At 40.2% G+C, this 576,716-nt stretch overlaps 21 protein-coding genes and 3 long non-coding RNA genes across 59 annotated transcripts; 15 read left to right on the top strand and 9 right to left on the bottom strand.

Moving 5' to 3' along the window:
• The first annotated feature begins 8,643 nt into the window (after window positions 1-8,643).
• LOC112430380 (serine/threonine-protein kinase Nek1-like) lies at window positions 8,644-16,502 on the top strand. Of its 3 annotated transcripts, XM_076880230.1 has the most exons (12): window positions 8,644-8,863; window positions 8,959-9,031; window positions 9,078-9,196; window positions 9,421-9,486; window positions 9,809-9,868; window positions 9,948-9,995; window positions 10,486-10,566; window positions 10,661-10,842; window positions 10,930-11,049; window positions 11,133-11,235; window positions 16,143-16,291; window positions 16,384-16,502. In XM_076880230.1, exons 1-11 carry the CDS (start codon window positions 8,654-8,656, stop codon window positions 16,194-16,196), a joined length of 1,116 nt encoding a protein of 371 aa, XP_076736345.1. In that variant the 5' UTR covers window positions 8,644-8,653; the 3' UTR covers window positions 16,197-16,291; window positions 16,384-16,502. The 3 variants fall into 3 exon arrangements, with proteins under 3 accessions (XP_076736345.1, XP_076736343.1, XP_076736346.1); XM_076880228.1 differs by lacking the exons at window positions 16,143-16,291; window positions 16,384-16,502 and having other exon boundaries at window positions 11,133-11,410; XM_076880231.1 differs by lacking the exons at window positions 9,421-9,486; window positions 16,143-16,291; window positions 16,384-16,502 and having other exon boundaries at window positions 11,133-11,410.
• A 96-nt stretch (window positions 16,503-16,598) lies between these two features.
• On the top strand, window positions 16,599-18,664 carry LOC112430443 (serine/threonine-protein kinase Nek1). Of its 2 annotated transcripts, XM_076880235.1 has the most exons (7): window positions 16,599-16,739; window positions 16,861-17,182; window positions 17,300-17,397; window positions 17,501-17,584; window positions 17,681-17,748; window positions 18,169-18,446; window positions 18,529-18,664. In XM_076880235.1, the coding sequence occupies exons 2-6, from the start codon at window positions 17,140-17,142 to the stop codon at window positions 18,398-18,400; spliced, it is 525 nt and encodes a 174-aa protein (XP_076736350.1). In that variant the 5' UTR covers window positions 16,599-16,739; window positions 16,861-17,139; the 3' UTR covers window positions 18,401-18,446; window positions 18,529-18,664. The 2 variants fall into 2 exon arrangements, with proteins under 2 accessions (XP_076736350.1, XP_076736349.1); XM_076880234.1 differs by having other exon boundaries at window positions 16,599-17,182.
• Window positions 18,665-24,222: 5,558 nt separating this feature from the next.
• nek1 (NIMA-related kinase 1) lies at window positions 24,223-40,642 on the top strand. Of its 4 annotated transcripts, none has more exons than XM_076880102.1 (36): window positions 24,223-24,366; window positions 24,732-24,880; window positions 24,973-25,069; window positions 25,188-25,285; window positions 25,389-25,472; window positions 25,569-25,636; window positions 26,057-26,143; window positions 26,945-26,999; window positions 27,286-27,486; window positions 27,578-27,650; window positions 27,797-27,915; window positions 28,149-28,214; window positions 28,541-28,600; window positions 28,680-28,727; window positions 29,220-29,300; window positions 29,395-29,576; window positions 29,664-29,783; window positions 29,867-29,969; window positions 30,306-30,392; window positions 30,855-30,938; window positions 31,045-31,122; window positions 31,851-31,946; window positions 32,142-32,249; window positions 32,354-32,407; window positions 32,509-32,749; window positions 34,041-34,166; window positions 34,324-34,500; window positions 35,016-35,189; window positions 35,290-35,395; window positions 35,545-35,621; window positions 35,716-35,927; window positions 36,458-36,615; window positions 36,884-37,239; window positions 37,471-37,604; window positions 38,647-38,779; window positions 39,846-40,642. In XM_076880102.1, exons 2-36 carry the CDS (start codon window positions 24,764-24,766, stop codon window positions 39,857-39,859), a joined length of 4,074 nt encoding a protein of 1,357 aa, XP_076736217.1. In that variant the 5' UTR covers window positions 24,223-24,366; window positions 24,732-24,763; the 3' UTR covers window positions 39,860-40,642. The 4 variants fall into 4 exon arrangements, with proteins under 4 accessions (XP_076736217.1, XP_024654575.2, XP_024654577.2 ...); XM_024798807.2 differs by having other exon boundaries at window positions 32,049-32,249; XM_024798809.2 differs by lacking the exon at window positions 30,306-30,392 and having other exon boundaries at window positions 32,049-32,249.
• Window positions 40,643-54,124: 13,482 nt separating this feature from the next.
• Window positions 54,125-103,899, top strand: sh3rf1 (SH3 domain containing ring finger 1). Its single transcript, XM_004557094.4, has 12 exons — window positions 54,125-54,454; window positions 56,461-56,966; window positions 83,588-83,863; window positions 84,359-84,454; window positions 88,091-88,396; window positions 92,655-92,765; window positions 95,769-95,896; window positions 96,608-96,778; window positions 98,126-98,409; window positions 98,494-98,813; window positions 99,275-99,621; window positions 99,894-103,899. Exons 2-12 carry the CDS (start codon window positions 56,586-56,588, stop codon window positions 100,060-100,062), a joined length of 2,589 nt encoding a protein of 862 aa, XP_004557151.3. The 5' UTR covers window positions 54,125-54,454; window positions 56,461-56,585; the 3' UTR covers window positions 100,063-103,899.
• A 4,163-nt stretch (window positions 103,900-108,062) lies between these two features.
• Window positions 108,063-114,792, top strand: cbr4 (carbonyl reductase 4). Its single transcript, XM_004557095.2, has 6 exons — window positions 108,063-108,218; window positions 109,504-109,654; window positions 111,454-111,574; window positions 111,687-111,823; window positions 113,627-113,761; window positions 114,326-114,792. Exons 2-6 carry the CDS (start codon window positions 109,510-109,512, stop codon window positions 114,502-114,504), a joined length of 717 nt encoding a protein of 238 aa, XP_004557152.1. The 5' UTR covers window positions 108,063-108,218; window positions 109,504-109,509; the 3' UTR covers window positions 114,505-114,792.
• A 1,844-nt stretch (window positions 114,793-116,636) lies between these two features.
• On the bottom strand, window positions 116,637-183,762 carry palld (palladin, cytoskeletal associated protein). Of its 7 annotated transcripts, none has more exons than XM_023155629.3 (23): window positions 183,549-183,761; window positions 180,535-181,527; window positions 158,289-158,464; window positions 156,278-156,341; window positions 155,511-155,628; window positions 155,369-155,431; window positions 151,964-152,105; window positions 151,811-151,834; window positions 151,003-151,122; window positions 148,596-149,064; window positions 146,858-146,893; window positions 127,921-128,604; window positions 126,914-127,058; window positions 126,498-126,599; window positions 125,069-125,107; window positions 123,902-124,123; window positions 122,791-122,940; window positions 122,437-122,525; window positions 121,179-121,311; window positions 119,114-119,321; window positions 118,729-118,894; window positions 118,281-118,414; window positions 116,637-118,195 (listed from the first exon to the last, which is right to left on the bottom strand). In XM_023155629.3, the coding sequence occupies exons 2-23, from the start codon at window positions 181,524-181,526 to the stop codon at window positions 118,035-118,037; spliced, it is 4,437 nt and encodes a 1,478-aa protein (XP_023011397.2). In that variant the 5' UTR covers window position 181,527; window positions 183,549-183,761; the 3' UTR covers window positions 116,637-118,034. The 7 variants fall into 7 exon arrangements, with proteins under 7 accessions (XP_023011397.2, XP_004557154.3, XP_004557156.3 ...); XM_004557097.5 differs by having other exon boundaries at window positions 148,596-149,061; XM_004557099.5 differs by lacking the exon at window positions 125,069-125,107.
• On the top strand, window positions 137,597-139,817 carry LOC143415113 (uncharacterized). Its single transcript, XR_013095729.1, has 3 exons — window positions 137,597-137,954; window positions 139,326-139,459; window positions 139,687-139,817. It is a non-coding gene; the product is annotated as an uncharacterized LOC143415113 (long non-coding RNA).
• A 3,828-nt stretch (window positions 183,763-187,590) lies between the features above and the next one.
• anapc4 (anaphase promoting complex subunit 4) lies at window positions 187,591-198,749 on the top strand. Its single transcript, XM_012920718.5, has 27 exons — window positions 187,591-187,855; window positions 189,250-189,365; window positions 189,522-189,627; window positions 189,709-189,841; window positions 189,928-190,002; window positions 190,091-190,117; window positions 190,212-190,256; window positions 190,346-190,430; window positions 191,452-191,559; window positions 191,653-191,888; window positions 192,046-192,088; window positions 194,568-194,644; window positions 194,733-194,833; window positions 194,915-194,966; window positions 195,056-195,111; window positions 195,242-195,288; window positions 195,502-195,558; window positions 195,638-195,694; window positions 195,814-195,907; window positions 196,036-196,133; window positions 196,238-196,299; window positions 196,382-196,420; window positions 196,520-196,621; window positions 196,701-196,778; window positions 196,908-197,075; window positions 198,052-198,175; window positions 198,377-198,749. Exons 2-27 carry the CDS (start codon window positions 189,258-189,260, stop codon window positions 198,620-198,622), a joined length of 2,424 nt encoding a protein of 807 aa, XP_012776172.1. The 5' UTR covers window positions 187,591-187,855; window positions 189,250-189,257; the 3' UTR covers window positions 198,623-198,749.
• Window positions 198,750-199,549: 800 nt separating this feature from the next.
• slain2 (SLAIN motif family, member 2) lies at window positions 199,550-234,384 on the top strand. Of its 4 annotated transcripts, none has more exons than XM_004557105.3 (9): window positions 199,550-200,277; window positions 209,578-209,720; window positions 218,483-218,650; window positions 218,737-218,910; window positions 218,993-219,346; window positions 221,086-221,235; window positions 224,445-224,483; window positions 224,886-225,111; window positions 231,161-234,384. In XM_004557105.3, exons 1-9 carry the CDS (start codon window positions 199,793-199,795, stop codon window positions 231,222-231,224), a joined length of 1,803 nt encoding a protein of 600 aa, XP_004557162.1. In that variant the 5' UTR covers window positions 199,550-199,792; the 3' UTR covers window positions 231,225-234,384. The 4 variants fall into 4 exon arrangements, with proteins under 4 accessions (XP_004557162.1, XP_004557161.1, XP_004557160.1 ...); XM_004557104.3 differs by lacking the exon at window positions 224,445-224,483 and adding an exon at window positions 222,305-222,388; XM_004557103.3 differs by lacking the exon at window positions 224,445-224,483 and adding an exon at window positions 222,302-222,388.
• Window positions 234,385-236,461: 2,077 nt separating this feature from the next.
• slc10a4 (solute carrier family 10 member 4) lies at window positions 236,462-240,545 on the top strand. The gene is made up of 3 exons (XM_004557108.3): window positions 236,462-237,328; window positions 237,550-237,760; window positions 238,298-240,545. Exons 1-3 carry the CDS (start codon window positions 236,814-236,816, stop codon window positions 238,820-238,822), a joined length of 1,251 nt encoding a protein of 416 aa, XP_004557165.2. The 5' UTR covers window positions 236,462-236,813; the 3' UTR covers window positions 238,823-240,545.
• Window positions 240,546-240,938: 393 nt separating this feature from the next.
• On the top strand, window positions 240,939-243,045 carry zar1 (zygote arrest 1). Its single transcript, XM_004557109.3, has 4 exons — window positions 240,939-241,676; window positions 242,315-242,407; window positions 242,549-242,623; window positions 242,696-243,045. Exons 1-4 carry the CDS (start codon window positions 240,984-240,986, stop codon window positions 242,837-242,839), a joined length of 1,005 nt encoding a protein of 334 aa, XP_004557166.1. The 5' UTR covers window positions 240,939-240,983; the 3' UTR covers window positions 242,840-243,045.
• A 923-nt stretch (window positions 243,046-243,968) lies between these two features.
• fryl (furry homolog, like) lies at window positions 243,969-317,681 on the bottom strand. 12 transcript variants are annotated; one of them, XM_076880810.1, is made up of 63 exons: window positions 317,522-317,681; window positions 309,372-309,441; window positions 287,055-287,263; window positions 286,628-286,681; window positions 285,429-285,568; window positions 285,213-285,309; window positions 283,157-283,236; window positions 282,759-282,839; window positions 282,289-282,457; window positions 281,612-281,704; window positions 281,416-281,514; window positions 280,706-280,807; window positions 278,811-278,855; window positions 276,267-276,370; window positions 276,036-276,144; window positions 275,840-275,926; window positions 275,581-275,752; window positions 275,351-275,483; window positions 275,086-275,193; window positions 274,753-274,990; window positions 274,483-274,659; window positions 274,261-274,347; window positions 273,905-274,173; window positions 273,448-273,655; window positions 273,075-273,199; window positions 272,935-272,992; window positions 272,745-272,836; window positions 272,487-272,659; window positions 272,209-272,369; window positions 272,007-272,117; window positions 270,811-270,965; window positions 270,627-270,726; window positions 270,356-270,524; window positions 269,618-269,886; window positions 269,291-269,431; window positions 269,034-269,202; window positions 268,847-268,931; window positions 268,277-268,389; window positions 268,035-268,185; window positions 267,846-267,949; window positions 267,507-267,689; window positions 266,799-267,000; window positions 266,333-266,454; window positions 266,065-266,252; window positions 265,273-265,367; window positions 264,551-265,155; window positions 264,088-264,356; window positions 263,867-264,007; window positions 262,833-263,033; window positions 262,579-262,740; window positions 262,053-262,163; window positions 261,732-261,908; window positions 260,849-261,049; window positions 258,179-258,379; window positions 255,954-256,360; window positions 252,971-253,178; window positions 252,669-252,818; window positions 252,125-252,223; window positions 251,370-251,438; window positions 249,028-249,045; window positions 247,916-248,026; window positions 246,890-247,083; window positions 243,969-245,899 (listed from the first exon to the last, which is right to left on the bottom strand). In XM_076880810.1, the coding sequence occupies exons 3-63, from the start codon at window positions 287,172-287,174 to the stop codon at window positions 245,659-245,661; spliced, it is 9,303 nt and encodes a 3,100-aa protein (XP_076736925.1). In that variant the 5' UTR covers window positions 287,175-287,263; window positions 309,372-309,441; window positions 317,522-317,681; the 3' UTR covers window positions 243,969-245,658. The 12 variants fall into 12 exon arrangements, with proteins under 12 accessions (XP_076736925.1, XP_076736917.1, XP_076736920.1 ...); XM_076880802.1 differs by lacking the exons at window positions 309,372-309,441; window positions 317,522-317,681 and adding exons at window positions 301,039-301,104; window positions 303,742-304,304; XM_076880805.1 differs by lacking the exons at window positions 309,372-309,441; window positions 317,522-317,681 and adding exons at window positions 301,039-301,104; window positions 303,742-304,304 and having other exon boundaries at window positions 260,888-261,049.
• Window positions 317,682-319,907: 2,226 nt separating this feature from the next.
• Window positions 319,908-324,123, bottom strand: ociad2 (OCIA domain containing 2). Of its 2 annotated transcripts, none has more exons than XM_004557112.4 (8): window positions 324,067-324,123; window positions 322,452-322,607; window positions 322,273-322,357; window positions 321,060-321,113; window positions 320,913-320,960; window positions 320,689-320,836; window positions 320,169-320,257; window positions 319,908-319,977 (listed from the first exon to the last, which is right to left on the bottom strand). In XM_004557112.4, the coding sequence occupies exons 2-7, from the start codon at window positions 322,539-322,541 to the stop codon at window positions 320,191-320,193; spliced, it is 492 nt and encodes a 163-aa protein (XP_004557169.1). In that variant the 5' UTR covers window positions 322,542-322,607; window positions 324,067-324,123; the 3' UTR covers window positions 319,908-319,977; window positions 320,169-320,190. The 2 variants fall into 2 exon arrangements, with proteins under 2 accessions (XP_004557169.1, XP_004557168.1); XM_004557111.4 differs by having other exon boundaries at window positions 320,174-320,257; window positions 324,067-324,122.
• On the top strand, window positions 320,819-321,749 carry LOC143415216 (uncharacterized). Its single transcript, XR_013095855.1, has 2 exons — window positions 320,819-321,264; window positions 321,354-321,749. It is a non-coding gene; the product is annotated as an uncharacterized LOC143415216 (long non-coding RNA).
• Window positions 324,124-324,418: 295 nt separating the features above from the next.
• On the top strand, window positions 324,419-330,047 carry dcun1d4 (DCN1, defective in cullin neddylation 1, domain containing 4 (S. cerevisiae)). Of its 2 annotated transcripts, none has more exons than XM_004557126.5 (11): window positions 324,419-324,484; window positions 325,776-325,846; window positions 325,944-325,983; window positions 326,189-326,276; window positions 326,412-326,500; window positions 326,602-326,672; window positions 326,921-327,012; window positions 327,176-327,284; window positions 327,456-327,560; window positions 327,730-327,832; window positions 327,940-330,047. In XM_004557126.5, exons 1-11 carry the CDS (start codon window positions 324,466-324,468, stop codon window positions 327,993-327,995), a joined length of 843 nt encoding a protein of 280 aa, XP_004557183.1. In that variant the 5' UTR covers window positions 324,419-324,465; the 3' UTR covers window positions 327,996-330,047. The 2 variants fall into 2 exon arrangements, with proteins under 2 accessions (XP_004557183.1, XP_004557182.1); XM_004557125.6 differs by lacking the exon at window positions 324,419-324,484 and adding an exon at window positions 325,083-325,468.
• A 158-nt stretch (window positions 330,048-330,205) lies between these two features.
• On the bottom strand, window positions 330,206-342,121 carry lrrc66 (leucine rich repeat containing 66). The gene is made up of 5 exons (XM_076880476.1): window positions 341,994-342,121; window positions 341,200-341,637; window positions 338,678-338,847; window positions 338,138-338,471; window positions 330,206-338,050 (listed from the first exon to the last, which is right to left on the bottom strand). Exons 2-5 carry the CDS (start codon window positions 341,624-341,626, stop codon window positions 330,780-330,782), a joined length of 8,202 nt encoding a protein of 2,733 aa, XP_076736591.1. The 5' UTR covers window positions 341,627-341,637; window positions 341,994-342,121; the 3' UTR covers window positions 330,206-330,779.
• Window positions 342,122-342,342: 221 nt separating this feature from the next.
• sgcb (sarcoglycan, beta (dystrophin-associated glycoprotein)) lies at window positions 342,343-349,217 on the bottom strand. The gene is made up of 6 exons (XM_004557127.5): window positions 349,182-349,217; window positions 347,968-348,177; window positions 347,692-347,877; window positions 347,377-347,568; window positions 346,022-346,150; window positions 342,343-345,938 (listed from the first exon to the last, which is right to left on the bottom strand). The coding sequence occupies exons 1-6, from the start codon at window positions 349,194-349,196 to the stop codon at window positions 345,738-345,740; spliced, it is 933 nt and encodes a 310-aa protein (XP_004557184.1). The 5' UTR covers window positions 349,197-349,217; the 3' UTR covers window positions 342,343-345,737.
• A 703-nt stretch (window positions 349,218-349,920) lies between these two features.
• Window positions 349,921-354,312, top strand: spata18 (spermatogenesis associated 18). Its single transcript, XM_004557128.5, has 12 exons — window positions 349,921-350,370; window positions 351,586-351,691; window positions 351,762-351,877; window positions 351,960-352,078; window positions 352,193-352,288; window positions 352,369-352,503; window positions 352,590-352,821; window positions 352,929-353,087; window positions 353,180-353,355; window positions 353,561-353,684; window positions 353,806-353,880; window positions 354,162-354,312. The coding sequence occupies exons 1-12, from the start codon at window positions 350,284-350,286 to the stop codon at window positions 354,216-354,218; spliced, it is 1,482 nt and encodes a 493-aa protein (XP_004557185.1). The 5' UTR covers window positions 349,921-350,283; the 3' UTR covers window positions 354,219-354,312.
• Window positions 354,313-376,767: 22,455 nt separating this feature from the next.
• Window positions 376,768-392,251, bottom strand: usp46 (ubiquitin specific peptidase 46). 2 transcript variants are annotated; one of them, XR_191347.3, is made up of 10 exons: window positions 391,841-392,251; window positions 388,076-388,156; window positions 387,480-387,693; window positions 385,065-385,303; window positions 384,510-384,586; window positions 384,325-384,408; window positions 384,046-384,243; window positions 379,245-379,323; window positions 378,947-379,154; window positions 376,768-378,849 (listed from the first exon to the last, which is right to left on the bottom strand). XR_191347.3 is itself a non-coding variant. In XM_004557129.3 (9 exons), the coding sequence occupies exons 1-9, from the start codon at window positions 391,874-391,876 to the stop codon at window positions 379,053-379,055; spliced, it is 1,110 nt and encodes a 369-aa protein (XP_004557186.1). In that variant the 5' UTR covers window positions 391,877-392,250; the 3' UTR covers window positions 376,768-379,052. The 2 variants fall into 2 exon arrangements, 1 of the variants encoding a protein (XP_004557186.1); XM_004557129.3 differs by having other exon boundaries at window positions 376,768-379,154; window positions 391,841-392,250.
• A 17,919-nt stretch (window positions 392,252-410,170) lies between these two features.
• On the top strand, window positions 410,171-412,507 carry rasl11b (RAS-like, family 11, member B). Its single transcript, XM_004557130.2, has 4 exons — window positions 410,171-410,499; window positions 410,593-410,649; window positions 410,748-410,824; window positions 411,283-412,507. The coding sequence occupies exons 1-4, from the start codon at window positions 410,385-410,387 to the stop codon at window positions 411,778-411,780; spliced, it is 747 nt and encodes a 248-aa protein (XP_004557187.1). The 5' UTR covers window positions 410,171-410,384; the 3' UTR covers window positions 411,781-412,507.
• A 926-nt stretch (window positions 412,508-413,433) lies between these two features.
• On the bottom strand, window positions 413,434-513,829 carry scfd2 (sec1 family domain containing 2). Its single transcript, XM_004557131.6, has 9 exons — window positions 512,883-513,829; window positions 511,290-511,458; window positions 501,511-501,635; window positions 494,192-494,367; window positions 464,807-465,104; window positions 430,650-430,795; window positions 422,220-422,354; window positions 417,491-417,610; window positions 413,434-413,742 (listed from the first exon to the last, which is right to left on the bottom strand). Exons 1-9 carry the CDS (start codon window positions 513,694-513,696, stop codon window positions 413,650-413,652), a joined length of 2,076 nt encoding a protein of 691 aa, XP_004557188.2. The 5' UTR covers window positions 513,697-513,829; the 3' UTR covers window positions 413,434-413,649.
• Window positions 513,830-513,840: 11 nt separating this feature from the next.
• Window positions 513,841-541,699, top strand: fip1l1a (FIP1 like 1a (S. cerevisiae)). Of its 3 annotated transcripts, none has more exons than XM_076880633.1 (13): window positions 513,841-513,990; window positions 514,304-514,380; window positions 515,734-515,771; window positions 516,260-516,355; window positions 516,456-516,553; window positions 516,700-516,785; window positions 519,091-519,187; window positions 519,501-519,609; window positions 522,777-522,813; window positions 525,780-525,820; window positions 526,266-526,437; window positions 541,302-541,418; window positions 541,513-541,699. In XM_076880633.1, the coding sequence occupies exons 2-13, from the start codon at window positions 514,328-514,330 to the stop codon at window positions 541,628-541,630; spliced, it is 1,062 nt and encodes a 353-aa protein (XP_076736748.1). In that variant the 5' UTR covers window positions 513,841-513,990; window positions 514,304-514,327; the 3' UTR covers window positions 541,631-541,699. The 3 variants fall into 3 exon arrangements, with proteins under 3 accessions (XP_076736748.1, XP_004557189.1, XP_004557190.1); XM_004557132.3 differs by having other exon boundaries at window positions 541,510-541,699; XM_004557133.3 differs by having other exon boundaries at window positions 513,855-513,990; window positions 514,317-514,380; window positions 541,510-541,699.
• LOC143415108 (uncharacterized) lies at window positions 531,870-540,796 on the bottom strand. The gene is made up of 3 exons (XR_013095718.1): window positions 540,521-540,796; window positions 532,256-532,445; window positions 531,870-532,166 (listed from the first exon to the last, which is right to left on the bottom strand). It is a non-coding gene; the product is annotated as an uncharacterized LOC143415108 (long non-coding RNA).
• A 262-nt stretch (window positions 541,700-541,961) lies between the features above and the next one.
• Window positions 541,962-576,227, bottom strand: lnx1 (ligand of numb-protein X 1). 5 transcript variants are annotated; one of them, XM_004557134.3, is made up of 11 exons: window positions 575,933-576,227; window positions 570,611-571,124; window positions 553,239-553,492; window positions 551,031-551,186; window positions 549,108-549,316; window positions 548,618-549,031; window positions 547,715-547,849; window positions 545,128-545,305; window positions 543,797-544,043; window positions 543,066-543,224; window positions 541,962-542,960 (listed from the first exon to the last, which is right to left on the bottom strand). In XM_004557134.3, the coding sequence occupies exons 2-11, from the start codon at window positions 571,063-571,065 to the stop codon at window positions 542,825-542,827; spliced, it is 2,343 nt and encodes a 780-aa protein (XP_004557191.1). In that variant the 5' UTR covers window positions 571,066-571,124; window positions 575,933-576,227; the 3' UTR covers window positions 541,962-542,824. The 5 variants fall into 5 exon arrangements, with proteins under 5 accessions (XP_004557191.1, XP_004557193.1, XP_004557192.1 ...); XM_004557136.3 differs by having other exon boundaries at window positions 543,797-544,004; XM_004557135.3 differs by having other exon boundaries at window positions 553,245-553,492.
• Between the last annotated feature and the right edge of the window lie 489 nt (window positions 576,228-576,716).

Raw genomic sequence — 576,716 nt, 5'->3', positions numbered from 1 at the left:
CATAGTTCTGTTAGATGTTTTAGTGTGAATTATTGTTTCTCTGTCGAGTACAGCACTTTATTGTAACATGCTAGTTAGCATGTCTCAGATGAGAGCATAGGAGCATGCACGTGGCTTCTCATGTGGTCCGCTATCCTTCTCTCTCCCTTGAAGGTGTTCATGCAGAAGTCCAGTAAAGTGAAGTTGCTGTACTGTTTTGTTTTTATTTTAAACAGGTATGTGAGCTCCCTCTTTTATTTTTGTGTCATGTGAACTGGTTATATCTTCTGTTTGTTTGTGATTCATGTTCACTGTTTCAACTTACTGTAAATATGTAAAATTGCCACTGGTAAATGAAGTCTCCCTAAAGTATAATTTTGTTGATGAGGTAATTGTCACTATATGTTCACGATGCAGTGCATTTTTGTTTGTTATATATGAATATAAATACATTTTAGCAGTATTATTTGGTAATTGGATTTGTTGTAATGTTGCACCTCAGTCGCCTAGAGGCCCCGCTGAGGAGAGGTGTTCATGCAGAAGTCCAGTAAAGTGAAGTTGCTGTACTGTTTTGTTTTTATTTTAAACAGTTCTGGGAGAATAAATCCACCCAGCTGGCAAAGTGAGAGCTGACTCCTCTGGTCATTCGCACAACACAACGCAGAGAACTAACGGCAATAAGAGTTTAAGGCCAGACCGGCTACAGTGGTGCCGTGAGCCGGATCCACACCACTTCAGAATTGCTCATCGTGGTTCGTGGAGACGCGATCAACATCAGTTTGGTCACCAGAGGTTGCTGTAATGGACAATTTAATGTAAGCTCTGAACACAAATCCCAAGCGTTCGAGGAAACACTTGCACCTTTTTTTTTGGACTGTTGTTTACAAGGTAAATTTAATTCTGCTGTTTGCATTGTACATATGTTATAACAATGGATGATGAAAAAGTTTCAAGTGACGGGTTCAGCTTTGCCATGGGAAGAGGGAGGGTAATTGAGGGGTTGCCTAGTACACCTGTTTGTAGTGCAGGCTCCCCAGCTTTCTGTTCCACTCGCATACTTGGTTGCACATCTTCCAGTAGTGGTAAAGGTAACTCATTCTCAGACCCTTCAGCTACAGCAGACCCAGCATTAAATGACCTGATAACACATATAGCTCAACAGGTGGGGCAGACCATTAGGGATCAGTTGAAAAAGGAATGTGGGGAAAGGGATGACGGGGCCGCACAAGCTCAGAGCAGTGTAAGCCAGCCACCCAGCGAGCCCACTTACCTTAACCTGACTGGGGCAAAGCTAGTCCTGCAGTCAGATGTGAGAGAGCCTCCAGTCTTCAGAGGAGATGGGTCGGATAAACATACAATCTGTGAGTGGGAGGAGCTGATGAGAATGTATGTCAAGAAGCGAGCAATACCCCTTCAGGAACAGTACCAAGAAATAATGTTCAAGTTGATGGGCAAAGCTAAGGACATTGTAAGAATAACTCTGAGAAGCACCCCATCGTTAAAACCTTGTGAGAATCCAAATGTTATATATGACATACTGAGGCAACATTTCAGTGACATGACATATTCGTGTATGCCTATGGCCGATTTCTACAGCACAGTTCCAGTGCCAGGAGAAACTCCTGTAGAATATTGGGTCAGACTGAATAAGGCAGTTGATGCAGCAGAGGAAAGCCTGAAGAGACTCGGACGGCACATGGAGGATCCCTGCCAGGAGGCAGCCATGATGTTTGTGAAGTACTGCCCTGATCCCACCCTTGCTGCTGTTTTCAAGTTCAAGGCACCAGATAAGTGGACAGCCAGTGAGATTCAGGAGCAGGTGAATCGGTACCAGCTTGAGATGAAAGAGCGTATGCTCCCCAGGTCTAAGTGTCTCACACCAGTTAAAGCTAACATCCAGACCCCTGCAGCTGATGGTCTAGCGACATCAATGCACCCGGGAGAAACACAGGTGCAGGCGGGATCAAATGAGACAGTAAAGTCCCCTTGTAATGACAGTTGCCTGAAATTACTAATCAGCCTTTTTGACCATGCTTTATCGCAGAATAACCAGGTTGCAGACAAGCAGCTTCCTCCAGGTCAGGCCCGACCCAGATGTTGTAGAGTATGCCAGTCCCCTGAACATTCTACCCTTGTGCATTGTAGGCAGAAACACCTATGCCTTGCATGCTTTGAGCCAAACCATATTAAGAGAAACTGCCCTCGTCGCTCACCGATTCAAAGGCGCCCTGCCTCCCAACCTAATGACACCCAGCCTTTAAACTAGCTGGCCCGCATTTGGTGAGGGGATGTGTGGGCACAGATGTTGAAACCCTCGGCAGTGATGATGTTGAAAAGCATTACATTAAAGCATGTGCAGCCGCACCAGATGGTGTTAAGGTGGTAGTACAAAACACACAGAGAGTTGGCCCGTTTGACAAACTGTTTTACACTCCCGTCAGCATTAATAACAGACACCACATGCAGGGTATGCTTGACTCTGGTTCCATGGCGTGCACACTCAGTGAGCAAGCAGAACAGAGTATGCTGAGTGAGAATACACTGCCAGAACCCACTCCCCTGCCTCAAGAAATAGTGCTAGTAGGCTGTGGTGGCACACTTACCAAGCCCAAGTGCATGTATGAAGTTGAAATGAAACTGTATGGAGAGACCTGTATTGTTCCCATCCTTGTAGTGCCAGGTCAACGTGATGATATAATCATTGGCACAAATGTCATCCGGTTTCTCATGCACCAGTTGAAAATAACCAATGACTATTGGCGCCTCGTGTCAGGTGGCGGTTGTCCCCCAGAGTGTGAGCAGTTTCTTGACCTCATGGCTAATTCATCCCGATGGAGAGGTGAAGAACTCCCAGACAAGATCGGCACAGTCAAGCTTCAGCAGTCAGTCACCTTGTTAGCAAGACAAGAGCATCTAGTCTGGGGCAAGCTGCCGAGTAATGTTTCTATGTCACCAGGGAGCACAGTGATTGTTGAAGCCACTTCATCAAAGTCCATGCCACGTAACATCATGGTTGGCCGCATCATAACGCCATTGTGGGGTGATAGGTGGGTTCCCATGAAGGTCACTAACCTGTTGGATAAACCAGTCACCCTGAAAAGAAACAGTAAGTTGGCTGACGTGTCCCCTTGTGTTGCTGTTGAGGATTTTGAAGTTTTCCAGGGCACCTGTCGACCCCAGAAATCTGTGCAGGAGGAAGAGAAGGATGATGCCCACCTCACTGATCTTAAACAGAGACTAAAACAGGTTGGGCTCAGCGAAATTGATATTGACCTGTGCCATGTTGGTCAAGGGGGGAAGGAGAAACTGGTTAAAATGCTTGAGAAGTACAATGACATTTTCTCCAAGCATGCACATGACTGTGGCAAGGCCGAAGGCTTTGTACACCGCATCAGGCTCACTGATGAGAGGCCATTCCGCCTTCCTTACCGCCGAGTCCCTCCAGCACATTATCAAAAGCTGCGACAAGTTTTGTCTGAAATGGAAGAACAGGAAATCATCAGAAGGTCCGTGAGCGAGTATGCCTCTCCACTGGTGTTAGTGTGGAAAAAGGATGGTAGTTTGAGAATCTGCACTGATTTCAGATGGCTGAATGCAAGGACCCTCAAAGATGCACACCCACTGCCACACCAGTCTGACTGCCTTGCTGCATTGGGTGGAAATACCTACTTCAGCACCATGGATCTGACCTCGGGATTTTATAACATCCCTATGGCAGAGGAAGACAAGAAATACACAGCATTTACAACCCCAATGGGATTGTTCGAGTACAACAGAATGCCCCAAGGACTCTGTAACAGCCCCGCCTCATTCATGCGAATGATGCTCAGTATTTTTGGGGATCTGAACTTCAGTAGTCTGCTGTGCTATCTCGACGATCTGCTTGTATTTGCTCGGACAGAAGAGGAGGCCTTGGAGCGGCTAGAGACTGTGTTTCAGCGCTTGCGCATCCATAACTTCAAACTAAGTCCTAAGAAATGCCACTTAATGAGGTCATCAGTCAAGTTTTTAGGCCACATTATAGATGGCAATGGAGTGGCTGTGGACCCAGCAAAGGTTGAGGTCATAGCAAAGATGACAAAGGCTGAATTGATGGAGGATGATGGCTGCACCCCGTCAGTTAAGAGGATTAAGTCATTCCTGGGGATGATATTCTGCTATCAGCATTTCATCCCTAGCTGCTCCACTATGGCCAAGCCTTTGTTTGCCCTCACTGCTGGACAGAAGAGGAGAGGGAGAGTTAAAACAGGCACCAATGCTGGTGTATACAGAAAACTGAAGCCCTCTGACTGGACAGATGAATGTGACGCAGCTCTGTCTAATCTGAAAGAGAAGCTGTTGAATTGTGTAGTCCTTACACATCCAGACTTTTCTTTGCCTTTGATATTGTCCATTGATGCTTCATTAGATGGGCTCGGTGCTGTATTGTCACAAATACCAGCTGGACAGCAGAAAGCTCGTCCAATTGCTTTTGCAAGTAAGACCCTGAGCAATTCACAGAAAAAGTACCCAGCCCACAGGCTAGAGTTTTTGGCATTGAAATGGAGTGTGTGTGAGAAGTTCAGTCACTGGCTAAGAGGTCATCCGTTTACAGTGTGGACAGATAACAACCCTCTCACCTACATCATGACAAAACCAAGGCTTGATGCTTGTGAGCAGCGTTGGGTGTCCAAGCTTGCTCCTTACACATTTGATCTGAAGCACATACCTGGTACCAAGAATGTCGTAGCTGATGCTCTCAGCAGAGACCCCTTTGCAACAACAGTCAGCCATAGGCTGATCACAGAGCAGTACAGTCACCTCCTTGCTGAATCTGAGAGTGTCAGTTCTGAGGGAATACAAAATGCATTCCGGCTGAAGGTCCAAGGTCAACACGTGGACACACCACCTTTCCACACCACAGGACTGCAGACGCCCTCGTCTCAGCCTGGGTGTGATGCTATGGATGTTAAGGCAATCCTGGATTTTCACAGTGAGTGGGATCTGGCTGCTGAAACAAGGGCTGTGGAACTGTTCCAGTCTGTTCAGGACCTAGTGTGGCCAGGACAGGAGTCATTTCCTGTGTCCACACTAGAGGAACTCCAGCATAGCCAGGAACTTGATCCCAGTATTTCAAAGATCTTACCATTTGTCACAAGGAGAAGGCGACCTTCCAGGCGTGAAAGGGCAGGATTTGATGTGAAAGCCATGGTGTTATTTAAACAGTGGGAAAGGCTTAGGATCCAAAATGGAGTCCTCTATCGGATCACAAAGGACCCCCTGAGTAAACAAAGGAGACATCAGTTTGTTTTGCCTGACAGTCTCAGAGCAAAGGCACTGAATGGTGTCCATGATATTGCAGGACATCAGGGGCAAGCGAAGACTTTATATCTGGCAAGACAACGGTTCTTTTGGCCGAAGATGGAGTCTGATATAAAAGAGTATGTCAAATGCTGTCAAAGATGCATCCTGGCCAAAACACCAGAACCCTCTGCTCGAGCCCCACTTGAGAGCATCAGAACCTCCGCCCCTATGGAGCTGGTGTGTTTGGATTTTTGGAGTGCGGAGGATAGTAAGCAACGCTCAGTAGATGTTCTTGTCCTTACAGATCATTTCACTAAGCTAGCCCATGCCTTCCCTTGCACAAACCAGACTGCAAAGCAGGTGGCTAAGAAACTATGGGACCATGTTTTCTGTGTGTATGGGTTTCCTGAGCGGATTCACTCCGATCAGGGGGCAAATTTTGAAAGTGAGCTCTTGGCAGAACTGCTCAAGTTTTCAGGGGTCTCCAAATCCCATACTACGGCATACCATCCCATGGGCAATGGAGGGACTGAGAGGTTCAATAGGACACTTGGCAACATGCTTAGGTCCTTGCCCCTCAGAGAAAAGAACAAGTGGCCTCAACAAATACAGAGTCTGACATTTGCATATAATGCAACTGTACATGAGACCACAGGCTTTGCCCCATTTCAGCTCATGTTTGGCCGCATCCCGAGGCTCCCCGTTGATGTGATGTTTAAACAGGTGCTCTGTGATCCTGTAGTTGTGGATCAAAAAAATTATGTGAAAACACTCATGTCACATCTTCATGAGGCAGCTAAGATTGCCCAGACTCATGCCATCAAGGAACAAGACAAACAGGCAAAAGGATATAACAGAAAAGTAAAGGGCACGTATCTGAACATAGGAGACAGAGTACTCATTGCCAATAAGGGTGAAAGAGGAAAGAAGAAACTTGCTGACAAGTGGGATGCAACAGTGTACACAGTCAGAGACAGAAATCTGCAGACTCACACATACAAGTTGGAAGATGACAGAGGCAACATAAAGGTGGTACATCGCAACCTGGTTTTAAATATCAGCTTCCTGCCAGTAGTGACCGCTGAACTGTGTGACGCTGGATCAGAGGGAGGGTCATGTGCGTCAGACCAGTTAGATTCCTTGGATGAGGAGACTGCAGAGGACAGGACCAGTGCTTGGATCAACTCAGATGATGATGAGAGTCAGGAGATCCTGAGTGAGGGACTCTCGGGATTGGGCAAGACAAGTCAACAAGCTCCAGAGGTGGTTGCAGGGGATTCAACCCAGTGTTCCCTGGTAGGAGAGGACTACCCAGACAGAGACACAGACTTGGACAGTTTGGTAGCAGAACCTGACTTGGACCTCCCGTCTGTGTTAGACACACTTTCAGAAACTGCACTCACTCACTCACATCCATCAGACACAGATCGTGATGCACACACCAAGCCCCTATCAGTAGTCCCTGTGCATGTCGCCGACACGCAGATGCCTCCAACGGATGTATGTCATGATGTGGGTCCACAAGGACAGCCACGGGCAGGCCCGGACAATGTTGTCATGACGCGAGCCGGCCGAGTTAGTAAAAGAGTTAATCGACTCATTGAGTCCATGGTTCAAAAGCCTTTTGGCTTTAAGCGTTTGGCAAATTCAGTTAGCAGAAGGTCTCAGTCTCTTCTTACGCTGTTTTAAGTAAACCCAGGTGTCTAGAGATCTTTCTGTATTTTGATTCTAGGGGACAGTATCATTATGGCACAATTAGATACATAGTGTGTTTTTAAGGTATTGATGTGTGTGGATGGCTGGGAATGTGTGTGGTGTAAATGGCATCACACTGATCTAAGAAAGGCTGAGGCCTGATCACCCTCATGCTCTTTCTGAACCTATCTGGTAGGTGGCTTATACAGCTGATACTAGAGCTTATAGCTCGGAGGTTTAAACCCGTGCCCAGGAGCCATAAATTCTGTAGATTTGTCCCTGTGTTCCAATTAGATTGTTCACCTGACTGTTCTGGATTTTGGTGAAATCTAGGAGGGGAGGATGTAACGGGTGTATTAAAAAATAATTTATATTTCACCAAAGATCCATCCTGCAGTGTTATCTCGCTTTGTCAGTATTGGTTATGTATATGTGTTTATTTATATATGTTTATTTTCTGTATTTATATTTTGGGAGCTTTTATTTTATTTGTGTGACCTTTGACTTCCCATGAAGTCACTTCCTGTAGCTGCGCGCTATTTTCCTCAGTCGCCTAGAGGCCCCGCTGAGGAGAGGTGAGCGTACGCTAGTGTTCTCAGTTACAGAGCAAATAAACACAGTTAAAGTAACTAAAAGTAATTCAAACACTGCTCGTTCCCTTTGTGCATTTTGTCTCATAGTTCTGTTAGATGTTTTAGTGTGAATTATTGTTTCTCTGTCGAGTACAGCACTTTATTGTAACATGCTAGTTAGCATGTCTCAGATGAGAGCATAGGAGCATGCACGTGGCTTCTCATGTGGTCCGCTATCCTTCTCTCTCCCTTGAAGGTGTTCATGCAGAAGTCCAGTAAAGTGAAGTTGCTGTACTGTTTTGTTTTTATTTTAAACAGGTATGTGAGCTCCCTCTTTTATTTTTGTGTCATGTGAACTGGTTATATCTTCTGTTTGTTTGTGATTCATGTTCACTGTTTCAACTTACTGTAAATATGTAAAATTGCCACTGGTAAATGAAGTCTCCCTAAAGTATAATTTTGTTGATGAGGTAATTGTCACTATATGTTCACGATGCAGTGCATTTTTGTTTGTTATATATGAATATAAATACATTTTAGCAGTATTATTTGGTAATTGGATTTGTTGTAATGTTGCACCTCAGTCGCCTAGAGGCCCCGCTGAGGAGAGGTGTTCATGCAGAAGTCCAGTAAAGTGAAGTTGCTGTACTGTTTTGTTTTTATTTTAAACAGTTCTGGGAGAATAAATCCACCCAGCTGGCAAAGTGAGAGCTGACTCCTCTGGTCATTCGCACAACACAACGCAGAGAACTAACGGCAATAAGAGTTTAAGGCCAGACCGGCTACACTCGCCTCTCATTTTCCTTGCCTTTCCTTCCTGCTGCAGTGATATTTGGGCCCTAGGGTGTGTTCTGTATGAAATGTGCACTCTTAAGCATGCAGTAAGTATTCTGTGTGAGCTGTTTAATTATTATTATACAGTATTTTAAGGTGTTTTATGCAGCATTTACTGTTCTCTCACATACTAATTTTGATCTCTTCCCTGTATATTCTATATGTATAACTGTAGTTAGATAATACACTGAAATTAATTTCCAGTATATTAATTCCTAATTAAATCTGTAATACAGTACAGTCCCCACATTAAGAATCCCTATGTAGTTCAATTGTCTTCAGTAATTTCTATGCAGTGGTTTGAGGCTGGCAACATGAAGAACTTGGTTCTTAAGATAATTCGCGGGTCGTACCCTCCTGTGTCTTGTCACTACTCCCAAGAACTGCGATCCCTCCTTGCACAGCTGTTTAAACGCGACCCTCGAGAGCGACCCTCAGTCAACAGCATACTGGACAAACCTTTCCTCTCCTGCAGGATTGAGAAGTTTCTCACACCACAGGTAGACTCTGCAGCTGATTGTTAATTCTTTGGGGTTTTTTTTTTTTTTTTTTTTGCAAAAAGTAGCTTGCTCATTAAATTTCTTACTCATTTCAGATCATTGCTCAGGAATTTCGCCATACTTTTCTTCACAAGCAGCCTAAATCAGGTGTGGCACAGGTGCCATCAGGTGAGCAAACTCGTCATGAAGAAGACTACATATCTCATAATATCAGCCTCAGCCCAGAAGATTACAAAACCAGCCGCCAAATACGGGGTGCCTTTAACTGTGAGGAAGGTCCCAGATGGAGCCAGAAAGCCTGCAGACAAGAAACCAGCTGGAAAACACAAACCGGTTAGTAGGCTGTTATTGTTGATGACAAGCTGGTATGACCGATCTTTAGTCATGATGTTTGTTTTGTTTTGGGTTTTTTTTTTTTTTGGGGGGGGGGGTTGCCTTCTTATATGCTGTATTTGTTGTCAATGCTTCTTCCATTTGTGTGTATGTGTGAGTAAGTGTGTATTGGTACATCATGTTATGTTGGCTACCTCTGAAGCCCAGTGTCATATGTTGCTCAGGCCCTTCTCCCAGCAACCCCCCAGAGAAGAGTGAGTCAAGTGGAAGAAAAGAGGAAAAAACACGAGGTACACTGAGAGCGCCATATTATATTCTCTAATAGGCTCCCTTTTTTTTTTTTTTTCTCGCCATTCACTGACACGTGAAGGTCCCTTCTTATTAGCATTTTCAATTTTGCTCCCTCTCATTGCGCTTGCTCCCCATCTTCACCTGTTGTCCGCTCCCGGCCCATTTGGAGTGCTCTGCCTGATATAGCTTTCTCTTTTAACCAAACTTTTCCTCCTCGCCCACCTGACCTCTGACAGAGCAGTCCTGCTGGCTCTTTCCCTTGAGGCGGGTTTCTTTAAGATGTCTATTTTGGGGTTTGAATGGTTTTGTCTCATTCTATAGGATGGCATCAGAAAGAAGAGGATGGAGATGATCGAGAAAGAAAGGAAACAGAGAGAGCAGGTGAGCATACTGTTTAGTTTCTACATCTCCATGCAAAAAGTTTTTATACCTTTCGAACTAAAGTCTTTCTTTCTTTCAGATGTTCATGTTGAAAGCGGAGCAGATGAAGAGGTATGAAAAGGAAAAGGTGGGTGATTAACTGAGCTTGGTTGTGTGGTTTTTATTTATTTTTTATTTCATTAGTGAAGGAAAGGGGATCCTTTTTAGGACAAAGTTTAAAAAAAAGTATTAAATATAAATTTTAATCAAGTAAAATTCTTACAAAAAGTATTAATTTATTTCAGTTTCACTCTATATTCGTCCCATGGCCTAGAACACAGTTTGAGAACACTGAATGTATAGAAATTTATGGCTATGGCCACCATGACCCTAACTTTTTGTGTACTATAGTTTTAAGCTTCCTAAATGTTGGCAACATTTTTATATGAAGGAAATGATAAACTAACACATGAGTTGTCAAAGCACAGCCTGCAGGTCAGTGGCAGCAGTAGAGGGGGGATTTAGTCTGGATATTTTCTTTATCTTCTGCTAGGTGATTGATCTGAGCTCCACAGTGCATTTGTAGTTCACACACTCTGTACAGCTAAACCTAAATCTGAACCTTTGATCTCTTACAGATCAATCGAATAAACCAAGCGAGAGAACAAGGCTGGAAGCATGTCTTGAGTTCTAGTGGAGGTAGCAGCCCAGAGAGAAAGGTAATGTATATATTTTTTTGTTTTTGTCATATAAAGAGTTATGTCAGGATGCCCTCAGCGAGGGTTGCGACATTGTTTTGTTCTCCATACTCAGTGTTTTGTAGGAGGTGGAAAGAGAGGTGCACATGTTGCTGCTGTTCAGGGTTCTACTCTAGCTCCTCTCCCTGGTAAAAGCTCTTATGAACACTACCATGCAATCCTCGACCAAATGGCTAGACCGACGCCTAAAGATGTCAGCAGGGAGAGCTCCTCAGCTGGACCTTGCAGTCCCATTCGGTAAGGTTATTTTATTTATTTATTTTTGGCTGTTTATGTGTGTTAAGTAGTATTTGTAATGACATTGCCTGTTTATGTACTGACTAGTGTACCAGCTGCTGCAGGCACAGTGCTTCCTAACGGCCCTGCTCGACGACTAGACCCTGACGTAATCAAGAGAGAACTCCACAGGCTGCAGCATGTTTCCAAACAAGCCCATATTAGCAGGTCAGCCAGTCACATAGCTGTGTTGTTGTTCTCAACGGTGTAAAAGTTGAGTACGAATATTTATTACTGTGTTCTTTTCACAGGCAGCGCGGTCAAATGGCAGTTGGGCGAGCCTTTCAAGTTGAGGAGTTTTTGCAGCGGAGGAGGGAAGCTATGCTCAACAAAGCCCGTGCTGAAGGACAGCTGGTACATATTATAACTACTAATAAGTATATAGCCCCCATCATGAAAATACTGCATGATAACCTGTTACTATACTGGTGAAATTTATATGAACAGAAATAAAAACTGATATTGATATTTAGTAAGAAACGTTTTCAATCTAACAGCTTAATTAAGATCTATTTCTGGTCTCAAGATTGAATCAATTATAGACCTGTGTAAAATACATTTGAAAGTTATATTTTATTGTACTTTTAATTAGGCCTTTGGATGGTCTAAAAATTACCACTGACCTTCATTTTGATCGGCCGTCAGTTTTTCTGCAGGAGCTCGTGTAAAATAAATACCCCTTATGAGGTCCTAGAGCCAAAAATCGACCACGCCATAAAAAGTGCTATAAAAAGATTATACATTAATATTTTTTTCCACTTTAAATTAGCCAATCTTTTAGACCTACTTCTCCTTGAAATATTCATATAAAGTTTTAATTATATTTCGCGGATTTTAACCCTTTATATCCCGGTTTTGTCACATGAGCGCACGGCTTTTTTTGGCGAAAAAAACGAAAAAATGAAATATTTTCCATAAAATACATTTGAAATAGAGCTGGGCGATATAAGATTTTTTCATATCACGATATGTTTTTTTCATTTCAGGCGATAACGATATCTATCACGATATAAGCCAAATAACTATATTTGTAAGATTTAAATGTGCCGTTGCTCACAAGTAAAATGTGAAATAATCAGCAGCTTGTTTTTATTTAAATATTTATTTCCCATAATAAGTTCAACAGGGTAGATGTACTTAAGGAACATGAGACTTTTTCAGATAAATAAAGGCAAATATTGCAAACTACACAAAAGGCAGCCGCTAAAGCGTTTAAGTTTCAAAATAGAACAAACGAAACAGACTAAACTGTCAATTCCACTCAGAAACAAAATATTAATTCTAAAAATAAATCTTAGTTTGTTTTACAGAAGAACAGACAAAACTGACTAACTTTTGTCAATATCAAATAAACTGAGAACTAAAAGGAAATTCTCAATCTCTCCTTGTTGTATAGCTTAGCTTTTCAAACAGTTTTAACAGTTACTTTAGTCTGACAAAAGCCGAATGACGGAATTAGTGCTTCCAGTCAGAGACTGAGGCTACGTCCACACGTACACGGGTATTTTTGAAAACGGAGATTTTCCGTTTTCGTTTTAAAAAATAATCCCGTCCACACATAAAGGGAGAAATGAAGGAAAATGCTGCTATGAACATGCCAAAGCAGCAGGTGGCGCTAAATTCCTAACCGTGCAGAAATGTTGGCCAATCAGAAGTCTAGAAGCCTCGGTGGGAAAAAGTAAACAAAGCTGGGGCATAGAAGCAGAACCGAGTCGTATGTGTGGAGGGACAGTAACTGTGTGTATATGTAAGCATTAAAACACTGCAGAGAGTAGAATTAACAGTATTGTAGAAATTCATTTCACCGAAACAATAACGCACAGTGTGACGTCAAAAAATGCGCACATCTTTGACGATGCGTTTTCTCCGTTTTTTCTAGTCCACACGTAAATGCAAAAACGGAGTTTTTAAAAATCTTCGTTTTCAGTGACCAAAAACGCCGTTTACGTGTGGACGAAAGGTGCAAACGCATAGAAAAATCTACGTTTTCAAAAATACCCGGGTACGTGTGCACGTAGCGCATGCACCAGTTTATTGTATTTCCAGACTTGCTTTCGGCACAATTTACAGTGCACGCTACTCTGTTTTTTGTCAGACTTGAAATAGCCGAAATACCTTCACACTACGGAACTTCTATGGCTCTTCCGTTCGACAATCTCTCCGGCATTGGAACCATCATCTGTTTTCTCTTCGGTCACGCTCGGTTGATTTTTCTGGTCTGCACACTCATTTCCTCCATTACCCAGGCAGTACGGTGGCTGGCTGCTTCCCAAACAAATACACATGTGCGGCTTGGCACTTGTGCTGTACGTAACAAGTCACGTGACGTGACGCTGCGGCTGTGATTGGTTCGGCTCTGCGCTACTTAATTTGGATTGGCTGTTCTTTTTTTTTAAATTTTTTTTTTTAAAGAGGACAAGAGCGGTGAGGTCTATCGCGATAGTTGAATTTTTCTATCGGGAAAAAGTTATATCGCGATACATATCGTTATCGTTCTATCGCCCAGCTCTAATTTGAAAGTTATATTTTATTGTACTTTTAATTAGGCCTTTGGATGTTCTAAGAATTACTACTGCACTTCATTTTGATCGGCCGTTAGTTTTTCTGCAGGAGCTCGTGTAAAATAAATACCCCTTATGAGGTCCTAGAGCCAAAAATCGACCACGCCATAAAAAGTGCTATAAAAAGATTATACATTAATATTTTTTTCCACTTTAAATTAGCCAATCTTTTAGACCTACTTCTCCTTGAAATATTCATATAAAGTTTTAATTATATTTCGCGGATTTTAACCCTTTATATCCCGGTTTTGTCACATGAGCGCACGGCCTTTTTTGGCGGAAAAAATGAAATATTTTCCATAAAATACATTTGAAAGTTATATTTTATTGTACTTTTAATTAGGCCTTTGGATGGTCTAAAAATTACCACTGACCTTCATTTTGATCGGCCGTCAGTTTTTCTGCAGGAGCTCGTGTAAAATAAATACCCCTTATGAGGTCCTAGAGCCAAAAATCGACCACGCCATAAAAAGTGCTATAAAAAGATTATACATTAATATTTTTTTCCACTTTAAATTAGCCAATCTTTTAGACCTACTTCTCCTTGAAATATTCATATAAAGTTTTAATTATATTTCGCGGATTTTAACCCTTTATATCCCGGTTTTGTCACATGAGCGCACGGCCTTTTTTGGCGGAAAAAATGAAATATTTTCCATAAAATACATTTGAAAGTTATATTTTATTGTACTTTTAATTAGGCCTTTGGATGGTCTAAAAATTACCACTGACCTTCATTTTGATCGGCCGTCAGTTTTTCTGCAGGAGCTCGTGTAAAATAAATACCCCTTATGAGGTCCTAGAGCCAAAAATCGACCACGCCATAAAAAGTGCTATAAAAAGATTATACATTAATATTTTTTTCCACTTTAAATTAGCCAATCTTTTAGACCTACTTCTCCTTGAAATATTCATATAAAGTTTTAATTATATTTCGCAGATTTTAACCCTTTATATCCCGGTTTTGTCACATGAGCGCACAGCTTTTTTAGTGGAAAAAAACAAAAAAATGAAATATTTTCCATAAAATACATTTGAAAGTTATATTTTATTGTAATTATAATTAGGCCTTTGGATGGTCCAAAGATACTATTTTTTGGCAGAAGCACACTAAATGTCATATAGTGCCATATCAGGTTTTTCATGTTTTCCTTACACTAAATGCTTATTACCTCGTTTTTTTATAAAATAAAATAAAAAAAGATGTCTAAATAACAATACAAAGATCACTTTGAACCAGAAAAACATTTATTTTACAAGGATGAACATGAACATTTAAGTTGCTGGTAATCGGGAAAGTTGTGCGTCTGCCGGCGGCTCTCCGTGGCTCCACCGCCCGCTGCGAGTAGCTCAGCGGTGGGATAGTGGTTGGGTCCCGGTGTCCCCCAGCACGACACGAAACAAATATATAATTTTCCTGTTGTAGCCTTCACACCAAGTGTACCGACACTAATTTTTCACTCTGTTTGTTATTCGTGACACAAAGATACTACTTTGCTTGCGCATAATCAAAATTTAGTGGATCTAATTTGGCATGGCAGGTCACACAGCACGATAAAAATAATAATAATGGATTGGATTTATATAGCGCTTTTCAAGGCACCCAAAGCGCTTTACAATGCCACTATTCATTCACTCTCGCATTCACACACTGGTGGAGGCAAGCTACGGTTGTAGCCACAGCTGCCGCAAGCTCTGCGTTACCCTCAGTCAACGTGGTATTGCCAGGTTTGTAGTTGGTTAAGTGCTGAACTCCCTGCCATACCTGTCGTGACTTTTTGGTGCTGAAGTGGTCTTCGATCCTTCTCTTGTACGCTGCCTTGGCCTCTCTGATGCCTCTTTTCAACTCAGATCTGGCTGCACTGTACTGCATACCATCAATGTGCACTGCGTTTGGATGGGAGTTCTGCTGGTTGCTTATTGTCTTGTGCAGCTCCTCCATGGCAGAGTTAGGTATTAGGAGGATAGTGTGTTACTAAATTTAGCGAAGCTCTGTGGTTTAGATACATAATACAAAAATACTAGATGAAGTAACTAAAAAATAAATACATTTTAACTAAATTAATCGCCAAACGTTACACGTTCTCCATGCTTCTCAGTTGGTTTGCGGTTGCTATGGAAAATGTCCACAGCAACGGTGTCATTGGGGGCGGAGACTGGTAAGCGTCATCCACAATAAAAGATGATGGACAGTCGTGTCCACCAATTAATGTTCGGTCTTGGTACATCTGACCAATGAAAACGTACAAAAAATGTAGCCGTAGTTAGATAGAGAGTGCGAGGACAGTATCAAGTACCCAAACCTGTATGAGAAAGGCAGTGAGAAAAGACTAATGGTAAGGCACACAGAAACGTATACGGCTACACAGTGAGCCGGTGATATTATATCAGTTAGAGTTTTGTACATTCACATGGTAAATATTTTATGAAGCTCCCATCTTCTTCTAGCTTCTAAGTAACGGGAACGCTAGCTGTTTTGCTACCAGCTGTGTTGTGTCTTGCATCTCAGCATCACAGTCCGTCTCTTTCTCTCTGCCAGCGGTCCACAATGGAGCTAACATTACATTTCCAGGACGATGCACAATTGTCATTATTAAGACTACCAAATGTTGCCTTTTATAAAGCTTCTGTCACGGAACCCTCGATTAAAGCCTAGTTACACCGAGCAATAGCATTAGCATGTTCTTGATGTCTTTGTAGATCCAGCATGTGGAGCCAGTCATTCCAATAACATGGACAAGTACGAAAAGGTGAAGAAAATTGGGGAAGGTTCATTTGGAAAGGCTATCCTGGTCAAATCCAAAGATCATGGACACCAATATGTCATCAAGGAGATTGGCATATCTGGAGTAAGCTTCTGTGCATATTTTTTACACAAGCTTGGCATGTTCTTTTCAGCGTGCGTTTCATCTCGTTACCCTCCTCTTCATTACTTTGACAGATGTCCAGCAAAGAGAGGCAGGAATCTCGGAAGGAAGTTGCTGTTCTTGCCAACATGAGTCATCCAAACATCGTCCAGTATAAGGAGTTTCATGTTTTTGTTATTCCATGTTTGAGGTTATTATGTTTTGGTTTTGATTTGCATCAGGGATTGTTTTCTTGTTCTCTTGTTGTGTTTATGATGATGGTTATGATGTTTATTATTTGAGGTTCATGTTTAAGGATTTGTTCTCGGTTGTATCTCACGTTTAGTTTAGTTCAGGTTCCATGTGTCATTCTGTCTGTCTCTCAGTGTCAGGTCTGCGTCTTGGTGTGGTGTTCTCATTTCCTGTTCTATTGTGAAGGTCTGGGTCTCATGTAAGTGTGTTCGGTTTTACCTTTGTCTCATCTTGTTGATTATTTCCAGCTGTGTCCACCACCTGTGTGTAATTCCCCTGTGATTCTCTGTGTATTTAAGTCATGTCTTCCGTCATTGTAGTTGCTGGTCTGTCTGTGTATTCCACCCTGCCTCATCTGTGTATCTACCATGTCTCACCCGTGTGTTCTCCCTGCTGTCCATCATCATTCTCCTCTGCTCATTCTCATTCAGGTTTGTGCTTTGTAGTGTTAGTTGTTTCCCAGTATAGTTTAGTTCTCCGTGTTGCCGTTTGCCTCTCCTTTTGTGTTCAATAAATCACCTTTTACACCTTCACGACTGCCTGCGTGTGGATCATCCTTTTCCTCCTCCACACGGCTCCTCTCACTCGCCGTGACAAACATGAGTCATCCAAACATCGTCCAGTATAAGGAATCTTTTGAAGGTATTAATGCCATTCAAATAGCTCATCTGTTTATGTGAAGAAAATATGATCAAATGTGCACTGTGTGATAACTACATACTATAAGTTTTTTTTATTTTATTTGTATGTTTTTCCCAGAGGGTGGCTGCCTGTATATTGTGATGGACTACTGCGAGGGTGGAGACCTATTCAAAAAGATCAACTCTCAGAAAGGGGTACTGTTCTCAGAAGCGCAAGTAAGCCAGCAACTACTCGAGGCAGTCACTGTGCAAACAGTATACAGATATTTGGTTAAACTGATCACAATACATATGGTTTACTGTAGTCTCCCTTTTTGAGATCCTAGATTGGTTTGTGCAGATCTGCCTAGCGCTCAAGCATGTACACGATCGAAAAATTCTCCACAGAGACATAAAATCACAGGTATTGTTTCATAAATCACAAGACTCCCTTTAAGTGATAAGTTGTTTGTTTGCATGTATTGGATTATTTACATGTATTCTCATAATGCTTGTGTAGAACATCTTTTTGACAAAAGATGGAACAGTTCAGCTTGGAGACTTTGGAATTGCAAGGGTGCTGAACAGGTATGCACACTGTTGTCTAATTAGCCCTGCAGTTTTTCATTAAGAATAGATTCCAGGCTAAAAGTTGAAGAACACTTTGAATTTCTGGTAATAAGACATTCTGTTTTACTATATTTAAAAAATATTATAGTTTATTTTGTTGAAGTTTGTTATTTGTACACTTTTTAACTGTTCTTACACAGAAATATCTTTTGGTTAAATCAAATATGTCTGATCTTATAATGTATTACGTGTTTTATGTATTTATACATTATATTCTGAGGTTCTTAGGTGCATTTATTATTGATGTTGATTTTTTCCCTTTTTTACAGCTGTTTTTGCTTTGATTTATGTCATTGTTTGTATTTTTGCACATTAGACAGTGCTTATTTGAAATATTGAAGCTTTAATATTAAAATGTGCTATTTTTCTGTTTTTCAGCACTGTAGAACTGGCAAGAACATGCATAGGAACACCATTGTCACGGTCCCCGTGTCTCTCTGGTTGGCCCACGCTGGCTACAGGTTTTGTTGTTGTTAGTTTTGGTTTTTTGTCTCTCCTCCTCCTCTCTGCCTGGGTGGAACTCATTACGGGCTCTCACTCTTGGCCCACGCACCCGTGTGATGGTGTCCACCTGCGGCTGATCTGGCTGATGTCCCCAGCTGCTATTTAAGGCAGTGGCACAGAGCAGCTCACCGCTGGAACGTTGAACCACCTGAGTTCGTGCTCGCGGCATATTCAAAGAAGAATCGCTTACATGTGTTTTATGTTGTGGAACTAACCTTGACCTTCTGTCTGTAGATTCTGGACCGAATCACCGGACCTGTCCAAGTGGGGCAGTGTGTGGAGTGTTGGAGCGAGTGCGGCTGAAGAGGAGTGCGTGTGTGCGGAGGAGTGGTGGCGGTAACTGAGTGGAAGAGGAAGCGTGTGTGTGGATTCCCCCCCCCCCCCTCCCAACTCACTGTACATATATTTTGCACTAAGGTGATCCCTATTGTAAATAAATCCCCTTTTTGTTTCCTTGAAAGAACTGTCTGCGCGTGAGTCCGTTCAGTAGCCATGACAACCATATTACCTGTCACCAGAGATCTGTGAAAATAAACCATACAATAACAAAAGGTACTTGGACTTCTGGAATATCGTACATTGGTGTCTAGTTGTCAAGCAAATTCAATAGTAATCAATGGGACAAGGTGTCTCCCCACTGAATCTTAAATCTGCAGGATTAGGCGGTGGCTACAGTGTAATGTAAGGATATCACCTCGCCTTTTTATTGAGTAAACTTGCTCGCTTACATCTACAGCAGGAAGCTGGTATTGATTTTTCTCCTTAACTATTTTAAGTGTACATGCAATTTAACCCACTTTAGTTACAATGAGTGAAGTCAATTTAGCCCAGTCTAAATGATCTAGAGTTTTCTTGTCAATAAAGTCTTGTTTTCATCTCAGTTTATAAAAGGAAAGTAAAGGGCATACACTTGACTGTTGATACCTTATTGCAGCGGTCCCCAACCCCCGGGCCTCGGACCGGTACCGGTCCATGAGTCGTTTGGTACCGGGCCTCGAGAGTTGAGGCTCAGGCGTGAAATGTATAGTTTTCAAGGTTTTTATCGGTTTTCAGCGTTATTTTTGTTATCATTTTTATCGTTTACTCGGTTTTCCTGGGTCTTTTCACGTGTGTTATGAATTACTGATGGGATTTCCGGCTCTTTTTAGAGAACCGGCTCTTTCGGTTCGGCTCACTAAAAAGAGCTGGCTCTTTCGGCTCCGAACCGACTCTTCAGGTTGTTTTGTTGCTTTAATTAATTTATTATTAATAATATAAAATTATGCACAAAAGGAATTACTAATGTAAAAAAAAGTGGTTTTATTCATATATGTTTATATATAAATATATGCGGTGGCCCCTAGAGACAAAACACGTACAAACTCCAAAAAGCACATACAAACTCCAAAACTCATTTCTAGCATTTCTAGCATAGGTGATCTAGGTAGCTCTGAACTTCCAAAACAGAGCTACCTAGATCACTTAAATTACACCATTGAAAGCATGGAAGCATATGTGTATTGTTTGTGTATTTATACACAGGCACTCATATAGAGTCAAATAAAATTTTAAAAAAGTTCATTTACCTGTTACTACCACACACCAAATCCGGTCGTTGGTACTTGCTGGCTTGTGTAGCCACTAGGTAACAAAAGCTCAACACTGCACCCAGCATCCTGGAGCACTTCTGTTGTCTTTTGTACGTGTTTTGAGTTTTTATGTGCTTCTGAGTTTTTACGTGTTTTGGAGTTTGTACATGTTTTTACGTGTTTTGGAGTTTTTACGTGTTTTGGAGTTTTTACGTGTTTTGGAGTTTTTACGTGTTTTGGAGTTTTTACGTGTTTTTACGTGTTTTGGAGTTTTTACGTGTTTTGGAGTTTTTACGTGTTTTGGAGTTTTTACGTGTTTTGGAGTTTTTACGTGTTTTGGAGTTTTTACGTGTTTTGGAGTTTGTACGTGCTTCAGGGTTTGTACATGCTTCAGGGTTCGTACGTGATTTGAAGTTTGTACATGCTTTGTCTCTAGGGGCCACCGTAAATATACTTTTATTTATTCACGCCACATAAAATGTAATAAATAAATCATATAATACAAAAACCTACTAGTCACAGTTCAACTTTTAACTATTTAAATTTTCAGCTTTTTCCTTTTAAACCAATTTAAAGTGAAACAACACAAAACACTGCAAACCACAACACAATTAAATATAAATTAAAATATGAAAACAAAAATAAGATGCACATTCTCTGTCATATGGGCCTGTATGTATAAACTTTCTGTATCCTTTATCATCTGCAACTGAAAATAGTTGTGGATGATTACTATACCTTTCTAATGTGATGTTGTTGTCCCTGGCTCTCTTTCTCTCTCTCTCCCTCCTGCTCTGTTCCTGTGCTACTGAGTGCAACTACCGCCCCTCTTCCAAGCATAAAGCACAAGGCTCGCATGCTGAGTGAAGCCGAAAAAAGTGCGAGAGAGAGAGTGAGAGAAAGACAATAAAAACCCCCACGGCTCGCGTCGTTCACGTCAAAGACCCGGCTCTAAGAGCCATTTCGTTCGCGACCGACCCATCACTAATGTTCTCGCCTCTCATTTTCCTTGCTTTTCCTTCCTGCTGCAGTGATATTTGGGCCCTAGGGTGTGTTCTGTATGAAATGTGCACTCTTAAGCATGCAGTAAGTATTCTGTGTGAGCTGTTTAATTATTATTATACAGTATTTTAAGGTGTTTTATGCAGCATTTACTGTTCTCTCACATACTAATTTTGATCTCTTCCCTGTATATTCTATATGTATAACTGTAGTTAGATAATACACTGAAATTAATTTCCAGTATATCCATCCATTCGCTTCCGCTTGTCCTTTTCAGGGTCGCGGGGGGCGCTGGAGCCTATCCCAGCTGTCATAGGGCGAGAGGCGGGGTACAGCTGTGTGAGCCTTTGCATTTGTTTATTCTCAGTTTAAGGCTGGCAACATGAAGAACTTGGTTCTTAAGATAATTCGCGGGTCGTACCCTTTATAGCCATAAAAAGTGCTATAAAAAGATTATACATTAATATTTTTTTCCACTTTAAATTAGCCAATCTTTTAGACCTACTTCTCCTTGAAATATTCATATAAAGTTTTAATTATATTTCGCGGATTTTAACCCTTTATATCCCGGTTTTGTCACATGAGCGCACAGCTTTTTTAGCGGAAAAAAACAAAAAAATGAAATATTTTCCATAAAATACATTTGAAAGTTATATTTTATTGTAATTATAATTAGGCCTTTGGATGGTCCAAAGATACTATTTTTTGGCAGAAGCACACTAAATGTCATATAGTGCCATATCAGGTTTTTCATGTTTTCCTTACACTAAATGCTTATTACCTCGTTTTTTTATAAAATAAAAAAAAAAAAAGATGTCTAAATAACAATACAAAGATCACTTTGAACCAGAAAAACATTTATTTTACAAGGATGAACATGAACATTTAAGTTGCTGGTAATCGGGAAAGTTGTGCGTCTGCCGGCGGCTCTCCGTGGCTCCACCGCTATGGGCTCAAAATGTGGTCATAAATATTTTGTACTTGTAAAAAAGATTTGTATGTGTAAAAAAGATTTGTGTGTGCGTAAAAAAGATTTGTACGTGTAAAAAGAATTTGTGTGTGCGTAAAAAAGATTTGTACGTGTAAAAAAGATTTGTGTGTGCGCAAAAAAGATTTGTATGTGTAAAAGGAATTTGTGTGTGCATAAAAAAGATTTGTATGTGTAAAAAAGATTTGTGTGTGCGTAAAAAAGATTTGTGTGTGCGTAAAAAAGATTTGTATGTGTAAAAAAGATTTGTGTGTGGACTTAGAAAAAAAACCCTGCAAGTTACAAGTACGGATTTTTGACCCTATTTTTCTTCCCTTCATCTGATTGGTCAATGTCATGTCAATCACAAATGTAACAATCCAATCAGAGAACAGATGGGTTTGGCTGTCGGAGGGGCGCTGTTTTGAACTGCAGGTCCTTGAAGGGTGATACCGTTTGAAGCTGGAGGATCGCTATATAAATATCCGATAGCAGCTAGGTCCCCTAACTTTCAGTAGCTGTTGAAAGGATAAAGTTGTGGTATATCAGTGGTTAGAAATAACATTATTACTTTAGGATTAGTTTAACACAAAGTCAGGGCTGACCCAGGACCATTGCTGTGAGTCACAGTGCGCAGCATAAAAGTCCTTTCACATCGGATGCAGGATACGCTGCTAATGCTAACTGCTAACTAAAAGCAAAGGATCCAGAATATGTTACGCTGGCTGCTGGACTCTGTGGGTTTTTGCAGCAGCTCTACCTGTACTAGATGCACCTGCTCCTTGTCTTTTCTATCTCTGACTTTATGTCCTCTACAAGAGTTTGTTTTTTTTGCTAGTTCTTCAAATGTTCAATAAAAACATGTATGCTAATTCATAACAAAGAAAGCTTTGTAATGAAGACTGTCATTTCCAAAACACTGCCCGCCCCCACCCCGCGGTCCGCAGCGCTGTTGAAAAGGCTGTGGAAGTCCCTGTATTAAACACGTAGACCTGTGACACAAAAATCACCAAACTCGGACGACCACAGACTGTTTTCCTTCGTGGTGATGAAGGAAAACGCTGGGTTGGCATGTAAAAGGGCATTTACTCCCTTCAAAGACCTGCAGTTCAAAAAAAGCGCCCCTCGACAGCCAAACCCATCTGTTCTCTGATTGGATTGTTACATTTGTGATTGACATGACATTGACCAATCAGATGAAGGGAAGAAAAATAGGGTCAAAAATCCGTACTTGTAACTTGCAGGGTTTTTTTTTTCTAAGTCCACACACAAATCTTTTTTACGCACACGCAAATCTTTTTTACACATACAAATCTTTTTTGCGCACACACAAATCTTTTTTACACGTACAAATCTTTTTTACGCACACACAAATTCTTTTTACACATACAAATCTTTTTTACACACACAAATCTTTTTTACTCACACACAAAATCTTTTTACACATACAAATCTTTTTTACACATACAAATCTTTTTTACAAGTACAAAATATTTATGACCACATTTTGAGCCCATACACCGCCCGCTGCAAGTAGCTCAGCGGTGGGATAGTGGTTGGGTCCCGGTGTCCCCCAGCACGACACGAAACAAATATATAATTTTCCTGTTGTAGCCTTCACACCGAGTGTACCGACACTAATTTTTCACTCTGTTTGTTATTCGTGACACACAGATACTACTTTGCTTGCGCATAATCAAAATTTAGTGGATCTAATTTGGCATGGCAGGTCACACAGCACGATAAAATAATAATAATAATAATAATAATGGATTGGATTTATATAGCGCTTTTCAAGGCACCCAAAGCGCTTTACAATGCCACTATTCATTCACTCTTGCATTCACACACTGGTGGAGGCAAGCTACGGTTGTAGCCACAGCTGCCGCAAGCTCTGCGTTACCCTCAGTCAACGTGGTATTGCCAGGTTTGTAGTTGGTTAAGTGCTGAACTCCCTGCCATACCTGTCGTGACTTTTTGGTGCTGAAGTGGTCTTCGATCCTTCTCTTGTACGCTGCCTTGGCCTCTCTGATGCCTCTTTTCAACTCAGATCTGGCTGCACTGTACTGCATACCATCAATGTGCACTGCGTTTGGATGGGAGTTCTGCTGGTTGCTTATTGTCTTGTGCAGCTCCTCCATGGCAGAGTTAGGTATTAGGAGGATAGTGTGTTACTAAATTTAGCGAAGCTCTGTGGTTTAGATACATAATACAAAAATACTAGATGAAGTAACTAAAAAATAAATACATTTTAACTAAATTAATCGCCAAACATTACACGTTCTCCATGCTTCTCAGTTGGTTTGCGGTTGCTATGGAAAATGTCCACAGCAACGGTGTCATTGGGGGCGGAGACTGGTAAGCGTCATCCACAATAAAAGATGATGGACAGTCGTGTCCACCAATTAATGTTCGGTCTTGGTACATCTGACCAATGAAAACGTACAAAAAATGTAGCCGTAGTTAGATAGAGAGTGCGAGGACAGTATCAAGTACCCAAACCTGTATGAGAAAGGCAGCGAGAAAAGACTAATGGTAAGGCACACAAAAACGTATACGGCTACACAGTGAGCCGGTGATATTATATCAGTTAGAGTTTTGTACATTCACAAGGTAAATATTTTATGAAGCTCCCATCTTCTTCTAGCTTCTAAGTAACGGGAACGCTAGCTGTTTTGCTACCAGCTGTGTTGTGTCTTGCATCTCAGCATCACAGTCCGTCTCTTTCTGTGTGCCAGCGATCCACAATGGAGCTAACATTACATTTCCAGGACGACGCACAATTGTCATTATTAAGACTACCAAATGTTTGCCGTTTATAAAGCTTCTGTCACGGAACCCTCGATTAAAGCCTAGTTACACCGAGCAATAGCATTAGCATGTTCTTGATGTCTTTGTAGATCCAGCATGTGGAGCCAGTCATTCCAATAACATGGACAAGTACGAAAAGGTGAAGAAAATTGGGGAAGGTTCATTTGGAAAGGCTATCCTGGTCAAATCCAAAGATCATGGACACCAATATGTCATCAAGGAGATTGGCATATCTGGAGTAAGCTTCTGTGCATATTTTTTACACAAGCTTGGCATGTTCTTTTCAGCGTGCGCTTCATCTCGTTACCCTCCTCTTCATTACTTTGACAGATGTCCAGCAAAGAGAGGCAGGAATCTCGGAAGGAAGTTGCTGTTCTTGCCAACATGAGTCATCCAAACATCGTCCAGTATAAGGAATCTTTTGAAGGTATTAATGCCATTCAAATAGCTCATCTTGTTTATGTGAAGAAAATATGATCAAATGTGCACTGTGTGATAACTACATACTATAAGTTTTTTTTATTTTATTTGTATGTTTTTCCCAGAGGGTGGCTGCCTGTATATTGTGATGGACTACTGCGAGGGTGGAGACCTATTCAAAAAGATCAACTCTCAGAAAGGGGTACTGTTCTCAGAAGCGCAAGTAAGCCAGCAACTACTCGAGGCAGTCACTGTGCAAACAGTATACAGATATTTGGTTAAACTGATCACAATACATATGGTTTACTGTAGTCTCCCTTTTTGAGATCCTAGATTGGTTTGTGCAGATCTGCCTAGCGCTCAAGCATGTACACGATCGAAAAATTCTCCACAGAGACATAAAATCACAGGTATTGTTTCATAAATCACAAGATTCCCTTTAAGTGATAAGTTGTTTGTTTGCATGTATTGGATTATTTACATGTATTCTCATAATGCTTGTGTAGAACATCTTTTTGACAAAAGATGGAACAGTTCAGCTTGGAGACTTTGGAATTGCAAGGGTGCTGAACAGGTATGCACACTGTTGTCTAATTAGCCCTGCAGTTTTTCATTAAGAATAGATTCCAGACTAAAAGTTGAAGAACACTTTGAATTTCTGGTAATAAGACATTCTGTTTTACTATATTTAAAAAATATTATAGTTTATTTTGTTGAAGTTTGTTATTTGTACACTTTTTAACTGTTCTTACACAGAAATATCTTTTGGTTAAATCAAATATGTCTGATCTTATAATGTATTACGTGTTTTATGTATTTATACATTATATTCTGAGGTTCTTAGGTGCATTTATTATTGATGTTGATTTTTTCCCTTTTTTACAGCTGTTTTTGCTTTGATTTATGTCATTGTTTGTATTTTTGCACATTAGACAGTGCTTATTTGAAATATTGAAGCTTTAATATTAAAATGTGCTATTTTTCTGTTTTTCAGCACTGTAGAACTGGCAAGAACATGCATAGGAACACCATATTACCTGTCACCAGAGATCTGTGAAAATAAACCATACAATAACAAAAGGTACTTGGACTTCTGGAATATCGTACATTGGTGTCTAGTTGTCAAGCAAATTCAATAGTAATCAATGGGACAAGGTGTCTCCCCACTGAATCTTAAATCTGCAGGATTAGGCGGTGGCTACAGTGTAATGTAAGGATATCACCTCGCCTTTTTATTGAGTAAACTTGCTCGCTTACATCTACAGCAGGAAGCTGGTATTGATTTTTCTCCTTAACTATTTTAAGTGTACATGCAATTTAACCCACTTTAGTTACAATGAGTGAAGTCAATTTAGCCCAGTCTAAATGATCTAGAGTTTTCTTGTCAATAAAGTCTTGTTTTCATCTCAGTTTATAAAAGGAAAGTAAAGGGCATACACTTGACTGTTGATACCTTATTGCAGCGGTCCCCAACCCCCGGGCCTCGGACCGGTACCGGTCCATGAGTCGTTTGGTACCGGGCCTCGAGAGTTGAGGCTCAGGCGTGAAATGTATAGTTTTCAAGGTTTTTATCGGTTTTCAGCGTTATTTTTGTTATCATTTTTATCGTTTACTCGGTTTTCCTGGGTCTTTTCACGTGTGTTATGAATAAATTTTCTTTTTTTCGCTACCGGTACTAGTTTTATTTTGTTGTATTTATCCGCGACACCTTAAAGGCCGGTCCATGAAAATTATTGTCCGGCATAAACTGGTCCGTGGCGCAAAAAAGGTTGGGGACCGCTGCCTTATTGAATGAATAATAAACTTAACCCAGAACTTATCCCTGCCCACCCATTTGTATGTTCTCGCCTCTCATTTTCCTTGCCTTTCCTTCCTGCTGCAGTGATATTTGGGCCCTAGGGTGTGTTCTGTATGAAATGTGCACTCTTAAGCATGCAGTAAGTATTCTGTGTGAGCTGTTTAATTATTATTATACAGTATTTTAAGGTGTTTTATGCAGCATTTACTGTTCTCTCACATATTTTGATCTCTTCCCTGTATATTCTATATGTATAACTGTAGTTAGATAATACACTGAAATTAATTTCCAGTATATTAATTCCTAATTAAATCTGTAATACAGTACAGTCCCCACATTAAGAATCCCTATGTAGTTCAATTGTCTTCAGTAATTTCTATGCAGTGGTTACAGCTGTGTGAGCCTTTGCATTTGTTTATTCTCAGTTTGAGGCTGGCAACATGAAGAACTTGGTTCTTAAGATAATTCGCGGGTCGTACCCTCCTGTGTCTTGTCACTACTCCCAAGAACTGCGATCCCTCCTTGCACAGCTGTTTAAACGCGACCCTCGAGAGCGACCCTCAGTCAACAGCATACTGGACAAACCTTTCCTCTCCTGCAGGATTGAGAAGTTTCTCACACCACAGGTAGACTCTGCAGCTGATTGTTAATTCTTTGGGGGGTTTTTTTGTTTTTTGCAAAAAGTAGCTTGCTCATTAAATTTCTTACTCATTTCAGATCATTGCTCAGGAATTTCGCCATACTTTTCTTCACAAGCAGCCTAAATCAGGTGTGGCACAGGTGCCATCAGGTGAGCAAACTCGTCATGAAGAAGACTACAAGGGGTCTGTCTTCTACAGCTTGTTTGTAGGTTCTAGAACTAATCAGCTAAAATACAAATTTTGTTAGTTTTTGAGTTTTTCTTCTAAATTACTTCTGGATATCTCATAATATCAGCCTCAGCCCAGAAGATTACAAAACCAGCCGCCAAATACGGGGTGCCTTTAACTGTGAGGAAGGTCCCAGATGGAGCCAGAAAGCCTGCAGACAAGAAACCAGCTGGAAAACACAAACCGGTTAGTAGGCTGTTATTGTTGATGACAAGCTGGTATGACCGATCTTTAGTCATGACGTTTGTTTTGTTTTGGGTTTTTTGGGGTTTTTTTGGGGGGGGGGGTTTGCCTTCGTATGCCAGATGCTGTATTTGTTGTCAATGCTTCTTCCATTTGTGTGTATGTGTGAGTAAGTGTGTATTGGTACATCATGTTATGTTGGCTACCTCTGAAGCCCAGTGTCATATGTTGCTCAGGCCCTTCTCCCAGCAACCCCCCAGAGAAGAGTGAGTCAAGTGGAAGAAGAGAGGAAAAAACACGAGGTACACTGAGAGCGCCATATTGTATTCTCTAATAGGCTCCCTTTTTTTTTTTTTTTTTTTCTCGCCATTCACTGACACGTGAAGTTCCTTTCTTATTAGCATTTTCAATTTTGCTCCCTCTCATTGCGCTTGCTCCCCATCTTCACCTGTTGTCCGCTCCCGGCCCATTTGGAGTGCTCTGCCTGATATAGCTTTCTCTTTTAACCAAACTTTTCCTCCTCGCCCACCTGACCTCTGACAGAGCAGTCCTGCTGGCTCTTTCCCTTGAGGCGGGTTTCTTTAAGATGTCTATTTTGGGGTTTGAATGGTTTTGTCTCATTCTATAGGATGGCATCAGAAAGAAGAGGATGGAGATGATCGAGAAAGAAAGGAAACAGAGAGAGCAGGTGAGCATACTGTTTAGTTTCTACATCTCCATGCAAAAAGTTTTTATACCTTTCGAACTAAAGTCTTTCTTTCTTTCAGATGTTCATGTTGAAAGCGGAGCAGATGAAGAGGTATGAAAAGGAAAAGGTGGGTGATTAACTGAGCTTGGGTGTGTGGTTTTTATTTATTTTTTATTTCATTAGTGAAGGAAAGGGGATCCTTTTTAGGACAAAGTTTAAAAAAAAAAGTATTAAATATAAATTTTAATCAAGTAAAATTCTTACAAAAAGTATTAATTCATTTCAGTTTCACTCTATATTCGTCCCATGGCCTAGAACACAGTTTGAGAACACTGAATGTATAGAAATTTATGGCTATGGCCACCATGACCCTAACTTTTTGTGTACTATAGTTTTAAGCTTCCTAAATGTTGGCAACATTTTTATATGAAGGAAATGATAAACTAACACATGAGTTGTCAAAGCACAGCCTGCAGGTCAGTGGCAGCAGTAGAGGGGGGATTTAGTCTGGATATTTTCTTTATCTTCTGCTAGGTGATTGATCTGAGCTCCACAGTGCATTTGTAGTTCACACACTCTGTACAGCTAAACCTAAATCTGAACCTTTGATCTCTTACAGATCAATCGAATAAACCAAGCGAGAGAACAAGGCTGGAAGCATGTCTTGAGTTCTAGTGGAGGTAGCAGCCCAGAGAGAAAGGTAATGTATATATTTTTTTGTTTTTGTCATATAAAGAGTTATGTCAGGATGCCCTCAGCGAGGGTTGCGACATTGTTTTGTTCTCCATACTCAGTGTTTTGTAGGAGGTGGAAAGAGAGGTGCACATGTTGCTGCTGTTCAGGGTTCTACTCTAGCTCCTCTCCCTGGTAAAAGCTCTTATGAACACTACCATGCAATCCTCGACCAAATGGCTAGACCGACGCCTAAAGATGTCAGCAGGGAGAGCTCCTCAGCTGGACCTTGCAGTCCCATTCGGTAAGGTTATTTTATTTATTTATTTTTGGCTGTTTATGTGTGTTAAGTAGTATTTGTAATGACATTGCCTATTTATGTACTGACTAGTGTACCAGCTGCTGCAGGCACAGTGCTTCCTAACGGCCCTGCTCGACGACTAGACCCTGACGTAATCAAGAGAGAACTCCACAGGCTGCAGCATGTTTCCAAACAAGCCCATATTAGCAGGTCAGCCAGTCACATAGCTGTGTTGTTGTTCTCAACGGTGTAAAAGTTGAGTACGAATATTTATTACTGTGTTCTTTTCACAGGCAGCGCGGTCAAATGGCAGTTGGGCGAGCCTTTCAAGTTGAGGAGTTTTTGCAGCGGAGGAGGGAAGCTATGCTCAACAAAGCCCGTGCTGAAGGACAGCTGGTACATATTATAACTACTAATAAGTATATAGCCCTCATCATGAAAATACTGCATGATAACCTGTTACTATACTGGTGAAATTTATATGAACAGAAATAAAAACTGATATTGATATTTAGTAAGAAACGTTTTCAATCTAACAGCTTAATTAAGATCTATTTCTGGTCTCAAGATTGAATCAATTATAGACCTGTGACTGCAAATCACACTGAGAATCAAACGACTGCCTGCGAATGTTTTTATCCTTTTCTATTATTTTTGTCTTACACATAATCTTGTGGCAGCTAGCTGTTAGGGCCCGTGTCCTAAAGTGTGGTTAAATTAAATGGTAAACAGGGTACTCGGCAAAACCTGGCAGCAATCTATGGAGGCCGGGCTGGTGGTGTTCGGTGCAGGAGGTCTAAACCCAACAAAGAGGAGGAGGTAGGAGGCAAAGGCCTGAACGCCCAGCCTCACACTTCACCTTACTCACAGCACGTCTGGCTTGGCACGTTTCACACGTCTGCACAAAGCTCCCTTTGACCCGCCCACAGTTCAACCCAGCAGCTCAAACTCATTGCCACTCCTTGTGCAATGTGTGGTGTTCCATTATCCCAGTTATGGCTGCTGTCTCATTTCAAATAACCACCCGAGTTTTGAGTTTGGTCATAAATGTTTTGCTCTGAATTGAATACATCTTCATTGCTGATTGTAAATTTGTGTTGTCTTTTGTTTTGTTTTTTGTTATTTTATCTAAATAGCTGATGCCTTTGTGTATAACATTTTTTTTATGTACAAGTCCCAACAAAGCATGTTTTGTTTTTTGTATGTCTGCTAATATCAGTACTGTACTCTCTGCTTTGTGTGTGTTCATTCAGTATGTAACATTTCTGTATTTGTTGTCAGGAGTACTTGGCAAGGCTCAGACAGATCCGCTTGCAGAACTTCAATGAGCGCCAGCAGATCAAAGCTCGACTCAGAGGAGAGAAGGTACATTATTCCACCTCTTCACAGGGTGCCAATAATGAAGGTGGTTTTCAATTTTTGCTGACATTTTTGTCTCCTGGGTGTTGATGTTGCTTCCTGTGTATTTCAGTATGATAGCGATGGTTCTGATAGCCAGGAGTCCAGTGAGGAGGCCGAGCTCAGGAGAAAGAAGATAGAGGCTTTAAAAGTGAGTCTAGAAGAAGCAAAAAACAATTGCATTTTCCAATATCCGATGTTTATTTGATAACTTTATTTGCAGAGACGTCAACAATGATTAAAATGACAGCAAGAGGAAGATGATGTAATCCTCTTCCTTTTCTGCTTTGCCTGTAACTTGTTGCTGTAAAGAGGCTTAAAAAGTCATGGCTGTCATTTTGTCCTGAAACGGCACCAGAAAATATAAAAAAAACACTGTCATCAGAGAAGACATTGGATTTTGTACAGCCCTATTTTTAGTAATCATATTTTGATCATTGCTACAGCCCCTAAAATCCACGGCTCAGAGTAACCAAACACGTGAGATTTCACAAAACTTCCACAGATCAAAACATGCTTTATTAAGCAAAAATGGTGACTAAGCCTAAACCTCGAAACAACCACCCAGTGGGTCACCGGTATCAATGTTTTCTCCTGGACTAATGTTTAGAAACAAAACTACTTCAAGCAAAATATGAAAACGGGACCATCTGTAATTCCCAAGTCAACTTATAATAAACAAAACTGCAAAAGACAAAGGTCTGTACTGGTGGAGGAGAGATGACCCTCTCGATTAGTGTGCATGCAGTTTAGCCTTCCCAGCCAATTGAAACTGGAGAAAAAAGGGAGAAGAGAGGTTAATATAATAAAAAATAATAATAGACAGAAATAATGTGTAACATTTATCAAAGCGTGTCATTGTTTTGTTCTGTTTTGCAGGCACAAGCTAATGCCCGTGCAGCTCTTCTGAAAGAGCAGCTAGAGAAGAAGAGGAGAGAAGCATATGAGAGAGAAAAAAGGGCATGGGAGGACCATGTAAGCATTTGTTTTTGGTTCATCCCGGTCTTGTCTTAGTGTGACCTTACTGGTGCATTAGTTAAAGTATAAGCTAACTTTGCATATTGACTGTTATGGAAGCTTGCAGCACGAGGGGTCAAAGGTGGCATGGCGGGAGCAAATATAGTGGCCTCAGAAGCAGTATCGTCTACCTCTGATAGTCCTCTTCCACAGCCAGGCCCCTCTCAGCCAGAAACAGCTGCCAAAACTCCAGCCCTGCCTACACCCAAACCCTCCACCCCAGCTATATCCATGACTGCTGCCCTAAAGAACGTTGGAGCAGTCAGTATATAATTGATGTATAACACTATCTCTCACAGTACTTTGGGATATTTATTTATTTATTTATTTATTTATTAGCTACATGAATTTGGCTTTTTTTACAGATGACGCCACTAAAGGAGAGCTTGCCTGAACCAGAGTCTGCAACCATGATCCAGGTGAGGTGATTAGCTGTTAAAATTTATGAAATCAAATAACAACGCCATTCATTCTAATGAAAAAAAAAAAATACTGTTATGCAATCACTTCTGTGTAACAGAGTGAGAAGAAGCAGATTCTGCGCAGACTTAACCAGAACCTTAAAGCTCAAAGCCCAGTGGAGGAGGTGGAGGAGTCTCCTTCGGCCCCAGCAGAATCAAGTCCTGCTCCAACCCAAAACCAGTCTGATACAGACAAGCGCCCCTCTTCCAATGAAGACCGGAAGAAGTGGGAAGCAGCAGAGCTACCTGTACTTCCCGTGGCTCAGCAAACTTTAGAGGAAACGTGTGCCACAGCAAACAGTGAGTTGAGTCTAACTAGAGATGGATTAAGAGGATTACAGTATGTTATGTTTTGTTTTGTTTTGTTTTGTTTTTTTTTGTGGTGTGCCATGCCCTGACAAACAGAGAGAAGTCTCACAACTTGCAGCGAACTTCATAAAACGACTGGGCAGTTTTTTGAAAGCCCCGATTTGGACATAGGGTAACTGAGCCAAAGCTTAAAAACTGCATGTATAGAATCACCAGTCAAATGTGATTGACAGCCAAAAAAGGTTTGTTTTCCTCCCAAAAAGAAAGTTTATAAAACTCTTTACCCACAAACGTTTAATACACATATACAAACTCTAAAGCTTCATTAAAGGCTCAGTCTTCTTAAAAAAAAAAAGCAGTAAATGCACATAGTTGAAAATATGGTGGACATCTGACCACCATCTGTCGTCTTTGCTATTTAGTGAGTGTGTTTATCATTTCATCTTTTAAATTTTAACCAAATAAAACAAATGAAATTGGCCTTTTTAGCCTGTATGAATAAAAGTTAACACCTGTCTGAAACCATGATGTCAAGCTAGAAATCGTGGCATAAACAGACTCTGACCTAAATTTTGACAGAAGCATTACGCAAGTTACAGTTGGCCTACAACCACATTTAAAATCAAAGTAAAGGATTTCTGTCTAAAGCAGGTTAGATTACTATAACAATGACTTCATAAGTCAAAAATTCAATGAGACAGCTGCAGCTCATGCAACATGCTAACACTAAAAAAATTGGATTACTTTAAAATCCTTGTACTGCTTTACAAAGCACCAAATGGACCTACTTAGATTTCACATTTATTCATACTTCATGAAACATCCAGACTTTTAAGGCAATTAGGACCAGGTTTACTCTCTATTACTGGAATCACAACAAAATAACAAATGCAGCTTTCAGTGTTTCAGCTCCTCAGTTCTAGAGCAAATGTCTTGAACACTTGATGTCAGCTAAAACTGCTGCTCCGTTTAAGTCATTGCTAAACTTTACTGTTTGAGGGGCCTACCAATAAAATCACACCTGTAACCTCCTAACCTTTGATTTGCTTTAATCTCATCTTTTGTTTGTTTGAGATTATGCTCCTTGCTACATTTCCCATTATCATCATGTTGTGTTTTTCATATAGTTTATTTCTGCAAAGAAGTGCCTTGTATCGAAACAGATCAATTGAAATATATTTGTTTTGACATTATAATTCTTCAGTTGATTTCTATTCAGGATCTGTTGGTTTCTCTACTAAAGGGCAGGTTTGCCAAATTTCCCCTTCTGTTATCTCATTAGCCACTTCAGCATCTCCAGATGGTAGGCCGTCCTCTGGTGGTGACAGGAAGAAGTGGGAGGCAGGAGTTCCACTTGTCCTCTCTGCAGCTCAGCAAACTCTAGAGGATACATCCCTCATGACCATTGGTAAGTCCTTTCCCGCTGAGTCAGAACAAGCGCACAGCTTTGCATATAACTGCTCTCTGAGTATTACCTCTCTCTCTGTCTCTTTCTATTTCTGTTTTTGGTTTGTTTGTTTGTTTGTTTGTTTGTTTGTTGTTTTGTTTTTGTTTTTTTGTCTCAGAGCAAACAGCGGGCGAAGTTATACAGATGGCTGTGCTACAGGAAGATGCTCCCAGGAAGATGTGGGGAGCAAGTCCAGACTCTCAGGTGCTGAAGGTACTTAAGGAGGCAGAACTTCAGCCACTCACTCAGCCACTGGAGACTCTCACCATATGTGAGGACGAGTCTTCTAGTCCTGGTTAGTCTTACTTACAGTTTCTCACCTCATGATGATTTTTTTTTTTTATGTGTGTCAACATGAAACAAATTCAGTTAGCTTCTGGGCTCATGTCTTGTCTTTGGGATTTTTTTTCTTTCCTGACTCTGAGTTAATGTGGTCACAGGAACAGCAACAGGTCATGTTTCACTATTAAAAGGCATTTTTTGTTTTTTTAATATTTCTAACAATTTGACTAAATTAGGCCAAAAACTTTGCTTGGTACTGCAGGAATAGTTTTGATGTGAAATTTAGAGAATATTTCCCTGTATTTGTCCCAAAGTTGCAGATTTATTTATTTATTTATTTATTTATTTATGAGAAACTACATAAATAGTGAGTTAAGGTAGAAAAGTACTGCAAGAGCATGTCTGGATTTACTTCAACACATGGAGAGATGAAGAATCCTTTAATGTTTACATTTTTCTTATTTGGTCCTGCTTTAAATAATATGCGCTTGTCATGTACTATTATTATTGTCTCTTGGTTTCTTTCAGTTAAATTAAACCAGATGACAGCAGAAGCTGGCATTGTGAAGATGCCTAAAGAAGTGTTACCCCCTGTAGTGGCTGAGAGTCCTACAGCTACAGATGTGGCCTCACATCAAGAAATCTCCATGGCTGCTGCAATAGAGAGCCCAACACTGCCAACCAGCATTACTGAGACTCAGGGTTAGTACCTGATATTGATCCAGTCTTTTGCTGTTTATTTTAAAAAAAAAATTTTGTTGTTTTTCCCCAGCTAAGTCCAGTGATGCTTAAATTCCTTTAGATCCAGCAGACTTGGAGTCGGTGTTTTTAGAGGAAACCCCTAAACAGGCCTCACATCCTCCAAACAGTGTGCAGCAGGCTTGGGAGCAGGAAGGCCAACAGCAAATGTGAGTGTTAAATGAAATCCAAAATTTGCATTTTTCATACCAAAATGAAAATTGAGCTTTTTGTTATTATGATTTAAAACTTCTTTAAATAAATAAATGCACAAAGGCAACATGCATGTCTGTGACGCTAAGCTGGATTTCTTCTACAGGCCAGCAGAGGGCGATATAAGACCAACAGGCAACAAAGAGGCTGAGCAGAGTGCAGACAAAGCTCCTGAGCCATCAGGTGAGATCAATGTGTAGTGAGCCAAGATTACTTTTTTCAGGGTAAGTATTATCTTAATTAAACCTGCCCCCATTTTTCCTCTCTACTGGTTTAGCTCAGCATGAGGAGCCCCTATTTATGAAACTGTGTTCCCCGGCCCACCGACGCACTGCCGCCCTCGCTATCCTCTCAGCCCAGTCCTCCATGGATGAATCATCCTCCTCTCTGGCCTCTCGCTCACGCTCTGTCTCACCTCTACGCTCCAAACACCAGAATGCACTCCTCATTGGTCTTTCTACAGGCATGTTTGATGCCAACAACCCCAAGGTGATTACTAGCAGAATATAACACTTTTTTGTGTGTGTGCACGGACATTGTGTTACATAATAAAGGGAAGCTCCAAAGTTAATTATCTTAAGTATTAAACCCAGGACATTGTTAGCTGTAAGAGTGATCAGGTGTTTCAGGACATTTATCTCTTCTCCCTGGTGTGATGTAGAGGCTTGTGCAGTATTTTGGGTAGGATTTCAGTCTTCTTTATTAATGAGAAGGCTGAAATGAATCCATTAATCTCCCAGTCTGAACCTCCGCTGAGTCTTATATTACAGGACGAGCATCCATCAACCATTATCTTTCACGACCTTCATCAGGGACAATGAGATCTGCAGAGCTCAACATTTTTAATATGCATATAAAAATGGCTACGTAGAATAGGATCTTGTCACAGAGTCATGTCCTATTCTGGCCCCTTCTTTGCATATTAAGCCGTTGTTTATTGTGTCATATGAATTCCACTTGCAGTTGTGTTAGTCAAACACTCAGAATATTCTGTCACTGTGTTTGGTTTGTGCCCGCAGATGCTGCGGACATGCTCTCTACCAGACCTGAGTCGACTCTTCAGCTCTCAGCAGGACGTTACAGTGACTGGCGAGGCTAACGTTGCTCCAGACAACAACCTGGAAATTGAGGACCTGGATGAGGCAGGAAAAGATGATGACCAGTCTGAGACAGAGGAGTAAGAAAAGCACGAAATCTAAAAACATCCTAAGACATTTTCTGGCCCAGCTGTTCATGATTATGAGTAGTATTTTTAAGACAAAGTTAGGTTCTAATTTTTCCATAGGCGTAATCAGAAATAACAACAACCTGCATCTGTAAACTATATAAAGACAGGTAGTTGTTACAATGACAACTATTGCAAGCAGCTTTATATTTAAGGTAATGACCCTACAATATTAGAGAGAAAACTATTGTTTTCTAAGAAACCTTGTTCTGTTTCTTAGTGCTTATGAAGATGAAGATCTGCGTGACATCAGGGCATCCATGGAGAGACTGCTGCAAGAGGAGGTTGGAGCTGGCGACTTTAATGGAAACCCCCCTGAGAGCAGAGACCAGGAGCTTTTCAACAGGATCGCAGCTGAAATCGATCAGGACAACAATCAGATGGCGGTAGACGATGATGAAGAGGAGGATGAAGAAGAGGAAGATGATGAAGGCGATGAGGAGGAAGAAGAGGAAGAGGAGGAGGAATGCTCAAATGGAAGTCCTGCTGATGAGGAGGCAGGGGAATTGCTTACCAATGGTGTGGGAGAGGAGAACCACAGTAATAACAGGCAGCTCAATGAAGAATGGCATTCGGGTAAGGACAGAACATCACAGAGACTCAGACGTTTCGGTCTATTTTACTCAGGTTGCTTTAAAACATTACCTAACTCTAGTTTTTACATTTAGCTTGTTTTATGTTTGAAACTGCTTAAGACCTTAGAATATTAATTAAAGATTATATTTATATTCCTTCAGCACCTTCATAGTTTTCGAGACCAAAAGTTTGAGATTTTTATGTGAAGTGATTGGTTCTGCTCCACAACAGATGGCAGCGGAGAAGAGCAGGGCGGAGAGATGGAGCATCATGACAGCATCTTCAGCCGTCTGGAAGAGCTTCGGTTCAACCTGGAGCAGCAGATGGGTTTTGAGAAGTTCATTGAGGCCTACAATAAGATTAAGGTATGAAATATTCATTATTTCTCTTTGAAATCTGGAGTTTGTTCGTATAACTTCACAGTTAAAGTGACAATACAAGTCAAAATCAAATTTACATTTTTTTTTTTTTTTTCCCTCTGGACCGCTGTGCTATATCTGGAGTGTTTTTAGCATGAGGTGCCCAGTTTTGGACATTTCAGCTGTAGAGATGTCTGCTTTAATACTGCAGCTCAGCTTATAGGGGATGTCATTAAGGTTTGTATCTTTTGCATAGTGATGCTGCTGGCATGTGTAGTTCTTTAGAAGGAAAATAGCTTGTGAGTGAAACCGCTTAGAGCAAGATTTGAAGATTATGTTCATGACAAAGTGCATCTTCTCCAGTGTGGACAGCCGACTAAGCAGCTACTTTTGTGGGGAGTTGGGGGAGGTGCGTATATTACATATTCTCTAGCATGTCCTGGTCTGCCCAAGGTCTCCCGGTGTGAAAAACACCTCACCTAAGAGGAGCGAGATGCTCAAACCTTTGCAGCAGACTCATTTCGGCTCTACTTTTCCTGCATCCAAGTGAAAGACCAGACATAGTCTCCCTCCATGAATTGTCACATTCACATTTTGCGTGCCTGAGTGATCCAAGGAGCTTTGTTGTTGGGAGAAATTTGCCCCAATAATATGACTATAGAACATAGCTGGTAGTGTCTCCAAAGGAAAAATTGGAAAAATGTATGGCCACAATAAGTAATATTCAAAAACGACTCTATTCAAGAAACCTCATCTAAATCAGGGGCTTTGAGGCCCCACCCTGGAGCCAGCCAAGGGGAATCTCAGACTCTATGGGATAAGGTTCAGCCCAAGTGATCTGCATGGGCCCAGCATCCACTGGAGGAACCATTGGTGTCTTATTGGTGGATTGGACTGCAGTCAAGGGTGGTGGTTCAGTCTCTCTCTGCATTAACTGATTCTCCAAAATAATGCAGTCATATGTAAAACATATACATCTGTGCTGTCCTTTTAAGCGTTACATCAAACGACTGATAGAAGAGACTTGTTGTTGTTTTTGATGCTCAAGGCCATACATGAAGATGAGGACGAGAATATTGACCTGGGCTCCAGTTTGGTCCTAAGCATTCTAGGAACTGAGCACCAGCATCTGTATCCCAACATCCTTCATCTAGTGATGGCAGATGGCGCTTATCAAGAAGGTGAGTGACAGTTTTATCATATTATCATTTTCAGTGTCTCTGATTTAAATAAATAACATTTAAAATGATATTCTTTAATGTTATTACATGACACACAATAAAAGAGTTCAAATTAGTTTTTCACTTGGACCTGGTTCATTTTATTTATTTATTTTTTCTTTTATATAATTTTTAATTTTCACACCATTTTCCTTCTGAGCCACAAACATCCGAGCAGGTTTCTTTTCATTGTTCTCGTCAGCGACAGCATCAGCACCGTGTCAAAATTCTGTCCTCTTTTCTCACGTTGTTGCTCAGTCTCTTCACCAAGTCGTGAAGAGACTGAGCAGATGTGAAAGACACCCTTAACTCTGTTTTCTTTGTCGTGCTCTGTGCTCAGCGTGTCGTCGGACTTGGGGGGCCACAGCAGAAATAGAAAGCAGTTAATCCCTCAGGATGGGAGCAGGCTTCAGATATATTTTCTAATTGAACATCTTTGTTTGATAGTTTGTTCGTTTTCTATTTTTACTGTCTTCTGAAGTAGAGATGGATGATGCAAATGTCAGATATCTCCCCTGAGGGCTCGTCTCAAGATCTGTTATCTTATGGCTTACATCCACGCAGTGGTGGATATAATTATATATTTTTGAAGCAGCAATAAGAGAGCAAACTGTTGTAAGGCAGCATAGTCTATTAATTGTGCCAAAATCTCAAGTTCTTCTTTTTTTCCCCCCTCCCTTTGGCTCTTCTTCTTGCCAAAAAGGGCAAATATTCTTACTATTGTCATCTCATACTGCGTTTAAAACTTTGGGAGGGGCAGCATATTAAAAACAGTTTAAAAAGAGAGAAGCTTGATAAGCTTGTTTTAGACAGTAGATAAACTGATGAGCTGCAACAGATCCAAATATGAGACCAGTACAGATTGGCAGATGGCTGCCAGTGACCTGGTGAGGTTAAATGTTTGGTTCTGTTGTTCATTATAACAATGCTGTCATTGTCTCTCGCCTCCTCTGTTGTTTACTTTTAGGAGTAATGGTCCAACTGCTTTGTTGAATTGTCGTGATTTTCTTTGTTGTCTTTCTTTTAGATAACGATGAGTAATGTTTCGTGCAATGGAGCTGCTGGCAGCTTTGACAATCTGCTAGCAATCTGATGTCTTCCTGTGACACACACGATCGGCAGAAGGATCTATGCATGAAGTGTCCCAGCCTCACATCTAACAGTGTTTCAGGCACACTTGCATGATGTATAACTAATACACTCAAGACTGTACTTCATACTTTGACTATCAGCACCTGACACTCTTTTCTAACCAGTGTTCTTTCAAAAGTGCATTATGGAAAAAGACATGTGTTGTTGTTAACCAAAGTTTACTGCAAAATCAAGTAAATGTTTCGTCCACATCTGTGAGTGAAAGACGCACATGGGTTGTCACGATTAAAAGCATAGACTTTGTTGTGTTTAACATTGTTGTTGGTTCAGTTGGACTCTTTGGTGGGTGAAGATCTGGTCCTCTCAGGTGCTCTCTTTCTGTCCCATCCTCAACCACAGCTTCAGAACTGGTGAGGATTTTATTCAAAACCAGTTCAGCCTCTTTTTCTTGTGATTGTTGTCACCAAATAAGAAGTTAAATAATATCTAAGGCATTTTCCATGTTTCGTACTGCTTGGATTAAATTAAGCAAAGTTAAACATTTTTGTGAGTGAGACTGTTGTATATGTTGCCAAGGAACTGTAGCAAGACTGTGGTTGGTGTGACGAGTGGAGCAGGTCAGAGTTGTACTGATGATATAACTTGTCATATCGACGCTAACAGTAAATCATTTTTGTTTCTAAATTTAAATACTGCAGAACTTTATATGAAATAAAAACCTTTTTTAAAGAAGTTGAAGAGTTATTCTATTTCTTCCCACAAAGAAGGGTTTAGACAGCAGACATCAAGGCTTGTGATTTAACTGCCTTACAATTTATTTTTTTATTTTAAAGGTTGAGTTAGGTTGTTTTAAACAAACAAATTAACACATAATTTTTTGAAATCTGGTAAAAACGACTTCTTCGAAATTTGGTGACATCTTTGACCACAAGGTGGCAGCATTTTAGCAAAAGGTTCCACCCAACCAACATAGATTAGATTCTTTGTTAGAAATTATCTATTGCTACCCCAAAAGACAACTTTTAATTCATGCTTTCCACAAACTAAGTTGGCTAATTATGGTTATAAAATGTTACATGACCTCATTTTAACTTCAGTTGTTATCTCTGCTACAAAATACTCATCTTGGATGTAACATCATAGCTTTTGTTTCTTTATATTTTGTTAGTAGTTTTAATTAATTCAAACTGCTGTAAAAAGCTTTCAAAATATTCCTGAAGGCAGTTTTTGTAATTATGTTGTGCAGGTAGGCCTTTGCCTTTTGCCAGGTTACAGTTGTTAATAAGAATGACTGACTCACTGCACCATCTCCTGGTACAGATTGGTATTATATGAAAGTACAGCCTGGCCCTGGCTTCATTTAAGTTAGTTTCTCTTCAGTGCAGTACATGGATGTTTTGTGAGACGTAGTACATTTAGGTTTTAAACAAATCGGTGTACAACAAGTAACTCACAGCCCCCAACATTTTACATTATTTTTTTAAATTTAATGTGTCTTTATTTTTTCCTAAAACCATCTTTAGATTAGAAATGTGGTTGTGGAAAGAGAATCATTCTATTTTTCACAGGTTATTGGATGACTGTGCCACTGGTGAGGACACGAGGCTATTTTCAGCTACAACCTGTTTCAACGGACAACTAACACTTCCCGTCAGCTAGCAAGATTTATTTGAAGTCGTGATCCCTGTGGAATAATATAACACGAGGCAGTGTTCTAAGACCACATCTCATTTACCATGACAGGAGACTTCGGTATGTGTCCTACAGTATGGGTTGGAGTATACTTGAGTAGCTGACCTACAGTGCCATCCTTTCATTAAGAAAAAAATGGTCTCATACGATTTCCCCAGTAGTTCTAGGTCCCTCTGATTTTATTTGTCTGTAGTTAACATATCTTAGGTTTGAACTCGTCAGGACAAAGCAATGAATTATATTTTGATTAGTGCCACTAGTATTGAAGTAAAAGTCAGCCTGGTGATTAGGCCAGAAACTGAGAATGATAGAATGATGAGAATGAGCTGAGAATCTTCACATCTCTACAAGATGTTGCTTTTATAAATTAAATCTTTCCTAGCCGGTGATGAAGGACTGAACACTGATTTCTGACACCAGCCCTAACATAAATATGACACTACTTAAACTGCAATATGTCATTGCCCTGCATATGTTTCAAAGCTGAGGCGTGCAAAGAGGGTTACACATTGGATTTCATGTCAAATAATACACAGATATCCAGTGGATTAAATTCTCTTTACATGCATTTATTCCTTTTTTATTTTGCTTTTTTTTTTTAACTGAAATTAATCTGAAGTTTGAGTCTTTGCACATAAATGCATGCACTTATGTGGGTTTAAGCCTCTAAATATATTTAGACCTTTAGTCAAGGGCCCGACAGGAGCAGCTCTTAACGCCCTTAAATGACGTCATTCATTATTTATACTGCTCGGTGTCATTGTGCTTGTTTGTTGTTCCATGTCTGATTTAGTTATTCTGTTTTAACTCCCACCATGTGGCTTGTATTATGCATGGGTGGTTGTTTTATCTCTGTAGTGATTAGCATTTTTACTTGTTAAGAGGGACATATATAGTACATGAAGGCAAGCAACTGTCAGTATAATCAGAGCATGAGGGACTTTGAAACAGCACTTATGGCTTTCTTTTAGATATAAGCGCATTATAGGCTCAGTGTGGAGTCTTGGTACAGCAAATCTAATTTTAGGTCTTGCAAACATAGAATTGTCAGAAAGTCACTTTAAAGTTTTGCCTTTATCTCTTCAGGTTTGTGGTTATGAGGTCTGTTAAGTATCACAGCTGCAGTAAAATGTTTGGTGGCCCAGTGATGCCAAAATGCAACATCCAATTTCTTTAATGCAAAATTGAATTTGGGGTTGCAGGGACGGCGGGTGTGGGAGCCATCTAAGCTGTTAAAGTGCAAAAGGCTGGTACACCCTGGACAGGTCATAGCTCGCCATAGGGCGAATCCAAAGACAGACAATCATTCACGTTCAGATTCACACCTACAGACAATTTAGAACCAGTTAACCTAAAATGAACCATCCATCGATTCTCTTCCACTTATCCTTAACAGGGTCGCAGAGGTGCTAGACCTTATCCCAGCCACCGTGGAGCGAAAGGCGGGGTACAAGCTAGACAAGTCACCAAGCTGATGTAGGGCTAACACAGAGAGACAGACAACCTTTCGCACTTATGGACAATTTAGAGTTACCAGTTAACCTAACCCTACTAAGTGCATGTCTTTGCACAGTGGGAGAGAGCCAGAGAACCTAGAGAGAATCCAAGGAAAACTCCACTCAGAAGGGCCCCAGCCAGCTGGTGGGTTCAAACCCACAACTTTCTTGCTATGAGGCGACAGTACTGACCACACCACTGGGCCACCCACAGAAGAAAAAAAAAACACATTTCAGGAAATACAACATAACAGAAAACACCACAAAACTACCCAAAACACAGAAAACAACTGAAACATAACAGAAAAACACAATGTTACAAAAACCTCATCAAAACAGAGAAAGTGGAACAACAGCAAGGAAACATAATAAAATTGTGTTTTCTGAAACCTTATTGCATTTTTATTGTGTTTTCAGAGGGTTTTGTTTGTCTAAATGAGGTTCTGTTTGAGGCCTTTTGTATTTGTAATTTCACGATAATATCAACTCCAAGGCACTCTCTTACAAATATCAATACCTTCAGTGTCACCGTAAGGTCACATTTAGTCATGTTTAACCTGAATTGGTGGGTGGCACAGTGGTAACAGCTAACACTGTCATCACAGCATGAAGCCACTGGCTTGCTGGGGTTTTCTCTGTGGAATTTGCATGTTCTCCCTGTGTCTACGTGGGTTCTCTTCAGCTTCCTCTCATACTCCAAAATATGTCCATGTTAAGGTAACTGGTGATTCTTAATTGTCCGTAGGTGACGGTCTGTCTTTCTGAGTTAGCCCTGTGATAGACTCGTGACCTATCCAAGGTGTTCCCTGCCTCTACCGTCTCCCCACCACCCCAAACTGGATAAAAACATGAACAGAGTTAAATAAATGAGCTAAATAGTTTCAGTCCCTCCCACGCAAAGCCCCTGACATTATAGTGAGGATGTAATGAATTTAATTCTTCTCGGAATTTTCCATAGGGCCTCCTTGATCCAAGCATGAAAAGAGGAAAAATCACCCCACAGAGAAACGTATGCGCTCAAGCATTACCATGCAGTGTTCGTTGACATTGAGTTTACGATGCCTAATCTAATTTGAAAGCAGGTTGCCTCAGGCTGAGTTAGTAAGTTTGAAAGCCTCATCAAAGTAATACAAATGAAGATCACTGGATGTGAGAGTCCTGATTTTAGGAGCACATTAGGCTTAAAGTGTTTGGGCTGCTTTCAATTAAGACAGTGAAATGTCAACTGGTGAGCAACACTACATATAATAGCTCTATAATCTGTGCTTGCTAATAAAAAAAAAGGCTTTCCTCTCTGGTATTGGCTGTATTTCAATACTTTGTGTCTCGCACATCTATTTACAGTAATGGACTGTACAAGAGAGAGCAATATTTCTGTCAAGGCCCATCCTTTCGTGGAAATTGGGACATATGTCTTGTCATGTCCTCTGCTGCTTTCCTCGTTTCCATTTATAAGCAGTAAGCAGTAAGTATAAGCACAGCTGTCCCCTTCATCGTGTGCAGCTCTGCATGTGTGTGTGCAGTGATGGGGTTTTTTTTCTGCCCTCAGGTGCAGTCATTATGAAGGATTATTGCCTTTCCGCGTGTACAAGACATTCCCGTTGTCTTTCCGAATAACATAATTTAATGTCTCTGAATGCGAGTGTGTGGTAATGCACAGGGGTCAAGCTGAAAAGGAGGGGCAGGGGCTATTGTCTGGGAGGAGGTGGAGGGGCGGAGTGCAGCCTCCTTACGGCGAGGAAATATGACCTGCGGGCTTCTACCAGCTCCCGTGGGATTGCATGTGACAGAGGAGCGCCACCTCTGAATAAATCTCTTTTCTTTATTGCCTTTTTTCTCCCTCGCCTTCATCTCTCCCTCTTGCTCGATATACAGTGTCCTCCAAAAGATAAAAATAAATCACATGTTTATTGTCTGGCTGTGTCTCGCTTGCTCTTCTCTCCCTCAAGTAGTTCTATGTTTGCAGAGAAGGTTATCACGAGTCAGAGGTCCATTTCAAATGTACATCTTATAATAAATGGTTAAAGCAGCACCTCTGGAGATATGTCCTCCATCTCCCTTTTTTCTTTTATATGACTCAGTGATGGCTCCATCAGTTTGCCTTTGCCTCAAGAAAAGATAGGATAATATCATCCCAGTGTCATAAAACTACAGAAGCATCAGAACTTCAGCTCAGGACTAAAAAGTATTTTACATAAAAGTTAAAACAGAGGCGTCAAACATGCAGCCCGGGGGACAGAACCAGCCCACCGGGGGCTCCAGTTCGGCCCATTAGATGGCTTTGTAAAGTGTGAAAAATGCAATAAAGAAATTAATTATTCAATGTTTTTGAGTTAAATTGCTCTACCCCATGTCGGGATGAAGTGCCAACATTACAATAAAAACTATTTTTACATTTAGACAATTTGTTTGAATTATAAAGATATAAATTACTGTTGTTGTTTAAGAAACTCTGCATGTGAAGCCTGGCAGAGATAGGAGACAAAAGATTTCTAAGACTGTAGAAATGAAAGTAGTGAGACATGTGTCTAAAGATCCCACAACGACTGCCAAGACACTCACAAGTTAATTAGTTAAGTCAGGAATTGTAGCCTCAAATAAGACAATGACCCTGCACAGGAAGAACTGTGAGGACTGGAGAAATCCACTTCAAGCCACTCTGAAGTGTGCTAAGGACAATCTAGAGAAAGATTATGAATACTGCAAGCACATCCTTTGGTCATACAAGACAAAACTCAAGCTCTTTGGCCACAGAAACGCTGCTTATTAGTGATGGGATTTCCGGCTCTTTTTAGTGAGCCGAACCGAAAGAGCCGGTTCTCTAAAAAGAGCCGGCTCTTTCGGCTCCGAACCGGCTCTTCAGGTTGTTTTGTTGCTTTAATTAATTTATTATTAATAATATAAAATTATGCACAAAAGGAATTACTAATGTAAAAAAAAGTGGTTTTATTCATATATGTTTATATATAAATATATGCGGTGGCCCCTAGAGACAAAACACGTACAAACTCCAAAAAGCACATACAAACTCCAAAACTCATTTCTAGCATTTCTAGCATAGGTGATCTATGTAGCTCTGAACTTCCAAAACAGAGCTACCTAGATCACTTAAATTACACCATTGAAAGCATGAAAGCATATGTGTATTGTTTGTGTATTTATACACAAGCATTCATATAGAGTCAAATAAAATTTTAAAAAAGTTCATTTACCTGTTACTACCACACACCAAATCCGGTCGTTGGTACTTGCTGGCTTGTGTAGCCACTAGGTAACAAAAGCTCAACACTGCACCCAGCATCCTGGAGCACTTCTGTTGTCTTTTGTACGTGTTTTGAGTTTTTATGTGCTTCTGAGTTTTTACGTGTTTTGGAGTTTGTACATGTTTTTACGTGTTTTGGAGTTTTTACGTGTTTTTACGTGTTTTTGAGTTTGTACGTGCTTCAGGGTTTGTACATGCTTCAGGGTTCGTACGTGATTTGAAGTTTGTACATGCTTGGTCTCTAGGGGCCACCGTAGCCTAGCAACCATGATACTAACAGCTGGAAACGTGTCATACAACTTTTTTGACAGAAATGAAGGAGAACATATTTTTTTCATTTGTTTGTTTGTTTCTACAAGAGCTTTGTGTGATTTGATAAGTATCTGAGGCTGAGACCACAGGACAGTAAAACATGATTTTTGGGCTTCATTTCTGTACTGAACAGTCATTTAAGATTAGCTAGTAAATAACAATTAGCTAATGTTGTTCATAACACTAAAGTCATATCACTTTGGTAATGTAAATATAATATGGCCAATATTATGGTTATTATATTAGTCATTATTAGCTATTACAGCAGTGAACATGAACTCTGTGTCAAATACTGAGCTTCAGTACAGATTCAAGTTGCAGTTATTTACATGTCTTACCACCTTAAATCTTCACTCAAAGACAAGTATATAGGAATGACTGCCAAATTTATTTGCCACTGAAGCCGAAGGATGGCATCTGAATAAAACCTCTCTTGACATACCTAGATGACATTAAAGCTTGGTTGGCTCTAAACTTTTTAAATTTGAATGAAAAGAAAACAGATTTGTTGGTGTTTGGACCCAGTGGCCCCTGTGAGTCCTCTTCTTTTCATTTGGAACCCCTGGAGGTTTATTTTAAACCTGTTGTTACTGCCCTTGGTTTTAAGTTGGACCAGTCCATTTTTATCATTTAAGGCGACTGGCAAGAGTGAAATCTTTTCCTTCTAGGCAGCACTTTGAAACCGGGATCCATGCTTTTATTTCTTCCCCTGTAGACTACTGTAACGCACTTTATGTGGGGGTCAGTCAGTTGTTACTCTGACATCTGCAGCTGGTTCAAAATGTATATTGACAGTGCATATATAGGTGTATCATATATAAGAGACAAATGTTGTTCCTTCAGTATGTTGGCATTACTAAATTTGGCTCAATGCTTACATACATGTGTAAAAAGAAAATGTACAAGCTGTGATAACCGTTTCTGATAAAATGAAGAGTAGACTGATGTATTAAATATTCCTTTATTGGGTGAGAAAATCAGACCATGTCATAACTGCTTTAAGTCATACAGAATATATATCAGAGCCTTAAACAGGCTGACTTCTGCTAAATGGGTCAAACTGGGCAGAAAGTATACAAACACATAACATCCTTATAGAATATGATGTAACACTATAGATCAACTTACCTCAGAATATATAAAGCATATAAACAATTACAGCAATATGATGCAACAAACACACAGTGCTACTAATCCAAAATACTCAAAGCTTCATAGAACTGAAACAAACATTTATTTTTAGCTCCATTCTGCTGCAGATACATACTTTAGGTTTCTGAACATTAAACTTGTTGCTGCCTTTCATAGTGTGTAACCTGAATGCCCTGAGTACTTTCTCCCACACTGAAAACACGGGAATGATAAAAAATTATTTGAACATTACCTAATAAGACTGATTCAGGACAGACAATTAGTTATTTTAAACTTTTCTAGCAGTCCTTCACAAACAGGGAACAGTCTGTCTATTCTCTCCATCTGTCAGCTGCTGCTGGCTCTTCCTCCTCCTCTTCCTCACATACTGCTGAGATTGTCCTGGTGGATCATCAGGGGTGCAAAGCCTCACAGATGATGTGCAGCAGTGGGTCCCTCAGTCTGTCCTCACTCTGGACACTTGCACGTGTCACACATAGAAATCAAATGTGTGATAAGCTGCAGGATTCAAACACAAGTGTGACTTATAAATACATGTTCATACTTTTATTCCACAATCAGAGAGAAAGAAACAGAGAGAGAGTGCAGGACAGACAGACAGGTGACAGTCTCAGGTGTACACACTGCTACAAAACAGCACCAGAGAAGGAGGATTTAGTGTTTGTGTCATTACGAGTGCTAAACAAGAAGAGTTCCCAGATGGTACAGTGGACACATGTGTGACTCCTGTGATTAAAGCATCTTTCTTTCAGCTTAACGAGTGAACCGTCAGCTGACTGACATGACTGACTTTAATTACGCATAAAATCATCACATTCTCTGTAAGATTAAAGTCAGCTATTGAACGGCGAATATTTTGAAGTAAAGGCTTTAAAACCAAGTTAGTACAAACGTCGCTAATGTCACATAACTTTCCCGACATGTTGCCAACAGTAATGTTTTAATGTTCTTCATTATAAAAACATTTGCGCATAAATAAGTGACATAATATTCAGTACTTACTTCTGAAAGTTTACTCTTCGTCCGCTCCGCTTCCGCCATTTTTTTTCGGCAAAATTATCCACACCACCGCCGCGCTATGAAGTCTGGGATATGTTGGGCCATGAAGGCTACACCGACCCATCCTTAAAATTCAGGGAAATTAAGGACGCATTTGAGGGCCGCATTTCGAGCAGCCTTTGAATTGGGACAGTCTTCGTCGTGTCGCTGTGACATAATCGGCCTTAAAATGCGGCCTTTAAGGCTGCAGACCCCAAATCCGGTCATTGGTACTTCCTGGCTTGTGTAGTTACTAGGTAACAAAAGCTCAACACTGCCCCTAGCGTCCTGGAGCACTTCCGTTGTGTTTTGGAATTTGCATGTGTTTTGGGGTTTGCACGTGTTTTGTATTTTGTACGTGTTTTGTATTTTGCACGTGTTTTGTATTTTGTACGTGTTTTGGATTTTGCATGTGTTTTGGAGTTTGTACGTGTTTTGGATTTTGCATGTGTTTTGGATTTTGTATGTGTTTTGGATTTTGCACGTGTTTTGTATTTTGCACGCGTTTTGGTTTTTGCACGTTTTGGATTTTGCACGTGTTTTGTATTTTGCACGTGTTTTGTATTTTGCACGTGTTTTGTATTTTGTACGTGTTTTGTATTTTGCACGTGTTTTGTATTTTGTACGTGTTTTGGAGTTTGCACGTGTTTTGTATTTTGTACGTGTTTTATATTTTGCACGTGTTTTGGATTTTGTACGTGTTTTGGATTTTGCATGTGTTTTGGATTTTGTACGTGTTTTGTATTTTGCATGTGTTTTGGATTTTGTACGTGTTTTGTATTTTGTAAGTGCTTTGGAGTTTGCACGTGTTTTGGAGTTTGCACGTGTTTTGTATTTTGTACGTGTTTTGGATTTTGCATGTGTTTTGTATTTTGTACGTGTTTTGGATTTTGCACGTGTTTTGGATTTTGTACGTGTTTTGGATTTTGCATGTGTTTTGGATTTTGTACGTGTTTTGGATTTTGCAAGTGTTTTGGATTTTGCAAGTGTTTTGGAGTTTGTACGTGTTTTGTCTCTAGGGGCCACCGTATGTACCTGTTTTGTAGGGATGTAAGAAAATATCGATACAACGAAATATCGCGATATTTCGCGCAATGATACTGAATCGATATTTAAAATCACTGTTATCGATTTTTTTAATTGAAAAATGACATGCATTTACTGTTTATTTCTTTTGTATGTTGGAATTCAAACTCCGGCCACTGGTTTGCAGTTTTCACCGCCTTTACTATGACGTAAAAACGAGGTCTCGCGATAACTGTAGAAGCGTCTAGTTTGCCAAAAGAACGAAGTAGAACAGTCAGTGGACGTGTGTGATGCTAGCTAACTGATGACTGAAGAGGAGAGGATACAGCCGGCCCCCGCAGCTTTCAAAGCTGATGTGTGGACTTATTTTGGATTTAGGACAAAAGAAGGCAGTAAAGACTATGACAAGAGCTATGCAGTCTGTAAAATCTGCACCGCCAGAGTCAAATATTCCGGTAACACAACAAATTTACGAACACACGTGTCTAGACACCATAGCGACGTAGCGTCAAATGCTAATTTTAAAACAAAACGAGGTGATTCCTCTCAACGGACAATTGAAGAAGTTAACTTTTCGAAACTACCAGCAACTTCAACTCGTGCAACAAAAATAACGCAGTCAGTACTTGTTTTTATTTGCAAAGACATGCGCCCCCTGAGTGTTGTGGAGAATAAAGGATTTCGTAATATGATTAAAACGCTGGAGCCCCGTTACACCGTTCCTTCTCGACAACACATCACGGACATCGCTCTGCCAAAGTTGTACCAAGAAGTCAAAGCGACAGTGCTGGACTCTCTCAACTCGGCTGAGACAGTTGCTCTGACATGCGACGCTTGGACTTCGAGAGCCACTGAATCGTACGTAACTGTTACAGCACATCACATAACAGACCAGTGGAACCTTCAGTCTCATGTACTACAAACCCGAGCCATGCATGACAGTCACACAGGTGAGCACATTGCAGCGTTACTAACTGACGCTGTGGCTGAATGGGGATTGAACGCAAAGGACCTTGTTGTTGTTACCGATAATGCACCAAACATGGTTCTCGCGGCTAGACTTGCAGGCATGACGCACATACAATGTTTTGCACACAGTCTGAATCTCGCCTCACAGAAAGCACTGAAAATACAATCCGTGGTGCGACTTCTCGGGAGGATCCGACGTGTAACAGCCTTTTTCAGGCGCAGCACCACAGCCAGCAACCAGTTGAAGCAGAAACAGTGCCTCCTTCAGCTACCAGCTCACAGATTGATCACGGACATAATTACAAGATGGAACAGCTCCTATGATATGATAGAACGATTTTTAGAACAGCAACCAGCCATCTGTGCAGCTCTGCTTTCTGCAGAAGTTAGGAAGAGTGAAAAAGAAATTTTCACATTAAGTGAGTCTGACATCACATGTGCAGAAGAAGTTGTCAGGGCACTCAAGCCTATGAAGGACGCCACCCTGGTGATGTCAGAGGAGAGTATGCCAACCCTGTCCATCATTGCTCCTCTTCATGCCAAGCTTGTGATGGGTGCACAAGAAAGTGTTGATGATACACCGACAGTAAGGGACATTAAGACTGCCATAGCAGAAGATCTGGGAAAGAGATATGTAAATGAGAGGGAGACACTATGGATGGCATCAACTGTTGATCCTCGGTTTAAGGACCTGCCCTTCCTGTCTGAAGCAGAGACCAGTGAGACCTATTCCAGAATGTTGGACACTGTGGTGACTGTGATAAAGAAGGAAGAAAATGTAAGTAAATAAATTAGTTTATTTGGAAAAATTCAACTGAAGTTATAAGCAAGTGAATAAAGTAAAAAGCAAAAAAAAAAAAAAAAGCATATTGATGACATTTGTCATCAAATATTAGTGAAAAACAGGGTGAATCTTGGATTTGAATTTTGACTTTCTGACATTAATACTATTTGAATTTAATGTTTTTCAGCAGCAAAAGAATGAGGAGACTGACAAACAGGTGGAGGAAGAGAATGCCACAGAGGAGGCTCATCACCCACATATCAAAGACAACTTTGACTCCATAGAAGACCTAAAAAGACAGAGGACCTCATGTGCATTGGTGGACTTGCTCGGAGCTACGTTTGCCTCTACTAGTGACAATACTGCACCAAAATCAGAACATGATGTTGCTGCAGCTGAGCTCAAGAGGTATAGAGATGAGACCCCTTTGCCTCTCACAGGAAATCCTCTCAGTTGGTGGAAGGACCATGAACAGGAATACCCTCAGCTATCCAAAGTAGCAAGGAGTTTCCTATGCATTCCTGGAACAAGTGTCTCTGCAGAGAGAGTTTTCTCCTCTGCAGGAGACATAGTAAATGCACAGAGAAGTGTCCTGAGAGCTGACCATGTCGATCAGCTTGTATTCCTGCACAAAAATCTGGAAATTGAAAAATAAACACTGAGAAAACACTACACATGTAAAATCTCTGATATGAGAATGTTTGACATTTTGGTTGAGTCTCATAAGCACTTATTTAGATGAGTAAATTCCTTTTTTCAGGTTGTACTAAAAGTGTTCCATTGATGGACACTGCAGAGCTGTACTTTATTTTATTAACACTTAATTGTAATAGCACTTTACATTTTTTGTTAATGTTTACTTGGATGGATTCTTCAAGCAATTTCATTTTTGATTTATATTTGTTTATGTTAAGGTCACATAAAAAGTGCTTTGTTTTGATGCTCCATAGAGCAGTTTTTGGATAAGTATTTTACAATCATAGTACTTAGAAAGACTTCAGTGTTACATGTTTACTTTTTTCATGTTAAAAAATACTTGATATTTCAGTAAAGTAGTTTTTGTTTGTTTATTTGACATGACTTCTAATAAGGCAGATGTTAATTTCTCCATTCATTTTGAACTTAGAGTGTTTTTGTTTCAGATGTTTCATGTCAAGCATTAAACAGTTTGGACTGTTTACTTGAGTTTTCCTAATTAAATTTAGTCCTACTAAACACAAATATCGTCTGGCTTTTAGTATTGCAATATATCGTATCGTCTACCCTGTATTATGATACATATTGTATCGCCAGATTCTTGCCAATACACACCCCTACTGTTTTGTATTTTGCACGTGTTTTGGATTTTGCATGTGTTTTGTATTTTGTACCTGTCTTGGTGTTTGCACGTGTTTTGTATTTTGCGTGTGTTTTGGATTTTGTACCTGTTTTGGATTTTGTACCTGTCTCGGTGTTTGCACGTGTCTTGGATTTTGTACGTGTTTTGGATTTTGTACGTGTTTTGGATTTTGTATGTGTTTTGGAGTTTGTACGTGTTTTGGAGTTTGCATGTGTTTTGGATTTTGTACGTGTTGAGGAGTTTGTGCATGCTATTTGGAATTTGTAAGTGTTTTGGAGTTTATACATGCTTTGTCTCTAGGGGCCACCGTACTTTTCTACTCTAACTCAAGGTATTTTTGGTAAGAGTCAAATTTCCTCTCTCACACAGTGGTGTACTCTGTTCCATAAAAACATTAAATAAAACATTAAATTAATGTAGTAAATTTTGTAAGTTTAAGTTTCATGAAGGAGGATAACTCAGGATGTGCTAAAAGGCAACCAAGCAATGCAAGGCTTGCTTGTTGTTTTGGGCACCAGGCCAGTAGTGAAAGGTTGCAGTGATAGTCTGAGATTCCTAACCTCCCTGAGGGGGCACACCTGAGTTCCCTTACTCCCACTGTAAGTGGCAATAACAATTCTGTTTAAACAAACCTTATGAAAGCAATGACAGTCACTAAGTGAAAATGAAAAGAAGTTATTGTTTTGAAAGTGAAAAACAAAGAAGAAAAAGAGAGAGTGGAGAAATCTAGCACCTAAATGCTGCCTAAATCTTATCTAACCAGCTGTGCCGTAACAGAGAGTTACATTCACAAACTGGTTTTTTTTGTTTTGTTTTTTTCTTTTTTTTTTTAGAATATTTATAAAGTAATGGCAGTAAAGGCTGGATGAAGGGGCCCCCTGGGAATTTTTGCCCTGGCAGTTTTTAGAATTATCACCGCCCCTGCCATGTTATTGGTCCCTTCAGTGGAAAAAGAAATCCTGCAAAAGCCCCTGGCTTTAAATTTTGTTGGAATCTGGTCACCTTAATGTGAATACTTTTTCCCAGTTATATATCAGCTATATCACCTTTAAGATGTGTATTTTCCTACTTCCATCTACTTTTATTGTGCATTGAGCCTCCATAATGTTCCCATTTCCGACAGCACCGGAAGGCCACTTCACTCCCTCCCCCTCTCGGCTTGTTCTAGCAGCAGTCCCGCAGAGCAGAAGTATCAGCATGGCGCTCGGTGAGGCTGGAGTTCCGTTGTCTCTCTTGTATTGTGTTTCTCATGTCAGGTTTTACTCCACTATCTGATAGAGGTCTGCGATTCCTGCGCGGTGTGCGCCTCTAAACAAAACCTGTCTGGGTAAAAACGGCAGCATTTTCCTGCTGGATACTCACAGAGAAGTGGTTTGTAGATATCTGAGAAGGCTTGCTAACTAGCAAGGAGGCAAAAAAAAAAAAATTACGGGAGATACAGAGCAACAAGAGGAGGAGTCCTGTTCTGGAAGAGGTAAGCTGAATTACATAATAATAGTAGTTGAAGTACTTAGGAGTGTATAAATATATTTGTTTGTGCCTTAAAGTTGTTAAAACTCTTTATTTTCCAAGTGCGCAAACTTAACTGTTTGTTGGGTATTTTTTAAAGGGGGACGACGTTAAAGCAGCCTCCTTGTTGTGAAGCGATACTTGCTAACAAACTTAGTTTAATTTGCTTTCTTGTAGTTCAGTTCGAGAATAATCCACCTCAAAAGAAAGTAGCATAAGAATAATCAGTTACTGTTTAGCGTCGTTATGTAATGTTTTCGTTTTTTGTTACAATGTTGCGGTATAAGCGTAAGATTTTGTCATTTAAAAAAAAGAAAAAAAAAGAGGATTAATAATTAGTTTGTTGTGTTATTAGGATTTGTTTTTGTTTTTTAACCAGGTTTACTTAGTCTTGTGAATCCTCCTGCATGACTCCGTTCTTTAAACACAAATCACTGCACTTCAGTGCTTCACCGCTGCTGCAGGTTTCTTTTTTGTGTCTGGCTCGGCGGTGTTAACCGTACAGTCAGTTTAAAGGGTCCGATGATCCAAGATCACAGTTGCCAGGTGTAATTATCCGCTGTCGAGTAAATGAGATTAACTTGGCCTCCTGTCCCCCGCTAGGTAATCTAATGATAGACCTTAAAACTGTTCTTTTTTCCTTTTAATGTTTTTGCGAGATTTAGCAACAATTCTCTTATGCATGTTAGGTTTTAGTGCGGCAATTCATTCTGCATTACAGTGCGGATATAAAACAAAACGAAGAAACCCCATTTTAAAAACAGTAGGGTGTAGATCTCTTATAGAAAGACACATGCAGCAGTGTCTCCATGCCTTGGATTGGTACTAAATCTTAGACTTTATAAGCCCACCATGATTTCATTTTCAGAGGCACTAAGCTCGCCGATAAATTTATGCATGAGGTTTCTTAAAACTGCTTTAAAAGTATTGACTCCTGGAGCCACAAACATTTCTGTTGCTCTGAAAAAATCGAGGTCTCCTCCGTAATAATCTCATTATAAACCATTTGAAGTCTCCGTAGGCTTGTTTTTCGATACTTTGCCTTCAAGTGTGCAGTAAACAGAAGTGTTTAGTATGCTCTAAATGGAGACATCTTCATCCTTACATGCAGTAACCTTGGTAAACTTGCATTGCGTATAAATAGCCTTTAAAATAGGTCGTTTGATTTGCAGTTGCTATTAGAGACACTAAGGTTCTTATCAGAAGAAACGGGAATTTGATACAGTTGTCCTCTTTGGCTTTACTAAGAACGCTGTTATGGACGTGATATAATTCTCAATATAAGAGACATGAGCTGCTGGAGACCAGTCCTGTAAGATGGATGGCATTTTATTGGAATCAGTGCTGTTATCCATTCTTCCTATTGATCCTTATTGATCCATGATCAGTTTTCTGTGTGCAGAAACAAAGTAAACTTACACAAATTTCCAGCTGCTTTATCTTTTCCAAATCTGAACACATTGTTTATAGAAAGTAGAAAAAGGACTTGAAATTCTCAGGTGTGCAGAAGCTCTGCTGCCCTGAGTTTGACTTCACTGCTCTGCAGTGTGCAGCTGTCAGAAGTGATTAGCTTGGATGAATGCAATACCAGTGGACTGGACTTTTTTGGAACTGGTTTTGGTTCGTCATGGCTTGATGCTCAAATTATGAAGCAACACAATACAGCTTCAGCCATATGTAAGCATGTAAGGAGTTTCCAAAACCACAGTTCAGTTCATAGTAGGAGTTTGCATTCCCAGTAAAAAGTACTTTGAATCAATATTCACTGAGAACTACGTGACAAACTTTGTGGATGTTTGTGTTAAAATTTAAGTCATTATCTCGTAATTGTTAGAGTTGTTACAGCCATCTGCGATGTCTGTTAAATATGTATGCCATGACCTATTTCTTGTGTATACAGTTGATAAATATGAATGTCTTGACCTTTTTCTTTTTTCTTTTTTTATTATTATTGTTTTGTTTTTTTTACAGCTGATGCAGGTGCCATGGCAATAGCCGAGGCATGGGAGTGACGTGACAGTACTTGATGTGCTTCCAAACAAAAACCTTATCAGCATCATGTTTTTCTGCTGAATTAGAGGCAGAACACACAGAGAATGGACGAGTCCGTGTTGTTGGATTTGCTCGAGTGCCCCGTTTGTCTCGAGCGGCTAGATGCCTCGGCAAAGGTTCTTCCTTGTCAGCACACCTTCTGCCGGCGTTGCCTCCAAGGTATCCTTGGCTCACGCGGGGAGTTGCGCTGCCCAGAGTGCCGGACGTTGGTGGATTGTGCCGTGGATGAACTTCCCAGCAACATCCTACTTGTGCGGCTCTTGGATGGAATCAAGCAGAGGCCACGGAGGGTTGGTCCTGGGGCGGCAGTCTGCACAAATGGTACATCTGGAGCCATGGCCAGGGCACATGGAAGTGGATCTCGGGACCAGGGCACCCCGGGAGCACAACCCCAGCGAGCTCAGGCTAAGAGCACCCTCGTCCGGGTTAGTATATTAACTACCTGAGCATGGCTCAGTGAGTACACATCTGTGTTTCTCATTGTTATGGTCAAGCTGAAACAAAACAGAGAAAATCTGTGTGGATTAAAAACAGCATGTTGCATTACTAGCTCTCTAATCCTTGCTGCGGATTAACGGTTATCATGGTGACCCCAAAGCCAGCCAGTTGACTAGCAGCCCAACATTACTGAAGGCAGTGATTGAGAGCAGTTAATAGTTAAGCCACCAAATGATCCTGCACTCTATGCCAGCAGTAGATGGACTTACTCCCGTAAGAAGAGCTCGCAGGCCTTTCTTAGTTGCTGACATTGTCATATGCCACAGACAGCCTTCCTCTTGCGATCCCTGCTGCAGTGTTGCTTGTGAAATTCAGGGTGGATCTACAGGGTGGTTGTTTTATCTGCAACACTGAGGGGACTTGTAAAGTGTATTTAGAGCAGAAAGAAAATTGTGAAAGACTTGGAGTCTGTGTTTCAGTAGTTTTATTTAGATACCACTGATGAGACACAGATGACGGTGAAAGAGTGAAAACAACACACAACATTTGTTTCTCAATCTCTAAGCCTAAGAAAACACGAGTTTGATGATGGTTTAATCTTTAAGGGCAAAATAAGCTGTTCAACCTAAGATGGCATGTGCTGTTGTGTCATGCCAGACATGGATTATACCTAATCCTAGACTAAATTCTTTACTCTATGGGGATCTTCATTGAATTTTTCCTTTTAGTCTAGGACTAGGATTATCTATGACGAGGAAACTTGCTCATCGACTTTATTTGGGTGGGCTGCCCAGGTCTATGGATGGCTATCCAAGTATATTTTAAAATAAATTTTATTTATTTGACTGCCCCAGACAGCAGTGCAATCAGTTTACTCTCAGACAATCCCCTCACCCTCATTTTGGCGGTGCAGTCTGGTTGCTGTTGTGAAGTCCTCGATGTCATTCACCAGTCAGCAAAACGTTCTGCCTACAGTTGAGCAGACTTTGACCACCACCTTCTTAAACTACATTTGATGACTACAGACTGTTTATTTTAAAGCAAGTGCACATTTAACTCATTTCAGTTCCGATACAATGCTGAGGTATCTGCATCAGGTAATGATCAGATACCTGTGTTAATTTAATCAGCTAATCAGCTCCCTGTAGGGGAGCATTAGCTTGACTTACACGTTACTTTGTAATAACCTTGTAAAAGTATTGGTGTTGATTAGTAAAATGATAAATGAGAACAGGACCAAGATAAATAATTTTTTTATAAATATGGTCACGTTATTGATTTAATTTATTTTCACTGGTCACATTTAAGGTTGGTGTTAAGAGTCATTAAGCTGCTTCATACTGCTGTCATTCATAGTTGTGCTAGTTTCTGCTTTACTCCCTCTCAGTCTAAGTGGTCATCCTTGCTGCTCCTCACACACAAACACACATCATCTGTGGAGCAGAGCTGTCAAAAGACAGGTGAAATTAAATGACAGCGTTGACAACAGTGTATTATGTCATTGTAAGTTCAGCAAAAGCTTCCCAGCAAGAGTTACACTAAACCTATAGAGAGCGAGAAAGAGCTGACAGAAAGTCTGTCGGTGTAAGAATATATACTGGAATATACTTCCAACCTTTTTATCCTTTGTTGTAAACTTCCTGCACGCTGTAATGCCTCTGCTTCTGCTGACTCAAAGTGTCATAAAAAACAGATCTGGTGTGTTGTCACTGATATGCAATATCAGATCAGCACATCCCTATTCACTGTCACAGTGGGCACATGGTATTTATTTATCAATTAACGTAAAACAGCATAACTGTACCTCCTTAACATGGTTGTGCAGCCCTTTCCTTCACACTAGCACTCGTAGAATCCAGCGGGAAATTAAAAAAATGCAATTTTTCTTCATAATGTGTTGTGATTTATGCTATTTATGCTTTTCTCCAAGCTGCCCAGGCCTATTTACTATAAAATGACATGTGATGTGTGTTTTAAAATATGTTTTAATTAACAAATTCTCTTTAGATTCTACATACACCCTTCTAAATACACCCATGACAGACCCGTGGGCCTTTCTTTGAACAGCTCTGGTCTCCACGAAGGGAGGATTGGGTAGATGAAAAGATGTCAGGGTCTTGTGTAGAATCACTGGAATGTCAAAGCTCTGATAATGTAGCTGCCGAGCCATGCAGGTATGAAGATCAGAGGCCTTGCTGTAAATTGCTGCTGGGGGACCCGCCTCATTTGCCAAAGTATCACTTCAGAGCTTTTGTGCTCATTTCAAAGCTGTTTGTGCTTTTTGGAATTTCCCCTCAGTGCTGAAAAGCCTGTTTGTTACAAAAAAAAGGGGGAGAGCGAGAGATGGTCATTCGAAACTAATACACTGATTCCCCTTTGAGGGTATGCTGCCCATGTCATCTATGAATACGGTTTTCTATTTTCTGAGCACTTCTATAGATTTTTCACAGTGTCATACTATTGACTAATGACCTCTCTCAAGTCTGCTCTCCTAAGGCTCTGTGCTGATAACCGAGAACAAGAAAAGACATGGCAGTGCAGGTGTAACATTTTCACAACATAAAAGCCAGAGATCAAAGCTCTCACTGATCTCTGGCCGGTGCTCCTTGGGGACTGAGCTGCCTCACTGCCCCCGGGTGACACTCTCAGTCCCACTTCTTTTTTCTTCTTTTTTTTTTTTGTTCCCCTGGATTTTTTTTGGGGGGGGGGGGGGATCTTTCAAGGCTTGATGCGGCTCTTGTGCCATTCCTCTGTTGAGGGAGAGCTCCACCTCCAATTCTTATATGGCCAGAGAATGGCTCTGATTGGGGACTGCCTGACAGATGCACAACAGGGTTTTGTTTCGGGTCGCGTCTGATCCTAGTGACTGACCGACACATGTAGAGAGTGTGTGTGTGTGTGTGTGTACACGCGCGCATGAACGGAAAGGCCACCAGTAACAGAAACTGATGAGTGTTAAGTGAAGGCGTTAGGACCAAATGGGACAAATGTTTCGGCTTTCTGCCCCTCCTCTTATCATCTCCGGGGTTGCAGCAGTTGTTTGACACAGCAGCCTGGCATTTCTTTGATGAGAGGATTGAAAAGGCTCATCTTGAATGTAGCTCTGTGGTTGTCTGGGCCCTCGCAGTCAGGTTGATGATTCACCTCCGTGGTGCTCCGTTACATGAGTGTTTTGTCTGCCTTTCTCGCTCGTTGACTCGTATAACATAGTATTTTGTTCATGCGGATTGAGAACAAATAACTCCTATGTTTTTGTTTTGTTTTGTTTTATGCATGAGAGCGAGTAAAGCTATTGGATCTGTCTGGAAGTCAAAGGTCAGGGTTCAGGTGTCATAGCAGTTGGGTCAGAGCAAAGGAAGGAGAGAGGGGAAGAATCGGAGAGAGTTTTTAGTGAATATCTTCAGCTATCATTGTCTCTCTCTGGAGAGTTGAGCCTGCACTGAGAGTATAAAAATAGACTGTCTTTCATGATAATTTCTGCCTTTGTCATAAAACTGTCAGAGTTAATTTTTAATTCAATTCTCCACTCTGCATTAACTACAGTTTGGAGGCTACATTTAGGAGGAAAATACATACAAATGATGCTTGTATCTTTTGTATGCTATGAAGGATTTGAGTGTTTTTCTTTATGAGTGTGTGCGTGTCATTATGTGATTAGCTGATGTGAAGTGAAACAATATACTTTCCTGACCTTTTTGGGATGTAATTAGGTCGTTGTCTCTTCTTTGGTAATGAGGGCTGCCTTTTTCTTTTTATAGGCCTGGTGTGTTTGATAGCCTTTTCTTCCTGGCATTATCTCACATTGTCCTCAAGGATTAATTCTAAACACACAGGAAGCAAAGCGCAGCCTTCTAATTTAGTATTATTTTCAGCTGATTGAAGGAAGTTGTCTAATATCTAGGTACCCACAGGACATTGGAAAGCGTTTTTGTTCCTCAGTTATTTTTGTAATAAAGTTGTGGCGTGTTCTGTCTCTTTTGTAGTGGATTTATTTCTTCAGAGAAAAAGAATGCTGTTTATGGGTTCCTTATGTAGAGAGATGTCATTAAAATTCCTGTGCACCTCCCTCGTCTGAGGTCGATGAGTCACGCTGGCGGTCTTTGATGACATCATATAGTTGTTGAGGCCTTTCCTCTTGGCCGGCTGGCTGACCTCTGCCTGCGCGGCTGAACCCCTTCATTACACCCTCACGCTGCCCACATACTGCAAACACATACTTACTGCTTTCCACTGGGAATTTTTCAAGAGGGCTTTGGTCTGTTCATTCCAGCTCTCTCAACACGCTCACACTTTTCTCTCGCCTCCTCTATATTTCCCACGCAGGTCTGCAAGTAGTTGCAACCTTCTGGACAGTGCATGCCGGGATTTTAGAGCCACCTGTAATTTTCTCTTATGAGCCACTGACACCAGCTGAGTTTTATTTTCTTTTTTGCTATATTTCTTCCATGTACCTCCTCCTCCCTCCTCACTGTCTAAATCTGTGCTGAAGCCTGTTAAAGGACTAATGAGATTAGAGTTTATTAGACACTGAGTCGGCTCTGCTCCCCATTCTTTTACTCCCTGTCTCAAAGTGCTTTCTCAAAGGGAATTTTTGGGTCTGTTTATGATGTTTTAAGGTCTTGACCTTCCTATGTAAAGTGCTCTGTTAGGACTTTGGGATTTGGCGTTATATAAATTGAATTGAATTACTTTTGACTGCTGACTTTCATTCCTAGGAAACAAACAGTTGCTATCTAGTGAAGTAATCAGCGTGTCTTCATCTCTGGTTCCCACTGTGTATCTTTTAATACTCATCTAATGCACTTCATATTTTTTATAGTTTTTATACTTGTCCTTTTTTTGACTTTTGCACTGCTACAAAGATGGATGCTCATATTAAACATGAGATTCGTGTTTGTTCAGGATTCAGCTTGCTCTCAGTGTTCAGTTTATTATAGTTTTTATGACGTATTGAAAGACCCAAGAAGGCTATGGACATTGTTTAACATACAAAAGCTACAACCCTTCAGCTAATGTATTTCGTTAACCTTTATAAACCTACTGTTCCTGTTAACTTTACCATATAGAAAAACGGCTCCAGATAACTATGGTAAAAGGACCAGTTCTTGTATTATATATTTTCTCAAAACTTTCAGTTCAAGAAGCCTCATGAGAAACAAAATTACAAGTTTAACAGATGCTCGAATTTCAAAAGTCAAGTTTTTTGCGTTTGAAAATTGTGGTTTCAATACTGAGTAGTCATAACCAGTAAAGTTTTAGGAACTAACACTGTTGCTCTTGCTCAGCTGAGGGTTGTCCACTGGGATTCCCTACATGTTACTGTGTCTTGTTGCTGGAAGGGGAAAATATACTCCCTGCTGTCTCTGTCTGTCCTCCTCACCTCCTTTTTACATAATTGCACATATGAGGCTCCAATTTCATGTCTGTACCACCACATATTCAGCAGTTAGTGTTATAGCATGTAGCGCTACATGAATCCACTGTGGCATTAAATTGTACCACTAAGCTAAACCTTCTAACCAGCTCTAGACATCCTTGTTCGTTAACACTTAATATTGCTGTCAAACAGACGGATCGCTGTCATGGAGGTCTGCTTTGCTGCGACATGTAGTTCCATTTCTATGTTCTTAGATTTAACACTGGTCTCAGAGGGTTAGTTTCATTGTGTAGGTTTTGTAAGAAGTGTGTTAATGTGTTTCTTTTATGTTGTTTTAACACTAGGTTTTGGGTGGTCCGTCAAACATAAAATGCCACAGTTGCTGGGGGGAGGGTTCTTTGGCGAAAAATATTTCACAGATACCTTGTAAGAAATGTCAAAAAATATCTGTTTTTCTTGTGTTTAGACTGCAAAGCTAGTCTAGTAAAGTCCACAAATATAAAGATGGAACTGTAAATGAGCAGAATGCATCCTCCTCAAAGTAAAAATTTTAGTGCCAGTTTGTAATTTTAAATCCTAGTAGTAGATGGATAGTAAATACACTAATCCACAGTCTCACAGAGGAATGAAGGCTATCCTATCATGCCTTCTACATAAAGACGGGAACCTGGGCAGCTTGCCAGTTTATCACATTACTGATGTCATAGGCAAACATGCTCATAATAATAACCGTAATCATCATTTTTGGCAATTTTCAGATTCCTACCTATGTTTTGGAACAAATGCAGTGAATAAGAATGCGTGGGGTTGCGTAATACGCAGGGAGAAGCAAAAAAGACGGAATCAAGTGAGATTAAGGTGCATCTGAAGCATCTTCATTGTAGGGTTTTACCGCTTCCGAGACAACAATGAGACGAAGGTGTACGTCTGCCTTTTGTGGTTTTTAGTCCATCAAGATTTTTAGTCGAGACGCTTAGAGGAAGAGACTTTTGTTCCGAGTATTTTCTCAGACAGGCGGGGATGTTTTGTGTCGGTGTGTCTCTGAGGAATGTCATGAGCACTTGTAGGTCACTGTTTCTCCTCTAAACATTGGGCTTGTTGGGTCTCGTCCTACTTGCCAGCTCACATTTACCCTTTTCAGTACATCTTAAAGCATCAACATGCATTTTATGTGCATCGTCTGCGTGTTTGCGTTGTGAGACATCACCTCTTTAAGGTTTATGTGGTGATTGTGGTTACAAGTCTGTGTCTTTCACAGTAACTAAGGTGTGTAGTTCTGTTGATAATCAGGCATGCAGTGATGTGCTTCTGCACCTGAAAGCCTCCAGGCAGACCTTATTTAAGTGGTAATATTTTGTTCCAAGGCACTGTCAGGTTTATACCACATGCAGGAGATGTGTCCATCATTTTCTTTGGGCTACCTTTATAAATTCCTTATTACATTTCATCTTATGAGATCTGATTGCCTGAACTACCCAAACCCTGAATTTTGAAGAAAAACAAAATACATATGTTGAAAAAGATTTAAATAGTTTTTGATTTATGGTGTGTGGAGGATATCGCCTGTGCTGGCTTCCATTTGCAAAGGCAGGGTTTTTCTTGAATCACAGTGCATCTTTAAGGGATCTTACAGTAAAGATAATGAGACTCTGGCCTTATTTAACAATTTTGATAATTTGATAGGTGGAAACGTCTTTTATGCTTTGTTAAATATTTTCCTTTGGCCAACTTTATTTACTGGGTCTTCATTTACTTGAGTGCTGCTGATTTCCCACCTCTGGCTCTGGATCACCTTTTTAAATAGTGGGGTGATCAGAATCTTTTCTATGCAGAAAAAAAAACCTTGATAGAGATTTGGTTCAGAGCGACTGTGGCAATCTCAGCTAAGCAAAAAACCTTCAAAAAGACTTTTATGTCACTGACTGTGTATTGATTGCTTGAATGCTTGCTTTATAATAACCTTGATAATGAAAATGAGGTGACAGTGAGTTCACTTCAAAGAGGGAAAAAAACCAAATGAAGAAAAAAGTGCAGATTTAACAAATTTAATAGCAAATTTATTTTTCTATTACATGGAAAAAAACAATTGATCAAAGCCTTACGTAGCACTTACAGACTAGACCGCACAGCCATGTTGTGGTAAATCTTATGTTAAAACACACATCACCCCCAAGATTATCAAGAATTACAAAAACAATTTTCAAAATACAGAAGAAGTTTTTTTTCCTTATAGCATGAGATCAGGGTACCAATGCCTTAAGCCTTAATGCGTTGAATCCCTGCTGTGTGTGCGCCCGTGTAAGTAAAACTAAGCTGTTCATGTTGCACTTGAAGCAAACACATTTTGAAGAAGTCACGTTTATTAAATCACAGGAAGGACCCAGAGTCTATATAGTGTCACAACCAAAAATGAGGAAAAACAGCATGTCCATCAGTGTCCTTCGACAAGTCAATAATGTGTTTACACTTAAAATTGCTCAAAAACAGACCAATCAGAGTCAGAGGTCTGCTTTGCTGTGACATGTAGTTACATTTTTAGTTCTTAGATTAGTGCGATAAAAGAAGCATCAGACCTCACAGGGTTAATTTCATTGTGTAGGTTTTGTAAATAGTGTGTGTTGATGTTTTTCTTTTATGTTGTTTTAACACTAGATTCTGGGTGGTCCTCCAAACATAAAATGCCACAGTTGCCAGTGGTCGTCTTTTTTTTCTGGTTTTTTTTGTCTGTCACATCTCCTGGCATGTCTGTCAGCATGACGATACTAAGACAAGCATCCACGACCTTCTTTACCTCAGTCCCAGTCACACCTGTGGAAGCTAACAAAAGCCTTTCTTTAGATCCTGTGTTGTGTGTGAGTATGTGTGTGGTCGAGTGGCCGCCTGGGTAAAGGCTCTTAGAAAAATGTTTTGGGGACCAACCACTTGTCAGCTTTTTGTTTTACAATCCTCTCAGTTGTGCTTGTCACACAATAATTCAGGTTATGTCAGCAAAATAAAAATGTCATCTAGTCTGTCTTGTGCGTGATGAAGTAACACTAAATTGTTTTACAGTTGTTTTCAGCATAATTTATCCTTTTGATGTTTTGTCAGCTGTTTGAGGGCAGGAGTCCCCCCTAACCACAAAGTATTCCCGAGGCACCTCTAATACCTGGCTGACCTTAACATAACAGTTTCACCTCTCACCCTGTGTTGTGTTTGGTGGGCCAGGATTGGTCATCCATGGACCGTTTGACTGCTGGCATGTTAAGTGTTCAGTTCCCATCCCTCAGGCAGAATCATGATTCGCTCAGTTTCATTTTCAGTTGTTTGACCTCTGACCCTGGGGCTATTGCTTGCTCTTAACCCACCTTTTAAGCAGCTGCAGAAGCCTCTGACTCACCTTGCTTATTTCCCAAGTGGGGGGAAAAAGTACATCAAATATTTGAAATGTCTGCTTAGGATTTCTGGTCTTGATTTTCCATGTTGGTGTTCTTGTATGTGCTGAAATGTTTCCTGTTTATTCTTCAAGGCCCAGCGGTGCAGTTAATCTGCATTTGTCCCTGAGAGACGTCTCAGCAGTGAGAAGGGACTGGGTATCCAGATGATGAAGTGTTAATGATAAATGTAACTGTCCAGCCACATCTTTTTCACCACTGGATGCCATAACACATTTACTTGCAGTGTGAACAGTAATCGCAATCGGAAGAGGCTTGGAAAGTACAGTCTACTCCCCGAAGCACAAGATTATAGTTGAGTTTGTCACAAGTTATTTGGATCACAAAGTAAAACTAAAATGTTGAGGGAAAGTGAACTGCAGGATTGTGTACGTCTTGAAAAATCAAATTGCATGCTAATCACTTTAAGAGCTCTGGGCATAAAATCTTGATTTATGAAAATGCCTTTTCAATTTAACAAACGATCTGCATCTAACACATTTTCAGTGACAGCTAATTGAATAGTCATAAAATCTATGAAAATGTGATAAGTGGCTCAGGTGGTGTTTTCAGATTTGTTGGATTTGACAAACAGCCCGAACCACATATCATAAAAGACAACGTTTCAAGAATATCAATCTGTTTTGTGGAACAATAGTGTTTGCCTACCTTTCCACAAAGAGCCAGTCTATAGCCAAACTGAGAAAGATCCAAGCCAGTCATGGTGTGGTTGAACTTCAGTAGAAGCTGAACTTCAGTAGAAGTTCACCGGGCATATTTTATCATAGTAAAATTGTAGGGAAAAACAGGGTTTCGACTAGGAACACCTGGCCGTCTATCAGTGTTGCCAACTGCTCATCCAACTCACGGGGGAGGGAACTGGAGCCTATCCCAGCTCTCATAGGTGGTCAGTCTATCAGCATTTTGCACTAATGTTCACAGCTACAACCAATTCAGAATCAGCAATGAACCTAACCTAACCACTTAAGGAGGAAGCTAGGCTACCCAGAGAGATCCTTGACAAGCACAGGCACAAACTCCACACATCCCCATCCGGCAGCTGCATTTGAAGGAACCCAAGCAACAGTGCTAACCACCGCATCATTGTTCCACCTCCTTTTAGGATGGATTTGGGCAATTTCATTGTTCCACTAAAGCTCTTTGCTTATTATGTCTCTTGCTACACATAATTCATGTAGCACTTGCCACTTTCCATAACTCTGGCTTTGGGCACAAACGAAAGATAACTGTTTGTGTGCACCTCTGCAAACGGGAAGAGAAGATGAAGACTGAGAAAATGAGGGAGGTTATTTTTACATTTCCAGCATGAAGAGAAAGTAGTGAGTGTGTAAATGCATCAGCCAGGGTGAATTCAATCTTCTTTAAGCTTGTTTACATACAGGAATGAATAATTTAGCTTACCGTAAGTGATGCACAAAAGTGGACAGATGTCAGTTTAATACAAATTAAGGAAAATGTTGTCTTTTGTTTTTTGTGAAAAAAATGCATTTAATATAATGGTTATTAGGAGCAGCAGGCTAATAAGATATATTAGGTAATGTAATAGTTGATGCTCTTTTCTTAAATCAGAAAAAGTGAAATCCAGCTTACTGTTGTGCAACAGTGCCCATGTTTAGTAGTAGTAAAAGCTGTGGAGGGGGTTTACTTACAATCCTCATTTCCTTATTTTTACTTATTTGACTATAAATGTAACTTTTATGTGTCATATAATTAAAAATATTTAAGTTATGGCTTTATATTTATTTGTTAGAAGTTTGGTCGTGTTAGATGAAATAACCATGTCGTGGAATTACTAACCACCTGACAAGACTAGCTTCTATAGATCTTTGCTGTAATGTAAAAAGAAAAAGCTTTCAGTGACTTAAACCAGGAAAGATGATGGTTAAAAAAACTCATTGTGGTTAATCATTTGTTTATTGAATACATTCTTTGAGCTCTTGCGTCTCTTTTCTGGTTCAGATGATTAAAAAGGAGTCTTATATGACTTATTTTGCAAGAAAGTTCGTCATAATATTCAAAACTAGGCTACTGGATGGCTGTGTTTTCAGTAACTCCACGTGTGTGAGGTCTCACTTGCTGACAACACATGATTAATTATTGAAGGGGACTTGAATAGAAGAGAGATCTGACCAAGACTCATCCATTATATGCTTTCTGCACTCACATCCCACCACAAGCACTGACTTGAGAATTGCTTTCAACTTGTACCCCATCATAACTCTTCTGATTGGAGACAAATGTACATTGAGCCCAACCCCACACACACACACACACACACACACACACACACACACACACACACACACACACACACACACACAGTACTCTATGACTGGTCTGACACAACCTGAGCAATGTTTGTTTTAATGAGTCACAGACTGAATTTAGATCCATGAGGGCCCATTATACGGTACACACCCACAAAAACACAGGTGTGCAGGCAGTACACAAACAGACATGTGACGGTTATGTTGAAATGTTGGTGCGAGTTTGAGCCGGGCAGTCTGCTTTTCTGTTCTCCTTTCTGAGAGGCTCTGAAATTCACGCTGATGATGTCGAGAGGCCAATTAGCTATGAATCTGGACATCCTGATTAGTTTCAGAAGAGCCAGCATCTGTCTTGCTGTGAGATGATTCACCAAAGCAACCTGGGATTTTTGAAATGTGAATCTCGTCAAATGTCTAATGAGCTCTGCCCATGTGTCTGCCCTTAATGGCAAATGTGGGCAGGAAATGTCAGCAACATGCTTATAAAAGAGATTTCTTGTTAATGCTTATTTTATTATATATTTAAAATGAAGATAAGTATTTATCGCCACTTGCCTGCAATTATGCAGCTCTGCTTTGTGCTGTCAAAACTGCTTCGATACACTATGCAATACATGTTCGGGGTCTGGTGGTGCCTGGCAGTGAATCTGGGGCTGGAAAACTGAGTCCATTGTGACTATTTTTGTCCTGCTGCTTTAAGGGAGTGCCATTGCTTGAAGGGGGTCTGCTTCATCTGCAGTGCCTTTTAAAATGTTGGGACTCAGAGTTTCCAGAAGCAAACTTTCATTGTAATGAGGTAATCGGTGTTACAGTCTTTACCTGTCTGTGGTTTTAATGTTGTGGCTGATCACTAAAACTAAGTTTGTACTTTATTAAAGCAGAGGTCTACAGCTTCAGGACTGACACAAGCGTATTAAATAAAGAGTGCAATGACCTTGTCAAGCAATACTGTTTCCCACACACTTGAACTGATTTGTTGCAGTAGGGGATGAAATGGGTGCGCCAAAATCTGCTGCCTCTATAGTTAGTTCTTTATTCCATGGATGAACCCCAACTCTATCATCTTGAAGTGCATAAAGCAACTGTAGTCACTGTTAGTTGAGTTGGAGTCCAGGAGAGACTCCCTGGAGAGCAGAGATATAAAATTCTGTATGAAATACCTTGAGGATCACCACAGCAGCTCCCGGTCAACTTCCTGGCAGGGAAACACAGGAAGGGCTAACCAGTTAGCAGAGACTGAACTTTAATAAGAGCTAAGGGATGGTCCACAGATAAGAAGAAGAGGAGAAATCTAAAATTCAGAAATGGGTTTCTCATGCAGGTAAACTGGGTTGTAGAGTACACAGGACTACACTTTCAGCTTATGCTAGTGAGGACGCTGAACTATTTACAGTTTTTCCCAGATTTGCTCTTTGGTTAGTTTGGGATGCCAGACACATGAAGGAAGGCTAGCAGTTACACGTTACATCTGCACTGAATTAGGGTGGACTGGCCAAATACACTCACACACTTTGCTAAGAAAGCAAAAAATGGTCACTGCTGTGCTGCTCCTTGACTCAGAGAACAGATGCAGTGTTTGTGCCTTGGCCTTTTTCCAGTACTGTGTCAATATCCTGGCTTTGTTTGTCCACTGTAGAGGCGTACAAATATCAGCCAGTGCAAGCAAATGTTCTTCAGTTGACCACTGCTCTGACATACAACAGAGCAATTGAAAGATAAGCAGTTATATGAGAAACATGCACACATTAAACAAAGATTACTGGAACACAAGATAGTAGTGGTTATAGTAGAAAAGGTAGTCGCCCAGCTTCTTGTCAAATTTCCCTTTGCCTTGCAACACCCTGAGTAAATTAAAGTCAGCTGAAGCAGAGCAGAGCAGGTGGCTCACCCTGAATGACTGAGAGAACAAAAGGCTACAGACACTGCATGCTTTCACCAACACAGTGGAGAGTAATGTGAGGAAATGCTTAGTATTCAGCTCATATTGACTAGTACTCAATACACAGATACTGTGACATTTGCGAACTAATCCCGTTGTATCTTGGATACAAGTTGACTTCCTCTGTGCTAATCCAGGTTATTAATTATTATTATACGTGACAAAAGAAGCCTGTGAGCTCAAAATCTCACTAATGATTGAGTTGATTCATTTTAATCTAGTTAATGTGCTGATTAATGAGTTGCTTTCTCAGAAAATGTTATCATTGCGTCTACAGGAGATGACTTGTAATCCGTTTCAGTACAAAAATGTTTAAATAGTTTTACAGTGTAATCAGAGGTTGTGTAATACTGTAATTAACTTACGTGGACTTTCCTAACGTGCATAAATTTAGTTACTGTTTGACAGACAGCTTGATCTGGTCTACAAGACTGTAAAGAGCTATACACGACTTCCAGTAAACCATTGTAATTAAAAACACCTGCGGCCGTGAAACAAACTGCAGTTGGTTTGTTTATGCTAACAAAACACTACAGTGACTGGGAGACCATCATACATACTGTTGTTATTATACTGGCTCTCAGGTATACAAAGTAGACTTACATGAGACCATAGTTGGTATAGAAGATTGACTTATCTTTATAGTTTAAGTAGTGAAATGTCTTAAAGCTGCATTTTTCTTAATGGCCAACAGGGGGTGAAATATGTGGTTACAAAAATCTTTCCTGTGTATAGAAGTAAAGAAGTCCCTCCTTTTTGACCTCAGTAAACACGTTCCTTACAACTTTATGGGCCCGATTATTAGTTTAGTTTCATATTGAATAGAACCTTTTTCTCTATTTTATAAATTTTTTGCATTTGGTAGAGTCAGAACGGGCATGCTGGGGTGCCAGTTTAGCTCAGTAGGCGAGCAGGTGACCATATTCCACATGGCCAGAGTGCAGCGAAGCAGGTTTGAGTCCAACCTGCAGCTCCTTGCGGCATCCTGTCCTCCTCTCTTTCTCCCCACTTTCCTGTCTATCTTGACTGCTCAAATATCCAGTAAAGGCATAAAAATACCCTTTACATTTATAAAAATTACTTGAGGTAATGTTAGTGGGCGAGGAAGTGACGCTCTGCCTGCAAGCTTTAATCTGTATTTTAGCTACACTGGATCATCTGATGATGTCTAGTTCATAAACTTGGCTGGGGAAGTAATTTTAAAAAGACATTTTTAGAAAACATTCCCCAGAAGAATGACATTTAAGGGTTTTAGTTGATCCCACAAGCCAGATGAAGACCTACAGGAGTACCTATGACTCTGTTCATATTGGTATTGTAATGTCTGCAGGCTTTGCGTTGTGTACAAACATGCTTGTCTTTACTTAGAAAGACGGTTATTTTTTGATGTTTATGATTAGTGGACTCAATTTTAGAGTTAATGTTAGTTAGTATTGCTCACTGTTCAGGCTGGGATCTGAAAATAGCAGCAGCAGAGGACACAGGAGTGCATAGAAAGTCCAGCCCAAGTTCTTCAAACAGAGGCAAGACTGTTATAGGCAGCAGAGGTTCAGAAAGTCTTTAGTTTTTAAGTTGGAGTCTGCTGGCAATTAAAAGGTGTTTAAAACATGAAAAATGCTGCATTGAGCAGTTCTAATCATTATCAGATTATTGTTTTTGGCACGTCAGTTGTGTGCCCCAGTGATTTCTTGCCCCAGTTGTTTTTGCGTTGCTAAATTAGCCTGCTGACCAAATGGCAGTGTGTCTGTGCCACAAAGCTATATTATAGGTTCAGGAGGGCAAGCGTTTCTTCCTCTCTTTGCCTCATTTTCTTTTCAGTCTTTGATCTCGCTCTGTTTCTTTTTAGCTTACATTTTGCTTCCTCACTCTGTCTGCTCTGAAATTTGAGTGGGTTCCTGTGAGAGCCAGTGTTAAGCACAGTGTATGAACTGGCACAGACTTAAAGAGTTCTGATCTTTCAGTTTCAAATCAGACAAGCAGACTGGGTGATCCCAGGGCCACCCAGAACCAGGCTCTACCCCTCATATGAGGCCAGCCAGGTAAAGAAATCAGCCCATATGCAAAAGGCTGCACAGAGAGACATGCCAGTTCATGTGCAAGTTGTTTTGTTTAAAGCCAGCACTTTTACCCACATGCGTAAGAGCTTCATGAAAACCGTATGTGTGGCAGATGTGCATTGTGTGTGTATATACCGTACTATAAATCCGTACCCCTTTACTTCAGAAATGCTTTCTCTCTGATGACTAATCTGTAGCTTACAAAGTGTACTTGGGCCAGAAACATCTTTTTGAATGTTTTTACAACCTCACTGTGATTACACCACCTTTATACAGAGATATAGTTCCTAGAGCTGCACATGGTATCCTTATGGAGTTTGTACCTCAACTCTAAAAAATATTATATTCTAGTGTCCAGATTCCCACCAACCCTAAATGTACACAGGAGGGCCAGGAACTGGCAGTAAACGGTATTTTGTTTGGGGTCAGCGAGTGGTTACTCCATAGATGTGTTTAGTAATTTGCATGTAGTGGAATGAAAGACATTGTGTCTGTAAATAAATTTCAGAAAAACCCACAGACGCTTTTGCTGACCTAGGAACAGAGAAGAACATGAGGAGGAACAGGAGGAGAGTTTCAAGGGCTTCTGAAAACTTCCTGTTCTTCTCACATGTGATCCAGGCCTCCATCTGGCCTCCAGACTGCCGAGTGTTTTCTTGCCTGTAGACAAATGTGTGGGAAGCAATTTGGTATGTAGCGAGGGAAACAAACAAGCTCAGTGAGTTGTTGTAGTTGTTGGAAAGCTTGAATGGATTATTGTTCGTTTCCTTCTATACAAAATTCAGCCATTTAGATATAGGATTTCTGCCACACCAGTGCTAAACACCACTTGAACTTTATGAATTCTGATTTCGGCATGTTGATTCTGGCACAGTTTTTAGCCAGATATGAACAATTGTTTCTGGCTAATCCAGTGTAATTAGTACATACAGTTTATCTCATTTAGTCACAAATGTTACAATTTTTCAAAATTACAGAGCAGCTACCTAAACTTTACTCCCACAAAGGGTGATAATCTTGTTGAGTGTCGCACTTTCTGCAATGCTGAGTACTGTAGTTACTCTGAAAAAGAAGGTGAAAAATTGACTCTTTGGTGCAGTTCAAAAACATGAGCTTTAAAGGGGGTGGGAAGGAAACAGACTATTTTTCTAGGCTAGTTGAAGTTTCCAGCCTAAGCTTTTTTTTTCTTTTTTCTTTTTTAAACACCCACTATAAAGCTAGGACTTATTACTTAGATGAGCATTTTTCCTGTGTTCTGTCTCTATGCAAGGCAATGAGAACCGGCCAATGGCTGTAGTCTTGTACGATGAGCCAAGACATGAGGGTGACATTGATCTTTTCATCTAAACCATGGCAAGAAAACAAACTGCATTTTCCCAAAACTCTCAAAGTATTTCTTTAAGGTGGTTACTTCCATTACTTTGCCACTATGCTGGGCCCCCATCTTCGCTCTCTCCCAGAGTAGGATACTGTCTGGAGTTTGAATGACTCTCTTTCATAAGATTCACTGCACTGTCAAGAGACCCATAAATAGCTTTAAAAAAAAGTCCTCCTGTGTGGCGTTTCCATAGAAACTCGAGAATGGAAGTTTTCCTTTTGTCTCAGAGTGAGAGTGAGACAACAACTCCAGATGAGTAAGCTCTGTCATGAGGCTCTGGTGTGACAAGAACTCATCTCAAGGTCCCTGTGTGACGCCATTATTCTAATGTCAGAAAGTAAAACTTTGGCATGTCCTGCTTGTTACTTCCCAGTCTTCATTTTATTTTAGAGGTTGACCTGCCAAGTGAATTTTCTACATTTCAATATTATGTAATTGAGTATTATATAAAAAAAAAAAAAGAAACTGATTTGTGCCACTGGTAATTAGCATTACCAGTGGCACAGATTGGGACTATTCCCATAAGTAAAGCTAAAGACCTAGCACTGCTGGAGGGTAATGGCATGCTATTCATAAGCCTGTGTTTCTGTTTTAAATTTAAGAAACGATTTACGAGGAGACACACAGAAATTTAGACTATCATAATTAGTGGATGTATCTCGACGGGTAGCTTCGGTGTAGTCATCTAACCTCTCAGGTTCCAATTTTTTTTTTTTATATTGTACAGTAGATCGTACAATAATAGATACAGAGAAAAACCCAACAATCATTTGACCCCTATGAGCAAGCACTTTGGCGACAGTGGGAAGGAAAAACTCCCTTTTAACAGGAAGACACCTCTGGCAGACCCAGGCTCAGGGAGGGGCGTGGCCAATTACTGCGATCGGTTGGGGTGAGAGAAGGAAGACAGGATAAAGACATGGTGTGGAAGAAAGACAGAGATCAATAGCAGGTACGATTCAATGCAGAGAGGTCTATTAACACATTGTGAGTGAGAAAGGTGACTGGAAAGGAAAAACTCAATGCAGGCTACGTCTATTGCAGCATAACTATGGGAGGATTCAGGGCCACCTGGTCCAGCCCTAACTATACGCTTTAGCAAAAAGGGAAGTTTTAAGCCTAATCTTAAAAGTAGAGATAGTGTCTGTCTCCCGAATCCAAACTGGAAGCTGGTTCCACAGAAGAGGGGCCTGAAAACTGAAGGGTCTCCCTCCCATTCTACTTTTAAATACTCTAGGAACAACAAGTAGGCCTGCAGTGTGAGAGCGAAGTGCTCTAATAGGGTGATATGGTACTACAAGGTCATTAAGATAAGATGGGGCCTGTGGCAAACTTGATACACTCTTTGTGATTAGACATGTAAAAAAAAAATGTCAGAAGATGGAATAAACTTAAATTGTCAGTGTTGTATTATCTGAAAAATCATTTGCATCATGTCGGGTATAGCAGTTATAGTTGTTAGAGAAAAATGTGAATCGGTCAGGCTCATATATACACCAGATGTGGCAATCGGTGTCGCAATGGTTCTGATAGGTGTGTCATTGTGCATCAGTGCAGATTTAGGTTTGTAGACATGTCCCTCTCTATAAATAAAGACATACAAATTGAAGTTACGGACAAATAACTTCAATAAAGCTTGAAAGCAAGTGCTTGGTGTGAACCATGCCTAAATGACAACCTTCAACGGAGCTTAAATGAAGTGTTTTAGAGACGCAGAAAGCTGAGCATGGATACGCATCAATTCATCCATACACAAGGAGACAAATTGACTACAGATGGAAGAATTTCAAGACTCATTTATAGTGGGCGTTCTAAAAAGATCTCACATAGAACAAAATGTGCCATCCTGCAAGAATTGAAAAAGAACTCATGAATAACAGCAAGACACCTGCAGGAGTCTCTGCAACTTGTGTCTAGTATAAGAAAGATTTGAATGGAAGTAGTATTAATGTAAGGATACCATGAAGAAAGTATTGAACATTGAGTATAAAACATTGGAGTACATTTCGTGTTTGCAAAAGATTACCAGGTTATTTAACAACTCCTCTGTGACAATGTTCCCTTCTCACACCAGGTAGAGGGAGCATCAAGATTTCGAGTGACTTTCTTACATCGGTGCATGATTGTCTTTTTGTTACCAAGAGAACAATTAAATTGAATTTATGTAACACATTTGACAGGATAATGTCAGGACAGCTGTCTGTGATCGGAAGATTAGGAGTGGTTGAAAGAGCACATAACAAGACATGGACTCAAAGCACCTGAGTAAATCAGCGACTAGTTGTTGAAAAAGAAGAAATTAATATTTTTGAATGGCCAGGTCAGAGTCCTGACCTGGATTAAAATAATTATGCCACATGACGTAAAGAGAGCTGTTCATCAGGATATCAGAAATATTAAACTGAAACAACTGCATCTGAGGAATGATCGCTGTTAACCATTAGAAGCTACAGGACACATCTAATGGAGCTCTTTGCTCAGGGAGGCTCTACAGGTTACTAAAGTCAGGTACTTTTTCTAGCTTGGAGTGTGAAAAGCAATGTGTGTGCCATTAACTTAATCTGTAGTGTAAGTGTAAGTTACTTTGATAGCAGTCAGCTGATCTTGGCAATTTCAGAAGAGCTGTAAATGCAAGATTTTTTTTTAGGATGAAAACAGACCCACTGGTGCCACCAATAAGCATTTAATATTTGGAAGAAACCTTTAAAACGCACAGTCCATGGAAACACTGAAAGGAAATGTGCAGTAAAATAAATCTTAGGACAAAAAGTTTATAACACTAACAGCTTCAGATTTTCTGGATCAGATTGCTCACTCGTGTGGTTGGCACATTTTGTTTAACATCTTGGCTCTTTAACATCTCTCGTTCCTGGCTTTCATAAGCTTGACATCACTGCCCTTTGTATGCCCCTCTTTTTTTGTTTCTGCATTTCATGCCAAGAAACTCTTAGCCTTTTAGACATTATGCGGAAGCGGTGATAAAAGCCCACTCTGCAATGGTCATTAAAAAGACCTTTAGGAATCAATTTAAACTAATGGAAACAAGATGGCCTGAGAATTTTTCACTCCCATCATGTGTCAGTGCTTGTGCTGCAGCGTTGGTGGCAAGATCTTCACTTAACAGCAACTTGGTGATGAACAACAAATGTCCTATGACCACCTGGTCAGTTTGGCAGATGGAGCCTGTGCTGCTCTTGTAGAACGCTTGACATGTCTTGGCCTTGAAATATTTGTTGGGCAAACCAGACGGACAGACACCCCCACACTCCTCCCCACACCCCTCCCCTCATACACACACAGTTTTGGCAGTAGTACCCCTCTGCTCATTCTTCCACCTCCTGCTGAGAATCTGGAGGTGCCCATATGGGAGTGGAGTAATGTCTGGCACTTGCACATAGGGGGTAAAGGTTTCTGTCTGCTGTGGTTACACATAACCCTTGGACTGCTGACAGAGCAAAAGTTAGCTGTATCCCTGATGTTGCAGCTGTACACACAGATTGTGTACAACAGAAGCAGTTGTTACGCAGTGTAGAATTTTTCCTGCAAAAAGAAATTCCCGGAAACCCCAAAATGTAGTTACGAGAAGAAAACCAAAGGGGAAATCCTTCGTTCTACTTCAGTGATGTAATAAAATTATTTTTGTAATTAGGCCTTCACTTATTATGCTGGATTTGATTATATAATCAAATGTTACAAAGTTAGTTCTGATCTCATAATCGATTAATCTTCTAACAACAGTAGTTCCCTGGCTCCCAAGCACACAATTCAAAGATTGATTTATAGTTGGGGAATTATTGACCGCTATGTGAAATATCACATACTGTGTGAGTCTAAGTCAGAACATCTGTGTATCGGTGAAGTTCCCACTCGCTTGAACTTCAGTCACGTCACTCTCGGTATGATTACAGAGTGATAAAGTGGTGAATGATGTAGACTTCTGTAATAAGCAAACCTAGATGGAAGATATTAACTGAACAACTATAGTGCCGTAACAAGTTGTATTTGTCTGATTCATGTTTTGTCCTTATTTTTACAGTTTTTTTAATTGTACAAACTATTTTTGTCTGTTTCTGTTTATACGTACATGCGCGATAAACGAGTGTAGCTTGTGTTGAAAAAAAAACCAAAACAAAACTCTTTTACAAAATAATCAGTATTAACAAAAAATAAAGGATTTTTTTGGTTAATATTAATCATTTATCAATAAGTTTTGTTACATTTTGCATTTACTAAAGCATGAGAGACATTATTGTTTATGAAATGTTCAAAAGTAACTGTTTTGTTTATTTTTGTCAAGTACATGTTTCCCACATATAGACCTTACTTGGGTAGGCAAACCCCTTGCTCTTATTTTGAAAGTCTTGGCACTGCTAACAATCTAGCTTCCCATCTCTTGTTTTAAATCCTGCTACCTGGCTGGCTAGGTCCTTGTTGAGGTGTTTCTCGTCATCTGTCTGTCTGCGGTTGGATGATCTTCAGCTCTAATGAAGTGCAGCTGGCATTCATAGTCCCTCCTCTCTCTACTGTAAGCTGGTGGACCAATCTAACCAGAACCTGCAGCAGGTGGAGAACTGGTTCATTCATATGCCACTCATCAAGGCTAAAGAGTAGAACAAAGAGTGCCGTCACCGTCTACGGCTCAAGATGGTGGAGTCTGAGTCTTTCCATGGAAAGAGAAAACTCAGTGAAGAGGCAGTTATTTGGTTCTCTATTATTTATTGTCACAAAGTGTATTCTTTATTAACTGCTTTAGAAAAGCACAGATGTAAAACCTTTCTCAAGTGCTCACACGTGCTAATGCATGAGTGCCCTGTGCCCCCCGTTACCTCCTCGAATACAGTCCTAATTCTGTGGGAAATGCTGAACTCACTGCCTGTAGTGTATGTGGACAATTATTCTCGCAGCTGTGGGTAGACACCCTCCAAACAGCGATTCTGAGCCAGGAAAAACCCTGCAGTACGTTTGATCATGTTCAGAGTTTATTTTTATTTTGGAGAGGTGGTTGATTGCATGAACCTTTTCGTCATAACAGTTTAACAGTGTGCTGGAACCATGTGCAACAGTCTCACAGAAAGGTCTGCTATATTTTCTTTAAAACGTCTCTTGCAAACATGACATGTGTAAAGGCAAGCTGTTAGTACAATTATCCCCATATGACCTAGTCTTTCCTCCATGACATTGCATACATTTTATGCCTGCCTACTCGCTGGTTGTTGACGTGTTGCTGTGCTGTAGAGTAAAACTCGAGTAATTCAGTTATAATCCAGTGTTGTGGAAGGGAACACTATAACAGCTAAATCCCTTTAGTGCACAGGTCTAATTGCATTATCTGCAATACAAGAGTTATTGCTCACACCAGCTGATGCTCTGCACATTTGGGCTTGGCTCTCTCGCGTTCTCTGATCTGTCTGTACCGCTTTCCAGTGTATAAACACAGGTTAGTGTTCACAGCTTCTAGTGCAATTTTCCCCCACTTGTTACTGCTTATACATCACACTATAACATTCATGTTTGAAAACTGGGGAGGAACCACAAGTCCTACTTTTGTGTCTGATTATTCTTTTGGCAATTACTTTTAACTATGACAATTTCTTATCCGTTTCCCTGCTTAACGTTAATCTCATTGAGCTGCATTAGCATCTTACCCCCGTATCTCCATTGCTGCTCTCCATATATCTGTCACCTCGGCACCATATATTTTACAAATCGAGCAGCGAATTTTACCTTCCAGTTCAGTTGAGTCTTGTTTCATGTTAGTAATGTTGCTGTTACCTGGATCCTGAGGATTCAAGTTGAGTTTCTTTTCACTGGGACACCCTTTTTCCTTTGCTCTTTTCCTTTGACTTTTTTTTTTTCTTGGAGCAGTTCCCACATCAGTTGATTTAGCTAGTTGCCTGTGCCTGTTTGCATGCCTTCCAGTTCAGATTTAAAAAAAAAGTGTAATGGAAGAAAATATGAATTCATAAAACCACAGTGGACTGGTGCAAACTGTGACTCTAGTTAGTCAGTCATTGTAAAAATACCCATAAAATGCCTAAAATTCAGTAGCACAAGAGGACAGATTCTGGGTTTGAAAAGTGAAACCTCAAGCCTTTATTTCTTATACTGACCAGCAGGTGGCGAGCACTCTGGTTGTTTAAAAAAAATATAGTTACAAAAATGTATGGTTTCATTTGGTAATTTCAAGTCATATTGAATTTAACATAATGTTATTTTGTAAATTATGATCCCACTAGACTCAAAAACGATAATAGAGTGGGCTTTACTGTGGGATTGACATTGAAAGCTAGCCTGTGAGCTTGTAGCCTCAGTTCAAGAGATGTCCTCTGTAATGCAGGCCTTTACATTTTCTTTTTAATTATTTATAATCTGCAGTGGTGCTTTGTTCACCAGAAATTATTATTTAAGTTTTGTTTTGGGGTAGCAATAACAACTACTACAAGTATTAACAACCTAATGCGGTCTAATGGGGTTATGAAACAGCTGCCTGGTGTAACTTGTGCTTTCTCAGTGCTCATACTGTAATTATTTATACGGTGTCTGCAAACCTAAATATTTCTTTCACCACACCACTTATCTACTATTTTAGCTGAAATTTAGCAGCTGGGTGGTATTAAATTGTCTCTAAGTAACACTCTTAGTGATTTTGGTGTTGAAAAATTAATGTCCCTCAAATGTCTTGTGGCCTGCAAACTATCTCTTTTGCTTTTTGGGGGCTGAAGTGGGATTTTGCTGCTGTTGGTAATCATGGATTATAAATGTTTAAAGAGGCTAAAAGTCATTAGCCATCTGCGTATTCTTAGAGTAGCGACCTTGTGTTACAGCAACACGACAGTGGCTGCTGTTGCTGTATAATCACTTCTATAAACTTTCACTGCAGATGTTGAACAATTGAAGGCTTGTAATGAAAAAAAGACGACTTGATTTGACCGTGTGTTGTAGATGGCTGTTCTCTTGGCTGTCTGGCAGTTGAGCTTGAAATCAGGACAGCGCTTTTTCCACAGCAACATTCATCCAGAGATGTACACTTCCCATCCTGCCCCCAGGGAGGGGTTAAAAGCAATAAAGATGAGAACGATTTGTGTGCACTTGTGTGTTTATGTAGTGTGTGTGTGTGTGTGTGTGTGTGTGTGTGTGTGTGTGTGTGTGTGTGTGAGAGAGACTTTTTTTTTTTTTTTATAGCATTCATGTGGTTGACGCTCTTTAGCTCGCCATATGTTCCTGTTAGAAGCTTCTTGTGCTCTCCAGGGTGATGTTTGGTCAGGGTTGATGGTGCTTCTTTATGAAAGTCTCCTGCAGAAACAACAGCACTGTCTCCATGGATTCACACCGGATATTAGCCCCCACCCCCAGTTTAAGACAGTCTTATGCACACTCTTGCATCTAGCTTCCAACAGCTTGTTTCTGGGAGATGATGAACTAAGTGGGTGCATTATAAAATAAATGAACATTTTTCTATACTTGAAATCATTTAACGCTACTCTAGTAGAATAAAAAAAAAATACAAATATGGAAGTAGAAATTGGAATAAGAGTGCCTCCTTTCACCAGGCATGAGGGGGAGATTGAAATCACAAATTGGTGGTAAAGGAAGTACCCCTGATGTGTGTCGCGGGTTTGTTTTCTGCTTTAAAATCATGCCAGGATTGCTTCAGAAGTACTGCGTTTCGTCTGCATCAGGTCCTTTATTTTGAAAGTTGACTGCACGCCTCTCCTGCGTTTGTCTTCCTCTCGGCCTTGTCTTCTTTAAATCTTCTTTAAGTTGTTTTTAAAACTCTCTTCAGAACTGAGAGCTACTTCTGTGTTTGCTCAAATCACGAATGTTATCCTGAGTGGGCACGATCAGCTCTAGTGGACAAATGAATGAAGTTTATTGTTATATTCAGTGAAAAGCTCCATCAAAAAAAAAGAAAGCTGACAAAGCATCCATTGCTAAGGTCCGTTGACCATATTATTAATTTATCTATGCATTTTTTTAAAAAATGGTCCAGATTGATGGAATTATTTGGAAAATCTGAAATTTACATGGCTTTCAATGAGCCTCTTTCCAGTAGAGTTTTTGTACTTTATTAGCATGTTGAATGACTTTTACTGTGTACAGAAGCGATTGCATAAGAGTGCTGATTTTGGACACTGCGCTACTGCTGAAGGGTTTTTATTGAGTCCTGGCCTCAGTGTACAAACAAGTGGTTACAATTGTCCCAGTTTGAGGGGGACAAGCATTTTATATTTACAATGTAATTATATCCACTTGTTTTTGTATGGCTTGAACCTGTTCTGTCATTTAAAACAAAAATGTCAGAGTTTGCACTTTCATTTGCATTTTCATCACGAAACTCCCTGCCAGGCCTGGGTGGGCTCAAAAGCCCCGTTTCCCCCTGAAAGGAGGCCCAGTTCCAGTGCAGTGTGCAGGGGGCTGCAGCACCGCTCCTCCCCTTTCTCTGTCTCCCACAGGCTAGACCAGCAGAGTCGGAGAGCGATTGGCTCTGTGCTTCAGGCTGGGTGATTCTCTGCAGCAGGGCAATGTCACCCTGGCTCACCATCATGGTTCACTCTGTACTTTTACTCTCCACTGAGGCTTTAAACAGTTCATTAGTTTTTAACAATACTGCAGAGCTCCAAACTCTGCTTTTTTTTAACCCCTCACTCTCTTGTATCTACTTGAGTCTTCATTGCAGGCTCTACTCTGTGTATTTTACACTATCAGTTTTTTCCAGTCTGTTTCATAGCATTTGTGATTCTGATCACTCCAAAGGGAGCAGCATGATAAATGGTGGGGGTTGTCTGGACTGAAGCCTTCCTCATGGACACCCATCCTGAATAGAGAACATTGATGCTTCTCTATCCTCTATGCTGCTTCTCCCCCTTACTTGCTGTCCCTCTTTACTTGGATTGTCATTGCCTGAATGAGCCTTTCAGGACTCTGGTCTAGCAGGCTGAGATTAAAAAAAAAAAGTTCCTCTGCAAGATAAAGCGAGCAGGGCCCTGAGCCTTCTGAAGACGCTCTCTCCTCACAACCAGCCGCGGCCACACTATAAGTGTGAAAAGCACTTGTTGCTTTTCCTAATCTCGATAAACGGGTGAATATATGCGTAGTCCACAAGTTCTGTTTGATCAGGCTTTGATTGCATGCAGATTAATGGTCCTTTAGGAGAGTAGGTTTGTCAAAATTCAATCTTCAACCTTATTTTGAACTTGTTACAGCCCTGAATACATTCATGTAGGGGCTGAATGCATGCTTGTGAGCTACATGTCCGCCACTGCTACGGTCCTGGTGTGGATTCTGTCCAATTTCCATTTAAAATGTCAGACTTTATTAATTTTTCTTTACCGTTTTTTGTTGTTCCAACTAAAGAAATGTTAAAACTACACAACAGGAAATGTTTTGGAGCATATATGGAATTTCACTATATTGTACAATAACATCCATCCATCTATCCATTTCCTGCTTAAACAGCTGAAAAAGATAAGTAGTCGTAAAGATAAGTAGTAGTCCCACTGGCTCCAGCACTGGGCAGAAGAGACTAAACAACCCGTCTGATTTCAAGTCAGACTTGACAGGATTGGACAGGCATTTTATTTACATGACTTCTCTCAGTTTTCACACCAGGACAATTAAAAAAGCTGTTTCGAATTATAATCATTTAAAATGTTATGTTTTATAACTATTGTGGTTGCTGTCGTGCACATTTTTGGTAAGAAAACAAGATTTAAAGTATTCTGTCTCATAAATGCAAGATGCTTCTAGCATCTACTTAAGAGTCAGTTAAAAATTCACACAAGCCATTATAAATTTAAACTGTGGATAGTCCTTCTGCCACGTTATTCATCATATATACATGTCATTTAGCTTTTTTTATCATGTTTTTTATTATTTATTTTTTGCATTAATAAGTAATGACTTCTCTAGATATCTGCTGGCTGCTGTGGAAGTCCTGAGAAATTGGCCATTGTCATCAGTACACTGACTTGTGTTTGTTGGCTGTTTGCTTTCATATTGATATTGACTCATGAAAACCCTGTCACTCTGCATCTTTGCATCATATAAGTGTGTTGTAGTTTCTCCTACACATGCTTCAGGCACAAAATGATTGAGCTTTATATGCAGCTGTCCACAACTAAGTTTTTCAATCTTTTCTCTCCCCCTCGGTTTTCAGGGCGTACCCCAGCTCCCGTGTGCCAAGGCGCTCTACAACTACGATGGCAAGGAACAAGGAGACCTCAAATTCAGCAAGGGTGACATTATCATCCTGCGTCGACAAGTGGATGAGAACTGGTACCACGGTGAGATGGGTGGAGTCCACGGCTTTTTCCCCACCAACTTTGTCCAAGTTATTAAGCCGCTGCCACAGCCGCCACCTCAGTGCAAAGCTCTCTATGACTTTGAGCTCAAAGATAAAGAGGCCGACAAGGACTGTCTGCCCTTCTCAAAGGTGAGGCGCAGCAGCACTGCAAACCCACACTTCTGCCACATGGTCAGTGTAGTAAAACAAAAATACCTCTCATTACAGTGACACTCTTTCTTCTAAGCTTTCATTTACTCAGGTTTTGTGTGTATGTTGGAATGTCAGGGTTGTTGACGCCCAGAGAAATGGTTTAGATTTTCAGCCAGACTTCTTGATGAACAGCTGTAATTAGGAACGTCTTAACTACAATAATTAAGCAGTTATGTCTGTCCAGCTGTTGGGTCATGGTCTGCTGTTTATTCTTTCATCAGTTTGTGCCACATGAGCAAAAACCTAAACAAGCTTACTAAGTATTTTTCCAAACACAATGACCCCTGTGTTTTTACTCGTGGGCATGTACCGTTTAATAAAACTTTGCACCCACCTCATTATTTCTGTTCAGTGTTTGTTCCTCAAGGATGAGCAACTCTCTTAGTTAGCAGTATCCTTAATGAGTGTTTTCCTGTCTGTCTGGAATTTCAGGACGATATCCTGACTGTGATCCGCAGAGTAGATGAAAACTGGGCCGAGGGAATGCTGGGAGATAAAATTGGAATTTTCCCCATCTCGTATGTTGAGGTAAGACGACTAACGGGACTCTACAGTGTCACCAATCACTCCAGGAGCAGGTGTCTCACTAAGATCAGTTCCTTTGAACACCTTCCTTATATATCTCACAAAATATGTATGATACTCCGCATCCTTTTGAAATGCTTATGTTTCATTGAACCATTAAAAACGTCTTTGAAGATTTAGACAGTCGCGGTCTCACTGACAGTCTCGTGTAAAAGCTTTAGGAATAATTTAGACTGAATTAAGCAAATCTTTGCCCTTGAAAGATCATTTCATTTTCACTTGAAGAAACTGTTCACGTGAAGATCAAATAGGTGCGACTCGCTCTGCAAATGTCTGCCTCCTCTTAAATATGCACTCATTGACCACTTTATTATGTGCAGCTGGGATTTCCACACACTGGGTTCTGTAGAGTTTGCAGAGAATGATCAGTTTCCCAAATATATAATACGAAATGGAAATCGTGGATCCATCCTGCTTTGTGTCAGATGTTCAGGCTGGTGGTTGTGTTAAGTGTTCAAGATGTTTCATTGGTACATTTTGGATTAGTTATACCTACTGGGCTGAGCTGGTATGTTAGCCCTCTTCAACCTTCTTTTGATAGCAGATGTAAACCATAGGAAGCAAAAAACAAAAGTTTCCTAAATGAAACTGTTCACATTTTTGGATAATTGGATGATGATGTCTACAGCTGCTGACATTTTTTGTTTTTTGAAATTTGACCGCCTCAAGTCACGTTTTGTGGTTTAATTAGAAATCATGCACCTCTGTAGTCAGTATATCTCCAAAACTGGGCAACTCACCAAAATAATCTATATAAATTATTATAGAAACATTATAGATTTAAATGCATTTGGTGGAGACATGGTGTCCATCAATTAGATTGCGGAAGAATCTTGAGGTTAGTCTGTGCAAGTTTTTCAAAGCTGTGACAGTTGTTTTTTTGTTTTTGTTTTGGCATTTTTTTTTTATTGCTGTTGTATGTTTTCTGTCCTTTTATACTCATATTTTTCTACACTGAGTGGGGGTTTTGCAGAAGCAGAATGCAGTGTTTCCAAGGCTATAAATCATTTTGTATCTTAACAACTGAAACTGCAGAATAGAACATTTTGTTGTCTTCTCCCCTCGATGCTAGGCAGTCGTTTTTCTGGTTTCATAAACAGTGGCAGAATCATAGCAAATGTACAGCGACCTAAAATGTTCTTTGTCTCTGCATAACCAGTGAATATCTAGGTCATAGTTTTTTTTTTCATCGCCTCAGGGGCTTTTTTTGCGTCTTCAGTTGTGCATATGAATTAATCTATAAAGTTGGCCTTATAATTTAATGAGATGAAGGGCTCTCACCTGGTGCTTTGCTCTTAATCCCGCATGTATATTTGTTAATGTGCTGACATGTCAGTGATGAACCTGCACAGGATCTGAGTGTAATGCATAGCTTTTATGTCCTAAGTAGACAGAGCTGCTTGGGGCAACCTGTGACAGCAAGTAAGCACACCCTGTGATTAACTGAACCCTTTTTAGTGTTGCTTCTTTGATTTATACCTCACTGTCAGTCATACATTATGGTGCCTGAAAGGGTTAAAAAGCCTGTGGTTTCATAGCTGGCTTTGAACCATCAACTCTTTCAGACTAAAGCCCCCTGCACAGAAGATGTATCATGAACAGCAGAATTATTATAATTTAGTATTTGTTTGTTCAGTTCAGTTTATTTTAATGTATTAAAAGTCATCCTTAGTCATATTAGTCAAAAAAAAATGTGTGCACAAACCTAATGCTAATTGTGTTGACAAATTTGACTAAAGGTAAAGAGGCTGTCTTCATATTGTAGTGTACTTTAGTGTGTTTTGTAAGGGAAAAATTGTCAAAATTATTGCTTTTTATTATTTTTAGTTTGGTTAAACCACACACACATGCCAGGAAGACATTCAGTGACCCCTGCCCTGTAACCCCCAGCCACTGGGGGAAAAATGCTTATTGTTTGCCTACTGGTTGGCGAGAGGTTTGTGGGGGGTGATTTCTGTCACTAAGTAAAATTGGTCACAAAGAAGGTACTGCGCCAAAGTCCTTGTGATTTCTTTGATTGCTGATCACTTTGATTGCTGTGGTCGGTCATAGTTTGTATGGAATATACCGATTTGTCTGCAAATACTGGCTAACTACTCCCTGACTGATAGTAAAACTAAAAGTGCAATTTAAACCAGAACCAGAGAACTGTCTTCTTCAAAGTAAAAATTGCACCCTTTAAAATGTGTTGGCACAAGCTTTCATCCCATGACAGGAAGCAGCCCCAAACAGCTACTCACTAACTGGTCAGGGGATCCGCTTTTTTTTTTTTTTAAACTAGCGATCAAAGGTTGCCATGGAGTTGCCAACTGGTCTCTAGGCCTTTGTGACCGAGGCTTTAACTAAGACCTTGTTTTGGTTTTATATAGAAAAAATAATAGTTATCTTAATTTTATTTATATGGCATCTTCACAAAGTCCTTTTACAAAAAAGCAAAACCAGAATACTAAATTCAGATGGGCAGACATCAGGATCAAAAACATACAGAAGTTAAAACTGAGGAAAACATGACAGAGAAAAAAGTCAACACAGATTATCATCATCATCATCATCATCGTTTATTTATATAGCACTTTAAAAACACACAAGGCTGACTAAAGTGCTGAACAATAGAAACATAATAGATACCATGAGAATAATAAATACGATAAAATAATAAACATAGCAAAAACAATAAAATACAAGTCAGTCAACCACTGAGTCAAAAGCCAGTGAATAAAAATGCGTTTTCAATCCGGATTTAAAAACCAGCACTGATGTCGATTGCCTAATGTGAAGAGGAAGATTATTCCAAAGCTTAGGAGCCACGATCGAGAACGCTCGGTCTCCTCTCAGTTTCAGCCGTGATTTGGGGACTGAGAGCAACAGCTGCTCAGCTGACCGGAGTGAACGAGTGGGGACATAGGGCTTCAGCAAATCAGACAGATACGCAGGTGCCAGACCATTTAAAGATTTAAAAACCAATAAAAGAATCCTAAATTCATTATAATACTAATAACAATGTAAAAGCATTTTTAACACAAAGCTGAACAGCTATTCATAAATGATGCAGGTGAGACGATAGGACTACAAAATATTGCATGAAAGCAAATATGTAAAAATGTGTTTTTAGGAAGTTTGTAAAGAATTTCAAGTGCATAAAAGCTTTTTTGTCTTAGTTAATTATAAGCTTGACAAGCAGCAACCTCTTTTGTGTCTGTAAAGGTGACAGTGCTGACATTGGAGCTTATTCATGTTTTCAAAGCTCTTGGACGCTGATACAGAATCTCTATATTGGTATAAAATTCACTTCTTGTGTTTATGGGTGAATAATTTGAGTTAAATTGAATTGTGTAGACATATGTAAGTTAGACAAATGTGAGACAGAGGACTGAAAATGTGATGTCCAACTTGGGCACGTTCTTTTCCTCACCCTCTCCAGTCAATACATTAAGAGAGACTTCCCATGACAATAAGATTAATTATAGAGAGTGACAGTTTTCGTGATCATTTTAATGCTTCTTCCCCCATCAGTCCTTCATTTTACTTACTTCCAACTCCTCTCTTCATAACCCTGCTGGCTCTCTTCCTCTCTTGTAGTTCAATTCGGCAGCTCGGCAGCTTATAGAGTTGGACAAGCCGTCCGACTCCAGTGGAGACTCCGGGGAAGGGGCCTCCTCAGGGCCTCAGACAAATGGTGCCCACCGGGTAGGGGAGAAGAAGAACAGCAAGAAACGACATTCTTTCACCTCTCTCACCATGTCGCACAAACCCATGCTAGCACCTCCCCCCCAGCGCCACTCCATGGAGATTAGCGGTCCGGTCCTCATCAGCTCCAGCAACCCCACGGCAGCAGCTCGAATCGGAGAGATCAGCGGGGGCCTCTCCTGCAGCGCACCTTCACAGGTATGATGCCATTGGGGAGTGCTGTTGCCTCTGAATGATGGTATACAAAATTTTTTAGATGGGTTGTACGTGCCCAAACATATGTTACACCAGGATTTTTCAGATAGTCAGAGCTGGAGCAAAACCCAGCATTATATAAACAAGGATTATTTTGAGCCATAAGTCATGCAAAGCTTCTCTAACAGAGTTCAAGAATAAGAATTTGCAGTTAGGAATGAGAATGAGAATAATGGGTCTGCTTTAAACACACAGAGTTGAAAAATGTACATTCCTCTTCACTCCATGATTCTGGTTGAGATGAGTCATTTAACCAGCTGACTTGTAAATATCCTGTTCCCTGGTCTGTAATTGCATAACTTGAAAAAAAGAAAAAGAAGGAAAAACAGAAACCAGCTTCAGCTCTTTTTTCCACAAGATATTTATTGCTTTTCAGAGGCTTCACTCTCCTTCTGTCAGCAATTAGGCCGACTTCCCTTTCCCCCCGTCATACCAAACAGGCCATTGCTCCATCTGAGCGTTTGAAATCATGGATGCGTGACTCCACTCATCCACAAAAATGACTCCAGCTTAGCCCTAAAGGTTTCCACACCAACCCTGACATGACGGCAGCTCACAGCTGCCTTGTGGTTGCCAGCCGGCTGTGATTGAGCTCTGACTTGGTGCTGGGCAAGACAAATGTTTTGTGGGTTTAACTTGGCCTGGAGCTGTCCGTTTCTTAAAGTTTGTGCATCTAATAATAAGTAAATGGTATTTGAAAAGAATTCAAATAGTTGTTGCTTATCAAAGGGAAGTAAAGGCTGTTAAATTGTAATGAATTCATTTCAAGTAATTTTATAAATGGTGCTGAACTAATCTAGTTAGTTTTATTAGGGGAAGGTGGATTCCCTGATACTTACTGGTAGTTTAAATTCCTCGGCATAATAGGAAGGGACCTGTTATGCCTTTTCTTATTTTAGTCATTAGCATCCACTATTGCTTATTTAACTGCTACTGAGTCTTAAGCAGCAGGTTTTCCCATCTCATTCTTAGTTTTTGGAAATCGTATCAAAGCAGATGTATCTGTGAAACCTTGGGACGGTGCATGCTTATTGGCTAGGGACTTGTCAGTCACACAGTGACTACCATGCTTTGTCCCGCTTGTTGATAGCAACGAGAACCATAATTTTAAAATTTGTGGCCATGTTGCATTTAGTATCACATAAAACTAATGATAGAAGACATAAACATATCAGGAAAGTGTTTACAAAAGTCACAGATAAGGGAGCCAGTTTGCCTGTAGACTTTATATAACTAGTTCGCTTTTGCGGCAGAGGAGTCGCCTCCTGCTGGCCAGAGATAATTCATGTAGGTTTAAGGCTTTGCTTTTCAGGCCTGTAAGAAATATTCATTTTTAAAGACACTGCATAGCTATAGTGGCTTCTTTCTGACAGAACATGAACTGAGGGGCTTCATCAAGACCCAGCACAAGACAAGTGGAAGGATTATTTTGAACTACAAATTATGCAGTAGTTGAATCCATTAATCAAAATATGGTAGAGTTGGAGGTTAATATAAGGCTTGTAGTTTATTATTATTTTGAGAGAGATTTTGTTGTTCTGGGAGTTGTCTGGGGAGCTTGCAGCTAAAACATTTTTTCTGTTACTTTCTGATTTTTATGTATTTGTTTTCTTCTCCTCTTTTTTTAACGTACTTACTTCATTGTCTGGTTGCTGCAGACTTTCAGAAATGCTACGTTCCAAAACCCCCTATTAAGCTCAATCATTAATCTTTCATCTGCAGTGAGTGTTTATGTGCTGCTTTGTGAGAGGGAGACAAGGCGAGCGCTTGTCTGCAGTAAAGCGGATATTGAGGATCATCCTGTCTTTTTTCTTCTTTTTTTTAAAACTAAAAGCTTTTCATGTAAATATGATTTACGTATCATCAAAGCCGTCTGTCTGTGCAGAAGGCATAATCAGGTTTATAACGACCTTATCCCAGTAATCATTATCATGATATTTCAGGAATAAAAGAACCTGTATATGTCTGCGTAAAGTGATCCCCCCCCCTACTGACAACAGTGCTAATGATATGTGTGATTTATAGATCTTTGTTTAATAAAAACACGACAGAAAGAGTCCCCAGGCTTTATACGCACAGATTTTGTCTCCTGTCTCCCGTTTACCTTTTCTCATCTCCTCTTCTTCCAATTCCCAAACAATAGACAAAGGTAAGCCAAAGAAAACAGGCCGTGTTTGAAAGCCTTGACTACAAACCCCAAGGGACACGTATTTATTTAATTTAACATAGTGCACCCTCCTTGTATTTTGGCATTTATTCTTTTCAGACAGCCGTTTCACTAACAGTGCCACTTTTGAGTACAGAGTTAGATTTTTCTTGCCCTCCTTACTGAAAAATACACCTTAGGAGGCGGCTCTGTCTTAGGCAGTCATCCATGGAGAGAGACCACAGGCTACAGGGAGATATTGTGTGTCCAACAGTATGGCCTTGTTGCCAGCACACCATCATGACTCATGTGGATGACTGACTGGGAAAGCCGCCTCTCTTTACACGTCCAATGAAATGTCCTGCTGTGCAGTCACCTGATTTTTTTGTTGGCCTGTAAGGTCATGAGGCCAACTTTGTGGTTATAACTGGAATAAAAAGCCACACATGTGCGTCACTGTTTCAGTGAGAGTCATTTACACACAATGTGACAGGCGAGTCACAGGGTAATTTTTCACGTCAGTTTTCTCCCACACATAGACCGTAGACGTGTTTTTATAGAATTTTGTAGTTTTTAATCCGCCTGTTAGAACTACGGCATCTGCATTAGATTTACTAGCGCTCGTTATTGCCTGAATAAAAACTGGCCTTGTGGGGGTGATTATGCTAATAGGCACAATTGAGCTGTGTGTAGTTACTACAGTGAGTCTCTCTTACCCTAATTAACACAAATGTTTGCCCATTCCTCTTATTTTTGGCCTTTTGATAAGAAGAAAATGTGTCATATGATTTAGTAAATGAGATTCAACTGAAAGAAAAATGCTTAAAAGTATATTTTTATCATTTTCCTGGTGATTTTTATTAGTAAGACCAAAATCTTTTTGGAGAGCACCAAAATTATTGCGTGCAAGAGAAATCTTGATTGTTGACAATACATCCGTCCACTTCAAGGTCACGGGAGAGTGGAGGGTTGTAGGGTCCTGTCACAAGGCTTATTATCGACAGTCCCCTCACTTCTTTTAAAGTTCAGGCGCTATAAACTCTTTTCACTTTTTCCAGTGAGTCTCTTCTCTTTCCTGTGTTGGACTACAGCTGAAACAGATCTGGATATCTGCTGCTAACTAGATGGAATTTCTAACATGAATCTGGAGGCGGTGAAAACCTGCTTCATGTTGCTCTACGCAGACCTCACAGAGGCTGCACAACAAAAGAAAAACCACCAGCTGCAGTCCAAAGTCATGAATGCAGCTACTCGGAGACCATTCCAGTGGTCAGCGAACCGTTTATTGATATACACTCAGGTGTTTAAACTTATCATTAAGGGTACAGGGGAGGTTTTCCAATGTTGTGTTCATGGCAGAAAGACTGTGAACAAATGGTGCAATGCAACAAAGGACTAATGCAAACTGGTTTCAGGGAGATGGGAAACATCGGGCTACAAGACACAGCCGAAACAAATCCAAGATGATGAGACAGGGGAAGCGAAACTAGAAAAGGTCCCAGTGACAGAAACTACCAGTATAAAATGGGAAGTCATAAAACAATTAAATACCTAACACGGAAAGGGAGACGGTGAACACAGGATGAAAAACTGAAGCTCAGCTAATTATCTTATTTAGCTTATTATATTAACTTCTTACATTTTTTTTAAATTTAATATAATATAATTATTATATTTAAACTATATATATTTATGAATCACAAAAGGAAACAGAACTGAGACAGGAAAGAATAAAATCCTGGAAAAGATAACAGGAGTTAGAAGCTCGAATACAAAACAAAATGACCAAAACAAAGGGCAAACTAAGAAGTAAATATACAGCAATAAACCTAACTAAAATCTAGGGTCAAAAACCCCAGTTGTTGCACAGTTATTTAGCTGTACTGACATCCAAATCTGTGCCATAAACACTCTGTGCTGGGATCAGCGGTGATGCACATATGTCCTCATCCTGTAGGTGTAATTAATCAGAATAGCTGGAGCTCATTTCTATTCTTTGTGTGTGAGGAGTCGTTGCAGTGTTTTTAATGGTCTACATTTGTCTTTTGTTGACAGGTACATATTTGCACAACTGGCCTAATTGTGACCCCGCCTCCTAGCAGTCCTGTTACTACAGCAACCGTCTTCACATTTCCCTCAGAGACGAGCTACACATCCATCCCTGTGGTAAGACTTTAAAAAAAAATTGCTCAAGACAGCATTTGTATGAATTTTAAAGTAAATGTTGATTGTTACTGGGGACTTAAGTGGTCTAATGATCATTGGTTCTCTTGTTGTTGGTTAATTTAGTAGAAAGACATCCACCCACCATAACCTCTTTTTACCCCTCAGCCTGTAAAAGGCTGATAGGGCATTGTTGTCAACCTGCCAGGCGGGCAACGTGGACACCCAAGTTTGTCAATATGACAACTAGAAAACGAAGCAACGTAGGAATTTGAAATTGATGCTATAAGTGCATCTACTAAAAATCTTGGACGACTTTGAATCTCAGTGACCCTGACCTCAAGGTGATAACTGGAGAAGGAAGTCACTCAGGATTTTCACATTCACAACTTAAAAAAAATTACTAAAAATTTCAGTGGCCGGTAGCCTTGATCTCAAGGTCAAAGTGTGAATGCACTGTCAGGCCTACCGGAGCTTAGATGGACTGTATTGCAGGGCTTGTAAAGAGTGGTAGAAGCCCAACATTTAGTACACTTCTTATGTCACTCCAGACTTTCAAAAACAGCATAACATCATCTGGCAATGGCATACATTATACCGGTTATTCTATTGAGATTGGATTAACTGATCCAGTAATCCCCTGAGGTCTAAGTTATCGTCTCTATCACCTGTAGGATTAAAATGTAGGTTTGCGGTTACCATCAATGAAGACTTAAACCTCAAAGCGTTAAAACGTGTTGCCGATGATTGGCCAGACATCCGTTTATGTCAGGGTCTTTTAGACAAAGTTTTGTTCATCTGTATTCTGTGCCGATAATGGTTTTACAATTCTACACTTTGCAAACAACTTTTTAACAACACCTATGTGTAGAGGGAAAAAGAATGAGTGCAGCTAAAAATGTCAAGAAGTCCCTGCAGCCCACGCAAAGCAGCACGTACACTTCCTGTCTGTCTGTGTGTATGCTCTGGCATGTGGAGTTTCTGAATGAGCAGGAATGTGTACACAAAAGGTTGCGCTCTCCGCTTCACTTGGGAACCCAACATGATGTTTTTGTACAGATGATTTCTCCAGCCTGCAGGCAACCTAATTATCTCAGCTCAAGCGTCGGCAGCGAACCGAAACGCACATCGACACTCACACATACACACAGCCCGTGCGCACACCGCAGGGCTGTCTGAGTGCCACTCTCCTCCCCCAGTGTGTCATGGAAGCTATTACTCTGCTGTGCAGAACTGCCAGCATTCGGTTTGGGAAGACTCATCTCGCTCCTGGATAGGAGAGTCCTCTTCAGCATCATTCCAACACACTGGGACTTCATCTGGGTTTTTTTTTTTTTTTTTTTTTAACAGTTTACAATTTTATAATGATGTGTTGTTTTCTCTTTTTTTTTGATTATTTACTGTGTTTCATTTCCAAAGTTAATTATAAACCCGGATTAACTGACTCCAAAACTACGACTCATGGCAAAGAGAAAACAAAAGGATTCATAACCAAAGTTTGAACACAAATTATAACCGGTTAATGCCAATATATGTTGGTCCTGCCAGGTTAAATTGTTGTTAAAAAATATGCCAGCCATAAGTACTAAATATACGCAAGTTAAAAGGACATTTTGTCACCATTTTGGAATGTAGAAAGAATAAAAGGGTTTGGGAAGAGCTCAAAGCGATGTGAAGAGGAAAAAAATAAGATGAAGTTTCACTAGACCCAAAATTTAATCTGTTTGATCTTTATTCAGAAGAACAAATTTCCACTAAAAAGAATATTATGTATTGAAAGATAACAAGAACATCTGTTTGAAAAGCTTCAGGGGCCATTTTTGCTGTTGTAAAAGAATGTCATTTTCCATTTATTTTTTTAAAAGAGAAAAACAAAGCTGTTAAAGACAGATCCTTCTATTCAATTTTGCTTATGTGAAGTTGGGTTTTGTTGGTAGCAGGCTAAGCAGGGTAACACTTTTTGCTTCCTCCTGCTCTTGAGGGGTTCCCAAGCCACATAAAACATTCTAGATCTATCCTAGACCTCCTTCAAATTGAGCATGCCCAATAATCTCCACAGGAAAGCAGCCAGAAAGCATCTTGTTTAGATGCTCCAATGATACCACCAAAGAGATGGAGAACTTGGGCGAGCACTAAAAAGTTTCCTCCTGGACCTGGAAGGGAAGCCTGTTGTCAAGCATCTGGTAGCTGTGATCCATATGGCTCAACTGAGCATATCCTGAATAAATATGTGTTTGCTGTCCTTTGGTTTGCCCATCCATCGTAACAGATTTTAAGGTAGAGTGCAATGGAGGCTGGACAGCAGACAAAGGCAGACATCAGATAACAAGTTTATAATTTTCAAACATGAAAAATTAATCTTGTGAATTTTTGACTTCTTTCTAAAATTGTACTTCTGCTTTGTGTGGTGACAGAGGAAGTTGGTGACTTATATTTTAATCCTGTAATCCTAGAAGCACAAAAGACATACAAAGAAAATCCCCTAAAGGCCTCCAGTCAAAAGCTTGAGCCTCTTTTGACCTTAAAGACGTTCACCAAGGGAAAACAAGTGAGTCAAGATGAATCTACTCATGACTGGTTTGAGGGTTGCTCTCAAGTGTGCCAACAGACATGCTTTTCACTTCATATGTTCCCAATTAAATACTGCAATGGATTTAACATCAAGCTATGCGGTGTCCTAGCAACAAACAAACAAGCAGAAAAGGAGATCCTCCGTTGCAATGGGACGTCGGGGACGAGACGACGGAGGCTGCCAAACCACTCTCCCTGGTGTTGACAGCTGGAGGGAATAACCCAAATGACAGATGATCTCTCATTCTTCTTCTTCCTTTGTTTCTCATAAACAAACTGGTTTCTGTGCTTATGCAACGTGCAGTCTGTTTGGTTTTTTTCTTCTTCCTGTGGTCCATTCTGCTTTTTTTCCTGATCTTTCTGATTCAAACTGAGAGGAAATAAGTGACATAGTGAAAAATAATGTGATTTTTTTTTTTTTCCTTTCCTCTATAGGATGCTCTCCCACCACCCCCACCGCCTCCCCCCCAGTCCTCCGTCGGTGGAGCTGCATATTCGCTGGCTGCCGGACAGAGACCCTCCCCCAGCATAAGCGACCAAAGTGGGAGACAAAGACCCACAGTGTGAGTAATAAAAACAGTCCCACATGAAAATATGCAGTCTTCTGAAATGTGCAGTGAAATGTCACAAGCGGTTTGTGCACTGATGGCCCAAAGCCTTAATGCACATGCTCGGATCAGAGGGAGGAAATCCTCATCTGTCTCTCACACAGCCCCCTCTTTCTCCCTCCCTCCCCCTCATCTGTCAGTTGAGAGTCTGCAGAGTGTGAGCTTCTGCTCAGGTGAAGGGGTCAAAGTCTGGGAGTGACAGTCTCCTGGGTCCCATTGGTCCATCCACTCGGTGACCCCTCACTTTTGACCCTTTCACCTTTTACCCTCATTACTCCCTGAAGACAAACCACCACCTGATAAGAATTAGATCCACTCATGCCTGTTTTCCTGCCATTGCATGCATGTCAGACTCATCCATTTATGTTCCCTCGCAGACAACACTGAAATCAGACTGAAAACATCCCAGCTGAGGCCTGTTTTTTTTTTTTTTGGCAGCGGCAGAGACATGACCCACAAATTGTTTTGTCCTCCAGTGCAGATTTTCTCTGGGTCAGAGGGCACTGTCTTTGCTGGAGGCTCCCAGAGGAGCTGATGACAGATGTACTGGATGATGGGATGAACGCAAAGCAAATGGCATGCTTTTATTCCAGAGGGGAGAAAGTCCGCCATGAAAGCCATCTATGTGTCTGGTAAATGTCTCATCTTTGTTTGTTTTTCATGCAGCTATGTGGCAATGTTTCCCTACACTCCTCGAAAGGAGGATGAACTGGAGCTGAGGAAAGGAGAGATGTTTCTGGTGCTGGAACGCTGTCAGGATGGCTGGTTCAAGGGCACGTCCATGCACACGGGCAAGATTGGAGTGTTTCCTGGGAACTACATGAGCCCCGTCAGCAGGTCAGGTTATTCTTATCAGCGTACTGTATACACACACAAACAGGTGCACTCGCTTTCACATCCTTTTGTTTATGATGCAAAGCTATAGCATAAAAATTCCTCCAGTTTGCTGATAGTGTAAAGTATGCTGTGTTTTATTGATAAAGCCACACCTGATGTTTATTCTGCACAAATGCTTTTTGCTGAGTTATTGAACCAGCTTAGCAAAGAATAACTCCCATAAAAAATACATTTTGCTGCATAAATTCCTCATGAGAGTTTTTTGTTTTCCTGCATTCAGCTTTCAGTCTGACAAAATTGTAGACCTCATTTAAGGTTTTAGCAAGTTTTTGGTTTATGGTCAATTTAAACCATAACCGTGACTCTTATTAGTCACAGTTTAAGACCAGAAATCTTTACCTTCTTATGGCTAATGTAATTTACTAAATGCTACTTCAGTTCCAAACAACCACAGAGAGGCACACAGACTTAAAACTTTCCAGATTCTTTCAGGGTCAATAAAATGATTGGTACAGCTGCTCCTCCAGGTGCTAAAATCAAAAGTGTTGTCCAGGCATCATCGACAGAAAAGTGTTTATGAGGTGGATCGGGTAGTGGTAAGCTACTTAAATCTGGAAATGATCCTTCTAAAAACAGAGCTATGGTGCTGTGCATTTTTATTTGTCCATTTATAATCTTCCGCTTATCTGAAGTCAGGTCACAGTGACTGCTGGCGAAGCCGGGTATTCCAGACCTCGCTTTTCCCAGCAATGTTTTCCAATTCCTCCTAGGGGATCTCGAGGTGTTCTCAAGCCAGCCAGGAGAGCTGTGTAATCCCCAGTGAGTTCTGGGTCTATCGGTTGGGTACAGCTCGTAAACCTCCTAAGGGAAACATCCAGGTGGCATCCTTGTAAGGATGAGCGGTCTCCTTTTTGACACAAAGGAGCAGCATCTCCACTCTGAGCTCTTCACCTTGTGTCTAAGGCTTAGCCCAGCCACCCAGTGGGTTAGCTAATTATGTTAGCTTGTACCCGCAGTCTTGTTATTTTCAGACACTGCCCTCACCATCACTTTTAAAGATCCTGAAATATTTATACTTTCTTATTTGGGGCAACAACTGTCCTCCAAACCAGAGAGAACAATCTGCTCTACTGGAATATTTGGTTATCATAAAGTCAGGATCTTATATTTGATGTACTGAAATCTTAGTTGTCCAGGCTGTGATTAATCTTTTCTGAAACTCTAATATATTGGTGTTCTGGATGCTAGTGCACACACTAGAGCTGCCGGGCACACTTCACACTAAAGATGCATCTCATCAAGCTGCACTGTGTCTTACACCTTTTTACTTCCTCTCTCCCTCTGCAGGACAGCGTCTGGGAGCTCTCAGCCCAAAGTGCCCTTGAGTCTGTGCACTCAGGCAGGCAGAGGTGTCACCATCGTCAGCCCTTCTTCTGCTCCCCTTGGAGCCATTGTTTCAGGGCCTGATTTTAACAAACCGCTGACTGTATGCCCCGCCGTTGCACCTGCCAACTCCCAGCTTGCAGCGGTGGTCACCACAGCTCAAACAGCCACAGGCCAACAGCCAAAAGTCTCACTGCACGTCACCTCCCAGATGACCGTGAATCAGGCTCGCAACGCGGTCAGGACAGGTAAACTCACTGGCTTAAAATGGATTTTGTCCTTTTGTATGAAGACAAATTTAAACCTTTAATTTTCATATATTGAATTTACAGCTGCATGTCACAGTCAGGACAGGCCCACAGCAGCAGTGACACCAATACAGTCTGCAACACCCGTGACGTATCTCCCACACCTCGCAGTGTGCTCGCAGCCCGGGTCAAGCCCTGCACAAGGCTGCACTCGAGTAGGGGTGGCAATGGGCTGCGCAGCTGCCTCCTTGACCCCACCCAATGTCAGCGCTGCATCTTTGGATAGTGACGCTTTGAGACCTGTACCTGTCCTCGCTGTGCCTGTCAACCCTGGGAGCAACTCCGCTCTCAATCCCACATCTAACAATGCAGCTCCTGCCTGCAGACTGGATAAAGACATCAAGGTTGGATTTGTTTTTAGACACTCTGGAAGAATTTAAATGGTCTCCAATTGTCTGTTGCTGTTTGTGTTTTTAATAGATACCTGTTTTGTTTTTTTCCATCATAGTAATGAATGTCTTCATTTGTAGCAGATGATTGAAATGCCCTGGGAGACTTAATTTTTATTTAAATGTTAATCATGCAGGGACGATTCACCAGTAGGAACAACAAGGAGGGCTGTTATATATATATATATATATATATTTTAATGTCTGCTTAACAAATAGATGCCATGTTTTTACACATCTACCTTGCCTGCAAAAATAAAAAATAAAAAATTGGAATTTGTCCCACCACAGTTTTTCGTTTGCGTAGGGAGAAACGAACAGGTCCAGACATTAGATTATGTCCGTCTGCGCGTCTGAAAATTACTTCTCATCGCCTCAGGGGTAAAAAAAAAAAAATGCTTGTCTTCATTTTGCAGAGAGAAAAGAAAAGTCTTCTGAAGCTGTTGTCCTCCAATAAGAAGAAGTCTCGCCCTTCGCCCCCCTCCTCTCCTACCCTTGAGGCTGAGCAGGCCGCTGCTGCTGGAGAGCTGCTACATGGCGCTGTGGGCCTTGACACCTCCCCTCCCTCTGGCCCAGCGAGCTGCCTGGACTCTGAACCTGCTGCTGCTTCTGCCTCGTCATCCTCCTCCTCCTCAGTCCCAGAGTCCTCCCATCGGAAGAGCAGTCCCCTTGATGGATGTGTTCCTATCGCTCCTCCTCCCCGCCAGCCCTGCTCCTCTCTTTTATCTCAACAGCATGACGCACGTCCCATCATATGTGAGAGGTAAATGCGCTGTTTCTTTGGACTGTTTCAGATTATTGTTTATCTGTACAACTAGATCAATCAATAGCCAGATTCATGAAGGCCTGTTTAGACTAGAACTTTGTGTCCATGTTATGGTGTTCCTAATTCAGTTCAGTTTGAGTGGGATATATACACTCAAATTTTTCCATGTGTGCATGTTGTTTGTTGTTTTTAAATCTGTTTCCAGGACACACTCATTGCCATTGTTGCAGTGTGTATCATTCACCATCTGCCTGGCTATTCTCTTTCAGGTACAGGGTGGTTGTATCATATCCTCCCCAGAGCGAAGCAGAGCTGGAACTTAAGGAGGGCGACATTGTGTTTGTTCACAGGAAGAGGGAAGATGGCTGGTTCAAAGGCACGCTGCAGAGGAATGGCAGGACGGGACTGTTCCCTGGCAGCTTTGTAGACATCATTTAATACACGCACGTATACACACAAACACACAGTGATCCATCTGACTGCTGCTAGCCTCGTTAAGGTGTCACTGCTCCCAAGGTTGCTTGGACAGGTCAACCACGATGACACTTCAAGTCTTGAAATAGACCACTCGAGAGCGCTGCAGAGAAAAATCAATGAAAGCACATTGGACAGAGTTAGAGGAGAGCACACACTATTCATGAACTTTTCTTTACTTTTTTTTTGTTGGTTATTTATATCTTTGTAACAATTCAACTGTTAAATGTGTGCCTTGTACTGTTCCTCACTTTATTGTACATAAGGACACAAATATGATTAGTCCTAAAACATCCAATATGAACTGTTTATCCGTATGTTACACATTTTAACTTATTTCATAGATCAACCTTTTTGTAGTGCCACATGTTAAGGGGTTAAGTAAAGCACACGCCTTATTTTAATACATCAGATTTGCTTTTCTCTATATGACTGCTGTTCAGACTGTCAGAAGGCAGTTGTACTAGGTGGAACAGATCAGAACAAATTGTGCTGCAGAGTAGAAAATAAGATACTTCTCCTCCTCCGAAGGCATTATTGAATCCGGGGGATCCTAACAGAGATCTGCTGTATTGCACATTTGAGTACTCCGCTTTGACAAATTATTTCTGTGTGCCATTCACAGGCATCTAGTTTTTTCTCGCAGTGTGGTTGCAGTGTAAAGGGCTGATACTGCATTGATCAAACATTTGCATGTGATTAGCAAAGCCATCCGCAGGAGACAAAGTGCTGCGGGACTGTTTGGCTCTGCCGTTTTTAATATGCGAAAAACACACTCCAAAATGGACTCAAATGATGCTTACTTTGTACCTTCTTTATATTTACTGACCAGAGTAGCTGCTCTCCTAACCTCCCTCGGCAGTAGCCAAACCTGGACAGAGCGCTCCATCACGGGAGCGACATAACATTTCAGTAACAGTGCACGGCCGATTCCTTTCAGTGTGTATTTATTTTATGTTAGCTACACATTTCAGAGACGCTGACACCTGCTGCTCGTAGAGAGAGTGTCATATAACTAATCGGACACAGTCGCCCCTCAACGGGCTCCGTTTGTGAACACGAACTCATTCCTAATGTGACTTGTGGCAATAAGAAACACTGCTAGCTAAAGCACAGAATGTTTGCCTAAAGTAGCATGTTGTATCACTCCACAGGAAGAGGTGCATTCAATCTGTTGAATCCAATCACAAGTTTTTATTGAAATCAATCACATTGAGCCCTTGATTTTTTCCCCCCCCTGTTTTTCATGGTTAAGCGATTCAAAGTTTGTTTCTTGTTTTTCTGTTAATTGTTGTACTGACTTGAATTACTATAAGATTTCTTAGTGATTGGAGGGGATTTGGCTGTAGGTTCGGTGCTTGTTGAACTGAAAATGAATTAGCAATTTTAGAATACTTTTAAAAAAAATGAAAGTGTAATCTTCATAAAAGATCATTCTTCTTTGCCTTGAAGTTGACCAGTTATGCTCATTTTTAATTTTGGACTCGAGTATTAGCTTTGCACAACTCACAGTTGGAAATAATCCTTCTTTATCTTATACTGGGCATTGGTGCAGCCTCTAAGTTCTTCCTCTGAAACAAGCAGTTTAGTTCCTCTACTTTTAAACCAGCTTTTATCTGATTGGCTGCACCTAACAAACAAAAGGCTTTTGATGATAGAGGAGCCAAAATTGTTCAGGAGGCATGCGGTTTTTCACTCTAAGAAGGTCCTGGGTTCAAATCCAGCAGTGAGTTGGGGCATTTCTGTGCAGTTTGTATGTTCTATGTGGTTTCTCTCCAGGTGTTCCAGCTTCATCCACAGTCCTTAGACTTCCATTTTTAGCTGAACTAGTGTGAATGTGAGCATGAATGGATGTCTGTCAATCTGTGTTAAACCTGTAATAGACTGTACCCCACATCTTGCCTATTGACAGCAGGAATTGGATAGGTAGAAGGAAGTGGACAGATGGTTTCTCTATTATTATGTTAACAGTTTTAATCTGGTTATCTTTTAGTTATTAACTTAAAGAAATTTAAACAAAATGTGTTTTTATTGGGGATTTTCCTGAATTTTATATATTGTTCACATAATTTGGGAAGCATGGTGTTACAGTAGGAACTTCCGGTCCATCCGGCCGGTGTCCTCTGTGAGACGGCATCATTAGACGACAATGGAATCAAGAAGAGGAGAGGCGAGTGCAATGGAAAGCCAAAGAGCCGATCCAGCTGGCACCTCTGTCATACATCACTTTTGACAGAAACCTTTAGATTGATCGTGTCAACTTAAAAAAAAAACAAAAAAACAAAACCCCAAACTCACTTCCAGTTTAGAGGACTAAACGTACAACAGTGTAAAAAAGATAACTGTGTTTGCTTGATTTAAAACACAATACATGAAGTAAACCTGCTAGTGAAATATGTGCACCTTTAGTTGTTTGATCCTGATCAATCAGATTTAAATTTAAATCCAATTCACTGCCCACCCTGCGGTGGGTCGCTCTGCTTATAGAGCTACATTGAGTCTACAGCTTAGCAGTTTGTGCTTAGATTGGATCACTTTTAAAGTCTTCTACCTGGTTTCAAGTCAGTATGATTAGTGTAGACACACTGGGCTCAGGTATAAATGCAAACAATGACAGGACCAATAAATAAAGCTTGAAGGATAGCTTTATTCAGAAGGACAGGACGCTGACATTTTACAGAGCCAGAAGTAGAAAAATCTGTCTGAAACCAGGAGTTTACTGCACTCTGATGCTCGAGCTTAATTGGTGACCTCATTATGTCAAACTTTGGCCATTTATAATAAAGCATCCACCTTTGTAGCAAAAGCTGTATCACAGAAAAGAAGGAAAAGCATGGTAGGTTCACTTTAAAAAGCCCTCTGAAGAATCAATGAAACCCTTTAGAGTAAACGCATTACTGTGAACCCACCCCCCACCTCCTCGCCTAAGGGAACCTCACATCAGTTAATGTAATGTGACTTATTCATCAGATTTTTTCAGGAAGTCGTTTGAGGTCCGTGGGGTGTTTAAACATGTTGAGGCAATCACTGAATCGTGCCAAATTTGGCTTTGAGAAGGAGTTTAACGACTGATTTAGACCCAGAGTTTCAAGCGTCTGTGATAATTATTTTTTAAGTCTTTTGTTGTTAATTGAGGGGACCACTGTGTAACTGACTGCTGGAAATATGTTGTCATTTGCTTGAAATTTGGAGCGAGGGCGGAAAGCGATGGTACAAATCACTGTTAGGGCTTCTTTTTATATAGAATTAATCTGATGTTTTCTTGTCGTCTTGGCCGTCACCACACCAACCTCAGGCGCTCTGCTCAAACTCTCCCTCATCGAGTGTCTTTTCATTTCACTGGGAAGCCTTTAATATACAGACATACTCCTACACAGAGGCACACAGTTATACTGGCGTACACACTACCGCATCGTTTCAAATCATACTGACGTCTCGTACATGTTTTTCATGCATAGGCTGCACAGTTTACAACTCAGAATATGAAGCATATTGAATGAAGACTAGTAATTATTTCTTAAAATAATTACTAGTCTTCATTCATCCAAACACACGGCAACATAAGTTTGCTCAATCCAGCTTAACAGATTTCTTATATGCCAAGGTGACTTACTTGATTTTTTTTGTTTTTTTAAGTCTGTCGATCATCTGTTATGTCTGAAAATGATGAAACTGAAATTGACGTGTTTGGCACAAATCTGTTATGTGAAAAACATTCTGAAGTATTTGAGGGAATCGCACTTTTTTTTTTTTTTTTTTTTGTAAAAATCTCTAAAACAATAAAAGCTAATGGTTTCCATATTTTTCTGAGGCTTGGTCATCATTTTGTGAGGGCACTCTGGTGTTTTCTCCAGTGACTGTGTGTCACGTCACAGCAGATGTATCTGACCTGGTTAGTAATCAGAAATATGAAAAAGTAAAGTGCTGTTATTTATTATTATTTATTACCTTAAAATGTACGGGCTCTCCATTTATCTGAAAGTACAGCAGTGTGCAAAAGTCTTGAGCCACCCCTCACTTCTTTATATTTTGCTAGGAAAATGTGAAATGTATCCAGTGATTTATTGAAATGTAAAAAAAAACACTTGGAAATATATAAGGCAAAAACAGAGTTTTTAGTAATGAGCTTGAAGGTCAATATTTGGTGTGACCACCTTCATTCTTCACAGCCTGAACAATTTTAAGCTTTCCTATAGTTTCTTTAAGTAGTCGTCGGGTAGGATTCTTGTAGGACATTCAAAGCTCTTCTTTGGATGTTGGCTGCCTTTTGTTCTGTTCTATATCTACATGATCCCACACTGTTTCACTAATGTCGAGGACTGGGCTCTGGGGAGGCCAGTCTGACTGACGTGTGTGGTATTTTACTGCATTAGCATCGTTGGGATCGTTGTCATCCTGAAAAATGAAGCTTTTACCAATCAGACACTTTCCAGATTGCATTATAAAGTGGTTCAAAATCAAGTGGTATTTTTCTGATTTTGCAATTCCTTTAATTTCGACCCACAGCACCAAGATCACTGGCTGATATAGTTACATACAGTTCCAAACCAGCGCAGAACCTCCACAGTTTTCACTTTTCAAAATTTGAATTCTTCACTTCATGAGACCTGTTGGCACTGATTTTCAGGCTGGTTCTTGTGTAATTTGACTTCCTCTGCATTTTCCTTAAGAATGACATCTTGGCCTTTCCATTGAGACCATTCCTGGTGAGGCTGAAGGACCAGATCCATCTCTCCAGCTTTTGCTGGATTTGGTTTTACTATTTCTTAAGGACATCACTTTAAGATATTAATCATCTGATGTAGATATTTTCTTTAGGCCTGCTATTACTACTTTTTGTCCTAAATATTTATTTTTTATGGCTGAATGAGTCATAGGTCAGTGTTAAGTGGCTTAACAAACGAAAACTCTTCTGAATACTGTCCGGTAGAAGGACTCGACTAAAAAGAAGCAGAAAAAGGAGCCAATGTCCAAAAACTTTGCCAGATCTTCAGAAAGCCTGCAGAACTTAAGTGTGACTTCTTGGAAGCAAAACATAAAGAAATAAGTGGTGACAGAAGACGTCTCCACAGTACTGTAAACACACACTGATTATTGCCAGGAAGAGAGATCTTTGTCCATCAACTGTATAAAAAAGATGGCCACCTTGACATAAACTGGCATTTCAAAGCCACAGTGTTAGCATTCTGGCTGCCATAGTGTTACCTTTAGGAGCCACATGTGTCTATATTTGGACAAGTAGTGAGAGTACAGACCTAGGTGCCTCCTAATTAAAGACTAGAATTTGACTCACCTCAAGGTGGAGAACTTCTCAGGCAAGCTGCATCACACAGCAAACCACAGTGGAGAGGCCCAATTCAGTGACTGAAGTTAGCAGAGGTGAAGTCTAACAGATAGCTATTGAGTACAGCAGCTTCAAATAAAACTGAAAAGTGTAACTTATTGAAAATAAAAACTGAGCCTCTTTTAGCCCAGGCCTGTCACATTGTCATGAGAACTTCTACACTTCCCTTTCTGTCACTCTTCACCATAGACGGTATAAAACATGAATATAGTCACAGTGAAGCCACCTGCTGGTTTGTGAAGTCCTATTTTGAAGCCTAGAGATGAAACCAGGTGTGATGAGTGAGGGTCCGTCTGACTGTCAAACATAGGGTACATGTTCTTTAGCTAACGTCTGGTGAAAGCTGTTAGCCGATGACCTTTCTGACTTTTAAAATAACTAACATTTACAAAATTAACATATTTTATTCATTATAAGCCAAAATGCCTGACTAAGTCCATAAACCTCTCATTAAGATAATTACTGATGTCAGCACCTTAACTTTTTACAACTACAGATAATGCCCCCTGGTGGCCTTTATAGAGAATGGCAGTTTTAAGGCCAAAAACTGCTTTTTATCCAGTAGCTTTGTATTTCAGTTCAGAAGCTGACACTCTAGAGTAATCATATTCAGAAATATTTACCAGGATTATTTATTGAGTATTAAAGCATCTTTCATTTGTTCCACTTTATATTAGAAGTGGCTTATCTGATTAATTGAAACCAAAGTGTTTCAGAAACAGTGGCGTATTTCTTGGTGATCAAAGGCTCTTTTTTTCAGCCGTGTCTCAGACTGAACTAACGCTCTGAAAGCCTGGTGGTGTGGTGGTGGAGGAGGAGGGCAAGGAGGAGTCATGAAATAAAGAAAAGAACAGTAACAAGTGCAATACAAACTAAGCTGCATAACAACGACAGCAAAGAGCTGGGTGCTTCAAATTAAATCTATTTGGGTGCTCATTATAGTATCTGCTAATAAACGGTTGTTACTGCCAAGCAGTGTCTCCCATGACTTACAGCAGAGTAAAGAGAGGTGAGCCTTCCCAGAGTGTTCAGCTGGGAAATGTTGACAGGAACTGACAAGCACCCAGAGAGGTCATTGTGTTGCACACAGCTCCCTGCAGAGGATGGGTTTCCATGGAAATAAGTTACTCCAATATATAAGTATGAGACTATAGTGAGGAGGAATAAGGGGGAAAAAGTGTTTTGTAAGGAACATTTACACTTTAATCATTGTTTGTAATTCTAGGTTGTGTTATATCATCTGTCCACTTGGGTTGTTGTGCTTTAGTAGATTATGCACATGTGCTAAATCTGTTGCAGGAATATTTCAGGTTGACAGGACTGTGAGTTACAGGTTGGGTAGGGACTGTGTGTAAATATAGGCAAAGCTATGTATGCACAGCCCAGGTAAAATATTCAGAGTTAGGAGTGCTGTGTAGAGTTAAAGAATTAAGGCCCCAAGGTCAACAATTCTTGATAACGTTTAAGCACAAGGCGTGTGAGCTGATTCAATTGACTGCAGCAAAAGGAATCAAGTCCTCCTTGAACTTTTTAACAGTGCCCGAGGAAACGGGCAGGAGTTATGTGCTTGGCTTCTTGGAATAGATTTTCTGTGCAATTATACCAGAAAAGTAAACGTGTGTTTTTGTAGGGCATGAAGAAAATGTGACAGCATTTAAAAATAACCCAATGATCAGGCAAAATAGTTCCAGGAACTAAATAAATAAAGTGTTTTCTTTCTCTGAAAAGAAATTCAGTCCAGTGTCTCTCTGATGCACAAGCACACCTAATGAACTCTCGGTTGACAGGCTTAGAGTCACCACATTTAGAGAAATCAAACTGTTTGTAGTGTTTGCATTTTGTTCCTTTTATACTGTGTATGATTCACAGCGCTCAGGGCTACATATCCACTCTGGCACAGGTGATGAATGTGATTTTGCTTCAGCAAATCAATCTGGCAGAATAAGTCTCAGACTGATGAACTGTCCAGGTGTGGGCCAAGGCCACCCAACCGGTCTCAACATGATTCATTTTTTTTCCATTTTTCTTTTTTTTGTGTGCACTGATGACAGATTTGCTTTTCTTCATGAGATATATTTCCACAAGGGAACAATGTGGAAAAATGAATGGCTGCAAATAGAAATCACAGTGTTATTTCACTGGCAGTAAGATAAAGATGAGCTGTATTTATTTGAAAAACGAAGTTCCTGTGCTACATCAGTTAAAACAATAAATATAATTTCTAACAAAAAAGCCCATTTTAAAAAAAGTAGCTAGGATGTAACAAAATAAAACAGCTTACTGAGATAACAAGCACTCTAACAGCTAAATCAAGGGAAGTAAATAAGCTAGATAAATAAAAATATTTTAAAAAATATATAATAAAACTATGTCAGAAGCTTTTGAATATATTACAATAAAGTAAAATAGATCAACAAAAACGAATAAAACGGTCAGACTAAATATAGCAAAACAAGCACAGCAAATGTCAGATGGCAAAGTGGGTCAGTGTACACACGGTGTAACGTACAGTGGACAGTGTAGGGTGGAACTACAGTGGCTGGGTAAAGGTAAAAAAAATCACCAATCAATCAAAGCAGTGCTGGTTCAGTTCAGCCAATCCAGCGTTACCACAGCGCCCTCTACCGACCAACAACGACCAGCACAATAACAACAAAAAACATGGCGGCGCCCATGACTACCCGCTCCTCTGGTATTCTTTATTTGTTCAGTAAATAACATTTGTTACATTTGTAACAGTGTTTCTCAAACGGGGTGTTAGACTCAGAAAAACGAGGTAAGTATCATATCGCTGCATAAACGTAACTGTACGATGACATTTAAAGCTAAATACGGCTACTATTTACCGGACAGCGACTGTGACTCTTAGCCTCACTGAAGTGACCCGGTGTCCTACTTTGTGTTGTGCTGCAGAGCATTTTGTCCCACATGTTAAGGCAGGGTGTCATGTTTTATAATCTTGGCTGTGTTTACTTGCCTAGACCCATACAGACAAACAACCAACCTTACCGTCACGTATTCATCCCAGCACGCGCGCTTCCGTGCACTTAAATAGATATAAACTCTGTGCCAAAATAATGGGGGAAAGATTAAAGGAAAATATATACTATACTATAAAATGAGTTTTTAAAACAAATCGCACATTCAAACAACCCGATGATGGCCGAAGAAGACTGCTCCAAATTTTAGGAGCTAAAAAAATTGGTTTTAAAGTATAATCGCGTAGCCTCAGTGACAAGGTCTCTAAAGGTAGCCCTTTATAAATTAGCCGGTACCTGTTTATCTACAACTTAAGAAGAACAAGTGTGATATGTGAGCACCGGCCATCCCTCCTCTGCACATGTCCAAACCCTACCACCTTTGCCTCTCTCCCTTATTAACAGTGATGGTTAATCAATCTGTCCGTAGTATAGATAGAGCTGTTAAAGCCTGTTTTTCTGTTTGCTATCGCAGTGTTTCTTCAGCATCTAAAATACATTCAGACTGATGTGTGTTGACTCAAAAGACAAAAATCCCAGTAATCCCAGTGTTTCAGTCCTAAACCAAAAGAAAACTTTGTTAAAGCAAACAGGGTGTTATTATTACACATATAAGTTGTCATATAAATACATTATGCTTATATACTAGGGTGACCAGATCTCAACAAAAGATTGTTTATATGTAACACACATGGGACACATCATATTTGTATTTGTGTAACACTGAATAATAACTGACAAAAAATAACAATTTTTCTAATTTACTGTCACTTCATTTGTGGTAGTGTCCATCTGACACTGACTTTCCCCATACAGAGTTTAACCTGCACTTGACTATAATAAAAGCGTTCCCTACTTTCTTCAGCCAGACTTTAGAAAAAAGTGCCTGCAGAGCCGATTGAAATATGGAACAAGGGATAAAAATGCTGTGTGTTTATGCTGTGTAGCTTCCATTCAATAATCAGACTACACCATCGACTTATGAAGATCATAAAGGGAAGCAGGCATGTCTCTCCTGTGTTTCATCTGAGATAGTCCGGATGCTGTTCTGTAGCTGTAATTGAGCTGTTGCCTCTCCTGCAGGTCATCATGTCCAGACTGGCAGTAGTGTGTGGGGGTTCCAGAGGCATTGGGAAAGCAGTGTCCTGCCTGCTGGCAGAAAGAGGCTGCAGGGTAGCCGTCGTCTCCAGGAACAAAGACGTCGCCCAGGCAACTGTGGCATCTCTGCATGGAGGTATAATGCTGTGCTGTGTGTAATACAGTGCTTAACAAAATTATTAGATCACCGGATATAAAAAGAAAGCACAAGTATTTTAGAAGTCTGCGAAAAACAAATTAAATTACTGAACTCACTGAACTGAATTGTTGTTTTAATACCCAAATTATAACCAGCACACTGGACTTCTCTCAGAACTAAATTAATCAAGCAGAACATTCAACCACTGCTAGTAAAATAGCAATTTTTTTTAGGATTAAAAATATTATTTTTATTAACAAGCTTGCACAAACTGGTGCATTAACCATTACAGAAACATAAAAAATTATTTTGGTAATTACCAATAGTGTTGATTTAAGGTAGCTGTGGCGTAAACCTTACCCTGGATTTTGGACTAATAAATGAGTTAATGAGTAAAGTGTACAGACATGTGCCAGAGCTATTAGAGCTTTTCATTAGCGTGCTTTTTTCTGCACAACGGCCCTCCTCTAAAGGAAAATTACCAATTTTTATTTTCAAAAGTATGGCTTAATTTACTCAAGCTTAAAATGCAGATTTGTTATGAAATTGGCAAAAACAACAGAGAACAACAGCATATGTTGTCTTCATTCTTACTTACAACACCGAAAAGCCAAATTTTGAGAAGGAAAAAAAAGAATGAATTTCACAGTTAGTTTAAGTTTTTGTAATTTTTGTAATGTGGGGAGTATTTATAATTGAGATGTTTTAAGAAGTTTCATTTACCCACTAGATAAGCAGAAGAAAATGGAGTCACAGATACAGTTCAGATCAAACAGAGTAAATAAAAATATGCATCAAAACCTCCTTGTGTAGATTTATTCAAAATTACAAATAATAAAATTAAAGACTTCTCTGTATCATTTTGATTTAGTCTTTGCAAGTACACATTATAAATAAACAAGCATGTAGCTCCTTCTTTCTTTATAAATATGGGTGGGATATTTATTTTAAATAGTCTAGCTCTACACTGCCATCAACTGTAAGTAAAAGATGTACGTGACATTGGTATGATATCTCACACTGAGGGTTTTTTGGCTTTGAAACTAGATGTGACTAAACAGAGAGACTCTGTGCACTCTAGTAACTTGTCAGTCAGTCACATGTTAAATATCATAAACCAGGGGTGTCAAACTCAAATACACAGTGGGCCAAAATTCAAAACTAGAACAAAGTCGCGGGCTAACGTTAATATTTATTGAAATATATTTATTCCTCCAGATATATATAAGAATGAATCTTTTCTTATGGACTCAAACACGTTTTGCTGAAAAACTGAATATGGAACAAGCAAAGCTTAATACTAAACAATATATATTAGCTGTATAATACCAGTAGGCCAGCTCTAATAGTAATTTGGTATGGCTTCGCGGGCCAAATGTAATTAGGCTGCGGGCCAAATTTGGCCCGCGGGCCAGAGTTTGACACCTATGTCATAAACCATTAACCTTTGTATAATCCTTTGTGACTATAACGTCGAACATATTTTACAAAGACAACACTGTTTTGTATTTGGCAAGGCTTGAAATGAGAGCTTGAGAACATAAACTCATCAGTAAATAGTTTACTGAGGTCATAAACCAAGTTAGAAGATATGGTAGTTTTCTCACGGCAACTATACAGTCAGACTTTCAACCAGAGGAGTCGCCCCCTGCTGGCCATTAGAAAGACTGCAGGTTTAAAGCACTCAGAAGCTACGCCCATTTTTAATTAAATACAAGGTTCAGTGTAGACTTAGAGGACCTTTATAAACATACTGCAGTGATGCCGACAGTAGATCTGATGTGTGTCTTCTCTAGATGAGCACATTGCTTTTAGCTGTGACATCTCTAAAGAACAGGAGGTGCAGAAAACATTTGAAATGATCCAGAAGACCTGTGGAAACATCTCCTATCTCGTGAACGCAGCTGGTATCAACAGGTGAGCAAGCACTGAAGTTGACACCTCTACTGATTCTCAGCTGCATTTGCAGACATATTTAGACGCATGTAAATGCTGAACCCCTGCAAGTTGCTGTTGTCTGTTTGCACAGAGATGGTCTGCTACTGAGGACCAAACCAGAGGACATGGTGGCTCTGCTTCACACCAACCTGCTGGGCTCCATGTTGACCTGCAGGGCAGCGCTGCGCAGCATGCTGCACAGCCAAGGAGCAGCTATTGTTAATATAGGTACATGATGATTCACATTAGTGGTGTGTCTTCAATTTAACCACTAGATGGCTGTGTTACTACTTTTATAGATTCAAGTCAGTGTACCCTTTAAGGAGGATATTATTTTGTACGGTGGCCCTGAGAGGCCAAACGGATTGCAACTTAAGAAAACACCAGCAATAAGAAAAACGCTGCAAAAGCACACAAAACACAATGGAAATAGGAAAAAGCAAAACAGAAATAGGAAAAAGACAACAGAAATAGGAAAAAACTGATTTCCAAAAGCACAAGGGAATTGTTTCTGGGGAGACAATAACCCAATGTTGCAGGGACCAAAATATGCTAAGAATTGCGCTGGGAGACACTTAAAAGAAGTGGAGGATCTATCGGTTTTGTGAGGAAAGAAAAGATGAGAGGTAAGTGTGTTAGCCTAACTATTCGCCTAAAAATCCATCATCAGTATTATATGAATCATGATAAAACACACCAAGCATGTTTTGGGTTCGTGCAACTTGTCCGTTGGGTTATTGTCTCCCCAGAAACACTTCCCTTGTGCTTTTGGAAATCAGTTTTTTCCTATTTCTGTTGTCGTTTCTCCTATTGCCATTGTGTTTTGTGTGCTTTTGCAGCGTTTTTCTTATTGCTGGTGTTTTCTTAAGTTGCAGTCCGTTTGGCCTCTCAGGGCCACCGTAATTTTGTGGTCATTTTAGTCCAAATAAAATCAGATACTGACAATTTCTTTGAATTCACGCAACAAGCTTGTGGATGTATGGTTTTACGTTTCTTTTTCCTCATGAACTGTAATCAGATACATTATGAGTGAGAGAGAGAGGTTACTAAAAGAATCCTGAATAGAAACCTCCCAGAGAAAAGATGGTGGCACAAGTAGGTGGTAAAGTTTGAGTTTCTAGTGTTCCAGCTGTTTTCTTTTTTTCTTTCTTTTGTTGGTACATTAAATACAGAAAATAATATGTATTTGTTGAAAAAAGCGGTTTGAGAGGCTAAAAACAACCTACATAATTTACAGGATAACGAATAAGTGAGTATAGAATATAATAAAATACTAAATGTAACAGAAAACAACAAGTTTAGTTAATGGTAGATGATATTAGTCTCAGTATTGGGGAAAGTGTAGTAAACGGTGCAGGCTTGGGGAAAAAAAAGCTGTGAGGTGAAAGAACAGATGATTCTCTGCTAAACAGATGTGTGGAGTTATAAACATTACTGCATGAGGAAGAGATTACCTAAATCAGTCTGTTAGTGGAAGTTCTCTGCTGCCTGTTCAGTAAGTGGTGCAGAGGGTGGTCGGGATTATCCACAATGGATAAAAGTTTGTTGAGGGACTTCCTCTCAGAGTCAGCCTTCCTGGTCAGTTTATTGGTCTCTGATGTTGCAGACTAAAGGAAAGTATACACTGCACTCGTCACAGGGACAACTGAAATTAAAAGTAACTTGAATATACCTAAGTAACGGCTCAAGCTGTTTCAAGATGGTAAGACTTGCTCCTAGAAGGGCTTTGTTGAAATCTCGAATGCCACCGACACCTGGGACTGCAGCTCTTAAGAAGCACCGGATTGACTGCATCCTGTAAGAAAATCCAACCAGAATCTGAAACCACAAGCACGGCTATAATAATATTAATGTGATTTCTACCTCAAGGTTTACAGTGTTTATATTTCTTTGTAAAGAAAATCTATGAAATTATACAGACAGAGTAACAAATTCTTCATCCAGCACGCTGGGAGTCAGGTAATTTGATTGTGATTTATATTAAATGTGGAATCAAGTCATCTTAATGGATTTCTATGGTCATGTCTGCAGGCTCTGTTGTGGGCCTGAAAGGGAACTCTGGCCAGTGTGTCTACAGTGCCAGTAAAGCTGGTCTAGAGGGTTTCACTCGCTCCTTGGCTAAAGAAGTTGCTTCACGTAATATCAGGGTTAACCTCCTGGCTCCAGGTACAGAATATGCTTCTGATTCTTTCACTTTTCTCTCTGTCTTCTCAATATCTGCTACAATCCACTGCTATCAGAGAACCACACTGAGCCCTTTAACCGGTCAGCGTTCAATTTACGCGTAGTGTCATTCATATCGAGCTACGTGTTGTTGGTTCCTTGGAGGACTGCGCGCAAGTGGTTGTGTATCTCTTTGAGTAGACTGTGTGGACAAATACCTAATACCAAACCAATGAGTTTATATACAGTCACTCATGCAAACAAACACAAACGCAGTACCGTAAAACAAACACAAATCTCTTGTTTACTTCTCCCACTCATGAGCAAGACTATGAGATACTTGAGCTTCTCCACGTAAGGCAGCAACTCATCCCTAACTTTCCTCCAGCTGCCTTATATTCCTAAGAACCGTGGCCTCACTTTCATCCCTGCCACTTGACACTCTCTGCTCCAATGCAACTTGCAGCAAAGATTAGATCCTTAGATTAGTGATTGGTAATTAGTACAAAGCACTGCTTGTGTCAGTCTCTGTCATCTCATTGCTGTTTTTTCCCCATCTTTTGGTAGGTTTTATACACACTGACATGACTGCAGGGATGAGAGAGGAGGCTTTAGAGCGCTCCATCCCTCTGGGGAGATTTGGAGAGCCGGAGGAGGTAGCCCGGGCCGTCCTCTTCCTCCTGGAGTCCCGCTACATTACAGGAGAAACGCTGGTGGTGGACGGAGGGCTGCAGCTGGCCATGTAGGGAGTAACAGCTTCCTCCGGAGCTACTGTTTTGAATATTCAGTGTCTTATTTTAGGCATTAAGTGTCACTGTCGATTGAGAAATTTATGACTGATAACAAAAAGAAAAACTTTTGAACTTAAAGCCTTACATCTTAAGTTAAATCTAGAGCTCTGCCCAAACTAAGTTAAAAGTGATACCTGGTAAGCTGCTGGATTGTGAGATGTGTGTTTATTACTCGTATCAGATGTATTGCTACTGCAAAAGCCTTCAGATTAAAGCAAACATAATGTATGTTGTTAAAACTCATTTACTTTCTTCTGCTGAGTCACTCTGTTCAGCCACAGTGGGCGTGGCCTTTGAGAGTCAGTCATGACTAACGCTGCTGACTCCAGAGTGTCTGGCCTAGTCCAGACCTCCGTGCCCTGGGGTCCTAAATTTGATCAGTGAATTTAACGCTGTTGGTCTTTTTCCATGACTGTAAAGCACCCGCCCGCTTGCATGCCACTGATCCTTACGCTCATGTTTTGTTCCCCACGTCCCCCTGGGAGACCCCCTCACAGCCGCCACATGTTGCCCTCCACAGCCTCCTGCCTGCGCCCCCCAAGCCCACCTCTGGCGCGGCCTATAGAGCGAGGAGGCATTTGGGGCTGCAGCTGGAGGGAATTAAAGGTAGCGGTGGAGGTAGGGGGGTATTTTTAGTGCTGGGAATGTTTTGAGTGTCTAGTTACAGCTCTGGACCTGTACTGTGGATGTGTGGGGCTAGAGGTGACTGTCATGCTCACTGATGAGATTTGCAAAGCTGTTATCAAAACCTGGACTTTAAATGAGCTACAGTGTGTGAGGGGCTGTTGTGTGCATTTCTCCTCTAAGTGTTGTATGTCTTTCTAAACGGAGCAGCCAGCCAGGTAGATGGACTCAACAGCCATTTTTCAAGTCTATTTAAACTCATTTTAAACTGAATCTGGTCTACTTTTAGGTTACTATTTATTTTTTAGGTTACTATATATTTACTTTTTTTGCATCATCTGATGTTTGCTGTGATGTTCACTCCAGAAACCTTGGTTTTGTGTTAAAACCTGAATGCTCCAGACCAGCAACACACAAAACTCCTGCTTTTATAAAAGTGCTCACATTTCCTGACGATCAGTTAAGAGAGGAGCTTAGAGACCCAAGGTTTTGGGTGATGACACCATCTGGAACAGCTGCTCTAGACAGGACAAGGCAGCCTTTTCTGACAGGAAATGATTAATACAGACAGAACGGGTAAGTCTGCAAGGTAAGATTTAAACCAGCCTAACACTGATCCAGACACACCCACTACTTGATGTAACCTGTTTAATGTGACTGTGTAACAGTGACGCAGTATCAAAAGCAGAACAGTGTAATTCCCAGCATCTGGACCCATCAAAATGTCATTTGTAACCCTAAGAAGGGCACTTTCAGTCAAATGTAATTTATAAAATTATAACTAAAATTTATAAAAAGTGTTATGCATTTCCTAAAAGGCTTCTCAGCTACAATCTTTTCTGAAATCTTTGGCAATTAAGGTCACCTGGGCTTATCCCTAGCTATAACTTTCCAGGTAAGGATAAATCCAGGTTAGATTTGAGGTTTTACAGCAAGGGTTGGGTTGAACAATAGCATGCTTATACCAGGTGTGAACAGAACCGATTAACATGAATAATAATATCAGGCCACACGAGAGTCGCAGTGACACAAAGTATATAAAATAGTTTAATTTTGCTGCTGAAATCAGTGAAACTTTCCAGATAAGGACAAAAATCACTAATAGAGTGAGTAGATTAAGGCACGACGCTTGAATGAACATGTTGTACTTTATCTACAACACAAACTTGAGCAGTAGTTCCCCAGAAACCCTGGCGAGCTATTGCTCAAGACCACTTTAAAAAAATTGCAGGAAGGTCTGGCTCCAAAGAAGCAAAGTAAAAAGAACTGAGGGGTGGCTTGAGACTTTTGCACAGTACATGTACCCCTTATTGGGAATCACTGTGCCAAATCACTGCTTGACTTTATAGCTTTTTAACGTATTTAGCACAAGTGGCATTTCCTGTGACCGATAATATGCCTTTTGGCATTCTTTTATTGTTTTAGAGAAGCCTACCAGTCCACAAAAACATTCACACTGTGCCTGAAGAGTTTGATTTTTTTATTAACATTTTATAACCTAAAATAGTATCAGGAGAACAATCCATATACAGGCATTGATTGGCATAGAAATGTGCAAACACAAAGTGTCAGCTGACCGAAGCTCAGAAAAAAGATGCCCACAAGGAGACAAATCGTAGATATAAATATGCTTTGCTGTTGATTTCTTAATGTTGAGAGTTTTTATTACCCATGAATACTGAAGGAAAGAAGCAGTTTTGTTTTTGTTTTTTTTAAATGCATCCTAGTAAAAGTTACTTGGCACTGTACAAGTGTCCAAAAAAAACATGCAAAGAAACTGTGTTTGCATTAAGTGATTTAAGGCAGTAAATATATTTATAAAGCTTCATGATAGACAGGATTGTTTTATCGGTGAACTGAAGGTTGCAAATATAATTTATGTTAAGATTGCTTTGGAAAGTAAATAGCATTTTTTTTTTCCATACAAAAATAAAATGGACAATCTGTGATGTGTGTGACGAAAAACACTGAAACCCTTCACAGCACCCTCTCTTAAGTGAGAACGTTTCAATTCACACTTCAAAAAAAAGAAAGAAAAGAAAATCAAAGAAGAAGAAAAAGTAATCACCTAAATAACCCACCATCATTTTAGTTTTTCAGTATTACACTTCACATCCCTCCACTGACTTGCTTTTACTCCCATTTTCTCTTGTTAAAACCAACTTTCCTTAAGGTCTGCTGCACATACACATCCTTTTAACCAAACGTTAAATGTCTTCTGCCCCCCCAAAACAAAACAACAACAAAAAACACCGTTTTTAAGGTCCGGCCTTGTCCAGTATCTGATCTACAACCTAAAAGCGCAGATTGTATGATGCTTTAACTATCTGCACTGTGCTACATAAGCCCTCACAATAAAAGTGGGTGATCTCCTTCGTCCAAGCTACGATGCTTTGAATCATTCAGTCTCGTTTCCTCAGCTGGTGCGATTGCTACTTATAAATACAGTATTAGTTGGTGAATTGCAAATGGCACCACTTGAACATGCATAGTGATTTGGTTTCATTTTTTTGTATCTTTACAGAAAGAAAAAGGCACTTTAAAGGGTAAAACAGAGTCAGGCATACACTGAACAGTCTTTTCTTGTGGTAAACACCTCAATCACTTCCAGATCCAGTTAATAAAATGAAACTTGGGGAAACAACTTGATGAATTCTGTAATACATTAGTGTTGTGTCATCCTATTTAGAACAAAGAAACATGGCAACACCTTTCTCACTTTGCCCACCCAAGCTTAAATTCAGTATCTGCAGTTCATTGGTGGTGGACAAGAATATACTCTGCCTCTCTTCGTTAGGAGTGCCCGGATCACAGGCAGCTTTCTGGCTTTTCTGGGTAATCCTCACACCTCTGACTCGTCTCTACAGGTCGTCGCTTTCCACCAGGCCTCCGGGCTGCACTGGGCTGGAGTCGGGGAAGAAGGCCGCCTTCACATCCAGACCTCTCTCCGTCAGTGCTGCGTAGCGGCTGGTGGAGGGACGCACCTTTTTTGGCTTTGGGAGGTTAGGCTGCTGCCATTGAGCTAAAGAAGGAATAGAAGTATTTAAATAGTTTGTATAAAGGAAAATGCTGGATTCAGGGAGAAGTGTGTGATAGCTTAGACTTACTGTGGACATCAAGCCGAGCGGTGCTGGATACGATGCCGGCGTCATTCTTGGCTGACACGGTGTACCAGCCGGCATCTTCTTTCAAGGCTGGCTGGATGATCATACATAGGTAGCCACAGTTGTCCTGGTGCATGCTGGGAAAGAAGAGAAAGAGCATTGACATACATCAGATAACTGATATACATCAGATGTCAGAGACATGACACTTACATCAAATAAGGTAATATTTAAATATTGTTTTTCTTGGCGTACTGTATCTATAATATGAATTGTCATTGCATGTGTTGGTGCTGTGATGGCGTGATCCTAGTCCTCTGGATTGAAATGTTATTGAAACCATAACTGTGCACATGTTTAGGGCTTGTATAACTTACTGGGGAAAATGCTTTCTAAATCTCATTTTAGGGCAAAGTCACCAAACCAGTTTGGTTTACTTATTCCTGTTTACCTGATTCTGTCTGTGTTGTGAGTGAAAGACTCATTCTCCCTCTTCCAGAAGATCTGCGGATAGGGAACCCCCGTCACACGGCACTCCAGTCGCACAGGATGACCCTCTGCAACGCTCGTGTTCTGCAGTTTCTCGATGAATGAAGGGGCCTTGTGCATCTCTTTGGCTAAGGAGAGAGAAGGTGTTACTTAGATGCACTAATGGACCAGGACAGCAACATCTCCTGCTGGATGTTTATGGAAGCCATTCACAGTTAAAGTTAGTTTCCAGGTAGTTTCTAATTTAGACGTTATTAACCCTAGAACGGTCTGCTTTCCCATGAGTCCCTCAAATGCCACCCCATTAAAAAAAAAAAGTCTCTGTTCGTGCTGATCGTTCTGTTTACCTGCAACGATGAGTTCCAGGTTGAAAGAGTTCTGGCCGGCTCTGTTGCTGGCGATGCAGGTGTAGATGCCTGCGTCGCGGCTGGTCACAGGTTCGATGACCAGCGAGTGCACGCCGTTTTCTCTCACCAGCATCTTATGGGCAGAATCAGGGCGGATGGTCTGTCCGTTCAACTGCCAGATGAGGTCAGGAGTGGGCAGGCCGCTCACCTACAGGAGGGGAAAAACACAGAAGACATTACATTTGAGTGAATGCATGAATGCTCACGTCGTGCCTGTTTTTGTTGGAGGAATTTGATTGTTATCCGCATGTTCGTGTTTATTGGGAGTATGAAAACAGTTTAGTTAATCTTTGTTTGTCTGGGGGAGACTGGTCACCTGCATGCTTTGTCACGGGAATAAACTGGACTCGGAGAAGACATGTTTCTCTTTGCAGAGAAACCCAACACCTGCTCTGCTGCCTCTGGCCCACATGGAAAATGTGCCACTATTACAATGTTCACATTCTCACAAAACAGCAGACTAAGCAGTGATAAGTACTTCTGGAAGGAAACCAGTGCGCATTTAGAAGTTGAGACATTTTAAGAACGGAAAATCTAGAAAGCCTCAAATGACCTGCAAATAGATATTTGCTATAAATATCTTCGACATTAAGAGCTCTGAAGGAATGGAGACTCTGGGTTTATTTCTGAGAGGCCCAAAAAGACAGGCTTTTTATAGAGAGTTAATTGTGGGTCTGCTTTATTTTATTACATGCACCAGCTTTTCAAAGAGGTTCCTCGGTGCCTCAGGCCGCAGGGAGACGAGGTGAAGATGGAGGGGATGAAGAAAGAAAACGAGCACGGGTGGTGGGAGTGGTGTAAGGGGAAATAATTTTAGAAAAACCTGATCCCACTTAATCCCTGAAAAATGACACCTGTGTGCCCTGTCTGTCTGTTGTGAGCCATTCATAAAGTGATGAAAAATCTTGTCTGCGCTAGTTCACTAGAGGAACTGGAATGCACGGAAAGGGAAATGCTTCCTTGGCAGCACTGACATGGAGCCTCCCTGAAAGCAATACAGACGCTGAATTAAAGGGTGGATTTGAAATGGTTTTTTCTCTATTACTATGATTAACATATTCTCTTTGGTGCGGGCATCTTTCTTTCTAGTCACGTCTCACTTATTTTAGACTCTTTGGTTTATCAAAGAATAGCAGCGATAGTGTGTTCACCTGCAGTCTATTCAATAAGCACAGCAGGTTAAATCAAAGCAATGGCTTGGTGAGTAGGGTTAAAGTTAAAATGACAGATTGTAACACACTGTAACACAGGGCTGAAACCACAGGCACATTAAAGTTCATAGCTTGACACGCCATACTCAACCAAAGAAAAAACACAAACCCAAAAAACAAAAAGTTTGTTTTTTCTTCTTTTTTACATCAAAAACGCAGCATCTCAAAACCAACTTTATAAAAAAGTTGGTTTTGAGTTATCGAAATTACTTTTTCAACCACGTGCAGCTTTTGATATTAGAAACTTCTTTTGTAAGAGTGTGCCAGGCCATCAACTTTATATGTTGTTTTTGAGTTCCTGAAGAAAACCTGGGTAAAAGCAGGGAGGGTTTGCAATCTCCACATAGAAAGTTCTGAAATCAGGACCGTTTCTGTCTGGCAGCAGTGCTAGCCATATATTAACAGTTTTAACAGGGAAGACCTTTCTCAAAACAGACTGAAAAGAGAATCAGGCTGCCACTAATAAAACCTGCCATGTGCTATTACATCACATCAGTCCAAACACTGTGGAAAAACTCGATGCTTCCAGATTTGGACCATTTCATCGACTTGACCTCCTACAATAATAAAAGCTGTATGCACAGCACATTGGTATATGTATGCTCGTTTATGTAATGCAAGAAGTTCTAATCGTGAAACATTTTGTAACATTGTTAAAAAGTGCTGTATAGGTGTTTTTAATATTGTTATTAATTGACTGAGCAACCACAGTACAACCATAGTTCCTTCCTTCCTCTGTTTTATCACAGTGTACACCCATGCTGGCACATGTTACACTAGAGGTGTGTATTTACCTTGCAGTCCATTCGACACAGGCGGCCTTCCTGAACAATGAGGTCACCAGGCGCCTGCAGGAAGTGGGGGCGGAAGTGACGCTCTTGGATGTTATCGTTCTCATCACCGCTGTCTCTAGACCTGGACCTGGGCCTGATTGAGAGAGAGAGAGAGACAGACAGACAAAGGGTTTCTGGGATTAAAATTTAAGCTCGGAATTAATGAGATGTTTTGGAAAAGAACAAACTTTTAGTTTTTATTTGCTGACTGTTAAACTCTCAACTAAGGCTACACGGGGAAGCACATAAAATCGTAGGTGAAATCCCCCCTGTCAGAAAGAGTAGAATACTTTAACCCTTTAAACCCTGACCTAATTTACCCTTTAAACCAGGGGAAGGCAACTCCAGGCCTCGAGGGCTGGTGTCCTGCAGGTTTTAGATGCGTCCTTGATCCAACACAGCTGATTTAAACGGCTAAATTACCTCCTCAACATGTCTTTAAGTTCTCCAGAAGCCTGGTAATGAGCTAATCATTTGATTCAGGTGTGTTGACCCAGGGTGAGATCTAAAACCTGCAGGACACCGGCCCTCGAGGCCTGGAGTTGCTAAAAATGCTAACCGTCATCGGTGACAGGTTAGGGTTTAAAGGGTTAAAAAAAAACAACCTCCAGTTCTCTTTCCCCTACTTCCACTTCCTGTTTTGTGACATGTAAAAGTCTCTTTAAGACTTGTACAGCAGGACAGGACCTGGAGATGTTCTTATAACTATACTCAAACACAGTGACATCACCACACTGCCTGAATATCAGCCAAGGAGAGAAATAAAGAGAGCAGGAGACACTGATTGTTATCTGGATCTCTCTCCTTACTCAAAACATCCTTAAGCTCTAATTTAATCAGGGTGTGTTCATCTTGATAACAGATTACAGGTGTTTTTTATGTTCTGTAAGCGACCATAAGAATGTCTGCGATCGTCAGTGCATTTTTCAATATCTGGCCTTGCACGACTGCATACTGCATATACAAGACCATTAGAGCAATGAAAAACAGAGCCATGCTAACAGGTGTTCCCTCTCATTAACACTGAGCTTTTCTCCCCCGAACAGTGGGATTCAGCTCACGGCAAACATTTGCTTAAATAGAAGCTTCTTGGACTGTTTTGAATCCGTGCGGAAATGTGTGAGCGAGCACAGAAGCACGTGCAGATGGTGAACAGCCTGCACCACACACGCCAGACGGAGATTTTGTTTGTCTTCTCTCCCTCTGCTGCCAGCCTCACCTGCGCATGTGTCCAGGTGCTGAGCGCTGGCTGCGACCTCGCTGGTTCACCGCCTGGACCATCATCCTGCCAGTGCAGCTCACCCTGCCCTGAGAGAGGAAGAGAGGGAACTTATGAGGTGATAAAACGCCAGGAACGGCAAGTCTGACTGAGAGGAGGAAATGAAATGTGAGTGTTAGAGCTGGAAAAGACAGTTCGAGGGCCTGTTCGACATAAACTTTGGAACCTCTTCAGGGTTTTCCTGTCTCATTCAACCCCCTCTTCCCGTTCAAGCCAGAGAACATTATTTTTACGAGTGGTGACATATCAGACAGGCAGTCGAACATAGGTGTTTGCATCGTTTTTTCAACTCACCTCAGGGTTGCCTGCCAAGATGGTGTAGTTGCCGTCATCGTCCAGTGAGGCTGCAGCAGTGTGCAGGGAGCAGGTTCCATCAGGATCTCGGCTGATCCTGTAGTGCTCGCTCCTCTTAGAGATCTGCTTACCATCTTTAAACCAGTAGACCTGCAGCACAAGATCATACAATTATCAGACAAGTTATGTTTTTCATGGACTGACTTTGGCACTAACATCGCAAAGAAATCACTTTTTTCCCCTAGCAATATTTGGTTTATATTGATGGGAATAAGGCAGACTGACTCCAGGTCGGCATTGGACTCTGCTACAAGTTCTGTTCATAACTTGTTATTTAAAGATGATATGATCCTGTTGGGCAAGCACAGTGGCTAGGACTAAAAGCAAAACTTCTAAGGACATTGTTCTTAGACAGAAAAGGATGGAGTGCCTGCTACAGGGGAGGAGAGCTGGAGATTGACAGACAGATTAAAGACATTGCTTTTGATTTACTGGGGAAGCTTTGCCCCAGTCCTCACCTGTAATCATAAATGGGTAATGACTTAAAGAATAAGATCGTAGCTACAAGTGGCAGAAAGGCTATTCCTGGAAAGGGTGAATGGGCTCATTAAAGACTGTAGGAAGACAGGAATAGTAGAGATGCTGCTCTACCATATCAAAAGGAGGCAGTTGGGGTTTTTTAGGATTCTACCAGAAACAAGCTGAGGAGAGATGGGTTTAGACATCTCTTCTTGGGCTGCTGCTCCCTGCCACCTGGTCTTAACTAAGCAGAACAGGATGGATGGATGAATGAAAGGTAATACTCCATGAATATTTGGCCCCTATGTCATTTCTTATTTTTTTCCCATTAAACCTGTCAACACAGTCTGATTAATACACACAGAGCCAACCAGCCAGTTAGTCCCAGAGTGTATTCCCGCAAAGAGCCTCTCCTTATCCCAGTGTACAATAAATGTACAGTATATACACTTTCCATCAGCACCATCACATATCAGGAACCCCCTCAAGCCAGGAATTTGAACCTTAATAAATGCTTCAGAATAACATATGAATCATCCCAGCTGTGTTTAAGTGCGTTGATGTTCTCTAAATTCGATGTAGACCCTCTCACCTTTGGTTTGGGGTCTCCTTTGATCTTGCAGGAGAAGGTGACTGGCATGCCCTCAAAGACTTTGTAGTGTTTGAGTTTCTGGTCGAAAGATGGTGTCGCCCCTCGGCCACCAGAGTTCTCATCGTGCTCCACGTCATCGTCCGATTCCTCCACCGGAGAACGCTCCAAACGGTACTCGATCTCACTGATCAGACGCTGCTCAAAGCTCGACACTTTGTATTCCTAAATAAGTAAAAGAGACAAAAAAAATAGATTTAGACAAACACTGCAGCAGAAACACTGCATTAGTGAGAGAGAGTGAGTGGTTTGTGTGAACCCATAGCAAGTGCAAGTGCATTTAAAAGCGTGAGGACAGCTATCGATACAACCCATTTTGCCCAATTTTAACTTTTTACAAACTCATAAAACTGTCTTCAAGGTTACTGAAACTACCAACTTTCTCCCAATTTCCTAACTGTCTTTACCCACATGAGGCACTCCTCTATCTCATCATCTTCATCAATCTTTCAGTGCTGGAACTCTGAGGAGGCAGTGGAGAACATCTGCAGAGCAGCTTGCTCTGATGACACATCACACAGATAATGACAGGCCTCCGGGCACAGCTGCAGAGCCAACATATATCTTCCTGAACTTGCTGTGCTGCTTAGGATCACAGCAATTATAGAAGTCCTGAACTGGCGAGCTATTATCCGGTAATAATACAGAGGCGGCTGGTTCCATGTTAAAATCTTTCAAAGTAAAGATGTGGCCTAAAACTACAGCATGCACTTTGTGATGGCAGCAAAGTGAGGACAAACATATGTGGTAGAACCAAATGTGCTGATTGATGGTTATGTTGCAATTAAGCTCTCAACATGCTTTAGTATCTAAAATTTATATTGCACATTAAATGAAAATAGGCAGTAAAAGGTGCAGATAAGGACAAACACTAAACACTCTTTTGTGAATATTTGCAAACCAACCGCAAAAAGCGACCAGTGGATATAAAAGCTGAGTGATCAGTAACAAATTCTGTATCCCTGTATCCTTTCTATAACACTTGTTTCCAAATAAGATAACACCTGATCCCGCTTCAGTTAAACTGTACACGTTTATGATTTTTGTGTGCATAGCTTGACACAGTGATATTTTAGAGTGAAAGAAAAACCAGGAGAAGGTGTCAATAACCTTTTGAGGGTAAGAGTCTCTATCAGATGATTTGTCTTCCTGTTGGGAGAAAAAGAGGCTTTGTTTGTGTGTCTGTCATGATGGATTAAACAGGGCAAGAAACAGTTGTGTTTTAAAGTTTGCTGTTGCTAAATTCTTTATATAAAAGATGGAAGTAGCCACGGTGATGTGAACCACTGGTTTGTGGATTCCAGTTTGGGAGCCATCATCCTTACTTATTTTAATAAGCGAATCTATCTAAATAAAAAACTGCGGACACTAGCGAACTGTCAGTTACTACTAAGTATATTTTACTGCTTATTCGAATAAAAATCAGGATAACATATAGAAAATAAACATCATGCTGTATTAAAAGAGGCTTTAAACTAGTTATTGAGACCATAAATCCATCAGAAAAGTGTCTACTGGGGACAGAGATGATTGGAAAAGAAGGGTCATTTTCTCATAGACTTCTAAAGATCTAACCTTTTATTTCCAACCAGATAAAGCGCCCCCTGCTGGATGTTAAATAATCTCAGTTTGAGGTACTTCCATATAGGCTACGTCCACCTCTTATAGTCTGGTTTGTGTGCATGTTCAAACTTACCTGCTCTCAAAAGAAAAAAAGAATACAAATACATGCAAGACACTTTATCAAATACAAAGTGGCATAATGCACTAGTGCTGATGCCTTTGCAAGCTTCGCCATGCAAACTAGCTGTATTGCTCTAATCAGCTGAGTTGCTCCGCATACAAAGAGGCAGTAGCACATAGGGGTGGCAGAGTGCTAACTCTGACATTGTGGACACAAGATGTGATATGGGGATGTTTACTGGCAACTTTCATGTAGTCTATGTGTGCATGTTGCTGAAGGATGATAATGCATCACTGTGATGTCCTCCATATAGTCTGATTTGAATCATTATTGGCTATCCCAGTCTAAAATGCTATTGAAATACACTGAAAGATCTAAAAAACAAATTAAGGCTTTGATTTCTCTTTCTTTGTCTTTGAAATTCATAACCAACTCTGTGGGGATGTTGTGCTTCTTTTCTGTTTCTCCAAAGTGACTATTTGGTGTCTAAGAGAGCCTTTGAACAACATGTTTGCAGCAACACTTGGTTCTAGAAGTTTGCATAAACAGAGCTTTTTATGGAGGGCTCTGGAGGACTTTGCAGTGTTTACACCCTGCTTTCATAACGTGCACTCAGCAGTGTTTACAGTGGCTTGGGGTGGAGGAAAGCCAGTGATCATGAGATAGGAATGACACCAGCGAAGTATCAGTGGACACACAGAGAGGTGCATGTGTGGTATGCATGCAGCAGGGGGATTTGTGCCGGTGTAGATATGCTGGTAAAACGGTTTCATGCCTGTGTGATTTCAGGTTTGTGCGTGTGCTGTTTTGTTCCTCCCTCCAGTGTGTGTGGATCCTGATAAAGAGCTGCCGTACCTGTGTGACTGGCTCCTCCTCTGTGTCCTGTGTGTTTAAGACCGTGGCTGCGTTGTCAGCACCCAAGAGCCTGCGAGCCATCTTCTCCTCATAGGTTAACCTCTGGAAGCAGTGATTAATGGGGTCAGTGCGGGTTAGTGTGCGAGTTAGAAAAACACACACTTTTACACTGCATTATTTGTATCTAAGCCTTGTGTCAATAGGGGATCGATTATATGTGGAGGAAGCATAATGAATTTCCTTGAGGGTGCATGAATCAAACGCTCTTTGAATTTTTCGTTGGTTGGATATGTTGGGACACTTGTTATTCCGTGTTAATGGTTACTGAACAAGCTCATTCAGTAACTGTCTGCAAACACACTGTTCAGTATTTTACTAAGAATTTAACACACCCACATACACCTACAAACACATACCTGTTGACCATTGCTGATGCGCTCCTCTTTGAAGCGCAGTTTTCTCTCCAAATCCTGGATGACCGCATCCTTGGATCCCTGAATGTCTGAGTCTGAGGCGATGCGTGGTGTCTTTGTGACAGAGGACTTCCTTGGAAATGCTTTGCTAAAAGAATGACAAAAAGTTGAAAATAACCTTTATTTATTATATAGGAGGACTTGGTATTATTTCCACTGTCTGAAACAAACCGTTATATCCCCCTTACCCTTCCCTTTAAGCCCCTCGTAAACAGAAGTTTTGAACAGCAGGAAAGTGGCTGAGATCAATATAGGGTCTGGCCCCCCGTCACTGTGTGACTCACATAATCTCAGCACCTCTTTCCTCCATGGCTGCCCCACTTGCTTTCTAACATGAACCCTTATCTGGACATGTTCAGCTATAGCATTTCGCAGTGTGTCTTCTTATCTCTCACAAGTGCAGCAGGAATTCCAGGAATAGCAGGGGGAGTTCGGGAGTGATGAAAATTTACTGGCAAAGAGCTAAAAGGCGGAACGTCCTTGATGGAAGGAAAAAAAAATTACTCTCTTCAGGGACGCCATCAGACGAGGATTATCTACACACAAACAGATTTTTATCAGCTAACTCAATAAGCAGAGTGCAAAATCAGCTAGATACTCTGCAGAGTGATAGACTTTTAAAAAAAAATATAAGCTAACGTTATTGTTTATATTAATTTCAACAAATCTTTCCGTCTCGAGGACTTTGTGTATATTTTTTTCCCCAATTGGGGTGAGGGCCTTGCACCTTTTGAGCAACTTTTGTTTATGTGTGTGGGGTCTCTAGTTGGCATTTTCCTGTAAACATGCTGCAAAAAAATGTAAACATGTCATCTTCCATCCAGCAGCAGACATTCTGCACTCAGCTGGCAGCAGTTAGTGCCTGACACACAGACTGTGCTGGCCTGATGCTGCTGACAGACTCTGTAAAAAAATATATGTGGTTAAAAGTGTATTTGAATGTCACTTACACAGTCCCGTTGCCTTTAGGAAGACCCATGGCATTGACTGTAGGGCTGCCAGGTGTGGAAGGTGTGGAGGGCAACACTGAGGAAAGGAAGCTGGAGGCAGGAGATGGAGGGACGGAAGAGAAAGGCGAGGACATATCTGAGTATGCTGGAGATGTGGCTACGGGTGGAGGGGGAGGAGGAGGTGGAGGAGGAAAGTCTTGGGCGGGACCTGATGGAGAGGACAGGCTGCCGGAGCTGAGGAAGGGCGGAGGTGGAGGAGGGAAGGAAGGAGAGCTTGGGGACTCGAGGCCGCCCGCCTTGGTGAAGGTGGGCATGGTGACCCTGCTGAAGGACTTGTGTGAGGTGGGTGGAGACAGAGGGGATGACAGGCTGGATCCAGAGGAGCCAGAGGACTGGGTGACGTAGCCCGCCCCACCGGGGCTCTGCGCTGCAATGAACTGCTTGGGCCGGGCATAGTTGAATGTGCTGGCTTGCATGGCTGTGCTGTTCTCCAACTCCTGGAAGGAGGGAGGAGGTGGGAGAGGTGGGGATGGAGGAGCAGGTGGAGATACTTCCTGAAGTGGCTGCAGAGGTGGAGGTGGGATTTCCTGATTCTGCTGCTCCAGCTGCTGCTGCTGCCAGTTGGCTGCTTCCTGCTGCTCCAACAGAATCTGGTCCTGCAGCTGCTTCAGCTGTGCCGCGTTCCTGTGAAGAACAACCAGTCATCAGAAAATAAAGTTTCATAAAAATGTTTTTTAAAAAAACCCTGAGGGGCAGATGATAACAAGGTAACAGTAAAAATGTTACAAAATCATCTGTTTTTAGTTTATGCATGACACAATAGCCTGGTCTCAATCCAACTGTAGTCAGAACAAAACTGGCAGGAAGGTTGGAGGCCAGATGTGAACATCATCAATGGAGAGTCAAAGTGTTTGGAAAGTCAAGTGAAGTTAGCAAAGATGTAAATTATTAAAGACGCAAAGCATTTTCAGGATGACATCAGCACTCGGCCGTCAGCCTGACAGTTGTCAGCAGGAGTCGAACTGTGTGAAATGTTTTTCCTCTGCTCTGAAGGTGATAGCTTGTCAGGCCAGAGGCTTGGGCAAAGTGTTGGTATGTGTGGAACTTCTGGGAGGAAACCACTGCACGAGCGGCACCGACTGATAGTTTATCAGCCTCTAGCCTCTAACAAAGACTTGTTAAAAACCCCGACTGTTGACAATACATCAAGCGTGGCGCTGGAACCAGATGATAAGTGCAACAGTGAAGAAAACAGCTCTGTTCCTGTTGTTCAGCAGCGTTGAAGTGGATGGACAGAAAACTGGGGTATAAGCAGAGCTGTGGAAAAGTAAAACCCCAGGTGTGGCTCCTCGAATTTGCAGAATGAAGGGGAAAAAAATGCAATATTTCTGTGTCATTTTGCCAGGATCGTGATTTATTTTTGCACAGGCGTGGTCAATCAGTTCCTGTGTCATTGTGGAGGAGACGGAGGCTAACTCATAATGTAAAGTTTCAGTTGTCGAACCAGGAGGGTTTTAAAATGTTTTGAAAATCACAGGACATGAGTGAACTCTGAGGTGCTCTCCCTGAGGATCAGGAGGCCGTAGGTCTTTGGGAAAAAAGGATGAAAAGTTATAAACCTTGAGTCTACAGCTCACATGAGCATGTGAGACTGATGAGTTCTTCACAGGCTGCCTGCTCAGAATATACTGTACATCCCAGTGGTGCGTGTTGTCAAGAGTCCACCAAGTTCATGTGCCCAAATCTTTTCCAGATGTTGAATAATCAGCGGAGCGTTTCCACTATTTTTCATCTGTGACAATGCAAAGAAAACCCCCTCCCTCTCGGCTCGGGGTACAGATTTACAAATGTCACCAGTGCTAATTTGACAAAACTGATAGTCGTAGCATAATTTGACACGAGTCCTGCCAGATGGACTAAAAGAACAATTGTATCAACAATACCTCGGTTCAGATGTTTCAAACTACTTTTAGCTTTTGCCATCTACTCTCGGTGATTTCATTCAGCCTACCATTTATCAGTTGTAGGTACTGCATACATACTTTTACCCTTAATTGGAGATCATCACATAGACTGTGTCCTAGGCAAGTATTTTGGTAATACACTCCCAGAAGGGAATTCATTGGCTCAAATAAAAGTCAATAATTCAAAAACATCCCCTGCAGTCATTCCACCTGGTGCTCCCCTTACAGGACTCACTGAGCACACAATCAATTCAGTGTCCCCCCCCCCTCTTTGTATACATTTTCCTTTACATTCCCCAAAGGTCTCCTGTTTGGGAGTCCACCAAAAGAGCTCTTTTACAGGAATAGTTTGGCAGCTCGTGAGGCTCACAGCTCTCCGCAGCGGTTTGATTCCTTTTTTGGCGGTGTTCTCGGAGGCATAAGCACCCTGCCCGTCTGCTCCAGCAGAGAGGAAACACTCTTAATTTCCTCAAAGCCTCATCCCACTCTCCTCGACACAATGCTTTACTGCCTCAGCAGGGGAAGACCTCAAAGACCTTTTTAGCATTTACCTACACTTTTGACACTCTCTTAGAGCTGAGTATAGTATTTCTGTTGGAGAAGTTAGTGTTTCCCCCCTCTTTTATGCTGTGTAAGTAGGATGAAGGGCAGATATTATCCTGTAACTGAGTTCATCCCTTTGTCTTAAAAAGAGCTCTTCACTTTCCAAGGGGTCTTCATTCATTATAAGTCAAACTATACATTATTACTATACAACAATATACTCCTAGTGTCAGTCAGCACTGAAATGCATTTCACTTCCAGCTAAATGCCATTTAGCATAGTCGGACTCTAATTTTACTAGATAAGACTGGACTCCGACTCCCATTTGGACATTTGCTTCACATTTGAAAGTGCATGAAAATGTTATGTTAGCTTGTGTTTGAAGCTGCACGAATAGTTTTATAGTCCACTCTAAAGTTTACATGAAGCAAGTGACCAGGAGTCTTCCAGACTTCTATGACCCTGCAGCTGTGCAGCCTCCAGCTCTCATCATCCGCACCGCTGTGACCACAAAGTGCATGACAAGCCACTACACAATGTCCGACTTCTTCATCCCATCTGCACTCCAGAAGAGCAGAATCCTTACTAAAACGTGACCTATACCTTGAGTAGATGATTACAAGTTGTTTAAAATGCGCCGAGAAGCAGAACAGGCTCCCATCACTCGCTCTTATTCTTTGTTCTTGCGGCGAGCGGGTCTGAATTAGGAGGGAAGTGTTCCTCTGTCGTCAAGCCAACGGCACTGTGTTTTGCTGTTCTGGTCTGAGCCAGCTGGCCCACAAAGCGCTCTGCTTCGCTGAGAGAAAATGCTCCAGCTCCTCTGTCTGTCATTCCAACTGTAAAGCAGCATTACTCTTATGTCTGTCTTTTTTTACCCTCTCTCTTTTTTGGTGGTATAAATAGGCAATAAGCCTTTGAGTCTCCTCTTATTTTCATCCTGAAAAATACTTTCCTTGGGCTGGATCCTGTCTTTAAATCCCTTTTTTATAAAAGGAAAAGGAGGGAAGGGTAAAAAAAGGGCTAAGAGGAATCCATCTCTGCAGTTTCTAAAAGCTCAATAAACAGACTCCAGAACAGCTTGACAGTAACTTAATTGAAGGACTCTTTTACAGCCCCGTGATGTATCAGCCTGCTAAACACTGAGATGTGCCAGATGCAGTGGGTCATTACCAGCAGCATGCTGCTTTAATAAATGAAGACCTCAACCTTCTAAATATCTGTGCTTGCACTGTACTGTTTGTTATTGTTCAGGAAGCGCAAACAAAGTGCGTGAGAAACTCATCCACTGTTCCACCGACTATCGAAGCAAGCTGGGAGCCATCCACAGGTTTATTTGCCGCCCATCTCGTTAGCTCTGCAGCTGGCTGTAAAAGACGGAGCCGCTTTATTAGACCCGTCCAGCTGATGACAGGAAGCGTACGAGGGAGAAGGGGGAGAACAGGAAGTTGTTGAGTGTACATCATCAGTAATGAGGGGTTTCCTTCTGTAAACAACAACACGAGGAGAACTGAGGCTGCAGTTCTCAGCAGCCTCAGCAGGAAGACTGAGGAATGGCTTTAGTGGGTATTATGCTTTCAGGCTACAGCAGACCCTATTGTGTGTTTGTTTCTACAAACACCTGTGGCTGGGTAACAGCACGGCTTCGCAGTCTGTAAATGATTCATAGAGAAATAGCGAAACTAAGCTCCGGTATCACACCTACAACTCAAACACTGCCTGGAAATAGTGTCGCACAAATGGTGACTTAAATCAGAGACCGAGTTCAAGAGAACTGTGAGATTAAAATCACACAGTTGCAGCACAAAAATGGGTATAGATATTGAAACACACATCTGGTTCACAGCTACTGTTGCTTATATTCACCGGTGAGCATTGCATCATTACTATTACGTGTGTCAGCACGAAGCTGTCCGATGCCCTCGAGCAAAAACACACCATCAGTCTGACAAAGTGACAGATTGACACACTGTTAGTAAGACTGTCTTGTTTAACTGTGCCGGAGGAGTCCCTTCTGACTCAAGTTTCCATTTGCTTACTTTTTGTGTTATCCTTCCCTAGAAAATGTGTCATGTTGAGAATTTCTAAACTTTGTGAGTACAGAGAAACTTGCAGTAAGTCTTACATGTACAAATCTGTTGTGTAATGTTGTGAAATTTTAATTTACACATGGCAACAGCTGGGAAAATAATTCTGACACAACACAAAGAAGCCTGCGCTCTTTTCATTCTCTCTCTGGACTCCCTTGTTCATATCTGCCCACCTCTACTTACTTTCACAAGAGAAAACGAGCTAACAAAGAAACCGCTCCAATTTTCCACGAGCATTTCAGAATAATCTCACAGGGTTGTCTGACGCTCAGAATCCAGTCTGCTGCTGCTTCATCTGCAGCCGCTCTCCATCATTCAGTTCTTCATCTCAGTGCATACGTTCTCTTTAGCTTATTTTCAGCCCCACTCTTCCCTGGTATACCTCCACCTCCTCATTCTCTTTGGCTCTAATTGCACACACACCACATAAAACAGAACCAGACTGTTTTCCTTTCTCCCCCTCTCTTTAAAGCGTAACACGGAGCATTTTTCTTATTCCAGCCACACCAAAAAAACAACAAAAAAAAAAAAAAACCAGCTTACGGCTGCCCGATCACACACTTCCACTTTCTCTCTGCCCTACTTTCTCTTTTTCTCTTATTCCCCCCCCCCTCGCGCTCTATCTGGGCTCATATTTCATACGCAAGGTGAAGAGGCTCTCAACAATCAGCGAGCCCTGCTTTTCTCTATACACCTCCATCCATCTCTCCCTCTTCTCCCCACTCCTCTGGCTCAGCCCTGATTGTTTTTTTCCCCCTTTCTCTATAGAAGGAATGCTGAAGACATTCTTCGGTGGATTGAAGTGGGAAAGACATCGCCATCAAATGGGATTAACAGCAGGAGTGGAGGGAAAGAAGGGTAGAAGGAGGAGGCGGATGAAGGAAAAGGAAGAGCCAGAGAGAGAAAGAACTCAGTCAGTGAAGAGTTACAGCGGAGTAAGTCAGAAGTTTTTTCCACCTAACAGACTATTGTGTTAACTAATCCATCTGACTCCACAGAGGCGCTCTGCAAACAAATGAACCTCGCCACATAAACACAGTCGAACTGCTGGAAAGAAAACTAACAAACTAACTTCAGCTAAAGTCGCTCATAGTGATGCTACTCTTCTTCCCCCCCCCTTCTCTCCTTTTTCTTCTTTTTCTCTTTGCAGTCCAAACTCGCTGCCTTTCTAGAGCCTCCAAAATGAATGGTTATCACACTCAGCCTCCGTCTGCTCCTAAACCACACACCAGCTCTGACAACATATGATTTAAACATTAACATGTTGAGCTGGTAAACCCGGAGACTGTGAAGGAAAAAAAAGCTGCTGTTTATTCTACCTCAGTCGTTTGCCTCCCTTTTCTTCTTCTGCTCTCTATTTTTATTTTACTGACAAAGTGTTTCAGTCAGAAAATGCAAATAAATTCAAGAAATTCTGAGTTTTTGAAAGTTAATGAAAAGTCCCCAAGCTTAATTCAATTGAGATCTGAGTTTAGACAAGTAAAAGAAAAAGCTTTACCTTGAGTGGTAATGTCTGTGGTGGAGATATTTCCCTGCAGGAGAGTGGACTGCAACTGACTGCTCCACTTTCAGGTAGGAGACGCATATATAGCGGTGAGCGGCCAGACAGTGACAGACACAGTCTCTCTCTCTCTCTCTCCCTCTGAGTCAGTCTGTCTGTGAGCTCCTCCTCCTACACAATAAAAGCATGCAGTCTGCCAGCTGAAAGCCGGCCCTTTCAGAATAAACGTTCAGCACTGACCGCAGAGCTGATTTACTGTCATGGATAAGAATGAGAGAGACACCCATATCCAGTGTCTTTTGTTTGTCATTTTGTGTTTTAGATTTATAATGTTTCTTGAATGACTGAAGACTTGAGAGAGACAGGATGACTGAGAAGAGCTATAGATCTATGGAATTAATCATCTAAAGAAATCTCTCAAATTCAGGTGACACGAATGAGATTCATCCATCGTAAGGTACATTTTAAACTAGGCCACGTCTGGAAATAAAATCCACATTCTCTTTATGGCAGCAGAAACATTATCTATCTATGTCAAATGAGCAGGAGAGATATAATAGTTTCATGTAACGCACGCACACTGTTGTGGACCTTTGGAATCATTTAAACAGTGGACGCACTCCAAGTGTCACTGTGTATGTAAACACACCCATCACAACCACATAGATCTGGTTTCATTCACTGAAAGTATTCAGTGTAAAAAACAAAAACCTCTAATTTTTGTGGAATGAGTAATTCAAAAAAAAAAGAAAAAGGAATTGATCATTTCTATTTTTGTGAGTAGTCTATTTTTAGAGGCCGGTTGAGTCATGGTGTGTTGGTGGGAGGAAAGTAGGAGGCCGGTGATCCGGTCCAGTGTAGTGTTTTTGTGTCTGTTTCAAGTGTGCGTGCAATGATTGGGGAAAGGTCAGGCAGTTTTGTAAACCGTGTTATCTACAGCAGTCATTCAGTGTATATGTAAGATACTTTTATTGTGAAAGGAAGGGGAAGAAAAGACGTCATTTTTACAAATTCAGTTTTTTGGTAAGATTCACACTTCAATAGGGTGAAACTTTCCCAGTAACCCTCATCACACCCACAAACATGAAGACTGTGAATGTATGGTATTCTTAAATAAACCGCAAAATAGTTCAAACTAATCGAAAATAATCTGCTTAAAAAGAGTTTACAAGGAAATGTTAAAATATTTTTGTTAGCAGAGCTTTAGTTTTTAAATTAATTGAATCTATTTAATTTCAGTATTCCAGTTTACAGTGTGTTCTACTGTAGGTACAGATAGAAATGAGCACGGCCACAGTTCGTCTAACAAAAGGGATTTTTTTCTATAATTTTTAAGAGTTTTGCATATATTTTGTTCAGCAAGGCAGTTTTCACACAATAAAGCTGCTTTGAAAATCTTCTGAAACCCTTCACATCAGAGAGCTTTTAGATACAATGTATCAGTGTCACCTCAGCACTACGAAACCTGTTATTTCTAATGGCTTTTAGCAAAGTATCACCCAATCACTGTGTGAGGCTCTCGTGCACTGTGACCAGTAGCAACAAAGCAGTCCTAGCTGGGTGAGTAGGTACAAAATTCCAGTGCAGTGGCCAGCACAACATAAATTTTGGACCTTTTGCTCAACCTAGCAGTGCATAGTGTGTTTGCTTGTCTTCAGCATTCCTTCTGCTTGTCTATAAGTGAACAACACAGTGATGTAAACACCGTTGTATTTTTCCCAAAGCCATTTTCGTGGTTTTGGGTAAAATAAAATGAGATAATGAATCCCACATCTTTGGTTGGCATGGTTACCACTTTGTCTGTACAACATGTGTGGTATATACTTGCTACTTAAATACATCACTTACTTCTGCATTCTTACCTTAAATTTACACATTTCCTTATTTTTTGTTAGTGAACAGAGCATGAGAATGTCTAAAGCCTGTGTTAAACTAGCGGTCCCCAACCCCTGGGCCTCGGACCGGTACTGGTCCTTCAGTTGTTTGGTACTGGGCCGCGAGATTTGAGGCTAGGTGTGAAATTTATGGTTTTCAGGGTTTTTAATCGTTATTTTTTTATTGTTTATATCGTTAACTCGATTTCCCTGGGTCTTTTCCCATGTGTTATGAATAAATTGTTTTTGGTACAGGTACTGGTTTTAATTTGTTGTATTTATCCGCAACACCTTACAGGTCGGTCCGTGAAAATATCGGACATAAACTGGTCCGTGGTGCAAAAAAGGTTGGGGACCGCTGTGTTAAACACAGACCTTAGCTTATTCAAAAACACCCGCTGACTTTGAGGTAAAGAAACTGAAAAAACAAACTCTCTTATTCATACAGCACCTTACTTGGAGAGGGTCTCCTTGTCCCTTCGAGGTACGAGTCATTCCCTGCGACTCAACTCATTGACACTTAGAAGCGAGTCAGAGTGGGCCTCGTCTGCTCTCAGTGTCGTTTTCTTGGTGACAGCAGTGTACACATTATCACACCCTCTAATTAACATCCACAAGTGGAAGTTGTGTGGTAGTCTAATTGAGAGTGTGTTTAAAGAGAGATACCGTGTATGCCACACATGAAGCCGCACTCACCACTTGCACCACCACCCGTAGTCAGGATCTAATCACAGGTTGATTGACCTCATCCGGAAACAATTCTTCTCTCCGAGTGTATGTATGTTGGGTAATGTGTATTTATCTGTTTGTTTCTCAGTGTTTAACGTACCAGGCTGCTCTTTCCTGGGAAACACACTCTGCTTTCTATGAGGGGGATCACTGAAGCCGCTTAGTTTCCATGCTGTCAACTCCCAAGCATACAGCCTGGGCTCTCCTCATCCCTCCATGTGTCCTTTCATCACTCCCTCCCCGTCTGCTCACCCCTCTCTCTCTGTCTTCCAGCTCCCTCTCTGTGTTATGAAGGTCAGCTCCCACAAGTCTCTTCCTTATTTGGAAAGTTTCTCCATTCCATGCAGGTCACTTTAGCGCAGCCGACCAATCCAGTGGTTTGTTAGTCTAGTGTCTCAGCCAATCCTGTGTTTCCCATGTCCTTTTAAGGGCTGCCCATCTCTCACTCTGGAGGCCCAATGTGAAATTATCTGCTTTCCTGCTCCCTTGTGTCTCTGGTGACTTCATTTCAGCTTTTATTCTGTTGCTCAAACCTCGTCCTGTCCCCGATGAGAACTAACTTTCTGTGTCTGTCTTTTTCCAGTTGCATGTAATCAAAAACCTCTGTGGCCAGCAGTCTCTAAAATAAAGGTATACATTAGAGCAGTGGTTCCCAGTTTTTTTCTGACATACAGAAGTCCTCAAAAGCCTCTTGATCACCATCACCTCTCAAGCTCAAATGTGGTTGTTTCAACTCATTTTAAACTCAACTCTGGAGCAATTGTAGCTTACTCTTACCTATTAGATTTGGCTTACTGTTAATCAGTTACAACAATTCACATCCTATTTAGACTATTAATCCACTACTTTTTGTTACTACTTTATTTAATAGCTACTAATTACGTTTATGTTTATCTACCTGTGACACTGGCTGGATGCTTTGTTAGGTATATCTGTTCAGTTGCTCAATAATGCTACTATCTACTTGGGTTATCACATGGCAGCAACTCAACAACAGTGCATTCACTGTAGGATTGTTGACACGGTCGTGATGACCTGTGGAAGATTCGGGATTTGAAAAAAAGAATATATCGTGTCAGTAGCAGTTATCTGGGCAAAAATACCTTGTGTATGTAAGAGATCAGAGGAGATCTGTTTCAAGCTGATAAGAAGGCAACAGCAGCTTAAATAACCACTCATTAAAAGGTCTGCAGGCAGCTAACAACAGGTAACTGAGGCTAACTTTCACACAAACTCAGCAAAATTGGATGACAGAACAGAAAAACGTGTACAATATTTTCTTGGAATATTTTCTCGGTACACTATGGATTGCAAAGCTCTAATCACCTCAGATGAGGTAGAAAACAGATTCACTTTTGGCAAATCATTTTTTAACAACTCTTTATCTAGGATGTTTAGCTAACATTTTGTTGTGTTTATTTAAACTTTTAGCTAACAGTTTTAGCAGTTAGCCATACTTTTAGCCACTTTCCAGTTTTTAATATGAATTTTATCTTTTTAAAATCTAGTATGTTTAGTTAACAGGTATTTGTTCTACTGTGCTTTTAGATATGTTAACATTTCTAGCCACGCTAGAATTTTAGCTCATTATTTCAACTTGTTTATTCAATTCAGTTTTATTTATATAGCTCCAAATCACAACAACAGTCACCTCAAGGCACTTTATGTTGTAAGGTAGACCCTACAATAATATATACAGAGAAAAAACCCAACAATCATATGAACCCTCATGAGCAAGCACTTTGGTGACAGTGGGAAGGAAAAACTCCCTTTTAACAGTAAGAAACCTCGGCAGAACCAGACTCAGGGAGGGGCGTGGCCAATTACTGCGATCGGTTGGGGTGAGAGAAGGAAGACAGTTTATTCATGTTTAGATGTTGTACGCCATTACTGCACATTACTTATTCAAGATGTTAAGTTAGCAATTTAATTGGTTTATCACAAATTTTGGCTAATGATTTCTGACTTTAGTTTATAATTTAGCTAGTTTTTTCTAGCTAAAGTTACAAAATGATTTCATTAGCTAAGAGTGTCTAAATTTACATAATTATAAAATGTAAATTAGTTGATGCACTCGGTAAACTATTTTATTAATTTTATTTACTTTTGCCCATTATATTTATGTATTAATTATTAATTTTCCTTTCTATTTTCTACTGTGTGCCTGTTAATTTTGCAGGTCCACACAATCTTACAGTAAATTAAATTGTAACTTTTGATTTTCTTCAGTTTAGCTGAACTAATTTTGACACATACCCACTGACCACTGCAGAAGTACCCCAGCTTGTGAGTTACTGCTTTTTATCTGGTCAGTGCTTTAGATGTTTGATGACGAAGAACCACAAGAACCACAAGCAAAGATGTGCAGCTAGTACCATATGTGGTTCTTTAACATAAATGTTTCCACCACTTTCCATAAACCACAAGCAACACCTTGACAAGAAAGTGATTGTTAATACTTCATTAGAGAGTTCATGACTTGCACCTCGTAAACACAAACACACTGCTGAGAGGAAGCTCTGAGTCACAGCACAGATATGCGACATATCCTGGCAGCCCTAGCTCCTTGCTCAGCAATGCAGCACGGACAGAATGTGAATCCTGGTTTAAAGTGAGAAGAGTGAGGTTTTTAAAATGAACAAATGCATAAAGAGTCAATGACGACCTGTTGTGACACAAGTTTATTCTGTGTGTGTTTCTGAGTCAGTTTAGTGAGAGACTAATGAGGACTACTGAAGAGACGTTTGTTTGTGTCTTTGGTTTATACCCTGTTTCCCTGGCAACAACCTCACTGGGGTTATAGCGGTTTGGCGCAACTACGGAAGTCATTTAATCTCAGAGGTATGATAATTATTTCAGTGGACATTGACCTTCGTATACTTTTTAGTCTATCGGCAAGAAATACGGGCTGCATTAAAGTATATTAGTCCATTCTAATTTTATAACTATAGAATTCTATAGTAAAATTCTATTACTGCAGTATGTAAGCATGTCCTGTAAGCACTCTGTTGATAACATGTATGTAATGTCTGCATTTTGAGGTGCCTTTTTTTGTTTGTTTGTTTCAGAAGGATAATGAACGAAACTGAGTACCTAAAGTTGTTCTATAGACGGTATAGAACAGATGGATGTAGCCACCATGACTGCTGTCTTGTACAAAGTAACCACCTACCAAAATAAATAAAAAAAATACTCAAACCAAAGTCCAAACTACTGTCTGTACCAAGCAGCAAGCCAAATAAATCCATTAAAAATGCTTGAAAAGTCATCAACACCACAAACATCTTTAAGTTGTATTATGAGACTGCAACTGGCTAAAGCCATACACAGTATAAAACACTGATGTAGCCTCCAGGTTTAAAAAATGAAGCTAACACACAAGTGCCTTAAACCTGCTTTTTTTAATGGCCACCGGGGGGCGAGACTTGTAATTGCAAAAAGAGTTTTGGTCCTATTGAGATGTGCACATTGTTTGAGAGTTGTCCGCCATTTTGAATGTGTTACAACCCAGTGTTGGTCAAGTTACTTGAAAAAAGTAATCAGTAACTAATTACTGATTACTTCCTCAAAAAGGTAATCCTGTTACTTTACTGATTACTTATTTTCAAAAGTAATTAATTACTTAGTTACTTAGTTACTTTTTAAAAACACGATTTACAACCTGAATAGGTGATAAAGTGATAGATCTTTCAGCCCTATTCCACTTTTTCTGCATAATCCATCATACAAAATGTAATTAAATGAAAAAGTCTCTTTTTAAAACTTGTTTTATTAGTTTTAATCTTTTAACTTTATGCATTAAGCAAAAATTTAATTATATGCAACATTCTCTGACTGGAAGAAAATAAAATATTTTTTGTGTTTACACTCACTCTTTCAAATAGATGCAAGTAAAACACAGCAGAAAATAAATAAAGTCAAAGACTCAGCGGTCCTGTTGCTCTATTTTCACCTGTAAAGCAGGAGTTGGGTAGGTGGGGGTTTGCCCTGGTGCAGGTGTGCTGCAGCGGTCAGTTCCGCGAGTTTCTCTGTGAATTTCCCATTACGTCGTTGCGCACTCGGTGCTTGCTCGGAAGTTTAGGGTTTTTTTTTTCCACTGTAAAAAGACGTTTTCTTCCCACGCACAACGGACGCTAATGTTTTTGTCACTTTTTATGGAATCAAACTCAAAATAAGGTCAGTACTTCCACGCTTTAAACGCTGCACGCTCATACTCTCTCCAGAACTCGATATATTATCCACTGTTAATCTGCACACAGCTGCTGCCACAAACGTCGCACTCGCTTACATCACTGTCACGAGACATTCTCGCAAAAAAAAAAAAAAAAGAAAAAAAAAAAGAAAAAAAAGAAAATCACAGTTTTAGTAACGCAGCGTGCTTACGGGAAAGTAACGGTAATCTAATTACCGTTTTTGCAATAGTAATCCCTTACTTTACTTGTTACTTGAAAAAAGTAATCGGATTACAGTAAACGCGTTACTGCTCATCTCTGTTACGACCACCGGTTACTTGAAAAAAAATGTGTATTCCCTGATTGGCTGTCAGTGGTTCATGGCTCTTGCTGGGTGAAATTGATTCACAAAGAAGTTGCTGTACCAAAAACCTCCTAGTGATTGCTTTGGTTGCTAGCAGACTGCCACAGTTGCGTGTAGTTTTTCATGACTGCTTGTAAACACTCGCTAACTACCAGCTGGGCAATGGACTTGGGCTTTAGCAATCATTTTCCTAGTGAAGGCAATCAAACCTCCACTAACCACTTACAACCTGTTGGAGAATGGTAATTTTTCCTTCACAACCAGTGCCTGTAAGATGGCCATGGACGGATCTCTATGCCTGTGTGATTGGGGACTTATTGACTTGATCACATGTCCAAAATGTCCAAAACAAATCAGGGTCAGATGATCAGTGATCATGCGTTTGCAAAACCTCAATAGTAGTCTATGAGAAACTGGTTTCATTATGAGAAAGAAGGATTATCTAGGGTCTGCTTTGATAATCACATGGTTTCCTTGTTTGTTACATCCAACTATGACACACCAAGATGGCTTCAAAACAGGACTTCAGAAACCAACTGGTGATGTCATATCTTTCATACTGTCTATGCCTGAGGAAATGCTGCCACACTCCTAACTTTAAGCTTTACAAGTATTTATATATAACTAAAAAGTTCACCTCCTTTAGAATTTAAATGCATAGCGAAATATCCACAGAGGCTAAAACCTTTTACTGTATCAGCCTTGAAAACATGCTTCATAGTTAAGCATTTTGAACGTGCGAGTCTGTGAGGATTGCTTCAACTGGCCATTAGAGGAGTTGCAGTTTTTGGCACTCCTTTTCTTGCTACATTTTTAAACCCTGGAGGCTGGTGCTTAGTAAAACTAGTCACTAGAATTCCTGTTGAAGTATACTCAAGTGAACTGTACAGAACATTCTTGTTAGTCTTAAGGAGGTTTAATTAATGTTGCCTTCATTTTTCAGCTGTTTTTTCTTGTGATATTCATGGTGTTTGGGACCACCCACCCTTTGTCTGTGTGTGTGTGTCTGTGTTAGGGTTGAAAAGTATTTGACTGTAATTGGAATTTTAGAATAATGACATGATCTGATTAGAATTTTTCAGACTTCTGTTATCCAAAAATAAATCTTATTAATATAACCATGATAAGCAATGATCGTGTGTGTGTGTGTGTGTGTGTGTGCGTGCATGCGTTAGGTCATGCCTTTTTACAGCCTGTATTGATCTACTTTCTTCATAAGGGAAACTTTTTACATACTGTCATCTGTGTAATTCCATTCAAATTTTCCACTTCCTCCCCTTTCCAGATTGATTGACCCCTGCTTTCATTATCCAGGCCACTTCTGCTTGCACTTAAAATATCAGTTCAAGACTCTTTATAATCAGGTGCTGTCACTGCTTACTCCATGTACAGTAAGTCTTTGGTCTGTTTAAAATCAAATACACAACTCGTGTTCCTCTTTCTTTCGCCCTCAGGCTTTGCACTAGCCACACACGCACTGCACATTATACAGTCAACCATTCATTATTACAGCATTTCTTTAACAAACCCACAAAAAAAAAAAAAAAAAAAAAAAAAAAAGCCCGAAGCCCGAACCATTCTGAAACCTCTGCACAAACATCACGATCACTGTTGTGAGAAAAGTCTAAATTGAGGTCCTGCTAAGTGCCAAAGCTTGCCTGTTTTTCATCATACTGAGTAAAAATGAACATAATGTAGAGCTGTATATAAAAAAACAAATCCACAGCAGTACAGAGAGTTCAGCTCGCACGTACATAAGAAGCAGTTTGTGGAATAAAATCCATGCAAGAGAACAATTTTGACTGTCAAAGCCAATGCCTGGTCTTATGAACAAGAGATTAAGCTGTGGAATGGGTTTGGGGATAATTGTTACCTCTGCTACTCATGCTTGTTGTAACGCCCACCTAAACATTATGCGGTACCAACCTATAATATAATGCTTTGCCCTTAGTATCGCGGTCAACATCGTGGTGGTCACACCTTTTTAATGTTGCACTCTAGTGTCTCTTTCTGTGTCTTGGAGTCTTTCTTGGAGTATTTCAGAGTATGTAAGTCGTCGTGTCATATGTAGATTGTTAAATAACTTGTACATCAAAAGTAGATATCGAAACTGCAGCTTCCCTTTGTTACTTACCAGATCCCTTAAGACAGCAAAGTGAGGAGAGAGGATGACAACTCAGCCCCTCAGCAATTTACCGCTGTTTGGCTAGCATCAGTCTTTGAGAATCATACTATTGATTTTTGCCAAAGGTGTCTCCAGACCATACTACCATCAACGCCAAACACACATTTGCTTGTAACTACACTTGCATGGTCATAAGGTCACAAGCAAAAAAGATAATGTAAAGCTCTCAAGCATGTCTTTGATATAAAGAGATGTTTAGGACGTAAAGAAGTCTGAAAGTAAAGTCTTCCCTCTATCCACTGGGTCACAGAAAAACTAGCAAGCAAACAAAATCAGAAGGTTTAAGGGAAACATAACGATCAGCATGATTTGGTAGGGATAAGTAACATAAGTGTGCTTATTTTCAAGCATGTTTAATACTAACTTTGTATTTGGTTGCTCTTCTAGTTTTTGACTATTGATTAGATGTGAATAATATTTTATGGAAGAATAAGTATTCATAAATAAGTTAATGGGGAATATTCGGTCCATCCAGGACTGATTATAGTCAAACGAATGTGGGTATTTTCTTCAGTGGTAAAATATACAGTAGTATGGCTCTGTTTTGGGACCTCCCTGCCCTTTCATACCGAGTACTGACAAGGAACATTGAAGTTGGATTGCAAAATAGCTTGCAGATGAAGAGCAAGTTAAAGTAAAATAATCTGCACAATGTGATGTTTTTCGGGAGTAAGTCCAGAAGGTGTAAGTATAAATATAGAAGGCAAACAGCTGAGCCATCACCTGATGTGAGATAGCTGAAACCTGCTGGGACTGTGAGTGCAGCTTGACTACATAGCCTTCATAAACTAATACAACCTCTGCGAAGATTTCATGTATCACGGTGTGACGATAACTTTTTCTTTTATGAGGTGTCTCAATAGACAAGCATGAACCTTTACCTGTAGGCGTATAAAGAAAACCAACCCTGGATACCAGCAACACTGACACGTCATCTGCTAATACATGTGCACGCATCTGGATTAGAGCACACAGATTTACAAGCTTAAGGTGTTACTCCGCCAGTCTGTCATGAAAGCACTTTACAGGTTGTCACGCGTTCACAGTTAAACCCTGCAGAACAGGTGAGACAATAACTCTTCCCATGATGTCCATATGTTTAGATGCAACAGATGTCTCACTGGCACGCAGTATTCCTCAACTGTTTAAGCTCTATATTTAAGGGCCTGCTATGGGAACTATGGTTTATTTCCCAGACAAGCACACACAATCAAATGAGCTCCAATGCCAAGAGAACTTTGGGTTGCCTTAAATAACAAATGTGCTTGAAGCAAAAGGTCACATTAACTAAACATTTTTACATTGTATGCTTAATCCTTAAAACAGTTTATAAAAAGACAAACAAAAAACTATCCGTACATGTTTGTTGCTTGTTCTTTTATCCTGCTTGCAGTAGTCTGAAAATATCACATCCATCAAATTCACTAAGTACTAAAGCACATAAATCAGCCATAATTCATGTCATTGTGTAGTAACGTTAGATGTAAAAAAGCTGAATTCCAGATGCAGTGAGATAGTGTTTCTAGCTTGCTATCCATCACTTCACTGCCTTGTGGTAAAGAACTTTGCTTTCCATTCAAACACGAACCTTGGTTCAGATCTACCCAGACAATCTGGGCCTCTCCCCTGAGAATTTCCTATAATTCTTAATGCTGATGTCTGGCATCAACACCGGACATCAAACCCAAATGCCTACCAACCCAGCTCGCTGTTCCTTCAGCAGAGAGAAACAGCAGGTCTGTTTTCACAGCTCGGGTCTCCTGCAATCCCGCCTGCCTGCCAAGTCACACAGCGACTTCCTACATCTCATCAGCCCAGTATTATTAAAGCAAAAGTCATCCCTTACACAGGCTTCCAGTATGTTGTTCCTGTGATTTAGAACGTTTTATTTTAGATTTATGAATATGCTCTTTTCATTTGAAATAAACACTAGCGATTTGCGATTATCTAGCAGCTGTTCTCTGCTCGATAATAGCCAGTGCTGTGAAAACACTGCATTTTTGGGAGCTATTTGCATGCACGACTTTCAGTAGTAAAAGCTTAAATGCACATAACTCCAGAAAGCTAATGACGTAGCATGAAAGCAAGTAAGTCTAGACACTTATCCTTTAAGCTAACTAAACTGCTCACTCTGATAATTAAACTCAATCCACACTGATCCTCACTGCCTTTGTGTACATACAATAAAACAAAAGCTATTTCACGATAAAAACCTTATTTTAAATATACAAGACGTTAGTGTAAGAGTTTCCACACTGTGTCTGTCTGCTAACAAAGTGGTTTGTTGGAAAGTCTTATGTAAAAAAAACCTTCTGTAAAAAACAAACCCAAAAGTAATTAAAGCAGCAAAGTGGGATTACTTTTTAAAGTTGCTGCATTGCAGAATATTGCAGAGTATCTCAGACTACATGGACACTGAACAAACAGGACCGGATGAACTGAATGAAAAGCCCTGGGTGCTTTAAGCTGAGAGTGGTCAACCTCTGTTTATAGAGGCCATTTGAGGAAACGGTCTGGCAGAAAGATGACCTTTGGCTAATGGCATGGCTGCTGGTTTTACTGTGTAATTACAGATTTTAAAGGGGAGAGGGCAGGAGAGGGGTGGCTTACACTGCCTCACAGTTGGGAATTGATTGTTTCTAGTGGCGTACTTGTGATGTTATTGTGGAAAAACTCACAGAGAACCAACTTTGCTGATATGCTGCTAGTTGAATAAATCCCACACATTTGTTAGAAATGTAACCCTCGTACACGAAGTTGCTGTACATTATGTTATACAAATTAGATTTGGAAGCTAAAGTCAGTATCATTGTCATTGGTATCTATAATATTAATCTCATATTCGTTTAGGAAAGAAATTTAAATGGAATGTAATGCCCGTTATAATCAAAACCTAAAATTCAATATGAATCATTTAACAGGATCTTCTGTTCCCATCAAGGTTTGAACCATTTTGGACAACAACCAGTTAGCTTACAACTAACTTGCTCTTGTCCCTGTAGCAGTGGTTGATGTTAGAATGATTTAGCCCTATGATTTTTGGCTTCTTTCTGGGTCTTTATGAGTCCAGTGGTGCTATTTTGGGGGCTTTTTTTTTTTTTTTACCCTGGGATTAGTTTTGATGTGTGTTTAGGTTGGAGGGATAACACCAGATCTTATAACCCTTAGTGGGATGGTCTGTGAGGCTTCCATCAAAGGGTTGTAAGGCCCTTTAGCCTTTTGCAATTCAGTGGTAATATTTTGCTGATTGTTCGGACTTCTGTTTTTTCTTTGTTGATAATAAATGGTAAAGTTTTTTGAAACTACTCAACTCGTTTTGGTTTTATTGGATGTCTTTCTGTAGGTTTGTAACATCATTTCGTGGCTTTTCTGGGACTGTCTGACTTGCTGATGTGAAGTTTTAATGAGTTTGATTTCTTGTGTGTCTACTATCGCTTTGCCTCTTTCATAGTTAAATTTACAAGGTCTACAGAACATGTGGCACAGCTCTACAGCATCGTCCTCATAGTCATATTTACCTGTAATTTTCTGCCTCCTCCACTATACTCTCAGCTCTGGAAGCACAGAATTAACAAGTCATAACATTTACATGAACACCAGATAGGAGCAGGTATCAAATCCAGCACACATGCAGTGAAACTGGACTGTGCAATGCAGGAATCAAGCTTTACTGCACTGTAATCAAACTGTAGACCACATGCAGACAGACATAAGCCACATCAATGCCACACTTAACCATCTGCTGTGGTTTTCATATACCAAATTAACTGTTTTATTTATATTTATATATATATATTTGTTTGTTGCAAATCACCTTGTGGCTAACAGTTGGCATATAGTGGACATCCAGTCCGAGACCCAACAATGTATTTACCGAACTGCATATGTATGTCAACCAATGGTTTTCATTGGTAGTATCTTCAATGTCTCATCTCAAAATTGAGAACTGCTTTTGGCCGTTTATCTTACAAGAGGCTGAATTTCATTCACATCTGTTGGTGTTGTTCACCACATTTCCCCTTAACTTTTACCAGAACTAAAAAGATGAAATATTGCAGGTCAAATAAAACTAAAGACCATTGTGAGGGCACTTTTCGGTAAAACCAAAGTTCTGGCTGTACAGCATCTATCCATTAAACAGAAGAAGGTCAAGCAATTTAAGTTTGTTTTTTTTTGGTTTTTTGCATATACTATTTCACTTTGTTATTTGTTATGTCATGTGTACAGCACTTTGTTTTCAGCTGAGAGTTGTTTTGAAAGTTCTATATAAATAAATTGCTTGCTTGCTTGGTGTAGTACCTTCCTTGACAACCATACATAATTTCAGTTAAACCTTTCAGTTTTAAAGTTCCAGTACATGATAATTCAAGGATCATTTAGGTCATTAACTGGATTTCACTAGTGTCTTTCTGAAATTTGGAACCAATTCAATGCATCTGCAGGCTAGCCTGGGAGATCCGGGGCAGAAGGATCACTATGGTGATATAGGAAACCCAGTGGATTACCAGTATATGTTTCATTCAGCCTTTAAGAATCATCGGTGTCTGTGTAAAGTCTAATTAAAGTCCAATATTTGTTAAGTTCAGTGGACCAAACTGCCATCTTTAAAATAATTTCATTAGGATAACTCTAATGTGAATATGAAACAATACCAGTGTGGCACCCTGGAAGCATGAAGGGAGTGCTAACCACAGCTTCCCTGCTTTTAGGACAAAGGTGGAGTTTTGTTACATGTCCAAAAAAGAAATGCATCTGCTAGGTGGGTAAAACCCATGCACAAAAGGCTTGTTAACTGCAGACAAAACACAGGACTTTTGAAAATAAAGCCATACCCTGTCCAGCCCTTATCTAATAACCATGACATCCTACCTGATCCCTACAGAGCTGTCAGAAAGGTGCTCAGGAAAAAACACTATACTCTGTCCTGGGCTGGGCGTGCAGTGCGAGGTCAGACAGAAACAATAAGAGCCATCCAGCAAATGCCACTCTGATCTGTTTACAGGCACAGACAGACAGCAGCTCCCAGACTCACCCTGGCACACACGATGCCACACATAAAGGCAGAGGAATGCTTTTGTTCTGAAAAGGCCCGGGAGTCCCCCTTTAACCCTCCTGACAAAACCGAGACTCAACACTATCATTCCCACCACACCTCAGACGATCATCCAAGTCTGTCTCCCTCCCTCCAGCAAGCCCCTTGCTGCTGAGTAGCATACACCGTAGGCACAAACACATGTGGACAGGACCGATACTTACAGCTTTGGTTTAGGTTTGGTAGGCAGCGGAGGCCCGTCTTTCCCAGGGGATGGAGACAGCTTGCCTGGTGCTGGGCATGAATCTGGTATCACAGGGGCTGGACTTTGAACTGGCATAGAGATATCTGTTGTGGGATCAGACTGTGGCAGAGGTGGCGGTGGGGGCGGTAGTGTGGTCTCTTTAGGAAGGCTTGGAGGTGATGGTGGATGCAGGGCTTGGCCATTTTGCACAGATTCTTTCCCTTTGTCCTCCATCTCTGTGCTCATCTGTACTGGAGGCATAGCTGACACACTGGGCCAGATCTCCAGCTCCTTGATCTGGAGAGTCTCAGCGCTGGGCTGAGGCAGCGTCTTGGGTGGCAGCTCCAGGAGGCTGATCTCGGTGGGTGGGGGAGGAGGAGGGAAGGCTGATGCATCCTCAAACCCTGAGCTATCACCAGACATGCCATTACTGGATGAGTCCTCAGCTGCTGAGGGAAACAAACAAGAAGAAGGTGGATTTTTGTTTTTTAACTTTAATGTTTAGTTTTTCTTCTAGCCATCACAGACCTTATAAAGATCACACACACACACACACACACACACACACACACACACACACACACACACACACACACACACACACACACATACACTGCATCACTGCATATCTGATCTGAAGCAGCAGCTGGGTCCAGTCAGTTCAGTCTGATGCAATTCCTGTTTATTCAGCCTTTGCTTTAAACTGTGCGGTGAGTCCCATTCTGTACATACACAGTTCTGTCTGTGAGCATGCACACAGAAATATTTGTGTCCCGCTCCACTCACAAATTTCACCTTTCCCTCACATGCGACATAACAACAATACACACAAAAGAAGACAGTGATCTTCTAAAGACCTACCATGGCAGCTTTTATTAATGAATGTAAACTGTAAGACCTCAGGGGAACTACTGGACTATCAGTGCTAGTGCAAAGAGCCAGAACTGACTCCTTTGCCAGATTTCCTCTGTTTTGGAAAACTTCATCTTTATTTAATTTTATCTTTTGAAAAACAAGGATATTGGCGTAACTGTTTAAAGCCTAAAGCCTCTGAGGTCTAACTCATCAAGGTATTGAAACATTTTATTTTTACTGTTCTCCAAAGAACAATTAAAAACAGGATAGGGTTACAGTCATCTAGGTATGATTCAGACCTCACAGTGTTAAAGCCCAATAAGGAGAATATAGGCCATCACCAATGGATTTCTCAGAAATCAACCATGATTAAGATGCTTGCCAGCAAGTTCTGTTACTAAAGCCTGAAAAACAAAGTCTGGCAGCACGACAGCACCCAGAACCTGAAACTAGAATCATTGAAAGCAAACAAGTTAGAGACCAAAAAGTCTGGCCTTCAAAATTGCCAGGACACATGTAGGAAATTAGTTATTAACTCTGAAATTCCTCCGGATTTGGGGGATTTTCATGTGACTTCAACAATGGATAATACTGAAACCACAACTTAAGACAAGGATGTCAAACTGTCTTTAGTTTATGAGCCACATACTCCCCAATTTAATTCCAAATGGGCTGGATCAGTAAAACCAGTGAATTATAACATTTTTTAAATCATTTTTTTCTTTCTTTCTGTGTAGAGAAGCTTGAGTAAATTCTGAAAACATTAACAATCAGTGAAGCATCCGTTTACGAAACATGAGACGTCTTAAGAAAAATAAGTCCATTTTCAACTGTAAGTTTCAGTTTTTCCACGTTCAGTCATTCTACTGTCATCGCAAAGAAACGCTATTGTTGTGAATAAAAGAAATGCATCTGCACGGCTCCTTGGCTTAACCAATCTGTGGTATGGCGGGTGATCAGTAATGTCTTAGTTATAAACAGAGCCGTAAAAGTGACAATGATTCAGACCTTTGGCTCGAACAAAATTAAGAGTTCTGAAAACCAGTCTCATGATATCATCCATTCCAACATCTCGCAACACAAAGCTTCCTGCAGATACAGTAGAAAAATCCAAACTGATTCAGTTCTACAATAATATTGCACAATGCAAGGTTGCGCAGTGGACCAGATGTAGATTGTTGGTTCTTGCTGAGAGGCCGTATGTTGTGACAGCTTTTTGCCTAACCCATATGTTTTGGAGATGGGGAACAATGTAGTCTTTTGAATTTTCCCCCTGGTCATCGAACATACTGGGATGGATTTGGCACCTTATGGTTTACATTGCATGACCAGTTACTGAACCTGAAAAATATAAGTCCGGTAAGCAACCAAGCCAGAGATAAAATGGTCTAGTTTTTAATGTAGCTGGTTATTGAGTCTTTGACTTTATGTGGGGAATTAATATGTGACTCCAACATCTCAAGGCACTTCTATATTTGCCTCATTGGCTTGTTAATATGCTGATAATGTTGTTCAGTCTGTTTCAGACGTACCTGGGGTAACGGTGAGTTGGGCTGTGCTGCTAACAGAGCCATAAAGATTGGAGGCAGTGCAGCAAAACAGACCTCCGTCCTCTGGAAAGGCCTCGGCAATAACGAGGGTGCAGATCTCCTCTAAAAAAACAAATAAACCACACCTCTGAAAAAAGTACATTTTTGATGATTAAGAGAGTTGAAGCTGAGAGACAGAATAAACACAGGCGTGAGACACTGAGACTTGACTTGTTGTGACTTGATTTGTTTGTGATGAGCAGAGTGACACGTTGACACTTGAATTGTTTGTAATGAAACATAAAAGAGATATCACATCAATATGGGGATGAATTACATACACAGAAGCGTGATGATTGACATGTCACGTAGACTGATGAATCACTATTCAGACACAGGGAGAAGATGAATAAGCACAGACGTAACTATTAATGAAGAACAGCCAGACACGAGTGCAGATGTTCAGGGATGTCTGAGTGATTCAAAGCCAGAAAGACGCACCTGAAATGACCCCTGAGTCACACAGGTGGAAAATATCTGACATAAATTAGTGTGTGTCATTGTTTATGTGTTGGAGTTAGCAGATGATGGGGCTTCAGGGACTCCCTGTGACTGCAGCAGATGCAATAATGAGTGTTGTGTCAGATTTATTGACTTGTGATCTTCTGTAGTTATGACCTAGGCTGCAGTTCAGCTTGAGTCTCCAGCCAAAGTTTATAATCCATTGCTAAATTTAACCACTGACTGCGGCTGGGAACATGAAAGCAGAGTAATTGATAGAGTAGTTCTTGGAGGAACTGAGGTGACATACCTGGCTCAGCTGCAGATCGAGGCTCTAATTTACAGCAAATAACAGACAGAGAGGAAGAGAACAAAGACATTATGATTATTAATGGATGTGAAATCAGTTTAATTCTAAAATCTAAAAATGCCTTAGCTACAACAGTTTGCTCAATTGTCTCACTTTTCTGGAGAATACGAAAATCAGGAGAGTCCTGGATCTCGTTTCCCTGGCGGTACCATCGGACCTGCAGAGGAGGACTTCCACGAACCCTGCACTCCAGAACCACTACCTGGCCCTCAGATGCCTGGGCATCCTGCAGGAGCTGCACACAGGAAGGAATGATAAGCCAAAACATAATGGAAAAAATAAGAGAGAGATCATGAGAAAAAGGAGCGAGTAATAGGTGACAAGTACAGAAGAAGGAGAAAGATGGCATGGCAGTAGCTTATATGCAAACAGCAAAGTGGATGAACTTAAGCTACAAGGCTATCAAAAAAATAAAAGCTTATTTTCACAGGACTTCCACTTTAGCAAACCAGGAGTCCCCTTTAATTGGCTCCATCTGGTCCCTTCGTTTTGTGCCTCAGGCAATCAGATAATGTACCTTAATCTGGCTGTTTACTCCATATATTTCATCTTTAGTCTAAAATGAGCATCCGTTTCCTTCCAAATAGCTGTCACCAAGTGCCGAGACTTAAAACGAGCTTAGATCACTTTGTCAAAATTGATGAAATTATTTCTTAAATATTTGGACACTGACAAACCGAATGTCCTTAAACAAAAGTCATTGTTTCCAACATCTGTTAATCATCATTGATATGGATGTGCACTGGAAGTTTTTGAAGCAGGATTTTTATCACATCACCCAACAATTACGTGATGGTTTTTGCTTCATAAATAATCTCAGTTCAAAATAATCCAAATGCATTTTATACTGGCCTTGGTGCAGCCATTTATTCTATCCGCTGCCTGTTACAACTTGTTTTAGCTCCCTTCACCCTCACTTTAAGCCAACTCGTCTCTGATTGGCTGCTCCTAATAGACATAAAATTTGAACAGTGGGTGGGCGGGGCTTCAGGGCAGCCAGAGTCCATGACGATATCTGCTCTCACTGATCATACAGAACAAAGAGGAGTAGGAAAAAAACATCCTGCTGTCTCACAGGGATTACTTGTGCAAACTCTGACCTCAATACTTGGAATTTTGGCCATTATAACACTCCTCATTTATAGAAAAGAAAGGCCTAACAGCTCCCTTTTAAGTTGGCTAACATAAGCTAGTACTTTATTAGTATAGCTTTTCTTATAACAGAATAAATTACACTCTTTGTTTGTTAATTATTAACCCGTCTAATATTTTCAGTTGTTTTAAGTTTGGTATAAATCGGGGATTTCAAGCTAATTTTAGTTCCTGAGTCAAAGCCCATTAAATCAAGTGACCCTAACCAGTAAAAACATTGCAATAAAATGTAGCTTTATTTTAGTGTGAGTAAGAAGAAATAAACAGTGCCTGTTAATGAACCATCCATTCACGATAAGTAATTGTAATATCAACAGTACGTCAGGTTAGGTGTGCACTGGAGTTCACAGTGAATCTACAAAATAGTTTTTTCAAACTAAAAAAAATTAAATAATTTGACAAGATCCAGAAAATATTTTTAACTTTTTATGCATTAAGTGCATATGCACATGTATGTGTGCTTTAAGGGGGATTAAACCCCCCACATGGGTGCTCTTTATTTCCCAGTTGGAGACCCTCCACTTTACAAATGACCACCTCTGTCCAATTAATCACACCACAGCTTATCAAGTTGCAGAAGTTAAGAAAAAACACATCCTTATGAGAGCTGAGGTAAAATCCACGGTGACATGGACTGCTACATCCCTCAACAGGAGGCACTCAGTGTCAGTGTGGATAAATGTGCCTCTCACTGTGTTTCTGGGCATACTTTGAGAAGAGCATGGGTTGAATGTACATCATGGGTGTGTGGGTGTATGGGTGCGCTGTAAGGGTGACATCACAGTGCTGACTTCACTACAGGCAAACATCCTCTCATCGAGATGATTAAAGCTTGCTATAGTTTTGAAAGGAGGCTGGGTGCGGGGGTGAAGAAAAACAAGTGACTTTTTGTAATGAAGTGCAAAATGATTTAGAGACTGACTGGCTCAATGAGAGTGAAAGAGACCTGACCCTTGTGGGTTTGGCGGGCATGTTTGAAGCCTCAACTCGTCTCATTCCTGCCATCACATGACCCACAGCCTGAGGAAAAGAGGGAGATGAGGGCTGTTGGAGGAGTGCTGAAGAGTCTGAGTTGGAAAAGGATGTCCTGGAGCCTGAAGAGGAGGAGCTCCCATCAAAGTCTATGTTTTATCTGACCCGCACTGCTGAAAGCCACAGCACTGCATGCTGTTATTATGGGAAGACAAAGAGTCTGAGGACAATGTTTAACAGGTTCTGTGTTTGTATGTGTACATGCATTGCATGCATGATGAATTGCATGTATCCTTTTTATGGTTTGGGTAACAATTCCCTTGTTCTTTTTAAAGGAAATCTTCATGGTATTGCATTCAAATATGTCAGACAATGGCAGGCTTCTAATTTTGCCACAGCAGCAATGAGTTAAAAACAGTGCTTTATGTATAGACTGTACATAAAAGATAGACATAGAAACCATGATGTCACCCATTGTTTTGTAAAGTAAAGTTCTGGGGCCTCTACTTTAGCCTTGTGGTTGTCGTCTTGATGTTTTTTTGGAGCCAGACATGACGTATATGGACGAGATTTCAGAGTTATTAGCTAAACTTGGCATGCTTGGTTAGTGAGCTGCATCCCCAAACTATACAGGTACACCTGCAAATTAATGATGAATATCATATAAATAAAATCATTTCACTCACCAAGACCTGAGCACAGACTTCTTGGATGTGCTGTTAGTATAATTAACCACACACGAAGCCACAATGGTTGTCAGATAATTGTATTAAAAGTGCTTCAGGGTAACCAACACCACAAATGTTACCTAAACTTCCAGTTCAGTGACTCACATCAGTAACTAGCAACAGTATCGACAGCAACATAAAGCTCCCAAGCCTTTAGTAATGGTTAACTTTAAGTCTCAAAGCAATTCAGTAAGGGTAAAAAATTAATTAAAAAAGCTACTTTGGCTGGTTCCTTGCCTCAAGAGTTCACCACAGTGGGTACCTCTATATATTTAATTTTGACTTTATTTAATTTTACATCAGATGCCCTTCCTGTTTAAACTCCAAAAGAAATTTGTGTTTCAGTCTAGCATTGAAGAAGCAACCTTTCACTTGTCAAGCAAATATGTGTGTACTACACTGAAAAAAACATAACCTTTTGAGAGAAATTAGCTATAGCTCGCTAAACTGCCTCAAGTGGCCATTCAAGAAATTGCAGTTTTTAGCACTTCTTCCCTGGCTTCATTTTTCAGTCCCAGAGGTTATTGGTTATTGTTGTGGTTGATTATTGATGGGTTTTTTTAGCAGTCACACATGTTCATGATGTTTGCCATGTCTACTTACGTTTTGTGTAAAGTATGTTACACAAAAGTGTATGCACACTTACCTTGGTGAACAGAGGAGGGCCTGAGACTTCACCAGCATAGAGTGATGAAACTGGGCTCTGCATCTAGAAGACAACACACATTTACTTTTCCAAACAGATGAAGTTATTTAAAGAAACGGAAAGAGAAAGAAAGATGTTTTACCCGCTGTGGAGGCTGAGACAAGGACTGCACCAGGGTGGTGCGATGAGGTAGCACCTCAGGGGTTTTGGGTGAAGATGAGCGTATTGTTAGGGACATCGAAGTAGTCTTCTTCTGGACTCTAAAACAAGGAAAAACACAAACAAAAACTTATTTCTAGAAAGAAAAAAAAGAGCAACTTCAAAACTCTGTACGCTTTTATTTAAAATATAATGCTTGAAGGAAAATTGCCTCCACAGCAATTAAGATGATATCAGTGATCTTGGCTTCAGTGGGTAAACATTAATGGAAACAGAAACGAATATCAGGAAACAGTCCAGATGCAGGGAGATTTATACATAAGATAATGATGAAAAACATTTAGAAAAAGTGAAAGGACTCAGGGACTGCAAAAAATGCCCTATTGTAAAAATGGAATTGGAATTTCATGCCCAAAATGTCATTAAATTAATACATATTTTTCACGATTGGAGAGGAAATTGAATAAAACTAAAAGTTAAAGTCTCATGAATTAAAAAGTTTAACATTTGGAAATAAGTAAGAGACCAAACATCTCAGGTGATTTCCCCACTGTATTAACCCTCCCCAGGTCATTACTGTGATTGCTGACTATGTTCTGGGTCAGACTGTTGGCTAGCCTTTTTAGGACCCAGTTAACTAGGAGCAGGCAGCAGACTTGATTAGTCGCTCAAGGGCTCGGTTAGCCTGTTGGATAGTTCAAGGTTCACTGGGTCATAGTGTCAAAGGTAGTTGTGCAGGAATATACATACTGAGGCATGGCTCCTGATCTAGACTTCGATGCACCTTCTCCTTCTGAGTCTGATGACGACGCCCCTGCAGTGGAACACAATCAGAAGCTGCTGTGGTTTATGTGCTACAGAACATTATATAGGCCATTTATTTCCAATTAGCTTAACAGATTTACTGTTTTTAAATATGCAACTCTATACAATAAAATTATGACTAAGTGTTTCTCAAATCCGGTTTTGTGGAAGAAGGAAGTATTGGCTTTGTAATCTAAATTTTTGCTAGAGTTTAGTCACAAGTGTAAATGACTGCAAGGCTTACATTTATGGTGTTAAGATGAACACTGTCCCAGCTTCAAACCCTTTTTCAGAAAATATAATTTATCTTCATGCAGTTTCTTCATCTCTTCTACCTTCATCTCTCCCTATCCGTATCCTTCTCTGCCACACCAACCCTCTGCATGGCCATCTTCACTACATCCACAATTCTTCTCTGTTGGTTCCTCTTTTCCTTCCACTTGGCAGCTCCCTCTTCACCATTCTTTGTCTTCTATATCCACTATCCTTTCTCTGCACACGTCCAAATGATCTCAACCTTGCCTCTGCACCTTTGTCTCCAAACCATTCAACCTGAGGCATTCTTGTGATGTACTCACTTGTGATCCGGTCCATCCGGGTCATGCTCAGTAAAATCTTAGCACCTTCAGATCCACTTCCAGGTCCACTTTCTGACATTTTGTTAGTGCCACTGTTTTCAAACCATACATAATAGCAGGTCTCATTACCAACTTGTAAAGCATTCCTTTCTCTCTTTTTGTTATCCTTATGTCACAAACCACCTCTGACACTAATCTCCACCCACTCCGCCCTACCAGGATTCTCTGTGTATTGCTTTGGATGGTTGACCCCACGTATTTAAACTCATCTACCTTCACTGTCTCTCTTCCTTGCAGCTTGACTGTTACACCTGTCTCCCTCTCATTCACACACACGTGTATTCTGTCTTACTTCTAATGACTGTCATTCCTCTTCTCTATAGTACACACCTACCCTCCCAAAGTTGTCTGAGAAAGAAAAAAAAAAAAAAAAAAAAAAAAAAAAAAATCACAGTCCAGTCCGGATCTCAGTCATCCGTTAACCTGCCCACCACCGCTGCAAACAAGCTGCACCTTCTGGCCTTATCTATACGTCTTCATCAACACTCTCAAAGCAAACATTGCATCTGTAGTGCTCTTTCTTGGCATAGCTTATCAAACCACAGCAATAAGATGAATTAAACAATTGGCTGTATTCTCCTGTAAGACTTAATATCAGTCAATACATTTGCAAAAGCATCTCTGTAGTCTCAGCTGGTCAGTTATTTGGTGTGTACTTTCATCTAACCAAATTTTCATTGGTTGGACAATTACTGTTATTACATCCATGGGGCAAAAAGCGCTATATAAATAGCCTTTCAATCTTTTGTAGCCTCCCATAATTTTTTGCATCAGAAGGAACAGATTACCTGTTAAACACCACCATGTTTTTCCCGTGGACTTCAGAGATGGCTACAAGCTAGATTACAACACGTCAAAGAATTTGCTAGTACGGCTGCATTTGCTTAAAACAGATTATTAAAAAGTCAAGTGTAAGTGCATTTTAGTTATATGACAACACACAGTCACAACTGCACCAGGCTTCAGCATCTGACCCAAGGAGCAACCCAAACAAAGCTGGATGTCTGTCTCAAATAAGTATAAAAGTTCCTTATTGTCTGTTGTTTTGTTTTCAGTTTGAAATAAGGTTTACAGTGTTTCAATGTGCTGCATATACTGCCTTTTCATGTGTGTATAATTAATTTAGGCTAGAAAGCATAACAGGCAGAGCGCATGATATACTTTGTGGAACATTTTGTTAATCTGCAGATAAAATTAACCCTCTCTAACCCTCCATTGCCTGGGAACAATTGACTACGCACAGGTATCATTTCAGGCAACCAAGACTTTGGTTGGTTGACAACAACCCCAAGAAGAAGTAATGAAACGATCTGTCTGACCTTCAATGTAAACCTCAGCTGAAGTATTATCTGCTCCGAGACTGTTGGAAGCCACACAGGTGTAACGTCCTGTGTCGTCCTCAAAGGCTTCAGCAATCACCAGTGTGTGCAGGTCACCATCCCTCCAGATTTGGATGTCAGGAGAGTTGTGCAGCTCACGGCCTTCACAGAACCACCTAAAGGAAGAAGTACAAGACAAGTTTGATTACCTCAACATGTTATAGTAATAATTCATAAGAGACCTAAATTAAAATCATTTTTAAGATCTTGTTTGCCTTTGGGTCAGTCTGTTTAGGGGTCTCCACAGCAGATCATCTGTGTCTAACTCACCGTTTCTTTAGCATCCTTCTCTGTCTCACCAGCTCTCTACATTCCCTCCTTCACTAAATCTATGAATCTTCTCTCCGGGTTTCCTCTTTTTATTCTGCCTTTTTAAAGACATTACTATTCCTTTTCTAAAAGGAGGTCCTGCTCAAAACAAATTCACCAATAGTATGCCATTTACTTACACAATCAGGTTCCTTATTAGACTTTGCAACACACAACAGCTCCATATTTTAAATGTTGGACTCTACAAAAGTATGATTGCGTCAATCACAGCTCAAAAAATCCTTATTCATCTTATACTGGAGTTTGGCGCTGCTCCTATCTATAACAATCCATTTAGGCTCCCTTCCCTTCCCATTAGGCTAACTTAGAGCAGTCTGAAGCCAGAGTATTTGGTTTACAGGGTTTACTCTTACATAAACTGAACTAATTTTTTTGAGACTTTGGTTCTATTTAAAATGATACTTCACCGCTGTAACAGTATATATGACAGAAAATAAAGAAAAGCATAACAGAGCACCCCCGCGACCTTTATGGAAACTTAAAAAGAAGCCTATATTATAGACTCGTTTGACTCATAACAAAAATTTATGTCTTGTCTATCTGACAAGGAAAAGCCACAACTCATCCTGTCAAATACAAAAACTTAAATACACCTCTTCCAAATATGATGGAGGCCTGCCAAATAAATTAACATTAACATCTACTCATTCACACACACGCACACACATACCAGGAATGTCTAAGTTTCCATATCTGCCAATTGAGGCATGAACAAGACGCCGTGTTACGGGAAGCAGAAACACCCTTTCCCCCTTCCAATCAGAAGCCTGTGTGTCTGGATGGGCGCCTGGGCTCTGCACCACCTCCTTGGGGTTTTGCTAACACAGACTTTGTTCCCTGATCTGGGACCAAGGAGAGATGAGAGAGTCCACCACACAACCAGCTTCATACGTCTCATCACTCGTCACAGGGTTATGATTAAAGCAGACCCCCCTCTTCTTCCAGCCCTATGTTACCACATCAAATAGAGGATCAAACAGCAGGAATCAAATCAACCATCTCCTACAAAATACACACATTCAAGTCCTGGCTTCAAATGCCTCGATTTGTGGGGAAACTTACTTTTATCTGCACTTGTATCTCACATGAGCACACTTCATCAGAACCATACTAAATGGAAGTTGTGTATGTTCTATTCAGATATTGACCTCTGAATTGACAGGGAGAGGGTTGGAATTCCCAAAATGCCAGGAGAACGAACAGCTGTTATGTTCCTCCAGAGCCCAGACCTGAGAACATTCCTACTATCTGGGAGAGCTGCGTAAAAATTCCTGACATCCTGCCGTGTGGCCGTTACATGATTTTATACACCCTGGTGTGTCAGTCAAACATCAGGCCAACTCCTCTTTCAGAAAGCAATCAATCAGCCAAAATATCCAGACAACACTTCATAATCGGGGATTTACACCTGGGAGACTGGGTGTGGGTGGCAAGCGGAGAAAGTGTATGAATGGCAAGTACAGTAAGAGAAGGTGAATGAGCATGAGTCAGGTGGGGTCGGATAAGAAAAATTATACGCCCTGTCATGACTGAGACAGCTCACACTCAGCGGTTCATCAGGATCAGAGACAGACTGAACACTGCAGAGCTTTGTCTGCCTCTCTCAGCTTTCTCAGCCTTTAACACCAGCCACCTTCATAGATTCATAAAAGGATTTGGGGAATATTTGCCTTATTTTTCCTGTTACAGCTCATTTTAAAACATGACCAAAGTTTAAAATTTTTTTAGTTTGCATAAGCGCAAATAATCTGTAAAACCTAAAAGCTCTGGCTATAGACAGTTTTTTCTATCCTTGGCTCTGCGTGATGTCAAGAGATGGATGTAGCTGGGGCTGCCTTAAACTTGCATTCTTTCTGATAGACAGCAGGAGGCGACTCTTCTGGCTGCCAAACAACTTCAGCTGCATTAAGTCTATAGAAAAATGGTCCTAGTCTCCCTTGGTCTGTGACCTTTATAAACACTTTCTTGATAAGCTTACAGGCTCAGTTAATATTGTAAATTTTGATGTTCATTAGAGTCAGAAATCAGGATCATTCAGTGTATGCTCATTGAATGAGAATACTGAGACCTCAATGAACTTGAGGGCTACACCAATGGCGAGTCTATAATAGATAAGGATTGTTGACTTAAAGCTTATCTATAATAACTTATGTGGGATTTTTCCTCTCTCTGCAACAAAGGAAGCAGGTTAGCCAGGCACCAGTGTGTTAAATGATACAAAACAGACAATGTGGAATGACAGTAATGAAGAGCTACTCAAGGAAGGATACATTATCCACCGTCGTGTCAACCCTTGAAGCAACAAAGACAAGGAGTCATCTACCACATTTCAGACAACTAAAACCCAGACAGAAATGGCTGGGATGACACTAGATCCAGTTTAGTCCAACTTTGTTCTGAATTCTCATAATCTAATTCAAAATTGACAGCAGCCTGTGACTGAGAGTAAAAAGTTGACATTTTTGAGCAAACCAATATGTCTGTGTGGTTCTGGATTATAACCAGGCAGAGAAAAGGGAAAACAACTCATCTGTGTGACTGCAGTGTCTGCTGGGGATTTGCTTGGCTGCTCACCTCACTACTTTCTTTTAAGTCACTCGCCGTATTAATAAAAAAATGGTTCACAATGGACTTTGCAGCCATATGCACTACATCTGCAGATTGCACAATACAAATCCCCTTCAGTATAGGAAAATCACTTGGGCATTTCTCAAGTGCCGTTAAATTAAACACACACAGGAAAGGGCTTGATGTAACACATGACATCATTAAAGTAATGACTATGGTTTTTGTGATGGAGGATATTAAAGCTGTCAGAGGCAGTGTAAGTGAGCATTTTGTGCATGAGTGTAACTATAGTGAACAGAGGCCAGCAAACAACGGGGGGATAGGTTTCCCACAGGGTGGCCTGACTCCATCCAGACATTTCCACGCAGCAACATGTGTCAAGCGAAATGAAAAAACAGAACTGCAATTAAAGCATTTATGATATTAGTGGTCTTAAGGGGTTTTTTTTGCCTTCGGTAGTTTTACTTTGCAAGGGTCTCTCCTTAAATTTAAATCACAGGCCATGTACACAATAAACAAATGGAAATGGAAATTTGTTCAGACACACAGTTCTGTCAAATCACAGAGCAAGGCAGGACTCATCAGCTCCTCTGAGGGTTGACAGAGCATAAACTGGGAAGCCAAGATCATCCCCAACAAGCACAACAATAAAAACCCTTATTAATCAACCTTAATGATCTACCATTATGCATAATTACTAAGTAAACTCATTTAGAGACAGACGGTAATGTTTATTTAATCTCCTCGCTATTTCTGTGGAATGCGCTGAGCATCATGATAGGCCTAAACAGAAAGGGGATGGGGGGGGGGGAGACTTTGCTGAGTCCCATGCAGCAGTGCAGCACACACAGAACAAACTGAGCTACCAGCAGGCTGATTTGGAGGGGAAGAAGGGTGTGTTAAAGAAAGCTGAGTGAAGGTAGAAATTTCTTGGCAGAGTGCAGAATTGCCACCCATTTCCTCTTAACACAATACTATTACAAAACACAAATATTCAGAACATGCATATAAAATAGCTGAGAATGAATGGGCTTCACGAGCAACGCCTCACCTCTTCATTCAACCCCCCCTCCGCCCAAGGGCGCCAAGCCAAGAGGCTGATTAAACAACCCACCATCACCATCAAACAGCCTGTCACCAACTCTCTGAACAATGATAGCATGTGAGAAAGCAATTAGACAGATTTCAGTGAAGACAATTGAGGCCAGATGATGGCTTGAATAGCGCCGGGTGCTTTCTGTGCTAACTTAGCTCCATACAGAAGAAGAGAGCATTCCATATGACAGGCCAAACCAGAGGCTGTTGCCCTGGCCTCGATAATGCGTGCTGAGGGCCACACTCTCCTCGTTTGACCCTGTTGTTATTTGCCTCTGTTGATGGAAAATTTTATGAAGCAAAGCTCAGTTTCACCACAAACCCAGACAGATGAAGGCCAGAACACAGAGGGAAGAGAAAAAGAGAGAGAGGGGGGGTTCAATCACTAAGATGACCTTGGCAAAGATGAAGGAATGGCCAGCATGCAAAATGCACACAAATCATTCATCCATCGATATAGGGTATAAGGCATGGGCAGACTACTTCCTGACTACTTTTTCTATTCCTTCAAACTCTCAGTGTTAAGTTTCAAGCCTATAGACCACAAAATTCAGCCAAAGTTCAACTGGACAAGAGCAGCGGCATCTGGGCTGTCTTTATCCTTAATTACAAACTACAATAGAGGTCAACTGAAACTACCCACACTATAGCAAGCAGTGCTGATTTTATTATCCTCGACAGACAAATCTCTCAGTTTATGCAAACACTACATAGAAAGCATATTGAGTTTCCTTTCTTCACGGATGCCGACTGAAACCAGCAATCAATCCAGCTTTAAAGCTCCCAGCCAAAAGGCCAAAAGCACAACCTCCATAAATCAAGAACATTTCCACCACAGTACTCCTTAATACTTTAAATTATAAGATTCTCACATAACGCATCATTTAGCCACACCTCCAGGTAGCAGTTTGTACTTCCGGCAGTTTATTTTACCTAATGAATGAAATATTCAACCAACTTGATTTCTGGACCTTTCAAAAGTTTTGACATCTTTCATTGATGATTAAAAAAAGTGAATAGTTATGTGTCAGTTAGAATAATTATTTTAGCTGCTCCCTTATTACATTATAAAGACTTTTCGAGAACAATTAAATGAAAACGAAAATTACTTAATTCTGATTGTGTAGGGTTAGCGTTGGAGTTAAGTTCATCACAAATGATGGCTTAGAATTGAGAGGGTTAAAGCCTGACTCACAGCTATAATTGTTCAGAAATTTTAATCATACTAACAAGATTGTATTCATCTTAAAATTTATTTAATGCAATGGTAGATCTTACCAGTCTTATTGCTAGTTTTCCCACCACTTTGGTGCAGGGTGAAACACTAACAATTACATTGACATCAAATGTCATTGTCTACAGAGAATAAATCCTATCAATTTTATTTAACCTCTGATTTGTCCTCTTGCATCAGCTGTAAGTTGACAGCTTTGGTTTTTAGGTTTTTGGTTTTCACAGCTACTATTTGATGGATTAATTCTTGATGCATGCTCAATCATCCAGGTAAGTAAATCCCAAAAGGTTGATTCTGTTCATCTGGACGTAGCGTTTTCAGTGGGAGAAACATTTCGTCACCCATCCAAGTGACTGACGAAACGTTTCTCTCACTGAAAATGCTACGTCCAGATGAACAGACTCAACCTTTTGGGATGGATGGATGATATTTTTTCCCCAACAAAAAAACTTTTTCTTTTTTTAATATTCTAAATTAGGATCTACAGAGCAACAAAAATTGGACTGTTGATGTGTAAAGTAATTGTGATGACATTAGAATCCGTAAACTGAGATTTGTTGATTCTGGAAGCTCAAATTGGTGAAACTCTTGCCATCTTTACCAAAGTCTGTGTCACACCCATTCGACGGGTTACACGTATCACTCAATTCTCTTTTATTTATTTATGTCTTCAAGTCTATCTGTATTGTATTTTGGCAGTAAGGGCAGCTTGAGAGGTGAAGCAACAGCTAAAACCGCAATCAGCTAACTGATCTGCTTCCACACACCTTGAATCTGGTTATTTGCTGCCCGACAGGTGTGTTGAAATTGCATGTAGACTGTGTTTCATAGACAATCTGGCAACTTGAGTAACACTAGACAAATATAAAACGTGGATATGCATGCGCATGTATTCCAGTTATTCATTATAAAGTTTGAGGTTTGTGCAAATTACAGGACTTTCCCAGGAAAACAGCAAAAAGGGGAGGGTGCCAGGAGACTGTCTTAAAATGTGGGAGAAACCTAGAAAAACTGGGATTGTGGGCAAGCATGAACTTATCATCATAGTATTGTTGCTGTGAGAGTGTTCACATACAGTACTCAAGTTAGCATTTAGCTAGCGAGGTATAACCCAACAGTGCAGCTGGCATAGTTATATACTGTTAATCCTGTTAAATCCAGAATTAAATTCAAAATCCTGCTCCTCACATACAAGGTCTTAAATAATCAGGGCCCATCTTATCTTAATGACCTTGTAGTACCATTTCACCTTATTAGAGCACTGCACGCCTACTTGTTGTTCCTAGAGTATTTAAAAGTAGAATGGGAGAGAGAGCCTTCAGTTTTCAGGCCCCTCTTCTGTGGAACCAGCTTCCAGTTTGGATTCGGGAGACAGACACTATCTCTACTTTTAAGATTAGGCTTAAAACTTTCCTTTTTGCTAAAGCATATAGTTAGGGCTGGACCAGGTGACCCTGAATCCTCCCTTAGTTATGCTGCAATAGGTGTAGGCTGCCGGGGGATTCCCATGATGCATTGAGTTTTTCCTTTCCAGTCACCTTTCTCACTCACAATGTGTTAATAGACCTCTCTGCATTGAATCATATCTGTTATTAACCTCTGTCTCTCTTCCACAGCATGTCTTTATCCTGTCTTCTTTCTCTCACCCCAACCGGTCGCAGCAGGTGGCCCCGCCCCTCCCTGAGCCTGGTTCTGCCGGAGGTTTCTTCCTGTTAAAAGGGAGTTTTTCCTTCCCACTGTCGCCAAAGTGCTTGCTCATAGGGGGTCATATGGTTGTTGGGTTTTTCTCTGTATGTGTTATTGTACAATCTACTGTACAATATAAAGCGCCTTGAGGTGACTGCTGTTGTGATTTGGCGCTATATAAATAAAATTGAATTGAATTGAATTAAAAAATCAAAACCTCAAAGAAATTCTTTATCTTTCCTCATCTAAAATAGGATTTAGCATCTTTCAGGTCATTGTGTTGGGCAAGGTTTCAGTTTTAAGCTAAAGTGCTGTTGCCAACTTGGCAGCAGTGGGGAGAAAGAACTCCCTTGAGAGGACTGTTGTTCTGAATTGGTGCTATATAGATAAATATTACTAAACTGAACTAAATTAAATTGACATTAACGGTAACATTCCCCTTATTGCAGTGACAAATGTGTGAGAATGAGGCATGTTGTATAAAGTAAATAAAAGTAAATCAAATGTACTGATCATGTAAATACTTATGTGAGGCCATAACTTGTGAAATATTTATTCGGTTTATTGTTGGAGGGCTATTTTCAAGTAGTCAAAAAAAGTCTTTGTATATAATTGAAGCTGCGAAGGCAATAATTTTAAATGACATTCAGATTTGTTAAAGGATTTCTCAGAAACTCAGTGTTTATGCTTTAGTCAAAGCCAAAGTAAATGATCATCTTCTATCTTGCAGCCTTTTTGTTTGAGTATTGTCATCTGGACTACAAAATAAGCACAACAGCTCAGTTTAAACGTTTTCCTGCGTGACTGAAGAACATGCATGTCTTGGTTAAAGATGATACATGGAGAAACCGAGCTTTACAAAGAAGCAAAAGGCCTCCATTGATGGAGCCTGGTTAATGATGGCACAGCATCAGGGGTCAAAGTTCACCGGAATATTCCAGCTAGAAGACAGCTGCAGTTGACAGTCAAAGCTCTGACCGGATGAAACGAATGATATTTTTCTCCAAGGAATTTTAACCAAGTCCATTAACTGGCATTGTCCACTGCAAGAGAGCAGAACTCAGTTTGGCTGTGCCAAGCAGGCAAATGGTTCAGTCTGAATCATCATTGTGAAATTCATACTGTGGGTAGCAGAAATAATAGATACTGAATGCTAACTGCATTTGTCAGTGCAGTAATTAATTGTTATAGTGACTGACGCGTGTGTCTGTTTGTGCGTGTTTACACATTCAGCTGAAATAGTGACGGACATTTGCAGCAGCTGAGCTACAAATGCACACACCTCAGCACTCAGGGGGATACCCCCCACCCCACACACACCCACACACATACTAACACATATTCCATCTAATTCTTTAAAGTGAGTAGCATCCCTAGAAAAAAATATGGATTGATATACATATGACACAAACAAAATCCGCAGTTTATCATGTGTTGTTTCAGAAAGCTACATTACTATTTTATTCAGTAAAAAGTTAGAAGTGTTCGTCTAGAAAACCCAAATTCTGATGAGTCTGTTACCCTTATTACAGTGATGTTCAATGAGGCTGAAGATCAAATCAAAGAAATTCATCACACAAGCTTGACTTCCATTTAATTGTAGCGACAGATGGCATCAAGGTTGTTTTTCAGACTTACCTGAGCTGCTGTGCTGTTCCCAGTTAGATAAATCAAACTTACACAGATTCCCTTGATCTTGAAGTTTTCACACAGTGCTTCTCCTCCTGACAGCGTGACACACACTGACACTCTCACACCAGGATAGCCACTCTGAGTCACGCAGTCATACAGACACACACACACACACACACACACACACACACACACACACACAACACTCGGGCTGAGCGGAGGGCTGAGAGGGAGGGAGCAGCCCAGGCTGCCAAATTCCACACAAGACAGAAGAGCAGAAAAAATACATTTAAGACTCATTTAAAACACAAAAACTGCTTCACAGTTGGCCACATTGAATTCATTCATATAATTCCAGTGGTTGGTTGAAATGTCTCCATGTTTTTGTGTTCTCTACACCAAGGATAAATCCTACCCAAACCAATCAAACTCTCTGCCACTCTAAAGCCTTCAAAGCTGGATGCAGGTAAACTTCCTCTGATGAGAAACATTTTGTGGCCTAAAAGGATTTTAACAAGTAAACCCAGTCTTTTTTTGTTATGCATTTCTGGACTCTGTCACCCAAACAAAGAGCAAAACTTCTGCTCCTATACAGATCCCGGCCACAGTCTGCTGACCATCAAAAACACCACAGAGAGCACTGGGTTTAAGCCAAATGACCCTGCCACCATGGAAACCTCTGGGCCTCTGATCTGTGACTGCAGGAAGAGGGATATCATCAAAATAAAAGATGACAGTGCTGCAATACACAATACAGTGTGCCCCAAAAAGAGAGGACACTAACTATACTGACCATTACTTAATAAATCCCACATGCCAGAACTAAGCAGGCCACTTAAAAAGCCTTGTTAGGCCTGCACAAAAATAACTTGGATAAGTGAGGATCCAAATAGACCACTTTGAGTTGGCATCACCTGGCAAGTACAAGACAGATGGCTGTGGCTACTGCAAGCAGTGTGGGTACGTCATGATTTGTACACACCCATGCCGACACATACACACAATGAGACCATAATAATCTCAAATGCTCCTAGCTTCAAATTCACCTAGTTTGGCAAACATAAATGTGGTACTGGTGGTTTGTTTAGAGTCAGCAGATTTATGTCTGATGCACTATCCACGGCAGAATGAAAGGGTGCGCTTCGCTCTCTGCGGGGGCTCCACTCAGGCTTCAAGGCAGGCTGAACTTGTGATATTTTGGTCGCTGCCAGAAAGAGCCTACCAGTAGGACGTGGCAGGTGGGCTTGTTTGTGGTGCTTGTTACGAAGATGGTCTGCTCCTTACATGTTTACATATGAAATTTTACCAGATTACATGCAAATATACAATGAAAAGAACCTTGCCGGGAGACTGCATATATATAAATATATCTTATCAACATTATAGTATCAGTATTTTCATATTGGAAATGTTTTCTTGTGGTTTATAGCGTTAGAAAAGCAAGACAGAGGACTAGAGCCTTTAGCTGTCAGGCTCCTCGGTTTGGGTTTACAACAGTCACCCTCTCTGTACTTAAGGGAACATACTAGCAACCACAGTAAAGATTCACACTTATATAACTGGACAAGAGGGGAAAAAAGCTTTTTAAATTACATTTTGTGACAAAATTGCCTAAGTTTTAAAACTGTTTTTATTAGACTTGAGAGATACTAATCTGAACATTTTATGGCCCAGTAACTACTGCAACTAAAGATATGAATTTCTCACCATTCATTTAGACAGGGGTTCCAAAATAACTGCCCAAACTCAATCCAAAATAGCTGCCAGTTTACAAAAGTTGCTTCTGGAAAGACTGTGCTAATGGCTAGGGCTGGATTTGGTGACTCAAAACCATCTCCTAGTTGGCTGCTATAGACACAGGTAGCTTTATCTAACCCTTAACTTAAAGCAAATGGTGTTTTTCCAAGGTTTTTGGATTAATGTAGAGAATAAACCTTTAAGGGACAAAAAAGGTTATGACGTAGATTTTTTTATAAATTAATATAACTTTCACAAACACATTTAGCTACTTGTTAACAAATGACTTCGCAGGTAATGGCTTCAAAATTCAGAGTGGGATATCACTGGGTTATAAAGTGTAAAAAAACCTCTAACCAAAAACCCATTAAGAAGAAACGCTGACTGCTTAACTAACGGTTTAACTTTTATCACTTTCAACAGCAAAGATGAGACATTAAGCTTAAAAAAGTATCTAGCACTCATTCCTGATCTACTCTCGTCTGGTAGAAGACCTCCCATGATGCACTGAGCATCTCCATCCTGCTTTCCTCTCTTTTACTCACCATGGATTTATATGCAGGAATTCCACATCATTAGTTTTTTGTCATTTCTCTCTCCTAGTCTGTCCGACCCTTCGTGCTCCAAGTCGTTTTTTTCCTCGCTCACTGGTATCACTGAGCTTCGCTCTATGACGTTGTAGCATCTTTACAGTACCTTGAGGTAACACTTACTGTGATTTGGCATTATATAAGTAAAACTGAAAGAACTGAATGTCCTGTCCCTCTTGCACAACCTGCCATTATGTGGTTTGTGAAGGAACTTGTTCTAATTTGTAGTGATAAAATCTGAAAAGCACTGTTCTTCCCCCTAAGTGACTATACAACCTGGGTTAATGAGAAGACCGGGTTTTACAGTCTCTGGATGTTCCCATTAATTACTAGGTATCTGACAATAGCCCTCGCAGACCCACTGCTATTGTCTTACTGTATAGATGGCAAGAAATTTGCAAAATTAAGTCAACAACATAGCAGGCTGTATTCATAAACATCATATTATAAATCTCACATTATAAACATACAAACACAGGTTAACAAAGACACAAGGAAAAGCTTCCACACAAATCAGGAAATGTTAAATAATTTCCCATTCCTACCACAAACAACCAAACATGCGTATGCATTAAATCAGAGACTCACTTACACATTACGTCCTGTTTAAAAAGGTCTTGAAAGGGTCAGCTGACATCACAAAAATGTAGGCCATGCTGCCATGGCAACTCCTGTTTTTGCTCCAAGGAGACCAAATGACACTAACAAAAACAGAGGCTATGTCCTCTCATGATGTCATACTGTGATTGCAATAAATCGTCCAAACTTTCAAATAAATCCAGTATGAAAACCAACAAAAGTTACTTTCACAAGAGCCTAAAAATTAAACATATCAGCCATAAAAAATAAATGAGTACACATAATGTTGCCTGTACTTACAGGAAGTGGATCAGATGTCTAATTGGCCAGTTGTTATTGAGGTTACATATGTTTATGGCTTTTTCACATTTTTTTCTAAAACTAGTTATGGGTTAAAGTTACATTAATTGCAACTGGTGCGGTTCTGGAATTAAGGAAGTTAAGCAAAGTCTTTTCTCATGCGTTGACACCTATGGGAGTGCTTCTGTTAGTGCCTGTGCCATACTAAATTTCATTGATTTACAGAAGTTCTTTCATAACCGCAACTACTTATCTCCAACATCTGAGTAATTTCCGTTGAAGGCAAACCACGTAGTAGCTTGTGTCAGCACTAATTTTGGTATGTAGCACATATTTCTGGGAACAACCATTAGATATAGTTAATACCATATTCAAAGTACACTGAGCAGATGTGTTGTCATAAGTGTGGTTAAACAATGAGTCACCTACTGCAGTAGTTAAGTCTTTTTTATCTAATGCCCCCACAGCAGCACTGTGAGATGGGCTGTAGAAAGTATAAGATGGATGTAGCTCCTCAGTCTGAAAAGTGGAGCTAGTGTGGAAGTGCATTAAACCCGTATTGTTTTTAATAGCCAGCGGGAGGCATTTTAAAATTGTATAGAAGCCCTCAGCTCACTTTCTCTATGACCTCAGTAAACACTTTCTGTTTATGAGTTTATGGGCTTAGTTGTTAAAATCAGATCATATTGAATAAAACGTAAAGTTTATTTTGCAAATTATGGCTCTACTTAGTTTCCAGAAAGACAAAAAGGCAATGGTGCTGGTTTCCAAATCAAATCCAACCCTCACTTGTCACTTCTTTTTTAAAACACCAAGGTGGCAATGGACTCTGATAACCAGCGAGTGACATGATTCTGGTTACTGCCAGCTTTTAAATTCAGTCTATAATATGGGCCTAGGAACCCCTTTGGGAACACAACCTTTCAAGTTAAAATATACATGTTTGAATTAATGTTAAGTTAGATTAAGACTGTTGCCATTAATCAGTCAATTATGGTTAGGCCCCAGTCACACAGGGCTAAAGACTGACTAGTAACCCCCTGGCAACCTTCAGTTGCTAGGGGAAAATATATAATTTTTATTGTTATTTCTATGGTTGCTAACAAATTGCCAAAAACCACCAAAAAACTGCCAACTACTCACTAACAGCCCTTTTCCTTGGACTTGGCTTTCAAAGAAGCGCACCCACAGCTGATGGGCCTTTTCTTGACCCAGTCTGCGGCAGTAGATCGTGTGGAGCGGAGAGTGAGGACCCAAAAGCTGACATTTGGGGGCAAAACTGGGTTTTAACAAAAAGCAGGCTGTTTATTAAGGCTGCATGAAAGCAAAGGGAGACTAAGGTAGTGGTAACTAAACTGGGCAAAACTAACACTAAGAACATGGAGGGAGAACTGACAAAGGAAGGAGGAAGACCGGGACGATGTGTACACTGAAGGATGACAAGGGAAGTGGAAACACATGGGAACACAACAAGAATGAATTAGACATAACGAGACGGGTAGCAAAACTGAACACGCTGAACACAGGATGGGAGACTGTCAAAATAAGACAGGAAGTACAAACACTGAGACCACGGCGAAGACCTGTGAACTTGACACAAGGAGGAACAAGGGAACAGGTAAGGGAGATGAAATACAGACAGAGGAAGCGTGAGGGAAAGAGGAACACACACAGAGAGGGAGAGGGAGCAAGAGACAAGATGGGCTGGGGAGACTACGGAGCCCCTAAAGACAGAACACAGAGATAAAGACTAAGACAGATGGGATAAACTTAAGCATGCATAGTTCAAACCTATTTTGTATGGCTATGTATCAAAATGGCTATGCTCATCTTTTATACTTTCTATAACTTTAACCCAGAGTTTGCAAATCTTTTTTGGAATTTTAATTACTTGTTTCAACTTTTTATTCTGACAAAAACATGTATTAGACTTACAAGTATCAAACATTTTAATATAGCTTTTTAAGCTCCTTAAACATACTTGTTTCAAGTAATTTCAAGATTTTTTTCTTTATTTTTAATTATTGTCTTCTTACATATTTATTTATTTTGGGTGTCTGTTTTTTTCCTCTAACTATTAATTTTATTTATTTTTTTACTTGTTTATGTCAACTGAATTGATTTTTTTTTTTTTTTTAATTAATTGATGGAATTTGTCCACGTACCCCACTGGCTTTTTTGAAAATATGCCCTACGATACTGGTTGGGGGTCACTGACTGACTGTACAGTTTCATCTTTCACAAGAGTAACTCATAAAGTAAACCTCTGACCATCTGTAGACCAACTCAAGTAAATATACAAGAAATAATAAACAAATGATTCCTTTTTTACCACTCAGCCATGACCATGCAACAAAATTACAAACATACAAAAACATCTGCTTCCGTGACAAATCACCTTAGTATCACCATGAATATTTACAGCTCGAAAGCAAATTCTTAGCCACCCTGAGACACTCTGTGAGGGTGGGAGTATGAGGAAAGCTGATAAGATATTTCACAAACTGGATGCACATGAGTCAGAAGTGAAACACCCTGCAATTCTGCTGTGTTGAAAACTGAAAAAGAGTAGAAGACATTTGCCGGCGGAGCCAGTGGCTGAAGTTTTTGTCGACATGGTCTGAATGAACTCTGTAACCTTCTCTCCTCCCGACAAATTTATAGACTTAAATTTGAGCTCACATCAGTTGCACCGAGAGCCCGACATTAAACATCTTCCTCTTTTCCACCTCCCCTTTCCCTTGATATGAAACCAAATCCTGCAGACCCCCCGCTACAAGTGTCGCCCCCTATGATATCAATCTCAGGCTTAAACTGAAAAGGGTGGAGAGGCAGGGATATTTTATTCAAGTCACAGGAAAAAAACAAACACGGAGAGACGAAGGAACGAAGATGCATATCTTGAGTTTCTGTGTAAGACAGTTTAACCTTCGCACAGCTGTTATCCTGTCACATGTACATGGGAAGGAAGACTTGAGCTTGTTTTTATGAGTCCCATTTGACCTCGTCTGCTCGTAAAACAGCCATCCCTGTGCAGACTGTTTTTCGCACAATACACTGCCAAGTGGACAGTACATGTACGCAAGTTTTACAGTTTAAAGTACCGGCAGAGTCTGCTGCTATATCTGTACACATAATAACACTTTAGATGCACAAACTCTTATAAAAGCACGCACTAAATTCCACCACTTCAATATTGTCGGCGATCCATAATTGAATCGGGCTCAACTTCAAACGCAGCTCTTTGGCAGCCACACAGGAATCCAACATCCAGGAAAAATAACAGCCTAAAATATCTCATCAAAAGGCAGATTACTATAAGCTGAATCTAATGGCCATGCCTTATCAAGCATGATGAATAGTTGCGAGTCATTTAACAGGTGAACAGAGGAATGCAACCCGCTGCTTACTGTTCCACAGTCCAGCTGTGGAACAGACCCCGAGGCCCGGATGACTCAGAACTACAAATCTTACCTGAGAGCATAGACGCAGACAGCACCTAAGTGTCTAAGCAGAAAATGAAGTCCTTGTTACCGTCAGCAGACCTTTAGACCTGTCCCAAACGTGTGCTGTCAGTTTTGTTATATTATAGTGCAGAAGGAATTTTAAAGAATCAGAGGCTTAGTCTGAGTCTTCGTGTGTCACTGTCTATCGTAGACTTGATGGACTTGGTTAACGCTCATGGTAAGTGGATGCATGTTTAAAATGAGGTCAAGAGGCCTGCTAACATTAAAGGAGGAATAGAAGCTTCGGTACAGAGTTTAGATTTATGGAGTGTCCTCTGCCCATCCTCCTGCTGAACTTGTCTTGGATTACCATCCTCCTGCCGTGCATGACTGCTGCCTTTGTCCACAACAGACATGCTTCATATTAAATCTGGTATTCCACTTCTTCAACTGTCACTGATCCACTTATATAACTCCCTACAAATCTCACTCCACTCTCTTCGCATGTCTTATTTAACCCTTTCTGCAGTCATAGTTATTTTGGTGGTGATTTATTGACACTATTTAGGTTGCCCACATAATTGAAGCAGAATAAAAATATTCCTTCGTTATTTTTTACAGTAAATCATTCTATCAAATGATTTTTCATGGTATTTACCGGTAAAGATTCACCTACAAAGCATAAAATGTGATTTCAACATGATACTGAAAGTGAGCCCAGAATCCTCCTAGCCTTGTTTATGCTTTATGCACCAAACTAAGATTATTAGATGTTTAACTTTTTGGGTTAAAAGTTAGATGTTTACCACCCCTATTCCACTGACTCAGGTTCAGATTTGTGGTCAGTCTAGAACCGGTTGAACATGGCTGTGTTCTCTAAATGGACAGAACTTAACTAACCCAACCACCAGCAGAAAGCTGAAGTGAATGTATGCATAATGTTACCATTGATAAAACCAAGAGATAATTGCCTCTATAAGTATTTGGACCACTGCGCTAATGTACTCAATGCAATACTTTTGTGAATTAAAGCTGAAACTCTGCACTTCAGTCACATTCTGATTCAGTCACTAATTCTAAAATCCACTGTGATGGAGTACAGATGCTTAAAAACAACTGCTTAGATGCTGAGAAACTTAAAAACAACTACCATTGTGCAAATTCTTATGGAATTAACTGTGTATTAAAAACACATGTTACAAGCAAGACAGACCTGGTACGTGTCCATGACTCAAGCAAGCATCTATAACTGGATTAAAAAGATATCTGTGAATTTCACGACTATTTGTCACAAGCAGTGACAGTGACTCAGAAAAAGTCTCACCTTGTTGTGTGAAATCTCACACTCTGTCTCTAAGCCAGTTGAGGGCCAGAGGTACCGTCTAAGCGTGAATACTGCTGACGTCCATCAGAATTGTTTTACTTCTGTTATTTCAACAAGTTCATGTACATAATCTGTATTAGCCCAGATTTGAAAATGGAAGAATTAGTGGAAAAAGGTGTGTATATAGTCTTCTATGTCTGTGATATAGATTACACGAAAGCTGCTTTGTCTATTTATGGTTGCAACACAAAACTCTCTGGCAGTCTGCACTGGAAAAACTCAAATGTTCTTGGGTCTTGAATACATCTTTGCACACATATAACGCATAGTCATGAACACAGTTCAGTTGTCAGTATGGTGAGAACAGAATAATACGTCAAACTGACGATCTCACATCAACTTGCAAGATCTCCATTCAGAAAAGGTAAAGTCCCACCTTCCTAAATGTTTTCATGTTCCAGGAATGTTGCCGTAAAATAGTTCCCGTATCGTATTAAGTTAGAGCCTTACACCCACTCCAGGTTCTCTCATTATTTGGAGTTTAAATATGAATGACATCATGCTCTCCAAATGTTTTCTTAAAAAAGCGCAGGTATAAAAATACCAGTGCTTTTCCCTTTCCACTCCTCCTGCAGAGATCAAATGAGTCCATGAGGGAGAATTTAAAGTTATGGCTTTCCAGAAACAGGCCAAACAGTCAGCATTACAGTGGGACTACGTCATGAGTCAGCAGTGGGTCACCTGCTATGACCTCATTGCCAAGTCTGTTCCACAAAACATGGGAGGAAGGGCTACTGTTGCTGTTTGCTGGTATGATAACTACTTCTACAACAAGTAGCTGGTATCCCAGCTTGAATCTTTCATGTATGTCTGCCAGAAAGTGTAAGAAATTCAGTGTCAAATGGAAAAAACAACAGCCAAATCCAGAAGTTTAGCTAAAAACAAACCAGACTCACTTTAATAATGACAAATGATGATGACCACCTTTTTCTTAACATGTAATAGTGCAGTCATTGTCCCGTTTTGTCACAAATGCTAAATTTAAATACCTGGGGGTGAGGGGGACAAAAGACAAACTGTGGAAGAGAGATTAATAATGCCAGAGTTAAATAATAAAGTAATTTTTTGTACTTCTACTTCTACGGTTACAGAGTTTGCAAATTTAAGTAACCAAAATATATTGAGGATATATTTTAACACAGCTCACATATAACCTGACAGTGCAAACAAACCACCATTAATAAAAAGAAAAATAACTACAATGAAAAATACTTTGCAGAATATTTTTTAATGTGAAAAGGTAACAGGAAGTAGAAAGCAGGCAACACCTTGTGTTTGTCAATTTTGGCTGTGGGAGAATATACATTTTTTTTTATCAAGCGGTTTGGTTCCTGAACTTCACTGAAACATGACTATTTAAAAAGCGACTATCACAAAGATTGACTGAATCACAATTATATATGACTGAAAATAAAGCGACACATAGTAGGTCAACTTTCATAGATGCTTTTGTGAGTATTTGGCCTTTTATGCCTTGACAACAAATTCCACCATCATTCAATAAAGTTTTGCCTCTTCTTGACGTTGGAGTGTCTTCTTGATGCTGCCTAGTGTAGATGTCTTAGCCAAATTCTTCCACAGCCTCTCAGCTTCCAAAAGTTTCCCCTGCGGTTTTGTGTATTTGGCTGAAACCAAGACGCCAAGGCTGGTCTCTACCCTCACATCTCTCCTCATTCAGCTCCAAGTGAAGTTTTGAAGTGCCTTGTTTGCACAGCATGCAGTTAGAGTAATGACATGAAAGAACAACAAGGCACGACACAATGGGAGATGGATTTTCTCTGTCACTTTTATAGTACACTGAAATAGCGAGACATCAGTTAGCAGCCACCTGCGGCGTGTTGGATGTTTCACACAATGAGACCTCACACTATCAATTTAGTGTTGAAATGCTCTCTTTAATAACACACAGGGGGCTTGGACAGACTGAATACATTGCCTAATTCTTCATGCCAAGAGCCAATCTAAACCCCCCCAAAACAGAGACTTGAAGAAGCCAAAATGACCTCACACTGAAAAAATGTGCAGGTTCGCATGGATGTAACTAACATGCACACAAATACTAGAAATGCATCATTAAAAGCTGGGCATTACATAAAACACTGTGAGTGAGGAGACTGAGGGCATGCTGAAGAATACCAGGCACTCAGCACCGTAAGATTCTCTGACCGAGACGAATTGTGGTTGACCACAAAAGACCGCGCCCAGAAACCAGGAATGCCTTCCAAAATGCTGGCATCAGCACATCCAGCACCAACTCATTAGCCTGAGAGAACGCGGAGGTGAAGAGGTGCATCACCTGCTCGAATTGGCAATTGCATCAAAGGCGCTGCCTGTGGGAAATGAACACTAAGTAGAAACGAGGCATTTGAATTCAACCTTTCAGGAATCTTTTTTTTTTTTAAACCTGTGCAACTATGCAACAGTAACCAAACATCAAAGAAATGCCTTGCAATACATTAAAAAAAATCATAGGTTTCATGAAAAAACTTTTCCTTTTTACTCTTTAACTCAGACGAGCAACAGTCTTTAGAGGCCATATAGTTCCATATGTTCATCACATATAACTAGACTTGCAGCACAAAAATCTTTGTCTTTGCAGTTTCACCTTTTAAGCAGCTGCTTAAATATCTTTCACACTTACAGATGAAGATGCATGTCTGTTTTGAATGGTAAACAACTTGCTGCCATCTAGTGTTCACATTCAGTATCCAACACAGGAAGTGATAGCCCTTGTGCATCGATTATACTGACTGCTTCTCACTTCAAGAGCAAAAAATCAGTAAGAAAACCTGCTGCTAGGATCTGCACTCACCTGCAGAATTTTCCAACTTATTACGTCACAACAACAACTCAGTTTGTTTTCTATGGCACAAATATCATAATCTTTCTGTAATGTTACAGTGGAAAGGTAAGAGTGAAATAAGTCTGTTGTTTTCCACTCTTCTCTGTTTGTTGTATTTGTTATATAATGGAGCTACCGCCGGTGTGTCTGGACTCTCCTGTTTCCCTACACACTACCTTCATATTTCCCAAAAAGGTGTTAGGAGATGTAGAGTCTGGTGACTGAAAATGCCTAGTCATTGCATTGCCTGCATTCCAGTGCCTGGCTCATGACTATTTATACAGCCGCAGAGGAGGCCCCCCATATCCTACTGGGGAGATTCATATCTTGAGCATGGGGCTTTATAGCTTCTTGTTACACAAACACCTCAAATGAAATTCCATACTCAAAAATCCCTTTAAGTTGACCTGTTATGTGTTCACTTATTTGGTATAATAAATATGCTGTTATAATACAGGATGCTCATATCAAACATGGAAAAGAGTTTGAAATAATAAGGTCAGTGTATATTTATTACAGTTTTTTTCTACTCTCTGATTTGTATGATGTCAGAGGGGATATCCATAATTTGGTCAACTCAGGCACATATTCAACCATCTGTTTATGAGATGCAGTCAATTAGAAGAAATATGACTTAAAGGATGACAGGATAAAACAGCTTGTTTCAAACTGTTAATAAATTTTTTAAGATACAGATAAGGAAAGATAAGGCTGGAAATAACTTAAGCGGAACCACAATTGGCTCTTTAGGATCAGGGATGTCAAGCGTGTAGCCCAGGGGCCACAACTGGCCTACTGGATGGCTTTACAAAAAAACTAAAGCCATCATATTTACAAAATATGATTGGCGAATGACTCATGCTGTATCAAATATGATGGTATTCCTGTTGCAGACGGATGGTATTTCTAGACGCCAAGTTGTTTGGATAATAAAGAAGTAGAATATTATTGATATTTCATTCCACTTTAGATCATAACACCTTTTCATCCTTTTGTAGATCCAGTCTGATCCATACATTTTAATGCTACATATAATGAGAACATCTGAATGTGGGAAAACAGGCACTGTTGAAATACTTATTTTTCTTAACTATTTGTTTCGTAAATGGATGATTCATTAAATACGGACAATGTTTTTGCCCATTTGACCCAATAATGATCAAATATAAGTCTGACAACCCTGCTTAAATTTTTTGTCATTAAGTGAAGCTGAAGTTGACGTACAGTAATGCACAAGACATCCAGATTTTCAAGCTTCATGTAACCTTTGATAGCTTAATATAAGCAATAGAATGATTAAAAGAAGCACTTTGTGAAGTAAAAAATGTTTCTATCCAGTAGGTTAAAATAATCTTGAAGAAACTGTTCTAAAAATGTAAGTTTATTAGTTCAAATGTGAGAAAAGAAAAAGCTAAAGAATTAGAAGGATGTTGATGTTTCAAACAGACTGAAACTTTAATTACTTCAGGTATGTCTCTGTAGTAAACAGCAAATGTGTGGACTGAGATGTGAGAATGACTTATCCAGAAACAAGAGAGGAGTGTATTTTTAGTTTTCTGATGAACTGGTAACCAGGGGCCAGTGGTGCCGTCTCAAGAGCAATAACAGTTCATCCAGGCGTAAATTAGCAGCGTCTCTGCTTCATCTGGCACAGGTACCAAAGGACAAATGTGCTTACACAGAGTGGAAGTCCCCCCTGCTTGTCAACACATCGGCAACTCGCACCCCTCGCTCACCTTATCAGTAACAGCCAGGCCAGTGAGGCTGGATCCTGACAGTTGGTCTGTTGAGCATCACTGACACTGTGATTTAGACGACAGTTATATAGAGGTCAGTGCATTCTTGAGACATACTGATTTAACATCTTAGGGTCAAACTATCCTTAAAGGGTTATTTTAACCAAATTACAAAGGGCATGTTTGTTATACTTGGTGCTACTGATTCAGTGGTTTGTTTCATTTTGAGTTCTTGTTCTCTGAGATTTCTACATTTAAGATAATGAAATAGAGATAATAGGAATCTGTTTCTTTACACTCTGCAGCAACTGCAGCAGAGTAGCAACACAGCTAAGCTAAAGCGCAGGTTGGGGGAAGGGAGGGGGGATTAGTTTTGAGAATATTAGAAGATATACTGAGATAAGAATTTTTTAATCCCGTTAATTGTTTTGGCATCAGCCCCAAAAATCCAGGATCAGTCAGTTTGCTATATAATTATATGGTACAGCAAATTAAACCAAGAAAACATCATGTTTGTGTAAGTGACCACATAAGTACCAAGGCAGTACACAGACTTCATACAACAGTTTTTACAAGGTAACAACTTGAGGTTATAAAATATCCAGAAAAACAAACCAGCTTTAATTCTGCTGGGTTTTCTACAGCTAAGGACAACTTCTAGTTTCCTTAGTCTCACCAGCCAACTTTAAAGGAATAGACTTAAAATACAAATTATTGTCAACCGCAAGCAACTAAAAAAGAAGACAGTTCTTTTGAATCCTTGTCCTTATTCAGAAGTGCCTCAGTCCTTATTCAGTTAATGGGTAGTCAATACAACTAAAATCTACTTTTAAAAAGAGAGCTGGCTTAATAAATCTTAGTCTAATAGACACAAGTGGATCTTTTTTTTCATGGCACTAAACTTGAAAATCTATGAATTAAAAATCTCCATAAAATTAGGGAACCAAATACAATAATTATATACAAAATAGCAGGTACCCTTCATATGCAACCTGCACAATAAAATCCGGCTGACATCCAAACCTACCTGACCAATGGCAGGGGATTTCCTCTGACTCTGCACTCCAGACGAATGGGCCTCCCTTCTGCCACCTCCTGACTCTTCAGCTTCTGAAGAAAGCGAGGAGGTGACAGGGGTCCGTATACTGTTGGAGCTTCAGAATTTTGGTACCTTGAAGAAGCTGCCACTCCTGCTGGGACACCAGGCTGAGTGCCCGTGTCTGATTGGCTGTACTGTGCTTCCTCTTGTTGCCCAGGAGATAAAGAAGGACCAGAGGCTGATCCCTGAGGGACCGGCCGCTGGCTTCTTGGAGTCAGATAACCACTATCAGGAGAGGAGGAATCCTCCTCCATCCTTGCCTCTGAATGAGCAGGACCTTTAAAGATTGATGAGAGCTCCTCGATAAATGTGGCAGCTCTGCTGCAGAACTCCGTGGCTGAAGCCACTCGATCATTCAGCTCCAGGCTTTCATGAACCAGCCTGGGTTTATCCTGCTTATATACTGGTTGGATCGGTTTGTGACGTACAGCCTTCTCAACACAGGATGGAGCCTCACTGGACACATGTACAGGCTTACTGAGGGGGGCATTCTGGCTGGAGGAAACATTAACTGCTGCATTATCATTTGAGTTGGGGAATTTGGTCTGATGCTGCAGGTTTGGGCTTGAAGTGAGGTTTTCACTAGTTTGTGAGGGCACAGAAAGGGAGGGGACAGATTGGAGAGCCTGCTCCACTTCTGTTGGATTAGAGGGACCTGGATCTTCAGATTCGCATGTATCATTAAAGGCCTCCCGGGCCAGGTCCAGGCTACGATTAATCTCTTCAGCACTTAAGAAGGCGGTAAGATCCGGAAAGTCTCCATCTCCAGAATCCAGTTCTGTCACTGAGTCCAAGTAGAGTTCCCCATCAGAGGATGCCTCAGAAAATATGCCCCCATCACCCTCCAAAGTCGCGCCTGGTGGCGGGTCCTTTAGCAGCAGTGAGATGGGGAGTGGCTGATTCCAACTCCCGTCCTGCATCCTGAAATACACAGCAAATGTCATAACCAGCCATTTATACATGTTTACACAGCAGACAGTGCAGTTTGTAATCATCTGTAAAAAAAAGAAAAAAGAAAAAGGAAATGATAAGCTCACAGAAGAGAAGACAGCTTAGAAAATAGACTTTACTATGCTGTATCATTTGCTCACGCAGACATAGCAGGCAGCATGAGTCAAGCTGGTGTTGTTTGGACACAGTTGGTGGGTATTAGCAAAGGCCTTTACTGAAGTCATAGTGAGCATGACTGACATTTTTCACTCACCCCGCTCCTGTCAGGACATTTTATCCTGGGCCCCTGTTCTGTGTTATACTTTCCTCACACATGTTCCTTTGCCCCTCCACAGAGACTGCGATTGTCTTACATCTGTTAGGGCTGAAATACCTTTTATATTTGTTTTAAAACTTGTTCATATAATAGATATAAATACTAATATGAATACTCTTTTTATGAACACCAAGAGCTCATAAACCAGAAAAATGTCTGCCCTTCTAAACGAAAAGGTGAATTTAAAAATAATTTTTGTGGATACACTGATTCTTTCGACATTGATGTAAACATTGTTTGGGAGTTTAAGTAACAGTAGCATCAGTCCAATGATGGTATGCCAAAGAGCGATCAATAACATAAATGCATTTCCTGCTTATCCAAGGGTTGTGGGAATATTGGAGCCTATCCCAGCTGTCATGAGGTGAGAGTTGACAAATTCGTAAAATCGAGAGCTCATTCATATCCACGTCTATGACCAATTTAGAACCACCAATTACCCTCCACCTAAAAAATATGGTGCAGGTATGATATGCAAACTCCACAATGAAAGGTCGCAAAGTTCCATTAAGTTCAAACCATCATCCTTCTTACTGTGAGGTGACATTTCTACAGTGGCATGCACTACCATATTGCCATCATATGCTAAAACTATGAATGGATTAATGAAGGTATTGATGTTAAAAATCTAATTTGCTAGAATGTCAGTTAAACAGAATTGTAGAGCATTTTTATCCACTGACCCTCACCCCATCCCATATTATGATGATTTTTGGAATAGAAAAAGAAAAACAAAGGCTATCACATGAGACCATGTGATAGCCTTTGTAACTTTAACTTCCTATTATGCTTGTAAGAAGGTAAAATGCATACAAATTACTGTAAATACAGTCTATTTGTCGCCAGTCTACTCCAACTTCTCCATATTGTGCCAGAATACGTGATTTTTTTCATATGATGCTTCTTTATATGTGAGTTTGCTCTAGTCAAAACTGGAGCTTACTGGCGTCTATTCATGTGAATGGACAATGGATCACTTTCACATGTAGTTTAAAAGAGGAGTGTTGCTTCAGCTCTGATCTCTATGGCGACATCAAACCTAGATGTATGTATGCATATTGTAAAACTGTTGATGTAGTTACATATAAGACGCTGTGTAACACTCAGGGCCTCATGGCGTCCTGAAGACCAGCTGTTGTTATTTTTAATCCCCTGGGCTATGTTTCACAGCAACACTGCAACCCCACACACCCCAAGCACGGGGGAGAGGTTGCTACCTTTAAACACACACAGGTATAGCTGCACTTGCACAAAATACACTTATGGCAAAGGACTAAACCTGGACAGTGTCCCAAAGGCAACAGCAGCAGCAGCGCAGTGATAATTAAATATGAATAAACACTGGGTTTGGCTGACAAATGTTAATAACTGCCATTGCTGCCCAAGTTACTGCTACCTCCTTATCTTTTCTACAGTTCATGTTTTACATTATTTTACAATCTCACAATGGTATAAATAACAGCACAAATTCTTCAGAGTGAGAGGGAATCAAAATGCTCTTAAAAACATGTCAGAGGGGATACTGTATACATGATGCTTGAATCTGACTGAGAGACTATATTTAAAAACAGCTGTACTGTTACTGTCACTGTCAGATTAAATAATTTCAGTCACACACTTGATAAATAATAAAGAAACATAAACATAAAGCACCGATAAACAGAAGAAAGCATACCTTCGGGTGTTCTGTTCGTCCTCTGTTTGCTCTCTCCTGGTTTTGTGGGTCCAGGTTTGTCTTGTTTAAGTAAGAATGAGTCGAAAAAGAAGCTTCTCTTTCCAGAAGAGCAGCCTTATTAGTCAGGCAGGCAGCAGGATCTCTCGGGTTCAGGGTCCAATAGCGTACTGCCTCTGCAGTGGCCTGCTGTCCCATCTGTCCCGGTCCCTAACTGCTCACTGTGTGGGGCTATATTTGGCCCCTGGCTCAGGTTTCACAGCCAGAATACTGGCACGAAGAGATAGTGTTGAGGTAGTCCAGGGGAACAGGAGGCGGCGGTGACATTTTTATACTGAACCAGTATTTGTTAATTAAAAACTGTAAAGCCATGCTGTTATAATACTTCAGATTGCACACCTGCAGTGTACTCCTATAAGCCCTTACCAGTAGGTTTACAACACCAACTAATCTGTGTAGTCAAGATAAATAATATGCATCCTGCAGAGTATGTCATTCTCTATCTAGTAGAGCCATCTGACACTAAAGTGACTTGTTAGTGTTGCCTCTATGCCCAACTGAGCTGACCCACTGACCCCAGACCCTCCGCTAGCTGGTTTGCCTAGAGGCATGGCATCCTACAATGGTCCTGGGACCAACACTTGGGTCAAGCTCAGGGTTCAGCTTCAGTTTAGTCAAGGTCAGTACTGTAGACATAGCAGTAAAGGTCTAAATGCAAGTGATTGCTCCAAAATTCATAATTTAATTCCTTACATTTTAAGGGCATCAGAGAAAGATGGCAACTGCTTGTCACAGGGCTGATAGCCTCTACGGTAATGCCACCGTACATTTGACACAAGATACTGTGTCAAATGCTACAGGGTGGAGGTAAACAACATATAAGCAGATGTTGTTGCTTTTGATATATATACATATTGTTCAAAAGCAGGATGCACAGAAATATAAAACAGGAAACAATTGCGACCAACTACCTGCGTCAGAAAAATAAACAATATGAAATAAAGAGCAGCAACATTCTTACTCCTTATTTGATTAAACAAAAGAAAAACACTGTGTGGTGTTTGTGGGGTGCATCTAATTGCGTGTTTGCACCTAGCCAAACCACTGGCACTAATAATTACTTCAAAAACACAATTAACTTCACCTAGTATCTGCTTGCAACCTTGCAAGGTCCTGTAGCACACTGTTAACCTGCGCCCATGCATATGTTTCAGTTTTCAGTTTTATTTGTCATATGCAAGTTAGCACAGGGTCAACATTACAATGAAATGTGTTTGATGAGCAGCAGTCACTCAGCAGCATGGTACAGTAGAAGAAAATATAATAAAATAAAATAAAAAAATAAAAAAATAAATAGAAAAATAGTAAAGAGCAAAATATTAGAGAGACGTGGTAAAAGAGAAAAGATGACTAAATATATATGTATCTATAAATATAAATATATGTACATATGTACATATGGGTAGTAATAGTAAAATTGCAGTTATAGCGACTAGTGATCATTTTGTGCTTTACTGTAATGGTACACAAAGGCACCTTTTAAAAATGTATTCAATTATGTATAGGAAATACACTATTTATATCCTGGTTCATTCACCACCTGCTTTGGATGTTATCAGTACATTCAAAGGACTTTATTAACAGTAATCAGCTCCACAGATATTAGCCAGTACACTTGGGAATGAACACGGGCATTTGTATAGTGCTTTTCTCAAAAACTCAAGGCTCTATTTATCTCATACACAAACCCACTCTTACTGTGTATGTGAGTGTAGAGTATAGATATATGGAGATCCATAATTAGCCCTAAAAGGTATATATGTGTCAACTGTGCCTTTAGAGAGACAAAAACGGAAAGGCCAGTACAGTGGGGTAGAAAGACGCAGACAGTGAAGGACCATGCAGCCTCACTTGATCTATTTATGGGCCACTATCACATTTTGTGCTCTCAGAGCTATTCTGGTTCTTCATCAATCCACTGATTACAGTCAAGAGTAGGCGATAAGTCTGGAAGGAATTTCCTCTGTAATAACTATCTAGTCTGCACGCACAGACACACCAGCTAATGAGTAATCTTACATTCAACTTGCTTGTCATCCTACCCCACTTAGCAATAACTTTGTAAGGTATCATTTAAAAATAACCACATTATTTAGCAATGACTTCTATGCATTACAGTTTGTGGTCTACTGTATGTAAGAATAGCCATGGAACATTTCCAGGAATCCTTTATAGGCTACCATGTGTGCAAAAGGTCTTCCATCATAAATTATATTTACAGTGTTTTGGTTATAGGTAAATGGTCAGACATAGACATCATTTGCTAATGCTTAGAAATATCAACACATCTATGTATAATTATGTAATGTCTAATTTTGTATAACATTAAGCCACTGGGGTAAGATTAATTCTTAAAGGGCTTCTAACAGCTAAAAACAACTTACAAAAGTACTTGTCTAATACAAAACAGCAATCCAGGAACACACAAGGAGTTTGAAAGCACACAGGGCCAAACAGGGACAGACAAACTGACAAGACAATACAGGACTCACTCAACACATGTAAAACGAATGAGGTCAAGGCAGACAATCAAAGAAAACAGAAAATGTCAGAAAAAAGGTAGGGAAGAAAACTAAGACTACGACAAAACAGATGGAAACAAAGACAAGGAAGTACATGAGACACTAGGAATAAAAGAAAGGATATTAAAAAAATCAGGAGCCAAAACTCAAACATGTGAAAGGAAACCAGAACTACTACACACATGAATCCAAAAGATTAATGCAACAGAGAATTAAAAGGTTGTTCTTTTGACACAAAATAATGAAAATGTTTCCCATAAGTAAACCAGGTATACACCCAGGAGGTCAAAAGCACCTGAGTTATTTATTACAGCTGAAGTGTTTCTACTGGTTCTACTGCTGCACAAAAACAGACATGTTAAAACGTGCATAAGTGAATGTGCACAACACAAAACAGTTTCTTTGCAATGGATTCCTGAAGATTAAGAATGGCTAAAACTCTTCAGTGTCAATTTAAAATGGCTTTGCACATCTGTCTGCTTTTTTAAGTGCTAAAACTGTTTGCTTCAGTCTTCAGTTGTTTTTAGACTCATTAAATTCAATCATTAAACAATACAGACATAAAATTTACAAGTCTCTGCTTTTTTTTAGTTGTTTTATAACAATACAGAAAGAACCATGTGTTGCATATAACAATGACAATGACAATTATATATAGCACATTTCATTACATGAAAAGTCGACATGCTTAAAATAGAAAATGAAAAAATATTAATAACTATGTAGGTTTAAAGTGCCCTAAGGCAGTGAAAACAGCAAAGCAGAACAAAACAAAATGTAAAAGAAAAATGTAAAAAAACAAACAAACTTATAAATTGTAGGACTGTGTGAATAGAAAGGTTTTTACTGTGTTTTTGAATATGCATACAAATTGGTCTCAAATCAGCGGGTAGCTTGTTCCAAAGAATAGGGCCACAATAACTGGACCTACCTTTAGCATACTTAGATCTGATTCTAAGAACAGTTAAAAAGTCTAAATCTAATGACCTGAGAGGTAAAAAAAAAAATTGCATTGCAATAATCTAACCTACCTGATGTGAACACATGGACCAATTTCTCAGACTCAGCTTGTGATGGGAATTTTCTAACCTTAGATATATATTTTAGTTAAGGTAACCTTATTGATGTGATTGTCAAAACTGAGATCATTGTCCAAAATTATGCCAAGGTTCCTGACTTGCTCACTGTGTTTCAGAAAAACTGATGACAAATAAGAAAAAAGTTTTTGTTTTTGACTTTTTGGACAAACAACACGTATTTGTGTTTGTTCTAAAAACATTTGATAAATCCAGCATTCAATGTAATCGATGCAGCTCATTAGTTTGTACAAACATTTTAAATCATCAGAGGAGATAAATGAGAAGTACAACTTTGTGCCATCTGCACTTTTCCAGTTGTCATTTCAAGTTTCATTAAATTGCGTTTCTCTCTTAGTAAATTTGTCCCTTGCTTTCCGCCGTCGCTCCGCAATGATTGGTTAAAAGAAAAAAAATGGCGGCGTCCGCGTAGTTGTAAAAACATCGCGAAGCCGTATTAAAATTAAAATTTCGGCGGCGCAAGACAATTTGGAACTCACTGTGGCGTATTATGGTTATCATATTTCTCCGCTTGTAATGTCCTAAATCATAAAAAATATTATCCATGGCCTTCTTTCTGCATTAGCTTGCTAGCAAAACCGCTAGCATAATATCAGTGGAACAGAAAGATCTCATCTGTCAGCTTTAAACGGTAAGTGAAGCTTCAGTTTAGTTTAGATTTAGGTTGTGGATTAGGTTTAGATATTTTATTTATTTTTATTTTTTAATGCCTGGCTGTTTTTAACAGAGATCATAAGAAGTAACCTCATGAGGTTCAGGAACCTGTCAGAAAACTATAAAGAATCAGTCCGTATCAGTCAGTGAATCTGTTTATCTTAATCACTGCACTATAACAGTGGTGTTTAATACGATCTCCATAATCATATTAGAGGTCCACAGATACAGATTTGTGACAACTTAAAGAAAAGTTCTGAATCTTTTGACACTGTGTTTAAGGGGATCTTTTTTGGCGTATGAGATCATTTTACGGGCATGGTTTGGCTCCACTTGCCCTCTTTGGCCTGGGTGTTAAGCATAACTCCCAAGGAACAGTAGTGACCCACTGGATGCCGTTGCAGTGGGTAAAAAATTGCAGTTATGTCAGAAATTACTGCAGTTTTTCAAAATACTCTGCTTTACTTTTTTTTTTCCTTTAAAAAGTTCAAAGTATTTTTAGATTTAGTTTCAGTTTTTTTGAATCATAAAGACATTCAATTTTAAATTCAATTCAGTTTTAATCATATAGTGCCAAATCACAACAGCAGTTGCCTCAAGGTACTTTGATATGACACCCCAGTACAAGGGCCAGTTCAGTATTCAACTGAAAGTGGCGTGAGTGTTATGTAGTGGTTACCACATTTACCTTATTTTAAAGCTCCCTGGTAAGTGAGAGCGTTACATCTGGTGCAAAATCTGCCAAATCAAACTTGTGGATTCATCTTGTTTTCAAGGGAGAAAAGGGGGCCACCAAAAGTTAAATGCTAGTGGTGTGAAGAGGCTAATCTCCCCTGCTACCTTTTCTCAAAGACCCCTAACTGTCTTCTCCCCGAAATACCTGTACAAAAACTTTGGTTCACTGCAGAAACTTTTTCTTTGGACAGTTACAATGAGTATGTTATCTGCAGGCTATATGTTTTATTTAATTTTTTAAATAAACTAAGATACCTGACTTTAGTTTTTCCTTCAACAACACTAATAATACAATTAAGTAGCTAAAAAAATTGAAGCTGTTAATTAATTAGGTTAATATACTTTTTGCAAATAACTGATTGATAGTAGTGTCTGATTTGTGAATTGTAATAATATTGTTGATCAGTATCACAGTGAAAAATTTATATTTTTTTCAAGGGAGGTAATGAACATACTATTTGTTTCTGCTGTCCAATAAAGAGTTTGACTTAAGCACAGTAGTGTCATTCTTCAACAAAAGCTCAGCTGATTTTTTTGGCTTTGACACAAATAAAAGCAAAACTGTACAGAGAAAACGTTCACGAAACGCTTAACAAAAAGTGTGTTTTTCAAGTATTTTTATTAACATTTTTTCAGCCAACAAAATGCCTGCCTTCCGGCAAGTAGGAGAGAAGCAACTTCCTAACCCTGTACTGTGTATGGCATGGTCTCCAAAGAGGGATCTGATTGCTCTGGCCAACACAACTGGAGAGGTAATATTAAAACAATTATTCTGAAACACAGCTCAGTATTCTGTGTGTGTGTGTGTGTGTGTGTGTGTGTGTGTGTGTGTGTGTGTGTGTGTGTGTGTGTGTGTGTGTGTGTGTGCTTTTTAATACTTTAAATACTTGGCTTATGTTTTTCCATAGTTGCTGCTTCACCGCTTAGCTGGTTTCCAGCGTGTATGGACCCTACCACCCAGTGAGTATACTGGCAAGGAGATCACAGCGATTGCCTGGAGACCAGATGGCAAAAGTAAGGAGTGACTGTGCGCATCTTTTGCTTTTTTTAGTCATGTGTTTGATGGAATCATGATGTAATATATCCTCTCTTCAGTTTTGGCATTCAGTCTTGGAGACACTAAGCAGGTAGTCCTGTGTGATGTTGAGAAAGCAGAGATCCTCCATGTGTTTCCTATGCAAAGTCCTGTAACTTGCATGCACTGGATGGAGGTGATTGAGGAGAGCAGGTATGCATCGATTGAGGCTCAGGAACCAAGCCAATGGTGTGGAGGGTGTGTAGAATAATGAGAGTGATTGTTTTGATGTGTTTCAGTGCCCTCAGCTCTTTTTACAACTCTGAGGATGAATCCAAACTCTTTCTTCCCAAACTACCAACTCTCCCCAAGAGGTAACTGCAATATTAATGGCACATGCAATTATAAGAAAACAGCTCCTTGGATGAATTATTAATATTTGTCCAAACTTTTTTTTTCCAGCTATAGTACAACTTCAAAGATCTTCAGGTGGGAAAACATTTTAATAAAATGAAGCTGTTATCCAATGTGTGATTTGATCATTTGTGTAGCAGCTGAGTCTATTTTTCTATCTCTTTCACAGTGAGGAAAAATCTGATGAGATACTTAAACTCCTGGGGGAAGTCCGGTAAATAATCAGTACATGAACAAACAGTTGTATCTCAAATGCACTGTGCTTTGTAAATGATTTCACCACCTTATGTTGTTTCCATGCAGGCTGAACATACTTGTTCTGGGAGGAAATGCAAGCTTTGTGGAGCTTTATGCCTATGGCATGTACAGGATTGCCACGCTGGAAGGGGTAAGGCTTTTTTTGCTTGTTTGCTTGTAAATCTACTTTACACTGATGACATTTTCATTAAGTGGCTTCCAAGTGAAGGAAGACCAAAGGACGCTTTTCAAAATGTCTTTTTATTTTGAGTTTAATAAGAATGTTATGATATCAGCAATAATCAGATATTGTGACAGCCCTAAATGATATAGATGTAGAGCTGTGCTAAGCATGCTAATCTGGTAAAAGCTATGAGTACATCAGATGGAGTTTATTTTTTTGTTCATGATCCAGTTCTGATAAAGTGAGCAGGCCTGTGAGTTGCTTTTGATATTCTGCCTTGCCAAAGAAAATCCAGAAGAGAAACTGTAGATCTGAAGGACTGTTACACCCCCTAAATGTAAGCGTATGTTATTGCAGCACCAGCAGCTCATATAATGTAAACATCAGCTGTGTGAGAAATGTAACGAAACAGAAAGAAATGTACTATTAAGCCTATATGCAATGCAGAAAATTGGTTTTGCCACATTATTAGCACAAGAGCTCCAAAGTGGTATGGATAGAGGTAAACCCTGTCTTCCTCACTGGGCAGGTATTAGCCACCAGAATTAACAATTTAACGTCAGACTTCATGTCAAAAGCAAACTATTTTAGGACCGCTTCCCTTTAAGCCAACTTTCTACTGATTAGTGGACACTCATAAACAGACAGTGTGAACTATGCTCACAGCTCAGAACCAGGGCTTTGTGTCTGGGGTGACCATATTTCAGACATTGCCTCTCTTTGACATCATAAAGAGCCACAAATAAAAAGAAGACTGTCTGAAATGGACTATTAAAACCATGCTGACCTTATTATTTAAAACTTTGGCCTTATTTAGTATGGGCATCTACCATTACCAGTAGCTATGTGACAGAAAATGAGGGAAAGAATCCCCTATGGTCCACTTTAAATGGTGAAACAATAAATCCCACAAATTACTATCTAAATTGCACAAAAATAATATTGATTAAACTTTTGCTGCTTTTGTTGCCGTAAAAACACCCTGCAGGTTTTGGGAACGTGCCGGAGCCTGAGTCTGTCCAGTGATCTTAAGTCTCTGTCTGTCATCACAGAAGTCAGATCTGCTGACGACAACCCAGAGATCTGCTATGTTCAGGTGAGACGGATTGTTTGACTTCGCTTTTCCATTTTCTGACATCCTCTCTGCTTTTACCTAAATTTCTCTTAAACCGATGTCTTCTTCTTCCAGCTGGACACAGGGTTGTTGTCAGATTGCCTGCCTGAGGTCACCAGGATGGCACGCAAGTTCACCCACATCTCCACCCTACTGCAATACCTGCACCTCTCACTTACCTGTATGTGTGAGGCGTGGGAAGACATCCTCATGCAGATGGATCTTCGACTCACTAAGTTTGTGCAGGAAAAGAACACAAGCACTCAAGTTCAAGATGAGTTTCTGGAGCTTCTACTGTGGGGGCAGTCCAGGTGGGACAGAATTACGTTTTTTTTCTGCTGTTTGGATTTGCAATGTCTAGAGTGTCCTGTAGATGGTAGCAACACATCTTGAGCTGCTAACTCAGCGTGTTGTTCTGCAGCAGTTTGAGGTAAATCATGCCAGACTGCTCTCTTTTTTTACTTGCAGCCCTGAACTGCAGGCTCTTCTCATGAACCAGCTGACAGTCAAGGTGAGGCTACAGTCCCTTTTCTTCATGGACTCTTCTGCTAATGTGGCAGCACATAAATGTGTCTTTTCCTATATTAGTTTCTATTCCTATTAGTTAGTAACTTTTTTAGCATTTTAGTAACAAAACTGTGAATGTGTCTCATTATATATACATTAAATGGTCTGAACAACACAAATTTCTGCATTTCAGTTCATATACTGGCATACATAAGTGATACTGGGTAAACTTTCAGTTTACCTCTGTACCTTGCTCCGTCTCAGCTCCAACACTCCTTCAAACAGTTGCTTTTTGCCATAATTTTCCCTCTGTGGACTTTGGACATGGAAAACTTTGAAGGAGCCAAACTTAAATACACTTTCAGTTGTGGTCAGAAGTATACATGGGGATGAATGTCATGGTAATTTTTGACTTTTAATGATTTCTTTGCACTGTTCTTTTTCCAGTGAGGAATGATTGGAAAGCATACGTCTTTAATGACTTAAAAAAAAAACAAAAATCGGGTGTAAAATTTATTTTAGGTTTTCACACAGGGTCAAAATACATACAGACTCACATAGGCATATTCACTTAACTCTTAATAAGTGATGCTGAATATTCTATAATGTATTTTAACTTGAGGTTTATTAACCTCTTCTCAGCTATAACAGATGAAACTGTTATAGCTGCAAAGGATGGGCCGATATCATGTTATGCCCTGTAGGTATGGCCATATGCATGTCAAGGCAGATGAATTAATACTTTTGGCAGTACAGTATAAATAAAATAAAATTTTATTTATATAGTGCTAAATCACAGCAGCAGTCTTTTTAAGGCGCTTAATATTTCTCTGTATACAATACAGGGAAAACCCCCCTATGAGTAAGCACTTGGCGACAGTGGTAAGGAAAAACTCCCATTTAACAGGAACACTACCTTCCAATTCTTCAGCTTCACCTAAAATCAACAGCTAGATGGTTGAAACTTGGGCAAAGTTGGGTGGTCCAGTAGGACAATGACCCCAAATACACATCAGAACTGGTTTTGAAATGGATAAAGCAGGCTTCTTCTGAAATGGCCTTCCACAAGCTCTGACCTGTGGAAAATCTGTGGACCTGCCAGGAACCCAACCAATTTAAAACGAACTGAACCAATTCTGACAAGAAGAGTTAAATCTCTAAAGTTGAATCTTTCCATTTCAGAAATATCCTTTTACAATGGCCAGCCACTCCCCAACGACTGGTATTATCCAGCCTTGTCCTTATTGTTTGTGTTACTGGGTTACCAGATTTTCTCATCTGGTCTTGCACAAATTTTCTTTTTGGAGTGAAAAATAAATTTCATCCTCCATTAAAAAAAAATTGTCTCCACTGAGCAGATCTGTAGGTGCTGGCACTTGTTTTATACATATTTAACCAATCTGTTTCCATCATTGTAATATTTGCTTCCATCAGATCTTAATGTATCATAGCATGTGTCTTAAGGGATTGCAAGCTGATTCTTGTTTTTTAAAGTTGTTAAAGATGTATGCCGTGTAATTACTCCACCCTGGAAAAAGAACAGTTCAGAGAAATCATTAAAGTCCTAAATTACCATGACATTCATGCCCATGACAAGCGTGTGAGTGCAAGCATCCCGGGGAACATATTGTTTTTCTTGAGAAGCCTGGGTTATTTGTGTATTGTATGCTATCTTGTTTATCTGTTGCACTTTAAATATGTCAATTGTGCATGGCCCCTGCAATGAGCAGTGCCATGTTACTTCCTGGTTAAATAAAGATAAATAAACAAATAAACCTAACACACAGACCTACCTAAACTCAGCTTTGCCATACATTTATGGTAAAGACAGTTTAGATTAAACTCTAGTGTTATTTTAGTTTTTTGCATCCAGCTGTTTCTAGAAGTCTTTCTCCTGAGCTTATAACAAAGCTGAAGTGTCACACAGCAGCAGTGTCTATTCAGAAGTGAAAGAATCATGCATTCTTTTACTTATCTGACACAACTCCCATGGCTTAAATAAATAACAAATCATTCCTAACATGGAGAAGGGATGTAACAGCAAATAACATTGTGTATATCACTGTCTGAGTCACACTCTAAGCACTATAATAAGCTGCCATGCTGTAGCTCATGTCTAATAAGCAAATTAAGTGTGTATCTGTATAGGCTGTGACATCTGTAATTTTTATAATAACCTACTACTGAAACTCTGACATGGTTAGATGTCACTTTCAGTACTCTCACAACTCATAGGATAGGTGTGAGTACTGTGTGCCATTCTCTCAGTGCTGTGAAATTATCCAAATCAAGGCTTCAGGTAAATTATGTAAAAAGGGGCTTTTTGTCCAGTTGGCAGAATACCGTCACCTTAACATATTGATGAAGCCAGCAATGTTTTGTCTCCAATGTCTAAAAACGGCTTAAGAAGCATTAAGGTATACGAGTTTGTGAGAAGTTGAAAATGATGGGGTTTTTTTATTTAAAATTAATTTCTATTACAGGGATTGAAGAAGCTTGGACAGTCCATTGAGTCTTCCTATTCCAGCATCCAGAAGCTAGTAATAAGCCACCTGCAGAGGTATTTTGTCTTTTACTTTTCATCATGGCTGCCCTACCCTTTGACTGGTTGTCATTTTAAATCTGTCGCTCTCTTTTGCTGGCTGCAGTGGCTCAGAGGCTCTGTTATATCACCTCAGTGAGGTGAAAGGAATGGCCCTGTGGAAACAAAAGTTTGAGCCCCTCGGCTTGGATGCAGCAGCTATAGAAGGTGCATTTCAGGACATGCACAATGATTTAAAACAGGTTTTTTATGTCAGTAGTCACATGTGTGTATTTTATTTTATTTTAGGCGCTATCACAGCAGTTGGATCCTTTTCCCTGAAAGCAAATGAACTTCTGCAGTAAGTTCAGGACCGTAATTGAGTAATGCACATGTTTTTTAGAATTAGTGCTTCTGTTTTCAAGTATAATAACTTTTTTTGCCATTTAGGGTGATTGACAAGAGTATGAAAAACTTTAAGGCCTTTTTCCGTTGGCTGTATGTAGGTAAGAAATAAAAAAAAAAAAAAGAATTGTTGATCTTGAAACATTTAAAATAATTATTGTGCATGTATGGTCTTATTTATAGATTTGAAATTACTGTTTATATGCTCACACACTTTTTGCTTTCCCACAGCAATGCTCAGAATGTGTGAGGAGCATGTGCCACCAGAACTCAATAAGGTGAGCTTTATTTTTTTATTTATTAAATGTTTACTAGAAGCAGTTAACAAACCGTTCCTCCTGTTCAATGTATGGTAATCTACATCCCAGCAAATGAATTGCACAAATTGACATAAGGAAAATAATGTTAGAAATAATGTTATTTTGATTTAAGTGTTCATGGGATTATTTTAACATCCATTATTTATCTAAACATGTTGTTTAACTCCTTAGATGACTCAGAAGGACATTGCCTTTGTTGCTGACTTCTTGTCTGAGCATTTTAGTGAGGTGAGCTCAGCATAATATCAGAAACATGCTAATAAGTTTAAAGACTTTTTTAACTTTTTAATTTAATGTGGTTTAACAGAATGAGGAACTCTTCGGTCGTAAAGGGAAGTACTTCAACGTAGAACGAGTTGGACAGGTAAATGGTTTTGTACTGTTTATCTTTAGCTGGTCTTTTTTTGTTTGTTTATTTGTTTGTTTTTAATGGAACTCCTGCTTGACCGCATAGTGGTTTGTCTTTGCTAATAACATTTACAGTACCTGAAGGACGAAGATGAGGACCTTGTGTCTCCACCCAACACAAAGGGGAACCAGTGGTTGAAGTTTTTACAGGACAGCACACACCTGAAAGGTGAATTATCACCTTTGTGCGTTTCGGAGTTGGGTTAAATTCTTTGTTTTGCGTGAAACTACTTAAATGTTGATTGTACTCAAAATACCTGTTAGTTACCTGATTAAATGTTTCATTGGTTTATTTAGGGAGCCCTTTGCTGTTTCCTTCATATCCCCAAAAGTCTTTGCACTTTGTCAAGAGGATGATGGAGAATGTGATTGAGGATTGTCTACAGAAACCCGCAGTAAGTTTTGTGCACTGTAGATTTCTGCAGTCATTCAAAATATAAGGCTGGCTGGCAATGTTGTGTCCTCTCTCCTCTTAATTGTTTTGTTTCTTTGTGTGTAGGAAGTAATTGGAAAGTCGGTAAAACAAGCCATCTTTTTGCCCTTGTACAACGTGCCAGAGAGGTATAATCTTATGTGTAAAATCTGTTGTATTTTAAATATAAGCCATACACTGAGACTAAATTTGTATTTACCTGTTTTTTAGCTCCGAAAACACTCCTCGGCTTTTTGAACTTCCATCTTTGTATGTAAAACACAAACATCATGCAGTTTTTTTTGTTTTTTTTTATCTGTAAAAGCAAGATGGGGTTTTAATTAATGTTATTCATTTGTCAACCTATAGGTGGAATGACAAAAAGGCCAAAATGCATTATGTTGTGTTTTGCATGCCAGAGATTTCACCCCACAAACTCTACCTGTTACGCAGAGGAACTGACCCAAACAGGTACATTTCTGTAATTCAGTAAGTACTTTTTAGATATTTGCTTTTCATTTCTAACCTCATTTGTTTTATATTTTTGCAGACCTATCCCAAACAGCGTCATGTCGATTAATCTCACCCATCACCTTGACAGTGGGGATGATGGAAATGCTGCAGACCAGTGAGTCACGTTTATGTTGTTCCTTTACTGTATTAACAGATATAAATGCAAAGAAATGTGTTTATGTGAAAGGTGTTTATGCAAGGCCAAAAGATTTTAAGGTGTGTTTTTTTTTTTTTTTTTTGTCAGGTCTCATTATTTTTACAGCTACCTGGATGCTCGTTTTTATGACGATGAAATGCTAACTGTGGTCTTACAAGGATCTGAAGAACTCAACGCCATGCGTGTCCTTGCTCAAATTCCAATTTCTTCCAGCTTAAGCTGCGAGACAGAATTCAACTGGGAGCCAAACCTGAGGTTTGTGTTTACGAATTTTTTTGATTTATCTTCATTTAATAATTATAAATCTTTTTCTGACATTTAAAAAAAAAATGCAGATACACAGGTACATGACACATACATCATCAACGCAAACACTCTAGGAACACCAGCGAGTCCCATCCAGGTGCAGTCTGTAGGTTGATTACCTTTTTCTTGCATCCCAAATTAGAACTTGAACGGCCCACCTCAAATATAAAACACCCTACTTTTATTTGAAGTAAGGAATAAGTGGATTTGTAATTTTGTTACTGTTTGCTCTACAAAAGTAGTACCAACATTCCTTTTTGAACATTGCCTGGACAGCCTTCCATTGTTTTACTTTTATTAAATCAATTTTTAGATTACATATTTTCGCACACCAAAACTGAAGCACTGAACAAACTTCTTGGTCTATAGCACATAACAAGCCACGATATTATTAAGATAACCCATGAAAATGCTCTAAAAATTACCAACAAGTACACACATAGTGAAGCGGTCCAGTTTCTTGACCAACAAAGCAGAGCTGAGGCATGTGAGACACTGATCAGCTCCTGCTGTTTTTTTGTCAGGACACTTGTCGAAGTTGCCGTACCTGTAACGCCACGAATCTATGAATGACTCATAAACAAAAATTCTCCCCACGCCCCGAAAATTGTCCAGTGCTCATAGTTTGATAACCTTGATAATCACATTGCTCTCAAACCATAACCAATGACATAGCATTGCTGGTAGTCACAACCATGTTTGTTGTGTTTATCTAATTAAACCACCAATTTTAAGGTGCTGAACCTCAAAAGTGTATACATATATTATATCACTTATAAACTACTCGCATATTCACAGATTATTAAGTACTATTTTATTAAATCTTTTGGAAGTACTTAAATGTAAATGTAGTTGGTTTATGACATGTTGTAAAGCTAAAACTTTAACTTTAAAGTGCACATCTAACCTTGGCATATATTTACAGGCTGGACCAACAGAGCAGTTCCATCCCGTCCCAAGGCCTGGTGTTGGGTAATCAGTGGCGTGAACTGGAAAACATGAAAGCCCAGTTTGTAGCTGTTAATGGAATCCGCAAAGTGGCCTGTGTGGTAAGAATTCACATTATATTTAGTTTATGTGGATTTTGTTTCACGATATCATGAGTCATCTGCACTGCTGTGTTTTTCAGTGATCAGTCTAATGTCGTTTAAGCCATTTTCAGTCTTCTCATGTTTCTCCGGCAGTGGGGGAATTCCAGTGAATGAATATTGTGGACTGTGGCCAAACATTTACTTTTTCTTTCCCGACAGCTAAGTACCAATCTGAGGCACATACGTGTTTTTGAGATGGATGTGGAAGATGAGGATGAGGAGGGAGCTGACTCACAAAATGCCAGTGCTGATCAGGAAGGACTGGAAGCTACCATGAGCAGCCAGGGACAAGGAGAGGAGGAGAATTTGGAGGCTGAAGGTGGGGCTGGAGAGCAGGAAGAGGGAGAAGGTGTTTTTCAAAAATCTAAGGAGCACCTGGAATCAGAAGAGGCCCTGGATAGCTGAGAAGCTATCTCCAATAAATTAATCTACAGCTTTCTTTTTTGTTACTTACATTTTGCTGTTATTGTTGTAGTTTTTCACAGCATTTGTAAAAAATAAATAAATAAATAAATGAAGATGTAAAAATAAAGCTATATTCTCATGTTTGCTTTATCTTGACTAGTATTTTTTAATGGGGTCCCACAGGAAGGGACCCACAGCGAGCATTATTTAAAAATATTTGGATCCTTTTTTTACATAAAGTTCTCAATTATACCTTAATAATAATACTTTAAAAGTTTTGTCATCAGATTATCAGAAGATGAAGGCTAGTATTTAATTTTACACTGCTATGTAAAAGTCTTTAACAATCCCTTGTAAGACCTTGTAATTTTTTGATTTTTAGTAATTTACAAATTGAGCAAAAGTTCTGAAGGCCTTTTTCTTTGAATGAAAAAGCAGCCAATGTCCAAGCATTTAATCTGTTCCCATTTATTAACTGATACTGTGAAAAAGGCAAAAAAAAAAAAAAAAAGACTGTTTAACGAGCATAAAATGTAAATTTATCTTGGCATAGTGTGCAGCATGTCCTTAAAAAAATCTGAGGATACTCCATAATTGGAGGGTAACAGAAGCAGCAGGCCTACAAAGCGATCTACATCTGATCAGCAAGTTAATTTTTTTTTTCAGAATTATTAGATATTTGAACTTTGTATCCCAGTAGTTATAAATGTATAAGACTGTACCCAGGCGGTTAGTTGTAAATATGTAGTAAATCACAAATAAACATTCAAAATCCTGCGTTTAGGAGTTCATTCATATGTTACAATGTGGTTTCTGTAGCCAAATTTTCGATCCATATCTATAACGGTGTAGTTATATGTGCACGCGCAAATAGGTGTTGGTTACGTGGTCGCTCCCGATATGGAACGTGGTGACGTGTGTTCTCCGCCGCCTGTTGGTCTTTCACAGTTGGTGACGAGTATTATGAAAATGGCCTCAACCCTACCCGTGAGCACGAATAACCGGAGAAGATGACGACGCTGAGCTTTTCAAGTCGGTTGAACACCAAAGTGTCTTCTTTGAACACCCATATAGCAGTGAAGTAAACAAAAACAAAGGGACTCTCGGCAAAGAAACGCCTAAAAATACCCCTGACCACCGCATATTTTCGTAGGGCTGAGAGGAGCCACTATGGAGGATATCAACTCTAATATCAACGCGGACTTGGAGGTGCGGAAGCTCCAGGACTTGGTGAAGAAACTCGAACAACAAAACGAGCAGCTCCGGAGCAGGTCTACGATGTTGTCTTCGTCCGGACCGATGTCAGGGAACCACAGACCCCTGAGCGCCGGATACGACTCGTCGTCCCTGTCAGCAGGGATGGCAGCCGGTCTGGCCGGCTTCCCTGGGGTGGGGTTCGCTGGAACGGGCGGCTACGGTGGGCTGTTGGAGAACAACCGCTGTTTAAACCCCAGACTTTCTTATGACGGCATCAGTTTCAGGAGGGCGTATGAGGGTGAGGGGGCATCTGCTGCCACCTCTTTATCGAGTATGAACTCATTTTATTCAGACACTAGCAGGGGCTTCACGGATGAAGGGGAAACCTCAATTCTAGATGAAGTGGAAATCTTAGATCTGGAAGACATGGACTGTCTAAACGAAGACGAGGACAGCTGGTGAGTCAAAGCCTTGTCTTGGGAGGTAACTTGCCTGCTCCGCCGTGTTTTTGTCTTCGGGGCTGGGTGACAGCTTTAAATGCCTGGTCACAGCTGCTATACACATTAGCTGCCACCACAAACGCCTGGCATGAACAATCATTTCAGTAGCTTGTCTGAAATCTGAAGTCATCCCCACTGAAGGAGCCTCATTGTGGATTACTGACTGCAGGATGTTGTTTGGCAAGTCATATGGGCGATCCCAAGGCACTTCTGTGACTGTCTGAATATAAAAGACAGGCTTTGTCTTACAGTCGTTGTCAGACCGCTCTCCATTCTTTCCGTGCCTAGAGTTTGTTCATTAGTTTCAGAGATAGATCAGCAGGCCTGTGGCAATTAAAATCATCAGTTTCTTGGTGTTGTGATGTGACAGATTGCTTGGCTTGTCGTGTCAGTGTTGTACAGTAAAAAAATCAAAGTTGTTTTCCTGCCCAGCAGCCATGTGGGAGAGGTAGCCATGGTTATATTCCTCTTCTGAAATCCCTTTAGCGCAGCAGTTGGCACACAGCTACAAGTGCTCTGCAGCACCAAGTGAGAGATGTGAAATAGGACAGTTATCTCATCAACATGGAGAAATAAACGCTATGGCAGGGTCCTAAAGATGATTACAAGAATTGCATTAACAGGGGTTATAAACATAAACTGTTAATCTTATACACAAGAGAGTGTCTTGTGTATAAGATTAGCATTAGGCAAGAGTTGTAGCAGTTCCCTCAAACCAAGGTGTTGTGCATGTCCTGATGTTTTGTCATTAAAGTGACAAACAAAAAAGGGACAATGTTTTTACCACAGCCCAGATCATTAGATTGTGATTGCATCATGAACAAAAAGCAAGATAAATTAGTCTGATGTATTTCCTGTTACCTCTAAGATCTTTAAATGTACTTTTTGTAATTTCCCCCCAAAAATAGAGACATCAGGGGGTTCGTATTTTAAATTTAGTTGAAATTTGCTTTTTAAATTTTTATATTTCCTGTTTAGATGCACCTATTGCTAATCCACCAGTTGTAATTAGGTCTTTCTAATAGCATTACTCATTTTAAAGCCAGACTTGGAATGCATAAAACTGATATTCACACAAGTAAAAAAAAAAATTTCTATGTTAGGCCATTACAGTTTGACAAGGAATTCATGTTTCTTTGAAAGTAGTTGCCCTTGAAGAGATACCAAATCATACAAGAGGTGGTATTACACTGCAAAAATGTAATCAACGTGAAACATTTTGGATTGTAACATTACAGGCTAAAAATCTTTAAAAAAAAATATGACTTTCACTGTACTCACCAGACACTGACAGCAACACTTTAACATTCACAGTAGAGGAAGATAGAACCAATACAGTATTGTTGTTCTGCTTGTTAACTCCTATGTATTTCAATATCCTTTCCCGCTAGATTGTGCCCATATAATTTAACCAAGCACTGCGCATTTCTGCCCTTAGATGGCTTTAGAAAAGAAGTGCAGCCCGTCAAACTCCAGACTAAATTGGATTTGACTGTTTTTGACTTCCAAGAACATCATTGTTGACTGGATGAAAATATAATGATGGCCCTTTTCTTCAGGAAATGGTTATCTATCTTATTAGGACGGGCTTATATGCATTGCTTCTGCTATGGTAATGATATTGTAGTAGGCAACACGAGGGCGTAACTCTTAATGCATCTTAATGGCAGTTTTTAAAAGCTGCTGCAATCAGGGCATATCATCTGTTTTGAAGTTGAACATGCGCCAAGTGCTTTTACATTTTTAGAACACTCCTAACACAAACACTGTTTCTTCAAGGGAGGATAAACACGAATCCTGTTAATCAGTTTGCATTTTTTGTAATTATTATTTCAGCTAACTCAGCTTTTCCTGTCTTGCTTGCAGCTGCATGCCCATGCCAGCTACTGAGCCCTCGGCATCAGACTACTTTCAGACATTGCTCGCTCATGCCCAGCCAAGCTAGTCTCATTATGCCCTGGCTGTTTGTCCATCCTCTGGATTAGATTGATATCTGGGATTAGCCTATAGTGCCTAGCTTTTGCCAGCTCCTGTCACAGACTCCTGTAATCCCATGAATTAGCATCAGAGTGGATTTAAAAAGGCTGCCTGCTCCTGCAGCACTCGGCCTATCAATAGATGCCCGTTGCGCTCCTGTTTCTGCATGCGCATGACACATATCATTGTTTCAGATGTAGTTTTACATTGCACTGTACCACATGTGAATGGCTGTCATTGTGTTGATAAACAATGACAATGTGCAGTATAAGTATAAGGCCGGTATTTCTCTGCCCTTGCTTTGCCTGTAATGTTTCTGCTTTCATCTTGAAAGGCTTCCTCAATGGCTGCAACATTGCTGACAGCTGCTGACTCAGATTCCTCCTCTGAGTGGAAACTCAACTCTACTCTACTCTACTCTACTCTACTCTTCTCTTCTCTTCTCTTCTCTTCTCTTCTCTTCTCTTCTCTTCTCTTCTCTTCTCTTCTCTTCTCTTCATAAACATTTCTATTGCTTTTATAAATGGGGAACACAATTAAATTCAATTTTGATGAGTGAAAACATGTTTAGACTGTTAGAAGTTGAAAGCATATAAATTTTACAGCCACTGAAAGTGCCACAGTCACAATTCATTTGCTCCAATGCACTTTTTGACCTCATCTTAATATGGAAATGAGGCGAGACTGATAGCGCGTCAGCTATCTCAGGTAATGCTGTATGTACTTTAGTGTTATTTCTTTTCCAATGATCTTGTTAGGTTAGCTTATTTATGCATGTTCTATACCTTTGCAATCAAAAGTAACATAAATTTTGTCATTTTTCAGTTCAGCAACTTTATGAAGCCTTAGTTCTCTGTCTATGACTGTATTTCTTGCTGTCAAAATGACATCACAAATGTTATTTGTAAGCAGAAATTATGTCGTGGTAAACAAATGTCATTCTTTACACTCAGTAAAGCTGTAGTTAATTCAGTGTGTCACATGTGTAGAAATGGTAGATGTAGCCACCATGACATCATCCAGCGGTCCTGGACTCTGCATTTTGAAGATTCATTGTTAGTGTTTTGGCTGCTCCTATTTTGGTTTTTGCAGCCAGAAGTTACCATATGTGGAGAGAGGATGCAGCGCTAAGTTATGAGCTAATGCCGTATAGATTTGTTAGCAAGCTGCAAAAACTTGTATGGGTGCAGTGAACAGAAACAGATACCTGGTAACTGGTGCCAGGTGATGGTCTGAAAAAATACCAGAATTTTATTCATCAAAACTGGAGCCTAAACTTCTAAGCACCTAGCAGTCACTGACCAGCTCCAGTTGCCTGTCAACACCTCTCACCCAAAGCAGTCACACACCGCAAAAACCCCCAAACATTTTTGTACCAGGCTATAAATATGGTTTTTAATGCTGCTGAACATTTTAACACTGGAACCTGTGGGAATTGACCAATTAAAGAGCTAAATTTTTAGGCACTTTAACTTAATCTTCTAGCTCTGGAGGTTGCTCGGGTAAAATTATCTGCCTGCAGCATCAACTTTAAAAAATAAAAATAAATCCCACATTTTGTTTTTCGCTGGCTTGTCAGTTTGCATATGAGGTGTCATTGTGTCTCTCTGTTTAGTTTGGTGTGTGCACTTGGTTCTGCAGAGCAACTAGATGTGTGAGTGTGAAGTGATTTTCAGGCCGTATTTTCCCTGCAAGCCTTGAGTTTAACTTGAAGCCATATTAAAAGTGTTTGGCTATTTAAATGAGTACATATGATTAAGTATTGAGATTTATGGTCTTTTCAAAAAATATTTTTTTAAGACTGTTTATTCTTAAAATTTCTTAAAACTCAACACATGCAACATAAATAAAAGGGTATTAACAGGGTATTTACTATATTTTTAGAGTCCCCTTAAATAATTAGCAAGGCTCAAGATTTTAAATATTTATGTCTGAAATAAATTAGGATTAAAAAAATTTTTTTTTTCTTTTTACTAAGAAAACATGAATTCCTTCCTGCCTCTCCACATCATCCACTATAAGGCAGCACTTTGTAATAAAACCAGGTCCAGATTAGCAGCTTGTTATCCTCTCAATCACATTTCCTCTTCAAGCTGTTGACTAACACCATATATGCGGTGTGATAGGAGTGATCTGTCGGTCATTATTAGTAGGGCTGCCACGATTTGTCGACTAGTCACGATTACGTCGACTATCAAAATCGTCGACGACTGATTTAATAGTCGACACGTCGTTTGAAGCTTTGTAAGATCGCAAAAGACGCAGGAATAATAGCAGGATTTAAGAGTGTAATAACGGACTGAAACAGAAGATGGCAGCACTGCATGTACAAGGATGCCAGCTGCCGTTAAACCCCGAAGAAGAAGAAGCAGCTGTGTCCCAGAATTCATAGCGCGGCCCAGCTTAGTTTCCAACAATGGCGGTAGCTAGTTAGTTTTAATATTACTCTTATTATTCTTTCTGGGTCACAAAATAAACGTTTAACATATTTTCAGGCGAGAATGTAGCTGTGTAAACCTCAAATATCGGCTCAGTTTATCAAGACACCGCATATTTTCAAAAGCGCTCCGACGTTTTCGGAGACGTTAGACAAACTCTAATGTTAGATCTATATGACACAGCCTTGTACCCTAATTGTGCCCTGTCACTATCAAGGCCATCTTATTTTGGATTTCAAAGTAAAAGCCCTGTGAATCTTCATTTTTGAACTACTCTTTCAATGACTTAATAATGCTCTTAAAAGCAAAAGTCGTATTTCCAAATACTATTTGAACTTTATATCAACACTTTCCAACCACAGTCTTTTTACAGTGATACCATATCAATATCAAGTCAGTCTGATTTTGCCTTTCATAGTAATGGCCCTTTGAAATTGTCCATAATTGACTTAATCTTCTAACGATTCAAAATGCTCTAAAATGAAAAATTCTTGTTTCCACAGGGTAATTCCACCTTAGATCAACAGTATACAGCCCCACAGTGATACCATATCAATATCAAGTCATTCTGATTATGCCTTCCAAAATAAAAGCCTTTTTAAATTGTCCATAATTGACCTAACTTTCAGTGATTTCAAAATGCTCTAAAATGGAAATTTCCTGTTTCCACAGGGTAATTCCACTTTAGATCAACAGTATACAGCCCCACAGTGATACCATATCAATGTCAAGTCATTCTGATTTTGCCTTCCAAAGTAAAAGCCTTTTCAAATTGTCCACAATTGACCTAACTTTCAGTGATTTCAAAATGCTCTAAAATGGAAATTTCCTGTTTCCACAGGGTAATTCCACCTTAGATCAACAGTATACAGCCCCACAGTGATACCATATCAATATCAAGTCATTCTGATTATGCCTTCCAAAATAAATGCCCTTTCAAATTGAGCATATACGGCCTACTTTTTTGACGATTTCAAAATGTTCTTAAACAGAATTTTGCTGTTTCCACAGGATAATTTCACTTTAGTTCAACAGTATACAACCTCACGATGTTACCATATCAATATCAAGTCATTCTGATTTTGCTTTCAAAAATAAAAGCATTTTCAAACTGCCCATATCTGACTTGATCCTGGAACAATTTCAAAATGCTCTAAAATGGAAAATTCCTGTTTCCACAGGGTAATTCCACCTTAGATCAACAGTATACAGCCCCACAGTGATACCATATCAATATCAAGTCATTCTGATTATGCCTTCCAAAATAAATGCCCTTTCAAATTGAGCATATATACGACCTAATTTTTTAACGATTTCAAAATGTTCTTAAACAGAATTTTGCTGTTTCCACAGGATAATTTCACTTTAGGTCAACAGTATACAACCTCACGATGTTACCATATCAATATCAAGTCATTCTGATTATGCCTTCCAAAATAAAAGACTTTTCAAATTGCCAAGATACGACCTACTCTTTTAAAGATTTCAAAATGCTCTAAAAGTGAAAATTGCTGTTTCCACAGGATAATTTCACTTTAGGTCAACAGTATACAACCTCACGATGTTACCATATCAATTTCAAGTAATTCTGATTATGCCTTCCAAAATAATGGCCTGTTGAAAATGCCCATAATTTACCTAACTTTCAGTGATTTCAGAATGCTCTAAAAAGGAAGATTTCAGTTTCCACAGGGTAATTCCACTTTAGATGTCATTCTAAATAAAGAAATTACAAAACAGCTTGCAAACCAACCATGACATCTTTCCACAGACTTAAAATATAAACGTACTATCAATTACAACCTAGTGGCAATTTCAGCTTCCTTTTACATCATCTTTATGATTCAATTCTGTCATAATCAATTGAGTCTGATTTTGCTTTTCAAAATGAAAACCCAATATGTGTTGAAACAGCAATTTTCATTTTTAAAACATTCTGAAATAATTGAAAGAGTATATCACATATGGACAAATTCGACGGGCCATTAATTTGAAAGGCGAAATCAGACCAACATGAAATTTACATGGTTTTACTGTCGGGTTGGATACTGTTGATCTAAAGTGGAATTATCCTGTGGAAACAGCATCTTTCAATTTAAGAGCATTTTGAAATCGTTAAACGAGTAGGTCGTCTACGGACAATTTGAAAATACTTTTATTTTGGAAGGCAAAATCAGAGTGACTTGATCTTAACATCGTATCTCTGTGGGGTTGTATACTGTTGATTTAAAGTGAAATTATTCTGTGGAAACAGAAAATTTCCTTTTTAGAGCATTCCGAAATCACTGAAAGTTAGGTAAGTTATTGGCATTTTCAACAGGCCATTATTTTGGAAGGCAAAATCAGAATGACTTGAAATTGAAGTAGTACCATGGTGTGGATGTACACTTTTGATCTAACATGGATTCATTCTGTGGAAAGAGCAAGTTTCATTTTTAGAGCGTTCTGAATTCTTTAAAAGAGTAGGTCGTATATCGGCAATTTGAAAAGTCTTTTATTTTGGAAGGCATAATCAGAATGACTTGATATTGATATGGTAACATCGTGAGGTTGTATACTGTTGACCTAAAGTGAAATTATCCTGTGGAAACAGCAAAATTCTTTTTAAGAACATTTTGAAATCGTTAAAAAATTAGGTCGTATATATGCTCAATTTGAAAGGGCATTTATTTTGGAAGGCATAATCAGAATGACTTGATATTGATATGGTATCACTGTGGGGCTGTATACTGTTGATCTAAGGTGGAATTACCCTGTGGAAACAGGAATTTTCCATTTTAGAGCATTTTGAAATTGTTCCAGGATCAAGTCAGATATGGGCAGTTTGAAAATGCTTTTATTTTTGAAAGCAAAATCAGAATGACTTGATATTGATATGGTAACATCGTGAGGTTGTATACTGTTGAACTAAAGTGAAATTATCCTGTGGAAACAGCAAAATTCTGTTTAAGAACATTTTGAAATCGTCAAAAAAGTAGGCCGTATATGCTCAATTTGAAAGGGCATTTATTTTGGAAGGCATAATCAGAATGACTTGATATTGATATGGTATCACTGTGGGGCTGTATACTGTTGATCTAAGGTGGAATTACCCTGTGGAAACAGGAAATTTCCATTTTAGAGCATTTTGAAATCACTGAAAGTTAGGTCAATTGTGGACAATTTGAAAAGGCTTTTACTTTGGAAGGCAAAATCAGAATGACTTGACATTGATATGGTATCACTGTGGGGCTGTATACTGTTGATCTAAAGTGGAATTACCCTGTGGAAACAGGAAATTTCCATTTTAGAGCATTTTGAAATCACTGAAAGTTAGGTCAATTATGGACAATTTAAAAAGGCTTTTATTTTGGAAGGCATAATCAGAATGACTTGATATTGATATGGTATCACTGTGGGGCTGTATACTGTTGATCTAAGGTGGAATTACCCTGTGGAAACAAGAATTTTCCTTTTTAGAGCATTTTGAAATCACTGAAAGTTAGGTCAATTATGGACAATTTGAAAAGGCTTTTATTTTTGAGAGCAAAATCAGAATGACTTGATATTGATATGGTATCACTGTGGGGCTGTATACTGTTGAGCTAAAGTGGAATTACCCTGTGGAAACAGGAATGTGCCACTTTAGAGCATTTTGAAATTGTTCCAGGAGCAACTCAGATATGGGCAGTTTGAAAATGCTTTTATTTTTTAAAGCAATATCAGAATGTCTTGATATTGATATGGTAACATCGTGAGGTTGTATACTGTTGATCTGGAGTGGAATTACCCTGTGGAAACAGGAAATTTCCATTTTAAAACATTTTGAAATCACTGAAAGTTAGGTCAATTATGGACAATTTAAAAAGGCTTTTATTTTGGAAGGCATAATCAGAATGACTTGATATTGATATGGTATCACTGTGGGGCTGTATACTGTTGATCTAAGGTGGAATTACCCTGTGGAAACAAGAATTTTTCATTTTAGAGCATTTTGAATCGTTAGAAGATTAAGTCAATTATGGACAATTTCAAAGGGCCATTACTATGAAAGGCAAAATCAGACTGACTTGATATTGATATGGTATCACTGTAAAAAGACTGTGGTTGGAAAGTGTTGATATAAAGTTCAAATAGTATTTGGAAATACGACTTTTGCTTTTAAGAGCATTATTAAGTCATTGAAAGAGTAGTTCAAAAATGAAGATTCACAGGGCTTTTACTTTGAAATCCAAAATAAGATGGCCTTGATAGTGACAGGGCACAATTAGGGTACAAGGCTGTGTCATATAGATCTAACATTAGAGTTTGTAAAAAAAAAAAGCCTAAATTATATGTTATTATGTTCTTAACATATCTGTTAATTCACTCGAAGTTGGCTTTTATTTTGAAATCCGGTTTCCACATCCATTCCCGTAATACTTTGAATACACAGGGAACGTAAAACAAACTGGAGGCTGGCTTGACTGCAAGTCTCGAATTGGAGGCTGGCTTGACACAAGTTGATTATCAGAAGTGTGAGATGCTGGAGAATATACTCTGGTGTCCTGTTATATTTTAGATAGCAAGGAGTTTATTAAACTTTACCAAAACAATCTGCAAATTTCATTAAAATTTAATAAACTATCATCTTGTCTTTATTTTTAGTTAGCACCTTAAAAGCTTAAAGCTGTAAGCTAATGATCGTTATATAAGAGCAGATGCTGCTGGTGCAATAAGCTGTAGTTTTACGTCCAGTGGATGATGATCTGATTAGTCGACTAATCGCATAAATAATCGGTGACTAGTCGACTATCAAAATAATCGTTTGTGGCAGCCCTAATTATTAGAGGAGAAAAATAACTTGCTGTTGATATTTTTTTAGGTTATATGAGGCAAAGCTGAACAGTCCCCTGCAAAAAGCCTTGAGTCCTATCGTGTGGTGCCGCCAAGCTCTGGACAATCCGAGTCCCGAGATGGAATCAGCCAAGCGCTCCCTCATACACAGACTGGACCTCACCATGTCAGGTAAACAGGAGCATAGTTGTAATTGTTTCAACTGTAATTACAATACCGATGCACTTAATTTATCTTTCTTTTGGTATGTTAGAGGTCAGAAACAAATAACATGTGTACCAAACTATGTTATCTGGATCATTGGGCTTCTCTATTAGTGTCTGTATTGAGATATGTTCATTTGTGTTCACAATTGTCTGGCTGGCCTTCGAACAAACATGATGCATTTGAGCTGAAGAGAACCAAAATCACTGAACCAGCTCTCCTGCTAGTGCTTGCATCTGTTTTTTGGGTTGCTGATTTATGTTAAAATAGGGATGGGAATCAAGAACCGGTTCTTGTAGAGAACCAGTTCCCGGTAGTTCAGTTCCTTGGAATTGTTACTATGCCTGTTTATTGATGCCGCTTATTGGTTTCACTTACACTTGTGCTACAATTAGCTGATTTCAGTTCATGTGTTGGAAGAGGAAGGTAGTAACTCAGTCTGTGCTCCACAAGGTTCGTATGGATATTTAAGAAAAGTGTTCTGTGTAACATTTGTAATATATTACTTTTGTTTGTATAATGACCCCAACACTGGTCACATCAAAAAGGGGAAATGCATCCAACATTCAGAAACATTTGACCACACAGCATGCAATTAATTTGCATGAATGTAATGTCTTTGATGTACTGCTTAGCGATGGTGGTGACTCTCAAAGCCGTTAATGAAAACTCAAAGAGAAACAATAAGGAGTAAAATCGATGTGATATCGATAACGAAATCAGAATAATTAAATTCTTATCAATTCCCATCCCTAGTTAAGAGGCTGTTATACTTTCAGCCTGTTTGGATCCATATGTTTTGCTATTAAAGGGTGAACGCGAGGCTCTGATAGTAGGGTAGTTGATATCCACATGCCCTCTGGTTTTGGCACTTGAGGATGTGCATGCAGACAGCTGTGGACACTGCAGCTGTGTAGTCCTTTTTATATTTTCTTTTCAAGACTGCTCAGAGTCTGCAAGAAGGGCGTATATGTAGTTGGCGCATTGTAGTATAGTGCCTCGATTGGAATAAAGGCACACTGTGGTCCACACGGAGCCTTGCATTCACAGTCTCTTGACAAAATTTACACCAGTAGGAGTCTGCCTTTCATGTGGATATCTGCTCGGCTGTTGAAGTCTTCAGCTGCCCTGGTCCACTAGTGAGCATAATGACCTGGCTGTGCCTTATGTGTATGTCATTTCTTATATGTACTCCTAAACTATGGGTATTACAACTTAAGGAAAAGAAAATTGCTATATTGTCATTTGTATAGGAATCAAAGAAGTTGAAATGGATTTGATTTCTGCAGAATATCTCATTTCCAACTATCAAAGGATCTTCCTTTCAGTCAGAAAATAGTAATAATAAATCACTGCAATGCTGGTAAAGACCAACTTGCTCGCACACTTGTGTCTCCAACGAGGTTACAAAAATAAAGAAGTGCATGATTAACCAAAACAACACCAAAGTGTACTGCACAGTAGCAGTTGTGTCCTCACTTTTGGATTTGGTTGCAAGGGTGACAGTGCCGAGCATACACTGCTAAATGATCTAGATTTATATCATTTGGTCGGAGTGAAAATTCTTCTTCTTTTTCTGTTTAAAAACAACGGGGTTATTATTTTCTGCTTATTTTTCTGGCAGATTGTATGAGGAGCTGTTGTGCCCTGGGACCTGCAAAATATTTATTATTTTGTGTCACGTGATAGTGCCTAATTGCTTACTTATTTATATTTACATCTGTGATTTTTTTTTTTGTATTCTTATTTTGCTGCTTTTGCAGCACTTTCTTCTCAAACAGCAGCACCGACAAACCTAAACTGATCCATACTGAATGGCCTGAGCTAACCAGCGGACCTATCAGTCTCTGGTCCCTGAGTGTATGGATTCAATGAATGAACTGCAGACACACTCAGTTTACATACATAAAGTCAGATTTTTTTCATGTTGGGGTTTAAATCATTTAGTTGTGTATGAGAGTACGTAAAATAAGGAAAGATAGACTTATTGTCATAACTATACATGGAGCAATCGTGCTGACGTTTGCAGTCACTCTCGAAAGGCCCCTTCTTATAGTGAGAAGAACCTGAAAAAAGCAACTTTATATCACCCAGAGTTACCTAATTTCTTATGCCTGTAGAGTTTTTGATTTCACTAATTATATTTAACCTTTCAGTGAGGAGAACAGGGCTCCGTTCCTGAAAGTTAAACTAAGAGGCAAGTCATTTCCATTTTGACTGTGGTATGCTCATGTGATAGTTGGATCACGTTGAGCAACAGTCCAGTGAAGGTTGTCACTGGGGTCAGTGGGATTCTTTCAGCTGTTGTGAAAGAAACACCTGGTCACACATTTCTTCCCTCATCTGGGGATAGGGAAACTTGTTTATATGAATATTGTTGCATGGAGTAGTTATGTGTTGGACTGTCTTCTTAAGTAATGATAAATCAGATCAGAGTGAGGCTTGTATAATATAGCTTATTGCTCTTTATTGGCTGTTTATACCAGCTACTATGGGCTGGACTATGTGACCTTTTGTTGAACATTGCTCTTAGCCTTACCTCACCTTCCCTTGAGAAACCTCTTGCCTTACCAAACTAGTTGCTAATTATGGCCAATTCTGCTAACATTTCTCTTAATAATACTCACTGAATGGCTCAATTGTGGAATCTTCTTATACTCCTAAAAACTCATCTTTGGGAGCACAGTGATTTACTGCAGTACGTTAGGAGAGAATTGACCTCACTTTTGTATTTAAGTCATTAAATTCACACAATCTGTTAAATCCATGAAACCTTAATATGGAAGTTTGTTATCTTACTGTCCATTTGTCCGCCCCCATTGTTCCACTACTGGAGTCTGACCCACAGTTTGAGAAACACTGATTTAGGGAGTGGTGCTTACTTGTGGTGATATCATCGATGTAGGTGTGGCACGATAACGTCATCCTAAAAATACCCCCCTTGTCGCTAATAGCATCTGCCCCACCTCATTCATTCCTCAGATGGCACTGGTGGAAAGTGAAAGTGCACTATGGGGAGGCTTATGATTCACTGAGTAAAGTGGTTAAGACATTCAGATCTAATGAATTAAACACCAACATTGTGATTTTTAATAAAATATTTAGAAATTTTTCAAAGAAGACTTATAAGGTTACATAGTATCTCAGTGTCTGACCCAGACTCTCTATTAAAGCGAGGATCAGCATCAAGCAGTCAGTGTACATGCATTTACTTTCTACATCTCATCTTTTTACTTCTGCGAAAACTTAAATAACTTGATGAATTAGGAAGTCAGGTTGTATATCATCTGAGGGGAAACTGCTTATCCGCTCAGTGAACACTTTCCTGATTAGTTTATTGGCTCAGTCTCTAGTTGCTGGTTTTATTGAATGCAATGTAATGGTCATTTTCTAAACTGCGATCTTAGTTTTCAAAGAACGAAGTTTATGATGGCAAATTTGCTCAGCTTTACAACATGGATATGTTCAAATTTGATTTAGATTGTTGTAATCGAAAAATTCTTCACAGCGAAGTCAAAGTGAGAGTTAAATAATACCATTAAAACGTCTAATGCAGCTGTTGGTTGCAGTCAGCATCTGTCTTTTTGGGAAGACTGCACTGGAGTCTTTGGTTAAACTCCCATAATCCTTCTCTCTGCATAGCCAGAGAGCTACGCAAACACAGGACCATGAATTTGGCTTTAAGCGCTACATTCTGAAAGCATTTGTGTCTGTGAGAGTCACCAGACAGGGCTTTATAGCTCCGGGCTGAATTATTTTTCATACCCAACCTCTAGCAGGAGCATGGAAATGCTGTTGCTATGGAATCGCCAAATAAACTCTTCACTTGCGGCAGATTGTTACCAAAAGTGTGTGAAGATTTCACATCTGTCTAAGCATTGTGCCATCTTCTGGAATAAGTGCATATTCAGATATTTTAAACATGACCTTCTGTGTGAGGAGTGACCCAAGCCTTTTGTATGCGCACACCCTGTTAAAATCTTCTCCACAGATGACGTGTCTCAGTTATATAACTAACAACAGGGAGGAAACTCCTGGGAGACATCTCCTTGAGTTGACTATACTAGTCAGACAGCACAACTTTATTCATACCAGACAGTTCAGATATGCAGTGGAACCACTTTGTTATTAGTGCTGTACAATTATACAAAGCTCATTTCCTTTGCACTGCTTTGACAGCTGTTCCACAGAGTACGTAAAAGACCCAAGAGGTCCCAACCACAGTCACATGGCTGACCTGCCCTGTTTTCAGCTCTGACTTTTGCACAGTTGTTGCACCTCCTTCTTGCATGTCTCTGCCAGTTTTATCCCCTTTCTTCTCTGGTGTATTTATCTCTAGCATACAATAGTTTTTCTATTTGCTTGTCTCTTGGATGTGCTTACAGCTCCGTGCTGCTGCTTTAACCCATTCATTCTTTTATTTTATTTTTGTATCAAATGGCCTCAATGAAAGGTTGGTCTTCTCTTTCCCTCCCCCTTTAAGGCCTTAAGCAGTCTGTTGTGTGCCGCCTCATTTAGTTTTATTTTTGCCTGTGGAAACTGGCCTGAAGTTTCCACAGACTGGCGCAGCACAATTTCATATCACAGTAAATGGAAATGACATCAGTCACAGTGGGCAGAAAGAACATTTCCTTTTCTTTCTACTGACTTGTTTCAGTACACGAGGGTGTCAAGGACACTCTATTTTTATTGGTCCCTGTGCTACTGATCCCATCAGATTGGTCTCATTCTACTGAAAGTGTGTTGCTAGGGTTGCTGTGATAGGCCAGGTCACCTAACCACATCTAAATCCTCTGAAACCTGAATTGGCCCTTTGAGCTGTAGCACCATTGTGATTTTAGCTTAGACCCAATACAGACTAAAGTATGCCAAGCTCTTCTGCTGTGTTGTACACAAACAGGCAGAATTATTTTTAAAAGTTGATGATCAACTTAAATGAAAAGTTTACCAGGTGTGGGGCTTAGCCTGACTTAGAAGTGATATTGAAAGAATGACTTCTTTCCCATTATGAGATAGAAATTGGACATTTCAAGCATATTGTAAAATAACAGACTGTGGATCCTGATATCCTTCTAAAATCAAGTTATGATACTTACAGAAACTAAAAGTCGATATGAAAAAACATTAATAAAAATAAAAATTACACAGAAAGTAATTAGAACTATATGGTGTACTTAGTTTTAATTCTTAAATTTAATCAAATTTGCCAGCAGAAACAGTTTGAGGAGGATTTGATGTTTACTGAAATTGGGATGTCTGTGTAACCGTTACCTTGAAAATACACCAGCTCCAACATAGCCATCAGAACTATTTGCACCCACTCAGGACAGTGTTTGCAGTTCTGCCAAATGACCCACAGTGCATTTCAAAAGCTCGAAATGTAGCCTGGTCTATTTTTAACGGAAGCCACATCAAGTTGCACAGCGCAGAAGAGGAGCACAGGAAGTCGGATACAGGATTGGTACAGAAAATTTAGTCTTTTATTTTCAAAATAAAAGACAGTTTATAGGCTAAACATTCAGCTTCTAAAACAGTGAGATCTGAAGCTCTGTGAAGGACAGAACGAGACCTCATCTGAGATACGATGTCACACTCGTGGTCAAATAAATTTCCCCTTGTGGGACTAATAAAGGTATATCAATATCAAGTGTGGTATAGTGAACCTCTTGAATTTTGTCTTTTTCAAATATGTATCCATATTTAAAGTCTAAAAAAATACTAAAAGTAACACTAAAAGTATTTTCAAAAATACTGGGGCGATTGTGGCTCAAGAGTTGGGAGTTCGCCTTGTAATTGGAAGGTTGCCGGTTCGAGCCCCGGCTTGGACAATCTCGGTCATTGTGTCCTTGGGCAAGACACTTCACCCGTTGCCTACTGGTGGTGGTCAGAGGGCCCGGTGGCGCCAGTGTTCGGCAGCCTCGCCTCTGTCAGTGCGCCCCAGGGTGGCTGTGGCTACAATGTAGCTTGCCATCACCAGTGTGTGAATGGGTGGATGACTGGATATGTAAAGCGCTTTGGGGTCCTTAGGGACTAAGTAAAGCGCTATATAAATCCAGGCCAAAACAAAATCAAAGTTAGATATAGGAGCAGAACCATTCTGGAAACTGAATTTGAGCTCAAAACAATGTTATATATATTTTAAAAATATATATTTTAAAAAATCCAAAACAAACACTTGCAGCACTGTTCTGGATCCAGTGACCACTGTTTATGATTTTACTGTATGCAGTCACAGAAATATGCTGTTATATCAACTTTCTTGTGATGTAAACACAGTGGAGCTTTACAGAACATGCAGATTAGTATTTACTCTTTCATTTACCACTTCACCAGGTGAACTCTTTAAATCTGTTGACCTCATTGTTCTTTTCTGGAAAACAAAGAGTCTTTTGGTTAAGTGAGTGCAGCATTTCTGACTAAACACGTTCCAACGTTGTTGGCATTCCACAGGATCTGATCCATGTGGATTGCAGCAGAGGAGACATGATGGCGTTTTCTAAATAATGCAGGAGGACAGAGTGCAGAGCACGAGGTGGAACAGGAGAAAGTGAAAGGAGCGATGTGGAAAGAGCAGAGAGTTGATCTTAAAAGGCTGCCTCACCACCGAGCAATGTAAACACATCCAGTAAGAGAGATTAAAACAGAGTGATGATGGGTAAATTAACAAACTCGAGAGATGTTAACCATCTAAACCAATCAGAGTATCACTGTGACAGAGTGTCCAGAGTCTGATATCATAATTCAGACCAGCGACTTTGGACTGTAGCCTGTGACCGCTGCTTTGCTGAGTTTAACAGAGAATTGTATTGTGCTCTGTGCGTATATGGACTGAATGGTTTGCATTGTTAAGCGTTTGTCCCAGCTAATGATGTAGGAAGTCTCCATCAGGCCCACACTCAGCATACATTATAAGAGACTCAATCAGATTGAAAAGCTCTGCAATGTGCAGGCATAGATGTGCTGGCTCCGAGCAGACACTCCTGATGTTCATAGTCAAATGCTCAGAAGGCCAACAAGCTTCGTCAGGGCTTTTAAGGGGTTACAGCGTATAGATGGTGAATGAGCAGATTAAACAATGAACGACAAGTTTTGATCCCAAATTTCTATGAGTTGGATTTTAGACTTTCTCTAAACTTTCATTTCTCTAAAAGTTGTGATTCTTGGTAGAAACTATAAGATTGATAGCTGCAAGTTTGTTTTTATACGCAGGTAATTTATGAAGTTGAGGAAACAAAAATCCCCCTTCAGCAGGTATGCGGGGATGTTTATGTGATCGATGGTGATGAATATTTTTTGTTTTGTTGTTTTTTATTCTCTCTTTAGCATAAAAAAACAAATATTTTTTATTATAGTCTTTCAGCAATTCTTCATCTTTGAACATTCAGCCAACACAAACTTTATATTGCACAACAGAAAGGAATTTGCCACTGACCTGGTGGTCGCCTCCTCATTTGTTGAAAGGTTCAAAAGCAGTCAACAAGGCTGATGTTGGCCATGACCGTGTTTGGTTGACAGGTATTGTAGGATGAAGTGCAGATTTTATGATATCCTTTGAATGACAGAACCATTACTGAAGAACAGGCTGACTCAACTACCTCAAAACATTGAGACTGGACTGACTAATCAACACAAACACTGGACTTTTTGCACTAACTTCTTTACTTCCTAATTTTTGCTGCTACACTAAGGAATGTTTACTGTTCCTCCACTACCTCAACTCATCATCACAAAACCTTATTATTATTTTACGTTGTGTTTTTTTTGTCACACTGTCACTTTGTTGCTCTTGTTTGCACATTTGCACATGCACTTTGTTGTAAGAAGTCTTCCTTAGATAGTTAGTTTTTGTTAATTTATGTTGTAATTTATGTTAGGTCAGTCTGTCTTGTCTCTGCTAGCCAGCTAACTAGGCCTCTTAGTTAGCTAGTTTAGTGTTTTCTGTTAATTTATGTTGTAAATTTATGTTGCATGTAGCACCTTGGTCCTGGAGGAACGTTGTTTCGCTTCACTGTGTACTAACTGTATATGGTTGAAGTGACAATAAAGCCAACTTGACTTGACTAACTGGTCCCAGTTAAGAGAATATTATGGATTATTCATTGAGAACAGTCTTTCTTTTTCACCTATTAATGTAGTATACTTACCAGAAGAAATAGTGGTAAAATATGTTAAAAATAAGAAATCATATCACCTCAATAGAGTGATGAAATTGCTCAGGACACACATATTAATACTATTAGTTGTCCAGGACAAATATACAAGTACCTAATATAGTGAAAGTCTATTAGTTTGGTGCGTTTGCTGTATTTCTCTGTCACATTTTCTTAGTGGTCAACTTTTAAAACAATAAAAACAACAAAACTAAATAGTTTAGTGGGTAATATTTGCCAGGTTCTAAATCTGCTTGTGCAAGGTATCTAAAACATTTATTTGCTGACTTGTATAGATAATATAATAAAATGTCAAAATGAAAATAAAGGAACTGATGACAAAATAATTAATTGCAAGTAAATGTAATATATGATATAATTCTGTATTTTGATTTAACACCTCTACTTTCCCGCTTGAAAGTTTCATAGATTAGTGAATGAGAGGACGTGAAACTGCTTAACAACTCCACCACATGTAGACAGCATGGATTTTGCAACATGAAAACTTTATTGACAAGTCTTTCTGAGTCTCTCATGTGATGCTGTCTGACATTGTAGTTCTGCTTTTTGCCTCTACAGCCAACAAGCGCCGGAGCTTGTATGGAAGTCCGTACAACCAGCAGAGTTATGGAAGTCCTTATAGCACAAATGCAGCCAACAGCCCTTACAGCAGTGGCTTCAACTCCCCCTCCTCAACCCCAAGCAGAGTGCCCATCGTGCGACAGCAACTAATGCCCAGTAACGCAAGTATGGGTCTCTCTATAGTTCACTGTCTGTTTCAGGATATCTGTTTAGTTTATCTCTAAAACATTCACATATGATTTCTGCACCAGTTCATCAGAGAAACTCTGCAGCAGAGAGGAATCCTCCTGCAGTTAGTCCGCAGTCATCGGTGGACAGCGAGCTGAGCACGTCAGAAATGGATGAGGATTCAGTGGGATCCTCAACGACCTATAAACTCAATGATGTCACTGATGTCCAGATATTGGCACGCATGCAGGAAGAGAGTATGTATCCGTCATCCACAGCTTTATTCTTCAATTTTTTGCAATTACATTTTTTTTTGCACCACACCTTTTTTGCCAACAGGCTTGAGACAGGAATATGCTGCAACAGCATCCAGACGGAGCTCGGGTTCATCCTGCCACTCCCTGCGGCGCAGCACCTTCAGTGACCAGGAGCTAGATGCTCATAGTCTGGAGGACGACGAGGAGGCGGTGCACCCGGCCTTTCACCTGCCCTCCAACCGTTTCAGCCCCTCCCCTCGCCACTCTCCCCGTGCATCCCCGAGAAACTCTCCCCGCTCGCGCTCACCTGCTCGTTCCATCGACTATAGCCACAGCCGGGGTTCTCCTCAGCCCATCATCAGCCGCCTGCAGCAGCCTCGTCACTCGCTGCAGAGCCACGGGCATGACCTTCAGACTAATGTGGTGAAAAATGAAGGTAAGCAGTGGACATGAACAAGTTGCATGTTTCAGTTACTCCAGTGTTTCACACATTAGGTCTTATTTTCATCACAAGTAATGTGTTTATTATCAGATGTATAATCAGATGGATTTTAAAGTCAGAGAGCAGCAAGGAAGCTGGGGATGGTTGTCCTTACTTTGTGATCTCAGTGAGATGGAGGTTTAGAACGACTGCTGTCACCAGAGGCACCAGTCAGTGGACACTGGACAAAAAATTCAAACAGCTGTTTATCAAAGACCGCCACTGCAGCGACTTGGCCAACAAGCCAGCCAAATAAAGACTGACTTTTCAGACCTAAATGTAGCTAAAAAAAAATGAGGCGAACTCAGAAGTGCCCAAAACATGGGTTCCTTTTAGCTGACCCGCAGCCTACTTGCTCTGTAAAAATTAAATACTATTGTCTCAGTAGCTAGTTTCAAGGGTTTTCACTAGCTACTTGTCTGTAACAGTCGTTAGCCAGTGAGCATATCAATGAGTTTGGCATTTGGGATCCATGTTTTACTCGTTACCCCTGGTTTCAACACACCAAAATACCAGCATCCATTATTTTATATGCAGTCTATGGGAAAAAATAACAAGAGACAGAAAGGGTAAGGGTGATTGTCCATAACTTACCGTATTTCCCGGACTACAAAGCGCACCTGAATATTAGCCGCACAAGCTAAAATCAGGGTAAAATCCTGTTTTGTACATACATTAGCCGCACCTGACTAAAAGCCGCAGGTGTTTCAATGTTGACTTATCATATGTAAGAGAATATGCACAAAGGGAATTGTCAGGAAAGAGATGGCTGTTTGGAGACACACCCCTTTTATTAATATTTTGAAAAACAAGTTATGGGTACATATTTGCACATGTAGTACATAACAGTAACCTACAGCACACCAGAAAAATAGATTCGGACTACCTTTTAGGCTCAGGTGCAGTGACACGGCTTTAACAAGAAGAAAAGTCAGTCATTCACCATCTTTCTCTTCTTCCTGCGCTCTAAAACCACCAAAGTCCTCTTCTCCAATGTCGGAAACGAACAGGCTCAGGATGGCTTCGTCATCCACTCTCCGCTTCTCTCCTTCGTTGTCACTTTCAAAACCAAAGAAATCCTCGTTGTCAGTGTCAGAGTCGAACACCCTCAGAAGGGCCGTGGCGGTGTCCTCCTCTCCATCATGCAGCAGTCCAGCCCTTCAAAATCCGTTGGTGATCGTGGATGTTTTCGCACTTTTCCACGCTGTCAGAATCCACCGGTGGAGTTGGGCATAACTTGCTTTTCGCAAGTTTATCGCCGCTCGTCATCCACGCCTCCCGCTGAATGCGTAGGGCTACCTTGAAGTTTGTTTTTCGCGCTACTTCGTACGGCACTACGTTGCCTGGCGGACGGACATGTGACTAACATACCACTCTTGAACCCTGATCCTTCCGCCAGGCAACGTAGTGCCGTACAACAGTGGAACAAACAAAACAAATCGTCTTACGATATGACAAAAATCATGGACAATCCATAGAAAAGCCGCACCTGACTAAAAGCCGCAGGGTTCAAAGCTTGTGCAAAAAGTAGCGGCTTATAGCCCGACAATTACGGTAATCACATGGATAAGTATGTTACCAAATATGCTTAAACTAATACATGTAGGAGTACACCGGCGAGTAAAAGTTTATCTGTGGGAAACAGTGATTTGAGTTGACGCTGACTTTGATTCTGGCCTGTGCTACTGTTGTAGAAAAACTGCGCCGAAGTCTTCCTAATCTTACACGCACCTCGGTGGCGGCGGCAGTTCAGGCCCCAGAGCCCGTGAAGAACAGTCGCAGCTGTGAGTCCAACCTGCAAGTGCCAAACGGCGGCTCCCCCCGACACCAGAGCCAATCTGCCAGTGAGTACTGTAACAGCCACGGAGAGCATCACTTTTTAAGCCTTTTAGTTTGAATGCGAAATATTTATTAACTTGAAGCTTTAGACTGTCAGATTCATTACTGAAGTAACTTTTTGTTAGATCGATATTTGTTTTGCTCTCCAAGCGCAGCGACTGCACTGCTTTGTAGTGACATGGCTTTGGTGTTTGGGGATCCTCTTTTGTCTTTGATCTTTTTTCCTTGTAATATGTTTAACACACACAAACACACAAACACACACACACACATCCTTCCTCTTATTGTCTTGGCATAACTTTCACTTCAAAGAAAAGCACTCATCCTGCAGAATAAAAGCATGATGCCAGAAACACTGACAATCCAGAGCGACTCGGGGGATCTGTGACACAAACATTGTTTTACATTTCATGTCCAATGGTTTTATGGTCTCTTTTAAGAGCTTAGAAATCCTCCTCTGCGAGTTAAGACTATCCATTTGATATAATCCTGTAATGGGAGATAAAGGTAATGATTTAGTCCTTAATCCAGAAGCTGTAATCTCTCCTCTGTTACTAGAGGCAGATGGAGGGGTCAAAGAGGAAGTTTCAGCGGGTTAATCATGTGGTAGCTGCCTCTTTCTTGCCTTAACCAGCTCCTAGTGTGGAAGGATGGTGTATTTGTGTGCTCCCTATGCATACATACAGAGCAGCAATTCAGTTTTTACCTCAGTCTTTATACATTTATCTGTGGTGACTGGTTTGTGTTTTTCTGAGCTTTGGCTGTACTGGACATGGGCACCTCTGCTGCCTCTATCACTGGCTTCTCTTCCCTGTAAAGCATGTGTAAACCATACACTCCTTTTCTCTGTCTGTGCTGGGATTGGTTGTTAAACCTGTCAGAGGCAGAGGGCACTTTGCTCTGATAGTCGTGCTCCTCCTTCACTATCTCAGCGTGTGTGCTTGGAGAGCCCTCTAGTGTCCTCAACCTGCACCTCAGGCTCAAATGGCCTCCAGTGCCAAAATAGCCCCTCTTTCTCCATGAATTCTGTGACAGATTGAAGTCTAGTGCTGACATGTTTCTGTTTTCCAGCAGCACCTCAGCTCCCGAAATACTTGACCCCTTCTCGCACCTCACTGAAACCCAAACAGCAGCTCCAAAGCCCCACTGCCCTACGAGGTAACAGCTAAAGGCTGTGAGACTGCTCTCTCACACAGACAAATGCACAATTTGTGACAACATAAAAGTCAGCTGAAGGTACAGATGACTGATGAGTTGTAATGATGGGTTGTTATGTTTATGGAGCGGAAATGAAAGTGAGGGAAGTTGCCAGCTCGTCATTTGAAGGGCTGAGAATGTAAAGCAACGCTGAGCACACGCTGAATTTAAGCCTTTTATTTTTGTTGCTTTCTTTGCAAGATGTTTAATACGAGGTAACCATGGAGTACGTTTGTTGTCAGAGATGAGGATGATCTTGCAACCTTGTAAGAAATGTGTGAATGTGTATTTTCTTTTGGTTGTGGTAATACTTTCTTTCTGTAAAGAATCATGCATGACAGGGTCAGTGTTGTCTCAGGTAGGTAACACCTTAGAATAGCCATTGCTAATAAATAGTAAACTGATAGTTAATTAGACTTCAGTTATGTTTTTTTATGATTCGACAGTTAGATCATAATAAAAATAGTTGTAAATAAACGTTGTGCATTTATAATATTTGTCATCTTGATAGCTGTTAGAAAGTTGCCCCTGATGTTCAAAATACTTGTTTTGTATAAATGGACGCACAGGTGACACTGGCAAAAATCCAAAGGCTGGAGAGCGTGTACTGTTTCATTCACTGTTTAGTTTTCTTCTCTCTTGCTCTTTACCTGTTTGATGCCACACATACAAGACACCTGATGGCTTTCCTACGATGCAAGTCCAACATAGCCAGGCTTTCTTTGCGATAGCTGGCTCGACACAACGTAAAATCTCAGTCAGAGGTGGCGGGTATCACGATGGAGGTTTTTATAATCCAGGCGTTCTGCTTCAGGCTCAGCATAAAAAGGGATCGAAGCATCTTTTCACTCTTGGATGCAGATCTATAAAATCTAAAAACCCCAAAATATAATAAGAAAAAGAAACAACGTTCCTGAAAATCCTGTGAAATCTTGTGAATACATAAGTCAATACATATCTATTTTACTGCTAAATGTTGCCATGAGTGCTGCACGTTAGAGCCCTGAAACTTTAAACATGATACACATTATTACTCTGCATGTCTGGGCATAGCGCTGTCCTGTAGCCTCATAAAATCCCCGTAGATTGTGGGCAGGTCAAAGTGAAATAAATGTTATTGATTGACTATTCTCAGTGATAAATTGCCAACAAACAGGCCGATGAGTTTTCTAATGTGTTCTCCGTTAGCTACAACCTCAGCAGTGTACAAAATGATTTGGCAGCAGATTGGGACCAAGCATAAATACAATATTACATTTTCTCCATGACCAACTGAATGCATGCAGTACACAGTTTGTCGAGCTGTAACTTTACTGCACAGCTTCCTTTTGTGATATTAGTAAGCCTATCAACTTGCCTGTATGAAATATAAGTCTAGAGAATCTGTATTGTACTTGCTTTAAGTGAAAAAAATCAATGAAAATCCATCCTGATGATTTTTAAAGAGAAGATCTGAACACAAACCTACTCCAGACCAGGTTATGTGCCTAGCCTAAGATATGGTGACCTAGCCAGGTACACAGAGAGTCAACTTCATGACAGAGCTCACTAACCCATTAATCTCGCTTTGTTGTGCACTTCCTCCCAGAGATGCCAGCAGCTTTCACTAAATAGCAGGAATAAGAAGGGCAATTACTAAGGAAGCAATTAAAACAAAACATTTGGTTGTCATTAACAAATACATAACATCGTTAAAGGTGGCCCCGAAGAGGTTTTAGTTATCCCAGCAGAAAATCCTCTCCTACGTCAGGTGTTGAAATTTAAATAATTTTTCTTACTGTATATTTAGGTGGGTTTTATTTAGTCAAAGGATTTTTCTTTATAGATAATTAAAAATTAGAGGAAACTGAATAGATTTCTGTCAAATAAGATGACAGACTCATTGCCTTTATCATGTGTGGCGTCAGCCCTAAAGGCCCATTTTGAGCAAAACGCCACATTACACTGCATGGTCAGCACGTTCCTCCCTCCCTGCTCTGAAATAAGGCCTGTCTCTGTTGTCTTCGTCTTTGTCTAGTCCCACTCTCCTGTTGCTTTGGAGAAGAAGGTGATTTCAGTGAGTATTCACTGAGAGCCTCCACCTTTTTAAATATCGTGATTGTGGTTTCCACGCCGTGGCCGCATCGATGTTGTGTTGTTGGTTTTTACTAGTAGAGTTTGCTCTGTGTGTTTGTATCATCTCATTCTGTCAATGCATCAAAAATCATAGCCGGCAGCTGTGCTAGTTAACCTTTCTGTTCATTTATTTATGTTTTTGAACTTATGTAGAAGTTTGTGAATTTGGAATGGATGTTGTTAGTAAAAGCTTGCATACTGTCTCAGATTTTTTTATACCGGCATCATATTTAAATTAACCTCACACCATCGTGGTTTTGATCATTACTTCATTATATAGATACTGTGTATGAAAGCAGTCCATCATAATCCACTTACACCTGACTTTTCTGCCCGTCTCCAGTTCCATCTCCCAGTAAACTACGGACTCCTGCCACCCCATCACCACTAGCCTTGCGGCAACCGGTAAAGGCCACATCTACCCCCAATTCTGCCACCTCCACCCCCACCCGCTCCCTAGCTCCTCCGCGCAGTGGCCTGCCCCGACCTAGTGCTTCTACAGGAGGAGGAGGAGGAGGAGGCGGTGGGATCCCTCTGCCTCGCAGCAAACTGGCCCAACCCGTGCGCAGGTATGTACAGACACGTCCTTATTGTGCACCTCTCTGTCTGATTAAAGAGGACGGTAACACTTTATAATAAGGGCGTAATTCCCCTGTAATTAAATGAAATTTCAATGGAATTCATTTTAAATTACAATGTAACTATATTTACCTACAAATACTTGAAATAAGCTGCAGCAGAATAAAGAGGTAGCAAGCAAGAAATAATTATACTTTAATTTAACCTCCTTTATTCCAGTGTGCCTACCTTTAAGTATCGCTAGGTAAATATGATTACACTGTAATTTCAGATAAAATACATTGAAGTTCCATCTAATTAAAGGGGAATTACACTCTTAGTCATGCAGCAGGTTATAAAGTGTTACCAGGCAGGCGTATTGTGCTTATATATATATATATTTTCGCTCTTATGTGTACACCAGTGATGTTTCTGGCTGGTAATTTACTAAAAATTGACCAGTCTAATATCAAGACAACAGTCAAAGCTGAGCACAACAGACTAACAGACAATGATTGATTGATTGATTGATTGATTGATTGAATCTTTATTTTGAACAAGTTGAAAAAGTATAAAAAAAATAGAATTAAAAGAGACAAATGAACAAAGCAAACAAAAGGAAAACGAGCAACCACAACTCCAAATAACGTCCATGTTCAAAAAGGAGCAGGAAGAAGCATAAGCTTATTTAATCCCACCCCTTTTCCACTATCTAGTATCAATAGACTACAGAAATACCTCCTTGCAATTACATTATATGTTATGTGTAATTTTTTTTTTTTTTTTAAATATATACACATATATGTTTCTATCTATCCATACATACGTATATACACACATACGCACATATACACATTTTCAATAACCCCATTAACACCTCAAGGATACACAGCCTACAATTATATATATATATCCATACCAACAAACCCGTGCATGCGCACACACATGAAAATATTAGACAAGAACACCCTATCAAATCTCTACCTTTTCCCTGTACCCTGTAAAAACCATATCCTTAAACCGCTTTTTAAACTGCGCCATGCTTGGACATTGCTTCATATCTTTACTTAGTCTGTTCCACAGCTTCACTCCACACACAGAGATGCAAAAACTTTTTAATGTTGTACGGATACGAGGATGTTTTAAATTTAATTCCCCCCTCAAATTGTATCCCCGTTCCCTTTTAGAAAACATTTTTAGAATATTGTCAGGAAGCAGGTTATTTATTGCTTTATATATAATTTGTGCTGTGAGAAAATGAACCAGATCTGTGAATTTTAGAATTTTTGATTTTAAGAATAGTGGATTTGTATGATCTCTGTAACCAGTTTTATGGATTATCCTTATGGCCCTTTTTTGTAATATAAAGATTGATGAAAGCGAACATTTGTAAGTATTGCCCCAAACCTCTGCACAGTAATTCAAATACGGTGCAATCAGGGAACAATAGAGAATGTGGAGTGATTTGTGGTCCAGAATGTGTTTTACTTTACTCAAGATTGAGACACTTCTTGAAATTTTGTTATGTATATGATTTATATGAGACTTCCAGTTTAATTTATCATCTATAATCACACCAAGAAACTTATGTTCAAGTACTCTTTCAATTTCCACACCATCTACATGAATCTGCACTTGTGCATTTCTAAGGGAATTCCCAAATAAGATAATTTTAGTTTTACTTAGATTTAGCGATAGTTTGTTCCTGTTAAACCATTTTTTAATTTTGCACATTTCTGAAGTAATTGTATCCAGCAGCTCCTTTAGATTCCCCCCAGAACAAAAAATATTTGTGTCATCTGCAAATAATACTAATTTTAATATATCAGATGCCTTACAAATATCATTTATATAAATAATAAATAATTTTGGACCCAGTACAGAGCCTTGTGGAACACCACAAGCAATGTCCAAGCATGATGAGGAATGGACACCCAGCTTCACAAATTGTTTCCGGTCACTTAAATAATTTTTCACCCATTGCAGTACAACCCCCCTAATCCCATACCGTTCCAGTTTATTAATTAATATGTCATGATTGATTGTGTCGAATGCTTTCTTGAGATCCAGAAATACTCCAGCTGCATACTGTTTCTGATCTATAGCATTCGTAATCTCCTCAATTGATTCGATTAATGCCAGAGATGTTGATCTTTTTGATCTGAATCCATATTGACTGTCAGAGAGTAATTTATATTTATCTAAGAATTTGTCTAATCGTTTATTAAACAGGTTTTCTAGGATTTTGGAGAATTGTGGTAGTAAAGAAACAGGCCTGTAATTTGTGAAGTGGCGTCTATCCCCGGTTTTATACAGCGGCACAACTTTAGCTATTTTCATTTTGTTTGGCACTTTTCCCGTCTGAAATGATAAGTTGCAAATATATGTTAGAGGTCCTACAATTCCTTCAATGACCTTCTTGACGATTTTCATGTCAATATCATTACAATCAGTAGATGTTTTATATTTACACATGTGTACAATGTCAATTATTTCTTTTTCCTCCACTGATGTGAGGAACATTGAGTTAGGGTTCCTATCAATCAGGTTTTCACTACAGTCTACTGATGGCAGTGACTCAGGAATTTGTTCTGCCAGTTTTGGTCCAATATTTACAAAATAATGATTAAAGCTGTTGACCTTATCAGCAGTGTTTTGCATAATATTGCCATTATCGATAAAGTATTGTGGATAACTTTGTTGTCCAGAATTATTTTTAATGATACCGTTTAAAACATCCCATATTCCTTTCATATTATGTTTATTGTTGTTCAATATTTTACTATAATACTCCTTTCTACATACACGTATAATATTGGTCAACTTATTTTTGTATTTTTTATATTTATTTTCAGCATCTTTTGTTCTTTGTTTTAGGTATTCCCTATAGAGTGTATTTTTCTTTTTACATGCATTTTGTAAACCCTTAGTGAGCCATGGTCTATCTGAATATTTGTGCTTTCTGTTGTATTTTATTGTTGGACAGTTTTTATCGTACAACTCCATGAATATTCTTAAAAATATGCCATATGCAATATCAATATCAGCTTCTTTGTACACATTGTCCCAGTCCTGATTTAATAGATCGTTCTTAAATGCAGTCATAGTTTCTTCTGTCCTTACACGTCTGTATCTCAGTTGTTCTTCATGCTGATTTTTCTTATAATTAGTGTCATAAACTGCAAAAACTGGTAGGTGATCACTGATGTCATTAATTAATAATCCACTCACAATGTTGTTTTCCATATTGTTAGTGAAAATATTGTTAAGTAAGGTGGCACAATGTGGTGTAATTCTGCTAGGCCTGGTTAGTTTAGGATGTAAACTCAAACTGTACATAGTGTTTAGGAATTCGTCGCTCATTTTATGCTTTTTTGGATTCAACAGGTCAATATTAAAATCACCACAGATAAACATAACTTTTTGATTTGTTTTAGAGAATATTTCCTCTATGAAGTCATTAAATACTTGAATACTAGAGCCAGGTGTTCTATATATACAGCTAATTATTAAATTTTTTTCTTTTTCCTTATAAATTTCAATTGTTATACATTCTAGTAAATTATCAATTACAGTTGTCATACTTTCTACCACCTTGTAGTTTAGGTTTTTATCCACATACACAGCTACTCCCCCTCCACTCTTGTTCCTTCTATTTACAAAATTCACTTCATATCCCTCCAGTCCAAAGTCCATTCCTTTCTCCGCATTGATCCATGTTTCAGAAATGGCAATAATTCCAAATGGATTTGTCAACTCATTTAGATATTCCTTTATATTGTTGAAGTTGGCATACAGACTTCTGCTATTAAAATGGATTATTGATAATTTATTTTCTGTGTTGATGGTGTGCTTAAACTGTTCATCAGTGAAGTAGCAGCAGTTACAGCTGATGTTGTAGTAGAAATTATTTTCCGGGTCTATATCCTTTTCTAAGTCTAGAACATTATGGTCTGTGTATCGAAATGTTCTCAGTTCCAGATTATCATAAAGAGAATTCCAATGAGTTATGTTGATATTGTTGCCGGATGCAGATGAAGTTCTTTTGGACTGTGCCATGTGTTGTGTTGTGTGTCACGTCACATGTGTATTCATACCTCCAGAGTAAGTTGACCTCAGTATTTGTCCAGCTCTTCCATATTTCTGATGACCAACACTTTGGCTTGTTCCGGTGTTCCATTGAGTTTAATGAATACTTTGCAGTTGGTGGTCCATGTATTTTGAATTTTTCCCTGTTTCTTCAAGTAACGTGCTTTCCTGGCAATGTCCGCATTTCTTTTTATCAGATGTTCGTTCATGAAGACATCGGATCCTTTCAGTTTCCTTCCTTGTTTTAACAGTGCTGTTTTCTGTTTTCTGTTTGCAAATCTCACAATGATGGCTGGTTTGTCACTGTCATTTTTTCGGGGTAGAGGGTGGCAAGCCTCAATGTTGTTATAATCCACTTCCACACCTTTGGACCGTAGAAAGGTAACCACTTGATGCTCCGTGGAGTTGACATCTTCCTCTCCTGGCCCTCCTACATTGTCAGTGGCGACCGCCCGGGCGTATGACCGGGGTTTGATGCGAAGCCCCGTGATGATAACATCGTTCATCCGGGTGTACTGCTCCAAATCCGCCACTCTGTTCTCCAGGTACGCCAGCCGCCGATCCTTCTCGGCGTTCTGGATGCGGAGAGCCTTAACTTCCTCGACCAGGTCCAGGATGGCTTTCTGCTGCAGTTTGACAGTAGAAATCTCCTCTGTCATAAACTCCAGCGACTTCTTAATATCGTCTCCTTCCTCGGCTGACAGAACTTTTTTCGGGCCCATGCTGAGAGACGCTCTTGTAGCTTTGCCGTGACGACCGGCTAGCTAGTTGATGCTAGCGTCCTTCCTCTCACTCACCGCTGAATGCCAATCTACCCTGATCTTCTTGTTAACACTGAGATCGCAGATACACGCAGAGGAAATTAATATTTAAATTGACAGCAGTGCACCTTTTCAGGCTTTGACTTTTCCACCTCCTCGTTGGTCTGTCCCAGTGCAGCAGCCAGAGCTGGATCAAGCAGCCAGCAGCCAGACCCTGTTTGAATCGGAGTCTGTAATTACATTCCTCAACAATCAAATCGTAAATTAAACGTTGCTGAAATTTTTAGTTGCTGTCACATAATGTTGCACAGACAGTCTTATTGTATTTCCTGAGTGTAGCAGCAGCAGCAGCAGCATTCTTCCCTTCCAGGTTTAAATAGCTGGCTGGTTATTTTACTTTGACCGAGAAAGAGAGAGAGAAATGCTGGTGTAGCCGCAGCTCCAGCTAGTGGTGAGTGGTTGTAGAATCTCCATCCACCACTAGCTCTTTTAATGTCTTTTGATTCCACTGTTCTTACAAATTTGTGCAGTTTTACTGTTATCGCCTGTCTTTTAATTTCTATAATTCACTTTCTGCATTCTGTGTGTTGCTTTGTGGTGGTTCCATTCCCAGATTGATTCCACTCTTATAAAGGTTGGCCAGTCTTGCTTCCTCCAAATAAGAACCTTCTAACTTTGAAACTAACACCCAGGAAAGGTTAATCCATCCATTTTCTTAACTGCTTATCCAGTTCAGGTTTGAGGGTACACTGTCATAGGACAGGAGGGGGGTACACTCACACACACTAGAGTCACACTTGTGGCCAAAGCTGCATCTCTTTGCCTGTGGGAGGAAGCACAAGTACCTCCAGGCAAACGCTGGCGGATTCGAACCCAGGACCTTCCTGCTGGAGAGCGACAGCGCTAACAATCACACTTTCTGTTCATTGTTATTGGTTTAATATGCAGACATTCACTTTGGAACAGCCTGGCTGGGAGTGCAAGGCTCGCAGAATTAATGACCAACTTTATATCAGTCCTTAAAACATATTTTTATGCGATTCCATCAGAGTCTGGCTGATGTCTTTCAGTTGTTTTGTTTATTATCTATTTTAAGTGCTTTAATGTGTCTGTGATATTTATTTTGAATTGTTTTCTGTCTTGTATCTCTTTATTTTTATTATTATTGTTGGCTGTTACAGAAATGCATTTTCCTTGCTTGCCTTTTCAGGTCCCTTCCTGGTCCGCGGACTTACAGCGGCGGCGGTGAGAACTGGAGAGAAGGTTGTTACTAAGGCGGGCCACCAGGGGGCTCTCCAGTCAAAACTATCAATAAAAGGAGGAAATATTTTAACATGGCACTTTATCTACCTAGATAACTCTTATAGTTCAGAAAGACCAAGCCCCCAAAAATACATTTGATTAAGAGTTTAAAAAAGAAAAAGGGAGAGGACAGAGTCCACATTGTGTCAAAGAGGACCTCTCATTGTGTCTCTCTGTGGGGACTGGCTCTGGAGGGGTCAGGCATGTAGTGCAGACAGCCCAGAAGATGCCAAAGAAACCAGCCCGACTCCAGCGCCCCCATCAGAGGACACGTCACCTGCCTTTGGTTCAACTGCAGTCATCCGTGAGACTGTCCATATCTCCACATGCCCAGCTTTCCTCCCCTCCCCCTCCTCCTCGTCCTCCTCCCCCCTGTTCTTCTTTCACTTCCCTCAGGTTGAAATGTTTCCACGCATTTCTCTCTTTATGCTCTGTGTTTAACAGATGTCGGTGAGCGATCTCTATGATGATGCTGTGCAGGTGAACTGTCCCGTAACGTTAGAGAATTGTTGATGTCTTGAAACAGTGAAAGCACCTCTTGTGTGGGTTTGACATTTAAGAATCTTTCCTCTTTGTAAAATCAGCCAGAATGTATGCACAAGTTTGTTTTGGAAAATTATTTATTCAAAATTATTTAAGAAGTGTACATCCAAACATCCATATCAGTATTTTGTTTTAAAATTTCAGTTGTTTAAAATGTACGTTTTGAACCTCAACTGCAAAGCTAACTTTCCAAAGCCTTTTTTTGTTTGTTTGTTTTTGTTTTTAAAGTGTCAAACCGGGTGATTAAAGACATCCCAGCCAAAGCCTCAGTTCTGACTCGTACCACAGTTTTGCCAAGATTATACTTTTCCATTTAAGTGCTTAAAGTGGTCTGTTCAAGAACAGGGGCCAGTCTCACAAAGACGACTCAGTTCTAAAACCGTGTGTAAAAGATGGATTTTTGGTAAGCTGACAGCTAACGCTAGCATTCGTACAGCTCACAGATATACCTGCTGCTTCAGAGAGGAGGAACAGAGTAATTCAACACTAGAATTTTAAAATGCACTAAAGCTACAAACAGCAGGTAGGTTCAGTTCAATGACTCTGATTAGCAAATGTGCAGTCTGCTCCACGTGCATGTGTCAGGATTCAACACCCATATTTTAATTTAGTTTAAATTAGCGAGTTAAATTGGGGGGTGGGGGGGGGGAAGACCCCAGGAGACTAAAACTAAGCTGTAGCTGTTTGTGCAACTTTATGCGTAAACAAACCAAAACAAAAAAAACCAACCAAAACACATGGTTCACCAAAGTGCTTTCCAAGACGGCAAAAAAAAAAATACATAAATAAAATTTCAAAAAATACCAAAACACGTTAAATAAAATTAAAGATAACAATAAAACTGACTAATAAAAAAAAGAACTTGCTGGTTATTTTAAAACAGGAGTCTCTAGTGAGTTGCAACTCAGTGAACTGCAATTTTTTTCCCCAGCCCAGCAGCTTTCTGCTTGGCGACATAAACCAGTTTGTCCTGGACTATTTTTAAATAATTGAACATCATTTTATCAGCAGTGTCGCTGAGTGAATACATAATTTGAAGTTAGCCCTGGAGAATGGTGACGCTTTTGACCTAAAGGTACTTTTTTGTAAATCTTTGTTTTTATTAGTGGTTCAAAACAATAAAAATGAACCAAAGCTGTCACAAGAAGAAGAAACAATCGTTCTAACTTTATGTCCACATTGCCTTTGAATTATGTTTAAGAGCTCAATCTGGGCCATTCTGTACTTTTGTGCAGTACAATTTTGCACCACAAGATGGTGCAGTGACTCATCGTAACGTTTCCTAAACCTGACTAATCATTAGGAGGAACACGTGCTTATTTGCTCTGGTGTTTTGGGGAAAAGGGAAGCCTCTTGTATAAATAGGGAAGGGTAAAGAGAACTATCAAATTTAAAAAATGGAACAGAAACATGAATGTGCTGCCCCCTGCTGGTGAAAGTTATAATTAGATTATGCAGATAACTACAAAAAGTACCTTTAGATAAAAGTCAGTGGTTCTTTTTGTGAAATTCAGACTAGATTACACATTGGTGACCCGGGCTTTTATTTATCTTACCTGCAGACAATAGCAGGCATTTCATTTATAATTGTTCATAATAGTCCTCTTTCCGCTGCAAGACCAAGCTTCAATTTGGGATCCACTCTGAGCTACTGAATTGTGCTTTTAATAGAAACACAGCACTTCAAGTAAGCACTTAAAGTTAAAAGCCCTTTCAATTGGGACTTTTATCACTGGACCTGAGCTGCTAATTGACTCTGTTGCAGAAATATGGCAGCCAAAGAGCACATTTTAGACCCTCGCACACTGGAGTCTCAGATCTCTTTGTGAAACTGGCCCCAGGTTAACATTAGCTCTGAGTTTTTACTGATGTCTGATTTAAAAAAAATGTTGAGAAAAATAGCCTGAAAGAGCTGTTTTGTCCCTGTTCACCCATTCAGCCAATGAAAACAAGGAAACTTTGATATTGTTTATCAAATCCCCATAAGAGATGTATCAGTGTGTATCATTCATACCATGAAAAAAAGGAATATGATGAAAATCTGTCTTGAATACATTTTAGGTTTTGATTGGCTTTTACCTCTTATGCTATGAGAATGAATCAAAAGGCATGCCAGTGTTCGGGAAGCTGTACCGGTGATTGATGTGGTGGGTGTTCTTAAACTAGTGCCTATAATTTAAAGTTTGAACATAATTTTGTTTGTATGTTTTCTTTTTTCTTGGTGCCAGTTTTTGGTTTTGCCAACATTGTTTGCAATTTTGCATCTGATTGCTTGATTGATTTGCTTGTTGCCTGTTTGTTTTTTTTTTAAATAGAATCAACACATTTATAATTGCTTTAAAAAAATGTTTTAAACGCGCCTTTGTATTTATATCTAATTACTCGCTCTGTAAATGAAACTATTTATTAAAGAGAGAGGTGCCTCTGTTAAAGCTCAGATTCAGTGGGAAGCTGTAGGACGAATGTTGCAAAAAGACATACCACACCTTTTGTGTGACAGGTTTTGTTATTGAAATTTTTTTTATATCCACAAACATGACATTCGGTTTCCCTGTGTAAAGTCACATTTCAAATAAAAGCTCAAAAGTATTCTTACATGTAGCTTTTCCTTTTTCTTGTTTGCAATTTTGCTAATTTGGAACTATAAAACTGTTTGTAAACACAAAGTGTACAAGCTGCACACCGTGGAGTTTGTACACATTTAAGGACAGTTTTTAAACCACATGTACACTGAGCAGACACTTTAATGTATCTAAAAAATAAATAAAGTGACTGCGGAGGCAGTGAACTCATCATCATGTTCAAGAAACCACTTCTGCAATATGGCATGTTATACAGCGGGGAGCAGCCATCTGAAGATGGTTCACTGTGGTCAGTACTAAGGGGCCCGAAATTGAGATCAGGTAATGTTTTTCAGAGGATGAACTGAGGGTGTGCACAAAGGCCCAGAAGAAGGTACATAAGGGAATATTTTTATGTTATTTATTTAGATTTTTACTTAAAACTGCCATAAAAAACACATCTTATATAGCACTGTAATATCTGAGCACTCAAAGCATTTTATACAACTTGTCACACTCATACAGGCTCTTTTTTTTCCTCCATGGTTTTAATAGGTTTAATAGAGTACACTCATATATTGTGTCAAAATTATTTCTGGGTATGTAAATCTGTCTCTGTGTGCTCTCACTTTACTATAACATTTATATTTTCTAAAAGAAAAAAGCAAACAACAACAACAAAACAATTTGCTTGCACTGTTCTTTGCTCTTGTCAGCTGTAATCAATTACAGTATTTATTCATTTTGTACTGTACTTTTGTTTTAGTCTCATACACTATGTCCAGCTGCTGATGGGGACACATTATGTATTCTGCACAGAGACAGCGTTACGTACCTGGAGTCACCCGCTGCTGCTGAGGAGGGGACATGGTGTGTTTCTCTGGGAAGGGGAGGAGATTGAAAGCCTGAGTCACCGACTGTTCTGTCCCCTCTTCAGCTCCGAAGAGTGAATTTATTTTTTCCAGACTCTCATCTTCGTGTGCTAGATTCACTCAGGATCATTTCCTGTGTGCTGCAGACACACAGAACAAAGACAGTTCATATGAGTGATGCTGAATAAGATAAACCATTATTGTGGAGAACACACTGTCACAGCAGCAGACCACAATATTTCATCGGTGCTGCCTATGCCGTCTACACAACAAAGGTTTAAAATAAGCAACGATCAAACCATTTACCATGTACAAGTTTTACCTCACTCATATTTAGGATTTCTGTTAAAAGATTTTCTTTGTCATATTGATGGATAAAAGATTTCAACATAAAAAATATTATGTATTACAGGAATTGAAATGTAATAATAAATATAGGCTTCAGGTTTATAAAAAGCAGATTCAGCAACAATATTCATCCTATTAGCTGTAATATTGTGTAACTGCTCTGCCCATTAAAGACCAAGGACCTCTGGGTGTGTCCTGTGCTTTCTGGCACCCAGGGAATCTTTTCAGTCCTGTAGGTTGAGGTGTGGGAACTGTGTGGTTTGCTCCGTGGCATCATGCATTTTAGGCTCAATGCGCCACAGCAAAATGTTTTTTAATGTTTATGAATCACACATGTCTACCTTATTTGAATTCAAGAATGAAAATATATGTGGGAGTGAGCTTGAGCCCGCTTTAATCACGTAAGAAATATATCAGACTCCACCAGGAGTACTTTTGGGAGCAACTGAATTATTTCAATTCCAGCTGATCTGACCAATATATATACACAAATTCACTGTGATATATATGCTTTCAGGTTGGTATTTATAAAACACTAATCAGAGTTCCCAAGTTCTTGTTTGAGGTCAAACGCTGAAGTCTGATTTTAATAATAATAATCTACTGAACCAAAAGACTTATGCGCAACGTAACGTTTGAGGTGAGGACTCGTGCGTAATGCGACCAGCATGACCAAAAAAACGGGGGGGAAAGAAAAGGGCGGGCGGATTTTCACAGTTTGCTGCAATAATTTAAAGATCAACACAGTCTCTGCTTACTCAACCTCAACAAGTAACTGACTTAGCGCAACTTACATTTCCCATAAATGTCAAGGATCTTTTCCATCCTTCTGCAGAACACGCGAGAGACGAAACAGCAACCACTCAACAGAGTCTCATTTTTCAGGATGGCAAACTGTCAGAGTGTAATAATAAGATTGAAGTTTGCGGGGTCTTTCTTCCTATACAGCGCAGAGCTCAGTGTAAATGGCAATTGTGGTAGTTATTAATTGGTCCAGCCACTCTTGCTTAAACTTACGACCCTGTGCTGTCTTTCCTCCAGCAGTTTAGCCCAGAAACAATCCGTGGCACCACTCAGACTCATTAGATTATCAGTACCATGGCACCATCACATACCCCGACTACTGGACCTTCCGCAGTTTCTTATTAGTGACAGTGCGTCACTAGAGGAATCGTTTACGCACGAGCCAATACAGGCACAAGGCGACGGTTGAGATTTTCTGATCTCCTTTTGCGCCATGGAGAACTCCAGTCTGCCGGGTGGAAGTGCGCAAAGTGCTGGTTCGGTGGACTTTATTACTTTAAAGCAAGTGGATTCTCCGGAGGAGGGTGTCATGAAGGGATTAGGAGCGGTCGGTCGTGCCGTGTTTCTCCAAGGCAGCGGTTACAGGACTGTAGCCGAGTTTATGGCCGTTCTCCCGACGGAAACCTCTCACCTGATGCCTGCCTTCTGGGACTCCCCGCTCAGTCACGGCATCAATGTGTTCGTCGGACTGGTACTTTGCTTCACTATGTTGGGGCTGGGCTGCACGGTGGAGGTCAGCCAGCTCGGAGAACATATCCGCCGACCCATCGGGGTGCTCCTGGCTCTGGTGTGTCAGTTTGTTATCATGCCACTAGTGGCTTTTCTTTTGGCGCTAGCCTTTTCTTTGGATGATGTGGCGGCGATGGCCGTGCTCCTCTGTGGCTGCTGTCCTGGAGGAAACTTGTCAAATATTATGTCTCTGCTTGTGCACGGAGAGATGAATCTAAGGTAGATCCCCTTACTCACCTAAGCATGACTTGAAGTGGGTTTTGGTGTTAACAGTGTTTTGTGCGCAAATTCTGACATTAACGCACTGAAATAACAACACTTAAGAATAACTTTTAAGTTCTGCATGCTTTTTTTAAGCCATTGCTACATTTTCCTCAAACGATCCAACACCGTACGTGCTGCACGTCCACCATACTCCTTCTTTTCTCTACTCCTCCCAGCATCATCATGACCATATCCTCCACTCTGCTGGCGCTCGTTTTGATGCCGCTCTGCCTCTGGATCTACAGTCGAGCCTGGATCAACACCCCTGTGGTTAACCTCCTGCCCTTTGGGGCCATCATACTGACACTTTGCAGCACCCTCATCCCCATTGGGTTTGGAGTTATGCTTAGGTACCGCTACACGCGAGTGGCGGATATTGTTTTAAAGGTAATCTGACAACAATTAACTTTTATACATCCGTTCGATCATTTCGTTCCAGCCGAAGTGCTTTTGGTTAGGGGCCTTAGCCCAAAAGCGCATTGCGTATTTCTTGGTCTCAGTTATTACTAGTGGGGTGGCTGACCGCTGGAAGAGTGACATCAGAGGCACTATATCAGGAAGAGCTCCTCCCTGTGCTTTCTGATAAAAGCGACACATGAGGGCCTCATCAGTTAGAGTACACAGTTATGTTGGGCACCACAAGCACAACGAAATTATATGCTGTCCCCTTAGTGCAAAGAAAGCAGTCTATCTTAAACTTTTATTATATGTACACAATTTTTAAAAAGGAGTTTACAATAAATAAATAAAGCAACATAAAAATGTGATGTTATTAGTTATTATTGGTTGCGCAGATTGGATATTGCCTTTATGGTTCAAATGAAGAAAAAAACCGAAATTTTTTGGTTTTAAAAATCATGTCTTGTAGAAAGTTGCCGCCATATTTTTAAAAAAAATTCTCACGCTGAATTCTTGTGTTTGCAGGCTTCTCTGTGGTCCTTGTTGTTCACCCTGGTGTTACTCTTCATCCTTACTGGAGCAATGCTGGGGCCAGAGCTGCTCTCCACCATCCCGCCTTCTGTCTACGTGGTGGCTGTGCTGATGCCTCTGTGCGGTTACGCTGCAGGTTACGGGCTGGCAGTGCTTTTTGACTTGCCCCCCAACAGTCGCAGGGCTGTGTCTCTGGAGACGGGCTGCCAGAATGTGCAGCTGTGTACGGCTATCCTGAAGCTGGCCTTCCCTCCTCAGCTGATGGGGGGGATGTACATGTTTCCCCTGCTCTACGCCCTGTTCCAAGCAACCGAGGCTGGGATTTTCATCCTGGCCTACAGGATGTACAGGAGGGAGGTCCTGCATAAACCAGATCCCATGGTGGACGGTGAGGACACGGACATAAATTATCAAAGGTTTGAAGACGAGGACTTTGAACCGTCATATGGTGCGGTGACAGTGAGCGACCCAAACACTATCATGCTGGATCCTTGTCCTCCTGATCCAACTCCAGTTTAATCTGCATAAAAATAATAAAATAAAAAAAACAAAAATCGCTGCTCCCCTATGGAGGACCAAAACTGCCAAATTGAAAAAAGAAAAAAAAACGAAAAAACATATATATATGACTCAGTAACACAATTAATAGACATTAAATTATTACTTAAACACAGAAATGAATAAAGCTATAATATAAACACTTGTTTTTATTGTTTTCAACATGTCACTTGGTATTATAGTTATCCCACTTTATTACTTTCATTCATTTTGACTTTTATTTTACATTTATTTAATGATTCTTTTTATTATTTATCTATTATTTGACTGTATTTTTAGCCAAGTGGGAACTCCTAGGACTGAAAAATGAAGCAAATGCAAAGGTAATAAAACCTTCATCTAATACTGGTCCTTTAAAGACCACGTGAGGTTGGCTCCAAGCAGACATTATAAAAGATGGATCTAGCTACCGTGACATCACTTGTTGGTTTCTGAAGTCCAATTTTGAAGCCTGGGGATGTGGTTTCTGCAATCGCCAGCTTAGTTGCAAAAATCCACATATGAAGAGATAACGGTCTGACTGTGAAAATGGATGCTCATTGGCTAACGCTCACTGACTTGTAGCTACATACCACAGATATCCTTCCATTCTGCTTTGCTTATAAAACAGACCTTGGTTTTTATTTTTAGCATGACCCGAAATGAGTGATTGAGACCATAAACTCAGCAGGAAAATCAGAAAATAATTTTCCCACAGAACTCTATAGAATTAAATGACTTTTCGAAACCACAGCTATTGCCATCTGGTGGTCTTCAAGTAGGATACAGATATTTTGGCACTTCTGCATTGGCTTTATTGTTAGACCCGAAGGTTACGTCCATCTTTGATACATGTGTATGATTTAAATTGGTTGATTGAAATTCGGGTGTTTTATTCGTTTCTTGCTTAAGATTAGCAGGGATGTGCACCTTTAGCTCCTCGCAGACTCTGTGCCGTGTTATTGTTTATGAGCTTTTGATTGGCCAACATTTTTTGAAGGTTGGGGTTATATCACCACCTGTTGCTTTAGCATGCTCTTGACTGCGCTCGAGATTGGTTTTGCATTTTCATGTGTAAGGAGACATTTTTTAAAGACAAACTCGGAAAAATCTTGTTTTAAAAAGTACCTGCGTAGCTAGCCTTCACACATAAGCTTTCCCTTTTCTAAATGGGTCACCCTCCCTCAACCCTCCCATTTATCCAGGCTTTGGAATAGCACCGGGAATCCAATAGCGTGTGACCTCGCCTTGGAAAAATGTGGGGGTAGGGCTGCGTTCTCCTAGTCTCAAAATGGTGATCATGCACATGTAAGGTGAATGTGTTAACCACTACACTATGTTGTTATATAAATCTGGAAACTTCAACCGCTGATAAAGCATATAATCTAATTACTGAGTCATTTATTGACTAATTTCTTTATTTTTTAATTTTGGCAGTTATGACCTTCCATACATACTATGACGCAGTGAAGCAGATTAAGGCGTTCAGATGGATTTATCATTTCATCGCTGTTATTCATAAAAGAAATGCCTGTAAAATGTTAACATGATTGCTAAAAAGGTGCTTTATGTCCTGAGCTTAACTCGTTCATCCTAACCACTGATGTCTCATTTCGTGATATAAAAAAAGCAAAAGAAACATGACTTCAAAGTTGCATTAGTGAAGCAGGACAGTGTTTCGTTCCAATGCTTTAAGTGTGTGTGTGTGTGTTTCGTTCCAATGCTTTAAGTGTGTGTGTGTGTGTTTCGTTCCAATGCTTTAAGTGTGTGTGTGTGTGTTTCGTTCCAATGCTTTAAGTGTGTGTGTGTGTGTGTGTGTGTGTGTGTGTGTGTGTGTGTGTGTGTGTGTAAGAGAGACTAAAAGCCGTTTTAAAAACATATCAGACTGATTCATGTGCAGTTTTCCCAACAAGCCTGTGCCAAAACTTTAGCTTACCTGTGCTCTACAGTCTGATCTTAATTGTACTGTAAAAATTGTGCCAATTAAAGACGTATAAACACAAAACAGGCACACCTCTGTCACGTGTCTACTTTCCCCTCCTTTCTTGTAATGAGACGTCCTACACCTGATCTTAATTAGGTCTAATGGAGAGCTCCACTCTATTTAACTAGTTACAGCAAAACCTCGGCCGGTTGAACAAACATGGCAACATATGGTGACGAGCCAGTGGACGCCTACTTCTATTCTTCTTACAATCCTTACATGGGCAGATACCCCCGGCCTAAAGACGCGGGGTGGAAATACAAAAGTTACTTCTCCCACTATGGAGACTCTTCTGACGCCTTCAACAACCACCAGCGCGCACAGCTGAAGTCCATCTTGTCCCAAATCAACCCCAAACTCACCCCGAGGCTCAGGAAGGCGAACACCAAGGATGTGGCAGTGCAGGTCAACCCGAAGAAGGACGCTTCGGTGCAGTGCTCCATTGGCCCGCGCACCCTTCTGGCCATGAAGCGGGACTTCCAGCGCAAAAGGAAGCAGGAGCCAGCGACGCCCGGCAGCCCCAAAGCGACGGGCGGTGTGCGTTACCCCCGCACCCTCGCCGTCTACTCCCCGATAGCATACAGGAGCGTCACCTCCTTCCTGGTCGATGAAAATAACAACAATAAGGAAACCTCCAGTGAGACGGTGCAGACCGGTGAGCCCCCGGGTGAGCCGCCCGAGCCCTCCGAGGACACCGAGGGGAAGGACGAAGACAGCCAGGCTGGTGGGGATGAAAAGACCGCAAAGCGAGCAGAGCAGAGCAAAAAGCTCAAGTCCAAACAGCTGGCCAGGAGTGAGGATGCGCAGCCAACTGCGGAGGACTCGAAGGGCAAAGCGCGTGTGCGGTTCCAGGTGAGTTAATCACGCACCGGGAGGTTCATACTTGGCAGTTTTTCGAAGAAGAACGTTTGCGCCACAACTGCTTGGAAATTGCCTTGTATATTAAATGGCTCATTCAAGGACATGGGTTGGCGCATTTCTTTTTCTTTCAGAACTGAACGTCCAGTTTGGAAGCTGTAGTATTGTCCCAAATAAGTGCGAAAATGGCACTAAAATACTCACTGTCCTTATAAACTAGTCTTTAATTTGTTCCACTTCCTGGATACTGTTTAGGTATTGCCCAAGCCTTAACGACCTTAAAGTTGTTCCCAAGTTGAGCAGCTCTTTAGCCTTGGTTTAACCAGACTTGAGGGCAGCATCTATCAGAGACCCGTCTTCAAACAAAACTATTGGCAAATTTCTGTTTAGAACATCATCCAGAAAATATGCTTCTAATTTTGTCAGTGTGCTACCTATAAAGTTTAATCTGTTTCTGTTAATTAGCAAATTAACAATCAACTCAAAGTATATTTGTTTAGCCCCCCTTTGCAAGTGTCATGATCATGGCTACTCGGATTGTTCTCCTCTCAAACAACATATGTGGATGGTTTATTTTTGGATGGATTCCTTCTAATGATTTCATTGAACTAATTTTGGTTTTTGTCCTTCAGTTTCTGGAACAGAAATATGGATATTATCACTGCAGAGACTGCAATCTGCGATGGGAGAGTGCCTATGTGTGGTGTGTTCAGGGCACCAACAAGGTGAGCAGCTCTGTTTAAGGTCCTCCAAAGATGAAATGTGCTTTATCAAGAGTCCACCATAGGAAGTCCTCAGTGCAACAATGACTGACTTCCAGAGACCTGCTGCCTAGAAAGTATCTGAGTCCTCTGCTTATCTTCCAGGTTTACTTCAAACAGTTTTGTAGAAAATGCCAAAAGGAATACAACCCATACCGTGTCGAGGACATCACGTGTCATGTAAGTCCTAATCTGTCTGTGTGGATTTTGAATGGCTTGTTAGTCTCCACTTAACACTTCCTCTCTCCTCAGACTTGCAACAAAGCACGCTGTTCCTGTGCAGTAACACAACGACACGTCGATCCCAAACGACCCCACAGACAGGATTTGTGCGGCAGATGCAAAGGCAAGCGGCTCTCTTGCGACAGCACATTCAGCTTCAAGTACATCATCTAAGGAGCGTCTCGACTGAACTGTCCTCAGTATGCTGGCACAACTTGTACGTGGGGGGCATCTTGAACCCACTGCTGGTGAAACGATGGCATCTTGGATGCAAAATGTATTTTTGATGTTTCTGTACTTTATTTCACACCAGTTCTCTTTGTGTTGATGAAACTGAAGCACCGCATGTGCTTTACGATGTAATAAATGGCTAGCTTGCATTCGGTCTGTAAGCATGCTCACTTAAACTGTCACTGATCTAACTCAAATGCAGCACCTTGGAGAATCCTGTTGTCTAAAATCAGGCTGACATAAACCTGAACATGTGCAATAAACTAAGACTGACATCAAATTATTGGAAACTAGGTTGCCGTGGCACCAAAGACACTGAAACTGGTGGGTCGAAGACTAAACACTTGGCTTAAAAAAAAAAAATAAAATCTGCTGTTCTGAATATCAGTGTATCCTACCCATTCCTTCGTAATTGTTTGCAGATCTGTTAGCCAAACGGTCACTGGTAGCTATGAATACTCACTCTGGCTATTGCTATGACTTTTGAGTGATGAGACCATACAGAGCCAAAGAGCATGGATTGGATTTAAATGGTTCATATGTACAGGGATTTTTACTAAAACCCTTCACCACTTTACCCAGTGTCTTAAGTGCTTTCTAATACACACTTGCACCACAGGGAATCTGGGTTTCAGTGTCTGGCCCAAAGATACTGGGACAGGAGAACCATCTACCTCCGGAGCCACAGACGCCCCTGTGGATTTGGGAATGTAGTTTTTTTTTTTTTAAAACCTCCACACTGGTAAGCAGATGGGGGTGTGCCCATGCAGCACATCTTGTTTGCAGAATTTCAATTCAATATTATTTATATAGCACCAAATCACAACAGTTGCCTCAAGGTACTTTATATTGTATCTATTATTGTAGGATCAACTGTACAAATAAAAACCCAACAATTATATGACCTCTATGAGCAAGCACTTTAGCAACAGTGGGAAGGAAAAAACTCCCGGCTATCTGGTATTTTAAGAGAATTAGTATATTTTTTTTTTAAACTTCCAGTGAGTCTGGCAGAGTCCAAGAAAAAACACATGGAGATGGTGCTTTCAATTTTAATAACTGAAGATCAAGATCATTCTGTAAGGTTTTTATTGATCCAGAAAAGGCTGGTATGAGTGAACAAGGAAAAAATGTATAATGCAGCTCTACATTAAAATATCTTCCAGGTAAATAATCATTAAATAAGAACAGCATTCATATGTACCAGACAAGCAGGAGGAGAAAAAGAGAAGCTCTGAGGAATGAGTACAGTGACTGTTACAATGTGCCATGACAAGCTGTCCAAGAAGCATTCAGATAACGGTTCATGTCCTGCAGTCACAGCAGCAAGTAGGGGCATTGTGAGAGTACAGACACCCGCTTCCCCTCAGAAAATAAATAAACAGGATCAAAACGCAGCAGTGGATGAGCGCCGCTTTGCAACATGATCGACCTACATGGACAGATTCAAACCTCATCTCCTCCCTCGTAAGGCTTTAAGCAGAGCCTACGCTGCTAACAAAAAGATCACAGTGGAGACAAGGAATGCATATGTATGTGGGGCTTGGCTGGGTTGGTGGGATCCAGCAGAGGAGATGGAGGCTTGTTTTGATCTCCCATTCCATCGCCGCCAAAGGCGGACGGGTGGCTTGTCCCAAACGAGCATCGCTTCCCTCTTTTGAAACCACAACCACCAACCAAGGCAGCCTTTGGGAAATTTGTATGATTGGATGACTAAAGGTGGAGCGGACCATTAATGACTCAAACCTGTTTCTGGCTTTCTCATCACATTAGCTTTATACAGACATCCTAATCGGATGAACAGTGCATTACACAAAAGTACAAGGGGAAAAAAAAATACTGGTTTTACACTATACATTTTCTAAAATATATACAGAGTAAAATAAGTTATGTTTCCATAATGAGCTGTAGCCAGTCCGCACTTGTGTGCAATTATATGCATTTTTGTGTGTGAGCGTATACCAGAATATCCAATATATAATCACACAGTCAAGAGTCTCTAAAGGCATCTACTTATTTGGTTAAAGAGTGAGTTTTGCGTGAAGACCTGTTGAAGGGGACTCTCCTCTCAGAGCAGATCAATAAACAGATATATTTCTCTTTGTACACTCCCTGAAGGTAAACGTCTCCCACAGGGTTAACATGTTAAATATCCTAACATTTACAACCTAGGATGTTAGCTCTAATAAAAAATACATTTCTCAAAAAAATATTCTTGCAGTGCTTTTTCTCTTTCAGCATGCGTTTGAAAACTATTCGGTTTCTCAAAGACTTTCTGAGTTTGCTTATGAATCTTGATGGTGCGTCCTCACACATACGACACCTCCTCTGGACTGCCTCCCAGGCTTCGACGCCGACTCCCAGTCCAGACCCCGAGGAGCGCATCCGTTCGGTACGACGGGGCCCCTCGGATCAGATCCAGCGAAAAGAGAAAAACAAATAACAACAACAACAACAACAACAACAAAAAAAGTTATCATCCCACAGCGCCCTCTCTTATTCTTTCCCAGGCACGCCACCACATGACTTATTGCAACTGAATTTTGCGAGTTGGCTTAGTCTGGGAAAAGATATTAGCTTTAAGCATTCATACATGTAATAATATATATTAAGAGTCACAGTTATTCCCACGCATCCTTTAGCCCTTTATAGGTGGAGTCTCTCTTGTCCTCCGCCCCTCACCGTCTACACTCCAGCTGAGGGGAGGTGTAGAGGAGAGGGGTGTTTTTGTCCAGTCTAGTCCAGCCTGCAGTGCCTCAGGCTTACAGTCCGGTGCTGACTATGTCGGTGTGGGTCTGGCAGGTCTGCGCCTGACTCAGAGCCTCACGGATCTGCAGGTTGAGCTCCATGAGGCGGCTGCTAGCCTGAGACAGGTCTCTGCTGGGGCCTACGACCGCCAAGCAGCCTGTCTGACCCAGCGTCTGGTGACGGAAGTAAATGTGTAGAAGAGTCTGGACCGCGTCGTCCGTCTCGTTGCCGAAGATGTCGTTGGGCCACAGAGATCTGGAGATGAAGAAGAGATGTGAAGAAAAGGGGATTGTACCGAACACATTCTTAGCTGCTGGATAAACAGTTTTCCTGAGGTGCTTTGGGTTTGTTAGTCGACTCCTCTGAAAACATGTTCAGGTCTGTGAACAAATGCACTTTGGGCGATGTTGGGCAGTAGTTCACTGAGCTTTAGAAAGAACACAGTATTAAATTCTAGGCACTCATTGTTTAGGTAATGCTACAGGTGTGTACCATTGCACAGTTTTTGTTAGCAACTTTATTTCAAGGGGGTGTAGCAATTATTTTTATGCACAGTCCCTCATCTTCACAGACTCATGCCTCATCACCAGGCAGCGAGCCAAAGGTTTCACGACTGTTTACTGTGTGACTGGTGAGTCTACACGTACTGCTTTCATATCCCAGTGAACATCCAATCTCATCATTTAGATGGGATCTTCAAAATAACTGCCAAGAAGCATCACAAGCAGGCCTGCCAAGTCAAAGGAGCTTCTGCCTCTGAACATTTCAGTAATGATATGCGATAGAAACAGGAGTGCATTTTAACCTCCTTTTATCTTATATCTGGGCTTCTTACTTGAAATGATCATGCTGGATGTCCTAGTCCGAACTTAATCTGCAGCATCCAAAAATCGCAATATTAAAATATGTGACAGTGCCAAAGAACATCCTTATTATGTTAACAAAAAATGTTTTTCTGGAGCAAACTTGCAGCTGTCTTCCATGTTGTAGTAACCAAACTGAACGGATGCTGTGTCTGAGTGAACCCGTGAGGATCAGTTAGTAACTCGAGCCCTTAAGCGCAATGACATGAAGCACGAGACTGGAATGAAACAGCCAGGAATCAGAGTGCATTAAAAATAACAACTTTTTACTTGTTAAATAATGTTTGACTGGGCCTTTTACACAGGAGGCTTAATCACTGTATTGCCTTGTTATGTCACCGATTAAAGCCACTGTTTTGTTTGACTGTAGTGTTTATCTTACCTGAAGATTTTGACTTGTGTGAGAGCAGAGCTGAAGTCTCTGGCTCTCAGGGTTTCAATCAGCGACTGTATGGCTGTCTCGGTGTTCGTCTGGGCATTGTCTGACATGCACACATCCTCCTGACCATCATTTCCTGTTTCCGCCTCCTTCAGGCAGCTCTCTAAGATAGTGAGCTCGTCGGACATGTTGGTAACCTTAGGAACGGAGACAAAGGAGGATTATTGTCACAGCACCAAATAACACAAGCAGATCTTCCTCGGGAGGTGAACGAAATGAACCCAGACTAAATATTACCTGGACTAGCTGACCTCAGCGCTCAGTACGGGAAATAATTTAATTTTATTAAATGTCTAAATTAAATTAAAGCACAATTAAGATGCAGCTCAGAGAAGGATGGACTGCAATACAGATTTAGTAAAGCCTGTTTATCGATCCCGTGGGTAAAGGAAAATAATTATCCAATCAAATTGTGTTCCTTTGTTTTGCACATTTTTCATTGCATTTTCTGACTCCAGCTCTCTTTATATATATTTTAAGTTTTAAATGTATTTTTTCTCTAGTGTTACTGAAACAAGGAAAACTATCATACATTTTAAGGTATACTGTTTTGCAGTGGTTCCCTGTGGATTTGACAAGAAACTAGCACTGTCAGCGTTAATCTCATTAAATTGACGTTAACGCCATAACCGCATTAACGCGGCAATTCTCCGTTAATTCAGTTATGGCGTTAACGTAATTTTAATGAGATTGACGCTGACAGCACTACAAGAATCTAAATGAAAAACAAACAAACCCTAAAATTGAACAAGCAAGTCTTTACGTTCTCCATCTATAAAAGTGTACCCACACAACAAAGCTGAAAAGCTTTAAATTGAACGTCACTTTTCAACAGAGCCTCTTAATTTTGCTGAACCTCAGTAGCAGCAGCTAGTTCCTCCAACTATGGAATAACCCCCCAAAATGGATTATATAACAACGCACGGACAAACTTTTAACTCAGCAGACGCTAAACCTTGTGTCTCTCACCTCGGCCTCTCTCTTGATGGTGTCCACCCTGCTGATGAGCTTGCAGTAGGCCTGGAACAGCAGCAGCAGCTGAAAGTGCAATTTGTAGAGCCTCCGACATAACTCGAGCTCCTACAGAGACAGAAGACAGAAAAACACACTGTCACATCTCAGCAAAGCGATGATCTAACGTGCACTGAATCACTCTGATCACATGATTAGACAGATGGGTATCCTGGGTTAGAGGAAGAGATGAAAAAGTTAACACGGAGGGCCATTTGGTTTGGACCATGGTGAGTCTACTATAGGGTCGTCCCAAATAAAATAACCCAAATTGGAAAAATTGGTCCCACCTGACCTGAGTCAGCAGAATCAGATGATTTTATTTATTATATTAACTTTAGCTTATTTAGTGAAGGGATGCAAAATTTTACCTGCACACTATGAAGTACATGGAGATGGGTTGAAAAATGTCATAGCGTGCAGGTACATACTGCACAGCTTCAGATACCAAACAAAAAAAAGAAATCAGCTGCTTCTGATGGGGTCAGATGTGAAATACTGGCTGATATTTCATGGAATGACCCTACTGCTAGAATTAGTGGTGAAATCTTAAATTAGAAAACCTAGGGCATCATCTCATTGATCCCTCAGCATATAGAATTGATGAGTGAGGTGTGGGAAAACTAAAAGTTAAGCCCCTAATCTCGGAGGAAATGGGAGAAAATGATTTGAACAAATGGGAATGGAACAATGGAATCATGCAAAATGAAAGTGAATTCAAACCTAACAACACTGGACTCTCTAGCCATCATATCCTACTGATAACGGAGCAGCCCCTCTGAAATCAGGTGGCAACTCTACACTGAATACACGTAGATAGATGAATTTATCTGCAGACACAATCAGTGCAACAAGCAAACAGAAAAAAATGCAAACAGGATAACACGGTACGTTATGATTGGGTGGGTGGATGAAGAGGTTGAGCTGGGTTACATGACCAATCAAGCAGAAACATAGACAGAGAAATGGGTGGGGGTAGAACACAGTCTGTTTCTGCACAGAAAGATGAGATGTCAGTGTTTTGTCCGGTTGGCAGCATTATTTAAGTCTATAATATGAGAACCACTTACTGCTAGATTTTCCATTTGCTAAGCAAGAAGGTGAGCAGGTCACACACACAAACAAACAAACAAAACAGAAGGAGAGAAAGACCAAGAATTAGTGAGCTTTAACATGACAGCTGAGACACAGTGACCTGACGAGCAGGAGCAGTGCTTTATCATCTTCCCTTCACACGGGTCAGATAATGTGAGCTCACGTCAGCAGTAACAGAAACCCTTATTCTGAAAAGGTGAACAACAGCATGTGCGATGATGGGCAGAAAAGACACGGTGGCTACACAGAGAGGAAGGAGGAGGCAGTGAAAGACCTCTGGATACTTCTGATTGAAAACAGAGCGTCAGTTTAACCCAAGGTAACATCTGTGTGAATGTCAAACACAGAGGGAGCTCCGCAGATCTGTCCAAGGAGCTCGGTGTAAGAGAAACCTACAGACTAAGACGTGCAGTGAGAGATCATGCAAATACATCAAGGGTACAAACTTTGTCTTAAATCTTACATTTTTGAATTGAGGAAAAAAGTCTAAAAAAGTCCATCTGAAGTCATAGTTGCAATTATGTTGTTGAAGACAAAAGTTATTTACACATCTTCTTTAAATCTACTGTTAACATGTTTATCACCCAAAGCTATAAAAAATGGTTGCTGGCAAATTGTTAGAAACACTTCTTGCCCTCAGGGTTTATGTTTAACTGGCAGCTGACAGCGCCACTGCCACAGCAGTACAGAAATGTTACTTAAAGAATTTTTTTCCTCTGCTTGCCTTTCACAATAAAAGAAAAGCTGTTCCCCTATATCTCAAGTGGTCCCCACAGAAGATGAACCTGCATGTTTGATTTGGCACAGACATTATCCCGGATGTCGTTCAGGATGCAAACCTTAGATTTACCTGCATGAGGAGTACGCTAAATTGAACCGTCGATCTTTCATGTGTGTAATGTAAACCTTATGTAAGATATAGCTTTGTTTTTCCTTCCCACTGTTGTCAAGGGCTGCTCATAGGGCACCGTCTGATTGTTAGGGTTTTGTCTCTATAATTGTAGAGTGTGTTTACCTTGCAATATATAAAGCCCCTTAAAACAACTGCTATTTTGATTTGGCGCCACATATATAAAACTACGGCACTAGTTAAATGAAAGATCAAACATAATCTCAGTTTACCACCAAATAAACAGAATGACTGGAAAATGTTTGAATAAACTGCATAGAGAGGTTGTTACAGAAGTTCTTAATTATTCATTAAGCTAATTATTATCAGTAAGTACAATTTAAGGTAATCATTAACAACTCATGATTACATCAAACTTCCTTCAAAAGTGTCCTTAAAAGCACAGACAGGCCTAAATGAGTGCACTGTAATAGAAGAAATAAAACTCAAAAATAAAATTAATTTGCAGATGTCATGCAACTGTGTTTTAATGCAACACTAGCACTGTTAGTAACACTGTTACTAGAAATGTAACAAGAATTTTGCACATTTTCACAGGCATGTAACACAAATGGGATTTCCAGCGCATATCAGGCAGCAACTGGGAGGCTGAGCACTGGTAGCTGACTGAGACACAGGGCCATTTAATGGGAATGGAAAGTGCTGTTTGTGGTATTGAGGAATTAAAGCTCATTGAAACCTAAATGACTGTACTGATACATTCACATGCCTTTAATATGCTGCAGCTGAAGACCTAATTAGTGTAACGGCACATTAACGTCTCGGGTTTGATATGAACCTAAGTTTTGTAATCATGGTTTGACTCAAAATGATTAGCTGGTATGCTTTCTTCGCGCTGTGAGAACAACGACTGGTATAATTAGCGGATATGCGGGCCAAAAATTGAATTTCCTTAACGGAGATAAAATAAGTGAATAAAAAACTAAATCTTCAATCATCTTTACATGTTCATGGTTATCAAAGGCATTTAAGGAAATGTGATGCCGCCTTTTCTCTTTACATTGTTTACTCACATGCAACCAAAGCATGCTTGTACATAAATCCCTTAGTGCACTGCTGACAGTAACTGTTTAGCTCATAGCTAAATGTTCTACTTTGTGTACATGTTTCATTGATAAATAAATTTATCATTGCATTTTTACTAATAAGTAACTTGTAACATTATCCTGTATCCGCAGGAAAGCTGGTGCAGGTTCTCGCTTCTTTTAAACCAACATGGTTTTCTTAAAGAGATGCGCTTTGACTGGCTTGACGACACTTCGTTAATGTCTCTAATGTCTGTAATGCTGTGTAATTTCAGTTGGACGTTACCGATTCAGCTGCAGTGCAACACTTTCAAAAGTCAAACCGGTCAATAAGTATGACAAACAAATTCATGCATTGTAAAGTAAAAGTGTTCATCCCTACCTGTGCATGAGTATTGGGTCGCTGGCTGCTGTCTTTGTCCCCGAATGTTTTCCTGCAGTTCTCGAGCCACTGCGTAAACAGGCAGGAGACAAAACAGGAGAGAAAAACATAAAAGGCTTAGAGGAAGGAGAGAAACTTGGAAACAGAGGCATTTACAAGGCTTTTTTTTTACCCCATGGACATATGCATCTACATTTGTGTGTGTACATAATAAAAGGAGGAGATTTAATATGTGCGTTGTATTTAGCGAATTAAAGAAGGCCTGTTCCAGAGCATCCAGAGTATCTAGCCCTCCAGGGAACATTGCAGTCTCATTCAATTAGCGCCCCTGCATCCCAGAGCTCTCTGCAATCTCATCTCTTTTTTCCCCTCCCTTTTCCTCCCAGCTCCAACCCCTCACAGCCTCTCCCGCCTGGCCTTCTGTAACTGATTTAGGAGAGCTGAGGGTTATTTTTATCCCTTCAGCATGGTTTCTCACTGGTGATGCAGACACTAACGGCAGCTGAATGTACTCATACTGAACACTGATTCAGTGTCTGCAGCTGCTGATGAGACAGACTGGGCTTATCGTGTGCAACATCAGCTATTCGTCTTTATGTTCTCCTGGCTTTTTGCAGTGAAACTGCATAGAGATGAAAACCACTTTACGTGTTTTAAAAATAAAGAGGATGTGAAACAACATGTCTGGTGGGAAAAGGTTCCACAAGGATAAAGAGGCAGAGATGTGGATGTGGAGAAAGATAAAGATGGCTTACACGCTCTGCTGCTTCTCTCTTGGCGTTGTAGGTGTCCAAGTGTTCCTGCAACTCCAGCACACTAAACTTCAGAGTCTCCAACAGTCCACAAGAGACCAGCTACAACAACACAGGACACCACACATATTAAGCCACAAAAACATCCACTACATACACATAATGGCCCCAAGGCCTCGTGTTAGTGTTAGCTGGTCTCTCCTGAATGACAAATTGGTTTTCATTTGCTTTGACTGTGTTGCCGTTACCACAAATTTAAGCCACAGCCAGTTTTAATATGGTACCTATTCTTCTTTCACTTGTTGTACATAAAAATTAGATTAGATATTTTTTTGCTGTGTTGACTTCCCTTCTCATTTTTATCATAAATAAACTGGGCATAACACAAACTACACAAAAATATCTACACCAGGACACACACACACTCAGCACGACATAAACCATTTATATAAAATAATCCAGCCGTGTAACTGCTACAGCATTACTGGAGTCTCGCTTTATCAGATGCATCAGAATGATTACAGACAAGCATGCGGGCCAGCCTCACCGTCTCTGCATCCAGCAACACAGTGGGACACTGCGAGCGAGACGTCATGACTTCCAAGGAGCTAAGGAACTGATTACCCATTCGTTGGAGCCTTTCCCCGAGAAAGCGAACAGATGCATGTGTAATGGAGCCAAACTTTCTCTGAATACTCTGGAAAAACACACACACAAAAAAGAAAACAAAGTAAGATCATTCGGAAATAAGCTTACTTGTACACAAGATGAAACAGATAAGGAGCAGTCCTATCAGTCAAAACTGCAAGAACATAAAAAAAAACCCCAAAAAATGTGGTACACATTTACCTGAAAGAGTCGGGAAAACACGTGGAAAGTATAAACAGCCGAGGACCCATCTGTGTCTGACAACATCTGGTTGACATGGCAACGCCAAGCATCCTCGTCATTGTCATAGGCAACTGGCTGGAATGCAGCCAGGATGGCAGAGAGGAAGGGCGAAGGGGGCGGAGAGGCCTGAATCTCTGGGAAGCCATCTGCGTCACCTTCATCTTGGCTAAAACACACACGGGGGCCAATAAGCAGTCAGACATGTTATACCACCCCCCCCCCCCTTTCACTGAAGGACAAAAGTAAACATACACACGCGCATGTCGTCACTCGCAGCAAGTAAACAACCTCACATTGCTGCATCTCTGCCTCCCTCACTGAAAATTCTGCTGCAGTGCAACGAGAGCTAAAATCTGCTGCAGTGCTCTCACAATAACAGCGATTAGCATTTTAGCATTACACAGACGTGTCTGTTTCTCTCTCGCTCTCTCACACACACAGACGCACACAGATACTCACAGGCCTGTGGGACCAAACAGCCTGAAGAAGCAGACAGAATATAAGTATCTAAAGCCTGCGCTGCCGAGCGCTGCAACGGACACGGTCTCTGTCCTCATCCTAACTACCGCTTCTCTTTCCCGTACTCTCTCCCCTCGTCTGCAGCTCCACTGTTAGCAGCACTAGCGCACTGCACTCATCCCACACAGGACTGCAGAGAGGTCTATACAAGCTAGGCATTTACACATACTGACTCACACACACACACGCACGCACACACACAGTACTGCAAGCAGAGCCAGCTCCCAACCCACTGAGGTAAAACGTTGCCGAGTTGTTTCATTTTACTCTCTCCCACTCACATAAATCCTCATGCACAGACACCTACACTAACTGGTTAGTGTCCTGCTGTTTTCAGTCACTCTAAGCTACTCACACAATTGCTTTCCATGCATGCGTGTCTCTGTTAATTGAAAGAACTTCAGTACAGTTACACATGGAGGCGAGTGAGTCTCTATTTTCTAGTTTGTTCAGCAGTGCTTCTTAATATTGCTTTAGAGCAGTTTAAAGCCCTGACTTTACAACTGTCCTCCAATCAGATTTGGCCCACCTTGAAGTGTTAGGAATGAACTGAAGCCTGCCAACACACGCATAGTTCTGATAGGCCACGCCAAGAAAGAAATTAGCTATCACACCATCTAAATCATGTCAAAGAAGTTAGATTAGTCATGCACTGTAGATTAGTCCATATCTTCTTCAGCCACACCTAAACTAGTCTACAATTAAAATGAAAGGTCAGCTGTTTTACTTTAATACATTTTTAAATGGGAGCTGTCTGACACAGTCTTCTTAAATGGACAGTTCCATTACTTATTAGTAAAAGGTCATTTGTAAAAACCATCTAAAAATTAAAGATTTTTAGACTGTGTGAAATTAAAATAAAACCAACTGTACAATGACTTGATGAGCTATCAGTCAGTTGCTCAGCAAATTGGTATAAATTCCACCATTTATTCAAACACAAAAGGAAATTAAAACTGCATGTCTTTGCATGTCTAAATGTCTCTTATCGATCAATATTTGCTTTTTGGGTTTCAGGTAAAAGGTGATTTACATGATACTGGCAAAACTGGAACAAAAGCCATCCAGCATTTTCTCAGATCTTCTCAAATTCTTTAATACAGTGGTATGAATTAGAGATGGCACGATACCACTTTTTAATGTCCGATACAATATCATTAATTTGGATATCTGCCGATACCGATATGAATCCGATATAGCTTATTTTGTAATCAATAAAACTGGTTTTTATGAATATCTTGCTGCATTTTGTATAAGTTCATACTCAAGTTTTAAAAAACAAGAGACTGAAGCTATGCTGTTATACCTGTATGCAAAAAATACACTCCACCCAAAACATTTTATAGTTTAGCAACACTGATCAATCTAATAAATTTAAACCTATACCATCCTCCCTATTCTGGTATTTTAAAGAGTACTTACCTACCTAACTAAGAGGGTTGCCAACTCCCAGCAAAAATATTAAGGGAACAACCCCCCGCCCTTAATCGATGTAATCAACTTTAATTTAATTCAAGTGTAAAACAAATGCACAGAAATCAATTATTTTTCTATAATAATTAAATAGATTCAACTTCTTTCTTCAACAGAACTGCAGACTGAAAAATATTTCTTTGTGCCCCCCTTTCCCAGTTAATGCCCTACCTGGCCCGCGATAAAACTTTGCTAGACCCGCCCCTGCACAGTTACCAGCCGTAAGCTACATAGAAAAGGAACCTGGTGTTATTTGTCTCTCAGAAACAATTCATAACTTCCCTTCAACTCATTCATGTCACCTAAAAGTTAAACCCGTTTCTCCATCACCTTTTCAGCTCTGATGATTCAGTAAGGACGTCTCCTGGTTTCATATACATGTGTCCCTCTCACTACATATCCAAATGGATATCATGACCAGCAGCTTTTACAGCTGTGGCTCGGAGAGGGAGGGGGAGTGAGAACGTGTTGGAATGAGAGAAGTAGATGCAACTGCGCAGCAAAGACAGAATAACTCCAGCTTTGTGCCTATTTTTTTTTAATTCTAGCTGAAGTAAGGGACAAATCGCTTCCTTTTCACCTTAATATGGAACTCCGATGGCCAGTCCAGCTGTGGCTCAATATATCAGTTGTTAAGCTTAACGTGGAAATACTATGCAAACATTCAGAGATGAACTTAAGACTCTTGCTTTACTTCTCTCGGAGGTCTGTCTCGCAGACAACAGCCGCTCTATCACGTGACACACACTGCTCCGATGCGCCGAGCTGGGTTACGCCAAGTAGCGCGTTTTGTGAGGTGATTTTGTGATACTTTGGATCAGATTACATTTTTTATTTCTCTCCGATATCCGATCCGGTAATTTACGTCAGTATCGGACCGATACCAATACGTAATATCGGCTCGGTCCATCTCTAGTATGAATACAAAGAAAGACTCCGAAACACCTACCTGGACATCCCAGAGAAGTCCGCCTCTTCCTCCTCACAGCGCTCATCCAGCTCTTTCAGCGCCTGTGTCACATCTTCTTCCCACACAGACCCACAGGTGCTGTCTGGATCTGGATCTGCATCCTGCTTCGTCTCTGATGCCAGACAAAGAGGCAGCACCGTTTGGGACTCGTCCTCACAAAGGAGCCCTGGTGGTGTGTCTATGGCCGGCGGGGGAGGGGGGGCTGGATCCAAGTCCTCCTGAGGGTCTTGAGTCTCCTGGTGATCCTGAGCATCCTGAGGGTCCCGTGAGTCTGGGAGGTCACACATCTCTTGGGGGTCAGAGGGCAAAGGAGGGGCGCTGCAAAACCCTGTGTCCTCGCTCACGCTGCTGCTCAGCTCGTCAGCCGCCGTCATGCTTATAGCATCCTGTAACATCAAAGCAGAAGGGGGGCTCAGCATGGCAGGTCCTTTCACATTACAAAACATCCATTAAAATAATATTTTTATTTCAACAGTGGCCGCCAACACTGATACATAAAACACAGATTCACAGTTGAGCCTCTCGTAAAACTTGAATTAAGACCACTGTAGCCTATTCTCAAAGCTCACAGCTTTAATTACACAAGTGGGACTTTTAACTTTGTACCTTTTGCACTATCCAGTTTCTCTGAAATTGCTCTAGATGTCATGTCATAAGCTAATGTCTATTTAAAAAAAAAAAAAAAAAAAGATCACCCAGTATTTATCACAAAAATGCCACTGAAAATTTGACGTCACTGCTAACAGAACAGCAACGTCGCCTGTCAGGGAGTGACAGGCCCACAAATGAATTAAATTAATCGGTGGTGACTCATAACATCTACATGACAACTGATTTATAGACAACTGCATAACTACAGAAACAACTAATGGACTGAATTAGCAACCTAACAAATGAACCAAGTCATTGTAATAAATTGTAGGCAGACATCAAGCCAGGCCATAATTTATAGAAAACATTAGTATTACAAGCATCTAACTGACTCATATGTAAAAGGAGGACATGCCGATACATAGTTGGTAGACGCGCTAATAGGAGAGAGCGATATGTTCCTATGTGCTGATATGCTGAAGATGGCACAGGGGTATTCTAATTAAGAGGTCTTTGCTTTTTTTCCTTTTTGTTTTTCCTTTCTTTATTATTCAAAGTCCAGTGCATTAGGGATACTGTGCATGGCAGACAGCCAGTACATCACAGAGACAGCAGCTATATTACAGAAAGCTTTTAGAAGTGGTCATGGCCATCCCGGAGGGAATGAGCAAGACTATTGATGGTTTTATCTAGAGCTCATTACACTAAGAGCTGGGGCTGTGACGGGGGAGATGTCCTTGGGATGATATTGAGACCACTTGCTTGGTTGTGTTCCTAAAAGTTACAGAGGTCACTGAGGGATAGATAGGGGAACCTGATAGAGAACTGTTTTGCACTATACACACCAATGAATTTAGTGGTTATTCATATTATATGGATATAAAGCTGAAATATGTTAAACTTCAAAATGCCATGTACATGCAAATGCAAATCAGAACAAAATGATATACTTACCATTGTTAGTGGAAGTGATAAATGTCAGTAGCAGTAAATACAGAAGGCAAGCTATGGCATGTTAATATCATAGCAAATTTCATTGGCTAGCTTTTGAGTTAACTGCACTTGTAAAACTAAGACACCACTTATAAAGGACTCATACTCACACATGCATCTGCCGAGGATTAAGGAGCTGGTGTCTCTTTCACAAGTTTTTAAATGGAGGATTTAGTTGGAAGGGTCAGTTGCTGTGTTATTGTAGGTGAGGTGAGCAGTAACAGCTGACCTGAGGTGAGCTTTAATTTTTTAACCATTCCCAAAATCATACAATCAAGCCCCACTACTATTAAGGCTGCAAGAGCTACACAGTTAAGACTTCAGCAACCATGCAGAGCAAAGTAACAAAGAAAGAGCAAGAAGCAGCAGAAGCAGCAAACACAAACATGCACACACACGCGCATATATAGATCTTAACCCGACAGCAGCCAGACAGTCCCTCAGAACCAGCACTTTTACTCCATCCTGTCCAAAACCCCCTAAAGGTAGCTGATCGTTTGTCTAAATGACAGATAGGCCAACAAATACAGCAAAAGCAGATACGAAATGAACGAAAAGAAAAAGGCAGGCTAAAAAGCACCCGAGCACCACAGTTTATTGTTGCTCCTGATTCATCGCACCTCAGGCAGCTGACTGCTGGTGCTGTCTGAGTGGGTCATCTCCAACATGGGACTATCCAGTCGAGGGAGGGAGGGTGCAGAGGGCAGAGTGGGCAGGACAGTTGCCTCCTCAGTCATGGCACTGCTGGAGGACTCTTGGGACTGCTGCAAAGAATCCACATGGTTGGATGCAGTGTCATCCGTAGCAGAATCACTGTTGAGCTGGAAAAGAGAAACATGAACTGTTTGGCTTTTTTGCTGAGGGATGTATGAACACAATAGAGTATGATGTAAACCTTTATTACAAGTGTACTAATGCCTAAAGCCCTACTATTTCAAAACCTGAAGTGGACAACGGTTACTTAGGAAGGTCATTCAAAGAGGTACCTCAATAATAACATAATGGTCTTGAGAAGTTGCCTAAAGAGTTTGGAAAGAAGACGACTGGACTTGTTTAATCATGAGGTATTGTGGAGATACAGAAATTCTTTTATTGCTGCCATATAATCTGCATCATTATAATTGCATTAATAACATTCTTTACAGCATTATTTCATCTAATAATATTTCTCACAGTATTGATATTGCATTAAAGTTGTTTATTGAAGATGTTCATTTGAGGATCCTTCCATTATGTTCACTTTTATTACAGGTACGGCCAGAAGTATTTCATACACATTGCATAGTATTTGTGCTCATTAAGAGTTGTTGCTTAGTCTACAGACGGTCTTAAGCTTTGTGAAGCGCGACGTCTTCACAATCTATTGTGTTAAAGACTAGAGCATAGAAGGATAACTGCAATACATGCTTACAATACACATATAATCTAGAAATGTGCCAGGCCTGAGGCCTTAATTCATTTAGCTTCTAACTGCATTTTAGTCTACTTGGTAACAGATGACCGGAGTCAATAACCAGCCCTCGGAGAACCTGAAGGCTTGAAGTTATTACCTTGTTTGGAAGCTGTTATAGAAATGAGAAGTTCTATGTCTGTTTATAGCCATCTAAGATGTACCATTTACTGTAACTAACGGCTTTAACCTATTTTTGCCTAGGAGGGGCGGGTACCTCACTGCTTTAAAAGTGTTCACAATATGTATTTTTGTCAGAAGACATATGCGGATTTTTTCTCTCCTGTGTGTTAATAAACTCATCGTTTGACTGCACTCTTCTGGGCCTCCGTGGTTTGTGTCACTGCTCTACATTGATTGATTCCGCAACAGTATAAATACATGGAAAGAGGCCGTTTTAGGCTATAAGATTCTGTGTGTACTCAGTGAAAAATATTATTGTTACAAAACAAAAAATAATGGTCTTCAGCTTTGGAATAAAACAGTTTGAAAAACCTGTCTCACAAAAAAATAATAAAAGACAATAATAACAGGCAATTTTCTATAGGATTTTTCCCCATATGATTTCCACCAATTGATTATTGATTTCCCCCCCAAAAACCAATCACTTTGCAGTGGGATAACCATATTTACAAAATATAAAGTGACTTTAACATTTATTTTTCAAATACTGATCCTACCAATTACTCATACATTAGTCTACCCATTTAATCACTGAATTATTTAATCAGAGGTCCAGAATTAGTGCTGATTACAAGTTCTCGCTTTGGCACAACTGGTTTCTGTATGTATGTTAATTTACGTACGTAGTGTAAGCAGTAAAGTAATACTGCAAACTTAAATTAAGTCACTGCATGTGCTGAGATATCCCCAAATATCTTTATGAAATGCAGTAAAACAATCTCATTTGAGTATTTTCATAATAAACGAAATTAGATCATCAACATAAAGCAATAACATTTTAATCTTAGTAAAGCAGACACGCCTACAGATTAACTTTTGACAACTTACAACAACATCACCCCCGTTTCTTTATCAAGCAGAGCATGTTTAGTCATTTTAGTCATTACTGCATCTTCAAAAAAAAATTGGCTTCAGGCATCAGATCATGCTAGTATCAATAACATCAATTAATTTTATGAGCAGGTTAGCTCATTCAAAATTCTAGGGAAATAACACAGAAATACTGCATGCTCATTTTTCTAGTGTGTAATATTGTATGACTACAAAGTCTCGGGGCAAATGTCCACTAAAGCCAAAAGCTCATTCTCTCACCGTGCACTACCAAGACCAAGAAGAGCAGAAGAAGAGAGAAAGAAAACATCTGTATTAGACTGAGGACCTACATCCGATAATTATTAGCGTAATTAGCAGATGTAGATAAAGGCCTTGCTGGGAAAGCCAAAGAAAACAAAGAAGAGTTAAAGAAAGGCAGCCAAACTGTTAAACAATGCAAAAGAAACATGCTGGGTTTAAATATTTGATTCATTTTATATGTAAAGATTTTTATTCAGAAAAATTTCTAATAAGTTTACAAAAAGTGTCCTACACTGCACTTACCAATCGTAGATTTAAAGGTCTAGGAAACAATGAAAGCATTGGTCTTAAAGCTAGAGGGAGTGGGCTGAGATTTAAAAAGGGATTCTACCACCAGCGAAGAAGCAAGCGTGTAGCTCCTGTCCGCACTGGAAGGAGGTCCAGCATAGTATGCGCGCACACACACACACACACACACACACACACACACGCACACACGCACACACGCACACCATGCCAGCGGGCTGTGTGGGGAGCATGGTGGCTGGGTTGGGTGGGGGACCCTGATTAGAGTGAGACTTACAAGGCCAGAGCGGGTGAGAATCTGGCTAGCGCTCAATACCTCCTCCTCAGACGATTCGTCTGTGTCCTCGTGGTTGGTGAGGTTGAGGCTTGGCGTGCTGCCCGTGTATTGGCACTCCTGCAGAGACGGCGTGTCCCCTTTGTCCATGCTCTCCAGGGAGCGACGCCGCACACCCCAGTTGAAGTTGTCCATGCTCTCCCCCTGCAGGACAACCAAGTAAACGGCAATGAGAAATGTGGGAAAAATGATATTATCTGGGTTAGATATTACAAAACAAGCAAACAAAGAACAACACAAATGCAAAATACACAACTTAAAAAAATAAGACACTCATGTGATTGAGCGGACGACGTAATTTTGTCCATGGGATGGTAAATGATGCAATGATCTACAACTATAAAGGGTTCACAACAACAGGAGCGATGATTTGAAATCAAAAGGTGGTACTGCACTTTACTGGATGACAAAGGGAGACACCAGGGCACTGAAAAGAACAACATATCTCAGTAGCTTTCTTGGCTTCAGACTTACCTGCAGCTCCTTGTGGCAAGAGAAGAGAAGGAATATGTATGTTAGTAGACTTAAGAAGGACATAAAAGTTTTCTACTACAGTAGTAGGACAAGTAAGGCAATTTTAACAAACAAGACATTAATGTTAATCTGTCAAACATCTACTACAGTATGGTCAACAGAAATGATGAAGAGTGACTGAACAGAGCACAGAAGTTCAAGTTCCCTACACTACATACAACTAGAAAACCTTTAACCTTTCTGAGCAGTCCCTTTCCACCTATAAGTTCCTTTAAATTACCACCTTTTTATTATGAGAAACGTATCATTTTCCCCCTCAAACAGGTGGGGCCATTTGAATGTGCTTTCTCACCTCAGCATCCTCCAGCTCCACATCTAAGAAGTCAAAGTCCTTAAAGACTCCAAACTGCTGCTCACTGCCTGTATCCTCTCCCTGCAACTCCTCCTCTCTGACGGCCTCCTCCACTGTGGGGATAAGACTGGTCTGCTGGTCTGCAGAGTCCAGGTCCTCATTGGATGAGAATACCACCTGCACGGAATGTCAGAAAATTAAATACAATTTTTATCAATCCATCATCATCATCTCAGAAGTCCAAATTAATCCAATTCTAACACCACCACAAAGACAGCCTCGAAGCAGAAGCATTGCTCATGTCAGTGATTTTACAGAGACCTTATCTGAAGCTTTAGAGTAGGAGAGGAGTCTTACAGATGGATTTTTTGGGATGCCCGATTCTGGACCACATAGAGATAGGACATTCATCAGCCTCTCTCTGGTTCTTCTCTGTAATAAGAAGACATGCAAGATGAGAAAATGACAAGCTGACCAGGTCAAAATTCTTTTAGATGGTCTTTTAACAAAAACAGAACTCACATCTACAGGCAACGCAATGAGAGTGAAATATGTTAATGATAGCAACAGACTGATCAGACTCACATGTGTTTGGCTTTTGTTTGCTTACAAAATACTATTACAACTGCTTAAAATTAGCCAGTATGCATGTAGTAAAAGTAATTATTTTTATGGCTGTGTGTGTAAAATAAATTGTCATGATTTAATTATTTTGTTGAGCTTCTTTTCTAGACACGTTAAGCTCGTTAAAGACAGATCATAGCTCAGGTCCGGTGTTGCGTCACTTTGAGTAGAGGCTGCTTCAAAACTCAAGGTTTGGATGATTTGTGTCAGTCTGAGAAGGTACCTGAGAGAGTTGTGGCCTCTTCCAGCTTACTTGGACCAGCCCATTGGAATTAGATCCAGATGATGTAGAGGAGGTACTTCTTGTGACAGCAATCACCTGTGGCTTTCCATTCCTGCCTGCTGCAGTACGCTGATCCCCATATTTATGCCCGATTATTGGTGTCTATAGAGTCAAATAATGCAGATTAGAGATAAAAATCAAAAGGTAAATCAATATGGTGAACATAGTAAACTTAAGGAAAGTAGGACACCAACCTCTGAGATGTCAAAGTGGAAGTCCAGAGTCTTCCCAGGCAGCTCTTTGGAAGAGTTGTTGAATATGCGCGTGAAGGCAATTTCTGGTGAGCTGCAGGACTCAGAACTGTAGGAGCGTTGCACATCTTCTGGAACAACAAGGCTGGCTGAACGGGATACAACCAACTTCAAAATGTTTTGGGCCTCTTTCCAATGTGGGCTCTGTAAAAAAAAACAAAAAACAATGCAGAAATATAACGAAGCCACTGTGAGGAAGCAAGCTGTGTAGGTGTTTCTGAGGAATTTATGAATGTGAAAGGGCATTTCGGGTCCCAACCAGCTACTATTCATATGGCTTATAGTCATATTGGTAGAATGAGAAAGGAGGCTTAACACAAAAAGCTTGCAGTTCACATCAGTGCACATATGCTAAAAATCTCAATATGCACAAATACAATGTTTCTTTTTGTGGAATGCACAAAAGAAAACACTGACAGTAGGCTAGGATGGCCAAAAGTAGCTTAAGGCAGCCCTGGGTCAAATCTGGAAAAAAACAGGCTTCATAAATAGGTGTAATATAGCATCAAAATACCTCTTTACAGTGACCCTGAAACACACGTTATTCTTTCTTAGTCTCAACTGTGCTGCTATTTATAAAGCAGGACACCCCAGTATTTATTCACGTCAGACTAAATGTGAAAATATGCTGTTCTGAGTATGAAACACACACACTCACTCACACACACACCCTCTTACTAAACATAAGGCACACTGCATATGGATGGCTGGTGCTTTGGTGATTTTCTTGCCAACCACACGGGAGACCCTGGCTGATCCAGCAATAAAACTCTCATTCAGGCATATGTTGTCTGATAAAAAGCAAATCCCACAAAATAAATGCTTCTTGTTGCAAGACCTCAAACTAGCAGTAGACATAATCGCACACTTTACAATTAGCAGCAAGAGAAATTCAATGAGACCTCCATAATGCATTCCTCTTTTGACCCAAACCCTAAAGTCGGTCTGTCAGGCTGTCGAGTGACGTCAAGGCTCACCTGAACATATTTGCCAATGATCTTCATGATCTCAAGGTTGAACTGTTTGACAGGAGCTGCTGACAGGTCAATATGACTCAGCAAGCTATAGATGATCTGTAACAAGGACTGCTGCATGCTGGGAAGACCCTTCTCTAGCAGCTGATGGAGACAGAAATGGATACATTTGTTATTTGTCCATCTGTGACCAACATAAGAAGTGTGACCTTTTTCTCATATACCTCAGCCAAGTAAGTGACCAGATTCAAAGTTTTCTCTGCAAAGGCATCATGGAGGTAACGACAGACCACGTTGATCCAGTTGGTGTAGTCGCGGGAGTAGCTGTGTGTGCTGTAAAGGCTCATCATATGGGCCAGGTTAGACAGTGTGGCCGACTTCTCATCCGCACACACTTTGGCGATCTTATCGGCTGTCTCCTTACAGAAAGGAGTGGGGTTGTCAAAGTGCTGGATGAGATGCGGCAGGAGGCACAGGATGTTCAGAGGAAAACCTGCAGGCATGAAGTAAAAGTCTAACCTTAAAAATGTAAATCAATACGAATAAATAGAACTGGGCTAGGATGAGTTTTCTTAGGTCAATATGGGTTTATGAACAAGTCACAGTTCTAACTAAAGACAGTCTCTTTTATTCATTTCAGATTTTAAAAACTAAATGATTTAAAACTGTAAAAAAGTCATTAGTTACCTGCTACTTGTGAAGGGTCTACCAGTGTTTGTCTGGAGACACTGATGAGCTTACTGAGCAGGTGGATGGTTAGCTCCTGAGTAGCAGCAGAAGTGAAGCCCTTCAGGAAGAGTTGCAGCAGACCAGGGAAGTTGTACCACTTCAGCTTGTTTTGGACAGTCTCCAGACGTTCTCGGCTGTCCGCACGATCCAGGGGCAGCTGGCTCAGCAGCTTGTTGAGCAGTCGCAGAGCCAGCAAGTACTCAAACTCGTAGTCTGACTCGAGCAATGACACGGCGATCCAGAATACCGTGGCCATCAGATTTGAAGGGTCCACAGGTGGCATAGAGTCCCCTCCTGGACTTCCTGGACCTCCTCTGCTTAGTGATGATAAGCTCCGTGTGCGAGCCAGGTTTGCATAGCTGCCACCAAGTCGGTCAGCAATGTCCAGGGTGTTACTCCGACGCCTGTCAGCTTTTCGTTCACCCATCATCAGGCTGGCTCGAAGAGAGTTGCTGCGAGTGTGGACATAATGTAACAGACCACTACTGTTCATATTCAGCTGGCCTGTGCTTTTCCTGTTGGCAGCAAACTTGGCCCCCAACAAGTGGTCGTGGGTGGAGGTTCTGTGGAAAGAAATGGCAGAATTTTGTACACAGCTATTGCGAAATGTGTCAGGATGTTAGTTAAAGTAAGAAGAATTCAAACATTAAAATAATAAAGCTACCAATGAGAGGACTTACTGTGCTAAGGCAGTGAGGAGATCATAGTTTTTCACTGTGTCTGCTAGTGTGTCAATGCCAGACTCCAGCGTCAGGAGAAGCTCAATGACAAAGCCCTGAGGAGAAAAAGTAGGAGAGGTCAGCTCGTCAGAAAGAATTCACAGATAACAGCGAGTTAACACATAGCATCTATGTTTTTCTACAGAAACAACTCACAGGCCTGTTTTCCAGTTTGATGCAACACGTTTACTATATATTTTTGGCACATGATGTGCTTGACGATACAAAGAGTGGCCCTGGGAAAGTAAACTAAACCTAAACCATTGGGAAAATAATTTGATCACATTATGTTACTGCAGTCACCCCTCATCAAATGTAAAAGCATAACAAGATAAGAAGGTCGCTTCTTCATCAATAGTATTCATGCTTTCTTTAAACCTTTGTCTGTCCTCAAACATTAACTAAAAATGATATACTGATTAAAGGACACTGGTCTATGCATAGCCGCTGTATCACTGTTATACATTAAGTGTCAAAATCATGATGCTAAATGTGTGAATTTTACTGGCAAAGTGGCTTTAAAACCAAACAAAATGAAACCACACGCAATTTAAACAATGAACATTTGACGTTTTGCCATGTCCTATTAAAAACCTCATTCTATGCAATATTTTGCTGTAACACAAGCAGGAATGTTTTTAATAACTGAATGATCATGTGGTCAAATTAAATATAACCTTTAAAATGTTGTTTCATGTTATGCATTTTGACATTGCAGGTAAAAGACCAGACTTTTGCTAAAAATGTTCTGACCTGAGCTTCCTCTCCAGGGTCTCCTACAGTCTCAACCAACCGAGACAAAATGTCAGACAGTGTGGCAGGAGTCAGAGGTTGTTTGAGTGCCCTGAAAATCTGGAAAGAGCGACCGGCATAGTGGCGAGAAGAACAAGATAGAGCTGACCTTAAAGCTACTTCACTCAGCAATGAGTCCAATTGGAAACCTGAAAGGATACACAAGCACAAACAGGTAAATATGACAAAAGCACCTAATAAATATCAAGTGGCTGTGAACCCTACAGACCTGTCTGGGAATGCTTGAAGACTGTCACCACATGTCTGACAAAAGCACTCAGCTGTTCAGCGCTCTTAATGTTGGAGTTCTTAGGTGACACATCCTCGTGATTCCAGAGCGGACCGCGTTTTCTACAATATACAAATAAACACGCATGAACAAATGACCTGAAACACTATCAAAACCTTTAGTGTTATCACACCAAGCAAAGAAACTAACTCCAAAAAACAAACCCATGCAAATCAAAGTACCCCAGTCCTTTTAGACACTGCTGGAAGCATGAAAGCAAATCATTGTACACAATGAGTAACATCTAACAATGTGTTCATAGAAATGCCTACTAAACATGTGAGGTTATATATATTTTTCTAAATGCTAAAAAAGACAGTTTTTGCCAGCAGCAGGTAGTGACACGCATAAATGTCATACATTTCTGGGAAAGTGTTCTTTTTTTTTTTTTTAAGTCTCTTCTCACCTTGAAGTTATGAACTCAATCAGAGCTTTGGCCTTCTCGTCATGTTCAACAGTGACATCTACTTCACTTAGAAGCGTGGGGGAGAGGTGGGACACAGCACTGGCCCCTGCACCAAGGCTTATACTGGACGACGTCGAGCTCGAGCTGAGGCCAGAGTCTGTCATCGGTGATGGCTGACAATCTGGCAAAAGCTCCTGTATTCCTATAGGAACAAATTGCAAACACATTGTCAGTTTTTCTGCTAGCATTTTACCAGCCAGGTGGCTAGCTTGGGCTAAACACAATTAAAGGTACAGTTGCTAATAATATAAGCAGACCATAAGTTGGTGTCCAAAAGTGAAGGTAGGCTAAATGATTTCTGTATAAAAATATGATTCACTGCTCTCCTTTTTGTATAGACACACATTAATTTATCTTAATTTCTGAATTAGAAAATAATAGGGTCTTTTTCAGGGAACCTTTTTCTATGGAACAATGATATTGTGTAAATCTGTCTATATGTGGGCAGGAGGTTGCTGCCACCCAGTGGTCAAGTTTGGCACTACACGTATATGTGTCCTGTTCCCTGTCCTGTTGTTTTCCCCTCATTTCAAAATAACTAAAAAGCAATTCCACAGCTGATAGCGAATCCGGACATGTTCCACTATAAAACAGCGATTCTCATTATTATTGCTCTCTTCCAGTTCTTGTTTCTGTAGCAGAACTAACCTGTGAGGTTGAACTCTTGAGCTACAGGCTTTACAGTCAGGACCCTTGGATCATTGTAGTCTCTGTTGCGTAAAAGCACCATAGCAACAGACTGAACACTGCTATTTGCACCCTGAACTATGAGCAAGTGAAGCAGCAGGCGTTTGCAGTGCTCATAGACCTCTGGGTGCTGGTGATCTAAACCTGAGAAAGACACAAAAGATAAAGACATTTGACATCATTCAACTGGAATTTATAGACCTAGTAAAGGGTTTTTTATGCAAAAATCCAAATATGCCTAAAACATTTTGCCTTAATGTATACAAACATATAAAACAGCACAAAAAGAAAGCAATTTACCTAAGAAAACTGCGTGTAGCAGGAGTTGTAGGTAGGCACTCCATTCTACTTTGACCCCATGGTCAACAATGAGGTCTGTGAGTAGGATGACTGCAATGTTACATCTGAAAAACAGAAAAAGTGTACTGGATTATAAAAAGAACTCAACACTGCAATGCTTTGTGAGACAAAAAGTGGACTTTGGTATACCTGTGGAGAGGTACAGCAGGTGTGTTTGTCTCTGGCAAATAGTCCACAAGAGGGGACCAGCAGCCTCCTGTTGGTGGGAAGGGAAGAGGCTCTGGCTGATTGTGATCCATCACTTTTAATCGCCAGTTAGCATAAAGCGGCATGGAGTCACCTGGAAAATAGAGAAGATTAGCAGGCATGGTAGTGGGTGGTATAAAAAAAATGTAGTGGTGAGTATGGAGAAGAAAAGATTTCCTGCTCACTCTTCTCATCTTCATAGGAGCCTCCAGAGCTGCTGCTGTAACGAGATTCCAGACGGTGGTGGTGGCGGTTCAGGTTGCTATTCAGACCACTGTAGATATCCAGGTGTGTGCAACTGTATAACAAACATGCATGTTTAGAAGGACAATGCCACTTTTCCTTCACTAAAACGTTTAATTCATCAAGCCACAGATTGAATACAAAAGAAGGATGCAGCCTGAGGGCCTATATAATAAAACCATTGAAAGTCCTTTAAACCTGTATTTATTTAGGGCGTATAATCAAGTGGCAAAAAGACTCTACAGGAGTCTGAGAAAACGATCTAACTGCTCAGTTCATGATCCCAGTAAAACATTTACTATGGTTGTATGTTTTAGTTTTAGTTAATACAGCATTTTAGTTATTTAGTGGAGTATCTTTGTCCACCATTATAAAAATTGGTTAATTTTTGTTTAAACTCCTGAATGGATGTCTTCAGCATAAAATATGACTGAACTGACATAGACATTTGTGTTTTTCCTATACTTATACCATCTAATAATAACAGAGCATTGCAGTTCTCTATTTTGTACCTGTCATCCATGTTTGAGTCTTTCATCTTGCTGTCATGATGAGCATCATTTCCTGGCACCATGGTATTGCTGCTGGAGGTTGTTCCTGAGAAAGCAGACATTAAACATTTGTCTCCTGGCACCAGAAACATAGCATATGACCTCTTGGCCTAAGCTGTGAACTTGGGCATTTATAATGCTCATTAACCTGAGGTGACTGAAGGAATCTTGTAACTGGAGCTGATGCGATAATAAGGGGGGTTGTCCATGTGAGTGACAGCTGAGCTGACAGGATCAGTCAACTCAAGCTCACACATCAACTCCTCCAGCAGCTGCATAGTCTTATCTCTGCCCAAGAAAACCACCACTCGTTTCACCTGAGGACACGCATAACATGAGGCGAAAAGTCATGAAGATTAAGTATCAGACACAAGGACATGGCACATTGAGTGTGCTGCAACTTACATAGGGCAAGAGGCTGGGGTCACTGCTGACTCCAGACATACTGATGAGGAAGTGAAGAATGATTTTGAGGTTCTTTGGCCAACTATCTGCTAGTGTAGTCCAGACATTCTCGATCTCTGACAACGCAAACTCATCACCATACTGTTAAAAAAAATATAATAGTTTAATGATAAATGAACTTGCCCAACCAGCTTTTTAAGATGTAGATGTGTAGATCAGAATCAGAATCAGAAAGGGTTTTTATTGCCAAATGTTGAGCAGGTTTACAACATTATGAAATTGCTGCGGTACTTAGTGCAAACATAGATGGTATGTTAGCTGTGTCACCTTAGCGGTCATGAACATGAGGTTGTTTAGCACCATGGTTGTAGCACGAGGGGATCCCCAGCCCTCTCCACGGAGCCAGCGACGGCTATTGACCATCATAATTTCTCGGTCTTTCACATCCTCATCATCCTCGCCACTGCAGCAGTCCTCTGGTCGTCGTGGAGTTGGTTTGAAGTCAACAAGCTCCACATTATTCATCCAAGGTAGGAGGTAGTGCAACATTACTTGACGACCACCAGGATGTGCTGTCTGGATACGCTGACTCACCTCTGCAGTGTGGATAGTACAAACAAAGACATTAACACAGGGGTGTCAAACTCCTTACAGTCACGAGCCACATATGGCTCAATTAAAAGCTGAAGTGGGGGTAAAAGTATAATTTTCAGTGGGAAAAAGATAACTTTTTAAGTGTCATAGGCAGTTACCAGAGTGGCTAGGATGCCATTTGAATGAACTTAGCTATAATACTAAATATAATACAAATGAAAAAAGGACCTTGAATGGAAATATACAGCCGAATTTGAATGGGAAAATCGTGCTTATCTCCCCAAAAAGTCAATCAACAGCAAAAACAGAAACCATATTAGCCGACTATCAAGTTTTATGAGCAAAAATCTTTTGTCATAAAAATAAAAAAAGACCTAAAATAACTGGTTTCACAGTCAAAGTGAGATATTTCAGTTAACGGAATACTTATCATATTACATTGATGTGTATTCATTCAGCAATGTAGCAAACCTGAGAAGATGGGCAAAGTGAGCTCTGGGTAAGTCCTTGCAAGCTCCTCAGACAGCTGGTAGTAAGACACAGAGTAGAGGTGTGGCAGCGGTGAGGGAGGGGTCAGGATGCCATCAGTCCGCTGAATCTCCAATTTGTGGGCATAACGGAAAAGCTTGGGCTCTAGGATCTGCATCACACAAAGAACCACAGATTATTAAATTAATGATTAAAGACCCAATTTTTTCTTTTTTGGGCATCTACAGTATGTGTAGGACAAAGAAATTCTGACCTGTAACAGCTGCATGGACAGTTCATAGATTTCCCTGGAAGAGTCAGCCGCCTTGAACAGAATCAGGTTGAGCAGCACCACAGTGTCAAACTGGTAATCCCTAAAAGAAATATAACACATACGGTATTTAATCACAAGTAGGTGGAACCTTAAAAAATGACATAAAGATGGCACCATGTGGTACCTGTTGTGAAAGACATTGGCAATGGCCCTAAAGCAGCCGGCAGCTACACGACGGGAGCCAGTGTAGCAGCGGTCCACAGCCCAGAACATGAGGTTGCTCTGGTCTGGATTCAGTTCTAGTAGCAACATCACAGCCTCACAACCCAGCTGGTGAACCTAAAGGAAACCACACAGCAACCGTTAAGAATCTCTCCTTCAGTCTACAAAACTCTGATGAGTTTTACACATAACTTCTTAATATCAAATGAAAAATACCCAGTATTAGAGTTATGAGACTGAGGTTTGCTGTTAACTGCAGAAAACTAATATATACTTTACAACAGCATAACTATAATTAAAACTTTTAAGAATTTGAGAATTAATCAGATCACTTTAACCTACCATTTCATTTTAACTAAGTGCAAGTCATTTATTGAATGTAGACCTATAAACATTTAGCAGGGCTTTGTTGCAGTACTTCTGAACACCACTGTGTGGTGCTAGTGTCAAATGAAGTAAATGTGTGCTACATAACTTTGACCTCATGAAGTCTTGCGTCACAGACTAAACTCCTGCTATCTGTGAGAAAACATCACCACTCATGCTTGGTGACTGGTCATAATACTGGGATTTTGTGGTGTGACATTTATTTAATGACCAGAGACATAATTATTATACTTTAAAAGTAATTAGCTAACATTTAACCTTATAAATATGTAGTGCATATATAAACTTGATTTAAATAGCTAATATAAAGTTTAACTGGATTATAAAAGGCATGATTAAGCTTAGGTTTCACCCACTGTTTAGGTTCAGGAGGAAACGATTGTGGTTTGAACAATGAGGAGATGGCATTCAGACTTGTTTCACTATTGCCACCATGCTTGAGTCACAGGTCTGACACTGAAGGAAACTTTTTGCATAGATCTGAGACACCAGTGGTTTTGACATAACAGCAGTAGTAATGAAACCTTCCTTACAAAATGTCTTTTATGAGCTACCCTGCAAAACACATTAGTTTAAATAATGCAAATTATTTTTATTACACAAACTCATTACATAAACATGGATTTTATAACATTACCCATTATAAAAAAATATTATTATTGAGAGTTTTATTGCTAAAGTTTAATTACTTGTGGATTTACCACTTGTTAATGATAGTTAAGTGATACAGTTTTAGTTAGAATAGATTCAAAATGGCAGAATTTCTCTGACCTTCTTGTCCTGAGAATCCAGGATATTGTCCAGCCACTTGTAGAGGTAGCCATCAGAGGAGAGCCCTACATTGTCAGCTACAGGTCCACAACATAACACTGCAGACATGGCCTGGAACAAACAAAAAAATTTGCTGGTTATCAGTAAATGCATGACACAGTATGTAAAAAGCAGATTTTCTTGAAATTTTTAGATGTTGAACCTTTAGTGCACAGTACTGATGGCGGTTGATCTGGATATTTCTGTCACTGTAACGATCCAAGGGTGTGAACATAATGCTGAAGGGCCCAGCCCAGTGACTGAACAGCATGAACAGACTGTGTCTCAGTGATTGCTGGGGGAAGATGGTCCTCCTCTGGTTCACTGAAGATAATAAGTAAAGAAATTGATACACAAGGTTAAACTGAGAAAAATTGCTTAAAACAAATGCTTACTTTGTATGCTTACTTTATAAGCATTTGTCTTAATTAAGAGATATACCTGGGACATTCTGAATGATGTTGGCCACAAGCGCGCTGAAGTGACAGCGAATGTCCTTCAGAGTGTCCGAGTCTTTGTCATTCTCAGCCTCGAGCAATTGCCTGGTCAGATCAACATACTCGAGCAGCGTACTATTCAGAGAATGGCTCTCTGAATCCAACCCTCCACTTGCCCTGTAAAAAGAAAAGTTTATAAACTGCATATATAAAAATAAATTCCTAATCATGTGGTGACTCTAGATGTTTGAGGATTACATACACTTGACTGATGACACCAGCATCAGCAAGTAGCTCAAATATCCGGACCAGCTGGACCCTGAGGATGTCACGACGCCTGCGTCGCTTCATGTTCTGCAGAGTAAAGAATATTTGAACTCAGTAAAGTGTGTTTCTATGCACACAGAAGAAATACAGAAAACATTTTCAAACCATCAATGAAGGGCACTTACTTCAGGTCTTCTCTCTAGAGCTTCCTTTATGATGGAATTTAGCTCCTCCATCAATTCTCTGCACAAGAAAACAATATATGTAAGCCATTAAAAAGTCTTTATAATTCTAAAAATGTATAGCAGAGTATAGTGCTCATTACCTGAAGACCATGGGGTTGGTCCTGCCAAGCCCCAGCACAAGAGACTCGGTGATGTCCATGCTCTCAGAGCGCATCATTGGAACAATGTGTTTGAAAAGTGAGGAGGGGGACGGAGTGCCAACAATCTGTTAACACACAGAGCAGAAATGTAAGGCTTAAGTGTTGCAATAAATTATTCAAAATCCTCTAATTTTTTACGGCTGTCAGATTTTTATGTGGCTAGTGTGCTGTTATCATTTGAGACTGTCATACTTGCATTGTGAGTGAATTTCATTATTTCATCCTTTGTGCAAAAGCTCCTAACCTTTCATTTTAAAATATTTATGAATGTGTGTGAAAACCTGGCATAGAGTGTTGCTTATGAAATTGCCACCTTTGAATCATAACTGTAGCCGCTGTCCGGCGTGGACGCCAGCGTCTCAGGCGGGGAGCAGCGGACGGAGCCAGAGGTGGAGGATGAAGAAGACATGGAAGGGGAGGGAGAGGCAGAGCTGCAGCAGAGAATCAGGTAGTTCCTCCAAAGACCAATGTAGGAGTCACTGCTGTTCAGACTGTTGACCTTCTTTGCATTGATGGGGCTACTGCAGGTGGATATTCAGTAAAAACAAGAGATAAATTTTATGTTGAGGGTCAACATAAAATGCAGCTTTAATCAGAATTCTTTTGTCATAGAATTAACCCAGTTAATAAGCATAAGAGTTATGTTTTGTAAAAAAGTACTAATTGCCTAAGTAAGCACATAATGTCATCATGTAGACATCCTCACCCAGTATTCAGAGTCAGACCATAATGAATACACCCACAATGACAAAGAAGTTAAGGAAACCTACTTAATGTCAACTTGTGGGGACAGTAGTTGCAGGCGAGTGTAGGCAAACATCCAGGCATAGTTGATGGTGGTGGGGCAATGTTTAGGTAGATTCTCCTGTCTCAGGTAGCTGGATAAGCTGATGACCCAGGGGTCCTGGCCCTGAGTAACATGGGCAAACACCCAAATGTGCGAGGGGCTCACTACATCAAACTGGTGGCTGATGGGAGAGGAGCTCCACTCTGCTAGCGTCTGCAGATCAATCCCACTGGGACAATACAGCAAGTTGGTCTACAGAGAAGAACAGAAGATGATGAGCAGTATGTACTTTTAAAGGTTTTAGGATTTTAAAAAAAAGAAAAGAAAATCCATTCATACCTGGTCAGCGCCTGTGAGGTGAATGAAGCTCTCCAACACTGATGCACTTAATCTATCCATTACATCAATAGCCAGTTCTTCATCTCCCTGAAAGATTAAGTAAGAAAAAATTGAATGCAATTGTCCTTGCACAAAATTATCATCATTTTCTTTCCATGCAGGTTTAAACATATTTTGCTTCTTTCAACATAACGATATCCCCTGTAAGCCCAAGAAAATTACCTTGCTAATGCTCAGTGCAGTATGAAGAGCTCTGACCTCCTTGAGGACATTGACTGCTAGCCTGCGCGTGGCAGGGCGGCAGCTACAAAGCACCACCAGTGCCAAACCTTCCACCACATGCACCACACCTAAAGGAAGGTTACGCTCCAAGGACAGAGAACGGCCACTGCTTGAGCTCTGTTAAAAATAACATTTAATTTATTTTAAACATGTTTGTCAGGCAACATAAAACCAATGAATACAAACTACACTGGTGATCCAAAAACCAACCTGTGAATCGTGGCTTTTATTGCTGCTCTGCACTGCCTGCTTCCACTGGATGATGAGCTGTAGAAGCATCTTTACTGCATTGTCCAGCAGTGTGGGATGAACGTCAGTCACCTCTCTGACTATGAAGTAGACAAAACCTGAGAGTACATCTTCTCGCCATTCTGGGAAATCCACCATCAGGGCCTGAAGAGTAGTAAAGGCAAGGCCACGCAGTTCTTCATCCATGTGGATGGTTAGTCTAGAGGAGGAGAGAGACCCAACAGGAAGATGGATATTAAAAGACATGATGTGTGCAGCAATGTGTCTGCAGAAAGGTTGGCGGGGATCAATTACTTGGCTAGAAGCTCTATTAGGTCTTGTCTGCTCATGCCATCTGGTATCAGTCTTGGGATGGCGGCCACACACGTTCGGAATAGATCGATCTTTGGCTTCCTCTCTCCCCTGCAGGACAGACAATTTATGAGAACCTGTTAATAGGTCATACAGCACCACTCAAAGTTTATAACTGGGTCAGGGTTTCCAAGCCTTTGACTGGAACTCTAAGTCCTACATAGCTGCATGGATGGCAATAGGAGAGCATAAAGCTGTTGTTACATACGTGATCATGTCCTCAGGCTCCTTGTTGGACATCTGTACATTAGTCATGCTCATGGAGCGTCCCACTTCCTTGTCCAGGTGTCGCAGGATGTTATCCAAGGCTTTTCGTACTTGCGGGTAGTATAGCGACATGCCTAGAAAAAAAAGATGGTGGACAGGTTAAAAGCTGCCTCACCTTCATCAAATGTTAACTCTTATTGTAAATGTCAGCTGTTCAAGACTCAAACCCACCTATCACTTTTGCTTCTTCATCAGTGAGGGTGGTGTTGAGGAAGATCTTTTTGACACGCAGGGTGTTGCCAGAGGGCATGATGATCCCTGTAGTAGGCATTGGAGGTTCCCCGTCTTTCTGCTGTAGGCTGTCAGCAATCACCAAGAAGGCTCGCAAACCGATATTCATCCTCTGGTTGGGCAGAGAGACAAAGCGGATAAGAGATAACATACAAACATTCCCTCATTACCAGAAGCTAAAGTCTTATGTATACATTACCTCTGGATTGATGGTAAAGGTTTTGTGAGACTTGCCCACGCACAGGAGGTCATAGATAATCTCCTTCATAGCAAAGTCCAGTCTTTCCTGTAATAATCAGCAAACCCGCAATCACTAAACCACACCTCATACTCGCCTAATTTTATTTATTTTGCTGTGACTTTAAAGTATGTCATAGTTTGTGCTCCAGGCTTACCTGAGCTATGAACTGGATGATCTTGACAAAGATGTTGAGGGGGGTGTCTCTGGGTACCACACTGCGCGAGCCTTTGGGGAAAAGTGCTGAAACGATGCTGAGGAGTCGACTAGCAAGAGGAAATGGGGAAACTGTTTTTTAGCTACAAGTATTCTCATACAAAGCCTCTTAGGAAGAGGACAACAGTAGTGGGTGGCAAAAAGACTGTTTGTTGGGTACTCTGCAACTGACCTCTGCGTGACAGTGTTACTCTCACACTTGATCCTGATGATATAGACCCACAGCAGTCTGTAGAGTGACTCTAGTGCAACACGGGACATCTTTGGGTCTTTATTCTGTAGATGTCAAAAAAGAGAGAGAGAGAGAAGGAAAGAAAGATAAGCCATCCATTCCATTTTGACACTTTCATTACTTACCTGAGAGAGACCAGTTTGTTGCTGTTGTCTGGAGAAACTTTGATTAAACACATTGCAATGGCATGCAAGAAACTGATGACAAAATTGTTTTGTGAGACTGCTGGTCACAAATTGATATGTGAGCACTGAACATCCACATGGTCTGATGAGCTTCATGCTTGGAGAAATTTTTAAGGTATAGTCGGCAGCAAAAGGAGGAAAATGCAGTATTACGCTGAGTACAAAGACAGTTACTGTAAGCCATGTAGAGTCATCACCGGAAAATTAACTGGGCTTTTGTAAGCAAGCTTTGTAAAATGCAAACATTCAATATTAAATGTAATTGTACATTAGTTAAGTCCTGGAGTACTCATTGTCCAGTAGATATTTCACACTTTTCTTTCTTCCAACTTGCATCCTACATCAGGTATCTATATTAACGGTATACATTTAAAGGGTCTTTGGTTCTTTAGAGCTACCAGGCTGAGAGAATGTGATGTGATCGTAGTGTGAGGGATTTTCCAGTTAATGCCTTTATATTTTTTCACATGATTAACATGAAGTTTTATTCGATATTTGATAAGTGGTTTTAGATGATTATGGCCCACACTTTTCTATAACCATTACGAAATGTCTCATCTCCCATTAGCTTTTCTTAATACACTGAACAAACTAACAAATCTGTGTATTTTTATTTAAAAACATTTAATTTAATATGGATTTCATTTTTAGTTAAATTAAGGATTCTTTATGCTATTTGTCAAAAGTAGCAAATGTCATACTAAATGTGACAAATGCTTTTGTGATTAAGGTGAAGTGAAACTTCCTGTTGTGCAAACACAAAATCTGTCACGCTTTTCGTGCCTCAATGATTGATCTAATCTTTGTATCATCTAGTCACTGAAAGACTGGTACAGTGAACGGCAGGTGACTCACAAGTGCAGCTAAAAAGAGCTGCTCAGTGTCGGCATTTTATTTTTTTAACAACATAAACTCTTGTGATAAGATGCTTTTAAAGCATGTGAATAAACTTTAATAGCTCTGTACTAAATAACACCAATAAAATAATTCAAAAAAAACTCTTATACATGCACAACATCATCATCATTTTTTTTTCCCAGTCTAACATTTGGCACTGAACACCAAAGCCATAAACGACACAACAGCTGACCTACTATGGCATTTTTAAAATGTCTTTTACTTTTGTAACATAATCAAGATGCCACAAATCGAGTACAGCCAGTGGGGCAAGTACTCGATTTGTGTGAAGGATTGAAAAAGCACCAGTGAGACTACAGTGTAGCTGTCGCTACATAAACTAAAACCCAACCCAGCAGGCAAACTAAAGGTATCACTGCGATAATGAATACATCATTAAATGCTGAAATATATTTTCCTGTCTATGCCAGACCCTCTGGTAATATATACCAGAAACACATCACTTCTGACATAATGAAATCTTACATTAATATTTAACGTAATTAACAACAGGAGTTTGCATTTTATTGCAGCACTACCGTGTGTCTACTCTTCCTGCATATGCTGTAACAGCTTGCTTGGTATACATGTGAAAGAAAAAGAAGCCACACTTTAAACACTACAACACTGTGGGGCTCATATAGTCATGAACCAGTAATTACACCTGAATCATCCACATATTAAATACGCCTGATGTCTTTGATATCGTCACCAGTCTGATGACTACTATAATGTGCATTCAACGTGCTAAAAAGTACACAAATGTTAATAATTAACCAATTTTTTTTAAAACGACATATTATAGGTTAGATTCTTCTAAACCCTCTCATCACGCAGAAAGACAGAATAATCTCCACCTTTATCAACTTACACATTTATCCATCAACAACTTAAATGCAGTAACAGGTCACGCTAATTTATTAATAATATAAATAGCATACGATAACTTCCTTTACTTTGGCAATAAGTAAGTGTAGTGTGGTAGATGTCATTTCTAATGTTTTCCTTATCATATAAAAGAAACTTTTTCCGCAGGGGTTTTAGTTGTAACAGTGTTTCTATGCTGTGGCAACTAGCTTAAAGATTTAAGTACTTTTCCCACTACTGTGCATCTCACCATGCAAAAATGTATCAACAGTCAAAATGAAATTATTTAACTACAAAGACACGAAAGCAAAACACCACTGCTCATAAACACAAACCAGCTCACCCACAAAGCCTAAAGCAACAACAATAGCTTCAAGTGTGCCCTTCATTTACTGTTTTCACTGAGCAACGCTTCAATGTCACACCAGAGAACGATTAGCCTCTTCACAACTGCACTAGCCTACATCGTGATCAGGACCCTGGACCGTTAAAAGGAAGGGAGCATCAAGCTAGCCACCGTCACCAGATAACTCACCTGCAGCGTCTCAATCTGCTTTCGGATGCTGTTGTTAGACGGCATCTGGAGCGAGCCAACGTGAAAAAAAAGGGTCAAAAAACAGGAGACAAAGAATGTAGGGTTTGGGGAGGGACACATGCAAGTTATAAGCAAAAACAAAGACACAAAGCCTAAACAGATATGACAAGAGCAGATTAAAATCTCTTTACTCTTGTCAGTGTGACAGTATATAAATCAACTAAACCGAAAAGAAAAATAATGAACTCTTCAACATACCACTTGCATGTTGAGTAAAGTAACAGTTCATTTGTATTTGATATATTTTGATGTTATTTATTGGGAAAAAAGCAAAGTAAAATAAGGTGTGCTGTGGTTTAGAAATCAAACACACAGAGAGGGAAATTACAGAGAAAGGAATATATGCAAGGCGAACACAAGGACGGAAAAACAAAGGACAAAAAAGAAAAATGCCACAATATTTGTCCATTTCACCTATTAAGCCAATGAGCAGCAACGGCCAATTCAGTTATTCCGCACAAAATCCATGCTTAACAAGTTGTATTTTAACCATGTGGGGTTCAGATTATAAAACAGGGCTGCAAAACTACAGCATAATCTCTGGAAACGTTGTGTGTATTTTTTGTCACTCCATCGTGCATTTACTACATGCAGACATATAAATAAAGGTAAATAACTTGTATAATTATTCAACCAAGTAACATGAATTCTTGACTTTTCGCTTCAGCGTAGAGACAAAAAACTACCTCGCTCACCTGGTTGAATTTGACTTTTACCAAGTATTCAAATGATGCAATTTGTTAAGTGAAGCAGAGCCCTTACATTTACAGCTCTCAAGAGCAGCCACAAGGTTAAAAGCATGACCCGGCAAATCACTAAAATCATCACTACAGTCAAACCATAGCACGAACCCACAAGATCACAGATCTCAATCACAGAATCACTATCAACGCTTGGGAAAATTACTGATTATAATTTTTCAAACAGAGGAAATGCAAAACAGTCACTCTAGTGAAAGAAAATGCTGGAATGAGATCACTGAAAAGACAGACGGGCATTCAAAACCACTGGATAGCAGTAGAAAGTCACAAAGACGCAAAGTGTAATTTATCCACCGGAAGATCAAACAGTCTCCTCAAAGGACAATCAATGCAGAATGGGAAAGACAGTCATTAAGTCAGGCAGTCAGTCAGTGATTTGGTCAATCTGCCTCTGGGTTGAATGGTCAGAAACAGGTTTGACCCCTTTGTAATTGGTTTACGAGGAGTGATTAACAGACCTGAGTGAAAACAGCACTTGAATTAACATAGTATGCATTGTGCATTACAGTTTACATTTCATTACAGGTTTACTTTAAATGTATAGCATATAAAAGTGCTAGAGTCGCATCTTTGAAATTAGCTGTAGATGCACAACCAAATACAATAATTTTTGCTTACACATTTCCATTTTGTCCACTTTTGAGTATATATGGTCCATGCATATTATATACATTAAACAAAAGCTTTACTTTGCTTTACTTTGACATGATCAAATCAAGTGCTATTCCTGTCCAGATCTGGTTTATTGATAATGGAGGGGAAAGCACATTTTGATACTGAGACAGAACCACAGAGCACACCCTTGACAACAAAGACAACATCTTCGATCAACATATCAGTATCAGGATACCAAGATTTTGTTTACTTTGATAGAAATAACCTTTATATTAATTATTTTAAGAAAAAAAAATTGTATGGTTCCTTTGCACTACCATAAAAACATCAGAATATCATTTTCAGACTTGAACTGAATTAGAAAAAGTGTAGTGACTTTAAAATACCTTAATATAAATCTACTGTTGAATTCAACCTTTGTGAAATGAACTGGATTGTAAAGGATGATGCTAACATTACCTTGAGGTGCGAGAGGCAATTTTGCAGGAAGATGTGCCAGTTGTTGAGAAAGAACTGCTTCTGACTGACACACAGCAAGCATGTCACCAGGGGATACAGAGCCTGGGGAGAAAGACGGTGTCAGAATGAAAATAAACTGGTTTTCTCACGAGGTCTGAATTTTTTTGTATGTGCTTCTGATCTGAAAACAAAAGGTCTCCTACACTAAACACAGACCAAAAGCAAAGACAGTATCACAAGCTGAGACCAAAAGATCTATTTATCGCAATCTGCACAATACTAAAACTGCTGGAAGCATCATCAACATAACATGTTACATTAGACAGGGATGAAAAAACAGAAAATCAAGGCCTGCCTTTAGAAAAGAAAATATAATGGACAAAGATGAGAGACTGTATTTATTTATTTTAAACATAGCATTATCTGGATGATAACGTCAGACTTGGTGGTCTGGGGGAAAAATAATGGTGTTGACAAAATAAAAGAAGAGTGATAAGATAAGATTCGGTTTCCAATAGCACAGCACCGACAGAAGTTAATATTATATATATACACACATATAAATAGAGAGACCTATATAAATAAAATATACGAAAGGGATAAATAGAATAGAGTGTGAGACAAAAAGAAAAGGAAGTGTTAAAAATTTGAAGTAAACAGGGTCAGGGCTGAAGAGGAAGAGAGGAAAGAATAGATGTCAGTGTTATTACCAAAGAGTGCTTCTTTCTAGAACTAAGGTCAAATGTTGTCTGGTAGAGCATCTCCACAAAGGTTTTTAAGCATGGCACGTTGACTTCATTTTTCACCGCCTGGAGGATGAACCGAACATTAGTTTGGCAAAATGAGATTCAGACTTAATGTTTACGCAACAGTCCAAAATTACACAATGCTTTGCTGGTTACTCACAGCAGCGACGGGGATGAGAATCTCGACAAAAAGGCCAGCAAGAGCGTGCTTTATGTCTTTATCCTTCACCTCCAGGAAATACTGGGCACATTCCTAGGAAGGATACCAAGGGCATGCATGTAAACAAGAATGCAGCGGATACAAACTAGCCAAACATCATGAAGACGTGTCATTACACTCCATTTACATGAGTTAAATAGAAAATTGAAAAATAAATAAATAAATAAATCACAGGCCTGGACCCAAGCAAAATATATAGACAGACCTAACCAGTGTGATAAGAAATGCAGTGATCAGACAATATAATTGGGTACAAGATCCTATGGGAGTAAAGGACATAAACCATAGCATGTTCCATTAAGACAGTAGGAAATTCTGATAATGGTACGACAGAACAGCGAGTGTTTTTTCCCCCCAACCACTGTATAAATTTTAATGAAAAAGCTAGTGCTCCATTCACAGCTCCTAGCAAAGCCTGAAATACATTTACACTCAATTCTTGGCAGACCTCACCTCTGATCGTTACTCATTTAGCTATATGAGCCATTGCTACAGAGAGCTGCTGAGTTTGAACAAAGGGGCAGCAGTTTAAAAAGAAAAAAAAACATCTGGTACAATTCTGCAAACGCATCTAAGTTACACTTGCAGGTATACTCTGCATAAATAGTATTACTTACCTGCATAAACTGAAACGAAGCCTCAAAATCCTCCACAGGATACATTTTAACCCGAAAGAACTTCATGCCCATGATGAGACTGATAATGCTTTGGACTACGTGAGGACTCTGCTCTTTTTGCCTGAGCTCCTTCAGTTCTGTGATGAACTTCTTCCTCACTGCCTGGAACCTGAGCACAGAGGCAGAGATATATTAGCACTTACAAAAACCCTCCTAACAAGAGTTTGTACACAGTAATGTATATAGGCAACATTCTGCCTGGCAATGCACATTTAAATGCAATTACTAAAGAATGTAATTAAATGGTTTTAATTGTTCTAAAATTCAGTTGCAATATTTGTACAAACAAATGTCTAATCCCATCTATTACACTGTGCTCAATTCAGACCGTTTTCTTTTAATGAGAAATGTGAAAAACTGTAAACTATTTGTCCAGTCTTACGCTTAAAGGCACATTTCAGCTTACTCACTTTGACTGTGTAAGAACCCCTATAACCTCAGCGTACAGGTCTGCAATGATGTGCACGTTGCCAGTGTTGGGTCCACAGTACCTGGAAATTAATAAAGGATATGGCATCAAGTCAAACAACTGCTGAATTATTTAACATACATCAAAAAACTATTCACACAACAACAGAAGCACTTAAAGTAACTGTGTTTACTTGCGGTTGACTCATGATGCTGAACAAGAGCTACTTGTGCCTTGTTTAAATGCAAATAATGAGCATTGAGCCAGTCTGCTCAAACACACATAAATAAATGACTGACTCCCTACTGCAAAGCCAAAGAGGGTATATTCATCAGCACTTTTTAGTCTGGTCTTATTCATCTGTGTCACTTCTCTGTCTGGAGTTTGATGCTTACTTACCCCTCTTTGTGTTTAAAGTGCTTGAATGCCAGGTTTAGGACTTCGTGTACCAAAACATCTGGCACTGGATGAAGAGGAATCTGTGACGTAAACACGAAATCATTAGTCTTATTAGAAGCATTGATAGTTCTCATTTGCTACCATTCATTACTCTCCCTTCAGGAGCAAAGCCAAGGACAACTCTGCCCTGGTCCCTAGGGACTGGCTCTTAGTTCAGAATGCTGCTCAGTTCTCAACAGTCCACTTTAGAAACACACTCAGCTGGGAGTTGGTATGTTGCCACTGAATTTATTAACTTTGTGCTCCCTAGTGGGAAAGCTCTGAATAGCTACACTGTAGTTCACTTCTCCACCACAACATAAACAATACAAATATATAATAAAACTGACATGTTAGTCAGCAAATCACTGATGAGTTGAATCAGGAAAAAAAGTACAGTAATTCAAACTGTCTCACAAACGATGACACCAGAAGTTAATAGTATTATTTCCCATTTGTTCCATATTCTTATTCTTGGACTTCACTAGAGCAGCTTTGCATGCTTCACAGGTTTATTTGCATTACCAAGGGGCCTTAGTGCAGCCCCTCAGTGCATCCTTAGTATGAAACAAGCTGAAATAATCCTAAAAATAGGATTGCAACCTCTTCGCGACTAGGAAAAAAAACTGGTGGTTTTGTTGCCATCAGTAACCAACTGCAATTAGCTAAAGCAACCAACTGATTGCCCAGGCTGAGGATTCAACCCCTTGGGCGAATACTTTCGATTGCAAGGTGGTTGTACAGGTCCCTTGATACAAGGCCACCTGTTTCCAAACACGGGCAGTCTGACTCAGACTGATTGCAATTGCTCAATAGTTTTGCAAAGAACTGTGGCCTAATTTATAAACTCAGACAGACAACAAGCTGCAATCAATCTGAGTCAATCTGAGCTGATCTTGTCTGGAATCTGTCTCTTTTACTAGTTGGCTGCCAACTGGTTGCAAACTGGTTGCATTGTGGTTATATTCTTGTACGAAAGCCAGGGTTGCCGAGCGTTTACCTCATTTTGCAGTTAAACTGCCATCCCGCAGAAAGAATGCCACCACATGTACAGGAATTTCTGAATTGCTACTTCAAACATAAATTATAGGGTTTCCACGGAATACTGACTGTGAGTAGTTAACGTGAATTTCTGTGCATGTCATATGCAACAAACTGACGATTTTCACCGATTCATTCCAATTAATCGTAATATTATCACAAAAAGATGGTGTGTAATTGCCAACATTCAAATTGCAAGCTGATAGCAGACTGACTCCATCTTATTGCCATTTTATCAAAACACAGTCAAACAATAAAGTTGTTGCTCATACTAAAGTGTTGCTGTGGCTTTAACCTCCTTAGAAATTTACTCTTCCACCTTTTGTGGAAGTTTGTGAAGTTTAGCCAAAAATCTCTCTTCTGTTTCTCATTGTGTTGTTGTGTCAAAGATTGCAACAAGTGGTTGCAGACTTGGTCTGTGAAGCAACCCATTGTCACAATAATTTTGGTCATGCAATGATTTCCAACCACTGTTTTTTCTAGTGTGACTTTACGATAAGCCAACTATTTTCTGATTTGCTGCTAATCTCAAATAAAGGGTTTGAACAGCAGAGCCAGAGCCAAGAGTATGAATAACTGTCTAAAACCAAGTGTTTTAACCAAGCTGCTTATAAGAGCAGAGAATAGTTGTTTCAACCAAACAACTGGGTGCAACAAAAAGGTGGATGAGTATACTGGCTATTTATGTAATAAAACTGTACTTCATAAATCAATTACAGTGAGAAGTCTTCAATTGCACAGGAAATGCATATCTGATATACAGGACATATATCCAAAGTAACAAGGCAGTTCTACATGCAGTAAAAATATACTGCATTCTCAACCACTCACTCACTAGTTACCAGGAAACGATCGTGTCAACAACAGGTCAAATAGGTGACTGCACTTCTTCTTCCATATACATTCGTCAACCCGACTGGTAAATTGTTTTTATAGGCAGTGTAAATCATTAAACACAGAGTGTCAGGTAACTCACCTGTTTTAGAACTTCCACTGAAACTAAACAAAAAATGAAATCTATGGCTAAGTCCCGACGCTCCAGAAGGTAATCTTTGTCCCGATGCTGTTCATCTCTGCAAAACAGGAAATATAATAAGTCAAAAGATAATCCTAAAGTAATCATTTTTGCCCATAATCTTTTTGTTCGAGAGAAGAAGGTTAAGAATGAATGAAACAATGATAAGTATCTCACCCTTTAGACTTAGTACTCGAGCGAGGCCTGTACTCATAAGACTCGTCTTCAGTGCCACTCTGCCGCCGGTACCAGTCAAACAGTGTGCGCAATAGGGAGGGCAAACAGTGTTCTGCTATTGAGCTCATAGAGCTTATTAACTGGAAAACAACAACATGCTTGTTATAACAGCTGGCTATTCCAACGAAAACTACACAAAATCAGCATTTGCACGATTCAAAAACTTAATCCTATACAGATTACAGTACGTGTGTAGAGAAGGCTGCTCCACAAGCAGTACTTATAACTAATGAGGAGCATTTAGGGTGAGTACAGAACACTAGTCTTAACTAAATTTCAGGGCCTTATTTAGATGTGTGACATAAACTTTTAGTTATTTCCTGGCATAATGCACCTTTGAGCATTTAAAGTGCAAAGACAGAGTGTAAGTGTCTAAGTCATAGTGCAGTGAGAGAAGACATGCAAAACACTATAAACATGGCTTTATTTAATGCAATATCAAATTACATCACTAAAAAAACAAAGCAGGACTGTATTTAAAAGCAAATCGAAAGGATTCCAAGAAGGCACACATGCTTCTGAGGCGTTTATGTCTAAGACCACAATAACTTGCAGATCTCAGCACTGTGATTGCGTCAGTGATCACGTGAGCTGGTGCCTTCTGCCTCTGCATTAACAGGTCAGCACGCATTAACAATTTAAGAGTATATGCACATTTGTGTGTTTAAGGTTCAGCACAGCATGATGAGGAGGGTGGTTGGATGACAAATGCCATGCAGGAGAGTTATACAATTCCTCTCTCTGCCCTTATGGTGCCAGGCAGATACACTCCAGCACCCGATGCTGATTTACTGCTGAGGATGACACAGCGTTTCTACACTCTCACTTTGGCGCTCTCTATACTCATTTTCTCTCCCTCACTCACAATGGGGACAGCTGGATCTATACCACCATATCCTCATTGGCTTTGTGTTGTGCTGAACAAAGCATTCTGTAGCAGGCGCGCCTATTGTATAGAGTCCTGCACCAGCTACAGATGAGGGACAGACGAACCATTGAATGAAGCATTGATTGGGTAGAGCTGGTGTTTTAAACACAGTGCGCACACAGAGGTGTGACTGTTGTTTGTCCACGTAGGAAATGAAACCGTCAAACTCATAATAAATGCATGACATAATCTTTACTACGGCTGAACTGACCTGGTCAAACTGTGAGTCTTCTCCTCTCTGGAGGGAACGGGACAGGGGTTTCTCCTGTTAAAGTATTGGAGAGAAAGAGACAGAACGAGAATTATTGTGTGACGAGCCCAGCAGGGATACTTTTGTTAACAGCATGATAGCAGATTGCTTAGCCCACTATTCAGCTAGTGAACCACGCTAAAATTCTTGACAGCAAAGTTAAGACTTGAGGCTGCAAATATTAACCTGACAGCAACCTAATGTAAAAGACATTAAATGTACAACAATGCCGTTGCTCATTTACAATAACATTTGCCTGACAGTTAAAGACTTGGCAGTTGGTTGCAAAACAGAAGAGGCTGTCTCAGCAGTATATTGCGTCACATGTTGTGCATTAAATTACATTTCCTGTGTTTCTTTACATCTACTTTACCCCCTGTGGACTCACCAGCGGTTCAGCCATCACCATCTCGATCTTCTTCTCAGCCAGCACAGCAAACTCAGCAAATAGACTCTTGATGACAAACTCCCCGGGCTTGAGCTCAGGGTCAATGGTGATGCTCGACATGGCGGCGATGTTGTGTTTCTCCCACGAGAGGGGGGTCACCGAGGAGGGTGCACGGCGTCTACTCACGCTGCTGCTGACTGGTGCAGAAGCTGCAGAGGTGCCAGAGGGTAGAGGTTAGGAAATAATACAGTGAGAGTCAAAGCAGCATGGTCATGTTAAGAACAAGACTCTTGGAAAAAATGCAAGGTCATGCGCTCGTTCTAATCCAAACACAAGCTCAGACGTTTCCTAAAGAGGTAAAATGACTGAAGTGATGAGAGAGCAATTGCAGCGCCGACTAGAACAAACATACAATTTCCATTTGAATCGTGTCTGTTTTTAGAAAGCTCATTTTCTAAACTCATACTGCACATAATGGGTTCAAATCACCTGAAAAAGCAAACACAGGGATAATCATAATTCCTATTAGAGCCATGTCATTAGTTATTGTAATCTATCCTTAAAAAAAAAAAAAACAACTAAATATTTTGTTTTCTAAATCTAGAATATTACACACCAGCTCTTTCTGCTAAATTAGTCTGAAATGACTAGGGATGGGTACCGGTATCCGGTGCCATGACGGCATCGGTTCTGACATAAACAGTAGTAACCAGACTGAAAAGCAGTGCACATTTCGGTGCTTCATTTCGGTGCTTTTTTTCCCCTGAGATGTGATACACTTTAGATTCTAGCCAATCATTTTACGTTTCCAAGGATAGTAGGCGAGCCCAGGTACGTACGTTCTTTTAGAGCAGAGCTACAGGTTTAAAATGCCCAAGGCGAAGCGTCAAAGTCTGGCTGTACTTCACAGCAAAAGATGCAAACTCAGCAGCCTGCAACAAGTGCTTAGAGCCGATACTGTGATACTGTGCAAAGGAGGTAACACCTCGAATCTGATGAAACACCTGGCGACGTGTAGCGTTTTTTCCAAAACCGAGAAATGCGCCGTATTTGATAGCTTGCTGCGAGCCCTCACACCGTGCACATTTATTGCGGGTGTGGTGCCTGTTATCGGACCGGAGTTAGCAACATCCCCCAAAAACCCGAAGAGGAGAGTCCTGGCACCTAGCCGTTCTTCTCTGCGTGAGTAGCCTAATGATGTTTGTGTGTAATTCACGTTGAGTACGCTAAACACTTTATTACATTAATGCATGTAAGGTGAACTAGCAAACTAGTTACATGCGACTGTCTTCTTGTTTGATGGCAGATACTCCCTTCACCCTGGCCAAAAAGGCTAAAATGACCAAAGAAAAAGTGGAAAACAGTTAAACATGAGAGGTTTTTGGACAAAGTTTGTGTTTTTTCCATTGTTTAAGCACTGCTTCCAGCCAAGAGTGATACCTCATATGCCCTATAACTGCAGAAAAGGCTAACATTGCTATCTTTTTACAAAAAAAAAAACCAAAAAAAAACCCAGCTAAACGAGAGGTTTTTGGACCAATTTTGTGTTCTCCATTCTTTAAGCACTGGTACCATTTCAAAAGTACCAGTTTGGTACTGGTATCAGATAAAACCTAAACGATACCTATCCCTAGAAATGACTATACCTTTTTTATACTTTACACATTTATTTATGAATCTACTTCTCTATTGTGATCAAAGGGAGCACACTGGCTACACACGACAACTTTAAGGCATAGTCTGATTGGGAAATACCCTGTGTTGCTTCCTTGCCAAGACATTAGATAAGGCTGTTGATAGCAGGCTCATATTTGTATGATAAACATGAAGCTGTATCAGCAGAAGATTAGCTAATGTTTTTACAAATACTAGAAAAGAGCTAAGTAGCCATCTCTTGCTTTTTTTCCGCAGAGGTAGCAAAATTCATAAACCACGACAAAAAATGCTTTCTAGCTCATTTTATTTATACATGCTGAAATGATAAAATCATTGTATGGGTAGTTATTTGTCAGACTAGCTCTACCTTGACTTGTTCAACAGAGGGATGAAAGCTACTTTTTTGTGATGGTCGTATAAATTCTTCTCTTGTAGCACAACATGTCCATAAGCAAATTCTGCCAATGTTTCATTAACACTACACCCATCTGCTTTTTAACTTTTATTAGCACACCAAACCTGTTTAAATACAGATTTGTAGCTCTATATGAAAGAGAAAAAAAAAATCAGTATATTCCAAATATTTGCCACCACTGAGATTAAGATAGTTACAGTTAATACTGAAAATACAAAGCCAGTAATGGTAAAGTTGGAAAAAAAAAAAAAAAAAAGACCAACTATGAAGTATCATAGAGGGGTGACTTAGATAGACAGATGGCCTGCTATACATTTACCACAATATTGACCTTTAAGGCAAAACTAAATAAATTGTAGTGGTATCTGATAGTGCAGTGGTGTTCTCCACATTTTTACGGGATTCCTTCAGTAGACCATCTTTCCTGAAACATATTTGACTTGGAAAAGCCAGGGCACTCTGCAGGTTTGCATGTGGCACAGAACATTTGGTTCTCTTATTCAAATGTTATAAGCAAATCTTTAGAAGAGTCTTAAGCTATGGCTGAAAAGCTAGAGCATGGATACACTTCTATTTTTGTCTGTCTGGCAAAAATAGAAGTGTATCCATGCTTAATGCAAATCCTATATACAATAAGATGAAATAAACACAAATCTCAAACTCAAAAGCAATAAATATCACAGCACAAAGGTTTTTACTCCACTACTCAAGGTTCAAATTATGTTCCATCTGACATAAATAAATAAATAAAAAAATCAAATGAACCAAAAGGTTTTAACAATCTCTATAAAAGGAACATATAGTGGTGTTTGAATTTATGCAACTGCTGGGACACAACTTCCAGTCTAGTCTTCAATGATCTCTGCTAAGTGTATAGTTGACAGTGAATGGCCCCTTAGCCTCTTTCCCTCCCAAGAAAGCCCTTGTTCTTTCTCGTCCTGGTTATGGCCACTGATCTTGATGCTAAATCACTAACAGGCTGATTCACGTCATAGAATAATGACAGCAGTTTTCAAATTACTCTTATACTGCAGCATAGGTAACCAAAATGTTAAATTATGCAGCCACCAAACACTACTACACTCCTGAATAAAACATACTACTTTTAGTCACATTTGCAATCATTGAGAATTTATTTATTCACTTGCTTTTGCAAGAATGCAGTACAATTTTGATGGTGAGAAAAAGCAAAACTTCCAGAGAAAATCTATAAGGAGAACAGGGAGACATCACTGAGCTGTCTCGCCAACGAGTTCCTCATTACTTGTACCGAAACCAACTCCTCCACCTTGAAGTGCAAGTAGTGATAGCAGTCCCTGTTCTGCTATGGGTTTGGTATAAAACCACATGAGCCAAGTTCCCACCGATTGCAGATGTTTGTTAGAGAAGCCATCAAAACAAAATCCTCATTGGCTGGTGGGATGTAAATTTTGAGAGAATGTGGCACTATAATCACTTTATCTCACTTATCCTGTCTTAATTATCCGAAAATTAAACTTGATTGACTCTGTAAAGGATTTTAATTATATCAAAAACTCCCACAACAGAGAAAAGGTCTGCACAGAAGTGCTGGAGCTACCTGGTAAATAAGAGGGAGAGAATTCACTGACGGGGAAAAAATGAAGCGGAAATGTAAAAATATATTATCCACGCCAAGAGAGCCACTGACGTTAGATACGATGTAAGTTCAAACAACATCAATCTCAAACCTTCTGTGCCTCTAAGAGACTACCTGTACAAAGTTACACTGTTACATGTATCATTTACTTGATAAAAATATAAGGCAAATGTAGTTCACGTCAGTATGCAGTAGAAGGACCACTCTCCATCACATAGTGCAAAGAGATGTGTTGTAAACCAAAATCTGCAACCACCATTCAATGAACTGAGATTCCCAGTGTTTGTGTGTATGCATGTGTCTGACACACATTCCTTTAAGGTTGATCAAAAGAGGATTAAAAGGTGGGAGTAACTTGAGGTATGGAACAATGTGCAGGCAGGAAAATAGCAGGACACCGACCGTGAGCACTCATGGATGTAAACAAGGCTGGATTTTAAACACTTACTGGATTTGGCATTTCTTAGTCCTCAACTTTTGTTTTCTTACAAAAAAAAGGGAGAAAAAAAAAAGAACAACAACTCTATAAAACTTAATAATCGTCTTTTTTAAGTGCAAATGAAAGTAGGGAGGTAGAAGAGGCAGCGTAGTAGCATGTATTGTGGTCATGCTGTCCAGCAGCACAGAGAGTCTTTCAAACATTTCCCTCTTTGTTTACTGTGCTCCACCAACACCCCCAGTGATGTAACACAGCTAGCTCCTAATAGCCAATCAGTGATGCGTCCTTTACCCCCTCCATCCTTTTCGCTCCCACCCCAGTCCAACTGGATTGTGTATACTCCAACAGTGTACTTTTCCAGTCAATGAGAAAAACAAAGCAAGGCATCCTTTTTTGGGCCAAGTGTCTGCATTGCTCCTCCCCCCTCTCATTCTTTCTCCCTAGGACATGCCAGTCATTAGTAGGATGCCAGGCTATGACTCTCTGCTAAAACCAACAAACGCACAAACAACTTTGATAGTGAGTAAACTGAATGAACTAATTGTTGATTTGATTACCGCAGCTCTCTGAGCTCTCCAGCTTTTACCTCCTTTGGCTTTATTGCTCTTCACTGCAAGCTGGCTGATTTCACATTAACTTACACTGCTTTTACAAGAAGCAATTAAAGTATTTTAACAAAACATGGATATTTAGTGATCACATATTGCAAGAGGAAGCAATACAATAAATTACTTTATTAGTATTTTGTCACACCCTTTGCCCCGAAGTCCTGTTTCACTTCTCATTCAAAGCCAAATTTCACTTCTGGCAAGTCTAACTGTCAAAGCATGTTTAAATGTTAATCACTGGAGAGAAGGGGGGGGGGGGGGGGGGGGGGAAGCAATACAATATTGTAGTATTAGTAGCGTTGAACCACATGTATATTCCATATCTCATCTGAATGCAAATGAGTTATTTTAAATGAATGTTCAACACTTGATGGCTCTGCAATTCCATATTTAATAACTAATGGAGAATCTCACTTTAAGTTTAGTTTACTGCTTTAGTTTACTACCAGAGTTACGTAACTGAACTCTGGTATCTTAGTTTCTAAGAACATCATGATCTCAGGGTTAGACAGTATTGCAGTTACACTTCTAATACGGAGAAATGTTGTGCTTCTGCTAAAACGCTGCATCAGAAAATGCTCAGCGTGTTTTGTTGTGTGAGGCCTATAAAAAGTGCTTAAGAAATTGAGCGCCCTGCAGGATTACACAACTATTACAGCAGTGGCTCCACCTTGTCACAGTTAAAATAAAGCCCTCCCAAACGCCTGCTCATGAACACTGGCAACAACAGCACAAACACACACATACGGTTGGAATGCAGAGCTGAGGGTGCGTCCTTTTTTCTTTCTTTTTTTTGAAACAGAGACAAAAGACTTACTGCTAGGGTTTATGTGGTGCGGCAGTGCCAGTTCTGCCATTATGTCTCGACATGCCGAGTTTTTAACAAGTTATTACTGGTGTACTCTTCACCATTATACCTTCCAAATAAAAGGGAATTTGAAAGATACACTGGAAAAATAAATGTATCACCAGAAGCTGAGGACACTTCAGTTCAAAAGAGATTAATTGAGAAACCAATAATGACATGTTCCATCATGGATGAGCAATATTCAGCAATTAAAGGCCAAACTTTGATTTCATTGAGTGTTTTAATTAAATTATTACTGGATGTTGTAATGGAGAAAGCATCATACATGCATTTAACTTAGGAGCCCTTTTTGCTATGAATATGTTGTTGATGACATCAAGCTGCGCCTGTTTTGGTCGAAAGCATCGCAGCGGCTACAACCATTATCGTCTGCAAATTATGCCGGGCGAGAGTGATAGCAAAGAGATGAAGCACTTTTGAAATATGGGGAAAGCCAAAAACTGCGCTTCCTCCACTTCTGTAACATTGATTCATTAATGTTGAATTCTCTTGCAGCTGCTCTATTCCCATGTTGTTGCCGTATATTAATAACTAACCTGAATGAATAATCTCAGTTGTTCTCCTGACTGAAGTTTGCCCCGTGTATAGCATCCTGCTATGCGATTACATTTGTCCCTGACCACCAGAATCCCTCACGTTAACTTTTATCGAGTGGAAAAAAAGTTGCCGTTCATCCCCCAGCTTCACTGTGCTAATGTTATGCTAACATAGCTGTGTCGCTAGCAATCACGTAGCATAACATTATATACCAGGTAGTCCAACTTCAGTAACCCTGCAAACACCACTGCTGTTTAGTTTCCTGTCTTCGTTTATGTTGGAAGTGACAGCAGAGCTGTACGTTTTAATTAGTTTCAAAAATCTCTCAGTCAGAGAGATTTAGGTGGAAACTAGCGAGCTAACTTCCTGTTAACTTCTAACTCCGTTAAATTTAATAAATTCTGTTTTCATGGATGCTTGGATGTTAAACTTAATTGTTACACCTGCTGAAGCAGCAACGCTGATGATTTTATTAAAGATTAAAGAATTTAGACCGTTTTTAACTCTCAGTGTTCGTTTGACTTTGGGACCTGAAACGGACGGAGTTTTGGACCCAGATTACTCCGCTAAGCTCCTCACTACGGCAGCCGTAATGCTGACAATCCATCAAAACATTTTTTAACAGATTTCTGCTCGCCAAAATCGGTTCGACATCAGTAAGCACAACCAGAATTCATACATAAGGCACACTCGATTTTTGAGAAAATTAAAGGATTTTAAGTGTGCCTTATAGTGTGGAAAATATGTTATACAGAAAAAAAGAATATATCGCAATATATATCATTACCGTACATGCTTCAAATTATATCACGATATGGATTTTAGGCCATATCGCCCAGCCCTATCTTCAAGTATTTGCTACCTTCAGGGAGAGGATTGAGACTTCCTGCAAATGTGTCTGGCTGGATGTTTACCATTCTTACATATTTCAAGGTGAGGGGGGGGGGACAGTTACCAAGGTCAAACAATAACTGCTATGTGTTTCATGAAAAATTTGTCTTGTGATCACTGCAACCACACTCTCCTCGATTTTATAACTCACATATCCGTTTCAGGGTTAGGGGGTTCACGCCTCTCCCATCACATACTGGGTGAGGAACAGGGTAAACACTGAGCAGGTCACCAGTATAAAGACATTCAGGTCCATGGAACATTTATTTGGTTAACCTGCAAATCTTCAGACTGTCTGACAGAATAAGAGCACCTGTAGCACTTCTGATGCAGACTCAGAGAGAACATGCAAGGTTGACAAAAGAAAGGCTCTTGAAAGGGGACATGTTTCTTTTCAAAGCCAATGAAAACAGTTAGACTTTGTGCATTCTACTTTTTACAGATGTAATGCTTTTTTCCTGCAGTGCATTTGTGACAATTTCAAAAGATAGAAGTTCAACAAGCTCTCGTCCGCCTAAAAAGCTAGAAATAACTTTATACATAATTTTAAAGGGAGTTAATTTCAACACATTTTGGATGTTGCTGATACAAGTTTGCTATTTAAATTTCTAGAATGGAAACTTTTACCTAGTAGACTAAAATGACTGTGGTTATTAAATACCTAGAAACTTGTGTTGTGGTTATGGCAAACAGAAATGAAGTGTAGGTCCAACCTCTACATTCACTTAGCTAGCTCAAATTGTGCAAAATAAAACATCAATTATGTTAAAAGCACTAGATTGTATATCTTCTGGCACATAGTGATCTAAATGGCTGGCTAAATCCTCAAATATACAGTCATTGAAGTGGGGTGTAGCACATCTGTTCATGTTCACTGAAGCTTAATACACAAATTTCTCTTTGTTGGCACTCTTTGTTTTTTGGCCAGCATGCCTTTGCCATAATACACGGAATCCTGACTTGCAGAAATGGCTCCCAATAACAAGAAAACAATTTAAAAAAATAAATAAATCAAAAACTGTGATATTCTAATGCATCGAAAATTGTTAGAACTAATTAAAATGAATTTAACTGGCATGCTGATCAAAATACATAATTAATAAGTCAGTATTTTGTAACCACATTGCACGTATCTAGAAACAATATCAAAATGCACAGCATACACGGCATGAAAATTGACAAATGTTATAGCCATCAAAACTGACAAATTCCACTATGGGTGTGAGTGGCAGAGAGAAACACAGGTAATATATTAGCATATACAATTTTTAAAAAAAAGTGTACGGCCCTATAATCAGTCTCAGTCTTTTCCTCATTTGATAATATAAACAGAGGCAATGCCATTTAGCATCTGCTACTGAAAAATTGATAAATAATGTGCAAATCAATCATTTAAGTCCAAACCTGAATGATACAAATCTAAATTTAAATTTTAACCAAAACAGAATAAGTCAGGTGATTAGAGCCCAGCAGATAAGCCTTTAAAGAGGGTCTAACTATTCCTCTTTCAGACAAAAGGAACAGTGGCTCAGAGGTTGTATCGCTGAGCTAAAGCAGTCTCATCAAACACTTTTGCGTTGACGAATAATTCTGTTGCAGCCTATGTGTTGTCTTTTGTGCATTCAAGGTGAACTGTTAAACTGCATAAACAGAATTAAACTACACCACAGTTATACGTGTTACTAATGTAACTAAAAGAGGTTCGTGAAGAGTGCAGTTTACTACTTGACCTCTTTGTCCATCCCTACCATTTCAATGAGACTGGAGAGACAATATCTTTTTGATTCCTGATATATTATGGGCTGCATGGGAAGCTAATAATAGGAGGCAACCAGAAGACAGATCAATAGTAGAGAAACATTAGCTGGCCCAGAGGAAAGGAAGAAGAGGATAGCGAAACTAGGAGGACAGGGAACAGAGTAGATAGGGGAGCACTCCTAAGGAAGCGCTTAACATAGTAATTTGGATATTAAAATCAGGGGTGCGTCAGCCGCATTTTAGTATTGGCGAATTTGCTTTGATGACTCCAGTGGCATGCACTGATGTCAGCTGCTGATAATTCGCTGTTGTGGCTCATAAATTTAGAAGTCCTTGAATCCTTGTGTTTTGAGTTCAATTTCATAAACTTGCAAAACAAGGTTTCTTTGTTCCCTTCGCACAGACGTGGGGAAAAATGAAAAAACATCTATATCTATATTGACTGTTACGCAAACTGTTAACAACAGCCAGCCGAAATAACAATATTAACATTGATAATATATCTGTCCAAAATGTATAATCAGTAAATGCAGATAGCAAGTTGATAAATACAGAAAAAGTAAAAGAAAGTTAGACAAGATCTTCAAAAGAACAGAGGGAATACTTCATGTCCATCTGTGTTATGTATCAGTAGATGCTCATCAATAGAAACATTATCTTTGGGACATCCAGGAGCCAGCAGAATGATGATGAGTGCAGGAAGAAGGGCACTCTGCTGAATGAAGACTTTAATTGCACCCACTTGCATACACATCAAACAAGGCCGACTAAACCTGCACTAAACATAATCTGTCATCTTGACAACTCCACTAATGGCCACTTTTCTTATACGGGAAGGAGATATAAGAAATCCACACATGGAACGCACAAAGACATGTACAATGCTGCACAGGCTCTGCTGGCTGCGTGTGGCAGATAAGTCTGGTGGCAGTAAGTGTGGTATGTAAACATTTGTGCAAGCTTGGAAAGATACTCACAGCTGCTACTCCAAGACTTGAGGAGAGATTTGATGCTGATCTCAAAGAAGACAGAATCCTGCAGGCTCAGCATGGTAGCTCCCAAAAGTTAAGCTTCCCCAGAAGGCACAAATTTTACAGGTTTCCTTTCACCTTTATTTCCCAAAAGCCAAACATTCCACTCTTCTCAAAAATAAACACCTTGCACTTATCAAACTTGCAGACTCCACCAGTAGGAGCTGAGTACTAGCCTCCACAGGTGCTAGTTAAAGGCAGCATCCTGAAGAACAGTGCGAGCAGATGCTGACGGAAAACCCAAGAAGCCCTACCACTTTTTCGCTTTTGCCACCCAGTTAGCTGAAGTAAAAGTGATCAGAAAGAAGAGAGAGAGCGCGCAGCCTGGCTAGTTAGAGAAGTATTCCACCCAAGAGCCTGCTGCCCACTTGCCAGTCCACAGAGTCCCTCATCCCCATTTCAGCAGAGAAAAATCCAGAAACCGAAGGACACAACTGCATGAGAACTTTTGTTCCTGAAATGAGGGAAAACAGCAGCAGAACAGTACGCGATAGAAGTCTTAACAATGTGCGGTAATATTCCTTCTCCCCTTCTCTTCCTGTGTTTATGTGTGTGTGTGCGTGCATGTGTGTGTGCCAGTCCTAGCCCGCTAGCACCGTCAGCCACCCTCCTCCTCCTGCCCCAAAAGCTCTCTCCCTCCGTGTTCGCTCATGGCCAGCCCCTCCTCTTCTGAGTGAGCTCTTGTTCTTTTACCGATGCCTGCTCTTTTCTCTCAGAGTGAGAGAGATGGAGAGAGCTTGTTTCAACAGCAAACAGGGAGGGAGGGAGCAGTGCGTGGGGGTGGGTGATGTCATCAAAATGCTGCGAGTGTTCCCTGGCCGTGGTTCAGTAATGCATACGCATGTCAGAGCTGCTACTGTGCTGCCTCTCTGCTAGCCTATCAAAGCAATACTTCCTGTAAGCTCCGCAGCAATACTGATGCGTCATTCCAAACTGCAGTAGGAGGGAAAGGAAAGAATGGGAGGTGGATGAGGGAAAGGAAAGAGGAAGGATAGATTGAACACACCTTAACTAGTCAACCAAAATAATAAAAATATGTTCCTAAATTAAATGTATATTTCACTTTTTAAAACAGGAATATATATGACGTAATAGGAGTATGTTAAAGCAACTCACTACAGTCAAGTGAGATGGATAGATGACTTGCTACCTGTTTTCTTTGGCATTATAGTGATCGAAACTAATCTTCTTGCTAAGCTAACTGCTCACACCCACAGGAATCATGGGCATTACATCACTGCCCTGTCTGAAAGCTACCAGGCATAGTAACACACAGAATGATACACAAACACACAACACACCCCATTAGTAAGAAAACAGCCCATTGTTTTTGTGTGAATGTGAAAGACACACGCACACGATTCAGCTGATATTTTAATCTTGCACTGACGCTAGTTATTCCTGCCCTGGCAGAGACTTTAATGCTGATCCACATGACATCAAGCAATTTGTAGTCAAGCACAGGATTAAGTTTGTTACCAAAATATTGCGAAGGGAAAAGCAGTGGGAAAGCTGCAAAAGACAAATGTTCTTTGTCTTCTTTTAGTTTAGTCTTCATTTCTCGCTCGCCCTCAGTCTCTCCCTCCGTCACATGTCCTCCACTACACAAGTTATGCAAAGTGAGGCAGAGCTCATTGCAAACAAACAACACAAGCAGATGCTTTGTCAAGCCCTGGCTGGTGCTACCCCGACGCAGGCTTCCACTGTGAAACTCTGCCTTGTAATACACAAACAGATTGTTTACAGTACCACTGCAAATTTGCAGCAATCACACTGTTTTATTTTAAGCCTTAAATCGGAACTTCTATGAGTCATGTTTAATCTTTCCTAGAGCTACATTAAAAGCAAGATACTGCCCCGTCTGTCTGTTCAAATCTGACCAACTGCATTTCCCCAAATGTCAAAGTATTACGTATGTGTCTAATTTACTAACCTAAAAATCCCCAGGATTACACTCATGCAGCAGCTTTACTGTGACTAATGGCCACAACTGGAGATGTAAAGCCATATATAGAAGTCTGTGAAGCAGAGTCTGATCCTGAATGAGAAGGGGAACAGCTTGCTGTTGCACAATTCAAAGACAATTTAGGAACATAGCAGGATGTTTCAAAATATCAGACAGTTTCTAAGTAATGAAGTAAAATATGTTTTGGGGTTATTTTGTTAAGATGTCACTAGATTACTTGTAGCCTTAAATTAGTTAATTTAATGAGGAAATGAAACTCTTGAGATTAAGAATTTCTTTTGTGAGAGTTCTGGGTCATGTCAGGAAACATGAGCCGACCGCATTTTCAATGGGAAAAAAACAAAACAAAAAAACCCCCAAACCCAAGCATGCACAGGGGCAACATGCAACACAGAAGGACTCCACCTGTGGGGTTTTTTTTGTTTTTGTTTTTTAATCTTTGGTCCACCCTTTTTCTATCTGACACAAATGCAGTAAGTAACAGCACAGAGGGTGGATAGCTGAATAGTTTTAGGGATCAGTCAAGTTTGACTGTTTTCAAATATAACTTACTAAATGTGCTCCCTTTACATGCCTTGGCTCTAAGTTCATGTAGTGGGAGGACAACAGAAGAACTCATGGTCAAATCCTGTTTAAAAACAACATCTGGGTTAATATTATTGTAATCGACAAACGAGTCAACATAAAACAATCAGAGCTCTCTGCAAACATTGTTTTCTGTAAACCAGCTTTATTGTTTAAGGAATGCAGGACTGACCACACCGTCTCTCTGGGAACACTAGAGCTAAAAGCTACTGTCCGATGGAGCTGACGTAAACCGAGAACTTCAAATAAACACCATTATAACTCACTTCCTGGAATAAAGTCCTCACTGATCAAATAATCTCAACTAAATGCACAATCAAGGCAGGTTACTTAAGCTTCATTCACAAAGTAGGAGCAGTGACTGACAGTTAGCCATCCTGGCTGCAGACAGTATAGAGCAGCTGCTCCTCCCCGGAGCCCATGGGGTGGAGGATGCATTTCCTGTGCTGGCCTCTCTGAAGGGCAGTGGTGGGAACAATAATCGATAGGAGCTGTAATTCAATCCCTGACCTCCCCAGCGATGCCTGGGCTGCAGAGGACACATCATTTAGATCCATCACAGCATTCTGAGTATGCAGCACAATTCTGCAACCTGCACATCTACTTACTTCCGCATGCTCCGTTGACTCAGACCCAGCTATTTCATTGCACTTCTGTATTAAACACCACACATTTAGACAAAGGTTTTACACAAAACTACATAGGCTGGATTTTTTTCCCTTTAGTAGTATATTGCAGTTTAGCTGAATGACAGTGGATCTAACCTTCATATATAATGTGTTGCATAAACCATAAACGGTCAAATTCTATGAGACAATCTATTGATTCTGCTCAAGCTGAAAATGAGCAAACTCATTCTTTTGATTCACCTAGCAAATTAAGACAGTCTAATTGGAGAAAAAAAAAAAAAAAAAAGAGTATTTCTTAGGTCAGAAGCAAAAGCCCCCGTGGAATGATGAGCAGAACATGAGGAAAATCTGAATAAAAACACCTCTTAACTCAGGTTTTAAAAGGTCAGTTTATTACTCATAGAACCAAATGTCTTCAAGTTTATTCACTATGGAACAGCTGGCTGGAGAATGAGTATGAACAATGATTCACAGCATTCGTCGATATGACACCATATTCCCACTAAATGCAGGCTGCACTGCGCACCATTATGGAGTTTGTTTCACTATTGTTGGCTGACGACTACTTAAGAAATTCCATGAATAAGTTCATCCATCCTGTCTGGATACACACCCTGTGGAGTGTTTAGACAGAAATTTCACAAGGATCTTTTATTACAGAAGCACAACCCATCACTGCACCATTTTGTCACATGCTCCAAACACTCCCTAATCACAAACCCGCTGCACCCATTAACCAAATACAGTCCTAATCAAACGTATCCTGAAAACTGAACTGTGCATCAAGCAGTTGAATATTGTCTAAGCCTGCAAAAGATGACAAACGACAAAATGAAAAGAACAGCACCGCCTTAAAAGCCACAGACTATGCAGGTTCTTCAACAAGGGAAGTGTCACTCCACACGGAGTTAAAACTCAATTAAAGCTCCTCTGACCTCATCTTAATGTAGCAATCACGCTACGTCTTGTAATGCATAACTCACCATTGTGACCCCTGCCATCACCAGCATGGTTCAAAAAGGAGACTTTTTTAATATGATGGATCTTTCCTAATAGGGAAGAAAGAAGGAAATGTTTGAAAACAATTTGCCCAGTCAACAGAAACTGTCTTTCAAAATGAACATCAGCCTATAGCCTGCAGTCTGAGCCAAGCACATGAACACAGACGCAACAAGAGTTTCATGAGCCAAGCTAGCAAAACTTTAGATTATCTTCACACTTCACCAAACCAAAATGAAGAATATCACTTTGTTATTGTGGGTTAGTTTAACCGGTTGACTAATGTTATTCATAAAAGACTAAGAGGCCAAGTGAGTGCAGCAGAAGGGAAGGCTGAGTCATATTTTAGCCATGAGCAAATAGGGAGCAAGCATGCTCTGACAGGTAGCAGTGGAGGGGAAAAAAGAAAATACCCTGAGAAGTTTACCAGTGTAAACTGGCTGACCTACATGAAAAATTATATGTACGTAAACCTTTAACTACTGTCACAGGCACAGTATATCCCCTACTACAGAGGCATGACACTGGCTTTGGATGTGTCCAGGCGGTGAACGATTATTGAGTTGATGTGGCAAAAGATTTGTATTTGCTTCAGAGCAGACATGGTAGCAGCTGGTATACACCACCTTTTGTATCCTTTGAACTTAATGCTCCATAGAGCTCCACGCTGTCTCACGCTGTCTGGAATGACTTCAAGGTGCACAATGCGATGGATGTTTTACAATGTCAAACTTCCTGACTGGAAGCGACTGGAGATGTTGACCTTGAATAAGAGCTGGCCAAAAATTTAATCAAAGACCTTTGACTTTTATGGATCTGTCCTCAGAGATTTTTGATCACACCTTGCCTACAGCTTACCTGCCAAGTAAAATAACTCTGCACTGTTAAACAGACATAACCTGCATCGCAGCTTTCCTTTTATGTTGTCTGAAAATGCTTAAGATCACCAAAGCTCCAGCCAGAAACAACAAGTATGCTTTTTATCATCCAGTAAGATGTCAGATTGCTAGATCAAATGGTGACAAGACACCCAGAAAAGTCATGATAGTGGGCTTTCTATGGAAAGGCATGTTCACAGATAAAAGAGACTAAATAAATAAAACACTCTTTTTCAACAATCCACCATTGTGTATATAAGTAGCAGTATCTTAAAAAAGGAAAGAAAAATCAAGGAAGAAAGTAAGAAGTATTTGACACATATTTCGCGATGCTGAACTAAACCACCTGGGTAGGACAGAAATCCACAATCCACAAACACTAAAAGGGGTTACAAAAAAGGTTCTATTGACAGTAAACACATCAAGCGGACAGAGTAACCTTTAACACTTTTCTTTGCAAACGCTGTTATCATTTTGACTGGCTCGGTCACAAAAGACAAATAATTTTGTTGCTGTGTTTTAAACTTTTGACAACTAGGTTAATGGCAGCAGTGAATGTGAATAATGCATTAAGAATGCTGACCATGAAAACATGAAAACCAAAATAATGTTTTAAATTGGGCTTGGAAATTTACACTGTATGCAGTTCTTAAATATAGTCTGTGTGGGCACATCACAGCAAGCATTGCCTTTGTAAGCTAAAAGTGGTTTGGTAATATTCGTGAATTGTTTAAATAGCAGTCTGACAGACCACAGTCCAGCCTAAACTTGGCTTTCTTATGCTACTGCCATGTGCTGTCGCATTACACAGTTAAGAGGGCTCCACCTACACTACCTCAGTTCTGTGTAGCTGCTTCTGTTTAATACTGATGTGAGATCACATTTTGACAATGGATTTGGCCAACTAGGCGAAAAACCCGTAATACACGCAATGACATCACTGCACCAATTCCAAATTCAGTATGAATTTTCTGACTTCACTTCCAGTGGTTTTCTGGCTCACAGTGAGTGGGGTAACTAGCCATCAGGAAGACAGTCTTGCACATAGTAAATTAAAACTACTACTACTAATACTTTACTGGTATTCCAAACAAATTTTAAAGAAAAATAATTTTATGAAAATGATTTTCCTTTGACTAAAAGATTGAATGGGTGCCAAAAATTTTCCACTCTGTTAACAGTAAGTGAACTGACTGCTACGAATCATAAAATATTAGAAATCCTGCGTAGATAAACTTACTCAATATATACTATACGGTATAACACATCCAGGACAGGCATCTAAAGCAATTAAATCTCTGTTTTCCACACAATTAATTGGATTTGGATTTATTTATTTATTGCACAATTTGAGAAAAATGTATCTTACCACTGTTTGCACTTTAAACATTTAATAGCCTATGCCCAATAAACAAAGAAGAATATGAATAAGGAATAAAGCTTTTATCGCAATGTCAAATTTTTGCATATCTACAGTGTTATTTTGTGTATTGTATATGTTCAGATTGAAATCACAATGGAAATACAATTCATTTGTCAGCACACATGCCCCTATGCCACACTCTCAATTGAGCATGGATTGAGAGTGGTGACCACAGCATTTTACTGCCCTCCACAGTGAACAGAAAACACAGATAACCCAGTCGTATTTTTTCATACATGGTGTATGTAAGCATGTGTGCATAAAGCAGGAGGGTATTAAGCCAGTTTTTGGAAATATGTTAACAGAGATTAACCAAAATTGTAATCTATAGGAAGCACATAAAAAAAGCTATATATATATGAATTGTGTATTTGGGACATTTGTACCTTTAAGGCGGGTATGGTTACTGCGAGCATGTCTGGAGGAGCTTATCCCAGCATCTTGCTTTGTAACCGGATCTACCAGATCTTCTTCAATGGTCTGTCCCATGGTTAGCAGGCCCAGTCTTTTCACCCGGAGAAGCCGTGGGCCTGGCTCCCTGGGTTCAGTTCCCCCATGTTCAGCAGATCCCTCACCTGAGATCACAGCTGGAACCAGGCTCTTTAGAAAATCCATGGTCGATGAGACTTTAGGTCTTTTACTCTGGTGCATAGTCCAGTAGCCTGTGCCACGCCATTCTGACACAAATTACCTGCCTGTTTCACGTGCCCCATTTACAGAGGAGTAGGTAGTCTTTATAGCGAGCTGCAACCTACATGTAGCCGTCAGACGTGCACTCACTGTAAAGTTCTTAAGCTGTGGGCCCTTACAGAGCAACACAGAAACTCTCTGTCAGGCTCTCTAAAGCTATATAGAGAGCTCCAACTGTAGCTAGTTAACCTGACAGAGTGAGAAACTTTCTACACTGCACATTACCTGTCTGTTGACAGTGTAAAGAGAAAGCAAAAAGACATGGATCTTTTCATAGGCTGTGATGTAATTGCAAGTAGGCAGGGCTATATTTGAGTGCCAGGCACTATCTGGGGTGGGACTAGAACATGTTCCACAGGAGATAACACAAGCTTGGGCCTCTAGCCAATCACAACAGCGACGACACCAGCCACACCCTGCTGGCCTGTGTTACTCACAGGAGAAACACCACAAGAGAAGGAAGAAGATTGACAGGGACTAAAACAAGTAAGGAAGCGCCATAGAGCAAGCTTCACTCGCCCGCCTGCCTGCATTTACTGATAGCGCTTATCGAAGTCGAAATAGTGTCACTTTTTAGTATTCATGCACAAGCACAAATGCTCATTTGCTTTCTTGCTAACTTGCTTAAACAACAAGAGCACCCCTCCCCTTGCTTTCACTTCTGTTCAACTGTGCTGGTGTCTGAAACAGGGTGATGACAGACTGCTGTGCTCTGCTTGGCTGCACAGTTTGTACCTGCAGTGAACTCAAACCCTTCCCAATATCCCTTGCTGCAGAGTAAGGCTGTCTTATGCTGTGCTGACTCTCAAAAGCTCACTGCCTAAAGAAATCATCAATTTACAAATGCAGTGAGTGCTCTACAGCAACAGAGAGCTGGAAGCATTCACAAATTTCAGTGATGGCCACAGCACTAATGTGCAAAAAAAGATTAAAATGCTTAAGATGAACATTATATGCTGTTTCATCAATCAGTAAGCAGCATGATAAAGGGACTGTTCTAATGAAGACTCCAATAAGCACTTTAATATTAATAATGAAATAAGCAACTCTAATATAAAGAGGTTTATGGCACTAAAGTACTCAACAGGATTTAAAACCTTGCTTTACATCTTTAAAAGCTTATTCATCCATATTCCTAACAACTTATCCAATTCAGGGTCGTTGGGGGCTGGAGCCTATCAACTGCTGTCAGGACGAGAAGCAGGGTACACCTGCAGCATTGCTGGTGCATCACAGGGTTAACACAGAGAGACGGACAACCATCCACACTCACTTTCACACCTAACATACAGGTAGGCACAGGGAGAACATGCAAAGTCTCCCCGTTTTCTGGGCCTGACACTCACACTTGGATGAGTTTCGGGGTTCTCATCTTCCTCCTGATGTAAAACTTAAGTCCATTATTTTCCAGCGAGTCAAACGAGGTTTGCTAGAGCCCTGTACAATACAGAAGAGGGAGCTACTCCAAGCTGACATCAAAACCAAGTTTTTGCTATATTAGCTCACATTGATAGCATTATGCTGTTATGAAACACGAATGGCGAACGTACTCAAAAATTAACCGTGGCCTTTAAAGATTTTTTCTTTGTTCGACTAATGATTATAAGGAAACATGCACTCTGTGAGACCAGTAAGTGTGGTTAGGGAGTGTTTACACCCTCTACTGCAGTGTGCGAAAACGTCAACAGCAAGATGATGTAATTGTTGTAGTGTATAAACTATGTCAAAAGGCAGAGACAGGAAGTAAAAGCTAAAGACATCATCCTCTTCCTGTTTCTCTCCTCTGTGCTTTCTGTAAATATAACTGAAAAAGCAATACATGTAGGTATGCATGTACGTAAATATGCTTGAATGTGTTCTTGCATTGGCTGCATATGGTATAAAAAAAAAACAAACCCTGATATACAAATAAGGTAGCTGGCTCTATATAGTAGAAATGTAAATATTGTAGTGGCAGGAAACGCCAGACACACTAAAGGGTCTAAGACGGCCCATCAATATGGCCCTATGTATTTATATTAAATAAAAGGGGAATTTTTACATCTTATTATGCAACAGTTTCTCTGGTTTGGCCAACTTGAGATCACACTCTGGTGTTTTTAGCACTTGATCTAAAATTAGTAGATACCCCAAGCTTTAGAAGTTTACAACATGACTACTTGACAAGCAAGCAGAACACTTGTTAAAGTGGGACTGTAGCTAATTAACACTTATGCCCGAAACTACACTACCAAAACATCAATTAATTAATTTTTTTTTAATCACACAATTTTTCCACTGGCATCAACATTTTCATATATAAAAAGTCATAAAATTGAATTAATTTACTGTTAAATCTATCAAAGTGTAAACCTTCACAATCCAGAAAAAACAACTGACACAAAAATGTTTTGTCCTCACTTAAAAGAACACCAGGAATTGAAATGTTAGTTCAGAAACTTCAAACCATTTTGCTTCCATTGCATATAAAGTGCAGCAGGCCTTTTAAGTTGCCATTTCCACTAGAGACCACAGATGTCTGCTAAGGCACAGGAACTAATTTGTAGTTCTAGTTTACATAGTCCTTTGAGTCTTTAGGAATTATATAAGAGTGAGGTAGCTAAATATGTCAAAGTGTGCCCATCTGACCTCTCATCTTACTTGCCAAACTGATTGCCTTAGTTATGGCATGCTGCAATTCATTAGGCTGGTAAAAGTTTCCAAAAGGAATAATTTGAAATCTAGATACAAAACTTGACAAATTATTAAAAAATATAATCCCAAATGTAAGCACAAGAGAAAAAGACTGTTTTAAGTTGCAAAGATTGATGTTGTTTCAGGACTACTGCCAGGCAAAGATGCAGAAAGGAGTTAGTCAGAGAAAGGGAGAAATGGATATGGCAAAGATAGCCATCATTAGGCCAGGGCACCACAATGGTCAGTGGAGGCAGCTGTGGTTAGCTGGGGCCAGGTCTGTGGTGCTGGTGAGTTAGAACAATACCCCTGCACAGGAGGCCCAGATCCCAATCAGCCCAGGAATGTGGAAGAGGAAACTCCGAGAACAATGTACAGCGTTCCTAGGCCATTCTGGGTCCCACCCATTTGTGCCTTGGTCTGCTTTCAAGCAGAAGAAAACAGGAAAACTACTGGGCCAGGGACCAGAAACCAGGGTCTGTTCTGCAGTCAGCTGAGGGGGCTGTCAGCATTAAACCTACCAGAGTCACTGTGATTGCTTTGTGCATGCATGAGTCTACTGCCCCACCTCTGGATGTGAGTAAACAGCTAGCATTCCATGTCAAGTAAGGTGAATATGAAAACAATGTTACACTGCCCCCTAATGGTACAAACAGCCACATCATCAAGCTATAACTCTGCCTTCTTATGCAAGACTCTCAAGTGTAACCTGAAATGATTCAGCCATAAAAATTGTGTTTTTGGACAAGTGTCTAACATATTGCTTGGGTGCAACTTCATCTTAATTTTTGCTTACTAACGGCTTGCTCTCCCAAGTTAGTCCCTATAAACTCTGGCTATTCAGATGATAACTCTAAATCTCTCAATTAGGAAACCAATACAGTTAATACGTTTGAAAATAAATATCAGTATTTCTTTTTGTATGCAATTTCTTATGGCCCTATTTGTTTTTATATTTACATAACTGAATCAAATTTAATGTATGCCATGGATCTATTTTTAATTTCCTGTACACAAGTTAAATTTTAAGGCTGTGTTTTCCATTGGTAAACACAAACGAAGTGCTGAACATTCGAACATTCGTACAGCGAGAGATCAAGCTGGTTCAGCCCAGTGCTGAATGGCTGTTGAAAGGCAACCCACAGAGAGCCTGGTTGTCACTGCTGAAGAATGTGAGAATGTGACCTAACCAGACCCAGTGTCAAAATTAACCTCCTTTCTTTCTTTTTTTGTGTCCAGACCAAGTGTGAGATGACACATCTCTCCCGGAGACCAAAACAATATGCACAACCACATATTTAAGCAGTCATGTGACACATGCCGGCATAACCCAACTTCACGACATTTACAGCTCACTGCTGAAAGAATAATTTCAACACTTGATTAAAACTTTTTTCGCCCCTTAAATATTAACACCATAGCTGCTACTGAGAGTCATTTTGAGACCTAAGTGGCAGAATTTGCCAACTCTGCCTCACACAAACTGTGGAACAGTGTTACGGAATCAGCCGTAACACTGACACTCAACATATTTTGAACCATTCAAACAAAAAACAGAACAGTAGGTGGGCTTCAGTGTAACTGGAGATTTTTTTAAGCCTTTTTTTAGTTGAATCCATTTTTTTATTATGTTTGGCACTGTCAAACATAACAATTACTTTATCAAATACTTTATCAATTACTGTCTTATGATGTTTGCTTTCACATTTAGGCTTGATACACAACAGCTATGTCTGATTTAAAAATGCCCTGAAAAATACCTGATACAGCTTCCACTAGAATAAAATCAACTTTAGACAGCTAAGGGGGTCATTGATTCGATGTTAATACTCAGTTGTGACATGCAAGTGTGTGAACTCAAAGTTACATTCTGTGGGTCAGCTCATTGTTGATTTACGCAGTAGTGTTTCTAGTTTGGTCATTTATTTCTTCATTTTTTCTTTAAAGCTTAAAAGAGGAAACTCTTGCAGCGCTGTGATGGTAATATGAGTCAAAGCAGTCTTACACCTTTGCAATTGTAAAATGACACATCTATATGACAGAATTACTTGAAACTGTTAGTCTAACTGTAAAGCCTGTGTGAGAGCAGATTAAAATAAAGTTTCACATTAGGACAGAGGTTCCCAAAGTGTGGGCCCACCCCCGGGGGGGGGGGGGGGGGGGGGGGGCGTGGTATGGGAGAAAAAATAAAAAATAAAAGAATGCTTGGACACTGGGGCTTCCACGCAAACGCAAAGCAGGTGATGAAGCATCGCCAAGTATGTTTTCAAACCAACTTCATTCTAAGCCAATGACTAGAAAATATGGTGAAGCATATCTTCCCTTTGGCTTCACCTGCACAGGAGCCAAGGTAGGAGATTACAAGATTTTTGTTGTAAAACAAAGAGGAGCCTAGCAAAAAAAGTTTGGGAAACACTGCCTTAGGACTACAGTACAGACAAACACAGATGAAGTTAACCAAGTCAAACAAGAAAAGAAAATGCCAGCCAGAAAATACTAAATACTCTATTGTACTACTTTTAGAACTTTGCAAAACAAACACAGCAATTAATCCAACACCCTCCTCATTCCCACAGTATTTAGCTTGCATTTGCTCTAAAACCTAAACCACAGTACACAGTGGAACACAACCCCCTTAACCCTTGCATACTACCTTAAGGCCATAGAGCATGGGCTGGAACAGGAAAGTGACAGGAGGGCCCACAAATTTGCTGCACAGGAATCTGAAATGGAGTGCACAGAAATCATCCCTTTAACAACTACAAAGCAGAAAATTGATATGAAAACAGCATAAACAACCAGAGGAATAGAGAAAATACACTCTTTAATCTTAAAGTCAATCTACTGTGCTCATTTCATGCGTCATATTTTAATTCCTAGCCTAATCACTTTGAATGATTCCCAGTTACAAATAGTCCTTATTTATGTCATGCTGGGGCTTTGTACAGTCCCATATCTTAAAAAAATAATAATAATAATAATTTCAGCTCCTCCCGCTTCAAGTCCCTCTTCCTTTAAGTAAGCTTTCTTCTGGTTGGCTGCCTCTCACAAACCAAAGGTTTGAACAACACATGATTGAGCTACTTTGTCTGGGATGACAGTATTAGACATGTTAGCTCACAAGGGTATTAGAATGCCAAGAATAAAAGGTTATAGGTCTGTGTTACCTTGCTTGACAGAAATCATTGTAAACTCTTGGCATTTCTGATCATCTGCTGAAAAGACGACTACCGCAACTGAGTAAGTGAAACCTTTGTCAACAAAACTGTCTAATTTTTTTTTTTTTTTTTACAGTGCTGCTGATTTTTCTTTAGCTTCGGCTAAAAACCTCTTCAGACAGATTCCAAAGATTCCTCAATGCAGGAAAAAGCCTGGCTGCTAGCTCGCAGAAAAACCTTGTGCACATGCTGACCTCCCTGTTTAAAACTCTAGCCATGTTTAATATGCGCACTAACATATCAACAGTATATTAAGGAAAGAACATTCATTATGGCTTTACATTAACATTGGTATAGATGCACTTACTTTTGAGAGTTGGGAAAACATTCACACATGTGTAACTTCACTAGTACAATCTTAAAGCTTTCAATAATAGTGTCAGTATTTTTAAAGATATGGTATAAAAATGTCTAAAACAGGCATTTTCTCACACCCCTCCACCCCCGATTCTGAGGCGCCAATCAGCAGGAAGGATATGAGCCATAATCATATTGTTGCGGTGATGCACAGAAGAACTTCATGGCCATTTTAGATATGTGCTGACAGACATCTACTCATTTTAGGCCATGAAAATAGGTAGGTACGTTTTGTTTTGTTTTTTTAAATAGTACATCTCTGTACACTGAAATTAGAATTATGAATCTCTTCACATTCACTCAGAGAAAAGCCTTAGAATATCCACCCAGAATCATTCAAGGTAGTCTACCGAGTCGTGAGATTTACTTCTAGCAGGACTTTGGCTGCACGTCTCCATCAATTCAGAAAATTCTCTCCACTCCACATGAACCGATTCCCTGGATACTTGGATAATGATATGTTTTGCTTTTTCTTGAAAACATCAAGATTATGCCTCCAAATTCTTTTTACTTCAATTTGATATGCACTTGTGAAGTGATGACATGAAATATTCAGTTTGGCCAAATTCTGAAACGTAAATAATCCTTCCAAAAATTCCTGGCCCCAGTTAATCCCTTTCAAACTTGGCCAGACCTCACTTCTCACTAAACGTTCACATAAGTGACAAACCGAATCAATCACACAGAAGTAATTACATGTCTGAAATTCGATTATACAATTTTTTAAATCACTTTCTCCAACACATCCTGTATAATCATAATGCGTTAAAGACAGAGTGCTGCTGAACTGTCCAGTCACAGTTTCAAAGTGATGGGTCAGCCTACTGTTGGCTTCAGCCTGATTTGCTCTGTGTTGGGACAGGATTAAAACCTCCTCCTGAGCAGAGAAATAATCTGAAGATTACCCACTACATCCAAGAGGCAGTTACATAAGCATTCAAAGCCTCCAAAACTGTACTTTCCTTCTATCACTGTAGCAGCTGAAAGAGGCTCCTTTTATAGTCAAGTAATCTCATATCCAGTCACACATTCATTGTTACTGTCTGGCTCAGAGGAGACAGCAGCAGTCATTTTAAAGTAAAAATAAAACGAAGGCTTGGTAAATATAATCCAATCTAATAGAAACGAATACTGAAAGTAAGTACTGAGACTAGGAACTTCAAACTATTATCAAACCGTAGTTCAACAAAGGAAGGAAGAACAAACCACTTAGTCACACAGCACCCAGACAGAGAAGCCGAGTTGTGAGAACTTCCACTCTTAACATTGCGGACGAATGGTGAGAACAAGTCAGCGGACATAGCAAGTCAAAGCAAAACAAAACCAATGACAGCCATAAAGTCACGTCACAGCGACATACCGTTACCAACCTTTTCCCACCCACCACAAACACAGCTTGAAAATTTCAACAAAAAAAAAAAAAAAAAAGTCAGGCAACATCACTCACTTCTCACACTGAAAGACCTGTGAATAATATATCTGACTTCCTGTTCCATCTCAGCGACTCCAAAACACACACACAAAAAAAAAAAAACATGTGACCGCAGAAGTAGAGTAAGCCAAACGCAGAGCACCTCAAAAACGCTGCAGCAGAAATCCACCCGAGTAACAAAATCTCCTGCTCTGTGTTTAAGCACTTGAATCTAAGTATTTTCTCTGGCCGTGCTTAAACATATCTCAGTAATTCTTCTAACAAGCAGGTGCTTTACCAAGTCCGAGTATATTTAAGCGTTTAAACATTGCACGTTTTGACGTTGCTGCAACTTGTGCAAAGAGCTAAAGGTCAGCAGTAGCCAACTGATCTGATCAATGGTTAACCTGGCTTCATATATTAAAACCATCCTGCTCTTTCTGGTATGGGAAGGATGCTGCAAATAGGAGGCTGATACAGGAAATAGGAGATAACCCTGACAAAGACAAGACTGTCCTGTCACATGTCCACTACCCACAGGCTGCAAAACTAAAGCAGAGTTTTCTTACACAATCAGCATTATAATTTAGAAAACTAAGAAAGTATAATTCAATGCTTTTTTTAAGATAAGTATTAAAAAGGTTTGTAGTTTAAAACTGTTTACAGTCAGAAAGAGGCAGTGTCTACAGCAAAATAGACAAAAGAGGAAAGCCTATATCAAGCCCTGTCCAACAGTAAATGACAGGCCTGGCCTGTTGTAATCACTACCTCTTAAACAAAAATTTACTGGTTTCTTCCAAATGAAGAGAGAAGTGTGCAAACACACACCTTTTTTGAAAGATTCAGCAGATATTCCTCTTATCTTAATCTCGCTCTGGATTACATTCATAGGCAGAAAATATGAGGCATTAAAGTAGAGTCAACTGATCTAAACACAGAGGAAATGCTAAGAACTTAGCTGAGGCCGACTTGAGGGCAAAGACAGGGTGGTTTCTTTGGCGAAGGCAGACCCAAACATCAATTATGCTCCAAACCCTCTTTCCCAAAGCCAAGGATAATCTTGCTCAGCAGGGCTCAATTATAGGTTATTTCTAGCTAGACTCAGTCCACATTGTGCACTACATTATGCCAAGTCTTCCAACACAATCAATAAAATGTATCCCTAACTCAGAGTATGTAATACTATGCATTTATCAGAAAGCACAATGAAAAAGAAGAGGCTTTTGGAAGTTAACTTTATGAAAGTGCGACAAATGGTGACAGACTGCTAGTTTCAAAACAGCTACACAACTACTAGTAGCTATAAATGAAAACAAACAAACAACTTACTGTAACTAATCCTCCCAGTGTCTTCTAATGTTCCTTACCCATTATCACCAACATTAAAACTACCTATCTGTCAACTTTTTTTTTCGTTACAGACTCATGAATATTCTTATCTTCACAGTTTCACAGGAAGCCTTCGTTGTGGTGTGTGACTTTCCCACCAACAGAATGAAAGAAAACAGCGGTGCTGTTCAATGTTAAGCACTCTGGAAATATAATTTGCATTGGAGTTAATGCTCAATGCATTAGAATGTGACCAAAGACAGGTCCTAGTAGTAGGGTTGTGCAATTCCAATTGTCATTGTACCTTTCAGCACATCTCTTTCCTTTACTTCACACTGCTTTCTTTAGTTTTTCAGTTGATTTATGATTAGAGTTTAAGGATAATTAATTACAAAGTGAACTTTTGTCGTTTTTCAGTTTAATACATCAATTTTTAACTCCATTTTTAAATAATTGTAAATAATTTCAATGTTCATAAGAGTGACCCAAACAACTGATAATATTTGTTTTTGCCATAACAGAACAGGCCTAGATCTCAGCAAACACACACACTAGGGGAAATGGTTAACTGAACAGCAAGGAGTTAAACCAAATTTGTGTCTGTTCCTTAGAATCTTCTTTCCTCACTTGTCCAGTTAATGATTTAGCTTTGTGCAAATACAAACACAGAGACACCTGGATCAAACCTATGTTTAGATAAGATGTCTACCCGTCATTACTGCACCAAATAAATGACACGTGGTATATTATATGCTATGCACACATCACATGAACTTTGGAGTCGTGTCCGAAATTGATATTGAAGGTGATAATATAAAACCAACCGACTACTAGGTCAAAGGATATCAAAGCTTGTGCTTAAGAAAATAACCTAGCTAAGCAAGATGTTTGTGCAATTCAAAGCCCATATCCAGGTGCCAACATGACAGCCATGAGAGATGGGTATAGATAATAAACCAAGAAAAAAAAAAAGCTTCAAGTATTAAAATAAGCAGAAACAGAACACCCAAATATGGTAGCACCTGACCACTACTGCACAGCAAATACACAGCAAACAAACCCAAAAACTATGAATGACTTCGGTCAATAAGACACATCAAATGTTTTATGCTGCATAAGATTTTTATACACTCCACTAAAATGTTTATTTAACAGTTAATCCTTGCAGGGGGCAGCTTACTGAGAGCCCACTGTTGGGGCATTTCACAGAGCTTGGTTTTTCATCCACATACTCTTTAATGCCATTAACGTCTTTCCAGATTAAAGCAAACACACTAATTCACTGGAATTATGTCCCAGATAATCACAGAGAGATGGTGATCTGCAATCTAGGGGGATTCCCCCTAGTTGGTACACATCTGTACTGCCATCAGAGGCTTATCCTGGTAGATTTTGGGGCAGGGGCAGAAGAGCTGTAAGTCAGTTGCAAAGACCCACAGTCTAGCAGGCCAGTGTCAGTACATCACTACAAAGGGTTGTGTTTACAACATTTAAAGTAAGTGATGTGTGACTTTATAACAAGTTCACCTTAGCTGCAGTGCAGTACTTAACAGCCATTATACTGCAGTAGAAGCAAAGACATTAGATAACACTATTTTTGGTATCATTTCTTAACTTGAACTCACAAAACTCTTAATAAAGATTAAACAAATTCAGGAGAATTTAGACAGGGGTATTTTATGCCTTTTCTGACACACAGCAGAAGGTAGTCTATTTTAGATGCGTTCAGTGGAAATACTGTATGTGGGTTAGGTGAAGGTGCCTGAACAGAGTACGTAGGAGTGAATATGATGACCACTCACTGGAGGTAAATGCATCAGACAATCCGCTTGTTAAGTGTGATGTCTTTATGCTCCTTGAGTTCCCATTGAGAGTTAAAAATAATCTAGTGCAGCTGTCAGGGCATCTATGAAAAATGGCATTTAGTGGAATCAGAAGTTAGTAGCAAATTGTCTAAGTAGTCGACATCGATTGCTGAAAGACCATAATCTGACTTATGTAAAAAAAAATTTTGGATGGTCCCTTATTCACAAGGGGTCATCAAAGCAGGTTGGTTTGCTAAATGTGATTTGACAGATTTTTACAGCTGATGCTCTTCTTGATGCTACACCCCCCCCCCCCCCCTCCCCCCCAAAGGGATTTGTGCTTTCCCCTTAGCTGTGAATCAGGGATCATTCACTTGTGAGGCAAATCACTACACTATGGAGCCAACATATTCTAATTTAGTGCTTAGAAAAACTTGCATAGGTAGAGAATGAAATGTTTTGGTGGTGCTTCTCTCAAGCAAAGACCTCACTTGAAATGACATCACTTAACAAGCAGACTAGCGCAACCGGACATCTCACACACTTTGCAACAGGAAGATGGCAATTTAAAGCCAAGATAAAGTCCAATCTAGCTAGGCTGGACATTTATTTTTTTAATCAGGTGATGTCTAGAAAAGATTACTTGGCTAGCAGTGCATGTGTAAAACCAGCAATGCATTGCGTCTGGAAAGTTTTTACAGTCAAAATCTGATCTTTTTTTAAATGTTTCACAGGCAACTAAATGTTTAAATAAGAGTAAATAGACATTATTCACTCTTACTCAACTGCTTTTAGTGTAAACAAGACAAAAGACCATCCAGTAGTGGTCAGTTTCTACTACTACTGCCACTCCAGTACTTTCATATACTTCACCCAAAGCTATTCCTGTACTTTCTTGGTAATACACTTTGTTGGTATATAAACCTTTAATTCAGCCGCTCAGCACTCTGGAAAAAGGTTTTTACTCGGGATCTCTTAATTTTTCTGTATTCATCTTTCCTTCAGTCCTGATGGTGTACCATTGCTGTCACAGAATTCACCACAACATGATGTGGCCACCACCGTGTTCAACTGTGTAGAAAGTAATGTGGTGTTTGTGTCCAAATAGTTCAATCTATGTTTTGCTTTTTTCTGTCTGAGAGACCTTAAGGTGTCTTTTGGCAAACTCTCAGTGTACTGATGGTTGTCCTTGATAGTTACCATAGGGCTGTATTTTCAACCATGTTTCTCAAATGAGTCACAAAGTATACTGACAGCTGCCCAAGTATTTTTTATAGACAAATTTAACCCCCCCCCCCCCCGAATGGCACCATGAACAATTCCCAATGTCTTTCCCAATGTGAAAGTTCAGTCACTACTAATGAGACCCAACAAACTTCCGTTTCCCTCCCATATCTGACCAAGTCTTTTAATGCTGCAGAAACACCTTAGTATCCAAAAATTAAAACAAATCTTATTGTAGGAAGATCAAGGATCAGTGATAGAAGTATGATGCACCGGGATTCAACTATCACAACAAACAATGTGTCATCAACTCGACGTTTCAGTTGTTTATATGTTTGCTCTTGTTATTGTGCAGCATATGTGCAGACTATGTGTAAAACATAACCGAATGCAGAATTTTGAACATGGATTTGGCATGGATTTTTAGCATACATTCTATATATGCTGCATGTTTTGCAATCTGTGCAAATATGCATAACAATGTTCCTGTTCTTCAGATCACTGTCCTAATTTGTTTGAGCAAAGGAGCGAACACAAACTGACTTTTCTTCTTCTTATATAGTTTGGCTATCTCCACCTCCAGCCAGACAGCAGACTGACCAGATTCCTTTCTGCCTGTATCCAAGTGTCACTGCTTGGGTCTCAACAGAAAAGGAACAAATGCTTCATTGTGGGTCTTGATGCACTCTGAACAGGGGAATGAAGTCCTCGCAGGGATGATAGATGCAAATCTCGAAGTTCTCTCATTGTTATGCCCATGCACATGAAGCACCATGCTTGAATATGATTATTTCCTTTAAGCCACTCATAGTCATAACGTAATAAAATAATGCATCTTTATTTTCCTGAATAATGCCCCAGATTTAAAAAGAAAATAGCGCATTAAACACTGTTGGTTAACTCTGTGCTCGTGTTTACTTTGATCACAGCGGGTAAGTATACCAAACAAGTTTCACAGCAATTTATTTCCCACGACATGAACGTGAAAAGCTATGCTAAAGATGATGCTAAAGATGTACATAAAAAAAAGACTGATGTGGCTAACATACAGGAGAATAAGCTTCAATGTAGCCTTTAGTTAGCAACTAGCCTGCTGTTAATACTCCACTAAGGGTACTGCTAAGCAAAGGGCTAGCTAGCAGCAGCAGCAGCCAGTTGTCAACTACAAGTTAACGTTCAACATGTAAGCTAACGAGCTGGCAGCGATAAAAGTAATGACAACAGGAATCTGATCGATGCTAAACTTGCAAGGTAGACAGGCGATTAACTCGCCCCAGCACAGCAGCCAAACTCCCTCTTTTAGCATGCTACGGCAGCCGATTTTGGTACCACAGTTGGAGAGCTAACCTCAACGGCAAAGTTAATCGCGGAACTTGGCATAAGCCAACGTTAACTACATTCGATAGCAACCTCCCGTGCCCTCATTCACCTCACTATATGTTAAGCCGACGTTACTCACAACTTTTGTTTCTTCTCCTCTTAGTTGAGCTAGGTGGCTAGCTTGCAGACGATCTTTTCATTCGCCGAACAAGCTTCAACATCCTGGCCCTTCTCCATTGGAAGGATTTGCGTAGTGGTGTGATTTTTTTTTTCTCAGTCGGTTTCTGTGGTGGAAGAGCCCCACAGCCAGAACAGACGGCAGCTTGTTTGCCCCGCCTTCTTTGTTCTGATTGGCTCTGATGGTGTACGCCTACACAGAACTCTACGTTCTACCGGACAAGGAAAGTGCCAATCTTGATAGAACGACCTGTTGATTGGATGACGTCTTCTGCGGGAGTTTCACACGAATCTACCTTTTTTTCCCCCTTTCTTTTTCAATCTTACGAGAGTACACCGGCCTTGCGCGGATAGGCGGGTAGTCGGAAGAGACGCAGTATGTCAGGTATTTTATGATTTATTTATATTTGAGCATTGCTGACGGCAGTATCGAGTAATCACAAAAATATCAGTTAGAAAGCTTCCAAACGGATACAGAGATTAAGTATTATTTCATTCTGCGGACTAAACAAACATTATATATTATTATGTTAAAATGTGGAATCAGCTGTATTGTCTCTTTTTTTAAACGATCATTTGGATATATTTGTTGAGGCGTGTGGGCATGCCTGCAGTGTGTGTCGTGCCTCTTATGGAGCACTTTGGTCAAATTTGACTGGATTGTCAGTTACCGATAAAGCTGTTCTGGTATCACTTATTACTCATAAAAATATATAAATATAACGCGGAGGGGACTACTCTATCTCTGTAAATAAACCAATTAAACCAATATAAAGTACTTAATATAAGACTAACTGTGGTACTGCAAAAATTGGGAATGATTTTGTTTGCATCACTATATGAAGAAAGTGGAGAAACCAAAGGCCAGCAGTTATGAGCTCCTTTCATAAACACTAACTGATATAAAATCATAAAACTGATTAAACTTCATATTTCAAAAATGACCAGCTGTCTTCATCAAAAGAGTCATGAAGTCCTTGTATTATTTGACACTTATAAAAATATAATTTTGGCAAAATTAAATATAAAACACGTTTCGTCATAAAAGGAGTATTTACTTCCTAAAACAAAAAATAATTTCATCCCAAATATGATGATTTATTGCCTTAATTGTAGGTTAGCTGAGCAGTGCTGCTAACTTTCCAAAACAGATTCAGGTTCAGACTCTGGCTAGGACCCTCCAAGACTTTTTCAAATACACTCTGGTGTTATCTTGGCAGTATGATTTGTTGAAATATGAACATTCACAACTGCCTTTAAGCACTCTGAAAAGGGTTTTCACTCAGGATTGCTTAATTTTTGCTTCTCCCATTCCTGTTGCAGTAAAGCATTGCTGATGCTACCATCACATGTTTGACTGTACTAACTGTAAGGGGGTGATGCAGACTGCCTCATATTTCTTCATTTGTTTGTCTGCACACCACGTGATATTGCTTCTCAAGCTCAAGGTCTGAGAGTCCTTAAGGTACCTTTTGGCAAACTCCCAGCTCACTGTCACATGCTCATTACTGAGGAATGTCTTCCATCTGACCATTTTACCATCAAGACCTGATTAGTGGAGGCCTGCACTGATGTGAGCAGTCTGGGTAACTTTTTAAATCAGACGTTATATTTGTAAATGCCTCTACACATATCTGAAGTAAAATCACACTTAGCTTAGCATTACTACAAGTAGTGACCAATTCTCATTCACAATAGGGTAAGAAAGCCACATCGTGTTTTTTTTTCAGTTATACAACTTTGTTAGTGCTTTCACTTATAGACACACGAAAGCACAGGTTTTAAAATGTTATGGCTGTCTGTTCAGCTCCAAAGTGCACCTTCTGTGCTATAAACTGTCAAAATTAAGACCAGATTTCTTAATGCTCAAAATGTGGAAAAGAAAACAAAGAGAAGCCATTATTATTATTAGACTGGTAAGTACCAAATATTAAAAACTCAAAGATATGTTCCCCATTCCACCTTTCATTAAATTCTGTAATTTGTCATGTACAGATTAACCCCTTACACCTTAGTTGTTTTTGAAGGTAGCCAAGCATTGCATATTCACTGAGCAACCTAAGGTAGGACTACTGCTGCTGTTATGGATGTGGTCGTTACTGTACTCATGCCTGATGATTCAAGTTTGGCAAAACCTTTTTTTTTTCTCCATTGTCATAGGGCTGTTATTTATTTATTTTCAGATCTCATTCTTAACATTCAATAACTGTTTAGTTGTTGATAATTATGTCCAAAGACCTGGCTTTACCCATATATTCACCTCCCTGTATAAACTAGAAATTCTATAAGCGCTTGCTCTTTGATAGAAAGGATAGCAGCGCCCCCTAGTGGTTATTTGATAAAATGAGACGTGTTTACAAGTTTTATTTAAGACATTGATAAGAAGGTGATGAATTCATGCAGAAAATCTCTCCAACACTGGTGAGGATGAAAAAGGAAAGGAAATACTTAAATAGGTGTGCATCAATGTACAGTGACACAAATTATGTAACATATCAAAGTTGTCCTTTTAAAAAAATATATATATATTGTTTTTCATATTTTCTGATAGTTTATATTTGCACTAATCTGAATACATTATTTTTACAGTTATGCACACTGAATGTTACCGTACATCCGTCCTCACAGTCTTTAAGCCTGTCCAGCTGGTGCTGCTGGAGCATTTTTCTTACATTCTTCACACACATGGTGGCAGGGTCTATGAGGATAATGTTTGGGTAAGTGTCATGCTGAGGCGTAAGGGTATTGATCATCCAAAGAGAGGAGAAAAAATAACAATGGCTGATAAAAATAAGTATCTGTAACATTTTTAAATAATTGTTTTTATGTCATTTATTAAAGGTGGACCAGCACAATGACACAATTTCCTCTGGGATTAATAAAGTAATTTGATTCCGAATGATTTTTGAATGCTTGCACTGTAACTCTGGTGGTCAATAAACAAGACAGAAGAGCAATTACTCAGAGAATATTAAAAAAATAAAGTAAAATGAAATAAAAACAAATGGACAATCAAATATACAACGAAAAACCACAAAGTAAGTCTTTTTCCGATTATCAACACTCCTCTTCCCAGAATCTGCGAATATTACCACACAACATGATATTACACAAACAGAAATTCAGCACCTGCCCTCCCTGTGTCTGTGACCAGGGTGATCTCTCTTTGACCAGGGTCCAATCCCCGGTCCACCCTGAATGCCAAGCTCCTGGAATTTGCTCCGACAAGTGCCCACATAGGATGCTTTCCCCACTGCAAATCCAAGGATCCCTGCAACTGAAGAAGAACAATTATTTCATTAATCACAGCTGCCACTTACAAACTGAGATCCAAGATACTGAAAGACACAAACCTGCTAGTTTTGGAAAAGGACCAAATCGCTTTGATGATTTCCAAATACCTATGTGGAGGGAAAAAAGTGATAACTATAGAAACACCTGCTTTACTTTGATCAATATCATGTAATTTAAAGTACGGTATTTGAATGTTAATGCTTTACCTTGGTAGATGAGACCACCGGTGACAGCCATGCTGCCCACAGACAATGGAAGTGCTAAAAACAGAAATCAAGTCAAACAGAAGTTACTCTGAAGCTGATCAAAGCCACAAACTGCTGGACAGCGTTTGGGGAAATATTATAATAGAATCAGAGTAAAGTTATTTTAAAAAGCCAGCATTCAAAACAAATACATAATGCATAAAAGGTAAGTTTTTCTGTCTGTGATTAAATGGCGATATTTCCCATATGAATGAATCCACTAGAAGACGTTAATTTTGCTTTGTTTGCCTATAGTTCAACGTAAATGAACTTTGGAGTAATGAGACATATACCAAAACTCAACCTCATGTCCATCTAATGGGATGGAAAGGACGGATACAGGAAGAAGTGATTGCTGCCACTGCATGTTTACATAACTGCTTGATGAGAGAAGATGAGCAGCAGCTGTGTGGTTAGTGGTGAGAGGCCGGGCCAAGATGGAGACTAAAGACAACGATGTGTTGCCACATGAAACACCAATAATCTTCAGTTTGGGAATTCTTTATCTAAAAAAGCCTGACCACAATATTTTCTTTAGTGCAAGCTGCTCACAGTAGCTTATACAATCTTAAGCTTTTGCTGTGATAATTATTTTCTGACAGTTGTATAAAAGATGTGTGGGTGTGCATAAATGACTGATATATCTTTAAACCTCTTGTGTTTTTTTTTCTTCTACTACTTTTTCCAGATCGGGTGTTTTTTCCCCCCTTAGTTTTATCTAGAACCTCTTTTTTACCTCTGGACACTCCCAGCCAAGCTTCACCCAACCTTAACCCTAAGTAAAAGCTCTGATCAGGCAGGGCAGAGTGGTTATAGTATTTAAATGATTTCTTTAAAAGCAATGCATATATAAATAATCATGATCAAATAAACACATTGTAATCACAACTGAGAGAATGACGAAAGTATAAAATCTTACTATGAGTTACTTACCCTCTTACTGATCTGCCCCCCTTTTTTAAGACCACACACTGAATTCCGCAGTGAAGAATGTAAACCCTCAACGGTAAGCTTGATTGATGACCCCTATCCCCTACTTCTACTACAAAAACCCTGCTTACACATCAAAGAACATTTCCAAGTCTTGTCTCTCACTGGGAGACATTTCAACAAATTGTTAATGAAAATTTGTGACACACGTGAGAGCATTTACTGAATGTCTGAAAGAGACTACCTCTGTACCAGAAGCTCTCCTCTTGGCACTCTTTCCAAACTTTTCTCACATCTTCTCTGTGAACATGGGCATCACTCAATGGGCACTGTAAGAAACAGAATAGAGGTTAGTTATCATATGTGACATATAGCATTGCATCTGGGCTCAAAATGTCTAGTACAAATTTGTTTGCCACTCACTTTCCACCCTCCTTTAATGGGAGCTGAACCTGAACCAGCAGCTGCCGGTTCCTCGGTCGGCACTGTTTGCCCACTTATTTCAGCACTCATGATCTTAGACCCTTCAGTAGTTTGTTGCTGGAGCTCTATTATGCTGCTTTTGAAGCTTCCCCTTGCCTGTGTCAAATGCAACAAGCTGTAATAGAACTTCCTGGACTAGACTTTTAACTCCGCCTTCCTAACAGAGCTCTGCCCAGTCAGATTTGTTTGAGCATGAGGATGACAAGCCAAAACAGGTCAGGTTCACCTCTGTATACCAGTTTACACGTCAGTGTTTGACACACCTTTTTTGCCTACAGCTTCGTGTTTGCTCTTTCATATCACTATTTAGTAGACCCACAAGTGTGGGTAAAGGTAACATATTATCTACATGTGTTTAGGCTAAAGATTCAATATACGCAGTCAAACTTCATAACAAGATCACCTATTATTGGTTATTTCATTGGACACACATCCCTATAAGCCAAAGGTCAAGGTTTTCTTTACTACCACTAATAAAAATGCAGATATCAGTGCTACAGTTTCTCTAATAATGGTATATATAATCTGTACTTAAATACCTTTCAACAGGTCACAGCTTAAGGAGCAAAGGCTCACTTATCCATGAAGCAAACACATTTGTTTTACTACTTATTTATTAACATCACTGCTGAGCATTAATTAAATAGTTTAAATTTTCTATATCCTAACAACTGCAACTGCACAAATTCTACAAAAATGCTCTGATTTAGAAAAAAAAAATAGTAGCTGTTCACTAGTACAGAACTAATACATAACATTATTCTAAATAACGTATGACTAAAAAAAATTAATTTAAAACTGATCCAGGCCAATGCATAAGGCATCGTATTTAATATGTGAGGTATTTCCTACAAATTTCTAAGTGTACCTGCCAAATAAATTTAATTAGGTTTAAAAAAAAAAGGGGGGGGGGGGGGGGGGGGGCCTACATTCTCCTCCAAAATGTAGTTTAATAGTATAAAAATGAAAACACACATCAAATGCAAAGTAACCCACCTTGAATCCACTATTAAATGCCCATATGCTGTAAACTAGTGCCGACTAGGACTGTCAATGCATAAAGAGTGTAACTGGAAGGCAAAGGAACTACATACACGACTGTGCAGTGGACAACTCAGTAGGCCGTTTTACCCATTTCTACCAGTACAAAGTAATACAAATTTAATCATGGCTGTATTGAGTAAGGTGCTGTGGTTTAAATAACCTGGTGAGCTTCTCTATACTCACACGGGGTATAATTGCTTAGCTAATCATTTAAACAGAGTCATGTGAGTAACACCATAATGTTACTGATATATAAAAAAACAACTTTGGGCCCAACAATGTTGCTACGTTTGCATTCGTTCGTCTTGTACAAAAACTGAGATTTATAGTCACATGACAAACAGGGCATACTAAATTTGACAGGGTAACGTAAATGAAGGTAAGTGTTCAGAAAGACTTTATTTATCCCCAAGGGGCAATTAAGAGTGGTATTTAGGGCAGCATCACTGCAAACATTCCGGGAATTTAAGTGCTGTCGTCCTATCCTTGGTAAAATCAAAACATAACTCACATTACCAAATACACCGTCTCCTACTTCCAACAAACGGCGTTGACTTTAAGCGAACCCAAACCGCGATTACACTGGGAAGTCAATTTAGAAGTAGAACTACCAATCAGATTTCATCGTGGGTTGGTTTCAATTTTGCACGAGGAAATTCTAGTGATTGACGTGCGAATAGCACGGCCTGTTTTGAGAACTATGACCAATCACATTTCGTTGAGGGAGGAGCTGGTGTCTTTTCCCTCCCTGTCATGACATGACACCTCGACTAGCCAATTGACAGCGAGCAAAGGCGGAGGCGAATGAGGCTGACCTTCAATCCACAGCTGCGGGCGTGGCTTACATTGACAAGGCCCGCCTATTGGCCGGTCTGCGGACTTCCCACAGACAGTTGTATGTTTCATAAAAATGCACTCTGATGCGGCAAGTAAGTAGTAACGTTAGAGAGGTTTTTCTGGATCAATTTGGGACCCCATAGCGCGTGTGGCACAGACGTTAATAGTCTTGCTCTGTTTTGAACAACAGTTTTGTCTCATGGTCGTGTGGCGTTTGATGAGGACGCGTGAATTCTGTGCTATTTGCTGCTCTCTTTGTATTTGCTAGTGCTGTCTTGTGCGACAACAAAGGGAGGATAGCTGGTGTAATTTTAGCTGTTTGGACATGTGGAAGGTTATATTTGACACTGAAGGTTTTGCGAAGTTAATTTTTCGAGTCGCGTTAGCGGTGCTCGGCTGAATGCGGCTGACGTTAGTTAAATTCAGATGGTTTTCGATGGTTAAACGGCGTGTTGAGCTGTTTATATTCATCTTCATGGGTCACGTACAGCAGGTATCAGCTCACATTTGGCATCCACGCAGGACCATTGCAAATCGGTCAATATTCTGGTCAACTGCGGACTCTTACAGGGAATGAAAATTGTGACGCAGTTGTGTAAAACAGCTTTCATTGCCTGCTGCAGCACTGCCGCCGGGTTTTGCGCCATCTACACCAGCTGCTGCAAACGCCTGTGCGTTGGTTTTGTGCCAGAACACATATAATGTTGTATATTTTTCAAACAACGTAAAATGCATTCAATCAGTTGGTGTAAATGTTGGGGGTAGAAGGGTCTGAGAGAAGTAGTTGTTTTGCAAATGCATGGGAATTGTAGTTTAGTATCCCAAACAGAGCTTAGCTTCCAATGGCCTGTTTAGAGGAAATGGACTACAACGCCCATACGTCCAAACTCTCCAGATACTTTGTAAACTCTGTGCAAGTTGCGCGTCTGCACTGCTATTTTAGGTATGCAGCTAGTGCTATCTGCTCGGCAGTGTACTGGTTTGAGTGTGGTTTTGGCCTCTGAAAAAACGTTAAAATCATCGGTGTTTGGTGACAGCTTTTAATCGACAGTGCACAGAAGGCTTGAAGCGAGAAGGTAGCATGCATGATCGTTCTCACGTCTTTAGAGGAATGCAGTCCCTCCCTCATTCGTGTGAGATATTTTCAGCAACGTAGATCTTTGAAAACTGGAAATCAAGCGATAGTAGTGCGTGCTCTGTGAATGTTGTGTGATTCCTAATCAAAGATCACCTGAGATTTGAGTCCAGTGTTCTTACTGGGGCTGTGATGATGTCACCTTCTTGTACCCTTGTGCTCATGCCAAGCATGATCAGGAGCATAAAGCTGAGTGTCACGGTTTAGTTTAGTTCTTTTCTGACGTTATATTTATTTTTTGGAAATAGATTTTCAGCTGAATTCCCACTTGACTACACTGGCCAGCATCCATAAGATCCACCACACCTTGCACAGGCTGGTAAATGCATATTAGCAATATGTTTATGTGTGCTTTATTTTAGCATGCATGTGCCCTGTACATCTGTGTCCTACTCACACATATTTGTTTTGAATAGAACTTGGCAGAAGACGTTGGACAGGACAGCCACCCCTCAGGTAACTATACAGCTGCTCCTTTTTTTATGTTTTTTTAAATCAGTTTAGTGTTTTTATCAGGCCAGATGTACATTAACATATCACTTTCTGAAGTGGACTCTCAGTGCTTGGCTAGTACTCAAATGTTTTGCTATAGAAAGTTGGCATATTGCATGTCGTTCTTAAAGATTTATTCTTTCATTTTCTCCTCTGTTTACTTCCCTAGCTTGTTGCTCTAAAGCCATGCCTCCTAGGAAAAAGAGGAGACCCTCTGCTGGAGATGACATGTCAGCCAAGAAAAGTCGCCAGGACAGGTGCGAGATCCCTTTAATTAAATATTCAGTGAACTTGAATATGTGCAGTACACAGTTTATTTTGCCATTCGTAAACATATAATAAACGGTGTACTGCACGTGTAGTATGGTTGAAATTTTCTTTTTCCTTCACAGCGTTTTCAGAAAACATGAAACATCCCAAATCCGAGAGGAGGAGATGTTTTCTAGTAAAAGATGCTTGGAGTGGTTCTATGAATATGCAGGTGAGCACTTACTGGACACACTCTTAGTTTCATTGCATTTGACCTCTTCTCAGTGCATACATGGGAAATTGCTGCTATTGACATTTGTTTATCATGAATAGGCTGCGATGATGTGGTGGGTCCAGAGGGCATGGAAAAATTCTGTGAGGACATCGGGGTGGAGCCGGAGAATGTAAGCGCATATTTAAAATCTTTCATATTTCGACATCTGTTTATCTCTCTGGCATTTTCTTTAATGACATCCTTTTGGAAGTGGTGACAATTTGCATTTCTGATCATTTCTGAGACTTTATAAAAGTCTATCTTTTAATCTGCATTCTCAATCAGCAGACCTAGACCTTTAAGGTCATGTGATATGTAATGGATTGAGTATCTTGTATTTAAGAATATCTGCAACTGTCATTTGTTGCTTGTGCTCAGGTGGTGATGCTGGTTCTTGCTTGGAAGCTGGATGCCCAGAGTATGGGATATTTCACCCTTCAGGAGTGGCTGAGAGGCATGGGCTCATTGCAGTATGTCATTTACTTACTTTAGTGCTTTTTTTCTTCTTCTTCATTTTTTTAAAATATAATACAGTTTTCAAGATTTCCTATCTAGATTGATGTGTTTTCTTAGTGTAACTTGCATTAAATTGGATCCTGTAACATACCTAAGCTAGTTTTCTGCTGCCGTCAGGTGTGATTCGACTGAGAGGCTGAGGAATTCACTTGACTACCTGAGATCTGTCCTAAATGACAGCACCAGCTTTAAGCTCATTTATAGATATGCCTTTGATTTTGCTCGGGTGAGTGGAGCAGTCAACACACAGCATTCAACAACCAGGTTAAATTCATTTGAACAAATACAAAAATCTCAGTAAGAAACAGTAAATATTGTAATCTGGCTGTCTGACTTGACTGTCTGTTTGGACTTGTTGCATTGATTTGAGAAAGTCTTGGGTGTTCTGATTGTACAGGAAAAGGATCAGAGGAGTTTGGACTTGAACACAGCCAAATGTATGTTGGGGCTTCTTCTGGGAAAGACGTGGCCTTTGTTTCCTGTGTTTAATCAGTTTCTAGAGGTAAGCAGTTTGGTTGGTTGGGGTGTTTGTTTTGTTTTTTAAGAAAATCAGTCACAGAAGTCTCGTGGAGTAGTTGTATATACCATCATTTGTTGCCCATTTTAACCTTGGAAAGAGCTGTTGTAGCTAAAAAGCTATCACTCTAAAGGATTTATTTGTTATTCCTCAGCAATCAAAGTACAAAGTCATCAACAAAGACCAATGGTGCAATGTTTTAGAGTTCAGCAGGACAATCAACCTGGACCTCAGCAACTATGATGAAGATGGTGCCTGTAAGTGAGCACACATTTACGTGTAGCTGAGTGTTACCCAAATACTAATTTTGTAATATACTGAAATTTGTGCCTCATCTTTGTTTTTGTTTGGTTTTTTTCATTAGGGCCTGTTTTGTTGGACGAGTTTGTGGAATGGTACAAAGAAAGACAGATGTCATAACTGCAGCGCAAAAATGGGAAAGTAATACAACTGTGACAACAACGACTCTGAGAATCAATAACCAATAAGTAACCAATACAAAAAAAAGTAAAGGAGTGACTGTGGGTGCTTCCTGGGGAAAGGAGGGGTTTGGGCTGTGGGTGGGCTAGGGTGGGGTTGCTGGGTTTGCAGCCTGCATGCACGCTGCTCAGAGCGTGGAGGCAGGAGGGCTGCTGTGCTCCCTACCGAAGTTGCGTAGTGGGCAAGCTTGCAGCAATCTCCAGTGGCATTGCTCTCTCACTGTGACATGTCATATTGCTGTCTGTGTTAGGATAACGTGGTGTCATACATGGATGATGGAAGCAAAATGGTATTGTGTGGGAGAACCACTCCTCACCCCTTGTCTTCAGCACAGAGAAACTGAGAGAAGTGACCATTCATGCATTGTGTCTGAGTCTTAAATAGGGTCACTTTGACCTGGGCACATTAAAGTATTATACATCTGTGCAATGAACTTGAACTTGAGCTTTTCTGGACAGATAGCACTTAATTTTATTTTTTTTTTTGTCATATTTTGAGTTTCATAGGAGTACTTCAAGAAGCACACTGTGTCAAATGGTTGATTGCAAGTTTCTATTCTATTGATTTGTGCCAGTTTGTAGTTGTTTTTTGTTTGTTTTCTTCTTTCCCCTCCAGTTTTGATTGCTTCAGCTTTTTTTGTTGTTGTTGTTTTTTTTTTTGTTTTTGCTTCTAGCTATTCATTTGCTAGCCCCCTGCAAAGGCTTCAGACCTCATAACACCAAACAGTTTAGCATTGCTGCTTACTAACTCTTATTACAGTACAGCGGTGAGCCACTAGTGCTCTGATCAGCATTTATTGGTCTGATGACTGATTTATGTATCTACGTTCTGTAGATGAGAGTATTACTGTGCCTCAAAACATGGAAGTCACTTTGTGTGTCCCACACACATACCAATAAACCCAAATGTACATACACGTGTGATAAGAGTACATGCACACAGACACACTGAGTGGTCAGGGATTATTTCAGGATGAACTCAGACTGTTTTGGCTGTGTTATAAGTTGACATAGAGCTAGTTGGTGTCCATTTTGTCTTGATATGTGGCATCTGTTTGTCTTCCTTAGTCCACTGATAGTTTCAGGTCTCCTCTTACCAGTAGCATCTCTCCCAACACTGACGGTGTTAATGTAACTGCAGTGGAAGACCGGTGACCCTCTCAGGATGAGGTCCTTTAGGCTTGAGTAGTAAGGTACGTTTGGTGAAAGTGTTGCTTTATACCACCCATAGGATGTACTCAAAACAGTGGACACTGACAGTTTGGAACTTTGTGATGATGCTATGCTGTTCTTTTCGCCTAGTATAATGTTCTTGTAACACATGTATAAATTTTTGTCTTTGGCTGTGATGTGATGCTGAATTGTCAGAAGATTTAATATTTGCATGCATGCTCCGACAGAGCCTTTTGTGAATGGATGAGATTTTTTGAAAACATTTTTCAAACTTTTTGTTTTTGTTTTGTACAGGTTTTTGTGCAAGTGTTTTGTGCTTAATTTCATAAACACAATCATGTTCTTTGAATTCTGATGATAAACATGATTGTGTCTATTAAGACCTGGAACACACCTGTAACCTCATGGTGGAACAGGAGTTCCCTCCTGCATTTACCCTTTGTTACACATCCTTACATATGCTGCAAAACTTTGGCAAACTGCAGGCAATGCAGACAGTAGCCTGTTTTGCTACTGTTGCACTACATTGTCATGACATACATAAACGCTTCCATAAATCCATTTCAGTTGAAAACTACACAGAAACCTTTGTCGTCACTACAATGCATCTACCATCAGCATAAACCTTAAGACTAAAGTAGTTGTAGGATTGCTTACCAAATACTGTGTAGAGATCAGTGGTTTAGTCTTCTCCCTTGATAATGCAGGAGGATGAACAGCCTTGTCCCAACTGTATATATGTATGTAAACTATGTGTCTATATGTCTGTTTTCACTATAACCTGTGTCTATACAAGTAAATAAAATGGTTTATTAACTTATTTATGGCTTATGTTCTGGTTATTTAGTTGATAGTTCACCCTTGTTTAACCTTATAATGTCAAGTGTATCACATTTAATACATAGGATTTTGAGACCTCTACATCATCAGTTTTTGTACCTGTAATAGCTAAATAAATTGCACAAAAATCTGGGATGTAGCAAATATACAAATAAAAATGTATATGTGCAAATTGATATTTTTATTATTATTATTATTTGCTAAAATGTTCAATTAGAGATACAAAAAAAAATCTGTAAATTATTTCATGATTTAGTCTTTAACATCACTGAATTTAGGTTTTTATACACAAATCTGAGCCATCACTTCTGTTCATGAATGCAAGTAAATAACTCATTTGGCATCTTATTTTGCAGAAATAAGTCAAACATGAAAGATAAGCATGGTGCATTGATAAAGACTGCATTTAAGTGCTCTGTGGCAGCCCTAGCCAATGAATGATTATAGCTTACATTTCATTCCAAAGTCACACATAATATACAATTCACAATATTTTTGACATTCACAGGATAACTTAAGCTCAGAGAATCATGCCTATCATCTGGGTGGCTTTTCAAGTGTTTAGCATGAATTGACTTGTCATTAAACATGACTGATGTTTGAAGTGTTTAAATAGATTGGTGGGTATTCTGGTGTAAGCGAAGAAGCAACAGGTTCCTCTGTGTTTTGTCTCTGTTGCTGATAGGTTCTATTTCCTTCCGAGCCGTGTTTCTTATTGTCCTGTAAGCCCAACGGCCTCCTCTGGCGGTAGTGTTACAGGAATAGGAGGTGGGGCAACTTGTGGTGGTTTGATGTCATGGCTCCTGTAGCGGGGAAGATCATACAACAAATCTGTAGCTCTTCTCTCATCTGGTGAAGCAGAGGGATTTGATCGTGGCAGGGGTTTGATGTCCGGCTTAGACTTGCGATAATAAACACCGGTGTCAACTTGTGGACTGTGGTCATCAGCTGTAGGAGATACATCCCCACTGAAATCCACCGTGTCCCACATTTTTCTCTCTGATGACATGACTTTTAGGGCACTGAGGCCTTTTCTTTCCTTCCTATCAGAGAGCAAAATAGGGCTTGGATTCTCATATGTGGTGTTGGGTGAGTTGTAAAGCCTGTGAAGAGCACCTCCGGATGCAGAAGAAGTACTATTGGCACTAATGGATGAGAATTTATGTGTTGGCTTTACATCTGATTTCCAACTGTCTTGCTTTATTTTAACGTCACTTTTGATGCTGGAGGAGTACAGCTGGGGAAGTTCTGGTTTTGCAGGTGAAGCCTGCTGTGGAGGTGTTGTATTCAGACCCGTCTTTAGTGCTGGTGTAGAGATTTTAGACAGATGATGACCAACACCAGTCCATTTTATCTCTGGTGGTATATCTGCATTTGCATTGTGTCTTTGTTCAGTCCTTCTCCTTACTTCATCCTCAAAGCTCAGACTGGATACTCTCTTTGGAGCAAGTGATGAATTTCTGTCCTTTTCACTTTCCTGTGCAACATTTACCATTTGGGTCTTGCCACTGGGGGAGAAAGAACTATCAGATAGCGATGAAGTTTTCATAATTGAACGCTTATAGATTGGAAAGTCAACATATGTCATGCCTGGAGGAGCTCTATTTTCTGTTATCTCATCTTCACTGCTGCTGCTGCTGGAAGAGGAATCAGAGGGTTTCACATGTTTGTTTTCAGGATTCAGAGAAGAGGAGTCTGGCAGAGGTGATGAGGGATATTTGGATGGTTGAGAACTTGGTGATGTGATTTCAAGGCGCTTTCTAAATTGGGAAAAACCAAGATTCATTGTGGCCCATCGTGACTGGAGCTCAGAGTTTATCTCTGGTGTTGTGCTGAAGTTGTCTTTTCGATTTTCCGTCAACTCATCTGTTATAACAACATACTTTTCTAATGTAATATTGGAATCTTTCTTTGAAATGTGAGGAAGCTTAAACAGTGTAGAAGTTGGAGAGCCTAAGTTGCTAGCCATTTTAACAGGCTGGTCTGTAGTCCGACCTTCACTCTCATCACTGCTGGAGGAGGACTTAGGTGAACGTGTCTTGATATCCAGATGCTTTTTGACATAGGGGATAGTGCTGAGGCCTATTTCAGGCAATCTTGAATCTGGTTTAATTGCAACTGGGCGGTTTCTTAAATCTTCCATCCCCTCCTCATCTGAGCTGCTTGATGTGTAAATAGGATCATGACGTTTGGTTTGAGATTGTTGAAACCCCGTTGAGCCCAAACTCTGCTTCTTTGTCTGGCCCCTTTTTTCATCTTCACTGTCACTACTTGAAGATGACTCAGAAGTTGATAATACTGATTTGATGTCTGCAGTATGATGAACATATTGGGTTTTTGTGTAAAGCAAATCAGTTTCTTGCCTTGGACTATATATATCTTCTTGCTCCTGTTTCTTTATGTGTTTCGTTGTTTCCTCCTCACTGTCACTGCTAGAAGATGTGTCAGAATCTACTGATGGTGCTTTGATATCTAGGCGCCGCTTAACTCGAGGAATGTGTAGAAGATCAATGTTAGGCCACTTTGCATTTGGATCGGGACTCTTTGTTTGAGATTCTCTGAATGGGCGGGGTGGAATGCCCAACTTTCCTGGAACCTGCTGCACTTTGTGGCCTGCTTCATCATCACTTTCACTACTAGAAGATGAACTAGAGGCTGATGAAGGTTCTTTGATATCTGAATCTTTCTTGATACTCCTGGGACGCTCAGGAGGAATGGCAGGCCTTCGAATATTATCCTCTTGATTTATTTTTTGAGATGACCTGTTTGGAACAATTGGCATATATATACCTCCTTGCTCCTGTTTCTTTATGTGTTTCGTTGTTTCCTCCTCACTGTCACTGCTAGAAGATGTGTCAGATTCTTTTGATGGTGCTTTGATATCTAAGCGGCGTTTAATGTGAGGAATGTGTAGAAGATCAATGGTAGGCCACTTTGCATTTGGATCAGGACTCTTTGTTTGAGATTCTTTGAATGGGCGGGGTGGAATGCCCAACTTTCCTGGACTCTGCTGCCCTTTGTGGCCTGCTTCATCATCACTTTCACTACTAGAAGATGAACTAGAGGCTGATGAAGGTTCTTTGATATCTAAATCTTTCTTGATACTCCTGGGACACTCAGGAGGAATGGCAGACCTTCGAATATTATCCTCTTGATTTATTTTTTGAGATGACCTGTCTGGAACAATTGGCATATATATACCTCCTTGCTCCTGTTTCTTTATGTGTTTCGTTGTTTCCTCCTCACTTTCACTGCTAGAAGTTGTGTCAGAACCTACTGCTACTGATGATGCTTTGATATCTAGGCGGCGTTTAATGTGAGGAATGTGTAGAAGATCAATGGTAGGCCACTTTGCATTTGGATCAGGACTCTTTGTTTGAGATTCTCTGAATGGGCGGGGTGGAATGCCCAACTTTCCTGGAACCTGCTGCACTTTGTGGCCTGCTTCATCATCACTTTCACTACTAGAAGATGAACTAGAGGCTGATGAAGGTTCTTTGATATCGGAATCTTTCTTGATACTCCTGGGACGCTCAGGAGGAATGGCAGGCCTTCGAATATTATCCTCTTGATTTATTTTTTGAGATGACCTGTTTGGAACAATTGGCATATATATACCTCCTTGCTCCTGTTTCTTTATGTGTTTCGTTGTTTCCTCCTCACTGTCACTGCTAGAAGATGTGTCAGATTCTTTTGATGGTGCTTTGATATCTAGGCGGCGTTTAATGTGAGGAATGTGTAGAAGATCAATGGTAGGCCACTTTGCATTTGGATCAGGACTCTTTGTTTGAGATTCTCTGAATGGGCGGGGTGGAATGCCCAACTTTCCTGGAACCTGCTGCACTTTGTGGCCTGCTTCATCATCACTTTCACTACTAGAAGATGAACTAGAGGCTGATGAAGGTTCTTTGATATCTGAATCTTTCTTGATACTCCTGGGACGCTCAGGAGGAATGGCAGGCCTTCTTATGTCATGCTCACGACTGGCTTTTTGAGATGACCGATTTGGAAGAATTGGAATATGTACAGCTCCATGGTCTTGTTTCTTTACTGTTTCCTCCTCACTGTCACTGCTAGAAGATGTGTCCGAATCTACAGATGGTGCTTTGATATCTAGGCACCGCTTAATGTGAGGAATGTGTAGAAGATCAATGGTAGGCCACTTTGCATTTGGATCAGGACTCCTTGTTTGAGATTCTTTGAATGGGCGGGGTGGAATGCCCAACTTTCCTGGACTCTGCTGCCCTTTGTGGCCTGCTTCATCATCACTTTCACTACTAGAAGATGAACTAGAGGCTGATGAAGGTTCTTTGGCATCTGAATCTTTCTTGATACTCCTGGGACGCTCAGGAGGAATGGCAGGCCTTTGAATATTATCCTCTTGGTTTATTTTTTGAGATGACCTGTTTGGAACAATTGGCATATATATACCTCCTTGCTCCTGTTTCTTTATGTGTTTCGTTGTTTCCTCCTCACTGTCACTGCTAGAAGATGTGTCAGATTCTTTTGATGGTGCTTTGATATCTAAGCGGCGTTTAATGTGAGGAATGTGTAGAAGATCAATGGTAGGCCACTTTGCATTTGGATCAGGACTCCTTGTTTGAGATTCTTTGAATGGGCGGGGTGGAATGCCCAACTTTCCTGGACTCTGCTGCCCTTTGTGGCCTGCTTCATCATCACTTTCACTACTAGAAGATGAACTAGAGGCTGATGAAGGTTCTTTGATATCTAAATCTTTCTTGATACTCCTGGGACACTCAGGAGGAATGGCAGGCCTTCGAATATTATCCTCTTGATTTATTTTTTGAGATGACCTGTCTGGAACAATTGGCATATATATACCTCCTTGCACCTGTTTCTTTATGTGTTTCGTTGTTTCCTCCTCACTTTCACTGCTAGAAGTTGTGTCAGAACCTACTGCTACTGATGATGCTTTGATATCTAGGCGCCGCTTAATGTGAGGAATGTGTAGAAGATCAATGGTAGGCCACTTTGCATTTGGATCAGGACTCTTTGTTTGAGATTCTTTGAATGGGAGGGGTGGAATGCCCAACTTTCCTGGACTCTGCTGCCCTTTGTGGCCTGCTTCATCATCACTTTCACTACTAGAAGATGAACTAGAGGCTGATGAAGGTTCTTTGAGATCTAAATCTTTCTTGATACTCCTGGGACGCTCAGGAGGAATGGCAGGCCTTCGAATATTATCCTCTTGATTTATTTTTTGAGATGACCTGTTTGGAACAATTGGCATATATATACCTCCTTGCTCCTGTTTCTTTATGTGTTTCGTTGTTTCCTCCTCACTGTCACTGCTAGAAGATGTGTCAGATTCTTTTGATGGTGCTTTGATATCTAGGCGGCGTTTAATGTGAGGAATGTGTAGAAGATCAATGGTAGGCCACTTTGCATTTGGATCAGGACTCTTTGTTTGAGATTCTTTGAATGGGCGGGGTGGAATGTCCAACTTTCCTGGACTCTGCTGCACTTTGTGGCCTGCTTCATCATCACTTTCACTACTAGAAGATGAACTAGAGGCTGATGAAGGTTCTTTGAGATCTAAATCTTTCTTGATACTCCTGGGACGCTCAGGAGGAATGGCAGGCCTTCGAATATTATCCTCTTGATTTATTTTTTGAGATGACCTGTCTGGAACAATTGGCATATATATACCTCCTTGCTCCTGTTTCTTTATGTGTTTCGTTGTTTCCTCCTCACTTTCACTGCTAGAAGTTGTGTCAGAACCTACTGCTACTGATGGTGCTTTGATATCTAGGCGCCGCTTAATGTGAGGAATGTGTAGAAGATCAATGGTAGGCCACTTTGCATTTGGATCAGGACTCTTTGTTTGAGATTCTTTGAATGGGCGGGGTGGAATGCCCAACTTTCCTGGAACCTGCTGCACTTTGTGGCCTGCTTCATCATCACTTTCACTACTAGAAGATGAACTAGAGGCTGATGAAGGTTCTTTGAGATCTAAATCTTTCTTGATACTCCTGGGACGCTCAGGAGGAATGGCAGGCCTTCGAATATTATCCTCTTGATTTATTTTTTGAGATGACCTATTTGGAACAATTGGCATATATATACCTCCTTGCTCCTGTTTCTTTATGTGTTTCGTTGTTTCCTCCTCACTTTCACTGCTAGAAGTTGTGTCAGAACCTACTGCTACTGATGATGCTTTGATATCTAGGCGCCGCTTAATGTGAGGAATGTGTAGAAGATCAATGGTAGGCCACTTTGCATTTGGATCAGGACTCTTTGTTTGAGATTCTTTGAATGGGCAGGGTGGAATGCCCAACTTTCCTGGAACCTGCTGCACTTTGTGGCCTGCTTCATCATCACTTTCACTACTAGAAGATGAACTAGAGGCTGATGAAGGTTCTTTGATATCTGAATCTTTCCTCATGCTTCTGGAAGATGAATTTGACTCCGGTAATGGAGCAGTGATGTGTGAATGCTCTTTGATTTGGCTTTTTCTGTCTATACTTGAGTGTACTTTGGAATCTGCTTCACTGTCACTGCTGGAAGAGGATGAATCTCTTATAGATAGTGAAGGTGCTTTGGCATCCAGATTCTTACTCTGACTGGTATCCGAATAGACATCATGCCACTTTGTCCGCGGCTTTGGTTTAACTTTCACTGTGCTATCTTTATCAATTTCTAGCTTAACTGTGTGCTGGTCTGGCTCCTTATCACTGTCACTGGAATCGGAGGAAAACGAGTGCTCTGGTTTCACTGCAGGCTTGATTTGCTGGTCAGAGTTGGCTTTGTAAAGTGTAGACTCATCCTCACTGCTGTTTGAGCTGGAACTGGACACAGAATCCCGCTTGTGTTTTTTGGAAGGGGTTGCCACAGTAAGTTTTGACTTATTAGAAGAACCAATTATACTGCCTGACCTGGGAGATGGACTTTGAACAGAATCACTAAATTCAAATAGTTCTTCATTCTCCTCTAAATAACCAGGGTCTGTTGTGTGTGGTGACCATGGCTCAGAGGTAAATCCAGGCATTTTACTTTTGCCTTCTAGTGATCTTTGTGGCACCTCTTCTTTTGTAAGTATTGAGAAATCAGTTTTCTGTTGAAAAGGGTCCTTTGTCACCTTAGGAGCCTTAGGCATTGTGTGGTGCTCTTTGAATTCTTTTTCAGATAGTGAAGAATCAGAGCTTGAAGAAGATAGGCTTCTCTTTTCCTCTAGTTCAACAGGATCTGGGATGGGTTCAAACTCCATGTTGTGCCTATGTCCAGCAGTAGTGTGATCTCTGCCATCATTTAGTCTACCCTCTGAATTGCTCTGATGTGAGCTACTTTCATTTCCTGAATCTTCAGGAGTATGTTTAATATTCTGAGCCTCACTAACTTCACAATCAATCACTACATCATTATTGATGCTTTCCGGATTGCCACTGACTACAGTATCATAGTACTGTACGTTGCCATGTTCTCTGTAGTCTACAGTGGTAAATGTGACTCTCCTTTCCCTGTGATGTCCTGTCCTTTCTAGTTCCTCTCCAGTGGAAAAGGCCTCATTGTCATATTGTGTTTGTTCTACAGAGACTGCAGAGTTAGTTTCACGGGACCGTGTATTGATGTTCTTTTCGGTGACTCTTTTCCAAAGAGCATCAATACACGGTCTTGCAAGGACTCCAAGGATAAAGGCAATTAGAAATGTGATGAAAATAGATAGACACACAGCCAGTGCCAAGTCAGACTGAGTAACTGCTCCAGCTCCTGGACTTGTCCCATTACGTACACTCTTTGTGGGGCCTGCTTGGATTATGTATTGGCTGGTTTCAGACAAACTTCTAGGTTTTCTTCTTGCACCACCTATTTTACTGATTTGGAGGTTAAAAACAGACACAACCTGTTTTTCTTTAGACACACACACATACAGTCCCGTGTCACTCTCTGTGATGTCACTGATGAGCAGACCACCATCAGACTGGTTCACAGACATTTGACCATTGGGCGTCCACCACACTGAGTCTGGAAAAGATCACATTGATATGCAGTATTATCAGTTTAAATTGCTAAATATGCATTAAACATTTTTGCATCATTTTGATGTATTACCTTCTGCTGAACAGGACAGCAGTATCTCAGAGCCCCTGTGGACTGTCACATCCTGATGGAGCTCTGGGATGTTACCAGTACTGAGGCAGTTCAGTTCATCATCCTGCAGCTGAAGCAGATCTCTGCCTGAGAGGGTGGATGGAGAAGCACACATGATGCTCCAGACCTGCAGGCCTCTGTTGCTGTCAAAGGCTATCCGCCGTCTTAGACTGTGCATCCTGCAGTCACACTGCCACCTGTTTCCAAGCAGCCTAACTTCTGTTCCAATGTTTTGCAGGGTGAGGTACATTAAAGGATGGATGCTGGTCAACATGTTGAAGCTCAGATCTAGGACCTTTGAGGGCAATATAATATTTATGATGAGTTTGACTGGCAAAACAAATTGCAATTTAGATATTGACATTATCAGTTAGTTAGAGTAGGCATCAAGGTTTTAAGTCTAGCTTTTGAACAGATATCTGAAAAACAATCACCTGTATTTACACAAAAAGGCCCCAAAATACAAAAACAAACAACAACAACAACAACAAATGGTCTTACTTTGAGCTGTGGTAAATCCTGAAACATCTGTGGATGGAGACTTGTGATGAGGTTATGTTGTAAGTGTAACTCTTTCAGTTGCTGAAGATGGCTAAGTTCTCCCAGTCGTAGAGTTGAGATCCTGTTGAAAGAGAGTTGCAGAACCTCCAAGGATTCAATACCCTCCAGCCCTGAATGACAGAAAATCAGAGTTGCATTTAGAGATTACTGGGTAGCTCCCATAGACAGCAAGACATGTATTCTGTATTCCAGATTTTCAGTAATAACAACAAGTTTGTCTGGCTCTTGTCCTCTCTGTCAATTTGCTTGCAGGTCTGCCATATTAACACGGCTGACATTATATAATGTGAAACATAAGCCTCAATCAGTGTGGAGCTCATCAATGAAAAACAAAATCAAATTGTTTTGTTTTCACAATGAATAGTGTTACAATATGTCTATTTTTGGCCATTTTCTGCTGGCTCCTCCTTTTCAGTAGAGACAATCTCCCTGAGACTGCTGTGCTGAGGAAAAGCACTGTGGATCTGTGCTTCATTAGAGAGGCACTGGTTTTGTGATCTGAATACCAAATAGAACAGGGTCTATGATTGTCAACAGAGCTCTTGCTAAGTAAATAGGCGGTCTATACATTCCATTAGAAGACTTATAGTGAATGGTTTCCTTTGAAACACTCACATGTTCAACCAAGGAGAAAGAGGAGAAACATGACAATGCCCAGGAAAAGTGGCATTGTGTGATTCACAACATTCCATAATTTCATTGTACATGTATAATGACACTAAAGGGCTGTTCTGTTGTATTCTATTTCCACCTTTTTAGGGAAATGTCGATTAACAACTGTGACTGGTTGGAGGCTGTACAGGGGAACTACGTGAGGTGGTTTATTTCTGCCTGGAGCAAAGTACTAAAGATAAAGCATATCAGTGGGGTGGTTTGTTTATATGAAAAGAACAGTAACTGACATGCATAAATCTCACAGATTTATTACACTATGGACTTTGAGGTAAACCCTCCTGAACATGGTGGCAAGGTGGACCAATCTTTCCAGTGTGACTCGTGGACATTTGTCAATGACATTCCATGAGGAAATTAAAGGTGTGCCTTTAAGGAGTGTGCAACTTTACCATTATATATTATTACCTAATATTAAAGATAACAATAAGTTATGGCCCAATTAACTAGTGTGAACAAATTGTCTCATATCTGGAAGTCTGGAATCTGGAAGTCAAAACACTTTTAGATGTTTACAAGAGACTTGCATGACTAGTTCCATACTGAAGGTTAAATTTAATATGTCAGTTTTTCTACCACCTGTTTATGTTCCACCCAAGATAACAGTCAGCCATAGTCATGTAACCAACCTCAAAATGTACTGGGTGTGGTTTATGAATACTATGTAATATTGTTATATCGCTGCAATTTGCAAGACCAGTATGTTAGGATGGGTTGCTACTCATATTGGCTGAGAATTGTGCTGATATTAACGTCTAAGATTTTGTGATTGTAGTTTGTAGGATTATTAAATTCTGCAGTATGTGCAAGTTCAACAGAATTGTAAAGTACAGTAAGTATATTTACTAAAGCACTGTAATGAAGAACAGTTTTCAGGTAGTTTTACTTTTGCTTGAGTCAACCTTCTTCTCTTTATACTTAGATTTCATTACATTTTTGTGGGAAATGTTACACTTGTAGTGGATTGTTATAAACAAATGGTTGACACATTAAAGGAAAATCTTTAACCTTTGATCCTACTGTAAAACGAAAAGTGGCTTCTTACTCTGGGAGACGTATTTTGCTTACATGGTTTGATTCCCCTTACTAAGAGAGTGATCTCTTTCAGGATGATAATATCAACAAAAAATGTGCATTATGGACGCAAAATGACACATGAATATTAAATGGATGTTAACTAAACTAAACACCAAACAATTCTGGAGCAACAGTGTTAGAAAGCATGCGCTGCTATCATCATTTGGACACCAAATGATATGATGGATTTAAAAGTAATGATTTTTCATCCTTCCAATAGATACCTGTCGAATCAATGCTAAACACGTATATTTTTTTCCCTTACTAAGAAGCTGCCTTGAGTTTTACAGCAAAAATAAGCTACAAACTTAAACTGCTGCTAATGTTATGCACGATCTATTCGTGCTAAATTGTACTTTTTATCATTTTTTTCCAGTTCTTTCTTATTACAGCAGTTTAAATATTTTCCCTTTCATGAGATGAAAGTTTGATGAAAATTCACCAGAAAACACAATTCTTCTATAGAAGATGAGTGTTGTTGAAGCACCGGGAAATACTGCACTGCATATATAATGCTAAGTGATATTGAAATCTTTTAAAACACCTGCAGATTCACCTGACAGTGAAATTACTTTTAAATGAAATTAATTACATTTTTCAGGTTTTCAGTTAGTGCTGACTGGTAGCAGTTTTTATCCGTGTGAAAATGTGTATGTTTATGTGCTTTGACAGTGTTTTATTTATTAGTTTACAACCATATAACACTGACTCACCCTCTGGGAGTTGGCGTAGCTGATTCATCTCAACAGAGAGCAGCTGCAGGGTGGGGGCCCAAGATACACATTTCCGTCTGGTCCAAGGTCTTGAGCGATATTTATCTCTACGATGTTGACCACCGAGGTTTCTTCCAGTGCACAGGGACAAACGTGTGATACTGTTGTTTCCCAGCCACACACTCCTGAGGTTATAATGTGGCTGGTGAAATGTTACAGATTTGAGGAGGTTATGAGAAAAGTCCAGCTCCGTGACAGAGTCCTGGATGTGCTGGGGCACCGAGGAAAGGCCAGCTGAGGAACAGTTCAACAGGAAAGCACTCTGACAGGTGCAGGACTGCAGACATGCAGGTGAGGAAGAGGAGCAGAGAAGCGAAGACACAAGGACTAACACAGCGGCCAAAAAAGGCCCCTGCGGTGCTGCCATCACAAGCTGCCCTGAGAGTACAGATTGTCACATTGCACTTAGAAATAAATTAAAAAGGAAGAACTATTTTTGCTTCACAGATAGGTTTAAATTAGCATTCACGGCAATAAAAATGAAGCTATTACATGAACATGAGGTCTACGTTATAATAGGTGATGAGCCCAACCTAAACACTATGCAATCTGAATATGTAAGTTTATTTTTTTTGAAAGACAACCTAATGGACACACATCTAAAAGTATTTATATATTTACCCATAAAAGGTTTTTCTCTTTTTCAAAAACCTCGGGTTACGCTCATCACCAGTGATGGGTTAAAAAAGGTTAAATATAAAAGTAAACACACAGTAAATGAACTGAAGACTCACCTGTGCATCCACTCTTTGCCAAACTGACATGAAACCTTGTGACTCTTCACACCCGGAGAGCTTTACTTCAGCTGTCTCAAGCAAGTTCTGATCGAAGTCTGAGGTGTATTTTGCTGCGTCTAGCTTAACACGTCCCTGCCCAAAGAAGCTGCTCTGCGATTCATACAATCATTTACACATCTGGTTAATGTCTTACTGTCACAGTCTTACTGTGATGGTGTAAGTTTATGGCGAAGACCAAACCTTCATACTTTGCATTCTATTAGACAATAAAGCGCTATAATGAGGCGCAGTACGCTTTTATGGTTTTAAATGACCGTGGGCGCATTTACTGAAACAATGATAACACTTTTCACATAGCAACACATTTCTTTATTGAAACAAACATGCCAATGAAATGTTGGACAAATTTCCAAATAAGGCTGGTCGCAATATATTTATTTCTTCGGTTTTTCTTCGATCAAATAAGCTGTTCTTTCATGACAGGCATGAAGTCTGTGCTCTGAGAACAACTATTGACGTTAACATCAGTAATCGTTAACATCAGTTGACAACAGACAAGACAATCCAAAGCAAAGTCAAATATTATATATTATATTGCACAAAATTCAAACAACCCCATATAGGTTGCACCCACAGTAGCTGATGAACTAAAATTCTCAACATTTGCATTAATCTGTAGCAGAATGTAGTGCACACTGTTTTTTCAATATTGTATTCTTCTGTTGTTAAAAAAGCTTTTGCAACAAAATTAAAATATTACACATATATCTAATGATATATAGTCCCTTGTATATCCATTGGCACGTGCATGATAAACAGCCCGAGATATGCAGAAAGAAACCTACTCTGCATCACTGGATGGCTTAAAATGTATCATGTATAACAATTTATCATTAACTCTGTGCATTGCATTACCTGCAAATTTTACATACATCATTACAGTCATGTAGTGTCTTCCACATGTCAGCTAATATGACAGAAAATATCACACAGCTGCCCGGAATAATGAAATGGCAAATGGGATCTTAGACAAACCCCATATAGGGTTTTTATATTATTAATACTGGATGGCAAGCCAAAAAAATAAATATTGTATCTGCTCATTACTGCTAAAAGGGAGTGAAAACAATAATAATACCAATAAAGCATACATGAGACACTACATGTATAAAGGCTAATTTACACTATCTCAAAAACTGACATAGATTTAACTCTGTCTTTGCAGAGGATTGAAGGAAGAACTATTTAAAGTTTACATTTTTTGATCTTGTTTAGCGCCATCTTGTGCCAGTACAGAACACGACATCACCGGGTTGGTTGGTTGCTAGGGGTGCAACAATACTCGTATCGATATTGAACCATTCGGTACGCATATGTATCGAACAATACAAAATTTTTAATTTATTTTATCAACTTTCCTTCTGACGATGCTGTCTGTGTTGAGCGCTCAGTGGATCTGCGCTCGACAGTGCAGCCTAGGCGGAGTAGTCGAATGCAGATTCACTGAGCGCAGGGCAAGCTAGAGAGACTGAAGTTAAGCTCTCGTTGCAACATGGCAAATTGAACCTCCCCCACCCTCATTCAGATCTGGCGTTTGGAACTATTTTGGTTCTCATGTGACGTATGACCCTGAAGGTAAGCGCGTCATGGACAAAAGTAAAACAGTATGTCGGATGTGCCACGCAATGCTCAATTACATTGGTGGGAACTAGTGCGTTAGCGCAGTTTGCTCGTTAACGTGTTGGCCGTCCAGCCCCACGCACGGGGCGATCCGCGGTAGCTCGTTAACGGAGATTTGCCGTGTTGTGGCGTTAACGTCATTTCAACGAGATTAACGCTGACAGCACTAGTGGGAACACAACGAATATGACTGCACATTTACGCCGACATCATCCTAGTGCAAAGACAAGTGGAAGCAGACAAAAACAACAAGCACGCATGCTACAAACTTTACTCGAGTCATTTAGACAGCCGTTAGCACATGATTCTCCTTATGGGGACCTGATATGTTTAATATGCTGCTGAGAGTATAGCCCAGAAGAAGCGTATAGTATAGCTTTTATTTTGGAAAGAGCCATTTCCCTGTAATAAACTCTCTTTTCCAAAGATGAGTGATTCCTCAATCAGATAGATGTATTTTTTTTACTTTGTTGTTTCAGCAACATTAAATTTAAAAACTGTACTTTTGAGTTAAAATATATATTTATAATTTTAATAAATGACAAATTAAAAAGGCATGAACATTTTTTTTGTATCGCAAAAATATCGAACCGTGATACCAAAGTATCGAACCGAACCGAACCGTGAATTTTGTGTATCGTTGCACCCCTATTGGTTGCAGCTTATAGACTTACATTAGCTTATGTTAGCTAACTAGTAACCAGTAACTCAGGTGAGAATAAGGACACTAAAATTAAAAAGCAGTCCAAGGGTATCACTTTTGTGCTGTCCCTGGCTGCAACAATAAATTTTATCAAAAAAAACAAAAACAAAGCTATATTCAGTTTCACTTTCTGTCTCTTAAGCAGTAAGTGGTTCCCTTGTTGTTTGGCTAGCTGCATTGAAACAGTAAAATCCTCCTGTTAGGCACAGTAGGTGACCAACACTCGTTTACAAAGGTTTATAAAGCACTTTATGAATGAGGACTGTGTGGAGGAGACCCTGTTTGAGTCAGGTGACAGGTGGTTCACCAGACCGACACACTGCTGTCCGATACCACACCGTTTCTTCAGTAGGTGAGTGTACCTAGAAGCACAATCAGCTGGCAAAACAGATGTTTGCAAGATGCAATCAGCACTATTTATGCAATAAAATAGTCTCTTTTCTTATGCACATCCAAACAGTTTACAACACAACATACATAAAAACATACATAAATTTTATTGCATAAATTTGATCGCAGGTTGTGGCCTTTAACTGATTGCGCTGCTAGGTACATCTGGCCAGACGAGGAAAAACACCAGCTTGTTGGTCTGGTAAAACAACCTGTTACTTGACTCAAACAAGCTCTCCTCCACTCAGTGCTCATTTAGAAAGTGCTTTACGAACCCAAACATTACAGATAACAGGTGGATTTTCCTGTTTCAATGCAGCTAGCCAATTAACGAAGAACCAATTACTGCTTTAGAGACAAAAAGTGAAATTGATCAGCATTTCCTTGGTTTTTTTAACATAAAATGCATCATTGCAGCCAGGGGCAATAAAAAAGTGATCCCCTTTGATCCCTGCTTTTTTTGGTTTTAGTGTCCTTATTATTACCTGAGTTACTGGTTCTGTGATTAGTTAGCTAACATAAACTAATGAAATGCCCTGGTGATGTCATGTTCTATACTGGCACCAGATGGCGTTAAACATTTTCAAAAAATGTAAACTTGAAACATTTATTTCTTAAATCCAGCTTCCCAGAGAGAGTTAAATCTAGTTTTTGAGAGTAGGGCTCCATAGTGTACATTAGCCTTTGTACGTGTAGTGTTTCATGTCCTACTATATAGAAGTAACATAGACTGATATCATCTCAAGTTGGCAAATCTGCAGAAAAACAAAATACTACAGTTTTTATCTTTGGCCAAGTGGCAAAAATAATAAGAAACACAGAATTTGACACATGACCCACAGAGATATTATGCCCAAGCCATTATGAATGTCCTATATATTAGAGCTCCACACTATCAAAAATAAATTTGAAAGTGGTTTATCTGAATTCAGTGTGGACTGATTGAGATGCAATAGCAGATTCCAGTCCTAGTGAGCCTTCTTACATGGGTTATCTAAAGTCTGGCAGCCCATGTTGGTAAATTTCACCCGCACACGGAACAGAGTTCCATCTTCACACATGCAGAGCTTGTACCTCTCCTGACCTTCATTGAAATACAGATCTCCTGCAGAGTTAGGAAAACGCGTGGCATTGAACATGACCGATCCATTGAGCACGATGCTGTTCTCCTGCGAAGACAAATCATCATTACTCATCGATCTTCTGGCCCTTTACTCGATCGGCTTTATTGTAGGAAAAATTCCATACTCACAGCCCTGAGCTCAATGTTTCCACCCATTTTGAACTCGATTGTCCGACCCATGATGTTGACCCCTTCGTTACCACGAATGATGGCAGAGTCTCCTTTAATGTTCAGGTCAGATGCTGCATTACTGGTGATCTAAAAGTCACAGAGAGAATATGAAGTTTAGAATATAATGTTATGAACAGCAACACAAGACTGTTAACAAAAAAGTTAAAAAATAAAATCAAATAAAAACGATACTGTGAAAGACATTTTTAACGAATATTTTTTCCTCCACTTATTAAATGTGATGCAGCATGGCTGCAAATATCTCTTAAGGCTACTGTATTTCCACTAAGCAGTTTATTAGGCAGTATAATGTGAAAATAAATAGCACACTATGTGCACACTCTGTGCTGGGCCTTTTCCAGCTAGCCTGGATGAGGAGGGAACCCCCCGCTCAGCGCAGCCACATGTGCCTGAGGTGTGACCTGGGCAGTTAGCCAGTGAAATTTGCTTCCTCTGTGATGCTGGCAACTTTTCCATTTTTGGCTTGTGGCAATACAATTGTGTTCATTCTGGTCAACTGACAGTTTCTTGTAGATCTAGTGGCATTTTTATCAAAAGTTTAATCATTTACAAAAGTGTACACAAAAGTTTATTGTTACTAAATTTAACAAATATGCATCTTTTGACATCTTCAAGTTAAAAATTCATAGAAAATAAAGAAATATAAATTAAATCTTTTTTGCATGTTATTCTAGAAGTTTAGAAAGTTTAGGAAAAAAGTAAAAAAATAAATTTTTCTAGCTTTAGCTGTGTTTTTGGAACCTGCGTCACAAATATGTCGCAAAAACATATTTGTTTGTGATTATTTATTCTGAATCTTTTGAAAGGCACCACTGCTTGGAATTCAGCTCTGTTACGAATTTTCTTGAAACTTTGTTTAGCAGCTTTGCACACCTGTTTTTTCTGTCAGGTTCTCTCAGCCTCTGATAAACTGGAGTCATGGTGAACTGTAAACTTTATATCCCTCCATAGACTTTCTAGATTTTCAGATTTAAATATATTTCTTTAGAATAGTCCAGTTTTGTTTAAACTTTCACATGATGTGGCATCTATGAATGTTTAGATCTGAAGTAGATTTGTGAAAACAACTTTCACAAGGTTAAAAGATGAATTCATAACTGAGCCTTTCTTCTGTTTACACTGATGAAGTTCAGCATCTTCATGGGGACTTTTCCATGTTCTGTAAATATGCTGTTTTGCTTTACCTTTATGGATTATTAGCTAATGTTTGGTACAGGTTATAAAACACTGACAGGACTAATGAAATACTTTGTTATTGCACCCATCAGTGAGTTACTGGAAACCGTACACACCCTTTCTGTGGAAGCTTTTTTAACGCTGAGGACTTTGACTCCTTTGGGCAAATGAAACTCGTGGTTTTCAAAGTCAGTGCTGAAGAATGTGGTCTGGGTCCGAGGGTCTGTGAAGGATATGCCGACATCACTGACGATTGAGGTCTTGTCCTTTTCTACGCTCAGCTTTGTAGTGCCTTGCTGGAAGACTACCTGTAGCAACACATGTTAAATAAAAGAGGAGAGTTTTTAATGTGTGCGCATTATGGGCTTTTCTTGTCTTTTTATCGATACTCAGCTTTTACTAAACTCTGTAACACACTCTGTATTGCTCACCGGGTTGTTGTTACCAACAATGACCAGATCCTGGTCTTTACGGCCTCCTACTGTGCTCTTGTGCAGCGGGTGGACAATACCCATGTCTGCTTTCTGTTTGAAGCGCAGCAGGCCACTCTCATGGAACTCCATACTGTCGCAGCCATTCGGACCGATGCGGATCACTGTCCATATAACCAATGTGATCTGTGAGGCGACAGCATGCACAAAATATACAGATCACACACTAAAAAAAAGCAACACACAGACAAATACACTGATGTTTTAGGTACTCACAATTAAATTAATTAAGGCGAGGAGGAAGAGGATGATAATGATGCACACAGCCATGTTTCCTTTGCGTCCTCTTAGCCCTGTCTTATGAAGACGCTCTTCCTCTATGGGTACATAGCCTGCTTTGAAATTACTGTTGTGCTCCTTGTTGATAGTACGGCGTTCTATGGCTTTTTCTCGCATGGACTTCTTCACTGGCCCATTGGAGCTTTCCTAGAAGCCAGAAAACAAACTCTGAGGTCTAATGCTTACAGTCTTAATAACAAGTAATAACAGATAATAAAACCTGTAATCTATGGTGTAACTGTCCCACATTTACCACGTAACTCTACTGAATTACTTGAAGTACCTACTGTTTCTAAACGTAGACACTTAAAATGTAGTTATAGCAAGAAATGGTAGTAACAATTAGAGAAACTAATTATACTGTAAGAACTTATAAATAAGAAGACCTATGAGTATTTTAACGGAGAAAGAAATGAAAGCTACATGCATGCATTTTTAAATTAATTAACACCTTCATGTTGTTTTAATGGAAAGTAAAAACAACCTTTCCTCTTTTTACAATGTAATTACACAGTTGTTAGGGTGTATTTGAGAGTATCCACTCATAAGCCTAATTTTATAGCTTTAGAGCACATATTGATTATTGAGATTGGTTTACCCAGAATCTCACGTTTACGCACCAACTGTTGTATTTTCTCGACTTTCTTTTCTTTTTGAATCGCCTCTACTTTCTTTTTAGTTTTAAATTAAAGTTTTTAGTTCCTCCCTGTTTTCAATGTCCTCTCTGCATCTGTTAAATACCCGCGACAGCCTGTCGCTGGCCATAACTAAAAATAAACTGTACTCATTTTGGCAGCAAAATGGAAATAACCTGCTCTCCGCTGTATCAATATTACACAGCTATAGTTTTATTCTCTTCATAGTGTTGTAATAAATTCGCTGTCAAACAGCAGGTCTAGTAAAAGAATAAGATTTTTATTTATTTCCATATGACGCTTTCGCTACCCATAGCAGAGGCCACTAATGTTTTCTGTTACACTGATATTCCGATAGAGCCCAGACAAAAGCCCAGTATGCTTTTTAAAAAAAAAAAATTAATCCAGTTTATATTGTGTATTATTTAGAAACATATATATAAGTGTTCCGTTAACTAAATGCAAAAAAGGCGGAGAAAAACGCAAGAATAACAACAAATACGGAACATAACGGACCTGTTCAGACGCCATGTTGACCCTCCCTCTTCTGCTTGCTGAGAGTTCGGAGCAAACCACTTTTCACAGATAAAGGGGACAGTACTCCATAATGATTATGTTTTTAGTTGTGGACTGAATGGTAGTTGAATATGACTTGACTATAGAAAACAAATACATACACAATAAATATAAAAAACAGATAAATAAAAAAAAATCTATCAAAATTTTTTTGATGACATTGAAAAATGGCATATTCCAAACTCAGCCAGCCAATGACAGAAAAATCCTAAAATAGAAGAAACGGTCCATTCATATTTTCCACAGGTGAACTGTCAGCAGCGGACACGATTCTTAAATAATAATAATAATAATAATAATAATAATAATAATAATAATAATAATAATAATAATGATGATGATGATGATAGATAGATAGATAGATAGATAGATAGATAGATAGATAGATAGATAGATAGATAGTAATAACATTACTATTAATGATATATATTTCATAGCTGTACATAGCATAGTGATCATTTTTTATCACAAAAAATTGTGATACAATTGTGATCATACACTCAAAAAGTCATATTTAGGATAACGTATTTAAAGGCATTAATTGAAATGATTGCTAAATTTGATCTGGATTACAATACATAAGTACAACACACATAACTATTCCAGTTATTATTTTAGATACAACAATGAACTGCACATTTAATTTAGTATGTCATATTATCGTATAATCGGATTTGACCCAACACCGCCACTCGAGCAGCACCTGACCCCAAGGGGGGTTAGTTAACTCCCTCGGTATTGGTTTCGTTTAACAGGATGTCATTACGATCGTATTTACATCTGGGGGGAGACCACAGTCTGCAGAGGCCTGACTGAGACGGGAGTAATTTATTTAAACCCTGCGTTCGTTGCTCCCGTCGTCTCCTCACTCGGTTGCCACAACTGAAGGCGGCGCTTGGCATTCGTGTCGCAGGTGCAGAAAGCTGCCGGTCCAGGAATTTTTACTACACTCCTCGTTAAGACGTACCCCCCTCCGCCTGCTGCTACTGCTGCAGGCCTCCTCCTGGGGATTTTTAAAACCTCCCGAGGATTGTGGATCGACATGGCTGACACTTTAAGGAGATTGACCAACACATCTTCATTCAGCGTCTTACAGGACAAGCTTGAGAGTTGGCACAAGGACTACCATGTAAGTTCATCAATAAGTCATGATTGACCTAAATCTGACCACACAACTTCATCCGTGTTAGCCAGTCCTATTTCCATGATCACTATCCACTGAATTGGTATATTTGCATACAGTTGAACCTTTTAGCCAAAGGGTTTCAGATATATTATGAGCATCCTCGTCTTCAGAACATGACAAATAGGTTTGTCTGCTCTCGTCCATTACTGATTTTTATTCGTTAAACCTGTGATTTTCATTTGTTTTGTTCCACTTTATTATTATAATCATAAATGAAACTGTTACAGGCAGTTTGGAAACGCTTTAAATCATTTTAAAAAATACAGCAAAGGAATGCATTTGTTTAGATTTGATTTCCCAGTGGAGTTTGGTTGGTATGGACGCCGGTTGCCATGGGTACTTTTAGACAGCTCCAAAGATATTTGCCTCAGGTTGAGATGGTTCACTTCCTCTTTCTTCCTGTAGAGGCAATAACTTCAAACGTAGGCATCAAATGCCTTCGAGTGTTTACAGCTAATACGAAATAAAGCTAATAAGAAACTAATAAGTAAAAATGAGTAATAAGTAAGTAATAAAGAAATAACCATCATAATATATATAATATAACAATATAGTACTATATCGATTAATTGATTATATATATTGATTTTTTTTAAAGAAACTCTAGGAGACGTACCCTAACAGACCTAACAAACCTCCTAAACTAAATATTGTTTAAATAAATTTAATATAATAAATAGGTACACGGCATAAAACAATGGAGTTTTTTTGCTGAGCTACTTTTTGCTTGGCTAAATTGTGAATAAATCTTTCCTGTAACCTTCTGTCAGGAAAAGTGAAGCTTAAGAAATGAAATTATGGGAGAACAGGGCAATACCTTCGACTATATAAACGTGGACAATAACATTCATAACATTCACAGGGAAATGCTATTTTTCAATTGTTTTAAAACCCTAGTTTTGTGTCAGAGTCTGCAAACTTTTTAAGCAGTTTTTATCAAATGCAATTTTCCCACCTACAGTTCTAAAACATATATGTTAGTTTAATCTGTGATTCTAAATAAGCTTTAAGTGAATCGTTGTCTGTTTCTTTGTACTAGACAGCGTGTACTCTACCTCTGGCACTGTGACAGCTGGGGAAGGCTCCATGTGACTATGATGGATAAGTGGTTAAGATAATGGAAAAATAAATTTGTTTCCTTTTTTTTAACCCTCCAAGGTGATTTCTTGTGACCAGAATCTGAACAGATGTTGTGAGCTGATTGAAATCACCGCCAAAATCCAGGGCCAACTGTTTGCCATCCTCAACCTTACAGCTGCAGAAGGTACAAGCTTCATCAGTTTATTTATGTTTATTTTATTGAGCACAGGTTCTAACATTTTGTCACTAATCAGGTGGACACTATGCCGGAGTGGACACTCTGAAAACACGACTACTACCATGGCTCGGATCCTGTTTCTCAATGGCGAGGCCTTCAGTCAGTGATGACACCAGTCTACAGCTCATCCAGGTGACTCCATCTATCAGTAAACCAGAAAATCTGTCAGAGTGTTCATATATATGACATATATATCATCATTTTTAAATGTTAGGATTCAGCAGAGAAGGACAGAAAGATCAGGGAGCTCTCTGCCTCCCATGAGAATGACTTGCAGAAGCTGGAGACTCAGCTGTGCTCCGCTCGGCTACAGCTGGAGTCAGTCAGAGCAGAGTGAGTCTAAATTATAGATTAAAAAAAACTGTCAGACCTTCTTACCTCAGCTTCAATGGCTCATATTTAACTACACTTTGGTCAGTAAATACAGGTACCGATCTGTTTAAACAGGCTGCTTGATGCTCAGAAGGAACTGGATGAGACAAAGAGCAAGTCTACAACCACCTTTCTGGCCACTGAAGATGAAATATTACAACTGAAAGCTGAGTAGGTGATGTAGATGATTTACTTGTTTTAATATGCACGTATGAGTTTTTCTGTTAATGTGAAGTGTGTCTGTGCTTCAGTTTGAGATCCGCACATGAGCAGGTGGACATTTATAAGAGAAAGCTGGAAGCTCTCGATGACTATGAGCGGCAGATTCGCCTGTTGAGAGACGAAGTGTCTTACCTGAGCACAGAGAAAGCCATGCTGCAAGCGAGGTACACACACAAACATTACACGCTCACACACTGACACCGTTCAGCGTCTTAAATAATTAATATGTTAGATTTTTTCTGTCTCTCAGGTTGGTGAGGAGTCGTTCTCCGAGCCCTTTGTCCAGGCACAACCGCTCTTCCAGCCCCGGAAGGAGTGAGTCACCCACCCGAGCCCAGCTCACTAACTCCTCCCGCCACGCCCGCCTTGTGTCGCGCTTCAATGACCTATATGCTGTGGAGCGTCTGGATGCCCAGGCCCTGCTTCGCCGCTACATTTCTGACTTGGAGATGGTCCAGAGAATAATCTTTATTGCAGTTGTGGTATGGCTGCAGCTATTTTAGAGCTGTGTGTACACAGAGCTGATCATTTGATCTGCTGTCTGCTGCGATTCATGGAAATGTATGTATTGCCTGCTTTCCTGTTATAGGAATCCTTCAAGACAGCAAAACTGGCTTACCGTCAGTTCAGGCTACGAGTCAGAAAGACACTGTCCACATCTCACTTTGGGCCGGAAAGTTTAGAAGATGCAGCTGTGGACTACATCGTCAGAAACCTGGACCTTTATGATGTTCAGACCAGCGTCAATGTAGGATGATGCGTCTCATGTGTGCTGTGCAACACTCATGAACAAAATGCTGTAGTTCTGAGGGAAACCATGATCGTCTTTCATCTCTGCAGGATGTCATCAATGCTATGAATGTGAACCCTCGGATCTCCTTCCCGCCAGAGGTGGACTTTGTCCTCATCAGTTCGTTGATCAGAGAGGCATGCAGAGTGGCCTTCGCCATGCAGACACTGGACCCTCCACTGGACTTGGGCTTTGCCACTGATGGAGAACTATACAATGACATCAAGTCAGTCCTGTTTTTGTACACCCAGCAGTCATTTGTTCATTTTTTAAAGGGAAAGTTTTAAGTAACATGTTTTCCATGATGCAAACAGTCACTACAGAATATCACTCCTTGAACTTCAGCCTGTCACTGAAAGCCTCTACCAGTAGATGTCACCCACAACACTTAGATGCACACTTCCAACTCTCCCCTGTCTCTTTCCTTTAAGGTATCGGCGCAGCTACGACTCTGAGTTCACTGCTCCTCTGGTGATGTACCATGTGTGGCCAGCCTTAATGGAAGGAAACACTGTAATAGTGAAGGGCGAGGCTGTGACTAGAAGTGGTGCTCTGGTATTGGTTTTTTAATGTTTAAATATATCACAATTACTGGATGTTATTTAACAGGGTACGTGAGGACACGAAGATGCATACAAAGCTCGTGTGCATACTGGTGGTTTTTCTGTTTTTGCAGTGGAGCCGAAGCCGCAGCAGAAGCAGTAGTACCAGCCCTGTGCGCTCTCGCTCTCTCAGCCCAACTCGCAGCCTTGTAAGTCACTATAATATTAAATAGTCCAACCACACAGAAAGAAAAGCACAACTTGGGAGTTTTGGTCACACAGGGGATAATTTTCTTTTCCTGGGTATAACATCACTCAGCTACTCATGAAATTATGATTCCTTTCACTTTTTGTACCTAACAACGTGCATGCATACCCATGGCTCTAAGGGTATGTATTTCAGAATCACTTTTTAAAATGTAATTTGGTTTGTTTAAGCTTTAACTTACTCAAAAACTGGAAGTATAATCATCATCATTGTCTTTTTTAGGCATTTAACAGCAGAAGAAGCCTGTCTCCTGGACGTCTCAGAGCTAGCCACCTGTGACATTTGGCCACATGTGCTGAAAGTCAAATGCATGGTCACACTTATGCTTCTACCAAATAAAGCAATGAAACCGTTCATAACCTTACCAACCAAAGGCTGTGTGCATTGTTGGAAGGACGCTTTACAGGACATAAGATGATATAGATTAAGCAAAATTAGCCCAGTAGATAACTGAACAGTTGTTCTACTATATTTACTCTATTAATTTTTGACTAACAGTATTGTAGTGATGCTTGGGAACTTAAAGGAAAGGCATATTTCAGGAACAAAAAAGACCTGCACACTAGCACTTTATTGGTGCTAAAATTAGGACCCATACTCAACACTATCAGTCAACATTTCAGTGGCAGATTGTATTACTGTGCTAGTGATTGGTGCTAATTTAACATCCTCCAGTACTTGAGTTACAGATTTTTGGTCAGTGTTTTTAGTGTTTGTTGGATGCTGTGTTGTTATTCTTATTTTATTTTTTTATCCTTTTAATATTTTTCGTTATTTTTGGTGCTGTTGTTCTATGTAGATACAGTATGTAATACCAGATCAGACTTTCAAATAAGATGGTGATGAGATTTTTCCACTAAAAACGTAAAGAGTTGTTCACGTCATCATTGTAAAAAACAGAAGGGTCAGTGGTAGTTTTTTGGGGGAAAAATATCCGGGTGCATTCAGTGTGACAGTGCGTGTCTTCTTATTTCAAATGGATTAAAGAAGAATTAAAACATATTGATTTTACAGTGATTTGGTTTGCAATGCGAGTATCCTTTAATGGTGCCTTATATCAGCGGTCCCCAACCCCCGGGCCTTGGACCGGTACCGGTCCGTGAGTCGTTTGGTACCGGGCCGCGAGAGTTGAGGCTCAGGTGTGAAATGTATAGTTTTCAGGGTTTTTATCGGTTTTCAGCGTTATTTTGTTATCGTTTTTAACGTTAACTCGGTTTTCCTGGGTCATTTCAGGTGTATTATGAACAAAACTTCTTTTTTTCGGTACCGGTACTAGTTTTATTTTGTTGTATTTATCCGCGACACCTTAAAGGCCGGTCCATGAAAATATTGTCGGGCATAAACCAGTCCGTGGCGCAAAAAAGGTTGGGGACCGCTGCCTTATATGATTGTTTTTTGTATTAAATGGCTGATGCAACTCCAAACTATTTTCTGATTTGTAATGTATCATTTTATATTGATTAAAGACTTTTTTCTGTAGCCTTAGTTCAGTGTAGCAATTAATTTCCTACAGACATTAAAAAAAACATTTATAAATTTCATCAATATAGCATCAGAATCAGAATCAGCATACTTTATTAATCCCTAAAGAAATTAATTGGGTTACATTTGTTCCATTACAGTAACAGTAACAGAAAAAGACTAGACTATTTAACAATACAATATGTTACAGATTTAAGAAATAGCACAATATATACAAATCACTCAATAATAAATATCAAGAATATTGACAGCAACATTACTGAGTAGAAAACAGCATGTACAAGAAGGATGTAACTGTTGCAGTGTTTACAGTGCATTAGATGGAGGGGTTGCGCAGGGAGATGGCCACGGGCAGGAATGATTTCCTGTGTTGTTCAGTGGTGCTTTTTGGTAATCTCAGTCTCTCACTGAACATGCACCTGTGGCCAGCCAGCATGGAGTGGGTGGGAGGTATTATCCAACATTGTCTTTATCTTGGACAACATCCGCCTCTCCGACACTACCTTAAGGGAGTCCAGCTCCATCCCCACAACATTACAGACCTTGCCAATCAGTTTGAGTCGGTTGGCATCTGCGACCCCTAACCTGCTCCCCCAGCATGCAACAGTATAGAGGATAGCACTGGCCATAACAGACTCATAGAAAATCCCGAGCATAGTCCGATAGATGTGGAAGGACCTTAGCCGCCTCAGAAAATAGAGATGACTCTGGCATTTCCTGTAAAGTGCAGTGGCGTTTTTAACCCAGTCCAGCATGGTAATGCAGTTAAATCAGAAGGGACAGTTTTCACCAAAACCATTTTTAAACAGCTGATGTGGTGTGGACAGCCAAGTTTGTGAATGTGATAACTCGAGAACAAAGTGACGAATTAGTTTAAAATTCATACCATAGGTATTTCTACGAGGTAGCTGAGGGGGCCCACTGGCCGTCGCCAATATTTTTTTTTGCTGCTGCGTCTTATACTTTTCAAATGGCATTACATTCCTACAGCCCGATCCGGCGGGGAGGTGTGGGAAGCTAGATCGGGCGCCCCCCCCCCCCTTCCAGCTCTCCTCTCTGCTCTCTCCTATCTTGTCCCTTTTGTCTTACTTCTCTCCATCACCTTTTCTATCCCTTTGAAGAAATGAGGCTCCATAAATGCTAAAGAGGTAAGTATTATTTCTCAGTTGCAGTGAATAGATAGGAGAAAATAAACAGTAGAAAACTAAACAGAAGAAAGAAGAAGAGAAATAACAACTTAACATGAACCAGTGACATACTCCGGGGCCTGATCAACCCTGGCAGGGCCTCCTTGGATGAGGGTGTCTAGTAATAATGGCGGAAGCACCCGATGAATCCAAGGTCCACTACTGACGACGTTTCCCAAATCTTAATATTATAATCTAGATCAGATCTCTAATTCCTCCCCCCCCCCAAAAAAAATGGCAGATTAGCCTGGGTAAAAGACTGAAAGCTGAGGCACACAACGATGTGTGCTGCTGGTAAAGTTTCTGGGCTGCCTTTCCTCATAACAGCCATCTGTCAAGATTCTCGCCATTTAAAGCAATGCATTATCAAGGACTACAACATCTAGTCCTTTTAATGAATTTCCTACTACTCTGTTTGAACAATAGGGGATGCTGCTACTCCATCAAAGCTCAAGAAGTAAAAACACTGCAATGTGTGGAGCTCAATTTAAGTGTGGATTTAGTCCATCATTCAACACAGAATAAAAAAAACATGGGTTATCACATTAATTGTGCAATTTCAAAAAGCCTGAAATCATTTTACGACGTTTTATGAAAGTTGGAGGAGGAGATAAGGAGCCTTTACTGGCAAAAGCAAAGCCCAAAGTAACACAGAACTGAAGTCCAGCCAAAAAACAGCACAGGAAGCACGAGAAAAATCAGGGAGCACAACAGATGTCTTGACACAAAGGGGCAAAGACGTTATTGCATGTGCACAGTGTGCAAATACACTGCACAGGTGAAATCATCAACAGAAGGTGAAACTAGGCCAAAATATACGAGAAAACCAACCTACAAAGTAAAACAGGAAATAATTAAAAGACAATTAAAACTTTGTGCCTTTGCACATGAGGGCAAAGGCACAAACTGAGAAGAATAAAAACTAAATCCAAACAGTCTCAAATACTAAAACTCAGCATTATAACAGATAAACCCCTGGATTGTGGCAATTTAAATGAAATGTTTCTAATAAACTGCGCACTGAGTAGAAATACAAAACAAAACGTTATCCTGTTAAAGCAGTGTTTTTTGTAAAGAAGTGAAAAGTATAAAGGAATTATAGCGCTCAGACTGACACATTAATAGAGCATGGGACAAGGCGAGACAAACAGATACTTCCACTGATTGGTCTGTTTTCAAACAGCTTAGAAATAAATGTACTTCTCTTATTAAAAAGGCCAAATCTGAATACTTTTTGTCTGTCACCACTGAGAACCTCAATGATCCACAGAAATTTTGGAAAGTAATCAAGTCTTTTTCCGCCAATAAAATGACTCAAACCTTTCCTAAATCTGTTGTAAAAGATTCAGTCTCAATTAATGATAAAACTGAAATTTTGAATTGTTTTAATGAACACTTTCTATCAGTGGGTTCCTTGTTTGCTTCTGCAGAAACTTTTTTAACAAATACTTGCCCAGAACTCTCTATGTTTTCTGGAGACTGTTTTAACTTTGTACCTTTTAGTGTTTATGAAGTGCATAAAGCTTTAAAGGCTTTGGATCACAGAAAACCTCCTGGTCCAGACTTGATGGAACCTTATTTTTTGAAGTTGGCAGCTGATTTTATTGCAGAACCACTCTCAATTCTATTTAATTTTTCAATTAAAACCAAAGAAATTCCATCGGTTTGGAAATCAGCTTTCGTTTTGCCTTTATTGAAAGGAGGTGATCCATCGGTGTTGACTAATTATAGGCCAATATCAAATTTGTGTGTTTTATCCAAAATCCTGGAATCTCTAGTTTGTGACCAGTTGAAAGAGTTTTTGTACTCTAATGATATTGTCTCCAAATTTCAGTCAGGCTTCAGGAAAAAACACAGTACTAACACTGCCACTATTAAAGTGATAAATGATATTATTGTGGCACTTGATAAGAAATTGTACTGTGCGTCACTCTTTATTGACCTCTCAAAAGCTTTTGACACTGTTGATCATGCAGTCCTAAAAAACAGACTGCTCAGCCTTGGATTGTCAGAACATGCATTAGCGTGGTTCTCAAATTATCTGAAAAATAGAACCCAGTGCATTAAACTTGAAGGTCTTTGTTCTAAATTTGTTGCTGTCCACAAGGGGGTGCCACAGGGCTCAGTTTTGGGTCCCCTTCTGTTCCTTTTATATATCAATGACTTGGGTCAAAATGTCTCAGACACAAATTTGCATTTTTATGCTGACGACACAGTTATTTACTGTTATGGATCATCTCTTGCTCAGGCCATTGAAACTTTACAGAAAGCCTTTGTTGCTTTCCAGCATTCACTTATTCAGCTAAAATTAGTTCTCAATGCTGACAAGACTAAGCTAATGTTGTTTTCCAAGTCAAAGAAGGTCCCGGAGCCTATTCCAGTGGTGTCCACCCTTGAAGGAAATGTCATAGAGATAGTTCATGAATATAAATACCTTGGTGTCTGGATTGATGACTCCTTCACCTTTAAACCACATATAGAGAGACTAGTAAAGAAACTGAGACTTAAACTTCGTTTTTTCTTCCGTAATAAACAGTGCTTTTCTTTTGCAGTAAAAAAACGTCTTGTCACTGCAACCTTTTTATCTGTGTTAGATTATGGTGACATTCTGTATATGAACGCTTCTTCTTCATGTCTTCTAATGTTGGACACGATGTATCATGCTTCCTTGAGGTTTATTACCAATTGTAAATACCTGACCCATCACTGTGATTTGTACTTAAGAGTAAAATGGCCTTCTTTGGCCATTAGAAGACAGGGGCATTGGTACACTTTTATTTACAAAGCTATGCTTGGATTGCTGCCTCCTTATATTTGTACTTTGGTCACAAGGACAAATAGTGGTTCTTACTCCTTGCGCTCAAATGATCAGCTGCTGTTGTCTGTTCCCCTTGTCCGCACAGAGCTGGGTAAGAAAGCCTTTGTCCACTCTGCGCCTTTTTCATGGAACATGTTACAGAAAGACTGGAAACTAACTGAATTGTTGTCTTTAAATGTTTTTAAAACTAAACTCAAAGGCCTACAGGCTGCCTCAATAATGTGTAATTGTTTTGTGTAATTTTAACTTTGTTTGTTCGTATGTATTTGTCTTGAAATGTGCTGCCTCTTGGCCAGGACTCTCTTGAAAAAGAGGTCTTTGATCTCAACGGGACATTCCTGGTTAAATAAAGGTTAAATAAAAAAAATAAAAAAAATAATCTTTACACTTGGACTAATTTCTTTGCAGAATCCCAGCAGCAACACCCCAGTTCAGGCAATTTTTTATTCCTGAAATCTAATTAGCTCTCCCTGTCTGCTGGCCTTCTTCCCACCAGTCAAACCAATTATACTGTCAGCTCTTCAAAACCATATCTAATATCGGAAATCAAGTGTTAGTTCTGCTAAGCAGAAATTACACACTCACAAATAATTGCAGCACTGTGTGATGCAGTGTTGGCTGGCTATTTGCTGTATTATGTAACTTGCACTATTATCAAGAGTTTTTGATGAGAAAGCTGCTTTTGCTGTTTTGATTAGATGCAATCGTGGTGATTATACTCAGCTGCTGTGACCAGAGATTTGGTCTGTGTGGTCGCTGATTAAAGATTACATTGTTGTTTTTAGCATTAGCTTTCGTTTGTATGAAGCGTGTAACATTATCCAGTGGTTTTAAGGACAGAAGAGTTTTACATGTAGCTTTACATTACATTACATTTAGGGGCGATCGTGGCTCAAGAGTTGGGAGTTCGCCTTGTAATCAGAAGGTTGCCGGTTTGAGCCCCAGCTTGGACAGTCTCGGTCGTTGTGTCCTTGGGCAAGACACTTCACCCGTTGCCTACTGGTGGTGGTCAGAGGGCCCGGTGGTGCCAGTGTCCGGCAGCCTCGCCTCTGTCAGTGCGCCCCAGGGCGGCTATAATGTAGCTTGCCATCACCAGTGTGTGAATGGGTGGATGACAGGTTGTGTAAAGCGCTTTGGGGTCCTTAGGGACTAGAAAAGCGCTATACAGGCCATTTACCATTTTACCTTGCATGCCATTTCTATAGAGACAGGCAAATTTAAGTTTGCTCTCGCAAAAAATACAACAAATCCTTTGTTATGCCTCGTATTAGGAATACCAAGAGACTTTGAATGTGTACTGGAAAAAAACTGAAACCAGTGGGAACTTCTACTCTGCTTCCACAACAAATTTCCTAAACAAAAGCTGTATTGTCAGATCTATGATGCGTCTGAGAGGTCCTGGCTCCTGGAACGCATGCGATGGCCTGCTATGGAGCTATGCAGTGGACTGTTTCAGCTTAGTTGTCCTGTGAGTCTGGGGGGAATTGTTTACTCAGGTGTGCTGTGGTCAAATGTGGTCATGGACACAGGAACACCAGACTATGGATAGACGAAGAAGAGAGAAGAGAGAGATGTTCTGAGAGATGGCAAATACTCAAATACTGCCTTGTACATTTTAACTGATAGAGAGTAAGACAGTAAGCCTCTATATCTAGATTCAGTTTACTGTTTCCCTTGTGACTACAGGTAAAATCTCCATATATGCACCATTTTGGAAAGACAGTAGAACTTGGAGCTGACCCTAAACAGACAATAGAGAGGTGGAAATCCAGCCAAAGTTTCCACTTTTGTGGCAAAGGCCTGACTCAGAGCTGCTGGAGCATGCGATGTTTCCTCTGGTTCTTCATAGCCTGCTACGTCCTGGCAGTGGTCTAGTTTCTAGAGCGAGCTTGAGGAGTGCCCACCCTTATCCCACAGCCAGAAGGGAAATATTAATGAGGCTGTATGTCTGAGCACATGATGACATGGTTATGGGTGACCAGACTCCAGTTTGTAAATCAAAAGCAAAACTAAAACAGAGCATAGAAGGAATGACAGAAAATAAAGCAACAGTGACTAAATATGAAGCAATGATGGAGTCACTCTTCAACACAGGAGTCAATGAGCCACTGCAAGTCAAGGAGGCTTCTGAGTCTCCAAGAGAGGCAGTGATGTCTTAGGCCCGGAGAGCCCGTTGAACACATCTGGAATGGAGCAGGATGCAGGTTTTGCTCAGGAGGACTTCACAATTTATGACAGGAAGGACAAAAGAGAGGTAGCGAGCAAAACAGCGTTTACGACTGTGGCTTCATACATCAGTGTGTATGTGAATAACTGCAAGTGGACCTCATGGATAAGCAAACCCCACCCTGTTTTATCCCATTTCCAGCAGCACTGTAACACCCAAGGGCGACTTCCCTGGCACTAAGCAGCGGGTGAGGTCATAGCAACGGGCTCTCTGCAGGCATCTGCCTCACGGACGCTACGGAGCGAATAGGCTGATCTTCTTCCCAGTTCCAGTGATATCAGATGTTTAGTAGCAAAATCCACTGCCAGAGATACCACGGATAAACGCTTCCTTCCTGTCTCTATGACGGCTATCATATCAAATAAAGAAAAACAACTGAGTCTGGACTCTCTTTTTCCCCGTGCAGACATTTGTCCAAACTGTTTCCCATTTATGCTCTGTTATCCTTTAGACATCTGGCCTATCACAAGCAAAGAAGAATATTTGGAAGGCGAATGATTTTCATTACGTTGTTTACAATAGTTTCTGGGTTTATGCCCGTGTCGATGAACTTGTAATCAGCAGTCACTCAGGGAGACTGAGATGTCCCGGTGACTAGGTTAAATGCAAAAAACATTCACATCAAATGATCTGCAGCCAAAGCACATCAGAGAGCAAGCTAACATTTTAAGGCCACTTCTATTCATATCTGCACAAAACGGCCTGTCAGCGAAGGCACTTTTGGCAAACCGTGTATGGCATCTGGATCGACGCTGTGATTTTCTTACTTCCATCACCTTGCCGCTCTTACAAAGCTCGGTAAACTGTCTTGGTGCCTTGTGCTCAGATTGATCCAAATATGTTTCTCTGAGAAGTAACTTTCTGTTTTCTAACAACAATTTCAAATCAAATTTTTTTCCCCATTTTTTTAGGTGGCAGGTCATCTGCACTGGTGGTTAGTTGTCATTTAAGCAAATCTTCCTCCATACTAATCTCCTTGCTGTCAAACCTTTTATGTGTCCGCGCATACCTCCCACCTGTGGAAGTGGCTGAACTTTCCTTTGACAAGCTTTAGAGGATTTTTTTTAAAGGGGAAATGAGCGTGGATAAATCTAATAATATATGATTTTTACCCAATCTCACAGCATATGTGCCATTTGGGAACTATTGTCCACCTCTATTCAAACAATAACCATGTAACTGCTTTCTGTGATCTGCCTTTGATGATTTTAAGAGAGCGGTGACACAAAAGCAGGACCCAGAGTGAGGCGGTCTGGTTCATAATTTTCCACAGAACAGTTTTTAACACATCATTAAAGCCTTGGAAGCTGCCCTGACCTTTTCCCTGTTCTTGAGGATGGAAGAGATCAACTTGATGTCAGTGGCTTGGCAAAGAAAAATCAATTTACAATTCAAATGGAAAATTTCACAGCTGCAAAGTAAAGCTGTGACTATGTGCTGTAATTACAAGATCTGCTTTGTGCACGGTGGTGAACGTGACCCGCACCTTGTCCTCAAGCATTAACCCTCTCCTGAATGGTGGAATTCTCCATATAAAAAAATAGTAGAAAAACACATCTGGATGCTGTGATTAATGTGAATAACAGAATGTGAATCACATACATTTACATTACAGAGCAGCACTGGTAGAACTGAGTGCTCTGGCTGCAGGTGTGAGTTTTGAAGGTTATTGCTCCTCTGGGGCTTGTTACGCTAAGATTTGATACTCGCATGGAAACATGCGGCGCCATTCTTCAGTCCGACTGGCCTCTAACCTGAACACCCCCACCCTCAACAGGAATGGAAGAACTGAATGATGGAGAAAGAAAGAAAGAAAGAAAGAAAGAAAGAAAGAAAGCTAACTGACTATCTAACTGTCTACCCTGATTTTGTCTTTCATCTCTTTATTTTACAGATGTGAGGAGCTGAATCTGTCACAGGGACAAAACAGATAGAAAAGCAGATAGAAAATCACACAGGGCGAAAAGAGGCTATGTAAATGCAGATGGAACACATCAAATAGAAAACCAAAACAAGTAAATTTCATTCTTTGTTTGTGCTCAATCATACACGATCAAAGATGAAAAGCTGTTTGGTTTGAATGTGACTTTTCCACCTCATCTCGGATGTCCAGATCCTTGGGACAAATGTGGAACATGTTAATGATGCTGAAAGGTAGTCTGAAATTACGATTTTCTTTTCCTCTATCGCAGTAACTTAAACGCTCAAACGTTTTACCGTTATTTCCACTGCTGCCCTGTCTGCAAGGCATTTTTGGATTTTGGCATCGCCCGTAGATCAGCACGTCCCTTTGTGATTCACATGTTTTTGGTGCTCACTTTTGTAAAATAAAGCCAATCAAAATGTGGGCTGTCATCTCAATATGTGGCACAGCAGGGACACGGGAGAAAACGTACTGGTCACTGGTCTGTAACAGGCTTTCTTGGTCTTGTTCTGAGCTGATATGAAATGTAAATAATTGTTGCTTCTCAGAGTTCAAGGCCACGTAAAATGCTGCCGTTAGACCTTGAGCCACATTTTTTTTTTAAATGTCGGGAAAAATGACTCACAGAAAAATGTCTAGTGATGAAATGTGTACCTGCTATATTTGATGGCACCACTAGATGGCAGTTAGACACTATAAAATACTGACGGTTAAACTGTGGCGGACAAGAAATATTGGGGTCCTCTAGTAAGGTGAAAATAATAATTCTGTAGTGTTAAAAGTTTTACACTGAGCCATATATACTTAAAGAATATATCAACACACTGACACATTTTACAGCCTTGGGTAATACATACATTGCAGTGTAAACATTGCAGTATTGTAGATGGTTGAGTTGCAGCTATAGATGCTTTGCATTTAATCTTTCAACGTGTTAATGTGTCAGCTTGCAATTAGAAGCAGTGAACAACAGTCGAGTGTTTGCCTCTGAGTTCTTATGGATATAGAGTGAAGTCATTAAACAGTCATTGAATTATTACTGTACTTGAACAGGGGGCTTACACTGCATTCACTGCAGTGCTGAATGCACAATGATAAATAATCTTCTCACTTACGGGGATCTCCTCAGTTAACATGAGCTTCCTAATTGCACCAGTGGGATAAACATGTTCCAGCTCATCTCCTCTGATATAGACATTCTTGTCTGCTTGGGGCCTCTGAAGTAACACAAGTCTGTGTGGTGTCCAGGACCTCCTCACCCCCCATATTCCCAACTGTTCTCCATAGTCGGTCACAGAGAAAGAGCAGCAAGATGGGAAAAATAGAAGAGAAACAAATACTAATATTTGCTTGGCTACAAACACAATCCGCTCTTTGTTACCGGTCTGCCACCGACATTTGCTTGTCCTAGATTAAACCTGCAAAACATACTCTCAGACAATGTGAAGTGAAACGCTTCTATTTGTGTCCTTGTGCGTCTGAACCCGAGACTTCTGCCTTGTTTATTTTTGTGTTGTGCGCTTTATATTTGTGGCCTCATTTCTACTAAATTATCTTAATGACCTTGAATGGACTGTAGCCATATTTGAGCTCTTCTGGCGGCATTTCAATGGCTGAGAAAAAAAAAAAAAAGTAAAATAAATGATAAAAATTCATAACTGAAAGGCTTGAAACCCCTCTGCTTTGAAAATGTTGGAATGAAAATTATTCACATTTTAACAGTCTCAATGCCACTCTGCACGTGCTTGAGAAGCTTTTCCCTTGAACAAGCTGTCGCTCATCATTTGTCTGCATAAACAAAAATGCGCTGCAAATCAGGACAAAAATGCCACGTGACAAAAAATAGCAACAGGACAATAACAGAGATGCAATTTTAGGTTTGAGGGTTTTTTTCTCCTACTTTACATTTCAAAAAGCCCTTTCATGGACAGTAAACTTGTTTTGTTTGACTGCACTGTTTTCAAAACCCCATTTGCACATCATTCTTTGCAGTATTTCTCTGTGGCACATGCTACTGAAGCCTTCAGTGCTCTCATTTACAAGCAGGGAGACATGAAGTGCAAAATATAACTGTTGGGTATTTGGGTCAAAGAATGATTCATGCACTGTTCTGTATTAAGTAGTGTGTCAACACACCTACAATGCTGATAAAAATAACAAAACCGCTTTCCCAGAGATCACTTAAAACTAAACCCACACAAACTATTTACAGTTTGTGTTCAGCATTATACGTAGAATCTCTTCTGTTGTTTGTGTTTCCAGAAATGACTCAAAGACTATTTTTCATCATTTTCCATGAAATAGGGAACGTTTTTCTTCTCTTGATTTCTTCAGTAAAAGTGGTCCATCAGAGTTCCTGCTAATATGACTAGTGGCATCATTCATCAGTGACAACTGACCAAAATTCTGGGTGAGATCCTATCTGTTTACTCTAACTACTTCAAGTTCCTTAAAATGGCATGAAGGAAATTGTTTATGGATGTTTGTCATGCTCTTAAATCATGCGTGCTTTGCCATCAGATAAGGGTTTGCTACAAGTAAAAGACTGTTACTCCACCCAGATGCTTGGAGTTTAACTAGGCAGCTCTAATTTTCTTACATACTGCACAATGAGCATTTTGAATTCAAGAAAATTAACAAATTTCAAACAAAACAACCAAACAAATAACCCCCCCCCCTCTAAAAAGAACATATCAGATGTTGGTATACACTATGGGGACAAAAGCACTGGGAAACCTTGGCCGTTAACATCCATGAAGCTCCATGCATGCAGTTATGTGTTTATCAGGCTCTGATGAATACGTGTGACTCTGATTTCTATAGTTAAAACTTGCAACACTTATGCAACTGTGTCAACTTAGTTTTTAAGGTTGCGCAGATAAGGAGGCAGCTTGGATCTGATCAGACTGCCGGTAATGCTCTTACATCACCACATCATTTAGTGATGTGGTGGTTAGAAATGATCTGATCTCAAACCGTTCCATAACTGCTCCCACTGCCTGCAGGCCTTCGGTGATGCGCTGAAGATTTCTCCTCTGTTCACCTCTTCTTCTCTCCCCCTTGTTTATTCTCTCTGTTAGTTTCAGCCATGTCCTGTTTATCGTCTCTTTAAGCAGTTTTCTGGGGGGTTTTTTGTTATTCGCAGCACAGCAGATGGATGACCTCACTAAAAGTGGATTCATGTTTCTGATCTACACTGTAGGTACACTGCAATCTGACTTGCACCTTCCTGGAAACGCAACAGCATATCATGTAGATGCCCACAACCACTGTGATTTCAAGTTTGGTAGTGTCATTTTCTCCTGTGAATTCTTCCTCTCCATCCCCACATTGTGCTTGGTAATACTGTGGTTCTCTTTATAAGATTATAAGTCCTTAAACTTACAGTTTAAAGCACTTGGAGGTGGCTCTTGCGGTGAACTGGTCCTGTATAAATAAAACAGAATTGAAAGTAAGTTGAAAACTAGGTCACGGGACAACAGAGGCAAGAGTTTATGGATGAATGATAAAGTGAGTGTGTGCTGATGAGGGCAGCTCTGGCTCCCATTAAAAGTTTGTGTACAAATGAATCAAGACTCTAAGAAATCCCAAAGTTACGCATAAACTGTTGTGAAGAGCGGAAAGCTCTTTTTTTCATTATTGTTGCACATCAGTTCAGTTAGTGCTGGGCGACTCCTTCAGCTATACTGATCAATTTAAATGTAGATTTTTAGTCTTTAATGTCTTCTGTGAGGTATATAAGGGAACGTGGACAGAAAACTGGAAGTTGCTGAGGCCTGTTTTGGGAATTTTCATCAATCTACTATTATTAGAGTACTCCACCAATGAGGTTATTTTAGTCATTTTTTTGATATAGTTGCTACCTAAAACAGCCGTGACTAAGGACTTAAGATTGCGCTGCATGGTTGCTTTCCAGTTAAGTGTAAATCAGGGTGTGCACTGTTATTTTCTGGTATTTAAGGGAAGTTGTGATATTCATTACAAAAAAAGGTGTATACACAGGAAGAAGGTTTGGATGAATGAAGATTAAGATACAATAAAAACATGTAAGTGTAAAACTAAAAGTTTGAAAGTTAAATTTAGTGTGAACAGGAGGGCTGAACACATGATGTGATGTAAAATGCTGAACAAAAGACCACGAATCTCAAAAAAGAAACCTGTCGAAAAGCAACTTTCAAAGCAATGTTTTATCGCGTCTTCTGGGAAACACAGTAATAAAAAGCTTGTGTAATAACTGCTGATCCTTTATAAAATTGCAAATTGTATCCTTTTTGTTTACAGACAGTGAAAAGAAAGCTGTTACCGCTTGCTTCCGTTACACTGACAAGCTCATTTCTTCCATTTCTGGGAAGACGTTGAAGGTCTCTCAAAATGTGCTGATAATCAAGACACTGTCATTTGTGTGTGTCCATGTGGGTGTGTGCATCCTTTTGTTCAGCTCTCTGTAGGAGGTGAAGTGTTTCCCAGAAGTGGCCGGGATCTTTTCGTAGAATCTGTGAGAGGTATCACGTCGGAGACCTCATGCGGGGTTTCGCCGCATCTTCTCCTCTAAATCCTACATCAAATTACAGGAAAAGACAAACACCCTCAGTCACCCCTTGTTTTTGTTTTGCCTCATATAAAAGCCAGTGGTTTCATAACAGGAAAGTCCACAGGCAGGCTGTACGATAACACTGATGGTCACTGATGCCACAAGTTCTACAGGTTTGTTAGGAACAGGGTCACTTTGGGTGCTTATACTATCCCATTAGATCATCTATGAGTTTTCCTATTGACAGCCTTTGTGTAGTCCTAAACTGGATGTCACATAACATCCTTGCTGATGCATCCCATCTAATGGCTAAACTGATTCTGCCATCAGGTGGTTCCCTACTGAACAATATTCTTTCTTTTATTTCAAAATTCAAAGAAAGAACTGTTACTTCTATTGGACCTTAAAGATCTCAGAGACTTGTAGTCCAATGAAATACTCGGGGTGGGATTACCTTGGCCTCTAGCAACACTGTGAGGAACCTTGGGGTCATTTTTGACCAGCATATGCCCTTCAGTGTGCACATTAAACAGATATCAAGGGCTGTCTTCTTTGATCTGATCAATTCTGCTATAATTAAAAACTTCCTGCCTTTCCAGAGTGATGCTGAAAACTAGTTACATCTAGACTGTTCTGAAATCTCCCTGAAATCCTTCAGCTGATTCAAAACACTGCTCTCCAAGAAGGAGAAATCTTATCGCTCTCATATTAGCTTTTTCAAGCCTGACTTGAATTTGAAATTCTTCTTCTCAGATAAAAGAAAACGCTGAATAACCAGGCCCCATCATATCTTAAAGACCTCATGGTATCACATTGTCCCAATAGAGCAATTAGCTCTCAGACTGCAGGTTTACCTGTGGTTAAAACCTTTTCTAAAAGTTACAGGGAAGACAGAATCTTTAGCTGTCAGGCTGGAACAGCTCCCAGTGAGACAGACACTTACTGTACTTTCAAAATTCAAACTTTATTTTATAGGCCAGATCACTGACTCTGAACTATCCCTTACTTATCCTGTTATAGGCTCAGACTGCAAGAGAACTTTATAACTTTATATATGCATACACATACATACTTGTTTTTAGTTGTTGTTCAATTGAGAACTGTACAGAATTCAGCTTCAGGTTCTAGGTAGAGGACTAATACATCAAACTTCACGTATTTATATACATCTTTATGTTTTTAAAATGAAATATAGCTAATTTCAAAACTTACATTTAACTACTGATTTTATCTACTGTTCTGATTTTATCTGTTTTGATTTTATATACTGTTTTGTTTGTTTGTTTGTTTGTTTGTTAATTAGTTAGTTAGTTTATTTGCTTGTTTTAATCAATTTTAAATCATGCTTTTTATTTGTTCTTGTTTCTAATGTCTCTGTAAAGCACTTTGAATCACCTTGTTGTTGAATTGTGCTACACAAATAAACTTGCCTTGCCTTGCCTTGCCTTACAAAATGTGTATGCGTGATTATTTTTTGCTTATCAGAGGGAACATAATCTTTTTTGGAACAGGAAGGGATTATTTCCCTCTACAAATTACATATATATCTTTGTACTATCTACATGTGACTCCTATTATATAATGAGGATTATGGACACAGGCTGCCCACAAACAAAATTATTCTAAATCATTTATCATTTCTCTTGCATGAGTAGTTCATGTAATTTATCTGTTAGTCTGATATGCAGTGGGCTCTTCCTATGCGCATATTATATAATTATGCATAATTAAATAATTTGTGATTCACCTGTGTCCTTTGAAGCTCCGCAAAGGAGAAATGATGACGCACATACAACACAGAACAAAGGCTGCAAGAAACAATGATCAGCTTGAGTGGGTTTCAGCGTGAAAAAATAAATACTGTATCTATTTATTTAGTTTTGTTAAAGTGGATGCTTTTTAAAAGTTTTCTCTCCCTCTGTTCTGGATATTTTTGCTCTGTTTCAAACAAAAATTCCTTGGATGAGAGCAGGTTAATAAGAAGAGAACAACATCAATCTTCAGTCTGTTTAAGGAGTATTTTTTTAAATAGCCTCACTACATGTAGGTAGATCTGCTCAGTTGTTCCCTAACAAAGTATGTAATCAGCCAGTCACAACAATTCAGCACATTTAGGCAGGGTCAAGACAACCTGCTGAAGTGCTGAAACCTGCTGAAACTGAGCATCAGAATGGAAAAGAAAGGGCATTTAAGTGAGTTTAAGTGAATGTGGCATGATTGTTGGTGTTCTGAGCATTTCACAAACTGTTGATCTGTTGATTTTTCCACAAAAACATTTCTACGATTTACAGAGAATGTCCTGAAAAAGAGAAATTGACCAGTAAGTGGTAGTGAGTGGGTGAAAATGTTTTGTCTCGTTGATGGCCAGAGGAGATATTGCCAGACGGCTTCGAGCCTATAGGAAGGTAAGAGTAACTAAAATAACTGTTTGTTACAAGCAGGAGAGCTTTAAAGAACACGTTAAACCTTGATGCAGGGCTACAGTAGCATATCACTTGGAGTGTCATAGGAAGGTGAGGCTAAAGTTCACACCAAAACTGGAGAACAGAAGATTGGAAAGATTCTGCATTATTTGGATAGAATGGTCAAAATCTGTTATGAATGGATAAACCATTGTTTAAATGGCACAGCCTGGCTGAATATGGTTGCTGATCACGTCCGTACCTTTATGACCACAGTGTTCAATGCCTGACTGCAGTGGGATAACGAGTCGTGTGTCACAAACCTCAAATCATCTCAAACTGGTTTTCTACAATCAGTTCACTGTACTCACGTGTCCTCAGCAGTCTCCAGATCTCAATCCAGAAGATCAGCTTCGGGATGTGGTGAAACAGGAATGTTTTCAGGACCTTGTTCAGTCTTTGCCACGAAGTATTAAAGCAGTTCTGAAGGTAAAAGCTCTGTACATAAAAGTGGACTGAGTATTACTCTCTGAGACGGCTTTTAAGCCCTGAAAATAACAATTTCTTACCATGTCTCTATTTTTAAAAATAATCTACGCTTTTTACCATCGAAATTGCTTCTTTTCAAAAGATTTCATGGTTTTAAAGGTTTTATGCTTCCGCAGACAAAACCGAGAAGAAATGAAACCAGGATTGAACAGGACATATCTATGTGATTTTCTTTAAAATGGAGAAATCAATTCCTTAACATTAATCCTATGATTAATTTAAAGAATATAGATGGATAGATGTGATGCTGGCTCAAAGACACTCACTTTAAGTGCTAATTGTGCTGTTTATCACAGAGCATGCAGTGACTTTCTGTGTAAAGAGTGAGAAGGCTGAAAATGTGATTTTCTGCAGTTCTCCTCCTGTTGCTGATTTCTGTCACCTGTCAGATTTGTTTAACACATTTGCTGAGAGCTGTGACAACAAAGTAAACAGTACTGAAGCAGAGGAGGATTTTGATCACCACCTGTGAGAAGACCCTGGAGGTAATAATAGCAGGACTGCAATCTCTCCAAAAGCATTGCAGTTTAACTTTCACTATTTACTTAGCTTCTAGCTTTTAGCTGCTGGAGCAGAGCTGTTGAGCAACACATCAGCCTCCAGACAGGAAGAGAGGGTCAACACGGTAGTCCCAGAAAGTCTGGAAAGGCTGGTTTGTTGAAGGCACGGTGGGTGGCAGGAACTACCATTAATTTCTTAATGCCTTTTTTGGCCAGTAGATAGTTTCTCAGCAAATAACGACTATTAGACAGTCTTAAAAACAGAAGGCATCACTACCAAGGCAGCAGCGTGTTCTTTTATGGCTTTTGCCACCACTTTAGTGCAATGTGGACTGTTTCAGCATTACAGGAGGAATGGTGTGGATGTGTTTGCTGTGGTGCGAGCAGGAATTCTCATTTGTCTTGCACAGATTGAGCAGCACTTTTCACTGCTTTGTCTCAGGAAAGAAGCTGCAGAGAGGTGTTTGCATGGCTCCTCAGTTTCATACCCCCATTAGTTTCTCGCGGAAAAGTCATGCAGTTACTTTGACACAAATATGAAAAGTTTCCACTTTCTGAGTCAGTGTGCTAATTTGCTTTACACCTCATTTTAAAGTCATTTACTCTCTTTCTCACTAATGCTTTCTGCGTCCAGGCTGCGTTTGTTATAAAAACACAACTGATGCCATTTTTGAAGGTTGCCAGCACATTCTGAAAAGGCCACCTACCACGCATATGACTAAAACTGATGTACGATTTGTTGAACTTCATTTCTACTGAACAAAATTTTGTAGTTTTAGAAAAGGTTCAGTGTCACCGGCTCATTGTTTCCTGGCTGTTATCAACTTTCATATTTAGACTTTCAAATAGTAGGTTACTGAAATTATCAGTATTTTATGGAGATTTTCATAGCAACCTCTGGACTGGTGTAATGTATAGTGCTTCAAAATTCTCTCAAGTTTCTGTCGTTCAGATTGTTCATTTGCTATATTAACAGTTTTTAGCTGTTACTGATTAAATCTGATTTTTGTTTGATGAGAAAAATGAAATAACCAAACTCTTAAAGGGCTTAATATGAGACTCTATGAGAGTTGTTGTGAGTGACCATCTAGCACAGAAGAATGTGAACAACCAGCACAAAAGAAAGCATCAATTTTAGTTTTTAATTAAAACATTTTTAAAATTTTTTAGCTCAAATTATGCACTAAATCAAAAATAAATGTCAAACAGCCTTGAGACCAGTTTAAAAAAGAAAGAGCTTTTTGTCCTCAAGGATTCATAAACACCATCTAATATATTATGTAACAAATAGGCTGCATTTGTAGAAAAGCCCTTTATTATGCCTTTATTATTTTTGTATGTGTTGTAGTATTACGCTGCTAATGAATTTGCTGCTCTGCATCAAGTCACCACAAAATAATCAGTAAGCGCCTACATGTCATACCGTGGCAAGATAATCTCTGGAAAATAAGAAAGTTTATTAATCCCATTGGGGGAAATGTGCACGGCTGGATAAATTCTTGTACAGGCAGAAGTTATTTCAGGTGATCCTAAATGTAAAACAAACACTTGGAATTTAATGGGTATGTGCCAGTGGGAAATGACAAGCAGAGGTATGAGGTAAGCCAATTAAACTAATTAACAATAGCAATAGAATGTGGCAAGTGGACACAGATTAAGACAATTAGTATCATGTAGTCAGGATTGTGAGACGACTACATCTGGAACTGTACACCAACGGTTATGAAATACACAATTTCAAAAAGCCGTTAAGGAGACTTATCCCGCTAATTTTCTGCTCCCTGCTATTGTTCTTAGACTCTACTATAGCAGCTTTGCATGATTCATGGTGAAAATAATCCGTATTTATCTTATACTTTGATGCAAAACTGACACTATATTGCCAAAAGTATTTTCTCGTCTCGTCTGCCTTCACACATGTATGAACTTTGGTAGCAACCTATTCTTAATCCATAGGTTTTAATATGATGTCAGGCCACCAAAACCAAAAGGAAAGAGACATCCCAAAAACTGTTCCCACAAAGTTGGGAGGATGAAATTGTCCAAAATGTCTTGGTATGCTAAATCATAAGAATTCCTTTCACAGGAACCGAGGGGCTGAGTTAAACTCCTGAAAAACAACCCCACACCTTAATCTTCCGTCCACAAAACTTTATACTTAGCACAATGCAGTCAGACAAGTACCGTTCTCCTGGCAACCACCAAACCCAGACTCGCCACACGGAGAAGCGTGATTTAATGACTGGACTTGGTGCATCCTGAAAACAACCCATTCTTTGAAAAATGTTTGTAGAAGCCGTCTGCATGCCTAGGTGCTTTATTTTATATACCTGTGGCCATAAAAGTGATTCGTTTGGATGAGTGAGTGAATACTTTTGACAATATAGCGTAGTTTGTCTTTTAGTTCCATTCAGCTTAAGCAAACTTGTATCGATTGGTCAACCTTAACAAACTGAAGACTTGAACAGCAGGTGGGTGGAGGTGTCATGCTTACAACCAGAGCTGTATGCATAAGATTATTGAAAAATTGAGCAAAACTGAGCATTTAAACCAGTCTGAACCCTGAGCTTTGAAGGAATACCCGTCTCTGTTTATCTGTCGCATTAAATGTCTGAGAACCTCAAGTCCACACCAATTCAACAGAGGTGAATACACAGTTAGCTTATTAATATCAGTGTGTCATATCTAATAAAATACAAATGTCAAACATTTTATATAAAAGTTAGGCAACTGTGACACATTAGGCTGAACAAGTTAAACACAGGTAAATGCTGCAGCTGTCTCCTGTGTTTCCTCGTTGGATGCAGACTCACTGAAAGCAGGTAGGGAGGCAGAAGGAAACAAGTGAAAATATAAACAGAGAGAAGACTGTGCCAGACTGCTGACAGCAGCTGTACTTTGCCTTCCGAGGGATTAGCTGAGATTTCAGGGTGACTGAGAGGACACTGAGCTGATAGCTGGTTAGACAAGCGCACTGTCTAATTTTCAAAGAAAACCAAAACAAACAGGAAGTTTCGTTCAGACTAAGATATGATGTGGACAGAGCCGGCTACTGTAGAGGTGATGAGTGATCTACCCAATTAGTTTTTTCTTCTGATAAATATGTGGTATACAGGCCCATTGATCTCCGGGCTTATCTCATCGTTCATACAAACTGTTATCAGTTCTGTGGTCTCATATTAAATTATCACGTAGTAACAAATTTAAAGATGATCCTAATATTTTGCTAGATGGTAATTGCCATACCGCGCCATCGGCCCCTCTGGCCATCAGCAGTAGGCGGTAGGTGAAGTGTCTTGCCCAAGGACACAACGACCAAGACTGTCTGAGCCGGGGCTCGAACCAGCAACCTTCCAATTACAAAACAAACTGCCAACTCTTAAGCCACGATAATAGGTATGTCTAAGTAGCCTAAAGGGAATAAGTGCTTGAAAAAAGTGCTTGTATGAATGGGTGAATGGGGCAAGTAAAAAGCTCTTTGAGTGCATTTAGTATTATGACACCAGAGGAGATTTATTTTCCGCTCCTTCTGTAGAAATAACCGTATTTGTTTTGCATGTTTGTCCACCACTCTCGAACATTTGCTTGCTGAAATATTGAACCATGTCTTCCATGCAATAGCCATTCAGGTTCAAGATGTTTGGAGCTGTTATGCATATGCTGCCAGTCTGAAGCCTCTCCAGAACATTTTAGTCAGATTCAGCTGAGCCGAATCCATGACACTATACCTTTGTTCTGAGGTAGTCATAGATTTACAAGTGTGTACAGAAGTATGATCTTGCTGACTGTTTTTATTTGCCCATCTTTGCAACAATACTATTGCTCTGGTGTTATATTTATCCAGTTCAAATGACCTGAACTCTTGTGATATCTTGTGACACTTGTAATACAATACTGTAATATTTTATTTATGTTAATTCCAGACATCTTTTTTTCCTGAAACAACCTACCTGAAGTGGGATTGGTGCATGGGAAATGAGTGGGATGTTTACTGAGATGTGACTCAGAGTGTTTATTTTGTTATCGCGGCAAACGGGGTTAAGGTTTTTGATATCGTTAGCGTGCGTAAGTGTCATTCTGTGTGTAAACACGATAGCCCGAAATGTTTTGAATCAATTCTGATAAAACTTTGTAGAAGCGTAGAGTGGGGTCATGTTAACAGTCCGTTAAAAATGGCCTTACATCCAACAAGGTCTTCAAGTTCAATGTGATGATTTATTGGTCAAAGATTGTAGATTTTTGTCATAGCTTGACAAAGATTTTATCAAACTATGATCCTTACAAGTGTGGTGTGTGTTGTCAACATATAGAAATTACCATGTAAAGATTTGATTTTACATTTGACCTCTCCTTAAGGGTTGATTAATTGAGCTGAATGTGAAAATGCTAATGATATTTAGAAAAAAATTAAAACTTGTTTACTTACTTACTGCTTGTATTTATGTTAAGAACATATAGGCCTACAGGGAGTGATATATGGGGATTCTAAATACAGTATTACGCAGGACCTCTGACCTCTTCTTCAAGGTCAGATAAGGTCAAACTTTTTTTTAGTTCAAAATTTTATAAAATATCTGATCTTTAAAACTCTGCTTGAAATTCTAGTGCCGTTGTCTTGTCAACATGGAAGAAATATATCTGTATGTGGGAATCCTAAATATCATGTCACACTGGACCGCTAATCTCAGTTTTACATTTCATATGCCTCTCTTTCAAGTTGATGAGTTGCCTATTTAGAAATATATTGTAGTGTGTTATATAATAGGCTCAAGTTATGTATGTCAAGTTATGTAAGAATTGATATTAATCATCCATTACCCAACCCTACATACTGTTATAGTGTAATGAAAGTAAAGATTTTACTGCACTACAAACTTATTAAAGTACATTTTAAAAAGAACTAAGAGGACATAAATAAATACAAAATTAAATACTATTACCTTTAAAGTAAATACTGACCAAAGAGCGAGCCATCTTACAGGAAGTGTGTGCTCTCTGGGTGCTTCTTGTTATAGCCTTTATGAATGCCTTATTTCTACCTCTGACAAATCATACAATTTAAGCATTTTCTAAAATAAAAACAAAACCTAAATAAGCAAACATACTCAGGAAATCCAAGTAAACTTAAAAATGGAATAAAAACTGATAAGGACTGGTCAGCTGACACGTATAGTGATGCAACAGAAGAATAAAACCAAACAATTCATAAACATTGTTGATAGCAATTTTTATTGAACAGAAGAAACTAACTCAAAGTGAGTGTGTTAGACTGTGGTTCATCATGTTAAAGCATTGAAGCTCATCATCGTCTAATAAAGTGCACTTTCAGTTAACTGCCAAACGGAGAGTCATCTCCTTCCCTCACACAAGTTCAGTCAGGTCCCACACGGTGCAGGACTCTCTGCACCTCAGCTCTTCTTGGTAGAACACCATCACAGTAAGATACATGAGACCAAGTGCAATGACTGAAAATCTCAGTAAGGGCGAGTGCATAAGTGTTAATGGAAGATCAGCACGTGAAAGAGTCTCTCTCATCACACCCGGGTCTGAAAAGTCTGCTATTCCAGCCACCGTTTTCTGCCCTGGCTCAGTTTAACCCAGTCGTTATCATAAAGCAGCAGATGGTGGCTTCTGCTCAGTACTCTGATTATGTAATCATGATTGTAAAACAGCACAGTATTTCTTTATTAACGGTTAACGCTAAGCTAAAATCTTTGCCATGAGCGTCTCTACATTATCAGATCTCAACTTTAAAAAAATATTTAGCTATTCCCAGAAGTGTTTCTCTACATAATATATATGTACAGCTGCATCTTTACAAAGAAAATAATGTTCTGTTAAAGACTGTTGCAAGGTCAGACTCCAGTTTTGGCACGTGTTCGTCATGACTTCACCCAGAAAACAGACTACGTGGATGAGACAGCAGAAACGAGCGCATTCAACACGCCTCTCATGTACAAACACAGACACTAACCTAACATAAATCCTATTCCTACGTCTTATTTATAACGAGATGTATTTGCAATGGTGATTCCCTCGGATGTGGAGCAAACAGGAATGTTGTTCACATGAAAACAAAGTGTTTGATGTTGCGCTCGAGAAAAAAGCGCCAGAGAGATCATTTACAGTACTGGGGATATCGTATCAATCACCATTAAATTTGAAGAGATTTTCAGGATTGCAGTGTGCTACATCAGACACGCACACATCATCAAAGTCAGAGACAGATTAAAAGGAAAATGCCTAAGCCATAATTCACCATAGAAATGGAAAAGAAAGGACAATGCAGTCCAAGGTTGCAAAGGGACACATAACAGAGGGGGAAAAACCAAACCAAACAGCACATCTACTACTCACAATTAAATGTACTGTATTTTAATCTCACCAGGAAACGTCACACTGGATACTTTCACCTCATATTGCACCGTTTTAGCTTTTTCAGTCGAAAGATTAGGCAGTAATGGGTCGTGTCTCTCTTGCGTCAAGTTAATCTCTTATTCCACATGTAAAATACAAAATTAAACCTAGCTTCTTTTTTTTTTTTTAACCTGTCCTATCAACTTGTGCGTTTCATGCACTTTATCCTTAACAGCCAGAGCTTAAACATACAGTATAAGCTCTCAAAAGAGCCTTTCACTTAATTACATTACTACTTTGTTACCAGCATTTCATATAAAAGTAATAAATATACAGAGTTCAATAAATTGGGGCGTTCCATGTGAATAACGTATAAAGATTCAGTGGATTTAAGTGAAAACAGCAGGAATTTTTTTTCCCCAATGTGTAGTGTTATGCGTGTAGTGTTTAAGTACTGATTGCTTCTGGTCAGACTAACAGGACAAAATAAAATCTACTACCGTCAACAGCTGACAGCTTTATATTTAGGTAGTTTAAAGCTTGCGAGTTCTCTCCAATTAGTGTTCAGATATTGCTTGAGAAATTAGAAATGCGTGAAATCTCTCAATGCGTATTATACAGTGTTTGTCTCCATCTTCATACATTTCTCATGCACCCACTAAAGACATAAATACACCGAAGCTCAGTTAAGGAAGGGGAATAGCCCTAATGGAAGGAAGTATGATTGGGTGGCACATCATGGAAGTAGATCTTATACATAATGTAGATCTTATAAAAATGATAAAGTACAATTTCTGAAACTGTCTATATGTGCACCAAATCCTTCCTGGTTGAGAACACCAAGTGGCTGCTTGATGCAATACCTTTTCCTCCCCGATCATGCTGTTGAGCATTTTTGCTTTTCATATTAAAGTGCAGTCCAAATGCAGGTGGCTAAAAGACAAGAATCAAAATAAAGAGAGTGACAGAGAAAAGAAATAGACGAGGTAAAACCCAGAGGGTGAGACTGGGGCAGAGGATTGGCACATACTTCAGAGAGGTCTGACTTGAGGAGGAGCAGGATGGGATGGAGATGAAGAGTCTGTTAGGCTGAAGTTTAAAAAACAAAACAAAGTCCTTCCTATCCTTCTCCAGCGTCACTCCCTGGATTGGTAGAAGAGGATGTATCCCGACTCAGAGTTCTTCGAGATATCTGAGGTAAGACCGTAAAACTCCTCAATGGCCTGGGCATCAATTTTCTGCACAACAGAGGTAAGATGAGATTAAATGGCAATGCAAACAAACAGAGGAGTCAAGGAACAAATAGGCCAACACTAACAGTCACGCACCTCCACAATGTCATCATCAAACAGCAGCCAGAAGCCATGACTCTTCACTATAGTGATGTAATGACCTCGATTTGGGCCGCTGAGGAGACAAAAGACAAACATTGAAATCGTTAACTCTGCCCACGCGTACTTCCTCCTGTCGTTTGCACAAAATTAACCACAACTGGCCACACGTGCACTCACTGCCATTTAATAGTGATTTGGGACTTGGGAAATTCTGAGCAGCAACTTTATGTGGTTTGAGAGCTAATACCTTAAATCTGTGAAGATCTTGTAATAATATGAAGGAAGTGACTGCTCTTGGCCAGGTGCAACCACCACTTTTCAATTCATTTCTATTTATATAGTGCAAAAATCACAACAACAGTCGCCTCAAGGCGCTCTATATTGTAAGGTAGACCCTACAATAACACACGCAGAGAAAAACCCAACAATCGTATGGCCCCCTATGAGCAAGCACTTTGGCGACAGTGGGAAGGAAAAACTCCCTTTTAACAGGAAGAAACCTCCAGCAGTACCAGGCTCAGGGAGGGGCGGGGCCATCTGCTGCCACTGGTTGGGGTGAGAGAAGGAAGACAGAATAAAAGGCATGCTAATCTTTTAGGACACATTCACGCCAAGTTTTAAAGTGTTACACTGTCCAGTTTGATCGGAGTAACAGGAACAAATTCAGTCTTTACAGACGCAACAAATTTTAAATGCACTCGACAAAGTGTGCACTTCTACAAAGAGGAAGGAGAGAGCTGGCGACGCAAAGATTATAAAAGATGGACATAGGCACTGTGATGTAAGGAAGTCAGATTTTATTGCCTCAGTGTTAACATTTTGACCATCACTTAGTTTTCTGGAAAAAGAAGTGGTTCAGTTACCAGACAATCTGAACTTTGTGCGCCACAATCTGGTGGTGAAGCCCAGCAGAGAGTTCCCATTTACAGCTGCCTTTGTGGACAACCACCTGCCAGTTAAAGCAGCTACACCCACAATATTGCAAACAAGAAGACTTGACAGATTTTAAATTATTAAATTATGCAAGGTCCTTAACAGCTGCTGAAGAGGAAATTCGTTGCAGGGTGCAAAACTGTTTCTGTACAAGGCTGTAAACATGTTTACATCTGCTGTTCACTCCGATCAGCTGAGCAGCTGTTGCTCTTGGTCCCTAAACTAGCCGAGCTTTCTCTATTGTGGTCCTGAAGCTTTGGAATGATCCTCCTCTTCACATTAGGCAATCTACTTCAGTGGTGGTCTTTAAATCCAGGTTAAAAACTCGTTTTTATTTGCTGGCTTTGGACTCAGTGGATAACTGACACTGCTAATGCTTTGTTATTTTATTTATTATTCTTATTTTGCTTTTTTTAAAAAAAATTTTATTTCTCGTGTACAGCACTTTGGTTGGCCATATGTTGTTTTTAAAGTGCTATATAAATTTTAAATACACGTAGACATTGAGGGCTAGCAGGAGGGACCATGCGCTTACCTGCTGCTCTCTGGCAGGTAGCTCCATGCCCTCCTGGGTTTTAAATGCACCTTAGAACACACATGCATCAACATTACAATGAGCGGGTGGAGGGAGGTTTGGAGTCTTCTCTCACCCCCGTTCTCTGCGACCTGCTGGAGCAGGGGGGCTAGGAGGAGGAGTTGGCCGTCCGACTGCGGTCTGGAGTGTGGAGCCTTCCTGCTGCTGCGGAGTCGGGGCGGTCTGCCTCCCCCCACCGCAGGGAAAAGGGAAACACCACCTGGGTCTGGGTGCAGTTCCCCCCTCCAGGGGCAAGGGTACCTAGACCCGGTTCGTAGAGTACGCTTGGGGAGTGTGATCGTGTGTACAACGTCTCTTTATGTCTGTCTCCACGTTGGTTGAGTGTGGAGTAAGTGCATATGAGAGCATGAGGGTGGGAATGGATGTTTGTATATGTGTGTGCCTGTATGTCTGTGTCTATATGTCAGGTTGGGTGTCAGGCGCCACCTCTCTGGGGACATCTCAGGCCCTCCAAGGTTTGGAGGCCTATCTCCCCCTACCACCACTTCCCCTGCCAGTGGCGGACCCCCTCAGACATCGGTGCGTTGGTGGTTCTTTGTGTCCGGGGATGGGCGTCCAGGTACACACCGGCTCACTCCTTGGCGGCCGCTTATCGGGGCCTGGAGCCTGGGGCTCGCTCGGGCCACTTCGGAGGTGGGGTGCCCCCGGCCTCTCGGCCTGGGGCTCGGTCACTCAGGCGCAGCTGGCTGCCGGCGGAGCTCACGGGCGCGTCACTGCAACTCCCCCTGGCTTCTGCTCCGCGGCTGCTGAGTGAGCCCTCATCTGGGACTCTCCTCAGCTCTTTCTGGGACAGTGGCGCAGCTGCCCCTCTGTTGGTCTTCCTTGGTCTCTTGTGTTCTGGGGGCCTCTGGATGTCTGGAGTTTTGATCTCCTCCACACCTGCTTCACGCCCTGGAGGACGGGGCTGTGGCCCCCCCACACCCTCTAGCAGATTATTACATGAAGGAACCTTTTAAAAAAACAAAAAACAAGCGCGTCCATGCTCACAGGTGTACACACGGGTGATCACACCCACAAACTACACCCTTTTTGGCTCCTACCTCAAAGCACACTGTGTTCTGTTGATCTTATGTGCTGCACAATAATGTTTAACATTTAGTATTTACTGTCATATTCCCATATATCATTGTGATGTTGTTTATTCTATTACTCTTGTTCTCTTCTGCTTGCTTTCTTTTTTCTTTCTCAGCAGGTGATCCAGGTGATTGATATATGCATTTTTTTTCTCTGCCCGTTCTGTTGGTTTTTGTCTTTTGCCCTTCTCCCCCGTCCCTCTTCTCAGCTGTTTCTCTTTCCCTCTTTCTTTCTCCCCTTCTTTCCCCCAGTCAAGTCTGTCCCGTATTCAGTAAGTGAAAATAAAATAGTGAATCAAATGGACCATTACGGCAAGGCTGGGATGGTCAGTTTGGTAAAGTAAATCCGTTGGGCATCTTTCTTTGCCTTTAGACAACAATTCTGATGGCAAAAGAGCCAAACGGGACAGGCCAAAAAAAAAAAAAAAAAAAAAAAAAAAAAAAAAAAAGTGCTATATAAATAAAATTATGGTATGTTGTGAAACTGAGGATTTGGAATGGGAGCCTATGGGACTGACTCAGTTTTAGTTTTTACTTCATATTTCACTTTTCAACTTGTGCTGGTTGAAAATTATGGCTGGGCCATATCATACCGTTCACGGTAATACCGATATAATGTTGGGCAACAATAAGAAAATGAAATATCGCGATAGAATATGGGTAAAACACGCATGCGCAGTGCCTTTGTTTTCATACGCATATGGCAGAAAAAGCATGGTGGAGAATGAGAAGGGTGAAAGCGGGTCGTTGAATGAAACGGATGAACCAGAACTGGTTTGTAAAAATGCTGCAACTTCAGTGGTGTGGAACTGGTTTAGCTTTCGTCACAACAAAGCACTATTTTTGGTAGAGCATGCTAGCGGGCCGTCGTTATTACCGCGTTTTTTGGAAAATACCACACACCTTAAATCAATCCTTTGATTTTTCTGAAAATCGGCAATGCCCCTTATAATCCCGTGTGCCTTATGTTTGAATTCTGGTTGTGTTTACTGACCTCGAAACGATTTTATGTACACGGCGCTCGAAAATCTGTCAAATGTTTTAGTGTGACTTTGCTAAGCTACGAACCCGCACAGCTTGATGGATTGTCGGAGCATTACGGCTATCGTAGGCAGGAGCCTCACGGAGTGATACGTACTGTGCTTCAACATAATATTACCGTATTGTGTGTGTATAACCTCTTTTTAAGATTTATGGATATTACACATGGTTATCCTGAGGATCTGTCGGCCAATTTCCACTGGAAATGCCTTTTGGTTAAACTGTCAGCAAGGAATTTGCATTTTCACTGTTAAATTGTATATAACTTTAATGCACATAAAAAACAGCTGCTTGTTTAAGTTAAAATACATTGATGGTTTTTTTGCACTAATAAATTTGTGGAGTTGTAAAGTATTTTGTCTAGTGTCAATTATATCGTCAGCAGACTTCTTTTTTTTTTTTATAAATAAATACTTTATCTTAGAAGTATTTTATTTTAAAATGCAAAGTATGCTTTTTAAAATAAAAACCTATTAGTGTGGATTTACCCAGAGACCTGAAGCCTGAACTATAACACAGGATGTGGGACTTAGCGAGGTAACTGCAGGTTTAACCCCTGATTTTCAGGAAGATGGTTCACTTTTTACTGAGGTACATCTCTGTGGTCATTTGTGTTGCAGATGTACCCAGCTCTGTAGCAGGTTACGCTGGCAATAAGCGATCAACAGGCATGAAATCACCTCCTACTGACCAATTGATTCACCAGAAAATAACATCATGATTCCTGGAAGATCCCTCAAACGTCTGAGCGAGGATGTCAGCAGGGTCTAAAGTTTTTCAGCAGTTTCTAAAGTCTCTGTCTTTCTCTGATGACGCAGATTGGGAAAGCCTAGGTTGACTTACGAAGCTCTTTGAGTAACTGCTTAGCCTGATTGCTAACGTTGGGGCAGGTGAAGCCAGATAAGGAAAAATATCCTGGCAATGTTGAATTTGTTTCATAGTGCGGGGTTCTCGTTCCACTGCCTTTATGGGTCAGCTGAAAAAATGTAAAGTCTGATCAGTGAGTTGGTAGAGGCTTAAAAAAATGAACAGTGTTATTTTTTTAAATTCCAAAACATGACACAATAACAGCCTTACATATCTACTTTTACCAGGTGTGACAAGATCCATCACACGTACTTTTGCTATATGTATAATAATCAGTATACTATACCTTCCACAGTGCACCACCACAGCTACTAGATCATACATGCGATCCAGGTTGACTGCATCCCCAGACGTGTTAAAGAGACGGAGTTCTAATGGGAAAACCACCCGATAGGACAGCTTGGTGTAGCGGTGCAGCTGCTCCATGTACTTAAACCTCTTGAGGTGTAGCGCCAGGATCATAGGAAGTTTCTTCACACGCATCCTGCAGTGAAGAATACATGCTTAGGAAGGAGCCTTTCTGCAGGAACATAACACTGGTGGTCAAACGGAGTGCTTTACTGACCGTTTCTGTGCTTCCTGCTTGCTGCAGCATGTCTCACAGTAGTATTTGTATTCACTGCACAAAGTCTCTGTGTTACTAAAGTCCCTGGAGGAACAAGCAGACCACAGGAGGCTCAATTACTGAGTCTCACTCACACCAAAGGGAATATGTCAGCTCCGTCTGAATGTATAATAAATCAATACTACCTGAGACAGTGTGTTATTGATGTGTTCTGCTCTACATCCACAGAAAGATCCAGAAAATCCTCATCTTTGCTGCTCACCTGTCAGACAGCGAGAGACACCGATGTAACTCATCTGTTGTTACACTGACAGAGTCAGTGAGACTAAGCCTGCTGTTCTGTGACAGAACAGCCACCCACTCACACCTACACACACTCAGCCAGTCTTTGAAATGCTTATTTGACTGAATGGCTTTTGTCTCTGCACCCTGCATCGCCTTGGTGTTTTGCAGGGGTTGTTCTGGGGAACCTGTTTCACTCCTTGCCCTCAAAAAAGGTGAGGACAAAACCTCAGACGGCCCTGACGTAAACCGGGTGGTCAGAGCTCCTCAGAAGCTCTCACTGATTCTCTTTTTTTTTTTTCTTCCCATGTCTCTCAGCACCTTTGCAAAGAGCTAATCCCCTTTTCAGACTTATTCAGGTGAGATCTCTTGTTCGTGCACCAGCAAATCCATTACCAGATAGCACAAACTACCTCTCTAATAAACTCACGGTGTAGAAAATCCAGGAGCATACATACTGTTTCACAGTTGAGGCAGCGCGTCTCATTGGTCAGTGTGCCTTGAAAGATATCGTGAACCCACGTGGGCTCCGTCTTGTTCTCCGTCTCAGCCTCGGTGGTGACGGCGGTGCCATTGTTCTTGAGGCGCCCGTTCTGCTTTTCCTGCTTTTTCTCCTCTTGCAGAATATCAGCCACGGTGTTCAGCAGGTAGTTGAGGAATTCGTGTGCATCTTGTTGCATGTAGTTGTCAAACAGATCTGGAAGGAGACAGAGATAAATGCATACAACTTCAACTTCCTGCAGAAATAAATAGAAATACATAATATTTCTACCACAATGGGCCTACAGGAGGCTGTTATTTAAACCTATGCATCAATTTAAACATCTGAAAGCTTAATAGATCAGTGCTACAGATAAAGGACTGGACCACAGCTATTCAATGAGCCCCCCAAAAAAGGACCAATAAGGTTGTAACTGTTACCATAAAGCAGGCGCTTGGGAGAAGCAGCTAGCCTAGATCTGTATATATTAACAAAATTTGCCCTAAGCCATCTCTAAAGCTAGCTTTTTAGCAAATTAAACCTTATTTTAAAAAATACGTTTCTGGAGCACGTTGCTCCTAACCCCTCAAAATATACTTTTTTTCTATAGAATACAGTAAAAACTGTGCACCAGTATAGATAAAGAAGTGGTAGACCAGTATCGACTGGTTCTTTCTATGTTACATCAGGGGAAGTAACAGCTGTTGTAGTTCTGAAAACTACAGGTGTGTTTAATAACAGTAATAACTGCTGGTTCATTGGCACAAGCAGAAAACAGCTGTCATTACAGTGATTTGTTACACCTGCATTACTCTCACTGCGATGCTGCACTTTGAAAATGTCTGCCTTGACATGTTGTAAGTAAAATCAGCAGGGTTTATTTATAATAAAAACATCCATACACATTCTTTGTTTTAACAGATCTGTATATAAAGGGGGAAATGAGAAGGGAATGGTGGCGGCTGCCGAGGGGGAAGGAAGGAAAAAAAAAAAAAAAAAAAAAAAAAAAAAAGCGTCCAGAGATGAGCCAGCTGACCAAAGCTGGGTCTCAACAGAGATTGCATTGTTCATGCACATAAAGAGCTTCCTCAATATGGACAGCAGTGAACAGTCAGCCTTTCTGTCAGCTCTACTCTGAATGACCTTACCACCAACACGCACCTGCCTTTCACTTCAAATATTCAGACTGTAATGTAGCTCAAAAGCACACTAAACTAAACCACAGCACTCAGCTCTCCATTTATGGAAACGTGTGTGTGAAAGGATCCACATGACGGACACTTAAGTCATTCTTCAACACACTGTCTTAATGTTTTGAGCATATAAATTTTGACAAGAAAAATTACTCTTCTGAGAAATTATTAATGCGAGACTCTTCTTCCAGTAATCCAGCACATAACACCAGAACACTAAAACTGGGACACCTCAATGGGATTAACCCCTTTTTATTTATTTATTTATTTTTAAACAGCACCAGTGGCAGGCCCATTTTACAAGCACTCTATAAATGACAGTAACTCAGTTACCATTTGTGCTAGAGACACAATTCAAACGGTTTCGGGAAGAAGAAAAAGTGACCTTTAAGGGGATATTTGGCGTTTCATGGCAGCACAAAGCATTCACAAGGCACTGCTGTCTGAACACAGGAAGAAAAATCAGCTCGGCACAGAGATTACCATGTGCTTTTCATATTACTGTAACTCCTCAACTATTTCGAGCTAAAGAGAAAATTTGAACGGTTCCTGAAAGATCAGAAGTACTTTGTAACTTTTACAACCAAAATTGCAAAATAAGTCTAAGCAGCCTGTATGACACAAGGTTCATAAACGATTAACTGAGATGAGATCCAAGTGCCCTTAAACCCTGTATTATCAGAATATGGGGGTACTTGTTGCTTTGGGGAAGTGACAAATTAATTAGCAAATATTTATAAGGTGCTTCTCTGCAAATTAGCCAAGTACTTTGTGAACAATAACTAAAAAATATGCTGAGCTGCCTCTCCAGTGAGGTTTTCATCCCAGGAACAAACTCCAACTGGGCTGACGGTAGTCCTTGTTCAGACAGGAAGGGTTGGCGGACTTTGAAAAGTAGATCTTGAGGACTGTCCACTACTTAATCAAGAGTACATCTGGACATACATATAGAAGAATAAAGTGTTTATGCAATTCTTGGCAATCGGGAAAAAACCAAAAACAAACACACAAAAAAACCAAACATATGTTTATATTTTTTACCACAAGGTCCATTATCCAAAATATAAGGTTCGTGTAACTTCCTGCCACTGTAGATGGCGTAGACCTCACAGTTCTTATTCTTTTTCTGTGTTCATACAATTCCAGCACATGATATAACAAAGGCCGACTGTGAAACTTTCATTATGATGTATGCTCACCGTTCTCCTTCCGTAGGCGGGAGATGAATTTCTTGGGCGGTATGACGCCAACTTTTTTCTTCTGCGTGGCAATGGAGTGGAAGAGGTCAGCCAGGCACGTGAGCAGGTTCTCCTTCTTTTTCTGCTGGGCTTTGTACGCCAGCACATTCTCCCGGAAAGGCCGGCAGAAGTACAGAGCCTGGAGCACTGAGTTACAGTAACACGTGTTTCCAAACTGAGGGAGAAAACCACAGGGAGACATCGACACAAAACCGTGATGAGGAAGCGATTTAAAACAAGGACTCGAATATTTCTTTTAGATTATCTGTTAATAGCTCGTGGAAAAACGCCAGTGTGTTCTATTGTTGTTATCCATTTGGCAGACACAGTGTCTAGAGCGTTGAGAAACTTGTGTGTTTACATAAATGTCTCATTAAGGAAACAGAACATCCCCGTTTGGCCAAGAGTCTCACAAACAACATTGTTACCTCGAATACCCGCTGACCAGCCGAGGACATGACTCACTGCGGTCCCGTGGCATTTTGTTTTGAAAAATGACACCACTGTTGTTTGGCAATGGCTTTTGTTAATGCAAGCGAGGATTTAGTGATACTCACATTGACCAATCCGAAGTAGTGTTCGTTGATTGGGAATTGCTCCGGGCCGATGTCTTTCTCCAGAGCAGAGGCATTGGTGCCCTGAGAGGACAAAACACGAGACGCTCTGTCATCGTAATCATCTCATATTCCATTTGAATCATTTCAGTAGATTTCAGTGACAGACTTATTTGCTTAGTCCGGTGTGTGAATATACAGGCAAATGAATATGGAAATGATGCATAGTCAAGGGCCAGGAGCAGCTATACATCTGCAGCTATGAGGCAAAACAAAACTGACTTTTTCTGTAATTAATAAAATTATTATTTCTGGAATATGTAAAGATCTCAATTTTCTGCAGAAAGCACACACTTCTGCACATCTTGCTTCCTTTCGTCAGAACAACAAGTCATGTCAATGTAGAAAACGGATATAGTCTAAACAGGTAGACCCGTATCAAAAGTCGGGACTCTTGCTGCACCCAATTGCTGAGACAGAGCACTTATCTCTTGTCAGAGCTCAAAGCTTTTTCAAATGAATCACAGCTTTGTTGAGTGAACACAGCAGACAATTTAGGTTGGGGAAGGCTTTGACTTCTAATGACTGTCATTTCTCATCTGTCAAAGCAAACAATGGATACCCGTCTGTCCGGCTTACCACTTCCAGTCTCCAATGTTTTGGGAGACATGCAGGTCCCAGGAGAGACGAATTACCAAGGAGAATCCACACATGAAATATCACATCCAACCTTTACTGACATCTGAAACCACACTTTGAAATTTGAGCTCCTCCTGATAACAGGAAGCGGGCAGTGGTATTGTTAATTTAGAAAGGAATAAATTCTTAAAGGAGACATATTATGCTCCTTTCTACATATTTTTTTGATTAAGGCAGAAGCTTGAAATAACAATTATTCATCTAACACTGAAGGTGCACTGTTGCTTCACAGCAAGAAGGTTCCTAATTTGAACCTGTTGCCCTGCATGTGTGCAGTCTACATGTTCTCCTTACTCCTGCACGAGTTTTCTCCAGGTACTTCGGCTTCCTTCCACAGTCCAAAAACGTGCAATTTAGGTTAGTCGGTGTTAAGAAAAATCCATGGATACTAATAATAATAATAATAATGATAATATAATGACTGGTGCAATACACTGCAGCATTTTATCGGCCCATATCCATCAGTGCGTCCTTAACTTGTAACATCTCGATTAGATTACTTAGTTAAGATTATTTAATAAATAGGGTTAGGGACCTACTGACTGGGGGATGCGCCAATCTGATATTTCGATCAGGATAAAAAAAAATTATTATTATTTTTTTTAAATTCACATGATGATGGCTTCCCTGTGAACTGCTTGTTCCTGCTTTATGTTTGGTGAAACATTTGTTGGGAGGCTTTCACTAGTGTAGTTATATATTAGGGATGCAACAATACTCGTATCGGTATTGAACCGTTCGGTACGCATATGTATCGAACAATACAACATTTTTTATTTATTTTATCAACTTTTCTTCTGACGATGCTGTCTGTGTTGAGCGCTCAGTGAATCTGTGTTCGACTACTCCGCCTAGGCTGCACTGTTGAGTGCAGATCCACTGAGCGCAGCGTAAGCTAGCAAGACAGAAGCTAAGCTCGAAATTGAACCTCCCCCACCTTCATTCAGATCTGGCGTTTGGAACTATCTTGGTTTTCATGTGAAGCATGACCCTGATGGTAAGCGCGTCATGGACAAAATTAAAACAGTATGTCGGATGTGCCACGCAATGCTCAATTGGTGGGAACTAGTGCGTTAGCGCAGTTAGCTTGTTAACGTGTTGACGCCGTCCAGCCCCACGCACGGGGCGATCCGCGGTAACTCGTTAACGGAGATTTGCTGCGTTATGGCGTTAATGTCATTTTAACGAGATTAACGCTGACAGCACTAGTGGGAACACAACGAATATCACTGCACATTTACGCCGACATCATCCTAGTGCAAAGACAAGTGGAAGCAGACAAAAACAACAAGCACGCATGCTACAAACTTTACCCGAGTCATTTAGACAGCCGTTAGCATATGATTCTCCGTATGGGGACCTGGTATGTTTAATATGCTGCTGAGAATATAGCCCAGAAGAAGCGTATAGTATAGCTTTTATTTTGGAAAGAGACATTTCTCTGTAAACTCTCTTTTCCAAAGATGAGTGATTTCTCGATCGGATAGATTTATTTTTTTTATTTTAGCAACATTACATTTAAAAACCGCATTTGGTTTCACTGAAATATACAGAGGCTGCTGGAGGCTTCCCATGAGTGTTTCTTCTTCACTCACCTCTTTTCACTCAGTGTATTTATACAGCACTGTTCATTTACCCATGTCTTATTATTAATCTCAGCTCTCTCTTTCACAATGTGTCTTTTGTCTTGTCTTCCTCCCCACACCCCTCAACAAGTTGTGGCAGATGGCTGCCCTTCCATGAGCCTGCTCCTGCTAGAGGGTTTTTTTTCCTGTTAAAGGGGAGTTTTTCCTTCCCATTGTCACCAAGTGCTCATACTGTCTTTGCCTTACAATATAAAGTGCCTTGAGGTGTCTGTTATTGTAATTTGGTGCTCTATAAATAATACTGAACTATATATATATATATATGGATATGGATATGGATAGATAGATAGATAGATAGATAGATAGATAGATAGATAGATAGATAGATAGATAGAAAATATATATATAGAAACAAAAGAAAAACACCACACATCCTGATGAGATATGGATTAATATATCAGTCTGTGCAATCTAAGAACTCTAGCAGCTCTCTGACTGACACTGCAGGCTTTTCACATTAGCATCTAGTCTAAATAAAGCAAAGGCCACTGGCATTAGGCAGAGCCGTTTAAGTCTGTTCTTACCCACTCTTCACTGCCCCTGAACACACCAGGAGCACAGATTAGTGCAGATTCCTGCTCTATGCTACCAGGATGTAACCGGTCCTTTGCTGCAGCACCACATTATGCAATCACACCAAGCTGTCAAAGGCAGCACGCTCCCCCATCCCTCTTGTCAATCACCGGTGACAACTATACAAACTGTACATTGTGTTGTCTCGCCAGGATGCAACACACAATGCAAACGCTCCACGTGTTCTGGGAATCCATCCTACCTGACAAACCATCCTACCCATTGTTTCTGCGTATGGGCACAACACAAATTTAAGTGGCGAACCGTCCTACCTTTGTGAATGTGACCTACAAGCATATTTTAACAGCTAAAATTAAGTGGCAAATCGTCCTACCTTTGTTAATAAGATCTAGAAACATACTCTGATGGGTAAAATGAAGTGCCAAACCATGCTACCTTTGTGAATGTGACCTACAAACATACTTTAACGGGTAAAATGAAGTGGCAAACCGTCCTGGCTATATGAATATAAGCTACAGCATACTGTGATGGGCAAAGTTAAGTGGCAAACCATCATACCTAGTTAAATTTGTGGTGGAATTACTCTGTGACAGCAGAAATGTGCATAAACTACTTATGGTAGGACGTTTTGCCAAAGGAGGATGGTTTGTCAGAACACTGGCAAGCTTCAGCGTGCAAAGGTGCACAAAAGGGGCCCTGTCTGAGCGACAACTAACTAAAGTATGGGGCCACGATTTAAACTACTGTGTATACTCGTTTTAAAAAAAAAACCCTGCAGTGTGCACATTCTCTGGGTGCAGGTGGGAGGCGACTCATCACACACACACAGGTTCAGCACAGTGCCTGCAAGCGGATCGATATCAACACGGAAAAGCAGCGAGTTACTCACCATATTACAAATGGAGGCGATGTTTCTGACAGTCATTTAGTTTACAGTGTCCCCTTCACCGCCATCTTTATAAAATAAACATAGCAAGGCGACGCTGAGCAATGAAGTTAATTCGCAGTCGCGGCTGGAGGCCAGACTGCAACCTCAAGCGTCAGAAAGCAGGCAGAGAGACACGGAGCACCATGCAGCCGGCACGGAGCTGAGGGGGACTCTCAGTGTGGACACGGCTGCATCCTCGCGCACATATCGAACACCCCTCAGCTGGAAAACGACAGTGCACGAGGAGACAGGCGAAAGTTGCAGGCAGCAGGTTGTTAGCAACGTCTAGGAAACGAGCCTGCTGTGTGAGGAAGCACTACAGTCCCGCCCACCAAGGGAAACCCCCGGACCTGATTGGTCCGGATTTAACCGAATTGATTGACGTGATTGAAGAGCCATATGCAGACATGCACAGTGGCGTTTAAGTGAGCCGCAACCAATCATCTGCGATGATTTTGAGCAGGGATTTGTAGTTCGTTTTGTGATTTATGAAATTTAAAAGGACTGAAGGGTTTATGCAAAAAGCCTTCTGGTGACATAAAAACATATATTAGGCTTTATAACACATACAAGTAATTCCCCCATAGAGAAGTGGTGTGAGGCAAAAAAATATGTTTTCAGGTCTAAAACCAGCAGCTTTTTTTTGCTATATGACACCTTTTGCTGCTGTCAATACTAGGGGTGCAACGATACACAAAATTCACGGTTCGGTTCGATACTTTGGTGTCACGGTTCGATATTTTTTCGATACAAAAAATGTTCATGCCTTTTTTAATTTGCCATTTATTAAAATTATAAATATATATTTTAACTCAGAAGTACAGTTTTTAAATGTAATGTTGCTGAAACAACATAATAATAATAAAAATAAATCTATCCGATCGAGAAATCACTCATCTTTGGAAAAGAGAGTTTATTACAGAGAAATGGCTCTTTCCAAAATAAAAGCTATACTATACGCTTCTTCTGGGCTATATTCTCAGCAGAATATTAAACATACCAGGTCCCCATATGGAGAATCATGTGCTAACGGCTGTCTAAATGACTCGGGTAAAGTTTGTAGCATGCGTGCTTGTTGTTTTTGTCTGCTTCCATTTGTCTTTGCACTAGGATGATGTCGGCGTAAATGTGCAGTGATATTCGTTGTGTTCCCACTAGTGCTGTCAGCGTTAATCTCGTTAAAATGACATTAACGCCATAACGCAGCAAATCTCCGTTAACGAGTTACCGTGGATCGCCCCGTGCGTGGGGCTGGACGGCATCAACACGTTAACAAGCTAACTGCACTAACGCACTAGCTCCCACCAATTGAGCATTGCGTGGCACATCCAACATACTGTTTTAATTTTGTCCATGACGCGCTTACCATCAGGGTCATGCTTCACATGAAAACCAAGATAGTTCCAAACGCCAGATCTGAATGAGGGTGGGGGAGGTTCAATTTCGGCTAGCGTTGAGGCAGTTGCCATGTTGCACCGAGCTTAGCTTCTGTCTTGCTAGCTTGCGCTGCGCTCAGTGGATCTGCACTCGACAGTGCAGCCTAGGCGGAGTAGTCGAACGCAGATCCACTGAGCGCTCAACACAGACAGCATTGTCAGAAGAAAAGTTGATAAAATAAATAAAAAATGTTGTATTGTTCGATACATATGCGTACCGAACCGAAAGCACTGTATCGAACAGTTCAATATCGATACGAGTATTGTTGCACCCCTAGTCAATACATATGTTTTAAGAGTAGTCGCTGTAGCTCAGAAGCTAGAGTGGTTTGCAAAAGGTCAGTGGTTTGATTCCTGCCTCATCTGGTCTGCATGTCCAAGTATCCTTGAGCAAGTTACTGAACCCCGAGTTGTCCCAGATGCATCCACCAGTGTGTGAGTTAGTTAAAAGTACTTAAGCATAGAAAGAAAATTATGAATGGGTAAAGACACTGAATTTGATTCCATTTCAATGCAATTTGACATTATAATATTAGAGAGAAAACCCAAACAATCAGATATGTATCTATGATCAAGCAACGGTGAGAAGGAAAAGGTCAATTTTAACAGGAAGAAACCTGCAGCAGGACCAGTGTCAGGGTGGAGCAGCCATCTGCTGTGTCCTGTGGAAAGGAGCCAGAGTTCATGAATTACTAATGATTACATACAGTACTGGTGTATAAACACACGGGGAGTAAAGAAGACATCCCCATTGCATCAAGAAAAGTACCTTAGCAGCCTAAACCTATTGCAGCGTAACTTAGTGATGGTTCTGGGTCACCTGATCTAGCCTTTACTATATACTTTATCAAAAAGGAAAGTTTTAAGTTTAATCTTAAAAGTAGACAGCATGTTTGTCATTTCCAAAGAAGAGGGACCTGATAGCTGAAGTTAGTGCAGCCTAGAAGCAATAAATGCATGGACCAGCTTTTCAGCATCAATTTGAGACAGACTGTTTCTAAATATTAGAGATATTGTGCAAATGAATAAAGGGAGTTCTTTATATTTGTGCAATATAGAAGCCGTAAGAGATCATTATGTACAACATTCACTAGTACTGTTTCTGTGCTATGATGAATTTTAAATCCTGATTAAAATGCTTCAAATAAACTGTTCCTTTGGAAATGATCAGTTAAAAGTCACAGTGATGGTTTAGAGGAAGACATTAAGTTAACTCAGAAAGATTAATTGGACAGAAAGCGTCTAAATAAAGAGTCAGAAAATATTGCGAAGTTGCACGATCATTTAAATTTTGAGAAAAGTAAATTAAGTCTAATTAAAAAAAATAACATTTATGTCGAGACTTTCATTTTCACCATCTATATCTGTGTTAAAATCATGTATAATAATGATTTTATCAAAACGGAGCACTAACTCAGATAAAAAAAAAAAAGTCTGAGAAATCAGATAGAAACTATGAGGTGAATGATAGATAACAAATAAAGCTGTTTTTTGAGTTTTCTGGGTCTTTGGTTGATCAATAACAGGGAGTGAAAGATTGCAGCCACTCCTCCTCCTCGGCCTTAGCTTTGAGGATTCTGACAGTCAGTATGACTCATTTAAGCTAACGTATTCATCCTACATCCTCTGCTTCCTGGTTCCATTTGACTATGAAGCCCACATCATGTTTTGGACACCCAGCATTTTAAGGAGAACATGTAGCTAACCATGTCACTCCTGGCATGAGGCTCAATATTAATTTTAGTGACCTCCGATTGATGCAAATGGGTGTCATTACTTTCACTGTGATTTGCAATCTCACTGAATATATGCTTACTTTTAGACAGCAGTATCAAATTGTCTCCAGTGTTGTCTGTTCTGGCCCTGGAATACAATTAACTATGGTTACTGGAGTCTCTAGCTTCACATTTCTAAAAGTGCTTTGACTGCTCAAATGGAGCAGAAAAGTCAATATAAGTATGAGTTCAGTTACTAGAATTGCTGTTTCGCAATTTTTCCAGTATTGTAATTTACACCCTTGTCTGTCCTGTCTCTTATATAGAGATCTGCCAGCAGAGATTACTGTCACCAGTTCAGTATCCAAAATAAAATATGATCACAGTCTCCCTTATTTCAAGGCTGTGAAAAGTGTTTTTACGTAATATTACAATGCAACAATTTTGACCTCTTGGTCAAAATTGCAAATTTCTTCATCATTTTATCCTGTTTTACATTTCTGGAAAATGTTGCCATTGTCATTAATTTAGGAATTCTTGAGTTATGGTCAAAAAGACAAGGTCACAGGCCCTTACACGCAAAGTTGTTTTCACATATGCACTGCACATTCCCGGGCAGAGTTAGGAATCCAAATGTCTGACTCACTTAGTTCAGCCAGTAAATGGATTTTAACCTGCCAACTCTCTAGCATAAAGACTGAGATATCAAATTAAGTCCATGTGTGAACAAAGCAGGTCATTGTCTTGTAAACTTACAGTAAGCGTATGGGTGTCATGTATTCTACCTCCTGCATGTGCTGCTCAACTATTCAGCTTAAATTAGATGAAATACTTCCAGTAGTAAAAATGCATCTGAAGCAACATTCTTTTTCTGCGCAAAATGTCATAACATTAACAACTTGAAAACAAGTAAAAACAGCCTGGGTGAATGTGATCATATTTAAAGAATTTCTACCCAACAGATATTGTGTTCAACTTGAAAACATACGAAAAAAACCATCGAACAAGGTGTACAAGAAAATTAATATTCAAATTTCATAAATATATGGCATTCACATTGAGTTTGTTTTATTTGTCCAGGAAGTGAAACTCTTGAGATTAATAACCTTATTGTAGGATCCTTCTGGGGCCAAGATAGTAGCGGTGCAACAATACTCGTATCGATATTGAACTGTTCGAACCAGTACGCATATGTATCGAACAATACAAACTTTTCTTCTGACGATGCTGTCTGTGTTGAGCGCTAAGTGGATCCGCGTTCGACTACTCCGCCTAGGCTGCACTGTCGAGTGCAGATCCACTGAGCGCAGCGCAAGCTAGCAAGACAGAAGCTAAGCTCGGTGCAACATGGCAACTGCCTCAACGCTAGCCGAAATTGAACCTCCCCACCCTCATTCAGATCTGGCGTTTGGAACTATCTTGGTTTTCATGTGAAGCATGACCCTGATGGACAAAAGTAAAACAGTATGTCGGATGTGCCACGCAATGCTCAATTACATTGGTGGGAACTAGTGTGTTAGCGCAGTTAGCTCGTTAACGTGTTGACGCCGTCCAGCCCCACGCACGGGGCGATCTGCGGTAACTCGTTAACGGAGATTTGCCGCTTTATGGCGTTAATCTCATTTTAATGAGATTAACGCTGACAGCACTAGTGGGAACACAACGAATATGACTGCACATTTACGCCGACATCATCCTAGTGCAAAGACAAGTGGAAGCAGACAAAAACAACAAGCACGCATGCTACAAACTTTACCCGAGTCATTTAGCACATGATTCCTGGTATGTTTAATATGCTGCTGAGAATATAGCCCAGAAGAAGCGTATAGTATAGCTTTTATTTTGGAAAGAGCCATTTCTCTGTAATAAACTCTCTTTTCCAAAGATGAGTGATTTCTTGATCAGATTGATTTATTTTTTTTATTATTATGTTGTTTCAGCAACATTACATTAAAAAAACTGTACTTCTAAGTTAAAATATATATTTATAATTTTAATAAATGGCAAATTAAAAAAGCATGAACATTTTTTTGTATCGAAAAAATATCGAACCGTGACACCAAAGTATCGAACGGAACCAAACCGTGAATTTTGTGTATCGTTGCACCCCTACAAGATAGATATATTCCAAGTTGGCAATACTTATTTGTTCATTTTTTTATTTAAAAAAAAGAAGAAAGCACTCCTGAATAAAGTCCAGACAAGCACATATGGAACATGTAAACTCCGCATAGATGACCCTGCCTGAGTTTGAACAAGAATCCATGTACTGTGAGACACCAGTGCTAACCAAATTCACCAATCCAAAATCAGTTTGGAAATGGTAACATAATATATCCTCTTTTCATGATGCATCCCCTTGGGATCTTTCCTGGAATGCTGCTTGCCTTTTAAACCTCTGCTTCTTTTAAATTTCAAATGGCCTGTTTGCAATCCAGGCCTTTTCTTTAAAAAGTAGTCCCCAACTCTTGATAATATCATAAAGAGATTTCTTTAGACTTCAGAGGAATCCTTTCTGAAACTGAGAGGCCTCAGAGATAATCCTTTACACTTTGAAAACGTATGTTGTGCATTCTTTTGCAAGGTGACATTCTGTAAATTATCATTTAATTTCCAGTTATTTGGTTCTCTATCTGCCAATTAGTTGACAATGAGGAAAAGAGAGAGGGCATTATGAGGTAAGGGCACCTCAGGAGTCCTGGGCCCTCGGGACTCTCTCATTTATCAGCAGCTTTGTTTGTGCTTTCAAAACATTCCCTCAGCAATTATCCCCTTAGCATTTCAATATGAACAAAAAGAAAGGAAAACAACAAATAATTATGACAGACATACTTCAAAAGGGATGGGAAAAGGAGAAAGGAATAAAAGTGTTAACAGAACAACAAATAACAGAATAACAGGGGGGCAGTTTGAGCTGAGGAGGATGGGAGAGCCACATTGTTGATCAGATGTTTTGTATGCACCATGTACTTACTCAGAATCTTGCTGACTGATGTTCTCATGGTTTATCTGTGAAAAATGTTTGATGGGTGGGGAAACAGTTACATGTGGTTGAAGCTCCTGGCTCTTGACACAAAACATTCCCAGACTTGCTTTCTATTTTGGTCCAGTCAGTATTAATAGGACAGAGACCACAGCGGATGCAGATGCCATGACTCATACTGCTTTTATTGTAATTTTTCCTGCTCTTTATGTTCTCAGTAAGTAACCATAAGAGCAAGAAAAATATGGTCATTGTAAAAGCATTTACAATGAAACCCAGCTCCTGTTCTGCATCTCTGATGATCTATTCCCGGCCTTGCTGATGAAATCAAATCAGTTTTATCTCCTATCTCTGTAAGCTTTGCAGGACAGCTCATGTATCGTCAGAAGGCCTCAGGTGAACCGAAAAGGGGGGGGGGGATCAATCGATCTGCGTTTATCTGGAGTTTTAATCTCTCTCATCTAGTGTTTTCCTCTTCATGTTTAGGTGAAGCTGACAGGACGTCTGTGAAAATGAACCTCAAAGAACCTTCCCTGCTTGCCTCATTTGAGACCAGAAGTGGGGCTAAATGTTTGGGCAAGCGAACACACCAAAAAAAAATTTTAATGTTGGGTTTCAAAAAAAAAAGTTTCCAGTAAAAGAGGCTGGCTCCGCTGCTAAAAGCACTGATGACCTTCCTGTTGTTTAGCCGCTACAAAGAGAGGCAAAATGAATTATGCATCACGAGGAAATAATCCTTCAGTTTAGGCACATTGGCATTGGCACAGGCTTCTGAAACATCAAGGTTAGGAACAGTTTATTAAGATTGTTGTAGAAAAGTTTAATCCCCTCCTCCAACCACTGTATGTGAGACACAGTGTCTATCTGTTCCTGGGGACTGACTATGTTATGATGACTGCTAATACCAGATGAGTCATAAGTCAAGTTTTTACAAACAAATTTTGCATGTTCAGAATGATTCAGTTGGTGTGACATTTCTTTATACACTCGTAGTATTTGAAGTGAAAATAAAAGCGTTTTGTGACAGACTTTTGCTCTGATCTCAACTTGTCTCATGTTTTAAGCCACAATTTGCACTTGCATCCCCAAAAACTAGTAATTAACAAAACTATCCGTGTGCATTCAAACAGTTTAGATATACATGTCAAGTAAATGTTGCTCCATCAAATAAGGAGCTAGACGTTCAGCTTGTGTGACAGTGATAGTGCCACGTCATATCGATGACTACTATTTCTTTTATTTTGTGATGGTTTCATGTTCAGAATTGAAAGCAGAAACAAAGCAGGTTTTAGTATCTTTCTGCAGCTGCAGGGCATCTGAAATGGAGAGGCAGGTTATAGTGTTTGCTCTATTGTATGTCAGAGCTCTGGATCTTATGTCCTGTCTCAAAAGCATGAGGAAGCCTTTTTCTTATTTATTATCTTGTTAGGCTTCTCAGTACAAAGATTTCAAAGTTGGCAAATAGGAAGAAGATGTATTAGGTGGCACCGCCTTTTTATAGTAATACAAAACATGGTGGGAAAGATTATGATGTATTCAAAACATGTGCAGCAGTATTAACACTTTGACTTTAAGGTAACTGATGTTCTTCATATTGTATCCAGCAAGAAAATCCTCTGCGTGACTGAATTCTATTATGATTAATTTTTGTCCAATCAGACACGAGCTCCCGTTAGAGTTTGTATCCCGGTCAAGTTACGTTCCCCGTTCCACGTTCGGAACACTTGAACCTAACAAAATAAACCCTGCGTGTGTTATATTAAGGGAGATAGGGAGAAAAAAACATTAAGAACTTGGCCACAACAGAGAGAACAGCAAAAACAAAGGGGGGTGAATTGGTAGTTGTGCACGAAAGCTTTGGCACGTTCATTGGCTTTTCGTACACACTGTTCCTAAAAATCTCTCGTTTACATGTACTACCCCCTCCACTATAAACAGAAGAGAAGGGCATGCTCATGCGCTCTCTGAACCACAACAGGCTCGCCACTGTATTATCACACAGGCGTGTAATATTTTTTCTGTGTAATGAGCAACTGAATGTGTAGAAATACTATGAAAAAGCTGTGTAGTGGTGTAAAAGTACACTAGAGCTAATATCCTCATTATTGATTGATCTATAGTCTCTATAAAGGCTAGATCAAAAGTAGTTTTACACACCTCAAACTGCATATACTCCAAAAAATATCATTTTAATTGGTTTATTATTGCCTTAAAATTTGAATCATGCAGCATGGAGTCACCCTGTTGACACTTTAATATTAGAGGTGAAAAGACCTCAAATGTAAAACAAACATGTGAGCCTAATTTGATATCTGCACAATGTTCATCTCATTTAACCATCAATGAAAACCTAAATGTTTACTTGAGTTTTAACCAGTTAATTAACTTCTTGTAAAAGAAGATAATTAGATAACATTCTAGCTCATCTGTTTCATCTTATAACTGCTCTGCTTGTACTGCTGCTCTTCGTCCTGCGTTCCTTCTACATGTTTGTGGGGATAATCACTCTATAATCAAATTCCTTGTGTTTCCAGGCATCGCTAGCTAATAAAAAATGTTGTGCATTAAGCAGAACAGAAACTAAAACAACACATTTCATTTACCAGAATCCTGAAAATGCAAATAACAAAAATGTTCTTTTAGATTATCACAAAAACATCCACAGCCTTTTACTGCTGTCACCATCAGCGAACCTAAAAATTCACCTGTTCTACTCTGCAACTTTCTCCCAGATACAGCAAAGCAATAGCTGCACTGTTTTCATTACAAAAGGCAGGAAGCAGTAATTGTTAACTGTAACCATGTAATTCAGGCAGCCCTAGATATGGTCTGCTTCTATACTTGTGTTTGCGCACGAGCACATTAATGTACGGGTGAGTCATAATACAATCCAATTGATGTAGAGTTTAGAGTGGGCAAATGGAAAGGATCGCAAATATTGTTTAGGTAATATTCACTTGGCAGTTCATTTAAACACTCAGGTTTATGGCAGAAGATCATAGTGCTAGTGGATGATTGTGGTAGTCTGACTATATAAAGGGCTGACCTAATTCTTATGGACTTTTCATCTTCTCCCACAAGCACAGTGGCATTTACAAACTTGTGTGATATCAGGTGACGGGTAATCCTGGATAATCATAAAATATGTGTGACTGTCGTTTATTTGGACATTAAAAGGAAAGTGAACTAAAAGAAGGAAACACAGGGAAGACAGATCATGCCCATATAGAGCCCTAAAATGGGTAATATATCAGAAGTATCATTTGGAAGATAGCACATGCGTTCATATACCATATCGCCTGCATTTTTTTCCCCTTACATCTCTCTGAGTGGCTCCAGATTCCTGGGCTGCCTTCCTTCTCACATGAAAGGTTAGGAGCACATTGTCCTGATCATGGTCAATAACAATAGATCTGTTTGTATAACTGGATGTCTACAGTGAGCTGAGCATGCTGCAGAAAGCACTCGAGCTTGACCCACTTTCCAGTCCTGTGAACCGCATTAAATCATTCTGCCAGGTGCTCTGAAAGCTGCAGGTCCACTTAGTGAAAGTACTATAGCCTTCTTCTGCTTTTTCCTCATCTTTTTTTCCCCTTAAACATAAGTTTTGGATTTTGATGTAACAAGGCATAATAATACAATGACTTTACGCATGTACAGATGTTTGGGACTTTCAGATCCCCTCCCAGGACGTTCGAAAATGTAAAAACAAAAACGAAACACACAAAAAATACAGTCAGTTAAAAGTACAGCATGTGCTATTTTTTTCATGTATTTACAAGCAATGTTTGAAGGGACAGTAATACAACTTAAGAAATCAGACTTTCCTAGTCTCTCGGTTGTCTTGTGACCGATTTCTATATGAAATTCTTGAAATCTAAGCATCATTGCCTCTCTTCCATTTCCCTACAGTGCAAATGTCAACAATGAGCGAGTCCCAGTGCAACATAGACTAAATATCACAAGGAAAACTAAACAAAAACTGATCTGGCTTCAGATAACATTTTGATAGCTACTCCATTAGTGAGAGAGTAATGGTTAGCCAGATAGCTGTACAGTATGTTTTTTTTCCCAGTGGCCCATTATGGACCTATAAAGTCTATAGGTCTATCAGAGTCTTCAGAGGATGCTGCATGTGCTGTGTTCAGGTCACTGTTCGAGAGAGACACGATGCAAAACTTCCCGTGGGACATCAGTCTTTTTTGATAATACCTCAAAAGCTTTAATAGATGTTTAAAAACACTTTTCCTACCCTGACATTGATACAAACTCACACACGTATTCTGTAATTCAGCTAATTTAGACATCAAATATCGACCTTTACTCTATTTTGCCTCCTCTGCTTAGAGTACTGCAACCTGAATGCTTCTTTTCAGTTCACTGAGTCAGCAGGTGTAATTGCTTGGAGCATGAAGATGCCTGCAAGAGCTCTTTAGCTGTGCTTGTGTTTTTCCATTCATGTGGTGTTAAAAAATAAAAAACGATGTGTTTCAGTGTACAATTTGTGCCATGTCCTGTGTGAAAGCACCTTTGGGAGGTTGAAGGGGCAGTGATAAGCATAGATTGTAGCTTTGTCAGACAGGAAACTGTGTTTTGCACTTGTTTAGCTTTTCATTTCCATTTTCCTTTAGTTTCTTCGCTTGATTTATACTTTTACTGATTGGAATAGGCAAAAAAAAAATCTACATAATTGGGTTTAAGGACTATGAAATGCTCGGTTTGGGAAAAGATTGGGGTTTTTTTGTTTTTGGAAAAAACACAGAAACAGTAAGCAAACAATGGCCAACCAGATATTGATGCCAAGGGACTCAACCTGCAATCGAATTCATGTTAAGTCAAACACTGCCGCAGTAACTGAGTACCACAAGGATTATCTGTTTTATTCTACTTGCAGCATGTTTTAAGACAGCCCTGACTACAAAAATTCAAATCAAACCTTAGCAACTTTTGATGCTCCAACAGCTGTGATGAAAGGGAAAGGAGGGATTTGACATTTTTGTGGCCTCTTTGAAAAATTGGAGAGACCCTTTAACACACGTGCATATTTTTTGCAAACACATTCCTTCTCTGAGGTTTGCAGGACGTAAACACCACTCAGTTCCAGTGAATTGATTTAAGTGCGCAGGAATCTCCTTTTCTGCAGCACGCTGAGCTCCTCTCTGACGCAGCTGCAGAAAAACATCTTTTTTTTCATGCGTTGGAATGAAAACTTTCCTTAGAAAGAAATAACTGCACTCACCTTAATTTTCTTCTATGCCTCAAACCAGAAGAAAATCTGCCACAGAAATGAGCTGCACTGCATCCACTACCCATCAGTCTGTAACACATCAGGCAAGTTATTTTTTTCAAGCATGTTTATAGGAAGGCACAGCTTTTTGTGTATGAAGGCCTATTCAGTAGTTTAATAATGGGACATGATGTTGTAGTACTCCTTCCTTCAGGAAGTATCTGACGCACATCTTTTTCTTTTTTCGTTAAGCTTAGTGCCAATTTTCACGCTGAGTACAGTGTGTACCCTTCAAGAACACTGACACGTATCCTGCATTATTGCCCAGGGCTGTTTGGTCTAACTGTTTTTCCTCTTCCCATTCTGTGGCATCCTAATGGCCCAGCTACACCACTCCTTGTATCTGAAGGAGTCACAGTGTGTTTCTAGAAGTCAGGCTAGGGTTGGAGACAGTGTGTACTAACCAGCATCCATGCAGTGTTTGTGGTGAGAGAAGCAGAAGACTCGTGGAGCCTTCATGATTAGCTGCTTGTTAGAGAGACAATTGGTTCATCGCATGGAGGAAAACAGAATGCGATGCTAAAAATCAAAGCACGCTTGAAAAAGTGTGCAGGATTTTACTGAAAGTGAAACGCAGTGGTACTTTAAAAGAATCATCTTTACTCTGTATGATGACAAGAAGAAAGGATGTCTGAATACAGTCATCGCTAGCTGTGAGCACAACGCTTCACCCACCATACCTTCTGTTTATGGTGGGCAAGAGCTCAGAGGAAAATGTTTTCAAAAGGAAGGTGGTCTTAAAAGGAGAGAGTATATAAAATGACCTTTTTCAGAAAGAGGTTGAACTAAGGGGTTGCACCAAGGCCCGATATAAGACGAATAAGGATTATTGTGAACTGTGAGTCACGCAAAACAACCCAAGAACAAAATATAGAGGTGGAAAACAGCACGCTGGATCACCTTTGAAATATAAATACCAACAAACACTTGTGAAAAGTGTCCTGCCTTCATATATTTTTCATCCCATCAGTTTACACGTGAGATGACAAAACGTGGAGAGATTCTCACGTTTTCAGCGTCAGAACATCAATACGCTTCCGCTAACGCACACACTAAAAACACCAGCAGCTGTTGTTTTACATGCTCTCCTACCGGTACATGCCCACACAAAGGAGAGCTGCTTCACACAGAGGGACCTTGAGAATCCGGGAGACCCATCTCCGCCAGCCTCTGAGTCACACACGCATATTCAATTGGAAGCGTTTTAATTTTTTTGTCTACGACATCTGCGAGCGGGCTGCATAATTTCCGAGGATGCGCCGAAGCATTGGTTTCTCAGTGGGTGTGTTTGTGCTTATGAATGAGAGCTGGGCGTTGAGTCATGAGCGTATATTGTGTGAATGAACGTGCCGGAAGGTCTGTCTGCATGTGCGCGGCCTGAGGGAGTTTTCCGGCAGACAGTGAAGGTAAGAAGATCAACTCATCCTGTAAACTTCACCATGAAGAATACGAATGTCAAGCTTAAAATGATGCAAAAGCAGCAGGTAAACCACAAACATTAGCAATTAAACGCAAATCCTAACAACAACACGAAGACACTTGTTCCCATAAGTGAGGTCAAATGCATAACTACCTCACTGACTCTGTAAAGGTCTTCTGAGTCAGAGCACACACACTTAAGGAACAGAGACTAGATTTATTTCACTGGGGAATAATTAAGCGTGCTAAGGAAGCACCTTAGAGTTTACCTAATGAAAAAAAAAGAAACCTTTACCATGTTTATTTTGTCAACTTTCAAACTGGATAAATGACTAATAGCTTCCAGTTTAGCATGCCATCATAAAAGGCCTGCCTGCTTTAGTTTCTGTGATCATATTTAACCTAAATGAAAACAGGACAAGACTGAATTTAAAGCAAGCTGATTACCATCCAGTATTTTCCTTTGCTTTTAAGAAAGCACTGATGCTATCAGATTTGTGTTCACAGGTGTCTAATCTACCTGCATTCAAATCCATTCTTCCCCCAAGAGTTAGGTTAAGCACATAATGTTATCAGTATTGAATACTGATGCTGACAGAAGTCGGACACAGGTCTGCGTGACCGAGAACATAATCAAAGCAAATATTTGGGCGCTTATTTTCAACATGCAAATGGTGCATCTCTCGTTCGTGTTTACATTCATATAATCTACACCCGATTCAGGCTGCACGTGCAGAGTGACATCTTCTTTTCCCTATTCATCACTGAGCTCTTGTTACCTGCGAGCTGATGAGCTGAACAGGTCACAGTGTCCCACTGTGAGGAAGAGAGACGAACTGTGATAAGAGTCACATCAGAGAAGGCAGAGTTTCGAGCCAGAATCACACCTGAAACACATATTTCAGTCCTTTTTGTAGCACGCGCACACACGCACACTCACAAATCAAGTCCACCCCTGATACATTATGAGACGGAACACACAGTACTATGCATGGACTTCTCATTGCGTTTGTGTAATTGCCAGTATGTGAAGCAGGACTTGAGGCCTGGCCCTGACTCAGCCCCCAGAGAAGCTGCTCGTCTTTATTAAGTCACCGCAGAGACCGATCCTCACTGCCTGGGCAGTAAACCAGGCTAGACTAGAAACAAGGCCCAGGGGGGAAGTCTGAATTACTAACGGAGGCTCCAAACCATAAATCTCAACTAGTGAACGCTGTGTCCCAACATGATCTGTCCACTGCTGTGTCCCCATCCCTTTGTGTGTCATACTCCTGAATAGAAAGACGAGTTTCATTTCATTGCCATTTCCCAGTTTCTGCAGAAACTTACATTGTAAATAAATGAATATTTGTTCCCACGAACACTCATGATTCATGAAAAAGAGGCAAATAAATAAACCCACCTTCTCTCCTACTCTCCTCTCTGTTTATCTACTATGTGGTCTAATTACACCATTATTTACTGTACACTTTAAATAATGGTGGAGAGGATGATGCATTAAATCTAATTACTGTGGTAAATGGTGACTTTTTGGATTTATTGGTTTCCTTAAAATCCTTATTTTGACACTGACAGCACTTTTTATTGTACAGTTGGTGTTTAAGGCCATTTGTATGTGATTAAGCCATGCACAGGTAAATCTACATCAAAACAAGCAAACACTAAACCAAACCTGCCTTTCTCAGATCAAAACTTTCCTGATGTCTTTACCTAAAATAGCAAAGAGAAACAAGACCACGTAATTTTTCTTATTTGTATTTCCTTTACAGGTTATGCAAGAATAAAAAGACTTTAAACAGCTTCTAAATCAGGAGAAGCAGGATAATTCCTGAGCTTAAAGTCTTTTACCTTATATACCAATATCTAACAGTCACATGCATGTCAGACTAAAACACCCCTATGCTCTGTTATTGCTGCAGCACTTACTGTTTTTTCCTCTCTCTTCTCTTCAAAACATGTTGGCACACACACCCCATTTGGTGACTGACATATGCATGTGAATCCAACCGGTGAAAGCCAGAGATGAGGCGCGGCATGAATGAGAGATGGCCACTCGAGATTTAAATATTTTACATTGTGCTTTCCAAAAGGTTGGCAATGGGCAAACTGCTAACTTCTTTTTCACAGCTAAGCGCTGTCGTTCCCCGAGTGGGAGGAGGTGCCATGTGCGTGTGCGGCGGTAGTGATGGTGCTGTTAGGGAGCTATTGTCATTGAAAGCCAGTGCCATTGCAAACACAACTGCAAAAAACCACTGCTGCCGTCGCCCTACGACTGCTACCATTCAGAGGAATGCAAATGCTGAAACACGTTGGAAGGTTTACATTTCAATGAGAGAAAAACAACCTTTTTGCCACTGAGCAGCTCAGAGCTGCTTGTGCTGGCAGGCCATTTCAATTTCCATACATCAGTGGAAATGGAAATGTGTTGCTGATAAACTGAAGAGTGAAAAGATGTGTGCTTTTCAGAGATAACTCTGTTTCTGAGTTTAAATTTGAAGTAGTGAGTATTGTTTTGTATTACACAGCTTTGAACGTATTTCTGAAACTTGTGGCACTAAATTAAATAAAGTTAATAATTACTAACCAAGCAAACAGCAGGCCAATGGACGATTTAAGTGATGAAAGTCAAATATTTTTGCAACACTTTTGGTGCTGCAAACCCAAACGCAATTCTTTTTGTTGTTTGAGAACCGCCTTAGCAGAAGCATCTTGAGGTATTTTTAACAGATGAATAACAGAAGGATTGTCTATGTGATGCATTAATTTAAGCTTTGCACATTAGTACACTGCAGCTAACAGCGCCTTTAGTTAAAGGTACGGTCAGAGTTCACTCAGTTTTGATGATGTTTTTAACGGTTTTTAGCGTGCAAAGTGTGTTTTTTTTGGGTGGTTGTCTTTTTCTAGTCTTGGAGTTACTGTCCTTCTGCATTTTCTTATGTTTTTAGTTATTAATGAATAGCCTGTTATAGCAGACAGCCCAACTTTGACCCATTTTTATGGGGCACCTAAACACGCAAAAGACTTTTTGTTCTAATTATATGTTTTGTACATCCACAGTTCGGGTTATGACATGACATCATAACACAGAACAAGATTAAAAGGAAAATTTTCCCTTTAGTTTACAGTCTTCTAACCGTCATAGAGAAGACTAAACCTTCACGATACAGATCGATACAGCTAGTGTCAAGAAATGTGCCATCAACCTCACTGTTTCAAAGACTATAACTTGACACACAATTGATAGCTGACAGAATAAACCACCATCCTCTAAACAGACATTCATTATTGTTTTTACGAAATGCATTCCCCCCCCCCTGTCTAGCCTTCAGGTATAAGCTGGCTCCCTAAACTGTCATTCATTTAATAAAATTTGAAGAATCCCAGTTTTAAACCCTGTGTTTCAATTCACTGACATTACAAAATGACTGTCTTATAAGATTTGGCTCTGGAAAGCCTCTTAACCTGGCCTGTGCTTCTCTAACATCCCAAATGACCCTCTTTTGTGGGCTCGTGCCCCGGGCAAAGTGAAGGCTGCCTCTTGTCAGCTTTACTGCAAAAGGCGAGGCCACCTTGGGAAATCAGTCCACGCTTCTGTGTCAACAAGGACATCCTTCTGCGAACACCACCCTCCTCCCCTCCAGATTTTGACTGCCCTCCCCTCCCAATTAACTCCACATTCCTCCGTTTGCAATAAATACCCCAAATCCTCTCTGACAATTGCCCACACCACAACTAAAGGATTAGCCCCATTCTACCCTTTATAACCATCTATTGTCACCTCTATGTGAGTGACACCCTGATCCCTATAACAGGCCCTCCACTGCTTTGCTGTAGTTATAAATATCTTTCACTTAAAGGCATTAATTTGCCTCTAAGAAGCAGAAAGGAACAACAACACAGAGAGTGCACTTTACTGCAGTCACTGTGCTTTCGTGTCGGGATAAATGCTTTTCATACAGACTGAGTTATGGTGCAATGTATCATTCACAAAACAGTTTAAAGTCGTGTTAACAACCTGCTTTGCCTACCGATGTGAGTCACTCACCATTTTTGATTGTGTCAAAAGAGTGAACCCTGGCTATCCATTAGGCTAACAAATAAAAACACCCCCACAAGCATCCTCGTTTTATTATCTGTCATCATTAGCCTTCTCCCCTGATGTCGAGGAGAGAGCACCAGTGATGCTTTTAATTGTTCTGCGCTACAAATGTGCTGGTGTGTGGGCTAAAATTATGAAATTGCACCTCACTCAAAACATTCACTTAAAAAGGTCAAACCTTGGGCTTTATGTTTAACTAAAGCCCTGCACTGAGCCGTGGGGGTGAACTCCAGAAAATCCTGCATACACGCCATCAAATGTAAATACAGTATTTATGCACTATTAGCAAGAAAACAGGCACTAGCATCACAGCCAGGGTGGAGTTCACCACATCGGCTGTGATGTGGTTAAAATGAACAGCTGTGTGTGTGTGTACACCTTGCAACGATGCCTGCTTGTGAATCATGGGCACTAATTTCATATTTCAGTGCAGCTGCCTGTCATCAGCACTCTTATCAAAAATACATACCAGACCGTAATCACGGCGCAGGAGAACTGGGTGCCAAAATACCTCAGAGCACATGAGCATAAATGAAAGATGGGAGAAGGAGGAAGGGAGGGGTGTATGACAGGAGGCAAAAGAAAAATGGGACAAAAAAAAGCTAAAATGGATTAAATCACAATGGAGAGCAGCTTCAAATTGAACTTGTCATGTAACTTGTGCACAAATGTGTACCTTTAGTGGCACAGCTGGCACTAAAATGACAGAGATGAAGCGCATACGCTTGCATGAGTTTCTGTAAGGTATGCGTGAATGTGTATGATGTGTGGGAGGGGGTGTATTGATGCAACATCAACAGCCATTAACCCCCTGTGTGGACAAGTTTAGGGGCATGTCTTAACAGGTCACCAGCTGCAACGCAACACAACACAGGCTGGGAGGTTGAACAGCAACGTGTGCATTCAACAGAATAGGAAATAAAATATGATATAAAAATCGTATTTAAGACATAAATAAAAGTAGTGGGTTGAATTTCAAGGATTTCTGGTAACGATGGCTCTTATACATGCGGGGTATTTGTTGTTTATTTAGGGGAGACATTTCACCACACAGCTAAAGCTTTGTTTATGTCGTTTTCTTTCCCAAATCTGTGTAATTCATAGTGACATACCTGCAGAGGACAGACAACCTTTCCCCGTTCAAAAACAAAGGGTATTTTATCAGAACACCCAGACAGAGGTCTCACCTGTTGCAAAAGCTTTCCTGCTTGAGGATAGCTTGAACATCCACGTGTAGGCGGGGACGCACGAGGAGAGGAGAGGAGGAGGGGGGGGGAATCACCGACACCCAATCAGATGTGGCCGCTTCTGGAGCGCTATAAAAACTCCGTGGTCTCCTCTGCGCCAGCATTTACTCGCAGCTTCTCCTTCTAAAGACTGTTTTGACTTTTCCCTCCGGGTTTTTACAAGAAGAAAATAATTGACCACCGAACCACTTTGCGAGGAAAACGGAATTTACTAAACTCACTTTATTTAAAAGCTCGCTTTATACTTGGACTCGAAAATAGTTTCGTCTCTGCTTTGGATTGTTTTTTCGTTTTTTGACTGAGCTGACGGGCAAAAACAATGCGCCTCATCCAGAACATGACAACCATAGCGGAGTATCCAGCTTCTGAATACTCGGCCCCCAACCGGGCCATTAAAATAGCCGTTATAGGAGGCAGCGGTGTGGGGAAGACAGGTAAGAGGAAACTGGAAAAAAAAATACGCAAGCATTGTAGGTAACGTATACCCTGGCGTATATGTTTAATGTTGTTTTCTCGCTTCTCCTCAGCACTCGTGGTGAGATTCCTAACAAAACGCTTCATCGGAGACTACGAGAGAAATGCTGGTAAGTTGAATATCTGTATTTTTATGAATGGAAAACGCTAAAATTGAGCTAATTGTTATTTTGTGGGGTACTAAAGGTTTTGTTCCTCCTATGTGCAGGTAATCTCTACTCCAGAGAAGTCCAGGTGGATGGAGAGCAAGTGACCATCCAAGTACAGGACACTCCTGGTGCCGAGGTGAGCAGAAAGGGACATATTATAATCTGTCTGGGCTGACTGGAGGGTAACAGAGTGGACAAAATAACCGTCTGGTTAAAAAATATCTAAGCGTCTTCAGGCACTGCTCCAAAACCGAGCATGTCTGTTTTCCTCCTGAAGTAGAGCCCTTTGTTTTGCCTGTCTAATCTTCCATTTAAGCTAATGGATGTCTGGGGCCAGAGTAAATGATACCCTGATCCACATCCAGACTTCTCAATCACCCACACCTCTCTCTTCTGGAGGAGTAATCCTATAGCTTTTGTCTGCCTCAGCTGGCATTCCAGACATTACAAAAGCTCAGTTTCATAACATGAGGAACATTTAATCTTTCCTGAAATTTGATTGATTTTGTGCATCAGAACAAGAATGCTGGAAATGTTTTTCAGAGGAAGTTGTGTTTTAATCATTGTCTTTTTTTTTTCTTTTTTTCCCCCCAGATGACAGATAATGGCATCAGTCTACCTGACCATGTGACCTGCTCCATTCAGTGGGCGGATGCTGTGGTGCTGGTGTACTCTGTGACTGACCGCAGCAGCTTTGATTTGATCGATCAGTTGCACCAGCTGGTTGTTCGCAGCAGCGGTGCCAGTATGCCCCCAGTAATCCTGCTGGCCAATAAGGCAGACCTGTTGCACCTGAGGCGAGTCGACTCCCAGCAGGGTCCCATTCTGGCTGGAAACCTGGGCTGCTCCTTCTATGAAGTATCTGCCAGTGAGGATTACAACCAGGTACACGGGGCTTTCCACAGGCTGTGCTGCCAGCTAGCCAAGCAGCCACCCCCTGCCTCTAGCTCCCCACCCACCTCTGCTAGTGGTGTCACAGAGAAGAGGCGCTCTCTCCTCATCCCCAGACCAAAGTCTCCCAATATGCAGGATCTGAAGAGGCGCTTCAAGCAGGCGCTGTCTGCCAAAGTCCGGACTGTCACCTCAGTGTGAGGAGCGCTACAAGCTGAAAGTGGTTGAGAGTGGCCACAGAAAGTACTAAACGTTGGAAAAGAGGACGGAAGATTCACGCTTCTCCAGTGAAGTCCTGCTCCAGTTCAGCTGGTGTGATATGAACAGTATAGCAGGAGGCAGATGAATCTTTGCAGAGATAAATGGCGTCTTGGTGAGATGGAGTCTGTCCTGTCAGATGACGCAAAGAGCAGCGGTGAAGCAGTTCAGGGGGAGAAAATTTCCCTTTGAGGACAGAAACAGCCGATTGAAGCTGAGAGAACTAAAAACTGAATATAAAAATTGTACATAAAGCCCTCCTGGCAACAACAGCTCTGAAGGACTGCTTATTTTTAGCTGTACTGTGCCTGTTGTGGCTGTTCTTTATTCAGACTGCCACTTCATCAAGGCTAAACGCCGGCATTATTATACCAGCCACTTAAGCTGGGTCTCAGTGCAGCTCTCGGTGTGTTCACTCTCATATTTGAATATCTGCAGTTTATTTTTTGCAACTTACAAAAGCATCATTGTGCATGATTGATGAGTGAGGGAAGGGTGGGGGTTGAAGTATCCTTGTGGGGTAGCAGCCACTATGTAGCATGTGTTGGTGATTATCACTGATGCACTTTATTAAAAAGAGTCCAAAGGGCCTATTGTTATTTATTTGTTACAAGTTCTTTTTCATAATAAAAATATTAAGAACTTCCAATAAAATGTCTCTGGAGCATTATTCATTTTGCATGTGTGGAATAAAGTTTACAAACAATAGATTATAGAACTTCTGAGTCACTGATGTCCTTGGGACTGTAACACTAATAAACTGCATTCATACTGGGAGCAGATGACTCACACAGAACAAGGTAGTCTGACCCATGAATACAGCAATTCTTAAAAAGGCTTAGATATCAGACTAGTGATGAAAAGCATGGACACAATGGAAGCATGACTGTACAGCCGCTTCACAGATCTTGTGAGCTGTTTAAAATTAAAAGCTCTGTGCAGTCCTTGACCTCCCAAAAAGTATTTTGACTAAAGAATGAAGCTGCTGATGCGACTGCAGCCAAATCCTTATGGGTTTTTTTTCCCCCCTCTTTCAGAGCTGACCTTGTTTTCATTAGAGACCTCGAACAACTGCACCGGTCCCAAAGATGAGGTGAAAATTATATTAAAACAGTTTGCCATTAAAACATCCAATTGCATCAGTTTACTGGCAATTCAGAACCTAATCAGGGAATTCTGTTCAAGCCTGCCAGACGAGGATTTGCTGAATTACACCTGTGTTTGACAAAATGAGGGAGATTCGAGAACGGCCCCAGTTGTGGGTGAATTTCTGAGCTTTAGCTGTGATGATTCATGTTGGAGAGAACAAAGAGAGACGGGAGGGATGGAAGGTGGAGGTGAGGTCTAAGTGTGAGCAATTTATCGGCCTTGGCAGGCAGTGTGAAAGGCTTTGTTAATTATCCTGGTCTTATTTGTCACCATATGATGTTTGCGAGGGGATGATGTTAACAGAGAGTGTGTATTCTTCCGGCCACAACAGCATGCTGTCCATTGTTAACACTTCTAATGGGTTCACACACAGAGACCTGCTTTAAACAGCTAACTTGACCTCTTGTGTCCTGTGTATATATGCAAATAAAAGACATCACACATGGGTGTCTGAAAAGTGACTTTATTGCTTTATATTAACATTTGATGGAATTTTACGCCTCACGCTTAGAGAGGTGGCTTTTTACAGAACAGGAATGTTGCTTCATTTGCATGTCGTCTGTTGACACGCCATTTTAATTTCTCATGCCCTCTTCACACCTCAGTGTTTAGATGTTCGAGGTGCATGTGTTCATCCGCGTGTTAACACCTGCGTTTCCGTTTTTACACACCGATATCAGGTACCAGTCTCTGGGTGCCGAAGAGCAGCTCGGGGATGTCTGTCAGTCTTAGTAACCTGGTGGAGAGAACGAGCACCTGGAGTGGGGAACAACACACTCGTCAGAGTTAAAGGATGTCAACATGTGCAAGCCGACACTTATAAATGAAGCACATGTTGAGAAATTCGCAAGGTGGAAATCCAAGAGCTGCGTGAATCAGTTTCTGTTGTAGGTGGGTTATTTTGTTAAGTAGTAGTACTCAGAAGGTTTTGGCTTCTTTTGGGGTTTTTTTTGAGCTGTCAAACAAATGATGTTTTGGTTGGTGACTCGCAAACCAAAGTTGATCTTTTCATTTTAAAGTCTTTGTAAGGGTGATGTTAAATCAAAGACAGCAGTTATCCATACATTTAGTTTGGAGAATAAATATGACTGGAATAATTCAGTAAGTTCATTCAGACATAGGGAACGAATACAATCCTGCCATAACTTTTACTTTATAAGTACGTTACTGACAAAAAGCTTTATAAAATCATTTTGCAGGTTTTTGTATGTAAAGAATAGAAGCACTGAAAGTTAGGCAACAGCTGAATGAGCACAGGATAGAGTTACAGCGTCGATCCAGAAACGTTATTTATTTATTTTCACGTAAACTTTGGCACAGGTTTGGATGCGAAAGATGGAAATAGAAAATGCAGGAATTATGTCAAGTGCATCCAGTTGCTGTGCAGCACGTGTGAGGCTTTACTTGTGGGTGAATTTGGATGGCTGGCTGCTTGGCTGCCCGTCACATTTTTCAGTTAATAAGAAGCTCAATAAGATTGTAAAATATGCTCAGTAAAATTCAACATCAACACAGTATCACACTGCTTTGTGAGCCTGTGTGTTTTGTGATCTTTAATACTTTGCAGCATATCTGTTAAAAATGCAGTTGATATGAGGTGTGTGTGCGATGACTAAGATGACTGTTGTTGTTGTTGTTGTTGTTGTGGAGAAGCTGTTTTACAGCAGTTGGACCATGAAACACAATCTCCTCCCAGAGGCTGATAAGGTGCAAATACCACTCACATGCTGGAAAGCATTGATGCGTCATTGATACGTAATCTTGGGTGTCATTGTCGATCTTTAAAGATGATAAGAAATAAACTCGGCCTCCTGGTCTTCTTTTCTTGGGCGTTTCTCATGATAACTGCTTTAACTGAGTTTTCTATGACTGACAGCAGAACAGCTGAATACAGTTAGAGTGTGGCGTCTATGCTCAGACACACATAGAAGTTAGGAATTGATGAAGCAACCCCCATCTGGGAGGATACAGGTGGATGCTAGGATGGTGGAGCAACAGGTTCTCATCCCAACACGTTAAGGGGCATGAGAGCGGGTTTGCATGAATCTATAAATGTGTTAAGGTTAGGTTCAGGGCTGTAATAGAAAGCCGCAAGCGTTTCATAAGGACGTAGAAGGGTACATTTAGCGTTACTATGAGACGCCTAGGGGCACGACAAATCGTTGATATGTTACGCACTGGGAATGATAATGCTCTGGCTGGACAGGTTTAAACAGGAGGTAGTGATGTAGGGCACTAAACCGTCAGAGGGAGAGGTGGGACATTTTGCAGCTTACATAGATTGCCAAATTGGGAGAGCTTATTGTGTATGACCTAAGTTCTGATAAGGCTCATTGTTAAATGAAATCCATTACGGGTGACAACCCCATGAAGCGATTGCCAGTAGTGTGCAATATAAGGCATTTTAAGGTCTGTCTTTTTGCTTACTGCATTAACCCATATCTGCTTTTTGATAATTTTTACCTTGCGCCTGTCCAAATTCTTGTTTGGTAGTGTAATGGATGTTGGATCAGTGGTTGTTTTCTCTTACGCAGCTCTGGATTCAGATGCAGCTTTCAAAAACGTAACTTTAAAATGACAGAAGTACACAGCTGAACGGCTTTAGCTGAAGTATGCACTCCTATAGTTCTGCAGACCTCTTCTGATGTTGTATAACAGAGAAGCCCTGTTTCTTTGCAGCAGCGTTGACTTAACTCTGCGCCCTTAACTGCCTAGAACAGCAGTGGCTGTTTGTGGTGGCAGAGTGACTGTATTTCAGAAGAATTACATCCAAGTGCAAAAGCAAAACATCGCTGTTTGTTTTCAGTGTAAATACTCATGAATGTCTGGTCCAAACACATCACATAAAGTGTGAGCACATCTCTGTGTAAGGGTTAGAGTGCGTGTGGCCCTGCAGGTTATTATATAAGCTGGTCTTTATTCAGTTCTTCTGATTACAGATGGGGGGGCTTTGATCTTTGCCAAGCCTTTCATTGCCTCTGGCCTCTTTCTCGAAGCCTTTTATTAAGACGAGCCTCATGTCCCTCGCGTATTTCTTGCACTCCTCTCATCCAGAGGAAATGCATCATCTGCATGTTTTGTGTGTTAGTGTTGATTGCATATGCAATAAGCACTCAAACCACCCAAACACACAGACAGGCAGACAGACTCAACATCTTGTGTATGCAATTAGTGTATTAAAAGGTGTAAAGATCAGATGACATGCTCACCTTTATGCCTGATCAGAGCCACCTGTTTATGTAGGTCAGTACTTAGGTTTGCTCATGCAGTCAGTCTTTGCTTGAAATTCAGCAGATACTACTGAGTATGGAACTTAAGGATTGCTTGATACTGTTAATGTTAAATTTCTAATAATCTTTTATATCACCAGTGGCTTTTGTCACAGGAGAGGGTAACAAAGCTTGGATAGCTATAATATAATATAATATAATATATACTCACTAGCTCCTTTAACAGGCCCACCTGTTCAACTCTATGTTAACACAAATATCTAAACAGTCAATTGCATGGCAGCAACTCAAAGCATTTAAGCAAATAGAGATGGCCAAGATAACCTACTGAAGTTCAAACTAAGCATCACAATGGGGAAGAAAGGTGATTATATGGTTGCTGGTGCCAGACAGGCTGGCCTGAGTATTTCAGAAACTGCTTATCTGCTGCGATTTTCCCATACAACCATCTCTAGGGTTTACAGAGAATTATCTGGCAGGAAGAAAATATCCAGTGAACAAAAGTTCTCTTCATAAAAAAGGCTGGTTGATGCCTAAAGTCAGAGGAAAATAGCCAGAGTGCAGAAGAGGATCTCTAAACGTATGACATGTCGAATGCTGAAGCAGATACGCCACAGCAGCGGAAGAACACGCCAGGTGGCACTTCTGTCAGTTAAAAACATGAAACTAGGATTGTACAGTCAGAATTTTGAATAAACAACATGAAAGCATGGATCCAATGGTGTAGTGGTGTAGGGGATGTTTTCTTGGTATACTCTGTGCCCCTTAGTGCCAACTGAGAATTATTTAAATCCCGCAGACTATCTTGTTGCTGACCATGTCTATCCCTTTATAGCCACAGTGTATCCATATTCTGATATATTTTGTTAGCTTTTCAAGTTAAAACATCTCAAACCCGTCCACTAATAAAGTGTCCATTCAGTGTATATTACTATAAACAGTTCAACATAAAGCAAAATATGGAGCTCAGGCATTAGGTTTCTGAATTAAATGAAACTATATTTTTAGTTGTAAGTTTAATCACTTTGTATGGCATCACTTTAAGTGATATGACGGTAAAAGTTATTTCAGTGCTCATTCTTGAGGTTAAAGCATGCAGGTAAAGCTTGCTAGCATGGATCTCAATTCTGCTTTAAAACATGATGTGTTTCATTTAATTTTACCAGTGAAGCCATTTGTAGTTTGAACAAAACATTTCCCCAATTATTGAACTGGACTGGAAGCAGAACTGGGAAAGAGCAACGTCACCTGACAGCGACAGGCCACAGACTCACCTGGGTCCCCGGTCTGTGTGTGGCAACAGTCTCTTTGATGAGACGAAGTTCTGATGGTGTGACTCCACCAACCATGAAGAGGAGGAGCAGAGGGTTGTCGCCAGGATGTGGACGGCTCACCTGGAGTTAAGACGAGACATTTTGACAGGTATTTTTAGGCCACTGGAGTTGTTTATGCTGCTTCTTTCCTTCCTTTAATAAACATATATTTTTGTCCACTGAACACTTTATATCATCTCTTTTCTATATAACACCTCTGCCATCTCTTATGTATTATTGCTGAGTCACCTCTCAGCTGGATTCCTGTGATATTGTGGTGCCACTGATCACAGTGCACCTGCTAACAACACTCGGAGTGAGACGTCTCCTCACACTGGTGTCATGATGGCTAACACGTGGACATGTAAGCTCTACACACACACTTACACAACACACAGACACCTAAATATCCCACATCACCTGTGTCAGGGCGCATCTCACAGACTGATATAAAAAAATTGTGCTAGCACATTATTAACTGTCATTTAAAATGCTGTTTTAACACCAGGTAATGTCTGGTGCTTATGGTGGTGAGCAATGGCTTTGTACTATTGGTCAGCGGGCAGCGGTCAGGACGAGCCTGTGAATGCTAACCAAGCAATCAGAGCTGCAGGGGGTGGACCTAAGGAGAGAGTGGCTATCCACGTGAAGCAGCAGCAGGCTGGGATAAAGCATGTCAGGGATGATTCAACATGTGTTCATGGGAAATTTTGGGAACTTGCTCAGCTCAAGCTGTATGTTGTACATCTAGGCAGATCTGGTGGGACTTCTAAACAATGCAGACATGGCATCCCCATGTGTAAGTAAATCCCCACTAGTGTGTTCCCTGGATCTGAACCTCACATGGTGAGGGAGGGGCTGTGAGCTGAAATGTGCTGCAGAGTGTGTCTGAGGTAAAGAAAACATACTTTTAGACATCATCTGTGGACTTCTTCTACAATGCCACTCACCAAACTGTTTAATGTGAATTCTCAAAAAAAAAAAAAAATTCTCAACATTATCTGCCTCTGTCTTTTGCTAGACACCAGCTATTAATTTCTTTAATAAAAAAATAAATGAAGTTGAGTTTAGTTCAATTTAAAGCAGTCCATAAAAACACAAAGATGAGCACAAAACACAGAATCATGGCAAATATCAACTGAATAATTAGAAAAAAAATCTATAAATATATATAAAATTATTAAGCAAAAATAAAACTTTTTTGGGATTATGGATATAAACTAGTGCTTTCAGCGTTAATCTCGTTAAAATGACGTTAGCGCCATAACTGCATTAACGCACCAAATCTCCGTTAATGAGTTAGCGCATGTGTGCCCAGGAGTGTGGGGCTGCACGGTGTTAACGCGTTAGCATGGTTAGCTTGCTAACGTGGCGCTAATATCATTTTGACGAGATTAACGCTGACAGCACTAATATAAACCCATTTTAGGTTTACATTTCTCAAGTTTCACTACTGCTTGGTTAGTAATATGTTGGCATCAAGATGGTATCATCCATCCAAACTACATGTGACTGCAGCAGTCTGCTAGCAAACAGAGAAATCACAAAGAGGTTTTTGGTGAAGCATCCTGTTTGCACCCAGTTTCATTCAGCTGCAGCGGGCAAACTCCATCAACCACCTGGTTAATGCACATTTTTGTCTAGCAACCAGATGTTAATAAGTGGTTGCTGAGTGGTCTCCAAGCCTTTGTGACTGATGCCTTAGCTTGACTTGTCCTGCTAACTAACTAATCAACACTATGCTTAATTAGTGTAGATGGACCCTCTGGGCTAAGATTTCCCCTTTGACATCTGGTAACCATTAATAGGTAAACCAAAACAAAATAGGATCAGTTAGTTTATCTATTCTGCTTGTCAGAGAATTCAAGTAAAGAAGCAATCTGATGTGCAGAAATAATGGAAACCCTTCACAAACCAGCCCCGAACTTAACTGCAGAAAATCAAACGTTTACTGTTTTGGATTTTCTGTTCTGATGAGTTTATTTAAATGCTTCTAATAAAGGAAAAAAAAATAGTTCCCATGCAGAGATCAATAAAGATGTCCTTATCTTTATCACAAAAACCGTTCAGATTTCTGATAAAATGTAGCTGCAGGGTGCTCACAAACAGCAGATTTCAATCTACACAAAGTGAAGAAGTAAAGTCTTCACTACACTTGTAGCACACAGAACAACTTTATGGCTTGACCAACACGATAAGGTCATCAGGGTTATCAGATGACGACCATGATGAGGCTACAAGCTGAAACGCGCCAGTCAAGCAACAACGTTGTTCTATAAAATACAAGTGTTGTTGTTTTGACCACTCCAGACTTTCTCCTCTCCTCCATGCACTATTTGCATTTGTAAATTGTGCAAGATAAATCACTCTGTGATTCTCTGGTGTCAGTCATAGGCAAGAACTATGGTTGCATTAACATTACAAGATCGCTTGTACAACTGGGATTCTGTTTAAACAAAGACTAAATATGGTACACCAGACACACAAATAATTTGGTTACAGACAGTTTAAGATGACAGTTTGAAACAACACTGCACAGGCTTTCAACAGGTCACGGTCCAGACAGCAGGGTCCACTGTGTTTTAATAATGTAAACTGTGTTCACAGTAAACTCTTTGGCTGAAAATAGAAGTTTTATAGGAGGTGTTTTATGGCATAAAGGGTGTGCACTGGGCTCCTATAGACTACAAGGTCAGTTTTATAGGTTTAGGTTGTCTGACTTGGTGGTTCTTGAGCCAAGTTTCTTAATTTGAGTGAAACCGGGCCACAGTTACACAACTTGTCTAATTCCTTCCCTTCTGGGTAATCATCAGTTTAAGCGGGCCCAGATGTGAGACAATCAGACTGTGGAGAGTGATCCACTCTGCAGGAAATGTACATTATGCATAGTGTTAGAAAAAAAAAACTCAGACTAGTGCTAAAATAATGAAAGAATAATGAAAGAATAAGCCAATTATCAACGACTTTTAACAATTAAACTTTGCAAATCCAACTGCATTACTTCTTTCTTTTCTGTTTCGGTTCCCATTAAGGTCTTGCTCTTTAAGAGCCTCAATATCATACTGTGCTGCTGTCATCTGAGGATTATTTTCTGCCTTAAAATAAATGTGATTCTTTGAAGTAGTGACCTGGCATAGCTTCTACTGTGAGCTGGATATCCAATTTGAAGGCTTTATGACCAGATCCAGGCAAAAATGTTGGGGTACGGCGGCAGACAACAGTTTCAGTTCTCATATGTGTTTTTTCTGCAAATCTTTCTGCAAAAGTTGCAAATTCATTGCTATCCTAGATATCCTAGAAATATCACAGATATTTTTAAAAAAAATCGTATAATACATATTATGGTCACCTACTGATCGGAAGGTTGCTGGTTTGATCCCTGACTCCTCCAGTCTGCATGTCAAGTATCCTTGGGCAAGATACTAACTACAAGCCAGGCTTGTAATATTGTAGCATCAATTTCTACCAGTACAACTTTCTACAACAAAATCACTGAAGCGTTCTTTGGGTTGGTTTATGCCAGTGTGTTGCACTGTAGCATAACATTTATATTGTTAAGTAGTTATTACATAACAGTACATCTTGTAGAGTTAAAGAGTAATAGAAAAGCAGTAAGGAATTAAAGAAACTAATTAAGTACCCCAACACTGTCGACAAATGTAATGCCATTAGGCTGGAAACATTGTGGAGATGAGGCTAATACACATATAGATCCCAGAGATCAAAAATCACCCATAGGTGACAGGCACTGGAATATCATGAAGATATTCATCTCCACAGACTATAAGGCTTCATGCTTTTTCATCAGTAATCTCTGATTTTCTTCAAATGAGCTCCCAAAAGTGACTCATTTTTACCAGTTATACAATAAAGATGTCTCATTCTTGGGAATCAAGAAAAATAGTCAGCAAACCCTTTCTAGTTATATCACTGGTTGATATGTATAACAGACTTGAGGTACAGCACAAACACTTTTGAAAATGTGTATAAAAAGTATTAGTTTGGCGGTTTATCCTCTGAAGGGTTGATTTTTGTCCAAAAAGTATAGTCATTTCATTCAGCTTTGTGTGGGATTTCTGAAATCTGCCATATCCAAAAAATTGCGATGCAATATAAGATTTAAATGAAAATTTGTTTAAAACTATATTTGACTATAAACAAAGTACAAAGACATCGTAATAAAAAGCGGAAGCTGAAAAACTGATAGTTTATTTGGAACATGATGCTAGCAACATGTTGGTAAAAACTGGCACAGGAATATGGTACGACATGTTTATCACTGTGAAGACTGACTTTTCTTTTTTATAACTGCAGTCATTTAGCAACCAAAGAAATCAGTTGCTTTCGTGTGAAAGTGAATGGTAAAGGGTTGACATCGGCTTTCAGTGGCTTGACAGTTTGGGATCTACATTGGGATTTTCTGTTTCACAGTATACCAAATGTCTGGAATGCAGATTCCGCATGCACATTTCAGTATAAATGATGCCTTCAGAGAGTGCATGTTACCAGAGCCATGTGTACTAATGTAACCCAGTTGTAAAGTTTCCATATTTAATCTTTTATGTATTCGTCCATTCATACATTTTCTTAACAGTTTATCCAATTTAAGTATAAATAACTCAAATCAGGTAATTTCTTCTGCGACAGAGCTGACTCTGTTGCATATAAGTGTTTGTGAGGAATGTCTAACCTTCATGAACATGCTGAAGCCGGTCTTCAACAGGTCTGTAAGACCTCCAGACATGTGCTCGATGTCAGGACATTCACATCGATCAGGGTGAAAGACTTCCTCTAGAATCTGCCGCAGGAAAGGTCGATAGGTCGCCTGTAAAGCATAAATATCAAACCACACAAATAAGCATGCTTAACATCTCCAATGACAGTGGAGGTTTTTCTTTATAACAGCCTCTATGCAAATATACAGATTGCTACAGGTTGGGGGTTGAGGAACTGTTGGTGTCTTTGTGGAGTCCATATTGTTCTGGGCTTTTAGCCCCTGCGTGATTATGTGAATGGCTCTGGGTGTTAGACAGTGAAGTTATAAACAGCCCTGTTCAAGCTCTGCACAGGCTGCTGACTTATGAGTCAATTCAGGAAGAGCTTTTAAAACAGCGCAGTAAAGAACCCCACATGGTTATATGTGGCTAAAAAAAGCACTCTGGCCAACCATGTGGGTGATAAAGGGATGAATCAAATGAAGAATGTGATATTCCATTAACATGATTCCCAGAAACTAAGATTATTCAGACAGGGATATTTAAGTTCATGCTGACTAGTTTAACTATTCTATGTCCAGTCTGAATTATTATTAGCAGCAAATGGTTGTGGATGGTTTACTGTGAACTTTGGTGAACACATCAATCCCCCCTTTCGCCTTAGACAGCTTAGTGTGTGATGTAACTTGCTTCTTCAAAGTAGACACCTGGCCCACTTTTCCAAAGTTTCAGCAGCCTTGCTTTTATAATAACCGCAGCTTATGTTTTGTCCCACTTCACAGAAAAAAGAAGGTGTGTGTCCTTGGAGGAGCTGAATTGCACAACCTCAACTAAAGCTTCATAAATGTCTTTATTTACAGTGATCCATGGAGGGGAAAAAAAAAAAAAAAACTCTAACAGAGGACTTTTTCTGCCCAGTGACCCAGGACAAAATGAACCATTTATAGCCCTCAAAGCTAGCGGATCAAGAATTCAAGGCGGATTTTTTTTTCCTCCAAGGGACCAAAGCTTGCTCTCTCAGAGAACAATAAAGACCCAGATAAGACTTGGCAAAGCCTTATTTGAGTACTGTGAATAGCATAAGTGTCTAAATAAACATTGTGAACATGTTCCAGAACTGAAAGTCTCTTTTTTACATGAGGTTATATTTGGTGGGAAGGAGCGGATTATCCTTTAGATCATTGGTAGATAATTTAATTTCCCTAGAGAAAAAAAAAAAATTGAGCAGAACAGTTCCAGTTTCTCATGTGGACCCTTGAAAAAACTACTTGCCCACCCCCGATTTAGATCTTGCAAAGAAACAAGCACTAAAAACACACACCTACACATACAATACTGTCTAAATGTTAATGCGTCCAGGTGTTTCTGCCCACAGACATCCTCTCAATATGCATCATTCTTAACAGACACCTCAGAGCCTCCCACTCCTCAACAACCTGCAGGAGAATCCAGATTAGGCTTGGGGAAATCCTGCTGTCCAAATGATATAAACTAACATACACCTCCACCAAAATGACTGTGCAGCTTGGGTCACTCTGCACAAACAGACCTTGGAGTAAACACAATAATGATTCACCTCTGGCTCAAGCATGATCGTGCATGTGCATACGCAACATCAAGGCATAAACAACAAATCCAACCCGCAGTCACGCACTCTCCATTATCATCTGAATTTGAAAAACCTAAAACCAATACCATTAAACCAACACCCACATGTTAAAAACAATATTAGAATTAGTCATATGATAATGTCAGCGCTTAAATATTCCCTTGCAAACACAAACATGTGAGGGCACATACACACCCCCGTCAAATGTGAGTATCAGGTTTCCCCATGGGTTTTATTGGCTTTGAGGTAGATGAACGAATTAATGTTCCAAAACAACAGGTGATAAAATGAAAAACACAAATGGAGCATGGAAAACTACAGTCTGGCATGTCCCTGGAAACAACCCAGTCCAAAAATATGATAAAGTTGTACTATGCATATCATTTAAATGCCTAAAAATGGTGTTGTTTAATTCATCAGCCTGTGGACTCTTTTCTTTTTGAACATTCCTGTCAAAATATGAAACCTTTTAGCGAGTCATGCTAAATGTTAAGTATGTAAAGGAATACACTCTCTATAGCAGGATGTAGGTAGTAGGAAAACTGATGCTGCTATAGAATATATGCTGTAATTTCTTTTTAATTTACCGCCAATTGATGGCAAAACATTCTCAGACGTGGCTCTCCCCAAAACTGGGCAACACACAACCATGAGGCCATCTCCTCCCATTAATATATCAATATACTGACTAAAAATATCCATCCATCCATTCGCTTCCGCTTATCCTTTTCAGGGTCGCGGGGGTGCTGGAGCCTATCCCAGCTGTCATAGGGCGAGAGGCGGGGTACACCCTGGACAGGTCGCCAGTCTGTCGCAGGGCCAACACACAGGGACAGACAAACATTCACGCTCACATTCACTCCCACATTCACACCTAGTGGCAATTTGGATTAGCCAATTAACCTATCCCCACAAGCTGCATGTCTTTGGACGGTGGGAGGAAGCCGGAGTACCCGGAGGGAACCCACGCAAACACGGGGAGAACATGCAAACTCCACACAGAAAGACCCCGGCCTGGTGTTGGAATTGAACTCAGGACCTTCTTGCTGTGCGGCAACAGTGCTAACCACCGTGCCACCGTGCTGCCTTGACTAAAAATAATTAGAAAACAATTGAATAGTAATAATTTTGAAGCAACAAGGAGTTTGCTTGACCTGTTTCCTGGCAGGAAACAGTAGCTTCCTGAACTAGAAGGCAAGAGCTGATCAAGAAACAGAAACTGTATGTTAGCAACTTTACTTATCACAAAGTAGGGCAGCCTTAAATAATACCCTCCTTTATTATTTTTTTCTATGTAACATCTAAAAATTAATATAACTGTATATTAAATAACAATTGAAATTAATGTTTAATGTTCAATAAGAGTCATTTTCAGTCACTGCCCTCGCTGGACATTAATTTTCGTTTTCTGAATTTCATTTTTATTTTGGATGCACTTATGCTTTAGACTGCTTCACATCTCATGTAGGTGGTAATAGATTATATCTTATTACCATGTCAATGCAATGACTGGTCATAATAGAAAGAGAAAAGATATTATATAAGACATAAAAACCTGAGTAAATACCTCCGAAAGCCTGTGCTCAAAAACCCACGCAAGAGGGAGGACAGTCTATCTAGTCATAGGTGTGTATGCTCACCCATGTGTCACAATCTGTTCAATGTAGATGCAAATGATTCATTTTCTCGTTACTATGGTTTTTGGTTGGTTATACAACTCTCCCACCTTGTTGCTAGTCTCTGAAAGTCTTAAAACTTTTCATCATGATGCAGATGCTTGCTACTAAGAACATTTTCCACCCAATTTCAAGTGTTTCCCACAAAAGCAATAAAATCAAGCCCTTTGTTGAACTCGAATTCAGTTTTTTTTAAGCGTCTCGCTGTTACAGCTTGATCACTTATAGCCCACTGTTTTCTTTTCTCGGAATTTCAATAGTGCTCAGTTACTCACACCATGACATGCGCGAGTTTTGTGCGCCTCTACAACGAGAATACACGTGACCATTCAAGGCTGTGAGTGTAGCTGTCTGCTGGTCAGAATAATTATGGTTGTAACAAAGAAAGCCTAACTGAAGCAAACAAAGGAGCTGCGGTATTTGATTTTAATTTGAAATATTTTTATGTTTAGTGTTATAATCACACAAATGTAGTTACAACACAACACAAATGACAACATGCAACGACAGAGCTCAACCCCAAAACAACCCTACTTAAGCCACAACTTAATTCATTTGCTCTTGTTCACCGCTTTGATGAACCCCAAAACACTTGATTACTGAAGCTGATGGCACACAACACTCATTCCCTCACACTAGGATAAAAACATATGATTCCCATGAGTCCCATCACAGAGTCAGAGCAAGAGATTCTGACCCATGTCAAGCCAAAGCCACAATCATGTCTTTCCACATATTCTTTTGTAAAGGATGGGTTATATAACATCATTACACTGGATTTACAGGTACCACACGCACACAACAGGAGTAGATAACACAGAACGACTTGACTCCTCTTCAGTGGCCTTAAACATTGGAGTGAGGACCTCTGCATATTAGGCTACGGCCTAATAAGAAAACGTCAGGTGTCGGCTTCACTGGAGGCAGGGGTGCATCCTCAGAGAGGCTGGATGATTTCTGACGTTTCTCAAGAACAAGCAGTAGCTGGCAGATATCATACTGTCCTACTTTCATATGAAATCATTTTATAATAGTCCTGGAACAAGAACAGCCAGGTCTGGCCTAACACAATGCTTCTCACATGCATCCAAAATGCTTGCTCAGTCAAGAGGCTACTGGCACATTTTCACAGACACTGCATGATTATTATTATTTTTACAGTGTTATTCAGATGCAGAAATGAGAGACTGAGTCATGAAATGTATTCAAACTTCTGTGTTAATCAAGAACATAAGCCTGAACTGGAACAGTTACTAGATATTTAAGTTGTCTGAGAAAGAATTAGACTCCAGTCTTGGGGCACACCTACAAATCTGAATTGCACATCAGCACAAAATTTGAGCACTGGGAGCTTCAATGCACAGGCCACCTACAGTAACATGTAGATGGCCCAGTCCATGCAGACAATTTATATAAGGTAATTCTTGTCTAGTTGGGAGGACAGAAGAGAAGAGAAGAGAGCTGCAGAAGCACAGCTGTCTATTTTCTACTTATGGTGGAGCTTTTTATTATTTTCTCTATTTCTATGCACTGAAGAGTGAATACAAGAAACATTGTGTAAAAATGACACATTACATTTTTTGTAGTTGTTATGTCTAGATTGTAAATTGGTTGAAGATGTTTAGACTGCAAACAGGCAAGACTTCACGTCACTGATCCCAGTCTTTGAAGTTAGCTAGCTGTGGTTTGATTTTCTGTGAATGCATGCAAGCCAGAGAGAAAGAGAGCTCTCATTCTTGTCAAGAAACTAAAGTAAGTTATTTCACAAAGTAATTACATTTTCCTATGACTATAGTAACTACTTTATATTAAATGTCATTTACTTTATACTGTGGCTAAAATGTTTGAAAAAGCATGTACAATGGATAAAAGATTGCAACATTCAAATGCATTTCAACCATATTATCTCACTATTCTGACGAACTTCATCTCCAAGGTTTTCTACATCATGGCTGTGTGATTGGTTAAATTATTGATGTAAGATTTGAGAGAATCACTCAAGAAATAAACCTCAGAGGGTAGAAGGAGGAGAAGTAGACAAGAAAAAGACTAAATGACAAGGACACAGAAGTATTGTTAAATGAAACTTCAGCAAAAGCTTAAGTTCCAAGAATATTTCTTTTACTTTCAATCGACTGACCTTAAAGCTCCTGGCCTATAATTCTCTGACAAACTGCCCAATGAGAATGAAGGACAACAGCAGTGAAGCCGCCACTCTAGAATGTCACTGTCTATACCAAAAGGACAAAGCTTTCAGATGCACTGAGAGGGCCTTTGGAGTTACATAAGCTCCAAGACGAGTGTGACGAGGCTCTCGCAGTGAAGTCCCATGTGCCTGCATGCTTGCATGACGCAAAAGGGAAAGCAACAAAAGCAGGAGAGGTCAGAGGTCCTCTGGTAAATCTGTGCTTGTGCTACAAATAAGGCTGGGTATCGTCACTGATTTCTAGAATCGATTCGATTCCGATTCACAAGGTCCTGAATCGATTCGATCCACGATTCGATTCGATTCAATTCGATTCGATTCTATTTGAATCTGGGAAATTTTGCCTCAGACAGTCAGAAATATTATAATTCAGATCAGTACATTTACATATTTTTGTATCTATAAAAAGGAAGCTGACAATTTCCAGACTTTATCAAAGGTGTGAGCGTCACAGCAGATGCCTTTGTGTCAAAGTAGCTGAAGATAAAACACATAAAAACATGAAGGTGGTTTTCCTGGCCTGGGATTTTATAAAAATATTCTGCAGTACATCAAAAACAAAAGAAAACCATTAATCAACATATGAACATTACCTCTGAAGTTACAGTGGTTTTATTAGAGACACGGCTAAGCGTTTTGCATTTTGTATAATTTTAAAAAGTTTATAAATTTGTTCAGTATTGAACGGCAGAAATGAGGTTTTCTTTTCGGAAGTAAGTAAAAGGAAAAAAAAACATCGGCCGACAGCGCTGTAAACAACGGTAGACTTGTGTGTAACAAGCAAGAGAATAATGCAGAAAACAGATTTTGGGGATAAACGGGAAACTGTTCTTGAAGTATACAGAGAAAGCGAGAGAGAGAGAGATGTGCATGAAGTGTGATTTTATCGTGTTCGAAGCAAAACAGCAAAAGTAAGAGGGAATTCATGACGATGTTTATGTGAAGCGTAGTTTGGATCTTCTTTTGCTGCTGGTTTGGTCAATATTGTTTGGAGAGAGATAAAACTAACAGCTTTATGATCAGCGCAAAAAGGACATAAACACAAAGCGCAGACCCGCCGAAACATCAGAGTCAGCGAGCTGTCGGCTTTCAGCCCCGACCGTGTCCGTGCCGTCGGGCGAGAAAGGCGACATCTCACTGATTCTGATCCGCGGGTCCACGCTTTGTGTTTACGTCTTTGTGCAGAAGCCGTGTACCTGCTCTCATTTACGGTTTTAAATGTTTGGTGGTTGTTGAAATTTTGTGACGTTTCACCTGAGATTCTGGAATTTTGGGCAAAATATATTTATATAAAAAAATCGATTCAGGATTTTAATGAATCGATATCACGTTATCCAAGCCAGAATCGATTTTAATCGATGAATCGATTATTAAAACCCACCCCTAGCTACAACCACTGCAAGAGTGAACATTACATGGAGTAGTTAAATAAAACACAAAGTAAAAAGTTACATGTACAGTGCAGTGAAAAAGTGTTTACACCATCCTGATTTCTAAAAGATATTTGTAATATTTACGTTCATGATCATCAAGCAAATTTTAATATTAGACAAAGTTAACGAGAGGAAACATGAAACCCAGTTTTTAATTAATTATTTCATTTCTTAAGGTGGAAAAAAAGCTTTCCAAACCTATCTTGGCTTATGTGAAAAAGTAAAATGTCCCCCTTGTTAAATCATGAATTAAGTGTGATTCACCACAGTTTTCAGAAAGCTGAGTTCAATTACACAGGCCAAAGCCGGGCCTCATTAATTCCTGGCCTGTTGAGAAAGAAATCTCTTAAATGGAAAGTATCTGACAAACTGAAGTAGGCTAAAAGATCTCAAAAAGCAATACATCACACCTTGATCTACAGAAACAGTTCAGAAACAATGTCACTGATATCTATCAGGCTGGAAACGATTTGAAAGTAAACTAGTGAGCTACGGTGAGAGCCATTATCCACAAATGGAGAAAACTTGGAACAGTGGTGAATCTTCCCAGGAGTGGCCAGCCTACCAGAATTACTTCAAGAGCGCATTAATGGATCATCCAGGAGGTCAAAAAACAATCCAGAATATCATCTATAGAACTGCAGGTGTCAGTCAGAGTAACAACAATATGAAATAGACTGGGCAAAAAACATCTATCCATGGGAGAGTTCCAAGGAGAAAATCACTGCTGACCAAAGGCTCATCCCACATGTGTCTAAAAACATCTTGATGATCCCAGAGACTGACAAGACACAAGTGGAACTTGTTACAACTGGTGAAAAACTAACACAACATTTTATAAAAAAGAACATCATACCAACAGTCAAACATGGTGGTGCTGGTGTGATAGTCCAGGGCTGCTTTGCTGCTTCAGGACTTGGAAAACTTGCCATAATTGATGGAACCATGAATTCTGATCTCTACCAGAAAATCCTAAAGGACAATGTCTGGCCATCAGTATATACCCTGATGCTCAAGAGCACTTGGATTAAACACAAAATGATGATTCTGGAGAGGCTTAATCAAAGTCCAGACTTAAATCTGATCAAAATGCTTTGACATGACCTTAAACACGCTGTTCATGTTGGAAAACGCTCCTAATTAAAACAATTCTGCAAAAAAGAATGGGCCAAAAATCCTCCACAGCAAAGTGAAAGACTCATTACCACTAACACAAATACTTGACACAAATACAGTTCTTCCTGCCAAGGATGGCACAACCAATTATTAGGTTTAGAGCACAATTATATTTTCACATCAGGCCAGGTAGGTTTGGATATCTTTTATCCCTTAATAAATGAAATCATCATTTAAAAACTGTATTCTGTATTAACTTGGGATATGTTGAAGCTGTGGTAGTGTTCATACTTGATACGGGTAAAGCAAACCACCCCTGTAACATGTGTTTTGAGGCTGGCAGTCAGAGTTTGTGTGCCTCCAACCTGGTGAACTCCATCGCTGGCAGTGTAGATGGAGCGTAGCTGCTTGAGGTGGTTTCTGGTGCTGCTCAAACCTCGGAGGGTCTTGAACATCTTCTCCACTGCAGAATGAACTCGCTCTGCGGTCAGCTCCTCAGGATTTGTACAACCTAATAAAAAACAAGCACACAGTCTCATTAACAGAACATTAAAAACCACAGATTCATCTAAAAGTAGACACATTACATTTTGCTTCAAAACTGGCCAGAGAGGAAAGCTAAATAGGCAAAAACAACCCATTTGATTCTGCAAAAACAATTGGCCATAAGATGTGGCATGTTCATTTTTGTGGGTAATTTTCTCAGCTGGGTGTGTACTGAAACCAATTATCAAGGTAAACGCAAGGGAGTGAGAGGACAAGAGCTCCTTTATTCCAGCGGAAAGCACTGCAGCCTAATCAAAATCTAATGTTCCCTTCTTTCTAAAGAAGTGCCTAGGGAAGCAAAGGCTTGCTGTGAAATAAACCCGAAATGACAGCGTTTAAGAAGAAAGAGAAATGGCAGTGAGAAAAGGAGAGTGGGGCTTAAAAATATCAAAGACAAGTAAACCGAGTGAGAAGATAGTGAAGAAGGCTAAACGATGGCGCCCAAGACGTCCGTTTAGAGCGCTTCTGGCAAAGTGGGTTGAGGGGCACCTGCAGTTCCACAGCACACAGCTTGGGGATTTGCCTGCCTTTAATTAACAAGGAGGTCAGCTGTGTTACAGAACACAGACCTGAAAACTGAATCAGCACTACAGACTCTGAGAGGCTCGTAACAAAAAGAACAATGATGACTCCACCATTTGTACAAGTAGTTTACACATAAAAGTGCTTTTCACGCAGCGGCGTGACTCCAACATTAAGCTACAGTTTCCTTACAGTCAGGAACTGGCTCATGTTCTGCTTGGACATGTTGGTCCACTCAGTGATAAAAATGCACAACCTATATCATATAAACCTGACGTACATTTTAACCGGAATTACAACAAGATCTTATTGCACGTATTGAAGCACGTATTAATGCCGTGAACGTCACTTCACTCTTGTTTTATCTGCTTCATTACTGAAGTAATGAGCAGTTGCACACACAGTGAAAGCCAGAGAAAGGACAAACTAGTGCTACCACAAATTACACCAAAGTGCAGTAAAGACTAATTGAACTCAACTGAAATGAGTGCAAATAAGATAAACACATTTTTGTATTTTTCATTTTGTTCATCTCAGTTCTGTTCTGTTTTGTTATTATCTACTATATAACCAATAAATGCCAAATCATTACGTTTATATACTCATAATATGTATTTATAAGTTACACTTTGTTTCACAGTGTTAGGAAAGCAAAGTTTAAACTGAGTTTAGTAGGAAAAATGTGTATTCCCCAATCCCAGCTGCTTAGCCTTTAAAAATTGTGATTTCAATTATTAAACTGTTGCTGGAAGTCACAAGAAGGTTGCCAGCCAGGTTACAGGCTTGTGTCACTGGGGACATAGTCCATGCCTCTCACCCTATTCACAGCTAGGATAGACTCTAGCATTCCTCTAGCACTCCTGAATAGGATAAGTAGTTCAGAAACTGGAATGATGAATGGGTGAATCCTAAAAACAACAATAACGCAACAAGACTAGTCTACAGTTATTCTGTTGGCTCGGTAACACTTAGCCACAATAAGGGCCAAGTCATAGTTTCTGCATGCAAATGTGCATTTCATAAATGTTTTATCTGCTTAAGTATGTTCGGGTTCATGTAGCGCCCCAGATTTAATACTGCATGGACTGTCAAATAACAAACAGGCAGCTTCCATTCCTGCAGGTACGAGGTTTTCATCACGGTTTCTAGCCCATACTCGTGGTCTATGGCAGCATATGCATACTTCTGGCTACATATATTTACCACACTTACATCCTGAAGTATGACAAATGTTTACATGATTTCATAATATCAATGGAAACATTCTGATGTTTAGCAGGTATGACCCACAACAGCACTGCTGCTGCACAGTAAAAAAAATCCCATCCATCGATCCATTCATCAGTAAAACCTGCTTGTTTTTTTAATCCCTCAGTGATAGGATGATTCTTCTGGTGTATATTGTAGTCACCTGGCAAAACGTCAACATTTAGACCCTTTTAACTCCATTTTTGGTATCTCCCAACTCCTGCGGGACATAAGTGTGTGTCTGCCGTTTTGGTTCTAGACATGAAGTCTACAATGAAATGAAACAAATGAAAACAGATGTCTGCTACAGACAAAAATATTGTTCCGAGCCATGTGAGTGAATCAAAACAGTTAAGTTGCACAGTGAATACAAAACACTGAGCTGAAATTAGAAGGGTTTATAAAGCTGAGAGATGAGGGAGTTTCAGGCAATTCTTTGTGGACCCTTCACTACAGAGCCTGTCACGTTGTTCTGACACAGGCATTGCCAAATGATGCACAGTTATTACAAAGATATTAATTGTGGCTGCTTTAACAGAACGGTTTACACCCAACTCTTGTTTAAATTATTTTTCTCTGGCCTTAAGTAGTATTTATTCATCGAGAGTGTGAGTTGTGCAGTTTTAAAGACATGAGCAATAGAAACAGGCGTTTTCACTTGAACTAACGTAGCATCTGTTTGTTCTTTCACTCGTGTTTCCCGGCACACTTTACAGATATCCACTAATCGCGTTACACGCAGGCAAAAGCGGACAGCTTTAAGGATACACTCACTGAAGGAGTGTGTGCATGTGACTGTGCACAGTGGACAGATTGTGGGATACAGCTTTATCAAGAACCACTCATCCAAAAAGATGAGTAAGTGATTTTAGCCATCTTTCACAGGAAATGCAAAAACAATAAAAACAAATAAATAAATAAAAAACTAAAAAAAAATCATGACCAGCTATCTTTTGAGCTAGATTGAGTTCTGGGCCATCAAAAAGATTAAATCTTTGCAAATGTTAGAAGTTTTTTGGCCTGTTTTCATTTTTTTTATCCACATCCTGTTTTGGGGTTGAATTAGGTTTAAATTGCACATTAATTTGTTAAGGATAAACCTTACGGGTAAGAGGTTCAGGAATGTCAATGAATGCCCTCACAAAGATAACCAAACACTCACAGGGAGGCCCAAACAGCAATCACTGTAGGAAACCAAAGACCACAAGAATCCTGGGAATTGAGAGCAATTTTAGCCACAATACACGAACCACGCATCCCAACTCGGGTCTGTAACAATAAACCCACCAAGTGTGAATTGTTCAGATGAGCAGCTGTCAATATAAAAAATAAAAACAGCTGCATAATATATACATTTGATTTTGTGGACATCACTTTAAAGCAAAAATTATATTGTTGAATGCAGAAGACACTAAAAAACAAGATATCTCTATTTCTCTGAAACACTCACTACTGCTCTCAGCTAAACCCAACATCGGTCTAATTAAGCAGACTCAAAGGGCCATGCATGACTTCTACCACCACAGGGTTACCATTGAATCCTGGAAACTCTCTTAAAGCTCTTACCTAAATATTACATAACAAACCATGAGCTCATGTCTTACACAGACCTACTTCTGGAATGAAAGCAAAGCCAGATGTATACATTGTGTGTTAGGAACATGTGAGTTTTGAAGATAAAATCGAACATTCGCAGAACATGTGGTAAAAATCGCCCTTTATGCACAGCAAGCTAAATTGATGGAGTGCAAGAGCACCTACGCCACCTCAAACTCTTATATCTTCAGGAGGATTTTCACAACACTAAAAACACACCTGCAGAAATAGTTTGCTTTATGGTATTTGGCATGCTATATATGTAGAGCTATACATCACTTTCAGCAGTTAGAGTGAACAGCTTTACTTTTTCAGCATGCTAGCTTGGGTTTTTTTGATCTCTGTTAGTTCCTTTCCCCATCCCATATAGATGATATCAAATTAAGCAAAGCGTGTCTTTGTTTTGATTTGCTGTCTTCAGGAATGTAAAAGTGTCTGGTCCGCTGAATTTGCTCTCCCGCGTTGCCCAGGCTGAGCGGTAAACTCCTACAAAAAAACAGCGGGTCTATTCAATTGAGCTGAGCGTGAAGCCTCAGACAGATGTGGGTCTTATCTTTCCAGACACCCGCAGAGGGGGAAAGCGTCCTAAAAAACACCCTACTACAAATGTTAGTCACTGAGCATTTCTACAGTGAGAAGCAAAAGAAAAGGGGGATCAGGCAAACACGCAGTAAATTTTACTGATTTACTGAAAGCAATCAACTAAAATACTGTCTGTGCATAGTGGGTGTGTTAGTGGTGGCAGTCCACTCCAATATGAGGGTGAGGTAGAGGGAGATGTGTAAATCTCTTTGAGCGCTTGCGTGTCTGCCATGAGGGAGCTGCTCGACTTGTTGCCAAAGAATACAGTACACGCCCAGAGCTAGGAGTTGGATGCAGGTCCCACCCCGAGCAACCTGTGCTTTGGATGTTGATCTGCAGACACCGAGCAGGAGCAGGACCAGGTGCTGACCCGGGAACATCCAGTTTGGCGGCGAGGCTGAACACCTGTGTCTGAATTCATCTCATGCGGCACAGTCAGGCCACCCACCATATCGGCAGCACACGTGTCTCACATGCAAAAATGCAAGCTGAATTATCTTTATCCCCCCGTTTCTTTCTCTCTCTTTTTTTTTTTTTTAAATTAAGTGAACAACATTGGATGTTGATGGAAAATAAATGAGAGCTGTCATATGAACAGCTCTGCCATTTCCATGTATGCATTTATATCCAGAAACAACCCATCTTAACAGACACCAACTTGTTTAGTAGATAAGAAAATATTATTCAAGTCTGACTCATCGCTACACTACACTGCTTAGAGACAAAGAGATTAGGTAAAGAGTCCAGTAAGAGTCCAGGCAGGAAACAGCTGACTGAGTGTTTCCTTAATTTGATCTAACAGAGCCGGAGGTGAGCAATAAATTACTAAGAGAGGTGCGAACATAACCTGTGACACTCACAAGGTGAAAAGAACCAACCAGAGGAGGATGTTAGGTAATAAGCAGAGCTGGAAGATGATGCTGAAGACTTAAGAAATATTAAAATATTCATTGTTGAAGTAAAACTACTATCAGGTTGAAAAGATGGGATTTGATGAGTTCTCATAAAAGTAGGTGTTGCTATTTTTTTGAATGTGTAACGCATTGATTCACATAAAAGCTTGGATGATTCAGATGACAAGCTTTTATACCACAGCTGTGTGGGATTGTACATAAAGAAAAGACAGGCCTTCTTTTTACCACTTTATACGACAACCTCAGAGGCTGAAAACCAAAAAAACAGGCTAAGTGCCAACGACTGAAGTTTCCTCAGTGGGTAGTTGAGTCCCTTTAGATTCCTGTGTGTCAAAGCCCAACTTTAGTGCGCAAAGAAACATGTTTGCAAACTGTTATGAAAAAAACACTGTTTTGTCTCAATAGCTAATCTCTTTGTCATTATAACTGTACAGGAAATTGATTTTATAGGATATCTCAGTCGTTTAAATGTTATTAAAGTTGTCTATTGTTGCATGATGACACAAAGGGCTGTAGCTTGTTTGATGTGTGAATTGGTATTTTCTTTACATGTTTCTTAGCACTAATTAACAGATGAGTAGATTTGTTTTTACAGATTCATCTTGGGCTAACAACGTTAGCAAGAGTTAGCTCATAGTTAAACACTCGCCTATCCAAAATAAAGAGGGGGAGTGGTGACATATGCGTATTATACAGTTAAGATCACACATTTACATGAACTCATCATTGCTGTACTGTACATTGTACATCTTTAATGACTTTAAACAAACAAGAATTGGGTGTACAAGTTTGAAATGATTATATCATTTCAAATTTGTACACCCAATTACAGATTAAAGATGTAAGCTAGTACAGTCCTGGAAAAAGAACATAAAAAAGAAATCATTAAAAGTACCACGATAATTCATGTCCACGATAAGTATATAAACCTCTGACCACAACTGTATTTAGTAGAGACTGTGATTACATAATGTCATAAAAAGAAAAATAAACTTTAAGTTTTTGCCCTATAAGCACAAACTAAGCCACTTTTCACATTCATACATCACGTATTCTGTACAAACACGCCTTTTTATAGCTAAGTAATTGTCTATATATACATATTTTAGATCACCCATTACTGAAACAGGAGGTGTATTTGCTGGGGACTATTTTCAGCCATGATTTACCCTCTACTGAGTTATTATGGCAACAAGACAGTGTATGCAGGATTGAGTCAAAATACAGGAGAGTGCCAATTCTCATGCTAGCAAAGAAAGATGTCGCCTAGTGCAGGCATATCGGACAGATCAGGCTTTGCTTATACAGGAAATAATTGTTACAAGGATCAGCGCATTAATTACCGGAGCCTTTTTGTGTGTTTTCTCCACATTATGAAAAATTCCAAATGTACAGTTACAACTGAGGTTCAAGAAAAATATTCTCTCGAGCATATAACAGAGCAGCTGCACCAACAAAGACTGAATGCACTGTGCACGTAAACAATCAAGTAAAAAAAAAAAAAAAAAATCATCAAAGAAGAGGAAGTAAAAAATGTGGAAGCATTTGTGTTCATTACCAATGCCACACTATTCATCTCACAAGAAATCCACTCTCTGCTAAAGAACACAGGGAACATTAAATTAGAAAAACACAGTCTGTTTCCTCAACAACCCTCAAAACACTGAAACTGCACTGCAACAGCTCACTGTCTATGGCTGACCCCACAATCAAACTAATCACTCTGTACTTATCAGTGGAATGTAGACAACCCGACTACTTATAAATATCACAGCTTATTTTGAAACGTGATCAAAAATTCTATTCTGGTCTGAGAAAAGAATGAGAGTACGTGATTTTTAAGCGAGGGGGAGAAGGATTCATGCTGCCGAGCACAACTTTCTAAAAAGAGTTTATATCAGACGTGGTAATCCCGTGTGGAATGCTGAGGAAGAAAATCTTTCCTGCAGAACGCCGGGATGAAAAAGGAGAGACGGAAGTAGTGGGCTTTTTGAGCTACATGCTTGTCGTGCCTCTTTTACCTTACATGATGATGCTTCCTGACAACTGAAAAACAAACACTGTATCCAGCTCGGTCAAGGTTAACCTCAGACAGATTTGCAGGTTAAAATTAACCATAAAATCTTTGATCACTGAGGTGGATCTTTTGATATACAGGGATTTGTGTACTTTCATTTGCTAACACAATAATAAATATAGGAAAATCATAATGGACTTTTATGCAAATGAACAGCAAATCAAAGTTATGAGGAAGTTGAAGATGATGCAAGCATGTGCATGTTCATAAAATCTGATAAAAACAGCAAATTACATACACCGTTAAGAAGAATTTCTAACATTTATGAATTCATTTTCCAAAAGCTATTTCTCTATTTCCCTGGAGGCCAACCAAAGTTTGGCCACAGCACCACTGACTAAAGACCAACACCAGTGGAAGGACATTAAGGGAGGGTAACTGCAGCGTTTCTCAATGGGAGTTGTTCCCACACAGACAAACTTTTTAAACAATTTCATGTGAATATTTGCAATTTATTGAGTTTAAATTAATTAAAATTTAATAGGTTGATAAACTTTTGTTTGTTTTTTTTAACACAAAAAAAATGTAAATGTACCAGCGGCTGCCAGCTCTACCCTTCACTCTACTAGTAGATGCACCAATTTGAAATCCCTAGGCGATCTTCTGAAAAGTTCACCTTTGGCCTTGACCTTGAGATCAGACTGAGAGTCGAACCAGACTACAACTTTGAAAATCCAAAAGTTGCATCTTTCCCGAGTTACACCGTTCACAAGATTTTCAGAAAACTTGATTTCTGGTCAAGGTCACTGGGCTTCGGAGTCGCCCACAAATCAATAGGGGGTGTTATGGAGGCTTTATCCACCAATTTTTCTTAACAGTTTAGCTTTTTCTTCACTTTACACTTTTAAATACCTGAATGATGTGTGTCGAACTAGTCAAAAGGACCACTATTTATTATCACTTAATGCAAAAATGGCAGATCTAAAAGGACAAAAAACAAAATAGGACGTCCACCTTTAATCAGTGATAAACTAATTAAAGCTGAGAGCTGGATTGCTGTGTCAGCATCCAAGTTGGAAAAAGTTGGGCATATACTTGTGTGAATTCCACTGTGAGAACTTAATCCTTCTCAGAGTGGCCCACTTGACAAAAAACACAAGACCTGTTAATCTGAGCTGCTTCACTGACTCTTTAAGAAGTACAGAACAATGCCACACACACACACACACACACACACACACACACACACACACACACACACACACACACACCCACCCCTTAGGCCATCAAGCACTCACTTTTAACTCCCACCTCCCTCACTGTTATAAGACCTTGCAAAGCACAACTCTTAGTGTGGATCTGAGTTTCTATATTTATTTCCTCTTCTTGTCATTTCCAAAAAGGACACACACCTCTGCTACAAGAGATAGTGCGAGGCAGCTAATGTGATTAATTACATGCTGGGGAAGGTGTGGTCTCCACTCTGCCACTTATGGAGAAAACTATCATGGTTAAGCAGCCCGCAGACAGCATAACTGTGGAGAGCAAAAGGATCTGCCTTAATAACACAGAGCACTTTCATGTCAGCTTGGTGGCTATGTTAGATGACAGGAATGTGGGATGCAGTGGCGTGGCAACCCTCAGATGTTATGCTGTTTGCTAACAGGTGTGATCAAACAGTGAGCACGCAGGACTCACCCTCTGATGGAGAAAACACCCTGTCACCACTAAAGGGAGTTTCTGCCAGTATGCATGAGTTTAATAAATGACTAACAAGGATAAGGGTACATGTGTCTAATGCTATCTCTGAGCTGAATGTGAGGACACCAGTTTAAATCATAGGGTAACATACCAATCTGCTAATTCAGAGAATGGCAGGCCCTAATTTTCTCATCTAACTTGAGGTCTTTAAAAGCAGATCAGATGGGTAGGCGCACAAACACTCACACACTTTCACTGTGTGAACAAAGCTGCACAAACACTACAGCTTTACCATACTTTGTGAATGGCACATTACCTCTTTTCATATTAAAGTCAGTACTCAAATTCTTTTCCTTTTTTATTTAAAACTCTTCGATTGTGCCAGACATCAGCTGACTCATGACTGCAGTGTTAAATAAGACATAAAAACTTCACTGTAAAAAAACAGTGTTGAAAATTCTCTTTGATATTGCTCCTTATGAGTTGCGCTTTAGCGTGCCGTCATGTGCTATTAGTTGAGATGTCAGGCATGCTAAATCTGTCTTTGATCCTTTGTAATTACAGTGCTGTGTGTTTGCAAGTGTGTTTGAATGGCGGAGTGTGTTATAATCACAGCGGTTGCAGTGTTTCACGGTTTTGGGGTAGAAATCTTAGAAATCTGGAGGAGAGGTACACAGAAATTACACCAATTCCAGACAAAGTCAAAATTACAACTCTGCACGCAATGCAACCCGAGTCCTCTCTTTAATATAGAGGGACGAGGGGGAGCAGGGGAAAGCAGTGTGTGTTGTATAAAGTGTTATGTTGAAGATGTTGAACAAACTCCCCATATCCACATCAGCTTAACTGTGGCTGCCTGACTGAATGCATATGCAGCATGTTAGCTCTCCTGTCTCATGAATTTCTCAGTAGTTACATAACTGCATCTGAGCGAGACTTAAGCACATGCAAAATATTCTTCTCGGAAAGAATTATTATATGCACACAAGTCTGCTGAGTAGTTGTTGAATATTTCATGCGTTTTGTAATCGGATCGAATATGTATTATGCAGTCATTTGTGTCAAAACTACATTTATCATTGTTCACCGTAATCCAGTCCAAACAGGGCAAGTCAAATCTGCTAGATGTTACAGCAGGAAAATGTAAAAGCCCTGAGCTCCACATCTTTATTTTATAAAGTGCAGCAAAATGTAAAGAACAAGTTGTGTAATTAAATCCAAATCAATAAATCAATCGCAATCAGACTGGAGTGATCATACCAGTTTAATTCAATTCAATTTTATTTGTATAGCGCCAAATCACAACAACAGTCGCCTTCAGGCGCTTTATATTGTAAGGTAGACCCTACAATAATACACACTGAGAAAAAACCCAACAATCATATGACCCCCTATGAGCAAGCACTTTGGTGACAGTGGGAAGAAAAAAACTCCCTTTTAACAGGAAGAAAGCTACGACAGAACCAGGCTCAGGCTAAAGACATGCTGTGGAAGAGAGCCAGAGATAAGTCTCGTCTAATTACCTGGTACAGTGGAACCCAGACTTACGAATACCCCGTTTCACAAAAAATTCAAGATACGAAGGCACTGAACGGCAATATTTTTGCCCGTGTTACGGCAAAATGCCCGAGTAACGAAATCCGCTGGCTCTGACTGGCTGAGCCTACAATGCCCACAATGCCTTCCGAAACATGTGACAACCCCTTGGCTTCTGTACTTGCGCTTCGCTGTTCCACTTGAACCACGTATTGTTGTTCTAGTTAGCAATTAGCCTATAGCCTATCGTTCAGCATCGCCTCAGTCAAAACGCGCGATGGGTCGTCGTGGTTCCACTGTATACGTTTTAATTTAATCTAATTTTCAATGTGCCATTAGCTTTGCCTTCATGGAATCAGCTTCCTGTGTGTGACAATGATGCTAGGAGAGCACTGGCGTTAAAAAAAAAAAAAAAAGGATAAAACATGTCCGAAAGCTGAATTATGAGAGTTTATTTTTAGTTATGCAAGATGGAATAGAATACCTTTAAAAACTCATATCATATTCTTTCTGAATTTATCCTATTAATATTAAGTTTCTTAAACTTTACCTCCATATTTTTGCATAATTTTAGAAAATTTCAGGAATGTAAACTTTTTGCTACTATATCTCCACTGGTTTTAACTAAAATTTTTACAACTATACATGGAACATGCACCATACTTGTAAAATGCAACCAGTAATGTACATCAAATCGTAACGGATACAATGCTGTGTAGTTAAGTAGCAGGCACTTGCAAACACACTGGGAGCAAAGTTACTTACGGAATGCTATGAAAACTGTATTCACTCTCAATTTGGGTGTCTGAGTTCATAAAGTGTGTCAATAGGTGCTTGCTTATCTGGACAGTTTGCAGGATCTGAGTGTCTGCGGGTAAGTGGGAAGTTGACATAAGAAGCCCTTTAGAAATGCTTAAAAGGCTCCTTGCAATGAATAGGCACAGTATATCTCATAAAGGCTCAGGGTCTCTTTCATTTGTGCATGTGTGTGCACTAAAGCGTGTAAGTATGTGGGGTACCTGTGCATATGCAAGCATGCATGTGTGCATGAGAATGGCTTCTCTTGCCATTTGAAACAACTGAACTTTAATTAACAGTGAGCACGAGGGATTTGATTACAGGAGCCAAAGATACATCATCATGCAGCTGGCTGGCCATTAAAGCGTTATGTAATACAGAAAAAAACAAAACACTCAACACCTCATTAAAAAAAAAAAAAAAAAAATCCTAATTATAAATTATTTATTTGACAATCCTAAATCTAGTTTTGACTGTAAAATGTGCACATTTGGAATCTGTAACAGTCACAAAGTCACAGTGCAATCCCCTCTTGTAGGTCACATACTGAACCCAACTGAACCTGCTGTGCAATCATAGCTGCATGTGTGTGAAAGAATGTCATTAGCACTGTGATGACTGAGTGTGTGCATGTGCCAAACCCGGACAGAGAGGTTTTTAAAAAAAAAAAAAAAAAAAAAAATTGTATTAAAATATGTTGTGGTTGTGTGCACGTACTTGGATAAGCACCGTGCACACGTCAGCAGATGGTAAGGTGCAGTTTTCATCACTCCTCAATTCCAGATCATTCTAGAGGCCGATCATCAGCGGCTGCAGACATAAGGCCATTCCACAGTAAAAGTGCTCACAGTGTTTCCTTTTCTAATCCTCCAAATTGCTGACAAAGACTTTGACTGTAGGATGGGCAGTGAGATTGCATATCTTGTTTAAGAAAACAAGAAACACAGACACGCCATGACACAACAGCTCCTTCTTCCACAGGCAGCAGTGAGGGCAGTGAGGCCCAACCTAAACTAAGGCGTGCTGTGAGCAAAAGTTGGTTTAGTCTGTCCCCTAGAGGACGACAGCAGCAATGCAGAGAATAAATTACATGCATCTTGTTTTGGAGCTAAAAGAAAAAAAAGCTGAATGCATTGTGTCTATAAGGCTGCAGTTCCTTCAGCAGTCTAAACAGTATAAAACTTTATGACACTTAATTTGCAATAGGCAAAACATTTATAAAGTCAAAGGGTATTCCTATGAGGGTTGTAAACATCTTTTTCCATGAACAGAAAGCCTGTTTTTAGTCAAAACAAACATAACCGCTGTCTGATGTGCAGCTCTTAAATGAGTGTAAGTCATGAAACTGTAGTTTAGATGTCATGGCCATTAATCATACGGGTACACTCCAAAATAAGGGTAAAGATGTTTTGGAAAACAAGTTCTGCTTAATTAACATTGTGGAAAATCTTCTAATGAAGCGCAACTAAGTTTTCATAAACCTCAATTCTTTTTTTTTTACTCAGCAAACATTTGCTCATTTACACATCCTGCAGTTAGGGGGCAATATTAACATTAATTTGGCATAAAATCTTTGACCAACTGGCCTGACTTGAATGTTTGTCTGATATTCACTATTTTGTTAATAATGTTTTTGGTCTCCTAAAAACATGTTAGAGAAAATATTTGGTAGAATATCTCCTCCCTGTTAATGTTTTTTGCAGTCAAGAACAATTCTAGCCTTGACCTTATTGCCAAATTCACTGCAACGCTCCATTAAAATAGGAGGAGGTACAGAGTCGGGTAATAAGAAAACATCTACTACCAAATACTGCCATGTTATTTTCACATTTTATACATTATCATTAGACAAAGATTAATTAGAAAAACTTGTCTGGGAGGCAGGTAGTGCTGTTTTCTTTTTACTACAAATTTTATTTCAACTGTCACAAGTTTGAGATGAAGTTCTGTTAATAATAACAAAGTTTACTGGTGTTGTCAGGTTATACTTAAAGGAATAAAGCAAATAAAGTCAGTTCTATAAAAGCGGCATGATTTTAACTTTGAACAGTCATGAACATTTTATTGTAGCCAGTACATGATGATATTTAGAGATAAAAGTGCACAACAGTGTAGAACACTGTATCTACACAAGCGGGATTTAAATCTGTGTTAACCTCGGATTTATAGAGATGTTATGCAATCTTTAAAAAAAAAGTGCTGCTGAGACACCTGCACTGATGTCATCACTTTGTGTTTCAGTGTTCGCCTGTGACTGGAATGTAGCTGTGGTTTTGGTTTGTAACAAGTACAATTTTGTTTTAACATATCTGAGTATATAATATCAAAGTCCACCGGTTGAGTATCATTAACATGTTGCGGAGCAGTTTGGCTACCATAGCAGAACGTCCGTGGGGTCAGAATGCCTTAAAAACAAGGGGGTGGGTGGGTCAGAAACAAGGTTAAATATGAGTAAACAAGGACTTCCTCCCCAAGGGTAAAATCTGCACCTGGACTTCTCATTACTGCTGTGCTCTGAGTCTGCTCAGCACCGCAGAGCACATGTGGCTCAGAGGAAACAAGCTCATAGCACTGCGAGTCTCCAGCATTGCATCAAACACAAACACAGAGTTCTGGGAAAGCGTGCCGGCCAATAAGGGTTCAATGGACCACCTCCTCAGTCTTGATGAGCAACCTCAGCAGCGTTACCGTCTCTTAAAGTACTGACAGTATTAAGAGTTTGCACATGCAGTTATAAAGATTCGAGTGTGTTTCCTGATGCTCACGGAATCAGTGCAATGCAACAGCCTGTCCATCTACCCACAGGGAGGGACCAGGATTTATTTACGACTCGCTGACACTTTGATCCTCTTCAATTTCACAGCTCACACAGCTTGTTTTCTTCTTTCCCCTCTGCTCTGACTTTATCACACCAATCTTCTACTACTGGCACTGGCACAAAACGCGGGTCTTTTCAGAAAAAGTATATGCTCTCATTTTGAGTCTCATCATCATCATCATCATCAGTGTGAGACTGATGCATGTGTCAGGTAAAACAAAAAAAACAATGATATCATCTTTGTAAAGCTGAAAGACAAATGGCTGGCCTATGACATGCAAAAAAGAAAACAGCTAGCCCACCGTCTCATGTTTTTTCTATTTTTTTCCCCTTCCATTTCGGTCTCCCCAAGGTCCTCACCTGGGGCCCTGTAAGGCCCCGGTGGAGCCTTGCCATACACTGTAGAGCACGAGACATCAATCAAATGCGGAGCAGAAAGAGGAAGGCAGAAGGAGGAGAGGGCGCCCTGCTCTCCCACCATGACTTCTCTAATCCCCCTCCCTGGACTTTAAATCTCTCTCAGTCTGAACCATCTTCACCTTCAAAGCTTCTCCCCTGTGTGCCACAAGAAAAATGTGCAGTCCAGAAGCATGTGCAAACAAATATTTATAAAATTCAAATGTAGAAGAAACTCTGACCTAAAACTAACACATGCAAATGCAGGTCAGAGCGAGTAAGGAACCTATGAATAAGAGTCTCTGTTTCAGGGGAGATCCAAGGGGGGGGAGGCTCTTATTTTGACAGTCACTCTGTCCAGGGAGAAAATGGCCTCTCTGTTTGTTTTCCAAGGAGAAACATCTGAACATCTGTGGTGTTCCTCTGTGCAACATGCTGGGCTAGAGTTACAAGCTGCACTGGTGGACAAGAACGCATAAACACATGTGCGCTGTTGGACACATTAAGACGCACATACACACTGGAGAGCAACACATAAAAGTGTAAGGGCATTTTGAAGTTGATGGATTTTATCTCAGTTGTAGTATATGACTATTATATATTAAATATGCTGCAGTGAAGTTGTGCACAATTTAAATCTTTTTAATTAGATGAAAAGTAAATACCACAAACTTCAAAGGCAGGCTGAGGAATGCAGTCCTAATGTCCTGGCTGTCGGGGCACTGTGAACGTGTGAACGTGGCAGATACGACTCTCCAGTGAAAGCTGCACCGAAGAGCTTATTGTCTTCTGGCTGTGTCTGACGTTTTTATTGCATTACTACATATTGAACCAAGAAATCCAAGGCTAAAAAAAAAAACAGCTCTTAAGCAAACATTGTGTAAGCGCGAACATATTTCACTTGGCAAGAATATCTGGCCTTTGTGACAGGCCTCCCTTTTTCAATAAAAAGGTTATGTCTCCAGGCCCATTTTACTCTGGGAAATGCTGCAGAGCTGAAGATACTCTAAAGAATTTTTGCATAAACCATGCGGGATCTTAGAGCAATACTTTGTTTTTAATCTTTTCAGTTTCTCACAATCTTGTAACGCTGCAGCTCTCAATATGGTCAAAAGGGTGCACTATTACACCACTGAACCCTGAACTCCAACACACACAGCCACACAGACAGACACACACGTTCCAACTCTCACTGCTGCCACGAATGAACTGTTTTCTCTCGTTCTCCTGGGGGAGCTCGACGTCATTTCTTCTTTTTCTGTGACTCAAACTTCTCAGATAATACACGGACGTTGTAGCCCAGACGTGGGCGCAGTGTCTTCAAACCTGCGAAAAAACCAGAACCACTTTCCCTCCTCCTCTGGTCTCTCTGCCTCTTTCTGGTCGTTCTTTTTTGCTGTATTTTGAAGCACATTGCATATTACTAGAACCACAAAAACATTAAATTAAATTTTTGCTTTTGTGGTTCCTGCTGAGTAAAGAACAGTTAACGTGTATGATGTGGAAGAGTAGAAAAACATCCAAAAATACAATTCAAAAGTTCAAATTTTAACTGTTTTAACAGTGCATATTACAGCATGCATTTAAATTAGTTGTTTACTCTGTGTGTATGATGACCCTCACACTAAAATGCATGAAGCTGTATTTACACCCACACCTGACTTTTCTTTTAAATCACAGCCTTAAGGGACAGTTTAAGGAGCTCCAGTAGTTGGGAGTGACAGGCAGGTTGGCTACAGTACATTTCTCAAACCACATCTAGGATGTGCAGGACCTCACACAGAAATTGTGACCTGTAACATGGTAATGATGGTTAAAATAGAGGTTTGATCTGCTTTCAAATAGCATACATAGTAGTAATACACTATCATCAACATGGACAGTTTGGTATTTCAGAGAGACACTGAGGTGAAACAGCAGTACCCAGCTCTTTGAAAATAAGATAAGGTAAATGAATTCCTAGAAAACCAAACCAATTCCAGGCTGCCATAGAGATCCAAACCTAGTATTTAGGTAAAAATAAAACAACCTCTGCAATAAGACCTCCATGAGAACAACTGAGTAAAGAAAATGGGCTCTTCGATAGTGCAGAGCCCACTAAGAGGCTGGTGAAGAGTGCTGAAGTGCCAGTGAGCTAAAATTAAACAAAAAAAGATAAGGATGGTTAATCTCACACTTTACTTTTTACCGCTAGTAGCTATTTGGGGTCATATTTTTATGAATGAATAGCTTGTTTGGGTCTACATACTAATTTGTGGATTTGTAGTTTATGCAAAGAAGCAGCAATGCAGTGACAAGGAATATTATATTTTAATTTGTGGAAAAGATGTTTAATGATATTTTGCACTAGATTATAACAGAGAATTACGGTAGATGGAATAGTTCCTGTATTGATTCAAGGTAGCAGTTTAGTTTTGCATCAAGACAGAAAATAGGTGGAAACTGCTGGCACAGCTGCCACTTTTTAATAGGCCAGCGGAAACTTAAGTTACCGCTGGCCTAGGATTGATCACTCCAAAAAAATAGCCCTTATACAGAATCCCACCTAAACCACTTTGTTTATATAAGAATGAATTAAAGAAATATAATGTGCTAGTTGGTAAGCCTTAAACATGCTGGTAGGTGGGTTTTGCAAACCTTGAAAGAAGCAGTATAACTGGTTTGTTCCAGTGTTTTTGCTAAGCTAAACTAAGATGTCAGTTGTAGCAAGCAAATTTTCCAAAATGAGTGTGCCAAGTGCCTCTGCATTTGGAAATGGCCAAATAAACCCCCAATCCGACCCAGTTCTGTTTAACACACGAATTATCAGGAGACGTCATTAAATCCTTTCTGTAAAAATCTAAAAATTCGACATATGGTTGAGCCAGAGGAGCTGTTGTTATGGTACAGAAAAGTACACTGCATCAGTTCTAGCAGAGAAAATTAGCAGCCATCCACAGGAGAGTAGGACATGTAGCAGCCTCCAGGAACAGCAAATGAGGGAAAACACAATTATTAACTTCTATATATAACTTTTGTCTAACTTTGTCGTGGCACTGGAGGCAGTTATATAAGCACAGCTCATAAGGGCCTATTAATGTGGAGTCGAAAATCCTAAAAGAAATAATCTATTAGCTCACTAGATGTTAAAAGCTTATGAAACCATGTTAAGTATAAATTTAACCCTGAGGAGTCTGGGGCAATCGTGGCTCAAGAGTTGGGAGTTCGCCTTGTAATCGGCTCCGACAATCTTGGTCGTTGTGTCCTTGGGCAAAACACTTCACCCGTTGCCTGGTGGTGGTCAGAGGACCCGGTAGCGCCAGTGTCCGCAGCCTCGCCTCTGTCAGTGCGCCCCTGGGTGGCTGTGGCTACAATGTAGCTTGCCATCACCAGGTGTGTGAATGGGTGGATGACTGGATGTATAAAGCGCTTTGGGGTCCTTAGGGACTAGTAAAGCGCTATATAAACACAGACCATTTACCATTTATTTGCTAAAGAACGTATTTATTTGATTACGTCTGCTACTACCTATTTTTTTGATGAACAGCAGAAATCCACCACGAGGATTATACTTTACATAAAACACAGCAGAGTCAAAGATATGCATGCTGCTGATTTAAAAATAATCTACATTTACATGTAGGTCGCAATGACATCAAAAACTCTACAAGTGTGTGGCGGATCAGCGGGTAAAAGTGCTTAGAAGCCTTACGGCAAATGTTCAATCCCACACACTAGGAAGCATAATAATGTGATAATATGCATGGCAGCCTGGATTGCCCAGAGTGCAGCCTGGCTGCTCTGAAGCTCAAACCCACAACACCGTGCTAATGAAGAGCTGGAGGAAAGGGACGGCTTGTGGCCAACCTCACTGATGGGGTTATCATTAATGAACTATGGAGCAAGGCTGCTTGACTTCGCAATGAAAGTCAGCCAGATGCAACAAGAAACAACAGTGATAACGGCTAGAACGCAATGTGATTTACATATGAAGTCTTAAAGATTGCACAGACACACACAGGTCTACTTTCTTCAGCTAAATAAAGAACTGTAATTACAAAAATAAGAAAGAAATTGGTTTTAATAATAATTGCAAACCACTTTGGACAAATTCATACAGCGCTAGGAGGAAACCGTTAACATACCAGGTTTCATAGTCTGAACGTGTTCCCAGACACTGCATAATTTATTTCTATTTACTTTACACACACACTGCCTTAAGTGTTGATGTTGAAACACACTCTCACAAGAATATTTCTAAATACCAGAGATAATTATGAAGTTCAAAATTATTGCCACAAGAAAAGCTTAGAAAAAAAACAACACAAAAATATCCACTTGCCAAACTCATACTCGAGCACTTATTTTGGAAGGAGGAGGAGTTCTCAAGGTTTACTGTGAATAGTGTTAAGACGTGTTGTTTTCCAAAAAAGAGAAAAGACTTGAATAAAACTTGAATACCTCATGTCTTGAACGTTACAGTACTCTGCAGCCGTATTGAACCCCTGACCCACAAAAATTTGAGGGTGCAGAGAAAGAGGTTCTGTAAACGTACACCTCGAGAATAAGTGCACGCTTCCTGCTTTAGCCAGGACTGGGGTTCACACGGGGGGGTTAAGTGGTGAAGTACCCCACTCTCTCTCTCACTTTTTTATTTTTAACCCTGAAAGAGTCGAGAGCAGGATTTTCAGTTCACTTGCAAACTCCTAGGCATGCACTTTAAAATCTCACATACTTATCAAATTATAGAAAGGCTCTGTTACAGACTTTATTGGAGCATACGTCAAATTAATAGCCAATTTTACAACTACAAAAGAAACACTAAGTCTCCCATTAATCGCTTAATGCAAACAAAACTGTAGTTTCATAGGGGGGAAAAAAACATCCAGGAGATGGAGAAAGATAGAGGAAAACAATGGAGGAGGACAGGACTGTTTATTTACTGTGTGCAAGGAAAAAAAAGCCTCTCCAAAACGTCGCCTGGTGAGGACAGAAATGCTCCCACAACCACAGACAAACGTCTGCTCGTACTCATGTACACATAGCTTCACACACAAACACACAACCATTAGACAGGAGGAGGACAGATAGAGTAGAGGGTGGCGCAGCTGATGAAAAGTGATGTTTAACCTTTGATCTTCACTCTGTAGCGTGCGTTTGTGTGTGTGTGTGTGCATGCAAGCATGTTAGAGTGTGCTGGAAGAAAGAGACCGAGAGTGAGTGCTGCATGATAAGTGTGCAATGTGCTCGGCTGCTCCCATGGGAGACAGCCGATAGATAACGCTGACGTTGTTCAGATCCTTTGATAATGGCTGCAGGGATGGAGCAGGAAAGAGGCGGGGGAAACGAAGGCTTGTGGTGGCGGCTGTGTATGTTTGTGTGCTTGTTTGATGAGTGGGTGACAGTTTGGTCAGGTGGTTGTGTAGCCTCTACCCCATGGTGGTCACTGGGTGCTGCTGGTCTGAATTACATACTGCAGATGAGGGGATGGAGGGTCGGACAGCAGATCTGTGTGACCTTTAAAAGCCAAGTGTGCCTAGGGACAAAGTATGGGAATGCAGAATACTTCTATATGTGTGTATGTTAAAACGAGTGCCGGAAAAAGTGAGCAGTAGGGTCAAAGAAGGGAGAAAATGTGTTTTTGTCTGTGGGAAAGCAGAAAAGAGAGATTAGTTTCTATATGCGCTGGAGACAGACTTGTGTATTTGTGCGAACAAGTTCTTGCATGACTGTTTATTGATTCTACAAAGCCATTACTGCATGGTCAAACTGAGGGGATACACATACGATTGCGAGAGAGAGTTGCGGGTTTCACTGGCTTCATACCTGGAAGCCAAATAAACAACTCGGAACTGACCGATCTAAACGCAGAGCAATAAACTCACTGATATCTGAGACGCAGGGTCTGTTTACTGGCTCATCAGTCAACACACTACAACGGTCGTACTATACCTGTTTGTATGGACTACCGCTGCGCAAAACTGGATTTTTTGCTGTGACGTATTCCGAGTCATAATGAAAGAAAAAAAAAAGTGAGGACAAATCTGATGTAAATTTCAATATGAAATGACTTGTTTTGAACCACAAAGACGTCTTCGGTGGTCACAAGTTTCTGTAAAGGGTAAAGGAGGGGTGGGACGGAATAGAGAGCAGAGATTGAAGCCACATGTGGAGGAGTAGCACACATCACACGCGCGCACACAGACTGATTGATTAATCTGGATTTTTTTTTTTTCTTCTCTCTGAAAATTTCCACTGCAAAGCCAAAACAGACAATACTGCAGTGCACATTCAGACTAACATTTCAAGGGATTTTTTTCCAGTCAGCCACTTGCTTTACTTTAGTGTGACTTAGTCATATGATTATCTAGGTGACTCACAGGATTTTTCTCAACATGGGAGACTGAAGAGCTGCTGCACTGGGCTTTGCTCACAAACTAGAGCTGCAGAGAACAAAGAGACTGAGGTACTCTTCATCTTTAAGTCTCAGTTCTACAAGAGCACTGTAGCATGACAGAGGAAGTAGTTGTGTTCTCCCCACAGACAACTATTCTATGAAGACGTTTCTGATACTTCTCTAACTGTAGGAACAGTAGCACACGGTAGGAGGGATAGGTTTAGTCTCTGTGTAAGCCCGTGGTGATGAAGAAGGTGGAGGCTACAGAGGGATCAGAAGTTCAACATGGGACCTAAAAACAAAAAAATGGGAAACTTGTGAAAATACATAGTTTTCAGATTTCTCTCATAGGAGGTTTCTGCCACTTAAAACTGTTTACATGGGTGTGAGGATTTCCAAGGGTAGCTGGCATGTTGATTTTGGAATGATAGGCATTTAAACTTCAATTTCAGTTCTACTTTTCAGTGCCAGGTAGCCAAAAAAACCCAAAACAAGGAACATGTCCTTGTAAAAAATACAGATAACACACTGGAAATGTTGCATGTAGTTCAAATGAGGAAAAAAAAGAAGTTTCAAAGTAATGGGGACTTTTAAAGCATTGAAAAGCGTTAATCAGCTTTCTGCAACATGAACATTATGGATAAAAGAAAGTCATATTCTGGGCTAACGGATTACAGGAATCTCATTTCTGCAGCAAGATTTCTCCTAGAGAACAGCGATTTGTTGTGCAACTGAGTTTATCAAATGCACGAAACAGGACAAAGACTTGTGACAGCAGAGCTGTGGGGATGATGTAAAGTGATGCCAACACTTTTTCACGATAATTCGAAGAATTTATAAAAGGCTAAAAGTGAGACTAAGTCGTTTGTTACAGAGTTACCAGAGAAAAAATACCCAGTAAGCAACCACTCGCTGGGGAAAATGCCTTGTTGATGCCAGAGGTCAGAGGAGAATCGCCAGACTGCTTTAAGTTGACAGGAAGGCAACATTATCACTCATTGCAACCAAGGTATGCAGAAGACAATTACATGACATGCACAACATGTCAACCTTGAAGCAGATGGGCTACAGCAGCAGAAGATTACATCGGGTCGTATTCTTGTCAGCTAAAAACAGGAAACTGACACTTTAATTCACACAGACCGACCAAGGTTGGAAAATAGAAGACTGGAAAATGATGCCTGATCTGAACATTCAGAAGATTTGGTCAAAACTGGGTCTGAATTAGGTCTGCCTTGTTTCAACGGTTTAGGCTGCTGGTGGTGGGGATGTTTTCTTGGCACAGTTTGGGCTCCATAGTACAACTTGATCATTGTTTCAATGCCACAGTCTAACAGAGTATTGTTGACGACCCCATTATCCCTCCCTAACTCTATCCCTCTTTTGATGGTTAACAAAGCTTAAATGATCTCAAGCTAATTTCTTGAACATAACAATAAGTTCACTGTACTTATATGCCCCCCACAATCACCAGATCTCCGTCCAGTGGGACATCTTTTGGTTTGGTGGAAAGGAGCCTTGAATCATTGATGTGCAGCTTACAAATCTGCAGCAACTATGTGATGCTGAAGACACCCGAAACTGGTATCCAGGAAATGTAAATAGCAGCAAATCTGCTGGTGTGGCCATAAACACCACATTCACCACAGCCCAGGTCGTTTGGGGTGACTATCCTCTGTATGCTCCTTGTCCGGCTCCTCACCTTTTGTGCCTCCACTGCTGGCCCAACCACTGAAAAGTGCTGTTCTGTTTCTGAGTCATGTCTGGAACAAGTGACGATCCTTGACATGAAAGTTGGGTCAGCTTCACACAGAAGTTAATGTTTGCTTTGTGAGCAAGTTTGGTGAAATCTCAAATGAGATTCTGCAAATGATCAGAATGAGACTTTTGTAAGGCGATCCAAACTTAGCAGGAGCACTTGAAATGGTGAAGAGGTGCATTTGACCCTAAAGAATACTGGGCCAAATTTGAATCAATTACAGTTTTTTCTGTTTTTATGGGAAAACATGCAACTTGTATACTGTCCAACTTCCTCCCTATCATCCTCCCCATCTTCTTTTTTATTCATATTTATGCATTCGAGGTTGTTGTTAGTGCTGCTTTTTTAAAAACAGCATTTCTCAATGTTGTGAGTTACACATACTATATTTCTTTGCACTCATTATCACTGGCTGGCTGAAACAAATTTAAATACAACTAAGATTAAGTGAAAAAAATGGGTTTTTAAAAAAAAAAAAAATTGTAAATGATGCAAATTGAACTTCATTTATAAATAAAATATGAGGCTTTAACAGGAAACATGTTTGCGCAACCGTGAGCAAGAAAGGAATGAATTTCAAGAGAGTAGTCAACGCCAGATAGAGAACGGGGGGGGGGGGGGGCGAGATAAGAAGGTGAGTCCCAAAGACACAGAGGAAACCTCGTATCACAGGAAGCTTCTCTTGCAAATGTCAGATCCTCCTAATCGTGGCTTCGCTTCCCTTTTCAGTCCCTGGAGCTCGACATCATATGAGCACTTACAACGATACCCACAAACCAAAGGGAGTCACATGTATACTTACCCATACAGGCAGGCATCCTACATAAACATCACATCCTGCTGGGTTTTAGGTCCACATCAAAGTGGATTATAGGGTGGACGAGCGCTACAGTGACCGCTAGCAGACATAGCACTTATTATTACTGACCTTGATATGTTGACGCCACCCTTGTTTTAAGGAAATGTTGCAATGCTTCATCTTCACAAAAAAGTGCACAAATATGTAGTCGTTTTATATGCCTGTCATTTTCCATTATTTTAAGGTTCATTTTACTTTTAATCGTATACCGTGCATGCATTTTTACCCGTGTCTGAGGGCTGACAGTCTTACTTCTGCTGAAGACATGCATTATACCTCTTATAAAAGTGAGTCAGCAAAACCTAAACAACCCAGTGCACCAGTTTTATATGAACCAGTCCTGCATAAACACTCAAAAGAGAAAAACCAAAAAAATCCCAGCTAATCTGTACTTCCATGCTGCAACGTAGAGCTGTCACGGATTAACTAAGAGTAACAACTTCATAGTCAAGTTCAAGTGAGAGAGTGAAGTGGGTGTTGTGTGTGTTGAACCACTTGACTACTGCAGCGATGCAGAGGCCTAGCAGAGGCTGGCTGCTCCCACCTGAGAGTTTGTGTATGCGTCCAAGTGCCTACGCGGGTAAAGAGACCTGCCAATGCAATGCTATTAAATGCACATTAGTGTGTCTATGACAGAGTCTCTCAAACATTTTGTGCCCAAGGCACACCTAAGGAAAAGCCAAAATTTCAAGGCACACTTATATGCATATGTGCACAAAACCACTTCTATGTGATCTGACACATAATCCGTTTGTTTGATTGTATTGTAAGCCAAAGGCACTTTAAACAGCTCGTTTGTGGCCGTCTGAGGTTTCTTTGTCTCTGTAATAAGCTCCACTGCAGCACTGATCCCCGCTGCCTTATCAGACACTTTCACACAGTCCAAAAAACAGTCTTACTGCCTCTTGTTGAGATCATGACCTCTTTTGTGGTTTCTTTGAGGGGGAATGTTTGGTTTCCAAGTGTCTATTGAGCTTGCTTGGAACCATGTTAGCATCAACCACCTTGTCTCAACAGATTACACACTTGATCTGAGTAATGCAGACATCCCAGGTGCACTCATAGTCACACACAGGGAGTTTCTGCATACTCTTTAATGAGTAAGATTGTTGATTAACTGAAGTGGTAGTTAGTTTTTGGTTGCATCACCCAAAAAAGTTTCTTATCTTCCTCTCTGTCACTTAGGACCTCTGATAAGTCATGCTCTCATAATTCGTACCATTTGCAACAAAGTGAACAGACTGGGGTTCCTCTTCACAGAAGTTATTTTTAAGAACTTGTCCAGGGCATAGAGCTGAATCCAAATGCAGATTCAGTGAATTAGCAGTTCATTGCAGTTGTATGTTGCAATAACAACTGAAGTATTTGTGCTTTGAGGCAGAAATGAGCCGGCCAGTAGTGGCAAGTACTGGTCTAATAGTACTTCACACACTTAACACGCATATATTTTCATTTTAAGACTATCTGAAAAGAATTCTTTTGCGATTGTGCTTTATTTCAGTCGCAATTCTGAGTCTGTTTAATACACCAACATGCTGCATTAATATCACTTTGTCAACACGTGTAGCTAAGTGAATGATTGTTTCATTGGAGAGGAGAGGTTGCATACAACTGTGAAACCCTGGAGAGATGCTACTAAAAGTTGTGTACGCTTCCAGCAGCAATGCAAGGAGAAAGTCTAAAGAGGGAGGAGGTGTGGAGAAGAAAACAGGAAAAGGAGAAAATTAAAACCATACTCTATATCCCTTCCTGGAAATATTACACCCCTTTCAGAGGATTTTCTTAGAATTTGCTTTTGCTACTGTATGGAGAGGAAAATGAAAGCACAGTCAGAAATAGTGAGTTCTTTCAAAGTGGAAGCAGTAGTTTGTATGTTCTGGGTCAGGGATGAGAAAAAGCTGTATTACAGGAATAGTGTAAAATAGGAGTAGGTGGGCTGTCTTGGCTTTAACTCAAGAGTGCGACAGTTATAAAGAAGGTGTGTGTGTTCTAATGTGTTTATTCTGGGGGGGCGCTGAGTTTATACTGGCCTTACTGCAGCAATACTGGCTGTAGAAGGTCCTTATCGCTGTCTATACGCCTACATGACGTGGATGACCATGATTAATGGCAGTGGTAGTGCTCTCTGCTAAAACGGTACTCGCTTTGTGAAGAGACTACACAGAAAATGCTAAAAGAACCAGTTCATTCCTCCTTCCATCTCTGCCAGTCAGAATGAGACGTTTACCTGGACAGAGAGTCGGATGCGATAGCGCTGGGCTCACAGACACAGCGCAGATGCCAAAAAGCTGTCGGCAACAGAGAAGTTAACACAAGTCCAGTGTGTGTGTATGTTTAAATGTCTGCAAGAAAAACAGAATAAGAATCAGTAAGAGGGGACCAAGAAGCAGACTGAACTAAGAGAAGATCAGATCCAATGATGGAGAGGCAGACATAAGATGTGATGATGGAATAACGCTCTACTGACAATAAGATTTAAAAGACATAAGATATCTTCCCCCAATGCCATTTACTTTATCAGACTCTGTCCCACAACAGGGACACTCATCTACCAAAGGCAAACAACTGGAACACTTCACATTTTCGGATTTGTTTTAAAACATTAAGTACGTATTGAAATGAAGTGTGAACATGAAGCAAGTGTCCAAATAAACACTCTCGATTTCAAATGGTGCTTGAATTTGTTAGTGCCACCAATTGCTTGGTTTCCTAGCAACTTGCTGGCTCTTGTGTTTTTAACTACAAGTCTGAACTGGTCATGAGAACTAAATCACTTATCTGATAATACAGCTTTCTCCTAGTTTAAAAGTATACAATTTAAGTTAACTCATGCCTCTAATTTGGCTGCAGGTGAGGTACCTGCTTAAGTGTGTGGAAGATGCGCTATATGAAAAACTAAATTGCTTTGAGTGATCCTTAAGGGCAGTCAGTTCTATCCCAATGATAAGGAAACATTAATGGATTATTACGTGTCTAGCAAATTTCAAATTTAATTTGTTTTTCATATTTAGCTTAACTGAATTTTCTCTTACTGGATTATGTTTTTATCTTGAATCAAAACTAGGATATGTGAGCCACACATGAGAACCATGTATCTAGGCTCTTAGCGCATGTACTGTTAAATAATTTCCATGAAAAATAATCACATCTTAGCCGATGTGTCACAAGACAAGGCACGTAGACCATTAAGCAATTGAGGAAAACATAGCAGGAATATAAGGAGAGACGGAGTTCAAATGTTCCCTAAAACTGAGGCCCCCTCTCATTTCTAAGGCCTGTGTCTGCTCAGTCGAGAGGTCAGCTGAGTAGGTGGAGCAGGAGATAAGCCTATCTGTGACTGTGTCCATCACACTCCTGAAGACACCAACAGACACAACAGAAAATGACCAGACACCAGATGGCAAGTAAAGAAAGACTCCTTTTTACTCATTCCTTACTATCTCCTTCTATCTATTGGCTGGACCTGCAGTTCTCAGTAGGGACACTTTGATAACATGATTGAAGACCAACTAAATACACCCCGATTGTAGCATGTCATAAACTAAACAAAGCTGGGGCATAGCATGGAAGACAAAAGAACAGAAACTAAAGGGGAAAAATGGGGGAGGAGAGAGAAAAAAGTGTATTTTCAAGTCTCTTTGCGTGATGAGGGGGTGTAAGAGGAGAGGGGCTGTAAAAAAGAAAAGGAGGAGGTGGTGGGGGCGTTCCTGTTGGCTCAGCGCTTGATTAACACCAGGCCTGACAGGAAATAACCCGGCCAGTTCAGCGCCAAGAGAGCTTCCATCTGGTATCGAGGCTGAGTCCTCCACCCAGGAGAGCTCCGAACTGAGCAAAAGTGAATGAAACCGTTTCACTTCCAGGACTGCTGAGAATAATTCCACTGCTTGTACAGGACACTGCTGCAAACACTGTCATTCTGTTCCTGTTGTTTGAGGTCAAATGAGGCAAAAGCAGTGCAAGGCTGCGGTCTTTCAGTCTAGACCTCGATAATCAAGATCACCTTCTTTCTATCTATCAGTACTCGGTGTGGCTATTTGGTTACTTGAACATTCAGTGACATGATTGAGGTGAAACTTAGACTCCACTGATTCAAAATGTTACTTAGGATGGTTGTGGAAGGGAGGAAAGGGGACAGTTTAGGGAGGAAAGCGGGTACATTAGGAGAGGTCATCTTTCACTGCTGACTGGAATTCTAAATGTAAACAAGTTCTTCCGCACCAACAGATAAAACGCAGATATGCTGTAAAACCGAGTGGGTCTGGTGAAAAACTGGTGACTCACATGCAGGCATCGTGAACCACACTTCTACACTTATTCATGAATACTTTTTGAGCTATGGCCATGAAACTGCAGAAAAATCGCACAGAGACCTCCGCAGACTCAAACGAAAACATCCTCTGAGGCCTTATTTAAATTCTTCTGCAGGCTGTAAAGCAGAAGCCCTATGTATACAAGTACAGACCCAAAGATGTGTTTGTGCAGAGAGGCATGCAGGTTTCGATCAGCCTCCTCAGCTGGCTCGCTGTCCAGGGGTCAAAGCGCAACCCACGCCTGCACTGACGCGTGCGTAGAGGCCATGGGCCGCGGGCTCATTTAGAGTCCCTCGGGAGCCAGCCTCTATGCGCCTCTGGTATGTATTTCTTCCTTTGCTTTGTTTAGCAAGCATGTGCGTATGTATTTGCAAATCTGTGTGGGATCTCGATAGTCTCCCTTTTCATCAAGCCTAACTCCCAGCAGAGAGATAAGTGCTTACAAGCCTTTTATGATGTGCATTTCCTGTCATAAATAAGAAGCAGAGGGATTCTCAGACGAGCGCTAACACACTCCATAAACCAAACAGAGGTGTAAACTCCATACTGGGCCAGTTCTGTGAAATCCACCCAACAAACAGCAGCTACTGCTGACTAAAATGATTTGCTGCCGAGTGATCAGATCACAGGTATCATTTATAGCTCATGCAGTCTCAGAAAAAAGTCTTAAAACTGTGATGCCAAAGGACTTTTTGAGTCTTCTAATGTGATTAAAATAGTGGATTTTTGAGTATAATAAGTACAATAATAACAAAAAGTATAATATGCAGCAATATTCAACTGAATGTGGATCCATCCATCCATCCATAGATAGCAGCGGCAAGTGAAACACCAAAAACAGGATTAAATACTTAATAGCTTTGAAAAGAAGGTTTACTAGTTTTGAACATAGAGACCAAAAAAATCCAAGAAAAGAAAATCAAAGTAATAAATAGTTTATATGAACAGGAAAGCAGTTGATTAACCCTGAATGAAAGTTGCATGATTGTAGAAACTTTAAACATACCACGAACAAATTCTATGAAAATCCATGAAAAGGTCTACTTTTAAAATATTTCTTCTTTTTCCCATTAACAAGTATAATCACTTTCAGCCTGCTAGACATTATGTCATCAATACGTTGTTATTTGAAACACAACATATCCTTTCAATTCAATGGACGACACGCCAAGAAAATGTTGTGAGAAACTGAAGCGGACAGACAGAAGCGCTGGGCTGATTTGATTATGAGTATTATAAGTATGTGATTCATCATCATCTACACATTTTCCCTTTAGCCCTGTCAAATGGCAGGTATATTACATAGCTAGCAGGAAATAAGAAAAGGTATAGTATCTGGAGGCAGTGCTGAGAAGCAACCACAGTGTTGACTTGGGAACAGATTTCTTGGGTGCGAGACTCTGGGGCTCATCAAGCTCTGTGTGTGGCCCAGCCTGCTAACCAGGCCTGCCAGTGAGGACTCTGATGAGCTTTTGCTAATTAAAGCCTGAACTCCAAATCTTGAGCTTATCTGATGAAGTGAACTAGAGAGAACAACACCACAGGCTGCTTTGTTCACCCTGGGGCGTACGGTTTTCACCTCATATATGTATGCATATGTGTTTGTATAACAGTAGCGGAAGTAAAGAGAGACCACCAATTAAAAATAATTGGGACTAATTTCATAAACATAGCGCAACAGGGGGAATATATTTAATCAGGCGTAATCATTAGACTAACTTATGCTCCGCTTCCCCCCTGCAACCAGCTAGGTGCTTAAGGGAGGAGAAGAGAGAAAGGAGAGATGCAAGGAGGCAGAAAAGAGAGAAAAGGGGGAGAAATGGAAAAAGGAAATATAAAAACAAAAGAGAAGTAAAGTTTAAAAAGTAGGCAGAGCGTGTTGGTGGCCAGAGTTATGCGAGATCCCTTTCATGTCCCTTGACCGGCCCATGCTGCTGTGCCAACCCAAACAGCAGCATTGGGGAGGTCCGAGTCTCCGACTGCTCCCCTCTTCCTTACCCTGTGCACACCCCACTGACAGGATGAATAACAAACAAAATGTGCGACTGAGAAACAGAGTGAGAGAGAAGAACATGTCGTGTAACCATTTCAGTTAAGATTTTCCCTAGAAGTTCCCTAGAATACTGTGACTTTCTTTCCTTCTTCAGTCATCGCAGTGAGTAAATCATAAGCATCAGCACAAATTGTGGATTGCCCGCCCTGTACGCCCCCACACTGACATAAGTATAGACAAACTACGATCCATCATCCGTAGCCAGCTAGATGTCATACAAAAGGGAATTAAGAACATTTGAATCGGCCCGATTTCTTTTTTTGTCTTCTGCACCCCAATGCTGAGAGAAAAGAGGGAAAAAACAGAGGGAGTAGGTTTGATTCTGAACCAAAGAAAACCAAAATTTACCAGGGCTGACAGGAAACAAATCCATAAAGCACAAAGTAATGCAAATTTTTTGCTCTCTTACCACAATAAATGTAGTTTTTGCCACAACTGAATGAGGGATTAACAGTAAATGCTCAGAGCTATTTACAACCTACACACATCACACACACCACATCCACATACACTACAGTCTGCCAGCAGCCAATCACATTCTAGACTTCAGGACAAACTGGGCTGCTTCTCCAATCCCATCATTTGCTCTCTGTGTGCGGCGTTGCCTACAACCAATCCAGATCGTTCCAGATGTGGTGTTGGCTGCGGAGCATTTGGTTTAAGAGCTCATTTCCCAGTCTGGAATAAGTGGAACAATTTTCTTGGATGAATACTGTTCAGCTCTTTAATCAAATCCATACCCTAATACAACAATACATGCTGCACACACACTGCAATATGTCTATAGTATATAGACACATGCTAACAATGAAAACAAAGCATTGCTCTTTGCACAAATCCAAATTTACAACTTAAAGAAGCGCTGCTACAAGAAATTACTGGTGTTATTCTAGCCATTATATTAATTTATATCTATTAAAAGGTCTTCAAGGGCTTTAAATCATCCCCTTGCACTGGCCAACATGTTCTCTCACTACCACAAACATTAACACTGCAGTTTATTTTGAGCCAGCCCCATATTCATGGTCCAGCTGCCATAAATATTTAGTAGTGTGCCAAATCTTTTGCTTAAAATAGCCCCTCAAAATTATAGTATTTAATCCAGTTTGAGTAATTTTACTAAAGACAACACTGGCAAAATGAAATTATTTTCATAACCAATTTTTTAAAAAGGGTTGGGACATATGAACTGGGGTCTCAGTGTCACAGACTAAATGGATAAGTGAAAAATTATTACACATTGTTGGTAATCATTTTCTGGGATTTTTGATGGGGTAACCACAATTAAAATAATTAAAAAAATAATAATGTTTTTAATTTCTTTAATTTTTGGTTCATAGAGCTTTGTGAATCTGTGACACCTTAATGGGCTTCTTGGTCAACTGTTGCAGCTGCAGTGCTCATTATTAAAATATAAATGTGAGCATAAATAAATTTTGGGTCTGACAAATGAAGCCAATAAGGTAACCTGAATTCTTTCTAATGGGCAATTCCTCAATCAAGAAAACTGATTATACATAAGGCTTCTTTGCTCTATAACCACATTAAGCACTTCCCACAATGAGTTTATGGTCAGTACTTTTAAGACTTACTGAAGATATTCTGTTCGTTTTATATGGCACCCACTAAACGATGTCCTCAAATAAAGTAATTTGCTCATTGTGCATCAATTATAACTCAGAGCTGGCTGCTAAAGGACATTCCTGACTCCAGTTATGCAAGAACCCCTAAAATGTGTTGACAAACTGCTCATACAGTATGTCAGTAAACTGTAGTCTTGACTCCCATTGCTAGTTCATTTGATTTCTGGCCTTAAAGTTGAGTTTAACTCATGACCTCACCTTACTGTGTCACTAACATTTAAAAAAAAAAAAAAAAAAAAAAAAAGTTTATATTTCGTTGACAGGACTGAAATGTTAGGGTGGTTCCTGAATAGCATTCAAACATTACTACTATGGTAGAATTTAGCTTAAGCATTTACATGACATTATTAAATGTTTTAGCCAATGGAAAACAGCTGATCTCACAAGTTGAAATGCTCATCTAACTCTTACTGCCTTTCTAATCAATGAGTGTGGGGGTGGGAGCTAACGTAGCACTACTGCCTAGCACTAGCACTGTCAGTTCACGAAGAATTTTGGTACGCATAAAGAACAAGTACTGTCGTTTTTAGCATTATGGTCCTGGTTACTTGCCTATGGCCGGCTAGCTTTATCTGCTTAGATGACAACAATAAGATAAACCACCTTTTTTGGAGTACATCATTCTCAAACATATGAAGCTAAATAAAACCGATGAAACAGCCTTTTCACAGCTAGCGTGTTCTAGTTTAAAAAAAATCAGTGGAAAAAAAACGTAACAAAACAAAAAAAAACGTATTTCATATCCAGAAATGGGAAAAAAAGTATATTTATGCTTTTTCATGTCGAGAATGAAACCTCACCTTGCAGAATCAGATGTAACATATAAACATGCCAAATCTATCATTGACAGTTTATCTATAAAATCATTCAGTATTTATCCAAGGACTAAATAAATGAGTGTGGCAAATGATAATGTATGCTGACTAATATGAGAAGATTTAACTGCAAGCTTAGAATTCCCTTTTGTTTGAAAGACGCCGAGTTTTCTCAAGGTACACATATATATGCTACTGTAGAACAGTCTCTCGCTGCCCCGCCCCCCCAAAAAAGACAAGAATAAAGTCTGGAAGCTTGTTTACTCCACCGTGGACTCTCGAGCCCTCAATTTCTTCAAATGTTAACACTGTCTACAAGGCTTGATATTTGTCCCTGATGCAAATTTGTGAGTCGAAATTCACTCAAGTCATGGGGGGAAAGTTTTTACCACCCCCATTAGCATTAATAAAAAAACCACACACACCAAACATCCACCTTATCCTAACAGAAACATTACTCAAACGGGGCTTTACTAACCCTTGCCACACACATGCTGTCTGAATATATTTAAAAGTTAACAGGAGTTTCATGAAAACTAAAGTCCACGGGGGCTGGCAGCAAACATCGAACAGAAAACAATTCCACACGAGGAACACCATTTCCTGAAGATGCTCTTTAATTAAGTTCCCAGAAGGAGGTAGTTAGAAGGGTTAGGGTGTGTTGCTGCTTACTATCACAAACTTATTTGTCCTTATTTCTTACTCCCTTTCACTGGCATTCTGGCTTGTGTATATTATTCTTGTGTTTCTGCACTATGTTTGTGCATGCGCTGTGTGTTTCTGTGTATCTGCATCGTGTTAGCTAAGCTCTGGCTGTGTACTGTAGCCAAGGGGAACAAAATAAAAGAATTTGTAAAAACATTGTTCTCATGGCGACCAGGTTTCTTTGAATGTCTGGTTTTCATTTGAGTCCTTTAATTGGGGAGAATGTCACAATCAATGTTTTGCTCTGGATGCTGAAAGGGACGACCTCCCGACTCATGTTACCCCAGCCAAGCACTTCATCGACTGCCATAAAGCCTTTCTCGCAGACATTCGTGCACACACACACAGACTCAAATTTAAAAGAGTGCACACACTGCCAAATTACACTGAATGGGCGAGACGTGCGCAATGTGAGTACATACACACATTGTTTTTTTCTGTCTAAAGCACACCTGGCACACCATGACAGGCTAATTTGCAATGAAGTGTTTATAACAGAGAGTCAGGTTTTTAACATGAGCCACATCTCACAGCCTGTGCCTGCCAAGAGGCCCCTCGCCTCTAAACTGCATTGGCCAAGTAGAACAGGAAGAAGAGAGAGACCGAGTATAAGAAGGGAAAGAGAGAGAGAAAGAGTAAAAATACAAAAGATGTATCACTAATCTTTATTAGTGCTTTACATAGATTTACCAACCCTATATGTACACCATATGACCCCATGTGCCATATAAGATGAAAACCCCAATCCCAGTGTAATATTTCAGGGCGTGTGCTAAGGTACAGCCAAAACTAAAAGCAGCGCTAATTATGAACTATGTGGTAGGGGAGGAGAGGCTCAAGGTTAAAGACGCCATTACTCTGGGAGGTACAGTCGGCTGTGGTGTGGAGGAAGACTGTTAATTCATCTTATGAGCTGGCCTTGATCTTCTCTGCCACATGGTTACATGCTCAGCTAAACCAGTGAAATGTCTGGTAAAGTACAGAGAAAATCAATATACTCTCACGGACTCCCATAGATGCACACATTACAGGTAAATCTTAATATTGTGGAAAGGGAAGCTGTAGGGGTTAAAGGTAGAAGTAATTTCTCTCTCACACCTATCCAAATATACAAAGTTCCCACAGCCACTTGGCCAACTGACTAGAAAATGCGTGTAGGTGTGTGTGCACTATAGTGTGTGACACGAGAAAAGGATGAAGTGTCAAGACAATGATAAAATGACCCCTATTCCAAGAACTGGGGCAGCAATAAACAAACCATTTGCTCTCATTTTCCAACAGCGCTTCTGCAAAACTGAACAACCGCAATGGCAATAACTTTCTCTCACCAGTCAGTTTCTGAAGCAATGGGCTGAGTTCTGTTTCTCGACTGATGACTAGGGTGAGCGCTCCTATCAGGTCCCTCTCCAGCTTCTCCAGCTCCTCCTCCTCCTCTGTATCATGATCTGCAGGCTGGGTCTCATCAGCCAGGGAGTAGAGATAGACCAGCAGGAGGATCAGCTCATCGGGACCCAACTCGTCCTCCCTGAGCCTCGACCCTGAGGCCGAGGTGTCCTCGACTCCACGGGGCTTCATCAAAGGCAGCAGCTGCCTCAGCACAGCAGGGAAGTCGGCGTCTCCAAGAGCCTGTGACACGGCACACAAACAAAGGGCTTAGTCGGTGGAATGCAGTTTTTTGAACCTTGCTGGTTTTATTATTTTTAATGACCATACCAAGAAATGACCACTGGCTTATTAAGGATGTTCGTCATAGGAATCATTGGACATGTTTGGAAAACATATTTTCTTGCTGGAAGTGAAATTAAAATATCAATACAATTTTGCATGCCATATATGAAGCCACCACAATTAACCTGTTAGTTTAGCTTAGCCGAAAATCCAAGACTTCATTAAATGCTGTTTAACTCTTTAGCAGAGGCTTATATTTCCAGAATAAATGACTTCCAAACACACAATTACTTCACACTTTTCAAGAAGTAATTATTTTCTTTGTTTCTTTGTTTTAAATGAAACTAAAAAATTTTAATGTGTGGTGAACATAAAATGGCTAATGATAGGACATATAGAGTGCTTTGAAAAAGTATGATAATCAAATTTAAACATTACACAAAGAGTAAATACTAAACTAAACTCAACTAAATTCTATATTTAACTGGCAACTATAAAGCTAATAAGCTTTAGCAAGAGCATAGCTGTTGCCTCAAGGCAAGGGTCATATGCAGGGTAGCTGAGTTAACATTACAACACCCACGCTAATCTGTAATCGTGATTACTGCAAGATGTGCTGGTTCTTACGTTTTCTTTTCTAATGAGCATTTATGTAAACAGGAGATTTACAAAAAAGTTTAAGATATGACAGGTAACATACAGTTCAACAGTTACATTAGAATCCTTTAGTTAACGCTAAATTTCATATTATTTAAATGCATAGAAAACAAAGTCATCTCTTTAATAAGAAACTTGCTAATATGGACAATATAATCAATATATCTATATAAATTATACAGAAATGAACATTGTAGAGCACATCATCTTAGAAATGTATTTTATTTAGAGAATAATAGAAATGTGTACTTCAAGGAGAATATTGTTTATAATAAAGTACACATCACACTGACTATATGTTTGACAGTATTGTTTTAAGGGTAATTTTTTTCAATGGTACAATGGGAAGTAATAGATACCCCATCACTATAATATAATATAATATAATATAATATTGTATAATATTTACAGTCTGTCTTACCTTCGGATTTTTTTGTTTATTTACTGCAGATTTTTATGTGTTTTTTACTAATATTTGTTTTTAGTATTTTTATCATTTTAATATAGATATGAGACAAAATTCAACAAGTTCAGGACCCTTTATGTTTATGTTGGTTATTCAGTCACCGTCACAAAGACATCCAAGTCGTAATAAACTGCACTGAATCCTCCTTACTCTTTTAACTACACTGGAAAATATCCAAATGAAATAAATTTCCAGAATAAAGTCTAAATTTTATTTTTGTTTCAGTTTATTACTTCCACATACAATACTATGCAAAGTCTCGAGCCACCCACACACTCGAAGAGGATAAAGAGGTGGTCCAGCGTGTTCCTCCTGAATCTAAGATTCAACTAACAGATGAGCGCTCCTTTTCAGGACTTTGGCATAGACCTTTTTAGGGAGGCTGAACAGTATGACCCCCCTGTAGCTGGAGCACACAATTTAAGATTCTCCCTCTCTCAGAGTGAAAAAGCTGCCAATGTCAAAAGAAAAACTTTGAAATACGTTCAGAAAACTTGAAGAACTTTTGCTCAAAACCACTATAAAACTACAAGTAAGTCTGGCACCTTGGAAGCAAAATATAAAAGTCACTATTTTGACAGGCCCCCATTGTTCTGATGTCCCAGTTACTCATTTCTACTCCCAGTGGACATTTTACATAAACAAAAATCAAGAATAAACTGCATTGGGAGATAAACTATTTCGATCATTTGATTTAATTAAACCACAAGTATACATTCTTGATGACTGACATAAGCGTAAAAATACTGTGTTGCGTTGTAAGTGTTTAAAAATCACAGGGACAGTGTGAGTGAGCTCATCGTTCCATTTGCTAATTTTACAACTCTGGGTGGCTGATGTAACGCTTAATTTTGTTTTAGTCTTTTTTTGGATTTGCTCGGGTACCGAACTATTTTTTTCCCTCTCTTTTTATCACAAATGCACACATACAAAGACACACACTCACAAAGCCAACATTTGGAGCAATGTTTAGGTGCAGTGACCTGTTTTTGTGAGCCTGTCTGAGCAGGTCTGAATAGTCGGGCCCTCACGATGGTTGGATGGCATTCTGATCCAACGTGCTGCAGATCACGGGACCGTTTACAGAACACTGGCTACTCTCACAACAAGGGTGAGCTCACAGACCTATAAAACAAGGGTGTGGATCTAATCTGTCCGATGAACAGCATGAAATTCAAATGGGAAAAAAAGGGCTGAAGGCCCAAAAAGACAAAAACAGAGACAGGAAAGACTCACAACAGAGGGAAAAGTCAAAAAAGCAATGCAAAAAAAGATACTAAGGTAATAAATGAGTAATTAACCTTCAGATGATAGCATAAAGGGGGGGCTGAATGTTAACAGAGGATATTATGTTTGTGTTGGCTGTAGCTACAAATGCCCACATGGATACATTTCATTTTGACAAGAGATTCTTTTGTAAAGACATTTGTGTTTCTTTCACCAAGACAAACAGGCCTTCAGAATGAGCAGCTCTCGATGTTGCGGTGGGCCCAGTGGGGGGATCCTGTATCTGACCCAGAAGATCTCCTCACTGAGCCAAAGATCCAATACAGTCCAGAAATGGTAAGCCAAAGCCACAGAGCTGACTGACTGTCCCTTGTCACACCAAACAATTATCTCAGTATAAGGTCACCTACGATGACGCCAGTGAAGTCTTTGATTTCATGCATCATAAATAACTTAATATGAATGAAAGTGGCAGGAAAAGACGTTGAAGGTGAATTAATCAGTATCATTCACGTCCTTTAAACACGCAGGTATCACAGAAACAGAAGTCTCTTCACTCCAACGAGGCCCCCTTCCTGCATCAGACCCCGGCCAACCACTCGGCCCTGGGGACCGTTCAAACACAATCCCACCACACATTTTTCTTCTTAAACATTGTGAAATCAAATACCTCTCCAAGCTGCTCTCATTTGAACTGCCAAACAATGCTTTCCCTCACTCGTTTCACTTGCAGACGGCAGTGAGGAAAGACAGACAAAGAACATTATGGCTTTCTTGTTGAAATGCAAACTGCTGAGCACTTTCACCCTCCTCTCTAACCTTAGAACAAATATTGATTTCTAACACTTCTGTCTATACCACGACGCTCAACCTGATCTTTTAGGTTTGAAAAGAAGCGTGCCACTGTCAGCAAATTACATTTTCATTTTGACCACAGTTGGCTTGAAAGGTACCCGTTGTCATGTAACTTTGGCATCAGAAGCTTTCAGCATATGGTACTGCAGAGAAAGCTGAAAGGGGAGCTCTGGAGTGTTTCTGGGGCCCTACAAAAACTACCTCACTCAAACAGTGTACTACAAGTGTAGAAGATTCAGTGTTTTTAGTGTTTGCTCCTGCAGTTAAAGTTTCAATTTGACACGCTAAACAGTCTTATAATCATTACAAATGGCTCACTTATGGTATTTACACTACAACAGAGGATGTAAGCATTTGATAATATTATAACACAGAAAATTATTTAGTTTTTTAAATATGGTTCCCATGTCGCACTCTTGCTTCATTTTAAATAAGCTTTCTGGCTAAGGTATTTCTGTTTGGAGTTTCCGTGTCCTCCCATCTGGCTTCTCCCCACAGTCCATGAATGTCAAAGATATGAATGTTAGGTTAACTGGTGATTATGAATTTTCCATAGGTGTGAAATTGAGCAAAAATAGTTATTTGTCTCTCTGGTTTAGTCCAGTAATAGAGTGGTGACCAGGGTGTATCCTGCTTCTCATCCAATGACAGTTGGGATAGGGGCCAGAGCCACCATGAGATGGAAAAGCTGAGAAAAATGGATAGACAGATGAACATGCGGTTACCAACCTTTATGGCTTGTGGCCTTTTCAAATGGAGCAATGGCCACTGTGACAGATCGTCATACGTTTTGGCCACAATGTGGGTTTGAGTTAAGAGCATTCGAAGTTAAGAATGAGGTTTTGTTTCTTACATTGATATATTTGGATGAAAAAAATTGAAAACCCCATCCATCTTCTTCCATTTATCCAATTTGGAGCTGTGGGTGAGGGATGTGGGAGCCTATCCCAGGTGGCATGGAGTAAGAGGCAGGGTATACCCAGGACAGATCGCCAGTCTGTCTGGGCTAACAGAGAGAGAGACAACCATTCATACTCATATGTGAGCTTTCCCTTAGAGAAAGGGCAAGGACCTCAGTCATTCAGGAGTGACTCAAAGTAAACCCGCTGGGCATCAAATGGGTCAGTTGGGGTGGTGTTACAGGTGTTTCTGGCATGTGCAACCCGGAAGTAGCCCGAAGGATTGTAGCTTTTAACTGGCTTGGGAACACCTTGGTATTTCTACAGAAGTGCTGAAGGCAGGTAGGGAGGGCCGGACATTTTTACTTAGACTGCTGCCCCCTGCTGTAGAAAATGAAAGGATGTCCTGATTCCCTATTTGGAGCTCTATTAGCTCACAAGAATTACACATGATGATTTAGAAAGTCAAATGAAATGCACACTGTGTATTCATCCAATGAGCTTCTGATTTTTAGATACCCATTGATATCATGGACTTTTGACACATCTTATTGGAATTAACACAGTGGCATAGATCACCTATAGACAGTAAGGGACAAAACATGTTTTGGTACATAAGCAGAACAGCAATTACGAGATATCAAAACTTGTGCCGTCTAAACTTGCCCCAATTTTCAAATTTGTACAAATCAACCAAGCATTCCTTCCCTAACCATATGTATAAACTGTGTACTGCTATGTGCATGTGTTTTCACATGCAAGACAAGTGTGCACTTCAACTGAGTCCTTTCAAGCGCGCTATAAAAGCTGCTGTCAGCTGTATACCATGGCGCCAGATAGGAAATAGAAGTCTTGGTACAGAATTGGGACTGAGCTGAGTGAAGCTGAGTGGGACCTCTGAGTAAAACTCTCTCCAAGTTAAATTCAACAATGGCCGACTCACAGCTCTGGCACACAGGATAAGTGGAAATGTGGTGGTGAACTGTACACCTCTGTGAACATGATGGAGTGGAGTAAACCATGCTTTCAGCAGAAGTTTGGGTCAGACAGAAGTGTTTCCCTCAGATTATTCCAGAAGATAATTTAGCCACAAAGGTGTAGATTAAAATGCAAAGTAGGACTTTATAAAAGAAAAAATAAGACAGTGAGCAGTGCAAGTTCCAAGTTCTGGATCTCATAATCACAGCATCAGCAATCTAACGCTCTAAAAATGACCACCTAAGCTCATTTTATGCAAAGGTGTATTTAATTTAAGTGCAATTATCAAGCATATGGGTTATAAGAGCCCAGTACTTATGTAAACTCAGAAAAAAAAAAACAGCACCTTCCCAGGAGATCCTGCAAGATATACACCCAATGACAGAAAGATGGCTAAATCTGTGACACGCATGTCTGTGAAAGAGTGTAGATTTAGGTGCAGTCTTACTACTGTAATAGCAGGAAACTAGCATTATTATTATTATTATTAAAGACAATTACTGAATCCACGGCCTCTGCTGCCATGCTCTAATGCGACCATTATATACAATTATAGAATAACAATGGCATTACTCTGTCAAAACAAAGCTAATTTTAGGGCTTGCAATTACTCAGAGAAAGCCATTACTTTAAATTACTCTAGTTTCTTATCATGACATAGTATTTGCCTAAGAAAAGCTGACTTTGGATAAAAATATAGAAATTGTCTTTGTTCTCCAAATGGACTCAGGACATTGGCTAATGCAACGTTTGCCAGTGAGGCTATTGGTAGAAAGTTGAAACATCACTGGCATCTTGCTCAGACCTTTGCACCAATCATTAGCTCGCTCTTGCTTATGTTCTGGTTTAAATATGTCTGCCAGTGATTGACAGATTACCGTTTGGCAACTCCAACAATCCTGGAGTCCATAGAGGCTCAATCTCGTCCAATCACAGAGTCGGGCCAAACTCCGCCCAAGCCTAGTGCTGCCTGCACAGGAAACCAGCTCCAGATGCAGCCCCTGGAGGAAGGTGAGTGTTTCAGATGCAGTGCAGTGCACTAACCAGAACCAGGCCTCACTTGCATTGCTCCCTGCCTGCACAATGAACCTTTTTCTGGGCCTGAAGGCAGGGGGAGGGGGTGGGTGTTGGAGGTGTGGGTCCTTGTGGGAGCATGAACCAAGTTGGCTATAGGTCAGTTGTTCTAGTCGACCAAAGACTCTCTGGCCAGAACTCACCTCAAAGGGTTTTCACACAGTTTATCATTACCATAGGAACCAGGAAAAAAACTAATTTGAATTATTTTGGAAAAGCACACATGTGCTTCATTTGCAAATATATAATCACAACCAATTTGCATTCACAAATAACACGCAAAGCTGGAAGGGATACAAGCAAACTTCTAAAAGCAAAACACATAAATCCTCGGGGAATGAAGACAGCAACTAAAGTTTGCCTCTAAATTATGTAATGCAAGCTTACCATTGATTTGTAATAGAACAGCTGGAAGACAAACAAAGTCTTTACCCTTAGAGAGACTGGAAGGATTCTGCACATGTAAACAACACCAAAAATGAATGCAAACTCACATTCTGTTAATGAGCATGCCTTATCCAAGCCTGCTGGCACGAGTGCACGTGTGCAGTATCTCAGCGGAGACACCTGGTCATTGTAACCTGCTGTGATGACAATGACGGATCCGAGAATGGGTTTACCGTTTATTAAAAGGCGGAAATTTGCCTCAAGTTAAGGAGGAATGGAAAAATATAGTTTATCTCTGGATCTCTTAACAGCCATTATTCTGTCTTGTGTGAAAGGTTGTGGACATTGTATCAGATTTTTAACCAGAACAACGGAAACAGGACTTTAAACACAAAGAAGAGCAAGTGTGCACATAAGATCATAGACATACTGAACAGTGGAAGATCAACTTAAATCACTCTGTTTTCTGCGAAATGAGGTTGGATTTTATTTATTCATCCCATCCTTGTCTTCCTAATCAGGAAACAAGCAATAAATTAGCCATAGAAATTAAGTCTGATTGTGTTTGTTTATATACAAGAGACATTTAAAACCGCTTTTTACAGTAAGATTTTTATCAGCAAACATTTGCAGAGTTTATTTGTCTTTGTCCATTTTTTGTTCTCACAAAACATCATTCAATTTGGCTAATTTTTCAGAGGTTGAGACAGGCCAAAGACGTGGATTGTGCTAACTACAACATCTGAAAGCCTGAGCGGTTCCCTACCTTCTAAAATGTGAGGCTTCAGCTGTTCAGAAGCTGTACGAAATTACAAATACATCTTACTTTTGCTGCTGGCTGACTTTGATGTAAGTCATGACTATGATGTACAAATGTAAATTGAAAAACAAGTAGCTTCTGAACGTTTTGTGTACTCAGGTACTACATACAACTACAGGTATTGCCACATACACCAGGGCTGAAATTTTAAGGATTACACTTGTCACTTCTCTCTTCTCTAGACGTATCATCATCCAGGTGACCTGGTAATGTAACAAAAATGTTTGAGGGGAAAGCAGACCGAGATTTTCTTTCATGCAACTCCACCTGTACAGGGTGGATTATGGAACGTACACCCTGATCGCAAACATGCATGTTGTCTATCAGTGGGCCAACTCATGCATGTCTCTGACTGAGGGGAACATAAATAGAAAAAAGGAGTAAAGGAGAAAGACATGAGTACTTTATTGATTGCCTGATGGGATAAATGTACAGCTGCCTGGCAGCTCAACGCACTGGAAATTGTTTTTTGTATTACAGTTCATTCCTGTATTTGTTTTATTTTTTTCCTGAATGCTGCACCTGCAATATCAAATTGGTGCAAATGTTTTCTTAACATTTCTTGGATTCGTATGCATTTCATCAAGTTGTATGTACTGAGTTCTTAGGCCGCTGTACAGAAAGTGAGCTTAGTAAGCTCTTATTTGTAAGGTGACCCCCCCAGTCTAGATCCAGCAGCTTGCCTGTAATGCTTGCTGGATGACAGACACGTAAAACTTTTGTTTTAAATGAGGTCTGAATAACCACACAGTGTTTGAGATGTGTGTGATTCCATTCTGCCCAGCCAAGTAGCCCGGATGCTGAACTGCACGCTACACTGTTGGGGGAGAAATCAATGAACATCTGCACAGAGAGGGATGGATGGTCAGCTGCCTCTCTGTCTGTGCAAGTAAAAACTTTCAGTAGTTTTTACATCAGTTTTCGTCTCTTTCACCTTTTATCCCCTTTAATCGTCTGTCTCCCCATGCAACTCTCGGTCTTTTATCTTTTCCTCTTTTGCTCCCTGTGTGTCAAAAGTTGGTTTGGCACAGAGCTTGAGGACTATAATTTAGAGGAGACATGAGACCCAATCACAGAAACAAACACAGTCCCCGCACTCCACCCTGTCACCGCCAGTCAGCCACATGCTGGTCAATGTGGCTGGATTCTGTCTGCCCGGCACACGACACCATGCCTGCTTATCTCACTTAGGCTAAGACCTGCAGTTTGTTTGCGGTGCTGGAAAAATACAGAAGACAGAAGTCGCACAAGCTTTTAAGGTAGTATACTCTCTTATGGTTGGAAACATAAGGAAATTAACAAGGCTTCTTTTTTTTGCTGCATGGGCTGCAACAGATTATGGCGCAATTCTCCAGATGAGAGAACTGCAGCCACAAACCCCAGGGCCATGTAAAACCTCCCGCATTTTTCTCACACTGAGGAAAACCAAATCATACAAAGACACATGCACACAGAAACACACAAACATCCCCCTAATACTGCCAAGGATAGTACATTACATCCACTACTAATTGACTCAGGAGGCTCCAGCAGGGAGAAAACATCCTGAGGTAAACACACGGTTTCTACACGAAGCAGAATGAAACGGCCACAATTCGTCCGATGGGATTCAAAGCAAAACAACTGTGTTTGACATTTTACTGTTGCTCAGTTTCACTTTTTCCTGCATCCATTCAGAACAGACACAATATACATATTCACTTTTCTTTTCATGCATCTACTTTTCTTTCTTTTTTTCTTAAATCAAAGAAACATGAGAGATTAAAACAGCCCCTCTGAATCCAGGGTCTGTCTCACACATGGATGAGAAGTTGCATAGTCGGTGGGGGCAGAATAGTTGGGGGTTTGAGTATAGTTAACCAGGAGGTTATTTCAAAATAAGAGCTTGGCTTATATGGAAAGAGTAGGCAAAATTCAAATGTGTAAATTCTTACTTGCAATTAAGCATGATCCTTCAATATGTTTAAGCTTGATTTATGATTAAAAAATTTTTTTTAAGTTAATGAGTCTGTTTGTATAAGGGAAGGCTAAAGTTGCTGCCTCTGAGAGATGTTGCACTTTGATTCAGATCCAGGGCTTGAGGAAAATCACAAACATTAGGGGGCACTGCTGCACCATGACAAATCCCATCCATGAATGCACCCTGCATGGACTGAACTGTGTCTGTCTGTTTTCTTTCCCTCCAAAACTCCATTCTGGAAAAGGCTTCAAAAGACAGGAAATGTGCGACAGTTGAAATGAATATTTTTAAACTATATGCTGCATACTGCCGGTCAGAGCTGTGTGACTGTGAATCCTGCATATCTGACCTTAAGTCTGTCCGTGCAGTAACTTCTAAATTCAGCAGCGTGTCATCACTAGCTTTGGCAGAACTCTGTCATCAATTAGTTTGTAGTAACGTTTGAATAAAACATGAAATTCATTATGAATAAACTAAGAGCTGCATCACGTACTGGTGTACTATGACGCGAGTCATTACTCTGAGGAGCAGCAGTGTGCTCTCAGTCTCTCAATGGACGGAGCTAGTGTGTGTGTGTGTGTGTGTGTTGAGGAACTATATCGTGAGCCGCATATTGGCAGTAGGCAGGGCTTCTTTTCTGACCTCACGTTAACACAGAGGTCAGAGGCAACACTGTACTTACCAGAGAGGACTTCAAAATGAGAAAAAAATGGTTATGCACACATCTGTTTTAAAGCAATGGGTTTCAAGGCTTGCCGAGGAAATGTGAGTGATGCATGTGGGTTTTTTTGTGTGTGTGTAAATAAGGTCTACATCATAATCTGGACTGTCTAGCCAACCTGTGCATATCTCAGATAGACACAGACAAACACGCCTACGCGTGGCAGCTCTTCCCTAAACATTTATAGAACACTCATTACTGCAACGGGAAATGGAAAACAACTAATCTCCCTTCATCCCACTGTAAAAGCATTCTCATACACACACCTGGCTGGATGTTGATGTGTACTGGAAGACTTTAACAACAAACAAAACAATCTGGAAAGAATATACAATAAGCATAAATATAAATCCAAAGACAGACAGAGGAAAAGTTTGGAATTATGGGAAGTGACTGAAGAAAGACCTCCTCTAAGAGATGCTATTAGTGAGTGAGCTAGATCCCATGATGCTCTCTGATGATCTATTTGGTGATGAGACTCAGACCAATTCTTTATCAGTCAATTATGATTAACCAGGTCATTTTACTGTCTGAGCTGAGGCTAACTTTAGATGTCTGAGTATTTATTTTTTTTTAAATCAGCAGATTGTGAAAGAAGACCTGAATTTCAGTGTGTGCATACAAACACTTCAATTAAAGATTTGAATGACCGCATAATAAAGAGCTACAGGCAGATTCTTCAATCCGTTTTTTACTGGAAAGCCATGGTTCACACATAAAGGAGAAGAGAAAATTGAGTTAGGAAACTGGAGCCACAGTCAGGGCTAGTGATGAAAGGAACTTTCAAAATAAAAGCTGAGAAGAGATAAAATGTTTATTTCTAACTTCCAAAATTTGAAAGCGTTACTGACAAACACATCTTTGCAAGATGTTTTTTTTAAAACACAGTAACTTCTCTGTCTGTGCTCAGCATGTCAGAGCAGTGGACCATAAAAAGAAAGCTTTTTCTGTGAGTAACCCAAGTCCTGTGTCTGGGTTGCATTCTGCACACACAACAGTCCTCTGTCACACACACATACTAGCATGTCACCACTAATACAAGTTTAACTTTGCCTTACTAATGCAAACATACACCAAATTATAGCAACAGAAGCATTTTGTGCCATGCTTATGTTAACTGACGTGTCACAGGAGAAGCTATACACAACATAACATGCAGGCAAGAGCGCGAGCACAGACATACAGCGATTTGTTTGCAGACTACATGTCTGCACATTAACACCCATCACCCTCCATGAATTCCATCTGTTATAACACTGAGTATCAGAGGGCTTAACAGGATCTCTTTTTGGCAATTCATTTGAGCCTGACCCACATTTCATGAAAAGTGGCAAAGACTGATAGCCACAAACAAGTACAGGGGCTGAAGGAGACAGAAGTTGGGGTCAGGATGGAGACAGGCAGGGTGATGAGCGCATGGCTGACTTCTCTTTATGTATGAATATATGTGTGCGTCTGTGTGAAAACGAAACAGTCCTGGTCTGCTGACTCTGGTTCAAAACACATTCTGAAATGGAACAATACAAACAAAATCAGCCAGGATTTCTACTGCGCAAACATTCCCAGAGCTTTAAGCTCATGGCTCAGCTAAAAACACTAACAGGAGAAGTACTGAAGCAAGCTTAAACCATTAATACTGGCTAACACCTTTCCCCACCCCCCAAACCTGGTTTTAGACGCAACACATCCCCATCCCCATTATTCTCTCCCCATTCCAAGATTTATGAATCCATCACATAGTGTATCAGGGATATCAGGAGTAATTTTTAATTGACTTCCAAATGCATATACAAAATGACATGCCAACTATGCTGAGAGAAAATGAATGTACTTTAAAAACTAATGAAAATAGAAATTTAATCTACAAAAGAAGTATCAAAGCTCACATTCCAATTTAACCAAACATCAAGTATTATATAAACACATCCTGCATTGGCTAGAAACCTGTGAAAAACTGGTTGAAAATTCAGCAAGTTATGATGATTTGTGGATAGATCTCGTACTTCCATAAATATGCAACATAGCACAGAGATGACTTGTGCTAACATGATTGGTGTACTGACGCACAAGATTCAATTACAAATCACAAATGGTGAAATCACAACTGCCAACACTAACAAGTATTATAGCATTAATCAAGTAACAGCTCCAGAGGGCTTTTGCAAGAAAGTTTAGAATGACTAAGGATCAAGATGGTGTTGGACAAATGAGTCCAAGTGATTCACTAAACTTGAACACTGAACTCCCCTTCATACATTATACCCAAATCCTTATCATACTCCTCCTAGAGTTCTTATGGCTCTTCTTCACTTCCCAGAATTCTTGGGTCACGTGCTGCGTTCCCCTCACGCATCACACATCCCTCACAACAACTTAAAGACAACAGCTTGCTGATGTTTCTCACACATTCTATTTGGGTGGATAATTTCTCAACTAAGGAAAAGGCTTAAAATGTTTTCAGCTGTTTCAAATTTGACTATATCCCTTGCACCTCTTGGGCCCACAATCACTGACCATCTCTGGCCTTTATTCCAAGTTAAAGTTGACAATGTGTCACAGGGTGCACGACGTTTGCCTGACCTCTGTGATAACTGATAACAGTAGATGTCTGGCAGTAAATCCTCAGACACCATTCATCTCTTCATACACTGTGAAAATAAATGTCTCTCTTTTTCATCCCTTCCCATCATCTCTGTCCTTCCTGAACAGATGGTAAACACATCACTAATGTCTTGTCTGTCTGTTTGTCTATCCTGTGACGCTGCGCAGAGCCTCGCTGTTAAACAAGAACTAAACACATCACACTGGCAAAGAGGTACATCTTCTCCAAACAGCACTAAGACTGTGAGAACTATAGTGTCACTTTGTGCTTGATGACTTAAGTACTAAAGTGCACCCAAGTATACCAAGTATATTATCCAATTTGTACCACAACGCCTGTATTCAGTAGTCTGTAGACTTGCGCTCACCACACACTTTTTGGTATACTTTGTTAACAAATTTCCACTTCAGGACTTCATAAATCTGTAGATCAAAATATTATAAAGTTTTATTCCATTCTAATAAAATGCTGTTATACTTTGATTTAATCTCCTAAAAAAAGTTCTGCAACAATTAATAGACTGATAAAAATGTCTGATTAATGAGTATCAAAGCAATTAAAGTTAAACAATTAAACTCACACTTTTGTGCCAGTGCTACATGGCACAGTTATCTTTAGACATAAAGGGCAAAAGCTAGCTGAAAGAGGACAAATTGTAAAAGCCTAACTGTCCAGAAACCAAACTGCAGTTTGCTGCATTTGTATCCATGTGGTACAAACCTTAACTACTTAGGTCACAACAGTCGAGGGATTTTATTGTTGTCATTCAGATGTCTTTAGTCTCACATGATATTGGACAAAAGAGTTAATGTCGATTTCTGTGCCACTGGAGAACAGGAGTAATTATTTTTTCCTTTTTCTTTATAACACTTGCAAAAAATAATATACTATGTAAATCGGATGATTCTGACACATCTGACACTGCTCCCCCCCAACTAAATGCACTTCTACAGTGATTTAATACTGAAATGATGATCTGGATCTGAAATACATAAAAGTACTGCTTGACTGACCCGAAACGTTGGAGTGCCACAGAGCCATTTTGGCACTCCAATGTCCATGAGCCATAACAAAAAATAGTCTTTTTTCTCCTCCTTTTGAGTCAGTTTCCATCTAATTGGTTGTTCGTTGCAAATGGAAGGTTTAACCAGCAGGTCGGTTGCTTCTACAGGGAGTGCAGAATTATTAGGCAAATGAGTATTTTGTCCACATCATCCTCTTTATGCATGTTGTCTTACTCCAAGCTGTATAGGCTCGAAAGCCTACTACCAATTAAGCATATTAGGTGATGTGCATCTCTGTAATGAGAAGGGGTGTGGTCTAATGACATGAACACCCTATATCAGGTGTGCATAATTATTAGGCAACGTCCTTTCCTTTGGCAAAATGGGTCAAAAGAAGGACTTGACGGGCTCAGAAAAGTCAAAAATAGTGAGATATCTTGCAGAGGGATGCAGCAGTCTCAAAATTGCAAAGCTTCTGAAGCGTGATCATCGAACAATCAAGCGTTTCATTCAAAATAGTCAACAGGGTCGCAAGAAGCGTGTGGAAAAACCAAGGCGCAAAATAACTGCCCATGAACTGAGAAAAGTCAAGCGTGCAGCTGCCAAGATGCCACTTGCCACCAGTTTGGCCATATTTCAGAGCTGCAACATCACTGGAGTGCCCAAAAGCACAAGGTGTGCAATACTCAGAGACATGGCCAAGGTAAGAAAGGCTGAAAGACGACCACCACTGAACAAGACACACAAGCTGAAACGTCAAGACTGGGCCAAGAAATATCTCAAGACTGGTTTTTCTAAGGTTTTATGGACTGATGAAATGAGAGTGAGTCTTGATGGGCCAGATGGATGGGCCCGTGGCTGGATTGGTAAAGGGCAGAGAGTTCCAGTCCGACTCAGACGCCAGCAAGGTGGAGGTGGAGTACTGGTTTGGGCTGGTATCATCAAAGATGAGCTTGTGGGGCCTTTTCGGGTTGAGGATGGAGTCAAGCTCAACTCCCAGTCCTACTGCCAGTTTCTGGAAGACACCTTCTTCAAGCAGTGGTACAGGAAGAAGTCTGCATCCTTCAAGAAAAACATGATTTTCATGCAGGACAATGCTCCATCACACGCGTCCAAGTACTCCACAGCGTGGCTGGCAAGAAAGGGTATAAAAGAAGAAAAACTAATGACATGGCCTCCTTGTTCACCTGATCTGAACCCCATTGAGAACCTGTGGTCCATCATCAAATGTGAGATTTACAAGGAGGGAAAACAGTACACCTCTCTGAACAGTGACTGGGAGGCTGTGGTTGCTGCTGCACGCAATGTTGATGGTGAACAGATCAAAACACTAACAGAATCCATGGATGGCAGGCTTTTGAGTGTCCTTGCAAAGAAAGGTGGCTATATTGGTCGCTGATTTGTTTTTGTTTGGTTTTTGAATGTCAGAAATGTATATTTGTGAATGTGGAGATGTTATATTGGTTTCACTGGTAAAAATAAATAATTGAAATGGGTATATATTTGTTTTTTGTTAAGTTGCCTAATAATTATGCACAGTAATAGTCACCTACACACACAGATATCCCCCTAAAATAGCTAAAACTAAAAACAAACTAAAAACTACTTCCAAAAACATTCAGCTTTGATATTAATGAGTTTTTTGGGTTCATTGAGAACATGGTTGTTGTTCAATAATAAAATTATTCCTCAAAAATACAACTTGCCTAATAATTCTGCACTCCCTGTATGCTCACAGCCAGAGCTAAATCATACAGATCCAAGAGTAGAAAAATCCCCAGTTTTAAACAGAGCACTAAGAGCTGCCTATAGCCTGAGCCTTGCACTGACAGAGATTACTTGTACTTGTTTCATATGAGCATTGCGATAGCAGTATATGTATGACAGAATATCCACTTTTTTCTGATATTCATAGTATACAACGGGTAAAATATTTAACATGTCACCAATTTTGTAAGTGCTACTGACATGAACCAGATGTCGGTAACAACCAATCCAGTCCACACATGAAAAGAAATCAAACCACAGATGTCCATAAATTAGGTGTAATAATAACACATGAAGCAAGGGAGGCGCAAAAAGGCATGGAAAGTCATGACGCCTGCTGAAATCCATCAGTGATTAGAAAGAAATCCTGCCACTTAGTGCAAATTAATATCAGCTGGTTGAGTCCCAACTGATGGACTATAAGAAGGTGTCTCATTACCAAGGTGTCACACAAAAAAATCTCATGATGGGTAAAACAAATGAGCTCTCTCAAGACCTTTGCAACTTATTGTTGCAAAACATACTGAGGGCATTGGTTACAGAAGAAACTTTCTAAACTACTAAAGGTTCCAATGAGCATTGTTGGGGTCATAATGTGGAAGTGGAAAGAACATCATTTCACCATAAACATACCATGAATCAACTATGACCAGGTGCTCCCTGCAAAATTTCAGACAGAGGAGTAAAAAGAATTATCAGTCGAGTTGTCCAAGAGTTACAGAAAGACCTGGAAACAGCAGGTGTAATTGTTTTCAAGAAAACTATAAGTAACACACTCAACCAAAACATTTTACCTCCACCTCCAACACTGGTTGAAAAAGAGTACGACACACACACACACACACACACACACACACACACAGAGCAATTTTTTTTATAGTTGATGTCAAATTATTTTAAACTCACTGGGATTTATTGATATTTATCAAAATGATAAAGCACTATGAGCTAGGTGTATATAATATTTTGTCCACCACTACTGACATTAATGGCAATGGAAAAACTTCTGCAACCAACTTTACTATAATTTAATGGAGTGTCTCTCACAATAGCGTCCAATATGACCAAAGAGCTGAGTCAGAACCTCTCTGGCACAGTCTTAAGACAAACTGAATATGATAAGCTTTATAAATGAGATTTATTGCAGAGTTTCTGTGTTGGAAAAGATTATAGTTCGATAGTAGGGGTGCAACGATATTCGTATCGATATTGAACCGTTCGATACAGTGCTTTCGGTTCGGTACGCATATGTATCGAACAATACAACATTTGTAATTTATTTTATCAACTTTCCTTCTGACGATGCTGTCTGTGTTGAGCGCTCAGTGAATCTGCGTTCGACTACTCCGCCTAGGCTGCACTGTCGAGCGCAGATCCACTGAGCGCTCAACACAGACAGCATAGTCAGGAGGAAGAGCGCAGGGCAAGCTAGCGAGACAGAAGTTAAGCTCTCCTTGCAAGATGGACCTCCCCCACCCTCATTCAGATCTGGTGTTTGGAATTATTTTGGTTTTCATGTGACGTATGACCCTGAAGGTAAGCGAGTCATGGACTAAAGTAAAACAGTATGTTGGATGTGCCATGCAATGCTTAATTACATTGGTGTGAACTAGTGTGTTAGCTCAGTTAGCTCGTTAACGTGTTGGCCGTCTAGCCCCATGCACGGGGCGATCGGCGGTAGCTCATTAACGGAGATTTGCCGTGTTGTGGCGTTAAGGTCATTTCAACGAGATTAACCTGAAAGCACTAGTGGGAACACAACGAATATGACTGCACATTTACGCCGACATCATCCTAGTGCAAAGACAAAAACAACAAGCATGCTACTAACTTTAGCCGAGTCATTTAGACAGCTGTTAGCACGTGATTCTCCTTATGCTGCTGAGAATATAGCCCAGAAGAAGCGGATAGTATAGCTTTTATTTTGGAAAGAGACATTTCTCTGTAATAAACTCTCTTTTCCAAAGATGAGTGATTCCTCAATCAGATACAGGGCTTGCAAAATCGCTAGCCCGACGTCCCGGAGCTAGCGATCTTTCCAGTCGGGCTACAAAAATCTCTCTGCCCTGCCCGTCGGGCTATTGTAGGAAAAATATATGTCAATGCTTTTGCATTCTTTCAGAAATGTAGCTGGGTAATTATGTCATTGGCATCGGTGAGCCACTGTCAATATGTGACATATTGAAATCGCGTTTGAATTTGCGCTTGTTTTTTTGCTTTCACTTTGCAATGACAGCACTGATCTGTGAGTGATGATAATTTGTGCACCAATTCCTCTGACATCGTCTTATTAATCGTTAGCTTACTATGCAAACATGACAAGTGAAATCTCCCGCAGCAAGCTTAAACATGTGAGAGGCTGATCGCGCAGAGAATCGCTGAGCTTATGTGAGTGCGTGTGTAAAAGTAGCAGTATATATATTTTAGTTCTGCTGAGCCAAATAAGACAGGTCAGGGTGAAGAAGTGACAGCCAAAGAAAAGCTTACCACAAAACGGAGAAGTTATGACAAATGAGACTATAAGGCAAAAAGAAAGTGCAGCTTTATGGTTTCATGGACAAAAGAATTTCTGTGGCTGCAATATGACGAGCTAAATAACCAGGGGTGCACATAAGTGGTCCGCAGGTGCGCATTCGCTGTCAAAATAAAAAACGCGCACAAGGGTTAGGGTTAAATTTAAAAACTGTACTTTTGAGTTAAAATATATATTTATAATTTTAATAAATGACAAATTAAAAAGGCATGAACATTTTTTTGTATCGAAAAAATATCGAACCGTGACACCAAAGTATCGAACCGAACCGAACCGTGAATTTTGTGTATCGTTGCACCCCTATTCGATAGGTGTATCTAACTGGCAACACAGCCTGGCTTAAGGACTGTGTTTTTCTAAACTCAGTCATGTTAAAAATTGCTTTATTTCATGAATGCATTATGACATATTTCACCAAATGTGTCTAGCAAAAGTTTTGCCTGCTCAACAAAGTAAGGGAAAAAACAGAGACAGCCAACTGCAGACTGGAGTCATGCAAACTTGCAAAAATAAAAATTGGATTCTGCAGTTTAACCTCTGTACTGTTATGCTTTAGACAGGATGTGGAGAAGTGGTTAGTGCAGTGTGAACGAGGACATCTGAACTTCAGATCCTCACGGCCAGATGTGCAGTATGTGCTTAATGTGTCATTTGACTAAATGCTTTATTTTTTTCCTATGATCGTATCCTCATACTCACAATCAGCAACTAAAAAGGCAGATGCTTTTGACAATTTTAACACCAACATGACCACCTAAACAGAACACAAAATCATCAAATCATAAAAAGGTATGAATTATTATGCCGCACAAGCACAGAACATAAAACTTGTTGCTGTCACTGGCACCCGTCGTGCAGACATCTCTGCTGTGTTACGACCCACGGTGCTAAAAGCTCAGAGAGATCACAACTGCACACATGAAAGACACAGCATCTTAAATAACTCAGAACAAAAGCAAAACAACAAAACAGTAGGGTGGAGAAGATGGAGACTTATAGCTGGAGATTGTGAGAAGGGGGAATGTATATAAGCAGTCCTCTCCTCCTCCTCGGGCCCCTTCATCCCTCCCCCCGCTCATAATTAGCGGTTCGGCGTCGCTGCTCGTTTTGGGTTACTTTTATTCCTTGCCCCATTTCCATGAAAACAGCAGTGGGACAAACAGACCCACATGTGTCTCTAAATGCAGCGAGAACAATAGTAGACAAAAAGTGGGGTGTATGAGTTCACTCCAGATGAAAGCTAGAGTGGGAAAACACAGGAATTAGTGAGGTTTTCGCTCACATGTTTTCAAATTGAGTTCTCGTATTGGATAAAATGCAGCGTGGAGGGCTGGAACAGCTTAATTTTGGCCTTGGTTGGTATACACCATGACAGTTAGTGGAAACTTTTCAAGAACGCTCTGCAGGCATTGTGAAATGCACTGTTGTCCAATAGCCAACATGTTTTAGTTATTTCTGCAAATTCAATGCATTTATGTAATGTGTAGCTCATTTAAAATACTTATACTTACCTTTGTGTCACTTGTATCTAGCAGCTATTTGGGCAGTGGTTTCTATTTGTCATAATTCTACTAAACATATCCAGTGTTTTGGCAAATGTTCTAAGGCATTTCAAACAAATTCATTAACAAATATTTCATCAGCGTGTACTTCTTCAAGTTGGCCATTCTGGTTCCAGTGTCTTACGGGCTGTTTCAGCACATGGCTACAGTTCTTTTTTACTGCAGGACCAGATACTCCCCTTCTACTCCAGATAAAAACCAAGATATCGTCAGACACATTTGTACGAATGAAGTCCAATTGTTTAAAAAATTGAAAACTAAAGGGTTAGAGGTGGAAAAAGATGGACACTTGGATGAAACAGAATATCTAAACTAAGAAAGAAAACACTAATAATATGGAATGAGGGGAAAGGAGGACATTTAACCATCACCAGATTCCACTCCAGCAGAGAGCCTGGGGGGTATTTCCCTATTCTTTGCACCCCTATGTCAATCATGTTACAAGGCAAGCAGAGAGATTGTTTCCCTCCACAGATGAGTTTCATTTCTAGCTCATACAAGATCAGTCCAAGAACAACAAAAGGCAACCTTCCTAAACACACGCACGCACACACACACACACAGAAGGGAAGCTGTGCAGCATGCAGTTTTTCGTCTCCATAGCGCCTAACAAATGCAAATACCAGCTCAATTTGAAAGCTGAGCTCTAAACCAGACACAGCAAGTGTTGTCACAACCTATAAACACTGAACCATTTAAAGTTGGAGAGGACTGGGTTCTGTACGCTCTGGCTGCTCAAATCAAACTAAATGCCCACTTCTAAAGAACAGGCTCGCACAACACTGAGATGACGCTGGACTTAATCAAATCAACAAATAAAGCCTTCCTCTAGAGTCAGAGGTCTCTGTAACATCACACAGGTCATTTGTGCTCTTATTGCTAACATGACATATCTATTTGACACATTAGTTTCCAAACACAGTCAGAGGTGGAAACCCTCTCTTGGTTCATAATAAAGACAAGTCTGACCCTGTCACAGATAAACGTATGAAATGAATCGGTGAACTTCACCTGACCATCCACTCAAACCATTTGGATCCAAACCTTTCAGCTTTGCATTACACATGGAGCAGTGCCTGGGGAGGTATACGTAATTAATGACAGAGCAGGGATGGCAACAGTCTGTCTCTGATTGACCTGGTTTGACCCTCACCGCTTAGTTGCCATAGTGATTGGTCAGTCTCGTTCCCTATGGGTGACTGGGCAATTCCCTGGGGCCACAAGGTAGCCCACAGAACGGGCATGAGGTAACAAAGTGTTGGGTGCAGAGGAAAGAAAATTGTGCAGACTGGCGTCTCACAATTACACTCTGAAACAAAGAGAGGTTCTAGTCGAGAAGGTGGGCAACATCATTTCAAGGGCCACACTGGCTAAGAAAAAGTGAAGGACCACATAATGGAAATGTGAACTGAAACATGACAACCATAATGCTGAGTACTGTTAAGCTCCATGAATTTCAATGCATGTTAATTTAGGCTGAATATATATTATATATTATAATATAATAGGGCAGCAGCACTATAATAAGTTGGTTAGCACATTGCCCTATAAAAAGAAGGTCCTAAATTTGACTCCATCATCTGACGGGGGCCTTTCTGTATGGAGTCTGCATCTCCCAGTGTTTGTGCGGGTTCTCTCTGGGTATTCTAGCTTCCTCCCACAGTCCAAAGACACGCACTTAGTTGGATTAGGTTGTCGGTCCCTCTGTGTTAGCTCTATGTCAGATTGGCAACCTGTCCAGAGTGTGCAGGTATCAGATTTAATTGTTAAGCTAACTTAAACTCTAATATAACTGCAGTAACAGACTTGGATATGCAACAAATCTGACAAGTTCATTTTTATGCATTTATTTACAGTTTGTTATCGATAATCCCTTTAATAGAATGAATGACATCATAGTGTGATACTATACAACCTGAAACATCCTAAAACTACATCACATTTGTTATTTGACTTAAGTTACTGTATCTACAGCTGATTTGTGGCTTATTAAGACATTGACATGGCTTGCAACTACAGAACACATTAATTCGCCTTCATTCCTTTTTGCTTGTTTGAAAATTAATGTAGCCAGGGTAACATTAACCCCTGGCTAATATCCTATAATAAAGTCTCAAGTTGAGTATTTATGCTGTGGCCATCTTGGTGCATGAAACACGACGTGATGGGATGATCTACACTCTTTGGTTGATGACTTGTGATTGATGAGTTGTTAGCTAATGATCATATCCTGGATGATCCTCCATTATGTCTCTAATAATTACTATAATTGTTTGCTATCATACATCCTTTATACTGTCTTAATACAGTCTTTGATTCTAATAAGATATTTATAAGCAATCTCACAAACTTGTGTCATTAAGCCTTTTGGGAGCAACTGGTCACATCTCTTTGCAAATTCATCATAATCTGTCTTAATGTCAATGTTAAAATACACAGCACAGAGCAGGCATGTTTACCCATTACCTGTGATCTGTAACACGTCATTACAGAAGAAGAATGCCAGACACTTAAGTAGAGGCATTTAGGCAGTGGTACAGATTCAGTTATTCACCTTGAGTTTTATTAATGTCTCTGGCTTTTATTGATTATGTTTCATGTTGTTTTCTTTTCCTTTTATGATACTGAGGGTGCGATTGAGATGGTAATGTGTAATTTACCCATGTTTGTCCTGGGCCTTGATTTTTATCACGACCAAAGTGGGAAGATTGTGTTTGTTTAATGGCTCACAAGTCAGAGCATTCACCTTTACTGAACTTATGCACAAGCCTGCATGATTAAAGACAAGCTGAGAATGCAAGAACTAGCAGTGAGGTTTATCGTCCGATTGCTGATATGCTTTTTCCCATTAACTGACCAATAACAATAAATCTTCAATCTGATGAAACTCTTTCATCTACTTTTAGTTAAACAGTATCCAAAGAGGACAGTCAAAGGTCCTGGAATGTTCTTCTGTCTCTATTTCAAATAAGAGAAATTAACACAAAGACGTATGTCCTGTGGGCTCTGACCTTCCCTGGCCTGTGCTCAGCAGGTAGTGACAAATGACCTGATAGTAAATCTGTCCTGAGGTGGAGCTTTTCTACAGCGAACACAGAGCCTGTTTGTGACAACAGGAAGTTGAGACAATCTCACCAGAATAAGCACATTAAGGGATGCACACGCATGAATGGTTGCACGCACACATAGCTGTGCACACACGCACCTGCTTACAAGAACATCTGGATATAGTTTCAGATGCACAAAACCATGGGAAAAAAATGGAACACCAACAATGAGCAGTGACACGTAAAACTGAAGGCAGAGTCTGTGTGCCAGTCTCAGGAATATAAAGGTACGATGCGGTTCGTTGCTCGGATCCATCTGGGACAGTGGGTCATTGTTGGGCCTCTTGCAAACCCCCGCCATCTTCCCTAATGGTCAGCTTTTTCTACGGTCTTCCCTGTTAACAATCCAAGGATGAATGCTGTGTATTGTGGGATTTTTCCCAGTCTGTGGTGTCTTTTTGGAGCATGCTCAAATGAAGTCTGACGCCAGAAGGCCAAGTCAGCAGACCACACTAACCTGATTCACCACGGATGGAGAGTGTTAGTGGAAGCTTTATGAGCCCCCCCCCCCCTTACCTTCTGATCATGTTCCCTAGACCACCTCACCTAAACACTGCAAGATGACAGTGCACCTCAGCACAACAAATTTCGGGAATATCAAAAGTGTGCCTAAGTGGAGAGAGCAGTGTAAATGATCTTCAAGAAAGATCAACGATTTCAGCGCGATGAAAGTTTGGTCTGAGCAAGGGTGAGAAAAACGAGTTTCCTTTGGCCAACGCTGTGAAAAACATTCTGCAGAAACCTCAAAACACACACACTCGTGGGGGAAAAAACTCAAGGCCACATGAAAAATCCTCCTGACATGAAGGGCTTTGAGTCTGCAGTTTAACAGGCGCAGTAAACAATAGAAACCAGAACAAAAGATATCCGCAGATGTACATATGTGACAGTGCAACTCTGCCTCGATACAGAGCGAGGGGCGCTTTAAGTAGAAGAGAAAATGTTCAGTATATCAAAACCTTATGAGACCATCTTATTCCCCACCTTTAAATTTTAGAGCGCTGCAGCGTTGTAATTCTACAGCTATTAACATCAAAGCAATAAAATTTCAGTTCAGTGGGCTGAGATATAGATTTAGTAGAAAGACGTAGAGCACTTAAAACGCAGCACATGCAAATGACTATTGAGCTGTGAAGTGAATGCAGCAAGGCCTAATATGAAGCAACTTGATTGAGCCTTCCTGTGTTACTTGATTTTCCAGGGGAGGCACAAACTGAACACAATTATAGCCAGCAGGATGGCGAGGCGATTAAGGATAAGTAATGCAGAAAGCCGGGTGAGTCAAGCACCTATCTGTCTGAAAGAAGAGAGGTAATGATAACAGGAAGTGAGATGAGTTGATTTTGCCCTCTGGCCTACCAACCCATCACCTCTGCTAAAAAGCCCCCCCCTCTATAAACAGACCTCTCTCTGCCTATTAAACAGATAGTACATTAAGGCTGAGCTGTGCAGAACAATGTAAACACAGCCGTCTCAGGATACTGGTGCTGGAAAGGGGGGGGGGGGGGGGGGGGGTGTTGGCTTGACATGGGGGCTATTCCTGGGTCTTCCTGGGAGTGATCATCATTGCTCTTCCCCCTTACTATAATCCTTTCCAACTAAACACAGGAAGGAAGAGATAGGTAAATAACTTGATCTTCCGATAAACTAATTTCTTTCCCACTCTACATTTTTATAAAGCTTGTTATGCTTGAAAATACAGAGGCGTGGACTTTAGTGGAGTACAGGAGTTCACATGGGCCATGTGAGCTTATGCTGTAGTGAGCCATATGTTTGTGGAACGCATCACAGAGAAACAGTAATCCTGCTCAAGACATATTTAAAAGGAAGCCTGATGAAGTTATAGAAAACAATGGGTAAGGAAACAGGAGCTGAGAGACAAAGAGTCCACTTTGTAGAGAAACAGACAGGAGTTGATCCTGAACCTCCTGTGGTTTCTTCTGTGAGCAAATCTGCATTGCTCCAGGGCTAACAAACTCACAGAGAGGATAATACACGGGCTGGATGAGGGAGAATGTGGTACAGAAAGTGGATGGATGGGGAGACGGTCAGTCCAGGTCAGTACAGATGTGAGGCTGTTAAACAGTAGGGAACTAGAGGAGGTCAATGGTGGACATCTCAGGGCAGCACCCTGAAGTCATTCACACCCCTTTGTTACAATCTGGAGGAAAACAGAGAAAACAGCAGGGACACAGTGGTGACAGAACATAAGGGGGAATGTCTGGGATGTGGGGATAGTCTCCATACCCTGGGGAAAGGCCAATTACAGGCTTAAAGCCTCCTGCCTGTCTCTGGCATGCAGCTCAGATAAGATGAAAGTTACTTGGGACCAATATCAACATTTTTCCCCTCTGTCACCATAAGAAATGATGCAATCCAGATGTTGCATATATAACTGCATGAGCATACGTATTGTGGGTGCACTTTCTTACAGCTTTATATAAAAGGAGATGACATGGGTTTTTATTGTCAAACTACTAACATACTGCAGACCTGCAGGTTTGATTCTCTGCAGATCATTGTACATCCAAGAGTGTCAAGGGATAAAGGTTGAGGGTCACGAGTCTTTAGGGCAGAGCCCACTGACACTGTCCTGGGGGTTATTAATGGAGTGTTAGGGTCACCAGGCTCCACCCTGGCTATATAATAATTTATAACACAGACGTCACCAAATGCATAAACAAATAATAATAAAAAAAAAAACTATTCTGGACTTATCTTGATGAATTAACCATGCCTCATGGTGAACTGTAGGTTTTCAGTGTGCTTGCAGAATAATTTGTGGACGATTACGAAAGAGGGTCTCACAGGTTGGGCATTTTTAACTAAATTGTTTCTGTGGAAATATTGCACAAAAGCCCCATTTAAACAGATTTTAGGATAAGACTGATTCAACACTCTGTCAGCTCAAAAGACCCAACTAGGGAGCAGCTGCAATCAAAAAGTAGCCTTTTATGTAATTTTTCCTGAAATTTGCAGGTCAAACTCTCTGTTTAATCTTGATGACAGAAAATAATTACACTTCATCCTGGTGGTTAGCACTGTTGCCTCACAGCTAGAAGGTCCTGAGTTCAATTCCACCATCAGGCCGGGGTCTTTCTGTGTGGAGTTTGCATGTTCTCCCCGTGTTTGCGTGGGTTCTCCCCAGGTACTCCGGCTTCCTCCCACAGTCCAAAGACATGCAGTTAGTGGGGTTAGGTTAATTGGAAACACTAAATTGCCCATAGGTGTGAATGTGGGAGTGAATGTGAGTGCGACTGGTTGTCTCCTGTCTATGTGTTAGCCCTGTGACAGACTGGCGACCTTATGACAGCTGGGATAGGCTCCAGCGCCCCCCACGACCCTGAAAAAGGACAAGTGGAAGCGAATGGATGGATGGATTTTTTTCCAAATGATTTTGATAAAGAAAATGAAGGCTGACATCCCACTGAGGCACATACACTGACACTCACACCTGAGACTGAAGTCAGTATGGTGGGAATGGTGCAACTTGTGAGGGATATCTAGTATTAAGTCGGACCAATTCAGTTCATATTTGTAGTTGCTCAGATCCTGCCAACAAAAACCAACAGATACTTACATTTTCAATCTTATCTGAACTAATGAAATAATGGGGGTTATTTTTTTTTTTTCATATCCTGTACATAGAAGAGGTTTTACAATGTTATCTATCTGCCATAAAGTAATGTTAAGGGTACTGGTTTTGGATTCATAGCTCAGTTTTAGTCATATAAACACCATTTCAGACTACAACACAAACATGCAGCTAAAGCAGAGACAGCGATAAGAACCAGGCAACCAGTTTGAGTTACCCTTGGGAGATGGGGACATACAGCCGAGTGCAGCTTTCTGTCTGAGCAGCGCTGTGACCAGCAATAACTCTGAGTTTGAATGTTTGCAGAGGCATGCCCTGGTAATCCCAGCAGAGTAAAGCAACAGGCCGGGGTGAAAGAGGTTAGCTCCTCTCTATTGCACTGCTGTCATCACTTCCAAGTTCAGTGATGTGACAGACTAATCAACAGTAGGCTGGACAGCACGCTATATAGAGACACTACGTACCTAAAAATCGGTCTTTTAAAAAAATGAACTTGCAAAGTCTACTCTCCGTGGGAGGGATGTACAGTAGAAGTGTGCATGTTTAGTTTGGGAAGGCTGAGGTCCTGGCTGGGATGGTGATGGGAAGGTAAAGCAGTGAGTGTTCCTGGAAGTGGTGAAAGAGTGAGTCTGTTGAGTTTTGCCTTAGCTGCCCCACCCCTTCTAGCTTGCCTAGTACTACACATTCTGTGGACTGGAGAGCCTCCAAGCCTGTTCAATCTGAACCATTCAGATGAAACCCCAGTCTTATGTCAGACAGCCAGGGCCAAGAACAGTGAGGGAGGTATAAGAGCAGGCAGGGTGGCACTGCCAGCCAAGATGATATCTAGCTCACACACACGTAACAACTCTATTAAGGAGGTAATAAATCTGGTGGCAGTATAAATACTAAGTATCACACTAACCACATTTATTTCACAGTCCCACTAACATGCTGACCTCCAAAACCACATCTGTACCCTTTTCTGATTAACCTCCAAGCAGCAAGACCCTCACAAGTACTCAAGCATGACCGGACCAGAACACTATTCTACAGCAGCTCAGGTCACATAGTGGATATTACGCAGCATCTTACACGACGTGTGTTTTTGAACCTTTATTTCACCAGAAATTGATATATTTGAGATATTAGAATCTCTTTTGTGTGCTTCTGTGTTTGTAGCCAACTTTTGGGAAAGGCATGAACTAGGCTAGGCCTTGAACTCATTGGTCCTTTGCCTCAGTTCGGTCACTGCCCATCCAAAGCCCCAGTGAACCACAGAGGTGTTGGCCTGAATGAAGTCACACTGTCCACCAGCAATGGAGCGTCCAGCTCTGGTCGGTCATACCCACAGCAGCCCTCACACACTCAGGCAGAGCAAACACATCCAGACTGCCAGGCAGAGCTGAAAGGCATTTCATCCCGCCATTTTATAGAGTAATTAACTTCTCTCTGACCATGTTGAGCAGAGGGGGAAAAAACGGACTCATACGAAGATTAAATAAACAGAGGGGGCACAGAGGACACACAACTCATTTCCCTTAATTCCTCAATAAAACTCAAGCCAGTTTTGATTGCAAACAACCCTCAAATCGCGCTCAAGGCCTGCTTGTGAGATTTGATTCTTGAAGAATGCAATTTTGAACTTGGGGCAAGTGCCACGTATCCTACACTGTTATTAACATAGTCACCATCAGCTTAATGAGACACAGTCACTTTAATGAAGTTAGTTCTCATAAGATACAACTAAAACTAAAAAAAAGTGTGGTGAGAAATTATCCAGGTATAGCAGACAACCATGGGGCAGTGGATCAAAGTGGGTTCATGAAGTAAATGGATATTGGAACAGTAAGCCCTAAAGTCTTCTTCCTTTATTAAGTAAAACAGGGATGGCCCCAGCTGAGGATGAAGGTTTATGAGGTTGTTTTCAAATTCTAATTTGGCATGGGGCATGGCTAAGAGCTTGTTTTGTTTTTCCGTGCTTTAGTTTAATAAGTTCCTAAATACTGTCTTACTGCTTGCTTTACAGCTTCAGGAGTATAGAGCGACTCAATGAAAATACCAAGGTAAGAGAAGCAGGAAATGGCTTTGTATTAGTGAGCTCATAGCTTGGCGCCATTAAGATTGTGTGTTAGAAAGTACAGAACATGTACTAATCACTGCTGTGGAGGTGAATGAGTGATGACTGACTGTGCTCTCATTTTTGATTTATTCGTTATACTCCGCCTCCTTCCCCCGACTTATCCTGCGACCTTTAAAAGCTCAAAGACACATGTACATGTGCCTCCACCATAAAAGACCTCCTGTAGATTCAAAGGCTCTACACGAAATCATGGCAATCTAGCGTTTTCTCCGTGTTTACTTGAACGGAATGTTTTCCCTACAAGCAAAACTGACCTTGTTTATGACAGAGAGGAATCTGTTTTTTCCTGTTGCTGTCAGTTTAACACAACATTCTTGCCACCATCTTGCTAACCACAAACACACACCTACCTCCTGTGCACTGGTAATAACATATTTACTAACAGGAGCGATGTTAATTAAAAATGCTAGCGAATATGCAGTTTTCCAGTTTAGTTAAAACTATCAGTGTCGCTTTATTTCAAGTTATTATCTAACATCGATATGTGTTGTTGAAGTTATTTCAGTCACACTTCTCACACTCTAAAAGAAAACTACTTTCATCTGAAATAGGCTACTGTGTTGCAGTTGAAGAGCTCAAAAATGTGTCAATCTGTCATAGGTGGTATCGCATTTTTAAGATGTTCACATCTCATTTAAAAAGGAAAACATCAAGTTTTCATCGGCTCTAGCACATATGGATAATAAGGCCGTGTAAGATGAGCGCGCACCTGCAGCAGCAGCCTCTCGAAGGCCAGACAGGAATCCCAGCGAGGCAGGCTTGGGTGTCGGAGAGTCTGGGCCGTGGCCAGGCCCAGCTGAAGCACCCCACAGTGACTCTCTAGCGCCCCTCTACTGCTCCGGAACAGCTGGATGTAGGAGCACAGCTGTTCGGGGGTCACACGGCCTGAAAGGAGGGAAGATGATACAGTTATCATCTAGCGAGCAATTTGGAGCCGTAAGAAATTAATCAATCAAAATCTGGCAAAGATCGTTGTATACAGTGCAATCAGAAGGTTTACAGACGCCTTGACTTTTCCCACACGTTTTACAGCCTTAGGATGAAATTGTTCAAAATTAATTTCATCCAAACATAATAACGACAAAGTGAAAACAGAATTGTTGAAAGGTTTGCCAATTCATTAAAAAGAAAAATCTGAAATATTACATTGACATAAGTATTCAGAGCGCTTGCTGTATTTGGCTCAGGAGCCTCAGAACATGAAGTTATCAACTTTGATCGAATTCCCTCCTTCCTGATGTTTTAGGTGGAAGGAAGGAGACCTAAACCTGGTGGTTACTCACACTGAGCTACAAAGATTTGGGGTGAAGATGGGAGAAACTTTCGAAAGGGCAACTACCTTTGAAGCACTAAACTTTATGGCAGAGTGGACCCTCTACTCAGTAAAAGATGCGTCAAAGCTGGATTGTATTTTACAATAAAAAGGAATGAAAGGAATCCCACACTCTAAGCAACAAAACTTTGGAGCCCCGTGGTTATCGGTTTTTAGGGCGTAAAAACCCCCCAACATTCCACCATTTATAAAATCTCCTTGTCTTTATCATGAACCTCAAACTGAGACTTTGAATTCTAGCATTAGCCCACTTTCTTCTGGGTCACAACTACTATAAACCTTTCTGATGATGATTGATGATGATGACGATGACGACCATGAATTGGAGACACAATTTGTCATAAAATCATCCAAATCATTAAATACTGAGTCGAACTGAAGTTATGTCAACTAATTCCCATGAAAACATGAATGAAAACTTTAAGTTCTAGTTACTTTTTTTAAAAATTTAATTACTAAACGTTTTACTTTTATTTTAGTCAAAAGATACATACCAAATGTAACTGAAATACTGGAGTACTGATAAGCTTCAATTTTGAAATTCATCAACTTCTAAAAACTTAAGGCAGTTGGTTACCTTAATTTGTTTAAGTTCTGCTAACTTTTTTGGGTTTACAGTGTACAAACATATTCTATACATACAGCATTTTAAGAATTATATTAAGGGGAAATGATTAGACTATACAGTGGTCCCTCGCTATAACACGGTTCACCTTTCGCAGCCTCGCCGTTTCACTGATTTTTTTTTAGTGCAATTTTGTTTTGCGTGCTTTTGTGTGTGTGTGTTTTCATTGTGTTCTGTGTCCTGATCGGCTGTAGACCATTGTCAATCAATCAATCTCTTCTGTGCCATGTCTCCTGTCCAGTACAGAATGCGCTGGCCTTGTCAAATTTACATAAATCTTCGATTGCTAGCACTGTGACTCTGAAGTTGGTTTCATTCTATAATACTGGAGTTATTTTTCTACGAAGGTTTGAACTTTGAGAGTGTTTAAACAAGAGAGAAAAGTGTGAAAATGTTCATGCCTGTCTGAGAAAAGTGTATAAAGTGTGTAGTGAGAGGTTTTACAGCCTTAAAATATCTATAACAATTGTAAAAAATAATAATTTGCAGATTTCGCCTATTGCGGGTTATTTTTAGAACGTAACTCCCACACGATTAACGAGGGAACACTGCACACACATAGAAGGGAAGAGCCAAAAGCAGAAACAACAATAACCTTTTACCAAGCATAACAGCATTAAAAAAAAAAAAATCTAAAAAAAAAAATCATACACTTATCTTGGGGCAGAGGGGAATGACTGAGACTAAAGTAGAGCATAACTTTATCTTAACAGGCAAAAACTCCACAGGGTGAGAGAAAGCAAACTGCACGGCTTGCGTGAGTGTTGCCGTGTGACAGTCACAAAGGAATATTCTCTATATGTGCTTGTTCCTGCGTAGAGTTTCTGTGATTGTTGTTAGCCAGTGACTCATAAATGTTGCACTATGTAAGCATGTGTGTAGGTGCTTAAGCATGTCTACATATAGCTGAGGTGCAGCAACACTGACAAGAGGCACTGAACCCGTGTTGAGTATGACTAATAACTGTAAATCAGAAGTTTTCACTGATTATTTATAGAGGTAGCAGAAAGAGTCCAGACTCCTTTTACTGTTTAGGAACCTCTGAATCTCCCCTAACTTCTCCCATTTAAAGAGACAGGAAAAGCAGTGCAAAGGGTGTAAAGTCCAGGGGTGGTATGAAGCGCGGCTTAGAGGTATGAGAGGTTGTGTCAGGGGCTGGGATAGACAAAGGGCACACATTAACTTGCCATAAAGCCTACTTCTTTATGTTGATGTTCTGAACCAGCACCAGATGTGGGAGTATTTCCTGTTGGACTACATGGCCAGTGTTTTCTTTAGTGAGGCAAAACATATGACCAGAAGAGAAACAGACAGGCAGGATACAAACGAAACAGAAATCTAAAAAGACAGAACTAGAAATGCAAAAAGGCACATGTTAAACTGGACGACAAAATGTGTAGCTTTGTACTATTTTCAGGAGGGATACTTGGGAGAGCCACACAAAGCTGCTACCAAAGTTATATTCACAACAGCTAATCAGTAAACACGACAGGAACATATATTTCCATATGTATGTGTTGGGAAACACCTTCTGAAATGAACTGAAGGACTGAGTGCACTGGGTGGCATTTAAAGACAAAACAGAGCAAGCGCCTCCGAAGGCGAATCAAGTTTCTTGTTGAATTTAAAGTATTTTTAAAGAATAAGCTCCAGTCCAGACAGAATACTGAAAAGCTCTTTTGTGAGCATATCCAGCCATAAAAATCCTGGCAGTATAACTAAAGTTCACAAAGCTTCATGTGCCAACCATAATTCAGCACAGAACCAGGGAATAATTTCACCCAGAATGGTATCCTGTAGGCTAAAGGTAATCGGAATTTACAGCTACAGCAGACCAGATGAGAATGAGAAAACGTAAAACATCGGAAAGAAACACGGAGAAAGTACTTTAGCCAAGAAAGCCTCACAAAAGCCTCCACTCCATTACACAATCAAACAGTCCTGATTCAGCCTTAGCTCTTATCTGTGTCTCTAAACTTCCTTCAAAACAGTGCTATGATTCTTCAGGCATCCTGTTGCCAGATGCAAAATGAATCTGTTTTACGTTTTCTCATTGTCATCTGATCTGTCAGCTGAGCTCTCATTTTAACTACCATAGCTGCAGCAAAACAGAAGAACTGTTTTAAAACGAAATGTTTGCATCTGTAAATTTGAATGCATTTCAATCAGAATCAGAATCAGAATACTTTATTGATCCCTGGGGGAAATTATTTAAGAACCGTGCATTCCTTTCTGGTGGTGACAAGCGCCAAGTATAGAAATATTTCCATTCAGTCTTCAGTGCATTGGGTGTGCATGGAATAAGAAGCGATTCAAAATAAATATAAATAACATCAGTACTTCAGAATGTCAGTTTTGTTAAGAAGAACCCTACATACATATGAATCAGCAGTACTGCAGTTTCTGTAGCTTTTCCACACAAGATGGTAGGGAAACCTGAACCTTTTGGACATTGCAAGAATCTTCTGGGTGCATTTATTGCAAAGTCAGCCATAAAGCAAATCACATTTTTAATCTCTTGCTATAAACATCTGGATCTTCTGCGCATTTTAGCCTGATGTGCAGAAGTGGCGATTGAGACTTGGCTATGATCAAAGTCTTCAACAATGTAAGAAGGGGCAAGGGCCAACAATGATTTAGTCCGGTTACTGGAAGATGACTTGAGTTCTAGGTGCACAGGGTTACTCAGAGGGTAAGTGATGTCTGATGTCGGAGTGAAGCTGAGTGGTAGCCTGCCTCAGCAGCTGGACAGCCTCATAAGTAATTCTGTGTGGATGAGGACACAGGAAGGCTCAGAGATTTTTATTTATGCACTCCAAGAGGAGGAACATGTTGGAGCCTTTATCTGAGGATGTATGTTAGGGACCCTTTTAAGACTTTACTGTACATTAGAGCAGAGGCTACAAGTGGGCAGATACACAGTCGCAGCACTTAGTGTCTTCAGTGTCTCTCCAAAAAAAGCTTTTATCTCTGGCTTTTCTTTAGTTCAAACTTAAAGTAAATTTCAAACTGAATCTGTTGGGGTGGGAGACTTCATTCAAATTCAAGAGTGATGTTTGAAGTGCATCACTGGAAATTTTGATTGTATCGTTTCTGTGGTTAACACGACTAATAGGACAAATCTATGTTTACAAATGAAATGATTCTCATTCCTTAAACGTAAACTAGGATGCTTTGAAATTTTAAAAGATCTGAGTGTCACAATATGGCTCAAGGGCCATGACAAATAATGGGAAGAAATCACTTGAAACAAAATCTACCAATTTATTAACTTAATTAAGTAGAAAAGTATAGTACTCAATGAGGGGTCCTAATCAGTGTGTCAGTAGTTGGATGACTGAATGTTAATAAGTATGCATAGTGTTGTGCATTTTAAAAAACCTAAAATGACAAACCCAAAACCAACCATACAAATAACATGGTGCTGGATAAATGGAGAAAAGGGATGCAAGAGCTAATAAGCCAGCTTTTAAATGCTCCAGGTAGACTGGCCCTGGCTATCATGAAGCTGCAAGACAACACAGCAGGCTCTGGCTAAGGGACACAAGTTAAACAGTTTGTGTGGATGTGACTGGTAGTAACATAATGCAGACCTGCAAGAGCAGAAAAGAGATGATATACAGAAATTAGAGCGACATTTCCTAGGACGAGTCATTCACAAAGGTCAATGTGCAATCTTGTAATTTTGAAGAAAGAGATTTCTATCTATATTTTGGCTTGTATCTGCCATGGTCCACCTCTTCACAAAATTTCACAAATACATTCAATATAAAATTCAACAATTTTTCATAGAAACAGAAGCAAATACGACTAAAAAAAAAAAAAAGAAGCTACGATCAGGTCTTCATTTCATTTGCTTTAAAAGGTAACGTGCAATTTAAAAGGTTCCTTGTTCTGTGTGTTTAACTCATTTAAAATTCACTTCTTAAGGTAAATTTATGAATTATGCTACGTGAGCTGGTGACACTGTTGGGACAAATCGATCAAATCAATCATAAGCATCTACATTGGTATGGGAACCCTGGTATAAATGCAGAAAAGCAGAAAAATAGACACTGGAGAGAATCCCAAATTTGATTTAACACTTGGCAATTCACCTGCCAAGTGTTAAATAAATCCGACGAACATTTGTTAAACAGACAAAAAAAAAAAAAAAAAATTGCTCCTTTATGGTGACAGAGAATCCAATTCAACAAAAACAAAACAAGAAATGAATAGGCCCGCCTTAATTACTAGATAAAATATAACATTTTTCCTCTTACTCACATGTATACATGTGAGTATATAAATTTAGTTTTCAAAAGGGAGAAATTACACTGCTAAACATAAACACATCTTTGCTGTTACAAAAATGTATTTTTCCCCAAATCAACTGTCCGCTTGACTCACGCTCCTCTGTCGTTAAAAGGCCGGACTGTGCCACAGGAAGAAAGGTCCTGTCAACACATCCCATTTACCGCACGGTGTCCGTGCACGCAGCACATACACAGAGGGTATAAACTTGTGACGCACGCATATCCACGCATATATACAAACACAAGCAGATGGATGAGATGAACGCACGTTTATGGAAGATGAAACCGAAGCTGTCCAGCTAATTCCCTGCAAAGAGCAAAAACACCAAAGATAAACACTGGACTCTGCAAAACCACATACTGTACATATCCCTACACAGAGCTAGGGAATTTCATCATTCTATTGTGCTGTGAGAAACCTGACGGGTTATATCAGGCGCTGAGAAATTGATTATTTTCTGTTTCTCACAGGATGATCTTATCCTGCTGAGATGAAAAGAAGCCAAGTTGGGTCAGTCTGTATGTGAAAATTTAGGGCCTGGAATACAGCGATATCCTCTTTTCTCCTCTGATCTGCATAACCCCACCAGAGTGAGAACACTCTTGGGTGCAGGGGGAAAATTTTCCTCTCCTAGCGAGCGAGTGGGCACTGAGAGAGCAGATAGGTATTAATGCTAAGTGTTTTGTGTTACTCGGTTTAGCTTGGTCTCAGGAGCAGAGCATGATGGATTGAAAACTCTGCTGGTGGGCAGGATGGGAACTGTGGGGGGTGCTATGGGAGCTCAGGGGGTTTTGTGAATTCTGGTCCTCTGCCAGCGGGGTATAAAGGTTCAGTGTTAAGGATATTACAGTACCCCCTTCTCTCACTGCTTCTCTCGTTTTCTCTCTCTCAGCAAAAACATTAAGTCAACAGGCTGTCAGTGAACCAGCGGGAGAAGCTTCAGTGCTATACCTTCTTTATACATTTTTCTTTTAGCGTCACTTGATGTTGCGTATTTCTCTCAATAAAATCTAAAAGCCTGCACACATCTGGAATTAAAGGGACTGCCGTGTGTGAAAGGAAACAGCCATGTGTAGATTTGGACGCCAGACAGAGTGCCTTGGGTGTGAGCATATGTGTGCGACCTCCAGCATATTACAACCTGCCTGTTACGAGAGACAAGACCTTCTTTACCTCATAGATTATAGGAGCTAAGGGACCACAGTGCCCCTCCCTTTTACACCCCCTTTTTTGCCAGATGCTAACCTGCATATTAGCCATGAACGGGAGTGTGTACGTGTGTGTGTTTGTGGGAGTGTAGTACATCCATTACCTCTTTAAGTCAGAGGGTAGCATAAAGGTGAACGTGCACAAGGACACGCTACACTCGTGCACGTAATGACTTTATTTGTGTGCCTACGCATATTTTTATCCCTCGATTCAGTCCCTTTGCTTCATTAACAAACAACAAAAGTTTTCGAAAGCAGCATGTGTGCAAGCAGCATGTGTGTGTAAGTGTGTGTCACAGAGCCAACATGTGGTTCACATTTCCCTCTGTGGCCACATGGGCAAATACACAGCAAGGCAAAGAAGCTTGATTTCAATAGGAGGTGCTTATGTAATGTTTTTGAGAGTGCTGAAAAACATGACAGAAGTAGCACATGATTCTCTTTAAGCAAGAAAAATTCTACATACTTTATATGATATGACTGTTCTGTGTTTTGTATAAGTTAGTCTTTAATTAATGTGAAACATGATATGGGCTCTGCTCCTTCCACGGCATAGTGGTTCTTACCCATGCTCATCTTGATTGGCAGATTCTCTTTACTGGCTGCTTCCACTAGTTGCCGGCGGACCTCTATCACCCCCTCTTTGTGTTTACTGGTCAGCATGGCGTCCCACAGAGACCTTGCAGATGACCTGATAGGTAGAGCAATCAAAACAGGTTAAGTTTAGTCATGAGGAAAACATAACACTGCAATAGAAAGTGAACTGTGTTTTTTAGCACTAACAAGCTGAGCAATGGTTACTTTTCTTGCTTGTTTGTTCAGAGTACACAGAACAAGATGAGCATGATTGAGCTCAAGCCTCAGTGATAGAGAGCCTACTGGTTGGGGACTGGTGACTCCCCGATGGGAGCCCTCACAGGAAAAAACTGAAATCAACAGAGGGAACATTAGGAATGTTTTGCATCCACCTTAAAGATCTGTGTGCCAACATTCCTCTGGACTGATAACCACCGTCCTTACAAAAGTAAGTCTGGAGACTGAGACTCGTCTTTGTGCCATCTCAGGCCCTAGTGGGGTTTTTTTTTTTTTTATACGCTATTACAAAACACACTCTAATGGGAGACTGGCGGCAAGGCATGCGTTTAAGACCATTACCATCTGCTTGCAAGCAGAAACGCATTCAAATCTTTCCCCAAAATAATCTAAGAGTGTCACTGAGGAGCCTCATCATCATTAAATGAATAGAAAGTGACATTTTTCTTACAAAACAGCCTCTATATAAGAATTTCAGACCATATTTTATGTCTCTGTACAAGTTGGTCTAGTTTCTTTTCTTTTTTCCCCCCTCATGATAAGAAAACTTAAACTTTGCTGGTTGAATAAAAGGACATAAAAAGCTTACATCATTGTCTGTGCTTTTGATAGCTATTCAGACAAGCGGTCATGATCTTCCACATACTCAGGAGTGCCCAGAAACAAAGTAGAGAAAGAGACTACACTGAGAAAATGAACAGAGGACAGAGAGAAGGTAGGAGGGACCTAGTTGACAAATCCACTCTGTTTTTCTTTTCTTTCGTCTTTTTTAAGAACTTTTTTTTCTTCGCTCGCCTTTTCTCCTTTCTAACTGCTGCCATGTGTTTAATATCAGATGTAATCTGTTCCAGACCTTGGGCAGGGGCTAGATGGGGAGAAGAGGGGCTCACAATGGGACAGCCGCCATCTTCACACTAGAGCTAGACACAAAGACCAGCAAGTACGACTCAGCCGACGACAAGTGTTAAATACAGAAAGACTGATACAGTAAAAACTTTGGGAAAATAAGGAAAGATGAATCAGATAGAATCATAATAATTACCTGATTTTCTGAATACTTTGCAGATTTTTCTGGTTAATGAAGAGTCATGGCAGGGGCCCATTCCCTGAAAACTCGATGATGCATTAAAACTGCTAAGACTAATCAAATCACATCCCACATGCTTGTCATGGCTGAAATACCAATATTGTGACTTGACCGGGCCATATGTAAGTAACCACAAGTTTGTTTGAGGGTGTGTGCATGTATATGTCTGTGCGCAACCTTGCACATCTGCATGTGTTCTTGTAAGTTGGAGGGCCTCGGCAGAGTACAAATGAAATATGGTTCTCATTTGGCTTATTGCCCACCCAACCCCCCAAAAACCACAGACGTCCCACTCCCCTGATGCTTTCCTCAGGCCATTTGGTCAGACGAAGGTGGGGGTTTGAGCTAGAATAATCCCCCCGGGGGTGAAGTTTATATTGGCAGGGTGTGAGACAGAATCAGCCAGAAACCTTATTGAGTAACTAGTCTACTATGGAAAGGGGTAGGAGGTGGGGTGCTGGGAAACTGGGGTTCGCGTGTTTGGTCATCTGTTTTTTTTTTTTTTTTTTTTCTGAGTGCGAAGTGCAGAGTGAAGGCTCTCTTAGTTGAAAGGCTGCTCACACAGAGACTGAAGGGGGCACTCTTGCACCTGACTTGTGTACATCACGTTGAACGCCCTGTCTAGCTTGCTTGGATATGTTGAGTGGGGGTTTAAAGTGTATGGGTGTTTGTACCCAAAGTAAATTCCATTAGTAATGAGTTTTGTAACATTTAAAAATAGCTAAACATCAAATACTTGCTTGAAGAAAAATCTGTGTACTATTTTAAAGAATGGCCATGTAAATGTCTGTTAATGTTCCTCCTACCACATCGAACCCATTAAAGAAAGTGGGGTGGGTGTGCGTGTGGTTGGGGGGGGGGGGGGGGTAACATTCCTGGAAGTATGATGCAGCATAATAGGATAGTTTAAACCATGGTGACTCAGGATTTCATGAGCCCCCCCCCAGTTCATTATTTTGCCAAACATGTATGTGCATGTTTGCCACAAAATTCAGTGTTTATGATTCAGAAAGGAGTCATACTACTGATACATGTGACTGATAAAGCCTGAAGGAAAAGTATTAGATGGTCATTTCATTCGCCACCTGGAAACTCCCCCCACATCAAAACCAAAGCACCCTTATTTCCTCACTTACCTTCACTGGTAACAGTTACAGGATTACATGTAGTGAGTATGTAGTGACTTAAAACTAACGACTGACACAATAAACTCATTAGGTACGTTTCTACTGAGATTTTAGCTAAGTGAGCAATGAGATTTTATAATCACAGAATTCTACTGAACTGGACCCCTCAGTAGCCATTAACAGAGTGCAAGTTAGGTCTCCTTCACACAGGCTTAGACCCGTTAGTGTCCATCTGGCAACTACCAAGCATACTGTGAAAAGTGTGTATTCCGGAACTGGTTGTTTTCTGGAGGTTGCTGCAATTACTAGTCTGAAATTGACCACAATGCATTATACATTTCTGCACCAAAATCCTTTCTGGAATTGTTGTGATTGCTAGCAGTTTCCCACAGTCACCCACAGTTTGCATGGAAGTCATCAACTTGACAGCAAATACTTGCAAACTACTTGCCATGTGGTAGAAATGTTTTGCATTTGTATTTTGAAATGCTGGTTGCAGTGGTGAGGCATAATTTTTACTTTGAAAGCAACAGTTTCCACTTCTGACTCCATCTTTCATACAAAATACAGGCAACCAAAGCAATCACAACAAGAGTTCTGGTGCAGCACTATCTTCGAGACTGATTTTAACCAAACACCAGCCAGTAAGCTCTATAGACCACTCATCAACCAGTGGAATATAGATTTTTCTCTAGTTCCCAGAGATTGTCAGGCGGGTCATAGGCCAGTCTCCAGGCTTGTGTGACTGAAGACTAAGGCAACCAAACACCAACTTCCCTTATCAGTCCTAAAGGGTATGCCGATCTTTTATATAAGATCTATGAAACTACTTCATAGAGTACGCTGGCATCTCTGCAAAAAGTGACATTAACAAACTACATTACGCTCTAGTGCAAACCAACATTACTAATCCCAATGTGTTAAAGAGTATTGAAGTTTCACACTCAGCAGACTGCAAACCCAGAGAGTAATCCATTTCCCATCACACCTGATTTAGATGATCTGTGCATTTTCCAGTAGAACTGCACGTAATAGACATGGACTAACAGAATTGTGCAAGGTCATACCCATTCCTTGGTGAGTTAATTTATGGAGTGTGTTTAATGGGGTAAAAAACACTGTTGGTTTTCTGTAAACATCCCCATCTAGCACAGGACATGACACGAGAGAGAAAGAGGGCAGGGGAGTAAAACCAGACCTGGCCTTGAGTGTCTGTGTGTTCTGGCGAGAGGGACAAATGACCCAGTGAATTTATGGAGAGAAAAAGAGGCAGAGGAGTTTTGCAGGAAGCGGGGAAATGATGGGAGAGGCACACCACAAACAGATAAATAAATAAATAAATAATAATTAAAAAAACAGTAAAATAAAACAAACTGATGCGAATTTGAGGGTCAGTTCTATGTGTCTTAAAACTGCACTTCTTTAATAATGAGTAAAAGGTTTTTCCTTTTACTACAACTAAAACAGTGAAATACGCAATCGTTAAAGGAAAGGAAGCTTAAGAAATTTTGCACAAAAGTCATCTCCCTATAGGTGTTGGCTGCACGTGAAGTCAAATAGAATGAAATGTCCTCAAGTGATGTTGCTTAAATCTGTCCTGATTGGAGCTAAAAACTAAAATGTTAATATAACCTATAGATCCTGGTCCTTGTGTTTACATAAGCCACTGCTAGTCTAAAATTTCTGAATCTGAATTGAATCGGACATTGTGGATAACGTAGGTTCGAGGCTTTGACATAAAATAAAATGCACGGAGTAAAGAAATGTCTGAGTAATTTCATTCATAGAAATAATGTACATTTAATTTAACACGTCAAAGACAACTATAAACTGCTACAGCAAATAAATAATATCAAATGCACCAAAATAATTAGGAAAATGAAATGTGTCAATTCATAAAATGTAAAATAAATGGGCACTTCTGTGGCAGAGGTGTGGTCCCGGGCTCAGCTTCAGGGGAGGTGTGGTGTAGTGAACACAGGGGGATGCCAGGGAGGTTGGTGGGATGTGGGGGTGATTTTTGGCTAACAAGCTCATAATCATTTTCTGTGATTTGTAATTTGTGAGGCCGGAGAGTAGAGAGTGTGTGTCAGAGGTAGAAATCTGCATGCGTAGGTGGAGAGGCAAAAGTGAAAAAGAAACTATCAGTAGTGTGTCACTGAAATAAAGGAAAATCAACATAGACAGCGTGCCCATTTGTTGTCCGTTTCACACCGTTTTATTTACTTTTGTACTGATACTTCTATTTATCTACTTTCACGTGTAATTTTTATTTGTATTTATGATTTCATTCATTTTTCGTGGTTAGTTTCCATATTTACATCTCTATTTGCCATTGCTGCTTCCTCCATTTATTTCCCCAAACTTATTTTCTTTTTGTATGCATTTCTTTTGCAAGAAGCGAAATGCATTTATCGTATTACTTATGAATTAATTATTTAATGATGCTACAAAAGCCAAATAGAGTGGCTGTGAATTCTCATGTGGCAGTTTGAGCTTTCCATTTAACAAAAAATAAATAAATAAATAATCACATTAACATTAAAACATCCATAAAAGATGTCGATTAAATCTTTATGCCTAAGTGAAAGAAAGTCAAGTCTTCTGAACAGGGTTATAGTAAAGACATGTTAAAAAGTTTCTTTTTTGCAGCACTGGCAGAATGGTAAAATGTGGGAGAAGGTTAAAAATCAAAGGATCTTGATGGGGGGAAATGGAAATGCAGGAGTCTTCCTCTCCTCCTCTGTCTTGGCTACATTCACATTTCAAATAAAAGCCAGCAGTAGGGGCTCTTTGAAGGAATGGGCCTGGAGGAAGTAAAGTACCATTTTAGGGAGATGTTTTATCAACTCAGTTAACAAATACACACAAAGTTTCCTGAACAGCTCTTGTGTTCTGCAGCGTAAATTAAACCACAGAGTAGAAGACAGCATACAGGACTGAAAAGGTTATGTTATCTCAGTCTTGATGGGAACACAGAGTACATGTTGTTCAGGTGCACGTAATCTATTTGATTGATGTACTCTGAGTTTCAGCTTGAGATACCTTCTTCAGAAGAGTAAGCAGAATTAGGGAGTGAATGAAACAGAAACAACTTAAGAGGAGAACCACAAGACATCAGCTTACTCCATCCTTAAATGTATTATTATGGCTAAAACTTTGCATCTTAGACACTGATATAAACTTTATTTTCCAAATCAGCTTTATCTGTCATTAACCTTTAGGAAAAGTGAAAGTGAATAAAATCAGATTGAAAACTGGCTCAATTTTATTAAAGGATAAGAAATTATTTTCACAATTTAATGCAATAATCAAAAGATACAAAGCAAAACTGGTTCTCACTTTGGATCGACTATTATTTTTAAGAAATGAAAAAGTCATTTTCCCTTTTTGTGTCTTTTCCTTTGGGCACACTTTCTGTATACGAACTCATACTATACTGTTGGCAAGGAACAGAATGGTTGCTAAGCTTATAAATCACTGAAAGACTCATTCAGCTGTTCATGCCACTATTCACTGTCTAAGTATAGAATAACAAAACAATCTCTAACCTTTAAGGAGAAACCGTAGAAGAAACGTGGTGACTTTTCATACTCTACTCTTATTCTTGGTAGAGTAAAAACAGGCTTGGCTATCCTCAACTGCCTGTCATTTGCTTTATCCTCTCCACCCTTTACTATCTAGGCTGTTTTTGTTACTTTTCTCATACTGTTCGAAATCAGTGTTCATGGCTTTTATTCATGCTCATATTTCCCAGCTGGGACAGAAATAGGTGTTTTCCCTCTTTTCTGGTGGTATGCATGAGGGATCTGCAGGCCAGATTTGTGGAGATGGCAGCCATGTAGTGTTTTCTCATGGCAGGGTGCGGTCAGTAACACTGCTTGGCTCAATCTCTACAGCTCCCAAGGCAGGCCCAGTTCACCTTGGCCACCCATACTTGCTTCTGCCCACACTGCACACACTCCCGCCACAGCATCAAGGTCCAAGGCGGCCAGATGACGGGGGTGCAGGGTTCAGTCTGAGACTGAGGAAAACTCTGTGCCTTCTGCCAATGGGGTTCAAATGTCCTACTCAGGATCAAAAGGGCTGTGAATCCAAGCACAGCAAATTATACAGACGGGACTCGAACGTACTTGACCACAAACACACACACACACACGCGCATATAAAACAACACTTTGACTGCCACTTTCACTCATCATCTTTCTATATACACGAAGTGGCGCACCCTGGTGCCGTTTAATGGCTGAAAAAAAAGGACAGTAGTAGCATAGAAATAGCAAATATACAAAAACACTGCACGAAGAGCCTAGGTTTGCATGTGCACTCACCCACATGCTGTATGCTTTCTTTCTGGCATGATTACTACAACCACAGAGTCAGGCTGTAGGATATGGAAATTCACACCAGGTTATGAAAGACAATACTAGAGTAATTGCACAGTAAGTGTGGGGTCTTGCCTGTAGAGCTAGAATCAACAGCCACCCACAGAATGTTTAAGACATAGTAATCTATAAAAATATCCTGGAATTACAGAGGGAAATATCATACAAAAGGTCTAAATTAAATCCACACCTAATATTTAAAGGGTTGAGATGGCATACATAACAAAACCAATAAAAACACTCTGTTACCCACGCTAAAAATAGCTAAAAAACATCATGGGTAAATAAACATCCAGTAGGAGGGAAGAACAGTAGACCTCTAAAAACATGCATTTAAGGAACTCTGTCTTGAACATATTAGAATGATTGACATTGACATTGACATGTGCACTTGAGGCCAGTTAAAGAAAGTGGGAATTCTAGGCATCTCCCTTGCTCTGCTTCAGCAGCATTTCAATCTCCTACACATCTGTGATAAGGCTCAGCTGGATCATCTGCTTAGAGATAGTGTAGGGAATAACTCTCCTGCTGATCCAACTGGCTCTGATCACAGATATTCTCCACCGAGACTGTCGTCATTTACTTATTACTTTCAGCAATACTTATCTGCATTCTTTTTTTAAAAAAAAAAAAATCTGAGCTCTTGGCAGAGCTTGTTCACAATATCTGAATGGATCATCTAAATGTTTTAAGATCTGGTGTTAGGCTGGGAGTCTGGTCATATTTGGTGAAAAGCTCAGGAACAGTGATTGTGGTTGGTACCTTCGTTTCTGTTATCAGTTTTCCTTGGGGTGGCCCATTTATACCATCATAAAATTAACAATGAGAGGGCAACCTTGTTGATGCTGTACTTGTAATTATCCAGATTTAATTCTGATGTGCAGCTATTCAGAGCAACTACAGTAATTTGTGGGTATACCGTAGTTATTTGGTAGATAGGAATCCAAACTTGAACTGTACATCCAACCACATGTTGGGGTAACCCTGCCTAGATGTCCTTAAATAATTACAAGGGGAACACCAACTAGAAAAACGGGTTCTCTTACAAGAGAATCTTTACCATAGCTCAAAACATTCAGTATGTGTGAGTCCATTCATGAAATCACCGCAGTCAGACATGCTGCATGACAGCTCAGTCCACTAAACTCTTCTTCTCAGTCAAAGTCTTTTCCTCCAGCAACCACATAAAGGGGCAAATCCAGAATGGAACACTTGATGTAGGACTAATCCTTGCCATGGATAACAGCACCACCGCAGGCGCCTAGCATGTGCATCTGCAGAGCTAAGACCAGAGGCAGGTTTCACTCAACTACTGGCACTAATGTTGATCATGTGCTACTTAGGCCACTTGATGGAGTGGGTAGCTCTGGCTGGTAAGTGTGCATTTGTCCATAAGTATGCCTGGCTTGGGGAGAAATCTATTTTTAGGTTGTGTTAAAGGATGCCTTTTTACTCATTGCCAATTTATAGAAGACAGTAATATAAAAAGAGACAGCAATATAATTGTGTAAAGTCTCCAATTAATCTAGCCAGCATGTCTAAACTGCGGTAGGAAGCTGGAGCACCAAGAGGAAAACCACATTAGGACAGCAAGATCATGGAAACTGGAAACACAGAAAGGCCCTAAATGGTGTAGAGTTCAAATCCAAACATAGCTGTTACTCTATTTCAATTTAACTTACTTGTGGGATATCAGCCTTATTTATTTTCTTAAAAAAATGCTCTCTTAAATGAATAGTCATGCTTTCACTGTAAGAAACAGGGTCCGTTCTTTAAACAAAAGTACATTTTTCCCATAACATATAAAATTAGGAAAGGAAAGCTGGCTTTATGAGGCAAGAGAGCTGACCTGTCTAAACTCTGTTTAGACAAAATGATTTTATCCATCCAACCATCTTCTTTCTTTTCTTTTTTTTTTTAACCACTTATCAGTGTCTGGGTTGTAGGACTAGCAAATTCCCTCTCCCTGGCCACCAAGGTGTTCCAAAGCCAGCGGACAGACTTAATCTAGCATGTCATGAGCCTGCACTGGGATCTCATCCCAGTTTGACATGCCTGAAACGCATCACCTAGAAGGCATTCTGGTTATATCCCCAAACAACCTCAGTGGAACAACCTCTACATAAAAAGGATGTAGCAGCACTACTGTCAACCTCTCCTCAATGACTGAGCTCCTCACCCTACTACCGAGGTTGAGCACACACAGACATCAGAGGAAGCACATTTCTGCCACTTCTATCTGCCTCCTTATTTCTTTGGTCACTATACCACTGCATGTAGAGAAACCAGTAAATGGACAGCTTTACCTTTGTGTACCAGTTTATTGATTTGGACTGGCACAGCCACAGCAGCTGTAAGTCTCCAACTCCACTTGCGAACAAAAACTTTAGATACTTAAACTCATTAACTCGGGGCAGCAACTCATTGCCAGCAAAGATTGAATAAACCGTCTTACGCCAGAGAACCGTGGACTCGGAATTTAAAGTGCAAACACATTGTATGAAATGCCAAAATAAAATATTTCAGATCTTCACTTGAGAAATATTGTTGCAGGTAGGTTATGGCTATACACGGCAATACTGCACAAATACTGACATTTATTGTTTTAACAATTGGCTGAAATTAGGTGAAATGATTGATCAAATGGTTATAATAAATCAGACAGCAAAAACAATATCAAAGTGCTACGTATGTCTTCAATATGTACTAAGATGTATATAAGTGATATGTGGTACTTCTGCAAGTATTGTAAATAATGGGGTCAGAGTAGCCCTGTGGCAAAAACTAACACCCCAAGCCGGTCATTGCTGTAGCAACACTTGGATGTTGCCTTTATGATGTGACGAGCTATTTCCAAGTCACCCTTATTAGATTCTACATGACGGGGAATGTGGTGAATGCTCTAAATTAATAGAAAAATTAAATACACTCACTGAATCTGTGCAAGACAGCCAGGGGCCAGGATATTCTTGGAGTGAGGGGTTTTATGCAGACTTGTGAGCTCCAGCATGTCCACCTGCACGTCTGTCACATGACCCGGTAAGAGTTTTAGCATAGTCAAAACTTTCTCTACTAGGTTGTCACCATGATGACCAACAGCCCCTGTAAATGAATAAATTTGGGATTTAAAACAAGAACAAATATGTGTTGAGTATGTAGCAGCAGTCATTGGTAACGCAACAAAAATATGTGCCTTCTATACCAGATAAGAGGTAAGCAATTAATTTTCCCAAGGAGCCACAAAGAAAACTGGGACTGTTGTGGAAGGCCACATCAATAAGCTGAACATTCCCTGGCTGCTTGGGTTACTTGGTGTAATAGGTAGCTCTGGCTGGTGAGTGTACTGTATGTTGGTCTTGGGGAGAAAAGTATGGAAAAATATATGTGCATCAGAGGACAACTTGATATAAATACTCGTTGGGAGGTGGCTAAGGTAATATCTGCAGTGCTCTGCAATAACTAATCTCATCGTGGGTGGTATTTAATTTTAATGATTGCCAAATTACAGAAGACAGGAATGTAAAAAGAGGCAACAATATAAATGTGTACTCAGAAAGACAGAAAGATCATAGAAACTCGACACAGAAAGTTCCTAATTGGTGGGGATGCTCAAACCAAAGCATCTGTTATTCTTCTTTAATTTCAATTTATCTATAGGATATCAACCTAATTTGTGAGGAATTTTTTTTCTTTTTACATTTTCTCTTTTACATGACGAATCATATGCTTTCACAGAAGAAAGAGGCTGCTGCCAGTAAACAAAAGTATATCCACCAATCAGGCATAACATTATGACCACCTGTCTAATATTGTGTTGGTTCCCCTTTTCTTGCCAAAATGGCCCTGACCCATCAAGGCATGGTCTGCACTAGACCCCTGAAGTTGTGCTGTGGTATCTGGCACAAAGATATTAGCAACAGACAGTTTAAATTCTGTAAGTTTTGAGGTGGGCCTACATAAATCAAACTAGTTTGTTCAGCAGATCCAACAGATGTTTTAGTGGACTGAGCTCTGGGGAAGCCAAGTCAACATCTCAAACCTGTTGTTGTGCTCCTCAAACCATTCCTAAACCAGTTTTGCTTTGTGGCAGGGCTCAATATCCTGCTGAAAGAGTCCACAGCCATGATAGAATACAGTTTCCTTGAAAGGATGTACATGGTCTGCAACAATGCTTATAAGTGGTGCACATCAAACTAACATCTAAATGGACGGCAGGACCCAAGGTTTCCCAGCCGGTAAAGCATCACATTGCCTCCATTGGCTTTCCTTATTCCCAATGTGCATTCTGGTTCCATGTGTCCTCCAGCTAAATGACCCCCACACACCAAGCCAGGCAAGTGAAGGTAAAGGTGATTCATTAGACCCATCTAAACTTTCTTTAGATGAAACCCTCTTGGGAAAATGAACTGCTTATCTTTGTGCTAGACATTTACTTGACTCTTACCACTCTCATTGTTATGATTCTGGTGTGATTGGGCTTATGCAGCATGCAGAAAGGTCAAACACAACATGGTCACAAATATTACCTGTAAGATCCATCGTTCGGTCTACAAAGATGATCGATGCTTTATTAGGGGCTGTCTTCCTTCGGTTTTTTGCTTGAGGAAGATTGGCGAGTTCCCCTGCTATGATGCGGCTCATTGGACCCAGAGCAAAACTCTCCTCTCTCGTACCTGTAGCCTCAAACATTGAATTTAACGCTGAAGCTAAGGATTTGACTTCAATTTGCAGTTCAGCAGGGAGACAGTGCATGTCTATATCATTCAGGCTTGCAAATCTTCTCTTCTCTGGTCGTTTTTCATTGATGGCCTCCAGGTCTGGCGAGAGAAGAGGGAACAGGTGCGCAAACGGGGGTGCAACTATCAACTGCTGTGACACAGGGGCGAAGACAACTGGAACATGCATGACCTCCGCCGTGTAGTTCATATTTCCCATCCACTCGCATAATTTCTCTTCAAACTGCTCAAACACAGGGCTTCCTTCCATTTCTGTCGTAACTTTGTTGACGAGCAGGTGCACGGAGTGAGCAACGGTGGTAAAGACAACGCAGTACTGAAAGTGACTGAGGGATATGATGTCTTTAATAATGTCAACTGTCCTCCCTTTCAACAGTGTGCTGACAACAAACACGGCTTTAGGCTCATTGACACCGCACGCTTCGAAACTCGAAAACTGCTTTAAATTCCTGGCTCCAGCTTCCAATAACGTGGCAGCTCCTCCACTCCAGTGGAGAGCCTCTGCACATTTGTCATCCATGAAAACAACAGATTTCTTTACCTTCGACAGCACCTTCTCCCACATCAAGAGGGGGAATCGCGTAAACTCCTCAGTCGCCAACATTTTCCTAGTTACGTGTATCAGCTAAATTCACCGAAATCAAAGACACATCAGCAATTTCAGCTTAAGTAGCTCCAACAAAACAAACACACGTCTCTTAAAGGTGACGTGGCGCTAACCCGTCGCTTCATTAAAACGTCACCCAAACGTCGTTGCTATGACAATAAGCAGTATCCCGAGAACAATCGTTACAGAGTTAATAAAGGAAAACTTTTTATGCAATATTCTCACGAAGTATCTAGACTTTCACTACCATAACCAAGAACGACAAGAGCTAAAAGGGGGAAGATCCAGCGGGTAAATTTAATCTCAAAAATTATGTTAAACATGTGAAGTTTAATTAGTCTTGATGGATTTTAAGCTAATTGAAATTAGTCATGGCGATTTGTTGACACGAGCTTCCTTCATTAAAAAACGAATTTAAATGACAGTTGGCACAAACAATTAAACCCCTAAAAATGTTTAATGCTTAGAGTTATGAGTTCCTCTTTATATTTGTTTAAATCACTTCCCCCAGCGTTTAATGGAAAGATACCATAGCTTAGTTTAAAGAGGCCAGCTGTTTCTTCTGTTTTCAATAGAGCCACTTTGATTTTAATGTGCCTCCAAGTTCCTTGTTTTAGGGGTATATGACATGAACGCCACAGATGACCGACACGAGATACAAAGGGTTGGACTCTCACCCAGGTGTGTAGCCAGTGCCTTAAATAAATAAGTGTGCAAATTTACAGTTGTGTACAGCCATTGTTCTGGCATTGCGCGTGTATATATATGTGCATATATGTATATAAGGCGTAGTGGTACTCGACACTGGACCAGTAAGGGTCCCCACGCTAACAAAGCAGGGGACCCTTTATATGTCAAGACAATATTCTAAATAATAAAAAAAATATACATGAAATGTTGTTTAAATTAAGTTAAACCACTAAAAACTAAAGGAAACAATTCAATACAAAAGAATACAAAATTATTGAAAGTTACAAAGCAATATTAATTTTGTTGTCATGAATTAGAAGGAGTTAGATACTCGTCTCACAGGCCGTAAATTGCAGTGAGCAGTAGACAAATTGAAAATAAACTGTAATGGCATGATTATTTCCAACAGTATTATACTAATGAAGCGTTCAGGTATAATACAGTTTTCACAGTACGATAATGACATTATAGTTGCACAATACATGTGACGGCACCTTGTGTGCTGCCCGAAATGTGCAATCAGTCATGTCGAGCATTAAAAAGAATTTGATGCTCATTAACTCGCTGTCAGGCGAGAGGTATTTGTTTGTGAGCTGGGAAATGGGGATGTTAGCAATCATACAACTGGAGCCCTGATTTTTTTTTTTTTTTTTTTTTTTTTGTATGTTTACACCAGCCTTTATGCCTCAGAATAAATGTAGCATAACATGCCAATTACAGTTAGTGACTGTAAAGGATACTAAGGCTTAAACAATGTTGTTTTTTGGGCGGGATAGTTTAGTTGTTTTTGCATTTGGGAATTTGTTTGAAATCATGCAAGCAATTTAAAGAACAACAGTGTCACTTACGTTGATCAGTGCCTAATGGGAAAAAAAATACCCACATGAAAAACCTGAACGTGAATAGACATGGTTAAATGCCATTTTTCACTTGTACCCATCAAGGTTTAGTGTTCTTGCAGTAATGTAAAATCATTCTGACAATTATCTGTGTGAGTGGAAATTCTTTTCTATTTTGATGATTTGATATTATTTTCATCCCTTTCTTTTGTTTATGGGACAATTTGAAAGCTGTCCAAGATGATAATGACATATTATTTTGAATTTTTCCAGCTTTTTATTGTGTTTTTGTAGCTGTTAGGTATGTTATGAATGGGCCTTATTTGTCAAAAACCCCCTTCTGTCAAAAATTTGCTTTGAGATATTTTCATAGTGTTTAAGTTAACGCGTTGTGTCATCAGCACTCAACCCAGACAGAAGTGTTTCTTTCTGTTATTTAAAGTTACTAATGATGATGATAGAGATAACAGTGGTGATGATGTGAGGGCCTCCTTATTTCTTGCAGTACATTTATGCATCTTAGGAGGACACAACATGTAGGTGGTGAGTAGTGACAACCCTTTTGAGATTTTTGGGCAACACAAATGACAGTGAAACATTAAACAAAACAGCCACACAAAGACCAGGCTTTATTGTAAACTTGGTTTAAGAAATAAGAAGACTATAAGATATAAATGTCTTATATCAGTTAACTGATATGCATTCAGCTTCCAAAGACACACAGTGACTATATTTCTCCTCAGAGTCAGCCAAGAATTTAAATATAGAATTTTACAGTGAAAACTATCAGCCTATTAGAGAACCCAGTGACCATTTGACATTTAAAAAAGTACACTTTCAGTCATTTTACACATATTCATAATTAGTTCACATTGAGAATGTCAGCTTCATTTCTGCAAATCAGCTGACTTAACTCAGATCTTTATGATTTAAAATATTCCTTATTGAAAATAAATGAGAAATGACGATATATGTGACAAATATATGAAATGTATGTGACATCATTATGTCTGCATTGGGATGATTTACAGGTACTACAAATGACCTATTGTTAGAAAAAGTCCAAGGAAATGAAGAAATTAACCAGAAAGTAGAGTTTTTGGAGAAAAAGCCATGGAGAAAAGCTGGTAAGTATTGTTGTTTGACCTGACACATCAATGAGATTCTTGTATGCATTCAGTAATTACATTCAGACCTATTCATTACCATTTAGTGTTTTTATTTTAGGTGCTAACATCTCAGATTACTTTAACTATGGTTTTGATGAAGAAAGCTGGAATGCTTACTGTAGGAAACAAGCAAAACTTCATGGCATGATAAGAAAGGTAAATGCTAAAGACAGGGTAAGATAATGCTATCACTAATGTGATTTAGTCAGCCTTCTTTTTAAAGAGACCCTTCACTTAAACAGGAGAACATAGTTAGGAATAATAAATCAGACTGAAACTTGAGAAATTGTTATTCTGCTCAGGCCCAGAAGAGGCACACTGGATATGAAGAAGAGGAGGTGTTTTGTGCTTATTCTTCCCCAGGCAGACCATCTATTGTAGCTTTCAGGTCAGTAATATGTCTTCTCCATACTGTTATATTTTGTGCCTTCAGTCCTACACCCTCTATCCCATTCTATGCTACTGCTCTGAGCTCAGAGCCAGAAGAAGCTGGCAGCTGGTTTTTTCTGTTTGTTTGTGACACGGCAACTATCTGCCTGATGCCATCTGTTTTCTGTGATCCCAAGATGTGCTCAGCATATTAGGGTTGTTTTGGCAAGGGATTGCAAAATGTTGAGGTAAACACAGACTTATGTTCATCTGTTAAAGCCCAAGGCAAAATTTCATCGAAGGTTAAAGCTTTTTAAAAAATTTTTAGGCTTTGTGCCATTCTTTTTTCCCGTATTTATATTTCATACATTTATGATTTATCTGCTAACAACAGTGACACTACTTTGTGATCATAGCTTGTCTTGGGCACAAGTCAATGCTTATTTACAGTTGTGCTTTACTTGAGCAGGGTAAAAGGTTTAAGCAGAGACTATTTAAACCACTTTTGTTCATTTGAAGATAAGAAGACTTATCTGAACACAAAATAACTGTGTTAACATTCATAGGCCAATTGGAGTCAGGAAAAACCCTGATTAGTATTTCCATTTTAGGTTCTTTAATGTAACCCTATGCCAGCAGAAATTAATGCAGATTTTTACTCCAACTTTAACAGCCGCTGTAGTTTTAGTTAAAAATTGTAGTAATTCATTAGAATTTAGTGTAATAAATATATAATTGTAGAACTGATTAGGCGAATAGCGTCTCTGTTTACTGTATACTGTTCTTTTGATACATTAGATGATTTAGGCACTGCTGGTACATTTACAAAATGGATGAGCTGGAGGTGCCATCCATCAGTGTGGGAGCATTGGACTTTTAGATGACACTGTATTTGTGGATCGAGACAATAGAAAAAAAAAAAAGAGATTTTCAGCTTTCTGTAAATGACCTCCTCTGTTGCTATTCCAGGAGTGTAGCGGTGTGTTTTTCCAAGCCATGACTCACTAATGAAAAATGCTGCAGACAAGTGCAAATATAAAAGGTTTGGCATTTTGACGTCACAGTTTGCGATTGCAGCGACCAATTCATCAAACATAACTAGATTGGGCTTTATAACCCAGTTAGTGCCAAATCTTTATGTGTAGACAAGTGTGTTTTTCCTGCAAAGAGATATTTTTGGTGCATTGCTAAACAGATTTCAATTAAAATTTTTAACAAATCCTGTTAATTTGGTTTTGATTTATTCGAGGTCATAAATAACACTGTGAACAGACCTCTGTCAAATAGGGTAACACAGTTGCAGGGGTTTTGCTTTATGGATGGATTGTGCTTAGATGCAAAGTAAGTCATCAACGAATCAAAAAAAAAAATCGTGTACACACTCATGAGGGGCCTGTTTTTTTTTTTTTTTTAATGCTAGGAAAAAACATTCACTCTCAGCAAGCACTTTGCAGCTATTTATAAAACCATGCTTTCAGCCATTGAGTGAAGCTGTCCCATGCAAAACAGGTTCTTTACCACTGCTTCTATTCATTTACTTTAATGGTGATTAAGATGTCTGTTGGATGCCTTGACCATCATCTGAGACTGACTGACAGAAATGGCCAGCCAGTTTAAGATCTGTCCTACTTGATGTCATTGTTCTCCATCGGCAAGTTTACCCTTAGGAGGAGGACACAGATCTGAGTCATGTGTGTGTCATGTCTCTCTCCCTATGTGACAGCGATTGACCAAGACCCTCTTTATTCAAAGAGGGTCTACTGTTTGGTTAAGGAATTTACTAGTGTGTTACATGATAATGTAGTAAAGATTTTGGTTTGTTTTTGTGCAGCTCAGGTCAAAAGTGTTTGTGTTCTCAGATCTGGAGCAAAGAGACATTAAGGAGCTGCAGGCACTTCCCTATTGAGTTGCCATTAGATGTAGGCGTTTTTACTTTTTTATGTATGCTTTTCTCTACTGTTGATAAAGTCCTTGTGACAGAAGCGGGTTAACATTCCGCTTGTGTGCGTATGTGTGTGTATGAGCTCACTCGGGGTGAGTGTAGCAGGGTTTAGGGCTGTAAAGGGCTGTTTTGTGAAGATGGCAAGATGACCCAGATAAGGAGGTTTAATGCGTTAATGGACCTGCAGGGGGTTTAAGTAAGGACATTGAAAGTGACATTAGGATAAATGAATGTCCTGTTTTTAAAAATGTTATATAAGTGCACATCAGCATCACATTAAAAAGAAGGATTTATGTATGAGAACCCCCACTTGCCTTTTTTAGGACATTATCAAAACATTGTATGTATTTGTACAGTCTTTATCATATTACCTGATCAACAGAGATTCAGATCCTATCACTAATTTGGCTGGAGGACAACCTGAATCCAGCAGAGAGGATGGGCACCAATGTCATAATGATGGAGGCAGCAACACTCAGGTATTATGTTAGTATGGGTTTAATAAGGATGGGCACCAATGCAGGAGGACCTGAAATGATCAGTCTCGGAAGCTATAATTAAACCTTTTGGCATGAACCAACCTGCAGACAATTGATTGAACTATGGGAATTTCAATTAACATAGCATTTTTATTGTGTTCCGCACAGAATTTTTGTAAAAAAAAACTATATGTGTATTAAGCTACTGGTTCAGCCTACAACTTTATTGTTGATAGTTTGTCGCTGTCATTTTTTAAAATGAGATTTCTTTTTATTGTTGTCATAAATAACAGTAACTATCTTTATTTTTCAGGTTGTTTGTGAGATGTGCCATTATGAGGACAGCAGTAATACTAATCAGCTGCCACCTCCACTCAGCAAGAACTCTTTCTTTAAATTTATTAAAAAGAGAGTTCCACCACGTAAGTCACTCTGCTATTGGAATGCAACACATTTACTTATATTAATGCTTATTTACTATATTTACAAAACTATTTGAGAAAGGTTCTTGTATGTTCTTTTTCATGTGACATGATAATTATGAACATGTGAGTTATCTGCGGGAGAATATTTAGATTTAATACTAAGATTTTCAGGTGTTAAGGCCCCAAAGAGAACCCTCTGTTGGACACATCATGCATCATGCAGCTGCACAAATGACTAATAGCAATCAGACCATGTGTTTGTGAAGCTGCAACACGTGTCATAATAAATTATCCTGTGGAGTTGAAGGACAGAGGTGAACTTAACTGTGTGTATACGTGTGTATCTCTGCACCTGCCTGCATGTGTTTGAAGGCACTGTATGGATATATGTCTTCCTGCAGTCAGGTATCTAGTGCTGTCCAGGTGGGAGTCCATCAGTCTTTAGACTTCCTCTTAGTCTTTGCAGTGAATCATATTGAAATCCAGGAAGGCTCCCTGGCGCAAGCACACAGCTGAGCACATGCCATATCTTCATCTTCAAAGGCTCTGAAATAGAAATGCCGGCTTAGGCCTGCTTGCCCCTTACCCTCCGAGCCCCATACTGCACAGCAAAACCCGTGCCAGAGCCACTAATACAACCAAAATATCAAACATCCTGCCGGCACCAGCTTTGAAGTTATATGCATAGCTTTAATGCCGACCACTCCCCTTTCTTTAAGTTATAGGCCCTGTCTCCTTGTGTGAGGCAAATGTGTAGCATGATAAAAATAGCCCCTGGTAAAAAAAAGAAAAAAGTTGCTGGGTCTGCAGATTGAGGCACGAGAAAAGTGCTGAACAGACCCAACTGTGGGGAATAGGGCAGAGGAAAAGAAGGGGCTGTTTTAATTTTTGGTTTGTTTTTCAGTAAGGTCACATTAGATGCCAAGTGTTTTTCATAGGTGCACATTTTGGAGTGGAGCTGTGTCATTACAGGGTTGTACTTGTGTCATCTATCAGTGCAGCACAGTGAAGGTGATGCTGCCTGCTGCTGTGCACTGCAGCTAATCTTCCATACAGCTGGTTACTGGGTCACTATAATCACTGTAGCAACAGAGCTTGTATGTGAATGTCCTCGCTGACTGAACTGAGCAGATTTTTAAACTCTTTTAAAAAACTGACTATGCAAGTAAATGCCCCGTGATGAACAATCAGAGCAACATTAGGACTATTACCAATAAGACTTTTTAAAAAAATGCTTTTTTAACCTTATAATTTTTTTGTTTTGTTTTGATTCATAACATAAAAAAAATCTGTGCCCTGTATTGATTTTCAGCTTTAGAGTGGAGAATGCTAGTTTTCTTGTAAAGAGCTGATGGCTGTGCTTTTAACAGGTGACAGTGTAATGACAGGATGCTGTCACTGCAAGAAGATTTATGCACATCTGTCCTTGCAGATTGCTGCATCTGAGAGTATGGGAGACAGTAGCCTTTACACTAACAAAGATCACTTGGGCCTGTGCTGCAGTGCAGAACAGCAGCCAGTTGTCCCATGTGAAATATCAGCTCCATCTAAAACACTGCAGCCTGTAGCTCTGTAAAGCATTAGCACGAGACTCAAAACCACGCAAAAACAATCAGATGCAATTAGCCCTCAGCCATTTGCTCTCTCATATGCTGCCAAGCATGCAACTCTAGCCTCCATCAAACACTCACTTGAGATCACCACAGGTAAAAACAATTACTCACTCACGCTAACCTTGATGGCATGTTTATGGACAAGCTGCTGTGTACTTTGTGCATCTGCTTGTGTATACAGTATGCATTGCATAGCATTCCATTAGCAAAGTTACTAATACTGCCAATCACATTTTACAATCCACTTAGATTTTCTGTAGTATAATTCATTCTACAAACTCTTTGTGATGTCTCATGCAGTGACCTCATCTATTTGCAGTAATGAGAGCTTGTCGCAGATGTTTTTTTACATGCTGCACTCTTCATGTTCCTGATTATTCACATCATGGAATCACATTAAAGGGAATTACCTGAAGACCCTCCAGGCTACACTCTCAGACTTCGATGTCTTGAATTTTGAGAAGTTTGTACGTGTATGTTAAATTCTGCTCTTTTCTTTGGGTGTCCAGGTGTCTCAAGTATCAAAAACCGCACTCCTCCATGAGCACTTCGGGCCATCTCAACTCTGTGGAACTTGTATTTGAAAGGGAAAAAACAGTGTTTTAGATTTATTCACAGGACGGCATCTTGATGTTCTTTTCAAATTCAGGCAGCTCATATGTACAGCACACATAGCAGCTCATATTATTCTTCCTCCTGCTTCAACCAAGCTGTTTCTAGCCACTCTCACGTTAGGGGTCTTTAAAAAAAAAGTAGGAGATGGTATCCAGATGTGAATGTGTGCTTGTGCCTTGAGTCTTCAAAGGAGTCTCTCTATATATGTGTGCTTGTATGTGTGTCTTTATGTGTACACACATTGGCTCCGTACAGCAAGTGTGAGAGCTGATTTTGCAGCTTGGTCACGTAAAATTTGAGCATTATAACAAGTGGGTCCATTAAGTGTGCACTCAAGCATTTGACTTGTTCTGTTTTATTGATGGAGGAAAAGGCAAGTAGCACTTGCTACATTTTGTTGCACTGACATTTTGAGGCTGATCTAATTTCTTAAGATTAAAAGATGCAGCACTATAAATTATGAATGCATGTTCCTGGTAATGGGTTATATTTTTTCATATTCTTTTATATTGTTTCTGTTATTTGTCTTGTGTTTCTGTTATTTGTCTTGTGTTTCTGTTATTTGTTGCTATATTAATAATAACAAAACATCTTCTCACGTTTAATGTGTGATTTTAGACTATTTCTGTTTCCATTTGATTAAAATATTTGGCCTGTGTTGGACAAAATCTGCATTTGGAATACGTATAATATTCTAAACCTTCTAAACTGTTAAGGGGTACAACCTTTAATATGTAGCTTTTTCGTGAATTTTCATGCAATAATTAAATAATTATTTTCTTTGCTCTAATTAAAGCAGCAAATTATTGTGGGTATATTATTATTTCCCTTTTGAGGTTGAATGTAGTTACGGTATTAAAATCTTTTTTTTTTTTGGAATTTCAGTATTACTGAAGAGAACAATAGATAACTTTGCTGTCTTCTTTTCCTGCTCAGGTCCCCAACCTCCCTCCTCTACTGCTACTTCGGTCAGGTGAGCCCTATAATGTGTCTATCTTTATGCATCAGTTGTAGGTCAGCTCTATATGTAATGACCGTAATGAGGAGAAACTGAAGGTTACTGTGTCAGTGAAAAAGTGAAAACCGGACTCCCTCACAAATTCAGCAAATGTGCAGGGAGGGAAAGAAAAATGTTACTCAGAGACTGGACTAGAAATCATTAGTCAAGCGATTATTACGTTAGTGTGAAAGGAAGTAACTCAAAAGTTTGATAAAACAACTTCTGAAACAGACCAGGTGTCTCTAGTTAGACTCTAAAGATCAACTTGGATTGGGGTTTCTTTTCTGTACACCATGCACTGTTGCTCATCTTCCAACTGAATCAATGGCCATATAAGGTAGAAAGCAAGATAGCAACCTTGTTTGTTCCTCCAGTCTCCTGTTTATCAGTATTCCAGGCACCCCCTCCACTCTGCTTTTCCGATCTATGTCACAACCTGTCTGCAAACTCCCACATTTCAGCAGTAATTTACACAACTTAGATCACAAGTGGGCCACGTTGTACCCAAGGCTCTCTTGCATTTTCTTACACGTTAATGAATGCAGCCCTACTCCATTTGTGTTTGCTGCTGTGCTTGTTTCACTTGGATGCTGTCTGTATCCAGCCTTCCTGAGTCCAGCTCTGTTTGTCTGTCTCACTAGCTTCCTGTTCCTTCATCTTTTCTCTCTTTTCTCATTCCTATTTTTTCCCTTCCCCTAATTTGCTGTGTCTGATGTGTGCCTAAATGTGCTCAGTACCTTGTCCATAAAGATGGTTTTTCTCACATCTCAGTCCATCTGCCAAATCCTCACATCCTTCAGGGACTTACTGTTCCTATGAACTCTGCCAGCCATCTCCTGTGTGCTTTATGAATAATTTCCTTTTAAACTTTAAAAAAAAAAGTATACACATGTGCAGTGATAGTCCTGGTTTCACTGTTGCCTTTCCCTTGGGGCTATTAGGAACAGCAGGTATTTCTGGCATCATCTTGGCCTTGACATGCCATGCTGCAATGAGGGCCAAGGGTCCTGAGGGCTTCAAAAATACTTAAGATCTGATTAGACTGTGGCAATTCTACAACATTGTTCCCTTATAGTGACAGGATGTAGCAATTAATCTCAAAATGAAAATGTCCCTTTGTAGGAAAATTAACTAACAAACAAAAATCACTGGAAAAATTATTCAAAATGAGCTAAATTTTAATGTGGTAAAGTTAACTGTTCAGGCAGTGGTAGTGTAAAATCATGTTCATCTATGTTTTATACATATCTCACAATAATATTCCTTTAGTCATCCTAGAGGGAGGCCGAATCAGTATAAAAACTGTGATCTATTAATAAAGGAACGTTAGAGCATGATAATGACTTGCATGTTTGCCATATCTTCCATAGAGTTTTATCACACATCTATAACTTTATTTTGGTGTGTGTTCAATCAGTCTCCTCGACCAAAGCTGTTGATTCTGAGCATTATCAACCTTCAAGTGTATATTACATTACCAATCTTTTTGGGCTTTGCTACCTGTCACATGCTCAGAGAACCAGACTCCCTCTTCCATTCATTGATTCTTCTCCATTCATAAGTAAGTCTTTTAACTTCTTGTGCATCTGTTGAGCCAAAAATAAAATTCCTCAGCGATGGAACTGTTTACTTTTGGATTTATGGAGCAACATAACTGGGCTCACACCTGTTGGAAAGGCGTTCATTTGGATGAGCTTCAAACAAAAGCCAAGTTCACATTCAGCTCATTCGGAAGTTTTCAGTTGGAGGCAAGTGTGCCCTGGCCACGTGGACGGACAGAAGACCCAGATTTTATCAGTAATATGCCCTCCATCCGTTCCTCTTGCGTTGGCGAGCACACACTATGCCTTGACAATGAGCCAGTCACTTCAAACACTTGGAGAACACAGCTGTGCATTTGTAAAAGTGCTTTGATCCTTTTGCAGACCCGCTTCTTTTATTTTTTCCTTCACTGATTCATCTGTAAATTTGTTTGCTCATGCGGTTTCCTTTTTTAGAATGCACATTAACATTCCTTAAACATTAAAGACAGTAAACAGACAATTACAAATACAATCTGCCAGAAGCAGATAAAAAGAGACTGTCGAGGGTCATCTTGTAGCTGGATCCAAATTGAGGATGCAGGAAACAGGAAATAAGCTCAAAACTCAGCTTCAATGCTGTAGGGAATAAAGAAATCCAAAAACATTACAGAGCAGAACCAAACAATCCAAATACCAGAAACTTTCTGGGAACACATGGCAAGGAGATACACAGCAATCAGGGACAACATAATAAAGGACAAAGGGAGACGTAGACGATAGACACAAGAAAATGAGAGTGTGGTAACAGGTGTGAAAACAGCCGAGGACCTTTAACATAATGACACAAGAAGAAAAACTTGACACAAGACACAGAGAACAATGGTCACCAAAATAAAGCAAAGTGACCCACAACAGAACAGGGCGACAAGAATAAAGTGACACAACTAACAGGAGAACAAGAACGAGAAAAAGACAAATTCCGAGACAAGACTGAGAGAACCAAATGGCATGACAAAAGGGAATTATCTAATAAATGGCACAATAAAACACATAGTATACATAATAACTATAAATAATACAGAACTGGAATATAAATCACATTTCAAAACCAAAAGAATCATTTATACAGTTCTCAGAACTCTGGGCCTCAGACACATACGGTTGGTGTAAATCTATGTGTAATGTATGTTGTCCTTTTGTTAGATCTGCTAATACTACTAATTGTATGTTTTAATAAATTCTGCTCAGTAACAGTAATTTGTCTTTTTAAAAAAATTCAAAAATGCTATCATGAAAGCCTTCTTAATGCCATTTATGGAAACTGAAGTTTGAAAAAAAGAATGTAAACTTGGATCATCTGTAAAGGTCTGATGTAAATATAGGATTTTCACATATTTCTTTATTTTCTATTTTCAGTGGGAACTCTACAAGTTTTAACAGCCCATCAGCTTCATCAAGTATGTACATTTGTCCATAAGAGATAGTGTTTCATATTTATTAACTGTTTCAAGAAAGATCAGTACTGTATATTACACTGTCTTAGTGAACCTGTTAGGTATGGTGTCCAAGCACTCAACCATTCTGAAAATTACCTTAGGCCGTGCTCTCTCATTCATATTTCTCAGCTGTCTTGAGTACTGGAAAACTGAATCATAATCCTTACTATTCAGCTCCCCTACATATTCAGTTTGAACTTCCAGTATGTGAATATATTTACTAGATCTTTTTCTGTGTTAACCGTTAGAGAAAAAGAAATAGGTGAGAATAGGTGAGAAGAATTGGTTCAAAGCTCAGAGCTAATTGCTAAACAAATGGTAATGCATGTGGTTGTTAGTTGCTCTCCCCAATTTTCTGACCTGGTTTGGTTCTGTTCTTTAATGGGTGTATCATTTTTAATCCCAGGAAGAATCACCATCAGCCCTGGAGTGATTGATACCACCAAGGCTCGGGAATGCTACATATTGCAGGAAAAGCATGACAAGGATAGAGACAGATCCAGAGCGCATGGTCAAGATAAAGAGAACAAAAGAAGCAGAAATAGAGAGAAGGAGGGCTGCTCCTCTTCCTATTATAGGTTGGTCTATGTGAACTGATGATGATTTTATTTAATGTATGTGCTTCAGTTTGCGCTTTGCATTTAGCACAGTGTACTCTCTCCTTTTGTTCTTCCTTTCTCCACTGTTGGGTGCCTCTGCAGTAGTTGAATTTGAATGTCTGCTGTGCAGCTGTGGCCTTCTGGATTAGGCAACATATAATATATTGGAAGTAATCCAGATATTCATTCTCTCCTGGCCTTGTTCAGTATGTGTGTATTTGCAGCCTGCCTGCACACACACACACTGAGGGAGAGAGAGGGCAAGAGAAAGAGAGCAAGAGAGAGAATTTTGCTGTAGAGCAATTGAAAATTTTAGATAAAAGACAAAAACAGAACCAAAAAATGATCATGAGGTGCAGTGTAAAACTCTGTAGCTCTGTTTTTTCAGGTTAGACCAGACAGGGACAAGATATTAGTGCAATATATGGTTGTGAAGCCGCTTCTGTGTTATGTTTGCTGTCTTAGATGGCAGAGAACCGAAGAACCAAAGTTGCTCAAGACAAGTGTTAATAAAAAAATACACTTTAAAAAAGAGTTGCTTTTTATAGATTAATTAGTTCTCTAAATAATTAAGTTTGTGCTTGAAAATACAGACATAAACGACATTATTTTAGTATTTGAACTTACCCAAAAATGTTTCTATTAACACAGCTAAAGGCATTGTATTTGTGAGTGGTTACCCTCTTGGCTCTCCAGCTGATCGCTATAAAATAAACACACTATTGTGAGAAATGGCCCTAGTGAAGAAATGCATACTATTGCAAAAGAGCATAAGGCCATTGTGACAGAAATCAAGACTATTGCAAGACAAGGAAAAATTATTGCCAGCACAGGCATAACTATTTCAGTTTTTCTGGTGCAGTGAGATGAGGGAATAACTTGCTATATTTGCCAGTTATTGCCAGAGAAAGATTGAGTTTGCACTCCTCAGCATGGAAATTGTTTTTTCTCTCTCTCTCTGAGGCTCACAGCTGATCGGAGCAGTATAATTTCCTCTCCAATTTTCACATAGTGCCCTACTACCCTATAGTGTGACAGCCTGAGCGCCTGCTGTACAAGCACTCATACATGCTAACATGTGAACAAGCCAAATCATGCCCTACATTTCTCAGTGTTGACCATTAGCCAAATTTCTATTTAATTATTATTAACTTAGACAGCTGTCAACTGTAATACACACAGGCACATCTTTTCACACACTCCTCAGCTGACCTGAAGCTCGTACTATAGGAAAAGGCAGGCTTATAGTATTGTTAGGTTGCGTGGGGTTTTACCTTCTGGAATAGGAATAGGTTCATGTACAGTTCTTTTCTAGTCTACCAGACATACAAGCACTCTTTCGTGTATTATCCACGTAAGTGCTTTCTATCTAACATTCACACACATTCATTGAGAACATCCTGGGGTTAGTAACTTGCCCAAGGATATTTGACATGACTGGGACAGTCAGGGGTCAAACCACCATCTTCCGATTAGTAGATGGCCTGCTATTGCTCCTGAGCTACAGCCAACCCCTTTTGCCTCTAAATACTTGAAACTACAAATATATGCAATGCAGGTGAAATTCTTCTGTTTCTTTGGCTTCAAAAGCTGTAATGTTGTTGATAACAACAAATCCCTGCATCAGCTACTGTAAAAGCGTTGCTGGTAATTAACTTGCAATTAAAATAAGTGCAAAATAGCAAAAATGACAAGCTGAAGTATTTCTTACTGTACTGGGCTCTGTTAAAATATCCTTACATGCTTTTCTGTGCTGTTCAGCACTTTTCCTACTTGAAGTGGTGAGCATTTCATTGAGTGTTTATGCCCTAGATGTTTGAATTCAGGTTTATACATATAGCTCAAAGCAACATTTTGGGTCAAATAAGGGAAGTGGGACATGGGACAGATGGGAAGTTATAGGCTAAATGTAGAAGATCTGAAGAATGGGAATCACATGTGCATGACAGACACACAAGAGATTTAGAGTCATTCTACAGATTTGGTCCCAGCTGACAGGACTATTCCTTTGGCCCAGTGTGTGCTCCTCACACGTTAGTGGCTCTGCTGACGTTTTTGTCCTACATTCTGGTCAGATGATCAGAATTCAGATACGCACACACACACACACACACACACACACACACACACACACACACACACACACACACACACATGCATATGTACAAGTTCTATGTTTTTGTTACGCTGATTTATTACTGGGCTCTAGATTATTTTTAGAGTAGGCCCAGGGGGATTTATTGTTAGTGTGTGTGTGGGCAGGACAGAGAAGCAGATGGAGACCTCCATAGCTTTGCTAGCCATCCTTATTGTTCACTGACTAAGTCAGTGGGAGTGTTACATGTATGTGTTATTCATTTAGAAACTAGCTAGCCTATTTGTCCTTTGCTTACTCATGCACACAGGCAAAGTGTGGCAAGAGGTTTTCTAAGTATCAGCTACTGGTTATTAGCTGTGACTGTGACATCATGCCTCGGATTTAACCCCACTACTAATAGATTCCACAAGGCTATTGTTCACCAGTACATTTATTCAGACCGAGTGATATATTGTACTTTTCGGGCACACATTCAGTCTGAGTAACTGATTGGCCATTTGGTCAACACTTGCCCCCTAACTGTAAATTTTAGCTTTGGATGATAAACGTAACTTTTTCCAGCTGGCAGTACCTCAGATATTCTTCATTTCCTTCATGCACACATATGCCCGACCTTGCACAACACAGTGACGAATTGCAATATCCTCTTTTTCTCGACATCAGTTCACACAAGGCATAGATCTAATACCTCTTGGATAATTCGATCAAACCTGGATAATAACGGAATTAAGAAATTCTAGTGTGATAAGGAAATTAAAATGATAATTATCTTCTATTAGGTTGGATTAAAAGCATCATTATGCTCCAAGACTCGCTTCAGCGTTAACAGAGGGTATGGCTCACATTTTATTAAAAAGGAGCTAATAGCTGAAAAAAAAAGGTTTGCTGGTATGTTGTGCAACCAAATCAGGCTATTGCTAATTCGGAACAAAACTCCTGAAAGCTTAGCACGTTATTACCTTTGCACTTAATTTATTAGTTGAATTATTTAAAGAATAACATTTCAAAATTACCAAAGTTTTGCCTGTGTTAGGGGGAAACAGTTTTTTCATGCAACTTCATTTTCATCATTTTTGAAACATCAGATTTGGATTTAGAGGTTAGAGCATAGTCTAAATTCCCATGTATTTCTTGATTTTCCTCGGCTACTCTTGTGCCTGATGCCACACTTATCCTGGCCTCAGGGTCTGTCTTGGGGCCTGGACATTCTTTCACCTACATCTGTTTTTACTTTCCTTTCACCAAAGTTTTTTTTATTATCTCTTAGTGTGACATGTTTTTGTCTTTCTCTTTCAGTATCATTCAAGAAACTCATTTTTTTCCCAGAGCTGGTGCCTGTGCCAGATAAATTTTAAAATTACTTCTACATTGTTTGCCTGTCAAGTTTCAAGTTTTATTGTCATGTACAGATAACAGTGTAGCCACATTTATCCATAATGAAATTCTTTGCCTCGTGCTCCTCAGCTTTACATGAGCATATAGAGAGTGTGCAGTTATATTGAGAAGAAAATAACAGAAAATAGCAGTTTATTAGTAATAAAATAATAATAATAATAACAACAATAAAAAAAGAGAGGAAAAAGTATTAAATATTAGAGAATTTAGTTGGTATTTACATTTAAGACAAGTTGGTATTTACAAGTTTGTGCAAGAGTATCTGCAGGTTGTACAAAGTTGTGCAGTGAGCATTTAAGTAGCATTTGTTGAAGTGACAGTGTGCAGAGTCCTGTAATTGTAGTGAGTGTGTAGTGGTGTGTATGGAATGTCAGCAGTTCAAAAGTCTGATAGTTTGTGGTTAAAAACTGTCCCTGTGTCTGGTAATGCGGGTCTGGATGCTCCTGAACCACCTGCCGGATGGCAGGAGTGTGAAAAGTCTGTGGCTGGGATCAGAGAGGATCCGCTGTGTCTTCCTCATGCAGCACTGTGTGTAAAGATCCGGTATGGCTGGCAGTTCAGTCCTGGTGATGCGCTGTGCTGATCTCACCACCCTCTGCAGAGCTTTGCGGTCCAGAGCATTACAGCTGCTGTACCAAGTGGTGATGCAGCCAGTCAGAATACTTTCAATGGTGCATTGATAGAAGTTTGTAAGTATTCTGGGGTTCATGCCGAATCTTCTCAGGCGCCGCAGGAAGAAGAGCCGCTGCTTTTGTGATCACACCAACATGGTGTGACCAGCTCAGGTCCTCGCTGATGTTGATGCCCAGGAATCTGAAGCAGCTGACTCTCTCCACCTCTGCTCCTTCGATGTGGATGGGGGGTGTGGGCTCCTCTCTGCAGTCTCCTGTAATCCACGATGAGCTCCTTGGCTTTGCTGACGTTAAGCAGCAGGTTGTTGTCGCGGCACCATGATGTCAGGGCTCTCACCTCTGCCCTGTATGCTGTCTCATCTCCATCAGAAATGCAGCTGATGATGGTGGTGTCATCTGCAAATTTGATGATGGTGTTGGAGCTATGTGTTGCTGTACAGTCGTGGGTGAACAGGGTGTACAGGGGGCTGAGCAAACATCCCTGGGGGGCACCTGTGCTGAGTGTGAGTGTGGATGAGGTGTTGCTGCCGATCCGAACCACCTGAGGTCTGTCTGTCAGGAGGTCCAGGATCCAGCTGCACAGGGAGGAGTTGATGTTCAGGTCACGGAGTTTCACGATGAGTCTGGATGGTATGATAGTGTTGAAGGCGGAGCTATAGTCGATGAACAGCATCCGCACATATGTGTTTTTCTGGTCCAGGTGAGAGAGGGGCAGTGTGTAGTGCAACTGCTATTGCATCATCTGGTATCTAAATTTCAACCTCAACCTGGATAAAAATAGAACAGAAATTATTTTATTTGGGCAACTCAACACTTTCGATGAGTATGACAGCACCATTGGTCTTTTAGCTTCTTACTGTCACCCAGTTCAAAGAACCTTGATGTGATTTTTGACTTTGCTTTTAAGATAAACAGATTAGCTCTGTTGTTACCTGTGTATTCAAATGAGGCTCCACAGTAAGGTGAAGGCCTACCTCCCTCCACATGACATTGAGAGAGTAATCACACCTTCATTACCTCTCAGTTTAACTATTAATAATTCTTTGCCTTTATCAGTTGCTCCTAGCTTCTTCTGCAGGCTGTACAAAATGCAGCAGCTCGCCTTTTGACAGAAAAGAATGGTCTAATCACATTACACCTGTACTGGCCTCTGTACTGGCTTCCAGTCCATTTCAGGGTCTGTTTTAAATTTGTATTACTTGTTTATAAGAGTATCAGTGGTTGTTTTTACAGCCCTACATTCTTACTAGAGCCCTGAGGTCTATGAAACTATTGCTCTTGGACATTTGTCAATCCAGGCTCAAAAACAGAGGTAACACAGCATTTTTGGTGGTGATCCCTAATCTTTTTGTCACCGTCTGTGTCGGCAGACTGTGGAGAGGTGGGGAAACAGGACCCAAACGCCAGACTCTTCAGTGCAAACAGTGTTTATTTACAAGGTGGTGAAGTAAGCAGCAATAAATCCCCTAGTGTCCCAGACTCCCATGTCGTGTCTTCTTCCCAAAAAGTCCCAGTGTAGTGCTCTCTGCTCCAGTGTCTCTGCACTCCCCGTGCTCACTGCTCTCTCTCGTCCCACATTCCTCCTGAGGGAAAACAATAGAGGCAGCCATTAACACACTTTATCCCAGCAGGCATACACTCACAGACTTTCCGACTACGCTAGAAGACTGACGTGAAGTCAAACGCAATAATCCAGCGTCGGTGGAAGCTCCATCGCTCTTCTAAATAGCTCCCCCGACGAGCCCAGATGAGGAGCAGGTGTGTGGCAAGGACTTCGGGTGTGGCCAGTCCTCAAGCCAGGCCACGGCCTGAAGGTGCCTGTAACTTCGCCACAGAAAACCACAACACACACACACACCTGCCTACATACAGATGCGGACAGAGACCAGAGGCAGAGCAGACGACACACCAAATGAGAATAATAATAATAATAATAATAATCACAACAACAACAATCATAGTCCCCACTGCTCACGGACTCCGAGTCCCCAGAGCCGGTCTGTGACACTTTTAAACAACCTAATCTTTGACAAAACAGTTGCACAGTCACTCAATCATTTTGAAACACTGCTCGACACTTTGCTGAGCAGGATACCCGGATGTTTTTATTGTTTTAGTGTGTTTTTTAGTGCATATTTATTGTTGACTGGTTATTGTTAATTATGTATATTTTATATGGCATGAAATTTAAAATTTTAAATGTGCTATAAAAATTTGACTTGACTTTAACTTACATATTTCTAGATGCAGGCACTATAATATCGGCTATAACTCATAGTGACCGTACAGCTTTTATATCTTTGTTTTAGGACTTTCACTCATTGCCAGAAACACTTGTGTGCTTGCTTGCTGTATATTAGCTGATCAAGTCATTGCATACTAGTTATATTTTACGAAACATACATGTTTCTCACATACAATTTATTTAGTCTTAGATTTATACTCCAATGATTGTAAAATGCACTGACCCTGTCTTTGTTCTCACATACTAATATACAAAAACTGAATAAGGTGAGATTAGAAAGGGTTAGAAGAACATAGCGTTTTACTATTTAAATGAGTCTGATTTGATTTGTGCCTTTTATATGAACCTGTGCAGAAGTAGAGCATAAAACCCAGAGTTAGTCAGCTAATTACTCATTTTATACCACCGGTTATCTAGCAGAGAACATTGAACCAATCCTACATGTCAGTTAATCCAAAACAATGTAATTTACCATAATGAACATATGTAGAAAATTAAAAATAAGGACAACTCTTTCTACCTAAATATCAAATTTCTAAAAAGTGTGTGAGCTTAACACTATGTATAAATTCTGCTATGTGACCTTGATACAAAGAATCTACATGTTAATCAGCTCTAATATGCAAAAGTCCTGCATGTTTATCACAAATTCAAATAGAAGACGTAAGCTTGACAACCCCAATAAAGATTGCATTATTTGGCCATGATTGTGTTTTAAATGATAATTACTACAAAAGAAAAAAAAAACAAATTTCTTTTTCACTGCAAAGCAGTCATCCCTTGCTATACAGGTTGTGTTAATTGAAAAATTGTACTTTGTGTCCACAACACCACTCTCTGAAGAATCAGGGTTTCTCAGTCAGGTTGTGAATTCTACGGTAGTGCTCATCCGGTCAAGCTTGAGCACTAATTTTGAATAAAATAATACAAAAAAATATATGTGAAAGGAGGCTTTTATGCTATAATTTACTCTTTCCTCTGGAGTCATTTGAGTGTGTTTATGGTATTATGTGTGGTGAGATGTTTCTGTGTTAAAACTAATGGCTTTGAGCAAGAACAAATGTGGGCCTAGAGTCCTAGTCCCTGCTGCTAACACAAGAGCTGTCTACAAATATTGAATATATTTAGCTTTTTACTTGCAACAGTTGCCCCTTAAGGCTCTCTCTCTCTTTCTCTGTGTTGTTCAAGTGAATGATAATAATTACTCCAGCTATGTGTGAGCACACTGTCTGCATAAGCAGCGCATCATCTGTACTTTTCTATAGACTTTTTGGAAAAACGGGACGTGAACAGTGCCTTTAGTCTGATGATTCTTAAAGGTCAGGCTGATTATTTTAAAATTACAGACTATTGCTGTGCCAAGGTGGCGAGATGAGCAAGTTAGATAGAGAGGGGAAAAATTATTTTAATACACTACTCATTCACTCTTAGCAGTGGGTAAGATTTTCGCTGTAATAAAACTAATGGTGCTGGCAGACTGAAAGATGTAGAACACTGAAGCAGAAGGAAAAGATTTTATTTACAGAATTCTAAAATAGGAAACAATGTTTCTTTGAAGGCAGAGAACTAGTTGGTCTCTGTCTGATAACATAGTTGCCATTAAGGTGGGCAAGTAATTGGTGAGGATCCAAAGACTTGATGCATAGAAAGCTTGCTGGTAAATATGGAAAACCAAGAGCAGACAGAAAACCCAAATATAATTACGATAAATCAGTCCTGATATTCGGTAAACTGCTGACTGGGAGATGAAAAAATGTATGAATATGAGTATATATCAGAGACCATGTAAAATAAAAATACAGTAATGAAGAATATTTCAACATTGCTGAGTTAATTCATGTGGTGGAATATAGAAAAAGAAGAAGAAGAGGCAATGAAAGCACAAGATAAAATTCAAACAATCAAACAAAATCATACAAATTTAATTTGGAGGAGATAAAAAAATATGTATCCACATAAATGTAAAAACATAATGATTAACAAACTATGTTGGAGCTAACCCATGTTGGGTATAATGTGTTAGAAAGTAACACGTAAAATTTTTTCAGAAATGGAGTAATGTAACAAGTTACTGCGATTCAGTAATCACATTACAGTTCCACTTATGTTGTTACTTGCATTATAAAGTTATAAAGTTATCTGCATTCAGGACCGATAGAAAGACAGAAAACATCAAACGTCTATATTTCTACGTACTTGTGTTACAGTCAGCCGATATTGGTTCAAGGCAGAAAATGATGCATGGGTCTACAAATTTTGATGAATGGAGATATGGACACTACTTTTATTTTTATTGCATGAAAAGACAAGAGCATAAAGGTAAAGTGGAAACTGCATCCAGGACAGAAACAGCTGCATTTTACTTCTAACTCAACATCGGCACTTTGGAAATATCTGCACAGACAGCATGCTAACACAAAGCCAAGAGCCCACATTGATGTTAAAGCTGAGTGTATGCCAACCTGAGTGCAGCGGCATTTTTTTGAGTACCAATACCTTCACTGGTGTGGATGATTTCACAGCTGTATTTAAATGAATTATAACTACTCCATAACTTCGCCTCAGTGGCCGTCTTTACTACCACAGTAGTACTGCACCCAAACGCACTTTTCTTGCCACTCAGTCCACATTCTTTCATGATGCTTTCAGGTATCTGAATAATTTATCACTCAATGTTCTTCCAAACACTTCATTGCAGTAGGCAAAATCCTCCAGTGTTTTCCTTTCTTATAAGTGGCAAGATGATGAGTTGAGGTACATTTGCTACTTCTGTTGATTTGTTCTAATAGAAAATACGTTTTCTCGCAAGAACACTATCTGAGACTAATATCATCTGAAAGTTATTCATGTCCCTCCATACTATGACATTGGATCAAGGAAGAGCTTTTCAATTTGTTAAATGCCCCTGGCCTTAAAAGAGCAACAACAATTTTTAGCATGGTTTCTTGCATTTTTGCTGTGAACTGAATTACAAAATGAGAAACTATGCTAGCAGCTTAACCCTTTGATATTTACAACCAAGTCAAGTTACTTGAAAATAGTAATTAGTTACTAATTACTGATTACTTCTCCAAGAAAGTAATCCTGTTACTATACTAATTACTTATTTTCAAAAGTAATTAGCAACTTTATTACTTAGTTACTTTTTAAAAACATAATCCATCATATAATATTGAACCAAATGAAAAAGCCTCTTTTTTTGTTTTATTGGTTTTATTCTTTTAACTACATGCACATTGCATCAAGCAAAAATTTAATTGAATGCAACAGTCTCTGAGTGGAGATTATTTGTTTAACATTTAAACCTATTTTCTGCATATTCCAGCATATAAAAAAATTAATAAAATTTTTTTGTGTTTACACTCACTCTTTCAAATAGATGCAAGTAAAACACAGCAAAAATGTGCCGCAGCAGTCATGTCACTGGGGGGATCTGGGTGTTCCTCTGTGAATTTCACATTGCTGTGGCAGCGTGATAGGTGCTTGCCCAGATTTGAAGTTAAATTTTTCGCTGTAGAAAGAAATTTTCTTACCACACAGAATGTACAGGAGATGCTAATGTTCTTGTCACTTTTTACAGAATCAAACTTAAAGTAATGTCAGTACTTCCAATCTTTAAACCCTGCATGGTTGTACTCTCTCCCGCACTTTATATTATCCATTGTTAATCTACACACGTCTGTTGCACACGTCGCATGTTCGTACATCATTGTCATGAGACACTCTCACAAACAAACTCACGGTTTAGTAACGCAGCATGTTTATGGGAACGTAACAGTAATCGAATTACTTTTTTGCAATAGTAATTACTTACTTTACTCGTTACTTGAAAAAAGTAATTGGATTACACTAAGGTGTTACTGACCATCCCTGATAACAACAGAGGAATTTCTCATCATTTTTCAGTTGTAAGCAGTGTTCTAGGTGGTTTGACCGACAGTTTAACAAGCTGCCAGCATAATGGGATAAAATCCATGACATCAAATATTACAAAACAGAGCCATTACATTGGTCCAAAGATGTAATAAGTACCACAATAAAATAGGTTTACTGGCCAAAAAAAGCAGTGCGTAAAACATGTTTAAACATCCTTTTTTCAGGCATTTTTAGCTATTTTTAATAGGATATTTAGTACCTAGAGAGAAAATCAGGCAGAGAATTGGGGAGTGACACGCCTGGATCAGCCTTTTCCTGGTCTTTAAGGTACCTCAAGGTCAGTGGCGTGTCTAGAAAATTTTTGTTTGGGGGGCCAGGTAGGGGCACAGATTTGGAGAAGGGTGGCAGATGTAATTGGCAGATAATGTTTAAAAAAAAAATTCTACCAACCATTAACCATAATTCAATAATCCTATAAACCTAATAACCGAATGAGCTTTTAACTCTTATTAGAATGAGATTTTAACCACTACGGTGCAAAGTTTTTAGATACTGCGTTGATAAAGTACAAGAGATACAATCAGTGCTTTGTCAGTGTTTACTCAGCATTCAAGGACAGCAATATTTGCATAGTATTTTTACTGACATGTAGTGCACATATGTTTTGGGCAAAAACATTTTTGAATATTAAAATACGAACATTTGTAACAAACAATTGACAAATTAGCCAATGCCAATGTAAAATTTTATCTGCCTATTTAAAAAAAGAAGATAATCTTCTCACAAACTGGTGTTTGATTTTGAAACAGGAAGACTAACATTTGAATAAAACCTGAAAGCAAGTAAATACTTGCTATGCTGCCTTATGGTAAACTTTGGTAATATTGATAAAGAACAACACTGGCTGACGATGAAATACAGTCAGCTGGCATGGTGACACTGCCAGTATTAACCTGCAGGGCTGGACCGGGACAGAAAATCGGGCATTTTGACTAGAGACCGGCCCCCCAGGTATTAAAACCATAAAGCCTTTGAATGAAAACAAATGCTGTTGTGACAGTGATGTACACTGTCTTGTTGGTATATGTATGATTTCTATACATTTTACATCAGATAAAAACTTTGGTTGTAAGATTTAGATAATTATTTAATAAAAGCGAGATATTTTAAATGAGAATAAGAAAGAAAAGTATTTCTTTGTGCCCCACCTCTCCCTGTTAATTCCCTACCTGGCCCCCTGGCATAACTTTGCTAGACCCACCCCTGCACAGTTACCAGCTGTCAGCTACATAAAAAAGGATCCTGGTGTTATTTGTCTCTCAGAAACAGTTCATAACTTCCCTTCAACTCATTCATGTCACCTAAACCTGTTTCTCCATCACCTGTTCAGCTCTGATGATCCAGTAAGGGCATCTCCTGGTTTCATCTTCATGTTTCCCTCTCACCACATATCCAAACCGACATCATGACCAGCAGCTTTACAGCTGTGGCTCCAGCAAACATCAGCTGATACTGGAAATTAATATTAAATAAATTCTAACAACAGCTGATCAAGCTTAAACGTGCTGCTGTTGTTTAGCGCGACATCTGCTGGTTTCCTCTTTCTGGCACAAAGTGGGCGATAAATAAACAAGAGAGAAAAGCTGATCATTGATCAGTTTCATGATTGAAGTAGCAACAGAAGAGGGAGGGGGAGATGAGAGAAGAGGCAGCTGTGCAGCGTAAACACACAGAATAAATCCAGCTTTGTCTTTTTCCATTCTAGCTAAAGTTCGGGACAAACTGCGTCTCTTCTCAGCTCAATACCAAACGCATAATATTTTCTCTGAAGAGATAAGAGATAAGAGATAAGATAGAACTTTATTAATCCCTCGGGTGGGTTCCTCTGGGAAATTCGACTTCCAAAAAAAGCACAGCAACGACCGAAGTTACAGTTACAGAACTGTTATATATATATATATACACACACACACACACACACACACACACACACATATATAAATACAGAGACAAATATAAATAAAATATACAAAGGGGATAAATAGAATAAATAGGAATAAAAAATAAAAATACAAGTGAATTGCACATTTCAAGTATTGAGTCTATTGCACTGTTGACTATTTACAAAAGTATTGCACAAGGTATTGTACAGTGAGGTGAAGAGGCACTACAGCTTAGTTGTTCCCCCCTCCTTTGTCCTCCTGTTTCCCCTCCCTCTCCCCTCCAGAGAGGAGTTAAACAGTTTGATGGCGTGTGGGACAAAGGAGTTTTTAAGTCTGTTAGTTCTTGTCTTGGGGAGAAGCAACCTGTCACTGAACAGACTCTTCTGATTGTTTATGGCCGTGTGCAGAGGATGCCCAGCATTGTCCATAATGTCCATCAGTTTCTTTAATGTCCTTTTCTCTGCCACTGTCACCAGAGTGTCCAGCTTCATGCCGACCACAGAGCTAGCCCTCCTGATCAGTTTCTCCAGCCTGGATGAGTCCCTCTTTGCTGTGCTGCTCCCCCAGCACACCACAGCATAGAAAAGTACTCCAGCAACCACTGACTGGTAAAACATCCTCAGGAGCTTCCTGCAGATGTTAAAAGACCTCAGCCTCCTGAGGAAGTACAGTCGGCTTTGGGCTTTTTTATACAGGTGCTCTGTGTTACATGACCAGTCCAGTTTATTGTCCACCCACAGCCCGAGGTACTTGTACTTGTTGACCACCTCCACCTCCTCCCCCTCTATCTGAACTGGCAGTGGACCTTCTCTGGACCTCCCGAAGTCCACAACCAGTTCCTTAGTCTTTGAGGTGTTGAGTTGCAGGTGGTTTGTGTGACTCCATGCGACAAAGTTCCTCACCAGACTTCTGTACTCCTCTTCCTGATCATCCCAGATACACCCCATGATGGCCGTGTCATCTGCAAACTTCTGAATATGGCATAATTCAGAGTTGTAGCAGAAGTCAGAGGTGTACAGGGTGAAGAGAAGAGGGGACAGCACAGTTCCCTGTGGTGCTCCTGTGCTGCTGACCACTGTGTCAGACGTGATGTCCTTCAGCCTGACGTACTGTGGTCTGTCGGTGAGGTAGTCGGAGATCCAAGCCACCAGGCAGGGGTCCACCTCCATCCTGTTCAGTTTTTCCTGAAGCATACAGGGCCGGATGGTATTAAAGGCACTGGAAAAGTCAAGAAACAGGATCCTGACCGTGCCTTTTCCCCCATCCAGGTGTGAGTGGGCTCTGTGTAGGAGGTACAGGATGGCATCCTCCACTCCGACACCCACCTTGTATGCAAACTGTAGTGGGTCCTGGGCATGTTGTACCTGTGGTCGGAGGAGGTTGAGGAAGAGCCGCTCTAGAGTCTTCATAAGATGTGACGTCAGTGCCACCGGTCGGAAGTCATTCAGCTCATTGGGCCGGTTCTTTTTGGGGACCGGGACGATGCAGGATGTCTTCCATAGGGCGGGCACTCTCCCCAGTCACCACCAAACAACTGAGTTATTTTTACACATCGACCTGCATCTGGCCAATCCACCACCTCTCATTGTTCATGCCCTTACAAAATAAAAATAAAAAATAAGTCACCGGGCATATGCCCGGTATGCCCGATGGCCAGTCCAGCTATGTTAACCTGCAACCAAATCTGCAGCTCCATACAGCAATGTTACGACTTAGATTATATCTTATAACTCATAACTCTTATGTTAGCTGCCCTCAGTAGCATACTGTCTGAAATATTCGACGGCTGCAATAATTCTTTAAGTGTTATTTTTTCCTTGGTATTCTAATTTCACCGAAGTTTACTAAACTCAACAAACTTAATATTACTTACCGGGACATTTATTCTGTCCTCATTTTCTTTCACCGAAAAATTGTTTCCTGCGGTGCCATCTTTCGTGCTTGGCTCTCCTACCTTTGCCAACGTGATGCACGTAGCGCAGAAGCCGATGCTGCATTCACTTACACTCGGATATCTGAGCTTCACCGTGAAAACATAATCGGACATTTGATATTTGATTGAATTGTATTGTTCTGCCTTTGGGGTGGCACCTGGGGTGGCCAGTCTGGTTGGGGGGGTGGCCTGTGCCCCCCCAGGCCACCCCGCTGGACACGCCATTGCTCAAGGTGCTCAATGTAGACAGAAAAGACCATCTCACTCACTTATAGAACCATTGGACTATAAATTTTAAACCATACATGTTTGCAGCTGCTTTGTCCAATATGTCTCCAGTGCTGATTTAGACTGATTTCACCATGTTTTTGCATGTGTGTTTCCAGAGGTCATATGAACACTAGAATTTAAAACTTATAGGTAACTGCAGTGTGGATGTGTGGCTTTTATGTAAAAGGCATGCTGTGACACTTGTATTGGGCTCTTTGTTACTCAAAGTGGAAGCCGGGGGGAGGTTATAAAAGCTAACACAGTGGTTACAGTTTTAATCCCTTGAGTCATGACTTATCTCTCTTTCACTGGAGCAAGAGAGCAGCAGTCTTCCTGTGGGTCAACAGGCCTTTCCCCCCCCCTTTTGTGTTATGTCCCAATGAGAAACTCTCAAGTTTTATCAGTAAGTAATGTAAGAATAAAATAAAAACCATTTTGTTTTCTGCAACAGGGAAGCACAAATGAAGCACAGGGAGCCTAGGAACCAAGGGTACAAGTATTGCTATGACAGAGGCAGTGGAAAAAAGAGAAAGAGCAACAAAGATGGATCACGAAAAAGATCAGAAAGGTCTAATGAGAAACAAGCGCACTCACATATATGTAAAAGGATGAAAATACTAGAACTAACCTTAATGATCATTATCTTGTGTCTTCAACAGCAGCAGTGTCAGGAGCAGCAGAAGTAGCAGAGATGTTGGTGGGAACAGGGACAGGAGACACAAACAGAAAAGAAACAGAAAAGCCAAGACATGTAGGAAGAACAAGGAAACCAGCAAGTAGTTCTCTCCTAACAAAAAAGGAAATTAAAATCTGACTGACTTTCAGTCTCCCAGCCTGATTAACAGAGAACTGCCCTATGGCCTCTTACATTATATTGTTTCGGAAAATTAATTAATAGATAACATCATTCACAAATTAATATTTTCAGTAGTAATAATTCATTTAAATTAATAATTTTATTTGAAAAACTAAGGATAATTTCATGAATGTTTAGTACACTATGCTTTCATTGTTTCTTTTTCTGTTGATTTTCTTCAGATGAAGGGAATGTGTACATGTAGCTTTGTGAATCCCAGGGTGATATGCTTTTAATCATCTTTGTCACAGCAACCAATTTTTCAAATGATTTTATTGATCAGTTAACCAAATGTACCATCAGATGTACTACACAGGCCGAAGCGTGACAGATAGAACTGCAGTAGATGGGCCTCAGCCCTTCCACTGATACACAGAAACCAAGTCATTTTTTTTCTTAAATGTAAGAAAATTAGTAAGGCCTCCACACTGTTATCTAATTAAATATCTTTTAACATGTTATGAACACATTAATCCTTTATTTTTTCATATATTTTCTTTGCCAGCGGTTTGATAGTTTAGCCATAGCTTCTGACATAACATAAAAAACCTCACAGACTACTACTTGGCAACGTGTCTTCAGATCAACAGATGAAGATGACAACCACTGTCAGTACAAACAGAATAAAGCCTACATTAAAAGGCCATACAACAAACAAACAAAATAAACATATTACAAGTGCTTGGATCTTTTTTAGACACCCAACAGTTACAGTAGAGAAATGTGAGTCCAACTTAACGCATATCCTAACATATAACTACTGGAATTGGCAACATGTTGTGTCTCCTGTCGGTACTCCCACTCGATGCCAGAGAATGATCATGTCCTCTAAACTGATAACACCCAACATCTTAGTTAAAAGTGTCTCAAGCCTGGATCCTCCCAGTTCAGCGTTTTCTGAGGGGCACGTTAACCTCTGGTAACAATCCAGTCTTATGTCCTTCCAAACTCCTGCCGAAGTCACGGCTGTCCATCAGACGTGAGGTATCCAAACAGCTACACGACTATTCTAAGCTTCTCCCTCACAGCAAAATTAGGTAGTCAGCCAGACTAAAGCTCTGCCTTTGACATTCCTTGGTCACTGCCACCGAAACAGTGCTGGATGGCTTAAAGCACTGCTACAGCAGGCTACCAGGCCAGGACACTATGGTCAGGGTGATTCTGCCACGGAGCTCCTTCAGAAGGCGAACCAGTGCTGTGTGTGTCATCCCCCAAGTACTCTTTCCATTCACCTCAAGCAGGATGTCCCCACACCTACACAGACAGAGAAATGGGAATTGAAAATGATCTTCTTTGACTTCTAAAACATTTTGCCCATGGGCAATTGTGGAAAAAAAGTGATATCCAACGAGCAGATACCTTATCCTGCCATCATTGTAAGCTGGTGTCCCCTCCACAATCGAGCGGATGAAAAAGGATTGATTGCAGTTGACCTCTTCCTGACCTCCAACAATACTGAAGCCCAGGCTGCCCGAAGTGCTCCGCCGCAGGACGATGTCTTTGCAGCAGTAGAGATGCCTGCATGAGCCAAGAGGGAGATTAATCACACTAATCTCTCAACGGCATCTTTAGATTACACATACTGTGCATCTATACTGAGCATGTGTGCTGTAGATAGAGTGCTGAAATGAGCCCCACTCTAAAGAGAAAGGCCTGGCTAACCTTTGAATGCAGGTGTGATTTGGACTTTGTATCAGTAGTGCACCAAATCACAGTCCAAAGCTAAATTTTCACTGTGACTTAGTGCTTGGTTTCTTTGCATCTCTGTTTCATCATACTTTATAAAACTAGGAGCAGCAGTTGTTTGTCGTTATCAGTACACAGCTGTCTTTCTAACACACCTTCTAAATTCATATGCTAAGAACATAGAGAAAGTTTAACTGATATCTTAGTGGTAAATATTTAAGCTGAAAGGTTAGTTTTAAAAGTATAATGAGCATTCCTTTCCCAGCTGGCTTTGTCAAAATTTCAGTTGGCACCAGCTGGCAGAGGTCACAAGGACCGGTGTGAGGGGTTTAATTTATACTGGCCTCAGAAAAAGCATACAATTGTACAAGGAGATGATGCAAAGGCAGCAGTGGGTACTCTACCTGGGTAGCTGCAGCCATGACACCCACAGTGGGGAGTAATCGTCATTAGGCACCGGGCTCTTGATGCTGTCTGTAGGTGATGGCGTAAGACAAGGTGGCAATGTGCAATCTTGCACAAAGTCCTCTGGAGGACGCATCTCCAAAACCTTGAGCACAACAGGAGAGGAGGTGTTCTTCAAATTGGCCACGGCCTCACCTCGTGTTACCCCTGTCAAATCCATGCCATTCACATTTAACAAAATGTCACCTGCAGGGGAAGATATAGACAGCACAACTCAAGCTCTGCCTGGGGCTGATACCCTCATAACAGCTTAAAACAAGACGTGGAACACATCATCTGCCTATTTAATATTCATCAACCTCCACGCTAGAAGACAAAGAGATGGAAACTAAGCACCACCTGTGCTTTAAAAAGCCTCCTAGTGATGAAAGTGGTGCAAAGATAAATTGATAATCGCAGAGTCCATCTTGCTAGTAAGCAGCTCAAAGGACACATTTGCCCTGTGAGGATATGCAAATACAAATTAACACTCCATTACAAAACGCAAACATGTTTCATAACCGTACAAAAGGAGGCAGCTGCTGCTGCTCTGTCCCTTATGAATACAATAATGTGCACCTTGAACCATGAATAGGACAACAGACTCAATTTACTTCTATTTTTATTAAGCCTTCATACTGTACTTCTTATCACCCATCTCAGCATTTCTCTCAATCCTCTCATAACCAGAGTTTAAGGCATTGAGATTGAGAGTAATGAAAGGCCTAATATGGTTCTATTTTAAGGTGAATATGCAGGAATCAGCATTTGGGGCTAAAAATCTTCCACTCTCCCTGCCTTCAGTAGCATTACAGGATTTTAAGGCTGCTGCTCTTCCATACAGCTATTGTGTGTCTCTTCATGTTTTGCTGGTTCGGTCTTGACGAATTTCATGTAGCAAAATAATTAGATACTTGACAAATTCTCTTCTGCATTGCAATTGGAGTTCAAGTCTCGAGCACTGCTATGCTAATGTTTGTTTGTGTTTTTGTTTAAATCTCTTAGAGCCAATTTGCGGAGCACTGAACCACAGCAGCACCAGAGTTTTCTGTTGCATGAATAACCTTCATAATGAAACATGAGCCTTAAATGTTCATCAATCACCCCATCTGTTCGTTACAAGTATTCATCACCAAACCCACATAAATACTGACAGAATTTTTATGCAATGAAACTCATGCTTAATCCACTATATGAGTAATTATTTGCACAGATTACAGACATCACATTTCTTCTGAAATACATGAGTAATATTCTAATGATTACATAATTAGATGACAACTCATTTTACCTTTGCGTATGGAGCCCTCTTGTCCCACCACTCCATCAGGGTCCACATTTGTAACGTAGATGGGGAGGTCCCACCCTCGGCTGGACATGCCGCCCGCCACTGTCATACCCAGAGAGTCATGCGGCTCCTTATTTAGACTTACTGTCTTCTCATAACATGCAGGCTTTTGACAAGAGTCCTTTACAGGAGACAGAAAGCAGACAGACAAATAGTTGAAGTAAAGAGTTTTTTGTAAAGTGACTGATTTTAAAAACAACCAAGGTTGTTTTTTATTCCTTCCCCTAATATCCCGTTTTCTTTTCCAACTGTGATGTTAATGGACATACCACACATTCAGAACTGATGCTGTCACTGTGGTGTTTTGAGTGTCCGCATGCACCGTCACTCCAAACATAATAATGACTTACACCAAGGGCATCTTAAATAAATTATATAATGTAATTAGATTTAGATGTAGTGCATTTGCATAATAATGAGGAGCGTTTTCTGTGAGACTTGCAATAATGGTAGAAGTCACATGAATGCCACCCATGCTGGGTTATGGGAACAAGAGCCCAATAACATAGACACAGTTAAAAGCTGATTGATGAATGACCTCGTCAGCATAATTGGTTAATGTATAATATATGGTGGTTATTATGGTAGAACATTAGGCAGCTCAAGTGCCTCCTCAGTCTTTGTCCATGTTGAATGCAGAGATTCATACACAGAGTCGTGATGTGTTATTTGATGTTTTGAACGAGGCATTGCATGGGATAAAGTGAATGAGGTTTTATTCATAGCAAGTGTGTGAGTCATATGAGGCAGAGTTGAATACTAATGAATAACACATGGACACACTGAGGTTGGTGGGATGTAGCTTGTCCTGCTTTGCTAATGTGCCACATTCACACGTTTTAGCTGCACTCACAACAAGAGATCACTTGACTGACCTTATGGCATGACAGTGCGAAAACTGAACACATTACCTGGCTTTCATATTAAAGCACTGTCAATTCTGTCTGTTTTTTCCCAGATTATTTGATGGCTTTTGATGAACAATAATGCTGTGTAATGAGCAGAGTTTGTTACCTCCCAGCACAGCGAGCTCACATAAGATATTTTGTCATCTCTGTTCTTTATGCTTAGCCAAGCAGCTAGCTATTTCGTGTGGTGATTAAAGAACAACCACCTGGAGTTCAAAAGAAGGATTTCTTCTGTGGCATGCCAGTTATTTTTACCAGGTTTGTTTTAGGCAAAATGCTGGATAGTTGTTAAATAGACTGGCTTATCAGTATGTACACAACTTAAAGAAGAATTTAGAAGCTGGTGCAATCAGTGTGACATGACCCACTGGTTAGTGGGCAATGTGCAATCTTGAAGCTTCTGGTTGAGCATTTTGCTCAATCCCATCTTGGTGTTTTTAAACCTGATGTGACAAGTAAAGCCTGAATAAGTAGCTTACAGACACTGCATACAGTGTTAACCTAAAGAACATCCTGATTTATCAACATTTTTTACACTACTGGAGTAATAAAACAAAAAGACTTGAAACTAGCACTTAAGATGTTAAACTTACCAGGAATGTATTTAGTGAGGTCATAGAACAAATGAGGTCATTTTCCTGTAAACTTCTATGCATTCGGATGAAAGTGAGGATATGGCCCCTGATGGCCGCATAATGAAGCAGAGTATTGTACTTCTCATGTCTTGGAATATGTCTTGGCCAAACCACACGAATCCCTACTATTATAAATTAAATCACTCAGGTATAACATATAAGCTGACACTGGGAAAAATATTACGATTCAGTTAATATTGTGCTGTCCTAACTGGACTATTACTGGTTTGTCAACACTGCCCTAGACCACTGAACAATGTCCCCAAAACTAAAGATTCATGAAGCAGCATTATCTCGCTAGATGTCACCTTTGGTTTGACAATGAATAATTTCTTATCAGTCACTTCTCAAGCAGCCGCATTAAAGATATAATCAAAGATATATAAAAATATATGCATTTACATGTTTTGATCCCGGTGACATTGAAAGAGGAGGAACTCTCCACAAGATACTGTACTGTATATGCAAAATATCCCCAAAGTAGAGATCTGTAAGGAAGTTTGTGATTATAGTGATTAAATATTGTGGCAAAGACAAAAAGTATCGCAAACTTGCATTTTTTTTGTGCCAATTACATTCAAATTTGAAATCAGACAAATTCTACTTATAGCAGGAAGCCAAAACAATTGCCTCTTAAAAATCAAAGGGAATTGATCAACCTGAAATTATACCATGAATTTTCACCTTGGCTCTGTCGTAGAGCAAGATAAATTGCTATGTTCAAAAAAACAGTAAAGGTTGGGATGTCTTCTTGTGGTGAAAAAAATAGGAGATCGATAGGGGTGCAACACAAAACAGCTTTCCTGCTGTACTGCTTGAATGACATACTCAGCTTTGACTGGAGAATAATACCTCCATGGATCATTTGCACCTGAAAGCGAATATTTATCACGGGAAGGGGAGTCGGGGGAACAAAGCTCCTCTGTGTATCAGTACCGTCCTTGTCTCTTGTGTGTGTATATATATGTGTCTGTATGAGCTTCTCACCAGCAGTGTTTGCTCTAGATCCACAGGGGAATATGGTGGGGGACCATCCATGCCCCACGGATCTTCTTGTATGAGGTCTGGAGTGGGCAGGCAGATCTGACGAGACACTATGAAATGGACGCGCTCTTCACTTGCCTAAAAAACAACCACAGAAAAATTTGACATGTGTTGCAGTTAAATGGGGAAATTAATTTTATTCTGAGTGAAATTTTCTGGATAGCTAATCTTCACTGCCACTTTGTCGTAACTCTTAGAACTATACTCCAGGCTGACCTACACGCATTCACACATATGCAAGCATACAGCCACACAGACTGGCTGGATACATCCCTCTCCCCATGCTCTCATTCCTTGGAGAGTTCCACGGGTCTTTCTAGCAAAGAGCTGAGTCCTGAATTAGCCAGTCCAGCTCATTATTGCCTTAATTGAACTAATTTAATTTCTATCCTGGCAGTTCTTAATCTCTGACAGAAAGTGCCTACTCTGAGAGGCCATCTTGGCTCCACAGAGACCCAGTAGAGCCAGTCAAACAACCCAGACAGGAACTTGGAGCCCAGAGACCCTGCACAGTCAGCCGCAGACACACTGCAATTAACCACTATTAACCAAAAACACACCATCGTTGACTGGCATCAACCAGGATACAGAGGCAGCCACATGGCCCAGTCCATCAGGGAGTAACCACAATTAAATACTATTAACTGCACTGAATGCAGACACAACAGCACAGCACAACACAATTAGCCTGAATCACCACAATTATCTTTAATACCTCAGGGACTCACATTAAGATCACAACACAGTTGTTTATGGTCTGTAACAACATGAAGGTGAATTTGTCACAACTGTGAACTTTCTATGTAATGCTAATGCATGCAGTCTTTCCTTGACTTGCTAACAGACCTGAATGAGTAGAGCAGCGTGCTCTGGTGCGCCATAACGTAGATCGTGCCCGTTGATGGCAAGCACGCGGTCACCAATGCACAGTTGCCCATCACGTGCAGCTAGTCCACCCTCCAGCAGGTGAAAGATATACACTCCATGCTCCTCTGGCCGCCTCACGAGCTTAATGCCCAGCTGTTCCTCTGGAGCACTTTTGTTCAGGACCACATGGATGCTATCATCTCTCAAGGGATGATGGGGTAGGCCGTGTGATGGGTGGCCCCCAGTGATGTGGCCATGTGGGTGGCCATGTGAATGCGAACGGTAGCGATGCCGCTGTTCTCTGAGCACGGTTAGCCGGAGGAGTTGGCACGGCTGTTTGAGTGTGGTCACAGCAAAGCAGTGGGGCACGTTGCTAATGTCAATGCCGTTTACCTGAAGGACAAGCGGAAATGTAATTTCACGGAGGACTTTTTTATCACTTCCAGCTGCTTTGTTAAACTCACTATACCTTGAGGATCATGTCCCCGGGAAGCAAGCGTCCATCCCGAGCAATGACACCTTCTCTGTAGATATCCTGGATTAGAATGCGAACTAAAGGGGTTTCATTGCCACCGACGATGCTAATGGCCAGTGGCTCTGAGGGATCCACCCGCGTGATCTTAATACTGGTAACTTCACCATCAGGGATCAGGTGATGGAGCTGAGGAAGAGCCACCACTGGGGAAGAAGGAAAAGGCTGTGTTAAGTTCTATTGTACAAAGATCAACAGCCAAAAAGACCCAGCCAAATAAAACAAGAGAGGAAATGGGAGAAAAGGAGAGCGCTGAGAAGGAAAAGACAAACACATCTAGGGAGATGGAGGTATACCGTAGTGTAGAGGTTCAGCAGTGGAGCCAGCTGTCTCTACTCCCTAAGGTTACTAAAACAAACTTGTAGAAGTCAAGAGGGAAAATTTGCTTGGCTGATTATCCTCTGTGATGTTTGTATCATTAGTCACATACATCTGTAGCAAGTATGCTTGGGAAAACCCTCAATTTCACATTTCCACAAAGTTATTACTAGGGTGGGGATGTAAGAAAAGTTGTAATACACACTAAATTTGTACACAGTCCAACTACTTTGATTCACAACAGATTTGTTCCCCTTGTTTTCACCTCAGTACTTGATCATCTGCAAAAAATAAAGGATTCGAGTATAATGCAGACCTCATTATGAGCCTCAGCATTTTTAATGAAAGAGTATGTCTCTTCTAGTTTTATGTCATTCTTTTGTGCAATCCTCCCACATACCCACTGTTGAATTTGTTGAATTTTACTAAATGGCAGAATGATTCATTCTGAACAGGACCATGTGGAAATGGGTGGGGGACATTATCTTGGCTGACAGCCTTGGCCAAAGTCTTTAAGAAGTTGAGTTTTTCATTTCATTTCTTATTCCTAAATGCACTGTTTCCCCTCGTATCTCTGTCTCTGTAGCCTCAGACACTTGTTCCACACTTCGCTGCACTTTTTCCAATACAAAGTCAATATTTTGTCTTTTTTGCAGCAGATTGCTTCAAGGGTGGAGAGCACATTAAGAGAGACTCACAGCCGTTATGTAATCCTCCTTTCTCTCCATCATTCACCTTTCAACCTCTGTCTTGCTTCATCTTGTCACATACTTTTTTTACCCACCCCAATGGGACTGTATGATGTGTTTGCTTATTTATTTGTTTTCATTTTATTTTACTCTGCATCCACTCTTCCTTACATTTCTCCAGGATGGAACTACGTCTACTTCACTTTTGCATCCTTCCCGTCTATCTTTGTCTCTCAGTGGCAGGCAATGAATATTTAATCTTTTCTCTCAGCCCCGTCAGTGATGGCCTCTGAGAATAATCTACTCCCAGATCATTCGTCATCCTTCATTCTTACGCAATCCCACGTTCCTTCGTCCAATCACACTGCAATTCTGCTTTAACGTTATACTCTATGGTTGGCTATATTTCCACCACAAGTGCCAGTCTGTAGAGATTACATTAAATATCACTACGGCACATTTTTTTTTACTGCATACATACATCTTATGGTTCTACCACGTCTAGAACACTGCTTTCCCAGGTGAATATATCATCAAGTTGGTAAGGAATGACAGGATATGGTAGAGTTGAATAGAAGGATGAGATAAAAAAGAAGAACAGGTAGTGGAGACAGAAGTAGGAACATCATCTGCTTTATCTTCAGCGACCTCTGGCCATCCCATCCCTCAGGCTACCATTCTCCCATGATCTGTCTGCACAAGCTTATGCAATCTACAGCTGAATTATTAAAGAAACATATACTACTGTTACACTGTGGGACCCAGCTGTGTCACCCTCCATATAAAGCTGAGGAAACAAGTATACACATTCAGGGAAACACAGAAACACAGATATAAAGGTTTTAATCCATACCTTCCTGTGGCACACTGGAATTTCTGGCATTGTCTCTTTCCTCAGATGTCTCATTGCTAACAGCGTTGCCACTCTTAGTCCTCCTCAAGACGCTGAAGGCCCTGTTCAACCTTCTGAAGGAGCGACTCCTCACTGAAGAGCGATCAAAATTTCTGACTGCAGGGGTGAAAGAGAGGCACTTTAAAGATGACCTCACCCTCAACATGCCCAGACATGTCTGAATCTCACTCATAGCCAATGGAAAGCTTTCTCAGAGCTGCACCAAAGACATTAAGCAATCTGTGATCCTGTTGCAATTACCTGTATAATGCAGGAAGACCTGTTTGAATAATACCCATAACCCTTAAATCTCTAAAGGATCTAAACAGTGCAAAGTGATATTACTAAAGAAGAGTGTCCAGTTTTGTTAGGGTTTTGGATTAGCTTCCCTTTTTTTGTGAAATGAACATAAGAATTACATTGTTCAAAGCACTGTGCATTGATCAGCACAGTGCTTTTCTGTGTTGTATCACTAGTTGTGTTTTTGACTCTTTCTAAAGTGAGCTTAACACTCCACCTTGCATACAAATGGTGGGTTAGCTTTGGAAGCCTCAATCCCTAACTCTGATTCAACACTGGATTAGGGGGACTGTGCTTGATATTTAAGGAACTTTTTGAAGCTTCCACACGCACTTCAAACTTGCAGCATGGAGGTTAGCATTCAGAAACTGAAATTTATTTTTGTAGTACAAACAATTAATGGAATTTCTTATATGAACCAAGTGGAATGTCATGGTTGTCCTGTAAAAGAGACCGTCTCTTCCTTCTACATTTCAGTGTGTCCATTTGGTATTTTTATTTCCGCTGTGGTCAGAGTGCATGCCTTATCAATGAGTTTCGAGAGACCACAAACTGCCTCTCAGGCTGAACAATGCTTTTTTTTCTTTTTTTTGCACTGTTAAAATAGAGAGCTCAAAAAGAAAAAACGCATTCCAGCTGCAAATTTCACCATATTCAGGTAATGTGTGAGTCGAGGCTTTAAGAAAATACTACTACTCCCCCAAAGAAACAATGATATTAGCAAATAAAATACTGATACTCAAGTCAAGGTACCTCTTGTTATGAATCCAAGTGTAGCATATTAGAAACTGGAAGCAATACATTAATTAATCGTGCTTATATTTGTTTACAAGTAAAATTTTGGGGAAAACACTGGGGCCCCATTAATCTTTTTACTTTTTCTTATATAACAGAAAACTTTTCTTTTCCCTCTTTGGGCTATGTTTTTGTTTTTTTTGGCAAGTTTTAAAAAGTTCAAATCTTTTGAAATGCGTTCAGCTGATAGTCCTTTAATTAATAAACCAAATCCGTGCACAGTAAAGTTACATGGTTGCGTAACAACAGTAGTGGACTCTAGCGACTGGTACCAAAAGAGACCCTCCCAGAGAGGCTCTTGTCTGTACTTGTACTTTGCTTTTTAGGCTACAGGAGCTTCCATTGAAGACAGAAGCCCCAGCCCGGCTGCTCGGAGCACGGGACAGCAAGCTTCTGCAGTGCCCCTCCCTCCCTCTGCAGGCCCATGGAGATGTGAAGGCTCCTGACAGCCACATTATTCTTTAAAAGCGCGAGCCGCTTCTGGAGCTGACAGCTTGTTCAGCAGTAGTGGTGCTCGTGGTGGTGGCGGAGGGTGCTCAGTTGACCAGACCTAAAGTGCTGGTGCAGCGTCATTTGGTTTCCCCACTGCCTATGCGCTTACTTTAGCAGAGCAATGGACGGGCAGATAGGAACACTCGTGACTGCTTCCTGGTTTCACAGGTGGGAGAAATGAGGGAAGAGCTGCGATCACGTCATTGGGCATTAACACACACTTGCACAGGCTATATTTAACCTACCTCTCCTTCCATTTCTCCTTGACTGCATAATGTGCCTGCATCTCGGTGACTTTGTCTCTATGTGTTTCTCTGCTTTTTTCCACAGAGAGATTTTATAGATTGGTGAAACTGGTGTTATGTGTCATGTCATTTGCGGGTGTAAATATATGTATGAATACAGATCTTTGGTGCTTGGTTTTGACTGCAGACCGTGTAACTGTCACTGGAGATCTCTGTACTCTGTTGGTTTTCAGTCTGTCACTATGGCAAACAGACACCTTTTTAGCTCTTTCTCTTGCCAGATAACGTCATATGGCATTGAACATGAGCACACACAAACATCTATTCGCCCACTCACACTCACTCTTCTTTGTGCTACTCCGAGCAGCCAGGCTAGTCGTGCTGCCTGACTGACTATTATCCTCCATGCTGGGGTCAAAGGCAGGGTTGACCAGACCAGGTTCATCTGACAGGAGGGCCACAGCAGCAGAAGTGGGGCCATCATTGGGCAGGGTGGCAATGGTGAGTTCTGAGGTGCTGTCAGTGCATTCGCCCTCCTGCGAGCGTCGCTTTCTGTCTGCTGAGAGCCCATAGTGAGAGGCTCCTTTACACCTACACACACGAAAAACAAAATGTCAGTAGCAAACTCAAATTACAAAGTGGCTGCAATTATTACTAGACGTGTTCATAAATTGATGACATTGATGATGTTTTAAAACATGCTCCAACTCCCTAATAAACTGAATTCTGAAGCAGTCAGAGTGAAAGTCAACACATTTGCGTTAGCAGCCAATGAAAAGGTCAGACTCTCAAGACAAATGCAAGCAGATTTCAGCATGTCCTCCACCCTCAGGCTTTATTCATGCCGACCTATATCTTCTGCTCGGGGATGGCCTCACACAAAGGCTGCTTATCTGACCTTAACACTCAGACAGCACCTCTCTGAGATACCACACAGGCTGTACAATAAACCACAACAACATATGGTAAGGGAAGATACATTTTCTAGTGCTCGCATTTAAAATTCATCTGTCACGCCATCTGAGGTTGGTCTAAAAATTTCATACTTACTCTCACAAAAAGAAAAAAATATATAAAAAGAGTTTTTGTACCATCTTTGTGACAGTATGTGCAATCACATGTAGGTTGGGTTTTCTGCTTTGAGTGTGAGCGTCCCTGACAGATGATTGAATACAAATGCAAGAAAGAGAGCGGGTAACTGACACAACATGTGAATATAAAACAGAAGTCGTTTGATAGTTGTTTTTCTCAAAAACAAATCTAATTCCTAAGTTCCAGCTGTCAACAACACAGCCGCAACACATTTCCACAGTCTGTCATACATAGACACACATACAATTATACACACATAATGCTACAAGCCACGAAAGGCTTTTCACACTGACAATATTAAATTGGGAATGTTTGTGTGCGAATTAAAGATATCCCTACAGAGCATGGTATTCCATTGCTGCAGAATTTTCTTCCATCTGAAAGTCATAAAGGCTTTGAGCTGATGCTTCATCAGACGCAGGAATAACTCTGGCTTGTCTCTCCGGCTGTCTCTGTGGAGCCATCAGCACAAACATTAACTGGGTTTTAATGAGCTGGATCAAACCCAGGCTTTGCTTCAACAGTAGCTCAGAAAAACAAGAGAAGCAGCACCCATTCTCCTGTGCTGTGGTCTGACAGGTAGGATATTAAACCAAAAAGGAGATGTAAATGAAAGCAAAGTACAATCGTGGGCATCATAGCAGTTACAAAAAGAAACTAGATTACTCACTGAGCCAGGTAAGCCATCAGCCCCTTAAGGGCACCACATCACTGGAAGTGGTATTTTGTCTCTATAATAAATATGTCTCAGTGGGGCACGCTGCTTTCTGTTCATATTTGGCAAGGAAAATAACTGAATCCTGAAGTAGATTCTACTTCCGAGCTGTAGTCAGGTACAACATTACACAAAGCTGAAATGCCCATTGATCTTCTTCTGACCTCAGAAACGTGCTACTGCGTTACGTCGCATGTGTTTGCCTGTGTGTGGGCTGTGCCACGGTGTTATTCTTGTTCATTCAGTTAGTAAATTGAACGCTATCAAGCATGTCCATTCAGCAACATACCACTTAACTGAGTGAAGTGGCTGAATAGAGTAATATTGCAATCAAGAGGAGAGGAGAGGGCAGCTCTGCAGTCTTGAGGGGCAGAAGCTTTCCTCACGTCACTCACTGTCAATTAGAAAACTTAAATCTAAATTCAGCTTGTGCACACTGCTCTGAAAGCAGAAACTCCCCACCTGTGCACGAATATACATGGAAACAATACATATATGCACATGGTACAAAGTGAACCTTTCTCTTAAATGCAACACAGAAACTGAAAATTGCAAAACAACTTGTGAACATAAGTGACAATTTTAGATGTCCTATCATTGTCACCTGATTATATAAACAGATTAGTATTTCTAAGACTCCAGAGTCCAGAAGCTCTTGTGAGATATTATGTGTTGCAAATAACCATGGAAAACCTTCTGGCCTTTATATTTTTACTGGCACCATTGAAGGGCAAAGCCATGCAGCACTAATCAGAGTGAGGAGAGCATTAGTCATCCTCCTGTATGTTAGTATTGCTTTAAAGACGGCATTGCTGGATTGACAGTTGATCAGTGGCTAATTTATTATTCAGATGGTGCTGGTTGAAATATCCCTTACCATAAGAAAACATTGCTAGGATCAGTGGTGAACTGACCAGTGTAACCATTTACATACTGTACTGAAGTACAACTTTTATGTATTTGTACTTTATGTATTTCTATCCTATGATATTGGTAGTTTCTTATTCGATTCCACTGTATTCTGGAGGCAAATCTTGTACTTTAAACTCCGCTAGATGAATTTCATGGCCATAGTTATCATTAAATGCAAATTTAGATTAGAAATATAAAATATAATCACACTTGCAAATGATACAATATTATTATAGATTAAGCTACTCAGCAGTATATAAAGTAACTACGGTTATTTCCAGCTGAAGCATTAACCTTACATGAATTAATGAATGAGTGATCCAGGAATTTAATGAACCCTATATAACAGTGAAATTGGACATTTTGCATTACCAATAACTATGCTTTGATATTAATTAAATGGTATTTTGACTTTTCCTTTGAACTTTTTAATACTGTAGCATTACTGCTTCTTGTTTTGAGAGATCTCAGATATTCTTTTCAACAGTGTACAAAACAGCTTAATCAAAAATGTTTTTAGATTTTAACGCAGTACAACTTTTCCTGTAATGCTATTTGTATTAAGGCACTGGGCGCTGGACAACAGCCTGAAAATCGTGCTCGATATTTTCTAAGCCAATTTGCAACACTGGATTTATTCCTGATAGAATTTTCTGGCTTCCCATGGTTCCCTCTTAACTACTTCTTGGTCCCCTGTCTGCCATCACACAGAAAAAATAAATACATCCTGGAATCACTCAGCCTGCAAAAAAGACGGGGTTGTTTGGATGCAAGAATCAGTATCATGGCGTTAGATTCTCAGTTAACATCGATGCATCATGCATTAGTCATACAGAAAACTACTTAAAAGGATGAAAGAAGAAGACTTTTAGTTAGGCCTTAATTTTCGTAATATTATAGTAGGTATGTTAATGCAGCTCTGGCTATTTCTGTAAAACAATGTCCTTTTTTATTTCAAGTGTTTCTGACTTACATGTGTGACTGCTTTTCTCCACACACCCACACACTGATTTCACAGGTATTGTACTGTGTATAAGTAGTGGTCATGGCGAATATATGGAGTTCAATACTTAGACAACATTCTCCTGTTTTAGCATGAGTAGTGGAAAACGGAAAACCAAAGTCAGCCTGTGGAAACGTGCAAATACTATTGAATACGGGTTCATTCAGTTTTTACAGACCACCCAAAACTTGGAAAAAATGTCAGAAAAAAATTAACGAATGCCGTCTACACACCAGCTTTGAATGTGTGCGTTGCCAACAGATCACCTAAGATCTCGAAGGCTTCATTTCTTGCGCTGTGATGGGTCTCAGATAAAGACGTGACAGAAATATATCGAGACCCCTTACACTTTGAAACTTATAGGCGTCATAATACAAAGTCTGTGAGATAGCAGCATAGCGCTATTGTTTAGTTCAGGACCAGTTTATTAAAGGCTTTGTCTTCTGTTAATTAAAACCTCCTCTCTTTTCTTTAGGGAATAGGAGTTGCCTTAAAACCATAGCCGTATCTCTGCTGCTTAGAGTTTTAATGTCTGTCTTTTAATGCTAAGTCCAGAATCTGCACTACATGAGGTTGAAGGCAGGGAAGCATGATAGAAAGCCCTTGTCTCTCTCACCAGGGTGGTCCTGCAACCTTAGAGCCAAAGAAAATGAGCCAATTAAGTCTGTACACTGGAGAGGTGAAGTGCTTGCATATCCACAGAGAAATACACAAACAGCATACACTTCTCTTTATTTCCATTTTTTTTTTTTTTTTACATAATATCATGAAACATATCCTTTTATTTTAAAAATGGGACTTTGAGTGCTTATGCAAAGCTGTTTTTCAGCATCATGTTTCAGGAGATGATCACTCAGCTTAGAGGATGCTCATTAGCACTGCAGTATACTTGTCCTGGTCAGCCTCAGTTATCACATCATCTCTCTAAACCCCAGGATCTGTGACAAGATAAAGAGCGAAGACACCAAAATACCTTAGCGCTCAGCCCCTCCTGCTCCCTTTTACGCAACTACCCTCCCCTCCTTTTTCCCGCACTCTTTCCAGAGCAATAACAATTACCCATGATGCTTTCGGAGACACGCTGATCGTGCCCAAGCGCCCTGGCTGTTCATGTGATGTGAAATAAACACCAGCTCACAACTCATCAAAGCCCTTGAGATTCTCCAATCCTCTTTAGGGGTGAGTGGATTATCCTTTCTAACCCAAATACTCTCTCCGCTCCCTGACTGCCACGGACAGTCATGTTGGGCCACAGTCCGCATACAACGCAAATTACCTCTGATAAGGTGACAATTCCAGGTCAGACAGTCAGCTACAGCAACTGGGCTCAGCGCATACTTCCAAATGTAGGTAACAGATTATAATGATACATGCAGTTTGGAATCTAAAGCACTGTTTAAACACAAACTCACACTTTAAGTCTGTGGTGACACAGCCTCTGTTGACCTGCCTGTGAACTACAGTTTGACTGGCGTTGCATGACTAATGTGCCTTTCTTCTAATTCTTTTATTAATGTTAAGTGCAGCGGCAGGTAGTTGTTCTTGATGAGTGCTGGCTCCTATTGCCAACTTTCAGATGGGTTTGAAAATATAACGAAGACATATAACGTGTGAGAACCCAGGAGAAATAAGCAGACGCTACACTGTGAGCCCGGAAGTAGACTGCACATGTGTGCGTATGTATATGTGTGTACAGAAGGTTTTACTGTGATATGTAAACAGTATATATACAGTTTCATAGTCATTTTATGGCTTAAAATGCTCCTGTCTGCCACACTGTAAACACAAAAATAACCAAATGATTGCACAAAAAGGCAAAAGCAATATTTGTTTTTGCTGTTTTGCGCCATTGGTATGTAAGGTATGTGCTCAAGAATGTTTGGCCACCCTCCTTATTGCGCTGGTCAAGTGGATCTATTAGGCTCTTTTCCCACTCCATAATTTTAGTCTTGGACTTCACTGACACTTCACTGTCTGAAACAAGCCATATTAGCTCCTTTCTCCCTCAATTCTAATTGGCTGCTTCTGGTAAAGAGGAGGTTTGAGGCTGAAGAGGTAGGTGGGGCTTCTGTATTTGAAAACAGAATTGTGGATGTGGATGGGATGATGTTAGTTTTATCTGCTCTCTTTGACATTATGCAGGTATATATATATATATATATATATATATATATATATATATATATATATATATATATATATATATATATATATATATATTAAAAACAGAGCATTTAGGGCAGTCCAAAACCTGAGCTTTAAACCCTGGCCGTGTTCAGTAAGAACATTCATCACTGTAACAGTATGTATGTGCCAAAAAATGAGGATTCAAAATTATAATCAGAAAATCAATCATGGAAATCCAGCAATTATGCATAGACTCTGGGCTTGGTGTACATCCAATCTAGCTGATAGAGGGAGTGAAAGCTGTCTATCTCTAACAGCTCTTGGCTGAGTCCCAAGCATAACTTGTTTTAGAACAGTCTGAGCTGAAATAAAAACACAAGGCTCTGGGGAAGCACCTGTGGTCACAACACACATAGACACACAAAAAACGGCTGCACAAGAATGCTAGCGCAGTATCAGTAGGAGTGGCTGCCAGTAATTGAATTTGTGTTGATAAAACCTTGATGCAGAGTTGCTTCCTTGATTAGTGTAGTGAATCAATCACACATAAGGTGTGCATGCCAGATACATAAAGTTTGATTTGGGGGGAATGGACAGAGTGATGCATAGATGCATAGATCAAGTGAAGAGAGAGTGACATAAAGACAGAGTAATCCAGTTAATGATGAACTAGAAGAGTATTAATCAGAGGATGTGCTGGTGTGTTGATTGGATCCGCCTGCTGTGAGGGGTAATCCCATCTGCCGCATGAGGAGGGGATGAGGCCAAACCTAGAAGGGGCCACGTCTCCCGTGTGAGGACAGTTGGGATAAGCTTGTTTCTAAAGACGGATCTGCTAAATTGAAGTAGGAGGTGAGCTTCTGTTGGGCGTGACTTCTTACCGCATTTAAAGATAAGTGGGTGTTGAAAACAAAAGGGAACGCATACAGTAACCGATAAATCCCGTCTTTCTGTTTGAACTGTCTATTGTGCTCCTGTGCAGTGAGCAGTGGCTCCGCAGGTTTGGCAAGCTTAATGCATCTGAGCGTTCACAAGCGCAGATGAGAAGCCAGCACAGTGTCAGTCGAGTCAGCCTGTTACAACAGCCCGAACTCTGAGTCATGGTTTTTGACCAAATCAATATGTGTGATTATCAGTCGAGCCACGACCCCATGATCAGGCTTGAAGAATATTTATGCAGCATTTACTGTGTCAGTGTCTGGTTTCAACCAGGAGAGCAATCACATACTCTTTTTGTCAACACAGAAGAAGAGTTAAAGTAGTACTAAAACTGATTTATTCTCTGCTGTGTGTGGCTGAGCTGGATCTCAGCTTACTAATACACCTTACGTATGTCCAGCTCAACTGTGGCTGTTTTCCAGTGCTGCAGTCAAGCACGATGTGTACGTTGATGTGTCGACAACTCTAACTGTAATCCCCTCCACGCTACGCTGAACTGCATAATCATAGAGAATCCCCACCAGGCTGCTGTCCCACATTGCCTTTGGCACCTTTTAGCCTATATTTTTCACTCTATGCCATCCTAGCCCTTGGCAGTGTCCTGGTTTCTCTACCTCCACGTGCCATGGTACAACAGCCTGAAACACAGCCAGCACTGGTCAGCCCAACCAAAAGCCCTGACACTTAGTAGGCGACGTTCACGTGAGAGATTAACTCTACGCTGCTCTCCTCTCTGCTGTCAGTTACACTCTGTTAGATGCGTGCTCTGCAGTCTGCTCATATGGAACGCCTCCTGCAGATAAGCTGCTGCAGACAGGACGATGCAGAAAGCATTTCATGTCATACACGTCATGCATCAAAACCCATCAACAGCAGCAAAACTTTGAGTCAGTCATAAGCAAAGGTTAACTTATACTAATCTTTGTAATACACCTAACTTCTATCATGTAGCTAAGAAAGAAGGGCATCTGAATTAAAAAATATTAGACGTTTAAATTTACTTAAAGTCTCTCCTAATGAAACACCACGGTAAGACTCATCTTCAAACCTTTCTGCATGCTGACAGTACCAGACACACCTGAGAGGAAAGCTCTGCTGAAGTAAACACACTGATCTGCTACTCACTGCTGTTCATGAATAAATGAATACACACACCTGTTCTTTTGTGACTGTGTATTTACACATGCATGGCGTGCACTTCAATTATACAACATCAAATGCGTCTTTGGTGTGTTGATTAGTCCATATTTGTTTTATGTGAACAGTAATGTGCAATTTTAGATTAATGCATTAGTCTGAATTGCTTCAGTGTGTCCTCTGCATGTGTCCTTGCCCCATGTCTCCTTGCATGTTTAATTGTGTTGCTTCTGTAGACTTTGCCCACCTTTGCATATAAATGCTTGCATGGTTGATTCACTGAATTTGCTTCATAAACTAGAATCCCATGCAAAGAAATAATTAAACTGATTTAATTTTTGGAAAGCTGTGCAAGTACTTCAAGAGGTGGTAAGCATGACTTTTATCTTTTGGCTTCACTCCCACTGGCCTTCACTGTATCACTTGTATCTGCCTTGCTAGATACAATGAGACAGGGGGAGCTGCATGACTACAGAACAAAGATTAATATTTAATCCAAACAAAATTCTAATTAGTGAAGCCTGCCCCACACTAGGTTCAGACATGCGGCTAAAGGGGGCATGGAATGGCATGGCGCGCTGCCTCTGACTCGAGGTGGACCTGGTACAAACAAATGACTGGTATTGTTCAGATCCAAAGAGTGAGCGGCGGCTGGGTGTCTAAGCCTGTTAGGATGCGTTCATGCTGAAGTCGTCTGGAGCAATAGGAGTACGTATTGCTCGTTGTGATCAAACACCTCCGAGATGAGGTCTGAAAAGACGGAAGCTAAGCTAATCATAGTGTTTAAGACATCTCAGCTCAAGCCCAGAAATGAACACAGATTAATCATTAATGCTCTACAGCACGACACTGTGATGATCAGGGGATGCCACGTGTGCTGGGGGAGGGAATACGCAAGATCCAATGACTGGTGTGTGTGTGTGTGTATGTGTGCACTGTTATGATGTGGGCAGTAAATATCACACCCGGTTGCTGTGTTGCGTGTACCAGCGTGGTGTTTGTATTGGCTGTTGATGACATAATACAATGGCAGTAAACCTATTAAGAGTTTCATCACAGAGACATTAACTCTGCACTTGCAATGTTGGTTACACTTACTCCCTGTGTATAGCAAGTATAGTGTGTAAACAAGCCTGTACAAGCATACTGATGTGTAAATAAGACAGATTATAACCATTCTCGCTTTTCTCACACCATACAAACTCACTGAAGCAATCGCACACACACAGAATGACATCTGTAAGCGAAAGAACAGACTGAGAAAGACGAGTGGAGAGAGGGTGTAGGCTGAGGCGGTAGTCGCACAACGGGAGCTGGAGGCTGCTGCTGTCAACAGTATGGATAAAGACAAATGGTGTTCCACTGCTCACTAGCCAGGCAGAAAAACACCACGTCCGCGATTGTCTGCTTCTAGTTACTCTCTCTGTCATGTCATAATCAGCAAAAGCTCACCAGTCACCGGTACAGAGACACGCTCCAACACATGCTGTCAATATTTCTCACTTAGTGAGTGTCAGAGAGAAATCATATGATTTTATTTACAAACAAGCACTCGCTGAAAGGACCTGCATACTGTGCCTGCTGGGTACCATCACCATGGCAGCCGTATGTATAGCCAGATGGAAGGCAGGCACAGGAAGTGACCTTATACCCTCCTGTCTCCTCTCATCTCCCCTCTACTCTTTTCTGTGCTCTGCATGGTTCATCCACTCTATTCTTCTTACATCCTCAACCACTTCTTTCTGTGTATAATTAAATCAGTTTGACCTATCTAATATAATAAATCTGTTTTACTTGATTTGCAGTATTTACAGTGTATCACCCTTCTTTCCTCTCCTCTTTGGCATCCATTGCTGCCCAACACGGGCTCTTGCTGTCTGCAGGAGCTAAAGCCCCACTCAGTGCAGAGAGCGCATACAATGAAATGAGGGGATTTGCGAGGCGGTCCATTGTTCCATGTGTTCATGCAATATAATGGGACATTTCCGACAGACTGGAGAGAAGAGCAATTGCTGAGCTCCGGGATCACAGAGCTTTGAGTTCACACGGAGCTAGTGAATGTAGTCAATGCTTACTCCCACACAAAGAGAGACCGAGGAGCCAAGAAGGAAGACAGTGTGACGTACAGTAAATGTATTAAATGTTAGATTATCCATCAATGTCAATTTGCAAGCAAAAAATAAAAGTATTTGCAACTTTTCTCTGGTCTAAATGACTTAGATCAAACTATTGGCCAAACAAAACAAGCACTACTAGGACATTACATCATATGACTAATATTAACTAGAAGTGTATTCTGCAGATCAGGTTATAATGAACACAGAAATGTTGACACAGATGTTTCCATGTGCATTAGTTCTGATATAATGTTTGATGCAGAATTAATTAGAAGGAAATGTGCAGCAACAGGTGCATTATTATGTTATGTTGTTTCCAACACAGACAGATTTCTCAATTTGTTCAGTATAACAAAATGAATGTGTGTATAAGTGAATGTGTAGTTTATTTTCAGTAGATGCAAACGGAGAGTAGCCAGATATGAATTTTTAATGTGGTGAAAGTCTGTTCCACAAATAAACACAGAGTAGTTACAACCGTCCGAGAGCCCATACAGGCTGTACACACACAGTGTTTGTGTGTGTAAAAAATACTCGCTTGTGTGTCCAAATACTGTATTGCTCCAGTCAATACAGTAGTGACACACTAACACACATGCTACTAAAGAGAATGAGATAAAGGCAGAGATGCCATGCTGCAGTGCCGCTCTGTAGCATCCCAACCGTCCTGGACAGCATAAAGCACAACCTGCTGGCTCTGCTGCGTTTTAGCGCCACAGCAACCAGTGACCAAAGCATCAGGAAGCAACTGACTGGTTGTTTTCACAACAAAGAAGAACACCCTGACTCTTCAAGCGATGATCCGAATGTCAACATTGGAAGTAATATACAAATATGCATTAACGCTCTGAATGCAGACACAAAGAAATGGGTTTTAAAAGTAAACAAAATGCACGATTACACATAACAGCTGCGCTGATGGAGGGATAGGATGGGTAGATGTTGATGAAGAGGATGCAGGAGGAGGCTGAGTGTTGTACTCACAGTTCTGAATAGAGGATGTGCAGGTTGCCCAAATTGTCTGTGTAGTTGGCCGGACTGAGCCAGGGCAAAACTAGCAGCAACAGAGCCTTCATGATCAATGCTCTGCTCCTTTTCCTCTCTTTTCTTCCCTGTTTCCTCCTTTCTGAACTATAGCTCTCTCCTCTCCTGTTCCCCCCTCCTCCCCCTCCTCCTCCTCCACCTCCAATTCTCCGAACCTGGCCGTGCTGACCTACCCCTCCTCGCCTGTCTTTCTTCTCAAGGGGCGCTCTCAGATTTGAATTAATCCTCGACTTCCTTCCTTCTAGCCTCTCTTTCCCCCTTTTGTTTTCCCTTCTCTACTTATGTCTGTGTGAGTTTCTTCCTCTGCCTCAGGCTGGTTGCCTGGTCATCTCAGCTGCAGAGGCAAACGGGCCAGTTGCCAGAGGTTGAAGACGTAGTGGAGGAAGAAGAAGCGGCAGAAGCAGGTGCAGAGAAGTCCCGTTGGTGCACAAGAGGAAGATGTAAAAGTACAAGAAGAACAGGAAGAAGACCCTTGCAAAGGTGGCACATTTGGAATACAATTTGAGATGTACGGCCCCTTAATCTGCTCTGGGCACTGGCGAGTTGTAAGAGGATTTGTGCTCGTATGCGTGTGTGTGCATGTCAGTCTCCCTCTGTGTGTGCGTATGTGTGCGCGTGTGTGTATGTCAGAGAGAACAGCGCAGGCTGTGACTTATACTGCAGCAGAAACCACTGAGGTGGGGGGGATGGAGCAGACCAAAAAAGAGACAGCAGGGGGGGAGAGGTACCAGGTGCGCTGTGATTGGCTCTACCCTCTTCACATGCGTACTCTCACGTACACTCCCATACATACATACCCACAAGTACAATCTCTGCATTCACCTCCCCCCTGCCTGCACATACATTCACCCGTGAAGGGGAGGATAGAGAGTATGTTGCCTTCCAAAACCCTCGCCCCTCCTCTCTAACGATGGACTAATCCCAGTGCAGCAGATTGGTCTGATCGCTCAAAAGAATCTGCCTACATGTGTGGAAACAAAAAAGACAGAGCATGACCAAAACACACCGGCAAATCAATATTCTCTGCACGGGTGGAGCCTTGTTATCCTGAGTGACATGAATGAGAAATATGGGCGAAAAAGGAGAAGATTTAGAATAAGTCTTTACTGACACACTGTCCATTTTCATTCATTCATTCCATATTAATTCAATTTTGCAATGTACAAGAGCTGGTAAATGGAAGGGGAAAGGTAATTCATAATAACAAAGGATGAATCCATTCACCAAGACTTCTCCACCTGTTTAGATTGATTGTGGAGAAGCTGTGGGAAACATGGCTGGAGGAGAGCTGTGTGCTGACAAACTGTATTAGGTGTTGGTGACAGTAGCCAGAATTAACTATTGTGATTTGATTTTAAATATGAGTAAGATATATTTAATCTGCTAACTGCACTGATGGTGTTTGGGGTATGCATGGGGCTTCTTTCATCCTCTTCTATCTTTTCATTCATTTGTAGTAAACAGAGTGCAATGGAAGTGAATATGAAATGCAGGAGGACATCTGATCTATTTTTATTCCGTTCTATCAAATCTCACCCTCAGTCGCGTTTCCGTCAGTTTATAATTCATTTATTACTCAAAGTAGAGCAATCAAGCCATATTCTATTCATGTAGTCCAAAATTACAAGTCTGCCTTTGCTTTCTGTTTTCTATTTTGCTCTTATATTTTCCACCCTTATCCGATTTTCATAGTGTTGAGCTACACTCAAAAAACACACTTGTAAATTGTGGTGTAAATACCCTGACTGGATGAATTTCTCATGGATGGAGGCAGTATAGTTACCGGCTGAATTTTTTCCTCAATGCGTTTGTGCATCTGTGTGTTAATGCATGCATGCATGCAAACTGAGGCATAAGTTGTCCGGCAATATTTGAACAGTACGCACAGCAACAAGACCACAGGGCACGGAGGAAATGGAAAAGTAATTGGATTGTGACAGGATGCAGTTTGTGAACAGAAGCCAGTCTGCCCCACAGGACTCATTTCATTCTCTTGCACATTAACTTGGAGTCACAAAAGAGGCATCATAACATACACATAAACACATACTCCAACCACATTATTACTTTTCATTTCTCACTCACAGCAGCCAATCCATCATACTGACACAAAGTCATAATCTTTAAAAGTTTTTACAGAATATTTTTGTATTCTTGACATTCTGCTTTAAAGTCAGCTTACAAACCAAGGCTGTTTAAGCGCTAATAAGTAACATGTAAAGGAAACAAAGAGATGGTGTGACAGTGTTATAGCGTTTATCTGTGTTGCATCTTTTTCCCAGCTTCGTGATATTCTCTATTGCAGGAGCTTGCAATACAGTAGAAGTGCCTACTCTCTTTTCCTAGAGCTCTTTTTTAAAAATAAATTATGCAGTAACACTTTATGTATTTCTTCTCTCTGCTACTATGGTAGTACTAACGAGAAACCGTGTCCTGAAAAAGTACATTTATCTAGCTCCTTCAGTGGTTCACTCTCTGCAGATGGTGAAGCAATTGAATTAAAAATCTTTGCAATAAAGACTGTGGTTGCTTGGTTATTTAGTTAGGTTTCCAAATAAGTCAGTTTCTTTTTTTAATCTTAGCAGTTTTACAAAGTACTTTCTAATTCATCCACTCAACCAGACACATTAAAAACTCTTGTCTGCCATTGGTAGCAGCTTGGGCACCTCCACTAAGACACCTGTCCCATGGAGGTGTCAAAGACTGAACCATTCACTCTGCAATTAGGGGCTTAGTGCCCTTTTGAAACAGAGACCAAAACCCAATAATAACACATCAATCCAGATAAGAACCACTAATGTATTAAACAAAGAATCAGAATCAGAGACATTATTTCATATGTCTCAGATATTAAGGTTACCTATAACACCCTTCTCTGCAGAGTGTGTTATGTCATCTAATATCAAATAGGTATATGTAAATAACTATAAATCTGCTATAAGAATTACATAGACAGGTAAAACACTTTTCCGCTTCCCTCACTGGGTGGCTTTTCTCCCTCTATGAGTGTCTATCTAGTGAAACACTAATTCGAACATGTTCACCAAAACCATAAACAGAACGGTACAGAATGAAATGAAATAAAATAAAATAAGCACAGAATAAAATAGAAAATGTCTGCATGCATCACATGTATTTACATAAGCTTTGAACTACTCCTCAGTGGGCATTGGAGGCATACTTGAAAAACAAGGTAGTTTTCATAAAAGGAAAAAGGAGACGAACAAAATGCTGTCATGCTCAAGGCAAAATATCATCAAAACAGAACTCTGGGTAAATTGGCTAATATGAAAAACATGAGAATGAGAGACCTTCAAAGCAGAAAAAAAAAGATTTTGTGCATTATAGATAGACACATAGCTACATGAAACTAGCGAATGAAAAGAAAGAAAAGAAAATACCTGGGGGATCACATAAGGAGGCTATTTTTTTTTTTTGCCATATCCTATATATCCATACAGGGAAAAGTAATAGAAAACTGAAAAGATACTGAAGATTACATAGTTGAGATGTTATTCTTGATTGCAGAGATGTGTCCAGGATGGCATTTTCTCTATCCAAAGGCCAATAAAGGTCACAAATGATTAGATTAGTATGAAATCAGCTCTGAACAGATGGCATGGCTGTCTAAGTCATTAGAACTCCTGACACATTGCCAGATTTTGGGGTAGCAACAGCCAGAAACAGTCCACCCATCATTAGAACATAAAATACAGGCAGAGGGAGGAGCAGCGTTACACACATGAAATGGGTACTGAAAGCACATCTTGACTGGCTTAATTTCCCCAAATTCCATTTTGAGTTTTTATAAAATTTTAGGAAATTTGTTCCAATCCTAAAGCATAGTTAAGTTTTGTCTTATTGCTATATACTTGGAGGGCCATAAAACAAACTGCCATGGCACTGATTCTACAGCAGAAAGCATTTTTAGGTTTCTAACCCATGCAAAACAACGTGGATTTACTCTCACATTTTAAAGTGCTATTCTCACATTAGCTATTTAACCATCTGAAGGACAAAAGGATATAAATGAAGAGTGGGAGCAAAATTAATAAAGGTGCTTACACATGGAATGCACAGGAACAGCTTGACAGGCAAGAAAATATATCTTTGCAAATGAAATGATAAAATGATGAAATTCACTGTTTGGAACTCCTCTCCAACTCACCGCTGAGTGAGTTGGTGAAAAGAACTTACAGTATTTGTATATAATTTCCTCCTGTGTCACTTTTGTCCTGTTAAAATTACACGAAGGCGTTGATTATACTTGCTTGCGGACATGGAAACAGACAGCTGGAGATAGTTTCTGTTAAACTTCTTTAAATCTGCTGCCCGGAGCGCTTGTGTACTTTATACATTGTACACATGTAAGTGCAAGTTCATAAAAAACAAGCAGGCTCATAGACATTTGCACAGATGCTCGCAGTCACTGTCTAAAGATGACATGTGTCATGTGACCCAGGGTTTTGAGTTTCCGTTCTGGACTTATTTTCAAAAGTTTGAAGGAATGACGTTGGGTTTTCCAGGTTATCATACGTTTTGGGTTATCTAGTTTCTGAACATGTCTCTTTCCTGTGCCTCTGAGCTTGTATTTGTAATTCTTGATTTCTGGTCAGTTCATGTCTTTCCTATTCTGATGTCCATGTCTGTTTCTCCCCTGTCCCAGTGTCTAGCCCATGAATCTCAGTGTTTGTTACTTCCTGTCTTATTTTGATAGTCTCTCATCCTGTGTGTGTTGTGTTCTGCCTCGTCAGTCAGATTAGTTTCAGCTGTGTTCCTACCTGTGGTCTGTTCCCTCGTTATCCCTTGTGTATTTATGTCCTCAGTCTCCCTTGGAGTGTGGTTTTGTTTTTTTCAGTGAGGTCTATGGTTCCTTAGTAGTTTCCTAGTTTCCTGTTCCTAGCACCTAGTTTCTTGTTGTGAGTTTAGTTAATTCTCATTGTTTCCAAGTGCTGCACCTGCCGAACCTGCCACAAGGCTGAATTGTGACAAAATGACACGGCCATTATGGACCCAGTAGCTCTCAACCCCTTAGATGAGTTGAAGGAGGGCATGATTTTAAGGTGTAAGGATATCAGGGAGCAGTTAGTTATAGGCTACAAAGACTGGTATCCACCATTCCTTGGTTACTGGACTTACTACATGAGGGTGATTGAAACTGACTTTCTCTGTCTGGATCAAATAAAGCCAGTGAAACAAGACTGTTTTCAATACAACGGGACCTAAGACTGATCAGTGTGCAACAAAACAGGCTAAATCAAAAGACTGTTAATTCAGTTTGTTTAGTTTCTTGTGTATATCTAAGCCAGTCGCTATCAAATATGAGTTTATTGCTCCTGAACTGACTAATAATGAACTCTCTGTTCAAAGTCCTCTGTTTCTGAGCTGGCAAGTAATAAATCAGTTAATTTTGATTCTGTGCCCACCAGTTGTGAAAATAACATGTCTAGGGGTTCAGAGCCTGTGGATAACCCGGTCTCAGGGTCTGCTCCGTCTTCGTCTTCAGCATCGCGGTTGACCTCCAGATCCTCTTTGTCTCCACCGCTAGAAAAAGCCCCTGAGTTTTGCCCCGAGGCATTGTCGATCTCCTGAACTATGTGTGGTTTTTGGTTTTTTTGGACTCTGTTTGTCTCATGCACCCTGTGTCTTAGTAAGGACTCATAAATTATCTCTGTCTTTGAGTGGTGCACCTGGGTCCTTACAGACTTACGGAGATGAAAAGTATAATCCCGACCCAAGACTACTAGTTTCCTATAGTTTATAATTTAAATATACTTGATAGATTCAATATATAGAGAATATTAACCAACATCTTTCAATAAAAACTCAAAGACGCCATGTACCCACTGGACCCTGATGGAAATGTTTAAATCGGCATTTCACTGAAACTATTCTACATTCCTGCAAACAGTGTGTAGAGTCATCTTTCTGAAAGCAGTCTCTCACCTCTACAGCTGAATCCTTCTGGGAACTGGCCTCAGAGAGCCACACCTCATTATAACATTCACATTACATGAAGGAAAAGACTAGGGAAGAAATGACAGGCGAAAAGATGAGCAAGAAAAGAAGGTATAAAAAGAGCATAAACAGATGAAACGAGTCTATGTTTTGGAAATGGGAAATAAGATTCAGGGAGGGACAAAATTTTTAGAGTTTAAGGAGTTTTAGGCAATTTGATTTTTCTAAGTTTTAAGTGCAAATGAATAGGAAATACTCCTGGTGCTTATGTGTGGTGTGGGGCAAGATTCACTAATTATCCCAGCGGCCTTTGGGCTAAGGAAGTGTTAATGAGCATTAATGAAAACAGACCCAGACTGAGAAAAAAGGAAGTGCTTTCTTTTATAAACAGAGGATCTGGGCCTAGTTTAGATGGAAGTCTCGTTGGAAGAACTCTAGCCTTTGGGACTGGAGCTGTGGGCTAATGATGACGGGAGGAGGAGGAGGGCGGGAGACTTGGAGTGTGTACTTACTTCAGGTCATTGTAGAGTTTAGTAGACACATCAAAACCAAATAGAAGAAAGGAAAAACCAGGAGCTAAAGTACTTGCTTACTTTAATAGCAATACTAATAATATCATTTTTAAACAGGGAATTTAATGGTGCAAACTGTTTCTACCAGCCTACCTGAACTTGATGTGGTCTTCCAGTTGACCACGGGGCATTGTTTCAGTGCAATGGTCAGTGAAGGGACAAGCCACGGACAGCTTCTCCAGCAGCTTGTGGACCAGAAGGCTGGGCTTCCTGCAGGTCTGCAGCATGAGGGGTTCACGGCACACAGGACAGAAGTCACTCTCCAGCAGGAAGCTGGTGAGACACTCTTGGCAATAAGTATGTCCGCAGGGCGTGTCCAGAGGCTTGATGAGTGGCTGCAGACAGATGTGACAGATGAGGTCATCGTCCACTTCATCCTCGTAAAGGTACTCATGGTTCTCTTCCAACTGATGACTGTGGCCACATGATGCGCACAGTTCAGGAGTCGGAGACAATGATCCATAGTCTGAAGGGGAAAGAGGTGGAGCTGATGCTTCAGCCATTGCCGTGGCAACTTCAGGGTATGTACTCTGCTCCTGGATACTCATTTGGAGAACACTTGGGATGCCATGTTAGAGCTGGTAAGGAGGTCATTAGCAAAAGAGAGCTGTGGGGAAGATAAATATAATGCAAACAGACAAAAATGTAAAAAAAAATATAGTCTGTATTCAAAAATCAAGTGCAACAGTGTTACCAGCAATGCTTGTAGGGTATTTTCACATTTCTGTAGATTATTTACCTAACAACAAGTAACTGTTGTTGTGATTTGGCACTATATAAATACAACTGAACTGAATTAAATGACTCCAATTATATGAAACTGCTTCATGAGTAATACTGATGCATCACTATATAAGCCACATTTACCTGTTTTAGTTGCTCAAAATTAAATCACTTTGAAGTACTATAAATTTCAGGGTCACTATTTGGGTCCAAAGAGTGACATATATCTAAAAGGGCGATTTGCTCATCCTTTTTTTGCTATGAAAATACTCATGATATCTTGGAGGAGCCGAGCAGGGACACTTTTATTTTTATATTTTTCAAACACAACTACAGAACATGTTGTGTGCAGCAGTCCTCCAAACCTGTCTTTTCTCCTCAGTTTGATTTTCTGCACTGACACAGAGAAGAGAGATCGAACAAGTGAGATTTCTTCTGTGGATGCAGCAACATCAATACTACTCATGTCAGCAGAAAGTGCAGAGACAGATAGAATCAGATAAGTCTTCAGCCTCCTGCTCAGTGTACAGCCTGACAAACATACATCACTGTTAATCCACAGCAATGTGACATGATTTTAGACGTGCCAAGTCTTTTTTTTTTCTTTACTGATACACAGGTTTACATTGTGAGTGTGCCAATGAACGCGTCATATCCAAAACCCAAAACAGGCATGCTATTTGGGCACATGGACACAAACAGATGGGCTCAGTGAGGCACACGTCACCTTGGCATAAGCCATCTTGTTGACTCTCCACATGCTTTGTTTCTGGACCCACTGCTGGGTGTTGGCTGCTTAATGAGACACTAGATCAAGTTAGAAAAACAAAACAACAACAACAAAACTTGTGTTTGGAGCCTACAAAATATTTATGTAATCCAAGCCCTAGTTCTGTTTTAATTGGACAGATTCCCATGCTCTTCTGCTAAATAATTTATTTCTAAAAAATTATAACTAACAATAGACTTTGATGTGGATTCCAATATGGTAATACATACAAATCTGTCCTACCTCTTTGTGAATACATGCAAATGTCCAGATTAACCACCAAGCTGCAGAATTAATCAATATAATTTCTTTTTACAGTATGAAATTGTTGGGTGGCAAGTTGTGAGAGCCACAAGCTTACAGTCTTTTGGTATGCCGGGTAGCGGAAGGCTAATAAGTAGAGGCTTAACAGTCTTAACAAAGATGAACTTTCCCTCTGAGAACTTGTGGTGGCACAGCTGATTCATCACACACTGTGGCAACGTCTGACTTTGTCTATGAAGCAGAGCACTTTCATCACTACACAGGAAAAGCTACAGACAGAAAAGGGGAGGGAAAGAGACCAAGTACCTGTCAGTAGGTGATGAGAACAAGAAAATGGTGATTCATAGTCAAAGTAAATAAAAAATAAAGCTTGTCTAATATTCTCTTTAGCTTACGTCTGTTCTCTTCTCGCACTTGACGCAAAGCTGTTAAAAAACGATTCAAACTAACAATAGTATTAAACAGTGATGTGAAAAAGCAAGAGCACAGAGAAATAAAAATGAAATCTGGCATGCACACCCTAGAGTTCGGTAGCACGGGGGGTGCTGGATCAAAAAGAAAATTCTAATATGTTAGACCACTACAGAGCTCGCGTATAATGATTTTATAACATTCCAAACAAGAAGAAGAGCTCCAACTTCTGGCTCATCAAATGAACATTGATGGGTTTTTTTCTTATACATACTAACAAACGAATATTTCAGCCTCGTTGAAGTGCTGAAACTGAGAATCTCAAATGATACCACAAGGAAATGTAGTTTTTTGGCTTTAGAAGCCAATATTGACCCATTAATAAACTTAAAATGTAATTATGTATCTATGTCCGTTTGTATCCTATCTTCTCCTTAATGTGAATCTAAGAGGCTACACGGTCTATTACAACTGGGATTAAATTATTGAACTTAAATTATTGACCAAAGAAATCAATACATGCTCTTTGTCACTTTGTATAAAATATAAAAAGTGTTTAAAATTTCACAAATTGTAATGTCCAGAAGAAATTTATCAAGAGCTAAAATTGATATTGAGTAGAAATGAGTTAAGCCCATTGATGCAGCCCTTAACAACAGGCCAAGTTTCTCATGTGGCCCCCTGGGAAACTTAATTGCACAAGGGGCCACATGAGAAACAGGTAGCACTAGGAGCTACCTGCGGCTCCTGGGACAACACTGGTGGTTCTCAGGAAGGACTTCCTTTTGTGTCAAATGCGTCACTGATCTTGGCATGATCTTGACTTGGCTCAGTCCTGCGCATAAGAACATCTTCCAACAAACGCAAGATATTCCAGAGAGAGGAAAGACAACTTTCACCCAAAGATGGGAGGCCCTACCTTTCTCTGGAAATCGGTTCTGTTCAGTCAAGTCAAATCACAACAGCTGCCTTAAGGAACTTTACATTGTAAAGTAAAAATACTACAGTAATAGTGACAAAAACACAGACAATCAGATGACCACCTATGATCAAACATGCGGTGAGAGTGGGAAGGAAAAATTACATTTTAACAGAAAGAAATCTCCAGAAGCAACAGGCTCAGGGAGGGGCAGCCATCTCCCGTGACCGGGTGGGGGTGAGGGGAGGGAGACAGGACCAAAGAGACACCATCAATCAAGATATATAATTCCTGTTTGTGCTGTTTGTCATTGTGCTGCAAATTTTTCGAACTTTTAAAAACAATTTCTCACAGGGATCATTGCATTTCTTCTAACTTACAATCAAAGATAATCTTATGTTCGGTTATTCCAACAGATCGATGATGTCTTCCATTGGGTGTAGTTCTTTTTTCTCAAGAATTTTACAGTGGAGAAGTTGAGCCTGACATGCATAAATAACATCTATACAACATGGCACAATAGCAGGGATATTCCCAGTGCTGCTACATGTATCTACATGCAGACATTTCATGCTTTTGCACACCTTTTTTTTTTTCCATGCAGGCATATTCAGTGGACACACCCGTGCCTGAGGAGCATTGGCTCATACTGGATCATTCCTAATCTCTGAAGTGATAAGTTCACTTTGTCACAACAGTCCTGTGGGACTGCTGCTCTTTCCTCACAACAAAATCATTCACGACAGCTAATTGACTGAACCTTGACTACATATTGTTGACGTTTAATTATTGACTACACCGGCCATCTAGTATCCAAAGAGAATGAGAAAGGTGGGGCTGTCAGGCTCAAGGCTTTCAGTTTGGACTACAAAGTAAAAAAGATGTTTACATGGTAAATACAACACTCAGGGTAGTCTTTATTTTCATCTTTGAACTATAGTTATGCCAGTTGTTGGCTGTCTAGGCCTTATGCAACTGAGTGCAAAGAGAGGTGTTTATTTAGCATAGCGTGAGCCTTCTTTCATACAGTTTGCACATTGTCTTTAACTACCATTGTTTATTCACTCTCAGGTTTCTCTCCTGTGATCTGAAATAACTTGATGAGTTAATAAAGAGACACGGCCATGCCAAGTCAGCTTCTTTTCTTAACAAACGATTGTGAAGAATAAGCCATTAATAAGGTAATTTCTGTATCAGCATTCTCATTGTCCACACTGAGCTAGCTTGTTGCTATGTACAAATCCACTCCTCATTTCTAGTCACAGACATCAAACCATATTTGTATCGACCAAACAAAACACACCCTCAGCGTAAAAGTCAAAGCCTGACAAATCAGACAAAGTATGAGTGTCTGCAAAGCAAGTTCATGCTGCAACATAATGATTTCTCTGTCAAATCAAAGCACCGTGTTACTGTAATTGACAAGGAAGACACCTGTTACAGGTGTAGCTTAAAGACCGTGAAGATAATAAACTGATCTGTGACTCGTGTTAGGAGAAATCTCACTTAGAGAGTGGAAACAATAAGTTCCTCATTGACAAATGGGTTAGTCATCATATCATAAAAATATTTAAATAGTACCAGATAACCTGCTGACAGGTCAATAATCAAGGACTCTAAGCGTAACATAGCACAAGGCAGGCTGGACTCAGGCACAAAAGTTACGTGTTGTAGAGCATAGGCAGTTGTGTTCAGACATGTCCATGAGACAGAAAAATTCCAACAAGCCATTTTTTCTTTTCATACAAACATCTGTTTTGCAATCACACAGCGATAAACATTGGAAAAACAGCAACAATCAGCCATCTATCTATCTATCATTGAACTGTACACCAAATGTAACACAGCATAATATTTTTGATTTCTTCAGCGCATTTTGTTCCTTTTAGAATAAACAGGGGATGTGCAAATCAAATATTAGTATAATTTCTGCCCTTTTACTAATCTCTGCATTAGGCTCGTGGGTATGTTTGTGTATTCTGGCCTCTCTCTGAGTTCATAGCAATCTGAACGTTGAGTCTGAGCCAGACCTGACACCTCAATCTGGGAAAACAGCTGAAGCCAGATGTGAAACCCCATGAAGCGTCACTTGTATCTGAATGGCTGAGTGGGTCAGCACAGACTATACTTAACACCAGTGCACATAGGTAAGAGAAAATCGACATACTCTACACTCACATATAAAATACAAATTTAATGCAAATTCTTTCCATGCAAACGCCGGAGCAGCAATAACTGCTGGCATGACGTTTTGTGTAACTTAGTGAAGCATTTAAGATAAATAACAGACATGCTTCTAATAAAATGTAAAATAGGAAACTATACTTACATGGCTTCATTAGCAACATTCACTTTCGGCAGTGCAGTTCACCTGAACAGGTAAAGTCTGGCAGGCAGTGTAACTTTAAACCATTCAGAGAGGAGGTGGAGGGGAAGGACAGGAGAGTTAAATGACTCCGTAAAGAGGACTTTGTCCAACTCAAGCAAACCGGAGACCGGCTGACAGTCTTCATGTAGAAAGAGAGAAATTTTATCCTGCTGCTGGACTTTATAAAATACGGAATGAGTCCAAAGCGGAGAGGATTTCTCCTGTGTGAGCCCAGAACCTGCTCACCTCTAAACAGGCAAAGGTGATCAGGAAGTGGGCAGAGAATAGAGGCGTGGTTAGAGAAAAGGTAAATAAGAGAACTGCCCAAACCTGTACTGGGAGTTCAGCAGAAGCTGGATTTTCTTCTAAAACAGTGTGGGCAGAGGAAATGAAACCTTGAACTTTGTGCAAAAGGCAACTGAAACACTTCAAAAGTGACTAGTGCTAATAACAAAAATATTTTTAATGAACTAAAATGTCATGCAAAATGCCACCAGTGGCTTAAACTACAAGTTCAGACAGGACCTTTCTATAACATGGCAAAGATTTAATAACCCACTAAGCATTTCAAACACCTACATGATTGATTTTCTGTAGACCACTTACTGAAACAGAAACACTGTGCTCTGTAGTTTAGCAGAAAGCCCATAATCTGAGTAAATGACAACATGTCTCAGGTTTTTATAATGTTGCCAGGTACTGTAGAGTAAGCATTTAAACCTTTCTACAAGACAGGAATCGGAAT

This window comes from Maylandia zebra, linkage group LG23 (genome assembly GCF_041146795.1).
Source record: "Maylandia zebra isolate NMK-2024a linkage group LG23, Mzebra_GT3a, whole genome shotgun sequence".
In the NCBI taxonomy this organism is placed as follows: domain Eukaryota; kingdom Metazoa; phylum Chordata; class Actinopteri; order Cichliformes; family Cichlidae; genus Maylandia; species Maylandia zebra.
Note: the sequence above shows the minus strand (reverse complement) of the source record. Positions and strands in the feature narration are given on the sequence as shown.

Bases quoted from the DNA above. Each gene is read 5' to 3' on its own strand.
- LOC112430380 (XM_076880228.1), top strand. From the start codon at position 8,654: ATGCAGTGGTTTGAGGCTGGCAACATGAAGAACTTGGTTCTTAAGATA. The intron at 9,032-9,077 runs GTGAGCAAACTC...TCATAATATCAG, and splicing joins TGTGGCACAGGTGCCATCAG to CCTCAGCCCAGAAGATTACA. The intron at 9,197-9,420 runs GTTAGTAGGCTG...TATGTTGCTCAG, and splicing joins CAGCTGGAAAACACAAACCG to GCCCTTCTCCCAGCAACCCC.
- LOC112430443 (XM_076880235.1), top strand. From the start codon at position 17,140: ATGAGTCATCCAAACATCGTCCAGTATAAGGAATCTTTTGAAG. The intron at 17,398-17,500 runs GTAAGCCAGCAA...TCCCTTTTTGAG, and splicing joins TACTGTTCTCAGAAGCGCAA to ATCCTAGATTGGTTTGTGCA. The intron at 17,585-17,680 runs GTATTGTTTCAT...ATGCTTGTGTAG, and splicing joins ACAGAGACATAAAATCACAG to AACATCTTTTTGACAAAAGA.
- nek1 (XM_024798807.2), top strand. From the start codon at position 24,764: ATGGACAAGTACGAAAAGGTGAAGAAAATTGGGGAAGGTTCATTTGGA. The intron at 32,750-34,040 runs GTGAGTTGAGTC...TTATCTCATTAG, and splicing joins AACGTGTGCCACAGCAAACA to CCACTTCAGCATCTCCAGAT. The intron at 35,190-35,289 runs GTTAGTACCTGA...AAATTCCTTTAG, and splicing joins CAGCATTACTGAGACTCAGG to ATCCAGCAGACTTGGAGTCG.
- sh3rf1 (XM_004557094.4), top strand. From the start codon at position 56,586: ATGGACGAGTCCGTGTTGTTGGATTTGCTCGAGTGCCCCGTTTGTCTC. The intron at 56,967-83,587 runs GTTAGTATATTA...CTCGGTTTTCAG, and splicing joins CTAAGAGCACCCTCGTCCGG to GGCGTACCCCAGCTCCCGTG. The intron at 96,779-98,125 runs GTCAGGTTATTC...CTCCCTCTGCAG, and splicing joins TACATGAGCCCCGTCAGCAG to GACAGCGTCTGGGAGCTCTC.
- cbr4 (XM_004557095.2), top strand. From the start codon at position 109,510: ATGTCCAGACTGGCAGTAGTGTGTGGGGGTTCCAGAGGCATTGGGAAA. The intron at 109,655-111,453 runs GTATAATGCTGT...TGTCTTCTCTAG, and splicing joins TGTGGCATCTCTGCATGGAG to ATGAGCACATTGCTTTTAGC. The intron at 111,575-111,686 runs GTGAGCAAGCAC...CTGTTTGCACAG, and splicing joins AACGCAGCTGGTATCAACAG to AGATGGTCTGCTACTGAGGA.
- palld (XM_023155629.3), bottom strand. From the start codon at position 181,526: ATGCAGGACGGGAGTTGGAATCAGCCACTCCCCATCTCACTGCTGCTA. The intron at 158,465-180,534 runs GTAGGTTTGGAT...TTCTTCCTTTAG, and splicing joins AATCCCCTGCCATTGGTCAG to GTGGTTCTGTGAAGGCCGTG. The intron at 118,415-118,728 runs GTAAACAGGAAT...CTTCTTTCCCAG, and splicing joins CACAACACAGACAGAATCAG to CATGCACCAGGACAACTGTG.
- anapc4 (XM_012920718.5), top strand. From the start codon at position 189,258: ATGCCTGCCTTCCGGCAAGTAGGAGAGAAGCAACTTCCTAACCCTGTA. The intron at 191,889-192,045 runs GTGGGACAGAAT...TTTTACTTGCAG, and splicing joins CTACTGTGGGGGCAGTCCAG to CCCTGAACTGCAGGCTCTTC. The intron at 195,908-196,035 runs GTGAATTATCAC...TGGTTTATTTAG, and splicing joins GGACAGCACACACCTGAAAG to GGAGCCCTTTGCTGTTTCCT.
- slain2 (XM_004557103.3), top strand. From the start codon at position 199,793: ATGGAGGATATCAACTCTAATATCAACGCGGACTTGGAGGTGCGGAAG. The intron at 222,389-224,885 runs GTAACAGCTAAA...GCCCGTCTCCAG, and splicing joins AAGCCCCACTGCCCTACGAG to TTCCATCTCCCAGTAAACTA. The intron at 225,112-231,160 runs GTATGTACAGAC...TTGCCTTTTCAG, and splicing joins CTGGCCCAACCCGTGCGCAG to GTCCCTTCCTGGTCCGCGGA.
- slc10a4 (XM_004557108.3), top strand. From the start codon at position 236,814: ATGGAGAACTCCAGTCTGCCGGGTGGAAGTGCGCAAAGTGCTGGTTCG. The intron at 237,329-237,549 runs GTAGATCCCCTT...TACTCCTCCCAG, and splicing joins CACGGAGAGATGAATCTAAG to CATCATCATGACCATATCCT. The intron at 237,761-238,297 runs GTAATCTGACAA...TTGTGTTTGCAG, and splicing joins TGGCGGATATTGTTTTAAAG to GCTTCTCTGTGGTCCTTGTT.
- zar1 (XM_004557109.3), top strand. From the start codon at position 240,984: ATGGCAACATATGGTGACGAGCCAGTGGACGCCTACTTCTATTCTTCT. The intron at 242,408-242,548 runs GTGAGCAGCTCT...CTTATCTTCCAG, and splicing joins GTGTTCAGGGCACCAACAAG to GTTTACTTCAAACAGTTTTG. The intron at 242,624-242,695 runs GTAAGTCCTAAT...CTCTCTCCTCAG, and splicing joins TCGAGGACATCACGTGTCAT to ACTTGCAACAAAGCACGCTG.
- fryl (XM_076880802.1), bottom strand. From the start codon at position 304,006: ATGCACCAGAGTAAAAGACCTAAAGTCTCATCGACCATGGATTTTCTA. The intron at 269,887-270,355 runs GTTTGCTACATT...TCCACACTGCAG, and splicing joins CACTTTGCCCATCTTCTCAG to AGGTGAGTCAGCGTATCCAG. The intron at 267,001-267,506 runs GTTAGTTCTGCT...TTGTTCCTATAG, and splicing joins TCAAGAGTTCAACCTCACAG to GAATACAGGAGCTTTTGCCA.
- ociad2 (XM_004557112.4), bottom strand. From the start codon at position 322,541: ATGAGTGCTGAAATAAGTGGGCAAACAGTGCCGACCGAGGAACCGGCA. The intron at 321,114-322,272 runs GTAGTCTCTTTC...TTCTGTTTTTAG, and splicing joins GGAGAGCTTCTGGTACAGAG to CACTTCCATTGTCTGTGGGC. The intron at 320,961-321,059 runs GTAAAGCATTAA...CCCTCCACATAG, and splicing joins CGGTGGTCTCATCTACCAAG to GTATTTGGAAATCATCAAAG.
- dcun1d4 (XM_004557126.5), top strand. The intron at 326,673-326,920 runs GTAAGCGCATAT...GCTTGTGCTCAG, and splicing joins TCGGGGTGGAGCCGGAGAAT to GTGGTGATGCTGGTTCTTGC. The intron at 327,561-327,729 runs GTAAGCAGTTTG...GTTATTCCTCAG, and splicing joins TGTTTAATCAGTTTCTAGAG to CAATCAAAGTACAAAGTCAT.
- lrrc66 (XM_076880476.1), bottom strand. From the start codon at position 341,626: ATGGCAGCACCGCAGGGGCCTTTTTTGGCCGCTGTGTTAGTCCTTGTG. The intron at 338,472-338,677 runs GTAAGACCATTT...TTGCCCTCAAAG, and splicing joins AGGATTTACCACAGCTCAAA to GTCCTAGATCTGAGCTTCAA. The intron at 338,051-338,137 runs GTAATACATCAA...GATCTTTTCCAG, and splicing joins GCTGTCCTGTTCAGCAGAAG to ACTCAGTGTGGTGGACGCCC.
- sgcb (XM_004557127.5), bottom strand. The intron at 347,878-347,967 runs GTGAGTACCTAA...GTCGCCTCACAG, and splicing joins TCGCCTTAATTAATTTAATT to ATCACATTGGTTATATGGAC. The intron at 345,939-346,021 runs GTGAGTATGGAA...TTGTCTTCGCAG, and splicing joins GAAACATTGAGCTCAGGGCT to GAGAACAGCATCGTGCTCAA.
- spata18 (XM_004557128.5), top strand. From the start codon at position 350,284: ATGGCTGACACTTTAAGGAGATTGACCAACACATCTTCATTCAGCGTC. The intron at 350,371-351,585 runs GTAAGTTCATCA...TAACCCTCCAAG, and splicing joins GTTGGCACAAGGACTACCAT to GTGATTTCTTGTGACCAGAA. The intron at 353,881-354,161 runs GTAAGTCACTAT...TGTCTTTTTTAG, and splicing joins TCAGCCCAACTCGCAGCCTT to GCATTTAACAGCAGAAGAAG.
- usp46 (XM_004557129.3), bottom strand. From the start codon at position 391,876: ATGACTGTCAGAAACATCGCCTCCATTTGTAATATG. The intron at 387,694-388,075 runs GTGAGTATCACT...TTTCTCCCTCAG, and splicing joins ACTACTTCGGATTGGTCAAT to TTTGGAAACACGTGTTACTG. The intron at 379,155-379,244 runs GTGCGTGACTGT...TCTGTTGTGCAG, and splicing joins TTGATGATGACATTGTGGAG to AAAATTGATGCCCAGGCCAT.
- rasl11b (XM_004557130.2), top strand. From the start codon at position 410,385: ATGCGCCTCATCCAGAACATGACAACCATAGCGGAGTATCCAGCTTCT. The intron at 410,500-410,592 runs GTAAGAGGAAAC...GCTTCTCCTCAG, and splicing joins CAGCGGTGTGGGGAAGACAG to CACTCGTGGTGAGATTCCTA. The intron at 410,825-411,282 runs GTGAGCAGAAAG...TTTTCCCCCCAG, and splicing joins AGGACACTCCTGGTGCCGAG to ATGACAGATAATGGCATCAG.
- scfd2 (XM_004557131.6), bottom strand. From the start codon at position 513,696: ATGTTGGCGACTGAGGAGTTTACGCGATTCCCCCTCTTGATGTGGGAG. The intron at 430,796-464,806 runs GTGAGAGAAAGT...GTTTTTTATTAG, and splicing joins ATTGCTTCAGAAACTGACTG to GTTGTACAAATCCTGAGGAG. The intron at 417,611-422,219 runs GTTAGACATTCC...TCTTAACTCCAG, and splicing joins GCTTCAGCATGTTCATGAAG to GTGAGCCGTCCACATCCTGG.
- fip1l1a (XM_004557132.3), top strand. From the start codon at position 514,328: ATGAACGCCACAGATGACCGACACGAGATACAAAGGGTTGGACTCTCA. The intron at 516,356-516,455 runs GTAAGTATTGTT...TTTTTATTTTAG, and splicing joins AAAGCCATGGAGAAAAGCTG to GTGCTAACATCTCAGATTAC. The intron at 516,554-516,699 runs GTAAATGCTAAA...TATTCTGCTCAG, and splicing joins TTCATGGCATGATAAGAAAG to GCCCAGAAGAGGCACACTGG.
- lnx1 (XM_004557134.3), bottom strand. From the start codon at position 571,065: ATGAGTATCCAGGAGCAGAGTACATACCCTGAAGTTGCCACGGCAATG. The intron at 551,187-553,238 runs GTGAGTGGGCGA...TCACCCCTGCAG, and splicing joins TAGCACAAAGAAGAGTGAGT to TCAGAAATTTTGATCGCTCT. The intron at 545,306-547,714 runs GTGAGAAGCTCA...TCTCCTGTAAAG, and splicing joins ATCTAGAGCAAACACTGCTG to GACTCTTGTCAAAAGCCTGC.